Genomic DNA, 576,716 nt, shown 5'->3' with positions numbered 1-576,716 from the left:
GACAGGGAAATCTCAGTGCTTTTGAGTGTATGCAGTATGATTTGTGTCTGGTGCTTCAGTATCTTAGGGTTTTCAGTCGACAACGAAAGTTGATGGTATGCTGCTGTTTCAGAATTCACAGTCCAACAAATAAAGAAATCTTGCTCCACTCCTATAATATAAAACCACTGAAGTTTTCACCCTATAATTCTGTCTTTTCATAAAATATCTCACTGTTTTGTTCCATTTATCATCTCATTGCTTCTCAGGATATCCTAGAGCTTATGCATTTATATTGTTACTTCAAAGGCATTTTAAATACCTCTCAAACCATTAGTTGTAGTTATCTGAGCCTCTCAGAATAGTTTCAGGCCCAGAAACTTTCCTAAATCCTTCATCTCAAAGAATAGGAATGCCACTTCAGTGGAGGGAAAGTGAAGTTTCTAGGTGGTGCCAGTGGGAAATTATGATTGAAGTGCATCCTAATCCACTATTTCCCAATGGAAATATCACTCACCTGCGTTGTTCTGGCTATTCAGTCTCTCTTTATCACTTGTAAACCAAACAGTGCTTCATACAGGTGGCAAGTCAACACCAAATGGTGTGCTGGAATTTAAGAATTAGATCCAGAGCTTTATATTTCATCTGTAAAACCTGTGGCTATGCTGAAGGTTAGTTTCTTACATGACATGGGTTGTAGAGGAATTTGCATCACCTATTAACACAAAAACATAATCTCAGCCTTGTTCTGGTGTACATCAAACGTATCACCACCTTCTAAAAAATCCAGTAATCTGGGACCAAATGGAACGGGGTACATCTGATGAAAACTACTCCTAGAATTTCTTTGGGGATGAATCTGTCATCACTACTCCAGTAAGGTAAGCTTTGAGGATATTTACCATGATAGCTGAATATCCCTTTCCCAAACCTGTTGGCTTTCCCAGAGTTATGCTTCATGTTTGTGATCATTTTCCCCTGTAGATGTCAGGCTGGGTGTGCACAGGCTGCCCTGAGGTCTCTGTGGCAGTTGAACTGCACTCCTGTAGTAGGTGGCATCCCATGTTTGAAGTTGCCAGAGGACAGCTGGCTTGTTTAGATTTTTTCAGGGAAGGGTTTTTAAAGCAGCCTCTGGCTGCCTGGGCTTGACAGATTTTCAGGGTCACAGCTAATATTGGGCACAGACTTTGCTTTCCTAATTTCTTTTTATAGCTAGTACCTCTGTAACCTACAATGAGTGATTGCCTCCTCTGACATTTGGTATATTTGAATGAAATACTCTTTTACCATATTTTTATATTTGCATATCTGCAATTGCATGGCATACATTCAAATGCAAGGGACATTAAATGAGTAGATGTCAAGATTCATAACAAACTGTTAGTCCGTCATAATACTTTTATCTGAGAAATTAATTGGTAAAGAGACAAATACTATTTTTACACTCTCTTCAAAAAAAAAAAAAAAAGAGATCCAGTGTAACTGAATGAATTTTGTACAACACATAGGCAGGTTGGAAAGCACAAAATATTTACTTTCAATTGGACCCTGCTATTATAGTATTGGGCAAAATGGAGGAATGTGCAAATGAAATTATCTGACTCCATCATATCTTGTTTATAATAGGCAAAGTTATTGCCTGACAGATTTCTGCTGACTGAAATGCCAAAGCTGTCATGGTATTTCCAAGGAAATAATTATGTAAAGATTAAAAGACCCATAAGGAAAAAATACAAGGGGAAAAGCAGTAAAAGATGAAAGGAGAAAAAGCAGAAGGAAATGGAGGAGAGAAATGAAGAGGAGAAAGGAAATGTCTATGGAATTACACCTTGGGCATAACTTCACGCCAAAAGGCTCTGCAGGGATGTCACAGCCCCAGCATGATGGAGAAGGAGCTGCTGCTGCTCTCTGGGGCAGTGTGGGGTGTCACTGAGCCCCAGCCCTGCGCAGTGAGAAGAAAGAAAAGTTGCTCCTCCTGCTGAGCAAAGGCTGTCACTGGACTCTGTCTTCAACCCTCCTTGGCATAAATGGTTAAAATGTAGCCTTGTGAGTTAAGAACTGTTCAAGAAATAGGAGATTGGAAGTTCAATAACAAATTCTCTCTGCATGTTGATTGCCATGTGATGTTTCATCTTGCTCAGCAACATGACATTTGACCTAAGCAGAAAGCACCACTACCTTCAGTTTCTTGTAGTGATAACTTGTCTATGAAATTTCCATTTAAAAGAATAATCTATCTTGTTTTAATTTATATTGCAGAATGCTGCTATATAAATTAGCAATAACAATACAATATAATTATCAGCAAATGCAGACGAATCCCTCTTTAAATCAGTCCACATTTAACTGCAGCAAAAAGTAAGATGGTGAAAGTTTATGTCAAGGTACATTTGCAGAAGGGATCTGCAATTTCTGATAATCAGTACCAATTTAAGTGGGTTTTAATGGACCTTAAACAGATATTCTTGGAAATCCAAGCCACAGGTCCTCCCCTGAAGCAGATGATCATATGAAAGAGCAAATAAGTGTCAGCCACAGGAGTCCAGCCTCTCCCTCAAGGTATTTTAATCCTGGCTGACGGTTCTGATCTGGTCCAGGAAAACAACTTGAAAAAGAGAGTCCCTAACTGCTAGAAACACCACCTTATACATCTTCTTATCATTTCCCTATATGGTCCTGCACAGAAAGATGACAAAATATAACCTTTCTTTCTGGTAGCCTTAGAAAAGTTTGAGCGGACATCTGCTGCTGTAAGAGCTGTTATTATTATATTGGCAAGAAGAGAGCAGAACTGCTTAAGAGCAGCTTTATTCATTCTAGCTATGATCAATAAATAATATCTCCTTGTTTCTGGTAATAGCATTGCTTTTCAAGGAGCATTACCATGTAGTTTCTTCTGCTATTTTTCTTCCAAAGCCGGTGATCAGAAAACAAAATAACTTAATAAATGTTCCTTAATCTTTTTCCTCTTGAGTGTTTCTGATTTTTGGCAAATGCAGATGGCGATCAATGCATCCTGAATCAGGGTCTTTCAGTGATCAGAACCCATCACAGAAAAACAACACAGCCCTTTTCTTAGAAGAAAAATATCACCTACAGCGTCAGTGAGGCATATCAATGTTTATCAAAAACAAAGAACTGAATTCAAGTGCCCCAAATCAGAGGAAAATTTGAAGACTTCTGTTATAAGTCTTGGTACGCAATCAATTTTTGATGCAAAAATGAACCATTTTAGACAGAGTGCTGTTACACCTGCATCTGATGAGAATTCACACACATCAACATAACCATTAAGGCAGCGTCTTTGTTTTCCCGTGTTGCTCACAACATTATACTTCATTGACAATCATTCTTATCTGTCCTTTTGGTATACAGTGGGAGACAGAGCAGTGAAAATATACATCCACAGGGAAATGAAAGAAAATATAATTTCTCTAAAGATTTCTCAGCAAGTCCAAATCCCATTTATCTTACTGGGGTTGCTGCAGATGGGGTATGTGATCTGCAAATCTCTCAAGCAGGAGCCTATTTGTTTCTCTATCTGACTATTTTACCTGCAATTGCATTTCTAAACTTGGCTGTACCTTGTAAATGGGGTCTATTACTCAACTGAGGTGCTCAGCTGACTTGAGATGTATTTTTCCTGGAACTTCGGTGCACTTTTATTGCCTGCTTTGCACTGCTGTTCTGAGTCTTGCCTGTAGTGCCATCGTATACAGCCCTTCCTCAGTTGGAGCTGAACGTGAGATGCTCCACTGCATCTGAGAGCAAATATGGCCTGCGAGACTTCACACAGTTTTCAGTTTCTCTAAATTACCATGTGATTTGATTTGGTAAACTCACTGCAAATGTGAGATTGGCTTTAGGGCTCAGCTGGGAGTTCTTTGCCTGCTGTGTTTTCTGCTTAGCTGTGATCTGACAGCAAATGCAGTGCTAGTGGTCTTTAAGGACTTATACACTAATATTTTAAAATGTTACGAGCCACAGAGATTATCTGGTTCTTGAAAGAGGGCAGAAGACCTTCAGAAGCCCCACTGTGAACTTTTGCCTTTCATCCCTCTCTGCATGTGGGCAGCGGTGAGGTGCGGAGCTCTGTATTCACCCGTACTCCTGGTGACAAAGGGGAATTACCAGGAGGTGACCTGGTTCTCCACAACAAACTGTGACATTTCAGCATTTCTAGGTACTGATACTGATTAAAGGCAACACCAGTGTACCCTATAAAAAGTCTGAGGAGGGTGGGTTTGTCCACCTTCCAGGAATAGCTCTCCAGGCATGGGGACAGAAGAAAGTCAAGTTGATGTTACTGAACAAGATAGATCTCCACAGAGATGCTCCCAGGGGAGGTGGCAGATCCTGGCATGACCCTGGACGATAACTCCTGTGTGAAGACTGGAACAGATGCCCCCAGAGGAGGTGCTTATCCATGTGTGTCCATGGGACAGCTGGCTCGCAGGGTCCGGGGCTTGACATAGATCATAGGTTGGGAGCTGGTGACATTTTGCAGCAGGCGAGTTGAATCTGTTTCTTAAAGACATTTTGAAACTCACCTTGGGATGAAATAAGAGTTGATGTTTATGAATGATTGAAAAGGTTGCCAGACCCTTTGTAATACAAAAATTGCTCTTTACTTCTTAAAGAAATTGCTGGTGCCCTCACCTGCTGTGGGCATGCAGAGTGGAGCATACAGAGATGCAGGTGGGCTGCAACGCCCAATAAGTAATCCTTTGGGCCATTTATTTATTCTAAGGACACTAACATAATTTTGCTTCAGTTCGTGACACTCACATAATGCTTCTCTAAACTTTAATGCAAGTATGTGAATGAATGACCCAATGGCTCTTTGAAGACTGGGAGGAACCAAGATGGGAGGGTAAGGGCTTAAGACTGGGAGCTCACATGGGAGGGATGTGTTTCCACCACATACCAGCGTCTGCAGATGTTGCTAGACTTTCTGGCAGCAGGTTCACTTGCTCTGTTTTCTTCCCACCTAGGTGTGCCACTTCACTACAGAAAGTATCGCATTCCCACAGTTGTTATGCTGGCATCTGCTGCTTCATCTGTTATCCCTGGATGGTGGGAAACATTTTTCTTGTCTTTCACCATGGCCTCCTGATGGTCAGAGCTTTTCATCTGATATTAGCAAAAGGATTTTATTGACAGTTTTACCATCACCCAATTTTTATTTAGTGTTCCCATGAATCCCGGCTTGTCAGATGAAGATGCTTCACTAATACTGGGAAATTTTCATTTGAGAAAGCACAACTAATCCTTAAACAGACAAATATAAATGAGAGGAAAGGAGCCCAGAGCTATACCTGCGTTACACACCCCTGCTCCCTCTTCACAGTGAGGTAAAAGCAGTGGCCACCATGCCCTGCCAGTGGCACTGTTATTCTTTTTGCACAGCCAGATGGCAACAAAAATATTTGTATTTCTCCCTGTGAAACAAGTGCAGGATGAAACGTTCATCATGATGTTCAACTGATGTGATGATAAGCTAGATTAGTGTCAAGATCAAGAGTTGAGCAAGCCTTAACTGTGCAAGCTCTACTAGCATTAGTGCAGCCAAGAGATATTTCCATCAAAATACCTGGCAATGCACCTCAACCCTAAGGTACACAACACTGCAAAAACCTTCTCTTCTGCAGGGAAAGCTGAGAGCTAAAATAACCTGGTACTTCACTGGAAAGATTCTTCTGCTTTGGTGTTACTAAAACTGGTAAGTTGGTTGTACATTTTCTGGCAGACCATTAGTCACTGTTGGGAAATTCCTGTTCAAAGAAATTGAAACACTCTATAGGAAGCTATCTCTATTAGCAGAAAAGGAGGGAAAGTAATGAGCCGAAGATTTTTGTTAGGGTCCCACTGCTCAAAAAAACCTCAGTCTCAGTTGAATGTTTTTCAGGACACTTGATTTTTTTTTCTTTTATATGTCGGAATTACCTACCATATCAAAACTCTCAATTTTGATCCCCTAAATGAATCATAATTGGGTGTTTTGTAGAAAAGCAATTGTGATTCAGCTGAATGTGGGTTTTCTACTCTCTTCATGTTTGCGTTCAAAAAGAGAAAGGTCAGCCCTAACATTTTTCAGGTTTCACTGAAATAAAATCTTTATTTTTAAGAATGCTTATTCTGACATCCTCCCAGGCAGCTTTTCCTGCATTTGCTTTATCCCGCATGAGGATGTGAACTGGGAGGTTACAACCCTTTGAACTACCAGTGCTATGTGCAGGTGTGGGGAGGATGAGGAGCAGGGAGCCCAAGGAGCAAGGCAATGTATGGAACAGCTGCTGCAGCTGCAGGGACCACTTCACAGAATCACAGAATGGTTGGGATTGGAAGGGACCTCTGGAGATCATCTAGTCCAACCCACCTGCTAAAGCAGGTACACCTAGAGTAGATTGCACAGGATCTTGAATGTCTCCAGAGAAGGAGACTCCACAACCTCTCTGGGCAGCCTGTTCCAGTGCTCTGGCACCCTCAAAGTAAAGAAGTTTCCCCTCATATTCAGATGGAACCTCCTGTGCTTCAGTCTGTGCCCATTGTCCCTATCCTATCATTCGGCACCATTGAAATCAGTCTGGTCCCATCATCTTGACATCCACCCTTGAGATATTTATAAAGAGATCCCCTCTCAGCCTTCTCTTCTCCAGGCTGAACACATTAATCTCTCTCAATCTCTCTTAATAAAAAAGGTGCTCTGGGCCCCTAATCATCTTCATAGCCCTCTGCTGGACTTCCTCCAGTAATTCCTTGTCCTTCTTAAACTGGGGAGCCCAGAACTGGATGCAGTACTCCAGGTGTGGCCTCACCAGGGCAAAGTAGAGGGGAAAGGATAACCTCCCTCGACCTGCTTGTCATACTCTTCCTAATGCACCCCAGGATACCATCGGCCTTCTTGACCACACAAACGCATTGTTAACTCATGGTCAACCTGTTGTCAACCAGAAGTCCCAAGTCCTTCTCTGCAGTGCTGCTTTCCAGCAGGTCCACCCCTAACCCGCACTGTTGCCTGAGGTTATTTCTTTCCAAGTGCAGGACACAACACTTGCCTTTGTTGAACTTCATTAGTTTCTTCTCTGCCCAGTCCTCCAGTGTTGTACAAATGGATTGAAAAAGATCTGGAACAGTATATTCTGCATGGGGATGAAATCTATACTGCGCTAAACCACCTGGTGAACCACAAGAAGAAACTCTTCCTCATTCCTGTCCAGGTCTAGCTGGATGGCAACACAACCTTCTGGTGTGTCAGCCCTTCCTCCCAGTTTGGTATCATCAACAAACTTGCTGAGGGTGCACTCAGTCTCTTCATCCAGGTCATCGATGTACAGGTTGAACAAGACTGGACTTAATACTTATGCCTGGGGAGCCCCACTAACTACTGGCCTCCAATCAGACTTTGCACCATTGATCACAACACTCTGAGCTCCGCCATCCAGCTCTGCCATCTGCCAGGAGGCAGCATCTGCATCAACTCGGAGATCTCTTCGAGGCTGGGATCATAGATCTAAGCCTGAAAAAAGACCTTAGTAATAACTGGAACCAAGCCTTATTTACATAGTAGCCTACTACATGTTGTTTAATTTGGCATCTGACGTTTTCATATGCCTCATAGAAGCTACAACCAAATGAAAAGAATGTTTGCGCTTTGTGTTGCCTGGCTGGACATGAATGATGAAATTCCTCAATCAGGTATGGCATTACAGGAGAGATTTTCTGTTGCCTTAATGAGCAAATCATATTTTTTCTTCCCAGTCATTTGCATTATTACATAATTAGAGGATCAACACTCTCTGTAACACATGGCCAGCATTGCACCATTAGCTGGAAGAATAGCCATGTTCTCGTTGTCCATTTTAATTTGGGAAGCAGACAAATTACATTTTTATGAACTAAAATTATATGCAGATAGTAATAATCACCTCCACACACAAAGAAGATACACAGAAGCCAGCAAACCTCTCGTGGATGCGCATATTTCAGAGCAGCTTTTATTCCTAAAGACTTGTCCAGACTGGCCATTCATGTTAACAATAGTCAGTATTTATGTCTTTTCTGCAGAAGATTTTTGGTAGTACAGGCTGCCTTATAGAGACTCGTGTGCATCCAGAAGAGATTTGGTACATGCACTGGGGAGAGTGCAAAGCAGGTCTGGTTCCCTGTGGACATCCTTGATGAGGCCATCTCAATTCAGGGAAGCAGGGAAGATACTCCGCCCCGATGTACACAAACTATGAAGCATCACTCGCCCTTTGGGGCATTTGAGTCTGACTTGAATAGCATTTAAATAAAGATATCACCTTGATGCCATCAAATCCAGAGGATCTGCAGCAGAAAATCCTCCCCAGGTCTTCTCTGACTGACAAAACAGCATCTTCTGAGAAGAACATGGACTCATGGTTTTAGACTTTTCCATTAGCCTGCTCAATGTTAATGTTCCCTTTGTTGGACTAGTAAGCCCCTGTGAATCAGTCTACGGTATCTTTAGGAGATGACCAGGACCATTCAATGCAGGTATCACTAAAGGTACTCCAGGCTCAGCTTCCAGTGGGTCTGGTCTCCACTGAATTATGGTCAATCAAGACCAGCCAAATCCACTGATGGGTAATAGTGCCACGGCCTAGGAAAACAGGAGGAAGTTATGTCAGAAAAGGCTCCTCTTAGTATTTTCATGGGTGTGGGGAAAAAAAAAAAACACAAAACCAAAAGCATTCTCCTTCTTTTTTAGAAAGAATGAGCTATATACATAACTGAGAAGAGAGGTAATTTTGCAGCAGATTCTCCCATTGAATGGACAGATGGTCCTTCTATTGCAGTAATAACTTTAATAGGACAAGCGTACACAGATTCTGCTCATTCCCTATGTAATTTCTGAGATCACTGTGAGTTGGTGTTAAAGGTTATAGCGAGTGGATAACAGGTAGCCTTTCAGACATTACAATAAATTGCCAAGGAGCCTGCAAATTTTTCTTGGCAGAGCAGTCTCATTAGAGGATTCAGCAACAGAAAACATCAGGGAATGACAGGCTTTATTTTTCAAGGAAAGTGAATGGCAGGCTATATTTTTTCAAGGTGAGTATTTATACTTTTTATAGTAGCTAATAATAGAATCAATCATAGAATAGTTCAGGTTGGAAAAGACCTTTGAGTTCATCAAGTCCAACTGTTAACTTAACACTGCCAAGTCCACCACTAAACCATGTCCCTAAGCACCACATCTGCATGTCTTTTAAACACCTCCAGGGATGGTGGCTCAACTACTTCCCTGGGCAGCCTGTTCCAATGCCCGACAATCCTTTCAGTGAAAAAATTTTTCCTAATATCCAATCTAAACCTCGCCTGGTGCAACTTGAGACCACTTCCTCTTGTCCTGTCACTTGTTACTTGGGAGGAGAGACCAACACCCTCCATGCTACAACCTCCTTTCAGGTAGTTGTAGACAGTGATAAGGTCTCCCCTCAGCCTCCTTTTCTCCAGGCTAAACAGCCCCAGTTCCCTCAGCTGCTCCTTGTCAGACTTGTACTTCAGGCCCCTCACCAGCTTTGTTGCCCTTCTCTGAACTCCCTCCAGCACCTCAATGTCTTTCTTGTAGTGAGGGGCCCAAAACTGAACACAAGATTCAAGATGGGGCCTCACCAGTGCCAAATACAGGGGAATGATCACTCCTCTAGTCCTGCTGGCCACACTATTCCTGATACAAGCCAGGATGCCTTTGGCCTTTTTTGGGTACTTGGGCACACTGCTGGGTCATGTTCTGCTGGCTGTCAATCAACACCCCCGGATCCCTCTCTGCCAGGCAGCTTTCCAGCCACACTTCCCTGAGCCTGTAGCGCTGCCTGGGGTTGTTGTGACCCAAGCGCAGGACCTGGCACTTGACCTTGCTGAACCTCATATAACTGGCCTCAGCCCAACAATCCAACCAGTGCAGATTCCTCTGTATGACCATCCTACTCTCCAGTAGATCAACACTCCCACCCAACTTGGTGTCATCCGCAAACTCATTGAAGGTACACTCAATCCTTTTGTCTGTATAACTGATAAAGATATTAAACAGAAATGGCCCCAATACTGACCCCTGGGGAACACCACTTGTGATAAATGGATTTAACTCCATTGACCACAACTCTTTGGGTCTGGCCATCCAGACAGTTTTTAACCCAGTGAAGAGTGCCTCTGTCCAGGCTGTGAGTAGCCATGAACCAGCCGTCAGGTCCATTTCATTTTTCAGGCAGGAAAGCAGGAAGCAGAATATCTTACTAGGACAAGCAGCATTTGCTTAGAATGGGATCTCATAGACCCAGTTTTTGCAGATAAGCTTTTAATTGTCTCCACACTCTTACTGGACGTGTGAAAACCCCTTTAGCCTATCACACAGCTGACCAAAATCTAGCAAAACCAAATGAAATTTTCCCCTTGCTTTCAGTGAGCTTTGGATCAGGTTTTATGAGTCACTGGTCATTCATAAAAATGACCTGTTTCCAAAAAGAATGCCGATGAGGTGGATGGTTGCATGCTATTTTGAAGGGCTCCATTTCTCCTAAATACTGCTGTAACTGCTTTAAACTGTATCGTATGTCACTTTTTCACTCATGGTTACCAGAAGGAAGGTCCAGTCTGAAGAGGGACATGTACTGGAGCTATGTACACAGGGCCGGGGACATGGACACATTCTTTACGAAACCTGAGCTAAGAAAACCATCCTATCCTGTGTCCCTAATACCAAGTCAGGATGAAAATACCACCTATTGAATCTGTTCCCCTCACACACAGTGTTCCAAAAATCTTTTTGATTATATTCAGGCTTAAAGTGATAGTACATCATGTGCGATGGGAAGTAGGACTTTGTCTCTAGCATCAACAATCAAAATGTCAGTCTCTGCCTAGCATCACAGACTGTTGTTTTACTCCTTGCCACCGCCTGTACTGGACTGTTCCCCACCTGGCATTTTGTCATTGTATTGTTTGATCTCATATGTTGAGAACTAGAACATGGACAACTCTTAGCAAAATGTACCTGTTTTCAAAGACAACAAACTTTTAGAGCATCTCTATTTGTATGAACTTCTTGACCTATTTAAATTTCATTCAGATAAAATATTACAGGCTGTGCAATACGATTAGTAATCTCTATGCACAGATGAATGGTATTTTTGATGTGTTTTTTGGCTACCAGAAGGACAATGAGCAAGAACAGATTGTGAGTACTTATTGTCCTTCCAGTCAAAAAAGAAAAAAAAAAAGAAAAAAAATTCAATGGAACATCCTTGGAAGGAAACACTGCAGGCAGATCAACAGCTTCCTAAAACCCAAAGGCAGCCCAAGGATTCACTGCCTGGTCTGAATACTGTACATTTCATCCTAGATCCCTCCCATGCCACAAACAATGGTAAATTAACAGCTGAGTATTAAAAGTATGTCAGTTTTCAGTTAAGTATGGATTACCTGCTGCTCTCTGATCGTGGTTCCTGAACTGAGGGACACCTCATGGTAGGGGTTACAGACTGGCCTAGCGCGGAGGCGAGCACAGGTAGGACTGCTGTGGTGGCACTGGGTGATGTCTCATCCTTAAAAGTTTAGGTGGGAGAGACTCTCAGTGTAGGACCCCTCACACCGCTGTCATGGAGGTGACAGTTCCTTTGTTGCTCTCATTTCCCCCCAGTTCCTGTAAAGGCAGTACAATAATCCCTGGCGTTTTTTACCCACTTTTCCGGGTATGTTTCTGGACACTTACCAAGTTATTATTTCTTTTCCAGGACTTGATACTTAATGTCTTTCTATATTTACTACTGAAAACTCACCTCAGGCCCTGGGGAAGTCGTGAAGCAAATCCTCCTGAAAGTAATTTCTGATCATGTGAAGGGCAAGAAAAGTGATGGGGCAAATTACGCCTGATCAGCCTGACTCATTTGTATGACGACATGACCATCTTGGTGGAGAAGGGGAAGCTGTTTACCTTGACTTTAGTACCTATCCACCACAATACCCATGCAGTCAAACTGGTAAGGTAAGAACTAGATCAGTGGACAGTTGAGTGGAAAATTGCCAGACATGAAGGCTCCATGGAAGGCTCAGTGGTACAAAGTCCAGCTAACAACAACCCTCAGGGACCATCACTGGGGACAACACTCTCCAGCGTCTTTACTAGTTTTGTCAATGAAGGGACAGAGTATACTCTCAGCAATTTCATAGACTATGTCAAACTGAATGAAGTGGTCAGTTAGCTGGTCGGCAGGCTGCTGTGCAGGGTGACCTGGACAGGCTGGAGTAATGGTGCAGACGGGAATCCCATGATGTCCATCACTGGGAAATGAGAAGTCCTGCACCTGGGGAGGAACAACCCCATATGCCAGTGCGGGCTGGGGAGCAGCTTGACAGAAATGGACCTGGTGGGACATATGCCAGCAGTGTGCCCTTGTGATAAGACAGACAACTGTGTATGGAGCTGTATAAACAAGTGTTGCCATCAGGCCAAGAGGAGTGTGTCTTCCTCTCTGCTCAGTACTGAGGAGGAACATCCAGAGCCCTGAGATTCAGTTTCAGGCTTCCCAGTACAGGAAAGACATGGACATGCCATGGTTAGCCCAGCAAAGGGCCATCAGATGAGATGGTATGGAGAAGATGATGCCAAACTCTTCTTAGTAGTGCAGTGGACAGATCTACAACAAGGTGCAGTGGGCAGGATTACAGCAAGATACAGTGGACATGAGCTGGAACTGGAGAAATTATTGTCAGATATAGGGAAAAGAATTTTCATTGTGAGAATGGTCAAAGAGGGGGGCAGACTGTCGTAGTCCAGAGAGGCTGTTGAATCTCCATCCTTGGAGATTTTGGAGCTCTGCTGAGCAGCCTGCACTCACTGGCCCAGCTTTAAGCAGGGGTTGTGGCAGGGGGCCTCTGGAGGCCTCTTCCAGTCCATGGGAGTCTGAGATTCTGCAATAATGAACTGCTGAATAAATCTTGTTCAACACTGCTGCAAGTTTCCTTATCTTCACATCTTGAAAAGCCTTGGCAGTGGAAGAGGCCAAGGCAGCTGTCATCAGGAGAAGGAACAGCTCCTTCCAAGGGCCAGGCCTGCCAAATGACACTGGCACAAACTTCTGACAGTAGCTGGGGAAAAACAGGGGAGTTAGTAGACCAGAAAAATCACAAACAAGTGTTCAGGCTCAGAATCATTGTAATGTAAAAAGATACAAACCTGCAAACCTTTTCCAAGAAGTCTTCTGGTTTTTATTTGTTTTGTTTTGTTTTGTTTATTTGTTTGTTTGTTTGTTTTTTCTAGGTAACTTCTAAGATTCGGCTGGATCCACCTTTTGCATTGCATCTTCATATGCTGCCATATGGCAGCAAGTAGACCATCACTGCTCTGTATTCCTATGCCATTTACAGGAGCTGAACTGTGGGCAAAGTAATCTGCAGGTGCAGAAGCATTTCTGCTTGTACGTGCAGCTCTGCTATAACACAGATGCTTTAAAATCTCCTGCTTGGCTAAAGATATTTCTATTTTCACAACTAAAAGGAAACACTTTACTATCATATCTTTTACTGACTTTTCCCAGGGCATGGCTGAAAGATATGATTGACTTATCCTTGGGTAAGTCCTGATACTGACCTTGCATCCTTGCTTCCTTCCCTCTGTCTGCCCTGTGCTGCTCTGAGTCAACATCATAGTGATAAGATAAAAATCACCTGAGCAGCAACAACCTTAAAAAGGAAAAGTATTTAAAATAGACCTTTCTGAACAGGGTTTAGAAAGTGCTGGTTGGACATGAGGCACACTGGGCTGAATTGGAGATGAAAAGATGAAATCAACCCAAGGAAGGGAAGGTGCTATGCCTCAATAAAATTGCCTTACTTTGTTTTTCACAAAAGACATCAGCAGTGACTGTAAAAGCATCTCAGGAGTGAGAGGGAGCTTTGCAAAAGGACATGCGGGAGGCAGGAACTGAAATCTTATATATACATAGAAAACTGGGGTGAGACATCAGGTCATTTCTATCTCAGTGCCCTGGAAGGGGCATTTCGATTTTTCAGCTCTAGTTATGTAGCATGTTTTTGTGTGACATGTCTTCTTCCTTCTGCCACACTTATTAAAAGCATTTAAGCACATGCTAAACTCCAAGTGTGTGAATAATGCTGTGTTCATTTAGCAAAGGCCATTTCTTTAAGACTCCTATTAATTCTAAGGACACTTATTCCCTACTGTGGGAAGTGCCATGGCAAGCAATATTACAACACAGTGGACAGAACTCTCTGGCACCGAGCATAGGAGATGGAAAGCCTCTGTCAAATTACATTAATTATCCAAGCCTGCAGTATTCAGTCTCAGTCTTGCCTTCATGTCATTGCCATATAGCTTATAGGTAGGTACCCATACACAAAAGATGTGACAATAAATGTCATTACAGGAAACCTTGTGCAAAATTCTTTCATATAATTGGAAACATGAAAGGAAAATGATGGGAGCATCAGTTCAGCCAGAAAGATGTTTGGCACAGAAATGTGCTCGAAAGATTTGTCTTGATCGTGGGCTTGAAAAGAAAAAGCTGTCAGGCTCCTGAAATGCCTGGTACTTCTCTCCATTCAAAATAAACTGCTGACTCTAATGAATGCCCTTTCAGGGATGGTCTATTTTAAGACAATGGAGCTACGCCAGAAGAAGCAATCACAAAAATGACAGAGTGCAATAAAGCAAGGCAAGCCAGGATGGAGTTTTGATCTTCTGCAAAGAGATTTCTTTCATGCTCATGCTTTAGCAATGGACTTTATGTGAAGCCTTGTGAACTCTGGAAATGGAGAAGAAAGAGCCAGCAGCCAGAGGCATCATGAGAGACGAGTGCCTTGCAACATGGTCCAGAGCAGATTTAGCTTTCCTGCACAGCAATGTGTGTTTGGTTTGAATGTTTACTATTGAGTATCTGCTTAAGTGCTTACTGAACTGGATTGTTAAATGTAGAGCAAAATGCTATCTCTGGGGAGCCCATGGTGAAATCCTGTTTACCAGTGAACCATCTCTGACTCACTGGAAGATCCTGCAAATCATTGTAAGATTTTCCCAGTCTAAGTCCTAAGTGCCTGTGTGGCTTGTTTGGAGCACAAAGGAGCCCTGAAATTCCTTCTTTTAGTGCATTTCTAGTGGAGGTGCGTTCTTCCACACCCTCACTGGGTATTTCTGGGTTGTTTAGTAAACATTTGCCAGTTTTGCCTGGTTTTCCTCAGCCGTTTTTCATTGCTTGGAGTATGTCTCACACTTCAGTACAACTGCTTTCTGTCGTTGTAGTATTCATTAGGATTTATTTTTGTTCTTGTGTGCACTGACACAGCTATTGATGAAATGGAGTAAGTAATGTATAAGCCTAAACAATAATAAATGTGATCACTCACTCTCAACATATGTAGCAATGTAACTAGAACAGCAATATTTCTTTGTGCATAGGATTTACTTTTTCAAAGAGAATTTGACCAAGATAAGAAGACAAATGATAGTTAAACCTACTCAACATCATAAGAATGGGTAGACAGACTCTGCTCCGGCAGGGGGATTGGACTAGATGGTCTTTCGAGGTCCCTTCCAATCCCTAACATTCTGTGATTCTGTGAGTAGCTATAGGTCCTGCTTTGCTGTCTTTTTTATGGCTGCTTCCCAAACTGTATCTTCTTTCTGCAACACTGGGGCTCCAGGAGCAAAGCACAGGTCAGCTTCTTTCCAAAATACGTGAAAGAGTGAGGACCACAGATTCTCCAGCACTCATAGTGATATATCATGCATAATAAATACAAATATATAGTAAGATTTGGACTTTGAGAAAAGGCGCTGCCTTTTCAGTGGTCCCATAACCATTAATGGTCCTCAGAGTTATTTCAATCAGTCAAGCACCATCAGCTCCTAAGAGCCATGATTACAAGTGGGCTCATCCCATCTTCGCAGGGTCCTTCCTCCTGTTGAACACTCACCCTACACAATTACAGAAAGCTGCTAGAAACTAGGCCCTGGGGCTGAAGTTAAGGTATGATGCCTATGTGTTTTAGGGAAATAATAAATCTGTACTATAAATACTATATTGTGTATTTATAGTACAGTATTTGTAGTATACGTAAAGTTACATGGTACAGTATATATTTGTTCTGTTTAAGCAAACAATAGCTGCAATTATATCCTGCTTCAGTAAGCAGAAAATAAACATAGGAAGGATTTGCATGAAAAGGAGAACTGCAGACAATACCTAAAATCTCCCCTCTCCCTTTCAAGAAAGTTATAAGGTGAAAAAGCAACACATTTCAAAGGAGGGAGTAAGAACATGGAAATTTTCCCTTGATTTCTAAATAGACAAATGTGCTTTAAACAACGTGTATTTTCTTTGATTCCTGCACCATTTTGTTTAAGGTCTTAAGCTTTGCCTGGTATTTTTTGACACACTAGTGTAAAACCTGACACTTCCTCTCTAAAAGACTTGGAGAAAACTAGGGTTTCAGCTTTAAAAATGCTGTCAGGTGAACATCAGTGTGCAGTGTGTAGGATTTGTGAATAAATTGGCAAGCTGCTGCTTGGTCTGAGTGGAGCCATGGCAGTCCCCCTCTGCTGAGGACCTTGGACCCTTGAGGTTTATGGGGTGGTGCCTTCTGGCAATCATGCCCATGGCCTCAGCTGATTGCTCTGCTGCCTTGATTGCCTAATCTTCTATTCTGGACATTTTGCCTGCTGGTATACTCCCTAGTTTTCTTACTATTTTCCTAATCTTGAAGCTGTCCTTTCACCTTGATTATCCTGCCTAAGCAGCATTCTTGCTCCTTTGATCTTGCCTTTGTAAGAACATTGTTTTCGAGAGGTGCACGTAGCTGCTGTACCTGGATGGTAGATGGATCCCGCCTGAGGCTGTTGCCCTATGTACCAGCTGCCCCTGACCGGTCAGAAACACATAAAGCCACAGACAGCCAAAGCAACGGGACACTCTGCCCCAAACACGGGTCATTTGGAAAGCCAAAGGAGGGTGCATGGATCTGTTTCAGGACTAGATGTGGCAGCAGCATGAAGGGGGAAACACAATCCCTGTCTTGCACCGAGAACACTGGATTGCCCTTGGAAGGGTCAGTGCTACCTTCGCCTTCTCCTCCCCACCTCCAATAACCCACCCACTGTAATCCAGTAGCTCTCTTGGTACATCTAATAAAAAAGCAGGTAATCAGAGCTGTCAGGTGTGCAGGGATATGGGGCCTCTGTGTCTATTCTTCATAATTAGACAGCACTGTAGCAAATAAATATCTCCTCAGGTCCTCCTCCCAAGCAAGACACCCCAAAAGTCCAAAATGCAGACTGACTTGGAGCATCATCTGGTTATGACAGATGATTACAAGAGTGACATCTTTCTTTATCTCATATGTACACACAGATCTGTTTTTATCTTATATATTTATGCTGTTTTTCTCTGCTTAGTCTGGCTTTACAGACCCTTTAAAATAACATTTTACTTGAAGAAACCTATGAAGAAAGCCTGTGTGACAAGTTTAATAATATTCCTCAGAAGGCTTCAATGCAGCATGATATTTTCCATCACACAATAGACTTAGGCAACAGCTGTGTTCCATTTACATACGGAGCCTGAATTTAGTAGTGATCTTTATGTGGGGAAAACTTTTTTTGGCTACTGGTTTTCACAGATGAATGAAAGCTGCTCCTGGTCTCTTTCATGAGCTCATTCTTGGTCTGATACCCTGACTTCATCTTCTAGACTACAGTCAGATTCAAGTAGTGGAGAGTCATGTTTTAATACTGTGGTAGCTGAATCCACGGATAACTCTCTTGTCTTTCATGGGACTTGAGACAGCATGGGGTGCTTCACAAAAGCTTCCTGGGTATCCACAGGAGAGTCTCTGCAGTCCCTTATGACTAACATCTCTCTCAGTGTGCGCTTCATCCTAAAGCTGATGGAGAGAACAATACTGCCCATGTACCACTGTCCTGGAGTGGACAAGTAACGACTCATCACCCTTCAGCAAGGAGGTGGCAGGAATGTTACAACATACACAGAGCAAATGAACAATTTTTGTCATTCCTAACACAAACCTGCAAAAAGCTGCAGGAGAAGTGGACCCTAAATAAAATTAACAACTTTTCTCACACGACCATGAGGAAAGTCAAGATTATACTGAAGAAAAGCAAAATCATTGGCCACTGCAGAGATGAAGGGCTGGTTTACACTCTCTCTCACACTTACATGGCCTCAGCAACAGCACTGGAGCTTCAAGAGCGGTGTTTGGCCACTCTGGTGGTTTATTAGTTGTAGACATAATTAGACATAATTCTTTGACAGTTTATCAAGAGAATAATGATATGAAAGGCAGGAACAATAGTCAGAGTATATTTTAAAGGAAAATTATGCGTTACTGGCTTCTGTAACAACAGGTTAGTGGAAAAATTACTTCTGTCTATGGAGACTTTGCATTTACCAGATGTTCTATATTTGAAACTCTTGCAATTAGCTTTCAAAGAGGTAAATTAGACACGATAAGTTTCAGAGTTAATCATTACTATTACATATTTGAAACACCACCTGGTATTTGCAGCATAATTAATGATATTATGACTCTTGCACAGCAACGCCTATCATTTGAATTGGTTATGAAAGATAATCTTATCTACCCCCGCAAAACAAATGCTTTCGTTCTGCTTTTCATCATCCATTCATAAACTCTCTGTATTTTATAATATCTTTGCAGTTAATGGGGAGAAACTGGCATGCATAGGGGTGATTTATTACTGTACTAGGTATATTGACCTGGGACAAGCCAACCTGTTTCTCACAGACAACCAGGTTTTCAGGAGCAGAGCATTTAGCCTTCTCACTGTCCACTGAGGTGTAAAGTTCGGTGAAGAAAGAGTGACTGTATTTCCTCTGCAGTGACCTCCACTGAGTGATCGCTCTGACCTCTTTATTTCTCCTTTCAGATCTGTATGGTTGAGAAGGCTTATTCCTTATTTTTTGTAAATTACTGATGTGATTCTCTGCTCTTAAAATTGGGCTCTCAACACAAGCAAAGTGAAATACCGTCAAGCCCATCACCACTTGCAGCAGTGATGCCATTTGTTTGTGAAGGGTTTGAAGAGCACCTTGGTTGCATGTTTAGCTGGCAGCCACTCTTGTGACACTGGGGGGTATCCTAGGGTGCTGGAGGCAACTTACATCATCCCCCTCTCTATAACTTATGGATCCAAAGGGACACCTTAAGTCTTAATGACTATTAACTTCTTCACACCCTCTCCAGCTTCTCATCTCTTGCATAGATCCACATACCAGCCTTTATTTCCAGACCCACAAGTTGCCTGAGGATCCAGTTATGAAAGTTCTGTCCACCTTTACTTAAATGCTGTAAGGAAGAGGTGAAGATGTCAATTAGAGCACAAAATTTCCCTAAAGTCTTACCTGGCTGCCCCAAAGAGCAAAGAGGCAAAAGCAACTCAGTTTCAGATGTGTTTCTCTAAATTATGTCTGCCAGGATAAGGATAGTTCAAGCCAAGCTGCTAGAAAAGGAGCTTACTGCACTATCCTAAATGGGAATCAATTTTCATCAATAAAAGAGTAAACCAAATGGGGTGCAGATGAAGGAATTTAATTCTGTGACTATGCCCTCATCAAACTTCTTCCAGTGAATGGATAACATCTCACATACTATGTCTACAGTTGAGGCTGCCTTTCTTATTTCTCAGCATAATCTGTGTTTTTCTTGTTCTCACGCTTGTTTCCAGGCTGGCATCACGTTGATGTTTCCATGGGATGCAGCACTCCCTTCTTCCTTTCCTCTTCTTTATTTTTTATACTTTATTTTGACCACTTGCCTCTTATATTTTCAGTTTCCAGCTTACAAGTTGGAACAACTACTCTCACTCTTACACATATTTTCTCCTCACAAACTGTTTAAATCAGGAATAAACCCATGGGATTCCTTGGTGTTTCTGCTGCAGAAGTCTGTTATAGCTGGGAAAAAGGCAAATGCTTTTAATTAGTCTTGAATGTTACTTGATAAATATATACATATAAGAAAATAGTTTCTATCCTAGCAGGCAATATATTCTTCTGGTTTTGTTCTAGTCTTTCACCTTAGATTTGTAAATTGAGTACAACATACACAAAAATCTATCTAGACTGCAAGAGGTGCTGGAAAAGGAGGGAAAAGTTATGACAAAAAATCATTTTTACAGACAGCCTGTCATGGATCTGCATTTCATGCCTCTCCCATGGGCAGTTTAAAAAGCCGCAGAAAAACTGTAGTATGGAGGTGCTGCTCTGCAGTGAAAACTTTACTGCCCTTTGTTTAGAGGAATTAAAGGCAGATATTTGAACTGATACTTCTCTGATCTGCAGAGACCAACATATCACTTAACTCCTCCTGCACTTATGCCTCCATGTACCCTCACATCCAGCTTTGCCCTGGCTGCAGGGACCATGCCCCTGGCAGAGGGGCTGGTGCAGGCAACCAGGTGAAGGCAGGAGGAAGAGGAGGCATTAAGGATACACAGTAAAGCAGGTAGGAGTGTGTTGGCAGCAAGGCAAAAGTAGAGGGAGACAGTGAAACAAAACATGGGAATGGGATGGGGAGGTCTGGTGGAGCTCTTTCATCCTTGGCTTGCCAAGTGCTTCAAGCTTAAGTGTTAGCTGTCATAAAATGCAACACAGAGCTAAGCCTCTTGGTTTGCTCTTATAGGCTATTGGTGAAAGAGCAAAACAGCCATTTTAATATGGATCTGATGCACATGCTCCAGCAGTGACAAATTGGATCTATGGCTTCACGAGCTGCAATGTGAAACATAGAGGATGTCAGTCTGGAGCCCTGGGGGCACAGTCTTATAGCCACATTGAGAAGGAGCTTTTGTGCTCAACCCTCCATGGTGCTATTGCCCTGCTGCACAATTATGACCACCATCTGCTTGCCCCACCTGGGCCTCCCATGTCGGTGGCAGCCCAAACACTCAGTGCCTCACGGCCCACACCTCCCGGAGGAGAATACTGATGATGCTTCACAGGGAAGGGGAAGAAACAGGCAAGTTAAGGCCAAGGGCAGCTTTTGCAAAGACAGGGTGTCACACAGCCCCCTTCCCCCACCATGTCCAGACTCCCTGGGACATTTGCAAAACATCTGCATGTCCCTGGTTGGGGTCCCAAGGAGCACAGGGGCATGGGGACAGGTGGCTGCCAGGGGCCCCTTGGGTGCTGCAGTAGCCTGTGCCCCTCCTAAGTGAGCAATCAGCATCCTCTGGCAGTGCTGCTGGAACAGGCAGGCACAGCTCTGAAAGGCTGACCTTGTAGAGCTCTGGAGATTTAGAGGTTGTAGCATGGAGGGTGTTGGTCCTTTCTTCCAGGTAACAAGTGACAGGACAAGAGGAAATGGCCTCAAGTTGCACCAAGGAGGGTTTAGTCTGGATATTAGGAAAATTTTTTTCACGAAAAGGCTTGTTAGGCATTGGAACAGGCTGCCCAAGGAAGTGGTTGAGTCACCTTCCCTGGAGGTGTTTAAAAGACATATATATGAGGTTCTCAGGGACATGGTTTACTGCCAGAGTCAGGTTAATGGTTGGACTCTATGATCTTGAGGGTCTCTTCCAACCAAAATAATTCTATGATTCTATGAAAAAGATGCTTCCAGAACTGCTGTGGGTTGAATTATGTGGAAAAAAGAAATTTTATTGAAGTGTCATAAGGATGGATTTGACAAGTGCTGCATGAAACTGCATTTGTGCAGCTTGTCCAAATAGCCTGTCACTCTTCACAAGTGCAAGAGCAGCTGGGGTGAGAAAGTGGCGGTGAAGTGCAATATTTCACTCCAGCACCGCATCAGGCTGAGCTCCCATGCACAGACATGGGGCTGCTTAGTGCTGTGATTAGATAAAAGCTGCTCCAAAGGTGCTGGGGAGGTGAGGAGCTACCAGGGAGCTGTTCACTCTTCACCAGCTCTCGCTGATGTGCCTGAGTAACGACCGTTCTTTGCTCTCTCCCTCGCTGAGCCCTGCTTTGCTCCCACAACCTTTTCCTCTCCACCAAATACACCCTTTGCCTTTAGCTGTAGCCAGAAGAGACCTCAGCCCAATATCTAAGTGGCAAATTCTCTTTTGCACAGTTTGTGCTGGTGACGGAGATATTTTACTGGTAGAGTTTATAGTGGTGAGAGGAGCAACATAAGCTCTCCTGGCAAACTGCTGTAAAGAAAATTGCTGTGTGTCTCCAAGGCCATCTCCTGGCACAGCTCTGTCAGCTGAACATGCATTTTTTTAAGTCCACAAGCTGACATAATTATGCACACAATCCTCCTTAAATGTGAAGGCAGCATATATTCGAGGTGTCCCTGTGCCACCCTGCTCCGCCAGTGTCTGTCACAAACTCTTACCTGTTACTCATTTAGCAAAAAGAGTTGGAAAAGCTCAAGGAAATAACTCTGCAAATGAAGCCTAAGCAGGTGCAGATAGAGAGCTGGGATCACAAGAAAGAAGTTATTCTGTGGCTGCTAAACCATACGGATCAGAGGAGACAGAAATGCAACCACAGCAGTGAGGGGAACAACGCAAAAGGTGTCTGGGGATGTGTGCTTGTTTAAGATTAGCCTGTGGATTATGGGAATTTGCATCTAAAATCAGCAAGGATTGACTGGCTCACTGCAGAGCAAAGATCCGACAAGTGTAGCCAAGTCAGGATTTTAAAATAGGGCATAACTTGGTTTGCAGATTTGCTAAGTCTTATATCCTATCAGAGCAAGTTTTAACTCTCCGTAGTCATACTGCAAATTCAAAGAACACCCTGTTTTTATCTACGCCAAAAGCTTTGATGATATAAATTACTTTCACAAGTCTGATAGTTGTCCTGCACACAAAAGGACATTTGGACATTTGTTCCACCTTCCAGACACTGGCACCTAAATATGACACCTAAATCTCTGATCCTCTTGTATCCTTACAATTTTATCTATTCTGGATTTCACTTTCACAACAGTGCAAAACAGTGAGTTCCACAATTCAGTTAAAAATTGCGTGAAAAAGCACTTCCACTTGTTTGCTTAAAACCTACTGCCCAATAACTTTATTAGATGACCGCAGTCCTTGTGTTGTGAGAAAAAGATATTTTTTTTCCCTATTCATTCTCACTGGAGCAGCAGTTCTTGTGTATGCTTCTAACAGAGTCCCATGCCTTATCTTTCTTCAGGTGCTGAAGAATCTTAAGTAACATTTTTCTACTCTCAAAAGAAGCTGTTCCAGATCTGTTATCTACAAAGTTTTTGAATTTACTTTGTTTTTAAAATGGGATGACCACCACTGCAAACAGTATTGAAGAGGTATTTGTATGCTTTTCTATGGTGGTATAATGAAGTTTCCCATTTTACTCTCTCTTCCTAAGATGTAGAAAAGGGTTTGTGTGCTGAAACACTCTTCTACTCTTTCTAGTTACACTACCTAGACTAATAAAAGGTATAAAATCCAAATATATAAATGTTTTGTACTCTACTGCAGCAGTCATGCTATGGACCACATACCTAACATTCTACTTGCTTTTCTGAGTGCCTCTAAGCACTAAGTGATATTTTCAGGCAACTAGTCACATTGACATCGAGAGCTCTTCCCTGGCTCATAAGGGATAAATCAGAGGCTGTGGATGGGTATGCATGGACAAGATCATTTTCTCCTTGTGCTTCACTATGCTTTTATTTGCACTCAATTTCACCTGCAAGCTTATTGCTCACTTATTTAGTGTTCTGGTGGCAAGTTTTGCAGTCAGCTTTAGATTTGACTATCCTGATTTATTCTGTATTATCTTGAGGCTATGTATCACATATTGCTACTTACCACTTTTCCATCAGTACACTGAAGCAAGTGTGTCATACTCATACAAAACAGCCTAGGTATGTATATATAGGAAGCCTTGAACTCTCCCAGTACAGAACCACATGCACCCTGCCAGTAACCTGATCTTTAATGCCTAATCTTTGTCTTCTTGTTATTAATCATGCATTAGCCTGGGAAAGAACTTCCCTTCTACTCATGGCACCCAATTTGTTTAAGAGCTATTGGTGGGAAATTTTGTGCTAAATATCAACTGGATCACCTTTTCACAATGTGCTTGACTCCTGTAAAAGTGCTCTAATAACAGCTCAGGAGACCAGTGTTGAACTGGACATGTATGAGAGGCACCAGAAGGGTACACGGTCAACGTGACAACTAGCAAAACTGAGGAATGATGGTTGATAAAATAGCAAAAATACTAGAATTCTTCTAAGCAGAGAAGACCATTGAAATAATGCAAGAATATGTTAAATAGATTGTATTAGAAAAAACACTGACATTGCCATCTTCAGATTGTGCAAATCCTATAATTTGTGAAGAGAAGAATAGAGAATAAATGAAAAGGATTAGCAAGAAAATAGAGTCCCAAACAACAAGAAAGCTAAGATGGTTGAAGGATGCATAAATATTTGGAGACTTATATCTGAGGGTGAAGTTCTGATGTTCTCATGAGGAGTCAAGCAAAGTAATTTCCACTCACTGTGCATTCTGGCTGGACAACTCAGATAACTTGAATGTGGGACTGACATGAGCTGATGAGCTGCAAACCCCGTGGCTATGTAAGGGCATATTCCTGCATGGATACCCACAAATAATTCAGGCTTTCCAGCACATGTGGAGCTGTCTGCAGATGAAAATTGTGTGTACATGTACCCAAAAGTGCTGCCAGTACTTCCACGTTTGAAATCCTCTATAATCTCCTCCTATGAAACAGAAGGATTGAATGGAAGCAGCTGCCTTTCATAGCCAGAGAAGCAGTTACCTGCTTCATACCAGAGCCAAGAAATGAGACAGATTTATGCAGCTGCCACCACATCAGTGCCTTATATATTGCTGGTTGCAAGGCATTTACACAGTGGGCAATGGCAGGTTGGTTAAAATGATGGGAAGCCTCACCACGGTTAGACTCATGACAAGTAGTAAAATTTCAGACTGCGGAGGACAGTTATTGATTTTTAGATAGGCTTTGAGACATTAAATGAGTTCAATGGCTGTTCTACCATTTGGTAAGCCGTAACACATTACTGGATGCACTGGAAGCAACGTTTCAAGACTCTAATAATAGGCTGCATATACCACTCCTTCTGCTTCCCCAGGAGTGCCGAGAACATTCAGTACATATTAAGGAAGGCATTAAAAATAAGTTGAGGCTATGTTTTCTATGATTTCCCTTTTGAAAAATAGCAGAAGAACCATTCATAGCTGTTCTTCTAGTGAGGAGTTAGACAACAGCAGAAAATGAGGAGGAGAGATACCCCTTGCTCAGTCACACGGCTTATTACTGCTTATTTGTGTGACTGGCCACAAAACCCCCTCCTCAGTCTGCTCCTTTCTCAGCAGCTGTGCTTGCCTAGAAATGGCAAGCCCTTGAGGCCAAGACTTGGGAAAGAGAAACAGGAGGAGTCCTGTGTTCCAGACAAAAGATGAAAAGGACAATTATTGGGTGATGTTTCCACAAGTTGCAAGAAATTAAGTCCCAAAGACTTTCTTCTGGTTTGTGCTACAGAGGATCTAAACTCTACACCTGCACCCGCCAGCCCAGAGATATTGGTCACCACAGTGAACTATTATGATTAGCATGCGTCAAAATGTCTCCAGGGGCATTTGCCCCCAGAAAGCTTCCAGGGAACTCACCTGAAATTTTCCCTGTAAAGTCTGACTCATGAAAACACATAGCGAATCTCGTTTACATCTGCATGTCATCTAAAGCTTTGTGGCCTTTGTTTGCCTTGTGTGTTCCCACACCCAGTGTGGTGCCACACAGAAAAGACTGGAGGACACACATAAGGCTTCCCACAAAGGATTTAATGAAGATGAAAAGGTCAGGTCTTTCATGAATTTGTACTTTCAAGTCCTGGAAAAAGTATTTGCATTTTACAGCAACAACATACAATCTGTGTTTCAGTGGATTTATATTTGTTGGGGCGAGTGCTATTATTTTTGCTCTGCAAATATTTTGTTGTCATGCAAAGACTCCTGTTAAGGTTGAGTTCTTCATTGGGCCTGAGGCTGGATGAGAGCTGAACAGAGAAACTTTGATTTCATGAAGGCTGCTTGCTCCATGGCCTCTACGGAGCATTTTGGATTTCAAGTGCTGCAACCATTTCTCATCAAAGTGCTCGTTCTTGGGCTATTGATGGAGCTGGCCTGGCTATATCATATACCACTGGGGACCAGGTGAAGCAACGGTTGAAAACAAAGGGAGTGGAGATTTTAACATGGAAACAGTTACTGATTCCTTCCCGCTTTGTGGGGCCTTTTTTGAATAAAAAATGAACTTCCCACATGGCAAGGGCCTGCCAACCCTTTTAGCATGCACAGCAAGTTTGTAGGAACACATAGCTTGTATGCACAAAATCCTGTATTCCACAAACATTGAGGTAGTTCTACAGGCTCATGCCTGTAAGTACTTCTTCAGATATAAAGCCACCAATCCATTTTAAAGTGTGCCACTGGGCATAAGAGAAATGAAGTTCACAAAACAGGTGAAGGACCTAAAACATAAATTACCAAGAGTTGTATTTAGTTTGAGGGGAACCTGAGTGTGCAATTTCCTAATTGGGATTTTTTTTTTTTTTCGTATTTAAGGACAGGATAAAATGAAGTTGATGAAAAGCCCCAGGTTCCTTACCAAATGTCTTTGCCTACACGCTCACAACTCCCACACCCCTTTCCCAGCAGCTCCTAGGTTCACCCAGCCTCTCATGATTAGGGCATTTTCTTGGTAGATAAAAATGGGCGTTTGAACCATCTCTGTCTAAATCTAATCTCACTTCCCAGATAAGGGTGCCAGGATGTTACAGTTATCCTTCCTTAATCACCTTTCACAACAAGACTGAGCAGCCTTACATTTCCCTGAGCCACAGAGCCAAAGAACAAAACAGAGAGATTTGTACCTCCCCTGGGAACCAGACAATGAAATTTAAGCCCATGCCTCTGAATTTCTTCATCAGGCCTAGATATTAGCAGCGAATGTTTTTTATTTTATTTTACAAGGAAAATGCTTTCAAGTTTCTGCTTTCACAGCTTTTTAAAATTAACTCAATAACTAAACTGAAAGAGACAGAAATACTAAATGTCCTGCATTTAGTAAAACTGACAGTTTTAAGTAAATCAGCAACATTACCCTGCAGAACCTCTTTCTCCTTTATTCTATGTAAAATTCTGAGCAACATAAGATTCCCCTGATATTTTGAGGTCTTCTGGCATTTGCAAAGGATTTTCAGGCAAGCTGCTAAACAACTTTTTCCTTTGCAATGGGTACTAAAAAAATCTTTCTCTCTATTTGTGTATCAGAGGTAGATGAAAATGAAAACTTCTTAATCCAAAATTACAAGGAGGCTGGCAGTATGGATTGAAACCCCAATGCTGACATAGCAGTGTGGCATTTGGGACATTAAAACATCTCTCCAAAGCCAGTGAATTTTGAGAGTATAGAGGAAAGTGATTACTAAAATTGGAATAAAACTTTCCATCCCTTCCTGACATGTGCTTACTATACTGTATATAATAACTATACTGGTTCTCTCTTAGCAGTTACTAGTAATTATCATAGGTAAAAGATCAATGTATGATTGAGGAAAATATACTTACTTCCTATTTTGGCATTTCTTGCTGTGTCAAAATTCACTTGATGTCTGAGTGATGACTCCCTTAAGGGCTGCTGCTGCTTATCTTGCATAACCCATCTATGTGTCCTTCATGGAGACATTTGCAAAGTATATCCATAAAAGAAAACGTTATTTATGTTATGGAAGCTTTCGAGATTGCAGGAAAACACGATCTATGCCACAAATTACATCGGTGTTTTCTAAATTAGTTGGGCCTGTGGACCGCTGCCAGACCATAATGTCTCTCCCAGGTGACAACACACAGTCCTCATTGTACCACGTAATTGAAAACGCTGATGTGGTTTCCAGCTCCCTCGGTGGGCTACTTGCTGCACCGTGGAGGGTCACTGTTGAAAACCACCACAGGAACGTGTCCAGGTGGGTTTTGAATGTCTCCAGAGTAGGAGACTCCACAACCTCCCTGGGCAGCAGAGGGTTATTAGGGGCAGTCAGCATGGCTTTACCAAGGGTAAGTCATGCTTGACCAACCTCATAGCCTTTTATGAGAATGTAACAAGGTGAATGGATGATGACAGAGCAGTGGATGTGGTCTACCTTGACTTCAGTAAAGCCTTTGACACAGTCTCCCACAGCATCCTCACAGCTAAGTTGAGGAGGTGTGGTCTAGACAATAGAGGAGTGATGTGGGTTGCAAACTGGCTTAAGGAGAGAAGGCAGAGAGTGGTAGTCAATGGTGCGGAGTCTAGTTGGAGGCCATTATCTAGTGGAGTGCCTCAGGGGTCAGTACTAGGGCCAATATTATTCAATATATTTATTAACAATTTGGACGAGGGAATTGAGTGTACTATCAGCGAGTTTGCTGATGACACTAAGCTGGGAGGAGTGGCTGACACGCCAGAAGGCTGTGCTGCCATCCAGCGGGACCTGGACAGGCTGGAGAGTTGGGCGGGGGATAACCTGATGGAATTTAACAAGGGAAAGTGTAGAGTCCTGCATCTGGGCAGGAACAACCCCAGGTTCCAGTATAGGTTGGGAAATTACATATTAGAGGGCAGTGTAGGGGAAAGGGACCTGGGGGTCCTGGTGAACAGCAGGATGACCATGAGCCAGCACTGTGCCCTTGTGGCCAGGAAGGCCAATGGCATCCTCAGGTGTATTACAAGGCGGGTGGTCAGTAGATCGAGAGAGGTCCTCCTTCCCCTCTATTCCACCCTGGTGAGACCCCATCTGGAATATTGTGTCCGGTTCTGGGCCCCTCAGTTCAAGAAGGACAGGGAACTGCTGGAGAGGGTCCAGCGTAGGGCAACAAAGATGATTAAGGGAGTGGAGCACCTCCCTTATGAAGAAAGGCTGAGGGAGCTGGGTCTCTTTAGTTTGGAGGAGACTGAGGGGTGATTTTATTAATGTTCCTGTGCGACCTCACCTAGGCGTTCCTGCTCTGGTAGGAGGATTGGACTAGATGATCATTTGAGGTCCCTTCCAATCCCAAACATACTGTGATACTGTGACTGCCACGCCAATGTTGCCAGCCTCAAGGGGAGCACGGGGAATTGGGATGGGGGTGCATCAAGCACATGGGCTGAGAGTACCACCGTGCAAACTCCAGGCAAGCTTGGGCTCCCTGTGATATCTGGGTATTTGTTGTCTGCACATGATTCCCATCACTGCTGCATTCAGGGGATTTGCTGCAGCAGTGTTGTGTGAATGTTAATTAAACTGATACCAGCTTTTTTAGGTGTCTAGCTGATAAGGTGGGTTGGAGGTACTCTGAATTTAGACTCATTGGGAGCTGTTTGAGAAGACAAACACGAATGGTGCTGCACTGATGAATCTTGTGGCAGCACTTGCACTCTCAAGATGGTGTTGGTCCATGGTGAAAAGGCTGAATAAACAATGTGGGACAGCCCTGCTAATGGCAGCAGTATTGTTATATGTCAATAGTATCGACCGGTCAAGACTTGAGCAGGTAATGCTCCTGTCACCTGCGTGTGGACTGTGTTCAGAAAAAGGAGATGCTGAAGACGGTGCTGCTCTAACTGGGTAGAAAATATAAAGGTAGAAACATCATCCTGAACAAACAAACAAACAAACCGTACATAAATTGAAACCATCAACTTTTGACTGAGATTGACTTTTTGACTGTGTTTTTGACTGAGACTGCCTGATTTTGACTCTTTTTCCTGGACACCTGTGTCTTTATTTTAAAATATGACCTGGAGGTTTTTTGTATCTTGTTTTTTTTTTCGGAACAGGTCTCTGATGTTGTACCCCCACCTTTGTGCTTGCATTCGTTTTGTGGAACACCTGAGGCTGGGTGCCTTGGGTGGCTTCTGCAAATTGAATTTACTGAATGTGCCTCACAGGGTATACTGGTGGGGGCACCCAGTGTGTTCACGCTACTCAGAGAGGCTGTCTGAAGAGAGGGATGTGGAAATACAAGTGGATGAAACAAAGAAAGAGAAGCAGGAAGACTGAAGAACACAGAAGTTGTGATAGGATCTTCAATTTGCAGGAGGCTTGTGCTTACTCCTTTGTATGTTTTATTGGAAAGCTGACTTGCTTGGAGTTCCCAGAGAGAGTCAGCAGGTGAGGCTGATATACATGGCTGTTCTACCCTTCCTAAATATGGTATTTTGCCCTCAGTGATCTGATGTTTCTGTAGGATTTGGGTATCCAGTCCCTTTTACTCCATTTTAGTGTCCCTTTCTCTTCATTCTCAGAAGTATATTTTTTACCTATGGACTTGTACCAGTACTTCTTTAAGACAATATCAAACCACTGACCTTTTATGTTACGTACACTTCCCTTCAGTTCAAAATTGACCTACTGCTTGCATGGGGAAGGTTATTTTTTTAATCTAATCTGATCTATAGCACCATGCTAATCTGTTACAGAGTTCTTAATACATTTTCACATTTGAGAATTTCTACTAAAGTCTGTAATTATTACAGCTCTAATCATTCTGTCATTTAAACAATTTAATTTCTATTTTGGCATAATTGTCTACTTGATTGTAAAATACTTTCTTTATGACAGTGTTTTCCTTGATAGAGTCCTTTGCCCCTCTACCAAGAAAAACATGTTTTTCCCTTCCTCATTACTTCAATTACATCAGATAACAATTGCTCACTGAAAGATATAAATGTCAATCAATATTGTTCTCTAGAAAACCATTTGTCCCTTTTCCATCCACAAGCAAAAGTTAGTTTGCTTGAAGGGATTTGAATTTTATATCAATGAAAAGCCTCAGTGCCAAATCATTCAGATGTGCAGGACTTGCTAACTCATTCTCTCTGGAGGATTGAACCGCTGCCGGATCACGATATGGGGACATCTGTGTAGGTCATAACATGGTGACATCCATGCAGATCATGACATGGGGACATCCGTGCAGATGATGAAATAAGGACATATGTGCCGTCAAGTCTGTTTACAGCACCTGAGGATCTGAACCGCACTCAAGCACATCAATAGTGATGGGTCAAAAGAGGACTGGGGTTTTGTGAACTGTATATTTACCAGATGGACAGCCACTTAGCTCCTCAGGCAATTATTCTTCTGTTTGTTTTTAAACAGCCTGTGGGAAATACTAAATGTTTGAAGTGTAGGACAAAGGGTTGGTAAACAGTCTATGTGGCTGACAGTTTTGCCTGCACAGGACCTGCAGTGTTTCTCACTCTCCTGTTTTTCATTGGAAAGAATTGAATCCTGACCCACCGGTTCTAGGATATTTCCCTGAACTCTGAGAGGAAGGAAAGGACAGCGAGCACGTTTTCAGAGCGAGCAGACAGGATTCATTGCATTATCTCATCATAAAGTGAACGCTAAACTGACCATAGAAATTGCACCCTGAAATTGCCTGTTTCTTTTCAGTGATTACAAAAGGCAGCGTACAGCTACTAGCACTATCTCAGACCTCTTCACTGTAGACATCCCGTGCTAAATGGTGAGAATCCCCCCTTTCTGTGGACACATTGTCCTGTGATGGGCATCCAAATGAGGATTGTCTCTATGCTTTTTCCCTTCTCCCACAGATCCCAGTATCTTCAGGTCACCTGGACCGGATTGTGATGTAGCACTGTTTTGTTTTGTAATGCTGGCTGACATGTACATTATGCATGGGAGCAGTAACACACAACGCATGATTTAAAAGCGATAATTGCTCATTTGTATATTCTAGGGAATCACCCTGTTATTTAATACACTCTGAAGCTTCCAAGCAAAATCTATTTTTTCTCTCAGCTGGAAAAACAGATTTGACTGATAAATGTATAATTGCTGTAGCATGCCAAAAGATGTGTTAGTTGACAGGAATATTGTGATAATAGAGGCAGGAATTCAACACCGTATCTTAAATATAGGGCACAAATTCCCATCTAATCTGAAGGCCAGATATAAAAAGGGTAATATTTGAAATAGCACATATTTTTACTTGTACAAAGTTGAATCCTATTTGCATTCCTTGTAACACTAAAAGTGTTAAAAGCAATGTTACCACCCACCTGAGTAAAATAAGCTAGGATCTAAGGCATCTGCTGACCTCTGAGAAATTTTGCTTGTGATGAGATTTCAGTCTTTTAAGTGGAAGTGCTGGTCATTTCTGACAGCAGCAGAACTGCTGGAGACCACTATCTGAGACATGTTGTAGCCTTTGATAGAACCTGTCCCTGTACGAGTGGAACCAAGGACAGACTGCTAGCAATATGATTTGTGTCATACTGGCTATGGGATGTGTCACCTGTGATAACCAGCTGGGCCAGTGAGGTGCATGTGGACATTTGACCTCCTGTGAGATGACAGAGCTATCCTTTAGCCCAACCACAACACAAAGCAAACTCTTGCAGACACTTAGGAGAAAAATAAATAAAGCTTGTGAGTACATATGAGCATACCCGAATTGGTTTTATTCATTTGAAACTGAATGCAGCATTACTTGCACAAGCCTGATGTGCTTAAAATGGGCCAAAGTTACAAAAGCTCCTGCTTTTATCGTAATTTTGGTTGGAAAAGACCCTCAATATCATAGAGTCCAATCATTAACCTAAAACTGGCACTAAACCATGTCCCTAAGAACCTCATCTATACATCTTTTCCACTCTCTTCAGTGGAGTGAGGAACTGGTTTCCTCAAGCAGCATTATCCCACCTCAGGCTGCTCCTCTCCATCCCTTTGAGCTGCCCCAAGTGCCTGGGCAGTGGTCCCAGGGAAGCAGTCCCCAGGAGGAGAAGCAGACATGAGAGAAGGATGCTTTCCTCCTCATCAGGCAAGAAAGGAAGAGGCCAACAGGGCAGTGGACACTATGATGAGAACAGTAACTGAACCCAAACTGAAAAAGGGCATTGGTTCTTTGGACTGAAAAAAAAAAATCACAGAACAAAGCCTGTTCAATACAAAAAGTATTTGGGTTATGCTGTTGTTGCCTACAATGTGGCAGAAAATTGCCTAAATGGAGCAAGTGACCCTGCAGTCTGCTGATAAATTATAATCCTCTGATGTCTGGCCTGGGAAATAAACTGATTTCCATTCTTGTAGGAGGTGGATAACAAAAATATATCCATCAACAGCCACAGAGGAAGCTATATCTCAGCGTGTTGCCTGAATTACCATCTGAGCAGAACAGCAAGGGTAGGACTGCTTGGTGCAGCAGGGACAGCTCCACCTGTGGGTGTAACCCTGCGACCATGAGGTGTTGGTGTCTTCCTGGTTTCATTCACTAAACAGCAGATCTAAGATGCCCTGGCAGGTCTGTGTGGGAATGGTTTCTGAACCTCAGTTGTGGGGGATTAAGAGTCTGTGAGAACTGCCTGTGGTTGCAAATAGGGGGCTGCAATAAAGCTGTTTGCCTCCCATCGGGGAAAAGTTGTGCCACAGGACTCTTCCATGAGGGAGCTGTAACCAAGTCCTGGAGAATGATGAGGAACTGGGGACTCCCTCTCTGCGGACAGAGGTTTCCAGATACCTGCAGCACACTCATCTGTGGCAAAAACAGGGAGGGATTTGGAAAGGGAGATGTTTGTTAGAATCTAGCACAACATCCTGGAGATTATCAGGTCCTTCTTTTATGGTTTATTGGTGGGGCATGAAGTACATTGCAGGTGTGCAGGGAATGCTTTTAGTGCTGCTGCTGCAAATCTCAAACCCCCAGTGAAAGAAAGACCTGGGCTGTGTGTAGCTAAACCCAGTAAGGAGTGCTTGCAAGTGCTGCTAGAAATACTAATATATCATGAACATCACTGTACTGGATTTTTGTTGACTGCCATATATCTAGTGTGGCTGAAATTTTCTGTGCATTTTCTCAGAAATATGTTTTCTCTCCCACAGCAGCTAGTGAGGCATTCATGAGAGGGTCTACCTGGAGGTCACAGACGGTGATTTGGGATTCTGCATTCACCTCCTAACTCAGCCCCTGGCTCTCCTTTGAGGTCTTGTCTAGCTCAGGCAATCTAAGCCTTGCTGTAAAATTCTCCAACCCTTTTCTAAAGTCATGCTTATTTATACAGCAAGTTTTTGTATCAGGCCAGGCAGCTCACTGGAGGAAAAGGAAGAGAGAGGAAGAGAGGGAGAGGAGGGCAGGGAGCCCGCTGATGTAGCACCGTCCAATGCAACACTTCTGTGCAACTCAGAGGAGAGAGATTAGGCAGATGCACCATGCCTGTCTTCACTGTGCCACATCTGCTCAGGGCAGGGACTTCCTCCTCTGAAATCCTCGTGGAGTGCTCGGCTTTCAGCCAAGATTTGGTACATGGAAGGTGTGCGGGCAGTCCCTGAGGGGCAGAGCTGCAAAGCTGTGTTTGCTCAGAGGATGCAGCTTGTGCCCGAGCTCCTGGGTAGATGTGGCACACCAAAGAGGCTCTGATCTCAGGTCTCAGTTTATACAGGCAGTTGTAGTCTCGTCTGATTTCAGGAAAACTTGCAGTATCTTTGAAATTAAAACCATTTTGTTACATCTCCCTAAAATGGATCAGTGGCCTCCAGGGTACTGAGGACAGGACAGACTTTGTTTGTTTGTTATGTTTTTGTTTTGCTGTTTCTTCTGATGTTTAAAAGATGCTTTCAATCTTTGACCCCAATTCTGATTCCAACTGCAGCACTGGACAGTGAAATACTTCCACTGGGTTTATTGGAGGGAGTCTAGATTTTCATGCCAGTAACCAAAATCATGAGCTGTCCTTTCTATTTATTGGTAACTATAGTCTCTATTTTACTGTGGCCTTAAAATGAAACAAACATTTTAAGATGCTTTGAATTATTCCTTTACTGGAGCTAGAATATATTTATGGCTTGATTTTTGCTGCTTTCATCCCGCAGACAGGAGCAGAGGGAGCTATCTCACTCAGTTATCAGGAAGTCTTTTACATTAGATACCACCTTTGGGGTCAAGAGGACACCCATGGGCATTTGCAATACAGCCAACAGCAATGTGACTTTCATGATAATGCAATTACATTTCTGTTTGGGAATGAAAATAGCAAACTCCTGTTTGCTGGGATCAAACATCAGATCTCAAGGGGTATATTTTGCAGATACCAGGCTTGGCGGTAGTTACTTAAAAATAAATGAATTCTATAGACATCAAGACTTCTTTAAAAAAAATAAAATGTATCCTTGGCAAGGTGGTTTTGAGTTAATACCATCACATTTTGGTTTAATATTCCAGGTAATATTTTTACTAGAGAAACAAAACAACTCGGTAATGAGAGCATTACAGATTCTTTGGCAATGTAAGCTGTTTAAGTCTCTGAGAGCATTATCATCACATTAAGTTTTGCCATGAAACTTTCATGAAAATAAACAATTTGAAGACTGTTTTAGCTAAATGCCTTAAAAAAAACCTCTCAATGATTTAAAAATAGACTTTGTACTAAAGGAAAATGAAAGGTGAATTTTTCATCTATATTTACCAACCCATATTAAAATATTAATATAGACTACTTAAAATATTTCTAACTTTTAATAATTGCTCAATATATATGAAAACACACTGAAATTTTTGTAATTTTGAAAGCTGAAGCATTAAAAATTACTGATGGGTTTTGAATGCTTTCTTCCCTATATTCAAGGCCTCTCATGTATTCAAACACAACAGATCAAAACATGCTGTCTCTGAACTGAAAGGATGACAATCACTAGATTCATCAAAGAGAAACTCTGAAACTTTTCAGACAAAATAAACCATTACATTAATTCACAGTGAGCAACTTTTTCCTACATAAACCACACACTGCTTCAATAATTCTGGCCCTTGTGCTATGGTCCTTTGATGAGGTACAGGAATAGGAGTTATGTCTGTGTTAGGTGACAGACCTGTACCTCATCTGAGAAATCAGGATAACTTCTTGTTTACAGTGCTTGAAAGATAATATTTACGTCCTCTGTTTCTCTGCTTCTCAGGCCCTCCTTGAAACAATACATCTTTAAAAGCACTGACGGAATAGAAAAAAGACACCATCTTATATCCAGTTCAATCCATGTGCAAGACTACTGGGTGTCACACCAGGCGGGGGCTTGGATGGACTGATGTGATGTTGCAGCGAGCTCATTTTCAACCAGGAGCATGGATGTAGTCTGCTCCTGACAATGCTCCTCAAAATCTCCAGCGGCTGTTCCACCACCTGCCTGCCTACCAGACCTCAGAAGTGGATGGCCATGTGGTTACTAACAAGTGTGTGATATTCACAGAACCATGAATGCCTAGTTATTAACACTTCATTACTGAGAGACCTTCAGGGACTGTGCCTACATTAGCAAACAGTTCTACACGGCATGAATGAGTCAGGAGGATGAACCAGCTGGAGGTGAGCCCTCACATCTACACTGCCAGTGGTTCTCAGTTTTCCCTTTGGACCAGATTTAGTCCAATCCCTTGGAGGAAAAATCGCCCCTTGCGCATGGCCTGAAGCTGTACATGGTCCTGGTTGCTGCTTTGAGCCCTTGTGTCCCCCCATGGGTGGCAGTGGCGCTGGTAATCCCCTGAACAGAATTTCCAGGCTAGTGCCTCTGAAAGAAATCTGCTGTGATTGCACCAAAATTGCACCAATGTGCATATAAAAAGAACTACAACTGCAAGCAAAGTCCTCCATGCAACCTCAGGTACAGTCGACCTTGAGAACACTTATGATGTCATCTAGAAAATATTTATTGCTATAATCTTAAGGTGTCCTAACTAGCTGGAGAACAAAATTGCTTACTGGAGGCCTATTTTATCTTTCTGTATATCCTCCTAGTAGCAAACAGGTGTATTTTTAGTATCTGTTTGACCTTTTATAACTAGTGACGTAAAGGCTACGCATGGCATATATATAGATGTCAAACTATGTAAAAGCAAAAATCACTTGTGTTTGGCCTTCACAAGGTTTTTAGACTAAGTTGAAAAACATCAGCTAGAGATATCACTAGGAAAAATAGACATTTTTTTTTAATATCAGAGATATGGACCGCATATTTTGCAGTGCTTTAACTCAGGGTATTGGCTAATAAAAACAACGACTTGTACGGGTTTCATTGTCTCCTTAATGAATAAGTAACTCAGATTGTTTATTTAGAAAAAAAAAGTAAGTTCCTTTCCTCTGCTATTGGCACAAATTCTGACTCAGCAATATAAACGAGATCGAATGCAGCTATTTCAATTGATTTAACTCAATCTAGCCTAATTTTCTTGGGTATTTCTTAGATGAGATGAAGCATTTCTGTGAGGTATATATTGGGCTGATGTGAAACAAACAGGCATTAGTGAAGTTTACCAGTCACTCTGTCACAGTTAAGCTGGTATTTTTTTTTTTTTCAGTGCAGCTCAGGGTGTAAAGTTACTGAAAAGGAGAAGTTATTATTGAGAAAATAATAAAAAAAAAGCATAAAGACTGACCCTTAATGTTGATGCTTGTTTCTAACAAGTTGAACAAGCAACCTAAACCCATGGCAGGTGAAGGGTTTATATGTTCTTGTAAGACTATATAAATATTTATAAACCTAGATTTATTCAACTCATTCAGTAATATTTTATGTGCAGTCAAGTGGCGTTCAGTCAAATCCAACATGTTGTTGATTAATATGTTTTGAATCATCTGCTGGAAAATTGGTTGCAAGTGTATTTCTGAGGTTTACTGTCAAAACACTGATCCTACCTTCTAGTTTATACATGTTTCAAGAAATAATAATGCTACTAATACTTATGCTTTTTAAATGCAGACACAGTATTGGAAAGGTAAACAGGATGGCACAATAAAGAATTATGAACACTATGAAATAGTTTGTATAAAAAGCTAACAATAGATAGTCTACATCTGCCAAAATCACCTTAAAAGTAACGGATCAAATACTTCTAGATATTTAGGACTGTTTCCCTGTTATCCATTTACATGAATTGTTGAAGAATTTAAATTTCAGCTTCCTTTTGACTTGCAGAGCTTGAAGTCTGTGAGGTTCAATAACCAGTGAGGGACCTCCTGATGCATCCTTCAGAGAGGCTGTGAAGTATGCATCTTTGGAGATGTTCAAAACCTGACATGATCCTGGACAACCTGTGGTAGTTGACTCTGCTTGAACAGGGGGATTGGAATACACAATCTGCACAGGCCCCTTCCAAACTATTTTTTTTTCCCTTTCAGTTTTCTGATTCTGTTTGTTATCAGTTCTTGCCCATATGTTCAAAGATTGAAGCTGATGATCTCTGACCCATAGCCAGAATAGTAATTAATTTCCTTTACAGAAACCCATATGAAAAAATCCACCACTTTAATCAGTACACCTTTTTTGTTTTCTCGCTTCTGATGCTGGAAATCAGCAGCTCTAAGTGAGGGGATGTTTTTCAAAATAGATCTCATTTGGGATATTTCCTTCAGGCAAAGAGTCATTTCAGAAGTAGCCATAGTTCTGCTGAAGGTCAGTATTCTTGTGCTGATATCTGGTAAGAGCAGATGTGGAGAGAGTGGTAGAAAATGCAAGTAAAAGTGAAAACTAGAGAAATACTGTTTGGAGGAGTTGAGATTTTTGTTTTGATTTTTGTTTTCATGCTGGTTTGTACTGAAACTTCAAATTTCAGGTCAATCATAATTTTTCATTTCAGTTTTGTTCTTTTAGTTGTAACATTCTACATAGCATGTGCTTAACCAGACTCTTAAAAAAATAAAAAAGAAATCAAAGAGGAGGAAAGGATAACTCAAAATCCTGCAAATATTGGAATGCGCTATTTCAATATTCTTGAATATTTTCCTTTTTTTCTCCCTTCAAATCACAATTTTAATGAAATTGTCATGTCTTTATGAAGCATTTTCAAGTCAGCTAGATTTGTGTTTTGCAACAAATCTGTCTTCTGATTGTATCTAAGATGAAGTGTGGATGGGAGACTTGGACTTCAGGATTAGTTTGGCTGTGATTTCACTGTATGACTCAATTCATTGCTTCACCTCTGATGTCTTCTTCCTTATTCATAAAATATGAATAAGAGCAACTGCCTCTCTGAAGGCAGCTCTTGAGCCCTGTGACAGAAACCACCACATGTAAGAGGAGGGTAGTATTCTTCCACCATCACAGTCAACCTTTGATTATATCAGAAATTCTTTGAAAGCAAATACTTTTCTAAGAGAACTCCACCTTCAAGAGCTGATAGCTATCAGCCAGTGTTTTTAAAAGGAGATATCTGAAGTTACATAGTTAAATTGATTTTATTTTCAATGTGTGCATATAGACTACTTGCAGAAGAGGTTTTACCATGAACGTCAGTGAGAGCAGCTGAATATGAAAATATTTATATAGGCTATCTAAACAGTCATTCATTTAAAAATGAACAAACGAACAGTTATAATTAGTTAATATGTAAGTGAGCATTACGTCCAATGTTTTCAAGCTAAGCTATGTCATAGTGTTCCTGGCACTTGAAATTAACGTAGCCTTGAATGAGAGCATTCACACACACTTTTACAATGTACTTATGTGCAAGAAAGCTGAGTGAAAAAGGATGCAGGTCCTCCATTTACATCACTAGGATTGGACTGCTTTGCCCAGGTTTTTGCATCTTTGATATCTTATAAATTCCTACATGAAGTGAGCTATAACCAGATAAATGGAAGCAGTTCATTACAGTAACACTTATAAACAGCCTAGTAGTTAAATTATGTCAACATTTCATAGCACAGGCTCTTTTTTTTAATCTTGTAATTTAATCAAGAAAAACAGCTTTGAACAAAGCTTAATAAAAACATTGTGTATATTTTTGTCTCTATAGTTGAAGACTAATTTGTCTCTTCATAAATCACACAGGCTAAAGGAGCAAACCACTGACTGATATAAAATACAGTTGCACATATAAAAGACTTCAGATTTTAAAAAGAAAGACTGCAGGTAATCGAGTCCAGTGTTAAGAAGAAAGTCTCGCTGATGTGGGGTCCCATTATGGTATGATTTGAAAAAACTGAAACGTTTAACTGGGACTTGAAAGAAGGTAACTTGGCTCAATGGCTGCAAGCACCAAGACTAAATAACTACATTCTCCCCAACATTGTCTGGTTTTCTTTCATTTTTATCCTTTTCCCCTTCAATTTCAGTCCCAGCTGTCTCTGTTTTATACATCCATGTTATCTCTGCATCTCCTCATCTCATCAGTAGACCACCACCAGGTTTTGGTGATTTCACCACTTAGAATAGCAGTTTCCTGGTGATTTAAGTGTAGAAGAGTAGCACTATATCTCTCATCTATAAATTTTACCATTCTACAGGGAAGAAGACCTGCATGTCTCATTCTGCCCTGTGTTACAAGGATGAAGACCATGAAAAGTTTATGCTGGTGTAAAACAAGGCGGAGTGCTGAGCCTAAATGAGCCTGTGTTGCTGGGGACTACAGTTGCATAGTTCTTGGGAAAAGGATTGCTCATTGGAAACAAACAAACAAACAAACACAAAAACAAAAATCCAACCAAACAACAACAACAACAAAAACCCACAAACCAACCAAACCACAAACAAAAACCAAAACCGAACAACCCTTGTTTATTTGTACTAACAATAACAAGACAATTGTTCATTCTCTTTCCTGATGACAAGTACACCAGCATAAGGGGAGGCCTACTGGGTCATTTTGCCCAGTACCATGTCTCCAGCAGCAGACAACAGTGAATCCTTGGGGAAAGACACCAGAACAAGGTGGAGGTACTGGTAATTCCCACCAGGAATTTCTTTGGGCAATGTGAATTCTAGGGACCTCGTGAGCTAATAGAGTATAGATGATGTGAAATAATATTTCAAGAGGTTGTTGGTTTTTTTTTTATGAACTCATTTATACCTTTCACTTTTTCAGTTACGACAGTGTGTGAACAAGTACTCCTTCTGAGATCAATTCAGTGGATGTGCCGGTGTTCCTTTATGAGGAAAAACAGTAAATAAATAATTCTTTTCCATTTTATCCATGCTATTATTGAATTGTCTGAATATTGGATTGCCAGCCAGCCTAAGGTTGGGAAACTTTTGGGCTGAGTTGAGTCACTTTGGCCGTAAGAATGAGAAAATGACAAAACTGGGGGGAAAAAAGCCCTGGGGAATTGTACTTGTCTGTTTTATCTCCCATGACCTCTCTCTTGAAACAGAGTTCTCCTCTACCAAGCATGACTGCCATGACCCAACTAGAGAGCAGAAACAAGACTATACAATTTCAACAGCCTTTACTCTCACTGATAATGAATTCTAAAAAGTCAAAGGAAAATTGAAGTGATCAATCATTGATAGAACTTTGTTTCTGTAAGATATTTGAATAATTGGAAACTGTGGTCTAGTAAATTTAAAAAAAAAAAAAAATCCAAAAGAAATTTTCATTTCCTATCTCAGCCACTCCTTTTACACAAGAAAGCTTGAAATTTTAAAATGTTATTTTAATTCTGAATGCTTGACATTTTCAAGCGGAGTTTCTGGACAATATTTTATGATATTTTCATTTCAGATTTTCAAAATGTAACTGACAGTTTTACAAGTTTCTCCTACTTTAATGTTATTCTTTGTCACATAGTGATAATATTGTCGTATTGGTGAAGCAGAATATAACATACTACTTGAAAAACACTACAGTTTGTATTTACAACAAGTATTAAGAGCAAGTATTGCACAGGATTGATTAAAACATTTTATCCCCTTTTCCTAACAGTATTATACTGAAAAAAATCCTACAGTTGTTACTTTAATAAAGTGTGCAAGTTAATGAATGTTTTTTAATTAGAATATTAAAGAGTCATTGGCTTTGGTAGAGTAATAGGTCTTGCTTTTCTCAAACAATTATTTTTATCTTTTGATATGTCCTCCCTTCATTTCTTTTTTCTGCTACTTTAAAGTTACAGATGTACAACATGGTTTGTTTCTTTGCATCAGGAGTAATTTCTGCCTTCTCTGCTAATTTGCCAATTTCTTTAAAAACCATCTGGAGACAACTTTCTTTGTGCTAATTTTATTATTATTTAGTATTACTCTGGCTTTCAGCAGCCTTAATTAGAACTGCAAATTTGTCTTGCAGGCAGCCTCAAATGTAGAACTTCAATACTCAAAACATGGTTGTTCTCAGGATTTCTTGAGTTTACTTTAGCTTATATATTTACAGTAAAGTCCAAATAGTTCACGTCAGCTGCCCTGCAATTCTATAAATGTAAAAGTGAGATTGTTTCACTGTGAACTAATGGAAAAATTGTTGCTGACATTATATTGAGTGTAAAGAATGTGCAAAATGTTCAAACCCATGTGAAGAGTTATTTATACTTTCCTTTGCCATGGCTACTGATGGCAGAACTGGGTAGCATTTGATTTTAATGATACATGAAATCACTGTCCCTCTCCAGTCAAGCACATCTTCTAAGGGTAATTGTCAGCAATGACAGCACAGCTGGACCTCTGCACAGCTTGAGTCCCATGCTGGCTCTTCTCACTGGTCACAACTGAAGATACACACTGTAGGGTCCACCTCACCTAGAAGTGAGATATCTAGTCCAGTCTAGTACCTAGAATTCTACTATAGTCAAAGGTGAGAGAGAGATATTTCTGGCTGCAAGAATCTTTCCATTTGTTTCAGACACCAGTTTCCAAAGGGGATGATGTCCAGGTGGAAACGGACTGGTGCAAACAACATACCTAACATTTAGAGGCAGAATCACAGAATCACAGAATTGGCTAGGTTGGAAAAGACCTCAGAGATCATCAAGTCCAACCCTTGGTCCAACTTCAGCCCATTTACTAGATCATGGCACTAAGAGCCATGTCCAATCTCAGTTTAAAAACCTCCAGGGACGGTGAGTCCACCACCTCCCTAGGCAGGCCATTCCAATGCCTGATCACTCTTTCCGTAAAGAACTTCTTCCTAATATCCAGCCTAAACTTCCCCTGGCAGAGTTTAAGCCCATGTCCCCTTGTCCTATTGCTAACTGCCTGGGAGAAGAGACCAGTTCCCACCTGACTATAACTTCCCTTCAGGTAGTTATAGAGAGCCATGAGGTCACCTCTAAGCCTCCTCCTCTCCAGGCTGAACAACCCCAGCTCCCTCAGCCTCTCACCATAGGTCATGTGCTCAAGTCCCTTCACCAGTCTTGTTGCTCTTCTCTGGACCCGCTCCAGCACCTCAATATCCCTCCTGAACTGAGGGGCCCAGAACTGAACACAATACTCCAGGTGTGGCCTCACCAATGCAGAGTACAGGGGAAGGATCACTTCCCTTGTCCTGCTGACCACACTATTTTTGATACAGGCCAGGATACCATTGGCCTTCTTGGCCACCTGGGCACACTGTTGGCTCATGTTGAGCTTGCTGTCAATCAGTACCCCCAGGTCCCTTTCTGTCTGGCTGCTCTCCAGCCACTCTGTGCCCAGCCTGTAGCGCTGAAGGGGGTTGTTGTGGCCAAAGTGCAGGACCCGGCACTTGGCCTTGTTGAACTTCATCCCATTGAAATCAGCCCATTTTTCCAGTCTATCCAGATCTCTTTGCAGAGCCCTCCTGCCTTCCAGCAGGTCAACACTGCCCCCCAACTTGGTGTCATCAGCAAATTTGCTGATGGTGGTCTCAATCCCCTCATCTAAATCATCAATAAAGATGTTAAACAGGACTGGACCCAACACTGACCCCTGGGGGACACCACTAGTGACTGGCCGCCAGCTAGATGCAGCCCCATTTACCAGCACTCTCTGGGCCCGGCCCTCCAGCCAGTTCTTAACCCAGCAGAGAGTGCACTTGTCCAAGCCATGGGCTATCAGCTTTTGAAGGAGTATATTATGGGAGACAGTGTCAAAGGCTTTGCTGAAGTCTAGATAGATCACATCTACAGCTTTCCCCTCATCCACTAGGTGGGTCACCTGATCATAAAAGGAAATCAGGTTGGTCAGACAGGACCTGCCCCTCCTAAACCCATGCTGGCTGGGTCTGATCCCTGGTCCATCCTGGAGGTGCTGTGTGATTGCATTCAGGATGATCTGCTCCATCACCCTGCCAGGCACCGAGGTCAGGCTGACAGGCCTGTAGTTGCCAGGGTCAGCTTTGCAGCCCTTTTTGTGGATTGGGGTAACATTTGCCAGTTTCCAATCATTTGGGACCTCCCCAGTGAGCCAAGACTGTTGGAAGATGATGGAGAGCGGCTTGGCGAGCTCTTCTGCTAGCTCCCTCATCACCCTAGGATGGATCCCGTCTGGTCCCATAGACTTATGAGGATCCAGATGGCTCAGTAAGCCACCAACTATTTCCTCTTGGAATACAAGGGGACTATTTGGCTTCCTATTCCTGTCAACCATCTCCAGAGGCCAGTTATCCTGAGGGCCATCTGTTTGACTGGTAAATATTGAGGCAAAGTAGGTATTAAGTACCTCAGCTTTCTCCTCATCTTTGTTAACTATATTTCCCTCAAAGTCCAGTAGAGAATGGAGGTTTTCCTTGCCCCTCCTTTTGTTATTAACATATTTAAAGAAGGACTTTTTATTATCCCTAACAGAATTGGCCAAATTAACTTCAAACTGCACTTTTGTTTCCCTGATTTTTTTCCTGCACGATCTAGCTATTTTCCTAAATTCTTCATAGGTAGCCAGCCCTTTTTTCCACAGTCTGTAAACTCTCTTTTTATTTCTGATTTCCTTCAAAATCTCCCTGTTTAGCCAAGCCGGTTGTCTTCCCTGTCGGCTAGCCTTTCGGCGCACTGGTATAGCCTGATCCTGTGCCCTCAAAACCTCCCGCTTGAAGTATGTCCAGTTAGAAGACACAATTCTGACCTGGTATTTAATAACCTACTACAGACTGCACTGACATCATGTCCAAGTATGCATACAGAGCAATATGTAGGCTAGAGTCTGTGGTACTACCTCTGGCCCTTCATTGCCAGAAAGAGTCAGAACAGGGACTTTGATTAAATACAAACTACTTGTTTCAAACATATATGGAAGATGCTTCCTTCTGAGATTTAAGGTATAGTACTCCAGATACAGAGAAACATGAATGAACCTACTCTATATGTTCTGAGAAATGCTGTTAGGATATAAAATGTACCATAACCTAAGGAAAAGATGAAAGAAACACATTTCAACTCGACGTTATTACCTAACAAGGTCACAAAAGGAAAAAAGAAACCTGATTTGTAGGGTCTGGATTCATGTCACCTGTCTTTGGGGGTTGAATGTAGTTCAAGGTGCAAACACTGAATTTCAGCCTTTGCATGTAGGTATCCAGAGGCTTGCTGGCAGTTAAGCTCATGCTGCAGTCAGCAGCTCATCTGGGATCTCTTAAATGCGTGGAATTGAAAGACTGTCACATATACCTGCTAAAAATAAACATTTATAGACAAAGTGTTTGGAGCCTGTAACATTTTTTCTCTGTTTATATCACTATATCACTATGGTCAGTATTTCTTTTCAATGTATTTGCAGTTAAAGAGGGCAGTCTGGCCATCATCTGATGTTATGTGGCAGAGAAAATTATATAAAGAGCTCGGTATCTTAGACTTTAAACATCTTGGTGGTAGGTCCCTAGGTGATCTCTGATTCTACGATACTACAATAGGGAGATCATAAAGTGTGAAACGAGGAGAAGTCAGCAGAAAAAAAGGAAACCATTTTCTGAATCAGTCTATTTTAACTGCGCTAATTCAGTGCCTGTGATCTCTCTTTTCTTGTGACAATAAAGACATAAAAAGGTATCTGTAATGCATTAAATTTTGTTGCTAGTTACGGAAAAGAAAGAATCCTTCCTGGGAGATGGGTGCTTTTATTAGCAAAGACATTAAGCAGTTCCTTAGCATAATGCCCTATGCTACAGTATTTGCAAGATAAAATTTCATGTTTACCTTTTTACTGTTATAACCCAACCATGACTGTTGTCATGCAAGTAGGTTTAATAAAAACTAGCAATAACTTTTGTTACCTGAGGCCTGAAATGACAGTCTGTGAAGAGATACCTTTATTTGTTTTCCATGAGTTGTAACATCTATGTGGGGTTTAAACTGTTGTTTTGTTTTCCAGTCAAAAAAAGCTTCCAGAAAGTATTATTTTGTTAACATAGGTTGTAAGATTAAAGAAAAGGACATTCTGCCTTACAATTTGCCTGTATCAGGAAAAATAAAAAAGTTGTTTGCATTAGGAGCGACAGCAGATGAGATTCATTTAATCATGAGATAAATGTTTTGAACTAAATACAACTTCAAGACATTTGGTCTCAGAGGGAGTGAAACACAGAAAGCCTCAGGGAATAAATGTAACTAAACCAGTTATTTTTTTATCAAGAGATCATATTCTCTTCTTTTATTGGATGTCATACCACATCTTTTGCTTAAAGGCTCCATTTGTTTCACCTTAAGGTCAGGTTTGAAATGTCGAAATTCCCATGTTCTCTTGCAGCTTACAGCAGCAGTACAAGCAGCAGCAATACACACAGCTTCGGACACAGCCCTGGTAGATGCCCAATGTGAAAACTCACTGCCATCTTCTAGATGATGGTACCAGCATGATACACTGACATCCCAGTCTTTAAAAGGGTATGTAGCATCCAGCCCCTCCCATGAACAACAGGGAGCGCGATTTTGAACAACCTTATCTAGCTCCATGTCCCCTGCTGTATGCTCACCTGTCTCAACACTGCTGAGATCGGCAGACTGGCTGGAGTTTCTTATGGACCGGTATTTCCATAACTCCTTCTCTGAACCTTTGTATGGGACTGTAAGAGTGGAAGGTGACATTTGGGATATAAGACCCTTCACCATATGATGTAAAATGCACTGCAAGAGAGCTGTAAGTCAAAACAAATGTCATGGCTTGCAATTCCTTCATCAGGTTCTGGAACACTGAAGCAAATACTCCAATACACAGAAGTGTTGTTTGTTTTTTTTTTTCATAAAGATAGTTTTCAAACTATCATTCAAAGCTTTACCTTCTCTGTCTATGGCTACTTGGTCATGCTCCTCATTCACCCCTCACAAGTTTTAACCGAGATGTCCTTCAGGCTACAAATAGTTCTTTGGTTTTTTGACTGAGAAAAAACAATCCCAAACTTCAAAGACTTTGATTCAGCAAATTATTGAAGCATAACAGCATACTTGGACCTTCATACTGTGCCTGGTAAAAACAACAACAAACCTCGTATTGGAGCAAAATCAGGACATGAGCCTGGTTACTCAGAGGGGAAAAAGAAGCTGAAACACAATTATGCAAAGTGGTGTAATCTAAGGGTCATATTCACAAACATTTCTCCTTTTATGTTCTGCCTGAAGTACAAGCACCTGCTCCCACTGACCAAATAACTCATCTTCTGTTAGGGGAAAAGAATTTGCAATTTAAAAATAAATCTTTCAAATGAATAAATAAATACATATTCATAAAATAGCATCAAATCTCTGTCTTCAAAAGGTAAGTACAGACAGAGCTAAAACTGCTTGTGAAGGATAACAAGGAGACCTGACTTCAATTAGGATGAAGCAGAACAGACATCGAAGTAAAGCAGATATGAGTCGGACAGTGTTGCATGACACAACGTACCCACCACTCCAGGCATGCAAGCTGGCAGACTTCCCCACCTGGCACCAAATTAAATGCAGGAGGTGGTGATGGCAGGTCTGCTGTCCCATGCAGAAGATATGCAGATGACTTTCTTTTTCCTGCGTTTAGTCTAGAAAGTACTCCTTTATTCCCAAAAATAGCTCTGCTTATGGAATTAATCCAAGCATAAAACGCAGGCAGGTAGTACTGCTGCTGGACGCTGTGAGACCGCCTGTCCCTGTGCTGGATATCAGCATGTCAGGGAATATAAAGCCTTATCTCAGGTGGCCTGTACCTTCATGGAGTAAATGGCATCCCTCCCTGCTCTTACCATGCCGAAAGCCAGGGGAAAGGTGCTATAACTGCAGATTGCGTTGATGCGGGGTTTATTAATTTTGATACAAAGACTGAATAAAATCAGAGCTGATAAAAATCTCTGTGGTCTCCTACTAGATGACTCACACGGTTAGACAGGCAACCGCTTGTCACTACAAAAATGTCAGCATGGGGACCACCAGCTAATATTAGACGCAATCTAATCTGTTTCTCCCCCAAATAGCTGGAGTTCAGTTTTGTAGTATGTAGGTATAGTGACACTTACCACCCTTTTTCGCAAATTTTCTTGACCCAGCCTCCGCGCCAGGTCTGCACAGACAGAGACATACAGTGCACTTACAAAACAGAACATGATCTCTTAATATCTTGACTGATTTGATGAAAACCCTAATGTTGCTGCCAGTACTTTAAAAATCTGTTGTTTTTCTTTGTGCAAAATGGAAAAAAAGCCCAGAGAAAATAGTACAATTACTATGAAAATCTTTCCTGACTTCTTGGACTATTTAAATGGTAAATAACAGAATTATTGCAGTTGGGTCTTATAATGAAAATCAGTTTTAGTTAGTCTCACATAGCCTTCTGATTGTTGTTTTTCAATCTAATGTAATTTGGATAATTCCGTTTCAGATTAATCTTAAATTTCATTGTAAATAGACAAGGTCCAAAGTCTCCTGATATTGCTACTGCTAAAAGCAGTAATTTTGAAAAGTGTTTTATTTACAGAAATTATTACCTTGTGGTCTTTTTTCAAACGTATTTATTTTCCTTTTTTTTTCCTTGGCAAAATTTTAAATGAAACATTTAATGAAATTCTAGTGTCAACCTGCATTTCCCAGAGAAGAGCTCTTTTAGTAAACAAAAGATTAAAAAAAAAAAAAGCTTGCAAAAAGCTACACAGCATTATAAATTTTAAGAAAATCTTGGGAAATGTAAAATAAATGTTTCATTTTGAAATCCACCAAAATGGAAGCATTCAGAGCATTTCATGAAATATTTTAGTTTTCAGTAAATATTTTGTTCTTTGGTTAAGTTGAGAAGTATTTAACAGAAATCTTTATATAAGTCAATTATTTGTTCTTGAAAAATTAACAGGAAATTCCTTTATAAAGGAAAATATCTCTTCTCTGATTTCTCTGATGTGCTGCCCAAGCCAACAAAGACCTATTCTCTTTCAGCTACTGCCCAAAGATTTAAATCCAAGAACACAAAACTTTTGAGACCTCTCAAAAGGCAGTGAATTTAAATCCACTTAGTAAAAAGGTTTTAAATTGCCTTCTCTCCATTAGGCTCTTGTCTCCAGCTACTGAAAGGGAATAGGAGATCCCTCTTTACACAGGGCAGATAGAGATGAGAGAACATAATTCAGATGCCGACAGTCCAGTAATGGGCTCATCTGGAGGAAAACAGGACTTTTCTTCACACCTCCTTCTTCTTCTCCTGTCAGAGGGCTTAGTGGTGACCTGTCATAAGGAGCCATCATTTCCTATTGTTTTGGGGCCCATGAAGGAGAGAGATCTACACTTCCTTAATTAAATTAACCATATAACATTGCTTTTCTGTTGACCAAAGATCACTTTGCCTGCGCAAAAAGCCTAAGTTATTAACCGTGTGAGAAGTGTGGGCTGAAGCATGTGTTTTTTCCTCCTACAGTAGTTAAAGGAAGTAGTTCTCCAATATGGTAGAGTGCTAAATACATTGGATTGGTGCAGATTTTTATTTTTTTCCAAAAGAATTGTGAATGATTTTGCTTTAAGGTCAGACAAAACAAGCATACCAAAAAAGCTTCAAATCCATCCTATCTTCATTGATAGTGTGGTATAAACAGCTATTTTTGATGCCAGGGATTCAGCTTCTAGTTTTAATGTGTGTGTTTTTATCCCAAGCCCAAGGATAGTTTCATCAAGTAAAACAGAGCTACTTCTGTAGAAAGTTGAACAGGTATCTGAATTACAGAAGAACTGCAACAAAGTTCAGTTTCTACTATTTTTTGGGTTATGCTGTGATTTTTCTATTAATCTTCATTACTGATTAACATAACGGAATAATTGCCCTCCAGACAGTTGTTAAACTGGTGTTTCACTAACTTCATGCTACACAACCTATGTCTGTGTGCTTGCATAACCATATGTGACACGCTGGGATTAAAAAAAGACAGGATGAGGGTTCAGTACCTTCTTTGTTTGATTTAAACTTACTTTTTAGAGTTTTAAATCAAAGGTATCTTAAAATTTGACAAAAGGATCTCAAAGGATGCAAGCCTGAGCAGCAAGACTAGGACCAGCCCTAGTGGCTTATACAGGTGAGAAGGAGACAAATTACAGTTAATTATTATTTATTGAAACTCACTCGTCCTTGAGTGGTAGAATGAGAAGAAGTGACTGAAACTTGAGATGAAAGGACCCAGTATGTTGGTGTAGGTGATATGTAGGGCTGTATAAAGTGATTGCCAGAGCAGTACACATAGGGTGGAGGTTTTGCTGTGCAAAACACTGCAGCAACAGCTGAAGGGACTGCAGGGAAATAAGTAGACCTGGCTGAACAGACTTTTGGAGCTCATCCTGTAGCACCCAAACCTGCCCTAAGGGAACCTCAGGGTGAGATTTTGCCACTGCCATAGAAGAGTGGAGATGCAATGCAAGCACTGTAGGACTGTCTTCGTGAACCCGTTCATGAAGGGTGGGCAGAGGAGCCTAGGACACAAATCTATAAGCACCTTGTGTGGGACTTCAGTTCTGAGAGGCCCAGAGGAAATGCATTCGGCTGCTTGCTAATCCTCTGTTCCCTATCACGGTACTTAGAAACAAGAGTGAAGCAAAACAGCCTCCACCACTCTTTCTCTAGCTGATCTCCGTGTGGATGCCCAGCCTCACTGTGCCATCCATGGATTCAGATCCATATGACTTGTTCTGCAGAGTAAGTTCCCACAGATTTTGGCCCCGTGTCTCTGAACAAGTAGTTCAGCTGACAGCAGATTCTTTTACCTCTGGCAATTTTCCAGCCTCCACATTCTGGAGCACAGCTTTAAGGAAGAGACTGAATTGAACAAACAGTCTGTTCTTCCCATGTGTTCCTTGAAAGACATGAGTTTCTAATCTTACAAATTTGGGCTGGTCTTGTCCTGTCAGTCCGATCAGCTCTAGAGTACTAGAGCTCTTCTGGGACCACCCTGGGGTGGGGGAGATGTACAAATATCTAGCAACAGATGAGCATCTGGGCTTGTGAGGTACCTCTGCAGATGCTTCAGCAAAATCACGAGAGTTACATCTTGTGTTTTCAATGAAAGAAATGACCCAACCTTATATGTATATTGCATATACCAAGTAAGGACACATTTGTCTAACTATAGCACTCAATGAGAGCTGCTGACAAAGCTATGTGCTCCTAAAATTGTAGTTTTTGCCTTGCTGTTCACATCAATGAAGATAACTTCTGCTGAGAGGGCAGGCTGCTGGTCTGGGACAGGTGACTGGACACATTTTGTGTGTGTCAGTTCATCCCTTGCACCTCCATTCTGTCTGCAATCACAGACACTTTGCTGATCAGTGGGTACATGTGATGTGTTCATATGCAACCAATAAGTTGTAAGGAAAAGCCACAAATTGTCTCATTAAAAGACATTTCAAAGCCTGATTTTGAATCCAAACAAGACTGAGATTTTATAACTTTTTGAGGCAATGGTTCAGTTTCTGTCATTGCCCTGCTGAAGTACTAGACGTGTATTTATGGTAGTTACGAAAAAAGAAATCAGGGCAGGCTGCACCAAAACATTTTAGAAGCTGTTAATAAGATTTTATGTTCTTATTCTGAAGGGCATTTTCTGCTGTTCTCAGCACAATATTGTGACTGTCCTTCATGAGATGGGAAAAATGATGTGTTCTTATTTCATCCTAAATAACATTGCACCCGGCGTGAGAACAAATCCCAGGGAGGACAAGGCGATTTGCAGTTTCTGTACGTGCAAGGAAACTCTAATGTTAGACCTACAAAAGGACCCAAATGCCATCTAGTTTCAAAATGTCACCTGGCTTCAAAATAGCAGCAGCCGACCCTTTCACAGCACCCTGGAGCAGAGAGATGAGCTGACCCTGGGCTTGCTGAGCAATGGTTTTAACCCCTGTGAGGTGCATGAGGCAGAGAAGAGGTCTGCTACCCCAGCCATGGCTTAAAAGAAAATGTCAGCTATCGTCTTTGAGAAAGGCACCCCATCTCAAGGACTTTGTCCCAGGCTAAAGCAGGACAGCGGTCACATCTGTTCTCCAGTGCTTCCTGGATGCAACACTCACTGGAGTAGTCCATTTTGAAATGAAAAAAAAAAAAATTTTCTGTTTAGGGAGTACGGAGAGCAAAAATTTTATGTATGCTTTTCCTTCTAATACACACAAGAGTAGGTATTTTGTCCCTGGGGGAATTCCTGTATTGGTGCATTTACTTCAATCACCCACTACAACTGAAGTACTACTGGCTGACATATTTCAGGAGGGACATTTACCTGAAATATGTTTTACAGAGCCATGGTAAAACCATTTGATTTTGGACTTTTTGATTAGGACACATTGCCATGCTGAAGTGTCTGATACTGAAGTGGCTGGAAACAGTGCTTCAGATCATCCTTCAAGAGATGGTGTTTCCTTGTCGAGGGGGATATATCCCCAGGTACAGGAATGGGTCCGTCTCCAGAGTGCTGTAGCTCTGGAGGTGCGATAACCCCTTTGTAGCTCCAATGAATGTCTCCTAGGAGGTACCACGCTGCTCCATCAGGGAATGGCTATATCTGTCATGGGACTTAGGGCTCTTAAGAAGCGAAGCTCTGAAAGTTCAGCTGCCATAAGGCAGTACACCACAAAAGAGAAATGCATTATATAGCATTACATGACTTAAAATAAAATGTTTCAGGTCAATCAGACAGTGTGATTCAGCTTGAAGTGATTGCAAATACACTATTTTCCTTTGGAAAGAAAAGAAGAATTTGAATAAAAAAATTTCTTGAACAGCCCGTTTTTTGTATTCTCTCTACTTTCCATATGCGTGTGTGTGTCTGCATGTCCGTGTCTATGTAACGAACATTGCAGCATGAATATAGCTTGGGCACATCATGGATTTCTCTTCTTAATGCAGGGAACCCTGCTAGTTCCTGAGCTTTGGCCATCTGCTCGAGCCTAAGGGGCAGCAATATTAAATTAACTATAGTCTGATGTTTCTTTGTTAACTGACATGTGCACAAACAAGTTGCCCATGCACACGTGCGCATTAGGAAATTGAAGTGTAAAGTAAATAAGATTATCATTGTGTGTTTCTTCTCAAAAACATATTGCAAGTCATTATCTCTTCCTCTAATGACTGAAATTCTGTGTGCAAAACCAAGTAATTTCATTTACATATCTCGAATGCATGCCATTTTGTCGTTGTTGCACAGCCTGTACCTAATGCCTTGTGAATTAAATCATTTCATCATAAGAGTCGGCGCAGCTGTGGGCAGAAAACTCTTCTTGCCACATTGCGTGAGAGAACAGACACACCAGAAAGTGTTGCTCCTCCTGGCGCTCCGGGGCACTCCTGGTGAATTTGAATTTGCCACTGTGCAGCTCTCCATCTCCTCCAAATGAAAATCCCACTCCAGGTTGGGCTCACTTATTGATCTCATCTTATTCCCACTCAAACCAATGGAGTTTTTCTGGTTTTGGTGGTGAGAACAAGATTAGGTCCACAATAATTGGATGAATTTCAACTGCTTGGCTAGAAATCATCAAGATGTTCAGAAGTCCCATCCCTCTGTCCACTGACAATTGGTGTAAGGCTGCTGGGCTGGTAGCTACCTCAACCCCCTCCCTATATTCAGGTAGATAAAATAAGTTGAATGAAGTAAATAAACTGGAGCCTCAGGGACAGACATTCTGCAGTTGATGAGGGCATGGCTGGGAAGGAGGATCCCGGTCTGACAAGTTAATTCATTTAAATACCAGTATCCACACAATGTCCAGGTATGTACTGGGAGAGCAACTAGGCACTTCTCACAGTTTTGCTATTCAGTGAGTTGATCGTAAAGAGTTTATTCTTTTTCTACACATAATGATGCTGGGAAATGAAGTTTTAAGTATTGGGATCAAAAAGTATTCAGTAAGCACATACTACACTTTATTCTGTCATAAACTCCAGCAGTAAAGAAAGAGAAATACCTAGTTTCTTCACCCAGCTCACACATACCTCCTCATGATCAGGAAAGGTTGTGTTGTCAAATGTCCTTATCCTTAGATATTGCAATGGTGGAAGTTGAGCACTTCAGAAACAAATTTTTCAGTTTCGGCTGACTGTGCCCAAGGAATCCCTCACTGGAGGGTTTTTCTATGGTTGCCTCTTTCTGCATAGAGGATAAAAGAATTTGTCTCTCTCTGTTGCAAGTTGCAATTCCTTCACTATGAACTGATAAATGGTCTCAGATTTTATTATGTTTTCTTCTTCTTTTGTTCCTATCATCAATGCCACCTGTGATTTCTCTGCTCTTTGTAGAACCTTATTTCCTCCAGATTTAATTCCAACTGAGGAAAGTATATACTTATCTTTCCATCAACTGAGCCCATTAATCTCTCTTGGAACAGCAGTTCTTGCTGAAACCTGATTTGGTTTGAGAGGCTTGCCAGAATTTGGTGCTAGCACTCTCCCTCTTGTTGTCAGAGGGAGCTGCAGGTGCTCAGGAGGTGATTCAGGATCAGTGCAGACTGCTTGTCATATATGCTAGTATGCAGGGAAAGGATTTTGCTTTGATAAAGGTCCAGGGGCCATTATGAGGGTAAGGATGCAGAGCAGGTACAGGAGCAGGGCTGTCTGCAGACCAGGAGATGTAGGAGCCAGCAGCACCCATGTCAGCCTCGAGCCCCTGAGCAGTCAAATACTCTTGTTTGATTATCTATCCCATGTCTTTCGGGGCACGGCATGTAGCAGAGTGCAAGACACCCCTCATTTCTAGGGAAAGGTAAGTTAATGGGATAGCTTGATTGTCAGCACTTCATTAGTGCTCCCACCACTGCCTCTCTGCTCCCACCAGAGAGGTATCAGTGATCACGCAGTAGGAGAAGGCAGCATTATGGGTGGCAGTGAGTAGCTGAAGTGCACATTGATTTTAAGACTCTTTTTCAGAGGAAGGTATATCCAATCCTGTCAGAATCCAGACAGGTACCTGTCATCTGTGGACCATGCAGGTTCAGAAAACTCATGTTCTTGGAACAAACAAAAACACATCAGAGTTTTTCAACTTTGATACTGGAGTAAAATTATATTTTTCCATTATAAAAGTTCTTTGTTATTCAAATGAACAAAAGAAAGGGAAAATCTAGTCATACAAAGCCTGAGCAATTAATATTGTTCCTATTTCCTTTCCCTACTCTTCGAGGTGATGCTTAATACACAAGTTCTCAGTGTTCCTCTGGACTGGAAAAATTAGAACTTTGATACAGTAGGTGTGAAAAAATAATAAAAAATAATAGTAAAGAAAGATAAGAGTAGATGTTCTGTGTAATGGATGTTGTGGTGAGTGACTGACAGCTCTCTTCAGGTAATGTGATCACCACCTGTGCAAGCAGGCCTTCCAAAATTGTGAGAATCTCAGGTTTTCAACAGCACACTCAGACGTGGGATTTCCTTCACTAATGATGACAACAGGGCTGCCTCTGCTCAATGTTATAAGGAATCAAATTCAGCTGAGGTGCCTTAGCATTATTTGATATGCTTTTTGATATACTTGCAATCATTTCTTAGCAGTTCCTCACAGTGTGAGCAGGATTAGCTTCTGTGAGCCTGCTCAGTAACATCAAACACTGTTTCTTGGGGGGCAGGACATGCAAGTGACTGATGATTTTACTATTCATTGTCTGTAAAATATTAATTATTATTAGATTTGTGGCTTCCATGTCATTTGGACTGACGTGTGTATTGAATTGAAATTTTAATTTCCTGTACTTACTGTGTAAGTAAGTCCAGACACTCTGCTTTACATCTTTAAATACACAAAAGAAGTATAAAGAAAATGCCATATTCATCTCTCTGTTCTTATATTCACAACTATTTCCTCGAGGTTTTTACTCTTAGCTAAATGTTCCCTCTTCCCTTCAGGTACAAAATATTGTGCTTCCTGGATACACATGGTGAATAATATGTGCTTGCTTGGAATGAGATTTAGGCCCTCCACACCAGAAGTGGATTACTCCAAAAGCAGAAAAAACTTCCAGCAGATGTTGTATTTGTTTTGAGCAGAGCGAAAAGAAACACAGCCAGATTTTATACGGATTACTTAAACTAAGAAGTGAAAACATGTTTTCAAATCGGGCCAGGAAAGGATATTGTTGGTCACAAGAGCAGGCATAGAATCATGGAATAGTTTGGATTGGAAGGGACCTTCAGAGGTCATCTAGTCCAACCCCCCTGCAATAAGCAGGGACATCTTCAACTAGATGAAGTTGCTCAGAGCCCCGTCCAGCCTGGCTCTGAATGTTCCCAGGGATGGGGCATCTACCACCTCTCTGGGCAACCTGGGCCAGTGTCTCACCACCCTCATCCTGAAGCATTTGTGGTTTGTATCATGCAAGGCAAAGCGGGCGCTCAGCACAGGGTTTGATGAGCGTTGTAGAGCCACACTTTTGCTCTAGTGACATAAGACTGCCTTTGCCTAAACCGTGCTGAGAGTAGCTCTTAACTGCAGAAACTCTGACAGCTCTCTGCACTGTACAAGAGATTAATTCAAAGCCAAGTGCAAAACAAAAACATCTGCTTATTCATCAGCCTAGTCTTACAGAAATGATCCTAATGTGTACCTCAGGGAGAGAACAGCCTCATTATGGAATCAAGCTGGAGAACTTCCCATAACCAGAAAGCCTTGATTCTCCCAGAGCTTTTAGTTGTACCATTTCTTCTCCTACTGGGTTCATTAAACACTAAGGAAAAAAAAATCAAGAAACTAATAAAGAGGAGTCTTTCTTATAGGTGGCCATCTGGTTCAGGTGGATAATTGCCTTCCGACATCTGTTCAGTGACACGCACTATATGGCAGTATTTAAATTGGTGATCTCAAGCCATTTTTTAATGGACACAAATATCTGAAGTTGCAACAACGTTCTGGGGGTCTGTAGGGTTTCCTCTGGGAAGGACTCAGTGCATTTGAATTCTGATGCTGCTAAATGATAACCAACAAAGCCAATCTGCTTACTGGCAGCTTGTTGAGAGATGTGCTTTCTCCACCTGTAATGTGGAAAGTGCACAGTGAAGATGTTAAAAGGAAAGATTTCTACATTAATATCTCAATCCTATTTTCTGTAGTGTTGCTAGTGCCCATCCAAGAGTCAAAAGGCTTTCATTTCTTTTCCAAAAGAGGACAGCGAAAATGTGTGCAAAAGCATGTTAGAATGTTTTTCCAACCTAACACAATCAAACGCACATCAGTTGCAAAACTGCGACAGTGACCCCCATATGGTCTCCTGTTAGCTCATCAGCCCCTGTCACTGTCAGGTGTTTACTCCATTTGAAAAGGCTCTATCTCTGTCAGGAGTTTTATGATTAAATGCTCTCCACTGAAAGTGACAGGTTATTGAGAGTGAAAGTGCGAACAGGAGAGGGTCTTTCTTTGATAAATACAGCCAATTTAGAACATTTCAGAAGAGAAATTTAGACATGTATTGCTTTAATAGCTTCTAATCTTTTTTCTAGTCCAAATCAGCTTTCAAGATGCAGGTAGTCCATACTAAAAAGAGGCAAAGATGATCAAAGGTAGAGATGGAAACCTAAACTCTTTGAATGAACTGATCTGAAACTGATTTAGATAACCCTTTCAACCCATATTACAGCAGTGCTATAAGACAGCTACTGAAACACCTGCTAAGCAAATCTGCAATGAGTTTCTGAAGTCGTATGGCCTCTGCTTTGGTGTTGTTCCCTGGGAAGATTTCCCATAAATCCTCTGCAGGGATACGCTCGGTGACGACTGCAGCCTTCCCCTTTGGCCACCCATGTCAGCACATCTGTGACCAGTTTCCCCTGGAGAGCACAGAAAATGTTTCCACCTCCTTCTTAGGTGTTTGCCCAAAACTTACTGCAGTGTGATGAAGTATATGGACTGCAGTGTATGGAGCTCTGATCCAAAAGACAGCATTTTCACAGCCTGTCTGATCACATTCTAAACCAGTAGCAGGGATGAAAATATAAGAAACTTGGCTGCCTATTGGGGCAGGTAAGAGAATCATAGAATCATTTTGGTTCAAAGAGACCCCCAAGATCATCAAGTCCAACCATTAACCTAACACTGCCACTAAACACGTTCCTAAGAACCTCATCCACGTGTTTCTTAAACACCTCTAGGGATGATGACTCCACCACTTCCCTGGGCAGCCTGTTCCAATGCCTGACAACCCTTTCTGTGAATAAATTTTTCCTACTATCCAATCTGAACCTTCCCTGGTGCAACTTGAAACCATTTCCTCTCATCCTATTGCTTGCTACTTGGGAGTAGCTGTTTTCCCAACAGAACAAAATCTATTATGCTAAGTCAGTGTAACTCTACTTTGTTTATAGTGGCAGCTCATTTTTCAGAGCTGTAAAGTATTGCATTTTAAGGACAGTAATCATACTATCATAATGTAGTTTCTGTTGACATTCTGCCCAAGGTCCATTTAAGTTTAGTGCATGACTTTGTGATCTAGCAACATAATAATCCAGAAGTTAGTGCAAATTACTTCTCTGAAAGCAGAAAATGACATTAACACAATATGCAGGTGTCTCAATTATACCCCAGCATATGTGCTTTATCTTTTATTGCAGAGGTTTTGTAATTTGGTTATCCTCATAAATCTATTCATAACAGAATCTACAGTTAATTATTCGCCAAGGTAACTTGGGTCCATTTTTACCATGTTATGGCAAGCATCTATTGTCTTTTCAAATCAAGCCCACAGATTTAACTTAACAAATCAGGTGGTATGCAATTAAACAAAATGTATACTTATGTAAATGAATTTTGTGTTATATGCAGTAAACCTACAATTTTTTCTTTTTCATAAATCCCAGGACTTTTTCTACTGACTTACATATTGTAGATTGAGAAGGTGTAAGTCATTTTCAAATGGTTAAACAGAAACACATATATTTTCATCACAGTAATAACCTCCTGTCTGAATCTGGTTACACAAACCATTTGCTGAATGTTAGATGATGCTTTTCTATCTCACTTTATTTGGAGGCAACTGTTCCAGCTGGACTGGCTGTCTTATACAGAAGATGATGACGTTGTTAACAGGATACAGGTTCTTCCAACCATCTGTCTCTAAAGGCAAGATGCTGGACTATCTTCAGCATCTTCCTATTGGCTGGGTTTTTCGAAGGCAATGAAGAGGATAAAATTTCTGTTCATGTTTCTTCAGATCTGGTGACCAAACGCACTTAGGCTTCTCTGGTAATTCTAACTTTCTTGCAGTGAAGTCTAATTAATGGCCTAACTGTTCTCAGTCTATGAAGCTTAGTCTGTGTTATATTTCCACAGAGACATGCAAAGGATATTGAAATAAAAAGCTGTGGTAGCCAATGGTGTTCTTCTGTTACTCATGTAGCAATTGTACCTCTGAACTCAGACCACTAGAACCTGGAGTCCTGCTCTCCACCTCCAACGCACGTGCAGCTGTGCTCGCCTGGGATCCTGGCACCTACCTGACAACAACCTCAGAACATTGGCTCTCACCGTTTCAAAAACTACGTGTCAGAAACCAAAATACTATGAGATGACCTAAAAATAGAGTTTAAAATGGTGGATGACATTGGGCAGCACTCTTCTACTCTCTTCTATTTTGGATATGTTTTACAATTTGGAAAGTAAATGTGAGTTGCTTGCAAGAAATTACAGCCCCAGCTTTTGTGAAGCAGCTTTGACTCCTGACATTTGTTGCTCTCTTCACACTCCTGTTCCAATGGAGACCTCATGTCACCAGTTGCCAACATCCCTGCAGATGTCCTCCACTCCCTTTGCATGCTGGCAGTGAATTCCCAGTTCTGCATGTGACTGCTGGAGCAGGGGCTCTCCTGCCAGCCTCAGAAGGGCATTGCATTGGGCTGCAAACACTTTCACCATTTGTTGCACTGGAGGCTGCAGCCATGCCAGTGCCACCAAGGGGGCATTGCAAGTGACTGCAGTAAATGTCCTGAGCTTGATACTATTTCTCCTGAGAAAATGCCTGGCAACACCTTGCCAGAATCAATATGAGCTAGTTGTGATCTCCTGAAATGTTTGTTTCTTCAGGATAACGAATTTCATATCCATAAAACACACAGAGCAACCCTAACAATTATTTAACCTTAGCATAACCAAACAAAACTATTCTGGTTTCTTTCAAAGTGAAAATTTACTATGGCCGTACGAAGAGGAGCAAGTTCCCAATTTCTTTCAGCCTATTTCCCAACCACTTCAAAATTACCCATATGCAGGTGGAGGGGGCTGCAAACAGGCAGTCTTATTTCATTGCTCGTGGAGGAGGCTTCCTCCATCAGACTGTCATGCTGGGGAGGATCAGGAGAGCCTTGGCAAAAAGGGAAACCTGGGAAATGGGGGATTATTCAAATCCCAAATAACATAATAATGAGTCCTGAAGGAACATACTATTTGCCAGTTTCTTTTGGAAAAAGATAACACACCAACTGGGATTTTTATTAGCATATTTGATACATTGGGTCCTTCACTGGAAATAGAGTGGTGGATGCAATTACCATGTTCTTGGCTGTTATGTGGTTCTTTCTCTTTATAGTTATCTCCAAGAACATCGGAATTAGGAATGAGAAATCATTAAAATGCAAAGCTCCAAAAGCTGTATGCAGCTCCAACTCCCCCCACACACTCCAACTGAAGTAAGAAACAGTTCAAGGGGACAGCTGACACTCAGTCTCTGATACGACATGTGGTATAAATGTTATGTTGCTAATGGATTGATACAGACTTACCAAGAACCTATATTCTTTGTTCTCAAGGAAGCGCTTTATTGTGAAAGAGACAATAAATAAAACAAAATATAGGTGTAGCAACCTAAATGATAGGTCTGTAAAACACAGCTGTGTAGGCAGAAGTACTGGGAGGGGAGATGTGGCAGGAGGGAGTGAGAAGCACTGGGATGGAAAGAGATGACTGGAGTTGGGATGGGGATCAGATGAGAGCTCAGCAGGGGAGTGGCTTTGAAAAGAAAGAGAGGGTAGCAATGGGGACACACTGAGGCTGACAAGAAGGGAGCTGCCAGACCAGCAGTTTGGTTTAGGTGACATGGGACATGATGCTGCAAGGTGGGTGACAATGGGAAGCTGGCAAGGAGATGGGTAGAGGCATGCAGGAAGGGCTGAGCAAAGGCAAGAGTCTTTCCTTGGGCTGATGTCAACCTGGAACCTTCTCCCTAGGATGCTGGTTATTTGAGTTACTGTCAGCCTTCTGGCAGAATTAGACATATGCCCTTTTCCTTCCTTTATATGCTTTTTCTTTTAGTAGCTTTTAGTTTAACTCTGGATAGGATAACAAACAGAAAGGCTTGTTACAGCTATAAACACCAGTGCAGACACCTGACTTCTGGCCCCAGAGAATATTTCATTCTTGGAAATGAAATATCATTATGTTTTTATATGAAATAATATCAAAAGTGATAGTATGGTCAAAGTAGGAAAAAAATGAACAGAGAAAGCACCATGAACAAGAACATGAAGGCATCTAGAAGACCCCAGAGATGCAGCAAGACACTCAGAAGGTTCGGGGGGAAATGTGTTCTCTCCCTGAAGGCAAATGAGGATGCAGAGGCAGATGAGGGTGCAGGGATGGACATGAACAAAAAGAAAGCTGTATTTCTTTATACTTCAGGATCTGATTTGTTCAACAGCCTACACCTAATCGGAGAAAAACATACTAGTTTTCAGAATTTGCTGTAGACATTTGGAAAATATCATGCTCCTAGAAGGACGAAGTTTCATGCTGTTAGGATAAACTTGAATGACATTCTTTGGAATGTAATCAACTTTCTAAATAAATGTGTTTCCCAACAAAGGTTGTTTTACAGGAAGTGGGTATTTAAAGATCCTAGTGGCTAAAAAATATTAGACTTCAGTTTACATGCTCCTAAAACTTTAAGAATACTCTGAGTAGCCTGGGGAGGAGAGAGGGAACACCAAAGGCTTGTGGTCCTTGCAACGCTGCAGAACTGTTTTCCATTGCATTTTCAGCAATTCTGGTATCAATTCCTACAGCTGGAGGATATGTGAGATATCTGAGAGCTGGAAGCAGTGCATAACAGCAGCTCAGTCATAACCATCACAAAGGCTTAGCAGAAACCATTGTGTTTCATTAAAAGCTGAAAGTAAAAGAAGATAGTATGACAGAAGAAATGAATGATATAATGATAAAATGTACTTACCTGTAGAAGCAGTTAATAAATTTTATTATTATTATTAGCAGTAATTTCAATAAATCCATGAGCTATTTTCATTCTAAACAAAAGAAGGCTTGATTGTTTTTCAAAGGTATTGAAGTTGCAAGTGTTAGCACAATTTCTATCTGTGTGTTTACAAGTTTTTAACAAAAGTAAAATCCACTGGTCTTGAAAGGAAGATGCTCCAATCAGACCATACAGACACTCTTTAATCCTGTGAAATCAGTTGAAATAATGAACAAAGTGATCTTAAAAATAAATCAATTTGTGTCATTATCCTATCTATTACATTCTCATCTGAAAGGGAAAAATAAACATGAAGTACTTTAAAACTACATCAATTTAGTATAATGTGGAAGCGAGGAATGAGATTTTGGAGCAGTTTATTAATTAAAACTGTTTTGAGGCAGAGATAGATCAGTCTATACATTATATTAAACAACTTATTTCCATTGGACTATCCCAGAGTGCTCCTTCCAGTCCTGAATAATGTTTTCCTTGTATTCACATTTGAAAGGGATATAAAAACAAAAAGTCCAAACAACAACAACAACAACAACAAAACACCAAAAAAAAAGCCAAACATCAATTGCAACATTTATGTTTAACACTATATCTAACCTCTGAGACTATGCATGTCCAGTACCAAAATTAAAAAAGACAGAACTAGGTTGACAGGCACCTTCTGTCAGAAATAGGTCCAGTGTTTGCCCCAGTCAGTCTTATTAGAATCACAGATGGATTTGGGTTGAAAGGAACCTTCAAAGATCATCTAGTTCAGCTTCCCATGCCATGGACAGGGACATCTTCCACTAGATCAGGTTGCTGAAAACCCTGTCCAACCTGACCTTCAACACTTCCAAGTGTTGAACACTCATTGAACATTTCCTTGTTCGATGAACACAATGTGGCTATGAGATATGGCGAATAAAAGCAACCCCAACGCGTCACGAAGAGACACAGGGCTCTGCCCCATCAGGGCAGCTCATAGCTGCTGTACTGAGAGGAGGGCACCGTGTGAGAAAGAGAGAGACTTTTCTGCTGCCAGGTGCTCCATCCTGGCAAGTGTGCCACCAAACCACAGACACCAGCTGAAAGGCACTGGGACACCTCCAACCCACCAAGCATTGGCTGCCGTTTGGACAGAGGATGGTAAAACAGCAGGCTGGTCTCAAACGCACCCGAGCTGACCATGGCCTTGGGGAGCAGGGCTGAAGGAATGGGACAAGGATCGTGATTGTTTTCATCGGTTCTTATGACAGAGGCCCCCAAGAAAGTTCCTTTCACTGACAGCATCATCCAGAGGTACCTGGCAACCAGGGCAGGATGTCTACAGCCTTGTTGACTGTCTCTAGGTGAAGATAAATGGAGAAGGTGGGAAGAATGTTATTGTAGGTATCTAGCAGAAAAAGCAGTTCTCATATGAATACTTAGCCAAAAATGACCACATGGCAGAGTCTGCTGCTAGCAGAAGATCTCAGTTGTTTGGTTGGTTCAGTTTAGTTTTGAGCAGGAGGAATTGAGGATAGAAGAAAATTTTTGAGAGGCAATGATAATGTCCAGGAAAGTGATTTCACAGTACAAAATTAGTTAGTCTAAAGAATTGGCTTAGAAAAAGCAGCAGAATAAGTTATGGACTCAAAAAAAAGCAAACTGAGAAACTAGGAAATTGGTGGGAAGAACTTCTAAACAAAGCCAACAGCTTTAAATGCAAAGAAGTGCTGAAGACTGACAGCTATTAAGAGATTCTGTAAAAACCAAAGTGGCAGGCTGTACCATAGCAAAGGAAAACATGGGAGAATTACATACAGACCAATACAGTTGTCTCAGGAGTTCTTTAAGGACTTGAAAATCAAATAGATATTAAAAAAAAAAAAAAAAAGAAAAGGAGAAGAAGAAAGCAAATTAATTTATGAAAAGACACAGAATTTTTACATGCTTTCTTGGTCTCAGCTCTTTGAAAAAGAGTTAACTGCAACCATTGAATTACTGACTTTCATCTAAGAAGGCAATATAGGAACAGGAGAGAAGAGGGAGAACTAGTTTTGACAAAAGATGTATTCAAGCTGTCTGATGAAGAGGAGTGCAAGAGGCAAAACAACAGGTTTACCTTTAAAAAGCAGAAAAAAGATGAACCCAGGAAATGACATACCCATCAGCTCAACTTCGATCGACTGAAAAAAACGAATCTGTAGGATAATAAGGAATAAAAACAACCAGCACAGACTTGTAAATAATACATCCCATCACCAGGCTACTTCTTTTCTTTGGCAGGGTAGCCAGCCGTGTGGCTGAAGAGGGTTGGTATGATTCATTACTATTTTAGTGAGGCTCTTGGTGCTATTTCATTTGAAGTTCTTATAACTGTAGTAGACAAATATCCTGCAGATGCAATCACTAAAAGTGGGTGCATCACTGACTAATGAAACCCTCTTCACAATGGTTAATCAAGGATCCACTGTCACTCTTCAAGGGTATTGAAGTGTGGTCATACGGGGGTCAGTCATTAGCAGCTTCAAGATTTTGCTTAATAGCTGAAATGATGGAACAGAGCGCATGATCATCAGATTTGAGAATGACACCAACCTGAGGAAAGAGAAACTGCAAGGAAAGACAAGAATGTAAATTGGTTTTCAGTGAGATGAAATTCAATAAAGTCAAGTACAAAGTGCTAAATTTAGACAGAAGACTTTCACGTATAATGGGACATATCTGGCTGAGCGTCTGTCCTCCAGGATTGAACCATACATAGCTATAGAATGAAACGATGGAAAAAAATGGAAATTTTATTCAGGAATACATTAACAAAAACTATTAGTCAGACTGAATTCTACTTATAGCTGTACAAGTCTGAAGTGGAGGTCACTGTCTTCTTAGAATGGTTCATAATACATGACTTCTGAAGGGTGTTATCTAGCAGAATGATAGGGAAATGAGAAAGAGTCCAGAAGAGATCTCCAAGAATGTGAAGCAGTCTACAGAGGCAATGTGTGCAGGAAAGAGGAAGGATATGAGATCATTTTGTCTAGAAGATGGAAATCTGAGCAGAGAGATGGATGAGAAAACCGTACACAATGATGTTATAATCTCCTGGAAGGGGAAAGGTATGCTCAGGTGTTGTCCTTCACAACATGGAAGAAATCTGTTTACTGTTCAGAAAGAAGATTTAGGATGGATGTTAGAAAAAAAATGACTAGCAGAATGATGAGGGATTTGGCACAAGCTAACTAAAGAAGTTACAGAAAGTCCTGCTCTATAGGTTTTAAGAACGTGTTAGCTAAAATATGTGCCTGGCGTTGGCAAAGGTAAAGTCAATCCTGCTTCAAAGCAGACTCTGGTTGACCTAGGAGTCTTCTGGTGACTAACTTTTCTACAACATCCCTCCTTTTCTGTGGGTTTTGACAGACCCTCTCTCCACCCAGGCTATCTGCAATGTCTCACTATCCCTACTGTCTTCTCCAGGCTTCCCAGTTTCACATTCTTCAGGAAAGTAAGAAAGAAATTGGTGCCTGTTGACAAACAAAGCTATGGGAGGAGGTGCATGCTGGTATCCCAAGTCTTGGACATCTTCAGATGTGTGCAATTATCCCTCCACACCACAGACCTGCAAAGGGTACAGGATTGTCCCATGTAACAGCTGAATTGATGCAAATACATGAATATTTATGCAAATTCAATATCTCCGCTCATCTTTGTTTCTTCAAGGAGGTACATTAATGACACAGGTGGCAAGAGGGACTATGAATGACAGGTGTCGATGGGGAGAGGGCCTGCCTGCCTTTGCCATTCGCCAGTCCTGAGAGCTACACAAACACAGAGCCTCCTGCACCTGCAGGCAGGATGCTCTCTAGCAGAGGAAAAAGCACTTGAATTATAAACAGCAGAGAAACCTGAAACTTGTGTGTCAGGGCTGAGATTATGATCTCAGTACAAAAGTTTCAAATACCAGGTAATTTGAAGTTATGTTTTCTGCAGTCAGTGTTTTTCTTTTTTGAATGATTTAAATAACTGCAAAATGGTACATACTTGAATACTACAAGGACTGGCTGACAACACAGTTTAATGTGTTGATTAATATAATTTCCCTATTTCCTTCCGCTATTCATCTCACTGTAACAAAATGTGAAGGGAAGACAACCAATAGGTATTTTTTTACAATTAGCCCACTACAGTAGTATCTCAGATCTTCACACTGGAATAGCTGTGTATGTGCACATTCATTCATGCAGGAAAATATTTATCTTGTGTTTAAAAAACAAATGGTTCTAAGAAAGTCAGCAGCAAAATGCTTTAATGCAGTGATGAGGTTGTGCTGTGATAGTGTATGTCCTTCTACAGTGTTCTTTTAAGAACAACTCAAACATTTGACATCTGAGGTATAGAAACACAGCATTAGAGGACATATTGCTATAACCCTAACTCTCCTCAGCCAGTATACTGTTCCGGTATACCCATAGAATACATATTTGTACTTTCCATGGCACAAGGTTGCACAGGATCTACCTCTGTTTGCCTTATGTTCAACCATTTAGCCCTTCAAAAAGTCTGTGCTAAATCACATGAGCCCTTGACCCCATCAATCTTGTATGTAACACACCATCAGTACATGCACAGAATGCTTTCAAATCATTCTCACTGGTTACAGCTGGCCTTAATGGAATAGGAAGGAAGCAGAGTAAAGGCATTGTGGCTGTGCATTACAGTGCTATATTTCTTAATTTTCCAATATTTTGAGTGTTGCTGAGCTCAGTGTTCTGGAAGGACAAGACTTATCACTGGGTACTGACTAACTCAGAAAGAATCTACAAAAAAAATATAATTGCCTCTGAAATGATGAAAATTAAGTAGCATAGGCCTGAAATTAATGTTCACAGAACCTGCGTACTCTATGATGCACTGCAGCATTTCAGTGCTACGGCTAAGCAGGCATGCTTTATTTCTCGGTGGTATGAGAGGCTGGACTCAAATCGGCTTCATACTATTGCTACTACCTGCAGACAGATATGTTGATGTCATCTCAAACAAAGAGTCAGAATTTAACACACTCAGAACACATATTATAAGACCACCTCCTTATAACAGTACAGCAATGATTCTCTTCAGGTGTATTTCATGTCTGAATTTGCGATTAGAAAGGACTTGTAAATTGAAGGCCTTGTAATGAAGGCATTCTAAGACTCCCCCTTCATGATATGTGCCAGAACCTGTGCCTGGCTGGGACCTCTTGTGTCCCACTGCAAAAGTGTGTCTTGATGTCAGTATGGAACCAAAAGATGCTTGGAAGCTCACATGGGAAGCAAATCTCAGAGAATCCCTGTGAATTTCTGCTGTTTGATGAAGAAAAATAATGTCATACTTCACTGGAGTTCAGAGGAAGGTTAGCCAAGCAACTGATGGCACCCATGAAATCTGGGACTCAAATCCTATGCTTTGGCAGAAGTCATAAGAAACACAGGTATTTTCTTAAAAGAAATACAAGTCCTGAATGTGCTGAAGTCTCTTTCTCTGAACTTCTGCTTCTGGAACGCTCATTGTACATGGACACTTGTGCTGTCAAATTTAACTTGCTGAAACATTTGTAGAGCTAGTTTTAAGCTCAGGCGCATAAACTATCCTGCCAGAAGTGATGTATTTAATGTGAGATGGAATAGTATTCAACAGCAGAAGGGCTGAATTCCCCAAATCCTCAGCCAAGACTCCTGTAGAATGGCAATGAGATAAGACAAGTGCACCTTCTGCAAGGAGGCTGTCTGCAAACATAATTGCATTGTGTTGTTGTCTGCAGCTCTGACAGAAATTGGAGCTGAATATCCCTAGATTTCCCAAGTGGATTTTGTATAATGTAGGACAATGCTCATCACAGTGAACAGACAACTGGTCTTTTTTGAAAGCAGATGTTAAGAGCTCTCAGAGGGTTCCAGCAAGGGTGAAACAAGCAGCTTTAGCCATAAGAAGTGCACATGCAAACACGGATGTGACCCCATTCACTTCCACTACTATAAATGGAACTTTATTTCCCTTGAAACAATATCTAGAAGGAAGCATGCAATTTTATATATAATCACAAAGGAAAAAAGTTTAATCAGTGTAGAAAACAACAAAGATCTCAAAGCTTTCCTTGAGAGACAGGCTGCTCAAAACCTTCCTTCTAAAACTTCCGAATTTAGGCTTTACCCAGTCTAGCAGAAGGAAACTGCAAAAAAATGTATCTTGCAACTTAAAAGCTGGGGAGGCTGTTCATATTTCGAGCAGTGGATGCCTGCAGCACATGAACAAAACAAAAAATAAATAAATAAGTGAACAAATAAACAAAGCCTAGAAGAGAAATAATGTATTCTTAGCTCAGCAAGAACAAAATGACAGCACATTGTCGGAACCTGTTCATAACACTCTATATTTTTGAACTTTTGTATCCGAGTCTGGAGTCCTCAGTACAGGAAAGACATAGAGGCCACAAAAATGATCAGAGGGATGGAACACCTCTCCTATGAGGACAAGCTGAGAGAGCTGGGGTTGTTCAGCCTCAAGAAGTGCGAGGGCAAAAACTCAAGGACTCCACACAATTCAATATGAATTCAAGCGAAGCCATTTATTACAGAAACAAGCCTCCTTATATATGCAGTTATTTCCTGATCACGCCTCCACGCTCCAAACACGCATTAGCTGATTGGATATTGTCCATGTTCATGGGCTGTCCACATGCCTGAGTCTCACTGCTAATAGGTCCGTTGATTTACACCACGTTGGGGCCTTGTTATTTTGGAGTTGCTTCTCTCCCACGGCAGGTCCTGTTCCCAGCCTTGAAATTCCGGTCTGGTTCAGTAACAAATCTCCATCTAAGAGTAACCCCTCCACAACTCAGCCTCAAGAAAATCCCTCAAATCTCCCACAGAGAAGGCTTCAGGAAGACCTTGTTTTGATACATAAAGGGGGCTTATAAGAAAGATGGAAACAGAGCCTGTTGTAATAGGAGCAGGGTAATGGTTTTAAAATAAAAGAGGGTAGATTTTGACCAAATATAAGGAAGAATTTTTTTTTTATTATGAGTGTGCTGAAACATTGGAACAAGTTGCCCAGAGAGGTGATAGATGCCCCATCCCTTGAGACATTCAAGGCCAGGCTGGACAGGGCTCTGAGCAACCTGATCTAGTTGAAGATGTCCCTGCTCATTGCAGGGGGTTGGACTCGCTGACCTTCGAAGATCCCTTCCAACCCAAACTATTCTACGATTCTATTATTCAATGGTCTCTGGAAAAATACTCTGGGAATGCCCACCTAACCAAACCTGTCTGCTTTGCTCCATGTATGAAATATTTCCACACAAGTATTATAGACTAGATAGCCTTCAATTTATCCTTTTTAGACTTACACTAAAAGATGGACACCAGATGCTTTTTGGTTTTTCTCTGATTTGATCTTCTTCATTTTGTAGATCACTGCTACACCTCGTATTGTAATTTCTTCATTGCTCTTCTGACCTTCCTGCTGATGTTTCCTGAAAATCCCTGGGTTCTGTCTTTCATGACTTCTGCATCACAAATCAAACTTTTTTGACCCCCGTCTAACACAGACTTCTCTCTAGCTACCAGCTATGAACAGCAACTGGTACAGAACTAACCTGTCACATTTTGATATAAAGCCTTCAAATCAAGTATCCTTACACTGATTTCAGATTTCTTTGGAAGCTCTGATTTCATCTGACTCCAATGCAAACTGTGTTTCTCTCATCCTATTCTTTTTGTTCCTTCCAAACAAAAATCAGCCAGTCTTCTGTCCAGCTTGGATGTTACCAACGAAGTTGCAAAGTGCACATGAGTGTCAGCCCACCCCTGATCAGCTGGAAACTGCAGTTATCAGAGAAGCCTAATTTGTCACTGGTAACTTTGAGTTCAGAGAAGATCATGTTCATATGGTCAGAGGGAAAGAAACATAATCACTGATGAGAACTCTGAGCCTGCTAGGAAAGGACAGTCCCTTCAGGCATTAAAAATCCAAGTAATTTCTTTGGAGGATGTGTAGATTTAGATTTTTATCCAGGTTTGGTCACATTTTGAGCTGATTTCCTCAGGGAAACCAAAGCCTTAGAATCTATCCTTGAGACTTTTCAAGAAGTCAAATCCAGAATTTCCGTGAAAAGATTGCCTGCACTTTTCTTAATGTTCAGCAAAAGAATGTATTTTTTCTCATCCTTAATTTTTGACTTGGCTGAACATCCTTTGCTGACATTTCCATATATAAAATACTTCAATATTCCTAGCAATAATCAAATGCCTCAAATTTTGTGAGGAAGATAAGAGGAAGATTTTCCCAGCCTTCTGAGGAGAGAACAAATAATTTGAGAGGAACTTTATCCCTGAATGATGAACCATTTTCAGCTTCATGACTACATGCGTGGGGAGCAACTTCCCAACCAGAGCCACCTTCAGGGTTGTTTGGCTGGTGCTCACCCCTTATGGTAGAGCATTCCACATGCTGAAGAGTGAGCTTGAAGCTGGCTTTTTAGCACTGATACACCACAACGTGGGAAGTTTCCAGGAGTAACGTGCCATTTGCTGGGATACAAGTGTACCACATATTACAGAATATTGTTTTCCCCATTTTACTTGTCTTACTCTTCCACTTGGTGTTTTTAAAAGTATTTAACTGAGTGCATTTTTTACAGTACAAAAATATTACTGATAGATCAACTGCTTGCATAATAATACCAATAATAATAGTAGCATTTGTGTAGAAATCAGCATGTTCTCATGGCTTTGAACACATTGAACAGTTGGTTGCCTTACCTGCTGCTGGCCAGCTGCATGGCATCTTGAAAGGAGGAGAAAGCACATGGTTTCCTTGCTGAGATCCCTTGCTGGCCCCATTGTGCCCGGTACTGAACATGATGTGGGTAACAGATAGTCCCTTGAGAGCAAACGGGCTCCAGAGAGATCATTAAGCACTGAGAGATGGGGATTTTGATTACAGCCACACGAGAAGTTCCAAATGAGAAATGCCACCTGTTGACATAGAGGTGGAACTCATGATACCCAACCATGCTATTGGAAAGTGAGGTGTTTAGACAAAGTTAACTGCTTTGACTCCTCTGTAGTCAATAGAGAGAAAGAAAGCTCCAGAAGGGGTTTTGTTTTATTCTCAGGCAGATGGGTAGGAAAAGTGGGATGACTCATCTTCTGGGTTTGCCTCTGTCTTTATTCAGTATGGAGGGAGCCTAGTGATGACTTCATGCAAGCTGTCCAACCTTGTGAATTGCATGAGATGAGTCACACTCAAAGTGCCTGTGGTAAACCAGATCATTACTGGAGGAGCTGTGACCCTACAGCAATTGTGCTCAGAGGGTTTTGTAGCACAGCACTGGGATTTCACCAGCAGCATCTGAAGGTAGAAGGTCCTACCTCTCCCTGTGTTCTTCATCCCTGGCTGGGGTTCAAGCCAGAGGAGCTGTTGGTGCTGGGTTCCTTCAAAAAATCATCTCCCAAACCATGTGTTTAAGTTAGTCAAGAGAAATTACTAGACAGTCTGTAGCTCATTTAACCTTAAGACTCTGTTCTCTTAATGTTTGCCTTTTAAGGATAGCTCGTTAGTGGCTATTCAGCATGAAAGACGAGGTCAAGAAACAGGAAAAGAAATACATCAAACACACAGATACACAGAGATTAAAAAGCTGATTGGTGGGCCATTTAAAGAACCACTCAAGTTCAGCCTTGAAGATGTAAAGCTTCAGATGCAACTTTATAAAAGTAAGAAGAAGAAAAACAAGATTACCATGACAAAGAGCAATCTTATTATGAGTTGAGGGGGACTGTGTGGCTGTTTTAAAGTTATTACACAGGATTTAGTGGAAGAATCAAAGGGAGGCATCAAGGTAGATAGGGAAAAAAAAAAGTGAGAGTGAAAAAGGGTTAAAAGGATAACCAGTGGATAAGCCATATGTAACCGAGCACTGGTCAGTATGCTCATCTGGCCAGGCCCTGTGCCTGAGAGCCACAGTCTGTCCCACATCCTTATGAAGTTCTGTCCCTAGCTATCTGCTGTGTGAGTGTCCCCTCTCTTCTCTGTGTGCAATCAGCCAGCAAGCTTCAAGCCAGACTACCCGATGAGCAGGACAAGAGGTTTATGGATGGATATTGGAGGGAGCACAGGCCTGTGGTCAAGACTTTGGAGAGGTCAGAGGCCTGGGGTTGCAAGATTTGTGCTTCTTTGAATGGTTCAACTTTGATTACCGTCCCCAGTCTTTTCCCTGGACAAGACAGCCAGCAGCGCTAGAACAGCATGTCACTTTTTAACCAACTAAGAATTATTCCGTTTCTCTCTATTGCCGCTGTGAGCTTGCCCATTCTCTATATTCCCAGTGCTCCCAGTTTTAAGGACCAACAGTAATCAATCTGTGGCTGTCATGAGGACACCACCGTTTTGGATGATGGGATTAGATTTCAGCCTCCTTCTGACCTAGACATACATCTGCTTCCATCTGATCCTCTCCCTCCATTAATATTTCTATAAAAGTAGTGCACTGACATCACACTGGGAGAGTTTCACCCATTTTTTAAGGAATGTGTTAGACACAGGCTCCCCTGAAAACTGAGATGTCTCAGAAAAGGACTGGAAAGAATGGCTCCTGCTGCATACCAGGTTTAAATCACAGGCAAAAAGATTAATTGGTCCAGATGAGTCCTCTCTCATGTGGTTCACCCGTGGTGGATTTGTAAGCAGTAACAACTGTTTGCATGAAAGACTCCAAGGTGTGAAATTCAGGTTTTTAATTTTAATTTTAAAAGTTAGGTAACACTTTTACACAAAGGGAGATTATTTTTTATTAATCAGAGCTTCAGATAAGCTGTTTTGATTTTCTCCGTAGTCAGCAGGACTCTGCTCAATTAGTACTACAGGCAACCAAATCTATGGCAATAATAAAACACCAGAAGAGATTACTATTATTTTTTGAATTATGCAAGGAACAAATAGCTACTGCTTAATTTTCCATTTGGTTCCACAAGAGTTACCACAGACCTTAAAAGCTCATGACTTCTTGGGGTTTACTGTGTTTTTCCTCTCAGTATGTTTCTCCTATTTACCAGTCTGATTCTGGACTATGGTTAATATTATTGATCTTATCTTCAAATGGGTTCTGTAATGCCATAGCAGAGGTGCTTTCAAACTTGCATCTTCTCAGAAAAGGGATTTTTTTTGTCTGTAAAAGCAATTTTTTTTTTTTTCTCTGACTACAAGCTAGAGGGTGACTACCCTGGAGCTGTTTTCAAAACATTGTTTCCCAGGTGAGTTCTCAAGCTTCGATCTGTTTAGGAACCTCTGTATTATAAAGGATTTTTTTCCACAAAAATTTCAGATCCAATGCCTTGTTCCCCTTCATATATTTTATCATTATCCAACATGTTTATTTTCTGGTTTCAATAGCATCTTGAAGAAAGAGGTATTAGGGATAAAAATATCTAAGCAAGGAACATAGAGTACACTACTTTCTCTTGTAATGTATTTTGTGTAAATAATAGTTCTTGACTTGATAGTCTCATTGTGATACTAAGCAACTGAATTAAAAAAAAATAAAAACATCACGAAAAACACTGAAATGTCTTTTTAAATAATACTGTGTAAACTCCAGGAGCTTTCATTTGAAAAGGGACAAAGGGAGAACACTAAAACATATCTCCCAAAGAACAGAGCTGCAACTACAGCTATTAACTTTTTTTTTTTTTTCCGCTTGTCAATAATTTTCATGTTATCGGTATCTTTCATTACTAGATTGAGCAAGGAAATCAGTTATACTCCTCTAATGTCTCTAGTAGGTTTGTTTTAAGAGATTTATTGGATTGCGATCTATAAGAAATATTTTAATTGGAACTACTCAGTAGAACCATAGAATAGTTCAGGTTGGAAGGGCCACTGGAGATCACTTACTCCAACTCCCTGCTCAAAGTAGAGCTCACTTCAAAGTTACATCAGGCAGTTCAGCCCCTTGTCTGCCTGAGTTCTATGTTTCCACGGATGGAGATCCCACAGCCCCTCGGCAAACCAGACCTGTGCTTCACTGCCCTCACAGGGGACATATTTTTCTTACATCTGGTTGTAATTTCCCTTGCTACAACCTGAGACCATCACCTCTTGCCTCTCTGCTCTGCATCCTGGGAAAATCCTGGCTCTGCTTTCTTTTAAACCTCAGTGTTGGTAGTTGATGACAACAGTCAGAGATCCCCTAAGCCTTCTCTTTTCAAGGCTAAACACACTCAGCTCCCTCTGCTGATGAACTTTTTCGGTCTCTGTACCTCCCGGGGGTGGTGCAAGAGCTTAGAGGTACAAAAGAAAAACACTTCTGCTGTAGTAGTGCTGTTTAACTTACAATCCTAAATGTAACGGTTTTCTCCCTTAGGTAGATAGCTTGCTAATGATTTGCAAATAATTTCAGAAAATACAACACCAGATCCCACACTGGTTTGAGAAATAAAAAGTTACTATCATAAACAAAACAGTGCTATCTCTCTCCATATGAATTACCCTTTTCATTCCTATTTTCCATTTTTTATTTTAGAATTTATGTAAATCATACCCAGGAGAATGGATGTAATTTCTGTAATGCCCCACTGTCTGTAGTTTGAGGAATTCTCCCTTTCCACTTGAGGAAGGACACCCAGTTCCCAGCACAGCTCTTTGCAAATGTACCTCTCCTGTAATACATTTTGCAACTAATGAAGAAAAATGTCTCATCTACTTGCCATCATACAAAGACATTAGCACCCATACAAAACCAAGAATAGGCAGGGAACAATTAAAAAGCTTTATCCCCAAATAAAAAACTCCTGCTTCAGAACTGTCATTTAATTTTGAATAGTGACTGTGTGGAGATGAGCTAGACCATGTTTGTGGATAGCAGTAATATCTTTTATTAGATCATCTAGTACATTTGCAACCTGCAATATTGTTTTTAAAACTGGATCATGGAGGTTGGTATCTCACACAAACTGGCACATAGTGTCCAGCACGACTGTCACTTTAAACAAGACAAATTGCTCTGCATTCAAATGAAATCCTACAATTTTCCTAAACTCACCGTATCATATAGCAAGACAAAATGGCTTACTGAATTGTTTAGGTTGGGAGGGACCTCTGGATACCATGTAGTCCAACAGCACTGCTAAAACATGGTCATCTAGAGCAGGTTGCCCGGGATTGTGTCCAGTCAGGATCTGAGTATCTTGAGAATGGAGACTCCACAACCGCAATGGGCAATCTGTGCCAGTGTTTGTCCACTCTCACCATAACAATCTTTTTTCTTATGCGAAGATGAAATTTCATGGGTTTTGATTTATGCCTACTGCCTCCTGTCCTATCACTGAGTACCACCAAGAAAAGACTTGTTCGCTCTTCATTCCTTCTCTTCTCCAGGCTGAACAGTTCCAGCTCTTTGATCATGAAAGATCCTCCAGTCTCTTCATCACTTTTTCGACTTTTCACTGGGCTCACTCTTGTGTGTCCCTGTTTCCCATGTGCTGGACAGCCCTGACCTGGACCCAGCACTTCAGATATGTCTCACCAGTGCTCCCCTTCTTGCAGCCCAAGATGCTGTTTACCAGCTTTGCCATGAGGGTGTATTGCTGGCTCACGGTCAATTTGGTGCCCACCAGGATCCCCAGGTCCATTCCTGTAGAGCTGGTTTCCAGTCAGACCGCCCTCAGCCTGTATTTGTTCAGGAGATTGTTCTCCACCTGGTGCAGGACATTGTATTTCCCTTTGTTGATCTTCATGAGGTCCTTGTCAACTCATTTCTGCAACGTGATGAGGGCTCTCTGGTTGGCAGCAAAACCCGCTGGTGTACCAGCCACTCCTCCCAGGTTTTTTTCTTTCTCTGCTCTTCCTGTATGACACCCGGGGCTCTTTACAAGCTCCCATTCCTGACTCATTTCAAACTTTTACAATAAACCAGAAATTTAACTGTTCAGACTATTATCCAAAAGGCTACATTTTGCCCAGATGTTTTTAACCAGGCTGTGCTCCATCTGCCCTTGGCACCCCAGATGCTGCGCTTCTGTTTCACTGAGCTTTTAACCCTACACCTCCCAGGATATTTCTTTGGGGATTACATTTCTGATTGTAGTCAGACCCACCGGAGAGAGGTTCTTCTCCCTAATTAATGAACCAGAAGAAAGCTAACAAACGCTGCCAAATGAAGTTATTCAATGCTTTAAAGCAGTACTGCGAATTTTTGCTCTCTGAAGTACCCATAGCTACTAATTTTCAGTTCTAACTAATAAAGCAAACTTGGATCTCATCAGGAACAGAATAAGGTCACAGTGCTCATACTGGGCTTTTAAACAGTTTCAGCCAAGTTTTCTTTCCCCTGTGTGTTTTTCTGAATATCAACTTACCTTCTCTTTCTGACTTTGTTAAATCTAGAGAAAAGAGTATGCCAAGGTGCAAATACTTAACAAAATTAATAGCTACAAAGTGGCAGTATTTAATGCTTAGTTTATAAATCAGTCCAGAAACTTATTTCTGCAAAATAAATTTTTCTTCATTAATTGAGCTAGTGACATTGGGGAACCACTCATACTGTTTACTTAGTTGGTCTAATTAGTTCTTTGAAAGTATTTAACTCTCCCTACTGACTAGATGGGAAACTTAGGCTGTTAACACTTGGTAATTTGAATCACATATTTAATCAGATACAAAGTAGCTTTGAGTGAGGAAGAGAACACGTCGTGTATTCAGATCTCCTGACTGTAACCGAGAGACCCACGACATTCTGGCATCAGTCATGTTATTTTAGAGGTACAGAGAAAAAGTAACTGCACCAAAAATGTTAGTTACACAAAAAAACACTGGAACTCTGTCACAGTTTAACCCTGTAGACAACTAAAGACCACACACAACTGTTCGCTCGTTCCCCACCACCAGTGGGATGGTAGAGACAACTGGAAAAAAAGGTAAACCTCATGAGTTAAGATAAAGACAGTGTAACAGAACATAAAGGGAAGCAGTAGTAATAATAATAATAACAACAAGAACAGTGATAATAATAATAAAAGAATATGTAAAATGAGAGATTCACAATGCAATTTCTCACCACCAGGTGATCAGCGCTCAGCTCATCCCCAAGCAACGGTTCCCCCGGCCATCTTCCCCCAAAATATACACTGAGAATGATGTCATATGGTATGGAATATCCCTTTGGCCAGTTTGGATCAGCTGTCCTGGCTGTGCCCCCTCCCAGCTTCTTGTGCACCTGGCACAGCGTGACAAACTGAAAAGTCATTGACTACTTAGCAACAACTAAAACATCAGTGTATTATCAGCATTATTCTCATTGTAAATCCAAAACACAGCTCTATGCCAGCTACTAGAAAGAAAATTAACTCTATCCCAATGAAAACTAGGACAAACTCTAAGTGTCTGCCTAAGCACTGAGTTTTACATGATACCTGAATAATGTACCATCTGTGGAAGCAGAGTTTTTTGTTCCAGTAATTAGATGGTTATGAATCTGTAAAAGAAGTTCCAGTTATTACCAGTTTACTGTCTCTATCCTGGTGCCCATGCATTCCTGAGATGAATGAATGATAATGCAGTTCTGTTCTGAGGAGGAAACAAGAAAAAATATATGAAGACAGTAATTTTTTATGAAACAAAGAACAGAATCATTATGTTTGGAAATATAAAATTCAACTTCAGTTATCAGATATTGCTTCCAAAACAACCAGAGACAGGTTATTTCCTAAATAAATAGGATACCAAAGCTGTAATTGCGATCAGTGAATCTTACAATTCTGCACCACATCTTTTGATACTCCCAGTTCTTCTAAATTTTTTAGCAGCTGGACTTCCTTGTCTATGTGCAAGCTAATCACAGTATAAAGTACTAGTATATACATTAAATGGTAGCTCACTGGCAAATATAGTTCTATTGTCAGGATATGTTCTTCTTGATGAAGGAAAAAGTTTTAGCTCTTCAGATATAAGTTTACCTTACTGCTGGTATTTCAAGAAAATCTCAGCTAAGGGTGTTCTTTTATCTACATTTCCAGTCCTGTTTGCCAGGTAACAACATCCCTGTTATTGTTTGATGTCAGATTAAGTTCCAAATTGCTCTTCATAGTAAATCACATTTTTTAACCTCTATGAAGTGCCTTCACTCCCTTCCCCTGGGTTATGGCACAGGTATGGAGCTCATCCACATTTTGGACAGAAGATGGAGGGATGAAACTATAAAAAACAGGTTGCCAATTTTTCTCCAATTTCCCATTAAAAGCAGACCCACTCTTTAACACCTTCTACTGGAATTATTTTCTGTCAGTTGAATCTCCAGGGAGACCTAGTTTCTTTCTTTTTAGAGAATAGTAACAAATAATCTTGAGAATATTGCTTCAGTCAGCTTTTATATTTACTAAACTTATTTCACAACAAGATACTAAATGATTTGGCCTTTTGTGTGCTGTCAAATAGGGCTTCATTCCTGAAGTTTACCAAAAATGAGGAGGAGTGAAAGTTCTGCAAGAACATTTACCTGAATTTATGTACACAGCAATTATGTGGGAATTGTGAAGTTAAGTCTGACTCCTTAGAGAGGAGGCCAAAAATGGTATTAAAATGAAAACAACAAGCTAATGAATCTGTGTGGGCTCTTCATTGGCAGTTATATGCTGTCTGGCAAGAATCAGAGAGAGAAAAATAACACCTTGCACCACAGTCATGTTTTCTATCTCAACACCTAGAGAAAGTTTTACAAAATTTAAGTAGAAGAAACACTCAAAATCCCTGTCTTTGGGTAACCCAAGATCATACAATTTTCCCTTTTCAGAGGCACTATTTTGTCTGTGTTGGTAGTACCGACATCACATCAGGTCACAGGGCTCCTCTGTCTGCAAGAGGTCATGAAGAAATGTCTGTAGCATGGAGCTTACTGCAGGAACCATCATCCTTTCCACCAGAGCCAGGAGAGATGCTTGGACACCCTCGGCCTTGGGTCTGCCACTCCCCACTGTTGTACTGCTGCTAAGAAGGAGATAGTAAATCTATTGCAGGATGTGCATGGCCATTGACAGGTAAACCAAGGGCAAATGTAAACCAACGTGACATCCACCAGCTTCTGACAGGTGGGCAAAGGGTGGTCGTTCCGGTAGCTCTGGAGCCATAGAGGCTGTCAGAGCTGCCACCCTGTTGGGAACAGATATTCTCATCTAGATTGATTTGTTTTCTGCAAGCAAGGAAAAAAACTTGCTTGATTTCTTCACTGGGTATTTGGAACAGACTCTCCCTTTCTTTTGCTTGGGTCAGCTCTTGGAACATTTTCCTCATTGGTGCCTGCTGTTTCCAGCTGCTTCATGTGGCGAAAATGCATGATGTGGTCCCTTGAGAAACCAGCTGGAAGACTATCTGCTAGAGAGGACTGTAAGTGAGATATTAAGGAAAGTACACACGGCAGTTCCCAGCAGAGGAAAGACATATCCAGAATAACAGTGCCTCAGAGACAGGAATTATATAGGGAGCAAGGAAATACTGTATCTGGGGAAGGAAATGTTTACAATTTTAAATTATTAATAAGGATGCCAATTTGCTGCCTCATAACTGATAAACTCCTTCAAAGCCAGCTTCTCTCTAATGTATTCTCCACAGTAGGTAATGAAGTCAGGTTCGTCCCACTGCAGTTGAAGTACTAGAAGGTTTCTGGGGGTGCCTTTAATAACTCGTCTTTTTCTCCAAGAAAGGCATGAGACCTGGTGTCCAGAACCTGCCACTTGGCTGCTATTTACCTCACAGGTGTCACTCCTGAAAGCACATCAAGTTTTCCCCTTCATGAGGTCTCTGCCAGCATCCAGAGCCAGGAGCCCTTGATGGCAGGGGACAAGATGAGGTGTGGGTGTGTGCTCAACAGCTGCTGCAGGTCCCTGAACACAGCAAAGGTGGCTTTTGGTCACCTGAGGGACCCTCAAGGATCCTCGGTTTTATGAACCCTGAAGAAAGTCAGAGGACGAGGAGCTCTCAGCACCCATGCTCCTCAGGGACGATGCGAAGCATTGAGGATCCCCAGAGAAGACCTATCTGAACCCGGATTCTGCAAGTCCCTGTCCCAGCCCTCTCCAGCCTCTTCTCCTGGAAGACAGATAGCAAAAACTGCAAGGAGGTGCAACTGTATGTGCTGCCTGTGCCCTGGAAGGTGTGAGGCTACAGTAGCCCCTTGTCTGTTTATAACTGTGCAGAGCAGCTGGCAGGATCTGTCCCAACAAGCTGAAATCCTGAAGTCCTTCCACAATCAAGTGGGATCTCAGACATTATTTCACTTTCTGTATGACATAAACATGGGTGTTCTCTGCTAGATTCATTTTACCATCTGAAGATAGGTTGACAAACAGATAAATAGATACATGTAGATCCCAGTTTACATTTATGTGATGTGTAAGGAATATTAAATAGCTATTACTTATGATAAACTACAGGTCTTCTTTCCTGATTTAAGAGCACCCAGTTTATGTTTCTATCTGCATATGAAATTGCAAGACATTCATTAACTAATCTGTAATCTAACTTCTTCTGGAATATCCTATACATTTTTTTCCAAACATTTGTTAATGCATTCGTTTTAACAGAAACAGAAGAAGAAAAGAGGTATCATCATTGTACCTTAACAGAAGACAAATTTTACCCCAAACAATTGAATTTATCAGCTTACAGAAAAAAAAAATGTTTTTCTGAAAAATAGAGTTCCACTTAGATGCTTGATCTGAATTCAAGTATATTTCAATAAGCATAAGGAAGTTAATAGCACAGGTGAAAAACACCATTGTCTATTCCCAAAATGTTCTAAATAAATACAGTTCATCATTTTTTGCAATTGAATTAATGACTTGCAATAAAAAGACTGATGAATTCATATGACATCTTGGAGAATAGAACAGAATAATAAGATGCTTGGGCCTGACCTTTCATACATAATCTGGCAGCTGCCTGTAACATTTTACGATGTGGTATATTCCATGTGGTTCTTAACACACTTAATACAAATTTGTGAGAAGATAATTCAAGCAGAAATTTGATTCATGTATTTGCAAACGGGGGGACGATAGCTTCAGGTTGCCCTCCTGCTTGTTCATTCCAAAAGGGCAAACCAGAGAAGGAGCAAGGATCAAGCGCTCACTTGCTGGGTGGCAGCTTTAGCAGGGTAAGAAGCATAACACAAGGAGACCCAGTAGCTATGCCACTAAGGAAAACCCAGTACTAAGAGCTGAGTGAACTGGAGATACCTTAGACCTGCTTTGGGTGGGGAACATAGGTGTTCAGAGCTCCTGCTGTTTGGTTTTCTTCCCTCTTGCACCTGTTCTTTCTGGTGCTCAGATGAAACAATACTATTCCCCTATGTGCTTGTACTAATCACACTGGGCAACAACCAGCTGAAGGAGAAAAATAAAATCCAGGCGCTATTTTTAGGTTCTTTCCCAGTGGAACAGGACATAAATCCTGAAATTTAATGACAAATTTTAGTTTCTTAAAGATAGACTTTTTCCAGAACTCTGTTGCAACAGGAAACACTAAAAAAAATCAAACCAACCAACCAACCAAAAAACACAAAACAAACAGAAAACAAACAGAAAACAAACAAACAAATCCAAGCCAAACTAACCAAACAAACCAACCCCTGAAAAAACACAAAACCAAACCAAACCAAAACCAAAACACAAAACCACCCACCCCAAACCTACAAGAGGTTCAACAGTATGCAAGACATGGATGACATTTGCTAAAGTACCATGGGAGCCAGCCTCAATTGCAATAAGCAAGATTGGGACAAATTATGACAACACATTCTCCAGCCCTTTTTTATCTTGCAGCCTTGCTGGAGGTTATGTTCTCCTGGGAATGGCCAGTTCAGTTCATGGCATGATGATGCAGGAACTCCTTCTCTGAAGTCAAAAGTTTTGTTTACTGTTTGCTGCATTGTGACTTTTTCAGATGAATCTTTTAATCTAGTGCACAAAGATGTTTAAGACTGAGTAGTTATTTCTGTGTCCTTGGCTGAGCAGCAAAACACATCTCCTGCCGCTGTGCAGCGTGGGCTCTGCAGACTCACTGAGGGTCCCTGCCGCAGGAGGAGGTGCGCTTCGCTAGCTCTGGCTGTTGACATTACACAGCATTTTGCCTGGAGGTTTAAGAAAATGTGTTGCATAAACTTTTTATGAATCCCATTCTTTATATCTGGGGCTTTCTGCATGTTGATAATGATCTCTGTTTATTGCCAGGTGCGGTCAGGGAAACACATCAGGATCTGAAGTTGTAAGCCTTTAAAGGAAATATGGATCTGAATATAAACTCCGTGCCTTGTTTTTCTACAAATAAAATAAAGGTTTTCTTAGTGAGCGTGTTCTAGGCAGTTAGGGAATGTGTATTTTTCCTCCCTGTTGTGTAAATAAAGTGAGAAATATAACTGGTAGCTGAAATGTCAACAAAAAGTACTTACGGATGTATTTGTTGCTGAAAGATATTCTTTAGATGACTCTGAGGAATGTACTTTGATTACCCTGAATTTCCTCCTCATCCATCCTCCCTCCTCTTCTTGCACATCCCCATCCTGCAAGAACCCCCTGGCTCCAAGATTTAGCCCTTTCAATTGCATCTCCACCAGTCACATATCAAGTAGCTGAAGAACACCAAAACTGCAAACCCCAGTGAGATGAAATAACAGAGGTTTATTTCAGTCTAAAATAGTAATCTAAGCCAGATAAGAGGAACTGTCACCTGGACATTTCTCGTTTGCTATATGGCAACAATGGTGTTTAGAGCACGTGCCTGCTGGTGGCTGGGGAGGTTAGGAAAGGTGCTGGCCACTGTGCTGAGATCACCCGCCTCCTGACGTCTGTCTGTTCCTGCCTCCCCTCCAGACCTCTGTATCTAGTTGCTCACTGATATCTCATCTGTTCCTTGGAGTGGGATGTAACTGCTTTTTTTCCAAAATTCTACAGGACACAAGGGGATATGTGCCCTGGCTGGGAGTCCCTGGTGCTGCCGCAACACCAGTAACGTGGGCTGAGCCTCCTTGCTCCCATGCAGATGACCGAGGACCTCTGAAGAGCAGTGTCATTAGCTGGAGGGTTATCAAGATCTTCACCAATATGGAGGGTAGGATGTATTCTGCATTTAGATACTGAATTGTGAAAACATTAACTGAGCAGAAGCTAGATACCAAAGATCTTCTAGCAACAGGACACTGTGCCGATTTGGGAGGCAGAAGCACTTACCAGCTTTGTCAATGAATTTGTTAGGCTTCTTGACATCTTACTAATAATAATAAGTGAAAGAAACAGATTCTGAATCTCTCTGACCTTCAAAGTTGCACTGACCATTAAAATCTGTAAATCCGAAAATAGAAATGTAGGCTCGCCAACATAGGTCATGTGCTCATCACTTTAAAAGAATTAGTGAATGATTCATTAGCCTTTTATTTCAGATATTTGTAGATCTTCAATGAAAGCAAATAGATACATCATATAATAGAGCTGCCTGTAACAACATTAGTCTTTCATTAATTTGATTTTTTTCTTCGTGGATATTATATTTTTACAACACATTACAGGGTATCATGAGTAATTAGTCTTCTCTTTAGCTCTTCTAGGCTTTCAGGTGCAATTCTGTGCTAAGGATTCAAAAAATAATTATAAAATGAAAACAAACATTTGAAACTTTTATCCAAACCCAAATGACTAGAGAAGAAGTTTTTCCCCTTTAGAGCTGTGCTGATGCAAATAGTGAGGGCTGCAGACAGGTATGTGCTGTAACCCCATTCCAGGTACCCAAACTCAGTATCTGGGGCTTCAACTCGACAAAACTACCATGGAGTTGCCCCAGCTGCTCCAGCAGTTCTGCTCTAGCCCTTATCAGGGCTTTCTTATAGGAAAGCCCCTTGACTATACTATGTGTAAGAAATTTCCATCTGCCTCAGTTTAAGTATGGACCCACAAAGAAGTTGTGTATCAGAATGATTCTCCTTATAGTTATACTGATTTTAGGAGAACCAGGATACAGAAGATAAACTATGACAATTTTATGCTGCTAAGACTGAGGAAAGATATAAATGTTGTAATAGTTGCAAACTGATTGTGATTTTATTTTGTCTATGTTTGAAGTTGGAATTTATTTTGTAGAATGTTACACACATTTAAAGTTGTCATGAGTGTGAATAATAAGTAACATGCAGATAATTTTGGTACGACCAATAGATATATTTTTTCCCAAAGGAAGATATTGCAATCCATTAGTAAAATTGAAGGGAGTTTTACTTGTTTGTTCATGATCTGTTCACAAAAAAGGTATATACATTAATTTTGTCAACCAGATAGTAACCACTTGCCTATCTACCTGTTTCATACCTTTGACTTGTATTCTATGGGAACAAATATGGCAAGAACATTACACTCTCATTCATATTTTCATCAGTAGATGAATTCAATGTCCTTTAGTAATTAACTTTTTAATGTCATTGTTTCTATAAACCATTCTAATGTGTTACTGTTTAAAAAGATAAGAAACATGACAATAAAAAACCATAGTTGATAAAAAATGCAATTATCACCATATTCAGTCTTCATACAGCCATGGTATTAAGTGGTTCTATTTTATCTCTAAAATAGAATGGGAAATATTCATCTGGAGACTAGGACACCTGAATTTAAGTGTCTGCCAGCATTCAAGGTGTGTACACAACCGTAATATTTGATGAAAATGTAATCAATAAAATAGATGGGGCCTGGGAACATTCACCCTAAAGCATATACCTCAATGAGGAGATCTGAAGCTGAATGGAACTTAAGGAAGATCTCAATAACAGATTTTATAACAACCAGCTTATGTCCCAAACCTGTTCATTTGAAGAAATACCACCTAACAACAGATCATTGCCAGTCTTATGGTTAGAAAAGTAGGTGAGTATCCTCACAGCCGGATAACAGCGAGTAACAGAGGCCTCTGTCTTTAACATAACTATTGAAAATGTGTGTGTAAGCAAAGTTTTCTTTTACTTCTGTGCAGTTGCCTTTACAGTATGAGGTTTGCACTTGAATTATGTAAGCTGTATAAGGACTGACTAAAGTCACTTGGTTTGTTCAGCCTGGAGAAGAAGGGACTAAGGGGGGACTTCATCATGGCTACAACTTCCTCACAAGGGGAGGAGGAGGGGCAGGCACCGAGCTCTTTAGCGACCAATAACAGAACCTGAGGGAATGTCAGGAAGATGTGCCGGGGGAGGTTTAGGTTGGACTTTAGGAAAAGGTTCTTCACCCAGAGGGTGGTGGAGCACTGGAACAGGCTCCCCAGGGAGGGGTCACAGGCCCAAGCCTGACAGTGTTCAAGAAGAGACTGAACTTCGACTCGATGATCCTTGTGGGTCCCTTCCAACTCAGGACATTCTTTGATCCTATGATACTATGAATATTTATATGAAATTGCCACGACCAGCCCTTTATGGAGTGTAAAGTCAGAGAGACTTGCAAATGACAAAGCATTGCATGCCATTGAGTCACATGAGCCTTTAGTCCAGGCTGCTGATCTATATTAACTGTGTTGAGCACTTCAGTTCACAGTATCACAGTATCACAGTATGTTTGGGATTGGAAGGGACCTCGAAAGATCATCTAGTCCAATCCCCCTGATGGAGCAGGAACGCCTAGGTGAGGTCGCACAGGAATGTGTCCAGGTGGACTTTGAATGTCTCCAGGGAAGGAGACTCCACAACCTTCCTGGGCAGCCTGTTCCAGTGCTCTGTCACCCTCACTGAGAAGTTTTTTTTCAAATTTAAGTGGAACCTCTTGTGTTCCAGCTTGATCCCATTACTCCTTGTCCTATCATTGTTTGCCACTGAGAAGAGCCTGGCTCCATCCTCATGGCACTCACCCTTTATATATTTATAAACATTAATAAGGTCACCCCTCAGTCCCCTTTTCTCCAAACTAAAGAGCCCCAGCTCCCTCAGCCTTTCTTCATAGGGGAGGTGCTCCACTCCCTTAATCATCTTTGTTGCCCTACGCTGGACCCTCTCCAGCAGTTCCCTGTCCTTCTTGAACTGAGGGGCCCAGAACTGGACACAATATTCCAGATGGGGTCTCACCAGGGCGGAGCAGAGGGGAAGGAGAACCTCTCTCGATCTACTAACCACCCCCCTTGTAATACACCCGAGGATGCCATTGGCCTTCCTGGCCACAAGGGCACAGTGCTGGCTCATGGTCATCCTGCTGTCCACCAGGACCCCTAGATCCCTTTCCCCTACACTGCCCTCTAATATGTAATTTCCCAATTTATACTGGAACCTGGGGTTGTTCCTGCCCAGATGCAGGACTCTACACTTTCCCTTGTTAAATTTCATCAGGTTATTCCCCGCCCAACTCTCCAGCCTGTCCAGATCCCGCTGGATGGCAGGACAGCCTTCTGGCGTGTCTTCTGAAGTTGGCCAGGACATAATTCTACTGACTTGCAGGAGCCAGTTAGGATTGGTAATCCTGAGGCTCACTGAGGAAGAGGCATCCTCCATCTGTCAGCATCTGGGGTAGCTCCTGGGTAACTTATGAGAAAGTGAAGAAGACAGCAGTGGGTGAAATAACCCATGTCCCAAGAAAAAAAAAAAAAAAAAAGTGGTGTTAATAGTGAGATAGTTTGTAAGTTGAAATTGAAATTGCAGCTGTAATGATGATACCCAAACCAAATTTTTGGACTTTGCTAAAGAAGCATTTGATCAAAACTCTGATATTTCAAAGGATGGCAAGGCCCTCAGCAATACTGCAAATTCCCAAAGAAAGTGTTTCAGTGCAATATTTAGAACAACAAAAACAGCAATGACAAAATTGAAAATAAACAAAAAATGTTGGTTACATGAACTGGCTTTAACTTTTTTTTTTTTTAAACATGGAATGTTTATCAGGGCACTTCTGTATTTAAATTGAAATTGAGCCCACTTCACCCACTGCATCCTTAAAGGGAGTGGTTCTCCTGGGGCATGATCAGAAGTGTTTTTAAGCTACTGCGTATAACAGGTGGTCTTATTTGTCAAATAGGCCCAGTTCAGGTTTCCTAAGGAATGTGATGCACCATCTTGAAAAGATGTTTCTCCAGTCAGTGTTTTGTACCTGGGAGTTCATGTCAGTGGCCAGGCACTGATGGGATCACCGGCCCCCTGAAAAAAACACCTTTTTGAGAGGAGAGTGTTGGTGAGCACGTTGGCTTGATCTCTACTGGAGAGAGGCAACATGGGAAGTTGGAGCTGGGTGGCCAGGCAACCTAAGCCAGAAGAGGAGGCTGCCCAGATGCTGGGACAATTTTCCCACTGCTGATGAGGGAGGAACACCATCTGTTTCACCGACTGCTTCAAACAGTAAAAATCCCTTATGGGAGTGTGTAATAATCTCTCTCTTGGATCTTATTTGCTATTAGCCACACCCCTCCTCCTCCAGATGGATCTTCCTATGGAGCTATCCTTGAAGTCTTCAAGACTTAGCTTTCCCAGCAATATGTGCTGGGAGACTGTATATTTATTATATGGAGGATTCATTTATGTTTATTTTAATGTTGCACACACCCAAGAATGTGATGCAGAACAGACATACCAGTCATCACGTTGCCAACAATTCTGCCTTTCCTTTATTAGGCATGAACAGATTTTTGAGTTCAGCAAGGCTGCTACGAGTAGCATGCTGTGCTTCAATGAAGTTGTAACATTTCTGTAAAAACCTTCTCTTCTGCTTTTTAGTTTTGTTTAGTTCAGTAAAGAATAATAAGATAGAAATCAACATGCACCATCTACTCTGTTTTCCCAAAAGTAAGACCTACCCTGAAAATAAGCCCTAGCATGATTTTCCAGGATTTTTAAGGATACTCCAAAAATAAGCCCTAGTTACAGTTTATTTAAAAGTCAATTTATATCATGTCCAAGTAGCTATACATGTAAAAAAGTAATAAGGTTTGGAGCAAAAAATTAATATAAGACCCTGTCTTATTTTGGGGGAAACAGGGTGTGTATATCAAATTTGAAATCTCTAAGTGTGCTCTTTTCCCTTTCCATGATTGTCTTGAGCCTCTGTAGCCTCTTCCTCATGCAAGTGTAGAAAAGGAAGCCCCAAAGTCCATCTGACATAAAGGACAAAGAATGCTTTTGCTCTCCATTGGAGCAAAAGTTTCTGAAGAAGCAGAAAGAGAGCTGTTATTAGGACAGTTTGAGGAAAAACCTTCCAAGAAGTTCATTTAGGTTTTTGAATTGAGGTTTTATCCAAGTATTTATCTAACGGAACTGTACATCTTCATGTTCATCTGTTACTTCCACTGCTATGTAATCTCTCTGCTCATTGTTAGCTCTGGTGCCTCTTCCTCTCTACTTGTCCATTCCAGTCTGTTTTCTCTCTGCTCATTTCTCTTCATTTCTGCTTTGCTTTCTTCCCAAACTGAAGACAAAGAAACTGAAGCAAGTCTATGACACAAGCAAAAGCAGCATGAGATGAAAATTCACTTTTGAAATAGAGATATTGGAAGCTGATGGGTCAGATAAGCAGGAATGTATATTAAACGACCATGACTTCCTAAAGGCTGTTCTGACTACTCACAGATTTTGCCACTGGAAAATAATTCCTTGGAGCCTAGGTATTCAACCCATCTGCCTCTCTCTTCTTATCTCTAACAATGTTTTATTTGTCATGGGGGATTCTGTGGAGTTAATCTTTATAGAGTTAGAAGCAAATGATTCAAGAAGAGGTATTCAATTTAAGACATGATATGAAGCTGGCTTAGTGGCACTGTATTCTTCTTCCTATATTGCTTCCACAGAATTCGATTATATTAATCGACCTAAGTGGAAAAGGTGGTCCCTTCACATTGTATCTTTGGCTTAACATGGCCAAATATCACAGTCCATTTGAAACTCTCAAATTTACAGGACAATGTACTTCAGAAATTAAGCTTTATTTTATGAGTTCATTAGGAAAAAAGCAAACACATCAAACAATGGCCTAACATGTAAATTCACTAATTCATTACTTAATTCATAAGGTTTCTAACTCTAGTTCGTAACTTGTAATTTGTAATGCCTGTTCCTGTGAGCAAAATCGTCACCTAGCCAATGGTGAAGATGCTCATTCTTCTTTCATCACGGTGAGGGCATCCCCTGTATCATACTGGGAAGCATGAAAGTCTCAGCAGTATGGCTGCTGTTGGATCTGCTTCAGAAGCTTTTTGGTTAAGCTGACATATTCATCTCTTCCACTTTGGACATCTGGTCTATGCCATTTCCATAAGTTGGTGAATTCCAAAGAAACTGACAGGCAATTAATATGCAAGGGTGATGACTGCAGGAGACAGCAAGCTGCAGGTGATAATGGCTGCATAATGGCTTTTATCTCTTCCTGTCCATCATGTCTCACATGTTGCTCTTGCTTTGACACAATAGCAATGCTACCAGCACACATTATGAGCTGTGTGTTAGCCAAACCCAGAGCTGGAGCTGAGTGAACCGTCACACCAAGTTATTTCTGATGCAGAGCCAGTACCTCCATGGTGAAAGACAGAAGCACGGTGGGATGTGAATAGAATAGAATAGAATAGAATAGAATAGAATAGAATAGAATAGAATAGAATAGAATAGAATAGAATAGAATAGAATAGAAATAACAGATTTTCAGCTGAAAGAGACTTACAATAATCACCTAGGCCAACTGCATGTTCACTTCAAGGCTGACCAAAAGTAGAAGCATGATGTTAAGGGCGTTGTCCAAATGCCTCTTGAACACAGATAGGCATGGGGCATTTGCCAGTTCTCTAGGAAGCCTGTTCCAGTGTTTGACCACACTCTCAGTAAAGAAATGCTTCCTCATGTCCAGCCTAAACCTCCCCTGTTGCAGCTTTGAACTGTTTGCATGTCTCATCCCTGGATCCCAGGGAGAAGAGCCCAGCACCTCCCTCTCCACGTTGCCTCCTCAGGAAGCTGTAGAGAGCAACAGGATCACCCCTCAGCCTCCTTTTCTCCAAACTAGACAAGCCCAAAGTCCTCAGCCACTCCTCAGACATTCCTTCTGGTCCTTTCATCAGCTTGGTTGGCCTCCTCTGGACTCATTCAAGCACATTCGCATCCTTCTTAAATTGTGGGGCCCAGAACTGCACACATTTTGCTCAGCAGAAGAAAAATGACATGTATTCACTACTTGCCTAAGCACTTTCTCTGCATGAAGAGTGGCAGACCTTGCTTATCTTTCTTATTACTACTTTTTTACTTTTCACCACTATTTCATTGAGTCAGTTACAACAGGAAAAGCTGTTCTGCTATTCTCACTCAAAGGCAATATTCTTCTATGCTTAAAAGATTTCAGAGTGTGATTTTCCCTTACCTGCCAAAGCAAAGTGACTTCAGCTAGCGCTGTGGCAGATGCTCTGTTTCACAGAGCTCTTGGGTTTTCCACAAGAGAAAGCATCTTGTGCGGTACTGTTACGCTGATGCATCATTTCGTACAATTGACTTTTATGTCCTCATGAAATGTTTATGTTTTATCTATTTATTCAACCAACTCCATTAGCTGTCTCCTACTATGGTAGCAAGGCCCTGTCACAAATTTTCTGCAGCCTAAACATATGAACCAAGTGCTTGAAAGTAAAGTTCTGTGTGTGGTACTGGAGCATCAAACCGTTCAGCCTCCCCAAAAGAGGGTACAGCAATTCAGGTGCTCCTTAAGGACTCTTCTCAAGCCCTCACACACTCAGAGCCAAGAGTAGCTGGACAGTCCCCAAACCACACACTGCAGCTGGGGAAGATATGCTCTGAAGTGCCTTGGTGCCCATGTTCCCATCTTTGGCTACCACATCCCAAATACCTACAACAACCTTGAGCTCATCTGTCCCAAATCCTCGCTGGCTTTGGACTGTCCTCACCTTTTTTCCATCCTCCTATCTCACTTCTCACTGATCTATTCTGAAGGAGTTTGTGGTTCAAGACGGACTTTGATCTCCTCTACCAGGCTGCAGTTGGGAAGGTTTGGTGGGAGGTGCACATCATTGCCATCGTATTTTTTTAGTAACACTTATCACATACTATCCTTCCACTGCAGCATTCAAAAAGCTGTGCCCTGCAGCCTGCACTGTTCTGGTGAGGCCATCTGCAAGATGGAGAACACCTTAGCTTGAACAAAAAAAAGCACAGCCCAGCTCTGTGTCTCCGCACAGCCACGGGGCTCTCCATTGCTCTCTTGGTCTCTGTACACCTCTGGATGGGGCAGGGTGGCCATGCCCTGCAGGCAGGGAAGCTTTGTTCAGAATCTTTTTGAAAGTTCATGCCATATAAATAAGTGCTAATATGTAAAACAACACCCATTCACAGTTGCTGTGTTTCTATTTTTATATTTATACCTGGGGGAAGCAGCAGTAATACCCAAACATGAAGACTGACCCTGAGAGATTTTCTCTCCTACAGTTCTGCTTCAGGTGATCCAAATAGCTTGGAGTTGGATTCAAACTATCAATTCCTCTCCGCTGCGTGGTAAGAATTCACTTTAACTCAGCTTCATATGGTGTAGAAACACCATATTTATTGAAATCTATTAAATTCTGGGGGTTATCTTTTTAGAAAAAACAAATTCTGAACTTCTAAAAGAAACATGAGAATCAGATATAAAGTTATATGTATAAGGAAAATGAGAAACTGTTTTGTTGATGTCTCCCATTTCTACATTTCAGTATTTGTTCTGATGGATTTCAAGCATAAAGAAGCCTTAGTTTCCATACCATGCATTGTAACACATAAGATTCAGGCTTCAGCTGAGTTAATTAAACAAATCATGATTTTAGAAGATTTAGGGCTTCTTTCAGTTTTCAGCAGGGAAGCTCTGACAATTATGACAGGCTGATGTTGTGGCATAAAAAGTACACTAGCAACACAAACTGCCTAAGGTTATGTGAGAAACACATTATTCCTGGAAGGAGTTACCACATGCAGCCTTGTGGCTGCCATGCACTGTTCCAAAGCTGATTTACAAATCTGGGAGAAAACATCAGAGTCAAGATACTACCACCTTCACTTTAAATAGCTCCCTACAGATCAAATCCAGTATCAGAAGATCATGTGTTTCCATGGGCTACAATAAAAAAATCTTAAAATATACTTCACCTGTGTGCAAAATAACCCCAGCTACTTCTAAAGTAGACAGGGGAGACAACCCTAAAAAGGGACAAGATGACCCTAGCAACAATACTCTTGCCAACACATGGCATGACTGAGAAGTCACCACAACTCATTCATCCACAACAATAACAAGACCTACGTGAGGTCTTGCAGAACAGTTGTTACACTGAAACAGTTGAAATAATTTTCCCCTATCTTTGGTGAATTTGTCTCCAAATATGATGCATTTGCCATACCTTGGGCACACCTCTAGGAATCAAACTGACCCTACTATTTGCTCACCTCTTCACGAGCAATGTGGAGAATGTTAAATGGATTTGGTCCCACCTTTGCTACGCAGATGGTTTGAAAACATGAACTTCTGCAAAAATAAGTTTGCAGAGCACATACTGAACTGCTGTTTGCTACAAGTGCAAGCAGGATTTGGAAAGACAAATCGATTCTGATCTGGCAGTTTGCAATATGTGAGCAAGGTTTTGTTCCTCATTCAAGGTTGCATTGCATTGGAGCACCACAAAAGTGCAATCAACCATGAGTACACCTTAATCTGAAGGTTTGGAAGACAGGAGAGAATCTATGTGGCTTCACCCTTCTGAAGAGGTGAAAGTGACAGCTCCACAGTTTATACTGAGTTCACAAGCAGAAAAAAATTAAGGTTTCACCCTCTATTTTATATTATCACCTTCTTTACTCCTTTTCCAGACAGCTTTCCTAGTTTATAGTACAAGCATATCAAATGGAAAATCTGACATTTCTGTCACTTATGAACTGAACAATTTGCAGCATATTCACTTTCAAGTAACAAAATCAGAATGAAATACATTCATATCTCACATCAAAAAGATAAGTAAAACATAGAAATCTTGCTTTTGTCTGTCATTTTAAATACAAAAAAAAAAAAGCTGATCTCTACATTTTTTTTTATGGGACTAGGATGCTTAGACATAACTTGAAGAAGATTAGTCCAAAACCTAAACTTTTATTAGATATCAATATCAATATTGTTTTGAAGCTTAGTGAGAGTGGCGGTACAAATATCTCTCATGATTTCTCTGAGGGCAAGAGCTGCCCGCTAGGAGAGTGAGAGGTTGGGCTGCAAATTGCTTGAAAGTCCTCAGTGCTCAGGTGTCACCCACAGTTTGATAACATATTGGTTCTGCTCTTCTTACTATTTGATTTCCAATTATTATAAAGCCTCTTTTTTGCTCAACAGATAGAGGAAGGTTTTTCTCACACTGTGTAAATGAGCCTTGACAGATAGATTGTCAGTCCTGGTTTGTAATTCATATTCACTTAAGGTATAAAACTAACTCATATTTGAAAGCAGTTTTGATCTCTTCATAAACTTTGTATCTTCCAGTTTGCCTTTTTTCCTTTTCCTAATTCTAAAAATAAAAAACCCTGAAAAGAAAAAATATCTTCGGATGTATGATGGTAAAAGAAAGCTTTACATTGTGTGTAGTTCTTTTTTATTTTTCCTTTTCTGCGACTTGTTAACTGAACATTTCAGCCAAAAGACATGTTTCTCCTTCATTCTGTTCTTCATTCTGCTTCATGACTAACAAGAACTGTCAGCATTAATTCAAAAATTGGAGGGGAGTGGGAATGTTTCCTTCATGAGGAATTCACAGATTTGGGGAAAGTTATTCTGAACAATGAAATATAGAAAGATGTTCTACGTGTCTTATGACATAAAATTACCATAATAATTCTCAAAACATGGAAAAAATTCAATTGTTGTTTCAATTCTACAACTTTTCAACTAAGTAAAGTAATTTTGAAATGAAACTCAAAATGTGCAGATAAGGCAAAATCAATACACAAGTCATTACCAAAAGCTTTGTCTTCCATGTGTTTTCTAAAAAGTATAATAAAATTAGGTTTCTTTTTTGGAGAACCATTCATTCCAGAAAAAGCTGTTTCCAACTGAAATACAGCTTATGAGAAATTTGCAACTGAATTTACAAATCCTCCCTAATGCCATTCAGAGATAGTGAATGACAAGTGGCATTGGAACAGCCAGATACTAAATGCAAAGGGACATTTACTATTTGGTTATGAGGTAGCGGGAAAAATATGAAGCCTTTAAAAAGGAATATGTTATATATTCCAAACTACTCTGTGAGTGTTCCCATGATACTCAAGTCCATTTCACTTAAAATACTATACATCATAGTGTGGGATGGCCCATGAGTGTGCCAGGTTCTGCTGCCCTTCCCTGTTGGGGTGTCTCCCAGCCCAGTAGATAAAGCTTCACCAAGGTGCTGGTTAGTGATGGTCAGCCTTCCTCTGGCTCCTCTGAGGTGTGTCCCTGTCCTACAACAGGAGCTGGGACTAGAGACCTGCTTTGGCAATCGTCTGCTGGGTCATGCAGTTCCAGCAGCAGCAAGATGGATTTGTACAACTCGCAGCTTTATGCAGGTTCCTGAGGCACCACATCAGTGAGGACAAACAGCAGGGTCAGGGGCCATGGGTCTAATTGTGCTTCCATGAAGTCCATTTGACCCAGAACTCAGTGACATGGTGACAGGGGCAGCACTGAGCTATTCTGGGACCCTTCCCTTGCAGTTCAGCTGCACTTCTCTGCCCTGCTTTTCCCCTCAGAGGCTTGAGGACACTTATTCTCACATTATAAACTATTTTCCCCAGGCAGTATCCTGACTACTGCTAATGATGCTGAGAAGCTTTTCATATCTTCTGAAGCAAAAATCACCAAAGGCTGGGCACCTCCTTGGTGGAGAGAGAACTTTTCTTTCCTGACATCTGGAGCCCATCAAACACTTCAAGGTTGTGAGGTTGCTCTTTGTGGGGTTGGAAACCCAATGCACAGCAACACACCACAGCTGGAGAGACAGAGCAAGAAAAACTCTCCTCTCTTCACCTCTTCGTTCTGTGACTTTGGAGAGCTGTCCTGATATAATGCTGGATGGCAACTAAGCACCACACAGCTGCTCGTTCAGCCCACTCCAGTGTGACGATGGAGAGAATCAGAAGAGAAACGCAAGAAAACTCATGGGTTGAGATAAAGGGAGTTTAATAGGCAAAACAAAAGCCACGCACTCAAGCAAAGTAAAACAAGGAATTCATTCACTGCTTACCATTGCCAGGCATGTGTTCAGCTGTCTTCAGGACAGCAGGGCTCTGTCATATGTAACAATTACTTTGGAAGACAAAGACCATCAGTTCAAAAGTCACCCTTTTCCTTCCCCAAAATGTACACTAAACATGATGTCATGTGTTATGGAATATCCCTTTGGCCAATTTGTGTCAGGTGTCCTGGCTCTGCCTCCTCTCAGCTTCTTGTGCACCTGACACAGCCTGAGGACCTGAAAAGACTACTCCTTAACAACAACTAAAACATCAGTGTATTGTCAACATTATTCTCATTTTAAATCCAAAACACAACACTGCCCAGAGAGGTGGCAGATGCCCCATCCCTGGAGACATTCAAGGCCAGGCTGGACAGGGCTCTGAGCAACCTGATCTAGTTGAAGATGTCCCTGCTCATTGCAAGGGAATTGGACTAGATGAGCTTTGAAGGTCCCTTCCAACTCAAACTGTTCTATGACGATGGAAAAAGTTGTCAGGCATTGCAAGAGACTGCTCAGGGAAGTGATGGAGTCACCATACCTGGATGCAGTTCTTAGGGACATGGTTTAATGACAGTGTCTGGTTAACAGCTGGACTTGGTGATCTTGTGTGGCGGTAGCAAATTCGACGAATCCAGACGCCGGCATAAGCTCTTTGATCGAACGGGCGGGCCGGGCGAGAGTAAGGAGTCTAATTCAATGTGAATTTACCATCCGTACTCTTTAATGAACTCTTAAACAACACTGAATATCAATGTCCCCGAGACCACGTTTTTCCAAGCCTTATATACTCTATACCAAAAGGCCATGCGGCAAGCGCAGGCTACAATTGGTTACACTCACAGTCACTCATGCCCCCCCACTATGGTGATTGGCTGCAGGGCACTGTTCACAGACTGTTCATGCGCAGCGGCAACGCCCCTCCTGCAGCCTGGGTCGAGGGCAGAGCAGCTTCTGTTTACTTTCCTTTTGTCTCTGGTGTCTCAGGGAAATCCTTCCGTGTAGCACAGCCGCATCAAGCCCTGGCTTGTTCACAGCACACAGCCAGTAACTCTCCACAATTCCTCCTTTTTTTTTTTCTTTTTGGACAAGCCAGGATTGATTAGCTGTGTGTTCTAATCCTTCTTTGATATGTGATAAAAAACAACTTATACATAACATATAAATAACAATAACAATCAACATAAACAGTGCACTTTGCAATAAACCTGAGGTATTCCATTGCCGTTTAAATATCGCAATGGATTGATTAAACAAATTCCAAGAACTTTGGTTTAAAGATACTCAACTTATAACAAACGATGTGCTGGGTGTTGATAAACTTACTCAAGAGGTAGTGGTGTTTAAAGATCTACTTATATAACTATAGTACGCATACATGTCACAGCTAAATCAATGCAAAGGTTACACCTCACTCTGTGACCTCCGAAGGTTCTGCTGCAGGGAGTTGACTTGGTTGAGTTTGGTTCAACTCCGGCTTTACTGCTCGGCTTGGAACCCACAATGGACCTTGATCTGTGGAGAGACACATATACCCTCTACCATTAAAAATAACAGGTACTGGTCCCTTCCACAATCCAGTGGTGGGATCACGATATCTCACCATGAATTCCGGTAAAGTGTTTTTCCTTCCTAGTCTGATCTGATAATGATGAATGATCACAGGAGGCTCCTCATGATCTCCAGTTAGACATAAATAATTCAAGGTAAACAACACCTTTGCTAAACGCTGTTGACAATCTAACTCTTCCTGCTTCTGTTTGCTCAAATACCCTTTAATCATTTGATGTGCTCTCTCGATGATTCCTTGGCCTGTTGGGGAATGAGGTATACCTGTAACGTGTTTCACTCCCCATTTCATTAGAAAAGTTCTAACTTTCTGGCTAACATAGGCAGGGCCATTGTCTGTCTTAATCTTTTCTGGGACACCCATTACAGCAAAAGAAGCTGTAAGATGTTTACATACATGTAGTGCTTTTTCCCCTGGTAAAGCAGTAGCCCATATCATTTTTGAAAAAGTATCAATTGTGACATGCACATATTTAAGTCTTCCGAATTCTGGCACATGTGTCACATCCATTTGCCATACTTCTAAGGCTTTTAAACCTCGAGGATTGACACCGATTCCTATACCTAACATCTGGCTTCCACACTGAGGACATGCCTGTACAATACTTCTTGCTTCATTTAAAGTTAAATCGAATTGTCTTTGGAGACCTCTGGCATTTTGATGAAAGCTCTCATGACTTTGTCTTGCTAGTTGGAATTTATCTGTTGGAGGCATGTGCTGTACTGAACTTACTAAACTATCTGCAATTTGATTTCCTTCACCTAGACCAAGATTCCATTGATGACTGCGGATGTGAATCACACAACAGGGTTCTTTTCTTTGATTTAAAATAGCTCTCAATTGTACAAACAATTTTCCTAATCGAGGATTATTCGATTGTCTTAACAGGGCATTTTCCATTCTGGGTATTACACCTGCTACATACAAAGAATCTGTGACAACATTTAAAGCAGATTTCAGCCAATTATTTAAGGCCCATATTACTGCCGTGAGCTCTAAAGTCTGCAATGAATCCTCTTTTGAACCTTCAATTAAATGCTGTTTCCATTGACTATTCTCTTGCCAGACACATGCTGCCTGGTGTCTTCGTTTTCCTGCATCTGTATATACTGTAAGGCCTTCAACAGGTTTTGCTTTTACTTTGCTTCTCTCTAACCACTGATTTGTTCTAAGGAATTGCCATAGTTTACCTTTTGGTTGTCGTGAATGTACCTTGCCTATAAATCCTAATAATGCATTCTGTATAGGCATCGAATGTCTCAGCCACCATTCTAAATCGGCTCCATTTATCGGAATACTGATGTCATCTGGTTCCTGACCGCTAATTTCTAATATTCGAGATCTTCCTTTTTGAATCAATTCTCCAATTGCTTCTGGTCTCGTTTGAATACTGAATTTTGGTTGGACACTGAGAAAAATCCACTCTAATAATCGCAAATCATTTTCTGTTTTCAATCTGACAGTGGCACAAAAGGAAGAATCTGTAGCAACATCTATGGGGAATTCCCCGTTTTTGTTTTGCCACTGGCAGATGATTGCACACGGATGTTCTAGATTGCTAATAAGGAGGGAAATTGGTCGATCAGAAAGTCTTCGGCTAGACCAATTTGTCTGTACTTTTTGTGTAATATCAGAAAGACATTTGAGATGCACGGACTCTAAGCTTATTTTCTTAGCTGGATCACCTCCTTTTAGAAGTGAAGTAAGCGGTGCTATATCATTGTTAGTAATGCCTACGCAATTTCTAATCCATTGTATGTCCCCTAACAATTTTTGGACATCATTTAATGTTTGTAAATCAGTATGTAATTCAATTTTTTGTGGACGAATCTGTGCATCACAAATGGACCAACCAAGGTATTTCCAAGGTGCAGACTTTTGAACTTTCTCTGGAGCTATAACCAACCCCTTTTCTTTGAGTTTGATCGTAATTTGGACTATGGAACTTTCTGTGAACTCAGCTTGTTGACAGAACAGAATATCATCCATATAATGATAAATAATTGTTTGTTTCCATGATGCACGAATAGGTTGAAGTGCCCATGCAACATACATTTGGCACAGTGTAGGAGAATTTTTCATACCTTGCGGTAGCACTACCCACTCATACCTTTTAGCTGGTTCCGCTTTGTTTACTGAAGGCAGTGTAAATGCAAAACGCTGTGTATCTTGCTCATGTAAAGGAATGGTAAAGAAACAATCCTTTAAATCTATAATTAGAATATGCCAATTTTCTGGTAACATTACAGGTGATGGTAATCCAGGTTGTAAAGCACCCATGGCTTGCATTTGATCATTTACCTTTCGCAAGTCATGTAATAATCGCCACTTTCCACTCTTTTTTGGTATTACAAAAATTGGGGTATTCCATGGACTAGTAGAAGGCTTGATATGGCCTGCAACTAATTGCTCTTCTACTAATTCACGTGCCTTTTGCAGTCGCTCTTCTGTTAATGGCCACTGGTCAACCCAAACTGGGCTATCTGTTAACCAGGTCAATGGAGGGTTGGGCAACTGCTTTCCAGTGACCACTAAGGAAAAGGTGAAGTAGTTAACACGGCACCAAGTTGCCCCAAGACGTCACGGCCAATAAGCGCCTCAAGGCTGCTTGGCAATTCCATTACATACACCCTAAGGGTAATACATTGACCTTCAGGGAAACTAATGGAAATGGGATCAACACTTATATTTGGAGTAGTTTGACCCCCTACTCCAGCAACAGTGGAAGAGATTGATTTTTGAAGTTTCCAATTTCGTGGCCATTTGAATTGACTAATGATGGAGACATCAGCTCCAGTATCAAGCATTGCATTTACCTCTACAACAACAGTAGAATCAGACTGAAATAGTTGCACACGTAACATGGGACGCTGAGTCATTGATGAGGTGAAGCAAACTGCAGGACCTGTCGATCCAAATCCTTTATCACGCCTTTCTGTTGAGGATGCTGGAGGAACTCCTGGAAGCATTGGTAGGCAGTTTTCCAGTGCTACTACCTGAGCTATTCTACTCCCAGAAGGAATAAAAATTGGCGGATGCAGAGTGTAGGCCAGGATTTGAACAGTTCCTGTGAAATCTGCATCAATTATACCTGGTATTACTATAAGACCTTTGATACTAGCAGAAGAACGGCCAATCAATAGGCCTCCAATGAGACTATCTTGTCGAAATAAAGGTCCTTTAGCATTAGTTGGTATTCTATGAATTGCAGTATTGGTCAATGTTATATCTACTGCTGTCTCCACATCAACTCCGAGGCTTCCTGCGGTGCTTGGCTTGTTGAGGTGAAAGAAGCCTGGTTCACAGTTGGTCGCTGATTGGGATACAGGTTCGGAGATGTTCTTTGTGTCTGGTAGCTGCTGAACGTATACCATAGCTTGTGGTTGTTTGTTTTGCTTGTTGCAAAATTTTCCAATCGTGTGGTTCCCATACCGCTGTCTGAGTGTTCATATTTTGAATTACCGGTAGGGCTAATTTTGCTGGAGACCAATCACCTTCTAGAATGGCATCTTTGATGACCCCTGACCATCTGCTACGTCGGGGCTGCGGCTGGTCAGTAGAGTCTATAGGCACCTTTGATTGCATTGTTTGTGAAGGGCAAGCTGGTTTTTGAAACTCAATTTGTTCCTTATTTTTCTCTACATTTGACACTCTTAAGTTAAGTTGTTCAAGCTTGTTGGTAATGACTTGCAGTAACTGCTCTACTGCTTGGGGTGAGCCCAATGATGTAGGAGGAGGCTCACAAAAAACTTCCGCGGGTGCTTGCGGAGGCAAAGTTTGAGGCGGCCCCGGCCCCGGCGGCTGTGCCGCGGCCGGGCCGGGCCGGACCCCCACGTTTTTCTCGGAGGGAGGTGGGGCGTCCGGCTCGGGGCAGGGCAGAGGCGGAGCGGTAGGAGGAGGGCGGCACTCAGGGCCTCCCACATCCGGACAGTCGACTAGTTGCACTTCCGCCTTCTTGGCACATTGCCCCAGAGACTCGGAGGGGGAAACTTCCGGTTCTTTGTTTACGAGCCGCGCAGTTTCTAATCCGCGTTGCAGATCGGATTGTGAAAGTATTGGCTGAGCCGGGACCCCGCGACCACCCCGAACGGCAGGCAGACCCCACAGAGTAGCCCACAGGCCCCTCTTTTCTTTTGGACGACAAGTTTTATCAGTCCAGGTTTGTTCTGGGACAAGCGCCTCCGCGGCTCTTAGGGCGGCACGTTGTTCCGATTTCATAACTTCTAATGATTCTAATACGGTTTTCCACAATTCTCTCACAGCTTTAATTTCTTTCTCTTCTTCCCCTCTGATAGTTTTGTCCCACATAGTGTCCCCCACTGATCTCCATTCCGTTGGGGAAAACAAAAGTGGAACTTCTCCAAAGTGTCCCCACTTCTGAGCTAAAAAAATCAATGTGATTAGCTTTTCCTGTGACGATTCAATACCTCTCTTAGAGAGAATAGTCGTCAGCAGTGCCGCGGCTGTTTCAATATCCATTATCTTATCAGCGCGGTCTTAACGTAGGATGCGAGTGGCCAGCTCGACTGGTGCCCGTCTTTTGATACCGGACTAAGCACACTATCCCACACCCCGGCTTGGCTCCGTTTTTATGAACGCTGCTTACCGCAGTAATTTCGATCCGGAGCGTTATGCTTTGCTAACGAACCATCCTCTGCTACCAAATGTGGCGGTAGCAAATTCGACGAATCCAGACGCCGGCATAAGCTCTTTGATCGAACGGGCGGGCCGGGCGAGAGTAAGGAGTCTAATTCAATGTGAATTTACCATCCGTACTCTTTAATGAACTCTTAAACAACACTGAATATCAATGTCCCCGAGACCACGTTTTTCCAAGCCTTATATACTCTATACCAAAAGGCCATGCGGCAAGCGCAGGCTACAATTGGTTACACTCACAGTCACTCATGCCCCCCCACTATGGTGATTGGCTGCAGGGCACTGTTCACAGACTGTTCATGCGCAGCGGCAACGCCCCTCCTGCAGCCTGGGTCGAGGGCAGAGCGGCTTCTGTTTACTTTCCTTTTGTCTCTGGTGTCTCAGGGAAATCCTTCCGTGTAGCACAGCCGCATCAAGCCCTGGCTTGTTCACAGCACACAGCCAGTAACTCTCCACAATCTTGAAGGTCTTTTCCAACCGAAACAATTCTGTGGTGCTCTGATTTTGTACTAGGAAGAAAATGAACTCTGTTCCAGCCAAAACCAGGACAACAGTATACCCCTGTTAATTTTCAGTAGTTACCAGGCATAGAATTATTATCTAAATGCAGCACATGTAGTGTGTGGTTTACAGACCTGGAAATAATAGACCTTGCACCAAAATGACACAACGCAATGAGACACGCAGTCAGAAAACTCTCTTTTTGCACATTGAGCATGCCAGATAAAGTCATGTACTCTTTTAACAGCATCTTCCTAAGATCATAAAAAGTAAAAAAGATTAGGTAATGCAAGTGACATTAAAACCAATGATGATCACCAGTTATGACTTAGTTCCCCAGGGGATCCCAGGGCAGGTTCTGTAGCACTGAAAAAAACAGGGAAACATCCTCACTGTTAGCAGCAGCAGCCCCAGTATTAAATTACAACTTTAATTGAGCCTGTGTCCTACACAGCAGCCTTGCGAGGGTGTCACAAGTAGTTACAGTCCGAGCTGTTCGTACATAACCCTTCTGGAAAAAGAGAGTTGCTAATTGCTCTGTGTACACTGTCAGAGGGTGCTTGCAGAAAATTTACAGTAATTTACCAAATGGACTGTGGGATCCTTTTACCTCAACTATATTAAGCAGAGGTCAAGCTGAAGTAGAAGTAGAGTGTATGGTTTATAATCAATACAGAGAGGGATTTTTCTGGTTTGATTGAAAAAAAAAATGAGAAAGGTTTCTCAGTAGGGACTGCTAATGAACTCTAGAGCCTTTAACCTTCATCTCTCAAACAGACAGGAAGACAGCTTGCCACCCCTCCCACATATGCCTATGCACATATGCAATGGCACATAGGATGCTTTAGGACCAAGACCGTGAGGAGAAACTTTCGGTAGTTATTTGTTGCTGAGTTCCCAGGAGATTGTTGGCATGTCTGCAGGGAGTACAGGCAAATATGCAAAGGAGAAACTGTGGGCTGGAACATAAAGGTCTCTAACTGCCTGCCAGTCAAAAAAAGGCAGTCAGCAAACTTTCCTGAAGGTGAAACTTTCATAAATTTGTTATAATACATGGAGAAAAATATATTACCCTGACTTTGGAACAAAGTCCAGGTTGGGAATACTGTCCTTAGGAAGAGGAGAATGCTCTTCAAAAGTAGAAGCACATGAATTGCGTGTGTGTGTGTGTTGTGTTTGGTTGGTTTCTTGTTTCAGAGGAATTATCCTGTTAGTGCTAGAGGTCAATGGAGTTAGGGTAGACTTGACATAAGGACGTACCTCTCTTTCTCTCCCTATCTTCACACTGGTAGCACCTGCAAATCTGCTGCACATTCTCTCATCCATATCACACTTGGATCCCTCCTTGAAATAAGTGCAAGGTAAAAAATTCTGGCAAAGTGTGAGATATGAGACTAATAAGGAAAGGCAAATATTAGAATTTAAATGCAGAGTAGTATTACAATTTAGACATTATTACTTATGTGTTATAAGAATCCATATAGCAGAGATAAAAGTTTATGAAACAGAGATAAATATTGTACAGAAAAGGTAAAAATAATGAAGACTTCTTTCCACTCAGAGATATCTTCAAGAGTTGAAGAAGTAGAAATTTAGGAGGAGGAGTCAAAGCGAGGGAAGAGAAACAAAGACGAGCTCCTTGGGAGACACTCTAACAGGAGAAAATTGGAATAGGAGGACTTGTCTAACCACTAAGGAAAAGGATTTGGAAAGATGTAGCAGATGAACAAAAAGCCTGAAGATTTCTGAGATGTTCCAAGAGGATATTCTGATTTATGTGTACTTTGAGAACTAACGAGTTGGGGAGAATCGGGGCCAAAGTAGAGAATACCATTCACCTAGAATTAACGGCACTTTCAGCACTGTGAGAGACTAGAGAAAATGTGAATTCTAAAGACTTTGAGACATTTATATGCTATTGCATGCCTTTGCTTTCATTCTGCAATTCCACAGAACTGAGAGAAGATATGCTGGCACAAAATTTCTATAATGAGGTGATAAATTGGGCTGTTAATTTGAAGAGGAGAAGGACTGTAAAGAAGTGACAGGCTTGATTTGTAGCCACTGGTTTATAGCCGCAGGAAAATGCCAATGGATATTAAATGACTAATTATCATATCTAGATCTAAATTAGTGCCTTAGACTTTTGCATAGATTTCCTTTAAAAAGAGAGTGATTAGCTTAGTCAAAATATCTTGAAATGACAGCTTTGCTTCAAAGCATGACCTAAAAATAATAACTTGGTCAACTAAAATTCCAACTGCTTTATCAAGTCATTAGTAAAACTTGCTCGTAGACAACAATTTCCATCATTTAAATCAGCCCTTTAGAGCCATACCTTTATTTGTTCTGCACGTAGTGGATCTTAAGAAGCTTGCAAAAATGTGGGTGCACAGAAGAAAGATACGCAGACAGTACTTAGCTAGAACTGTCAAAGGAGTTTTACATGGCGTTGGGCTGTATTACTTTTTCATGAATATGTGGTGTTCCTCAGCTACCATGCAGCAAGAGCCCCACAATTCTGCTTCTCTTCTTCGTATGTCTCATACCATGGACATTTTTATATTATTTTTTTAAGGCAGGGTATTTTCGAAAGCCCAAAGCATCCTCTCCTGCTTGTCTTGAACACCTTGGGAGCAGAATAGTCTCTGATGATTAAATCCTCCCCAAACAGAGAGGGAGACATTTTGTCACTCACCTCCCAGTGCTGGCCACTGTTAATCTGTATGTATATGTCTTTTCCAGAGACATAATGTATTCTGCAGGCTGGTTTCAACATAAATCTAGTTTAATCCTGATGAATGGAATTGAAGTACAGTTTCACAGAAGCCATTACACAGGGTATATTCTTTATGAAACTCTTCTGGCACCTCATGAGTTTTGAACAAGCCCAAAGAATGACAATATTCTCTTACTTGCACTTCAAGAGTATGTTTTCCCCTGTTTACTAAAGCTGACATATGAAGACAATAAAAAACAGACAGTATAAGAAAACAGCCTGAGAGATCTGTTTTCCTCTCCCATAGCAAGTGTTGAGGTACTCAGTTTTGTTACTGAACTAAACTGAGGATCAACATCTCTGTGAAATAATTTAATAAAAGCAAACGTAAATGAAATTATTGTGAAATACAGAAGGATTAGTGGAGCTGTGCATATATTGCTCCTCACAGGGGGATATCAAAGCTTTGCAATAAATACCAGTTACCCTTCCCTTATTCCTGTATGCCAGTCAAACATCAAAAGACAGGATTCTGCTGTTTCAGGAGCCTTCAGAGTGTTATTCAGGCAGATGTCTGGCAAACCCCCCAAATGGTGCTCAGTCAACTTTAACAAGAGCACTCTACATTTGCTTGCTAACAGTCAGAGTACTTGGACATTTGATACACTCCAACAGTTCAGTAGAAGTAGTCTAGAACATCACAAAGGATATTTGAACTGGTGTGGATGCATATTTCAAAGAGGTGATTAGGCCACAAGTCTACAACATGCCTCACTTGCATGGACTCAGGTGTTGAGAAACACAAGGCTCCAGCATACCACGGACTCATCGGCATTCCAACAGACACATATGACACCCAGTCCTCCAGCCGAGCTTGTACGTAGCACTGCCAGTGTTGCCTGGACTCTTCTCAAGGTGGGAACACTGGAGATCTCAGCATTCCACCCTGCAAGCTCCCAGCAGTGGTTAGTATTAAGGTTAGTGATAGATTGCTTGCTTCTTTTCCTGCCAAAGTAAACAAAGCTGAAGAGATCAGGCTGTTGAACACATCCACAAACCTCTACATCTCCTCTCTGAATGCATCCAGGATCTTCTAGATGTGTAGCTGCCTTCTGCATGTGTGGAAAAACACAGAGCACACCTAAAAGCCATAACTCCTTCACACCACTTGTCTTTCTTTTGGAGAAGCAGAAGGTAAACAAAATAAATATCACAAAATACATATTACCTGTGGATAGTACACACATATACTGTTATAAAAAATGTATGTACACTGCAGAGGATGCCAAGCAACAATATCAGAGGTTCAACCTCACCTGATGCTGGTAGAGGCATCATATCTCAAATATAAGCAAAACTGTGTTTTCTAATTCAGGAAAATGACCACAGCCTGACTGAATACAAGGGCATGTGTTCTTGGAGCTTTTTTTTGGAACAGTTGTTCAAAAGGAATACTAATTTGCCTATACACAGTACTTAGCATTTCTATGTAGGGCTACCCTTAGGTACACAACTACAACAGCAAGGAAGGGCAACAAAGAGAGTTGACCAATTTTCACACATTCTTCTGCTAGCTAAGTATCTGTCTGCCTTCTATTGCCAAACTGTTATCACACTAATTACAGGGCCAGATCTTCCCAGCCACATCTCCTGAGAAATCCCTGGGTGATCTCACCAGAAGTAAATACTCAGCTTCAAAGTTCATCAACTCACATCTTCCTAAAATCACATTTTTAGAAAAAGTGATTAAGTGATGTTCACAAATAAGAGCCAAACGCCTGACACTGTTAACACAGATTCTGCAATCAGCTTCTTAATTTGTGGGAAGAGAGCCAAGAGAACCATCTTTTCTTTTAACAGCTTTTAAGATTTAGATGCTTCAGACCAAAACAATCCAGTAATGGTAAAGGCAGTTTCCTCCAGAGCTGAATTTGGCCAGTTAAATCTTTTGAAATACATTTTTGTTATGTAAATGCTTTTTTTTTTTTTTCCATTTTTCTTGGAACAGGCAGAGCTTCAGCACGAACAATAGACACTTTTGTTATAGGAAGCACATACCATGCAGTGCGGAGAATTATAGGGCGGTATATCAACTATTTTGTATCAAAGTAGCTTTTAAATTTATTTCTTTGTTTCCATTTACATCTCAGTTTTAATGCCTATGGATGCTAAAAAGTCTCCACATTAAGCACTGTCATTTACAGTGACAAATTTGTATTTCAGACTTTTCTCCACTTAAAAAAAAGCAAGCCAACTCAACACTGACATCTTTGTCCAATGGAGGAAAATGGCACAATGTTCTGTGGTCCTCTTGAGAAATTCAGGGATTCGCTCCTTGTTCACTTGCCAGCACAGACTTTTTCTCTCTAGACAGACATGTAGCAGGTATCACTCATAGCATCATGTTTTCTGCCTGAGGCTACTTCTGCCACAGCTCTGTGATATTGTTCACCTTCCTTTGGGGCACAAAAAAATCTCAGTACTGTCATGAATGCTACTCTCCTGTCAGAATCCCATAGCATTGGCTTGTGTTTTCTATGCAGAAGTCTCCCACTGAAGGTAGTTTATTATTTCAGCCTACAAAAGTAAAGGAACATAGGTAAATCTACCTACCATTTAGCTTTTAGTGGTTTGGGCTATAAAAAATCTCCTTTGGGGAATGTTTCTCTCCTTGGAAGAGGAATAGGGCAAATGAAATTTATCTGAAGTGTTATTAAATATATACAACCATTCTTGACATAATTTCAATCAAACAATGGAATTAATGCACCCTAATGTAGCTTCCAAAAATTATGTATTTCAGTCAAAACTAGTGAACTATTCATGCATAATGGACAGAAAATGACAACCCTATGGGAGATTTATTTAATCCTAAAACCAGGTCCAGGACAGCTCAGTTGCATCACCTTACCATAGACCACTTCTCCCCATTGTCTATAAAATTAACCTAATGTGACGGGCTCCAATTTAGATTCTAACATTAAGTCACATGAGCCCCACTCTCAGGATCTGTGTGATGAGGAAATCCTGATCCATGAAATAACAGGAACAGTGTGGTAGAAGTACTCATCATTTGTGTTTTTCTACCCACATCTTACCTCAGGGTCAAGTCCTATTTGTTCAAAATATAGAGGAAGACATGGTCCATCCATATTTTCTACTTTAAAGTCAAATGCAGGCAACTGGATTTATGTTTTGATGCTTTGGGAAAAAACAAAAATAAAAATAAAAACAAAACATAAACAATCAAACAAACAACAACAACAAAACACACAAAACCCAAAACAAAACCAAACAAAAAACCAAACAAACAAACAAACAAAACCAAAAACAACCAAGCAAAAAAAAAGCAGTTATAAAATTTCTGACATTACCTGCTAGACTCTATGGCAGAACACAAGACTATTTCAGGCAACAAAAATGCTCAGGTTTATCTTGGAGTCCTTTCTAGTCCCCTGGTCAGCCACACACCTTTTCTTAAATTTGCCTGTGTAGGTGAGACCAGCACTGACCTCTCCTCTTTCCCCTTCCACACACGTGTCCCTTCACACACCTCAGCTCACTGACCTGGCACTTTCTATATATGGTCCAGACAGGAACGTTACGCAGACCTTCACCATAAAATGAGCGGCAGAAGCCCCCAAGACATCTGCCTGTATGAGTCCAAACGATGTGCTTAAACTTAAAAGAAGAAAACACTTTACTGGTGAGAGTATCTTAAAGACAAATGATGCTCTGGGCACAGCAAACTATTTCACCTTCATTTCATTTTTGTTGGAGAGTCCGCAGAGGTGGAAAGAGATTATGTAAAAGAGTCTATTTTAAACTTCGGTCCACAAGCACAACACTGCATAAAATTTGCATCAGTTCAGGTTAGAGAGTGACCTGTAGGGTTAGGATTTATTTGCATTCACTGACTCCTTTCTGAAAATACTTATGTTCAAGAAGTTATGTGGCAAGAAAAACAAATCACATTGACCTATTCTGGCAAGAAAAAAGTAATGAGACTATATTTGTGTTAATAGGTGTGTTTGATTTTGTTTCTCTTGAGGGATCAGACTAGGAAAGAAAGAGAACGACACTTTATTTTGTCTCACTGTACAAAAACTTGTACAGACTTTAATAAGTAAATCAGGCTTTGATTTATTTTATTTTTCTGCTCTCAAATTAAATCCAAGCATAAGGAACAAACAAATGTACAGTATATGTCTTGTGATTGATTTTGAAATAATTTTGCAGTTCTTAAAAATTTCCATGAAGTTCTCCTGAACAGGCAGACAAGATGACTCTCAGAGCACCTTTGAAGAATCCTGTGTTGTCATTTTACTTTACACTGAATTTACGCAGAAGCCAATATGCTTATGAAGATAGGAAATAGTTTTATAACAAATTATTCTCATCAAAACATCTGTACAGGTGACTAAATTAATCAGTTGTGAAATTTCACTGAATGCACAGAATTTTGATGACATGACTGAATTTGGCACAGTATTCTGTTTTTTTTTTTTCAAGAATAGTAGTACAGCTGTGGAGCTTATAATTTAAAAACAGAAGATATTGGTAGAGTTGTGAATGCCCAGGCAGTTTTGGAAAACTAGACCTGGAAATGACTCAGAGGATGAAGCTGGTCCAACTCTTGTAAATGTTGACATCTGACCTCCTTCCCTGAAACTCCCTGTACAGATGGCAGAGGGAATAGACTCTTCTAGAGTAGGATTCACCTTATCATAAAACAAGTAGTTGGAACAGGTCAGGTGAGTTGTATCCTGAACACACCAATTCATCTCAAGAGACTATGGGGGAGCCTTTGATATCCAGCTCTCAGTAAGTTGTTTTTGCCTTTTAGACTCTCTAAGTTGGGTGAGGCCAGAAGGAACTGTTGGAGCTTCCATTCCTGAAAATCTCACATCTTAATATTTCATAGACTCATAGAATCATTTTGGTTGGAAGAGACCCTGAAGATCATTGAGTCCAACCACTAACCTAATTCTGGCACTCAACAATGTCACTATGAACCTTATCTCTGCATCTTTTAAACACCTCCAGGGATGGTGATACAACCACTTCCCTGGGCAGTCTGTTGCAATGCCTGGCAACACTTTTCATGAAATATTTTTCCTAATATCCAATCTGAACCTCCCCTGGTACACCTTGAGGCCATTTTCTCTGATCACATCTCTTGCTACTTGGGGGAAAAGACCAACACCCTCCATGCTACAACCTCCTTTCAGGTAGTTGTAGAGAGATGTTTCATCAGGTTTCCTCTATATTGTGCCTGCTTAAAGCACGTCTGATGAGAGGCACTGAAGATTTGAAGATCTCAGTGGATGGATTTTTTTGTAATGGCTAATCCTTCTCCTAAGGGTCAGACTTTTAACATACCTGATCAGCTGAGATTTGGTGGACAATATAACCAGAGTATAAGTAATTTAACAGCATGTGCAGATAGTTGCTATGTACAAAGAAAAAAAATCTGTGTTTTAAATGCCATCCAATATAAAAAGCAAACCATCCTGAGGAACACCTAATGTTTCTGTTAACTTTTCTGAGAACATACACACACAAGTATCTATAAAACATAAGACCACCTTACTGCACCAGACAAAAGGTCTAACTAGCCAGAGATCTGGCCTCTCACTGTGGCCACGGTGGATGCCTATGGAAATGAATAAGACCAGGACAAATGCATATGACATTTCCCCCACATACTCTACCTGCCTCCTACTCCTTAAGGTTCAATGACTTCATGAGCTAGCCTTTTTTCCTGCAAAATTTCCAATCTCAGTGGGCCTGATGATATTTTTTCCCTGAGCTCTCTTAATCTCCAGAACTTTCAATATCTATAATATCTTGTGCTGAGGTGCTCTGGAGTCAGCCTACATGCTAATCAAAAGTTAATTGCAATGGAATAACCTTGGAATCGTGCTCGCTTTTTACACTTCAGTGTAATTTGTGGCTCCCACCACAGAAGTTGTACTGACATCCGTATCATCAAGATGGACAGAATCACTATTCATGTGCAACCTGTTCTGGTTCTGTTGCCAGCAGCTAAAATCTTGCTTTATTTCTGTTTAAACTCCAGGGAACATAGCTTTGTAATTTCTGTTTTCCGGGTGCTAAAATCTCCTCTGTCAGTCACTTGAATTTGGTCACACCATGACAGAGACTTTGGCTTTGGTATGTTGCCAAAGGTAGCCACAAAATCCATCCTGCAAACCTAGTGAAGACTACAGACTCAACAAGATTTGGTGACACCATCAAGGGGTTGACTCTGAGATCCTAATATGCTCTTCCTGGAGAAACTACCTCATGCTGGGACTTTGCATCAATGTGCTTCCCATTGCCTTTGCAGCAGGAGAAATTACAGGCTCAAGAATTTCTTTCACTCTTTTGACACTGCCCAAGGAATCCTTTATTGAAGCCTTCACAGACCTGGGTGAATATTATAAAGAATTTTTCCATGGCTGCTTATTTGATTTCCCCTGCTTCACTGTTGTTCCCATCCCTTTCTGCAAGTAGGCTAATGTATTTGATGCCTTCTGGCAGAATGCTCAGCACAGTTGGGAATTCTGGCTGAACAGGAGCAGAAAGCAAATTCTGAATTCCTAATTACTTTCATCATAAGAAAGGGGACTCCTGGAGCTTTTCATAAATAGCTCTGGTCTATGTGACCCAGTGAATGTCATTAAATCACAGAGCCTAGCACCTCAGCCCTGACGAGCTAAGAACCTAATCCAAGATAAGACTTGACAAGTCGCTGCAGCAAACCACGTGGGAGGAAGAATGCCAAGACTGTCTGTGATAAATGTCGTATAGTTTCAGAAAAAGTTTGTAAAGCCACAAACTATTTTAAATTTTGCTTGCTTGCTTTCAGATGTAAATAAATGCAAGCATGTTCCCCTGGCTATGAGCAACTGGTAGTTTTCTTCAGTAACCCAGTCAACATGGATCACAAAGACAATCAAGAAGAAACACAGGGGGTGACTTCAGAGATTAACATGGGAACAGACTTTCATTTAGAGAAAGCAGAAACAGAAGTGAAGAGATTGCTACTTTGCTGGCAGGAAAAAATCAACGAATAAGTGATTTGACAGAAGTAGCATAAAAAGGCAGCAAAACAAACAAAATAATTAAGAATCAGGAACTTCTCCATACTTTTCTTCATTAGGGTGGGTTTTTCATTTTTCATCACACTGAAGCTATGTTTTACGCCCCCCATCATTTGCTATTGATGATGTTGCAGAGGTTGCTATGAGGAGTTGTCAGCTCCCCCCCAGCTTGGTACCAGTCACAGCCTCAGAGGCTGCAGAGACTCAGCACATGCATCATTGTGGATACTCCCAGTGCCTGAGCCAAACAGCGATTCACCAAATAACAGATCAGTCTGACAAAAGGGGCTGGACAAAAGTTCAATCCTATACAGAATGATGGCACTTGAACCCCACCACATCGAGGATTACTGCATGTCCCCTTAGTGCAAACAGACCTAGAAATGGCATCTCCTGTGACATGCTCCTACCTGGGATGCTACTCTCAGGAATTGCTCAGCACAAATCTAGATCTCTAGCCATGACAAGGCTATATGGTTTATCTAGTCCATGGGGTTTTCATTTTGGATCTACACACCGGAAAAAAAACCCAGCAAGCTCAAGTAGGTATGGCTGTAGCAGACCTCACAGATGGCTGCATTTTCTGTATGGTTGTTGCACAGCTGACACAACAGGGTCTTGATTTTGGCTGGGGCCTCTGAACATCACTGTAAAAGAGAAAAACAGTCAAGTGATAATATTATAAAGCTGTAAGTTCTAGCAGAGAGGTACTGAAGCTTCTGTGTTTGTTTGTGGTTAGTAAATACGGAAGACTGTCCCTGCTCTGCGTAAGACATGGTTGCAATGGAAATTAGTCCTTGTGCCAGGTGAGGGTAGGCTTCAGTTCAGAGAAGATGTTGGGAAGGGTCCTGGAAGTTAGCTGGAGACAGAGCTCATCATTAGCTATTTATGCATTCTTCCGCCAGGTAAGATATTGCCTTTGTATTAATATTTATGAAGAGTCTAGTCTACTCAGAGGTATCTGATAGGTGAAACATGCCAAATGAATAACAGGTTACATCAAATTTACAAGTGAAGCCTCACTTTTTTTTGAAGGAAGAGTGGATTAGACAACAACTGAACAGGAGACCGACATTGCGATGACAGAGCAGAACTCAGGAAAGTCAACTCATCTGAAAAACTGAGAGATGTGAGAGACCTGGTGACACCAAAACGTGAGAGACCTAGTGAAGCTGCCATAAGGAAAGTTCTGTTGTGTGAAGGGCACTCTGCTGACCGTCAGTCACTTTTCCACAAGTGTGTCTGCATGTGCTAGTTTAGTAGATCCCATGTTATAAAGCAGTCACTACCACTGTCAGGGTTTAGCAGCTTTCACTGTGTCACCTTTCAGAGTGGTGGGGAGGTTGGAAACATGACAAACAGTTGAAAAAACAAACAAACATATTTTCTTACTAAATTCATTATTTATATTTTTCTCTCTCCCTTCCTAAAAATTTCCAGTAGAAAGTTAAGTTATGACTAACACTTGTGGGATTTTTCTTTTTCAAATAAATCCTTTCTTTGGGTACATCATTAAAGGATATGTTACTGTCAGGTCTGGTGAAACTGTAATTACAGTGAGTGCAATAAATAAAAGCATAATGGCTCCACTGCATAAATAATGGCTCATTATCTGAGTTTTATTGGTGTTTAGTTTGTTGAGCCAATAACTCCTCCTGCATGCCCAAAGAAATTGCTCTGATCTGAGCAGTTTCTGCTAGGTTAAATGAAAGAAACAAAGGAAGAGTTTTTGTAGGGGAGAGGACATTTGGTCAGGCTTTTAGCACCCTTGCATGGGTTTGTACCACTGCTTCCCAGCTGAAACGATGTGGTAGCATCCCACCTTGCCATCGTGCTTACCATGGGTGGTACCAGCACAGCAATCTACTGTCTTGAGAGAGTGTACCCAGTGTGGGTAAACCCCCAAAAATCCCTTCTGGGGTCAGCCTTTGGGCCTGGTCACACTGTTTTATGCCACGAGTATCAGTGGGAGAGTAGCTCCAGCTCGAGCCTTGATGTTCTGCCACCACTATCCCTCCAGACCTTGCTCTCCCAGCCTCTCTGGGACCCCTTTCATGTTGCCATTTACTGAGTGTTTCCCTTCTGTCCTCTTGAATGCTTGTTTCTGTTTCAGTACCCTTGAGTGAGATTATTCAGACATTAATGGTGGTTTGAAACCTGCCAGCCTCCTTAGGGTACCTCATTTCCACCTGCCTGCTGAAGGCAGAGTTTTAGCTTCTGTCTGTGCACCATTGTACATGTTGACATGCACCAAACCAATAAGTAGCAGTAAAACCAACAGCAAAGCCAACAAGCTGCATGGCAAAGCGTGAGGGTGAGGTTTTCTCATGCCTCCTATTCACTTGCCCTGCTCTCCAGACCAGGTATGATTTGGCCTTGTAAGGCAGGCAGGAACAGTGTTCCAAATTTTGGTCCCCATATCATGGCACCAGACTCCAAAAGGGCTGGAGGTCACTCTGTCTTTTGTCACTTGAATAATAACAAGAAATGAACTAGAAACCCCCAGCTCATTGGAAAGTTTCAGCATTCGAGCAAGGAAGAATCGTGAAATGTCGATCCTCAATCAGAGATGCACTTGGATGATCAGAACTGGTAGTCATACAGGCTGCTTATTATTCTTCCCCACTGCAAATACACCCACAGAAAGCCATGGGGCTTCTCGCAACAACAGGGGGACAAAACTGGGTTACAGATGATTGATCATTACTCATTCAAGTGTCTGCCTAAGAGGGACATGCTGTTCAGCTCATCACAGATGCAAGGCACTGAGCAGTAACAGACACATCTTCAGACTAGACATATAATCAAATTACCATGACGTAACGAGTTGTCACATGTCACCTGAGCCCCGGTAACAGCCCATGTCTGCACTCCTACTCCATGGCAAATGGAGCATTTCGCATTTGCCATGAGCCAGAAGCGCCCATGGACCTTTTCCCTGGCTCAGCCAAGCTCAGTGACTTGGCAACTGCGATGCCTCCCCCGAGGCAGAGGCACCCACTGCCAGAAGGAGGTTCTAGCCTCACAGCCAAGTGCATTGCAGCTCCCGCAGATCAGATGCTGGCAACCCCAATGCCAGAATCTCCTTTGGAAGTTGACATTTTCCTAGACATGGTGTCTCTGCTTCAACCAACACACTCTTCTCTCTCATTGACCTTGGATGATCTGGATCTCCCTCAGGGTTCCCTGAATCCAACTATCAGCAAAATGGCCCAGATGCACCCAGAAAATCTGTGAATAATATGAAATTTTCTACCACTATTATGACCTTCTGATATTCTCTTCAGGTAATCGGTTTAAATTATGTTCAACAACATTATCAAAATAGCATTTAGCACAGAACTCTACTCAAAATGCTAGGCTTTCTCTTGCATATTGATAGCCTTGGATCTAGTATTTCTAAGCCAAACCTGAGCCAAACAGTACCTACCTTGGGGTAGATTTCCTGCTCCAGGGAGTGTCACATAAAGTTCTTCATTGGACTGCACGCACCATACTACTTGACTCAAGTGACTGCATTGGTATTACAAGAGCTGAATTTTCAGCACAGATGTGCTCATCACTCCTTCCTGGGGCAGTAACCCCATCTCCAGCCATCCTGGAGTCCTACCAAATATCTATTTCTAAAGCCTGGGACGTTGGTTCAATTCAGCATACCTGGCAAACATTCCTGTCCTGTGCCTGGCTGTTAGCACTATGGATGTCACTCACATAACTGGCTCCCTGACCCTCCTTCTGGGTCCTACTTGCTGGGTTTCATCTTGGAGAAGCCTCATAGGAATCATCACACTTCAGCACGCTCCCTTTTTCCTCCTATAATATCCAGTTTCTTTTATTTTCATTCTCTCTGTCTAATTGTAGATTCACTTTCTGAAGCTAACTTTAGCTCAGTGGTACTTGCTTTCCCTCATGATTGATGTTTTCCACTGAGGAGGTGCCAGTTCTATCTTGGTGCAAAACAATTGAGTATAATACATGGCATTTATTTGCTCTCCAAGTGGTTAGATTTGCCCTAATCACTTAAATCCCCTCTATATGACAGAATCACAGAATCACAGAATCACAGAATTGGCTAGGTTGGAAAAGACCTCAGAGATCATCAAGTCCAACCCTTGGTCCAACTTCAGCCCATTTACTAGATCATGGCACTAAGAGCCATGTCCAATCTCAGTTTAAAAACCTCCAGGGACGGTGAGTCCACCACCTCCCTAGGCAGGCCATTCCAATGCCTGATCACTCTTTCCGTAAAGAACTTCTTCCTAATATCCAGCCTAAACTTCCCCTGGCAGAGTTTAAGCCCATGTCCCCTTGTCCTATTGCTAACTGCCTGGGAGAAGAGACCAGTTCCCACCTGACTATAACTTCCCTTCAGGTAGTTATAGAGAGCAATGAGGTCACCTCTAAGCCTCCTCTTCTCCAGGCTGAACAACCCCAGCTCCCTCAGCCTCTCACCATAGGTCATGTGCTCAAGTCCCTTCACCAGTCTTGTTGCTCTTCTCTGGACCCGCTCCAGCACCTCAATATCTTTCCTGAACTGAGGGGCCCAGAACTGAACACAATACTCCAGGTGTGGCCTCACCAATGCAGAGTACAGGGGAAGGATCACTTCCCTTGTCCTGCTGACCACACTATTTTTGATACAGGCCAGGATACCATTGGCCTTCTTGGCCACCTGGGCACACTGTTGGCTCATGTTGAGCTTGCTGTCAATCAGTACCCCCAGGTCCCTTTCTGTCTGGCTGCTCTCCAGCCACTCTGTGCCCAGCCTGTAGCGCTGAAGGGGGTTGTTGTGGCCAAAGTGCAGGACCCGGCACTTGGCCTTGTTGAACTTCATCCCATTGGAATCAGCCCATTTTTCCAGTCTATCCAGATCTCTTTGCAGAGCCCTCCTGCCTTCCAGCAGGTCAACACTGCCCCCCAACTTGGTGTCATCAGCAAATTTGCTGATGGTGGTCTCAATCCCCTCATCTAAATCATCAATAAAGATGTTAAACAGGACTGGACCCAACACTGACCCCTGGGGGACACCACTAGTGACTGGCCGCCAGCTAGATGCAGCCCCATTTACCAGCACTCTCTGGGCCCGGCCCTCCAGCCAGTTCTTAACCCAGCAGAGAGTGCACTTGTCCAAGCCATGGGCTATCAGCTTTTGAAGGAGTATATTATGGGAGACAGTGTCAAAGGCTTTGCTGAAGTCTAGATAGATCACATCTACAGCTTTCCCCTCATCCACTAGGTGGGTCACCTGATCATAAAAGGAAATCAGGTTGGTCAGACAGGACCTGCCCCTCCTAAACCCATGCTGGCTGGGTCTGATCCCTGGTCCATCCTGGAGGTGCTGTGTGATTGCATTCAGGATGATCTGCTCCATCACCCTGCCAGGCACCGAGGTCAGGCTGACAGGCCTGTAGTTGCCAGGGTCAGCTTTGCAGCCCTTTTTGTGGATTGGGGTAACATTTGCTAGTTTCCAATCATTTGGGACCTCCCCAGTGAGCCAAGACTGTTGGAAGATGATGGAGAGCGGCTTGGCGAGCTCTTCTGCTAGCTCCCTCATCACCCTAGGATGGATCCCGTCTGGTCCCATAGACTTATGAGGATCCAGATGGCTCAGTATTTATTTGGGGCTTTAATGCAGAATTTCTGAAATTCTTTCTTGAACTCTCTGTACTTCTTCTCATGGATGCTTCCATATTTACAGGGTCCCTCCATAAACAATCACCATCATCAATGTTTTATAAGGGAGCTGAAACATGAAATTTCCCCAGACCTTTCTGTTACTCTCAATATTTAGTCTAGATGGCATTTTTTTCATTGGAGTCTGTAAATTATGGTGCAGAGAAAACTTTATCCCTGTCTTTCCATTATGGTCCACCTCAGAGCTAGAAAACCCCTTTTTAACAATCTGGGCTGTGCCTGGCAAGTCATGAGCACACTGCAAATAATACAGGAACAAATAATAAACATTACCCTACAATAATTTCTGTACTCTTGGGAGCAAATTCAGTCTGGTGCAATTGCTGTGTTTCACTGGGATTTTCACTATCATTCATCTACAGTGGTTTTTTTTCAAAAGGAACTGAAGGTCTTGCCTTTAATATACATATCCAATGTATGTTTTTTCTAGACGGTGGCTTGAGTGCAGATTTCTGAAGCTCTTTTATAATGGAAATACATGTAAGGAAAGAATGGAACTCCTGTTATCATTAAAGATTTAAAAAATCAGTGCTTATTTAACTGCCATTATATAGTTCCATTATCATTTTTTGAATAGCACATTACCAGTAATTGGTTTAAACTTTATAGCCATATCTATATCACATCCATTATCTAAGCAGTTTCAAAGAATGCTGACAGTGTGCAAAGACAAACAGAGCTAATTGAACCTGTACAGTCTCATGAACCACGTTTTCAAGAATTAACCTAGTGGAAACCCTGTTTGACTTTGTTAATTAATCTTCAATTGAACCACCTTTTTGGTACCTAGATGTCCCAGTACAGCCATACAAGAAGTGCACTTTATGGCAGTTTGCATGGCTGAGACTTGCTCAAAACTGAATAAAAAAATGAACAAGGCCTCAGGCATTCTATATAATGAGTTAATATTTCTTACCATACAATGATTTACTGGCTGATTACAATCCTTCTCAAACATATTTAAGTTCAGATTGCTGTCTTGTTGAGGGAAATGTCGGGGGGGTACTGAGATAAGCTCAGGGCCTGGCAATCAACCGTAAAATCCAATGCAGGTTGGCAGTGACCAAGAAAGACAAACAAATAATTAGTCCTGTTTTGAGGAACAAGCATCAGATGATATCTAGATTCCCTCATGAAGATGTCATTATACGAAAATACTAGTCATGGCTGTCATCTCTGGAGCTTTCTTGGTGCAACAGACCCAGCAACCATGAGCTTTCTTCTCAGGATGTAACTTTAATTGCAGTAGATTTGAAATCAATTTTATAAAATGAGTTTTTAAAACTTTGTGAGGAATTGTTTTCCTTTTTTTAACTGAGGATCCTTCAGATGACCCCACTTCTTGACTAATAGAACAGACACAGGTCCCTGGAGCTGGAGTTTCTGCTCTGCAGCACCAGAACTTCAACACTCTCCATGGGCACAGCAATATCATCATACGGCAGAGGCCAAGAGCTTCTTCTGTGGATGCCATGCTTTATTCTGACTCACTAAAAAGTCACTATTAGCACCGTCACCACTGCAAAGTAGCTGAATCAGATGTGCAGTAGCTTCTTCCAACACAGCTCTTGCAGTCTGAAATCACACTTATTTCAACTGTTATCTTTACTGTGCTTAATGCACCCAAGGATAGCCAACAAAGAGTGACTGATTTTGTCATTCAAAGAGTCATGTTGCCTCTACAGGCAAAGGAGAATTGAAATCACCAGCTTAGTTAAAGGCAGCTAGTTCTGGTAACACTAAAAGCAGGTTAGAGGAACCCACACCTATGGTGACTTGCTTTTTCTTGATAATATTACTAAGTATTAATATTAGAAAAGACAAACACACAAAAAGGAAAATTTTACCCATGACAACAATGTAGCAGCTGAAAAAGAAGAAACAAGATCTACACTCCATCACTACTCTCCTCTGCTTTTTCCACACAATATCACCAGCCTCCCTCATCATCACTTCAGCCTTGCTGCAGGATTGTTTGTTACACCAGGAAGGCGACAGCAGAGAGGTGAAGGAGAGAAAGATAAAAGACTGCTGGAAAGTGGGGCTGTCCTGGTCACTGGATGCCTGTCCACTGTCTCATTATGGGGATGTGTTCAGTGATATAGCAAGGAGAAACTACTCAGATTCAACAACAATGAGAAAACCAAACCCAGTTCTTCCTGGATACTTCCAGGATAAACTGGCACTTCATAGTGCCATTTGTAGAAAGGCAGCTCCAGGTTCTAAAAATTATGCTGTATTAAATAATCCCAGAGTAATTTATAAAAGGGGAGAGATTAAAAGAACATTAATAATGGCTCTTCTCCTGCTGAAGTCCCCAGAAAGTTACCCTGAGTTACAACTCATTACTCTAGAGCACTCTCACTATTATAAGTTTCTGTCTGAAATATGTATTGGCGTTATTTTTAACTATAATGATATGTAAAACTAGATATTTTTAGTATAAAAACTCTGCACTACTTATTAGTAAAGCTTTACTCATATCAGAGCTTTTTTTCCTTACTCACTTCTCCTTGTTTCTAAGAAAATACGAACCTTCCTTGAGAATATGGTTTAATTCAGGGCATTTGTTCCTCTGACTGATGAGGTCGATTGAGCTTTTTACAGGTGAGGGCTGCCCACCTGAAATTAGCTACTTGTGAAACTCCATGTTAGAGATACTCCTCACCACAGGTAAACTTTCCAGAGGCAAGCGTCTCAGCAGACCCCAGCACCAGGATGGTTTCATCAGAAGGGCCAGCAAGCCAGCAGCCACGACCTCTTCTTACCCCAACGGCAGCTGGAGGAGCACTAATTATGTTTCATTACATTGTTTGACCTGATGTTTCCTCTCCTTATGTTCTTTGCTTCAAAGAGTAGTTTTTAAAGATTAAGGAGTGGGAGGTGACAGAGGAAAAAGTAAAAGATAAAAACCACACTGGATTTTTTCATGAAACCTTTTACACAGCAGTGTCAGTCTCCAGTTCAGGCTGCCCATCACAACAGTATTAAAAGAACCGATCCAGTGCACACTGAGCAAAGGTAAAACTGATGTCTTAAAAACAGTATACATTTCTACTGCCTTGAAGAAAACCTTACTCAAATTCAGAGGTTTAGTAATGCTTTGCACGTAATCAGAGCTGTCTAATCTTGTCAAACATGTGCCCTCTGGCAAACAGGCATTTCCAAAAAGTGCATCTGACAGTCAGCTGCATTTTAGAAACTAGTAGCAGAAACACCCAGTAAGAGTTGCACCAGGAGCTTCCTTCCAGCAACAGCAACATTTAAGCAGTTTTTGCTCCTCAGGCAATTTTAGCTTCCAAGCATAGGATGTTTTGGTTGGGTTTTTTTCCTGTTCTATTATGAATAGTAATCATTTGTACCCCTGTAGTTTTGTGAAGCCCCAACCATGTTCATGTCCCACTGTGCAACGTCTTCTAAAACCCCAGGATAAAAGAGCATGGAGGCTGCTCTGAATGCCATGAACTTCTTTTCCTAGTGGGGATCAGCACTACAGCTTCACAGTCATGTCTCATGAAATGAATCTGGCCTTTGTACCACTGGTAGGCTTGGGCTCAGTGGTGTTTCTTCCATGTGCACGTGTGATGTGTCCTAGAGATGTGTTGAACGGTGATTTTTCCTTTGGAGACTGTCCTACACACCCTCCTGCCAATGCAACAAGGGGAACTGAGGTAATGGCAACTGTACCAAAATGTACAGAGGAAGGACCCATCTCTCCTGTCTCTGCTGGAAGCAGAGGGCTGTGTTCTTATTATTCTTAAGGACAGCCAAAACTTCCTCACCAGCTGTAACGTCTTTTAACCGCTAGCCCATGTGAGTAGAGCAAGGTGTTTAAAGGCAGGTGGGTAGGCATGTATGTAGGTAACACTGTGCCTTTGTGTTGTAGGTGGTTGAAAATTGCCCAGCTAAACAGTTTCAAAGGGAGCTATTATGAAAACTGCGTGCCTGTGAAAATTGCCTCAAGATGCCTATATACACCTTTAGACATCTATATCCCTTAATCAGTTTGCATCCATCCCTGTGAGGGACACCAATTGAGGACATTTCCAGACACATGTGATCCAGAGATACCCTGGCCAGTATAGCCCAAGTAGGATGCTGGCAGGAGAAAGAATGTGTTTGGAATATGGCCCATTCCACTCCCTCATGTCTTGTGTCTTTCAGTGGTTTGTTTTTTTTTTTTTTCTTCCATGAATAACCAATGTGAAATTACTTTTCCTATGAGGTATTTTCTTCATAGTTTCCAAAAATTATCTCACCTTAAGTGAGCTGCAATTCCTGTCACAAGGATCTTCCATTTACCCTCCAGGAAGTACCCTGTGATGAGTATTGGAAAGCTCTACAGCAAAAATGAGAGCAACCTAAACCTTGTCAGATGGATGCATCCTACACAGCTGGAAGTATTAGGGCCATATCACACCTGGAAGCATTATATACTTTTTGCTAGTCCCCATGTCCCTGCTAGTCCCTGCAGCTGCTGGAGTACGCCATGGAGATTCAGAGAAAAGCAAACAGTGAGCCATCTGAAGTTCAGTTCAGATATTGTCCAGCTTTTTTTGCTTATGGGCCTCCCAATGGCAGTGGAGGGGTTTATTGATCCAGTTCTATGGGATCAGTCACCTCCTAGAAGGAAAAAGCTCTACAGGTCAGCAGCCACCAGTACTTTCCAACGTGATAGCTTTTTTAAAGTCTGTAACTTCCCCCCTATTGAAATAAGATTTGGATAACAAAGCTTACAGAAAACAGTGTGCAAGTGGCCAGGGTGGGGGAGGCGGGGAGGAAGTTATTCCAAAACTTACCTTTTATTCTTCCATTTGAATGTTTTTATGGCATTTTCCCACATTCCAGGTGAGGCACCATGGATATAAGTGCTTCTCTCTGCCACAGTGATTTGTAGATTAAGTCTAGAGAGTCTCCAAAACCCCAGTTCACTCAAACTTCCCTAAGGTCGGAGGCAGCTACTGAAGGAGGATGCTTCCCTGCACTTAACAGCAACAGCCCTAGTCTACGAGATGGTTTTTGCACCTCCAATGGCTTCACCCTTTCCTAGAGGCTCCTAAGCAGTGCTCTTGGTCCCTGAACGATACTGAGCTGGGTGCTTCAGTCCATTTGTCTTTCCAGACTCCACTAGAGGGGCAAAGCTGTTGGGAATGAGGAATGGTATCCCACTGAGAGCTGCAGAGATGTGCCTCCTTCTTCTTACTGCCGAGTCTGCTGGGTTGAATGGACCAGAGTTATGAACTCAGCCTTCTCTTGCAAGTCTCAATCAAGCATTAAGCTGCAGGTCATTCTGTGACCACCATGATGCTGATGTCCTGCACCTTTCCTCACTTGTTTCCTCCACTTCTGTGTGCAAGCCAGCTAAAATCTTTCTCTGGGTTGCAACATACAATGAAGGAAAAACAAGATTTGAAGAGACACATTACTGAAAGCTTTAGGAAGAACACCAGCTTCAAAACCCCTTTAGAGGCAGGAAGCTGTCATTTCTGTTCATCAATTTCTCTCTTGTCACAGGAAGCTGTCCAACTACAAGTACATTCAAACGCTGTTCCTCTCTATTGCAGGCTTAAATGCAAAGCACAACACTCAGACTCTTAAGATTTTGAATCTAAAAATCATCAAATATTTGAAAATGAAGAATAAGTACTTCCATCTGTGAAGGAAGATCTGTCCCAAGTGTTTAAATGAAATGTTTAATAAACATTTAAATGAAAATGTTACTTATCCATGTTTAAAAAAAGAGAAAAAAAAAAAAAGGCAAAAAAGCTGAGTCCTTTCCAGCATGAAAAAACATCATACTTCTGTGATAATACAATACCTAAATATTCAGTTTTCCTTGTATAACCAAAGAAGAACCCATTGAACTATATCATTCTGTACTGGATGGGTGTTGCTAAGAGAAGTCAGTCCGATCTTTGAAAACAGCTGTTTTCCAGAGGTCTGAGACTATATATTAATCTTATGCATCAGCAAAGATGATTTGTTACATTTTCTGACCTTGTATTTCAAATAACCTCAAGATACATCAGTTTGCATGTTGAAGCAAAAATATCTTCATCTAATCTATGGGAAGGGACTTCTGCCAGGGAGTTTGCATTCCACCTGCTGCTTTCCAGTCCAGAGTTGTACGTTTGCCTGTAAACCACAGCTGTGGTACGGACGATCTGGAGCAAGTGACATGGCTGTGGTTAGAGTTGCCTCAATGGGAGGGTAGACAGGATGGTGCTAGCTTTGGAACCACAACATGGCAAGCCGTCAGACACCCAGCCCTACTGCTCTGCTTGGAACTGCACCAAACAGGTACATGGAGGTGGGTTCTGTCCACACTGTCACAGCAGTGGGTTGCAGAAGGTCACCTAGATCATTACTCCTTGGCATACAGCGCAGGAGTGGCCACCTAATGCATGCCCAAAATGCATTAAAGCCCGTTGAAAATACCTATGCCAATACCAGGACAGGACAGAATGCTCACGCAGCTCAATCACTTCATTGTGGGTTCCTGTAGTATGACATGGGCCATCATGTCAAACAGAGATCTGGACAGGTTTGTCCATGCCCATTCAGCACCCAGGCTGGCAACAGAGCCATTTAGAAGGATGAGAGATGGTGAGTGGTAGGATGGGCTGAGGTGACTTTGGGCATTTAATTGTTCTGAATGTCCTCTACTGAAATGTCCCTAGGACAAAGCAGGATGGGTGTTCCTCTTCCTGGCCAGCAGCAGGGCCCAGGACTCCTTGCCTTCTCCCCCGTGGCATCTCTTGTCACTGACATGGTTATGCAACCTCACTTCTGACCTCCTCCTGCATCCTCCTGGCCTGCCTTCCCCATTCCAGTGCCACCACCATCCTTGGCCCCCTGTGTTCAGCTGCTGGCACAAGGGTTTGCAGGTCCAGGGCAGTAGTTGTCCTCGCAGATCCCATCACTCTCCTGAAGCTGCCAAGAAACTGTTAATTGCTAACGGACAGGCAGCAGGACCGCTGGGAACAGAGTCATTGTTAAACTAGCACTTGGTGGCTCACAGCCTCAGAAGGAAAATCTGAGTGTTGCAGTCACTACACTCCATAGTCAGGGTTCTCTGTCACTGTTGCTCCCCTTTTTCCCTCCCAGTTTTCACTGTTTGCTTTGCCACCTGCTTGTCTTGCCCTGGCCGTCCTGCAGACAGGGACCACCTTGTGTCTGGAGGAGGTTCGGCTCAGCATGCACCCTCTCCACCACAGCCCCTTGCCCTTGTGAGGTGAGAGGTAAATAACACCCATCATAACTGTCATTTTGGAACAACGTGAAAAAAATGTCTGCACTGGATGCCTGCAGCTTATAATTTCTTTAGCAAAGCCAAAAACATGGGACAGATAAAGAGATTTGCACTTAGGAAAATTTGGTGCTGCTTTCCTTTAGATCAGCTTTGTGATTTTGTAGCCTTCTGTAAAAGAGACACAGGGGAAAGGACAAAGCTGGGCAGGGTGGGACGGATTGTCACTCCGGTTCCTTTCCTTCCCATGCCTCATAAAATACAATAATGATACAGTAAAGTACAGAGCACTTCTGAAGTTGTAGCCTCACTAGGAGATGTCATAGCTGTGATAGCCTAACGAGCCTGAAACGACTGAAGAGTATCAACAGATAAAATCTACTGTGAGAAGATTTCTAATCCTCAGCACAGCAGGGAAACACTTTCTGAAATCCCAGCACATTCATCAGTGACAGCTCAGGTTGTAAATTAATCCAGTATGAAGGTATATTCAGTAATCTAATAAAACACATTTTCATTTTTATGAAATTGAATATTGAAGAAATAAAAACAATTCTAAACAAAATTTGAATGTGGAGTGTGTGGAGTGTTGTGAAGTGAAATACACTTTATACACTTGAATTTTTGAAGGGTTTTGTTTTGTTTTTTAGAATTTTTCTACATAACATGGAATGTTAGGAGTAATTAAGTTCTCAGAAGTACATCAAACAGCTTCCTCTGCTTTCAAAGACACACGGTGAAGATTTATATGTTAAAACAAACTCTGTCGAATCAATTAAATTACCTCCTACAACTTCACAAGAGTACTTGTGAATAAGGGTGAAAGAAGAGATGCCACAACTCAATTTTATTAAAGTTTCTTGGTGTAATTTCAATGACTACTTCATAAACAAGCTAAGGAAAAAATGGTGAAGACTGTTAAAGGGTGGATGCAAAACCAGGTGAATGCCTTGGTCTCCAGAAAGCCTGCTATTCAAAATTTTCAGTCTAAGTGAAGGGGTGGGAAATTACTGTCCTGGGTCCAGCACCTATTCTTGTTTCTAGTAGGCACCAGGATGACAGAATGCACAAATGTGAATCTAAAGGGCACAGTGCAGTGCATGTTGGGAAGCAACTGATGTTGCTGGTTCTGCTGCAGAAAAGATGAGCTGGTGGGAGGTGGACAGGGTGCAAGAGATTGACAGTCACATCACAAGCCTGATGTGGCTTGTTGTTATAAAAAAGAAGACTACGACACTGAACACACGTGGAGCTCAGCACTTGAGGTAGTCCTTCTGCTCTGCTTGGCATTGGGAAGGCCCCATCTGAAGTACCAGACCTCATTTGGGGATCCATGCTTCAGGAGAGGTATAGGCCACTTGGAGAAAGCCCAGAAGATACTGGTGGGCATGGTAGGAGGTCTAGAAGCCATCCCTATAAACATTTAGAACTAAGAAATCAAGGAAGAGGGGAAATACGACACAAAATACAGTTCAAATTCCAAAGACACCCCCAAGAAGGGGCTAGACAAGCTTCTCCAAGGACTGGCATGGGTGCAGTTGTACCAGAATGGAGGCAAGAGAAAGCACCAAGAGGCCCTAAAAGTCCCCTGCAATCTTTTCCTTCTAAGGAAGAAAAAAAGCAGAGCAAAACAAAGGACACAACATCTGTTAGTCCACAAATCTGTTGATCAAAATGCCAGACCGAACCCTGGCCAGATTCCTCCTGTGAGAAGGCTGTCCCTGAAGTGTGGGACAAGGATGTGAACCAACAGCACTTTTCAAAGACCAAAGATGAACTGTAGCTGTTTATACCATTCACAGCCTCAGTGCAAAAAAGTCTGTGTCATCTGGCTGGTATCTGATACAAAGGATTTGCCACTTGATTTTATTAAGTCTGAGATCATGATACAGAGGTACTAAGAAATTACTAAAAACTTATTACTGATGTGTCTGCGTAAGCATGCAGAAAAAAATCAAACTTTTCTTGAGTTTGAGAAGTGGCTCTTTTCAAGCATCACAAGTACACAGAGCTTTCCTTCATTCTACTCCTTTACTTTCAAAGCCACTCCTAACAAAAAAGCTAGTCTCCTTGACAACAAAATGAAGCCTTTTACACAGAAGGATCGTGCTATATGGCTCATCACAGCTTCCAAGACATTATCACTGGACAAAGGCTACTCACTCAAAACAGGCAAACTTCATATTGCACTGTTCACGGCAACAATTTCCTTCACAGTCTTTCATGGTTCAGCAATATGGACTAGGAACCAAAGGAAAGAGGTGAATTTCAGGGCAGTGAGTTAAATCTATTTTTTTCAGGATCATATAAAACCTGGTGATGCATTGATGCTTTTTTTTTTTTTTTACTCTTGAGATCCTTACCTGTTCCTTGTTATCTTTCTAACTAGGAGTGACAAGTCGTATAAGAACATTAGAAAAGTTTATTCATATTCATCTCATACTAGCAATCATTTGTGAGACAGAGCATCTTAAGACATTGGGTAGATGGCTCTTGGCTTTTTTGGGGCAGTTAATTCTTTTCCTTGCTTTTTAGTCTGGTGTAAAGAACAACCAGTGGAAGTAGGATAAATTAATTAACACTTTTCTCATTTTTTAATGAAAAAAGTCCTGTAAAGAAATACTGTCATTTATGAGTCTAATCACATTATTCAAGTGACAGAGTACTTAGAATCAGAAAACTATCTACGTATTCAACTATTTCCATGTTTATCAGCTTTCTCTATAATGTCATTTTATCAGTGTAAAACAGAAGAGAACAAAAAATATCTCATACATTGCTGGGTTTGCTTGGAGAAGAAATAAGCTTTACGAACCATAAATAATTAGAGCCTGTTTTTAATAGCATGCTAAATCCACTTCAGTTATCAGAATTTGTGCTTAATTCTGAAAACCATGTTTGTCCCAGGGGTCAAGAAGTTTCAAAGACAGAGTCCTGAACAGCTGTGATCAGGCTGGCACAAGCATGTAGAGCATTCAGCTTCCGTCTCTGAAGAAGAGGCACATTTTTGGAAGTATGAAGAAGTATTGTTCCCATTTTCTCAACCTTGTGTTGCTGCTAAAGGACTTAGGTCTTTCTTCTGTCGTCTCTGGTCACTCAGAGAATAAAAGGACATGCAGAACAGAAAATCTGTTATTAAAACAAGTGTGTCATACATCCCATCCTTGTTATATCAACTCAATCAGGTTCTAAAAAATTGCATGCTAGCTAAAGCCAGGATCAGCACAACAGTTTTTCTTCAGTTACTGCTTTTGTGACCTGGATATTGTTCCTAAAACAGAAATCATGTCAACGAAATAGCAGAATTAGCCAATGAAATAATTAAATGTACCGGGAAATACATGTAAATAAAGATACAAATGTGTGCAGGAAACAGCATGCTTAAGAAATGAATAACTGAAGATTGCTCAAGGTAATATCTTCTCTGCCTGTTGATTGTTTTCTTCTCCCAGGCCAAGAAGATGATGAACAAAAAGAGGATAAGAAACACTTTACAAGGTTTTGCTTCAAGAGCGGTCACCTTCCATGTGAGCAGTGAAGAATTCAAACCCTGACCCTCAGTTTCTGTTCTGGTGAGCCTGAGACATGCTATCCTGTTAACAGCAAGTAGTGAAATCCAGCAAAAGTAACAATTATGCTTTACCTAATCTCAGGACAATCTTACAGTCAAGACTAGAAAGAACAATCTCCTGATAACGTGAAGTCCCTCCCAGGTTTCCATGATCAGCACAGAGCAAGTGATAGGATGAAAGGAAATGGCCTCAAGTTGCACCAAGGGAGGTTTAGGTTGGATATTAGGAAAAACTTATTCACAGAAAGGGTTCTCAGGCATTGGAACAGGCTGCCCAGGGAAGTGGTTGAGTCACCATCCCTGGAGATATTTAAAAGATACGCAGATGAGGTTCTTAAGGAATTAGTTTAGTGACAGTGTCAGGTTAACGGTTGAACTCAATGACCTTCAGGATCTCTTGCAAGTAAAATTATTCTATGATTCTGTGAAGCAGCACAAGGTAGCCAAATAACCAGGGTATGTCCAAGAAGCTATGTTAAACACTGATAGGCAAACCATTTATCTGCCTTTAGTGTGGTCATGGCAGCTCACTGCCTTCTCCTCATCCAAAGGTGCTGTTTGCTCAGCCCCTTTCCTCTGCGGAGGTGTGGGCATGCATGCAGGTGTTTTACAACTAGTAAAGCACACTTTGAGTGAAGTAGTACTGGCAATGGTATTATACTTGAAAATGCTAACAATGGTGGCTGGAAGCTCATTTGCCTCACATAACTGTGAAGGTGCATTTAAGTGCCGTTCAGAGGCAGCAGGATAAAAGCTCATAATCTGAACTAGGGGGAGAAATAGCATGATGCAGGAGAGATGATGAAAGACTCTGATATATGCAGATGAAAACCCAGAGAGGTGAAGTACATCCAAAACACACAGTCTTGCCCTGCCCCTCCTCTCAACTCTGGAAAAAGGTTTGGATGTTCATTTCATCTGAAAAGCAAAGCTATAGTAAGGAGCACCAGAGCATTTCCGTCCTCACTGCATCCCACTGTTTCTGCTGTCACATTTATTCCTCTATCCTTGCCCTAAAACTGATACTGCATTGAATTCAGTGCAGCAATCACAGCTGCTACCTTACACTGAAAGCTCCATTCATCATCAAAAGTCAAAAGAAGTTTCAGAGACAAGCGTTTCTTTGCAGTGGCAATCAGTTCTACTCTGCTTTGGAGAGACCCCACCTGGAGTACTGCATCCGGCTCTGGAGTCCTCAGCACAGGAAAGACATGGACCTGTTGGAGAGGGGCCAGAGGAGGCCACCAAGATGACCAGAGGGATGGAACACCTCTTCCATGAGGACAGGCTGAGAGAGTTGGGGTTGTTCAGTCTGGAGGAGAAAAGGTTTCAGGGAGACCTTGTTGCGGCCTTTCAGTACTTAAAAGGGGCCTATAAGAAAGATGGAGACAGACATCTCAGAAGGGCCTGTTATGGTAGGACAAGGGGTAATGGTTTTGAACTAAATGAGGGGAGATTCAGGGTAGACATGAGGAAGAAATATTTTACAATGAGAGTGGTAAAACACTGGCATAGGTTGCCCAGAGAGGTGGCAGATAACCCATTCCTGAAGACATTCAGGGCCAGGTTGGACAGGGCTCTGAGCAACCTGATCTAGTTGAAGATGTCCCTGCTCATTGCAGGGAGTTGGACTAGATGGCCGTTGAAGGTCTGTTTCCATGCTTTTTGATTAAAGTTCCTGTTAACAAGAATGCAGAAACATTGCTGTAATTTTCTAAACACTGTTCCGTTGCTAAAGGAGTTGGGCCTTTCTTCCACCATCTCTACTCACTCACTTCCTAGAGGAAAGAGGGTAAAAATTCCATGTATATCCTATGGGATGGGGGACCTCTGGATGGGTCAGCAGAAGCAGTTTCCAGATACTGTAGCCCACGAACAGTTGCCAAACCAGACAGTTTCCCGAAGAGCCCTCTGCACTCACACCATCTAATCTGTAAGAGAAAAATACAGAGTGAGAATAGTCCTGAGGATTATAACCTGTCCTCACTGACACACCATGAACCAGAGCTTGGAAACCATCATCTGAAGTATATAACAAAAAAGCCTGAAGGGCTGGTCACCCCATGTCTAAGCACAGCTTCTCGACTTATTTGGTCGGAGTTCTTCAGCAAACAAGCCTTTTATTTTTCATTTATCAGGACTTAAGCAGACTTACACAGGGGATGTCAGGCATACAGGCCAGAGTGATATGTCTAATGGCTAGCTGAGGAGGTAGGAGGTGGAAGATGGTGGGACCGCTGGGTGCATCAGGACATGGACACATAGAGAATTAACAGCTGTCAGGAAGATCAGAAATGGTTCACCAACTCCTGTTGGGAGAGGATAGAGGACAGATGGATGCCTCTCTGTGTTTTGCATCTGCATATCCTGGAGACCTTCTTCCTTTCCACCACAACATTGTGTTTCTCCCAGTGGTGTGAAGTATGTGTTTCTACTCAATATTATTATTTTCTGACACCTTTCTCATCTACCATTTTCTCTGTCCCACACAGCCTTTCCTTTGTTTCAGCATTTCTTCTCATTTTCTTCCCCAGCTTTGTTCCCTGTCTGTTCCTGCATTAATTTATCCTGTTGGCTGGACATCATGTAAAATATTGTGGGAACAGGATGTTCCTTTGATACATAATTAAGGATAGAGTGTGAACATCTGATCTGGCATTTTCACTGCGGGGGGGGGGGGGGGGGGGCGGGGGGAAGCTTTTCCATTGTGTGTCTGCTTTAGATGAAAATTGCACCAGACAGAAGCCAGGTGGTGCAGTGACCCCAAATCTCCCCCAAAACCTTTATTCTTCGGGTTAGGATTAGATGCCTTCTTAAAGTCAGCTTCACACACTAGTATTTTCACAGTTCCCTCAAAATTAAGACATGCAAATAAGAGGAACGAATGAGGACATCAGTCTCCTTTAGCAAGGAGTCTTTCAGTAAAAACGACAGACAGTGGTGGGTCCACTACAGAGACACGGCTTCTTGTGGGGTTTCAGCTCTTTCTCCAACCAAACCCAGAGGCTCCAGGCATACCTACAGTGTGGAGAGGGGATTGTATACTTGCACAGAAATCGTCTTATGAGCATGACTTTGAGAAAGGTGTATGGACAATGGTGACCAGCCAGCTGAACATGAGCTCTTTGGATCTACAAATGGAGGAGAAGGATTAAAAATTGGACCAGATATACAGTGAAGCATTATCAGTTTGGAAAATGTCCAGTCACTCTGGGACTCCTCAGGTTATTGAACGTTGGTTAAGCTCTAAATTCATCACAAGTTTATCTTATCTACCCAGGGAAAGAACACTCAAAATAAACAGCTATTTTCAGCCTAAATACAGTCAGATAGAAAATAAAGATGCACAAGTTTACTGCAAAGAGGAGCTAAGCACTGTAACATGTTGCTAGCGATGATGGTAGCTGCTCCAGTACTAGAATTTTTAAAGAAGAAATTAAGTACCTTTCTCAGTGCTGCTGAATACTTCAAATAATGATTTGTCTGTGATTGTCCTCCAGCCTGTGCTGAGCAGCACGACAGGTGAGACAATCACAGTGATCCTTTTAGGCCCTGTACCCTAACACATGCACTTAATAAAAGTGTACTATAAGGCTGCTTGGAATTGGGTCGTGTATGATGGCTGTGTCCTTACAGTGTGCACAAGATGTGTGTACTTTTCAGTGAGTGAGATCTGAATCAGAAACAATCTGCCTCAAATTTCATAGGGCTGAGGAAAAATATGGGAAAAGGCAGGAGGCACGAGGGCCATGGATCAAAACAGGCTGCTCTGCTGCTTCCTCTAGTGGAGGAACAAGGGCTGCTCCGAGCAAGACACTCAGCACCAGAACTGGCCCAGCATCTCCAGTCCTTGCAGACTGAAGCCACACCGCAGGTCATCATCACCTGTTTGCACAAACATCGTGTGAGTGACTTGCTTAGCTGAATTAATACCAAAAAGCAATCAGAAAAGGCTGAGAGGGAAACTAGGCTTTATTCTTTATCAGAACATTCACACCCTTCTGTCTTTCCCCTGACTTGTTAAATATTTCATATGCTATATCATAGACAGAGATATTAGGAACCAGAGGTGCTAACATCTGTCTTTATAGTAAATGTACTGATCACAAAGGACACAAGCTCTTGGAGGTTCACCCATTCTGAAAATGTCAGAGTGGGTTAATTTTATGCTGCATAATGTATTTGACCTACCCCTTTCTCTCAGATGTATTTGAAATTATGCAGTTGATCCCAAGTAAATCTTGCAATGAGCACTAAATACCCAATGTTATTGATTTATGTTTTTATTGCTGTATATATGATTATAACTGTAGAACACTGTTCAATAGGTCAAGCACTCTCTTTGCTTAATTAATATTTGCCACAGCCAGTAACCTGAAGGCATCTTGATGGGAAAAAAAAGAAAGAAAAAAAAAAAAGCCATATGCAGTCTGTAAGCTTTGTGGATCTATAAGAAGGTATTTACAATTCCTTTACATCCTGCATTGACCTTCCTTCATATCTTGAGACGCATACAGTGAGTGCTATACCTTGTGTCAGTTGTAGAAATGCAGGGAATTTACATGTTACTAAAAATTCTCTACTTTGGTGTCATCTGCTGGGTGCTTAGTCATAAATACATGCACACCACACGGTGTCATCCTCTCAGCACAACCCTTCATCCTTCACCTTCAGGTAACTGCATTTTACTTGCCCATGACACCAGTTGGTCATGTCATGTCTAGTCATGTACACACTTCCAAAACGACAGTGTCAGGCTTTAATTTCAAGGACAAAGGGCCAAGAGATTTTGTCCTATAGCTAAATACATACCTGAGCCCCCTTTAACTTAGTTTTCACAAATGTTGTGGCTTCGACCCAGCAGATGACTGACAACAGAGATGTGCTTCACTGTCAGGAGGACACAGCACTATCAGCAGTGCCCTGTTCCCAAAGCTCAGCATCTGCACCAGGTTTCAGTAGGTGTCTACGTCTGTAACAGGTTCAGCGAGTCACCTAGTGCACTGTGACATGTCTCAACAAAACAGCTATACCTGGCCGTTTGGGTAGGTCTGAGGGAGTGGATTATGCGCAGACAGCTATTTTGGTGCACTGGAGGATTTATTAACATCCTGCTGTGATCCAGCCCTACCAGTCAGGCTGCTCCTGGGCTGATAAAGTTGCTCCATGCCCAGGCAGATGTCTGCCCAGGCAGGTCTCCTCCTCCAGGAGAGTCTCAAAGACAATTTTTAGATTTTTTGTTCTTCAAGGCTGTGGTGTTTTGGCATATGTTCAATTTTTCCATCAGTGGAAGCTGTAATAGCATCTTCATTACGCTGTGAAGTAGAACATAACTTGCCTGCTTCCTTTATTTAATTTCATGGACAAATTCATCATGTTTTCTCTCTCTCAAGCACTATTCGTGGGAAACTTTAACTTTTCATCCACCAAATTTCCAGTCAAATCCTACTGCTTTCATTTCTCATTTATTCTTGCTTAGTTGTCCCTTGAATGAACTCTTTGCAGTTGGCCCTTTGGGAAATATCTGTTTTCTCCCTCTCTTCCAGGAAGGGGACAGGAACTGAATAGCATGGGAGGAAGGAGAAAGGCCGAGATGTTCCTTTTTGCAGGTAGGGAGGTGACTGAGACATTATGAGATTTGTCTGTTGATTTACAATCCTCCTTGGACAGACATTTCTTGCAAATCCATAAATCTTCACCAGCTGATGTCTCTTCCTGCACTCTGCTAGGGTTGTTTCTAACAGATAACATTGCATCTTCATGAAAAAAATATATTGGTGACTTTAACTATAGGCATCTGACTGTGGATGGCAAATCCTGTTTCAGTTTCTGCAATTCTCTCTAACCCGGCTGCTGTGCCTGTTCCCTCTGCCTGCTGCAGCCTGTCCACATTGCCGCAGCTAGAGATGTATTTCTCTCCCTCCTCCTGTCTCCCATGGCTTGATGCATTTTTTGGTGCATCAATACCAATTTCATATCCCACTGCCCCTCCTTCCCCTGTTCTATCATGTCCTGTCTCCACCCAGGTCTCTAAGTGCTTTGTTTTTCCCTTACCCCCTCTATTGCACGCCTAAAATGCCTGATCCTCCAAATTTTCCTCTCTTCTGAGCTGTGAATATTTTTTTTTCTCACTTGTCCCTGTGGCATTTCTCCTCTCATGTAGGACCATCTCGCTTGCCCTTATTCAGTTCCATTCAATGATCATAGTTGTGAACCTCACACTGGTCCTTTGCCTCTTCAGTCATTCTGCATCTTCTCACCCTACTCAGGTGGCATCTCTGCATTTTGAATGCATGGCCCTCAGCAGCTTGATTTCCAGTAGTCCCTAGTCTTTATTCAGTCAACACTCTTCTATAAATGCTTAGTGCCATCTCTGAACAGGTGTCTCTATATCAACTTCATTCTGAAAAATTTCTTAAGGGTAATTCCTTTAAGCAAATATTTGAAGTTTTGTGTTGTATCATGTCTGCTCCTGGACCATTGCTCAGACAATTTGCCTTCAGTGAGGTTGATAGACTTCAGGAGATCTCATTTCTCAGCAGCTCATCGAGCTTTCTTTCCCCTTCATATTTCTACTGAATTGATATTGTTGATTGTGCTAACCCAAAAAGGATGTTAATAAAAACTCATAAGATAATTTTTCTACAAGATCCTTCTTGCTGTAAGAGTAGTTTGCTGTAACTCCAGCATCCCTCTCTGATCTGCTGCAAAATACAAGCATTACAAAGGTCATCCAATCAATACAAATAATTGTTTTTAACTTCATATCAAGCACTTTCTTCTGCAGTTCTTGTTCTTCTTTGTTCCTGTGAATGACCGTGAGCCTTTGTCTACTGCTAACTGCAATGGGCATGTTATGAAAATACATCAGCATGTCCCTAATAAGGCTGGAAGCAGGAGGTGGTATTTATCCCTGTACTTTCTAACAAACCCAGAACTCGAGCTACAAAAGCAACATAATGTCAGGGAAAACAAAAAAAAAAAGAATAGCTCTCCTAGCTGCATTGCTGGTTACAACTTTTTAGCAAAAGGTGCAGCTGTAAACAGCCAGATAGAGGTTTTTGAAAAAATGACTAAAATAAACTTTCTGAAAGTCAAATTTCAAACTCTACAAAATATCACTATTTCTTTTAAGATTTTGCAGTCTTTATGACTTGCCAAAATGTGTTTACTTTTAGAAAGAAAAATTATACTAGTACCATGGCTAAAATAAAGTTGTTTATTACATTGTTTAACAGAACAGACAATAAGTTACAGAAAAAAACACATCAGACTCAGGAAAACATTCCAAGCACAGTATGTTCCCTATGGCAGCAAAGTGTATAAATGTCAGCAGAGCCTGACTAAAACGGGTAGCTTCATTTTTAGTTTACTAAACGCAGGGATAGAGCAAGTGGAAAATTATAATTCTTGGGAAATATATTATATTATTAGAAAAAAATAAAAAACAACTCTATTACTTGAAGTGCTTCAGACTGCCACGTTGTTTTACTCTGGTTCTCTGTTGTCTTGAGTGTTATGAGAAAGGGGCTCATTGCAGTGAGGTTGGATTCCTGTGCAAGCACCACTTGTGGAGAAAAAGATACAGATCAGGCAAAACTCTCAAGTCAGACCATGAAGAACATGAGTGGCTGGTCCATGGAGCTCATTAGCCTGCCTGAGTGCTGTCAAGAATAGAGGCAAACAGAGCAGGGGAGGGATACGGTGAAACCCGAGCCCAACACTGCAACACGGCAATTTTCTGATGTTGTAGTTTTGTGTTGGTACATGGAATAAATTGAAATTATGTGTGTAAAGAATGAAAATAATTTTAATGAGAATGGTCCAAATGAATCTAGAGGCATAATTAAACTCATATACAATGTCAAAAACAAGTCATTAATGCTGTTCTGCACTAGTTAGTGACTCCTTTCCTATTGAAATCTATTCAGTCTCTCTCTGTGCTTTACCTCATAGAATCATAGAATCATTTTGATTCAAAAAGACCTTTATCATCATCAAGTTCAACCATTAACCTAACACTGCCATCTACACATTTAAATCATGTCCCTAAGCACCATATCTATGTGTCTTTTAAACACCTCCAGGGATGGTGACTCAACCACTTCCCTGGGCAGTCTGTTGCAATGCCTGACAACCCTTTCCATGAAAAAATTTTTCCTAATATCCAATCTAAACCTTCCCTGGTGCAACTTGAGGACATTTCCTCTTGTTCTATCACTTGTTACTTGGGAGAAGAGACCAACACCCTCCATGCTACAACCTCCTTTCAGGTAGTTGTAGACAGTTATAAGGTCTCCTCTCAGCTTCCTTTTCTCCAGCCTACCCAGCCACAGTTCCCTCAGCCGCTCCTCATCAGACTTGTGCTCCAGACCCTTCACCAGCTTCATTGCTCTTCTCTGAACTCTCTCCAGCACCTCAATATCTTTCTTGTAGTGAAGGGCCCAAAAATGAACACAGGATTTGAGGTGCAGCCTCACCAGCACCAAGTACAGTGGAACAATCACTTCCCAAGTCCTGCTGGTCACACTATTTCTGATATGAGCCAGGACGTTTTTTGGCCACCTGAGCACGCTGCTGGCTCATATTCAGCTGGTTATTGATAACACCCCGAGGCCCTTTTCTGCCAGCCAGCTTTCCAACCATTCATCCTCAATATAGAATAATGGTGGAGCTGTTATTCTAGTAATGCCCTGTGGCCACCTTAAGTGATCAGGGTCGTGGTCTTTGCACAAACACTATCAGAAGATAATACTTTCCACCTACCAATCTACACAACAGTTCTTTCACTGAAACAATAGACCATATAGCAGGAGATAAAGCAAGTACCAGAATAAGTTGTGAAGGAAACAATCCAATTTTCTGGGCTGTGATATGCTGGGAGGCCTTCTTCAATAGCAAGAATGACAGAGCATCCTTCCTTGAGTCGCCATCAAGATTTTTCAACACAGGCAGACAAAATCGTTGTTCAGAACAACCACCTGCTGGCCACAGGGGAGGCCAAACCTTGGCCACTTTGTATTAAGCCTTTGAAAGTCTGATCCCACTTTTCTTGAATCAACTTTATTTTACCCTGAAGGCACTGCAGCTCCTGACAGACTGGAGCACCACCTGCAAAATGTTGCCAGTACCCTTGGTCAGAGATCCAGTCAGATTTAAGGGGATGATCACTAGAAGTGGAGTTTCAGGAGGCCAAATGTCTCATTGGAGCAGGACATTCAGGAGTGATCTCCATGAGCTGGGCTGCCCTGCACTGTGGTGCTGCTCAGCCACCCAGCACCATGCAGGGTGGTCTCCACAGAGGTGATGGCAGGTGCCACCACAGCTGTTTGCAGCACTGGGATGATGGAGGATTGCAATGCCTGTGAGCCTGTGGAAATCAGACACGCCTTTTATCAAAACAATGCAGACAACACAGCTGCACTGAAGACTCTTGGTCATTAACCTCTAGTTACTGACATTATCACATACTGACATTATATGCTTGCGCAGAAGTGTATGCCACCTTCTGTAGTCCACTGTTAAAAACTTAAGGGTTTATTTATTGATGAATTTAAAATGCTTTAATCCTTCACCCCCTTTATAAAAGAGGCTGGACAAAGAGACTGGTTTTCTCTTGGAGCACTGGGAAACAGGAAACACTGCCTGTTGCGTGTCCTAGATGGCAAGTGATGTTCTACCATCACTTCCATGCTTCCTATCAGTGTTAGCAGTGGAGGAAGGATGTCACTTGCTGGCATGGGAATTCTACAAAAAATCACCAGAATATTAAACACAGTACAAGGAAGAGTTATGAAGACTGCCACCTTTTACTATTCTAGGGGGTTTATCAAGAAATATCGCAGAAACCACTGAGTAAAGATGGGAATTGTATCCCATAGCAAACCCATGGAACGTCCATACCTTCCCTTCACTGAGATGAGAGGGAACCAGGGTGGTTAGCACAAACCCAGCAGTGGCAGCAGGCAGGGAAGTGGTGAAAAAGTCTTGGCCCCAGGTTTGCTGTAGTTCTCTCATTTGATTTCCCTCCTCCACCATTTCCCTTCATCTGGCACCCTACTTGCTCTTCAGTTAGATACGGAATGGCTTGTTATTTCCAGGCTATAACGACAAAAAAATGTACTCCACTTAATCACACTTCTAAAAGCACCTCGTTGCTTTGCTGAACTGCATACGCTGAGGATGTCTGGCTGTTGTCGCTAATCCCCTGCACAGCACAAACAGCTCTGGCCAGCTGGTCGGTGCTCATAACTACCTAACATTTATTCCGTCTAATTCCCGAAGTGAAAGCAACTTCGCAGTTAGTGCAGGTCTCTACTAGTTCATTTATAGCAGAATAGCTCATCTAAGTGCTAATAGAAGAAATCTTTGATTACCAGTGTATTCATGGAAATTTAAACTCCAATAGAGGTAATTAATTCCTTGTTCACTACAGACAAAATGAAACAGTACTAGAGATTGGAAATGCATGGAAGAATATTTTCATTAAAAACTGAATATATCCATTTACCAATTTTAATTAGAGTGGCATCATTTGCATTGCTATAGTTAAAGGCCTATTGGTATTTCTGGTATAAATAGGCTGCCCTTTATCGTAACTTCTCAGTATGCGTTTGCACTGAGATAGAACATGACAGAATGTATTAGCTTGTTTTTAAAATATTTTTTAAAATATTAATTTAAAAAATTTTCAATATAAGTACAAACTTGAACCCAGCTCTGGAAGGAATTAAATGTCCTTACTGTAGAGTTGTGTTGTATTAGAAAATCCTTTTAGCATTAACCAAATGAGTTTCCTGCCCTGAAAAACATTTTCTGAATTTTCAGGTTTTTTTCCTACTTTCTACATTAGGACAAGGTCAAGACCCTGCCAAAGTTATCAAGAACAACAAATACCAGCAGAAAAATAAGCTTTGCCTTAAACTAGCTTGGGAATGCCAGCATTACACACCCATCTTTTGACAAATTCAGGAAAATCTTACCTCCAGTCTTCTGCACTCTGACTGCGTGGGTCACTAAGATATTGGGGGCTCATTTTTCACAGCTTCTAGCACTGGTGTGTCCCTCCATTACCCTTGATGTCTTCCCTAGCAATCCTCACAGGGTCTCACCTCTAGCTTTGTGCAGAAATTTTGCCTGTGAACTTAGAAATTTTCCCAGTCCATCGGCATTTGCCACCAGCTGTAGTGCCAGCTCCTTTCTGCTTCATCACACTCCTCTGCCCACCCTTGCAGGTGGTTATGTCTGCTTTTGGGGGAAATACCTCTCTCCAAGTGACCTTCAAAGGGATAAAAACAATTCCTTCCCATCCCACCAGACTTGTGCCTCATCTTTTTTACTTGAGGGGTGAGCATGTTAAGAGGAAATATGCACGCTTTGCTTATAACTGTGATTGTGAAATGATCAACAATACCTTTGTAGCATCACATTAAGGCAAAGGCAAGAGAGAAGTGTGCTCAAATATGAATGAATAAATAAATAAATAGCTAGGTAGACAGGTAAATAAATATTCTATGCACACATTCCAAGAATCTTTTTTTTTCCTTCTGGCTGTTGTGTAGGTATCTGTAAAATACTAATTGTTACAGCTTTTAAACCAAACTCTCCTCTAGACACCTGACTATGAATGCTACTAAGGTTGTTTATAACTCTATTTGTCTGAATGTGTACATCAGTTAATAGAAAGAGATTCACGTCATGAACTGTGCTGTGTGAAAGAGTTGGTTGTGGGTGATTTTTGGAGGTCAATTAGAAAAAGGAAATTCATCAGCGGATATAAAGAGCAGATTCCAATTTTGCTCACTCTGAACTCACACAGATATTCACTAAATATGTGCCAAAGACCCTTATGTAGCCTGTCAGCATGGAAAAACAGTCCAGATGTGTTTCTCCATGGGAAGTGCAAGGATTCCCTCAAGCGAGGACACCCCATGCCCACCACCTGCGGCTGCTCCTCTTCCTCAGCAGGCAACCACTTTCTGTTGTTCTGCCAAACACCTCCCCACACAACACGCCTGCCCTTCTCTGAGAGACTCTGGTTGCTATCTGCCCCTTTGCCTTCCCAGTTCTGAACCTCATCCTCAGGCGGGCATGGTGCTGAAAGGGGAAACCCCCACCCACCTCAACATGCAGATAAGAGGGTCCAAGCTCACCAGGCTCAGGTGCTGCTCATGATTTGTGGTTCCCTTCCCTTCTGCCTCCTGTGGACTGACTCAGGGACCAAGGTCCTCCCAAAATAGCATCTTAACCCACTGCTCATCAGTCCTCAAGAAATGTTGTACCTGTTGTTCACGAGGCAATTACAGCCAGGCAAGAAACGCCTCTCTTTGTTGAAAAGATCCCTCCTATGTTGCCATGGATATGATGAGCTGTTTCTAAACTCCTTTTTTCCCTTCACAATATACAATCTCTACTATGACTTTTACATTTTCTTCTATATTAAATATAATTTCTAAATAAATTACTTTCTGCTTGTCTCTTGTGACCACCAAACTGCCCTGCAATACAGTCACTCCTCACTCATCTTCTGCCCGTTTTTCCAGCCAAATCAGCACTGAAAAGGCAATGAGAAGGAAAAGCTGATTTGGCTGAGTGAGTTATTTACTCGTTTCTTGTTTCTTTGAGGGACGTTTTATGCCACAACAACAGAGCTGAAATGGATGTGGTGAAAATAATTAATTTTTAACCATGTTCCCACATACAAGCTCAAGAGATCCAGAACTTGGTCGGTGCTAGAGAAAACTATCCACGTTAACTCTGCAACTTATTTATTCATCAGCTGTGCTTGTTTACATAATGTATAAAAGCAAAAAATTTTGGGAATAATAAAAAAAATTCAGGTAAGAAAAAGAAGCCTGAACTGCAAGTATCTAGTAAGAAGTCATTGTGTGGGGGTTATTCCTACTTTTTTGCTAGTTGTGATGGTTATGTACCCACAGAACTCCTTCAAAGACCTCTCCTTGGCCTAAAAATGCCATCCTAAAAACACCCTTCTCTCTCTGCTATTTGTTCTTGAGTGTGTCTCTGACAACACCTCCTTTTGGGGCACGCAAAATGAAACATCTTTGGGTGGATCCAAAGGACAAGCGCACCTGCATGAGTGTCAGAGTCGCCCAAGACAACAGTGAAGTCACTCACTTCTTCCTCTGTTCTGCAACAGTGCTCCCTGAAATGTTCTGCTTTGCTCTCACCCAAGGACTTACTCCATTTTACACTCTGTCTTTAAGATGCACTACAGCCACAGCGTCAAACACCTTTGTCCATGATGAAAGAACCAATCTGTTCATTGTTTTTGTAGAAAGGAGGGTTAAGCCAGACTCCCTAGGCTATTGCTACCTGATGGAACAGGGAGAGAAGGTAAGCATGTTTTTGCAATAGCTCTGTCAGCAACAGAGAAGATGAAGAGAGGTATATCTTATTTTGGAACTAATTTGTGCTTTTGTAGCCTGTCCACTGCTGTCTGTTCCCCCTGGAGTTTTGATACCATGAGGCAGCACCCCAGCGAGGCAGCCTTGTTGCTCTCCATGCAGTAGGTGGCCTCCAGAGGACATCTTTGGGGAATGGGACCACTGGGCTGGTGGAGGTCATTCAGCTCCACACCAACATCCAGGAGATGGTAAGTCCAGTCTGAGCTGTCTGTATCTTCAGGGGACTTGAACCTCAAAGTTGGTTTTAATGGGAAATATACCCAGTGTGTGTCTGAAACCTCATCTGGGACTGTCCTCCTGAGCAAAGCTGTGTCGACACAGCGTGGATGCAGGCACTGCATGGACAGGGGAGGAAGCAAGTAAGTGATGGTGTGTACCTCTAGTTCTGGCAGGCAGCCGGTCCCATCAGAAAGAGCCACCTCCAGTGCTTTTACACTTCCCACTTAAGTATTGTCAAATCAAAATACACAAATAATACTGCAAAGAGAACGACTGAGCCTGCTTAGTTCCTGGTTAACAAATCACCCCCAAAATAGCAGGTGATTTAAGAGATAAGTACTGTGATTTTGGTTTAGATATCATGCAAAGCTAAGATAACTGTAAGTGGCATTTCTATAATGAAAATCTGAACAACGTGCAGAGAACAGGGTTTTTTTAGTTAAAAATGCAGCTATAACTTAAAAGGAAGTAGCTGGTTACTGTGTTTTGTGCAGTGCTATTTGCAGGATCATTAAATCTCCGCCGAAACCTTGCTATTGGAAACTGGATTTAGCCAGAGCCCATTACTAGCCCAGACGGCTGTACAAAATTGCCTGCTTTATTTGTACAATGATGCCTAAAATGTTTTGACTTGGGTGCCTCAAATCAAGCATCTCTCTATTTACATTCCTAAATTAGAGTACATTTGTTATTCATGGCTTGCTTACCTGCAATAGATAGATTGGGTTGTTCATACGACCCATCCCACCCCATCTCAGGGGAATTTAGTATAATTACATAGCCCTCATTTCCTAGCAGCACACTGAACTTTCTATAATGTAACCCGTTCCAGAGATTTTGGCACTTCTACTCAGCTATCTCAGTCAGCACCTAAATATGTGAAAAGCAGTAGCATGAGGTGGGTTTAAAAAAATCTTTTATACATTTATCTAAATTTAATCAGTTGCTCTTCATGTTTTCTATAAAAATTCAATATTGGAATCACTTTGTGGGGTTAGCAGAGGGCCAAGTTATGAGTTTGTTGAGGATTTGCCTCACTCTGCATGTAAAGAGGAGAGTAAAGGAAAATGTAAAGTACTGGAAGTACTTAAAACATATTTCAGAGATGAAGGGAGTTGATTTCTTTTCCTAATTTTTTCCATGTTACAGTTAGTCATCACTTTGCACTTGGTCTGCTTAGGTCCTTTTGTAGGTAAAGACATTTTCGTCGTGGAAGTTTTGAGATATGATTACATGCTTTTCTAAAGATGGGACTTACTCTATCTCCTCTGGTTTCTGGGGCTCCCTGCTCTCCTGCAGGTCCCCAAGAGCTCAGCTGAGCTATGGTGGTGGTCACCAGGACACCTTTCCTCCATGCCAGCTCCCACATTACACACAGCTAAACAACGCACACTGCTGGGGGGGAACACACCTTGGGAGCCTTGGAGGACTGAGCAAGGGAAGCTTTGCAGCAACGGGTGCCCCTACAGTGATGTTTCTGGGATCTGCAAGTTCCCTTCTTTCTCCCAGGCTGGAATAAAATGCTTCCCAAGGCTTCATATTACCTCCCTGACCCATGATGTCTTGCAGTGGGAAACGCATATGATGGTCATAGAGTCATTGCAACTTGCTATTGCTAAGAGTTTTGTGGTTCTGCCCCCAGACGCTTCTCTCCCTCTCTGGGTCATATTTCTGCAAGTCCTGTTTTCCAGGACTGCAGAGGACTTCCATCTCCTCCCAGATGGACAATTCTGCCTGAATTACTTCCCCCCCATCAGTACCAATTTTGCAACATCCATACCCAAATCTGGCATTTCTGAGACAGTTAATGTAGGCAAGCTTAGTTTTACATGCAGTTACTAATGCAGTGACCGAGGTGCTGCAGGTCTTGTAAAGCTGTGCTCCCAAAAAATCCCCAGCACTCCTCTCCACTTATCTGTGAATTTTGGCCATTTCTCCCCTAACTCCATCTCAACCACTTAAAAAACCCAGCTGTCCCTTGCCGCACCGTCTGTGACTGTTGTCAGCTGCCTGCACTGGTATCTGTCCCGTCTGGTGACTTCCCATGTCATGCCCAGCAGTGCCCACTGTGCTGTTCACATATCTTCTGGCCAGGACAGAGCCGGGTTTCATTGTCTCCCCTCAACCCCAGGAGAGCAGAAGGGTGGTTCTGCCCCAGAGGAGGAACCAGCCTTCCTGCTGGGGCAGGGCAGTGAAGCTTAGAGGGGGAAGGAGAAAAGAGGTCACATTTTCCAGAAAAACACAGTTGCTCCAAAAAAATGAGTGACACCTGCCCTTCACTTTCCAAAGCTGTCAACAGCTGTGTGCACATCAGGAGCAATGCTGGGCTGTGACACAAAACCACACACTCAGGGCAGTCATTTTTCTTCTTGATCAAGAAGGTGATACTGTTAATGAGCTATTGAGTGTCCCATATAGGTGCTGGTAGGACAGGAAGTTTATTCTCCCTTCTTTGCAGCTGCATACCACTGAAACAAAAAGTGTGAGTCTATAAATATTGTATAATTGAATCTTCCTCTGTGCGCTGTATCCTGCCAGTGGCACTGTCTTTTCTCTCAGCCACATATCTTTCAGCACTTGCTGCCATGATTCCACATTAATACCTCCGCCTGCTGCTGGAATGTGCACTCACATCAGCAGCTCCTTCCAGCAGTAGCACTATTAAAAATAATGAAATGTCAGGTTGTGCGACTGTACATCTTGATCCATTATGGAAATGTGCTGCAGGAGTCAGTCCTCCATTCAGCCTTTGGAGGGATAAGATTCAGATAAAGACATTTATGATCTTAAATAGCACCTTGGTCCCTATCCATCGCTCACCTTTGTCCGAGCAGTGCTTTTCCCAAAGGATGTACGGGGCAATATTTAAGTGGAAGAGGCATCAAACAAATCTTGTTTTTCTGACAGTTCTTCTGTAAGAAGACAGAACCTCTGTTATTTTTATCCACCAGAAGTGTGTGAATTAAAATGAAGTGAAAGGACCTTGGAAGCTCTAAAAGGAGCAGACTGGCACAGGATTTCAGGAAACTGGGATAAACAGATCTAATATTGTAGAAAATGAAAAAGTAGCAGATGCTGTACAGTAAGTTTCAAATACTGTTAACTACACTGTCAGAGAGACCCATAATGTTCTGTCATTACTGATTTCTACTGGGGATAGAGGGAGGTGTTGGGGGGCAACAAGTAAACGGTGCAAAAGATGCAAGAAACATAGAGAGCTGAGTGGAAGATACTGGTAACTGGAATTGCTCATGCAACAAATGTTCTTGAATTCCCTCAAAACAGCTTAGCCTGATTGCACAGATAAATTTATTTCCATCTATATCATTCCTCTCACTGGGAATTCTCCACCTGCTTCCTCTAAGTAATCACAGGCCAAATGAGATGAGCCTAAAGGAATACAGACTAGACAAAGAAAACATTGCTTGGTAGTGATGGGTTGTGCAATATCTCTAGAATTACATGCAGAAATGTCCTGCCCACCTCATTTGATTTGAGCCTGTGCTGGTGTTACGAAGGAAAGAAACCTGCTTCTTCCTCTGATTCCAAAGCGCCTCTTGTGACAATGGCACATTGTATCACTCATCTGCTTATTGTATGGAATACTCTCAGGTGCGCACACACACACACACACAAGTGGATAATATGACCTAGTAATGGCGTATAAAAGCACTTGGCATATAAATGGAATATACAGTGGCACATAAAGTTGTTCCTGAGCATTCTGTGATTCCAGAGGGAACCCTCTTCAGATGCTTCTGTAGTTCTAGGACATGGTCCCCTGCCCACGGGGGGTAGACCCATTACCCATTTGCTCTTCCTGTGTGTGTACAAGAAAAGCGCCAGAGTAAGAATTGTCCTGCATATAGTCTCCCTGTTTTCCCAAGCCACAGCTGTAAATAAAACAGAGTGATCAAGTGAGGGCCATGAGAAGGAAGCAAAGCTGTCAAGTCGTCAGTGATTTGACTGAGCAACCACCCTCAGTAGCTGGGATGCACCTGGTAGCCCATGCAGATAATTGGGCAGCCATCAGCAACAAATACTGTGCAAAGCAAATGTGCCATGTACGCTTGAGAAACACATGACCCATAAAAAGCACCATTCCTAACAGCAGTGTACCTAACTGGGCTCTGTCATGTCAGAAAGTTTACAAAGAGAGAGTGTCAACTCAGCTGGATGGAGCAGTGCCATCAAGAGCAACCGCAGACTCAAAGTACATAATTGGCTTCTTCCTTATCCAGTGGTGGTGAGATTATTTATCTGACTGGCCATCACTGTAAGCATGTGAAGTATTTAATTGCTTAATTGTTAGCAGCCGTTTTCCTAAAACACATTCTCAAAACCACTGCATACCTCCTTGGCCCATAAATTTTTCTGTCTTGTTAGATCCTAATGCATCTTTGACTGTTGGTGATAAAAACCTGTCATTTAGTCAACCTCTTACTGTGCATTGGCACCTTTACTGTGTTCTGGATAATGTTAAACATTACTCAAGCGTTTGTCAGAGAAAGGATAGGAATAGAACAGAAGGTGCCTGAGTGGAGATGCTCTCTGCACCACTTGCTCCAAGGGTATGATCCACCACCCATTAGACTGGGCAAGTTTTCTTATCAGTTTCATCAGGCTTTGGGTGTAACTAAAAATCACGTTACAAAAGTGTCTGAAAAGACTTAAAATTAATCCAGTAGAGGTAATTATATTGAGTGTCAGACTGCAACAAAATTCTAGCTGAGTGTCATCTTCATTTCGTCTTTTAAGCCCATACTGAGATACATCCCTATTAAGGTATCATGTTATTCCCACCTCTGTCACCCGGTTCAACATCACCACTTAACCATTTGACATTGGCAATGGCAGTGTTTTCAAACAACATCCCAAATCAGTGACCCATCCCCATTGCAGTCAGCCTAAGAACCTGCAATATCCCCAGCTAACAGCTGAAGTTACAGTGGCAATACCAGAGCACGCTGTGTCGTAAAATTTACAGTCATCACAGGCACATCCCCTGCAGGTGGGATAGATATCATTAAAGAACTGCTGTGGGGTGTAGCCAAAATGAGTCAAAGTTTAGGGCAGTTCTTTGGAAAAAAAAAAAAAAAAGTTACAGAATGTCTTTATTCTGGAGGATTTTATGAACTATAGCTATTATCTACAAATAACTTCAGGCATGCATTGCCTTGGGTGCTCTGTGTGAAACCGATTTTGTTTTTCACAACTTCAATTACGTTTTTTCTTTTCTGTGTAAGTTCTGTGTGTTCACATTTTGTATCATAACAGAACACAATTATTTGCTTGATGTCTCCACAAATGTTTTTTATTAAGATAAGAAGATACAGACTTTGGAGGTTTCAAGCCACTGTTTTGGCTATTCCTTATCTAGTAAGATGAAAGTCATTTAGAAGCATTTCTTTGTGATTTGTCAGAATAGCACTAAATTACAGGGGAAAAAAAAAAAGGCAGAAAAATTATCCACTGTACAATATGGACTAAATTGCATACTTCAGCACACTCCTGTTTTAGCAGAGAAATTCTGAGTGTGCTTAGAATTACTGACTGCTCTATTAGATTCTCCTCGTACATACAAAGCCATGGGATAAATTTGGTATGAAATTTGAACAAATTGTTAATAAACCTAGAGTTTAAATATTGACTGTTTTCAGTTTAAGAGGAATAAATATTCCAGCAACAGATAATCATCCTAAGGTACAGAGTTCGTAAGAGACATCCTGTTCAATTCACTTTATTGCCACAAAAAAAAGTCGGCTATGTTTCAGGTTGCATTTTCATTCATTGGTTATTTGTAGCAAAATTTAAAAATATAATGTTATGCTACTATAATTAAAGCAATTCAAGAATTAATTTTGGGTGTCATCTAAATAAGAAGTATACAGTCCTCTGTCTAGAATACTCTATGTTGTGTGTTTGCTCACATTTTAGTCAACACTAGGGGCTTTTATCAAGTCCAGAAAAGGGTCCTCAAAAATTGCTGCAGCAACAATCAGTATGCCCTTGAAAATCCAAACTACAAGTGCATTTTTGTGGAGTTTTTAAGCCCCTTAAATGTATTTACACACTTTTTTACATCTTTTTTTCCAAATGCATATGCCAGGAAAACATGTATAATGGTTCATCAACTTCCATCTCTTCTAGAAAGCTCTCTGCACCCCCAGTGGATGGCCATATCAAAGGAGCCTGCACTGTCCAGTGCACGAATGGTCAGCATGAATGAAGCACAAGCCCATATGCACACTTTATCACCGTCCTGGGTCTAGCATACCCCAAACTTCATTTCCTAGAGGTTTACTGAGCATTGCAGATCTGCTCAACCCCATAGTTCTGCTGTATCTTGAGCCCAAATTTAACTTATTTGTGAACACAGCTTCTGCAGTCAACATGCAGCATCTTCACACAGCAACTTTGGGTGGACTGAGCCCACTGCCCCATGAAAGGACAACAGGGATCTTCAGGTACCGGACAGTGTCTGGCAAGGAGACACTGCAGCACCGTTGTCCCAGTGAAACTGGGGTGAGATGTGATGTGAGAGACACCTTGCAGAAACCACATCTCAGTAGGTGCAATTCAGGGGAGTTTAAACTCATATGCTGTAGAGCACAATACAACCAGGTTGGTTGTGATCAAACGAAAAAACTGTGCCTTACTGGAGCATTGATAGGGATATATCATATTAAGACATTTCTAGAGCACCAGCCAAAGCAGATCCCATACAAATGGTGAGCAGTAAATGAACTGCCTGCTCAAGAATGAGCTGCCGAGGTTGGGGGCATGCTACAAGATAAACTAGCCTGCAAAATAACTGAGAGAACGACGGAATAAGGCTGACATTTGCTGAGCATTTACCAGTGCCACTGATAGAGATGGAAAGAGAATACCCACAGTATAGTAAAAGCATACACTAACACATAATTATTTTCACCACTGTACAAATAAACAAAACACAAACGGGCTTTGCCCCAGCATAGCAGATCCAGAAGGCGCTGTGCCCATACCCTGCCACATGCATTATCACTTTGCCAGTTAGATGTGAGTTGTTACGGCTGTGCCCTCTGGGCGCTGCTCCTGGCCAGACCTTTGCTGCTGAGCTGACACCACAGTTGCTTTGGTTAAAGCAAGACAGTGCTGACAGCACTGGGCAGCACATCTCAGCTCCAAGGCATCCCAGGCTGCAGCACTGACACGTGGACAAGCAAGGACCACAGAACAACAGCAAACTAATGACCAATTGCTGAGGAATACAATCCTGCCAAGATTTGAATTTCAGCAGCTTTTATTAGGACAGCATTTTTTTAGAAGGGTAGCTCTGCTTTTCCCTGCAGAAGTAGCATCTGTTTATACTTCAGGGCCCTAGAACTACTTATGACCAGGGACCACCCATGGAAAACATAAGCCTGAGAGTACTTCTGAGAAGTTCAAACATAAAAATACACAGTATTTACACTGATATTTTTGATGTCATCTGTCAGCTCCTAACTGCAGAGGTTAATGCAAATAAAATGAGGATGCTGTTTTGTTGATTTGCTTATGAGTAGCAATTGCAGAACAGCAGATTCCTGGGCACTGACCGCACAATGGATCACTTTTTCATAGAAGGCGAAAAAGGATTATCTCCTTAGGAATGTAACGGGGTGGCATCCAGAGATCAGGAAAAAGGCAGCTTTGAGAGAAGGACTGTAGTGAGTCTGGTGAGTGGCTTGTACAGCATCTCATCATAGCCAGCATAAGGTGCTTCAGAGAGAGCTGCAAGAGTCCTTAAAATGAGTTTTGAATCACTCTGCTGCTGAAAGAGAACCTGTTTGAGTGCAGGCAAGAGTGGATCTGGAGTCCACTGTTTTTGAGCACACAGCCATGGTATAAAGATGGGTAGGTGGGTGGGACCAACCTGTAGCAAAAAGGCACCTCTGGAACCTATTTGGACAACATTTTTTTTCCCCCTTCCTAGATTAGGATCATCCTGCTGCACTGGGATTAGCCTGTCTGATCAGCATTGCTTTTATTTGCCAGAAAACTGCAAAGCACCTTGGATTTGCCCCTAGCTAGGATTTTACAGGATATGTCAAAAGGTCTCAAGAGGTTCTCCATCTCTACTAGGTCATGACTACCAGAATTACTCAAAAGAACTGAGATCCATTTCACCTCACTGTACGTATCTAAACGTTAACCATCTCCATCTAAACAATTCACCCTGGGCTCCTTTTAGACTCAGTGGGGAGAAATGGACACCTGCAAAAGGCAACTCATTTCATTTTCACATAGATGCCTAAGATGAATGAGATGAGTTGCCTTCAGGAGGTGTCTATTTCCCTCCATTTACTGCATAGAGAGCCTTAGGTGACAAGCTTGCACTCAGATGATTAACTTACAATGTCAAAAGCTAAAGGCAGATGAATCCCACATGCAATGCATTAACATTTGAGCAGCCAGCCCTGCAGACAGAAAGGAGGGGGCTAGAGAACACACTTCTGACAGTCACTCTGGCAGCTTCTCCTAGCTCTGCAGAGACTTACCTGGCGACATATCCAATGACTTCCTAGGAAAGAAAGAGTAAAATGAATGCAAAGAAAGACGGAAGATGAGAAACGCAATACATTAAAGAAAGGGAAGAAAACAAGTGTGCAGATAACAGCCAGCCTACAATTCCCTGATGGATTTTTCCCGCCCAAAGCAGCATGGCTTACTATGATCATTGACATCTGAATGATCCAGAACCAAAGCAAGGGAGATTGTAATAAGCCCACAACAAGACGGCATCACACGGCCTTTCCTCTTGCATCTGAAGTTCTGCTGTGACAGAAGTCTGACTGAGCAAATGCATGCACACATGCCTGAATGCATATGAAATCTTCCCGTGCAAAAGGCAAATTCTTTTTCATGGTGAGACATATGTAACTATCTGAAAGGGAACAACTGAACATGTTCTCCACCACCACCTACAAACGTGCCCAGGACAAGACAGAGAATGTCTGAGGAGCATTGCTGGGATACTCTAAAGGATGGCCCACTTATGGTGACACCTCCCTGCCATGCAAGCTCCCATCATCATTTTGTGGGAATGAAGAGTCCTTTTATCACCATTCAATGATGGGTATATCTTAAAATCTTAACCCAACTCTCTTGAGCACCAGCCTGGTGCCATAATTACTGACTAATCCTGCCTCTGTAGCCTGTCACAAGAACAGTTTTTGGCAGTCATTCCAGTTCCTTTCACAGTCACATGCAATTAATTTTATTATTAAAAAATCTAAAGAATAATGGGATTTAATTGACTTAATGTGAAGCTTTCTGGGCTGTCACTCCACCCAGCTTCTGATCAACTTGTACTCACTCAGCTGTGAGTGACTGATGTTTATGCCTTTCATTAAGAGCCCATTGTCTCAGTTTAAATCCTTCCTTCCATGCTTAATATTTGCATAATGTTGCTTTTATCTTTGAAATCTGTATTTTCATTGTCAGATACCCTGGATGGAGGGCTATCCATGTGAATGTGGTTGCTGCAGCCACCTCCTGCTCCTGGAAGACTGTTTTAACTGTAGCTGCAGTATGTTAGGGGAGGATGGGTGAGACACAGAGTCACTGCCTGGGACACACACCAGAATGGAGTTAGACAGCAAGTTGTTTTATTCAGTCATGCACATGTCTAAATAAATACTATATCTTACAGTTTTTATTTGTCCGACCATCATGATGATGGCCCCACTGATGATTATGCCCCTCTTACGCCTGACACCGTATGAACACATAGCAGCCTTCCCAACTCTTCTAATTCCCAAACAATAGTAGGAGATGGCAGAAACTCTACAGAGAGTTCAAGATAGAAATTCTCTTCAGTACTGTTGACCATAAAAATGCTTAAGAATCTCATTCCTTTCTTGTTCAAAATTTGAGGAAGGTATTAACACATGATTCAGGAGACCTGGAGATTTTTGCTCTTCTTGGTCTGTGCTGTCTCCCACTCTGATTTTTACCATGGAGCCCTCCAGCAGTCTTTGACACATTTCACTGGAAAGCAGCAGGACAGATTATCTCTTTCTTTTCTCTGTTCCTTTAGCAATGCAGGAGAGACAGGAACCGAGACTTAGGGGATTTTAAAACTAGCAACACGCCACATTAAAACAAAAGTTTCTAAAGCTGTGAAAAATAGTATGATTTCTGATTACAGACAACTTCATTAGACAAGGCACAAGTTCTTTTACTTCCACTCATCACTTCTTGCTTTTCTTGTATCTCATGCATCCATCCTTCTTTAGAAAAGCAGAAAGCTTTTAAGACTCTTCTGTGGCATTTTTATCCAAATTGTTTGATATGTGGGGAAGCTTCCATCCTATCAGTTTTGGCAGAGAATATAGCATCAAAGCTGTGTTTAACAAAGTAGGCATTGATGGTAGAAACTATGTCATTGTCAGAGTGAAAAGGTATTTCATTTTGAGTCATCAATAGCACCTAAGCTCTCTGTGTGATACTTCTATATAGTATATACCACTCTTACAGGATATACAATGCAGAAAGGAGTGACTTTGGTTCCTGTGTCTGCAGCCAGCATGGATGCAACGTTACCATCACAAAACAAGCTCGCACACCCACACGGCCCTCACTACAGCCCCGCCTGGTCCAGGAGCTCATCTCCAGCGTCGCTCAGCAAGGGGTGTTCAGGGACGGGCTCCGAGGAGAGGGCGAGCCCCGAGAGGGCGAGCCCCTAGCAGGCTCGCCCGGTTTCCAGAGAGTCCCTGAAGCCGAGGCCAGTGGGTATCAGCCCTCGAAAGAGCTATGCCCGCGGACACACCTTTCCATCCGACTGCCCGCGTCGGGGCAGCCTGAGCTCCGCCCGGCAGCGGGGTGACCCAGCACCTCAAGCGGGCGGGCGGCACGCAGGGCTGCAGGGTCCCGCCGCCTCCCGCCCCCGCAGGGGAAGGGCAGCCCCTCCAGCACGGCTCCAGCCTCCGCGCATCTGTGGGGCGGGAAGAGATAAGGGTCGTGCCCGAGCACCAGCGGCAGCAGCCGCGCCGCGGCGGCGGGCCAGGGGCTGGGCTCGGGCTCCGGCTCCGGCTCCCCACGCCGGTACTCGGGGCCCGCGGTGCCCGGCGGCGGGCGGCGGTGCCCCCTGGCGGGCGCGGCGGGGCGGGGCGGGGGCGGCGTCGTTTCCCCGCCGGAGCGGAGCCGCCGCAACCTCCCCTCGGCCCGGCCCCGCCGGCTCCCCCCGCCCAGGGGGGCGGGAAAGGCAGCGGGCGCTGCCCGCAGCCGCGGCGCTCCCCGAAGTGGCTGTGCATGGCGTGTCCCCACCCGCTCCGCTGCCACCGATAAATCCCAGTGCCGGGGGGCAGCGCGACACTTGGCGGCTGCCGCGCTGTGGGGAGGCGCCGGGGCCCTGCCTGGCTCCCCCTCCCGGGGGCAGCGACCCCCGTCCAGGGGGCAACAGGAGCCGTAGGCACTGGAGCCCAGGTGAGTCTCTGGGGCTGGTGGCCGGAGGGAGGAGACCGTGCGGAGGTCCCCGGGAGCCACGGGAGGGAGCGAGGTGCCTCTGCTGTCACCGCCCGCTGCTGCCCCGAGGGGACGGGCGGCAGGGGGAAGCCCGCTCCCGGAGCGGCAGGAGGGCAGCAGGCTGCCGCCGTTAGAGTTACCGCTTAGTTTTCCTCCGCGAGCTCAAGACGGTTCCCGTCGGCGTCCCGGCGGTGTCCCTGCGGGGCTCCTGCCGGGGTGACGGGGATAGTGGTGCCGGTGGGAAGCCCGGAGCGAGGGTGGGCAGCGGGCATCCCTGCCCTGCGCGGCTTCCCCGCGGCAACCAGCGCTCCTGTGGTGCCGGGCAGCAACGGGGCTCTCCCGGGCTCTCGGGGCATCCCCGCGCATTGTTCGAGATGCTGTGAGATCGTCTCGGAAGTACCTCGCCCTTTCTTGCAGTGGGTAGAAAGGGCAGATCTCTGCACTCTGCTTTCCCACGCCCGGATGGGATCTGAGTGGCTGCATGATGCACAGGGCGTGAAAATAGTTCTCAGGACCGTACGAGGTAGATTATGCTTCTCACTTCAGGGCTGGACCTCTGGGGGAATTAAACATAGCTGTTGGAGTATCCACCTACCTGTTAGTCCCTGTGACCCAAAATGTGCATCAGGCAGGATAAAAATCTTTCCTTGGTCATAGATGGGGGGTGGTCCTTGAATGTATGTAGAAAAAGATGGTGGGGCAGATAATGAGGCTAGTTCATTTTATTGTTTATCACCAATCTTATACTCAAAGTCCATGATTTGGATCCACACTTCCTCTAAATAATGAGCTATTAAAAGCATGTGGCATTTCATCTGTGTTTAGATATTTCCTGGTGGCTGGGAATTTTACCAAAACACTCCTGAAATTTTCAGTTTTAGAAGAACAAAGCTGGAATTGGCATGTGATCATGCATTCAAAAAAACCCTGGAGCTCTAAGTTAAAAAAAAAAAATCTGCAACTCTGATGATACAGAACTGCACTACTTTCCCATAGAGAAACATGTTAAGTACGGCTTCCACCCAAAAAAGTGCTTGTTTAATTCAAGTGGAGGCTTAGGTGCCATGAGCTTCAGTGGAATTATTCAGCAGCTGAAGGCAAGGCTGAAGGCAAACATGTGCTTCTGTACTTTCCCAAGCCAGGGTTTAAGTGCCACTCTGAGAAGCATTCGGTTGTGTGAACCATGCTCATCCAAAAGTTCAAGGCAGGCTGAATCAGGAAAATCATGGCTGAACAGCATCACCAGCCTCCCTGCACAAGAACTAGGAAATCAGCAGTGCTATGGATTTTTTCTATCATCTTTAGGAGATCTGTAAGTAGGGAGCGAGCTGTTCCTGGCTTCGTCTTGAAATACAGATCACAGCTTCATAAGAGCCAGCAACCTTCCATGATCGTAGGCTGGTTTCAGCCTATGCCTACATTTGCATCTCAGTCATCTCTCAATCTTTTGAGGCCCAGGAGGGCACCTTTTACATGATCTACCTAATTAAAAGAAAACAAACAAACACACACAGAAATTCAAACAAACAAACAAACAAACAAAAACCCAAACAAACAAACCAAACAAACACAAAACACCACCACAGAATCTCTTATTTGCTAAAATTATGATCCGCAATTAATTTACAAGCACCAGAAACACAGATGAATGTCAGGCACCAGATACACAGATAATTGTCAGGAAACAGAGCACTTTCCATCATAAAATTGAGAATGTTATGTAATTAAGATGTCCAAAGAAATAGCATTTATTTCTAAATAGCTTGGTTCTTCTGCAAGGTACTCTTTGAAAATTAGAGAAAATTATGCTTAGCAGTTCCCTGGTTTTCCTCTGCTGACAAAGTCCTGTGCATGCTGAAATCATCTGTTTCCTCAGGTATCTTCCCTGCCTTTCAGGATGCAGATAAGCATTTGTACCTAAGAGCTCCAAAAAAAGTTAAGACACACTTTTGCTTATAATGTTATTTAGCAACTTCAGGAGCATTTAGGCAGAGGCACTGTTGGTTTAGCAGCTCTAAACTTTAGCCTGTTGCTGTTGATTATGTGACTTAAAGCTTTCTTGGGTCTCTTTTCTCCTGTAAAAACCACCAGCTTCACCAAGTGGTCACCTAAAGACACTGATTGTCAGCTTTAAACCTGATGTTCCACTGATCCAGGTATTTCTGCCGAAATCTAGGTGCCCCTTGCTGGCAATTGCGTGAGTATGTAAAAGAAGAACCTGACAGTAGCACCTCTTCTGACTGAGGGGTTTGGATTTATCAGAACCTCCCTAAGAGGGTAATATGTTTAAAGCATAAGGATGTCTTCCAGAACACAAAGGGAGCAGTCTTGTATATTAAAAAGTGAGAAAAATATCTCAAAGTAAACGGTGAGAAAAGCCATAAATCATCTCGAAGCTATTTGAAGAGTCATTGGTCAAACATAGGAAAGACACCATGATAGAGAAAAAGGTCACCAGGCCAAACTCATCTCCATTTAATTACATTAAGTCTGTCAAACTAATTCCTGGCATAACTTGACTGAAAACATCATTCTGGTTCTCCTTAATAAAGTGACTGGTATATTAAAATGTCTGGCACCTATTCTCCACACACTCAAGAATATAAATATGGCTGATTATGAGCACCCCTCATAAAATCAACAACTTTGACCTTTGTAAAGTTAACCACCCACCCAAGGTTTTACTTCTGCAAACAGCTGGTGGATTGGCCCTTCTGAACCTTTTTACATAGCTAATTTGGTGTTCTTGACAGACCTGGCAGTACCAGAAATGCCATCTGTGAAGGACGTTGTGGTGGGAAATTAAGCAAATGCAGATGGGGTCAGAATTTGAATGTAGCCAATGTGGAGATGTGATCTGCAGAATCAGGTTCAGGAGGGACAGGTATGAAGCATCATGCTGAGCTGGGAATAATCGACTGCACAAATATAGGGCAGGAAGCAGCTTGCCTGGTAGCACTTCTGCAGGAGAAAAAAAAGTGGTGCTGAAAGGCAGGCATCTCACAGGGCTGCACAAGGAGGATTGCACCCTACAAAACACTTGGAGGGATTCGGTCCTGCAGCTTAGCATCAGCGAGGACTCAGCTGGAGCGCTCTGCCACTTGGGACACAGCTGCTCAGCATGTCAACTATCAGGTGAGGGCACAGGGAAAGACTTAAAAACGTAGTCCAAGGGAGATTAATCAGGTTCTTTAACTTGAAGAGTGCACTGAAGCAGGACATGCTAATAGCCTTCAGATCTATAAAAGTCTGCTCCAAGAGAAGGGAGTTATCTGGTCCCCGTGCAGCCAGAACAGTCTCGAGCTCTGGTGCAACCACAGCACTGGACTGCTGAGAAACTTCTCACAAGGAAAGTTTCTAAAGGCTCAGTCACATTCAAAGTAGTAGTTGTGCTCCCACCTTGGCAAGGAGATAACCCTGAAAGAGTCACAGAGTGTTGTAAAACATCCTGGGTTTGGCTAGGACTTGGCATGGGAGTTTTTGTAGCAAGATGCTCCTACTACAAGGGGATAATTTTCCTTAGTCCTACAGGCAGCAAAGTCAGGTTGGGCAGAACTGTCTGGGGCTGTAAATTATGTAGGAACCCAAGAAGCACATTGATCAGCCGCAACATCTAACTCCTCAGTTCACAGGGAACTACCCTTTTTGTTACTGCTCCCTCCCATCCAGAATGGGAACAGGGAACAAAAACACCAAAATTAAGCCCACCATCTTCAAGACGAGGCTTAGTCTTACACATGGAGGTCACGAAGGCTGTGGCTGCTGCCAGGACTTTCTGAAATGTAGGTTCCACCTCTGTTGCCTTTGCTGGACAGATGCCTTTGACCAGCTGGCAGCTTCTTGGGCTGCACAGCATCTGCCTGCTCCCCTTGGGCCCCAGGGAAAGCTCCTCCTCAGCCCACCATTGGGCCCAGGGCACATGTCCACACCCATCTCTGCTTTGGACACTGCTGGATGCTGCTGGGGTTTCCTTGTCCATCACCTATAAGTGCGCATTGCCAGGCACTTCCCTCACCAAAGGGCCTGTGGGACTCGGGGCACAGCCTTTCCCTGCTCAGCCTCCCTCTTGTGGAAGACATGAAGGGACATGTCTGCCGGAAGCAGACAAATCATTTATGTTTGTCACAGAAGTTCATAGCAAAATCCCCTCTGAGGGTCACCCATGTCCTCTCGGGGGTCTGTCTGGGGTCTTAAATGAAGGGGTTTTTTTTTTGTAAAACCTAAACTATCGTTCAGTCTCTGCAGTACTCCCACAGACACAGTGGTACAGTATCAGTGCGTCACCAAATATGATTGAAAAGCTAGGAAATGGAAGCATGTCACTAGTCCACAGCATTGCCACTTAGTTGCAAGCACTGGAAACTCTACTCCTTCACACTTCTGGCCAAACACCAGAGCTTCCCGCTGCACGGAGACCTCCAGCGTCACCCTTGCCTGCAAGACTTCCCAGGTTTGGATGTCCTGGAGGGATAGCGTGCCTCTAATTACACTGCTAGCTGATTTGCTAATTTAGGTTCATTTAAGATCCAGAAGTCACATAAGGCCAGGAAAGGTTCCCCCTTCCAAACCCACATCTCAAACAAGATGGCACCTCTTGGGTGGAGCCTTTCAGAGGAGGAGAGCGACCTGTGACCAGTTCCGCAGGTTGGAAAGTCCCAGCCCCAGCGTGGCCCACCTGAGCCCTTGGCTCGCTCTTGTTCCTCCAGGCACCTTCTTTGTGCTTCTGGGTGTTTTTGCAGTTACCTGTGCTCTGACATCATCCCACTATTTTCCACTTTAAGTCCAGGGCCTGAATATACTGACCAGTTCCAGATCCACCCTTTTTAATCTGTTTGGAGAGGAGATTTTGTTTTCTATTTCTAGCGCAAGCAGCAAAAGAAAAAAAGATATTTGTAAAGCAAATAACCGATACATTTATTTACTGTCAGATTAACTTATTCCTCCCCACAAGCTAAATTAGATAGGTTTTAATATTAAAGTATTATTGGTTCTGATTTACTTTTATAAATATAGATATAGATATATATCAGCAAGCCAGTCTGTTCCTCAGAGAACAAGCGCTACCTGCCCTACTGTTTCTCTTCTCTCTTTTTTTAAATTTTGAAATACCCATTTTAAATACCCATTTGAATACCAATTTTAAACTAGCATAGGGGCATGCAAATAAGGGGCTACGTAGCAAAATACCCGAACTGTACTCCCTGGGTTGGTTCCTGTGTTTCTTCTGTCTCGAAGCATCTTTCCTGTAGGACAGGAATTTGAAGCCAAGCTCATAAACTGAAAAATTCCATTCAGAAAGAGATTTATGATCCTGTTTCATCAGAGATGCTTATGTGGAATTATTGCCTGCCTAAAAGCACTGACTCAGAGCTCACATGTAAATTGCCAGGATAATTCCACTATTCTGTGTTTCACAGAATTGAACATTTTGCGCCTTGCTTCAAGTGTTTTGTTGATGAAAATCTTTCCGTTTCCTCCTAGAGAGAGTTTTGTAGACAGCTGAGCTGTAACTATGTCTTCCTGACTTGCAAATATGCAATGACTGCCAGTCAAATAGGTAATATTTTATTTTTTAAATGGACAGCTTCCCATCAACACGTTTGTGTTCTTGCAGTACTGCTTTCAAGTAATAACATTTCTCACGTGTTAAGTTTTGCCTGAGGGGAAATACTTGGACTTTACCAAAATTGTATCTCTGCTGTATCTTAATTTCACATTCCAAAAAATCCAAAGTTGAAAAACCAAAGGTGGCTGCCCAGTGAGACCTGGTCACAGGAGTGGGTGATGGTAATACACAGGCATGATTCACACGTTCACACAGTCAATAACTTAGTTTTGATCCATTTACCATGACATTTTTTATAGCACTAGAATAATAAAACAAAGAGCTTCTCAAGCTGCTGAAATACTTGAGGTTCAGCAGTTAGCAACGAATTTGGAAATTAAAAGTGAGGTCTGAAATGGGTCACTCGAACCTCTTCTTTACTAGATGTTTTCCAGCTGATTCCTCCAAACTTCTGAGGGCCAGAGCAGCATGTTTCTGCTCTGCCCAGAGGGAAGCAGTCCAGCTGGGTATGTCCGTGCCCCCAACTCTGTCTGATGCATCCCACTGGGACAGCTGTGCTGTACAGCTGCTCAGATGGTTTTCCATGCAATTGCTTTTTCCCTGAGTTGTGAAAGTCAAGTATTCACCTTTCTTGTTTTGCCAAGACTAATGACTTTGTAGCTGTTATATTTCATAGGCTAGCACAGACTAGCCAAGCGGTCTCACAGAGCTGTAAATATTTGATAAATCTGCTTTGCACAGTGTGAGTGTGAATTCCACACTGTAACAGACGGCCAAAAAATCAAATTATGCTGGACATTATCTTCCTCAATTAAAAGCCCAGATCACCACCCTTTTTGTTCCCTGGACCAAAACAAAGATCTGAAGATCCTCAATAGTTTGACGAATTATGCATTAGGGGCTGGTATGAATAGAGCACTCACCTGTGTTACAATGGCCCTTGCCTGCTGTATGTGTATGAGCCTTTCTCTGGGCTGCATTTCACACAGCGTCTGCTTGCTGAGTCTTAGGAGGGCTTTCAGGGAAAACAGCGATCATCTTGTCCACATTCAAATTCCTACCACGGGTCCTCAAAAAAGGAGATGCCTTTTGCTGTTAGGAATCCTGTGGTCTCCTTCAGTGGATGTTGTCCCATTGTGTCAGGTAATGCAAGGACACAAAAGAAAAAGCCCCCTCTTACAAAAGAGAACAAACCAACCAACCAACCAAGCAAACAAACAAACAAAAAATAGGAAGAAATAGTAAGAATTCTTATTCTAGTACAAGAAATAGTAGTTATCCACAATTGTTACAATTTGTGCTTGGAGCCTCCTGTCAGAAGATCTCTTGTGGTTGGACTGTGCTGCCTGGCTGAGCCTTGGTGGGGTCTTGGGGGGTCCAAAAGGCTCCATCTTCAGTTTGGGGGCAGGAACTGTAGTCCTAATTGCTTCTACTCGTGGAGAAGTTTGGAACCAGAAATTAGGGAAATCCCTACATGACATTTTTCTTGTCATTATTATAGAAGTGAAACAAGTCCTACATTTAATGTGTTGGTTGTGACGGTCTCTGTTCTGGAGAGTTTGAAGCAAACACAGACTTTTTCTTTCTCTCTTTTTCCCTTTCTCTCTTTCTCTTCTCACAGAAGTGTCTGCAAAGCAGGGAGAAACCTTCCCTTAGGAGCAACAGCGCCAAATTGGCTCTGAAACCTTCTCATATTAGATGGCAATTGACACTTTTTAATGACTTAGTGTAGTCCAATTGTGTCTTTGAAGAGGATACAGTATTTAGTGTCAAAATATCAGTTTTCTGTAATTGTTGTTTATAGGCTCTGGCTTATGATTTAACACATACTAAGCTGCTAAAAGGAAATGCATGCTCAAAAAAGTAAAGCTTGCTTGATTTTCCAGGTATTTGATAACAGAAGGACTATTTACAAAAACTTCGCTAAAAAAAAAAATTAAAAAAAATTAAAAGAGGAAAATACTTTTAGTATCTCATACAAGAGGAAAAAACATATCATAGATAAAACCAGATCAGCCATATGCAAGGTGTTTATTCATCGCTTGCTTTCAGGCAAGATGGGTATGTGGGTGGGCAATAGATAGGTATACTGGGATTTACTAGTGGAGGTATTTGCAACCTTTTTAGCTAGCTGTCAAAAAGCACCTCATGGGTGTTTGGATACTTATACCATTTCTGTTAACTGTTCCTGTTCATAAGTACTAGCAAAGAATCCTGCCCAAAGCTGCTGAAGAGCAATCAAAAGAACAAGTGCAGAAATGAGGTGAGAAAGTCCTGGTCAAGCCCAAGGGACAGCCAAGCTCAGGGAGGGAGCTGAGCTGGGGTTCATGTTAAGGTTCTGCTTTGCATTACCATCAAAGATAAATCCTAGAGTACAGGCAACTCCAGATACCAGGTCCCGGAGAGAAGTAAGGACTTGGCCCAATCACAGCAGTATATTGGAAGAAAAAGTTCATGCCAATTTTCCTGAGTCCCTGCTATCTATATAAATTCACTGCGTGTACTTTTGGGTTTTGTCCATATCCCTTACATATTGTGGATGGCCACTGGAGACAACAGATATCTGGGAACTGCTGAGAACACAAATTAATTATTAATACATAACCATATAGGGAAGAAAATATTACTTAAATGTCTCTTCCACATCTTAGTTAAACTTTTCTTAAGCTAAATTTCTTTATTTTCTGGTTGCTGAGAGAAGTTTCTAAAGGGCTCATTATTAATGCTGTTATCCCGGTTCTCTTATAGTTTGGGGAATTCAGCAAGTGTAAATAGAGATAATTGCAGGCTCTTCCGCAGCCTATTCAGATGTGAAGGAGTTTTAGTGTAACCTGTATGTGAGAGCCAGGCTGTGTCTCACTGAAAATGATTCTATATCTTTTCCTCATGGACAGGGTGCTCTGGCCTTCATCACCATCTTCTGCCCACGCTCAAAACCACCCTGTGAGACTTGTGACTAGGAGGCAAGTGTCTCATTACTCCCCACAGTCGTATCCACCCTGGCTGTCCCTTGCCAGTGCTTCTGCCGGGGCACCAGAGGAGGGTTAGGAAAGCCCAGGGATTGCAAGTGTTCTTCCTGAGCAGCCAGAGCCAGATGACAATGAGAAAACTGAGAGCTTCCAGCCTTGACTAAAGCAGCTTCCCAAAAGTGAAGAACCTGGAGTTGCATCCTCCTCCCGTGTTTTATGAGCACCCCAGGCTCTGACCAACTCCTGTGCCACCAAGCAGCCCGGTATGGGTACAGGGAGCTCATCACTCTCCCTGCCGTGCAGATGTGCCCTGGGACCTCCAGCTGCAAGGGAGCACAATAGCAAGGAGCAAGCAGACCTTATAGTCTTCAGAGTTTGAACTTCAAATATAAAATGTAAAAGTAGGCTAAAAATGCAGAGGTTAGCATTTATCTCTTTTCTTGGTTTAATTTTTACAGTGCAGCCTGATTTGATCTTTTTTATTTGACAGTGTATAGCACATTCTAATCAAACATTTAATAAGACGTTCCCATAAGGTTAAGAGCCACAGTAAAATAGTCCTTATTTACTGACAGATTTATACCTGAGAAGTTTGCAGGCATCGCACTGTGAGCTGTGTGATGATTTTAATGTGAGGGTGGCATTTTCATGGATAAAATTTCCATTATTTCATAACCACGCTATTGTTTTCTAACCAGGCACACAATGGGCATTATTCAAGAGTGAGGAAAAAAGATATTACAGTTATTTCAAATATCATACTTTAGGTGCATGTAATATCTCTCTTCTCTGTGTATTTAATTCATTATGCTGTTGATACCATAGTAGATTTTCAGGAAAATATTTTTTTTCTCTGGAACTGGCTTATAAAATTATGTTTTTCAAGTGTTATGTTCAGCAGGCAAAGCATGGAAGTAATTCTATTTTGACTGTTTTAAGCGGAATGCTTTTACATTGTTGATTCAACAACAAATATCTTAATGGACCTTTTAATGTAACAACCTTCAAATAATTTCAGTATCTAGTACAGCAGTACCAACGCTGATCTAATTCTGGACCATATTAGATAGAATGGTTTAATCTGTTCCATGAGGCAAGAAAACCTGCGTATGTGGTTCAAGCTGTGTACAGTATATGGCTGAGCAATACTGCGTGATCTTGAAAATAGTTCTGAAAATCAATCAGTCTGAATTTTCACTTGTGCTAGGATGTTTTTTGGCAGATAGAAGGAAATAAAAACAGGGTCAAAAAGAGCTTGAAAAGTACAATGCGTGTAATAGTAGACCTTGGACAGTGAAGCCAGATGATAAGAAAGTCCTCAACAAGCAATGCCTGCTGATAAATGCTACATCCCAGCCATCTACCCGTGCCCAGCATGATGAAGTTAAATTACCAAAAACTCCTTGATGGTTCCTTGCATTGCTGCACTGAAGCATCAACACACAGAGATCTAGATAGTAATTGCAGAGATCCAGATAGTAATTGTTTCTTGTGGAACAAATATTGTCTCAGAAATGTCCCTGGACAACTAACTATTAGTAGATTTCAGAAATGGTATCTCCTTACCTGAGTCTTTCAATCCCCCAAAATTTGTGTTCAGTTTCTACTACACGCCTGTCAGGTGTGCTACAAATTGGCATTTCAAATTGCTGATTTTAACAGCTCATTTAGACATATATTTCCCTAAAAGCCATATCCACAGCACTTTTGATCCTTCCTGATCAATTTAGGCAGATATATTGGTGCAGTTGCCTATTTCAAGTCACCCTTAAGTGTTAACCTTCTTGTGCCAAAGTTTGTCCCCAGGTGCATTATCTTTTGCACTGAGTTCACAAGTCGGTGTAGATGTAGCCAGCACCTTTGGAAAAAACTGGATATCCTCTGATCATGCGGACACCTCTACACCTTCACCTATAGATTCTTTCCCCAAATCAGTGTCATCCAGGCAAAGATAAATGCTTCCCATGATCTCCCAAAATCTTGCATATTCCTGACATTTCATGTGCCAAACATAACCTAACAGAGGAGAAAGTATTGTCTTCTGGTACTGATGTGGATCAAATGTGAGCTCTGTTCTCCTGTCAACAAATGCCAGAACTCTGTTAATGTCCTCATAAGGAGGAAATATTCAGCATCAGCTGTTTTTTTTAAAAAGTGGCCCCTTCTCCAGTTACTAGAAATCAATGCTCTTGTATATATTACTTCTGGGACTACACTAAGGAAAGGGTCTAGATTTGGTTGGGAGAGAAGTCCTGCTTGTGACCTTTAGTTGGACCAGTCCGATGGCTCTTCTGCTCCCAAGATTTCTTAGAACAATGAGTCTTTCCAGATGCCCAGATAGAGGGCAGAGATCTCAATCAGTTCTTGTTTTCTTCCCTCTTTCCAGAATTCAAACTTCGGTGGGATTTTCAACCACAAGAGTAATCCTTGAGAGGGATTTTTCTCATTTTCCCCCTGTCCTGTAGTACCTGGTCACTGTTTGCAGCAGGGCCACTCTCATCCCTGTGAGGAACAGTCCTGAAAGCCCAGCCTTAGGTAAGAGGAGACACAGGCTGCGCTTCTGGACTAGTGGTGCTCTGGCTAACCCAGCTTTATGGAGGGGTCATGGCACACCATCACCTGAGGTCCCTTCCAGTGTGATATTTCCAATGTGATTCGGCTTCTGGATTTTTACAGTATCATGTAAGTGGCATTTTCCTGCTCTTCAAAGAGGCTGCCAAAACTCCCACTTCATCACGGAGAATAAAAAAAAAGTTGTTTAATATCCCTCCTTATGGCTCTCAGCAGTTAAACTTATTTACTCTTTGCTGATGTTAAATAGTCTGACGAAGTTCTTGCACAGTAGCGTGTTGTCTGAAAACTGTTCATCCAGCTTCTCTCTTGTTCTTTGCAACATAGTCAAGGAAGATGCACACCACTGTAAAGAAGCACTCAAGAGCAGACTAAACATTGAGCCAGGGAAGACTGCTGTGAAGCTGCTGTAGTTGTGTAGATGTGCTGATCCCCTTCATTTCCAGCTGATGCTTTCTCTTGATGATCTCTCTCAAAGACAAGGTGATGCTGTCTCTTGATGCTCTCTCTCAAACAACCTGAGCACATGCTTTTCTTGTAGCTTCAGAGCTAATGGGCTAAGACACTAAAGGCAGGTAGGTAACTGCTTAGTCTAGGAGCCAGGACCAAATAGAAACCTCTAGAGAAGCAGAATGAGAGCTGGAGGGAGGGCACATTCACCCTGTCATGAGCATGAAAGGAGAGGAGAGAAATTTCCAACTAGCAAGCACAGCCAACCTCCCTCCAAGCTCCCATTTTTAGCCCTATGCATGTCCCCACCACCTCATGCAGGACCATGAGGGCAGGATCCCTTGCTCCCTGTCCCAGCAGTGCATGGCCAAACCAGCACTCAGCATGAGACACCCTGCCCTCCGGATGCTTACTTTCTTCCAGCTGCATGCTCCCTACAAATTAGTTATAAAAGGCTGGCTGGAATGTTTTGACAAGTTCTTCTGATTTAAGGACACCGAATTCAGTTACAATAAGTTCTGGCATGGCTGTTTTTGCTATTTTCCTCAATTCCCAACAGAAATTAAGCAGAGGAGCGGGGATTCAGACGTTTGAGATTAATGGCATTGCTCAGGCATTGAAGCAGTGACAAAATGGAAAGTTCTTCTTAGCAGAAAAAAAAAGTAATTAGTTCCTTTCATATCTTCAGTTTGACACTAGCGTTAGCATCAATTATTCTCTGTTGGGAATATTACCTCTTAACAAGGTTCACTGTAATATCATCCTTTCTCAGTAGTAATCGGAAGAGAGAAGGCCTCTTCAAATCATTGTCTTGCTACCTTGAGATTTTTAACATTTAAGCCTCCCACTTATCAGCTAATACTTTGCATTGACTTCAGCACCTGAGCAATTCCTGTAGTCTCAAGTGTCTGAAATCAACTCTTTTTTTTCTTTTTCCTCTTTTTTTCCCTCCCCCTTTTTTAGCAACAGAGTGCAGAGAAAATCAACAACATTTCCAAGCCAAAAGGTATTGTTACAAGTGAAGTTAAAATCCTCAGGGTGCAGAAAACATGTCAAAATAATTTGGCAAAACTATGAGCCTGGGTCTCGGGGAGAGAGGGTAGCTCCACTGTGTTGGTTTCAGCTTAATCAGGAAACTGTGCCAGCCCCGGGTCTCAGCTCCTGCTCTGCAGGTCACAACCATCCACTGCTGTTTCCAAAGGTGTAAAGCTGTCAAACTCCAAAATGCTCAGGTGCTAAATACCCACCATTTTTAAGAGAGGTGCTGCTGTCCTAGTGCATGCTTCTTTGGGAGTTTAAAAGAGCCTGGTGCAGTTTACACCATTTGGTTTTCTCAGGCCAAGGAGATCCTTCCTCCATGCCACCACCACTCGTGGCATGAGCTCACAGCCAGTTACCCTATGCACAAATTACACCTTTGCTTAGTTTCTAAGCCTGGTGCCCCCTCTTCCGTGATCCCACCTATAATCCAAAAATCCTGTCTCCAATTTAACATAATGTGTTTGAGACTGTTGAAACATGTTCAAGGAGATTTAGATGCACAGCTGTGTGTCCAAATCCCCTAGATAAGTTAGATAATCAGCCTTTATGCACAGCTCCAAGTTATTTGGAATAGAGAACTGCTGAAAATAACCAGAAAAAAAAAAAAAAAAGTGACCTCCTTTCCTGTGCCTCCAGATTGGGACACTCTGTGGGTAAACATCTCTGAATAAAGCTGTTCTGAATTAAATAAACCACTGGCTTTGGTGGGTATAATATAAGGCTGGTAATAGAAGCTGTTTAAAATCCCATCAAGATGTTGAAGTCCTAATCCAGAACACACGGAGACTGTTGTGCATTGCTGCCGGCACACCTGGCCATGATGTCTCATGGACCACCATACCCTGATGTGGCCCATTTCTGCCCACCTAGACTTGATGTTCAGATGTCCAGGGCAGATCACCAGCTCCTTGCTCAAGTGACACCTTGGGAGCTGGTGGGATAAAATGAAATCACTTGGGACACCGAGATGAAGTATAGTGAGGGCATGACTGCCACAGCTGGACAACATCCAGCTTCAGCCTGTGAGGCCTCCAGAAGGGTTATGAAGTTGGGCATTTTTGAAGGACTCGCCAAAACTGTTAGGTTCAGCAGGGAAACTGTGCTGCCCCTGCAAAAGCAAAGGGCTCCTGTGGAGACGTTTGCGACTGGCTGCTATACTATACAGCCAGCCCAGTTGTCATAGGGACTTAGCTGAAAATGAAAAGGCATATTTGAAGCTAGTTGTGCTGAATATTTTAACTTGATTATTTGAAGCATTTGTAAGAATTGTATTGTAACCCTCACTTTCATTGGTGTGGTTGTGTTTTGCAAATTGTTAAAAATTACAGGTCACCTTTGAGATGGAAGCATTTTACCATTTGTTGTAAAAGCTTTTAAAGAGTAATTCATGTCTTATTTACTCTGCCACCAGATCATTTCATATGCTAATGCACTGAGAATGTCAAACTGTGTTGATAATAGCAGAGTTTCCCTTCTACTTGTTTTTATTTCCATGCAAATATAATTAAGGTAAGAAGTGTCTTAGGAGTGTCTGATCACATGCATTAAATTATCTCCCTTTTTGCCTCCTAAGGCAAACACACCCCGAGCTGCAAGGTCTCTGGGAAAGAGCCATGGCTTGTATCTGTTAGGGCAGCAAGTCGTACACTTGGCTCACTGCTCAGCCTCCGAGCCCATACCTGTGCTGGCCTTATGCAGGCAGTTGTTGAAGGTGATTCACTTGGAACTAAACACGTGTCTAATTTTCAGCAAGGAAACAGCCCCAGCAACTACTTCAGGAAGCGTTGTATTTCACATTAGGCTTGTTCTTAATACTCTCTAAATTTAGGCTTATATTGCAGCAAGACTCCAACAAACAAGGATTCCTGGGGAATTGGGGTTAGATGACTTGAGACTTCGGGAGTGATTCCTGCAAAATCTGGGGAAAAGTGGAAACTTTTGCACTAGTTGTCAAGAGCCTGTGAAAGAAGGTTATGAAGTGATATCAAGAGGACATGTGTCTGTGAACTGGAGCCAGCGTGACAACAAACCTTCCATGTTGCACTGGGGAGAGTACACAAAGGCACGTTGAAGACATCCAGGATACAGGGGAGGACAACCTTTGGACAGAACTGTGTCTCAAGAGTAAATTTTGCAATGTGCTAATCTTTCTCTAAAGCACCATAAGGAACTAGCAGTTCTCACTAGGGTTCTGACTGGGCCTGAGGTACCCAAGGGATAACATCATCTGCTGAAAGCTCCTGTGTGTCAGAAACCAGGCACTCTGATAAAGGGTGACTTGATCCCAGGCTACTTAACAAGCAATCGTTTGAGTTACTCTCACCATACAGATGGAGTACTTTAGGCAGTGACCCATGTGTGCTGACGATCCCTGCAAAACAGACTGATTTTGATTAAGTACCCAACAGTGGTTTTGGATGCCTGATATAAGGTCTTTTCAGAGAAGAAGCCTACACTGGCTTGGCCAAATCACTCCATCACTACATCATATAATATGATATACTTAATTTGAGTCGTATAATTTGACCCTGTGTAATCCATCAGAGTTCATCTATCTCAACTAAAAATGACTTCGTACGTGAATACATGAAACTCTAATGCTGTCCCATTTTCAAGTTCCATGGTTCCCATAAATTAAATGTGTTTAGTAGAAGACTGGGAATATATAAATGGAAGTAATCAGCTCTTTGCCCTTTTAGACTGACAAAAAGATTATAGCAGACTACAACTAAAAAGTAGTCATAACTTGTGAGTCATAAAAGACCCTAGAGTGAACACAATTAGAAAAAGAGAATTAATGGTATATTGTCTATGTATTTTGGAACTGCAGCCAGACACTGAAGTGTCAATAACTTGCAGCAAGAGAGGCTGCTGTTGTTGCTCAATTTTTTTCAGACTACTCCAACATCCTGTGCAAAATAATTTCAACAGCTTCCCTCTCTGAGGAAATAAGCAGATGAAATTTACTGTTATAAACATATATTCAAGAGAAGGGTGGAGTAATGCTCTGTGCTACTCACTGTCAGCCTATTGTTGAATTGTCAGTGTCTGAAAAAAACATTATTTTCCTGTTGTTATTGTTTATATGGCTTTTTACACTAGTTTCACCATCTTAGCAGAACATCAGATACAGTTGTCTTACATGGGTTTCAGTGGAGATATGAACTGGAATAACCAGTCGATATAATAAAGCTGCACGGAGGTGCAGGGATGAAGACATGACAAACCATAGTAAGATCAGTAGTACAGCAGCGTCATTAACCTCTTTTCTTTTTTTCTGCACTAAACTTTCCACAGACAAGAGCATTAGTAATTTTAACTCTGATTGAGAACCTCTATTATCCACTCACAGCATGTGGGAGCAAACAGGCACTTGGATAAATCACAAAAAGAAAACCACTTAGCATGCTGCTTTCCTCAACAACACCTTTTTCTGAAGGTACAAGGCTGAGTGCTGTAGGGAGAGTGTGTGTGAAGAGAAAAGCAAGGCTACAGCAGCCCCCTGAAGCATGCTGAAGGTCAGCCCCTCTCACAGAAGAACAAGAGGTCACGTTTGACTTAGAAGGTATTCTGATATGCTTAAAAAATTAAAGTAATTAAATAATTCAGTGAATGAAAGCCATCAGTATTCTAATGCAGTGTTAATGGGGTCTTTCAGGAATGTGGAAGATTAGCTTCATGAGTGACATAACTGGAGCCATTAGCAAGCTCATCCAAGAGTAATCATCCATCAAAGGTGAGTGCCTGCACATCATTCCTGCAGAGGGGCATGAGGAGCAGCACAAATATTCCTGCTTGCAACTGCTGCAGTGGGGCACATAGGAATAACCTCTGAATTGCCTAATTTTTCTCCTGCAGGTGCTCAGCCCAGGGATGTGTTTGCCACTGTTCAGCAACGGATGAAGTGGGCAGTTACTCCACCAGTGTGACTACGTGGGAAGTCATGTTCTACACAGACAGCGCTGCTCCAGCAGATCGCTGGCAAATCAGGCTGATCTGAACCACGGAGTACCTCTCACATGGCCAGAGGAAGAGTTGCTGAACAGTCTCCATGAAACCTCAGCACTGTTTTAGATTGGTATTTGCTACCGAGTGCTCTGGCAGTGCCAACATAACAAAAGACAACTAGGAGTAAAGGTTCCAGATGCTCCTCTAACATTGCTGGGACAGCCTCCAGAATAAATTTCCAGCTCCTACCAGCTCCTACTGGATGTATCTTCTATGCCAAGGCCTCTGGAAACGATCTGAACTGGAGGAGCTTTGTCACTTCATCCGTACTGTGTAGAATCCAGGAGTAAATTATTCTGATATGAAGTTCTAATACAGTTAATAGAGCATATAAAATTGTCTACTGTGTTTCATCATACTTTATTTGCTGCAGCAACCTGCAGCCATCCAAGCTGTTTCAGCCTCCCTTTTACAACCCTCTGGTGCCTTGAGTTGTTCCAGTGTCACCAGTACTTCTGCATTGGCAGAATGGTGCAATGCCTCCTGAGCGTTCAGCTGCTTCTCACCACATTCCAGCATGGTCCGAAGTGGAGAGAGCCATGAGGAACCCCATGTCTGGCCAGCCACACAAGAATGGGCAGGCAAGAGGGCAATGCCAGTCTCCAGCTGCCTGTAGCTGGAACCTCTTTTGGTGTGCAAGCCTTGACAGTGCTTGGGCTGCTCAGCATGTTGGTGCACCTCTCCAGGGATTTCTCCTCCTGTCAGCTTTTGTGGTTTGCGAGGGATATGATTCACTACCCCATCAGCTTACTGTGCTACCTGTGCCCTGTGATGGTGCTCAGTGGGAGAGTAGTGACTCCTTGGTCCCCTCTGTCTCACGGGTTGGGGGAACTTTATTTCTCGTGGGGACTGGGGCATCACAGGGTCCAGTCCATGCCTCCCAGCCTTTCTTTGGTCAGATGGGCTCACATGCTGCAGCCTGTGACACGTGGCTGTGGCAAAACAGGGGTGCCGGGATGAATAGAACAGACCTACCTTAAGCTTATTGAATGAAAGCCTCCGTTATGTTAGCTGCCTGCCCAAACAAGGTGTGGTACTGATGCTGCTGTCATCAATTTAAAGTTGTTCATTTTTTTCTAAAATTCTTTCCTAAGTAGACAAGGATTTCCTTTTTGTATTAGGTAGAGATGGCCGGTTCACGCACGTATTTTCTTGTCATATATGCAACAGTTGCTGTAATCATTGAGTCATGCATCATGTAGGTTGGGCCTCCAGAGGTCATCTAGTCCAGCCTCATTCACCAAGTGTAAAATTCAGGTGAGTCACCTGCAAGCTTGTCGTGCCATTTGAGGGATCACATGAAATGATTTTTCAGAAAATGCAATGTGTGTTAGGAAAGAGAGCAGCTGAGACATTATCCAATGCCACTAAGGATCCTGCATCTGGAAACAAGGGAGAAGGGGGGACAGCCACTACATAGCAAATCAGCATCTGTCTCCAAACCTCCCATCTCCTTCTTCATTGTGTTTGGGTGCTCCAGGCAGAAGGTGGCTGTGTCTTGGACCCACTGGAGGATTCCTCAGCATGACAGGGCAGACTAAATGCCCTGAGCTCTGGGACAGATATGCTGATGTGGTGGTCCACTTGAGCAAGGCCATTGAAAAATGTGTTGGTTTCTCCCATTTTTACCCAGGTTGTTTACACAATCTCTTTCTTCTGATAAGATCGTGATTCCACCACAGGCCCCCTGAGCCCCATCATGAGTAGAGCACTCCTACGAAGGCCAGCTGGGATTCCCATGGGTCTGGAGCATGAGCAGGGAGAAAGGGGGTTACCAGCAGAAATGTCTGAGCACAGCTGCCCCAAATACTATCTCAGCTTCCCCTGTCTCTCCCACCCTGCACACAGGCTGTGTGCTCTCAGTCCAGCACAGCATGACACCAATCCACCACCATGTCTGATGTCCCACGTTGGCACCACGATAAGAAGATGATAGGATGCAATAATGCTAGACACGGGCACATTTTTGTCTAAGGGTACAGATGAGGGAAATAGGACTACATATAGCTAGGGATGTTATAACTAATGTATTGCAAGTTTAGCACTATTGATGCCCATCAAGGTGACGAAAATTCTCCTATAAAGTATTTCCAAAGAACTTTTATGGTGCCCCAGCCCAGTGGTCACTATAGTGGTATGGAAAACATACTGCTGCATGCATTTATTTGCATTGTGGTTCCTCTCACTTGGGCCATGTTAAAAGGATTGTATCCCAACAGTAGGCAAATGAGAGCTCTGCTCACTGAGACATGTCCCATAGCTACTCAGCTGGAAAGTAGGGATCCTACTCTCGCCTTTCAGTCAATACAAAGCGTGCTGCTGGACTTCTGGTAGCTGTCTTTTTACTTAAGTTATTTGGTGACCATAACTAACATATGAAATACCCTAAAACATTTCTTTTGCATAAGCTATTACTTAAGATCATTGTCATAAGAGCATATCCCGTAGCTAACCTTAGACGACAGGCATAATTCAAAACTATTTGTTGTCCACTCTGCAACCTAACCATGAAAGGGGATAGAGTGAATACAGAAGTGTGGAAAGAAAGGATGGCAACAGTAAATGTAGAGCAATTAGTGGAATGACCACAAACTGAGTGTAGGTGCATCATCTTTGCATTTTGCAGCCGTTGCAAGGGCGTTGCCTTTGGTTTTGGACAAAGGATTCAGCCCCCCGCTGCAGTGTGCAGTTGGCACTACAGCTTTCCTTGCACACATTGCATTTGCAGGCTGTGATTTTGGTCATACCGCAGCAGTGTAAAATGCAGCAATGAGCATTGCAGCATGGACACAGTGATGGGCTGACAAGACTATGGAGGCAGCAGCTAGAAAACTCTACAGTGTCTCACATTCTGGAACAAGAAGAGCATTTTTTGTTTCAGTAAGATTCAATATTAGCTGTTACAAGTGTATTTGCTCACTTCCAGGTTTGGTTATTGGTTACCAGTAAAGAAGTTGGTAGGTTCTTGATTCCTGCTGGTACTGGTAGGGGTGGCATGTAAAGTGTAAACTGAGAATGAGGTATTAGAGACCTTAAGCTGGGAAAGCGATGAAGACTTCATCTGCTTTCTGGAGTCTGAACTTGAGTCAAAATCAGATTGTCAATGACTAGTTTACCAGTTTGGAGGGTGCTAAATATTGGTAGTGAGTTTATGGAGCCAGTACACCCTGAAAACTAGACAGTTTTGCAAATTAGTTTTTCACATTTGTAGTAGGGGTCAGAATAATGCACTCCCATGGGACATCATGTAAGAAACTGAGTACACTCTGGCAGTTAATGGGTGTGAATATGTGAAACCAACACATCTGAGGATCTCTGGAAGTTCAATTAATCTCTACTGAGAACTGACGGAGGAAAGATATTTTGTGTTCCAAAACTGTGTGCATGTTTCCTTGTGTGCCACTGGTGTTCGGTAACAAAGTTAGCAAAAGTGATAGCACTAGAATGAAACAAAAAAGTTTTCTTTTGCAAATCAAAGTTTCACAGAGTTCTCGCTTGTAATGTCACAGCACAGCAGTACCCACAAGCAGCATTTTAAAGTTGTATTTCATAAACACAGTCCACTTCTACACAGAGCAGTGAAACGGATATATGATGGGGGAAAGGGAAAGGGAGAAGGAAAAAAAAAGAAGGCAATGCTAAAATGATCCTGAAAAGTGGCCCCTCTTGGATGCTGCCATTACAATTCTTCTACTGTGTACTTCAGTACTGGGATTTGGTGGTGGAAGTGGTGGTTCTGACATATTGACACAAAGCAGGTGCACAGGCTGAAAAAAAATAGTTTCATTTTTCCACTTCCTGGGTGATTGCCCAGTATTTCTGTGCTGCGTTGTCCAACGTGGTGGTGCTGTTACAGTGCTAAGGTCAACACCTAATTAAGAAGATTATTGCTACAGATAAGTCCGATTTCCCATCTCTCCATTCCCACTCTCTGCAGTTACTCATATTTTCCCTCCAGGCTGAAAATTCTGATGTTTCAGCCTCCATGTGACTTTTTGCAAGTCTGAGCAAGAATGTCGCTCTTTCAGTTTTACCAGCAGGGAAAAAGTTTTATTTCTCCTGCAGGTTGCAAGTACTTGCCCAGCTCAGAAGTGACTGAAGGCAGCACCTTCAAACTGCTGGGCTCTATTCTTTCTAGAGCAGCAGAGGAAGAAAGAAGTCAAGCTGAAATAAGAGATCATTCAGCTCAAAGTGCTTTGTAGTTATGAGCAATATGTATTATCATATATGATCTCGTTAGAACTGTCATCAAAGAGGGTTTCTGCTTATTTCTGCTTATTCCCTAAGGCATTGCTCTCAATCTATTGATTTCTGAATTGTAAATTCCTCATCATGAGTAGTACCATGTCATCACCAAAATAAACTTGTGTAGTAGTGACACATAATCACAGCAGCTCCTTTTCTTTCCCCAGGTTCTGCTCTGTTACACTGGTATAGAGTCGCAGAGACTCCACTATGTGAACAAGGAATCTTAACCTTACACAAGCTTTGACAGAGAAAAATTTGCTCAGTCTGGTAGGTTTTCAGGACCATCCCATTCAGAAACTAACTTTCTGTCCAGTTAATATCACTCAGGTCAATATGTGCTTACTTTGGAGATAAAGAAGAAGTGTTGTCTAGTGAGCAATGTCCACATTTAACAAAGCAGGAGGGGTGTCATACCTGGCAGCCTGTCTGAAAATGATTAGTGCTGTTCTGGGAGGATGTTGCCCATCATCTCTCACTGCAAGCTATGCTGGGCTGGGTATCAGCTGCAAAGCTGATGAGATCTGGAAAGGGAAATAGCAAGTTTTCCCACATGAGATGAAGAAGCCTCAAAAGATGCATAAGCTTTGTTCAGTCCTTGCTGGGGTGAACAAGGGTCACACAATGTCAGCTCCTTTCCTTTTGTCATCTCAGTGGCAGGTGGGTCAGCACAGTTGCGGCGTTCATGATTAGAGATCAAAAATCCTGAGACTTTCAATAAATATTTAAGGAATGGCATACTGGTTATACAATGTCCCGGTAATTGTGTATGCACACACATGTACATAAACACATGCACATTTTTAGTCCCTGTATAAATTAGAGACTGTGTGCTGTTTGTATTTTATAGGACTGATGTTTTTTAATTTCACAGTAAGTTCTACCCAAGTCTGTATTTATCCAAGCTTCCTGAAGTAGATGTCTGGTAAAGCAAAAGAAACAGACACTCCACATCTTCTACCCCCTCATTTTCTCCTTCATTTTATGAGCCAGAATAAATCAAGGCTTTGCTTGTGCTGATGATTAAAGTACTCTCATTTATTCCAGAAATTAATATTGTTCTTAATGAGAAAAATGTATTTGAAATACACATAGTAGTTGTGAAATGTATGATACCTTTAAAATTGGTCTTCTACCACTGAGACAAGCACCTAGGTAGAGCAGTGGGGGAGATTCTGGTTGATTTGGTTTCGTGGTTTTGGTTTGGTTGGTTGGTTGGTTGGTTGGTTGTTTCCCTTGCAAGCATAATATTAATATGTCTTATTTGTTATGAGTATTAGCGGTTACAGCAAAACCCAACCAAGCACAGGACAAATGTTCACATAATCATTTTTCTGGTTAATAAAAGGATATGGTGTGCTAGTCATCATAGAATGTTATTAGTGTGAACCACAGTCCTCTGTATTTGGTATAACCAATTTACTAAAAAGGAAAATACAAATATGGTGTATATATGTAGTATACAGCTGAAAAACAGATGACTTCTAGTGGCATTTTTCTGAGAAGTAGAGCCAAATACTGTCCTTTCTCTTTCTTCAACATAATCCTGCTACTTTAATATACATTACTTCCAGCAAAGTTTGATTCATCATATTTTATTACACTTGTTAAAAAGACAACTCAATCTTTCTAGTGAATCGACTTTTGTAATTACTCTATATTTATGTTGCATTTGTGGGTTAATTATATTGTGCTTATGGATTTTGACAGCTAATTACCACTAATTCACATAATGACATGTCTGAAATGCTTGATATTCAATTGTTTTTATAATGATATATTTTGCTTATCTTGTATTTACATGGTAATTGCTCCAGACATGTAGTTACTGTGCCAGTTATGTGAACTTAAGCACAACTAAAAGTCTCCAAAAGCAATGTTTAGTTATCCCAGGCAACGGATGAAAATCAGCATTTTAGCTTGGTTGTAGGTATAGTAAGGGTCTCAGAGAAAAAGTATACCTTCATATGAAAGTTACAGCTAGAACTAGTTATCATTAAGGCCCTGATGAATGTAACTGCAATATCACAACAGTGGCTGCTTTGTATGGGCAACCAAAAAAATTGTCCATATGTGCTGTCAGCTCAGCGTCTGGCATTGATCTATCGGTTCCCATGGCTTCCACTAGCAACAGCAAAATTCCATAAATAAAAGCAGCAATTCTCTTTTTCATGTGACTTTTTTCCAGTTGAAGCACAGGACCCACGCCCCACGAGCATTTGCCTTAGGATTGCAATGGTATCATGAGTCCAGTTCAACTACAAACTCATGCCACCTCAAATGTACTGCAGCATCCTTTGACCCTCTTCCCACTCGGCAAACTGCAGGTGCACCAGGCCACTGTGGGGATCAGAGCTCAGCCAGTCTAATAGCTCAATGTCTCCTCATCAATGGGATTTGCACCCAGTCCTTACGCAAGAAGTGTTTTCCTACACTAAACAGGAGCCTGTCCTTGATCTTTAGGGTGTTGGACACCATGTGGGCTGTCAGTAATTCATTTCTCCTGTGCTTGTAGCGAGCACACTGGCCAGATGGAAATCCCACGCTCGCAGTCCCCAGCAGCAGTCTCATGCCACCAGCCCAGTGCATTTCACCAACACAAGACATTTTTCAACATGAGTAAGGACCCACAGCACCTTCTGCTACAATAAAACTATTCCTTCGGTCATACAAAATTTTCCTTTCAAAGCAAGTCTAGAGCCATCGTATGAGTCATCCGCTTTATTTTATCAGCAAGAAATTGGGCACATATTCACCAAGACTTAATCTGAAATATTTTGCTCACAGTGGAAGGAAGCATTTCCATTGATTTCAAAGGGTCTCAGATCAAGCTTCAAGGTCCTTAATATACTATTAAGTTTTAGTCTGTCAAATTTGTTCATTTGGGGCCTTTATGAATTGCAGAGCGGTTGTGTACAGAAGCAAGTCATGTGGAGATTAAATAAACCCCATTGACATCAGTCTCCTGACACAGAATAGCAGCAAGAAACAAATATTGACTTGAAAAACAATGCATGTACAGTGACATTTAGCTTGCATAAAGTGATAGTCTCCATATAAATACAAATAGCATCATTTCCCCAGAGCTGAAAAAATGATATTCATCAGTAAATATTTGTGTGTCTTTGACATGTCTCTAAGCAGCAAAATGAGAAATTGAGATGGAAAATGCATTCGCAGGTGAGAATTCAGTGCAGATTTTTCTTACAGCTTTTACTGATGCATTTAGGAGACCTTGAAAAACAGATGCTTCATTTTCTAGTTAGTGGTTTAAATGTAAAGTAACAAAACCATATCAGACCATGGTGTAATAGGTTCCTGCCAGTATTTTCCTGACCCTACCACTCATGCTGTGGTATTCTGCAGCACTTCAAGCCTTAAAACACTCCCTAGAAAGAAAACCTGAACTAGCTAATAAATTTAAGAGCCTCACACCCATATTCAGAAAGGATTTATGCACTCAGGAGCTAATGTTTAACTGTCCCTATATGAGAGCTAGGGATTTTATGGACCAGGGTTTCTTTACAGTGGGAGTTAAGTGACCTAAGCATCTTTAATAATGTAGCACCTATATAATGGGCTTTTTCCTCTGCATGAGGAATAACAGCACAGTTCATCAATATGAGGAATGAGCACACAGGCTTAGACTCTTTGGCTAGAAAAGAGAAGATTGAGGGTCTGACTGATGACAACAGAGGTCTCTAAAACACAGGTGACACAGGAAAGGTGGCTGGGCAACAACTTTCACCATAACGAATGAGTCTTCTCTACGAGGTGCAGTCTTAGAAACACATTTAGGTTCCTTTTAGGCCATAAAACAATGAAGATAAAGTAGGATTCCAGGTGTGTGCCTATGGATAAGCCCAGTTCATTGGCAGGTTACAACTCTGCTGAATTTCTAGTGCTGGCACAGCATTTGGGCATTGGGGCTGCAGGATAAGTCAATCCTGTTGTCTTTACACAGTTGCCCACTTGCAAACTGCATTTCCCACCCCCTGAGATGTTAATAAGTGAGGAACTGGACCGTATCTCCTGCAGGGCCTGTGTGCAGTGTGTGGAGTGTTAGGCTTGCAAACTGCACCAGGATCTTCAACTCAAAGAGAGTAAAAATAAAGATTGCCAGCTAGGGAGAAAACCCAGTTGTTCCTTCAGCAGCTTGTTCTTTGAAGGAATTCTTAAGCTGTTCCAGTGAGGTGCTTTAGTAGTTGGCAAACTAAACAGGTTCTCATCTAGGCTCCCTTTCCCATGAACAGTTGGACCAGATTACCTTTCCAGGTCCCTGTCAACCCGGCCTGTGCTATGATTCTTTCTAATGAAGGACTCTCATAAAAATGCTTTTCTGACATAGGAATTTTCTCCAGCAAAATTGTTTTGATTTACCACAATTCTGCAAGTTTTGCATGGCTCCCATTCCAAAAGGACCACGGGAGGAGAGTCGCAAGGAGGCAGTTTTGTTTCTAGTTACAAAACAAACACAACATTATATTCATTCAAAGGATAGTAAGCTTCCAAATAGTTCACATTATTTTAAAAGTTACCATTCCTGAAGCTCTATGGATAGTTCTTTCATTTTCCACACAACTGCAACCTCTACAGAAGTTATTAATTTAAAAAAAAAAAAAAAGTAAACAAATCAAAATGGGTTTTGAACAATGGCTTTTCTTTTCATAAGCACATTGGGAAACAAAGATTTCTTAGAGAGATTAAACTGTTAGTGACCAAGGGGACACTGATACCTTTTGCCCTAGCTCTATTTTTTAAAGCAAGAGAATTTTTTTCAGAAAATAAAGAAGTACACTCCTCTCCACTCAAGTCTTCCAGCACCTTGTTGTGTCATTTTCTATTTCCTTCAAACACCATGATGCTGTTTATGCTATTCCCATCAAAGAAATATGGATCTCTGTGGCATCGGTCTTTCAGTGTCATGACAGCATGGCCTCTACAGTTAGAATTACCAGCTTTTCTTTCTTTGGTTTGGTTTTGTTTGTTGGTTTGGTTTTGGGTGTTTTGGTTTGGTTTCTGAAGGCAAATGTGACTGTAGTTTATTTTGCTTTGGAAAAAAGTTGCTGGGACTTGTAATGGGTGGATCTGCATCTGAGCTGCTGCCTGCCTGACCGAGCTATGTGGTTGCAGGCAGTTGCCTGCTCAGGACCATTCACATGCCATCAGGAGAGCAAATGTTGCAGGGCTTCACTTTACAGTTAAACCTTACTAACCAGCTTCACAAATACCTGTCCCTGGACCAACCATCTGTCAAACATCATCCCAAGCGTTATTCTTCTAAGGAGGGCTGTACGTGCTGGAAATGAGTTGCTCCTCTGCCTTCTCCTGTTACATGAAGTGGTTGCAGAGCTTAGCTGCCAGTGTCTGATATGGTACCTCATTATCCAAGCTGTCCTCCCACCTGTATTTTATCTGATTGCAGGTCTTAGTCACACAGTCACTGAGTAAATAGTCTGAATGGAAGTTTGAGCAGTAGGAGGAAGGACTATGGAGACCCCCACGGATCCACCAATACTCGACATCTGTGCTGGTTTGTTTTCTGCCTGTGCGTGCGCCTTGCTGAACTGTTTAGCAAAACAAAGGAGAAGCACAGAGCAAAACAGCCAGGCCAAAAACAGCAGTGGGTACTGCAGCACCTCAAAACCTGGGGCAAATATCTTCCCTTGGGACAGCCGCCCATTCCACAACCAGAGATTTGGGTCCATCACCAGGTCTTTAAAGTTTATGCATTTTCCTGAAGAAGGTTTTGTGTTTGTCATCTTAAAAAAATGGATAGCAGGGATCAGTGCCATGATCAGCCTTATGAAACAATATAGATTAAAAAAAATAAAAGCTTTAAAAATTTAGTAAAAAACACAGGAGAGGGAACACTGACAGCATGGCATCTTGTAAAGGTGCATGCACAAAGGTAAAACAGAAAATGCAGAGAAAAGATCTTCTTTAGTGGTGAAAAACATTTAGAATTACGAAGTTCAGGTAAGACGGTCTTAACCATAAATTTTCTAAAAAAAACTAATCAGAGAACGTCTGTGTGAGAGTAACTGCTAAGCATGAAGGCTGCAAGTGTCAGCAACCCATGCAGACCATATTTTTCTCTCCAGATGAGAGGTTAAGTGCGTAGGTTACGTGTCTCCTGAGTCTGGCTAATTACTAAATTAGGAAACCAGGCATCAGGAGCCCCTTCTTTGCACTGAGATGAGATCTGCTGATAAGCACAGCTCTGGAGCAGTCAAATGCTGCTGTGGGTCAATCAAACAAGCTCCTGTGCCTCTGTTTATGTAGATGTCCCATGTACCAGGGAAGAGCCATGTCAGCTAGCTTTAATCAGGTTAACTCATGTAACAAGGTTGTTCAGCTGCAGGGATTGGGAACTCCACAGATGAGAATTTACCCTGTTTCTTGGCTAGGTGAATTAACCCATTCAGCACTCCTTGCTAATGTAGCATGAAGTTTCTGGTACTAAAGTTAAGTCATTTCCACACTTAAACAAAAACAGTCTGCAAAACAAATGGACATCTTTCTTTTCTCTGCACTGCCAGGCACAGATTTACAGTTTCTACCTCCATAACTCATTTCTGGAGAAAGAGGAGGCAACAACTTGGTGGAAATGCAGCACTTACGTTTTGACATTGTAGGGCGGTACAACTGATTACTATAAATTCCACCCCAGAAAAGGTTGCAAAATTCAGCTATCCATGTCTCGTGGCTCCATGGCATGTGAAAATATAACCTCCCATGTTCATAGATTAAGCATCTCAGGATTTAAGGTACGGCATGAAAAGGGGAAAGTGAAGTGAACTACAAGGAACGAGCTGAACGTTAAATGAGTATTTTGTGCAGTATAAAACAAAATGGACTTTTAAAGAGTATAGTGCTAGGAGTCTGAAGTGTTATGAGAAGTAATGATGACTTTTAAAGGTTTTCTTTAAATCCAATAGTCTATTTAAAGCAAATTATTATAAATTTAGACTATTATTTATTACAAATTATTACAACTACAGTAGGAATCTAAGCTAGTTGTTTACAAGAAATGTGGGTATTTTACCATCACAGAGAATTTTATTTATGTATGTCTGGCTAAAGACAGGATGAAAGCTGTTTATATTAGATTGCAGCTCAGCAGCATCTTATGAGCTTTCACTGCCTAAGATTTACTATTTTTTTATTGAAAGTAGATAAAAATGAGTAATCATCTGTAAATGATAATTATACCACTGCTTGTGGGAGGAAGCATGGTTTGAAGATCATCACTAATTATTGTTTCACATTTGCATGTGCCAAGATCTACACCACAAAAGCTTACCTCTGAAGTGTGATCCTGGAAGGATTTCTGTAAAAATAGCTTTGCAAAACTGCCAGCTTGCCATCTTTCACTGATTCCAGGTCAGACTGATTCAAGCCAAGGTTTGCAGTGTTTAGGCAAAAGGGTGCATTTTCAAGTGAGCTCGTTGCACCACAGGAAAACTCATCCTGGAGATTCTTAAATGAGTTTAAAATGGTTTCACATCAATTTAGCTCAAGAAGGTGAAAATATGCTGAAAATATATCAATAAGCCCAGCTCAAAGTATTCAACTAACAGTATGCAGTTTCTTGTAACTGGAATTTCAGGTTAGAGTATAATTGTTTTCAAATATAACGATCCTGAGCATTGCCAACATGACAGGAGCATTCATGAAGTGGATGGGAAGAGTCTGTAGGAAGCTGCATTCCTGTAGCAAACTGCATCGCTGTATAATTTTTGTTAGAGAAGAGTGCAGCCAGGAATTTCAGCAATGAAAAAAATATATATCTCATTTTGAGGGCGTAAAGGCTGGGAGCTGGGATGTACTGAGGGAGACAAGTCCTAGTCTTGGCCTCACCCTGAGCCACAGCCTCTCTTGCCCTTCCAGGGAGAAGATATTAAAGGGCTGCTGACCGCACCATGGCTTTTTGGAAGGCAGCATCTCCTGCCTTTCAGTTTTCTCCTGAACTCCTAAATGGGAAGAAAATCTTCCAGGCTGGCAGTGTTCACTGGGAAGGGACATTAAGCTGCCCTGACTAGTGTGGGGAGATCCACCTTCTGATGCTGAGAGAGCTAAAACATTATGGTCACATTGGTGGTGGTCCTAAGTTCTTCAGCAAAAGAGCTGGAAAGCAACAAAACAGCAGATCCAGAGACAGAAAGAACAGTGGCGAGGAATGCTCTGCAGCTTGCCATTTCAGAAACCCCATAGACAGTATTGAGGTTTCAATGGATGTTATTCAGAGCCACTAGAGTAAGCACACATGCACAAAACTGGCCTGCACGAGCACTTGTTCTCTCTCTTGCGCAGGCAAGAGAACGTGGTCACAACTCATCGCTCCGAGAAGGTGGTGGGGGCTACCAATGCCATCGGGTCTGGTGTAGGCACTGACAGGGTAACACTGGCATGCTGCATCCGTCCATCTCCTGGGTTCCCATGTCAGCCAGCATGGCGAAAAGCACCTGTCCCCCTGGGCCTCCTGACCCTGGTGGCAGGTTTGACTCGTGCTCTGGTCTGAAAAACAGGTTCAGTTATTGTCCTGATTTCAGCTGTGGGAGAGCAATGTGTACCTCCTTTTATTCTTGTTATCCCTTCTTCCACTTCTCGGCCCTCCATCTCAATCACCTGCAAAACCCAGCTGTCCCTTGTGGCACCATCTGTGACTTTTGTCAGATGTCTGCACTGGTATCTGTCATGCCCAGCAGCATCCCCCGTGCTGTTCACTCAGCCCATCTTCTAGCCAGGACAGAGCCGGGGGCTCCCTGCAGCCCTGATAATCTTCATTACACAAACACACTGGAGAACTGGCTGCAGGCCATTATATTCTTGATTACAATGTACTGTGCTCTGGTTATTTATGTCAGGGTGAGTACATGTACGAGTGTTAGTCGGATCCCCACAGATACAAATACACGATCAGCTGTGCTTCCACACACCTGGCTTAGTGCTGAGTTCCCTAAATCTGCAGCCCCATAATGCTGCTAGGAATTTCTCAAACACATGTTCTTACAGAATTTCAGATCTCACACAAAAAGAGCAATTTCATTTATTGTCCTACCCCAGTTTACGCTGATGTAAGGCAACTTCAACCCACCTTCTGATAGTTTGCCTTCATTTTGCCTACAATAGAACTGGCATCAAAACCTCATGCTGTAAGTGTGAATATGAGCTACCTGGTGACAATAAGATTTTATTTTGCTGACAGTTGTGCTACAGATTGGTGTGATTATGACCATCTCCACTTTCTCAGCTTCTGGGTACCACTTTTCTCAATATGACATGTTACAAACAGCATTGGTGCCTATATAAATTGCAGTCAATTAAGATTGCTGCCAGAACACGACCTCTGCAGCTCTGAGATCCTCAGAAGCCCAAAGCAACACCAGCGTGCTAGAATATAATACTGAGAATATTAATATATATAATATAATATATAAATATTATATATATTATATTTATATATTATATATATTTTTATATATACTATATATAGTACTCAAAATATTAAAGTCAGCTCTCTCAGTGGCTACCAAGAAGCCATGAAGTTCAAGAAGATCAGCTGACTTAACAAGAGCAGGATGATCTGGGAAGTTACAAGAACTTGCAAAATAATTTTGAAGTGGAAGGATTGAATTGTAGTGCTTTGTATACAAACTTGAAATAGAAAACTTCTTTGAGATTACAAGGAAGAGTACTGGAAGTTTAGCATCTTTCCATAGGTTGAAATATTAACATTATTATAAATGTGCTATGTCAAATTTTCCATAAGCTAACCACCAGTCTCACCAAGCACGCCACAGATCTTGCCTTTCCCAGCTACAGTCACGGAAATATTGAAAGTGAAAAGCACTCAGACCAATTTAGGGTTTAACAAAGTAAAATTGATTTATTGCTGTCAAGAGCACAAAGATGTTAGCATTTGCACAGTGCCGTAATTGCTTAGAGGAAATGTAAAACCGTGGCTATAAAGGAACTAACCTGCCCTGCACACACACATGTGCAATGCCAGTTCCCCTTGTTCTCTCCAAGTGATATTATTCCATTTCTTATGAAAAGGTGAAAAGTTCAGTGGCCAAGGAGGAGTCAGTGTGTCCACCAGAAATTCAGAGTATTCTGCTACACAGTGGTCCTCTGCTAAGAAAGTGGGAATGTTTTTGGCAGGAGCAGACATGGACATTGCCATCTCACAGCTTAAAGCTGTCCACTTGCTTTTATGGAACAATTAATTATCTTCTTCCCTCTTTCTTCCTTCCAGACAGCACTCAATGCCATTACCGATAATCAGCAAATATGAAATGTGATTGATTCCCATTTTGAGGAACTCAGATGAGTTGCTCCCACCAAATCACTAAAATTAGTCTGTATAGAATTCACTCTCTATGAAATGACTGACAGCCTAAAAGGATACAGCTGCAAAACATCAACATGGCAGTGCTTTTAGTGAGAGTACTTCAAATAAGATAACTATGATATTAATGTCCCTTCCAAGAAGTCACTTATAAAACCACAATCAATCACTACAGTGATAGTAATACTGCATATAGTAATAGTAGGCAAGTTATAGAGATGCTGGATACCAGCTATTATTGACTAGAGATAGTAAAATTCTCCTTGTTAACATACATGGCTTTTACACTGATCCTTTGTAGCACTTTATATGTGCTTGTCATAAATGATCTAATATTCAGAATATAAATTTTCCAGTACTGTGTTTTCATAAGCCTAGATCTCAGAGTCCCTGTGCCCCTTCCCCAATGCCCCAGCACTGGTACCTGTCCCGGTCACACCAGCCCTGCCTTTCATACAGCCTCAGCTGAAAAGCAAACCACGGAGGTGCCCTGGTCAGGCCAGAAAATGAGTGTGAAGAATATGAAGCCACATCAGTTCCCCAAGATAATCCTAAACTAAGCAATGTGAACCCCTTACACTGGGGCTACCCCAGGAGGCTTTGCCTTTCTGAGTCACAGCCTGGGTTCTTTTTTTCCTATTTTGGACCAGATGGTCCCCGACTCTGCTCAGGGGCTGCCAGGTACCACCAAAGACAGGCAGTAAACAAAGAATTAAAATATGAGAACTACAAAATACATTATCACAACCACACCTGCATTTTTAGAAATTAATGATAAATAGCATTTAAGTCCTGCTCTGTATTAATAAGCAAAGTCAATCACTGACATCTTCTATTTAAAAACCCCATTTCTTAAAAACTGACATCTTCCATTTAAAAAACCCATTAGAGACTTTCCGTTTTAAAACCCCATCTATTTTCTGGGGCAAAACTTGTATCTTTAGACTTTTCAGCATGTAACTACACTCTCTTAATAGTGTTGGTTTAATATGGTTCTTGTGTGTGGTGTTTATACTGTCTGAATTGCTAAGGGCTCATTTCCTATAAGCACAGGAATTAAAACTGAATAATGCCCCGGTGATGGGTTTTGACATGAAGCGGTGGACCTGCTTGATCTGAGGTAGCTGCAGGCTCGTGTTCTGCAGGAAAGATGCTTTGTTCATATTTTTCCCTATCTTCAATTATTGCAATGATTTTCCAAATAAAAAAAAAAAAAATATTGGCCCTGCTGAGCAGTGAGCAGACTTAAACAGCCAAACTCCCCTGTGTGATCAGCAGTACCCTTTGTCCTAGTGGAAACCTGGTGCTTGGGTCCAATAAAGTGTGTCAGAGTTTATTATAAGAGAAGTTCATCAAAGAAAGGATGAATTTATTTTTCAGAGTATCTTTGTGGTCAGAGTGAGTAGAGGTCTGAAAGGATTTCCCTGGGGCTATGCCAGTGTGCATTTGGGCAGAGAACCACAGCAGTTCAGTTCCTACTGGATTAAAGATGCATATAGGCATTGCTCAGCAGAGAGTAAGGTGAGGACCATGCAGGATGAGGAGAATGCTGAGGCCATGAAACTCCAGGGCTCCCAGAGAAATGAAGGACAAGCAGAAAAAAATGCTGCTTACATCAAGAAGCAGCAAGAGCTCTCCTATGCATGGACCAGATCAATGGGGAGTTGTGGAGAATGTGTGAATCCTACAGTGTCTGCCAGTGCCTTTGAGTGTGCTTGTGGACCAGGGGGCACTTGGCAAGTGATGGTGCTGATGAAAGCACATGGATTGGAATTGCTTATGGTCCATGCTCCAGGAGCGTGGAGAGGTGAAGCAAGCCTCTTTGCTTTATCCTCTCATCAAAGTATCAGACATAATCAGGGTGCAAACTGATGAAATCAAGATGTAGCTTGACAGAGAAGACACCTATCAACAATTTGTGAAGAAAGTTTGAGCTGAAGTTTTGCCTTTAATCCCAAACGACCAAATTGGCATTTCCATTGCAGTAACAACCTGAAGACTGATGGATTAATTTCTACCTGGCTTGTCCAGTCTATTCTTAATAAGCAGTCCTGACATTTTCTCCAAGGCTATTCATACTTTAAAGCAGTTTCTGAAGAGCAGAGTGCAGTTCAGGGCGGGGCTTCTGCTGTCCCTTGGGTAGAATTTAAAACTCACATTTTGCTAACCCAGAGCCTACAATGATACAGATCTGCTTTCCTAGGGCAGATTGGGAAAGAACAGGTTTTTTTCTGAAGTTTCTATTTTTGATTGTTCCTCACTCAGCTCATTCAGAAGACAGCACTCCAATTTCTGAATAAGAGCATATGTACACAGAGCTAAGCAGCTGACTAGTTTTAAATTCATAATTCCTCATTCAAATTCTTAATTTCCTCATTAGCTTGCATGTGAAAACTCTCTCTCAGAGTCTAATCCAAGTCCCACTGGTGTCAGTGAGAATGAGTTTTAACTCTCAGATTTAGCCATCTCAAAATCAGGCATGTATTCTAAATGCAGTTGTGGAGAAGCCACTTGTAGTCAAAGGAGAGAAAGATCAGCATTTCCAGAATGTGATTCACACCATCTGCCTCAAAGGCTTGTCTTGAGAGGGGACAAGTGTGTTCTGGCAGCCGCTGTCTCATTCTCCTGCCCATCGAGGGAGCCTGTACAACTAGCCTAGACAACTTTTTCCTCTCCCATAAGTGAAGCCAGGGGAAGGAACCTTCCTGTTCATTTTAATGGAAAAGGATTCACGCTTTCCATTTTCTACATACTTCATGCCAAAATAAATTACAAGCGAGAAAGCAAAGCCCCAGAGAGCATCCCAAGTTGCATCCCACAGATTGCTAACTCTCGCTTCAGTCAGCATTTGGGATGTATGGAAAAGACACATGAACTCCTGAAACAAAATTAAACCTTTTTTTTAAACTGTTGTTTGCACCTTGCATCATACTGGACTGCCTGACAGGGAGCACAATTTGACAGAAATCTCAGAGCAGAGGCAAAAGCTTTTTGTGTGTCTCCTCTAAGGACGCACACAGTGGGATATGTGAAATGTCAGGAATAATTAGACAAAACTATATAAGCTCCTAGCAACACTAATGTGCTGTGTAAAACCAAGCATTTGCTATAACGCTATAAGCATTGTTTGAAAGCTGCATGTTAAAGGTAACCTGAACAATTTTTAAATAGCGTTTCCAGGATACTAATACAGACATGGATATGAAAAAGCAGGATACAAAACTGTGAAATGCTGGCATGCCTTTGCTGAGGTAGCCTGGTCTGTTTCTTTTTTCCAAAGGGGATATATAGAAGTAATTGGTCCCTCTCATATAGCAATTAAAATCAAAAGGCAGATTTCTTCAGCTCTTCATCTGCTGCAGCCTATTTAACAAACAGGAAAAGGACGAGTTCCCACTATCAATAATTCACAGAGATCACAGAAGTGTTTGTTGGAAGGGACCTCTGGAAGTCCCTTAGTCCAACCTCCCACTTTAAACGAAATCTTCAAAACTAAAGGAGAAACAACCAGCTCACATCAGCAGAAAATGTGGCCCAAAGTGCCCTTTAGACAATAAAAAGAAATGAACTATGAATGCAGAGAAAAAGAGGAAGAAAAGGAAGGAGAAGAGAAGGAAACACAGACTAGAATTTTTATATGAGGTGTTAATTTTAGAAGCATAGGACTTCATGCCAAAAGATGGTATTTTTCTAGGTTCACTAACAGATGTGTTTTTATCTTCTAGGAAAACAATGAACAGGAGGAATCCTGGAAACTTTCTGCTGCTCTGTTGAATATGGGATTATAAAAAAAAACAAAACAAAACAAAAACCTGCGCCTCTCTATCCCTCTCTCAAATGGATGAATTCTGAAGCTGGACCTCTTTGCTACCTGAAGCAGCAACTTCTTTCACTGTGCATCCTGGAAGGAAAAATGAATTTCACAAATTGCACCACTGAAGCCAATGTGGCTGCGAAGCCAAAAACAGTAACTGAAAAGATGCTCATTACCCTGACCTTGGCCACAATCACTACCTTGACTATGCTGCTAAATTCTGCTGTAATTGCAGCAATCTCCACAACCAAGAAGCTCCATCAGCCAGCAAATTATTTAATATGTTCACTAGCTGTGACAGATCTCCTTGTTGCTGTTCTTGTCATGCCCTTGAGCATCACTTACATAATGATAGATAAATGGACTTTGGGATACTTCATCTGTGAGATCTGGCTTAGCGTTGACATGACCTGTTGCACATGTTCAATCCTTCATCTGTGTGTCATTGCTCTGGACAGGTACTGGGCAATCACAGACGCTATTGAATATGCCAGGAAAAGAACAGCAAAAAGGGCTGGGCTGATGATAGTCACTGTGTGGACTATCTCCATTTTCATATCCATGCCCCCTTTGTTTTGGAGAAACCACCACAGCATCAATATTCCCAGTGAGTGTCGCATTCAGCACGATCATGTCATCTACACTATTTATTCCACATTCGGGGCATTTTACATCCCCTTGACTTTGATCCTCATCCTCTACTACAGAATTTACCACGCTGCAAAGAGCCTTTACCAAAAGCGGGGTTCAAGCCGCCACCTCAGCAACAGGAGCACCGACAGCCAAAACTCTTTTGCCAGCTGCAAGCTCACACAGACATTCTGTGTCTCAGACTTCTCCACCTCTGACCCAACCACAGAGCTTGACAAAATCAACGCATCCATGAGGATCCCTCCTTTTGAGAATGACCTGGACCTGGCTGGTGACCGGCAGCAGATCTCCACAACACGGGAACGAAAGGCTGCTCGCATTCTGGGCCTGATTTTAGGTGCTTTCATTTTGTCCTGGTTACCCTTTTTCATCAAGGAGCTGCTTGTGGGCCTCCATGTTTGCACTGTCTCTACAGAAGTAGCAGACTTCTTCACCTGGCTGGGATATGTCAACTCCCTTATCAACCCTTTGCTGTACACCAGCTTTAATGAAGACTTCAAGCTGGCCTTCAGGAAGCTCATCAGGTGTCGAGAACATACTTAAAAGTGCTGGGAAATGATGATGATGACTTGACCCCTGGCCTTAAGAATGAGTAAAATAATTTGACTCTGTCTCCATTTCCCTTGATAAAGGGAATTTTTGTGTTTGGCTATTTGCTTGACTTATCTTTATCCTCTAATTCATTCTGTTTTTTACCTCTAGTGTTATTCATGGTAAAGAGTTTGAAATAAATTTATTCTACAAAGGAACGGATTTTTTAGCAATGAAACAACAACGAAAAAGAAACTGTTAGATACTCATGTTTAAGACATTTTGTGTAATCAATGATTCAAGAAGCAAACAACAATATCCGCTTTTATACTTTTTTTCATCTAAGAATCAAATGTCTAAATTACCATGCAGTGTAGTAACATAAAGTCTTATAAACTGAACCCCATAAATATGTATTCAAAAATTAATAAACACTTCATGGTCATGACAGCTAAACAGCAAAACTTTACTGTGACATCCTGAGAAAACTCTAAGAGTCATTTGGAAGGAAAATAACCACTGTTTCCAGCTTGGGCTAAGGCAGAATAAACCATTCCTTTCTTCAGGAATAAATTCGCAAAACAGAAAGCGAAGTTCTGTTCATTCCATCTAAAAATGGATCTCATTATGTACACCAGAGTAATTAAGTGGGTCTTTTGTGTAAGATTCCTGATTTATGTTCAAAGAATTGGACAGACACCTGTGCGGTTTGTTTGGCAATTGAGAGGACACAGGGAGCAAGTGCCACACTTGGGAGACCCGCTACACATCTGACTGGTCACATTTTTACTACCACTAGCCATATTTCTTCCAGGCTAAGGCCTTGTGCCTTGGTCAATTCTGGGATGGTATTATTCACTTTTGCCCCACTTCACCTGGACCTTGCAGTGCACAACCCCCTGGATTGATTTATCTTACCCCACGAACTTAAACAACTGGATATCTTCTCAGCAGGCCAGCAACATACAGAATTTCAGAAACATCATCTAAAACCAAATTATTTTCTGTTTGAACAGCAGCAAAAACTATTAGGGAAAATATTTTTTTTTCAAATAGCCGTCTGCATGTCTGCCTTACCTTCATCTTACAATTCTCAAAGGCATTCTTGTCATCTTAACCTATGATCAGGTTCTGTAGCAAGATTTCTTGTTCTGGGAGTCCTTCACGGAGTTAATTCCCTAGGCTTGAGAGACAGATAGAGAGTCCTTCATATCTTGTCTTCTGTGCTTATGAAAGTTAAAATGTTCTGGCTCAGATGTTGTGGAAATCAGGCAGAGAAGGCGCAAAATCAAAGCTGAGAATCTGATATTGTCCGTTAGCAACTCCTAAGCACTGTTTAAATATTGATAACTTACCTTGCACCATAATTTTACTCCCTGCCCATCTTCTCGACAAGTTCTTTTTGAATTACATCAATATACCATATAGAAAATATCACATACATCAACCTGACATGCAATAACAGTGAACTATAGCATGGCAGTTCAAAATCCATCAAAACAAAAATCAGAGGCAGCAAAAATGCTGTAACAGCACTGGAAGCCACCTCTGAAAAATGTTTTGAAAACTTATCAGATGGCAATCATTTGCCTTATCAAGAGTCAAGGAACTGTAAGTAACATGTGAGTAATAAACTCCAGATGGACCTGAGAAACGACGTCCTTATTTCTGAGAGAAAGCATTTGGTTGGAAAGATGCAGTGCCACAAGCTGAGTGTAAATCAAGTCTGAAGGTGACAAAAGCATAACCTACCACTTACCCATATGCAGCAGAATTCTGCTTTAAGGACTTCAAATTTTCCATGCCCCAGCTTAGGAGGTTTGTCTCCAGCTGCGCTTCTGAAGCTGTTGTCATAGCTGCCTCCTCCAGCTGCCTTTGGGTTCCCTACTAGCTCACATTAATATCTAAAAAGAGGGAAAAAATAATCTCAGCCACTGAAAATGTCTTCTAGTGAGGGGGCACAGAGATCCATTATGGTTTTTTTTTATTATTTTTGCAGCTTGTTGGAGGTGGAAACTGTTGATCGAAGCTGGGGAAGCATGGCCTGACCCTGCCTACCTATAAAACTTCCAAAGCAGCTCCCCAGAGTACATACGCTATTAGGAAAAAAATAGCTAGGAATTAAAAGGAGTTTTGTAAGAACTGCTGCAGAATAATTTTATTTTTTCATTCAGCAAGCTCAATAGAAATTATTAACAAAAAATAACGGTTGTGCATAATTCCCCCAAACAAGGTGACTACTGCGGGGAAGACAGGAGAGGCAGGCAATTGTTGCAAGAGCAGGTTTTGGTGTCCCTTGGGCAGTTTACTGCTCTGCTACAAGGGTACCCATCTACAGTAATGATCAGAAAGGGAAAATTAAACATGCAAGCCTGCCCCAACAGACAGTTTGAGTCACCGTGAGGCACTCAGCTAAGATGAGGCAGAAGCTGTGCCCCAGACAGCTTCTTTGGGGCTGTCTCTTGGGCCAGGTTCAGCCATGGGGTGGGCTGCTGGTGAAGAGCATTTCAGGGAGGAAACTCAACAAAATGAGATAGGCTGCCAGCCCTCACTGCTGCTCCTAAGGGCACATGAGCACACAAAATAATTAAGGTTGGAAGGGATCTCTGGAGGCCAACTAGTCCAGCCCCCGCCAGCAACAACCCTCAAAGAGGAGCCAGGCCCACAGCTGGATGCTGTTGCTGGCATGCCGTGTGCAGTCATCTTCTTCATGTAAAAGTAACAGCTCAGTTAACTCTGTCACCTAAACTGATGCTTGTTTAAAGCCAGAAGTATGGCTGAAGGATCAGAAATGGTAAACATGACCTCCACAGCAGCTGTTGTAGGTAGGAAGAAATGTTTCGGAGGCAGATCCGAGCGCTGTACAATACAGGAGCTGTATCATCTTCATTTCTGCTGATGTCTTTTAATATCCAGTCTCCACTATTACCATTCAAACTACCAATCAGGTTGAAGACTGTATTCAATTTTAATATTTTGAATTAATTAACAGGAAAAAACCAGATGGATAGCTAATTTTTGTGCTTCCCTGTTAAATAAAGACTCACCATACCCTGCCAGCTGACTACTGCTTTTCTAATTAAGTCATTAGCTAAACACAGAGCTATGTTTTTCAACAAATCGCACTAGACTGATGAAGATGTCCTGTATGTTTTCCTCATGCTCCGACTCAAAGTCAGGAACAATTTAAAGGATTGTTTACTTGAAACAGTTTTAACTTGATCAGAAATTACCTGTCGTCTCATGGAAATAAAAACTTTTGCTAGTCTGGCACCATTGTTTGGCAACCTCATTTTTTTTTTCCTGTGTTAAGTATTGGCTGATTTTACAAAGGGTTTGGAGACATCTCCTAAACTTTGACTTCTCATCCATGACAACTCCACATTCATACCTATTCTGGATCAGGCCCAACCACATCCTGCTCTGCAATACAAGCTCTTCATGATGCATCCAAGACCTTCAGCCTAAATCCATCTTCCTTAGCCTCTCTAAAACGTCTTTCCTCATCAGGGTCCTATTTTCCCTAACATTTCCCTTGCATAGTGGTCTTCCTACCCTTCTTCCCATATTTCTCAAAAGGCTTTTCCTTCTCCCTCTCCCCCTCTACAGCAGGGTTCATACAGACCTGCGTATTCAGGCCCCCTCATTACTTCTATGCATTTTCACCGAGTGCTGTTTCCTCCCACCTTTACACCGCCAAATCACCATCCTGCCTTTGGGTTTCTGACTCTCTCTGTCATCCCTAGATTTATCATGGTCCTACTGGTGCAAGCCCCTGCTCTATTCCTCATCTCAGCACTGTTATCAGGATTCCCTTGACTATGGGTGTTCAAGTCTGTCAGGTTTTACAGTGCCTTACATGGATCCAGCCCATATCCAGAAGTTTTTCACTCTGTATAAGCAGCTTTGGAGAGAGGTTATATAACCCCAGCCCTGAAGACTTCACCCATCAACCAGTTGGCCTCCCCAAAGGACATACTCTTCAAACACTATTTTACCTGCTATTTTTATCTTGTCTTTTATCTTATCGTAGAACCATAGAATCATTTTGGTTGGAAGAGACCCTCAAGATCATCGAGTCCAACCATAACCTAACTCTGGCACTAAACCATGTCCCTAAGAACCTCATCTACGCATCTTTTAAACACCTCCTCTCTTTTCAGGCCCGGTTATCAAAAAGTAAACAGTACTGCAGTGCTGAGAGGAAATACAGGCTTCCAGGACAAGTGCTGAGATTGCCCTTGTGCTGCATATTGTAAATTGCAAATACCAGTAACAGACAGAGTGGTTTACATTCATCTTTTGTACATCCAAATGATATGTATAAAGAATTGGCTTTAATTGCTTTGTTGGATAAATGGACACCATAAATATTGTGCTTTATTTTATTGATGTAGCCAATATTTTACAAGTTGTATTTTGTAAAAGTCCCATACAACATATATTCTCTTGGTAATTTCTATTTGGTTTTCTCTTAAGGCCAAACAGAATAAAATTTTTAAAAATTATCTGATTTTGGATAAATGTCAGGTCCATCAGCTGAAAAATGATTCTTTAACATTCTCTATTTTATGCTATGTATGTAATATTGCCAATATTGCTCCCTCCCCCTACAAGACCTCTCCCTGGGGATTTTTCCTTTTTCATGAATCCCATGCAGGTGATCACATACATGTATGTGATTATATGATGAAATTATTCCTTCCCATTCCGTCTAAACTAACCACTTGCTACCCTCAAACTACTCTAAACTGGAAGTGATATCCTGCCATGTCTATCCGTGCTGGAGAAAAATTTATAAAATTTCTCATGGTTTAATGTGTCCCCATTCAAGTACACAATAACTCCACTGCAGATCACTGCTCCATACGGGATAAGTTCTGGTAATTTCTATAAGCACTGAATCAGCCCTTAAAGGTAAACTTTTAGTGTTGCTACTCTAATTAGACAATGCAACCATGAGCAAGCCGTGGGGGGGAAAAAAAAATATATATATATATATACTAGTAAATTATATGAACCTCTGCTCAAAGACCTACATAGGAATTATTTGTTTCAACTTTTTTTGCTTCTTAATCGCTTTCCTTTCATCCTCACCTCCCCATTTCCTGGTCTGTGGCTCATGTTCATTAATTTCTCCCTCCTTTTCTTATCTCTCCTTCCTTGCCTTTGCAGCCTTCCTCTGCACTAGGGTATCTAGTAACATCTGCAACACGTATAATTGTAAGAAGAAAGGCTACCTTGTGCTACATTGATACACACCACTTAAGCACCACTCTCTTGGTTTTGGGAAATCAGGTTGCAGGTGCTGTTCCATGACACCGCTCTGCACAGCCTCTGTGACTGTTTTATTACAGTTTTACTACAAATCAGATTTCTACCATGCATCAAGATTCTTCCAAATGAAAGATGTCTTCCCATGTGTCACAATTTTTTAAGATCTCTTTTAATAATTACCCCTCTTCTTCTTTCCTATGGGGCTTCTAGCAGTAGAAATGAAAACCACGGGTCGTATGGTCCCCAGATGCAATAAACAGTGCTGGAAATGCACCCCCCACACCACCCCACTCCCCCACCCCTCTTATTTCACCCTCTTCCAATTGCTTGTACTGCAATCTTAAAATACATTAGCATATAGATCAGCTCTCTGAAGTTTTTGTGGATTAATTCCCTGCATGACGAATTTTCACCCTCATTTCAATCTGGAGCAAGATCCCATGTCATTGGGGTACTCAAATCTTCTACAGCACTATGTCTCCAATACCAATTTCATACACCACATGACTGCAAATGGACATATTCCTATAAGGTGAGGCATAAAGCAGTGTCTCCTTGCAACTATGCTTTATAAAATACGTATGTTTTGTCAATTAAGAAACAAAACAATTTCTGGGAAGAGGGAGGACAGAATTCCTATTCCTTTGTAAACTGTTGTTTCACAAGTAATTTGAAATGACTCAGCTTCTGGCTATTAATTTTAAAGGAGTGCTAACAGACAAAACATGAAGTCATACATGCATGCCTGAATCACCTGCAATGAGCAGGGTGACATTCCAGTGGGTTTTACAATTAAAAAATGTTGTCTCCAAAGCTTTCTACAGCAGTCTTTTCAGGGGAATAGAAAGTTCTGCATGAACAACTTCCACTTCTGTGATACCACTAGAAATAATATCTTAGTCTTTTATAGGAGGAACAGCCTGACAAACTGTTAGAGTGCTGGGATAAGCCTCAACAAGATTATTTCTCCAATAAGTTAAATATCAGGCTAACATCTCCAGCTTGAGAGTTTTTAAATTGGAGAATTTGACTACTAAAATCAAGACTATCAACTAAAGTTTTATTTTTGTTCATACATGTTTATGTGCAGTTCCTCATTCATCTATTGTTAAATCTAAATATGAGAAATTAAAGAATCACTTTTTAGATTTAGAGTAACAAGAAAACACTCTACCTCTTATTTTTGCAATTTTCTATTTTGACTGGACAGTCACTCTGAAGCAGGCTGAAAGAAAACAATTCAATTAGAATCAAGGATTGTAAAATTAAGCATGGTTGTCTTTGTCCGATGCTTGTGTATGCACACAAGTCACAGATCCTTTTATTTTTCACTACAGCACTTTTGCTCCTTGCTACAGAGCAGGTTATCTGTGGTTTAAATTTAGATTGGTAGGAGGCTGTATCCCTTCCCACCATGCATGCAGGGCCCATGGGTGGCAATGGGCTGAGACGTGGGGCTGGCAGAGGCTGTGCCTTGTCTGACCCTGCACACTGAGGACACGGTGTCACCGTCACCATCTGCTTTCCTCAGGGTCCAATCTGGCCCCAGTCAAACTGCTGCTTCCACCTTTGCCCAGGGAACTCAGGACACCACTGATGAAAATAGAAGTGAGGGGTATGAAGGACAGGACCACTGCTCCCCTGGGCTGTACACCAAGCAAGTGGCTGGAGCTGTGTCCCCCAACCCCATTGCACCAGCATGCAGTGACAGCATGACCAGCCTCCAGACAGGTGACAGATGGTGAACAAGCCACCTCCATCAGCATCACACCCCAGGCAGCTCTCAGCAAGGCACAGCCTCAGGCAGTCACCGCCCCTCTCTCTGCAGCATGGCCCAGCACACCAAACCTGCTCCACATCAGTGGCTCCACTCAGACCTGCAGCAGCAGAAATCCCTGTGAGGCCAGATCTACCTGGACTCAGCACATGCTACCATATCCCTGCTACTTTAATCCAGTCTGTGTGGCAAGTTACAGCAAGGGCTGACTATGGCTCCTCACAGGGTTGTACACATGTGTCAGCCCATGAAAAAGCTCAGGCCACAGCATCTTGACCAGCAGCACCCCAGTTAACCTAGAAAGGACACATTAGCTCATGTTACAGGGATGCTTTTGCTTTGCTCATTTGACCTGTTTTTTTGCCACCAAGCTCTTCTTTGTACTGCAGGGAGGCATGTATTCTGTGGGAAGTAACAGGCCAACTCAGGTGGTAAAACAGCCACACTGGGGACAGCTTCTAAACCTCCACATTCCCTAAAGCAGTCTAACAAGTCCTGATTTTCCACAGAGCAAAACAGGAGCAGGAGATTCAAACCCACAGTAAAGGAGAGCATTGCCCGTCTTCACATCCACGGGTCCTGGTAGGAAACAAGCCATTTCTCTGGTACAGACACCGCACCCACCGTTCAGGCTAACGGAGGTACCAACCGTGCAGACATGTAACTGAAACCAAACCCTCCCCACACACAGAAAACCAAGGCATGCCAGCCAGTACTCATCATCAGAACATTTAAAAGGTTGTCTTGACAAAACCAAAGAAAGGGCTGGTAACACCAACCACACAGTGACACCATTAACCTCTGAGCACTGCAGCTAGGCTTCCCAACACCCTGCACCAGTGGCCACCAATGTTCACAACAGCAACCATTGCCAAGACCTGACCAGTCTTTAAAGGGGCCGGTGTGGTGACAACAACTTCTCAGCTCAGTGTCCAGCTTGAACAGCTGAAAAAATGCAATAGAAGAGACCAAACATCCTTTCCGCCCCTGGAAGACCAAGCTGGTGCCACTGCATCATCAAAGCAGCCAGAGACTGGTGGCCTTGCTGCTCTGCACCCTCCAGGTGGACAAAAGTATGGAATAAAGGAGTTTCAGTCACAGCTGATAGCTTAGCTCACCCTTAAATGTGACATGTGGCAACCATCGCAAGCAGCTGTGGCACTCAGCAGCAGTCAGGCATGTGTAAAGGTGCATGAAACAGCTCACGGGCACACAGAATGCTGAGCAGCTCCTGCTGTCTTCCTGGACAATTTACATTCTCTCTTCCCATATGCCTGTTTACTCCTTTTCCTTGCCCTCTTTAGAAAATCAATCATTACTAATTTTCACAGCACAGACACCCCAAGTTGATGGTGATGACTAACAGCACACAAAGGCTGGAGGTTCTCTTGGTCAATTGCGCTCCCTTTGGAGATTACAGTTATCTCTATATTGAAGAAAGATTCTCAGGTATCTTCTAAAGGAGAATTGTTTCAAGAGGACAAAGTTTTGAGAAGTTCTGGAGCATGGTGACCTACTCATCCTGTTATTTTTTTGTATATTGCACCCACATAAAATTTTGGGAACTGGACCCAAATTCACGCAAGTCAGTGGTAGACCTTCAGCTGCTTTTGAATCAGTCTCTTGATGCATAAAATTTGGAGTTACTTCAGTAGGTTGCTTGAAAACTTGACTTTTAGTGTTAAAACAACCAATAATGTCTGAATGCTGATTATTTAAATGAGAGGTTCTGCCTCAAATCCATCTATTTCCTCCTTCTTCCATACTTTCTGCTCTTATCCTGTTTGACTAGTATTTTACTGTGAATTATTACCTTAGATCCAGTGGGTCAGTTTGACTTCTGCAGCAACATACATGCATGTGCATTCCCCAACCAGTTAACCAAAAGCCACAGCAAACATGAGCAGCAGGATGTAGAATATCAGCAGAGATAGAATGTTCCCAACATGAGGGTTGCTTTGCCCTCCTGATTTGCTCCATAAATGTCCTCCTTGTATTTCTCAGCAATTCTGTAACTCTGCAAGAGCACTCTGCACTTTGTAGAACTCTGAGATCAATACTTCTGTCATGGGAGTGATGGGGAAAAAGCTAAGTAAGCTGAGGAAGTGACAGGTGAAATATATTATGCTTTTACATACATATGTGCACCATTAGGCATAGAACTGCCATCACCAGCATGAAAACCACAGGCTGCTGTCATCTGAGTTAAGAGGTATGCTTTTCTAATAAGTAGTCTTGCCTCCTTGGCATGCCAGCAGCTGAAGGCAGATGTAATTTCACACCCCCAGACAGACCCCAAGTGCAGGAGGCAGGGGAGGGCTCCCTCACCCCAGCCCCGACATTTGGCTGCCACAGAGCAGACACATGCTGCACTGCCACCCCTATGGCACTTGTCAGGGATGGTCTGCTCACCTCAAACACTGACACAGCTGAAGTCTAGGTTTAATTCACAGTTGTCAAGTATTGTCTTCCTCGACAGAGGCATGTGATTGCAGAGCGGAGATGATACATCATGGGGAAAACAGAGGTTTGGAAGTGAACCTCCTGCCAAAGCTTGCTCCTCATTCATCCAGCTTCAATGGATTTCACCAAGGAGCTGGGAACCCCAAGGAAGCTGGATGCAGGGCTAAGCATGTTGCTCTCTCACGTGCTATAAGCTTCAGCACTTTGACCTATACTGAGTTTGACGTGCAACTGACATTGCATGTTTTTTATAACATTGCTGAAGAGTTTGATTCAAAGAGGCAACCAGCAACCAACCCCACCAGGAACACTCCACTGGGTTCAAAAGCGTAGCCACTGGCCACCAGTTATTAAATTAACTATTAAGTTCTGGTTTTTAGGAGGGTTTGTTTCGCAGATCGGCTTCAAACATCAATTGTTAGAGATACAATTTGCCAAAACATTATCAAAAATGAACATGCAGATGCCTAAAAATGAAGCAAAGTGTTAATTGAAAGCAGCAGAAAACCAATATTTTTTAAAGGCATTTTGAACTAAGCAGAAGGCAACAGCCAGGAGTGCTCTGGAGATGAATCTGTTCCTATAGGCCTTCACTTATGCTGATGAACTGCCTTCATGCTGTAACCTTCCCAGTTACTTTACACTGAATACTTTCCAATGGTAGTTTTTTGGCTTTTAACCAATTTATTGCACATATTGTTTTCACTGCTCATCAGGTGTGTTAGGCACGCAGTTTTTCACATCAGTCTTTTCATTTTTCCTGGTAACCCACAATTTCATGATCTTTTTAACCTATCTACAATTTTGTGCAAGGTGATTGACAAGTGAGCATTGTGAGAAGCCACGTTAATTAAAGAGCAAAAATCAAAAGCTTCCATAGCTATAAGACCTCTCATTGGTACTAAAGCAGCTTTGTCATTTTTTTTCCCAATTCCTGACAACATAATTGCTACATTAGGCCTCACATGAAGCTCTTTTTCTTGCTAGAACAGGAAATGTAGTACTTGGCTTTCCAGGGTATAGAAATTTCAGTGATCCAAAGCTTTTTGGTCCCCAATTCATGAATAGTTTGTTTTCTAAAGACAAATATGAAAGTTCTGATTATTTCACATAACCCTCTGCTTAAAAAGGAGAAAGCAACTCAGTTGCCTTTTGCCAGTAGATGCAAAATGAATTGAAATCCCAGATGCTCAAGGCTGTGTCACATCCCCAGCCTAATGAGGCTGAGATTGGGAGCACAAGAGGGATATCAGGGAGTCTCTGGAATGGATACAAACAGCATGGGACCTTGCTGCATAGATGTGTACTGAGAAGTTCCAACATGTAGCGCTGGGTTTGTCTGCTCCCATTGCAGCCAAGAGAGATCTGTCCCACACAACCTTTGGAGTGAGGGGTTGTGATTGATTTCATCTGGGAAGAGGCATCTCCACCCGGGCATGACACAGGCCTCACAGATCTGTTGCAAAGCAACAGGAGGATGCTGTAGGCCACCCCACATAATGCTACCTGCGGGCAACCAAATTAAGCCCTAGATTCTCACTGGGCCAAATGGGAGCTTGGACTCCTGCCTCATCTGTAGGCAGCTACACATACACTTGAACGCTGAAACACTGTTATCCAATAATTAGTTTTCTAGTTTGACCTTTTAAAAATAAAGTCTTTAAAAAACACACTCTGTGTGAACAGCCCATCTTCTAGGGAGATATAGTTTTCTTTTCCCACTAAACACTTGCTTTGGTCTTTCTTTGAAACACATAGAAGTATTTTCTATTTCACTTCTTCAAGATAGTCATGTGTAGATCAACAGGGTGCTGGAAACAGCAAGGCTACCCGAGGACATAAAGGTGAGAATATATGCTTAGATGAAGGAAATAGCCACGCTTTTGCAGTGAATACATGAACACACTTGGGAAAAGAGAAGCAAAGAAAGCCAGTCTTAGGGGTCACCTAATTCCAAACAAAAGACTTGAAAACCTGGAGATAAGAATAAGTTCCTGTACCAAAAAAAGGTTTAAAAATAGTTGTTGCAGCCAAGGCAGTACAGTTTCTCTGCTCACAAGCTCATGAGCTACATGTGGCTGCATCGAAACAATTTTCCTTGAGAGCGTTTATTTTAACTGATAGTATATCTGTGTTGTTGAAATATTTGCTATTTAACTGTATAATAACATCCTTTGGTCTTCAGACAGAGAAAGGAAATGCAAACATGGTGGAAACTCCTTGCCTTAGCAATAGCCATGAATCCATGTGTGAGCTGCAGCCTCGTGCAGCTGCTCTCCGGGACAGCCTGGTTTGCACAGCTGCACAAAAGAGAAGCACCAGCACTTTGAGGAGCAGCATGATCAGAGGATCAGTCTCCAGGATCATGGCTTTACTGCTCTGTCACTTTGTCATGACCACATCAACACTGCTAGACAGACAGAGTAATATCAATAAAAGCAGTTACCCCACCAATGCTTTTAACACACCAGCTATGTTCTGATCCTTGTCACCTGTCAGAGGCTACTGCTCACACACAGGCTCCTGGTCTTGTTGTGTTGGCCTCCCCCAGATGCTCAAGAGCAGAGAGAAAAGCAGCAGGACATCCTTGAACACTCCAGGCACATGAAGTCATGGCACAAATTTCTCTGTCGTAGGTACTGTAGGTATCCCAGGGGTATCTTAGGAGCTGGAGGCCCAGCACTGACACCAGCAAGAGCCAGTCTTCCACACACTAAAATCATGTCCAATTGCCAGGGGTTGTTTCCATGAGTTTTAGAACTACTACGTCTTGACTGTTATAAACACATCACAAGCACCCTGTTGGGACTATCCTATACTTCTGTTTTGGTAAAGTGCTAGGTTGCTAATTTGAGGATGTGCATCTTTACAGTCCTGGGCCCAGAGCAGCCACCAGCTTTGTAGTGGCAGCTCACCAATGTCCAGCCCCAATCCCCATACATATACAGGTAATTGCTCTCTTCTGAAAGCTGGTCACAGCAGTTTCCAATCCCCCCTGTCCCATACTAGGAGCAAGTTCATGGTTTCCACCCTTATCACAGAAGTCTACAAGTCATACTGTCATCTGCTGCCTCCCTGACTTGTTCTCCCCGTCCCAGCCTCACCACCCCCTCCCATGTGAGCAGCATGCCCAACTACTTTGGGGCCATTGACTGTCCGCCTCAGTATCCTTCAAAGCAAAGTAGTAGTTATTGCAGTCATGGGAGGAGCATTTTCTTCACACACAGAGTCCCCACCAGTCAGTGCCAGAATTCACACACATCAATATCATTTGCAGATAGGATGCTGCCATACTCTGGAGCCCTGTTTTTTGTCTAAGACATGTACCTATACTGACACCTAGGGTGTAATGATAATGACACTTGCTGATTTCACCACCATTCTGCTGTCCCAGCAAGAATAGTGGCCACTGGGAGACACACTGTGTTCTCATTTCCCACCTGATTCTGTCAAGCACAAATTTTGGAGACCAAAGCCAGCTGGTACTAGCTACAAAACCAGCCAAAGCCTAGGAGGCTGCCTAGATCATCATCACCAAACTGTGCATTTCACACACTGTGGGGAAATGGTGGAAAGCAGATGTGGAATGCATGGAAGCCAACTGGACACTGTGAAGGGCCCTTGCCCAGCCAGCTGACCACCCAGGACACAGCTTTGGTCCACATGGCTCCTGTAAGTCACATAAATCACATCACCTGAGGCTCTGTTCAAAGGCCCAGTAAGACAGGGAGAACAAGGAAGCAAAGTACAGGGAGCACGTAGGGAAGGGGCACTGTGCACAGAGCAGTGTCAGGAAGATGCTGTAAATCACACAGGTCTGCCTTACACCACCCAGATCCTACCTGAATCAAGAGTAACTCACACTTAAAAAATAACAAACAACCTCCACCAGTTCTTTACAAAGTGTAGTGCTGTATGGCCCAGTCTGCAATATGAGAAACAGCATTACACTCAGATCTTTTAAAATAGGCTTATTAAACAGATCCCCCAAACTCTCACTTCATTTTAGGAAATTAACCCCAATTAAACATAAAGCATTAAACTCGTGGCTGTTAGGCTTAGTGTTTGTACTCACGGTGGTCTAACAGTCTGACAACCACGTTGCTGTGGCATTGATCCCAACAGACTTGTCTGTAGTAGATAATCCATCTCAGCCAGCCAGCAGAGCATAGGGCTGGAAGGGCATCATCCATTCCCTAGCCTCAAGGCAGGGTCATCTACAGCCATGTCACTTCTGACAAATGTTTGTTCAACGTGTTCTTAAAGTCCTCCAGTGATGGAGATGCCTCATCCTCCTCAGACAGCCTATTTCCCTGCTTCATTTCCTTCAGCAACAGAAAGCTTTATTCACTATCTAACCTGAACCTCCCCTGCTGCAACGGAAGCATGTTGCTTTTCATCCTGCCTATCACAGACAAATTTAAAAAAATGCACTATTCTTTGCAGCAGCCTCTGAATATTTATCATTTGACAAATTTTCCTTCCTATTCCGCTTATGTCTTGCCCATAAACAGATTGCAGCTGTTCAGACACTATGGTTAGAAAAGTTTCCCTCAAAATGTGTGTTTTTAAGGCTTCCAGTCTGAAGACTGCTGCTTTGCTGAAATTGCTTCACAAACCCCAAGACCTCTTCTGCTCAGTTCAGCCATGGAAGAAGACACTAATACTTACACTCCAGCTTCTGCTGACAGTGTTTGCTGAGAGCAAATTTCAAATTCGAGTAATATTAACATTTGCTAAGTAAACCTTGGCTAAACGAAAATATACAGGAAATGAGTCAAAAAGTTTGGCTGTAGACAGGCATTTGGTGTTCAGTGCAGGAAACCATGCACTGCAAAAGAAGGTATTTAACTCTAGTTGTCACCATCACCTCCTACCCACACCCTCGCTGAGTTCCTGCCTCCTGGGCTCCCCAGTGCTCTGTGTCTTCTCACACATCAGCCTCCTCCTTGAGGCACCACCAACCACCTCTTCTTCTTTAGGGTCCTCCTCTTTGCCTCAGGTCCCAGCAGTGCCACTGCAGAGCCCAAACTAGCAACCTAAACACCACTCAACAGGGTGGCTCATTGTCCTGTGGGGTTGTTTAGGTTCAGATGCCTTTGGTCCTTGAGGTATCTGATGCTGACTGTCTGTAGTCTACCAACATTTAAAGCTCCTCTTTCCCAAGAGCATTCCCAAACCACCAGGGTAGAGCCTCAGCTCTGCGCTAACTAGAGTCAGACTTCTCTTTCCTGATGGATTTGGATTACTTTGCAGGCCTAGTTTTTCATCTGCTATCCATCCACCCCAGTGACATACTCAGATAATTCACCACAACAGGTCTTCAGGAGAACAGCTGAGTTGCATTGCCATAATGATGGAAAAGGTCAGTCCACAGAAGAGCAGCAAAATCTCTTCAGCTGACTTCAGCTTGGGTTCACGTGAATGACACATAGATATAACTCAAGTGTAACTGAAGGAAATGCAATGACTTCAGTAATTGCTTCTGTGAACAGAGGTGAGATGGGGCTGTGCAGCTCGTGGGTGAGAGAGGATGTCCTCTACTCCATACAGGTGCTGCCCCAAGCACCCCTTGGCTGCTGGCAGGGTGTGCTTGGTCTCTTCCCCTCAGTGACAACCAAAGCAGCCTGCTCTGGCTGCCTCTGTACCCACAAAGTTCCCTCCTTGATCTTTTTACCTAAATCTTCCCAGTTGTACATCAAGCAGATTTTTCTTTCCCTTGTCCCATCCCACCACCCTTTCTACTGATGTCTATACAAGAATTTTCTGTTTGATGGGAGTCTATTTTCCCTCCAGTTCTCTTTCCTGGGCTAAATAAGCTCATATCCTCCACTTTGCTTTGCAGCTTATGTGTCCTGTACTTCTAATGAAGGACTGTCTGCCCACAAACACCTTCTCTCACAGAGCTGAACAGAGCCAAGTAAATAGCTTTCTCTCCTACAAACTCCTCTCCAGCTAACTCAGTACAAAGTCTCATTTGCCCTCTTGTTGTTTTTTTTTAAGTTACCAATGTCAGTTTTACCCTGTGCAACTTGTGACAAGTGGCTTGTATTCTGTTGCTGCAATGTTTTTATCCAGATATTATTTTTAAATATCTGGTTTTCATTAGACTTCCTAAGTGTAGTGCTTTTGCTTGCCTTTGTTTTTGTTTCATTTCCTCAATTTTTGTAACATTTGTGCAATTTATCAAACTCAGTGTCAATTCTTCCCCACCAAGGTACCTAAACCACCAACCACTTAATGTAATCCACAAACTTTGCAAATACCCCATCTAGCTTACCATCCAAGTCATCAATAAAAATAATGACTAGAGTTGCCCTCGGGTCTTGTCCCACAGGACTATATTTGCAAAGTCCCCTTTCTTTGACAGTGAATCCCTGAAAATTATTTATAGGCACAGCTTTTCAGTCAGTTGTACACTCATCTAGGAATGAAAATTTTCTCTAGACTCAAACATGATTTGAAAATAATGTATCCAACAGATGTACCAGAAGTTTGACTTAAATGCAAGGTAAATTACATGTCTCCCTTCTTCTCACAGAGTAGGCCATTATCCTGTCAAAGAATGAAACTAGTTTTCTTTGACACAATTTATTTTCAACAAATCTATGCTGACTATTTTTACTTGAGAAGGTATATACAGACTGATTGCTTAAAAGTGTATCCTACGTCTTCTCAGGTGTCAGAGTTAGTCTGTCTGGGTCTGCAGAGGTTTTTCTTTTTTTAGGAATGATATTATTCAAGCCCTATTTGCACTTTTCTAAATGCAGGTGTATTAAGCCTCCCCACAATCATTTCTCATAGTTGTTAATTATACAGAGGTGGCTTTGACTAATTCATTCCATACTTGTTTAATCAAATGTGGCCAGCCTGGAAACATCGAACTCACATGTTCTTAAACCTGTCCTTTGAATTATTTTTAATCTGCTCTTTAAACCCTCCTTCCCCTTTCTGGTCTTGTTGTGCAGAAGAGAGGAGGAAGTGGAAAAGCAGCACAGCTGTCCTCCCCTCATCAACCTGTAGATTCTTCCATTTGATTAGTTTTGATGGCATCTGCTGGCAGACATGGGATATGCCACTGCAAAATAGAGAGGAGTCAGCAGACAGACATCGACTGTCAAAAGTAATATTTGCACCTCTGTGACAGAAAACAAAGTGAGACAGAACTGTAAGGATAGGTCCTGGTGAAAATTGGAGTGTTTTGTGAGGAAATTATCTCTGCCCAGCATCCAAGCTTGTTCCTGTGCTGCTGGAAACAAGACTTTAACTACGCTACATGCACATAGGGAGGAACACATCAAACAGTGCAACACTGTCCAGACCCAGAAATACTAGAAGATCCAGGCAGAAGCCCTTTCACAAAGCAAAGAACATGCCTGTGCAGCACTAGGATAGCACAGGTCCAACGTGGCTGCACAATGTACCCGTCAGCTTCTTCACATGAGAGCCACAGCCTCTGAATGTGCAGGATTGACAGAAAAGCAGGTGTAGGGCACAAACTGGGGCTGGCTTTGTCGGCTTTGCTGGGACTGGAGATCTTCACTGCAGGCTGGTATCGCTGCCATCCAGAGCACGTGTGGGAGACGTGGCAATGACCACAGGGTATGGCGCAGGCAGGCACAAACACCAATGCACACCATACCTGTGCCTCTCTACTACCAGGATTAACTCAGTATAGAAGTCACATTCCCTCTCTGCTTCTTGAATGAGCTCCTTCTATCCTTCTACCAAGAATTAGTGGCTAGCCCCAAAAAAGTAGGGACATGCTGAGCGCCCTGGGCAGCCGAAAGAGGACAGTCAGAAGTGTGGAGCAGAAGCAGATGCTGGAAGGACCAGGCACCCTGGACCACAGGCAGCCCTACCTGCCTCTGCCTGTCTCACTCGATTGCCTTCCTCCAAGATAGGGGGGTATGAGGAAGGCACGGAAGCTTGAAAATACTGTAATGCTAAAGGCTGTGAAACTAGCAGGCAAATAAACTCACAATCTGCTAATAATTTCATTACTTTTACGCGAGGCTCTTAATTTTTGAGGCTTGATCTGTGCTTATTTTTCAGCACATGGAGAACTGCTATGAATCCTGATTTCTAAGAGCACTTTGTTCCTTGAGAGATGCAGCAGATAAAAGAGAGATGTGATTTGCTTCATCAAGAGAAGTGTATGCAGGATCTTCATGAAACAGGCACTGGGAATATACCTGTCAAAGCAAAGGGTAAAGAAGAGTAACAGCAACGCAACTGAGTGATACCTCTTTCCTGGGATTAGTGTTCAGAGACAGGCAGACTTGGAGTGTTAATCCCAAAATGTATGCCAGTGTTGTTGCAATAGTTTCCCTGAGAATTACACCTGGGGAAGTCAGTGGCATTACTGCTCCCACAGTCCCCATCCCATCACAGTCCTCCTGAACACATAAATTGTTTAAACATTCAGGACGAGATGAAAACAGGAGTAGGTACCATTTTGTGCCTCGCCACAACAGCTGAGGACTGAATAGCCATTAATGCCAATGCCAAACATAACTATAAACAGTGTCTGGGATCCAGGAGATATTTGAGAACTACATTCCAGAAGCCCAGGTCTTGTACACAAAAGGTACAGACACTCAGCCAACTAACAGTGCAAACCCTTGCTCCCTGTTCCTAAGGCCAGCTCAGGAGCTCTCTGTCCTTCTCCAAACTTGTCCTCCAAAATGGGAGCCATACCAGAACAGTCCCCAGTGCTCTCTCTTAAACCACGTCTGGGATTTGTGCTAGATGGCATAAACCAACACAGTGTCATGGCCTGTGCTGAGAGGTCACCAGTATGAATGACCAAGTAGCTGGGGATGTCCCCTGGCACTGTCTGATAGTGACCAGGGAGAGAGGAACTATTAGGTGAAAACAGCATGAACATCCATCCATCTCTGTACGCTGAATCCTTGCAAGGCAATAGGTGAAGATGGGTCCACAAAGGAGCTGGAGGCTTCAGGACAAGGGCTGACCCTCATTGTGAAACTGGTGGGCTAGCACTGGGGAAGCATAAGTGGTCCCAACTCAGAGTGCAAGTGGGGAATCTTGCTGGACAGTAAAAAATCATAGTTTCACATGAATCTCACTGAAAAGCAGAGGTGACTGGGCAGAAACGTTTTTAAATAGGAAAATTTGCCCCAAATGGCATGAGTTTTTAAAGAGTGAGGGTCTTCTTTGTAAGAAGAAAAAAGAAAATAAGGAATTGTTCTTTTCTGTTGTCATTTTAGGGTGGTTTTCTAATTGTTTCTTTCTATTTTCTGGTCGTTTACCTCTTTGCTCATTCTATATTGCCATCACTAAGTGGCAGGTATGGGGAAATGCAGAAACTGGGTGAGGAGAGAAAACAGTGAAAACCTGACTTTTTAAATTGTGGTTTAAGAACTGAGCAATGAAAAATATTTGGAGAACTGTGCTTATTCTGTGTGATTGATGTTTGATTTTTTTAATCAAAGCCAAACTTTTCAAAAAACAGTACGTATTTTTAACTTCCAAACAATCCTGCTGTCTACCAGCCAGGCTGAACTGACAGAATTTGTTGTTACCTGCAGTCTGTGTTTATATAAATGCATAGAATCAAATCCCTACTGAATCCACACCATAGGAAAGTCAGAAAGTACTTTTACTAACATAATAATGTACTCTTAACAAGGCATGTTTCACAGTGTCTCCATGTCAATTTTTTGATAAACACAGTTTTTCCAAAGTCCTGCACGGAAATGGTTAATGAAACAGTCTCCCTCCACGTGAGCTCACATTTTAGGTCTCCTGATTTAGCAAAGTCCAAGAGAATATTCTGCCTAAAAAAACGTGATGAAGATGAAAAAGTCAGTCCTTGCAGTTCTTTAAAGCTTAAAATTGTTTAAAGCTTGAGCTTTAAGGCGAGACAAAATCAAATTATAGAGAGGGTATATTCCTGTCTCACATTTTAAAGAACCGTGAAACACCAGATGGCTTTTTCTGTTGCTGTGACCTGCCACATAAAATGCATTTTTATGGTTTCCGATTTCACTACCAATAGGGCACAGAAATGATATGCTGTCAATGTAAAAATATTTTTACATGCAACCTTGCTGTGGCTGGAGGCAGTTTTTCAGCAGGCTGGGAGATGCCCTGCCTTTCCACCACTGGATGGCATTCAAGGGCCATAAATACACCAGGAACTGCAGCAAAAAGAAAAACGCCTCTTAGAAAATTAAAACACAAAGAGTCTGAAGCCTTTGGATTCTTCATGTTGCTTCTGTAATATATTCACGATTTTGAAGTTCCAAGGAAATAAATCCAGAAAAATGAAAAACAGTTTCTGAGGAAAAATGAGCTTTCCTCCGAGACACAACTGAATATGCATGTAGGATGCTGGAGAGATCTGAAAGCAGTATTTCAATTAGGAGAATGCAACAGTCATATCTGGGCTTCTCAGTCTACATCAACATTAATACAGGTGTCAGGAGACAAGGGGATGGGACTTTGGTTTTTCCTTCCAAATATGGACCCAACAGGGAGAGAAAAAGTGACATGTGTTAACTTGACCTTGGGTCTACACAGAGATGATGCCCTGGTTGTGCAGCACTTGCACACACAAAAAGCTCTTTAAAGCATTTCTGCCTTTGTCTTCCTCCGTTAAAGCTCAGACTCATCATTAAAAGTCACCCAATCTCACAGCTGAGCCAGCTGTGAGCAGGAAGCTGGGCTGGAGATCCCCTGGGGTCCCTTCCTACCTGAACTGCCCTGTGCTTCCATGGCCTCATTAAGAATAAAGACAGATTGCCTTTTTTTTGTAGATTAGAAGAGCACCCCGCAGCAGTAACAGTATTTGTGGGGGTGTAGTTGGAAGGGTCTAGGAGTGCAAGTAGGTTCAGGTTTGCAGAGAGATAATTGCTTTTACATGCCAGCTGATTTACCTGGGAAAGAGGGGTGAGCTCTGGAACAGATGAGCCTCTCTTGACGTCTGAAACAGCACAGCAGGCTTCAGGCTAGCTGCAGGCAAGCAATATTTGCTGAGTTTCACCAATTAAAGGACTTTAAAGAAAGGGACGGTGTGCTCTTCTGTGGTACAAAGAAAGATTTGGAAGAGGAGAGGTGGCAGAGCCACAGCCTTCGTGGTATAAAGACGGAGTAGAACCAGAGAAAGACACACCAGGAGAAGTCGTGGTATTCTAGGGAAGCAATGTTCCTGCCAAGTTTGTAATTTTTGCTTCAAAGCCTAGCTATGAATTTTAGTTCCCTCCTTAATTTTTGTAAGTCTGCCTTGGGAACCAACTGGTCCCGCCACTTGCTGAGAGTGTGACCAGTGGTGGCGGCCTGGTCTCACTTGCACAAAGGCATTGGTGAGCTGCGTCTCTCAGGCTGTACTGCCCGGTGAACTGGTCACAGCGTTTCAAGCAATGTGCTCAGGACTCTTTGCTCTAATGCAGTTTAGTTCCATTTGGGGAATGAGGGCTTCAGGATATGTTTGCTTCTGAAGAGGATTTTGCCATGGCTTGTGGGGTAGATGCCTGAGAGCAAAAGGAGGAGATCTGAGAATACGTAAGTTAAAAGGTGATCTTCTTCAGTTATTGTATAAGGCACTTTGCAATAAAGAGAAGTGTACGGTAGATGTGGTTTCTTCATCTTCCTATTGTGTATGTGGTGTTCAGGTAGTTAATTTTATATGTGTGTGTATATATATATATATTTTGTGGGTTTTTTTAATGTGCCTGTAGATATGTCCTTTGTTCAGGGAAGATCCCCAACAGTGCACAGGGTGCTTTCCTAACAAAAGGCTGGTGGTATCTTAAAACTCGGCTACAAACAGCTTCCAGGTGTGTTTCCTGATAGTTTTCTGGAGATGACCATGTTGGTCTCTGGGTCTTTGACATATGATAATTTGTAATTGCCTCTCTGATATAGATTATGATGCCTAGAAAGACAATAGAGTTAAGACAGTCCTGCACGTACACCTTATTCTCCCAGCCTCTGCACTATTTACATCAGGGCTTCAGGGCAGGGAGAGGCTCTCAGGGAGCAAACTTCTGGTCTTCTATTACGCCATCTGCTCAGATGACTCCTTATCAGATACATACCTTATCCAAACCCTCTCCCCTGTGAGGCACATCTTATGTTACCTGAAGAGGTGGACATCAGTGCTGTGGTTTTCAGTCATAAACAACTGTCTATCACCTACCATGCATAAGATTTTCTGCCCAGCCCATTGAAAATGAGGTTTAAAAATAACAAAAGCAGAAACACTTTTTTTCCTGGAAGAAAACAGAAACAATTTCACTCGACACTTTATAGTACAGGGTAATATAAAACCAAAGATACAGGACACATCAAGGGCAGAATTTTAACTATATGTATCAAAACAGTGACTGCAAACTGGGGTTTAGAAACTACAAAGCACAATTCAAATATATGACCATTTCTCAACGGAGATTACATATACAACAAAGGCATTGTGTTTAAACATCCTCCTCATTTAAGATTCCCAGCATTATGTTTGCACCTTAGCCATTCTCTAGTCAAACACTCCAAAGGAAAAAAGCCTGCACTACATCTGTGGCTACATGGACATCCAGAATCCCATCAGCTAATAAAAATGTTGTTCCACTGTCATCACCTTCCGCCTGTAGAGCCCTAACATCCAGTTCAACAGCCAGGAACTACAACTCCTTCCTGAGCTGACCCACAACGCAATCACCGGACAGAACCACAGCATACCCACCAGTCTGATCCCCTAACACCACCACCCTTTCTCTTCCCAAGCAATACACAGAAATCTACTGCATCCGTGGCACCAACAAAAAGCCAAGGGGCTGGTGCTGTCCAAGGATGGGGAAAACGCAGAGTACAGAAAGGCTAGCTGTAAATAGCCTTACACTGTCTCCATGTTATTTGTTATTGCAAGCACTCTGCTGGTTTTCAGTCTCACCACTACCTGTCAACACATCCAGAGTAAGATCAGGTTTTCTATTCTGCTTAGAACAAAAAATATTCAGTAATACTAATAAACTAGAAAGGATTATTTTTGGGAACTAGGAACCCCTGTATCTTTGTCCCCAGCAATGGTTAATGCCTTATGCCTAAGAAGAGGTAAAAAAAAAAAAAAAAAAATAAAGAAAACCTATCACAAACAAGTATTTGATCTGACTAAAACACAATGAAGAAAAACATTGTTCCTGATGCCTACAGTGCCAGCTTAATTCTTGAAGTGCTGAATTTGTTTCTGCTTGCCATTATCTTTGCATTCATAACTGCAAAGTTACTAATGGCCATACAATGACCCTTCTCTTTTAAATGTTAAATTAGAGTAATTTCAGACTCTTATCTCCAGCCCTGTGCTTGGATGTCCTGTCAGCTGGAGCTCCTTCCCCTGAGCTCCCAGGCAACTGTGTTTCCTTAAGTTTTTTCAAGAATATATGGCTGAATGTTTTGCACTTTATTTGGTGACTTTTCAGAATTGCTTTGCTGTTGTATCCTCCCCTGGGAGTATATTTGCATGAAAGGAACACTATGAATCGCTTAGTATAAAGACATAAAACAAGTGAAATGACAAACACATGTAAAAACATAGCTATTCCAAATCAAGCTAACTCAAAAACTTGCAGGGGAAAAAAGAATTCTCCCTTTATGCCCTCATCTGGCCTTATCATACTTGGCAAATTAATGGGTGTACACTCATGTAAAGGAGTGAGAAGAAGGAAGAACATCCTCTAGCACTGTCTGCTGAGGATGAAAGCTGATGCGCCTCTGCACTCACTGGAGTATCACTATGGAGAACGTGGGCAGAGAATCACGAGTGAGCTTAGCTGTGACCATGTGGTGGAAGTTAATATGTTGATATAGGCTAGCAGTGACTTACTAGAATCATTTCTGAAAGGAGGAGAAACAGGGACAGGAGCTGTGGTTGAAGTAGTGGTTTTATTTCTGGACCGATGCTTCTCCGGGCTCTCTCCATGCAGAGGTGTAGGAAGTGGCGGTGCAGCCAGAAAGCTCAAACCTTGCTTTTCTGTGCTTGGCCCAAAAGAAAATATCCTTATGAAATTTTCAAGAAAGGCAAACTGGCTCAGCTGACTCCAAACCTGAGTCCAAACTCAGAGGCACAGTAAAGGCAGCCTCAGCAGCCACTGGGTGGTTGTTCAGTCTCTATCGGTGTGAGACAGCTTGAGCTGGATACCAGCATTTGGAGTGTTCTACAATTTTAACACCACAGAAAATGGAGACATGCCAAAATAATGCTGAAAGAGTGTTTTTAAAGAAACTTGAGCGGCCACAGGATTGGAGGAAAGGTTTCTCTTACAAAGTAAAAGCTGGCTAAAGGATAGGAAACAAAGAGTAAGGCTTAATCAGGCTTTTTACTTTCAAGGAAAAATGCTGGAACAAGTTTTATTCAACATATTCATCAGTGAAGGAAATTCAAAGTGAAATTTCCACATTCACAGATTGTACTAAACTCTTTCAAACAGCCAAATCCTATGCTGGCAGTGAAGGGCCCCAGAAAGACTACACAAAATGAAATGGGCAAACAGGTGTCAGATAAGCTTCAGAGAAGATAAATGTAACATAACATAACCAGGAAAAAATAAGTCAAACTACACCTATGTGCTGCTGAATAGAGAACTGGCAGCGAGCATGTCAGAAAAAAGAGATCTTAGCAATCATCATTGACAGTTCTCTGGTCATCAATAGAAGCCAAAACAGCATCACGAAAAAGGGTACTGAGAACAAGACAGAGGACATAATTTTGCTGCTACATGTAACTTTGGTGTAACCAGACTTGAGTACAGTTTATGGGCTGTTCTCTGCATCTCAGGAAGGGTACAGTAAAGTAGGTATGGAGAAAACCAACCAAAATGATCAAGCAGCTGCCTGACAAAGGAAAAACCTAAAGATGCTGGGGTCTTTGTGATGGAGAAGGGAACACTAAGAAGAAGAACAGCTGAGTATTACAAAATAATGAAGGCAATACCTGGGAAATTAGTTTAAAACAGATGAAGTATTTTTCATACTTCACTAACTTTTGTGACAGGAGGTTACCGAGGTAGATAATACCAGTAGGTTCAAACCAGACTACATAAATTCATAGAAAATAAGTGCATTGGTAGATACAAAGAGAAAAAGGTCAAGAAGTACCCTCTAATACCCCCCAGTAAACAAATATGGATACTGGGGCTGACACAAGGAGAACTGACTGCAAGAAGTGGCCAAACTCATGTGCTGTCCTAAACAGCATCTAATATTGCCAGAGTCAGAAACAGAGCCCTTGGGCTAGAAGAATGCTTGCTTTGACCAGAAAGGCATTTATTATGATTTTAGACCATCCAAAGCATGCAGAGAGACACATGTTTTTAAAGATAAATTATCAAATAAATGAAAAACTCATTCTCAATAAAGTACACTGAGATTAAATTCTCTCCCAAAGCAAATTTGCCATCTTTTTTGTTTTCCTCAACCAAAACAATACTGGTTTCTCTCATACCTCAACACCCCGAATGTTTTGGCAGGACAGTAACTGTTAGATTTACTGCTTACTCATGTGCATATAATGAGATGGCATCCTATTCCAAACTGACTGCGGGCCAAGTACTGGGTTAACATATGCCAGAGACATGGGAAACAGTGGAGCAAAAGGGTAACCCCTTAAATGGGGATTTCCTCCAGACATGAACGAAGTGATTAATTGTTAGTTTTATTCCATCACCGAATGTGTTTAAATGGTTCCTGATGTCATCTTCAGATCTCTCTTTTTTCACAGCAATCCTCTTTGACACAGCCAAACAGCCTTCCCTCCACTGCAAGAGGCTCCTCTTATATATGAATGTATTTAGATGACTTCTGTGTTAGTAAGGGGCTTTCACCCTGCTGTAAAAGGGAGACATATAGCCTGCACTTAGCCAACAAAAGTCCTTGGATAACCTCCTCTTTCCCCCTCACCACTATTTAAAATAATGGTTTAGGCAGGGTGACAGGGAGAGAAAAGGAAGGCTACTGCTCACTTGCAGCTTCTCAGGCTTGCTAAGAGTAAAAACCCTCAACATCACTGAGTCCAACCATAACCTAACTCTGGCACTAAACCAGGTCCCTAAGAACCTCACCTATACATCTTTTAAACACATCCAGGGATGGTGACTCAAACGCTTCCCTGAGCAGCCTGTTCCAGTGCTTCACAACACTTTCCATGAAGAAATTTTTCCTAATATTCAATCTACACCTCCCCTGGTGCAACTTGAGGCCATTTCCTCTCATCCTACCACTTGTTACTTGGGAGAAGAGACCAACACCCCCCATGCTACAGCCTCCTCTAAGTTCATTAAAATCCCTACAGCTTGAGAGCTTTATCTTTCTGCCAAGAAGACACCCTTTCTGGACTCACCAGCTGTGGACTAGAAATCACAATACCTCTGAATCATCAGAAGGACTTTTAGCCTGGCATCTTGCAGCAGCTGACTGACAGCTACTCCTCAGCAACTGTTTAACTCTTTGGTTGGTTTTGAGCATTTTCAGGTCACGGGTAATGATCTCAACCCTTGGAAGGTCCTACCAGTTTTGTGAAAATCAACACCTGCTAATGGCAAAATATAAAAAGCGGGGTCTGGCTGAAAAGAAATCAGCAGCAGTCCTAAGCAAATGTGCCAGATGGACAAACAGTGGTACGGCCCTGGCTCACAGCTCTGCAGCAGCTCAGGAAGGCACCTGGTGGGGCTGCCCAGGGAGGAGGGAGAGGGGTTTGCTGAGGACACAGCAAAATGGGGCTTCGGTGAGGCAGGGCACAGATCATCAGGAAATTATTAGTCCCTCTGCTCACAGAATTAATTTGTTATTAGGACTGTGGTGATGTACGTTTATATAGGTCACTGTGACAGTAAAAACGTATCACTTTTATTTTCCTCTTGCTTGATGTTCAGCATTTTTAATCTGCAGTATCAGTCTGACTGATTTATTACTACTTATAAAACACACTGACAAGGGCTTCATTTTAACTCTGTGCACAAATACACTTCCTAAAATACAGAAGATGCACATTGGCTATCTCTATGAACAGCAGATTAGACTCTCTTCTGATTTCGTGACATTGTCTCTCCATGCCCTCTCAAATATATAACTGATCTAGCCTCTATCTCAGCCATTTTCTAATGTAATAAAACTATATGGCACTTTTGGGTTTTTTTTTTTTTTTTGCCATTTTCCATTCCTACTGGAAATCTGGTACTTAATCCTACAGATATAAATCTATATTGTCTTCTAGCTGATATATGCCCATTCATAGCCTATTTTTTCTATATTATGGCCACTTATATTAGCTTCCTAAGGATATGTAGCATTGTTTTTCCTGGTCCTGGCTGTTTTGTCTCACTGACCTACAACCACCATTCTTCTGACCATGGCCTGGGTTTTTAAACTCACTTTAAAACACAAACAATTAAATTCTGACCTTATTCTAACAGCTACAGTGTAAAAAAAAAAAAAAAAAAAGAAAAAGAAAGAAAAGAAAAAAAAAAGTATTATTTGTATAATATATGTTAAGGATGTAAAGGCTGGCTGCTGAACCCCATGAACTCCAGGACGCAGGGATCCCTCCTTGGTGACCACTGCAGCCAAATGGACATGGCTCTTGTCACTGTGTGCAGGTTTGGGCAGCAGTGAAGCTGAGCATCTGTCCCAGACAGGCACACACATACACACACAAACACAGAGGGCACCAAGGCAGCCAAGCACACAGACTGCCTGACAGATCACTGCCTTTAGCTGCATTCGCATGAAAACCAACAACCCTCAACTTAATGTAAGTAATCCCAGGCCTGTTCCTCCTCTCTGGCTGACCAGGGTTGAAGTCCTCTATGAAAACACATGTACCTTCATTTTCTAGTTCCACAAACACAGTCATATTCACAGAACCTCAAATATCAGCCCAGCCTGTAAACCCCTCCCCACGCCTGGGCTCCCTTACCCAATAAGCAGGTCTCCTCCTACTTGCCAGCCAGTCCAGTTTGAAGTTTGCTAGTAAGCAGAGCTGTACACCACACATTCATCTCACAAACACCCCCACAATCACAGATCACTTGAATATTAATCCAGCTTCTCAGTCCACCCATGCCCGGATCCTGTGTCCCCTCACCCATCAAAGGCTCTGACCTGGAGTCCTTCCAGATGCCGGCTTCCTCCTGCTCTCCAGCCAGTCCAGCTTGAAGGTTGTTAGCAAATGACACATACACAAGTACAGGGGATTAAATTAACTGGGGGGAAAATAAACACACTTAGATATTTACAGGTGTTGCTATTTAGACTACTTCCATCTAAACATACATCCTGGTCCCTCCAGTTGCTGACACCTAGACCTACAAGCTCTATGGCCCACAGTCCATCCAGCTGGAACCAGCCACACCAGTCTGGCACATTGATCTCTCCAGTTGCTGGAATCAAGACCCAGGGGCCCCTTCTCCAGTTGTTAGCGCTTAGGCCTTGCAGATCTTACACATAGGGTAGAAAGTGAGATTACACAGCTGAAAGGAAAAAGAGGAAAAAAAAAAAAAAAGAAAGAAAGAAAAAAGAAGAAAAAGATTTAATAAGAAGATAGGACAGACTGCAGTGATCAGGCAGAGGGCTCAGTCAGACAAGCACATTGACTGGCGGCTTGCACAAACGATCGGCCCCTTTAATACCCCCCTCCTCTGTTTTCCCATGTTCACTCCTCCCCAGTCCACCCTGATTCCCCCCGACCACCTTTCTCCACCTTTGGCCCTTCTTCTAAACATCCCACAATAAATTCTGCACGGTCCCACAAGCCCTTTCCGAGATCCCATCAGGAGTTTTGGCCAGGCCCCCCGGGTCCCCCTAGGCCAGCCCAGGGCACCGAGGGCAGCGGGGATGCCCCTGCCCAGCGCCGGGAGATCCCGGGCTGCTCCTCCACCGCCCCAGGGCCACCGCTAATGGCCCATCAGTCGGTGCCTGAAGAGGTCTGGTCTTTGTTATTGTCTCTCTTATCTCCTGCTGTTAGGTTTGTGTATCTGCCTGTTTTGTTTATTTTACCACTTTCCTTGCTATGTGGCATGTCTCCTAAACCGAAGAGTTTGAGCCAGATGCCTTAATGAGGCGGATGCTCCTGCATTCCACATACTCTCAGAAGATACCTTCTGCGAGCTCTTGGTGCCTGAAGTCGCCTTAGGCGGGAGAGGGATCCATGAGTTGAGAAGTTCATGATTAAATGGTTTTGTACAAGCAAGAGGAAACCGCAGCTGAAAAATAGACCAAGCATGCTTGAATGACACATGGCTACAGGATCCCAAATCTTCTTTAAAGCATGGGTTTCGCTCTCATTGGTTATTGGTTTTCAATAGTTTTATGGTTTTGCTATGCAAAATAAGGAAGTTGATTCAGAAGATGCAAACATGTCACCAACCTGCTATTGTGGACAGCACAGACAGAGACAGACAAGCAAGTATTCGCTGCTGCCAAAGGAGCTCACTTGAGTAAGAGGTCAACCAAGAAGTCTGGTGAGATCAAAAGGCAAATCTCCCCTGCAAGTGAACTTCGGAGAATGTCTTTCCATGCCCTCTCTTCTTTCAGTCCTGTCAAAGTTATGGGACAGTGCAATACCATTCTCAAAGGTAACCAGCTTTTAGTTTCAGATCTTTCCTTTCTCCTTGCCGTGAAACCCCAGGCAGAATCTGTCTCCCCTGCAAAAGTACATGCATTAATCACTGTGGAGGGGTTTCGTTAGATGGAGATATGTTGTTGAATTAGTCAGGCCCAAAGGAATCTCAAGGCCACTTCGAGAAGCTGAGAACAGAATCTGCTGTGAGAAAGAGGGGCGTTTCTTCATTAACAGGGCCTCAGCATGACATGAGTCATCCGACCTATCATTGGTGGGGCTCCAGTGTGTGGACTGCCCGTGATACTCATTTAGCGAATCCATGCCTGAAGCGTGGACGCGTGATTAGAGAATAGTTGCGTATATAAGGAGGCTTGTTTCTGTAATAAATGGCTTTGTGTGATTCACATAGAATCGGAATGCTGAGTCCTTTATCGCTCCAACAAATCACATTTAATAAAATTGTACAACAACTTGGAATTGTGAGTCAGCTTCCATGGCTGCTCGGTGTGTATTGCCATAATGTCTGCAGTGATGAAATTAGACTTACTGTGAAAACCTGTGCTGCTGATGTTATTTAACTTATTCTAAAGATCACCCCACTGGACTCCCTCCCATTTGCCAAAAGTAAGGACAAAGCAAATGAGATAGAGAGAAAACATTATGGAAAAGCTTTCCAGAAGACTGCAATATTCCAGCATGCTAATAGTGAAGTGACAGTGAAGTGATAGTGAAGATCAGTCTCCTTGGAAGATTCTGGAATAACCACTGGAGTGTTTTTTCAAGAGCAAATCAGGCAAAACATCTCCCAAGAATGGCATGGTGCAGCTGGTTCTGCACTAGGACATGGGACTGGACCAGACCAGTGGTTCCCAAGGGGGAGAGACTGAATCAGGGGGTTAATGTATAGAGGTCAGGTTAGTAAGATTTACTGGACATATGTTGAATAATGTCTCTCTAAGAACCTCATCTCCCCTATCCACAAGAAGTCTTTTCATCTCCACAAAGCCTCATGATTTGATGTCTTAAAAGATAGCACTGGATTTGCACTCCAAGAGACAGAAGGGTGGATGAATGGTGGATTTAAACCATCATTGGATCCTGGTCTTGGGCTGCTCAAGGGCCCCATCAAAGCTTAGCTCTGGAGGCCTGTCTAAACTACTTCAGTCATTTGGCACTGCAGCAGACATCAGCCATGGCCATGCCTGGGGACAGACATTGAAATCCCTGCAGACAGCGACTATACCAAGGATTATGTTCTCACCCCAGATATTAGAGCCAAGACCAGGGGAATTTATTCACTTCAGTTTCCACGAGTGGGCTCCAGTTCCACCAAGGAACCCGATCCACCCCACTACAGCTGAACAAGTGCTATCTCTAAAATCTCACTTTTTGATATCAAGGCCATGTATTCTGAATACATACTCTGTGGTCCACTTCTCATCCAACATATTCCCTACCTTTCCCATTTGTATATCTGGGTCCAGCATATTGCATTTGGGAATTACTAAAGCTCTGCACCATGCTGCTCAGGCACACCTTAAATAGCTAATACTGTTGTAACACTCCTCTATTCCACAACTGTTAACACTAAATTGTACTATTCTTTATAATGTCTGATTCTACATCCATTTATCTATCTATATGGGAAGATATTAAGTTTGAAATAAAATAAAAGATGGCACAGAAGGACAGAGCACGGTGCATAGATGATACACTTGAACTTTCTGCCACAAGGTAAAGAAAAAAATAGAAGAAAAACAGGAGAAACAAAATGTTGAGTCTTCAAAACCATCTAATCACTAAATTAATAAGGGGAAATTATTGCTTCTTTTTCTGTCCACTTTCCCATCTCTTCCTTCCTCCTTCCCTCCCTCTCCCACTGAAAAAAAAAAAAAATTAGAAATTAACTGCAGCAGAATCTTTTGTTTGTTTGTTTGTTTTAAGCTATTAAATCATAATTTTTCCTCAAGAAACACTAATGATTTAACTGACAGTTTATTTTAAAAATAGATCAAGCTTTCAGTTGTCAAGCAAGTACTGTATTTTGTCCCTAATGGAAATAACTAAGCTTACTTAAATGCATGAAGAAGCAAAGAGGAAATAAAACAGCCATCCATCTTATTCAAAGGTCTACCCAGTGTCTTGACCAGAAAACATAAAATTTTACACAATGGTGCTATAAAAGCTGAAAAACAAATATTCCATTCACCGTTGTCCTTGATCATTGACAATGGTACAGGCTTTAGGATTTATGATAGTAGCAGGTACTGCAGTGACAATCTGTATGGTTCTCTATCTTCACATTGTCCTTAAGGGTAATCTTAAAAAAAGAAAACACAGACATAAATAATTAGGATTACCTAGACAGTAAAAATAGCATTCTCAAGTAAAAGACATCTGAAGCATTTTCTCAACCACAAGGTACACAGGCTCTTTGGAATACATGTACTACAATTATCTCTGAAAGCCATCCTGTGAAGCTGCATCATCAGTGGCTTTCAGAGCCATGAAGAGAAGGTTTTCAATAGTGACATAGTTTGGTGTCCTTGATTTGGCACACCTTAAAGTGTCTGATTTGCAAAAAGTGTCAAGTAACCAATCTATGAAAAATCAGGAAGTGCCCTTAGAAATTTTCATGTGGGGATTATAAAAACAGAGACCACAAAACATGATGAGTCATTTTTATCTTTAATCTCAACCAAATTCTAGTCACTGCCTCAGGGCAAGTATAATGTCACTGAGCTGGAAAAAGATCTCTGCTCTACTTGGATGAAGAACTAGGATCTAGCAAGGTTCAGCTGTAGGTGTCTATAGGTAAGCCAGGTATCTGGGCTTTCATCACATACAGTGGAGACTCAGTGCTCTGTTCAGCTGCACACACAGAGCTGTCAACTGCCATTTGAGATGTCAAAGGGAATTTGAGATGTCAAATGGAAACCCACTAAGCCTCCAGCTGCCATTCTAGAAGGTCTTTTATGGGTCCTGTGTCTGCCAGCCATACACAGATGTCTTGAGTACTCCAGGGTGCTCATTTCAGCTGGCACAAATCTGTGAGCAGCTTCACTGAACTGAGCCTCAAGTCAACACACTCAATGGTTCAGATCACTACAGGATAGACACCTTAGCCTGTTTCAATTAGCTCACCATTTCTTACATCAAATTTAAGGTTTCTTCACCTGGAGCTGAATCACTATCAAAGTAATTAGCTTTAGCGGACTCTGTCTTTAAAAGTACCTTCCAGATGAGAGTGTTAAATGCTCAAAGCAGTTGTACACATCTACAGTTCTCTCTTGGTTATACTGTTAAAAGTAGACATATCCTCAATCTAATGGGTAGAGACCAATTTGGTCCTTTGTTCTTACATACATAATTGACAGAATTGACCAGATATTTTCACAGAGAACTCCTGTCTATGCAGGAAAGATGCAAGAAAAATTACTAATTAAAATAAAATACATGTTGCATAATATTTAAGGGGATGGTGCACATCAAAAAGAGTTAAAAACAAGGGCACAAGTCCATTATCAGAACTTTGGGTGTCATAAGTCAAAGTTGTTCCACTAAAGTCAGTGACATTGCATGAATTTCTACATCCCAACTGAATATCGGACTCAGTAATGGCTGACATTTGAATTTCCTCTTTGGAAAAAAAGAAATAACGCAGTAGCGAAGGATATAATTGCCAAGGATGCTTCTCTCAAATAGCTCTTCAATGTCCTCCAGCAAAAACCATATTTTTTTCTATTCACCGGTTCAACTACACATTGCATCCTAAAACAAGTTTAAATGTGTCTCATTCACAGCCTCACCTTGGTAAAAGCCTTTGCTACGCAGCACGTTGCTTCTGATGTAATGTTCTTTGGGACAAGCATGGTCTTCTTGGACCTCATCGGAGTGGGATAGGCCCGGGAGAAACAGCACCCAGTGCACTGGTAAATGGGCGCTCCTGGCTTGGAAAAGAATCTGTTCTCCCCTAGCTTGCACTCAGGACAACCTGCCATAAAAATATAAGAGACTTTTACTTGGTCTCCAGCTGTATTTTCATTTTCAAAAAGAAAGGGAAAGTGTGGGTGCTAAGAGGAAGCACCAGCCACATTCTGCTGCTCATCACCTGATGAACAGAGAAGCTGAGGCACCAAAGCCTTTAGGCACCAAATCTCTTTAGGATCTTTCAACTCTGCAACAAGAACTGGCTGTAAAACTAGAATGTGGCTTTCTGGGTAAGGCACAAGTATTATTGCATCATTTCTGGTTCTCTAACATAATTTTGTTGACAGTTGTGGAGGTTATTTTGGATGTCTAATATAGTAGCTGTCCCTAGAAAACTCCCTACTAGTTACAGTTGGTTGAATAGCACCAGTAGGATTTGTAGTGCTTCTTAGACACTGCCTGTTTTCAGGCAAGACTCTGTTATCAAGAGTTTTAAAAATGCCCAGTGATCCTGAGATTTTTGTAGCTCACATTTTTCTATATACAGTTTGAGGCTGAATAATAAAAAACCCACAACCTTCAAAACACATCTAAAATCTTCCCAATATGCCATATTCTGTGATCTACAGAGGAAAAATATTCTGCATATTCTGAGAAGAAGCAATGGTTCTGTTTCTCCTGATGTCACATTGTCATTTAGTTCTCAGAAGTACAAGAAACCAAAATGCTTCTATATGATAATGTTTCAAGGATTAAGATCACACATGTCAACATGACAACACAGTCATCTGGGAGACACCTGACCTGCAGAAATCAAGTTTAGAGAAGAAACAGGCAGTATACTCATAGCAAAGTTATCTTGATTTATTACAGTTTCATATCTCAGTGTCAATAAATGCAACCGAACTATAAGATTTATGACCACATTTATAAAACTTGTGAAAGTTTAATTAATACCCTTTACTGACAATTGACATATTCCTGAACACTAAAAGCAGCTTACCCTGCATGAGAAACTCGCCGTCTGGGAAAGCATGAAGGAGATGCAGAAATACAGATAAAATGGTCAAAGTGACAGCTGCGTACTTCCCGTAGTAATCCATGATCTGTCTGAAAATAAAAACACACACATTTTTAAAGGACTGCTTTGCATTGGGTACAGTACCAGTATCTAGGCTACACACTGATACAGCATTCAGTGCAAGCAACAGAGACAATTTAGTACTGGAATGGGAAACTGAAATCGCAGTGTATTGATGTGCATTTTATAGGCTCAGAAAATTGACTTCATCACAATTACAAAAATATGCCTTTCATTTTGGCCCTAACAAGTTTTTTTCTGAATATTAACATAAGCTACACCACATAAACTTCAAATGTTCTAACTGTCTAATATTTGTGGTAGACTGGATAAAGCCAGTGAATGCTTATGGAGAAGATGAAAGAATCTGCAGAATCTGGGACATGGAAAGACTAATTTCAGGGAAAATAGTTTCACATCAGGACATAATTTCCTGAACCAAGAGTCAGATTTTTTTGTCCACACACTGAAATAGCCTCAAGTTGTGCCAGGGGAGGTTTACTTTGGATATTAGGAAAAAATTATTCATTGAAAGGGCTGTCAGGCATTGGAACAGGCTGCCTGGGGAAGTGGTGGAGTCACCATCCCTGGAGGTGTTTAAAAGACATGCAAATGTGGTGCTTAGGGATGTGGTTTAGTGGTGGACTTGGCAGTGTTAAGTTTATGGTTGAACTTGATGGTCTTTTCCAATCTAAATGATTCTATGATTCTTTGACTTCTATAGTGCCGATGTCCCCGTAAACAGATTTTCACGGTCCTCTCCCTCAGTGGGAGAAATCTCCTCCAACCTATGTAATTAGAGGCACCACACACTGTGCTCCAGAGCGCTGGGAGAGACGCAGTGCTGAGAGCGATCAGGAGGGCTTGAAAAAGCCCCAGGGTCACCTCCATCACATCGGGTCAAGGGAGTCCCTGGGAGTTCAGCATCACTGCGAGCTTCAGGACCAAAATTTCTTCTACGCTTTGTTTAACAGATGCAGTAACTTGGCTTTTGGGTTCTGAGTAAGAGAAGGTTGGTTTTGTAAAAACAAACCCTGGTCAGCTTGAACTTTTAAAAATCTTTTCCATAGACTAATTTTGTGCAAGAAGGCTATATGTGGCACTGCACATCTGTCCTTCTACAGCTAGCGCATGAGACAAAGTGGCTGTAAACAGCGTATCACATGTTCTCTGGGTAATTCAACAGAAATGCAGTTTGTGGTTATATTTGATCCAGATCAAGTCTATACCACAGGATAACGCATATCTCTGATATGAATAACTGGGGGAATCATAACATTAAATATGCACAATGTATGTCACGACTGTATCAACATCATCCCAAATTCTCTGCTTTATTTTTTTTAAATTAATTTACTTTACTTCATGATTATTCACAATAAGCTTTTGGTGTGGCAACACACAGAATCTATCTCAGTTCTCTTCGCATCCAAACAGCAGAAATAAGGGCTACATCCAGATCGCCAGAATGCTTTTTGGTAATTACCACAGACCTTTAAAACTATTCTGAAACATTTTGTACCAGCCTGGTCAGAGACAAAACACTGGTCATAAAGGTGGGCATTTCTTTTGAGCCATAAAACTCCTGTGTGCCTGTGGCATGGCCTGGGAGGACTTCCTTGACTGGAAAGTCAGGCAGGATCTGAGTTAGGCTAAAGATGTCAAACGGTTTTTCATATCTTCCTGTTATAAATGTCTGGTCAACTAATGCTGCTTTTTAAAGTCTTGGATTCATCTGAGCTATGAGCACAAGAAACAAAATACCGAACCTCACTTCTGTTCTTGTCAGTATTAAAATGTGGTATTTTAGGCATGAAGTTTGTAACCTTCCTTCTTAAGCACTAAGTCTCTGTATCAAACTGAAAATTTCATCGTACTCAATCAAAGACCATCACTCACTCAGAAAACAGAATTTTTCCCTTAAAAATTATTTTATTCCAAAGCACAGATCTGAGCCCTTCCTTTAGAAATGAACAGGAATTACTTATATCCCAGGCTGAAGTAACTGGGTGCATGTAGAAAAGTGACATATAAAAGATGCTGAAGTATTAAAGTCCCAAACTGGGGCAGCCTGTGCAGATGACTGAGACAGCAGCACTCTCTTGCCCAACCTGGCTGTCCAGGGACTGCCTTGCCTTGAAGAACTGAGTTTCAGGGTCTTTTTATTGCTGAGAGACAGAGCACATTTCAACAAGGGGACCTTCCCTGCCTTTGCAGATAATCCCATGAGGTATTGCAGGCTGAGCGCTGCTCACCTTCACCCAGCAGAGAGAGGGTTTGGCTGTGGCTGCGCAGCAGCACCTGGCTCACTGGTCCCAGTTGTTCCCAACTGGCTTCAGCCAAGCACCCCAGGCAGCATCCCCCCAGGCAGCATCCCGAGCCCACAGCAGCTTCTGATCACCAAAATACTGAACCTCACTTCTGCTCTTGTCAGTATTAAAATAAGAAGCCTTATCTCACTGTGCAGATCTCTCCCTCTCTGCAGTCATCCCCCAGGCCGTACTCGGAGCTTACCCACAACTTGTTTGGGCTCTGCATGAAATGCAGCACTGACAGCATCTCCAGACACTTGCAGATGGATCTTTTGAACAGTTTCTTCTGTGCCTGCATAGACCACCTGAACCCTTGACTTTGAAAGACTGAAACTGTCACACAAGAGCATGATGTCCTAATGACTGATGTGGAGGATAAGGCCCCAGCCTGACAACACTTACATATACAATTTAGATACTGAAAGCTACTGTGCTTAGCAAGGAAAAAAAAAAAAAAAAAAGGTATTAAATCCTTAACTACTTTAGAGCTTCTCTTCTTCCAAATACACCGTTCAGTGCTGCTGCTCCATAATAAATACTCTCCAGGGACAGATCAAATTGTTGTGGCCCCAAATATTTCTAAAAATGAGTGGGCAATGAGAAGGACAATAATGCCAGCAACGTAGAAATTGATCTTGAGATTGGGTGTAGAGGTTATTTAAGCATGCTATACTGATCAGAGAAGGCACTGCCAACCCTAACCTGGAAAGATGATAGAAAATCAAGTACAATTAAATGAAGATAGCTTTCACATAATGGAAATGTATTTCTTTGCAGATCTTGCACCTACCCAGCAGAATCCCTGCAAGGACTATCACAATGATGCAAATCTTCAAACAATGATGATTCACATCTGCAAGAAGAGGCAAACCTGAGGTGGTCCAAGGAGTGAAGCCACTTATCTGGCATCATTATCTGAGAGTGAACCTGGGGCACTGGGATGTGTGCAAAGAGAGTATTGATTAGCAGAGAGAAGATCCATCACTGCACAAATTCTCAGAGAGATATGGGGACATGAGGTTGTTACACACAGGTCAGTAGGCCTTTTGTTCATTGATTACACAGATGTACAACACAGTCATCAAAGGTAGCTGTTCAGACAGCAGTGAAACACAGGTCCTACAAGGTAGCTTTGGAACCAGGAAACAAAATCAAAGAGAGCTCCATCCTTGGAGCAGTCAGAAAAAGGTCATGTCCAGGCAGATGAGGCTGAGCCCAAAGGCAGGATGACAAGAACATGGTCCTTGCCTGACTAGGGTTAGCAAAGTGGAAAGAAACAAAGTTTATGAATAATACAGAAAAGCAATGCTCTCTGATGCAACAAATCATAGAATAACAGAATCACAGAATGGTTGGGGTTGGAAGGGACCTCTGGAGATGATCTAGTTCAACTCACCTGCTAAAGCAGGTTCACCCAGAGCAGATCAGACAGGAACGTGTCCGGGTAAGTTTTGAATGTCCCCAGAGAAGGAGACTCCACAGCCTCTCCGGGCAGCCTGTTCAGTGCTCTGTCACTCTCTAAGTAAAGAAGTTTCTCCTCATGTTTAGATGGAACCTCCAATGTTTCAAGTCTATGCCCATTGCCCCTCATCCCGAAGGCACAAAAGTGGAAACAAGCCTCTTCATAATTAAGACAGCAGAAACTAGGGATGAGAGACTGATCTGAAGCCCAGCTAAACTAAATGACTAAGAGGCCAATGAGGTTGCAGTTAATGGGTGACAAAGGTTAAATGGTGCTTGGTATAAGGAACTTTGGCTTCTCCCTTCCATCTGCCCAGCGAGTCAGCCCATGCTGGCAGAAAACCGAGGATAAAGGAGTTAAAAGCAGCCGATAATGTCAAAGCACCAGAAAGAAGCATTTGGAAGAGGTATCAAAAAGCCAGTTCAGTGATGTATGTATGTATCCATGCAGACTGAATGCAACCTGTGGTTACTCATCTCTGCTTGAGCTTTTACCAAAAACCCATCCACATACAAGAAATAGTCGTCTGATGTTAGTCAACATGTGGCACAGGAAACAGAGGATGTCATTAACATGGTAGACCCACAGGAGCATTGAACATGGCTCTCAGATTTCTGAGCTGCCAGATCTCTGTGCCCTGTTTCCTCAACAAGAGTAACCTGTGTCCACAGGAAAAAGGTGGTCTTTGACACTGTTTAGATCCACAGCCTCCTACAGTCCTGCCAAACATTTTGGAACTGAACTAAGCTCAGCTACATCTATGGAGTCATGCTGAATAAACTGGTTGGATCCCTCCCTCCAGCAAATAAGGAGTTTTTTTAAGGTTATTTACTATATATGCCTTTTTTAGCCCCATAGAGGGGTTGTGACTGCTGGCAGACTTGCCTGCACTGGGACACAACCCCACAGTTTGTCAACCCCTGCTCCATCCCAGGGGACATTCCCCAGAGTGCGAGGAGCTGGTGGGAGGGCCTCACGCACCAGCAGGAGAAGACAGACAGCCTTTCCCAAATGACTTGTTTCCACATCATCCTGAGCCTTTCAATAGCCTGGATGCTCCAACAGCTACAGTTAGATGCCAGCCACAGGAATAATGCCACAACCCTTGATTGATTGCTCCCTCATTTCATGCTCTTTGATGAAGGTACAGTGGCAGTCCCTATTCTAATTTTTTAAGGACATACAGTACTATGATTTGGTACATTATAAGGGTTGAGGCAATCCCAGAGGGAAGTTGTTTAAATTACATTAACCAAAAGAGGAATTGAAATTGCAGTTTTGCACTTCCTCTATTGAGTTGGACTGCGAGGCTTATGCCAAAACCACCAAAGATACTTGTCAATAAGCCCCAGATGTGATCTTCTCTAATCTTCCAAAGCAACAGCCATTTTGCCTGATGGTTTTACTTGGTTTTTTGACTGTGCCCATGCTGCTAACCCAATTAGTGTCTACACTACTCCTTTCATTTCACCACCACCACAAAGGAAGATTTTACTTTGCTCTATTATCTGTCTTAAGCTATTGGAACATTATATAACACATGAATTTCAGCAGCTCTTTAGAAAGATGGTAATTTTAAGTCCTCCCCAGCAGTTAAAAGTTACACCTCACTATTTACAATATCTTGTCTTTTTCCGTAAATCAGTTAACATAGTATCAGTTACCATCATAAAGACAGGCAACCATCTGTACCCTTCATACTGATTGCATGACATAACCTAATGTTTTCAGCATAAACTTGGGACATCCCTCTATACTCTTCCATAGGATGACAGTGATGTTGTCCTACCCAACAGCAGTTAAACATTTTGAACACTATGCTCATTTTTTTCTGGGATGCTTGGCCATCAGGTATGACTCTGTCATAGTAACAACGAACCCCAAGTGCCAGCTCTTTACTCACAGCCCGGTGCCATGCACTCAGCAACCTGTTAGCAAACAGCTGAAGACAGAGAAATCTTGACTCACACTTTTTAAAATTTTCCTTAACGTATTTAATTTTAACTGGCAATTGAAAGACTCTAAAAACATGTGTTGGTATGACAGATTGTGTAACATTTGACAGTTGGCAGCAATACCATTGATCAGGAGAAAAACACAAGGTTATTGATGAAGCATTAATAGACTTAATCAGAAATCACAAAATATCACCATTTAACTGCATTGCAATTCTAGAATCTTGTTTTCTCCTACAAATCTAGTTTAACCCCAGGCACTGATGTTTTAGTCCCAATGCAATCTTTTAAGTTAATTTTCAAAGTAAAAACTTAAACACAAAGGAAGAAGAAGAAAACTTTTGGAAAGAAGAGGAAGAGAATGTCAAAAAATATGTAATTGTTCCCTTTTAACAGTGACAAAAATTAAAAATTTATTACCTCCCTCGTTCAACAAGAATAAATCAGACAGCTGAGAAACTGCAGGATGGCGTTGAAAGGTGAGCTGTCCTTGACGCTTGGATGTACGTTCCTGAAACTGATGTATGAAAAAGTTGCATCTTTCTTTTATACCAGTGAAGCTAGATCATATTCCTCGCCCACATCTAAGCTGTAGGATCAACTGTACATTTTATCTAATGACTGAACATTACATAATTACCAGCCCACCATGCTGATCTTATCTTTGACTTGACATTCATAAAGATTAGGGTTTTTTTTTCCTTTATAATGAATGAAAGGTCAGCTTGCGAGCACAAACTCAGTGCCGTACAAGTTTCCTGGGGAACTCAAATACCATGCATCTATTTATTTGCTGCAGTTTCACTGAACAAAATCTCATTTTAAAAAAGGAAGAGTTAATAAGATTTCCTAATGCTTCTTATTAAACTGGAGAATAATTAAAAAACAAACAAACAAAAAACCCAAACAAACAAAAACAAAACAAAAAACCAACCAAACAACAACAAAAAAACCACATGAGACACTTCTACAGCAATGGCATTGTTTTAGCAAAGAATAACAAAATAAAGAGCAGCAGAGATCTATGCAAACAGTTAAAAGAATAACCTCAATTTGAATTTAATGCCCAGAGAATGAATGCATGGATAAATATAGAAGGATTACCCTTTTAAAGATATGATTTCTGGCAAGATCTCATCTTGTTTTCAGAGTAAATCTAATGCAATGGAGGCACTTCTGAAAACTGTACCAGGGTGCACATTTTTAAGACTTAGGTACTTGCAAATCCTCACTTCCAAGTGACAGAGGCTGTGTCAACACTGGCTAAATAAGACAGATCCTGCTCTGCCTTCTGGAACGGAGGCCAAGTGGCACAGGAGGACTTGCACCCGCTCAGCTCTTCACTTCCCCTTCCCAAAGGGGAGGGTGACATCCAAACGCCTCCTGGGAACAGCCCCTGGCAACGCAGACAGTGCTGGGTTCGTGCTCAAGGCCATTCCTGCAGCCTTGTTGTGTCTTCCGGTCCTGGAGGCTTGAGAGAAATTCACTTCAGATGTCAGAAGCTCACTTTGGAAGTTAACTGCCCAAACCCGAGTTACTCTATTTCGATACAAGATTAAGTCACTTTTACAGTCTGCCTATTTTTCACTATTGAGAGCTCAGGGTATCTTGCTTGGGCTGCTCACCATCCTACCCTTAGAGATTTACAAATATTTTATAGCTTTAAGAAACTACTAAACATCCAAAGGCTTAAAACTACTTTTTATCAGTCTTTTTGTCAGTCACTGTTGGAGATGCGATATTGAAAGAGACTCCTATGGCTTCTTGTGTTCCTATGAAAATGAGGCTTTGATTTGCAATTCAGTCAATCCCTTTCAAATATTTTAGTGTACACTTGGGATTGGGTGAATCACACCTGTCCAGATTTCTGCCATTTAGTTTCCTTGTCCCTTGCCTCAAATCTCTTTTTAGTATCCGCAACATCCCTGGATTCTGTTAGCTACTTCAGACACATTTATCACAACCTTATCACTTCTACCTTCACAAATATCCTCATTTGCTTGAAGCTGTCAGACACCTTTTTCTCTTCTATTTGTGCAGCTGGTCACTGTAACAAAGTTAAACCAACTGTCCACAGCCTACACTTGGCTTGAAATTGGCTTCTGCAGCTGGAAGCTTGTCTAGTTTTTATCCAACAATATGAGCTAGTCTAATAAAAGATAAATTAAAAAAAAGTCTGTCTCCCTGCAACCTTACTTCATGTAATAATAAATTTGAAAGCTACTGGTAAACCGTTTACTGAGAAATATTCCCCTGGAAGACAGAAGCTTAATATTTCTCGTAATTCAAAGCAAAACCGATGAAAATTGTTGAAGTTTATAGAGTGCCTCTGACTTGGCTTTGTCCTGGCTATTTCATACTCACCCCAGCTTGCAGTCCTAGGGGAAAACCAGGATGACTTGTGATACTTCACAGAAACCAGAAAACTATCTTCATCAACGGGAAAAAGAGTAATTATTGCATTGTATATTCATATTTGGCACTTATTTACCTGTGTATGGTAGCATGTCATCAACTAGTAAAAAGGAAATGCTATATAAACTTGTTCTTCCATTAGAAGGACTCAAGCACAGTGACAATGTTGCCCCCACAGCATAAAAGAAAAATAAAAATACCCATAGCCTGGTACTCTTTTTTATCAGAATGTATTACGAATAAATCTTGTGAAGTCAATGGAATTAGACTGGTATAAAAGTCAGGTTTTTTTAAAAGCTCCTATTTTTATTAAGAGGATTTCTTACTTTAGCCGCTCCAAATCTCCAACTAAAAATACTTGGTCAAATCTGTCTTAATGTGTGACTGAATGAGAAATGAGAGAATGTGGCTCACTGTTTTAGAAGAGAGGAAAACCCCCTCTAGTTTATTAAACAGAGTATTCTTAAATCATTTAGCAATACTCTCACAGTTTCCTCCTACACTGTGATATTATTATCCATATAGGTATATGGATGAAAAGATAGGTAAACATATACACCAAACTGGACCATCAAATATGCTTTGCCAAGATCAGTATTTTGTTTCCTATTTGTAGGAGCAGAAAAAGCCGTTCTGGGTGGAAAAAGGCAAAAAACTGCTAAAATGTTCAAGTTTCTTTGAGGTCACGGTGTTCCTAAATTGGACTGGGACTCTATTAAGGTGCATAAGTGAATCTAAATATAGAACTTGTTAAGAATGAAATCAGCATGAGCTCAGCACCTAAATATTATGGAATTTCAGAATTTTGGGCTCTTTTCTAGGAGTAGAGTCCCCACAGCTCCTTCTCTGTCTCTCTCTGGAAAGGAGAGTTCATGTCTCTTCCCTTGCTCTGCCAAATGCTGTCTCAGGGTATCTGTCCTACTTCCCCACTTAGCGGTATCTGCTTATCTACAGGCTGCCTCCTGATGCTGCCTCTTCCTTGCTAGAGAAAATCTTCTCTGCTTTGCCACTCAGCACTGACAGTGTGGGGCATTCCCTTAGCACTGTCAGTAAAAGAATAGGAAAGGGCTCTCTTGCTTCAGAAAATAAACTCTTCTATTCAAATATAACTCTACTCAATCAATAAACACACATGCACTCCTCAAGTGGGGTCATAGATCAGCAGTATTAAACAGAATCTACCTACTTCTAATAGGGGCAACATAAGATTTGCTGTATCTTATTCCAGCAGAAAAGACAGTACAGAGCACACCTATTTATTTTTTGTTTTAATCACTGCTGCATTCATCAGAACCATTCCTGCCTTCTTTCTTGGTTTTCCTGTTCCTTGTAGTAAAGCAAATGAGAAAAAATCCTACCTTTACAATGAAGTTCTGACAACATTTTTGGCTTGGATGGACAAGCAGGTTGAGTTCTGAAGGATTTTTATTTTTTTTTTAAATAATATTTAAATCACATTTCAGAACTTCCCCCAAATGCAACCAAAATCCAGCCTTCATCATTTTTACAAACTCAGAAAACAGCAGCCCCCCATTTGAGAATGGAATGGCTCACCAAATGCCAGAAACTTCCTTTTCCTTCTCCCTTGCAATCTTGGAACACTTCCTTGGCTTCTTTGTCCAGCCCTGCCCTATGAGCCGGCACAGCACCCACAAGTCCAAGCCTGCCCCAGACCCTGCACCAGAAGGCATCCTGAAGCACTGGTAGAATCATAGAATAATTTCAGCTGGAAGAGACCCTCAGAATCATCAAGTCCAACCATAACCTAATCTAACTCTAGCACTAAACCACATCCCTATGACCTCATCTAAACACCTTTTAAACACTCCTTCAGGGATCGTGACTCCACCGCTTCCCTGGGCAGCCTGTTCCAATGCCTGACAACCCTTTCCATGAAGAAATTTTCTCCAATATCCTATCTAAACCTCCCCTGGCACAACTTGAGGCCATCTCCTCTTGTCCTATCACTTGTTACTTGGGAGAACAGACCAACACCCTCCATGCTACAACCTCCTTTCAGGTAGTTGTAGACAGCAATAAGGTCTCCCCTCAGCCTCCTTTTCTCCAGGCTAAACAGCCCCAGTTCCCTCAGCTGCTCCTCATCAGACTTGTGCTCCAGGTACTATTATATAATCTCTTGCATTTTGGGTGTCACTTCCTTCATTTCTCGTGTCATCTTCCAAACACCCCAAGTGGAAAGAGGGTCCCACATAACACAAGCTGCTCTGCACTGATGCAGGCAAATTATCAGAGTTGCTAAAGAGAGATAACAATTAGAAGCTCCACCACAATGAGTGAGAACATATTCTGGTGAGAAAAAAATGCTGGAGATTCAAGGAAAAAGAAGTAACTTGAGTGTTAAACAAAATGTTAGGCAGGTATTTCCGTATGTCACTGAGGCTCCCCACTCTTTCCCAGTTTGCTTGTAATTTTTCCAGTTGCCATCCATCTATTCCCAGAGACAGTAACACCAGCTCAGTAGATATACACTTAAATAAGGCTCCCCAAGGCAACAGAAAATGCAGATATACACCATTTTGAAATCAAGAGCTCCTGTCTCCCAAAATACTTCATACTGTATTACGCAGAGAGTGACACTCAAGTTTTCTTTTGTGGATGTTTTCAACTGATTATCATCTAAAATTATTTCTCAAAGCAACACTTTTTGGCCTCATCCTCCTCTGCCTAAAATCAATGGGAATTCTGATATTATTTCAAATGACACTGGATCAGGATTTTTAAGATTAGCTATTAGTGTTCTCAAGCTTCAGCCAAACATTGATTATTCTGAGATAATAGGGCTTTCAGTACTTATTGCACATAAATAATTGACTGCAAAGCCTCTCATATTCTAAAACCATAGTGTAAAGAGGATTCACTAATACATGTCCACTTTTTTTCTTTTTAAATGAATTAATATTACAGATGATGGCACTTCAGAAAGATGTGCAATAATCATTATTTCACCAAAGCTAAGTGAAAATTGTGCCTCTGAAGAAAAATAGTAAGATTATAAGGAATACATACACCTTTTTCCCCTTTTTTACTGTAACTTGTCACAGTCAAAATGTTTAACCATGACATTTGGCAACTTGTGGTACTAATAGGATGATGGCTTCTGTTTAGTTCTGTTTTCATGCTTCTTTTTGGAATAGGTTTATTTGAAATACAATTCATTTGAGTAAAATCAGAATAGACAATAATACAACTGCCACAGCTGTGTGGAACAGCAAGCAAAATGTCATTATTGTGTATGTTTGAACTCAAGAGCTTTAGAGATAGCACTTCAATATTCTTTCTATCTGCTTTTAATTAATAAAAGTAACTACACCTCATGTAATGACTAAACCAGCCCACAAGGTCAGGAAGGACTATTCCTGTTAAGTATAATGTTACTCAGTTAAGTAACCAGGTTTGTTAGACTCCTGAAACATTAAGCACTTATTATCAGTCAGAGGTAAAATATTAGACTAGATTGACCACTGATCTAACTGATTATGTCAGTGAATACGTTCCTGCACCATAAGGGGAAACTATGAGAGACAGATAATGCAGCCTTACTTTAAACATATTTCAGTATTTACCTCTTTTTCATGGAAAAAAAAACCAAACAAAAAGCCAACATATGAATGGATCGTTGTATGTTAGGTTTAGATCTAATAAATACCCATGTAAAAGCGAAATGTATACTTCTAGTGCAGCTAAAACAAAGAAACTTGATCAATAATGCAGGATGTCTCATTTATGCAACTAGCTATTTCAGCGATTCTCATTAGCTAATAAAGAAATAATTGTTCAGACAATTAGCTGTTGTCTTTCTCTAGCTCCAAATGTGAACACTTTCATATGCTCAGTGTATCACCTCTTCTATTAGTAGAGACTTCTATTACTAATTGCTTTCACATTTCATGGAGTTGTAGTTCTTGCTTTTTACAAACAAAAGCTGAAAAAAAAGCTTAAGTTCATCAGATTCCAATCAAATCGCAGTAAGAAGTATTCTACAGTGCTGATAATAAAAAAAATGCACCAACATAGAAATGTGGCAGGAAAATGGAATCTGAAGAAAAGAGCTTATTTCTATCACATTACCAAGAGCCTTGTTACGAGGTTGATGTTGCCCTCTCTGCTCTCACTGCGCAGAGAAACACAGCTGCTAGGTCATTCAACTCAATAACTCGTTCCCTATCCTTATGATCTGTATTGCAGCAGCATCTAAGAAACCCACACCCAGACCAAGCAGCCATGGACCTGCACAGCATGGCTTGTGATAGCAGCAGACAGATCTCAGTGATCCAGAGCATCCCATTATGCTCCTGTGCACGAGAGCCATGAAGAGATGGTTCCCTGCCCCGGAGAACTCAATACCTCGTACCAGGCTTGGAGGAGTAAAGTCATTCCCCCAAACTCTTCCTGTTCCACCCAATGGGCATTTTTCTGGAGATGGATCTCAAACTGATGTTCCGGGCTTCAACAAAATTTCCAGACAAGGTTCTAGGTCTACGTCGTGCAGTAGGTCAGGTCCCACACTCACAGCGGTCTCTTTGGATCAACACATCTAAGCGATCCCTTCACACTGTCCCTCTGGAAGAACTGTGCAGACCATACGTTTCATATTTGCCAGAGACTTTCAGAGCAACAAATTAAGAGAGTTACACATGGTATTTGGTTATCAGTGTGACTCAGTGCATATAAGATGGGTTACTGCATTGTAATTAATGCCATATTGGAAAGGAAAGCAGGCCAATATTGCCCACCTCCATGCAGTTACCTTTCAGAAAGAAAAAGGGCTTCCATTTACATAATAACACTTCAACATAGAAAGCTGGATATTGAGAGTTGATTTCCCACATTGTTGAAATTTCACTACCTTCAAGAGGCAGAACAGTAGTCATTTGCTGCCAGCAACATTACACAGTTGTCCTCAGAGCACCAGCAACGAATCATAGTAATGTCTCAAATCTAAGCTAAATGTCGGTCTCAGTAGACTGTAAAGGTCTGAGCTGTAAATCTTGGGGGAGGGAGAGGGTAAGGAAGGAGGTCCAAAAACCAGTAAAAATTTAAAAGATACTATTATATATTTTTTTGTGGTCCAAGCTATTTCTTAAGCTAAGCTTAGATTATAAAATGAAAGAGCTGAGAAATTACTAAATAAAATCCCTTAGTTCTAATGGTCTAAATGGTGCATGTGTCCTCTTTGCACGTACAAGAAACACAGTGGGAAATGCTTCAGAGGACTGCTGTCTGCTTCAACACTCAGGAATTATACTGTTCATGCAAACTTCTGTTTGCGCTTCAATAGCAAGCTGTCAAGAAGTACAGGTTGTTGATATTTTACCCTTACACAAGTGCACAGAAGGGGAAAAGATACCACAGTGGGATTAAATTCCCTCAGCCTTAGACATCTGTGGTACAGATGGCGAATGTCCAAGCTGGTTGCTCTGGCTGCCTCAATAGTCAATGGGAAGAAACAGGCATTTTCAGAGTGCAGTTCACCTAATCCATATTGCCACCCTCCTTAGAATGAAATGAGTGATGCTCTACAATTGCTTGTTTCTCTCCACTGGCCACAGAGTCAAGAAAACTGGTTAAGATAGTCATATCCATATTTTACATATTTGCACTTGACCAGATGAATCCAGCCCAAAGCATCTTTCATTTTACGGCTAAAACGGAAGGAACAGGTACCATCATGCTTTTTTTACACTTGGACAATCTGAAGTTCATGCTGTTTCCCAAGTTCTCTGTGATTTCCTGCAGCCCATCCAGAAGGCTAAGAAAGAGAGGAAGGTGAGAATTGATCTTATCTATTAATTGCCTCCTCTATTCTTTCACTCTTTGCTCATCTGTCACCTCTTTATTTGGTATTTAGCTTGAACATGCTCTGAAGCAAAGGCTATCCTTTTATTCAAATTATTTTTATCCATGACTAGGGCTCCTAGACAGTATAACTATTACAAACCAACTCTCAGCTTGCTTGATACTAAGAAGGAGATGCACCACATCATTTTAAAGGACTGTGGTGCAAGTGTAGCTACTGTGGTGATAGTAAGCAGACTTTCAGAAACATTATCTTCCCAGAGCCATTCCCAGGGGGGTATGAGTACACAGAGACCTAGAGCCTGATAGAGAAGCCCACAGACTAACACAAAACACATTTAACTGTACTCGTTTTGACTTCACAGAAATACGCATTGAGGCCCTTCAGCTTTTAGAGTCTTTGATATAGGCAGATACTCAGAGACTGGTGAAAAACTACGCTGGTAAGTGCTGCACAAAATCCTCCAAGCAAACCCTCAGTTCCAACTTCAGGATATTGATCTCTTTTTGAGGAGTGCACTGCACACTACTCCAAGAAGGCAGCCTGAGCCTTTGGCTAGCAAGCTTATAAAACCATCTCAGTGCCATCATATGTTAATTGACTGTAATTTTTCCTGGGTAAACCCGTTAGAGATTTTTGGTAATTTTTAAATATTTAAAATGCCATATCTAAACGTTAGGTGGAAAATGCAGAGATAGACCAACTTTACTACTTCTATTGGGAAGTACCAAATCCTAACAAGCAAAGTATCATTAGGTAAATGTCAATATTTTATATGCCTTATCAAGCTTAAACATTTTTTTATTTTAAACAGAGCTTCACTGCAGCACTGAAGGAGGCAGAGCACACTGGCCAGTGAAACGAGATTTGATGCTATTTGATATGCTGCAGAACATGGCAATGCAACTGATTCATTACAGCAAATAAGATCACGAGTTTGCCATTGATTTCTTGGTTTAAAGGGTTGTGTATGTGAAACCAGCTCACTGTGACAGGGAAAAGTAAAGCTTAGTGTCAATGTCTTTGTGTTTTAACAGTTTCCTGGCTGTCTGCTTCAGTTCTTCCATCAATGTTGCTTTAATGTGCAGTGAAACAGAGGAAGCAATGTCCTTGGGAACTTTTCAAGCCCTGATGCCCATAGTTAGTGTGCTTTAAAACGCTGTATTAAGTAAATCACGAATTAGAACTCACAGACGTGATCGGTAGTCCTCAGAGCACAACTTAACAGAATTGCTCTGTGGGAACAAGAGGGGCAGGGAACATCATGAGTGACGGGTTCAGTTTGCTGGGGTGCACAAGAGGATTCCCTATGCCTGCCTTCAATTTATGTTAGAGTTACTCACGCTGCTGTCTGCGAACCACTGCTGGGTCACAAGATATCTGGGTGGTGCTCTAGAAAATGTTTTCAAGAAGAAGTTTAGTTTAAATCCTATGCCTAGGCTTCCTCTCCCACTCAACCAAATCCTACATACAAAGTTGCAATCAGTACCATCTACAAACCAGGAATGAGCAAGCACTAACCATGGAGAAAGTGATTCATCAGTCTAGCAAGTTAAAGTCTAACAAAATAAAATTGAATGCAGATGAAATTGTGGGGAAGAGAAATGGGGAAGAAAAGCAGGCATGGAAATGAATTGATGCTTTCATTATTTACCATATGTGGTATATATCTTTGAGTGTACGGCTACACATCTTCTGCAAAATTTACTTGAATAAGCCTGAGATTTGTCTGATAAAGGCAGGCAACTGCAATGTCATACAGACACCTGAGCTGACTATCTAGATTGCCTAAGAAACAAAAGAGAAAAAAATGGCATTTTTAGATCTATTTTTTACAACTATGTCAGGACAAGATAAACTGACAACTCTCCTTGTTTATAAGTGGAACCTAGACAACTACCTCGGATGTAGCCATCTACAGCTGCACTGCAGATTCTTACATTTGACAAAAAAAAAGCTCACAGCAAGCCCAAAAAGACCAAAAACTCACTTTTTAGCAGCCTGCCAAATTTCTCTCTCTATTCCCTATTTCAACCACTATACCTTTTCTCAGAGCAGCAGCACAGATACTAAGGTTCTGAAAGCAGGTTTAAAAAGGCCAAGGAGGGTGTCAACACAGGATCTAGAGGGATTCTGCAGGCACTGAATGGCACCAGGACATCCACCAGCACAGTATGGCCTGATAGGAACACACCAGCTCAGTCCCAAAGCAGTACAGATATGGCAGCCTGCTGCCACATCTGAGCTTACTAAGCTCAGCTGAGAAGCAAGGCTTGTCACCAAAGCCACAAAGATATCCCAGAGTGACTGTATTGCTCCTGTACCCATGATCAGCACAGCTTAGGTGCCCCTGGACATAGAATCATAGAATGTCCTGAGTTGGAAGGGACCTACAAGGATCATCAAGTCCAACTCCTGTCCCTGCATAGGACAACCCAAAAATTCACACCATGTGTCTGAGGGCATTGTCCAGTCTCTTCTTGAACGCTGTCAGGCTTGGGGCTGTGACACCTCCCTGGGGAGCCTGTTCCAGTGCTCCACCACAATCTGGGTGAAGAACCTTTTCCTAATGTCCAACCTGAACCTCCCCTGGCACACCTTCCTGCCATTCCCTTGGGTTCTGCCATTGGTTGCTAAAGAGAAGAGATCGGCACCTGCCCCTCCTCCCCTTGTGAGGAAGCTGTAGACCACAATGAGGTCTCCCCTTATCTCCCCCCTCTTCTACAGGCTGAACAAACCAAGTGACTTTAGCCATTCCTCATACAGCTTCCCCTCCAAACATTTCACCAACTTGGTGGCCCTCCTCTGGATGCTCTCCAGTAGTTTTATACCCTTTTTATACCGTGGCGCCCACAACTGCACACAGTGCTCAATGTTTCCCTGCTCAGTGTGGAGCTCACTGATCAATTTTGGAACTCAATCCCATCAACCTGCTCAAGGCCAAAGACAAGACCTGGTGCTGGAGGGCAGGCTGGCACACTCCCTGGTTTGGCACATTGGGACACAACCCACTCACACCCAGCGAAGACTATGCTCACCTCTGCTCTGCTTCCCCACCCACCAACACGCTCTCTCCCTCTATCCTGGTACACAGAGAGAGAGGTAGTTTCCAATGAGAAGATATTTGAACATAATTTAGGGCAGAGGATCACAGCAGGTCCCCCACTGAGCAGTCTGCGGTTGTTTGCAGAGCAGCCACTGGTGTGAAGTCTCATTAACTTTGGTAATGTAGCAAGTCCCAGTGATTTCAGAAGCATTTAATCATGTACTCACACATTGGCAGAGCAGGGGTGTACATAAGCACACATGCTTTGCTGATTACAACAATTTTTTTGACGCTAAGTACACACACTGCAGAATGGTATCAGGATTGTCAAGTAGTAGCCTTGAAAGCCCAGCCTGTGATCCCACGATACTTACTAAAAAAAAAAAGTTAGAGGTGTTTAAGTTAGTGAGCTGTGACAAAATTCACCATGAATGTTCAGAGAACTAGCTGAAGTAACGTTTGGATCATTGACTATAATGTTCGAGAAATAACAGCAAGCAAGGAAGGTTCAAACCCTAGAAAAGTATAAACGTAACACTTATTTTTAAAAGAGAGGCTAGAGGACTTAAAGCATTTATACCTGTCAATTTGTATCCCTTGAAATGGAACTAATTATTAAATAAAGAATTTGTAAATACCTGGAAGATGATGATAATTAATAAAAAAATAGTCAAAATGAGTTTGTCATGAAAAGAATTGTAGCAATTGATGCTAATCTCCTTCTCTGACAGGATAATTGTTCTCGCAAATTAGTGCAAATAGCAGATACAATGCATCTTGACAATGATGGGCTTTTGACACTGTCCCACACTGCTTTTTCCTAAGTAAGCCATGACAGTGCATTCCAGAGGTTATTAGCAAGCTGGTAGGAGTACAACATTTGGAAAATTGTTCTCAAAGTCCAGTAATCAATGGTTTGCTGTCATATGGGAAGCTTTCTCTTGAGAAGAGCCACTGGACTTTGTCCTGGCACCAGTCTTATTCCCCACATCCACGAACAGCCTGGGTGATGGCACATGGGTGCACTGACACAGTTTAGTGGTGACACCAAGTTGGGGAAAATGGCAAAGTACTTTGAAGGATGGAAATAGCTCTAAAAGGGGGCCTCAAATTCAAAGAAGCAGTCTAAAATAAAAACCAGATAACACTTCAAAAGATTAATCTAATGAGGGAAGAAAGCTAAATACAGAATAGGAGATGCCTGTGTAGGCAGAAAACAATGTGGGAGATCACAAACTAAAGAGTCAACAATGTAATAGATGACACAAAGAGTAATTATTCCACTTAGCTCTGGCGAAGTCCCAGCAAGCGTAGTACTAGGTTTGGCATTGGTCACTGTGCTCCAAGAAAGATAATGCCAGCCTACCAAGGAGGACATGTGACAGCAAGGAGAGCTTAAGAAACATCAGCTGTGAGGAAAGCTGAAGGAACAGGGTTCACGTGGCTTAGGAACAGAGCAGTAAATTAAGAAATGAAGAGATCAAGGCAGAGCATTATAGCAGCACTCCAAAATGTAGAAAGCCACCATAGAAGACTTGGTGGCCATTGTTCCACTATGACAACTACAAGAACGACAAAGATCAGATGAATTCACAGCAGAGATTTAAGCTGGGTATTATGAATCCATTCAAATGTTACGATTATGATGTAATGAAACAGGCTATTACAGAGGCTGTGAAATCTTTCCTCCAGAAGTCCTGATCCCACTCTTTTGAAACAGCTCATAGCAACTTCATTTGTATGATTAATAAAAACACCAAAGGTGTACGTGGTCATCAGTGAGTTTGAAAGGTCTGTTTGGTCTCTGTAAGCCCCAAGTTACTCAACTCCTAAAAACTTGACATCATTGCAACTCCACATCGCAATGATTCAATGTTTCTGTAAGCGCGGGTTTGAATGACAACAGGATCAGACCTACATTTTTCCTTACACAATGGTGCCAAAGTAATGGAATGCGCATCTCAATCTTTTAATGTAACATAATTTAATGCAGTTTTTGTATTTGAATAGTATGCATAAATCACTGCAAAAAGAACTGCTATCTCCCTGTAAGAAGAGAGCTACTAAACTGTGTGTCCTAGACAAAGGAAATATTTTTCAAGTGGTTTGCCTCAGGGGGGATTTAACAGAGGAAGTTAATGCATTCCAGCAAGAATCTCCATCATTATAATGCCAGTGGATTAATTGTAAGTAAGGCTAAAGCTGTGAGTGAGGAAAATTTGCAGCATAAGGAAGGTTGATGAAAAGTGTGGGATGGCTGTTGAAGATAAATACAGAATTTGAAATGAATTTTATTTTTTAAATGGTTAGATTTTTTTCAGCATGTTGTTATTCCCATTACTAACTCTCAGCTTTAAGAATGAGTTTTTCATTTTATCCCAAGAAATCATTTTTGAATCAAGAATTCATTACATTTCCATCATTTAGTTTCACTGCAGTGGTTTCTTTCTCTGTGCAATGATTTTATCATCTGATTGCAATCAATATTGCTGTAACAGGCAGTACATGTAGTTCATCATCAGTCAGAGAATGGTAAGGGATTACAGAGCATTTATACGTCTCATGCTTAAAACCCATCACTCTACCTCCTCCTCCTGCCCTTTGCAGGCTGTACCTTTTTTTCCTTTTATTGACACTGGGATCTGTATTACACCAAAGGTTTTCAGATTAATTTGCTGAAAAATTCAATGAAATATTCTTTCTAAAATTAAATATGCTGCTGTAAAACAAACTCTTGAGAATAATTTTTATGCTTTATCATAGCAAAGAGCTGTGTGCCACTATTAAGTAATAAACTGATTACAGAACAGCTAAATCACAAAGAGTCAGGAATGCAGATCAACATGAAAACCAAAATCTTCTTTTAATTGATCTCAAACCTACCAGCACATTTTTTCTTTACCACTTAGCAGGATATTCACAGTTATTATTTAAAAAAACCTCCCTCTCCAATTCTTGTACTGTTCGCAAGAACTGCCCTAATCCTGATGCCCAATCCCTTTTTTCTGTGCTCATGAAAAAATATCCAGTTCTTAGATACAAAATCAAAAACAAAACAACAAAAAAAAAGTGTTTCTGTGGAATCTTTCTAATTTAAATGCCCATCTTGTCAAATGGGGAAGGGAATGAAGAAAAGACTGTAACAATGGGAAAACACATCCATCTCCAGGACATCATTTCTTTCTTTTAATAATTTTTTAAAGTACAGCTAGAACTCTGTTAGACTCAATGAGAAAAAAAAAACTATTTAGGATTCGGGCAGTGTGCACTGGGAAGTGAACAAAGGAAAACGATAAACAGAAAAGACAACTGGAAAGGTAGAAAGGCACCATTAATTACAGGTAATGGTATTGTGGTTTATATTAAATTATGTAAAATGAGAACATAACCACTTCCTTGCTTTTAAGACAGCTCTGAAACCATTTTGTAAGATTCTCTTTTGAGAAAACAGCTCAAGCTATGGCCCCGGCTGTATTTTCAAATGCAATGTCCTCCCTCATCATTAATTTCCTCCCTCTGAAATAGAAAGATTCTCCATTCAGTCTGAAAATGGATATTACAAATGCTTTCTCCTCTCCTCCTCCCAGCTCACACAGAAGACAACCTACAGACCACATTCTGCACAGGTTTTTGTTGGTTTTTTTTTGTTTTTTCTTGCTGACAGACATTTAGACCACTTTGACATCAGTGATTTTGAATATGGGTGGAAATGGTCCCAGCCTTGACAGAAGCCAGCAGTATCATTGAGAAAGTCGTGACTACATGAAATTCATTTTCTTCCCCATTTTAGAGTTCATGTTTCATTTGCAACCAGTTTTCATGATCAGATCCCCTTGCACAAATCTACCATTTTACTGTTTTCATGAAGTTTCTTTTGTAATGTTGTGGAGGAATACGTAAGTGCCTTAGAAATAGTACTATTCATTGTCTAACATGACAGCTGTGTCTGTTTCACCATATTTAGCAATTAGTTAACTTCGTTTTTTCTTCATATAGCATCATCCTTTAGCTTGAAAAGCTTTTGTCTTCACTGATGCTTACTTTTAGTGTTTCTAGACTGAAATTACACTTCTTTTCACCTTTCATTTCACTAAGCTAAATGAACCATTTTTATTCTCTTCTCATAAAACAACTTCTCCATTTTACTGATCGTTTGAGTCCTTCTCGGTACCTGCTGCAGTGCAATCTCATCTTTTCTGAATAATAGTGACCAGAAACACACAAATTGTTTCAGATGAGATGAGATCAATGGAAACAGTTGACCTGGCATGTTGTGTAATTTTAGTAACTTTTTTTTGCAGCTGGATCATATCTTTGACTTGATCATCGTCAACTAATGCAACAAGCACTTTCTACCCACTATCACTTCCAAATAATAAGGTTTGGTTCCTGGCAGAAAGTACCGCTATCAGTCTCTTTCCATGTTGTGTTATTAAAATTAATCCATTCTATTATATATTTAGGTTCTCAAGGTCATTCATGTCTTGATCCCTCTCATATTGAAAGTGTCTCGCTATTTTGTGTCATCAGCACATTTCATTGTTACAGCTCATATTTTTGTACCTACATCATTAATGGAAATTTCTGGCTCAATAAAGATCTTCTGATGTTTCAGATGGGTATGTGATAGCTTTTTGCTTTCATCTTAAATGTGGAAACATGCATTTTTATATCTTCTTTCTCATTAGCCCCTGCTTTAATTTCCTTTGTAAGGAAACTCAGCTGAGCTTCTGACAATTCTCACTTTATTCTTATCCTTCTTAACATTTTCCAAGCAATCTTTTTTTTTTTTTTTTTCCCATTCCTTTCAAGCTTTTGATTGCTCCCAATAACCCTTTTGAAGTGGTTATTTATCCAGCTGGGACTGACTGCACCTCTTGTTTGAGATACAAATTCCAGATACTTTTTTGCAGGAGACTTGGCAGATGCCAAGCCTTCTCCACATGCAAGTCATCGAAACCACCCAGGCACAGTTGTCATATCTAACTCATTTCCTTAATTTCTCAAAATTTGACTTTCAAAATTAAAAACCTTAGTTATCAACCTACTTTAGCTCTGACTAGTATTTTTCCTAATGATCTTACAAAAACTACTTCTCTCCAGACTTGAACCCAAACATCTCTAGCTTGTCTTTGTGCTCTCTAACAGAAGCTCTTTGCTCCAGTTCCCCAACACTGACTCAAACAAGTTCTATTTTATCTTTCCTATCTCTGTTTCTTTAATATCTATCACATCACAAATTCTAATCCTCCATCAATCCCCTTTGCCTCCCAAACACCATAAGTGTTTTAATATTTGTCTGTTCCTGTCCTAATTTCTATTGTTGCATCTTCTGTTATCCCTAAAAGATCTAGTTTTGTTGCCAGTTCTCCAATGACACACAAACATCACAGCTGTTTTTTGCTAACACAACATTCTACCAGGAAGGGTTAACAGTCCTCCTTGCAACTATCAGCTACACAGTCTAAGCAACGCTGTCATCACTGTTCCAGCCCTTTCTCCTTGCTGTCTGTTCTCCTAACCTCCAGTACTCCTCTCTTGCTATTCATTTGATTTTTCTCTTCCAGCATCTTAAAACCAATAGTGGGACATAACATAACTTGATTCTTTTCTTAAAAACTTGTTTCAAAAAACTGACAGGTAAATATCCACATGCAGGGGACCTTAGATAGTGAAGACTCCCTTTTATTTATTTCTCGCCAGGCCCAGCATGCCAATACATAAAACCTGCATATCTGAAGAGCCATAGGATATGCCTTCTCTTAATGACAGGTCTATTTGAGATACAAGAATCAAAGTATAGAGCAAGGAAAATGTACCCCACTCTGGAAACAGTGAGCCACTCACGTTCTTTTACTGTCAGATAGTCTGCCCCACAAGTCCATGTTAAAAACTGTATCTGAAAAGCCTGCATTCTCTCTGCAATCTCTTTCTCTCCTGTTATTGTTGGGCAACATTTTTTCACTTCCATGAGCACTATCTACTACAGTATAATTTCTGTCAGGATCCAAAGATAGAATGAGTATCACAGTTTTGCATCTGGTCATGCCCAGCATTGTTTTCCTTGTCCTCAGACCACCATCATGTTTGTCGCAGTAGCTGTCATCATATTCTCATGGTTGTCAAACAAGAAAAAAATACCTCCTCCCTTATTCACTGCTGTTTGTGGTTGTTCCTTCTACTGGCTAATGTTTTCCTTGGTCTCTTAGGTGCAAGCCTGGCAATTAGCTGCCTGTGAACTATGATTAAAGACAGGAATCCTCCTTTGCACAAGGCCCCTGGAGGCCTAAGTGCAAGTCCTCTTCAGGGCAGGACAGCTGAAGGACAGGCTCCTTTCCACTTCATCCTGATTAGAACAAAACAAACAGCTCTTACTCTGCCATCCTCAAGTTCTAACTTTTTGCATGAGCAAGAAACTTGCGCTCCATGCTTCTACTTCCTTCCTGGCCTGCGTTCAATTCAGAAAACCCTTTGGGCAAGGAGGGAACAAGAAAACAAGCTACAACAAGGACAGACTATGAATACGAATTTGGCTATTGTGGTTTACCCTTAAGTGAAAATAATTACAAATAGTGCAATGTAGGACTGAAAGAGTTACCCAGAGGAGAAGCTATTTTACCTCTTGCAGATAAATTAAGTGATTGAGAAATAATAAATAGGTCTCTGTGCAATTGTTTCTAGTATTTGCATCACTCATTAGTACTGCTCTGGGCAGTTTGGTGGTGAGGAATACATGCAAACTAGTTAGATTTCTCTGGTAATACGTTAAGCCTTAAATGGGAAAGCTGAAAGATTGCTCATCTTCTGCTTGGAACAGAATGGGTTTAATGTACAGCAAATACCGGAAACTTACAATGTTTCAGGCTTACAATGGCAAACAATATATTTACTTGGTTACTTATATGGGAAACTAGACACATACTACTTTGGGTTTACTGCTATGACCCAAAATGGGGTCATTTTTGGACTAGATCCCCAGGTCTGTCTCCAAAATGTGGCATATGCAATATTGTCACTGTGAAAGTCTACACTTGCAGACTAGTGTTTCTGCAATCTCTGAAGAACCTCTTCTCTTTCCAGCTCCGATTTAGCATTCATTCCATCACATGCATCAGCTTTTGACAGTATACAAGAAACAGGTAGCACCCATTTTCCTTTGTGACAAAAAAAGGAGAATATAATCATAAAATCGGTCCAATGGTCATACAAGGTAAGCTTGCATGTGCAGGATGTCATGTTAAACCTGTGTCCGAGCAAGACTAAATGACATACTGAGGACCCCGCAGCTACAGTCTCTCCAGCCAAAAAAAATGTTACGCCTGACTACAGTTAGTGCCAAATACCAGAGGGTTCATTGTTTTCCAGATGTTGTGAAATGCCCGGCTTAACACAATGCACCTTCTCTCACTGCTGGCTAAGAGAAATCATCCACTCCCAGCAGACAGTGCTCTCACTACAGTAACGCACTTCCTCAATGAACGCTGGCAATGGAGAGCAAAGCCGGCAGCCTGTCAACCTATACAGCCTAAAAAACTGTGCAAACCACGTATCCATGCCAATTCAGTGCCCATCAAGCCCATATTTTTCTCCTCGTTATACTCAGTGCCTTGGGCCATTCTCCAGGATTTCCAATATTTGTGACAGGTGAAAGAGTCTCCACAGCTTCTCAGGCAGAGGCAGGAGATGTCAACACCCAACACTGGAGCTTTACACTGTGCTGAAGACACCACCAGTGTGTGAGAGGGAATCAGGCCCAGCACCAGTAATGTGTGGGGAGCAAAGCCTCCCAGAACCTCCAGATCACAATTGCTTCACTTGAAGAAGAGCAAAGCCATATTTCTCACTTTGAGTGATAATAAAGATTACATTATATAGATATGAAGAAGACAATAGTGATATCCTTGAGCTAACACACCCTGTTGCTTCCCACAGAGCGAAAAAGAACAGAGAACAACAACCAACAAAACCCCAGCAGCGTTGACCACGGCTGATGCAGCAGCAGCAGGTGCCACGCAGCACTCTTGGGTGAGAGCAGGGAAGACGTGGCCTGTTGAGGTCCCTGGGGAGAGCCACAGCCTCTCTCCATGAGGCGAGGGCTGATAGGAAGCTGCAGCTCTGGTACAATTGGGCCACGCAAACGCTGTCAGTGCCTTCAGAACTCGAGAAACAGCGGCAAGGGCCGCCCCAGCGAGACCTTTCCGCAGCAGGCCCGTCGAGCAGAAGCTGCCGCCATTTACCGCCGTTTGCCGCCAAAACCCGTCGGCTGGAGGGCGGGGAGCGCCGTCACGTGGCCGTGCGGCCGCCAGGCGCGTGGCGTCGCCGTCACGTGACGCGGGGCGGCGCGCCCCCTTCTCGCGCTCGCCCCTCCCCGGCCCAGTGCTGCGCCGCGGGGGACGGAGAACGCGCGCGCGCGCGCGCGCGCCCCCCCCCCGCCCGCCCGCCTCTACTCCGGCACGTGACCCCTCCCCGGAACGTGGCATTGTGTAATCACGTGACCTGGCAACGGAACGCGCGGGGGGGGGGGGCCGAGAGGCCGAGGCAGCGAAGGGGGGGGCTGCGTACGCGACGGAGCGGGGTGCGAAGATGGCGGACGAGGAGGCCGAGCAGGAGAGCGGTAGCCTAGGTGGCGACCTCCTGGAGCTGCGGCGCCTGCGGGAGCGGCTAGTGGAGCTAGAGACGGGGCTGCGGGAGAGCCCCGAGCCGACGGTGCAAGCGGCTACCGAGTACTGCAAGCAGCTCTGCCAGGTCAGGCCGCCTCTTCCCTTCCTTCCCTGCCCCCGCCCGCGCTCTCCCCTCCCCCGCGGGGTGTGTGTGCGCGTCTGCCCGGCTGAGAGGGAGCTGGGGGCCGGGCGGGAGCAGCGCCGCCCCCGCCGGGGCGCCGGGGAGGGAGCCGCAGCCAACGGCCCGGTGCGGCGGTTGGCCCGGCGGGGGCAGGACGCGCGGGCAGTTAGCGCTTCGGGCCGGACCGGGCGCCGCGGGGTGATTGACGCCGCCGCTCTTTGTGGGCTGGGATGAGGCCGCCCGTGCCCCCTGCGCCGGGAGCCGCTCCGGCCGGGCCTGTAATCCCCCCGTTTCTTCTTCCCCCCCTCCCCGGCGGCCGCCCCGGTTCTCGCGGTCTCTAGGCCCCTTTGTTGTGCTCTGCGGCTTGGCTTATCGAAGGGCCCTTTGTTCCCGGCAGTGGCGGACTGAGGGCCCCCCTGCTCCCGTCCCCTTCCCTCCGGCACCCCCCTCCTCTGGAGGCGAAGGGAGGCAGGCGGCAGGTCGGGAGATGGGGCAGCGCTTCTCCGCCGAGGGGCCGGGAAGGAGCTGGAAGTCGGTCTCAGATCTCCTCTGTTCTGGGCTCCTGCTCTATGCCCCAGCAACCCCCCTCCTCCCCCACTTCCCTCTCTCTTCCCTGTCTCGTACCCTGCAGGGATAGCGGAGGTTTTGCCCTCCCGGGAAAGAGAAGGCGGTGAAGTGGTGATGGACTAAACTAAGTCGCCGGTGATGCTGGCAGATCCCTAGGGCTGCGATGCCGCATTCTTGTTTTCTCGCCCTGTCAAGGGAGCGCAATCCCAGCTCAGGAGAGGGCTCCCGAGCCGGCGCTGCTTGAAGCATCATTGTGTGTGGTTGTTGTGGCTGTGAGTGTTGTCCCTGCTTCCCGAGGGCTTGGGCTGGTCCTGAAGCAGGGCTCTTTGCAGGTGTTTCTTCTGAACGGGAGACCCTGCAGAGTATCCCTTTCTAAACAAACTTTGTGGTGCTAGCTCTACAGCTAAAACAAACCGCTTCATTTTATTCACGTATGTATCTATACGTTGCCCTGACTCTTTTAGTTGTCCTTGCTTAGTTAGCATTAGGTATGACGCGATGTATAAAACAAGTTCATAAATATTTTAGGCCACAGAAATTCACAGAAACCACTGCTTCTGTAGCCTTGCTATCAGTTTAATAGCCTATTTGATAAAAGTGATCATGTTTGTTTACACATCACTGTCACCCGTTCACAGAATGTAGGCAAATTTTTAAAAGGTGGAAGGGACATGAGTGAATTCACGTCATCGGTTTGAATTGTGTTTTATTTGTGATTTTGTATCTGTTTTCTTAAAGACTTGATTCTTGGTGGTAGCCATTGTAGCACTGCTAATTTACATGTCTGTCACCTCTAGATTAAACTGGGCTCTATTTTGCTACCAGGGGGGATTCACTACTAAATATTTTAAATGTATGCATTTCTTGTATTTTACTTCATATGTACAGGAATTGTATTTCAGGTTCTTTTTCTTCAGTCAAAATTTATCGTATTGTATTTGGGTAGAATATCCATATAGATGCACAGATACAAGATTGGTTTGTGTTGGTTCAGATTGCTGTGTTCTCAGTCTGTTTAATCTTTGTGCTAGCTTTCTTAAATTCATACTCTGGGAGGTGGAAATCTGGCTTTCCTGGCTCCGGCTCGACTTCCAGCTTGTGAATGAGCTGTTCATTGAACTGAAGTAGTTGGGTAGGTGTGACTGAAGACACCATGCTTGACATATACAGAGTAGATACTGGTGTCTGAAGGAGATTTATCACTGAAATTGTGGTTGTGTGTGCTTAGTGAGTCGCTTCAGTAGTTGATTGATTTAAAGTTTAAAAATAAATTAATGTTATTCTTATTTTAAGGGCTGTTGCAGAGGTTCATTGTAAGACCTAAGTTTACTGATTTTCTTAAACATACACTTTTTAAAAACAAGTCTCACTGGACCAAACAGTTGTGTAGAAGCTGACTTAGATAAAAATCGATGCTGTTTTGAAATAAGTCGCTGTCCCTTCTATACTAAGACTTAAAGGAAAGCTGTTTTTGCAGGATGAAGACTGATGTGTAACACTGAGAGCTGAGATATGCCATTCAATATTGAAAGATATTTCTTTTCAAATTTTACCCCGGGGTCTAAACAGATGCTTAATGTATTAAATAGTGTTGTTGTTGGCCAGATATATTTATATTAGTTCAACAGACATTTTTTCAATCCGTTCACCTGTGCTGGTGGTGCCAAAATACTTATTCAGCCTCTTCTACAGTTTTAATCCTTCATTTGGTCTAACACAAAATAGTATCCATGATTCAAATAGTAGGCTTAGCTTGCACTGCATGACAGAGGTTATAGAAGATTCGTGTAATAGTAAAAGCCATTTCAGAAGCCTCCTTTAAGTAACAGTTTAAAGGCATCTGCTGTGATTTCTAGATTAAAGTCCTTGAATATATATGTATGAAAGAATAATTTGTCTGGTCATATATGCAAAACTTAGGATCTTATTTATATCTTAAGTCTGAAAGTGCAGTACTGAAAAAATGTTTTAGTGGTTATCTCAGTATGATTTCACCCACTTTTTTCATGCTTAGTTTCTAAGCATGAAATAACTATCCAGAACTTGGAAAGTCCTGTGTCCTTATTTTATTTTGCCAGATAGTGACTCTAGAGCCCAGCAACCACATAGATTGTTGCCATAAGAAAACTTTTTTCTTTTTTTTTTTTAATGAAATGGGTAGTGTATTTTCGTACTGAAGGAAGCTAATGAATGTGCAATAGACACTGAAAGATCCATAGGTTCAAAGGCAAATAAGGTATTTAAGTATTCTGCTTTCATTAAATGAAGTGGGAGTTGTATGGCCAAATCCCTTATCTAGTTTTGAAAAGTCTCTATTTGAACTATTTAATTGTTTATAACCCAACAGTGTATTACAGCTGTTACAAACACAGAAAAACAAGACCCTTTGTACCTTGACAGAAGATAGTGTTATAGAACTGGGTTTTTTTCAGTTGTAAGAATAAAGTTTATTTTTATGTATTTTATATGCATTGTTTCATTAGCTATACATATTTTTGAGTTTGACTGCTGATTGCAATGTGAAATAATGCAATTATTCTTAAAATTTAAGGGGCTTATAGACTGAACCTTAATCCTGTACCTTATATATATATGAATGTAGTTGTGTTCACTATTGCCAACATGGAACAGAGAGCATTATTTTTATTTGTTATCAAGTGAAGTTCACATACATATGTATTTAAAATGACTTTTTAATTGTGATTCATGCTCTTCTGTTGCAATCTGGTAATTAGAGAATCAGTGACAAACAGTTACATTGTCACAAACAATATGTGTACAGACTGGGGCAGACAAAACAAGTATCTTCAGCTGTAGTGACTAAAAATTGAAAGTGTGAGTTTTGCAAGAATTCAGAATGGTCCAAAGAAAGATTGCTGTTCTTGTTACCAGGTGGTGGCTCATCAGATTATTTTCAAATTTAACTCTTAAAGGCAATCTGTTGATTGTGTTCAGTTAGAGAAGACCAAAATGTTTAGGTTTTGTTTTGTTTTTTTTTTCCCTGAGCACTAGGTGCACGTGAGGCTGGTGTGTATATTGGAGCTCTTCACTATGGGCTGTGTTCCCTTCCACTTGATCATTACCCAGTGTAACCTTTATTTTCTTAAATACCAAATTGCAGACTAGTAACAAATTTTGTTTTGTAGCTAGTTAGTTGCGAATTCTTTGTGATACATTTACCTACCCTGCCTGTTTTTGTGTCATTGACATATTTTGTCTTTGAGCTTATTAGTCTTCCCTCCATTGTTGTTTGACTTTTTACCTCTTTTTTGAATCTGAGCATGTGGGTACTGAACCTGCCTTAATACCTTACGGTCCTACCCTTTTTTTTTTTATTTCTCTCTCCGTGCTGGTGTGCTAAGAATAGATTTTGGTAATGTTCGGGAATATATACTGTACTAATCCAGATATAAGATGTCCCTCCTAAAAGCAAACAAACGTAGCTCTACCTAAAAAGCTTTTTTAAAGTTAAATACCCATAATCAATATACAATAAAGTTACAAAGCTTTCACTAATGATTTGTTTCTGTTGGAGGTTAGTCTTTCTTTCTTCTTTTATACCTCACTACAGTTGGCTTTCAGTTTTTACATCTCACAAACTTCACAACTTTCTCATGCTGTCACCCTCTTCACTGTTGCCATCTTCCTCCAGTTGTCTCTGTATTCTCAGCTTCCTCTTCAGACTTCAATTCTGTCCATAGAATTTGAAATAAAGCCTCCCTTAAACCTTTTAGCTACAACTCTGGGGTTTATCCAAACTTGGTACATGTTAATTCAGTACAAAGAAGTGTTTCAGTAGACTGCTTCATTTTTTCGCATAGGAGTTAGAGTATGATCCCTTGCCAAGAGCCTTCCTATATATGAAGACCTCCACTATTTCATCAAGCACATGCAGTTGTGATAACCATCCTCCTGATGTGACCATAAGATGGGTATTCACTGACAGTGAAAAATACCATCAGCAAAACATCAGTTGCCCTTTTAATATAAGAAGAAGACATTTTCTCTTTTTCTTAATATCATACCTGGTCTCTTAGTCCAATCAGTGTTCATCAGACTCTTCTCTGAGTGCATAGGTAGACATCCACCCTTGATTCTGTTTGGATTAACAGCTAACAGTGATCTTTATGCAATGCAGTCACAAACTGCTGGAATGTGAAAGTTGGTAAGGTTGCTGATTTTTGAGCTTTCAGTTTAATGATTTCCTGTGTAAACCAGGTCTCTCTCTTCTTTTAAGTATGCAAAAATTCTATGACTTCTACTTCTTTAAATTTAGAATGTTTTCTTTTGAGACCAGTGAGTGATTTCGACACTGAACTAACCCTTAAAAGCTTCTGTTTTGATGTTTCTGTCTTTGCACATTTGCCTCTCCCACACCGTGTTTCTTCTGGTCTCATAGTTACTATTTTTTCTATATATGTGTAAGATTTTCATCGTATCTTCTAATAATGTTCCATTTCGCCTTTGTGCCTGTGATCTCTAGATGATATCCTGTTCAGGGAGAGGTGTACAGCTGCCAGAAGTCACAAGAAATCTGCTGAGCTATAGTACACCACATAGATTCCGAAGTTCATGAAGAAAAACTACTGTAATCACTGGGTCATCTCATGCAAACTTTGAGATGCTTGGGGCATTTTTGTGCTCCTGCATCACTGTAAGACCTACCACGCCAAACATTATCTTAGTGACCTTGGAGAATGGGAGTGGAATGACACCCCCTGATTTTTTCAGTTAAACTATGGAGAGTCAGAGAAATCGTCTTGATTTCAAATAATATGGTATGTGTGCATATCTGGATATAATGTGTGTATGTTTAGAAAAAAGCACCCTCGCTGTTTAGGGCAAGTCTAACCAATAAGCATAATTACTGTAATCCTTGTCCTCAGTAATGGCATCAAGCATCAGCATCATGCCACATTAGAGATGGTCTTCATTAGAACTTATGAGCTCTGTACGGTAAGTTTTTATTAATAAGAATTTTCCTGTATCAAAGTAAGTGGATGTGACTGAAATAGTTAATTTACCTGCATATCTCTCTGAAAATCAGAGCCTCATTGATTTGCTTTTCTAATCGTACTAATGTTGAAGCTTTCTGCCATACTGTCTTCTTTGTGTGTGTGTGTGTGTGATCGTGATAATTTTAGTCAAGTATGTTTGAGCATAAAAAGTGCCAAAAAGTGGTACATGTGGATTGGACCGGGGGGGAGGGGAAAATAGCTAATATGTTCAGGCAGCAAGTTTAGTTCAGCGCGTGTTTAGCTCATGCCTTATAAAATGTAGCTTTCTGTAGTTCATTTTAATTGTTTCCCGGTTACTAGGAGAACCAGAACTGGTACAGTTAGTTTTAGATGTGTGTTTTCTTTATAATCTGCATATTTAAAAAGCCGAATCTTTAATAACAGTCTTTTAATATTATTGTTGGGCAGATGAGTGGAACCCTAAACTCATTTTGGTGACAGTTTTGAGTTAAAGATCTGTTGTAATATAAATTGAGTCTTTTCATTTTTGTAAAATGCCATCAGTGTATAATAAAAAAGGAATAATTTGTGGTTTTTTCTGTATTTTTCTGTATTAAAAACTCTATGGGTAGACAGTTAGGAAAGAACAGTCAAAAGAACTTTTAGTTTTGAATACTTCCCTTTTGAACGAGCTGGGTTTGGCAGTATTTTCCCTGTATGGAACATGTATCTGGAAGAGATCTCAGTTAGCTAGACCGTGTTTCCAAAGCAGGATTAATTGTGGGCAAGCCATAGCTACAAATGCTTGTTTAACCTGTTCACAAAAATTTTCAATGAGAAAGATGCCAGGAGAACTCCCTGGAATAATAGATTTTAGTTCAGTTGTCTTTGCCTATGCATTTTTCCCCCTTACAATCTAATTTGATTTCTAATGTCTTGTTGCAATTTAAGACTACTGTGGTTTATCCTATCCCATGTAGACATGGCAAGTAGCATACTCCTTTCCTGTTCAACGCACCTCTTAGATTTTTCAAGGCTATTTTCAGTCTTTCTCCAGTTTCCACTTTTGCGAACAGTTTTTGCAGTCTTTGATTTCTTCTTTATTTTTTTTTCGTCCCCCCCTGCCCTGTTTCCTTTTTGCTTTGTTACTATGTCCTGGGAATCCATGTGATTTTGAAGTACTTGCCTGCAGGGAAGGTAACAATCTAGTGAGAATTCGTTAAGAAGGTGACAACCCATGTAAGATTTAGGATTTAAGTGTTTTTTCTTGCAGAGCATATTATTTATCCTTCCAAGTATGAATAGTCCAGTGAAGAGTGATAGTTCCTGGGAGCATAATAAATTAAGGTAGTTAAGAAGATGACAGCATGTAGATGAAGGGACCAACATTTATAAAACTTCAGAATCTTTACAAAAGCTCACTTTTCTATGTGAGGTACTGCATATGATACTAAAATCAAGCATTCCACTTAATTTCTGTGATAAAGAGCTTTCTGTTTGATAAATAGATACTTAATTTTGACAAACGGATACTTAGTTTCATAGTTACCCTGGCGCGAAATTTTTGCTGAGTTAAAGTTACTTAGTGCTTTTACTGATGTTATTCAGAAAACCCCTCCTATCAGCAAACTACCATTTTTTTAAGAAATACTTTTAACCAAAAGTTAATACTAACGGGGTATGAAGTGTGGTTACAATTATTTTTCCTCCATGATACTGTTGATTCTTATTGCCCATTCAAAAACTTTGAGGCATACTGCTTTACCCTGTCCTTCAGCCATTTAAAGAACAATCTGAAGACCTTACTTTAGACATCAATTTACCCATAATAATTGGCTTTAAGCAGTAGCTGCACATCTATGCTGGCATAACTAAACAGATTAGGTACTTTCTCTACTGGCACATATATTCCTGCCTCTGCCTTTTCCCCTAAATCTAAAATTTTTCCCCATTTTTGAATAATGTATATCAATAATATCTAGGTTGCTTTCTAAAACTATGATTATTGAAGACTCACTGTTTAAAAAACATAAAGTATTGACTGTATCCATATTGTGCAGGACTGTACAAAGAATATATATTTTTGTTAATATTAATGTTCAGTAAGGCATCTCGTTAAAACATACACATTGTCTTTCAGTTTATTGATAAGGAAGTTCTATGTCTATTTGAAAGATCTGTCTTTTTCCTATGTCTCTTATTATCTTGTTAGAGAATACCTCATAAACCACAGATCTTCAGGGAAGGCGGAAAAAAAAAGGACTCTTCTGGAGAATCTTTGCTTGCATTCTGACTAAGAATCAGTGAATTTTACCTGGCCTTTTCTATTATTCCACTCTTTGAATGTCATAGTATTTTTTTACTTTAGGTTTTATACAGACATACTATATGTTGAAGGTGATAAGACCTCTCTAAATTAGGAGTCAAACAGAAACGGTTAGAAGACATCAACATATTCTTTCTTCATTGTGTTGCATTACCTGAACTAATACACAAGCCAGATAAACTATTTCAAATTCTTGTATGGAGCACATCTTCAAGAAATGGTGCTCCAGGCATTGATTTATATATATCAAAAGGTTTTGGTTAGTGTTGTTTTTAAAGGCCTCCATACAAATCCTTGAGCATTTACAGTGCAGTGAGGGAAACTAGCGTAACATTCTTATGTCATCAGCTTCTCTAAAATGATGTACAACTACTTGCAAACAAGTTTAAATTACAGGTAAACAATATGACTCGAAAGTATCTCTTGAAATAGTATTCCCCATTTTATTAGGTCTGCGCTTTTGCATATGATGGGACCTTAATGTCTCAGTGTTTTAAGAAAGAGTTTTTTGAGGTGTGGAGTAATTTTTTCTGTTTGTCTTTCCAAATATGCATTAAAGACAATTCCATGGTGTTATTTCTGGGATCATTCATCTCTAAGGATGAACTGCACTGTTTCATTTGGGAGGAGTTAATCTAATAACACTTGGTATTTGGCAGAACAAAGACATTCAGAAAGAAAGCATATGTAACATCAAAAAGTCAATGGAGCTTTATAAAATCATTCTCAGAAAACGGTTCTGTTCTAGTAGGAAATTGGACTAAACTTGCCTGTAGTTTTTGTTAAGAATAGTTTGATGAAATTTCTTCTCTATCTTCTCTTTTGTGACTGTTGTACAGTTTTTTGGTATGTAATATTTCTGGCTTCATTATTCCATATATGAAGCTAAAGGAAATTAATATTTTGTCAGAGAATTGGGAAAATCCTATGCTAACTAGTGTGGTTCTCACCTCATTTTTATTTTTTTGTTTTAAATTATTCTGAGCTAGTGACACAATTCTTTGTCCTTATGGGACCTCATGTAATATGGACAACTTCTGCCAAAGCTCTGTGTGGCTTCAGATACTGACTCCTGGTGTTCATTCTCTCCAAGCTGCTGGACAGATGTAATTATTGCTTTGAGAAACTGAACTCCATGGAGTAAAATTCTTTGATTTCTTTAAGAAAATAAATTCTTTTAGGTCTTTTGAGTTGAATATAGTAGCTATGTTAAGAGTTTTCATTTCAGCTGATAGTGAATATAATGTTGCGTGTATATCATAAAGAACAGAATTTGGTAGGACTCCTTTTGTCTTTTGTTATTCAAAATGATGGAGGGAATTGATTCTGGTGAATAGATAAATCCTGTTTGATATTTATATATCTAATACACTGAATACTGTTTTGATGAATCAATAATGTACATTTAGTGATCAAGCATTAAATCAAATGACGTGTAAGGAGTTCTGCGATCTTGTGATTCCTGCTCATCTCAGGAGCTTGTGATAATGTAGTGTTTTATAACAAAATGAACACAAGGATGAGGACAGGGAGAGATTAGATGTTCAGAATCACAAGACAGTCTGAACATTTATCATTGGAGGGTCGCTCTTATGAAGAGAATAGCCTGGATAAAAGTAACTTTTGATGACAAATCCATAATAGTGAAGATGGTAAAACTTAAATATCCCAGTTCTACAGACCTGGAACTTGCATAGTGTTCTAGGTAAAACTGGCATGGCAATTGAACACTGCTTTTGGTTACCCAGCCAGACTTCAAGAACCACGTCAGTGTGATGGCAGGAGCTCCGAGTTCTGCTCAGGGTTGGTAACCGATTCAGGAGAACATAGAGTCTTGGCTCCCCTCCTTCTTCACGCATGGGCATGGCAGCAGTACATTGGCACTAGTATAAGGACACAGTTGGTTATTGTACTCTGAATCAGGTAGACGTTGCCTTGTTCTTTCACAGGAAACGTAGATCAGATGGAAACATCCTTTGGGATGTCAGTTTAACTCTGCTGAATAGACGAGCTTGAAATGGCAAGTAACATTTTATTGAGGAAGAAGATTATCAATTAAGTTCTCATCATAATTAAAAAGGTTTGAAGTAGCCGTGGGAGAAGTTGCTTTCAGCTGATAAGAACAACTAATACAAAAATGTGATGCAGATGAACTACAGAAATTTTTGTAATGTCTTATGTCACTTGACTGAGAGAGCAGCTTCAAGTCACCTATATTGCAGGAAATGCACAGGTTTTCAGGTTAGACACAGTTATTTATGGCTATCTTCCTATTTTTATTCTCCCCATATGCCAGTCTGATAATTAAAAGAATAGGTAAATTAGATTTCCTGGCAGTGGATGAAAGTTTACTGTAATGAACATCCCACCACATTGCTGAAATGCCTGTTTAATAGCCAACTGCTGAATATTGTTTTTAACTAAACAGACTAAAATAGGGAGGTTGGGATGACAACATTCAATTGAGACCTGCATGAAAACCCAAAGAGACAGAAACGTAGCCTAGAACTATGACAGGTTTACTTATATATAAGGGTGCAAGAGATAAATCAGATACTACTGAAAAGATCAGAAAGAACATATTGAATGCAAAATGTTGAAAGATTAAGTTGAGCCTAAAGAAGGATAATTTCTGCTACTATATATGATAAAGCATGAGGCTTAATGAAGTTATTTCCTGGTAAATAGTTTGCTTATTTAAAGTAGTCTATGGATGTAAGCAGAGACTTCATTTTCTAGGTTTTTCAAGTTTTTCTAAAGCTAACTGGGTTTTGAATTTTAAACAAAAGAGTAAAGAATAATGAGAGGAATAGCACCAAGGTAATTTCTCTTTTGTTTTGCCTCTTTCAATTTTATAATTAGCAATCCGATCTCATGCAGTATGTTCAGCATACCAATGTGAAAAACATACAGATTGCTTGCTCCTTCTGACTTATATTTGAGAAGCATCTATCAGTTAACAGAAGGTTCTGTGTTTAGTAATTAACTTTCCAGAGTCAGTTGTTTCTCTCCCTTGCTGTGTTGTTTGTGATATTTTCTTGGTGACAATAGATGACATAATTACTACTCTGAGAGTTGTAGTAGAGCCCCACAAGCTTTTCTTCTATTTCTGCTTCTGTATCTGCTGAGGTGCTTTTTTTCAAACCTTTCTCCAACATAGACTCTGCCTTAGAAATGTAAATGTATTTTTCACAGTATACCTATGTCTATCTTGGTTGTGTATCTGTAAATTGGGGGCAGTGGTACTTCCCTGCTATTCAAAGTTACATGCATTAGAACACAAAGCTGGATTTTTTTTGTTGTTGTTACTTTGTCTGCCTAGTGATGTAGAAATAATTGGATAAAAGACAGTTAACTTTTTATACTTGTGTGCTGAAGACTCAGGGCCCTAGTGTCCTTACAAATTTAATTGTAACAATAGTTAAAAAATCTTCAGAAGTTAATCTTAAGGCATTAATGATGGTTCTTCATATCCTTAGGTGGCATACATGATTGCACACCTCCCCCAGGTAGATGTGGATCTTGAGTCAAAAAGTAGCTAATGATAATTAGCTTTGTATCTTCAACTGTTATGGTTTGCAGTTTTTGTGGAATGATATTCAAGCAACTTACTTTGCATAATAAATTTCTGTATATAATACATATGTATATATATAAACTGCTATATAGATATATGAATGTGTAGGGATTAAACAAACTGAGAAAATCATTCTTTGCTGACTAGTTGATCATCTCCACTGGATTGCAGATGTATTTGATTTAATAATCAAAATTAGAAGTTGCTGTCAGTTCTTTAACAATTACCTTTTCTGTGTATGTGTATTTCTCTGAACTTACTTACTGTTGACTCTGATGATCTCCAGGAGGACAGCTTTTCTTTAGTATGAATATACACAAGTTACTGCTGTTTCTGTGCATCTCACTTTTCCCTTTTTGGTGAGGCTTGAGCATAAAACTTAGATCTGTATCTTTATGGTTTTGCAGTTCTGCTACAAGAAAATTGTGCAGTTACAGTTCAGTTTATTCTTTGTGTTCTGGTTTGATAGACAACATTTCAGATTCAAATGGTTGTTCTGAAAACTCAGACTGAATAAAAAAATGAAGAGGATTGTGAGAGAAGAATGTTTGTTAAAAATGAGGCTTGTAGATGGATAGAATTTTGCAATGCTGTTTTGCAGATTACCTTTAAAAGTGTTCAGGAAACTAGTCCTTGAAAGTGTTTGAGGTAGTGTTTTTTTGATTAGATCAGAGCTGATAAGTTTAGGTGTTAATAAGCAGTGGTTATCTATACCTATGTGCATACCTATGTGTCTAGGTACTGAAGATACCAATTACAAAATCAACACCAGCATGTGGGTGGTACTTCACTCTGAGTACAAAACAGAGCGTGGGTTGTGGTTTTTGTTGTTGTTTTTCCTGTGGAAGGATAAACACTGTAACAGAGTATATAAACATACCTGCTCATACACTATAATACAACTACTTATTTTTCTGAATATCTCTCTTCAGTAGATGAACAAGGAAATGAATAGGTGAAAGAAGAGTTTTCAGATAATGTAGCATATCCATAGAAGATACATTTGAACCAAAATAGTGGGTGCCTGTACATTAGCTCTCTGGGTCAGATAAGTTCACTTTCAAAGTGATCTGATCATACCTGCTTACCGCACTTTGTTTTACATTGTGGAGTGCCTTTTCAGTGTGGATATTGAATGTATTTTTGGATGAAACTAAGCCATAGTCTGTGCTTCAGAAGCAATTGCAGGCAGTCTGCTTCAGCCACTAATAGGTATGCAGTTAATGGAACCAGCTGAAAGCTAGTCACAAATAAGACCTGTGGGGAATACACTGGGGACTTGGGTTCTCAGCACCAGCTTTTCTACACTGTGGATCCACTCCATATGCAGTGCATTACTCTGAAGTGCTATAGTTGTTGTGAGATTTTTGTGAACCAGCACTTAATTGCAAACTCAAATTTTGGTTTTGAACTTTGTCTCTGAGTCTTTCTTGAGTTTGTGAGTATTTCTTGGACTCACTAATTCAGTACTCCCTAATCTTGACTTTGCTTTCAGCTACAGGATAGAGAAGCCGATGGCGTTAGGATGGGGGTGTAAAGTGTAAAAGCAGCTGGAGTTTTCTGTTTGAAGGGAAAGGAAAAAACAGTGAAGAAAATTAGAACTGTAATCTATCAGTACAGAAGAGGAGTAGTAATGGGGGAAAAAAATAGATAGCTCTGCATCATGGTGCCTGTAGTGGACAGGTTTGAAATATCCATGTTTTTCTATGTCGGTTTTGTTCTAGTGTAAAAATCAGTTTGCATGTAGGGCATCCCAACTAAAAAAAATGAAATGGAAACAGGTCATTTATGTCTGAGGTTCTTTTTTGGAGGCAAAGCTGAAAGGGAAATAAAGATGAATTATTATTATGGTGATAGGGAGAAATGCTTTGATCAGAGGATTGTCATACCACAGGAAAAAAGCAATAGATACTATTCTTTTTTTCTCCTATGCTTTTTAAAATGAGCATGAGATATGATGGGGTTCATGCTGTGTGTAAACATTTAGCTGCTCTCTTAAATGCTTTAAAAATAATCTGTCGTAGTATTTGTTTCTAATGCCTTAAATAGTGGAGTCTCGGCAATCCGAGGTAGACTTGGTTTAAATTAGACATTATATTAGTAAGGTTTTCTAACATGCAGAACTAGTTCAAGAACTGTTCAAGTTTTAACTTGAATATTCTATTTGGTGACGTCTTAGTTGGGTAGTCTGTCCTACAAAGTGGACATAAATACTGGTTCCATCCTAGCTATTCCGTAGCTACCTTTAGCATCTTCTAAGTACCTTTCATGGCAACCCTAATGTAACAAAAAAAAAAAGTTACAGCACTTATCAAAAGACTCCTGTTTTTTGTGTGATGAAAGGCTTGTTCTCCATCTTCTGGTAAAATGCTGAACAACAAGGAGAAAAGAAAGCAGGTCACAAAAAATACCCAAGGTGTTCTTCAGCTCTAGGAGCTTAGATCATTGAGGCTGAGAATAATGTTATTTCAACACCTGTAAAGATGGTTCTGGTGTCTCTTTAGGATGTGACTTTGCTGTGGGTCTTCACAAAGAGATCATCTGGTACTGATGCATTAGTACCAAAGCAGCTTGACTCCAGAGATGTCTGAACTGGGATATCTGATATATTTTAGTACCGAACTACATTAAAAAGAAAACATGTTATAAGGCTATTGTCACCCAGTGAGTCCATTTTCCTCATGGTACAGAAGAGAGGCATCACAGACAGCATTGCTGCATTCAGTTAATCAAGTTCTGGTGGTCTGGAAGTGCTTCTTGAACCAACAGTTCCTAGATGCTGTGGAGCCTTGAGGGTGTGACTGCCCAGTCTTTTTGCTCATTGGTCATCCTAGTAATCTTCCAATTCACAGCAGCTTCTTAGAACAGGGGTGATTTCAGCATTGTAAACCAGATCTAATACTTCACTTAGAGAGATCTGATTACTTAGCAGGTTTGTTCTGCAAATTCAGTTCTGTGGCTGACTTTTCATTTGATTCTGTAATGATCCTGGCACAGGGCTGTAATTGCACAAAAGAGTTGAGACCGAAAGTCCAGCTTAGTTTGTAAAGTATCATAAATTGCACTTTAAAAATGGGCTGTTATCAGCTTTCCAGGAATTTGAACAATACTGTTTTCATCACATGCTCAGTTCTTTAATGGTTGCGACAGCCAGTGAGATTATGCTTCAGGCTCACAGAGTTTGACTCCAAAAAACACAGCTCTCAGAAATGAACTGTATTTGAATGAGATGGATGTCTAGCTCCAGCCCAAGAATCAGCATATTAACTGTGGTTTTTCCCCAAAAAAAACCTTTTTTCTTCCCCTATCATTAAGTCAGAAGACATCATCAACATCATCACTGTGTACCTTGCTACTTGGTAAAGAGTACAAATCAAGTCGTCATATTCCTCGTGTTTCATCTCTCAGGATTCTGGGGCTTTGTCATGAACTAAGCTGTCTTGCGATTTGTAGTACTTAATTACTGTCCAGTACCCACTCTCTGTTGCTGTTTAGGGGCTTGGCACCTCTGCATGGAAGTTCAGGAATTCCTTCTTGCCTGTCCTAAAAAGAGTAGTGTTTCATCCTGTCATCTTTATTCCTGGAAAGCAGCATCTTACACAGTGGGCATTGAACAGTTTTTGACTCCTTCTTTGATAAAGGTGTTTTATTTCTCACCATATTGTTCTGTCCCTGATCTGAGGAATTGGTTTATGTGTAATAGCTTTATTTTCGTATCACAATTTGAAATAGTTTAACCCACTGATCTGTGGAATACTTTTTGGTTTGTATGTGTCTCCTGTAGATAATTCAGTAGTGAATCTACCATGATTAAAAAGCACCAGTGTATTCATTTTTTAAAGAAATGTGTTCATCTCAGATATCTCAAAGCAACCATATAAACCTGTATATTCATGAAATGTTTTTTGAAGCTTCTATATCTGATGGTCTAGCTGCCAAAATTATACCTAGATCTCAAAATATTTTAGTGCCCCTATTAGCAGGATGTGTGCACGCCCTTAGTGTGAATGCATCTAGAAGAACCGTGCTTGTGCACAGTTGCCTTGTGTGCTTCTGTCTTGAGGGCTGCACATCTAAAATGTCTCAGTATTTCTGTTTTAAGATACTGGTCTCAAATGCAAGAGCTTTCAATGAGCATATTTACTGTGTAGATATAATGGGTGGAGATTTTTCAAGTTTGAGCATAAACTTATGTTTGTGTGTTTGTTCAAGTACTGATGAACAATACCTCTTGCAGAACCACGGATACTGCAAGAACTTTACAGGTTTAACAAATATTTCCTGGTGCTCTTAACTCCCTTGAGAAAGGAAAGTTAACAATTTCAAATGTTGTTCTATTTTGAGTAATTGATAAACATGAGCAATTAGTTGCGACTCGTGACTGCTTTACCTAAAAGGTCAACAATGAGAAGCAAATGCATGGAAAATACTGTTTCAGGAAGAAGCAGATAGGTTTTAGTTTTGGAAGTGAAAGCTGATTTAAGATTACAGACCTGTGCAGTTAGGATTGAGAGGGTCTTTAATCTTACTAGTTGGTCGGTTTTTGTAGCTGAATAGCAGATAGTCTTGTTGGAAAAGAAATAGAGCAGAGAGAAATGACCTAGGCCTACTACTCAGACTTTTAAGTACTTCGGTTAGTGATTATCTGCAAGGTAGGGAGATAAATGAAAAAGGGAACAAAATGAAATACAGATTCATGAAGGGGAACTTTTTTTTTTGAGAGACAGCACATCTCATTTGTCTGAGCTTCACTAAAATTACTTTTGAAGTGTCAAAAGCAGAAAGATGGCAGGTTGAGAATGAGTAAATATGTAGAGTACTGGATACTGAGATACAGTGGATGACATCTCTGTTTTAATTTCAGTTGAAGTTTTGTTAAGAGTCTTGTAGCTTACTTTCAGGACTGCATTTCTATTTTGTAATATAAAACAGAGGATTGTGCTGACAATACAAAGTGGGGAGACATCATCTTTTCTGTTTTCTTCACACATCAGTATGCCTGCATTGTTGGTGTTCTTCACATTCAGCAGCAATCAGCATAGGAAGACTCAATAGGCATGAGAAGCATTTTCATATCCTTACAGCTGCCATGTCTGGATTTGCCAGGTTCACATGGCTCATCATTGCATGCTTTAGTAACTTGGACATGGACAAGCAGGAGGTGTTTTAGCTTATTATTGTGCAATGCATTCTTAAAATACAGTTGTGTATATTTGAAAGGTAGTTCTTGCTCATCTGGTGTAGTACCCAAGAAATTTGAGAAGCAGAGAGTTGAAAATTTTACAAGCAGATAGTAACATGGAGCTTTAAATGTCTGAACATTAAAGTTACCATTCTCTTTTTGTGCCATTCATTAGCTGACCACAGGCAATATATTTCATGACCTGAAGGAAATAAATTATGTTAATATATGGCCTTCTCTTTCCTTAGTTTGCATGGAAGAAGAAAACCACACAGACGATGAGTAGCACTTCATCGGTACTTACGTGGAGCGAGCAGTTCATGGTGCTACTAACTATACTCCATTTCACTTTTGTTGCGTGTTTTTAAAAAGCAGTGTCTGGCAGTGGATCTGAGTTTGTAACAAGATAATAATGGAAGACAGCTGTTTGCAAATAACATCTATTTAAATCATATCAATTTGCGTATCTGACTCTCCTTGTCTTATTGTCAGATAATAGTATCACCGCAGTAAGGTGATTTATTCCTTTAAATTAAAAAATCCCTGTCTGTCAGGATACTGACTGACGTTTTACTTATTTCTGTGAGATGTGTGTAGCTCTGGCATCCAAAGCTAGATGTAGATATGGACTGTACATGTGAAATTCTAGTCAGTAGTAAATAACGCCTTCTTTTAGTGTGAAACATATTTTAATAGAGCTTTGGTATTGTAGGGCTAGTTTTAGCAAAGAAGGTTGCTCAGTATAACTTTTGAAAGTAGAAAAGCATCCTCTGTGGGTACATTGCTACAGCAACATTCATGTAATAAAGACTGAAAAGGATAAAATGTATTGCCTGAATATTACTCATGGCCATATATATTCCACATTTTACATCACAGATGTAATACTTATTGGTTTTTATTGTACAAATTGAGATGTTTCCATTTTTTAAGCGTTCTTGATTGTGTAAGCTACTGCTAAAATAAAATGCCTGTTTCAGTCTCACAGAGGAACAAAACTTAGCTGTTGTGCTCTGAGTGCAGTACTTGGCTTGATTAACATGTATGTCCTGACTAGGGAAATAAATAACTTAATGAGGCCCAGGGCTGGGGGTAAAATTCTTTTTATGGTTGTAAGCGGAACACAGCAATGATTCATTAAGCAAAGCAGAATGAATTTTATTTTCTTTGTACAGTGGCAGTGCTGTATATTCTAGGGACATGCAGACAACGAAATCTGTCATACTGGTGAATACTTTTGGAAGGCATGGTGGGCACGAGTGCTTAATATAGTTCATGTAACGGCTTGAGAGTGGCTGATCTATATATACAAGATAAAAATAGCTCTATTTAATGCTGAAATTAGTGCCACTATGTTATAGTGCAAACTTCTCTGCTTGCATTAAGCAGTGTATTCACATCTGTATACACCACTTTTAAAGGACAGTATTGGTAGTGACAGTTCACCAGCGTAGCAAAATGGTTTTTGTTAGGTGGTAGATTTTGAGAATTTGCCAATCTGTGGATTATATCTACTTGTATTTTGGTTTTGGTTAGCTATTACTAAACCTCGTAGTTTCAAAATTTTACTTACTTCAACTTATCCTCATTAATCTGGACGTGGATTGACGCAGTGTTGGATGAGATTTTATAGGTTCTGCAAGTGCTTTTGTAGTTCTCCCCCAGTCCAGTTTTCTGGTATTTGCATGTTAAAATCAGTTGAGAACTACTTTCTTCTGATTTTTTTTGTTCGGATATGTGGGAGATTCTATAGCAGAAGAACTTTATTGTCCAGAGGGCTCTTGTTTTCCTTACTGGAAAAAAAACCTTGTCAGAATTGAACTGATATTGTCAAAATTGTTTTATTTACAGCTGACTTTAATAAAAAGGGGAGCCATGACTTTTGCTAAATGGCCTTGATAGTATGAGCTATGTAAAATGCTTCCACTGACAAACCCAGTGTTCTTTTGTGATGAAATAGTGGGTTCTGCAGATGAGGGACATTGCTCTAAACAACTTATTCTGATGGCCCTGCGTTGAGCAGGGTGTTGGACAACCTAAATTGCTTTCTGTTACTCTGACCATTCTACCTGTTATGGCCCCAAGAAGCAATCAGCAAAACTGATAATATGACAGTCTGCAGCCAACTGTAGTGTAGGAATTAGTTTGCAGTCAGTTGAGCTGCCTCGGGCTTGACAACAGATATCCAAAGGGAACACAGAACCATAGAATTGTTTTGGTTGGAAAAGACCTTTAAGATTATTGAGTCCAACTGTTAACCTAGCACTACTTGCGATGCTGACGAGAGAACCTTATTTCCTACTCCTCCTTAACGTGTGTTTGAGTTCCCTGTCCCCGACTGAAGTGAACAGAAGCGTTTTGTACTTTGAGTGGTAGTAGTTATTCCATCGCTTTATTGAGTTTTATTTCTAAACTGTCGTTTGTTGGTATTCATGTGGCAAAGCAGGAAGACAGCTTTTTCACTAATGAATTTTGGATATATATATCTATATTGTCTTAAAAAGTGTAGTTCATATTCCTTTCAGAACCATGTAAAAAGCGATAATCTAAAGACACCTGTATTGGCAGGGTGGCAAGAGAGAGGAAATGTGAAATTGTTCTTGAAAGTAGATAAGTTAAAATAAAGGCTAATGTTTTGTAATTACTTACTTCAGAACCTGAACAGTAGAGATGGATGTCTAAAACCCAAGTTTTCAGTCCCTTAAGTATGTATGTTCCCAGATATACTCTTCAGGCTTTCGTATTTGGAAAATATGAATGCAAACTGAATATTACGGGGATACAATAGAGGGAAGTGTCAATCATAACGTTTTTATATAAGAGAATGATTTTTGTGTAGAGTTTTAAGTGGCAGTTGTTAATGAAACAATAATTTTTAAGGAAAAACTGGGTGTTTTGAGAACATGTACTTCATTTTAGGGAAAACAGAGTCAGTCATTGAGAAGGATAGTCTACTAGTGAGAAGTATAAAACAAAAACCTTGCAAATGTTCATGAATTTTGGAATTGTGTGTTCCTCTTCCTAAACAGACGTTGCTGGAATATGCAGAAAAGTGGAAAACATCAGAAGACCCTCTGCCCCTATTAGAGGTGTATACAGTTGCTATCCGAAGTTATGTTAAAGCACGACCTTATCTTACCTCTGAGTGTGAAAATGTAGCCTTCGTGCTTGAACGTTTGGCACTGTGAGTATGTTTTTCAGTTGCTAAAACCAACCTGTATGGTATGAACTTTGCACTGCCTAAATGTTGTCCCAGTCCAGTTCACAATCGGAGGAAATTCTAAATAGGTTGGGAAGCGCCTGCCTTCCTCATAGTGAATGCTGTATGTGAGAGAATATCTTCAGCTGTTGGAGCAGTCTTGAGAAGAACTGTTCTGATACAGGTCAAGCCAACATCCCTGGCATCGAACAGTTTGCTGCTATTGATCTGCATGCAATCTGAAAGTGCATCAATTTACATACAGTGTTACAGGGTTGAACTTCACTGACAATTTTTTAAATTTTTTTTAATTAGTAGTAGGTTTTAGAGAATTTGCTTTTACAGCTGCTACAGGAGTGTCCATGACCACCATTTCTCTATATGTTCAAACAAAACAGACTTTTATGGCTTTGGCTTTTCAAACAAATACCTGTTGGGATACTAGAATTGGGATTTGTTGATCATACCTTTTAAAAGCCAGAAATTGAATCTAATAATATTCCTGTTTGCCTTCCAGAAGCTGTATTGAACTTCTGCTGTGTCTGCCTCTTGATTTACCTGAAAATAAATGGAAAGAATTTCAGGCTTTTGTACAAGTGAGTTTGATTCATGAAATTAAGAATTAATAGCTTTCCAGAATGGTTTGGAAATTTAGGGATATTAAGTATGTATCATGTATGTAGACTTGTTCTCTGGTGGCTGAACCCTCCAGCCCTTCAGCTGGAGATTCTATGTATTCCGCAGTAATTTCTGTCAGCCGTATCACTTTTGTGTCATAGTTCATGTAGAAACTTTGGAGAAAAAACATGTTTAGATACTTGAAATAAAGCTAATGTTTTAAAAGCTAATAACACTGTTAGAAATGAAATGTCATTCTTTACTAGTCATGATTGTACATTTGAGATTTATTATGAGTGGAAGATCTATTGATACTAGAGAATTTGTAGATCTCCCGCAGGGCACTAGCAGGTTAAAGATTAGAGCTGTGCTTTAAAGGAGGGTGTTGAAACAAGTTCTGCTTCTTGGTATTTATCAGAAGTCTGTAGTGGGAGGTCCTTCCTACAGGTCCTTGGGGATGAATATTTAGATTGTTTTGTTATACATTTAACTCTTTAACTGATAAGGGTTTGTGGGTTTTTTCACATAAGGTATAAAGGAATATAAAAGACACATATTCTTAATTTTTTTCTTAACAGTACTTTGTTTTATAACATGTATTCTTCAGGTGGCTCACAAAAACTTGATGGAAAATGGCAGCCGGGAACTGCATATTTTAACTACACTTACACAAGAGAAGGGAGTGTGGAAGAACCCAGTGCTGTGTGGTATTCTGTCCCAGGAACAGTTGGATCCAGACAAAGGTAAAATTTAAAATGATGATTGGGATAAAATATGCCTCATTTTTATAATATATTGAAATAGTGTTAGAAGATATAGAATTATTTTTTAAATATAGTTTGTGATAATTTATAAGCTTTATAGACAAATATATGTGTATAATTGTCTGAATTATTAAGACACTATGTTCCTAGGAATATACAAATAATTTAATACTGATATTTTGCATAAAATGTAATAATAATTGAAGGTCTTGTGTTGTTTCATTATAAGCCATGTGAAGGGAGATTACATACAGACTATTCTATGATGGCGTAAGTTCAGTACTAGTAGACAAAAAATATTTTACATAAAACAAAAACTAAAAAAATACTCTTTTTTTTAATTTTGTTTTGTGAATATGGCATTTACTCCATTATTAAATGCAAAGAGGGCCGTTACTGAGTATTCATTTAGACCGGAGCTCTGAGAATGGCTAACAGCAGTTGCATAGTGAAGAGTGTATGATCAAGCAAAGGCATACAACGACAGTTTCCTGATGTATCGTTTGAATTGTTAATGCTTTGCAATTCAGAAGTGGTATCCTTGTGTTAATAAGTTTTAGCTGATTTTTTAAAATTCTTCGCCTAATTGGTTTTAGAATCTGTATGAACTGTCACAACTAAGTGTCTGTGATGGTTACACAGTTCTCACGTCAAGTAAAGTAGTGCCCCTTGCTGTCTGCCTCCTTTTAGCCTGATGCCTGCTTACTTTGTGTGATATTGTCTATTTATTAAAAAGTAAACTATTCTTGCATCTTTTAAGGAATGCATGTTTTCAAGAAGACATGATCTGTTAGACTAATAGGCTGCTGTCAAATCCCATCTTCTCTCTTTTGTAGTACGTTTATTCCATACCATCCTCTAGTTTTACTGTCCCATTCCTCAGATGGGGGACCAGAGATCTGTTCTTCTGTCAACATGCAGATGCACTGATTTTTCCACTTCATTCTGCATTCCTTTTGTAATATTTCCTAACAGTAGACTTGCATCTTGACTGAGCATTGAACTGATGTTTTCTTAAAACTGTCTAGTTTAGTCCCGGTTTCTTTCTTGAGGAGTAGTACCTACTTCAATGTTAGGGTTTTTCCCCAACACGCAGCCTGTTGGTCTATATGTACAATTAGGATTGCAGTTTTGCCCCATGGAAATCACTTTGGGTTTTTATCAACATTTTAATTTTGTCTGTTACGCTACATTGTGGAGTGCAGTCCTCTCCAGTGTTTTAGAGTTGGCATGTTTTTATTACCCTGCTTTTATCAGCATGTTTTGTCACCTTGATCTCTTTCTCCCTTTTCCAAATATTTATAAAAATGCTGGACAGCAGAAGTCCTGGTACAGTTCCTCAGTGAATCCACTGAGAGTTTGTTTTCTTTTTTCTTTTAACTGAAAATTTATCCATATGAGGATCTTCTTTTTACGATCAACATAGGTTGATATCTCTAGGGGTTCTGAGGGACTTATTTTAACACCTTTAGAAAATTGATTTTTATCTCCCTTATTCATGTTATTGTAACTCCCTCAGATAAGTCCAGTAAACGTCTAACATTTTTGTTTTGTTTTTTACATAAGTTGTGCTTACTCTTCCACAAGATTTGTATTTTACTGCTGCTTTTAATAATTTAGTGGGCTTCTAATACAGATTGGTATGCAGTTCCTGGAGTCCTCTTTTGCTAGCTTCATATCAACCACCTTCTAGTCCTCTTAACAGTAAGGTATTTCTAAGAGAGAGGTTTGGTTGATATTTTACTTGCCTTTTGTTTGAGACTTTTTAAGAACTCGCTCATTAGTCTAGTTTTGATGATTACTCATTTTATCAATGTTTTGCTGCAAAGTTTTTTTACAGACATTTCAGGATTCCTTTTAGTCCTGAATGTTGTTTACTCAAGGATGCTTCTGCCCTGGGCTAGCTAACTTATTCGTGTTAGTTATTACTTGTCTTAATGGCAGAAAATGCTACTAAACTAAGTAGCACAAAACTACATGTCATCGTAAAATGTCAGTCAGAATCAAAAGTAAGAGCTACCCCTTTTGCAAAGCAGGGAAGGCAAACAACAGCGTGGGTGATGTTCAGGAGGGGAAGAATTCTCAAGCCACCCATCAGCTTCTTGACTGAGTTCGATTCGCTGGGAAGTGGGTAGCAAAGCCATTAATATCAGGGTGTTTGGTGCTTAGGAATTTGTCTGACTTTTTTGTATTTGTAAGCTTAATTTTCCTCCCCATCCAGGCAAAAATGGCAATGTGCAATCCATTTTTGACATCTGTATCAATAATTTTTGTGGTTTTGAGACTTAGTGATCTTGGATATACATTTAAGTCACTTTCAAGGAATTGGCTTCTTTGTTAATGTCACTGGGACCGGTGCTGACTCCAAGCTGCACTTACCAAGGGCATTTGTGTAGAAGACCAGAAGACAGTGGGACACAGAAAAATTTGCTTTTTCTCAAAAATAATTAAATCTTGCTGGTTTACTTTGCTAAGAGAAGGCCACATGAAGGAACCCTCATCTTTTCAAGTGAAGATGAGCAACCTTTTGAACCAAAGAAGAGTTGTCAGTGGTTTGAAAGTGTTTCCTTCTAACCTCATTCTGTTCAGCTTTGAGGTCTGGGTTGGTCTGTGGGTGTTGTTTCCAGCCTGGAGATTGTCAGTCAGCCTTTCATCATTTTCAGTTTTATACCATGTTCTCTTCTATTCAGCCAGCTTGAACCATTTGGTTGGGGGGAGCAGTGCCATCCTGTGGATATGTTTGGAGTTTTTCCTTCCCCCTTGTATCAGTGGCAGAGTTGTCATGCTACATACTCATATTTTTCTGACTCAGTTGACAAACTACGTTCTAGTTACTGTCATCCTCTGTACATTGTTTTTTGTCATCTGGCTAATTTGAAGGATATTTTAGTAATACCAAAACTCAGTTGCCCAGAGAGCTGGCTTTCTTGTCTGTAATCCAGCACTCCCACTGCTACCACTTACCCTCTTTCAGCAGACAGCTGTCTCTCAGCAGTCTTCAAACATAACTCCAGTATGACTGTCTTTTGGCATATTTGTAAGCTTTGGTTACAGGATTCTGGTTTTGTTCTTAATGTTGCATTTACCATTTGCTGTTTCAGAAGTTTCCAAGTATTTAAGTAATCAGCTTGTTACACTGGGATGGTGGTGTTTGGCAGATTTAATCAACTGGGTCTTTGAGTAAACATTTATCTGTTGGAGATGAAATAACTAGTTGAGACTGGAGGTGTTTTTTCATAATATCATCCCCTTAAACTTTTGTTTCCTGTATTTTTTTCAGTTCTTTGTTTGTTTTATTTCAGTCTTGGTAGTCTGAATTATGACCTATTCAGAATAATTATATTCTAATCTGAATCTATGACATAACCAGATATCTGCTGAATTTTTAGTCAATGATTATCTCTTCTGGAAGGCCTTTGTTGTTGATTCCTGCAAGTCAGTGTGCTTACTTTTCCTGTCGGAAGCAATATTAGGTGTCTGTTCTATCTCAGAGACAGATCCTTTCCAGTTCCTCTGGTTTAAATTGTAGAAACTCAGGACATAGTGTAAGAGACAAGTTTGTTTTCTCTGACCATGCCCCACAGCTGGTTTATTCTGATTACAGTCATGCAAATGCAGGCTTGTCAGAATTGGACTATTCTCTTGCTCCTGTAGTGTTGGGAATGGATTGTTGTATGGGTTCCACCTAAATGTGATCAGGAAGTACCCACTTCCTAAGATGTTAGGGAGTCTTTTCTCTGAAAACCATGTCTTTAAGTAATTGCATAACTCCTGACTGCCTTGGGCACAGCTCCATTTTGTGATGAATGCATGCCTGTAAGAATTAATGCACTAAGGAGTTCAAAGTAAGTGGAGGATGGATACCTAGTTGTTTGAAGCACTGACGAGGACGGCATGCCTGTCACTGATTTCTTTGATACTGATGAATATTACTGCATTACTACAAGACACGTTCGTGTAGTAGTGTGATATAAAATAGTAAAATCTGTCTTGAACTGTACTGTGGGAACTACATACATACACTTACGTACAGATTTGTGTGTGTGTGTGTGCACATACAAAATTCTTCCGCACTGGAAGTATTTTGTGTCCACATGATTTGTTACCTGCTTGGGTGACAAACATTGGCATTGCCCTGGGTTTTTAGCCCACCTCTGACCACAAATTTTGGGAAACCCGGCTTGAGTTACCAGATTTTGTGCAACAGATGTCACCAAATAAAAAAGAATCTCCTCTTGGGACCTGCTATAATGCTGATACCCCACTTAAGTTGTTTCTAGAGATTATTTCTCTCTCTCCCCCTGCAATTAGAACATCAGCATTGTCATTAGGGGCTGTGCTTTTTCACACAATGTTAGTCTGTTTTGTATGGGGGACTAGCCTCGAAATGGGCATTTTGATTCCTGATGAGCTGAAGAATATTTTTTTCTTATCCTTGACTGGTGACTCCAAAGAGAATTTATTTGCAGAAACTGAATTGTCAGCAGGGTCTGTGGGTGTCATTTGTGGGCCCCCTAAGTGGACATCTAGAGTTGATAGCACTACTCACAGCTGCCATCTCAGAGATTTCCTGAAACTCCTTTTGAGTTTCCTGAGTCTGTGTCATGAATCAATCTGCATTCATTTGAAGAATGCTCAGGCCATCTTCCACTTTGCCATGGAGCACCGTTCAGCTGCTTTCCATCAACCTCAAACTGTGGGAACAATGAGTCTCTGTACCAAGGCAGAAAGAAATTTGGAAAGATATCGTAGGCATGAAAAGAAAATATTTTATCCACATCATTAAATTCAAGGTGGCACTATTAGCTGTGGTCACAGACTAGCCTGAAAGTAATTGGTTCACCTGCTTTAGCACTTGACAACTGTTTTCATATTTCTATCAGATGTCGCATTGCATTTGCATGTTGACTGGACCTGCTCCTACTTCAGGTTTCATTTTCATGGCTACTTTTTTTCTTGAGATTGCATATGATGAACAAGAAGTGTTTGTATTTGGAGAGAGGAATTTTGCATGTTTCTCTGCTTCATTGGTTGGTTAGAGAAGGAAACCTGAGTAAGACAGTCTTAATTCTTCACATGATAGTGGATCTTCTGTCCTATTGGCCTCCTCCTGAACTACCAGATAGCTTAATATGAGATCAGGACCGATTCTAATCTTGAATTGAAACTGATATGAATTCATGAAAACCAGAATTTGTTTGTTAAATAGTGTGGCTAATCTGGTTGACTTATTGCTTAGTGTACCAAAGACTGAAAGTTTAAGTATGCCTAAGTGGTTTGAGTTGTGATAGCCTATGCAATAGTAAAATACTCTGCTACTGCACTTCCACCTTCATTTGGGTAGTGTGGCTTGTGCCCTTCAGCTTGTACCTGTTTTTCCATCCTCAGGGTTGCCATTTTCTTGTAGTGATGATGAAATCCTTCAAAGCTGTCATTGGTATCTCCTCAGCTGGCACTGAGCATGAGTGGAGGAACTGTCTGGAGGAAAGGGATCTAAGATAATCCTACAAGAAGCCAGCCTGCTGCTGCTTTTTTTACCTGATTCTGATTATCCTTAGAGATTTAAACCTGGATGTCAAGAATTAAGTTCTTCAAGTATGTCCCACTGAAAAGAGGTTCGAGGATCCAACCACCATCACTGTTCAGAGATTATCAAGGTAGATAACAGGCAGGTTAGAATTTAAACAGCCAGCATGGGACTGGTTTTCAGTAATGAGGGCATCTGCCACAAGAAGCCCTGGCTGCATCACTGTAAAAAAAAAAAAAAAAAACAACCACAAAAAAACAACAAAACAAAACCCGTGTTTGCATCCTGAGTGAATTCAAAGCAACCACCTGGAACTTCTTTTACCCTTTCACCAGACAATATGCCATTGTAGAAGCATCCAGGATTGGTGCTGCATTCAGCAGAATTGTGCTGAGATGATGTTTGCATGAAGGATTCTGAGACCCAGCTCCAGGTAGATATGAAAGTTCAGAGTCACCCACAGTGTGAACGCACATGTGGACTAACACTTGAAGATGACTAAAGAGGTTACTGACAAGTAACTGAAGTTCTTTGAGATGCATAGTCCACATGTACATTCACCTCCTGCTTTCATCCTCCTTGGCCAGAGCAAAGTTGAGAAGAAATAAAAGTCTGTGGTAGATAAATCGATACCTACCCGAGAACTGGCAAAGAGTGGAGTTAGTAGGATTGTGAGTGCTTCCAGTAAGGTGAAATTTCTGTGCTTTGTGCTCTTCAAGTCTTCCAGTCAGCCAAAACGTGACATACATGTGGACTGTCCACCATAGAGAACTCATTACTACAGAACTGTGCTCGCAGCTTATTCATGCTCTTGTGTGCTACTTATCTGCAGATTATCTTCTCTCTTTTTAATTCATGTATAGTATAAGCAGTACCTGTGATAAAAGTTCATAGCAGTTCTTACGGACTTGACATGGAATCATTCGGTGGTATGACCTGAGACTCCAACTATGAGATTCAAGGGAATAATAGGGAAACTGTGACTGAAAGGTTGGATTCCAGTATCTCCAAGTGTATTTGCTAGGGTTAGTAGATCATAATACCATCTGTCAGATGTCATCTGCTCATCTTTTCTTCTCTTATGTCAGTTCTGTAATCTTAAATGAACTCTACACATGCCTTGCACAAACATAAGTTTGTGGATTTTAAGGAATGGTGGAGTGCTGTGTAAAACCAACATTTAAGAATTTTTCCAAGAATCATGCTGTTGATAAACTGTATTATTCTCATTAAATAATTCAGGTTTTGTGCTCCTAGAGATAAACTAACTTGTGCTGAAAAAGCACTTGTGCCTTTAAGCATTTTTATGGAGTTATTTGTTACAGTAAACAGTTTTCCTACAATAACTTGAAATAGACATCACACTATAAAATATATTTTAAAAATTTAAACCAAACAAAAATCTTATCCTTAAGACTCTTCCCTACCATAGATTTGCTCCTGCGAGCTTGGCACTGTTTTTTGTCTTAAAATGTCTTACGTGGTTCAGTTACGCAACAAATATAATTAAAACTCATGTTTTGAATGAGCTTTTGAATGTTAGCTGTAATTATTATAATAACTTAGATTAGAATAAAAGCCAAAGAGCTAATATGTAGCTTTAACCCCAAGGTCTTCCTATACCTTGTTGAGAAGATAACAGAAAATGTTCTGATGCTTATGTAAGGTTGGCTGGCTGAAGCAGTAAACTCTAAAGGAAGGGGATTACTGAGGACTAGCAGATAGAACACAGTCTCTAAAATATTAAATGCATTAATTATAATAATAAATCAGAGTGAAATGTCTTGGGTTACCAATATAACTTAAAGTCTAAGGTCTTCCAGTGTCTTGTTACAGAAAATAAGGTAAAATGTTCCAATGTTATTCCAGGCAGACTAGCTGGGGCTAAGCACTGTGGGTGAAAGGATTACTGGTACCTGGTAAGAGGAAGAGCAAGGCTAAAACTATTGAGTGTAATTAATCACTGGGTCATTTGTGGGTTGACAAGAGTATGAACATTTTTTATAAGGTATTGGTAATGACATTAAAAGAACATATATTCACTGCTTAAAAGGCAGATGTCCTCTAATAAATACAGAAATGGTTGCCATCTGCTAATTATCTGTTAGTGCACTCTAGTATTCCTTTGTTCCTACATGAATAAAAATCTGGTCATATCTTCATCGACAGGGAAAGAGGAAAAGAAAATTTGTATTTGACTGAATATTCTTACACAGTGAGCCATGGCTGATCATTTGTAACAGTGCACAAGGATTCTGAACAAATAACTAACAAGTTGGTTGAAATGATACTTCAACCATAAATCTGAAAATGCATGAAAGATAATGATGGGGTCTAACAGGCCTGATTTCCACAGAAGGCAGTATTTTCTGCCCTAAAATTCTGTGCACTAACATGATAAAACAGAAAACGGTTGACCTAATTTCAGTTGCAAAAATGGGCTTTTAGTAATATTCTGTATAAGTAGCTATAAGAAGGAGAAATCATGAGATAAACTGAAAGACAGTCATGAATCAAAAATGAAGTAGGATGGGAGGAAGCAAAGAATAAAATGAGGTGAACTTTTTTCTTTCAGTGAACCTTGTGTTCGGTATAATAGTACTTCAAATACTAGAAGTAATCAGTTTTGGAGATGCTGGAATTACTTAATTAGCTAATCAAACCCAAACAGGACTTTGAAAGTCAAGAAAATATAAATTAGGTGAATGGGCAACATGCCTCAAATGAAATTCAAGGCGAGTAAATTAAGAGCAATATTGTGAATATTTCTAACAAGATGCATCATAAAGTGAGTGCTGCAAATGCCTAGAAGGTTTCAGGAAGGGGTGATGAAAATACTTGGGGACTAGAAAAAATCTTATTTAGAAAAGATCATGATTTTACCCTAACACTGAAAAAAATTAATTAATCTGCTGTTTTTCACAAAAGAATGGGAACAAAAAACAGTAGAAAATTCTGCTGTTTTTAAAATATGAGAGAATGTGTCATGAAATTAAAATGTGGTAATTGAACGGCAAAATATTTTTCTTGCAGTGTGTATCTGGCTTGTGGAAAGAGTTGTCACAGAGAGAGCTTGATGTCAAAAGGATTAAACAAAATCAATTGTCTCTGTGTCTATTTAGTTTTAATAACCAACTTTAAATATTTTGGAGGCAATACTGAAGCTCATGCTTCAAACTTGGAACAATTTGGATCTTGAAGACCTGGATAAGGCCTCAGATGTATATGCAAGAGTAGGAACATTAACCTGTGCTCCTCTTTTTGTAGGATTCTTATGCTTTCCACTGAAGCACCTAGAGTTGGGTTGTTGGCATAGAAAGTAGTATTTTAACTCTGGTAGTGGCGTATCTACAAAATATATTTGAATCAAATTCCTGTGTCTTTGAGTTTTAAGCTATACGCAGTCAAATGTATACAAGCCTTGCCTTGTCTTATAGGAAACTTATTTGGCTGAAAAACTTTTAAAGGGATTTGACTGCATTGTATGGATGTATAATATGAAATATTTAGCACCAATACAAAGGACTTCAGATACTTCTACACTTGTCACATTTATCCTTCCATAGCAAGGTCTTTAAAAGGCAACTATGACCAAAGGTGTAGCACAAAAGCATAAAGAGGGATGTGAGTGTAATGACTTTGTGTTATTTGTTTTTCTGTAGAACTGTCGTCAAATGGTATTTAAAAATCTTAATATTTATAAGCTTCCTAAATCTGTTTTGTGTGCAACTATTTTGCCAAGAAATTAGAATGAGTTGAAACCTGCAAGTTAGATAAAAGGACTCCTGTAGCAGGGAATCCTTATAATAAACAAGTACAGTTCTCAAAGGCTCTTTTTCTCATCTATGCTTCATACCTTTTGTACCTTTTTTGATTTGTATAAATTTTTGGGGTTGACCATGAAAGAGTAAATGCCATCTATTAACTCTGTAACCTGTTGTGAAACATGTATGTAATATTTGGCTTGTTTTTCTTTGAAGTGAATGAATTCTTAGTGTTTGAAGGCCCTGTCCTGCTGGATATGCGTATTAAGCACCTAATGAAAACAAAGCAATTAACGCAAGCTACTGCCCTGGCAAAACTGTGCTCTGACCATCCAGAAATCAGTGCAAAAGGCAATTTCAAGCAAACCTACCTGGTCTGTCTTTGTTCAGGATCACCAAATGAGAAACTAATGGAAGAAGTAAGTAAAAAATGAAGAACTTCTTTTAGATTTATTTCTTTAATAGTAATAAAATCACTAATAATAGGCAGACTTTTGGAAGTGTAATATTAGGTCAGTAGTAATAATTTTCTGGCTCTGCCACAATTTTGTGTTTGATTTTGCTTGAAGTATTTTAAAACTCTTCCTCAGATCCTGTTAGTAAGGTGAAGATAATGGTTTTCCCACTTTTAATATTTTAACTGTAGTTTTTTATTTAGTACCTAGGACACAGAGTGAAGCCCTTTAGATGCTACTTTCAGTTCAGAGAATAAATGTAAATTTTCTTGACCCAAATGCACAGGTGAAATTGAAGATGGAATCAGATATTTGATCTGGTTTAAAATATAAAATCCTTCTTATTTAAATGCAAAAGTCAAAGAAGATATTACAGTTTTGCTTGTCTGCATTCTTTCAGGTGTCATCTTCATTTCTCACCCCACCCCACAGTAATATCTGGGTTTTTTTCCTTCTTGAAGGAAAACTAACTGCAATTGTCAGTTTTCTTGACTGTTTGCATCTCTCTGCTGTCTGTCTCTGTGATCTTTTTGTGTTAATAATAATTATCAAGCATGTTGAATTTGATCTTGAAGGGATGAAAATGATGCAGTGATTACAGTTGAAGATGTTTCCTACTCCAGATATAGACTAAATTCTAAGATTACAGCGTCTCACTGATCATTCTTCCAATGATCAGTAGGGTCGGACCGGTCTTAGCCTCCCAGCTCTGGCTGCTGTAAGCCCTGCTTACAGGCTCGAAAGGAGCTGTGACAGGACCGTGCAATTTCATGGTTGTTTGTTGAAGACTGTTGATGGAATTTGGAATTTGCAGCCATGCAAACATGCTTCTTTTGTTAGTCAGCCCCACCATGCTCCCAAAACAGAAGGGGCTCAGACAGTGAATGAATTCTGAATCCTGTGGACAAAAGCAATAACGTAGCCTTGTTTCTTAGGATGTCGTAACATACAGATAAGTTCAAACTGGGTTATTACAGAGAACCGAATTCAGATATTTCTAAACCTTGGATTGCTTGGGTTGCTTAGCTTTGCAGCTTCAGCTGCAGTGCTGTTTGCAGTATTACTAACCATCCCAGAAAGTTCATGTATTACCAAGAGAAGGCAGATACGCTATTAACATGTTAGGATGGACTTCTGAACTGAGAAGGATAGCCATTTCATAGTGTGAGAACAGTAAGAAAATGGAAAAAAAAAGTAAACTGTAAAGAAGTATAACTCGCTCTTTAGTGTTATGTAAATTTTTTATCCATTCAGAATAGGCAGAAGAGTAGCATTTGAGATAATTTTCAGCTTGGATTGGTCTAATGGTTTGCTTCAGTAATGTGAAGAATTCAGATCTGCAGTACATGAAATGCTAGACTGACGGACTTGATGGCTGGACTGTACAGGCCTTTGCTGGAAGTTGGGTCCCATAGGAAGAGACGGGAAAAACATATCAGAAAAAAAATACTTTTAAGTTCAGTTTCCCATATTCTTCCCTAAGCTTTTAACTACTAGTTCCTGTTTGAGATGAGGTGCTGAGCAAAGCAGATCTTCGATCTAAGTTGGTATTACAGTTACCTTAATCCATCCTCTCTAAGGTCTTGAGAAAGGCAGTTTTCTTCAGAAGCTGACTTTGAGGTTATTAAACCTCAAATGATGTTCAGTGAAGGGTTATTAGTATATTTACAAAATGTCAATTTAGAAGAAAAAATGGGTTGCTGTATTCTTCAAAATTGTGGTTTGATTGTTGGAGCAATAACTGGACACCACAGAGCCCAGCCAAGCTGTGCTGCCACCTTATCCAAAGTACCGAAGTAGCTGGTTGTTTGGGTGGGTACTTCTGTTTCTTGCTTTGGGTGGTCTTGTGATTTCTCAAGAGAGACTTCCAACAGTGCTATTGCAATGGTCAAGTTATTCTTCAACTGCCAGTCTCACAGAATAAGTACCAGCATGTCCTGCCAGATGCACTAATTGATATATTCAAACCACTCTGCTGAGAATCAAACCAGACAGGAGTTGTTGCAGCAAGTGTGCTGATTCAGTACTGATACAACCATCTAGTACTACGGCGTGACTATAGTTTTTTTTTTTGTTTAACTTACAAAACTAAGTGCTTCCATAATTGCTTGAACAAACAACTTATATTGCAGACACTGTAATGTTGTTCTAGGAGACCATTCAGCTGACCTGCTTCTTACTGTACAGTGTCCCTTTTTATTTTTGATTTTTAAAAATACTGGATGTTAAACTTTGGATTAATTAATCACCCAGCTGTTGTATTAAAGTGGTAGTAACATCAGTGACTAGTAAACTGGGTTAGAATTTCAGGTAATAATATTTTTTTGTGTTAGGCTTCAATTTAAAGTTATAAATCTGGTTATTACAATGATCGTATGTATGTAATCTATATGCATAATTAATGTTGTACTTTAAAATTTTTAGGTGCCTGAAACAATAGATACAAATAAGTCTTATGCCTGAGAAACAAATTTATATTCACTCTAATAAAACAGTTTTTCAGGTGGCATCACCTCTTTTGACACTGTCTAGAAATGCACTGATTTGCTGTCAAGCTTATCTCTATCTGATAGAGTTAAATATTCACTGAGTTCTAATTAGCTGTCGCCCTGCAAAGGATTAAATGACTATATGTCTGAAAATGAAACCACTTTTTTAGTCTTGGTGTTGTTTCCTTTCCTCCTTCTAGATTGCCGAAGTAGATTGCAAAGATGCTCTAGAAATGATCTGTAACCTAGAATCTGATGGAGATGAAAAAAGTGCTCTGATTTTATGTGCAGCATTTTTATCTCGCCAGCTCCAGCAAGGAGAGATGTACTGTGCCTGGTAAGTTTGAATATTTCTTTCTGTCTAGTGGAACAAAAATTATTTTGGGGAAGACAGAGCTGATACATAAGGCATAAGTTAGCTTTCTTTAGCTGATAAAATCGATGAGTTAAACAGAAAGGAGGTAAGGCTCTTGGAAAACTAAAAAAGAAAAGGAAAGAGGGGAAAAAAGTATTTTACAATATTAGCTTCCATTATGGGAATTTGAAGGCTGCATGTATGATGAGGCGTTTACTAATACCAGTAGCTGGTTAATAATTTTTCCTGACAATAATCTTATGCTGTAGAAATAAGGAATTTAATATCTGCAGGCAGCTAGTCAGCATTATGTCACTGTTTAATGCATAAGTGCTGTTCCCATCTGTCCTTATTTCATAACACAGTATTTCTTTAACAAACTTCTAGAAAAGGAGGAGCTCTTTACTACTATAACCAAAATAAGAAGCTAGATGAAGATACTTATTGTTTAGGACTTGCTTTCATTAATGTGGCAACAAATAACTGGTCTTTGTTGGCAAATATTTGAGCTGTTAGGGTCTGAATTTCCAACTGCTAGCAGTTTGGCTGTACTTCCAAACCTGTATGATTCCTGAAGGATTTGCTTTGTTTGTGTGCCTCCTTTGTATGTGCAACAGCAGGAGAATACCTGCTAATGCAGGATTTTGCTTAAACAGATTCTGCTAAAGTTGTTGGGGTTACACCCATTCCACCAGATACTAAACACTCCTTGCTATCTGCACCTAAGAAGTGAACTAGGTAGTTAATAGAGATACAGTAATACTGCTTTGCTTTGGGGGCTAATTTCTTGCTAAATCGCAATTAGATTCAGTTCTTAAAGCAGAGCAGCTCAAAAAGAATATATCTACCACAGAGAAAAGCCCTCCTTGTATAGCTGTTAGTAATTGCTAAGAATTCAGGAGAGTAAAATTCCAATCAGTGGAGTGAAGAGTAAACTACTTTGCAAGACATTTTTCAGGGCCACATAACGAGTCTGTAAATGATGTGAATTGTGGTAATACTCATTTTATTCTGAGCTGTCTTTCTAGAATTGAGTCATTGTAATAATTTTGAAAACTAGATACTAATAATGTAAGTATCTTAATAAAAGCTTTTCTCTGTAAGATAAGGTGTGAATAAATTCTGACTTTTTTTTTTTTTTTTCATTTCCCAGAGACTAAATAGAAACTGTTCTCAACCTTACATTTCTTGTGATCAGATTAGTGGTTGCATTGCTGGCCCTGAAATACTGTTCTCTTGTTCTAGGGAACTGACTCTTTTCTGGAGTAAACTGCAGCAGAGGGTAGAGCCGTCTATTCAAGTGTATCTAGAGAGATGTCGTCAACTTTCTGTGTTAACTAAGACTGTTTACCACATTTTCTTCCTGATTAAAGTAATTAATTCAGAGGTAAGGATACTCTTAAAAGAATATTTCTGGAACTTTTAATGGAACTGTAATCAGGAAAATTTATGAAATCTGCTTAGACACCCTGTCTCTTGTGGAACATCAGCTTTGGGGCAATCCTAATTGGTTTTAGGAAAAAGGGCTGTAGCAACTTCCTTCTGCACATAAACTATAAGTTGATTCAATTCGAATCATTAAAACTTCTTTAGTCGTTTGGAAGAAAAATTGGAGGATAAACAGAAGAGCTGGATACCACAACTGAAATGAAGGAAAAACTAAAGGTGAAGTTATAGCTTCTGCTGTTGTCTGTGCCCTCCTAAGTAAGATATTTTCTGTCAGCAGGTCCTATTCCTCTTCATTATTGTCTGTATTTCAAATATTACAGAAAATGGAGAGGAAAAGCTTATGAGGAAGGGAAATGGAGACTGTATATTAATACATATGAAAATTACAGAAAGTTTAAAAAAACCCTGTTGAATTGCCACTAAGAATGCCGTTTGTTTCAATAAATTAAATACATGCTTTTTGTGGACTTAGATCCAATGTTGTATTAAAAACTCCGATCATCTGTCTCAGCTAACCTTGCCATCTAATTTTCCTAATTTCCTCTCATTAGTAGTTGCAGTACTTAATGTTAATAGCTAAATTGAGCTGTTCCGAAGGCTTTTAGTTAGGGGCTTTCTGTAAATCGATATAATAATTGTAAGAATAAATTCCTTTTCTCATTTGGCAGTATTCTAGTATGGCTAATCATGGACTTCTAATCTTAAAGATTATGTTTTCCAAAGGTCTCAAGTAAATTGGAGTTAGAGAGGGGGAGGAAAATAACTTTCACAGAGACTAGTGATATTAAGAACTCTGTCTGCACTAACCCATACTGATTTTTCTGTACTGAGCTGTGGATCATTTCATAGATGTCAGAAATTGGACACCATGTGGATAGTAGACTTGTGCATTCGTAAGTTTGCTGGACTTTATCCTCATGTGTACCACAGCCTCTGTGTATTCTTGGCAGCATAAAGGGGCTGTAAAGTGGACATAAATGTAATTTATGTTGCCTAAGGGTATAAATGAGAATAGACCACATGACCTTTGGAACACTTCAGTGATGGAACATTTAACTATGCTCGCTGCTTTCAGTTGAGGTCAGTTGACTTTGAAGTGGCATAATCTTTAAAAATAAAAACAGATCTTTATACATTTAGTGATTTCCCAATTATAGATTTTTTTTTTTGAAGATCACATGCATCTCTTACTGTGGCACTTCATACCATTTGAATTCTACCCAGTGCTAACTTAATGCTCCATAGAAGCTCACCTCAAATAACTGACACAACTGGCAGGCTTTATTAAATGGAAAATGCGCAGTACTGCTCTAATATAAGCATAACATCTCTAACATAAAATTCCTGAAGTCCTCAAACTAGGCAGAGCATACAATTAGTGTTTTAGTTTTATGTACACTTTCATGTTTTTTGAGTAGCATGAAGACAAATTATGAAACTTAAGGAGTGGCATCTAAAGACTGTGTTTCTTAAAGTAGAAAGTATTATTATAAACTCCAGGTGCATTTTTTCTGACACTTAGAGTTGGATAGTGATATCTTTTATTTACAAATATAGAAAAAAGTTATGATAAGCTGACTTACTAAAATCAGTCTTGCTTTACAGATTGATGGTGCTGGGCTTGCAACCTGCATTGAACTGTGTGTGAAAGCATTGCGCTTGGAAGCCAGTGAAAATGCAGATGTCAAGATATCTATTTGCAAGACCATCTCCTGCTTGCTTCCAGATGATTTGGAGGTTAAACGTGCTTGTCAGCTGAGTGAATTTCTTCTTGAACCCACTGTGGATGCATATTATGCTGTTGAAATCCTTTATAATCAGCCTGACCAGAAGTATGATGAAGAGAATCTTCCCATACCAAATTCTTTGCGCTGTGAGCTCTTACTTGTACTGAAAACTCAGTGGCCTTTTGATCCAGAATTCTGGGACTGGAAAACTCTCAAGCGTCAGTGTCTGGCGTTGATGGGAGAGGAGGCATCCATCGTGTCATCAATAGATGAACTAAACGATAGTGAAGTTTATGAAAAGGTTGAGGATTGCCAAGAAGAGACTAAAGAAACTTCTGTGAATGGGCTTGCTGGCACTTTTGATGAAGCTACAAGCCTTCTTAAGGGTATCGGAGATGAAAAGCAGAAGAAAAGAGAAATTAAAAAACTCAGAGAGAGGGGGTTCATATCGGCTAGATTTAGGAACTGGCAAGCTTATATGCAATATTGTGTGTTATGTGACAAAGAATTCCTTGGTCATAGAATAGTTAGGCATGCACAAAAACATTATAAGGATGGAATTTACAGTTGCCCTATTTGTGCACAAAATTTTAATTCTAAAGAAAACTTTGTTCCCCATGTAACTTTGCATGTTAAAAAATCAAGCAAAGAGAGATTGGCTGCTATGAAACCACTGAGAAGACTGGGAAGACCTCCTAAAATAGCAACTACCAATGAGAATCAAAAAACTAATTCTGTAGCCAAACAGGAGCAGCGACCCATTAAGAAGAACAGTCTCTATTCAACAGACTTCATTGTGTTTAATGATAACGATGGTTCTGATGATGAAAATGATGACAAAGATAAACCTTATATACCAGAAATAGTGCCAGTTCAAAAGCCACTACCTGTTAATGAATTCACCTGCCCTGTAACATTTTGTAAAAAAGGCTTTAAATATTTTAAAAACCTAATAGCACATGTAAAGGGGCATAAAGATAATGAAGAAGCTAAACGTTTTCTTGAAATGCAAAGCAAAAAAGTGATTTGCCAGTACTGTAGACGACATTTCGTAAGTGTTACTCACCTGAATGATCATTTACAAATGCACTGTGGCAGCAAGCCTTATATCTGCATACAGATGAAATGCAAGGCTGGTTTTAACAGTTACGCTGAGCTGCTGACACACAGGAAAGAGCATCAAGTCTTCAGAGCAAAGTGCATGTTTCCTAAATGTGGCAGAGTGTTTTCTGAAGCGTATTTACTCTATGATCACGAAGCACAACACTATAATACCTATACCTGCAAATTCACAGGCTGCGGAAAGGTATACCGTTCTCAGAACGAACTGGAAAAGCATATTGAGGATCACAGCAAGCAACCCGAAAATGTGCAACAGCCTGAAAACCAGCCTGATCAGCCTGATCTCAGTCAGCCTTCTAAAGCTAATGAAAATACCAATGGAGTTGCTGTTAAAGAGGAATTGACACCTCCACCGGCTGATAACGAAAGTAGTTTTACTGAAGGAGAAAATGTCGTTTGGAGTCAAATCAAAGCAGAACCAGTAGGGAATGAAAGTGTAAGTGTACTGCAGCAAAGCGATTCCTTGCCTAATGCTGGTTCAGAGCAGTGTCCTATGGGTTCAGTGAAGACAGAAGTGGCAATTCCAGCAAGCAACATTAAGATGTCTGCTGTTAACCAGAAGATCCGAGAGAACTTTGTAAAAAGAGGTAAATTGGCTGCTACTCTCAGTAAAGTAGATACCACTAATCTTGGAGCCCAGCAGTTGTGCTCATCAGTTGTCTCCTGTCTTCCAGTTTTTGAAGAGAGAAAGGAAGAAGACTGTCTCAGTCCAACTCAGAATATTCAAAATATTTCTGTGACCTCAGACACACTAAAACCGGAAGCCCTTGAATCAAAAAGCTTAGAAAGACAAGTTACCATTGTAAGTCCATTCAGTATGCAGAACCAGGCAGGGTATCGAAACAGTGTACCCATTTCCAAACTTGAAATTGAAGACAGTATTAAGGCTGCAGCTAATCTCTATAACCTGCCTTTAAAAACTTTAGAAAGTATTACATTTATTCCATCACAGCCTAACATAAATAGCTCTTTAGTTCCAGCTGTGTCACCAGCAGCTCCAATTCAGAAATTCAGTTGCCAGGTTGAGGGCTGTACTCGAACGTACAACTCATCCCAGAGCATTGGCAAACACATGAAGGCAGCACACCCTGACCAATACGCTGCTTTTAAAATGCAACGTAAAAATAAGAAACCACGAAAATCCAGCAATCTGCAGAATGTGCCGACCGATGGGAAAATTGTGTATCTTTTGCCATCGCAAGTGGGCAGTCCCAGTGGTGCTGCTTTTACTGCACAGAACAAACCTAATTTGAATCCCACCTGTTCCAGTCAAGTGCAACGTGTCTCAAGTACACTTTTCCCAACTCATCTAGAAAATTTGGGCAATCCTATGTTGCCTGTAGTGGAAAGTGTCATAAATCCAAGTTTGTCTACTCGTATTAAAAGTGAGCCTGAGAGTGTTTTATGTTCACAAATGGAAAATCTATCTGGTGCAACCTTACCTTCCCAGTTGGATGATCTGGCAAAAACAGTTATGCCTCTGAATGTTGATGGTGGTTCGGATCCTTTTCTTCCTTTGCCTGCAGAAAATGGTCCAATGTCTCTCTTTCCTTCGTCAGCAGAGAATCCTCCAAATTCAGTCTTCTCACAAGTGGAAAATAATACAAATAACTTTTCGTCACAACTAGAAGGAAACACTAGTTCTACCTTCCCGAAGGAGGAAACTGTTGATCAAATATTTCCCTCACAATTGAGTAATGATAATAACTTCAATGGAACTAGTTCTCAACATCTAGCTTCAGAAAAGGTGAAAAAGGATGGTGGCCAGGGCCTAAATGGGAAAGAAAGAAAGCCAAAACATAACAAGCGAGCAAAGTGGCCAGCAATAATTAGGGATGGCAAATTCATCTGTAGTAGGTGTTTCAGGGTTTTCACTAATCCTAGATCACTTGGTGGTCACTTATCTAAGAGGTCTTACTGCAAACCTCTTGAAGGATCAGAAATTTCTCCAGAAGTTCTGCAGGCTAATGGACAGTCTTTGCTTGCCAGCATGATTCTTTCCTCAAATTCACTAAACTTGCAGCAACACCAGGAGTCTACCTTCAATCCAGAGACGTGTTTTAAAGATCCATCGTTCCTCCAGTTACTTGCAACTGAAAATCGTTCCACAGCCTTACTGCAGACTATGTTTCCACGGGCCAACGTGACTAACTTTAATACCAGTGGGAATGAGGAAGGAAATCAAATTATAAAACAAGCCTTGGAAACTGCAGGCATCCCGAGTACCTTTGATAACACAGAAGTACTTCCACATGTAGTTACAACAAGTTGTGTCGCTGGTACGACTCAGATAAATGCAGCTGTTCTCTCCAACTCCACTGTGCCCCCTCTGCTGCAGGCGGTCTGTAACCCCAGTACCTTGCTAACAGACCAAAACAGGACCCTCAATGCCAAAATTCCTCCGATAAACGAATGCAAGAGTTTGCCTGGTTTTGCAACAGAGAACTTAATGCTAAAGACTATTGAAAATGGCTTATGTTCTAGCTCATTTTCTAATACCATTGCAGCAGCACAAAACTTTGCAGGCAACAGTTCACGCATTTCAGTTATAAGTAGTCCCAAGAATTCAGGATCAAGCAACTTGAATAAGAAGGGAACCAGTGCTTCAAAGAGGAAGCGAAAAGCAACTACACCCTTGCCTGCACCCAGTGCATCACAGAAAGTAGTAGTAAGTAATGCAACAACAATGGGACTTCTAACCAAAAGCACTGATGGAAATGTGCAAATACAGGGAGAAGGTTTTCAATCCAACTTGCTGGCAAATTGTGGCTCTCAAGTGGTGGTGGAAAATCTCACGCAGAAACTCAGTAATGTTGACAATCAGTTATTCGTGGCCAGTGTCAAACAGAACTTCAAAACTAATCTTGAGGCTCATACAACGTTACCCCCTTTAACAGTAAAAACTGAGAATGGGGATTCCCAAATGATGGCTGTAAATTCTTGTATACAAGCAAATTCGGAGGAACATATTTCAGAAGACAATGTTATACAGAATTTTGAAAAAACTCTGGAAATAATTAAAACTGCCATGAATACTCAGATACTTGAGGTGAAAACTGAAGTTCAGGATACCATTGCTGCTTCTGGGCAGGACTCGCAAGTAAATAATGCACAGGCTTCTTCAGGAAATTCTGCACATTGTGTAAAACTACCCACTCCTACACAATTTGCTGTGCACACAGGGAGTGTCACTGCAGCAAAGAATAGCTCTGCTCAGTCTGAGACATCTCAAAAGGATGATACTCAAATGCTGGAAATCTTGGAACGCTTGAAAAATCTGAAACTAGAAAATGATTCCCCCATTCCGATCTCCGAGACTGTTTCCCAGTGTCCTCCAGCAGATCCGCTAGCACCAGCAGTTCCTGTTGTATCAACTGAGAACAAACCCCTCATCCAGTTATCTTCAGAGGCAAGTAACATTCAGTTCAGTGATAAAGTTAATAAGCCTTTTGTATGTCAGGATCCAGGCTGCAATTATAGTGCTATGACAAAAGATGCATTATTTAAACACTATGGCAAGGTTCATCAGTACACGGCAGAAATGATACTAGAAATCAAGAAGCATCAACTGAAGTACGCCCCGTTCAAATGTGTTGTAGCTACCTGTCCAAAAACATTCACTAGAAACTCTAATCTCCGAGCACACTGTCAGCTTGTACATCATTTTACAACAGAGGAGATGGTGAAATTAAAAATTAAAAGGCCTTATGGCAGAAGATCTCAAAATGAAACTGTGAACACAGCTCCACGACCTGTTGAAATAAAAACTTTGCAGACACTAATAATTGAAAACAAAACTGCAGCTCCATTGATCAAAGAAGCTCCGATAAAAGAAGTTGTGGAGCCTGTAAAAGTCTTGGAAAACCTTCTACCAGAAAATAATATTTCTGAAAGACTGGAAAAACCACCTCAAGTGGTTTGTGTTCCACTGGAGCACCATAGCACGGCCTCTTTTGGTACTACGCAGGCACAACCCAAAGTACGCAAGGTTAGGAGGTACAAGAAGGAAAAAGACGAGAGAAAACGTAAGAAGCCTGTCACAAAATCTCTAGAGCAGTTCCCCACGAGTTACAGCCCTTATAGACCGTACCGGTGCGTCCATCAGGGCTGCTTCGCAGCTTTTACGATACAACAAAACCTAATCCTTCATTACCAAGCTGTGCACAAATCAGACCTCCCTGCCTTCTCTGCTGAAGTGGAGGAGGAGAATGAGCCAGGCAAAGAGGAGCGCGATGAGGTGGAAACCAAACCCGCTGCCAGAGAGTTCAGGTGTGAGGTGAGCGACTGCTCTCGCATCTTCCAGGAAGTTACCAGCTTGATACAACATTATATGAAGCTTCATGACATGACTCCAGAGCAAATTGGAAACATGAAACCGGCTCCAGAGGCAGGAAGGTTTTCTTGTGATCAGTCTCAATGCAAGTCTTCATTTACAGCATATCTTAACTACATTGTACATCTTGAGGCAGATCACGGTATTAAGATAAGGCCAAACAAAGTAGAAGATGATGGTTTATTCAAGTGTGACTGTGAAGGCTGTGACCGTATTTATGCTACGAGGTCAAACCTCTTGAGGCATATTTTTAACAAACATAATGACAAGCATAAAGATCATCTAATAAGACCCAGGAGACTGACACCAGGTCAGGAAAACATGTCAAGCAAAGCAAATCAGGAGAAACCGCTGAAGTCCAAACAGAAAGGACTAAAAAGCAGGTCAGGAAAAGAAGGTAACAGACTATCAGTGAAAACAAAACAAAAGAAAAATGTGAACTTGGAAAACAAAAATTCAAAAGCAATTCAAGTTCAAGAAAATAAGGATTATTCACTGAAACGTGGCAAGCACGTCTATTCAATAAAGGCCAGAAATGATGCTTTATCGGAATGTACAAGCAGGTTTATAACTCAGTATCCATGTATGATAAAGGGATGTTCGTCCGTAGTTACAAGTGAAAGTAACATAATAAGACATTATAAATGTCACAAGTTGTCCAAAGCATTTACTTCCCAACACAGAAATCTTCTTATTGTATCTAAAAAGCACTCTGGCCCACAAGTAAATGAAACCTCTTGTGAGCAAGAGGAGACTGATAAAAAAAGTGATGTGAAAGAGCCTGAACCGAGCTTGATAGTGAGCAATAATGATTCAAGCACATCTACGTTACCACAAAAGGAAACTGAAAGAGGTGAGAAGGATGAAGTGGATGAACTGACAGAACTATTCATTACCAAACTGATTAACGAGGATTGTTCAAGTGCTGAAAATCAAGCAAAAATCCCTTCCACTGTAAATACTGACTTGCAGGAGACTAGCTCCTGCCTCTCGGAAAAGCAAAAATCAAACAACTTAAAAAAAGCAAACAAAGAAAAAAATGTATCTCAGAATAAGAGGAGGAGAACTGAAAAACCTGAGGAAGTGCTGCCTGTTGACATGAGTAGTGTGCACAGGGAGGAAGAGACTGCTGTCGCCATTCAGACAGCTGAAGAGCAACCTGCAGCTTTCGACTGGAGCTCATTTAAGCCGATGGGTTTTGAAGTGTCGTTCCTCAAGTTCCTTGAAGAGTCTGCTGTAAAGCAGAAGAAAAACACTGAACGAGACTACCATAGCAGTGGAACCAAAAGAGGATCCCATTCGAACTCCCGAAAATCCAATGAGAAGACCTCCATAGCAAGTAATAATGTCACTTGGTCGTGTTCCGAAACTGAAACCCTTGTGCCGTTTGCCAACCCATCACAGCTTCCGTGTGGTGATAACATAAAGATAGTTTTAGACAAGACTTTTAAAGACTGTGCTGAGCGTGTGTTGAAGCAGCTTCAGGAAATGAAACCTGTTGTCAGTTTGACAAAGTTCGAAGGACGCTGGGAGGATAATCCAGAGGTTACAGCTGCAAAAGTAATTGTTATTGGTACTGAGCAAGGAGAGTCAAAATACTGAAAACCTGATGTGTTTAACCATGACCCGGAATAAAATTTATTTTGACTAGGAAGCCATCAAGCATGCTAGTAACTGTGGAACTCTCTTATTTTGAAGTGATTTAATCTAGCAGAAGACATGACATGAGTCATGGGAATTTGTTATTTGTTTTTATCCCTATGGGACTTGAAGAACAGAATACTTGCTTCAGTTGTAAATACTTGATCAAAACCTCAACTTTCTATCAGATTGTCCTTTCCATGAACTAAATCTTTGTGAGTTGTCTGTGATTGGTATCTTTCACCAGGTCACTGCTCATGTATAACAGTACTCTTTTATTTGTAGATACATTTTTTTGTATATATTTATTATTGTAAATCATTTGCTGCCACCAGCAGTCTGTAAGTCTAAACTATTAAATGACACATTTATATTTGGAATTTTAATTTGTAACTAAGTAAGCAAGTTTTTAAAGCTGTCCTTTAATCATTTTAACTTATGGACTTTTGAACTAAAACTAGCTAAGTCTGCCATATCCAGTTTATTTTGCATAAAGCATTTATTTACAGGAGAGGAGCTGGATAAGATCACATTTCATAAGTTAAGCATACTGACACACTCTCATTTTTGTAAATTTTGACATCCAGTATCTATGGACGATATTCATATGTAGTTAACTCATAAATATAATAGTTTTCTTATAGCTACATTTTTCATTACTTTTAATTGGATACAAAACATTTATGATTCCGTAATGAAAATGGAAATGTGAATAAAAATAATTTGCTACATTGGAGATTTAAAACAATATTTGGTATTAAAGAATCCGTTGTGAATGTGATAGAAAATTAGTAGTGTGGAGCAGTGTATATATTTGAGGTGGTGATTTGTGAAGTAGCCCAGTATTGCCTTAAATAAAATCACATTTCATTTCTTGTTTTATACATGTGATCTTATAAAGGTTATTTTTGTTTCTGTAACTTAGATTGGTGTATAGTTTAATTTTTGTTAAAAAAAAAATACCAAACCAAAACAAAAAATCTTCAGAAACCGTTTTTGTAAATAGTGGGTTTATAAAACAGATGGTTTATTTTGATAATACCAGTTTGGTATCTATCTATAAAATACGTGAGTCCTCATGCCATACCGTTAAAAACTGAATAAACAAGGCACTTTCTGAAAGGGAAGTGAGATTGTGATCTTAGAGCCAAACTCGGTGGTTGTGCTCTGCTGAGGGCACAGGCTCCATCCGCGCTGCTCTGCCTCTCGCTGACTCCACCTGCCAGATCTCGCCACCTCTCTCATTCCCACCCTTGAACAAGCCTCGGAAGCCGTGCCGCTCGTCGCACCCAGGACTGGAGCCGTTTTTCTGTATGCTGCTAACTGAAACAACAGGTATCCTGCTTGCTGAGTAACTGAGAGCGTGAATGCACTGCTGGGAGCTGTCAGTACCCAGGAATCTTCAGTGTTGGTTTTCACGTGTGATTACACTTAAGTTGGATGGGACAAGTCAGCTGGATTGTGTGGTACCAAAAATTTGTTCTTGGATTATTCTCACTACTGGATGTGACCTACCTTCATTAATATAAAATAGTCTTTATCTTGGGAGAGATTGGCTTGATTTTTTTTTCCTCCTATGAACTTGTCTTGCCATGTAAAGCTTTGCATTAAATGCTACACTTGATTGCTCTTAAGCTATTCACCTGGAATCTGTGACAGTTTACTTGAATAACAATGCACAGGACACATTTCTACAATCAAATGAAATTACTTGTTGTGAGAGTGAGGATTATGTATGGAAAAGTGGAAAGGCAACAGCATTTCACCTTGGGCGTAGCCCTCAGTTTGCTCACTGGTGCTAAATTGTGTACCTTCTCAAAAAGCCAGTGCTTCCATTTGAATGGAGCCCAATTGCTCTTCTTGCTTTCCATCCCTCCCGAGTGACTAAACTGATAATTCTGCCAACTTAGTAAATCAAAGTTGTATCCTGAGAATGTTAAAACCAAACCAAATCCTTGCGTATTAACTCTAGGAGAGGCCATTATCATGGTTAGAAGCATGTGATGCCACATTCTACCTACCAGTGGCTACATGGTCTCTTTGGATGGAGTTACTGTTGAATGCCAGCTGTGGTGACTGTAGAGGGATCTGCTGCAGGGGAAAAGAGGGCAGAGAACCTCCTCTGGAGAGGATCCACAAAGCTCACCCAAAATCTCTTGTTTTCAGATGTACCTAACTGTTGACAGACCTCACAACTGTTAATTTGTAGAATAATTTCGTGTTGTGTAAGTTGAATATTTTCATCATTGACATTCCTAATGATAGATACTGTGTCATTTGCAGTTTTTAGACTGAGAGTGGTATACAACTATTTAGCTACACAATACTATACTAGAATGTAGAATGCCATTAAAAAAACAACAAAAAAACAAAAATATCAATGTCATAAATACCCTGGAAATAATTTCTGGTTTGGATCTGAATGTAGGGTCTGAATTTCTGAGAATTAATTTTTTTAAATTGTCAAATTCTTATCCAAATGAATTCAATTAAAATGGGTACTGTACCAATACAGTCAGTGCCTTCCATGGCACACTCCCTTTTAGGTGGGTACTGACAGATAAGCTGGTATAGTATTTGTTTTCCTTTTTTAAAAAAAAAAAAAAAAATTTTAAAGCAAAGGCCCAAAGGTAGGGTCTGATTTAAGATGTCATGGACTGCAGAGGGCACTGTGGTGTGGTAAAGCCACTGACAAGAGTTCCTGAGGAAATAAATTGGGTATTTGCATTTAGATACTTTGAGTGATGTACCCGCAAGTGCTACCGGCTCCTGCCCAGCCATGCGATCCCTGTCTTGTCCCTTCTCCTTCCTTCTGTGTGTCTTCCAGACATGTCACCCATTAACTGTGGTGCACTTGAGCAAAGACACATTCTTTTAAGCCACTTGTCACCATCAGGAATGTGCTGACTAAAACAGCAATTGCTGCTCATGGGGAAACAACTAAATCAAGGAGTCCAGATGCAGAGTACAGACTGCTTTGTGATTGAGAGGTATCTTTAAACCAGCTGTCAGTCTTCTATGGTTAACTGTGTTTATAAAGAACACTTATATTGTCTGGGCTCTAATTCAATGTAAATAAGAGTAGTGGGTTTATCCTCATGTGTTTTGAGGTGCTTGCTCTCAGCAGGATGGGGGGACTTGTTGGTCCTAGAGCATTCTGCTGGGATGTCCTGTCTACAGCCCTTGAATAGCGAGGGAGCCATGCTTGTCAGATTAACACCGAAAACAGGTGGTTCAGGTGAAGTAAAGTAGATAGTTGTATTCTTGCAAGTAGTTTCTGTGCCAAAGAACTGGTTGGTTGGGGCTCCCACCTGCGCAGACAGGTTCGCGCTGCCCGCAGGGCTAGCGGAGCTGCTGCCCTGCCCTGCTTGCCCCTGGCTGGAGCCCTGGTGTGGAGAAGGGCTGGGAAACAAGGCCAGAGGTACCTCAGATGGCAGTAGAGGGAAGAAACTATCAGCAAATAGGGAATTTTTTTTCTGTGACTTTTTCAGATCTCAAGATGTCACAAGGCAGGGAGATTACTTGAGTCTTAAATAACAGGATGATCTATGTAAGATGCCGATCTTTTAATGTTTGCAGAGATGTTTGGAAATATGAGGCAAATATTTTTCTATGAATGTGAACAGAGTGGTCATGTTTGTCCTTTACGGTACGGGCTCATATCAGCTTCCTACCAATTGCTATGTGCTTGAGGAGACTGTACTTTTTCACTTTAAAAAGAAAAAAAACCCACCAACATAGCACTTGAATTATTTTTGTAATTTTGTCTGTTCAACTTAAAAGTTGAATACACAAAAAAGCCCTCAAACCTTTAGTTAAGGCACTGAGCCTACAAACTCATCTGAACAAAAAGCATAAGGGCAAATATTGTAGATGAGTGAAACTTAAACTGGACACAAAGCAGCATAAAGGCAGGGCAAAGGCTGTGGAAGGGAAGAAGCCAGGAAAAGACCAAATGCTGGCCAAGAGCAATGGTTCAGAAAGTAGATGAGTTTGTTTATTTTCTCTCGGGTTAAGTAGAATCAGACAGAGCTGCCCTGTGTGATGCTGGTTTCCATTGGCTCTGTCACAGCAATTTTGCAGGACATGATGTAAAAGCCTCTTGGTGGTTTGCTATGAGTGAGTCAGGGCTTACATAGGGTGGGTCCATAATAATTTTTCATACTGTTTCTCATACAAGGTACTGGCTTTGTCAAAACTGAAGACATGAAACCTGTTCCTTTTGGAATTTCTTTGTCATTTCATGGCTGTTAAAGATAGAATTAGAAATAAAGCCTTGAATATACATTCCAAAGAATTGAAGTTGGTTCACAGGGAAGTTTTTGGTCTAAGCAGGAAGCTCTGACCAGTCGCAGAGCTGTAGGGGACGTTCTAACACCCTTCAAGCCCTGACTTAACACACTTTTTTATTAGAGAGCAGCTAGTGCACAAATTTAATCAGAAACCTGTGTTGGCCAAACTGTGTTTGCTTCTCTGTTCTCTCTCAAATAAACCTTGCTTTTAAAAAAAAAAAAAAAAAGAAATACTTTTTTGTTGGTGTGCTGTCTTAAAATCCATCCTCAATAATTAAAAACCAGTTATTTTGGAAGCAGTTTCTTTATTTTGATAGTGTTGTCCTTGTTGTAAAAAATGATGCATTAATATACAAGATAATTTTGAGTTTTGTTCTCAGTTACTCAGACTGTGGCAGTCACAGTTGCACAGGGCCGATGGGCAATAGTTTTGCTTCGTGCACTCCTGGCTGGGTTTTGTCCCGTAGCTGCAAAAGAGTTTCTAACTACGTTTCTGTTGCGAGCCACATTCTGTGTACATAGAGATATAACAGAAAATATTCTGAACTGTGTGAAGCACATTGGCTTCATAGACACACTGATTCTGCGTAACTCGTCATGTAAAACTTTACTTGGCTGTGACCTGGCAAGCAAATATCTGAGGGACTGCTATTGCTGTTAAGTTCAACAGCAAATGTATTTTCTCCTTTTATAGAAGCAGGTATATTTTAGAAAAACAAACAAGAAAAAAAAAAAAAAACTGGAAAACCACAACCAAAAGCACATAGTTTATTCTGTACCTGCTACCCCAGTACTTACAAAAGCAATACTTTGTAACCAAAGCTAGGGGTTTTGGGGGTGAAAAAATAGTTAATGTGCCTTTGCTACCATTTCCTTATCCTGGCACAAGCAATAAAATAGGTTCAACATTCAAGGAGCAATAATAGTTAACATGCTTTTGCTACTGTTCCTTCCTCTTCATCCTGATATGAACAATAAAATCCTTTCAACATTCAGGCAGCTCCACTTATTGCAGGTGGTGTGTTTCTCTGAAGGGTGTGTTTTGATCAGGCTCAGTGTTGATGTATGTCTGAAGGTCTTCCATCCCAGCAATGTAAAGAGAACACTACCCTGAAATAAGTCTTTTTAGACACTTAATTCCCATCATCTCAGAGAAGTCTAGATTCAAAAGAAAATACATTTTAGCTAATTTCTGTCCCTTTCTTGCTAGCCCACGCCCCACATATAACAAAGAGCAGAGATGCAGCGTGGCTAAGAGATACCCTGAAATCTGAGGGATGGGAATGGGTGATTCTTTTTTACTTTGTTTCTCCTGGAGGCTTTTTGTATTTTTATGTTTCGTGTGGTCTTCCATGGCAGGGAAATCTGCTGAAGGAGTCGCAGTATTTTCAGACTTAATAAAGGGACCAGATTCTGGGCTACTGAATACTAGCACTACTGGCTAATGTTTTGCCCTATTGTGCAGTCTGCGTTACTGGGATCCGAGGGAATTGGGAATGCTCTTTCCCCTTAAATACCACAACCATGGAACAGGAGAAAATTCTAACGACTCAGGCGCTGCTCAGTGCAGGTGACCAGGAGTTAACTCTGCTATACAAGTTTGAGCAAGCACCTTCTCTTACAGGCTGTGTTCTCTCAAATACCTCCAGAAGAGATGCTCTGCAAATAGATAAATAACTAGGTCTGTCTTTATCACCCTGGGCTTAACTAGATGTGTCTATCTCTTATTTTTTCTTTTTTTTGAGATGTTTTACGATAAACTGTTGGAATGCGCCGGTGACCATCAAGCTCTTTTCAGTACACCAGCAGCCAGTCTGCCAGCACTTGCCAATCGCTATTTCAACAGCTATCACATTCACCCGCCAGGCAGAATCTGTACGGCCCTTTCCTGTTCAGCATCTCAATCAGTCCCAGGTTCTTCCAACTCTGCATATAAAAAAGCACTTTTTGATTGTACCAAATAAAATCTGTGTAATATTCAAAATACAACTACTTGAGCAATTGTTTCAGCATGATTTATCAAAAGCATCTGTGTTTATATGAAACTCTCATGGAATTTTCAGGCTTCTACACCTTGTTTCACTGTGAAAAGATCTAGATTATTTTATGTATGACATACATAATGGGACTGAATTTATCTGCTCAGGTAAGGAGGAACTAATAGAGAAAAAGTATTTCCAACAAAATTGTCCTTTCGGTTCTGTAAAGCACTGATTGGAAGAGCAATTCATCAAATACAGCTTGTGTAATGGTCTGTAGCCTTCTTTCAAGTCAATGGGGAACCTTTTTTCACATTCAGTTCGTATACTCAGAGGCACAGGTGAGAAGCTGTTGTGGAACCGTCCTGCAGCTGCTCGTCTGTTGTGACCGATGATTTCTTATTTGTGGCAATCACTTTCTGAGCCTTGACATCTCTTGATATACCTCTTCAGATAACGTTTTATGGAGTATTTAAAAATGAGATAACTCAATTCACTTAGATTTAGTACAATGCACAGGCACGAGGTTGCCACCAGGAAATAGAGGAAAATCATCTTCTCTGTGGGTTTGGAAATATAGCAGTCTACGGTGTTGGGACATGGTCTTATGTCACATTTCACAAGACGTGGTACTTTGAATCCATTGTTCAATTTATAAAACAGGACAAGAAAAACTATTTCAAATCCTGTTTTTAAAACAAGGCTGATAAGGTACGTGCACAGCAATCCACCGTCTATCTCTCCTGGACTTTTGTAAAGTCTCCGGTTGTGATGTTTCTCTCTGTTCTCTTGGTAAGCAACATGAAAAACCACCAAGAGTGAAGGTGTGGAGACCATGATTAATTGCAAAGCCCAAAGTCTGATGTGGGAGACAGGGAAAAAATGGTCAAAGCAGACATTTTCACAACCAGGTTGCTTGATATTGCATTCAAATTCATCGTGTTCATATTTCCAGATGTTTTCTGCTGCCACAACATAAACCAGTAAGCGGAATATAAACACAACTGCTACCCAAATTCTTCCAATCCCTGTTGAATATTTATTGACTCCACTCAGCAGATCACACAGGAATCCCCAGCTCATTTTTCTTCTCAAGGAAAGAAGGAAATGCTGTATCAAAGAAAGAGAAGATCAGAGAGATGCTTCCTCTTGGGTGAAGAAAAATGAGACGCTCATTCAAGGTGAAATATAACCAGTAGCTGAAGCAATTTAAAATGATTAAGCACATTAAGCTTATTAAAATTATAAAGCATTTAAAAAACAATAACAAACTGCTCTTTGTTCTGATAATTTGCACATTCTGAGGCTATTACGCAAAATTTATTTGCTGTTAAAATAGACTTTGTCAATTAGGCTGAAGGCTAATAGTTCTGTTAAACTGTACTTTGCAAGTAGATGCGCCTGTTCTTCCCAAGGGTCTCCTGAGCACCAGGCAGAGCTGGCAAGTTCAGGCTACCGCTCTGCCTCTGAGGTACACTCCGCTTGGCCCTGGCAGTTATGCAAACACATAGGACACTCAAATTAGATTTCACTTCCAAATTTATGTATAGCAGCTATGAGTCCCATAATAAGTTGAATACCAAAATGCAAATTGTTTTCTTCTTTTTTTTTCCTGTGGTCAAACTTCTCAGTAAACTAGTGCAATATTTTAAATCCTGTCCTGCTTCATTGGGTTTTTTTGGTTGCATTTCTTATCATTTAGGAAATGCAATAAGCTTTACTCCAAAACTTTATACTTTTCCATACAAGTCTTCCCCTGTCCTAACCGTGGAACGCTTTTGGAAAAGCTGCCTAAGGAGCCTTTGGCAGGCAGGCTCAAAGTCAAAAGCAGACCTGAGGTAACCACCAAGAGCACACAGTCACCCTCTAATAATAACTAATATGTTGCCGATTTATACTGGGAAGGAAGTTGAAAAAAAAATATTTGCTCTCAAAGAATGGTTACCAAGCTACTCCTTTATTCTGCAGGTAAAAAAGAATAATGGGGATATCAGTTGGCCTATATCCTACTAGATTAATATGCTTTTAAATATGTTTGGCAGGGTGGTGACTTTGTAATTAAAGAGTTCTGTTCTCCATGTCTACAATTAGAGCCAAGCAGAAGTTTAAATCAAGCTTTTTAAGATGTCAGCACTAGGGCTTTAATGTTTTTTAGTTAAGTAATACACACTATATCAGTCTCAAAAAAGCTGAATAGCGAAGCATGAAGATACTGCTATGTAATAAAGCACAGGCAAGGAAACAAAACCTTCACATGAGCAAGCATTTTAATAGCATGTATGAACACATCTCGTGGATGAGCTGTCCTCTGGGGGAGATTTGAAGGAAAGCCTCAAAAGGCCTTTTCTAGGATTTTAAGATGTGAACAGGCACTCTAGAAGGGAAGACTGAATTTTGTTATTCCATGTAAAATGAGTACAGTTATGGTGGGCTTTTGCCATAAGAACTGCACCATCCCTTTCTAATGTAAAAAAAGCCTTATGTCACCTATCAGTTCACAACTGGAGTTAAACCAGTCACCAGTTCTGAGCCTTCAGCTGAACAAGTCAGGACAGAAATGGAAGATATTCTGGCTCACCAGCAAGGCACAAAAATCAGTAGGAACCAACACTGGTAGAAATCAGGCCATGGAGATACCTAAATACAGATGGGGAAATTTACCTTGAGGTCTCTTTTCCCAAAGCTGAGCCTCTACATCCTTACTTTAGCAGCAAGAGGGATTAGAAAAGAGCAACTTTATACCTCCATTTGCCAATTCCACATTGAGAAGTATGTGAAGGGAAAAAGAAAGTCCCGCCCAAAGAAAATAGGGATCAAGCATTTGACTAGAATCTTCATCAGAGCCCAAGCAATGGGCAAATTCTAGCCAGCCAGCAGGTTGGATAGATGAAATTCCTGCAGAATTCATTCCACAGAATGAAAGATGGTTTCTGGTCTAAGTGCTCTGGTGATGAGAAACTGAAATTCGTCACAGGACTGCGGGGCAGATCTTGTGGCCAGAGGTTCTTCTGCAGCCAGAAGTCTGCAGAGCTTTGGTTTTATTTTCCCACTTGCAGCCTTCACTTGATGTTGAGAAATGGTTGTACAAGACAACCTTCAGTCGCAAGGCCAGAGGGCCGCAGAGCCTGTTTTGTGGTATTGTTTGGGTTGTACCCAGCACAGCTCCTCTGTTCAAAGGAGCTGCAAATGTGCCTTTAAAGGGTTATGTTTGCTTTAGGCACCACTGTTGCTATAGAAGATTGTGGATGTTAACTGATGCTTTTGTATGCTTTGAAAATACAATTAATTCACTGAAGCATTGCAAAGAACATATGGAATGGAAAAAATACATGGACTTCAAAGATAAGGAGTTACTCAACAGCTGAACAACAGAAAATTGACTTCATGGGATAGCACAGGCACAGACTGATGAGAGCATAAGTTAGCCGAGGCTACATAAGACAAAAACGTTATATGTGCCATATGAAATTCAGAGCAAGGTGAGGATTCAGACCACACCAAAAAAAAAAGATAAATTTTCAAGAGCAGTAGAAAAAGATGAGAGTGGTATGAGGTTTTGTAACTCTTCTAGAAGTGGCAATACTTGTGGAAGCAGATGCCAAGAGCAGTGTCAGGGCATGATGCTTTAGCAAAATTATATTCTGACTGACAAAAGGACAAGAGAGGAAAAAATGTGATGCAAATCCCTATAGCCAAAGAAGGAATCCAATCTTAGCATTTGGATGAGGTTCATTCTGTGCAGAACGATGAATCAAAGGGAGTCAGAAAGGGAAGCTGGCTAAAGAAATTGAGTAGCTTGTGGAAAATGCAGATGACATCAATTTGCATCAAGGTACCATCCAGCATAGAGGCTGACAATGAAATGACTCAAAGGTTTAAAAAAGCAACAAAAGGGTCAAAGGGGGATCTATTTGGCACCATGGACATAAAGACAACAAAAAGACTTAGCGTCTCTTGGAAATTACAAAGGAGGCATTAGAGAGTCTTAAACAGTAAAAGAAAGATTATTTGCTCCAAATGCTCAAGAAAAAGTTGAATGGAGCAAGAAGTGAAAAGCAGGGATTTGAGGTTAAATTTACTTCACGCCCCTGCTCAACACACATAAACACACACACACCTCAACTTGGACAAAAGCTGATTATTAGAGAAACATTGATTTGTTGTACTCATTTCTAGCTGAAGTAGTAGGGATGAGCATCAAAATAAGTGTCTGGGCTTCTTCTACTACCAGCCGGGAAAGAAAGCAGGTCATCTCTCTTCCTCATTGCATACGTTGTTTATTCCCTAAATGTGACTTAAACATCCCGCCCCACCAACACACACACACACTTTGTCCTGCTCACTAGAGACACAAGTGACCAGAAGAGCCTCCACCCCCACATTTCCCTCAGGTGGAACAGTGACTTGGTTCCTCCGCTTCAGGCTGCACACGTGCTCTGCTGAACAAACAGCAACCTGAACGCACCATTAGCTTCTGAGTGTACTGAATGTCATTTATTGAGTAAAGTGTTTGAATAGCACTATTGTTGTTGAGTATATTCATCAAATAATCATTTCTGTCGTTCAGTGAGGTCTACAGAAGGCTGGTTAATGTGCATTGCGTAATGCGTCCGTTGAAAAGCATAGTGCTCAGAGAATTTCACCTAGATCTCAATCAGCTCTACTAATTTAGTGACTTCAAAAGCAGAAAAGGTATCTTTGTGCAGAGGAAAATGGGGGGAGCGAGGGGAAGGTAAGAAAATGCAAGAACAAACTGACTAAGCAGAGAGGAATTGGGGAAAGCATCCAAAATGTTAGGGGCACAAAGAGGGGAGGCAGCTTGAAGAGCAGCAAATTACAGGAAGAAGATGCAGTATTATGGGAGAGAGAGAATGGCGAGAAATAACAGAAAGAACATGAGCCTGGGAACAGTGGATCTATGAATTCTGTAGAAGCAAGCTGAATTATCTTCACAGGCTGAGAGATGGAAAACCACTTTAGTTTTCTGGTATAAACATTGCTAATGGGAGTATTTTGCGGCACCTACAACTTAGCCTTTTTTTTTTTTTTAATAGGAAGAAAGAGAACCATAAATAGCAGCAAAAATGATAAAGCAGAGAGCAGAAGTAGAAAATCACAGAGGAGAATATAGGATCATAAAAAAGCAGAGCTGGTAACAATCTTGATAGTTCATCCCCTCCATTTTTTTTTACAATTTAATCAAAACATCATCACAGCACTTTAAAAAAAAAAAAAAAAAAACCACAAAGGATCATTTCAGTGTTATGATGAAAAGAAAAAAAAAAGCATTGGCACAATGGTTTCCATAAATAACTGTACAAATAGTGAGTCTTAACTTCAGATGTTCATTTAGTAACTGTGCTTTCCACTTATTTTCTTTGTTTGCTGATAGAAGAAAGTGCACATCCATTTGATGGTGGCTGAGTCTTTGTTCTTGTTTCATGGACTACCCACTGCTCCTTTACTGACTACCAGAGGTGTAAGGTCCACAGGCTGAGAAACACTGATTTGCTTTGTTCTCTGACCCTAAGAAGGCTTCGTTGTGCCTATACTGTACCTGAAAGTTCAGTGAGCTCTTAAATTGATTGGAAGATCCACTAGCCACCTCCACCTCACTCCATTGGGGTGCATCTGTTCCAGTGCTCCACCACAGAAGAAAAGGAAACAGGAAACCTCCTGGGAACACCAAGGTAGAGTAAAATGCCATTGAAAGCCACCCTACCAAGCTGCACATGCACTAGACGTTCAAACTGTCGCACATCTGTGGTAGGAGCTGAAAAGCTATTGTGACGAGTCACTAACCTTTCAAGGCCTTTGTTTCTTGTTCAACAGCAAGAGTGCCAAGACAGGGTGTTTTCCAGGTCCTTATGGAAGAGTCAACATGAGAAAACAGGTCATAAAAATTAAATTTGCCCTGTTCAGACAACCTAACTCTTATCAGAAAATAAGTAAAGCTGTAACGTTAACATAGCATTGATACTCACTGCTGTTTAAGGCTCTTCAGAAAGAAGACAGGTACATCTTGATGGCCCATGAGCAAACACAGCCCTCCAAAGGTTTCCTGCCTATTTTATCCTTCAGACACTTCCAGTGGAAGAGGAGGACTCTGAATGGCAGATGTTAATGTACTGGCAGCAGCTTGTCCTTCTCTCGCACGTCAACAAAAAGTAATTTACAGACATTCTAGACTGAACTTCATTGGAGTAAGTCCTTCATTAAGGCGTAATAAGAAATAGAGGTCTTTCCTCAAAATATCAACAGTCTGGACAGAGAAAACATGCTGTGGAGGAGGAGATGTCCACCAGAGAGGTGATGTGGTTTATCCAGCATCACTCAGCACATCAGAGGCAGAGCGAAGAAAAGAGCCATGGTCTCTTGTAGCCCCATCCCTTGCTTTCATCTTCCTTAGCTTACTGATTCTAATCTCTCACTGTCTCATGCCTATTATTAACATCTATTAATAATTTCTCAGAGCAAAAAATGAGCCCTTTAACACACTGGGAGACAAACCTCTGAGTACAGTGATGCTGTAAGTAGAATTCCACAAACAACTAAATAGTGCTTAAAATAGACATGTGGTATGTAAAAACACCAGCCTAGGTATGTATTTGGCAATCAGCTATAGGAAGGAAAAGATTAGATGGAAGAGCACTCAGCTGGTCATTTAGCACTAGACTGGAGCTGGCTGGTTTGGCTTTTACACCTGACTTGTGCATAGGCTTCTGAAGTGGCTTGGGACAAATCTTCCTTTCTGGGCTTCAGGACCTTCGCTGCCACACATTCACTTCTCTGCAAATAGAACTTCTGAACTACATCTTCAGTAGGCTTCATAAGCTTAAGCAAGCTTGGCATTCTTTTTTTTATAGCCAGTGGTGGCAAAATTCCATCTTGTTTCATATTTAGGGAAACCGCAAACACCACTTAATAACGCAGCAGCTGCCAAGTGTGATGATTTGCCAGCTGCTAATTGCTGTGGTCTCTCCTCCACAGCAATAAATGGGTTTTGAGAGTTCACTGTTTTCTTTGTTAGTTTGGTAAACTGCGTAATTACACAAAATTAAACTCAGAAGTAGCCAAAATGACTTTATTTTTTTCTGAAGTTGTGATGTCTATATTTTGCCTACACAACTACTACTGCATTTCTCAGCACCTTTGTACCAACCAGATAACCCACCTCTCCCACACTCTCCCAATGTAAAGAACAACTCCTCCTGCAGCAAACGATCTTCAACATTAGTATTACTGCTCCGTTCAGGCTACTGTTGTATCACTTTAGTCAACTCGTAAAAAAAATGAATTTACAAAATCAAAAGATTTTCTCTTGAACAAATAATCATCAATGGCCACATTACAGTTTGTCACTCCTTAGTAGTTACAAAGTACTGCAATAGTCTAATGTAAAGAGGGTTATGTCTGTGGTTTATGCTGGCTGATGGGATACTTTCACAAGCCTGTTTGACATTAGAAAAACAACTCATTCAGTAAAATTGTGTTTTATAACAAGAAACTCTAGCTTACCTGGGTCTCAGTGAATGACTACAGCTGGACCACGGTGTTCTAGTGGCATTAACAATCCACGATTCATTTCCGAGAAAGGGAGTTACTGCTTTAAGCCTTGAAAATGGAAACTGCTCGTCTCCTAGGTAATATAAACGGAACGAGTGAAACCTGATCATCTCTCCTAGCATGTTGTTCAAATCAGAGCCATAATGTGTCTTGTGTCATCAGAAAGCTACCAGGAAACTACAGCATGTGTTTAAAGTCGCAGGCTTTATCTGCATCTTTTGAGTGCTCATCGGCATCAGCTCTGCACCCTTTGTGCTTCCCCATCAGTGACGGCACAACCTGAAGACACTCATGCTGGGACACCCGAAGCAGTGGGCCACCATCAGTGACACTCTATGAGACACGTGTGGTCTGTGTGCTCGCAAGCCAAGAAGTCACTTGGCCACATCAATCTTGCCCAGAAGACTCCCTACACAGAGGCTGCCTTTCCTATGGCATCCCGACGGGAATGATCTGGGGGATCCAGACAGCTCCCCATTTCAGATGCTGCTTCAGTACTGGCTTTTGTCTCATACAACTTGTGCTCTCTCTTCAATATCAACTTTACGGCAATATCAAAATAGCAAGAAAGGCCTTCATGAAATTGTTCTTCACTCTTAGCACCACTTCATAGTATGGTTTCTACATTTTTTTCATAAGAACTTTGTCCATGTGAAAAACTTGAAACCACTGTATGAAATTATGGTAACCTTCTGAAATCATATAACTGACCTAAGAGCCTTAACTCCCACTCTGATTGCTTTTTGATATTTTACACCAGAATTGTATTTCGGATTCTCTTGGGCAAGTAAATTGTTAAAGACAAATATTTCTTTAGGGACACGTTGCTTCTAACAATACATTACACCAATGTTCAGATGTTTTTCTATTAAAATTTTAAATTACTGTGTTTTTCCCAAGTAACTGAAGCCTATTTTTTGTTATTAAAATGTATTTTTGTTATTGTACATGCTCATCAATTCCTACATTGGACTAGGCAGCTGAGCCACTCTCCATAACTTTATTTTAAATAACCAAGCAATGGAATAAGTATTTATGTCCTGACTTATGTGTCTTTGGCAGTCATTTTTACCTGGGATGTGGTCAAACTACTGAGTAACATTACAAAAACCCCAGAAAGACTGAACTCCTTGCCTCTTAAATGAATTCTTCATGGCATAATTTATTCATGAAAATTACTGTGGTTTTTGTCTGGGAATTATATGTGAATGTTCAGTAGTTTAATGGAGAGGGGAGTATCATGTAGCCTAACACATGTGCCTGAATCAGGACCTTGGTACTTCTGCTGAACATCTGGCAAAGCCACAGCCAGATGGCCAAGGTTCAGTTTGCACCAGTCATTCAAAGGCCAAAATCACCATAGGAATATTGTGATTGCCTGTAGTACTGAGAAAGCTAGAATTTAACTCTAAATCTAAACTTGATTATGGCATTAAAGGCATCCAAGCAATTGTAACTGTCCTATAGAGATGGAAAATAAAAACCCCCAACAGCCCATTTTTTATTATTATTAATTGGAACTGCATGGTTACAATCCCATCATTTCAATGTCAAAACCATTTAAGCATCTTTATGACACCCACAGTTCCATCCCCATCATATCTAGTATACAAACATTAGACACTGGCACTCTAGTGCATTTCATTTCATGGTCATATTTTTAAATTAAGATAACTGTAAGGTGCAGAAAATCTGAAGAGCTCCAGATTACAGAGCATCCAAGTCCCTTACTACAGAGTTCACTCTGTCACACCTGTGAAACTTCTACCCTCCGGCATCTCCCTGGGAGGTACGAGAACTGAAGGGTGCTGGGAGAGAGGGCACCGGCTGAAGGACTTTAACTTAACACAGCTTAAACTGATTGGGAACCTCACTGTTGCAGGCAGAGGTTAGTCCTGGTCTGTGCCTCCACTTCCAACCTGCATCGCCCTGCTCACATCAGACTGCCTGACCCATCCAATTTAAAAATAAACCTTGTTCTTTTTTCTTTCCTGGCAATGCTAGTTTTCAGCTGGAGCAGGGAGCATAACTGGCGTACTCCAAGGCTGAGCAATCTGAGTCCTGGTGCAAGGAAGGCCACAGCAGCAACCACAAGTGAAAACAGGTCTCCCCTTGACCCCTCCCTCTTGGAGGTGCAGTCTTAGATTAGCTCAAGTTTGTCTCTAAGGTATCTGGCTGTGTATTGTGAGCAAATTCAGTGCCGGACATGTTTCTCTGCTCTTCATTTTTAGTATGAGTTAGCTTTTTCTTTCCAGAGGGGATGCTTTGGGTTTTGAAATTATTCTGTTCCCAGTAGGAAATGATTTGCCCGCTCCTTAATAGAAGTAGAATCAAAGTGCCTTTTCCCTTCCACATTGAATTCAATTAAAAAGATTTATAAGGTTGATCAGTATTGGAAGAATAACAATTGCTTTAATCTCTGCTGGAAAGCACGGCTGGGTGATTTGTCTCTGTCTCTCAGAGACACAGCTGGCTAACAAGTGTTACAGAAGACATACACATAATGTTATAAAATACAGACAAATCACTCTAACATGTTTTTGTTTTTAAAACATTTATCGCCTTCAAACCGTTTTGGAGTGTCAGTGGTAGGGTCTCAACCACTGCACACTGCTGTCTGAAACCTCTGCTTTCTTTCAACGGGAACAATACAAATGAGCAATAGCAGCTGAAAAGCGACATAAGGGCCCTTGAGACTGACAGAAGCTGAGCAACAGCCACACAGAAAACTCTCAATGCCACCTCTGTCCATCTGGAGATCTATTTGTTTCTTCTTCTGCATTCGGGTCCTTAGAATGACAATATTGTTTCACATGCCTCGGTCCAATCATGGTTCCCCTCACCATCAGCTATGAGTAAGGTGGAGGAGGTACTTGTAATCCTAAATTTTTGCTTCTTCTTCTCCCTCAGACTTGTTCAGGACAAAAAAGGCCCAATTGTCAACTCTAATTAAATATCATGAAAATCACAGTGTGTAAAACATTGCAAAAACCAGGCAAAACAGGAATGCAAATACACCGGACCCATTCGCATACGAAAACCCTAACAAACACATGATGGAAGTTACCCCTCTCACTACGAGTTGTATCAGTGCTTAAGTCCCAGTGTTGATGCAAAAAGAATTTTTTCTGTCCACAACAGCTCTGTAACTGTGTCCCTAAGTAGGGATAAGCTTATCAGCGGCTTGAGACACCCTATCTTTATTTTGAAGACAATGTGAAGCTCTGTTCTTGTGCGGTACTTGAAATAAGCGGAAGCTGCGAGGTGAATCGGCAAAGATGCGGAGGCAGCTGCTGCTGCCTGGACCACATCAGGCTGCCTGTCACAGCGTCTGCGGGACACGGCACCAGATTTGCTCTGCTCCCCACAGAGGCTCTTCTCCAGCTCAAGCGATAAGGGGATGCAAGTCTCAAGAAAAGCAGAAGCTGCTATTAAGTTCTGAATGGCCACGGCACACAGCACAAAGCCGAATGCGGAATCCCAAAGGAATTTACTTGAAAGGAAAATAAATCTCAGTAACAGCCTCAGGTTTGGAAAAGGCTGGGTTTTTTCTTTTGCATGGTTATTTTTCAGGAGAGATACTCAGACATTAAGAGGATGGGTGGCTCAGAAATACCGCAGATGTTTACAATTCTACCCTTTATAGAGTCTCTTCTATAAAAAAGATGCCAGACAATTTTATAAGTTTTGATGGATTGAGCATTTCAACATCCTGTTGGGTCAGATGATAGCAACATAATAGTCACATTAAAGATAACATAAGACACTTTCCCACAGTCATAAAGCAAAACCAGGAACAGTAAGCAGTCCAAGCTTTCCTTCACCGCAGAGTTAATCTGGTTAGTCAGCGTCTGCTCAACATACACTGAGTACCAGCATTCACGTCAAAACCCAGCCCTGTTTCTACATACCTCTCTGCTTCTCTTTGTACACATAAAGCATTAACCCACAACTCTTCATACGGAGAATATTTTCTCTCCAGCTGATGGTGTTCTTTGTACTGTGTCAGATTTCTTCTCCCATCAATGTCTGGGACTTACCCATCCTTTATAAGAAAGTTAGGAAATGCTAGAGAACTAGCAGCAGTCCAACAATCCTTACCACCATCATCAGGCAAATGTGTTCTGGCATAAACCCATCTTACCTCAACCTGGAAAATGCTGTCATGACCCTGGCTGAATTCAGGTCAGAAGTTTTATCTGCATGGGAGGGGTCGCTTGATGACAGTAACTGCTGGGAAGAGCTGCACATGCCGAAAAGTGATTGCACTTCTCAGTGTGGCGGTATAGATGTTTTGCATTCCCATGTACAATGTGTCTATTACTTGGGAGCTATATGCAGAACACCTCCTACAGTACTGTTGAAACTCCCCCTTCCCTCAAGAAAACGAAGCTGCCTTCCCAAAAAAACAAGGCTCATGCAAAAACCTTGTATTGGATTCTTTCAATTACACAAACATGAAAACAAACGGGAGCAGCGACCTTCACTCAGATGTGCTTTTCTACTCAATGGTTTAAAAAGAAAAATCAGCTGCATTGCATATGCTGCCAAAACAATAGCTACCAGATTAGCAGATGGTATGTTGTGAATTAAATGTTGACACAAAACCCAGACATACCACTCAATCCTCTCATGACATCAAAACTTATTTCCCTGCTATTTTTCTCACCTCATGATATTTACACGTAGCAAAAAAAAATTCTTTAGACACTCCATCTGGATTCAGAAGGGAAAAGTTAACCTGCAATATCCGATTACTCTGCCATCTTAAAAAAAAAAAAAAAAAAAAAAAAAAAAAAATGCAATTCGATTACTCCAGAAGAAAACGGCAAACAAATGTTTCTGAGAGTGTGGATACCTCTGTATTTATGTTTGTTCCCCTCTGCCTCCATGGCTGCAATAATGAGACGCCCCGGTCACCAAAGTCCTCTCGCACACCCTCCAGATGCAGAAAAGCGTGAGGTGAGGTTGGCAAATCCAGCACTACATCTGTACTAATCCTTCCGCTGACTGCAGCTAAATCTCTATAGTATTATCATCCATTGCTTCTCAGTTCTATCTGCCTCTTACCCAGGGGAGCACTAATTTGGGTCTCTCCCTACCGCACCAGGTACTGTTTTTTCCAGAGTTTGAAGTTTCTACCCTTCTTTTAATGCAGCTGAAACTGCCCAATGGCACTGGAGTCAGTAGAGACAGAAAGGGAGGCACAAGCAGGCAGATGTGATCCTATGGCCTGTGTTTCCTCTGGACTCCAGGTGCTTTTATTCATTTTACTGGTTACGAAAAATGGAAAACAAAACACCACCGCAAAGTAGCATTTACATAACCGGGAGTTTCCAGATGCCTGAGTTCAGATCTAAATACCAGAGACTGGATGCTTAAATCGCAGCATATTTTTCTGCTCAAACTGCCCTTACAGAGATGCATCTCCACACAGAACACCCTTTCTCAATCTCAGCACTTGGGATCACCAGATGGGGGAATCTTACCACTTCTCTTTTTCCATTTCCCACATTTAAAACCTAATCACTGCTGGCCTGAGCATCAAGGTTTGCTCCAACTGGACAAATCTTGTACAGCTCTTGGGGAGTTTGCAAGGGGATTACTGAGGACTGGCCATCACAGAATGGTTTGGGTTGGAAGGGACCTTCAAAGCTCATCTACTCCAAACCCCCTGCAGTGAGCAGGGACACCTGCAACTACATCAGGTTGCTCAGAGCCCTGTCCAGCCTGGCCTTGAATGTCTCCAGGGATGGGGCATCTACCACCTCTCTGGGCAACCCGGGCCAGTGTTTTACCACCCTCACAGAATCACAGAATGTTAGGGATTTGAAGGGACCTCAAAAGATCTTCTAGTCAAATCCCCCCGGCGGAGCAGGAACACCCAGATGAGGTTACACAGGAAGGTGTCCAGGCGGGTTTTGAATGTCTCCAGAGAAGGAGACTCCACAACCCCCCTGGGCAGCCTGTTCCAGTGCTCTGGCACCCTCACTGAGAAAAAGTTTCTTTTCATATTAAGTGGAATGTCCTGTGTCCCAGTTTGTACCCATTGCCCCTTGTCCTATCGTTGGTTGTCACCGAGAAGAGCCTGGCTCCATCCTTATGATGCTTACCCTTTAAATATTTATAAACATTAATAAGGCTACCCCTCAGTCTCCTCCAAGCTAAAGAGCCCCAGCTCCCTCAGCCTTTCTTCATAAGGGAGATGCTCCACTCCCTTAATCATCTTCGTTGCCCTGCACTGGACTCTCTCCAGCAGTTCCTTGTCTTTCTTGAACTGAGAGGTCCAGAACTGGACACAATAGTCCAGATGCGACCCTCCTTGTAAAACATTTCTTCCTCACGTCTCGCACCGCCAGATGCCAACAGCCAGCCCCCGCCAGCCCCGTCTGCTCCCGGGCCGGCGGAGGAGGGGAATCGCGCCCGCCCCGGCGCTGAGGAGCGGCTGGGCACTGAAGTGCTCCTCTTCCCACCGAGCCGGCTTCTTCCTCCACCTCCCGCTTATTATTTGGAGCTGTGTTTGCGGAGGAGCACCGACACCACCGGCCGACGGGGACACGTTCCCCTCCACCCCCGCTCCGCTCCTCCCGCCTGCGCCGGCGGCCTCCACCCGGCAGGGGGCGCAAGCGCGCAGCCCCGCTCTGCGTGGCGTCCCTCCCTCCCCCCCCCGCCTCGGGGAGACCCCGTTGGCGGCGCGGGGTGAGTAGCGGCGCGCGAGGAAGGTGGGGGGGCGCGCGGGGAGGCGAACGCTGCCCGCGAGGCGTTAACCGTCACTGCCCGCTTCATGAGGCGCCGTTGGAGTACAGCGGCGGCCTGGCCTTGCTCCTTATGGCCGGGGAAACTGCCCCTCTGCCCACGGCCTAAAGCCGGTAGCGGACAGCGTGAGCCCCCGCACCGCCCGAAGCGGGGGGCGGCGGTTTCTGCCCTTTCCCTCAGCACCCTCACGGTTTGTGGTGCTCCGGGGCACGTACGGAGGAGTCAGGCCGGGCTCCTGGGCGGTTGTGCCTCACGTATGGACTGGCGGTGTGCCACTCTGCCTGGCAGCGACTTGTGCCCGTGTGGTCGCCCTTAGCCGACCTCTGCGCAGCCCTGATCTCCTTGCTGTGCTTAGGGCGGGAGAAGGCCCGGGGTTAGTGCATCCTGCTGGGTTGCGTTTGTGCATCCCGCCCCTGTGCCTCCGGCTGTGCTCCCCTCGTGTAAACCTCAATCACCGTGTCTTCCCTGCCCCTCAGTAAACCCGTTTAACCAAGGGTATGTTTTGTCTGCCTTTGCTCAGGTGGCATCTTGAAGGTGACCTGTCCCTTGTGTGTAAAAGTGAGACCTGAGGCCTAGGGCTGCTGGGGTGGGTGGACAGAGTGACTGCACTACAGTGGGGTGTGGGCTCTCCTGTCTCATGTAAGCTTTAAAAAAAAAGTGCTCTGGCATTGTGCATTTAGCCACTGGTCTGAAGACTGCTGCTTGTTCTGCAGGTAGCTAAAGCATTAGCCAAAGGCAAGTAGAAAACCCCAAGCCCATTATCATGAGGCTTACCTTTGTGATATAAAGATGTGCATCTCCAGAAGTTAATTGTAGGATGCACAAAATTGACAAGATTGAAAATCAGTGTGCCTAAACTGGGAATGTTAGGTAACATGAAAGGCAATCATTAATATGTTCACAAACTAAAATTGATGATGCAAGAAGATAAGTTGATTGTGAACTCCTATTCCCTGAATGTTATTGTTCCAGTTCTTTATAAAAGTGACATTTATTTTTCATTCTATTTTTAGGAAATATTCAACATTGATTAAAATGTCTTCCACCAAACCTCCAAATGAAAATGAAACACCCAAAGAGAGAAAACCAGGACTGAGGAATGTTCAAACAACTATGCTCTTCCGAGCTGTGAATCCAGAGCTTTTCATTAAACCTGTAAGAAGCTCATTCTGAGATAAACTAAATATGCTTGGAGAGGCAGTTGCTTTAAAATAATCACCGCAATTCTCTGTATGTTATATAACCATCTCTTGTTATGCAAACTGCCCAGTAATGAAACTAAAAATATTTTTACTTTTTTTCCGCTCTGATTGTTAAGAGCCCAGCTTTTATTTCACAGTTATATTGTCTGCTCCTTTTTGTACCTACTCAAGTTGCTTTCAAAAAGACAATTTACACACATATAACCCATGTAATTTGACAGATTAAGTAATAAGAGTTGTCTTTCAAATTTAAAAGGGAACAAATCATATAGTGCAAGGTATTTTGCATGAAAGGAGGGGATATTTTGATAGCTTTTCAATATTTTTTATTTTTCTCTTTTTCTTACTTTTATAATTAAGTTGATGATACTCAGGTTTTATTTACACTAGCAGAAGCCAGAAAGACTGGGTGGAATTTTGTGCATATAATAAAAGTAGATGTGGTACTAATACTTGATCTGATTTAGAGGTGTATAATCAAAGTGGCTTGGCAGGAGCAGAGTACATCATCCCAGCAGTGTATCCAGATGAATTCTGTTAAAAGTTTGTAATAGTTACCTTTACCAATTGGTCTTGGCCTGTTCATTCATGCTCAAACAGCATTTGTGACCAGCAAAAGCCAGAGCACTGGGCAACATGACAAGAGTTGTCTTTTTCATAGAGAATTCCTTTTGCTATCAGAAAATCAGGTCTCCCTTCTTGCTGCTTATTAAAGTTATTTTGATCAGTCTACAAGAAGGCAGTGATGATTTTTGCACGTCACAATAGTTCACTGTTTACTTTCTAAGCTAAGGTTGAAGAATATGTTTTTGATGAATACAAAGTGGTTTAACTAAAAATGTGTACTTTTTTTTTTTTTTTTTTTGTCAGAACAAACCTGTGATGGCATTTGGACTTGTAGCAATTACCCTCTGTGTCGCCTACCTTGGTTATTTGCATGCAACAGTAGAGAATAAAAATGACCTTTATGAAGCAGTCGACAGTGAAGGGTCCAGGTATATGAGAAGGAAAACTTCCAAGTGGGACTGAGAATGTCAAGAAGCAAATCACAGAACTTTTCAAGGCAACTACTATTTTTTCTCTGTCCATTGAAATAACGGATGTCTCTTTTGCTATTTAATCCAAATTAAGTTCATTTATAAAATGACATGCCTGTACAAATAAATTGCAGTTAAGATACATGCAAACATAAAAGTGATTTTAAGAATTGTTGTCTGCAATCTCCACAGTATGTCAGAAGACACACAATTAACTCAGACATGCAGTCCAGACTGGTAAATGCCTTAGAAATTTAGATTATGGTTCAGCTCACTTCTCTCTTTGCTTAGATTAGGGGAAAATGGGATTTTCTGTTATTTTTTTAAACAAAAGACATCAGGCATTGTGTGTGAGAAGAAAAAACTGACCTCTTGATCTGTTGAAAGTCGATAATTAACAGTGGTGTAAGTAAAATAATTTTAAGGCAAGAACTGATAAAGCAGTCACTGAAGGGTTTTATTTAATAAAGGAATTTACAGAATACTGGCCAAAATAATCCTTGGTTGCTAATACACTCTTCTGACAATGAAAAAAAAATCAATAACTAGATAGAAGAGGAAAAGTTAAGCAAGTGCTTCTGCCAAGAGGAAAGCAGGAAGAACTCAACCATGACCATTCCTGCGAAGCATCATACAAGCCGATCAGTGAACACACGAGTATTGGCTTGCCAGTCACTGTGCATAACTCCAGGTTAGCCAGAGCTTGTAGGGTTTTCTTGACTAGTCAGCAGGACTAGTTTAAGCTGCATTCATAAACTAGATTTTTCTGTATTGCATAAAGTACATTATATAACATTAATTTATTACAGGTTACAGAGCTCAAAATAAGGAATGGACAATCTAAAATCAACAGGTTCTTACAGACAGAGAAAAGAACATGCCAACCTGAACAAGCCCTGTTTTGCTGAGCAGCCCTGCATGTGGGTTGGAAGTGGGCCCTCAGCAGTTTGCTGGTTGGTGCCGCTGTGAGTGTGCCTGGAGGATGGGTAGGCGTTGTGGGGTTTCCTTAGCATGTAAGGTGATCCCCTGTGAGCCTTCCCCTTGAACAAAATGTATGGGTTGGTGCTGTCCTGTTCCAGCACTGAGGCCTTCTCCTGTGAGCTTTTCCAGCTACTTCTGTGTGCCTGACATTTCCTAGAAGGTGTCCCATTAACCAAACTCCAGAGCACATGGTGGGACAGGGCACATATCAGGCCATGCCCTTTTTCCACCACGGGCTCTTATTAATGTTCTGGTTGCATTTTTCCATTCAGCTCCTCATGTTCACAGCCCCATCAAGGGCTCCTAAGAAGCTGAGAGACCTATTTGTTAACCCCTTTTTGGCCAAGGTGGCTTCTGTCAGGCCAAAGAAGAAAGAACGTGCAGGGATATCTGCTTTGCCACTCCAGGAGTTGCTTTGGGTTTTGTTACTGAAAGATCTTGTTATTGAAGACAAAAAAGGCAACTGACTGCCTTGAGGGACAGCACTTGCTCTGTGGATTTTCTCTGTATCTCCCTCCAAATACTTCACTTTGAACCTCTGTTTTCCTGATTGTGTGTTATAGTTACCTGTATCCTAAATTCAGCTGGGCCTTGGTTTAGCTGCCCCCCTCCTCAGTAGAGAAGTGAGCTCTAGCTTTGATAAAGCTATAAAGAAATAGCATTTTTACAGCCTTTAAAAGCATATTCCCCTCTGTGAACCTAGCTGTCTCACAACAACAGAGTCTCGGGCAAATCTGAATGCTTGCAGGTGAGGAAACAACTTGCCTTTTGATGAAGGAATTTCGAAGTGAACTGATCAAATATTCAGAACTGTCACATGCTGTGCATATCCTGTAGAATATGTTTTGTTTGATAGGATGTCGTGGATCTTTAGAATTAATCCGTTCTTTTAAAAAAGGGTCACAGGATTTTAGCTCTCTTCTACTTCATTAAAATGCCTGAGTCTTGTATGTTTGCATGGATTTACCTGAAGTATTCAAAAAACAGTACTACAGTGAGTATTTTAACCTGTTTTTCTGCAGGCTTTTAAAATAAACACTTTGATCCTCATACCTGCAGATGATTTGAAGTGAGAAAGCCCAGTCTCTCTCATTTTCACATATTTAAGAATAATGCGGGATTGGGGTTCTCAAAATTCTGAATTATATTTTGTGAAGTGAATATGGATCTGGAAGTTACTGAGGTGGAGCTTCTTATCTGCTGAATGGAGTAAAGTCCTGCTAACCAGGTTAATTCATAATTGCCCAGATTGATAGAAGAGTATTTAGACTTGTCCTTATTATTAAGGAGCTTCTCCGTATTTATTTGTGGTAGCTGCTGTACAGGTAACTCTCTTCACGCCTCAAAAATTATATATAAAAAGGAGATAAAGCAGTGAAAATATAAAGAAGAACGTAGTACATTAATGGGTGTCATCATGTCACTACTGGCATTTGCTGTTTTAAGTACCTGGTTTATAACATAAAAAAATATGGGTATATAGGGATTAAAGGGAGAAAAAAAATCCAAACACAACTATATTGGTAACAAAATTTGTTCACTTGACTCTGAAAGCACAACTCCCCTTATGCATGTGGAGGATAAGCAAACAGCACTAATCCAATTTCTTTTGTTCCACTTTCCTCAATTTCATCTTCAATATAGTAATAATTACATGCAATGGATGATAGCTGGCTTGACAGAACCTGACAGTCAAAATGATTTCCTGGGCAGAGTCTCTTTCAGATTTTTGCCAATTCCTTATTGTCTGTGCTGGTTTTCACATCTTTACCAAGAAGAGCAAGAAAATACTATGATTCAGATACCTGAAACAGTAGCTGTTGTGCTGCTCCTAAAACCTCCTTAGACTATGTGTTTTGAATAGGAATTGTTGACATTCAAAACAAAAAAAAAACATGCATTAAAAAGCCAAAGCTTGCTGTGACACTGCTGAACTATTACCAGGGAAAGTTAGTTCTTTGTGAGCAAAGACAGTCCTGCCTGGTAACAGTTGCTATGTAGGGAGCTGTATTAAGGCGGGAAGGGATCACTTCATAAAACCCTCCCTCTTCACCTGCCTACAGCATGTTACGATCTTGTCAGCGTGTGTGAATCCTCATCTGAAGGCAAATGTTTCAGCTAACTTGGTCTGAAGGCAAATGTTTCTGCTAACTTGGCAAAAAGTAATGGTCAGTGATTTTTCTCTCTTCATTGACTTACAAGTGTTCTGCAGCAACAGTAAGTGCTTATCCCTGCAGGCAAGAGAACTATCAGGAATAGTGTTCTGACATTTTAGTAACTGTACTACAAAATAAGACTAGAGTACCCCAATGATTACAAGTCCCGATCTGGACTCCTTTGTTTGTTGTGCTTTATGTTCACAAATAATACCACCACTACCTTCCAACACTACTTTTCGTCGGATTCGGGAGTATAGACCTTTCAGAACACGATATTACACTCATCGTGATATAATAGGTAAGTTTGTTTCTGAAATCCTTTCCCTGCAGTCTGAGATTTAGGAAAACTCCAAGAGCTGTTGTATCCAACTGTTATTGACAGTCATGAAGTCATGCACATCTTGGTAAGAAAACCTTCTGAACATTAATACATCCAGCACATTGAGAGGGGGGACAGGGTCAGCCGAACTGTGGTGCATTAAGGCATTCAGATTTGGGGATAAGGAAGTGCAAAAGAGAATAGCTGTAACACCGTTAACAAATGTTTTCTAAGGCTCAAGGAGTTTGGGAAGAACTATGCTTGATGTAAAGTTTGCCAAGATCATCCTGTCATCCTTCAACAGGACACAGCTGGGTTGTTTTATCCTGAATCCTACCTTCTTATAACTGGTTCTGGCTGCTGACCTTAGACTGGGGCTCTGCAGAGCCTCTGGAGGTTTGATTTTTTTGTGGCACACCACAATCATAACATTAACAATGAAGGAAGACATACAGTACCATTCATATGGTTGAGGATTTAGCAAGAATCTGAAGTATCTATATGCTACGCGTAATTGTCATAGAGGTTTCTGGTAAGCAAAGTTTTGTAGAAATCATGTTGTGCATTTTAATTAATGTGCACTGTGAAGAGAAGTGTGTTTGTTTCTATTTTAAACAATACCAAGAGATTATCAGTTTACTGAGATCCCTGGCAGCAGGGTGAGTGCTGTGTGTCTCTCAGAACACAAGGCTTCAACACTGTGTCAATAAACAGAGTGTGAAACATGACCAGAAGGCCAGACACAGTCTATTTTCAATTATTTTATTTTTACTGCTTAATATTAATGGACTGGGGAAAAGCTGTGCAGCCAGAGCACAACATGCTTGTTGCTAATATTTATGCACTGTTGGACTTCTATTTTGCTGATTTAAATCAGCTGACCCCTTTGTCCCATCCTGCTGCTGTTTTCCATGTACTTTGTGTTAGCTCCTTGAGAGGCCTCTGCCCACCCATGTGGAGTGGCAAAGAGGACTGGAGTGAAAGAGGGAGACTTAATCCTCCAGTGGCTGTGTGAAAGCCAGATCTCTGGTGGCTCTATTCCTTTTTCATTTTCCTTTATATAAACCTGGGAAAATGTGACTCTTTGGCCCTGTCAGGCATGTAGAATGGGATCCAAAGCAATGCCCAGGCCTGGCACTGAGTAGGAAAGGCGAAGGGGGAGGATCTGAAATCCTGCTGTTGGAGGAGAGTTTTGGGTTGCGGAAAGGCGTCTATCCACCTCCCCCTGCAGTTGCTTCTCTTCTAGGCAAACATTGGTGCTGAAGAGTCATGCCATACCACCCTGAGAAAATCCATTGTGTGCCCCAAGAGCAGCATGAAGGAATCTGAGGGTGTCTTGGCGCAAGAAAGCCTTGGAGGACCCTGAGGGCACAGGGAGGCAAAGAGGGCACTGTCTCACCTATAGCATCTAAAGGGAGCAAAGCCAGCCCCTGAGGTGCCGCAAGGTGAAAACAGAAACAGGTGAATCATTCACAGGAAAGCTGAGGACTGACCTCTTGCTTGTACCATGTGGATGACTGTCAGGACAAGGAGTCAGGAGGGACACCCGTGATGCTCTCTTGTTGTGCAGCCTTGCCTAGAAGGTGAGAGTTGGGTTCTGCACCTTCCTACTACGTTTATGGAACTGCACAAGCAATAATAAATGTATTTTCCTATGTGTGAAATGAGGGTACGTGATTTTTAGCCTTTTGATTTTTAAATCAGAAGCAGAGTCGAGCAAAAGGGTTGGGAGAGAGGCACAGGTTTCTGCATTCTGCTTGTTTGCTATGCGTGATCTGCTTATATTGATTGTGCAGAGATTGGAGCAGACATTCAACAACAACAACATGAAAAGAAGGAGGCAGAGATACAAGAGCGCATTGAAAAAATGAAAACTGAGCTTTGGTCTCAGGTAAATTAAATTAGACTCCTGTCATTTAAATGATGATAATTCTTTGGAATAATTGCTATAGCGTAAAGACAGTTAATGAACTTTGAGGCCACTGCTATAGAGCTGTCATTAATTTAATCTCCTCCTTTGCTCACAGATTTCTGTCTGTGCATATTTCTGATCACAACAATGCATACTTTGCATTAATAACAGATTTTACATCTGGTCTGAAAGTGGCCTCTAAAGCACACAGAAGTTTTTGATTCCCCATAGTGCTATGGAAGATTCTAAAACTGCCATTTGTGTTATATGTACGTCTAGAGGTTACAGCTGTGGTGGCTTAGTGCTATTGTGTGGCCACATTTTAACAGGAATCACTGCAGTAAGATTGACAAATGGGAGAAAATGGATTTTGCCATTTGGTTTTAAATGTAACTTGCTCTGATTTCTTAAATAGAAAATACAGAACTATTGATTATGTAACCTCTGCTTCATCTTAATAGGATGTTAATAGAATCTGAGCAGCTACACTTAACTTCTTTTAAAGGCTGAAGTGTACAAGGAAGATGCAGTGGATAAAGCTCTCAAAGAGGCAGCTGCTAACCACAGTGCACTTGTACGAGACCTTAAACAAAAACTTGGAGAGGAATTAAGGGTATGAACAGGTTTGCTTTCATTACTGTGGAAATAGCCAGCATGACAGAACCATGTCTTTGATAACCAAGAATATCTTTTTTTTTTTAATTTTTGTTCTTTTTTTTTTTTTTTTAAATACTTGCCCAAACCAGGACCTTAATTCATCTGAGATTTTAACTCTGATGACAGGTGAAGTACTTGGCCTGAAGGGTGACTGGCTTTGTCTTTGTGGTAGATGAGATGTGAGCTTGAGTTGGTTGGATTTTTAATTCACTTCAGCACATTTAACATTTTTTTTCCTTTTTTTTTTATTATTTTTTCAGTTGAAGTTTGTAGACTTCATTGTCAGGCCTTGATTCAGCCAGTCACTGAACCCGATCAGGTGCATTTCTTAAGGGCAGTAAAATACGGACTTAACTTTAAATCTGTCCTGAAGTTTTCTGTCCATTGAAGCTAGAAAGGTGGTTAATTGTTTGCTGAACCTGGACCCTAAGTGCAGTAGAAGAGAAGGAAGACTGCCAGCATATGTATATTTCTAAATGAAGTACAGCAACTGTAGCTTTATATTTCTATAGATGCTTAGCACATGCTTTATATGTCTGATGTATTTCTAAGAAAAGACTGAAACATATACAAAGAGAAAGAAAGGCAGCTGCCTTCTGGATCTGAACCTTCCTGCTTTCTGCAACGCTTCACAGGGTTTTTTACCGCTAGAGCATCCACGCACTCCTTAGTCAGGCACTACGCAGTCTGTCTAACACCTCTCATCCTTAGCCTTGCAGACTCCCACCGACAGATGAAGGGCACACAGAGAATTGGTGGAGTGTTTTGCTTTGGAACTTGATTTTGTACAAGCTTCTGAATAGCTATCTGTTTATACTGCAGGCAGTCAAAGCAATATGCTTGGCATTTCAAGAGGAAAAACAGGGAGGTTTACAGTGGTCTTAAGTTTTCAGCAGAGTTAATTCCATTTTATGGAGCTGTTTTCCAAGGGAGCTCTGTCTTTTGCTGTTATAGCATCTGCTGACACTAGTTGGCAGAAGCTCAGTTCCTCATGTTTAATCATTCAATTACTTGCCATAAGCCTATTATATATCTTCATAGACCTGAGTGCTCAGGATTTTAACATGTACCATTTATCCTGATAACACTGGCTCCAGTCACTAGGGACTAGGGAGCAGATACAGAATCCTACAGCTGACACAAAAGAAGAGGCAGATATAACTAAAGTGATTGCAAGTTGTTTTAGATTTGGTGGTTTGTCCTTCTTGTAGTTCATTTTAAGAGGTGTCCCAACAGTGAGCTAACTGCTCACTAGCAGCTGGCTTGGAGAGGTGGTAGCTGAAAATTTACTCACCATCTGTCTAAGCAAACAGATAGTAGCAGCCATTAAGACATCCGTGTGAATGAGTGCTTGAAGTGTTTTTACATATAGGATAGGCCAAAGAGAACTGCTTTCAGCTGATAGCTTCAGGAATGTCTTTTTGCAGCAATGTTGATGTGGCAGTTCCACAACCACGAATAGTCAAATGGCTTTAGTTAGGCTTCTTGTACGTAGGTCCTATTATTTGTCACTCTGCTTATCAGCAGTAGACAAATGACCAGTATCCACCAAAATACACAGAATACAGAGCTTATAGTTGGGTGTGCAAAAGATCTCTAGCAACCCTCATGTAACTCTGGTCATCCTTTATTAGAAAACCCACAAAGATCTAAGCAGCCACAGCTTTCCCAATAATGTCCTACCATTTCCGCAGAGGATACGCTTGTTAGGGCTTTTGGAAATAAATGTGAATGGTGGCAAAGCAGTGCAGATCACTGGACAGAAAGTGGTTTGGATTGCTTTCCTGGATGATCAGGCTTGGCCTATAATGGCAACAGAAGTATATTGGTATATACTGAACTGTCTGAGGTTCCAGATCTATGTCCATCCAGACCACCTAAGATTAGTATTCTCATACCTTTATTTATCAGCCCAAGCAATAGCTTGCTGACCAAGTATTCCAAGGACCAAGCTTCTTCTCTGTCTCACTCTAAAACCATGCCACTGGCCATGTGAACTTGTGAAGAAAATATATCAGGGAACTTTTTGTGCCTTGTGTAGAAAACATGGATGATGTGGAATGATGCTACAGTAAATCACCGTAATTGCCCTGCAATATTTTCCTGAAGTCTGTTCTGCAGGACTTTGCTGGGGATTGATTAAACACAACTGAACAATAAGTTGTTGTCACTACTTACATCTCTTTTTAACTTTGCTTAAGGAAGAGGTGAGGAAGGCAAAGGCTGAGATGAAGAAGTACATGGAGGATGAGCAGAAGAGAGAGGTTGAAGCTGCAGAGCAGCGCATGGCTCATAGGCTTCAGTGTGCCCTCATGGAGTGTGCCCAGGAGAAGATGCAAGCGGTGGCCGAAGCCAGGAAACAAGAGAGGGAGGCAGCCCTGAAGGAAGCAGCCAGGCAGCACAGGTACTCTTAGTGTTTCCTTTGACTTGGCTGACAAAAATGCTCTGCTAAAGAAAATGATCGGAATTGCACCAGCATTGATTAAATGTGGGTCTTCTAGGAAAAGATTGGTAAACCCTTTAGGAAAAAAAAAGGTATTTGGAAATGTGACTGGCAAGAGCTGCATGCTCACTCTGTCTTGCTCACACCCCATGTAGAAATACAACGTATCTTGTTGCTAAAAGGAAGGATCATGAAGCCAACCAAGGATCCAAAAATTTTACTTTTTATGGCTGATTTAGAGTCATCAGAAATAAAGATCTCAGGGGCCTATTTGCCATTTATGACCTCTATGCAAAACTGAAAAAGTCGTGTTCATATTGTGACTTGAAGAGCTGTAATGTAAAAATAATAACACACCTCTCTCCCTTAAGAGTGGGATACATTTCAATTTTTGAAGGCACAAACAACAAAATAACACTATACTCTTACAATGAAAAAATCAGTTCAGGTGTGTTCCTTTGTAAGATGCTTTTTTTTTTTTTCTGAATAGTCACATGTAAGTTTTGATCCATTGTTTAATACCTTCATTTTCACTATAAAACATGGCCTTTCTAACAAAGATAAATCACATCCCACATAAACTTAGCTGGTCTCTAACTTTTCATGTTAGCAGAGTTCTGAAAAAATATCTCCAGCAAAGTGGGAGGGAGCAGTAACAGAGGGCAGAAATTGTTTTCTCTACATTGAAGTATTTGGCTCAGTAACCTTAATGGATGCCTGGTGCACCATTCTTTACGTGTCCCTGAGCCAGCTCTAGTGAATAGCATCCATAATGTTTTGACTACGTAATATAAACTGTATGTTTTATTACTGACGTGCTAGCACAAAGATGTTCTCAGTACCACTTAAACAAAATTTCAGATGAAGCTGTAGGCTAGAAATCAGTTCTTCGATTCCACTTCAAGACAGCATTTTTGCTTGGGGACAGAGTTGTTCAAACTCTATTTGAAAATCAGTGTGTACTTAACTGCTAGCTCAAACAGAGACCTGAATGAACGATGAAATAGTAATCCTTTCTATTTTTCATTTGGAAGCAAGCATCATTAAATTGTCACTGGATGCGACATGCAGAAATGGAATCTTCTGCAGCTGCCTTTCTCTGCGTCATCACTGGCCTTGTTTTACCCTATTTTGTTTCAGAGGTCCTACATCAAGTTCTGATTTCATGTACATTCATGGTTGAATGACAGAGTTTTTACAACCACCTGAATAGACTCAAATTGTTTTATTAAATGAGTTGTAATAACAGGCGTTCCCTACAAATCTTTCCTTTTCTTTTTTTAAATAGCAAGCATTTAGAGCAACTCAAAGAAGAAAGTATGTTAGCTGAGGAACTACATCGTAAGAGTATAGAGAAATTAAACAAGGAAAAATGTCATGAGATTAATATTGCCCTGAGTATTGCACAAAAAGAGAAACAGATTGAGATTGAAAAACAGCTCAAAGAAGCAGAGGCCTTACATCTTGATGAGCTGGAAAAAGTGGTGCTTAAGCTGAAAGCAGCAGAAGAACAGATAAAGACTCTCACGCAAGAACTGGAAAAGATGACAGATTGGAAGGACAGTCTGGAAACTGAAATACAAGCAACAAGACAAGCTTTTCAAAAGTATATTGATGCCACTTTTCCTAACCTGTCCCCTGGACAAGCAGATTTTATTCTGCCATTAAGAAAAGCATTTCAGCAGGACACCCCAGAAGAAGCAGAGGCTAGTCACAAGGAATATAAGAGAACTAGTATTGGAAGTGTGAGATCCACAGACATGGATAAACAGAATGACAAAAAAGTGATGCTGAAAAATAAATTCATCTCTGTTCACTGAATTACATGAGTGTGGTTAGAATGATACAGAGGAAAATAACCACTTTTATGTTAAATAATGAAGTGATGAGCCACACTTAGAAATTATGCATTAATTTTGGTTTCCAAATACTAGGGCAGAGGTTGGAATGTGTAGTACTTGAGGATGGTTCCACTGAGTCCTTATTGAGAAGGAAAATATCTGATTGGAAAATCTGTCACTTAGTTAAGCATCAGCACCTGGACTGTGAGGACAGTTGGCTCTGCCTTTGAATACTTGGGTGTGGAGTAAGACACAAGCTTTGAACACCTGCAGCTTGGATTCTGAGACGTACAGGGTGGTTATTCTGTGTGACAGTGTGTAATTCTATGTAGAGTACCTGCAAGTGAGTGGTTACATGATCTGAAACCTCACCTGGTTTAAGAGACAGCTTTTGGGCAAAAAGTGTGTACCAGCAGGTACACAAAATCATTTTCCTGTGAGAGGACTGAAGTTTATCTATTCACATGTGCTTGAAGCCTGCATGACATTAGGCCAGCCTCAATACATTGATTGAGTCTGAGATTCAGCCTGCCTAAATGCCTGATTTATCTTCAATGTGTCGTAAGACATCACAGCATTCACTTAATATTCACTAAAGCTTTGTGTCTATCTCATTTGTTACCTGTTAATCTAAAACCACTGTATAGCATCTAGAGTGTGAGCTGAGGAATGTAAAGGAGCTGGCCTTTACTGTAGCCGGTAGAAAATGTAATATGCTGAAAGAAACTCTCTGTTGGCATCTTCTTTAAGGGAATTTTTAAGAGAGCAGTTGCACAGCATTCTTTTCCTCACGCTCAAAAACAACCCCAGAAACCAAAAAAGCAGAATAGTGTCACAGATATCCATCACTCTACCAAACTAAGAAGTGAAGACAAATGAAGTCACTGGTTTCTCATGGAACAGTTTAATGCATATAAAATACTTGAGCAGATATTTGGAACACTTTGGCACTACTTCTGACCTAAATGACTGTAAAACCTTACCTCACTAAACTGTAGAAGCTCTTTCTGTGGAGAGCTAGCGCTCCCTGTTCATTTCCTCTCCAAACTTCATGTTCACAGTTGCACAATCAAATGCATAAACTGCACAGAGCCCAAGATAAAACTTGTGTTTACATCTTAAACATTCTTCAGCAGTCTGAAATAGTCCATAAGCTGTATAAACAATTTTTTAAAGAAGACATTTACATGTGCATTAAGTATAAAAGTCTTTTGAAACTACAGCACTAAAATACTGGAACTAAAGTACTAACAGCTACATCATGAAATATCTAAAGCTGTTGTGGCTGCTCAAAGGCTTACTCCCCGCACATCATGGAGCCCAGAGGCACAGCGGCAGCTAGGGGAACCCCAACAACCCAGTCAGAGGAATGAGGCTCCAATCCAGCCCCTCCTGGGGCATCCCAGGGGGGCGTCAGCGCCATGGAGTGGGAGTGAGACCCATTGCTGTGAGTCAATCAGAGAGATTTTCTGGGGCACCTTGCAAACTGAGAGTGGGTACAGGCTGGAGGTAGGGGACTGGAGGTATGGGATGTGGGGTAGCGCATCTTGGGATTGTACGGGGATTGTACAAAAACTTATTATGGGATGTGTAGGGAAAGAACCAAAGGTGGAGAAAGGGGGGTCAACGTGGTTTAAGGAAGAAAGAGAGTGGGAAAAGAGAGGGATAAGGGGATAAAAGAGGTTGGTTACATGTAAACAGAGGCAGGTCATAGCTGACCATGCCCTTGCCGGATCAGTGCAGTCTGTCCTGTCCTCTCTTTGAACTCCATTTCTAACTTGGATGCAGGGCTTTCTCTGTGTGAATGCATATGCATGGGAGGTCTGCCTGCTGGCAGCTGATGACAGGAGCTCAGAGTGACACAGGGCTCAGAGTGACAGCAACTGGAGAGACTGGAGTGATTATTTTGTGGGTACATATGTCAGTGTGTAATCACTAGCAAATACCAAGACAGGCTTGCTGACAAATAGGGAAAGAGGAGTGGAAGCCAAGTGATGGAGTGTCTGTAAATCTAAGATACTGGAGAAATCAGGGTGTCTGAGATTTGGCTACTTGAGGGACCAGGTGGTCAAAGCCAGTGACTGGCGATGCTGTGAGGTCTGAGGGTTGGCTACTGTTAAGGTCTTCAGCCTGCACCAGCTAACAGATGTACTGTCTGCATGTGTCTGTGCATGAGGTAATATGAGGGGCAATTCTGCACTTTGCATGTCAGTAAACCAAGATGATGATGAAGTGCTTCAACTCCCCTTGAACAAACAGTTTAAGTTCTCTTACAGTGACAGATAAGTAGACTTTTCTGTTCTTCTCTGCTGGGAAGGATATAATCATCATATACTTCTGCAATGTTAGCATTCTTACTATTAGCATTTGTTTCTGAGAAAAAATAACTCACTGTGTCTCACAGGGTTAGCCCACATTTTATCTGGCATACAGTGGCAGTGACTGATCCAGACTGTGCCTCTCTACAGGGTAAGTGTTCCCTGCGGTAGACCTTAGTCCTGGGTACCTCAGTCATCCAGTTGAGACCAAGGGCTCCTGTGAGTACACAGCCCAGGCCCCTCCTGAACCAGAGCTTTGTGGGCATGTTTGAAGACAGGTGGCAGGGGCTCAAGATCTGCAGGCATGCTCTGGTGTGGCCTTACCAGTGTGTGCACAGCATGTAACAGTCTGGCAGACACTGCTTCTCATGGCCTTTTAGGAATGGAAAAAACATTTAATTTGCCTGCTTTCAAATGTCAAGGTGAAGTTGTGTTGGCTCAGCTTAGAAACATCATGTCCTTTTAAGTGTGTGCGATTGGTTGTGTAGAGATAAAAGAAGCCACAGCTTGGCCTAAGTAAATAGCTCTGCAGTATAAATGGATAGACAAGGCAGCGAGCAGTAGAATCGCTATGGACCTGGACAGCCATTTGCTGTGGACACTGTTTGGTATTTCAAGGAATTATTTTAGAAATTAAAATATCTAACTAAACCAAATTTAAGGGATTTTTTCTCTTCTAGTTGTAGTCACTGCACAGTATTGTGGTTGACTGGCAAGCTGAAAAAGAAAAGGCTGTTTTTAATATTCTGTAAGTTTCTGCATGTCAGGTACTTAACTAATGGAATCTGTGAGTACATGAGCTATTGGTAGCTAACGAAAATTACACATTCAGACATACAAGCAAGCCTTTCGTTGCATGAAGCAGAGACAGCGTATGTTTGTTGGCTTGATTTTGTTCCTGTTTGAGAAGGATTGCAGCATGAAAAGTAACACTACCCACTTTACTAGCACTCTGAATCAGAGAGAGCGTGAATACTTCTTTTTGACTGTTTGTCTGAATGATGCAAATAAAGAAGCTTTCAGATAACATCTGGATGCTAGGGTGCCAGTGATGGTACATATTGACAGTGGAGTGCACAAGACAAAACCTAGCATGGGGAGCTGTAATACTGCAATGAATAATACAGAAAGCAGGATTTCTCTATTAGTCATTCGGGAGATGTCTAAAATTGCCAGAAAGTACCATAGTCTCAGAGACAGTGAAACTTTCTGTCTAAGGCAATGCTATAAAAGACTGAAAAGTGGGTTGTCTAATTACTGTAACTGAGCAGCTGAACTAGTAGGGAGCTGTGGAGTATGGCTGATAAGCAGCTAATTAATAAACTAGAGACATCTTGCTTGTTAGTCCCTCAAAAGTCTGCAGAAGGGATCTGTGATGTCTTAAATGAGGAGATGCAGATTGTGAAATCTCTGAATGCTTGGCGTGGAGAAATGAAGTATGAAAGGAACTAATGATGCTGGCAGCTTTTGGAATGTAAGCACACGCTGTCTGTGTGTGTGAAGCAATTAAGGAGCTGCAGCACCTCACGGGCAATGGATCGCAGAAGGAATACATTCTGTCAGTGCATGGATGTAGTGTACCCACACAGATATAAACTGAGTAATTGTGATTCCAGTTGCTGATGTGATTTCCTTTGCTGGGCTTAATTAACAACAGTTCAGCATTACATTAGCTGCTAGTTAAAATACAAATTGAGTAAAGGAATATGAGTGACTAATCACAAAATGCATCAAGTGACTGGTGGAAGATGCAGATGCTGGAATAACTGGCATTAATATTGGCTAGTAGGTACAGTACATAGGTGTTCTGGGGATATCTAGGCATGGTTCTGCCTGGGGAGGAAAGACAAATCCTAGAAGAAAGACAGCCTCCTCCATTGCAGTCTATTGAAACTAGCAGTTTACACATCACCATAGCTTTCTTTGAGACAGTGAGCAAACCAGAAGTTAGGTAAAAGCTTGGCTAACAACAGCTAGTAAACTAACTCCATGTAGAAGGACAAATAAGAGTGCTATACTGCAACTGTGACATGGCCTGCCCAAATATTGGCCTTTCTTCTAGCTGATCATGAAAAGTTTGTCTTGTTCCTATTAAAATGGTCTCCAGCACTTTGTTTTGGCTTCTTCTATGAGTACGGCTGTCTCATCCTTATTACTGGTTCTTGCTTTTCTTTTGTGTATTTGAACTTTTTCCAGTATGCAGCTGCAGTCCTCTGTTATGCTTGTCCTAAAACTTGAGTGAATAGAGAAAAATCCTACCCATCGAGGTGTTTGAGCACCATATTTTTCCATTTTTTTCTCACAAGATTACATTCTTCCTTCATCTAATAAACTTTTAAAAAGGCACAGACACTTTCAGTTTGTTTATCTGAAAACATAAGCCACACTATAAATGGAATATTGCTGGCCAAAGTTGAGCTCCACTTCATTCTGTCTTCCCTCGCAGTTTCTCAAGAACTTACGCTGCTGGTGCCCAATTAGTTGCAGGGCTCCAGGTACTAGCCACAAAGTGCTAGCCACAAAGACTAGAGTCACTTCCCTGTGCTGCCTGTGGCATTCCACAATGATTCCTGACCGTTGTGTGTTGGGGTTTAGTTTGTTGGTTTGTTTGTTTGTTTTGGTTTTGTTTTTGTTTTTTCCTTACCTGCCAAGTACTGCAATATGAGGTTTTAGAAAAAAGTCTCTATACTTCAGGTGTTAACCATCTTTGATAAGTTTCTGATAGTCTCTCTTTAGTATGAGGTTTATAATCCTGATTTATATCCAGTTCTGATTTTCAGTGTAGATTTAGAAGTCAGTGACCTGGACTTTCAACCTTAAACTTCACCTTTAAGAATCTTATAATTTCATTATAGTGGTATGAATTTGATGCTGAGACACTTGGCTATTCCAGTGAGCACCGGAACCTCTTCCCTTTAAAATACTAAACCTGTATGTCTGCAAGAAATGCTTATTTCTGAGTCAGCTGACTAGATGGTTCCATATAATCCATAAAACCTGTTTTCTGCTCTCCTGCTTCTATCTGAGCAATCTCACTATTCACATTTGGTGACTTTTCAGATGTTGCATCTCATTTCTCAGTTACAAAGGACATTTCTAATAGCAATAATATTCTCTACTTAAATGTATAGTTTTCTTTATTTTGAGGAAACTGATTTTCTGTATATTGTAGTAATATAAACACCTTTGTATATGGGAATGAAATTTGGAGACTTTTGAAATAAAGGTCACTGTAATAAGAGGAGATGAATTCTTAGAAAGGTTACCTGGAATAGAAAATTTAATTGCATTAAATCTTTAGAGCTGACTGTCATGAGAAAAAGACTGAGGAGTCAACACTCAAAATACTGTTCAGTGGGTACACATTCTCTTACATTCCCAGCCTGACTTCATATATGATCTATGTAAGTCATTGTTTAAAGACACAGTTTTAAATAGCCTTGGGAAGTGTCTCTTGATGATTCCAAACCTCTTCCTCTAAGGTCTAGTATCTTACTTCTGACCACCAAGTACTTGCAAACATGGAGGAATCAAGATACCAACACTTGTTAACTGAAATAAACTAGCTAGAAGATCTCCATAACCATATTTTCTAGGTTCAGAGCTTAATTCGCGGGTGTTCAACAGGTTTTCATAAAACATGAATTCAAACAGAAGTATTCTTAGATGATACAAGTAATGGGTGTGCAAGTAAATGCACTACTGCTCTGCTCATGCCCCATTCTCTTTAACCTGACTTCTAAACCAAGAGATATGGTGACAACATGATAAGTATGTTCTTTTGTCCTCTGTGTCAGCACAGTGAATCCTGGTCAGACCACCCGGATATAAGCATATTCTTGCTTATGAGGGCATGGTTATGAGAATGTGAGTGAAATAAAATTTGTCTTATATCAAATTTTCCCATAATATATAACATAAGTAAAGAGCCCTTCTTGTTTGAGGAAGAGGAGAGTATAACACTGAAAAGCTACTGCAAAGGGAAATCATAATGCTGCTTCAAGTCTTTTCATTAGTTTGTTGTTAAGTAGAACCAACACAAGTTTTGTGTAATTCCACTCTCAAAGCCAATGCTCTCTCAATTCTTATTTAGCTAGATGAAAAAATGAGCATTTTTTCTTTTGGGTACCAGCTCACAGTGGCTAAGGCTGCTTTACAGTCTTTATAGTAACACACAGGGGTACAAGACAATGAGTTAGAAATTAATCAATTATACAACTCACCTGGTACTTTAGCAGAAAAAGTATGGAAAATCCATAGCAGAAATTTGTGGAGGGTCTTGCCAAGTTATAGTCGGAGCAGCCGTGGTTGAACATGCATGCAAGTCATCTGAAGATGGGCAGTCCTATAAAAAGGGAAGTGCAGCTTATGACACTTACGAAGGGGACCTTTACGAAGAATTACTGGCAAACACTACAGGAAATTGTCAGAAAATATCTACTCCTACTTTTATACAGTCCTAAAATCACATTCGGCCCTTTGAAGGCAACCATGAGGCTGATGTGGCCCCTGGTGAAAATGAGTTTGACACCCCTGCTTTGGGAGTAACTCTTAGTACAAGCTCTTCCCATTTATACAAAAGGAGGGTTTCCTCATTAAAACTTGGAGCTACTTGTTGAAAACAGGTTGTGCCCCTCACTTTCTGAATCATGTAATGAAAGTACCATCACCTTTCTAAACAAACATTAGCATTACCTTCAAGTAAGGCCACCTTTTCACAGGATGAAGTGTCCCATAGTAAAACCGGATTAAAGTATTGCCTTCCCCCACCTCTTCTTTTATTCTGGCCCAACTGTTGTGATGCTGAGAAGTGGATCAAGGACTTGATTCCTCTGTAAAGGGTAGAGTTGAGAGTCTAAGCAACACAGATATATGTAGATATTTTGTTACAAAACAGGACCTTTGCTTTTGATTCAATAGAGAACAAGGTAAATACGTGCTGGTATGTTTAATGCATTATCATCAGTCATGTGGGGAAGGCAGAGGAGGAGCTGGCTGCTGCTGTGGTGTTTGTGTTAAGCTTTTCCTAAACTCTTTCACCTCTGAGACTGACTCTGTTTTGGTTTGTGCTGTTTGTTTTATTTTTCTTTTACAAAGCTTGTTTCTCCACTAGGAACTATAAGTCACATTAGAGATCACCTGTGAGTAATAACTTGGAGGAGTCTAGGTTTGGAATTAAGTGGCTGAGTTGTGTTTCTTCACAGGGCAACTCTTGAATTTCATAACAGAAAATAAACCAAACTGGTAATGTGTTTCACTGCTGACTTTCATCTGTAAATATATTTAACCCAAACATTGCATCCTTGTGCTAATGAAGAAGAACCAGAAAGCAAAGACAACAGATGCCATTGCAGTGATGAGGAAGAGGAGGCAGTTCAAGAAAGAAAAAATAACTGCATCTCTCATTTCTTAATGTGTTTAATCAATGGCAGAAAATAGCTGGTAAACCATTACTCTTGTAACCATCTTATATTAGTTACCCATTCTATTTAGGAACTGATTAAATATAAATAGTACTTTGCCTATGGAGAACTGAGAACGGAAACTGTGTAATGTTCAAGAATATATATACATTCAATAATATCCTTCTCTTGGTTATTAAACAGCACTCTATACAAGACTTGCTGACCTCTCCTGGATAAGGACTCCTAGATGGTTTGGAATACTCTGTTTGTTAATGAGAACAAGTTGGTTTTCATCACAAATTGGACTGATCCTTTATTCTGTTACAAACCACATTAAATGAAACTGGTTGCTGTAGTCAAGAGCAGAAACTTCCCATGCCATCTCACAAACCATGTGAGAGAAACTGTGATAAGTTTGGATAAGGCTGTAATAATCCAGTTCAGTTCAGTTCAGTTCAATTGAATAAGCTGAGTTTTGTAAGTGAAAGCTTGGAATTACTAACTTTGCTGTGAAGGAAAAGTTCTTATCCTTTTAAACTCTACTACAAAAGAGAGCTGTTGGCAAGGTAGTAGAGAGTTCCTGGCTGGCTTTGCTGGAAACCTTGCAGTGTTACAGAAACCCCCAGCCACCCAGTCTGCTGCATGTGGGACGTGAACTGTAATTCACTGACATCATTACTGGTCAATTAGGGATGCACCTGCGTGACTGAGACCTTGATCTGTGTCTATGCCGTGCAAGCTGACACACGCTCTTGCAGGCTTGCCAGTTCTGAACTGAGCTCCGTAGAGACCATCCTCTGCAGGGCTTTCACCAAGGACAATGAGGAGTTGGATTCCTTTCAGAGTACGATGCAGAACCACTGTGATCTCACCAGAGGATTCCTGGAAAGCTGCCAAAAAGACAGCAAAACTTTCTTTTATTCCTTTCAGAAGGAAAATAACCTGGGATTCTCTACACACACCACACCAGCAGAGCTCTTTCAGTACATGCCCCCAATTTTTTTAGCTTTCAATCCAAGGTTAAGATGTTGGAATGTACATTGTTCAAAGATCCTCCTGAACAAAAAGCTTCTACTACTGTAAAAGCCTGAAAGCCTTAGTTTCATCTGTTCCTGTGCTTGGTTGTATCTAAGCAGCAACATGTCGAGTGACTTGGAGTGGGTCTTCAAAGTCTGGCAGTGAAAGAGGACATTCATGGTGTTGAAAGACTTATTGGAAGAACTGAGCTCATTTGGAAGTGAATAATATGGGTTCAACTATAAGTTTTCAAAGTCCCTGCTGCTTGCTTATTTTTTATTTTAATAATGAAAATTATTTTTCCTTTGAGAATACTAAAATCTTTCTTTTCCTCTAGTAAAAAAAGAGAAGGCTTAAAGATACTGTAATCCTGAACTTAGTGTCTGTATACATCTTATTTTAATTGCCTTGCAGTGTTACTTAGGACAAAAGATCTGTACTTCAGCAATCTACTGATCTGTTCTCACCCAAACGCTGGCACAGTAAGCAGACTGCAACACCTGAGAGGTACGTTACTGTTTAAAGCCCAGGGGAACAGCAAGAAGCATTACAACTCCACAGGGAGAATGGCAGCTGGTGTTAGGTGATGGCTTTTTCTTGGTTCTCAGTACTTTCTTGTTAGGCCTCTTTCCCCTTGGACACCAAATGTTTTGGTAAATCCAATGTATGGCACTAAGGAGTGTCTGAATTCAAACATGCTGTGTGGATTTGTCACAGTGAACAAGGCTTCCAGCATTACTGCACATCTCCTTCTGAAACTCCTGGCACTCGTGCACTTACAGCACCTTCTAGTGAACTATCCTTTTGAAAGTTGGGATCATCCTTTCAGTAAAAACTCTTGCAGGAATGATGCTAACCATAATGTGCTGGAAAAGCTGGATGTTAGCTGGTATGAGCATGACATTTTACTGAGGCTGGCTGAATTCTTCACCTTTCCCCTTTCCTTGCAAGCTATATTAATGAATCTGATGTGTGTGGACCAGAGAAGTAGTGAGTCTGCTGAGACTGTCAAAATACTTGGCGGCAGTTTCTTTCTCCCTCCCCTTGGAAGTGACCGTCGTGTGGTGTCTCTATGTGCACACACAGCATGTATGCGGACGGGAGATACCACGTGTTTTTTTAAAAGTATTTCAATGGTTTTGACTAATATACTGGAATCAGAGTCAAGAAAATCAGAACCAGCACAGAAATGTGTGAAGGCTGGCAAATTAGCATCTTTGAGGATTTACAATATGCATATACAGACATCTCTTAGTTTTATTTCACCCTCACACACACATATACGTAGCCTATTTTTCTTACCTGTTGTATTTTCTTCTTCTTTTCTTGGCTCCAAAGGGTGTAAATATTCACTCTGCTACTATCAGTACAGATAAGAGGGAAACATCTTTCCTCCAGCTGCAGGCTTCTAGCTTGCCACAAATCTTCACAGGACACAGGAAAAGGTTTTTCCTTCACCTACTGGTTAGAAGCCCCTTCTGCACTTCATTGCAAAGCTACTCTGAGTAACAAGGGCAGGGAATTTTTTACAGGTAAAGTAGTCTGATGGCTACTCCACCCTCCATATAACCACAGATGTGGGTGCTAGGGATCTCTGTGTTCACTAGACACAGGGGATGCAATGCAGGAACAAAGAGGCTATTTTAAACTTGCCCTGAGTACAATAACATTCCACTCTGGTATCGTGTAAATGTTTGATCTGCTGCTCATATGTTAAGGTGTGGCTTAGGTAGGTTCTACTTGATTGTGTCATAAACAGGTTTACTGCCAGATATGTCCGCTGATATGTTGTTATTAACTCCAGCTTTTGGACAAGTCTTATATTGTGGGTGTTTTTCAGGCACTTTTAGAATAAATTTGATATAGACAGGATACAGTTCTTAGCAGGCTGTAAACATATGTGCTTTCTTTTGATATTCTATATTTATTCACCCCTTTAGATATTCATTATCTAGAGTGCTGGGAAGGCTTCAGCGTAAACAAGAGGTTAAAGAAATGACCAGTGGTCTTTCAGCAAAACGTCTTTCCAGAGTTTCACAGGTACTTTTGAGAGCAGTTTGTGCATTCAGTGTCATCCACAAAGCTTAGAAATAAGCTTTAATGCCAGTGTGAGCTTCCTTCAAAAACTCTTACTCCAGGAGGAAGAGGATATTCTTCAATGTGAAATAAAAGACGATGTCCTTTTGCAAAGCCACAGAGTTTGCTGAAGGGGTTGAAGGTCTTCTGAAGTAAAGAATTGCATCAATTGCAACCACCAGGCTTGGAACTGGCATAAAAATCCTGGCTTTGCTCAAAGTGTCCATTTTTACAAATCTGAGTTACTGCTTTGATAGTGCAGGTCAAAGCTCAGTTTTTCATTCTTTGTGAAATACACTTGTGTAAATACTTAATGTGTGTTGCCTTTAAACCTCAACGTAGGGACCACTTACATTTTAGATTCTCTAATTGAACTTTGAAAAGAGGTTGTGAAACCTAAAATTTCACAGTTATGTTTAAGTCCTAAATTATCTTCAGGTTGTTTCAGCATGATGGACCTAATGACCATCTCCGAGTCCTTTTCAGTCACCTTTTATGATTAAATGGTTACTTCTACGGCACATGTTTTCTGGACTTTTAATTCCATAAATTGGTTTTCTCCTCAGGATATTTTCTATCTAAATATTGTTTTCATTTCTATTATCAAGATTAGCTGATATACCAGATTGAAAAAACAGTCACAGCTGGCCGGTGCTGCTCATCTGTAGAAAAGTCCATTTCTAAACTAAAAGGTGAGAAGAAGTGCTAACTTAGCAATCCTTCTGCTTTTCTAAGAGTTATTAGGCATCCCATGATATTAGAATACCACTTCTTTCCAGTCCATAATGCTGCTTTTGAAGATCAGAGCTCTCTAAAGAGTTATTCTGCCGAGTATTCAGCACAATTTGACAGATCTTACGCCTTAATAGCTGCTCTAGGGGAAAGAAGCTGCACAGTGAATAGAAATGCTTTTGGGCAACAAAATTCAGAATTTTTGAGAAGGATTTGCAAATTTGTACATAACTGCAAGGGCATCCATTTGGTTCCCAGCTCATTTATTGGCATGGGGAAAAGACTGCAGGGAGAGCTCTGTTGCTGGAGTACTGTGGATAATAATCCTCTTGCCCTCCCTGTCTGATTCAGTGATCATTCCTTTCATTTCTGACAGATGAATGAAAAGCGTCTTTGTACAGCAGTGAGAAGTCTGTAGCTGGATAAAAGTGAGCTGAGTGAGAAGTTAATTTGCAGACTGTGGAATAATCACATTCCCATTATTAGTGCATTTTTTCTTCTTCACTAATGGAGTCAGAGCCACAGCAGCATATTTCCTATGAGATTCTTTCCTTCATCTGTTTACTGGATGGTTTTCATGGATCCCATTAGTGTGAGATTGTGCCCAGCAGTTGTTTCTTACACTTGTTCTACTCGTGGGAAAATTACTGCATCACTTTGTTTTTGTTTTGTTTGTTTGTTTGGTTGGTTGGTTTGTTGCTTTGCACACTGGTGGGATTTGGGGCTGTGGCAATGACTTAGTATTGCACAAGCAGGTGGTCTCCTGCAAAAAGGATATTAATGTTTGTGTTATTATCATCTGTACAGACACAAGGGCTAGTTAATATCTTGCTAACCCATGAAATAGCAGTGTGTACTTCTGACCAAACTGCAGCTCTTTTGAAACATATGGGAACTGCTTGATCTATATCAAGTAGTATATGATAAGTCCTGGGTCTAATTTTCAGCAGATTGTTTTAGAGGGATGGTTAATTGAAAAAGCTCTTGATCTGTGTTATTTTTATTAATGCCTTTTACTGAAATGTTAATGTAATGTTATTATTGTTTAGGAACCTTGGGTGGTGATTCATCTGAATACAGCTGAATAATGAAGCTTTTGCAGGAGTTTACAGTTGAGGCACTCGATGATGGCATGTCTGGAATCCCTCCACTCCCTCTGCCCAGTGAATACCAGAGCTCTCAAGGTTTGAAGGACAAATAATTTAGCTTCACTCCCTTTTCTGTAACCTGGCAAATACAGTCCGTCCATTGTGCTTGCTAAGAGATTCAGGCTAACAATAGTGCATTTGTTAATTAGATTTTTAAGCTTGCTCAAATGAAGGGTAACCTTTTTATGCCGTGTTATCTGTGACTTTTTTTTTTATTATTTCTAAGTTAAAAGCCAAATTGGACCTCTTTGTCCAGCAAAATCTTGGTGCCCTGGTAACACTTTCATCCTGGAGACAACTGTCAGCTTCCCTGATCTGAGTTCTATGTACAATGAGTAAGTTCTAAGCTCCCTGCTAGGTACCCTCATATTGTAGTGAAATTTGAATATAGTGGGAATTAGGGGGAGACACAGCACTAACATGCCCAGACATCCCTTCTTTACTGCAGCAAAGTGATGGAGCTGGGAGAAGAAAATGGAAGAGCAGTCTAACTTTACCATATTCTACAAGGGAAGCTCAAACCCTTAAAGATATTTCAAATCATGGAATCATAGAATATCTCAAGTTGGAAGGGATCCATAAGGATCATCGAGTCCAACTCCCAAATAATTGCTATAGATGTCATCTGGGATTCCCTTACATGTGACCCATTAGTCTGCACTCTGCCTCAATGAGCCTGAAATGGATATATATCCACCACCTATACAGCTTTCCAGGAGAGTCCTGGAAACTTAAAATAGTGTTGCGCACTCTAGTGCGAATGTGTCCTTAAAGCTAAGCTGTTTCTTGCTGTCAGCTGGCATGGTGTGGTGACACACAAGGACAGAGGCCTCTGATTGCTGATATGCACATTTAGGGAGGAAGAGGAAATAAAAATCTTGCACAGGAGGACACCGAAACATTCTCAGCTCTGGAAATCAGTTTTATTGTGAACTAACAGACAAACTGTAGAAGGTGGCATGACATGTTTGCCCTCACAATGTAGATTTCTGATGGTGAGACTTCTGTGTGATTATTTGAAAATAATAAAAGCCAGATAGTCAAAGTGTATTTCCCTCTTGAAAGAGACAGGGTTTTCATTCCTGTATGAATACAGGCTTTCCTTGTACTGTTCTTTGGGAAGAATCAAGGTTAATCAACGAACATTAGGTTCTGCATCAAGGTACAAGGTAGCTTCAGGACCCTGAAACATAGCAAACAAAAATCTGCATTGCATGGCTTATGTTTAAACTTCAGAGGTGATGAAAGGGACAGTAACTCAACTTCTTCTTGGATCCTGCATTGTCAGCTGTAAATGCCTGCATGTAGCTGTATCTTCTTCAAAGAGCTTTCCCTGGTGCCTTGCATTGTTTCTGACAGTAGGAGACCTCCAGGCCAGAGGTCTGGTGCTCTCTCACTAGCAGGCCATTGTCGAGGGTTAAGATTGCGGGGTGACAATCAAACCCTGGCAGATGTATTGTTAACCTCCTCTCCCCCCAACTTCCCCCTTTTGCCCCTCCCTCTCCCCCCTTCCCACTCAGGACAGGCGATCGGGAGGGAAAGAAGAACAGAGAGAAGAGAGTTGGAAAAATTAAAGATGTTTTACTAATGCTACTAATAAGAATAGAGAAAATAATACAAAATATACAAAACAAATCTTGTAAGTCTCAGCAACTGCAGAGCCAGCACCCAAAGTCCTGGATTAGACTCTGTAGCCAACCAGAGCTGGATTCAGTCTCTCACTAGGCCTCAGTTCGCAGGGACGACCAGCAAGGTCCTCTCCTAATGTCAGCCATGAGGAAAAAAAGGGAAAAAGGGAAAAAGGGCCGAGATCCTCGTGATCTCCCACTTTTATATGAAGTATTCACGTGAATGGGATGTTATACACCATTGGTCAGTCTCTCGGTCATCAGTTTCTCGTTGCCCCTCTCGCGAGATGTCCATCTGTGCTTATCAATAAGTTTGCATTCCATTGGTAGGTTTAACCAAAACATGTGTTGGGTTCTCCAGGAAAATGCAGCTAACATGAAGGCTTTAGCTGACAGGCAAATTCACTAAAAGAGAAACTTGTTTTTAACAAAACCAGGACAGCCATCCAGTCAGAAGATGCCTGGTAACTGAACTGCAAGGTCAACTTGATTAGTGTCTTCTTCAGATGAGCAATGAGTGAGAATGACTGGAGGATTAGTCATTGCAGAATCCCTTGGCGATTGTGACTGTGTAAGCAGAGCTCAGATCAAGTCTCCCTCAGCCAAGCCTCTTCACTGGGCACAAGGCAATGTATTGATGCAGCGGGTCAGGCTTCATAAGGCAATGCTCCTTGCCCTCCTGGCAGTCATGTCTTCTGGGGTACAAGCTCTCTGTTCACCTCATGTGACTGCCAAGAGCTCAGGCCAAGCCCTAGGTTTTCCCAGAGTCACGTTGCTGATTCTGGGTTGTTTCCCCTTCATCTCCACAGTGTAAGAGCACCCAGCTGCAACTTTGTCCCCACACTGGCAAAATAAGGGGATTTGCTTGGGCTCAAACAGCCTGTTGACTAAATCCTGTCTTCTGGATGTAGCTGGAGAAAGAGGTGACTCTCTAAATGTGATAGTCAATCTGATGTGATAGCAGGCTCATCAAATAGGCGACATGCTTTCCCTTGAAGAAAGCGCTTGGGGGTCAATCTTCATAGTAATTTAAAAGCGACCATGTCATTTTCAATGGCTTTTCAAACATTTAAAACCCTTACATCACAAACCCAAGAATCTTTTCACTGTGTCCCTGTCAGTGTCAATCAGTGCCTCAGAGAAGCCGCTAGGGGGCAGCCTTTACCCGTCCTTCGGGTGCCGGTGACGCATCGTCAGACTATTTGGGGGGGGGAGATGAGAGGGGTCTTTCGTCCTAGTTACAAGAACGCTGGATAAACCAGGACTCCGCTCCCAGGAATTATGCTTAAAACTTAAAGTTAATACTAATTCTAGGGGAGAAATCCAACTGCTTTCATCATGAAACAGTAGCTCACCAACAAATTAAATTTTTTTGTGGTCTAGTAGAGACTGCAAATCTCTCCTGAAACCACGTTTTTCTTTGGAGAACATACAAATTGCTGTCCTTTTCTTTCCTCCTTTCTGTAGTAGGAATGCTGCTGGCAGTTTGTAACTTTTCAGTTCTAGTACTATCTGAAATACAAGTTAATACTACTAAAATGCTTAAAACAATAAAAGAATTTAAATTCTCAATAAGCTTGATGATCTGAAAGGTCTTTTCCAGCCTAAATGATTCTATGATTCTAAGCTGCAGATAAATTGTTCCTAAGCTTCCTGCCGCAGCCTAAAAATGTGTAAGGCAGGTGGATGTATCCTACTAGAGTTTATGGATGTGATCTGGTGCTGGCTTTTCAGAAGTTCCATATAACGTTAGCTTCTGTGACACGAATGCAGTGACATTGTGATATAGTCACTCATAATATTTATTCCCAATGTTTTGTCTCCTGAATTAAGTGCTCTTTGGCTTGCAGGTGTCCTACTGACAACAGAAAAATTTGGTTTATCAAAGAGTGTCAGTTATTTCAATTGAAGATGTTCTTATAGCTTCTTATTCCTTCAGAAAGTAGCCAAACTAATATGACTGTGAATACTGGTCACTCAGATGAGGGGTGTCAGAGTGTGTGTCAGGGTGTAGGGCTTTTTTGTTAGGATCAAGAGCGTATTTTTGGAGAGAATTGTTTGATAACCCTCACTTGCTGTGCTCTGGTTTGCACAGTAGAGCATGTGAACCTTTTAGGTAAAATCGAACTGGAAGGCATGATCTGCTACAGCATAATGTGCTACAGCCACAAACATACCATATGTCACTGGGAACAGACTAAAGATAGTCTGAAGTAACAATTGCTGAAGCACGTATGATGTGCCTCTCTGGTTCTGAGCAACAACTGCTTTGCTCTGCAGAGGTTGTGCTACTTGCAGATGAAGACACAGGTACCAGAAGAAAAGTGAGTATATTGAAATGGTCTTTAAATTGTCTCTTAAAAAGCCTTCAAAATGTCAAGCCAAAACTGCACAATTAAGCAGGCTCTGCATACATACTGAAAACCTGGAAAAATCCTACCTATGGCTCCCTACTCTGAAAGTATTTGTGTAAGCCCATGAATGTGTTAGTCATAGCCTCTGACTGTTATAGGATGGGAGCTGGCTTTTTGTGGCTGCAAAATTGCAAATTCCACCACTATCTCTACTGCAGATAGTGCTTGGTTAAAATCTGTAAAACCATTCGCTTTTAGCTGATAATCTTCTCAGAAGAAAGCATTACTGTCACTGCTTTGAGCATCAGGTTTTATCACTGACTTTTGAAATTTGCTCCTGTAGAGAGAAACCTGGTAGTGGCACCTTCTATTTTTCCTTTTAATCCCCAGAACTATATTCTTCTTTTCCCCTTGCTCCTCCCCACCTGCAACTGCAGAAGAGCTGGTTCTTGTGTGATTTATTGGGAAGTGCTGAGGGGAATCTCTGTGACCCTAAGCTCACTAACAGCAACACGCTTCTGCTCCGGGAAGGGCTGTGAATGCTTCTCCTCATTGTGGAAAAAGTGGTCCTGTAGATTTTTGTTCTCTTGATAAATGTCTTGCAGTAATTACTGAGCGTACAGATATTGATTTTTTTAAATGAGAATGCAGAAGACATATTAAGAAGCCCTATTAACTGTGCTACTAGAGTGAAGCCTAAGACTTCACAATGTCCTTTGCAGTCTTGTTTTGATACCTACTGCACAGACCTTCCCAAAGCATTTCCCAGATGTGATGCTGGGACTCATTGCACTGTACCTTTCTATGCACACCAAGCAAATGGATGTTATCCTACAGCTACTTGCCAGGTAGCATCTTAATTTTACTGGTAAGAACGACTTGTCTGAGGTCACAGAGGAAAAACATCATCTTTTCCTCCCATCAGGATTCTCACCAGAGTCCTCTGTATCTGACATCTTGAACCAAAGGGAAAAAAATACATCAGCTGAAAACTGGTACAGCTTGTCAGCTGTTATCCCTGCATTCGCTGCACCTTTTGAGCTTACTTGATTGCCTTTTAGGGACATGGCTTGTAAATTTAATTAATGTACTCTTATTCTTTCCTCTATCTGACATGGAAAAGCTTGAATTAATTGAGTATTGACTAACTGAACTAGTTACAGCAAGGCATTGCTTTCATCCAACAGCATGCTCAGTGGTGTGTGCAAGAGCTGAAGATGAACTTGGGGCTCACTGGGCTGCTGCTTGCAGGTTGTAACCCCACTGCACCCGGGGGGAACCACCGCCTCCAGCAGCAAGGATGAGCCCTGAAAGCAAGACTGGCTCTCTTATGTCGCAGAAGGAAGTTGCCTCGCCTGTGCCACCTGTGCTGGGCCCTGGCCTATGCCTACTGGGCCTCCCTCCAGAAGCTTCACTGGGACAAGCCAGCCTCGGTGTCCAAGTACATGCAACTGGACATGGCTGCTGGAGCAGAGACCTTGCTGTCAGCTGCCACTGAGCCACGGCTGTCGGCTGCCTCCAAAGAGAAGCAGCAGAAGGAGAGCTCCACCCTGTTGGTGAGGGAAGAGGAGGAGGGAGCAAGGCAGCTCCCGGAGGGCAACAGGAGGCAGGGGAGGGGCAGAAATCTGTCGCCTCTTCCCCAGAGGGGTGTGAGAGGCGCAGAAAGACTCCACTAACCAACCAGGCAAGCGGCTTGCGGCTTGGCTGCTCTGGTGCTGGGATATGGGGGCCAGCGGTCTGGCTCTGGAGGAGCAGCAGCTGGAGTCTCTCAGGAACAACCATCACATTGACAGGGAGATCAGGAGGGGGGCTGCCCGTAGCCTTTGGATGTGGCTCCTCTGGGGTGTGAAGAAGTATCCCTTCAAGGAGGATCTACCAGGGGAAAGGGGACCATGGTAGAGGAATGTTGTCTGCAGCAACCTGGACAATGACTGGGTCTCCAAAGACCCAGATGATGTCTGGTGCTCTCAGGCTGTGTGGCAGCAGCTGGTCCGGGATGTGATGCTGGGTGATGCCTGCGCCCTGGCGCTGGTGGACTGGCTGCCTTTGGTTTGTATATACGCGTACATGTTCATGTTTATAAATACTTACATATCGCGGTATGTATGTTCTACATATTCACATACATGCTTTGCCTAGTCATAAGCATATATATTGTATATATTTAGGTACATGTACCCTATGCATGTTTATATGTACACAGGTATGTTTATGTGTATCTATATATAGCCATAGGCATCCACATACATGGTTTGTATACACATACAGATGTTTATGTACACCTATACACATAGTCCTATGCCTCTGCATACCTATGTTTTGCATATACACAGGCATATATGTATATGTGTATATATACTGTATAAACACATATTTCTTTACGTGCATACCCACGTTGTATGTAAGCTCGTGTTTTGCATACACAGCTGTGTACCCATACACACACATCCATACATGCACCCACACCGCCCGCCGCTGGGCCCGCCAGCGGCCCAGGCCGGGCCGCGTCCCCATGGCAACGCCCGGCGCGCCTGCGGGCCGCGCTCCCCGTTTGCCGTCGGCCGGGCCGGGCCGGGCCGGAGGGGCAGGTGGGAGCGGGACGTTCCGGGGGGCCCGGGGCGGCGGGAACGCTGCGGGGTCGGGAGGGGGGTGCCCCGGGAAGCGGCAGGGCTGAGGGGCTGCGGGAGCCGGCCGGCGGTACAGGGGCGAGAGGGACCTTCAGGTCCTCGTGGAAAAACCTTGAAAGACGCACCCAAAATCTGAAATAAATGTGATTCCCATTAAGGTGTGTGTTTGTCCAGCATGGCTTGCAACCAGACTGAAAACGTCATCAAGAAAATTGTTCGTGAAATTGGACAAGAATGTGCCGCCCGGGGACAATCTGTTTCTGAAACCTTGGTGGCATTCATGGTAAGAGCAAATTAAACGTTTAGAGGTGGGGGTTTTTTTATTATTTCATCTGGGTGTTTTTCTAATCATGTTCAAATTCTGTTATGGACTGTAAAATATTAAGATAAATATGTATTGCTAGCATACAGATCAGAGGTTTCAAACCTGTGTGCCTGTAGCTTGGCAGTTCAAACCGTATTTTAAGGTTTCCATGAGGTGGGGGCTCAACTTTACATGAGATGAACAGTTCCCCCAAAGCTGCCGGCTGACACTCCTCGGACTGAGTGAGATGTGGAGCGAGGACAGAACTCACTCCTTGGGTCTTAAAAGTCCACAAACTTCAATGGCAGCTCCAGGGCAGCCTGGCCCAGGCTTTCCGGGATGTTTTGAACTTCTGAATATCTCGGTTTCCAATTGACCACATTGAGAAGTTGTAAAGGTGTATTCAGTGATATTCAGTACAGGGTTCTAAAAACCTGAAAAAGTATTTCATTCCTCTGAAATGCTACCTATCCAAATACAAGGCCCTGAAAAGGCTGCGGGTTCTGAGTGCTGGGAAGTCTTTGAACTCAGAGTTCTCCCTCAGTTTTCTCCTACAACCAGATAAACCATTTATTTATTTTTAAAGTGAAAAAGAGAAGTGTTCCCAAGTTTTAAAAACATTTCTTTCCACTCTCATAATGATCAAAAAGGGATGACACATCGATGAATGTTTATTGCAGCAGCTATGTTTATTCTTCAGCATTTACATCTTCCCTCTCTTGTGATGGATTCTTTTGTTTGTTTCTCAGTTTAGGCAGGGCCAGGTAGAATAAATGGGCTGAATATTTGAAAGAGTGGGCTTGGATCCCACTTAAACTAAAAATGAAATTAAATCAATCTCAGTGTTGCCCTTCGTAGACAACTATAAATATCCTAATAAACGTTATACATTCTGGCATTATACTCTTAGGAGACACAGCACTGCTGCAGAATATACTGTGAATGTACCTGCAAAGCTGTGTCTGGAGAAAGATGGAGCTAATTTATTTCTTTATTTATGGTATAAGAACAGAATCTGCTCTTGATGAACGTGTACATGAATGCAAATTGTTCACAGCAGTACTGTTAGTATGCCATATTTTTCCTAATGGTGACACCATGGCTTTAAAAAATACATTGGTCTCAAAAGCAGTATTAATCAATTAAGCATGGAAATTTTAATGAGTAAAAAACTTGTAAAAGTGCCTGGCAAGACACCCAGCATGCACACCAGTCACAAACATGGACATACTTCCCTGTATGCAGAACACTATGGATCTTTTTTAATCCAAATGGTAAGCATTAATATTCATGCACGTAACACCAACTGAGAAGTTTATAAACAGCTATGATGGATTTTTATAAAATTTTACTTAGAAAAATATTTTTCCAGGAGATGTTTACAGGAGATATATTTAAATATTTCTCCGCAAATTTTGTATCACAAATAGATTTTTTTTTTCACTTATGTCCGTGAACTGACATTGAAACTATCAACACGTGAAATGATGTAACTCTGTTTCATTATCAAAGATGGAAATGGAAAAAAAGAAGAGTAAAGAAATATTGTCTGCATCTGAGATTTATCAGAAAATAGAAGGTTAGTTGCGAAGAGTATATGTTGAGATGTAAATTAATAGCTTTCTTTTGGCAATCTTTAGGTGAAAGCTGTTGTTTTAGATCCAAGAAATGACTTTAATGTGGATCAAATCCTTATGGAAAAAGATGTGCAAAATCTTATCCAGGTAATTTTGACATGATGTTGAGAGCCAATACTTAGTTAAGACTACAGCAGTATTTGCTACCTGTTCCTGTTACTAAAATGCCATTTTATTTTTATATGAACACTTTCAAAATGTTAATGCCAGTTTATTCTCATGGCTCTGTAGCTAAAGACTGGACTTCATGTTTTCTCATGTAAATAAATGCCTTATAAATGCCTTATATAGAGAGAATAGTAGTGAGGGGGCTCTACTGATGTTATGAAATGTATAGCATAGTCACTGTTGGTTCAGACGTTTCCCCAGCAATAAGAACTTGCTCCTCTGTCTCTCTTCTTAGCTCTGTGTTACCAGATTGCTTGATACAACAAACCCATCTCTGAGCACAATTAAGATGCAAGTTTACTTTGATATGAACTATGCAAACCGAGGTAATTTCAAATATGTTTTCATAGAAGTTGATGCTGAGTTTAGGATTTAATATCTCTCTCTGTAGAGCTAATAGTGATTCCTGTTAAATGACTACTGGCAGTGAAGCAAAATAAATCTCCCTGGATAGATATACTACATAGGAGCATGGTGTTTCCATATGGATATAGCAGGGAAAAAATATACATTAGAGAGTAAACTCATTTCATCCAGTCTGAGAGATTTACTGAATGTAGTGTATTAGATCATTTGAGAACAGTTATGCTTTCAGTTTTGCAATGGCTAGCTGCCTTCAGCACAAAAAACTTGCACTGCACCTGTGTATCTGAAAAAGAACCAGTACCCAGAACTGCACTCATGTATCTGAAAGAGAACTTAATGTTTTATCAGTCTTTCTAATTGAGTTTTAACCTATTATATTTTATTGTTAGCATTGTTACCAACATTAGGAAGCTGCTCCAAAGTCTTCTGGACTCAGTAAGTTCAGTAAGTCCAGTAAGATTCTGAGATCCTGGGTAGTGTTCAGATTTGGGTGTGTAACTTCAGGTGTGTATAAAATATGTGTGTGTGTTATGTCCTACTGCAGCCAGAAGAGTCCAGAGAACCAGACACCTGCTGCTCAGTTTGGCCTGAAGAGTTCTCTGGACTCAACTGACTCATGTTAATCATGCTAATTATGTTAAAGTTTAGCTCCACTGTTGTTAGTTATAAGGATATGGTATCTTGAACCTCTCTGCCACTTACCTGTGCTTCAGAAACCTTAAGTTGAATTACACCCTCTGTACAACCCAAATTCCAAAGAATTTAGATAGCACTTTCTAAGCGTCCTTTTTTCCTAGCTGAATTCCTCCGTGAGCAGCACCATGTTCTGGAGGGAAGGCTGGCCCGTGTGCTCAGAGAAATCACAGATAGTCATCCTCGCGTGCAAGAAGAAACGGAGAATGTGTATCGAAAGACTGTTAGCTATGTGCTGCTGAGCTCTGGCCTGGGACCCCCAACAGATATTCAGGTTGTCAGGGAGGTAACAGGTCAGTAAACTCTCAGCTGTGAAACTGGGCTTTTCTTATTGAAGAATAAAAATTCTCCTTCTCTTCGCTGATCTTTAAATACAGATGTGGTAAACTCTGATGAAAGCTCACTAACCAAACTGTCACTGCTCAGCCTTGAAGTCTAAATTTGCCATGGGTTTCCCATCTTTTGCAGTTGTTCAGGAGAGGGTATTTTTTCTTGTTTAATTATTTTATTTTCTGTTCTCTCATATTGAGCATTTTCTCACCCTTTGTAATGCTTATAGCTGCTCTGCAGAGTGTATTCCCCCAGACAGAGATGAATACTTTCATCTCACTCAGCAAGAAGAACAAAGAGCAACAGCTGAAAAATCTTGCCATGCTAGTCACAGGGATTCGGTTGTACAACAAGGAATGTGGGAAGGGAGGAAGCAGCATTGATGACTGTAAGTAGACAAATGTATTTGGACTGTGTATTCCAAATAAATTCTTCCTGACTTTCTTCACTGGAGCACCTCCAATAATAGCCCATCTCTCTAGATAAATGGCTTCAACCCTGGTTCTGTAGATCTGAAGGAAAAGTACATATTTGTTATTTTTTAGCTAAGAGTTGATGTGGAGTATTTTTTAGCTATTGTGTATTTTTTAGAGTTGTGTATTTTTTAGCTATTGGTTGATGTGGAAGGATTATATGTATTAACTTGATGCACTCATTTACCTCATGGTAATTTGTTCCCTGATCCCTTGCCATTACGTGAATTAAATATGTAGCATTTGCCTTTAAAAGCAGTTAATTAAAATATTGAAAGTACACTGTCAATTCAGTTACAATTTTCTGTTGATTATGTGTGATGAGAAGTGTTAAAAGTTGCTGGGGCATTATCTGTATCCTTTTAATTCAGAGTAACCCCTTCAGATTCTTAACATGTTCTCAAAAATCTTTCGTATTTTGAATCTTTCTGCTTCTTTAATAAGCAAAAAAAGTCAAGACCAAAGTTTCAGGAACAAAGGCTATAGCACATACCTCTCTTGATAAGGAAATGGTGCTTTACTGGAAAGCAAAGCACTTGCTTAGCTAGACAGTATTTTAAATAAAGCATTACAAGTAGGGAAAAAAACCCCATACCTACCACATCAGAGAAAGAAGTAAGCAACTTTCTAGATTTTGGTGATATTTTTTCTTCTCACATGCCAAGCAAAGCATTGTTGGTTTTCTGTTTTTATAATACACACTTTCCCACGAATGGCACCTTTCTGTGTTGCAGCTGGCTCTCTTCAAGGTTCGCTGGGCCTGGGTTACAGCATAAGGGAACATTCAGCTACTGTGGTTATACAAAAGGCATGATTTACAACACGTGGTCTTTGTCACTGTAATATCTGCAGATTTTGTAACTGCTTAAAATAGATAATACAACTTCTTTGCACTGACCTGTTCATGTATCACTTTTAAACAGATGGAAAAAACACAGCATGAATACTCTTAGAATGCCTTAATGCTTAAGGCCAGTAGTTAGACTGCTAAAGCTTTAATTTACACGTTAGCAGCAGACTTGCTGAAGCAGGGCTCTGCCTTGGCTTTTTACCCTGTTTCCAAAAAAGTAAATCAGCCAAGTGCTGAGCTTTCTCCACCTGTGGCTAGACCTGTGCAAATTTACTTCCCATTCCAGCTTTGTTAAATCTGGCTTTTCTATGCTCACAGGGTTTTGACTGGACATAACACAAGCCTTATTACTGTACTGCTGCTTGCCGATGCTGCAAGCATTAGAAATTCAACACACACAACACAGGGCTGTATTGCGCAGTTAAAGAAAGTGGCTAGACCTTATCCTATTCCTTGCATAGATGTCTGCTTAATTAACAAAACCTATCACAATATTCAGTGTGTGGTTGTCTGCTATCCATGATGAAATTTTAAAGAAAAAATATAATTTATAGTATATTCTGCATCAGCAAAAAATAGTTTTTATTGACCTGTGCCATTTGGAGGGAATTTGTGGGGTTTTTAAGTACTCATGCTGAATTTTAATAACTGCATAGGCATGTTTTTTCATGTAGTATCCATCTTCTCTTTTTAGTAGCAATCTTTGACTCAGAGCACTGTTAGACCTCAAAGTACCCAGAGAATCGGAAGCCTGCTGTTATTATTAGTATTTTACAAATGAGGGAACTGAGAACTGAAAATAGTGCAAATTGCCTAAAGTCCCTCAGGAAACCCATGTCAGCAGTAGCAACTGAAGTGCATATACTGTAAAGCAAGTTTTCTCACAGTCCTTGACTTGACTGTGATATTTCCACACATGCGATTCTGACTGTTTGAAACTACTCGACTAGTCAGATACGGTGGTCAAATCTAGTATGCAAGCATTTGGAAATGCATGAATATAAGGACAAAATTTAGAAATCAAAATTTTATTGGAAGACTGCATTGCTCAAATACTGCACTTTAACCATTTGCCAATGATTTTGATAATTCTTTTTGTATGTATCTCATATTTATTCTATATAAACAGTGCCAGCCGTTCTGAATGAAGCCATTCCATCAGCTACACAGACTCTCGATGAAGGTCTTAATACTTGCCAAGCACGAGCCCACCAGTACACAGCTCTGTTGGAATCCATGCAAGAAGACCAAGATAGATGTACACAGCTTAGCTCTTTTAAACTGAAAGAAGCTCTGTTCAATGTGAGACAATATGAGGCCTTCCTTTGCATCCTTCTGGTGAGACACCATCATGTTATATCCTGTAGGTTTTTATTACAGATGGAATGTATTCAAGTTACGTACTTGTACACGATAGAAATATAAGAAAAATTAATTCAGAAATATCTGAAATCATATTTATCTCAATATATGAGAACCTACATCATCTGTCATGATGAACTTTGTACCTAACTTGCAGACTTTTGTTAAGACAAAATGGATTAATTGTTTGCTGCAGTGTGACTGCGCTTCCATTTGATTTCTGGAGGTTTCCTTGTTTGTTTAATTTCATTAACAGAGGGCTAAAAGAGCAGGACTTTTTTCTTGTTTGCATACTGATCCTCTGCCCCAAAAGGCATGAGAGAAAAAAATATCTCTGTTCAGTCCATAAGTCACCTTGATTTTAGTCTGCAGACATCCTCAACACATATGGAGTCATCAGAAGTTTTTGAAGAATAGAATTTAAATTACTGAAATTTGTTTTGTTTATCAAGGTCTTTAAATTTGCCTTTTGACAAAGAGCAGGGTTTTATAAGATTTTCTTGTATAAAATAAAGCTTAGAAAAATATTTCTCTCTTCAATTCTTTTCAGTTCTCTTCACTATAAAGGTGTAGAGATTTTCTATTAAAAAATTACTAGCGTATGTTTGAGAGAAGCACCTGGTTTTATGCCTGAACACTTAAGGAAAAATTGATTTTGTGGAAAGTTAGAGTGCATTTCATTCCTTAGAACATTGTCTGAAAATAGTTGAATGAAGAGACTAAGTAAATACTTATTATTAAATACTTGGTTATTTGACTGTCACACTTCTTACCTGAAGTAAGTTCTCTTTTCAGTCTGATGTAATTACAAGTGCTCAAGAAGTTGAAAAGATGAATGTGCAGTTCACAGCAACAATGGAGCAGTTGAAAAACACAGTGCAGAATAAGGTTTCTGTAAATACCGATGAAGTTTTTGTAAGTATTTTGAATGGAAAACCCGTTTCTTCTTAATTATAAAAAAATACTGAAGTACTTTTCTGGTGTATTTTTGCATAGCTTGTGTTCAGAAAAGCACTGCATTATTTTCTCTATTGTAACAGCATGAGTGATTTTTGAAGGGGCAAAAAAACTAAAGGACTTGATCTCAAGATAAAAGAAAAGCAAGGTGCGAAAAGGGAGAGATGGAAATAAATGGCATTTTGCTGTGTCTTGAGTAATTTGTCAGTATTTGTAGATTTACAGTGATATTTTCCTGTTTTGTGCAAAAGTTCTCTTCTGTTTCCTGCAGACATGGTAGGTACATAATGGTGACAGATAACAGCACATCAGAGTGTGATTCTGTAAAAGTACCTTCAGATAGCAATTCCTGTAATTACAGTATGACTCCTTGATGTAATTTTTCTAAAGAAATCAGATTTCTGTGAGGGGACTCTCAGCCCCTGCCTCTTCCAATAGCTTCTGAACCTGTTGGCCAGTCTCAGATGAATTTATCAGTCTGGAGATCTCAAAACATGTTATTTTCTGCATGATTTGTGAAAAACAAGCACCTAGAGAGGCACAATTGGAGCCTTCCTAAGATCAAATCTGCAATGTGAATGTTAGTTGCTGGTATTGTGAAGGAGAGTGCTTGATGACCCTGTGAAACTCTGGGATTATTATGACGGCATGGTGAAAGGGAAATGGGAGAGAAATATGTAAAAAACCAGCTTCATTTAATTTGCTTTTCATGGAAGAGCTCATTATTTTGTGTAATATGTTTGTCATTTTCATTTCTTATAGTTAGCTGCTGAACTAGCATGCAGTTCACACATAGGTTATATTTCAGACTTCCAAACAAAAGAAAGCAAAATAAAGTCTAATGTGAAAGAGGGAGGAAGATCATGCCCACCTCTCACCTACTCAGGAGTATCTTTTACACTTCCTGTAAAGGCATTGTAGTTGCAACTCATGGGACAGGCACTTTGACAGAGGTATAGCTCAGGTGGGATCTGACACTTCAGTTTGTGTGTGCCTGGGGGCTGTGGTACCAGGTCGCTCCAGAACAGGTCAGACAAAATAACAACACTTGATAGTTTACACATATAGGTGGGGTTTTACTTCATTTGGCATTTAAACAGGTGCGTTCCTTCTGGTCTTTCTTGTTCCTGTCCACCTTATTTTCAGTTATAAAACCGTGTTGTCAGTGAAGCGCTCAATACCAAGCATGGCCTCAGAGTGACGTATTTGGGAAAGGCTTTGGAGTAAAATGTAGAAAAGTACCATTCTGTCCTATAGGTATACATTCTGGACATACATGATGGGAGCTCCTCTGATGTGCAGATGAGTCTTGTGCTGAACAAGGAATAGGATGTGTATTTTATATAAATGCCAAGAATCTCAATGTTGAAAGAAGAACTGAAGTTGCTGCTGTTACGCATTTTACTTGTTTCTTGTTTGCACTTTTGAGGTTTTGAGCTGCTTGGGTGTCTGCAAACTTGTGAGCAAATCTGGAGGAGTCTAGTTTTTGATTATTTTTAAAACTTTGGTTTAATGTTTGATTTTTTTAATAGAAATTTCTTTATATTGGTAACATTTAGCTGTATACCCTTTTCCAACCAAAGTCTTCACTAAGTTAACATTTTTTCTACGTAAGGATTTACTGTTAAACAAGTCACTCTTTGATGACAATCATTGAAGGAAGTCAGTTACTTTCTATGGAAGTTGTGAAATAAAGTCCTGAATTTGAGCCAGTCCAGTGGCACAACCTAACAATTGCTCAGGGATACGAGAAACTTAGGTTGGGTAGAATCTTGCACTAAAGGCAAAGATGACATGACATCCCCTGGAATTCCTGTGTGCTGAAGGCCTTGGAGAACAGCCTCACTCTGTTCATAGCAGGGATTGTTCTGCACAGCACTTGGATTACACTGCAGACATAAAGAAAAGTTGGATTTCAGATAATTTTCTTTTTTATCTAGCCTCTCTTTATTGCACTTTCCAACCTCTGGACCGGCTTTCAGGATGAGATGCTACTGCTACACTTCCTCACAAATATGATGAACAATCTCCAACAGTTCTCAGAAATCCAATCACAGCTTTTTCCTGAGGACATGCTATCATCTCTTCTGGAAGGAATGACTGTGAAAAGTGATGAGGAAAGGATAAGAGAAACCAAGGGTATGAAAAGTTATTACTTTTAAAAATTTCCTTCATTTTCCAAGATTTTGTGGTTTTGATTTTATTTACAGAAGGTGCTATACATTGATTTCTTTAATTCTCAGAATTTACACAGTAAATGAAAATTAGTCTTGCAGTGTGATGATTTATTTTTCATGTAGTGTACTTTGGGCTTTCATTTTTATACATAAAATTAAAACATATGTAATAGACACAAACATACTTTACAAAAATGGCAGAATATTTCTACTTTTTTTGGACATATCTTAAGTTTCTTTATCTTTTTATACCTTTCAGAACTTCTGAAATGGAGGGAGAGAATAAAAGGCTAATTTAACAGGGCTTTGATTACCAGAAGTGTTAGTTTGTAAGATGGTACCCCTAGTAATCAAGTTGTACTCTGGGGCATTTTTAATACGTGAGTGGATGAAAACAAAATAGAAGACCAAGATATTGCCTTCCTGTTGTCATGCCCTGTTTGCAAAGCAAACTAATGCTACTAAAGGCTCCTGCAGGACTGATTTTTCAGTAGGATCTCTCCTAAGGCAGGACTAAAGTTTGGCTTTGGGGATCTTGGCTCTGCAGGTCATCCTGTAAAGACCACAGTAATCCAGTCATCCTGTAACATTATTGTATTTTAAACATCTGATGTTTTGTTACTGAAATCCTTCGTTTGTTAAACGTTTTCTTAGGAATCAGAGTGAATGTTTTGGATTTCAAGAACCAAGAATGGCTTTTTCCAGAGACTATTGATAATTTTGACCAGCTGCCAATCCAGTACCACAGCTTCTGTGCACACGCAATTGGTGTGAAAGGCCTCACTCTCCCAGGTAAGCTTTTATTCCGTACTGTATATGCACATGAGTACTAGTGAAAATGCAGAGACATATTCTGAATGCATCCTCTTATGTCAGAGCTGGAGTTCTGTATTTTCATGTTGGTAATTTTCATCTCAGACAACTTATTTCCCCTGTTGAAGTATTTTCTTTTAAAAATACACAAATAAACTGCCCTAAATAGAAGGCAGGAGGGCTTAAAGAGAAAACAGGCCTGAGCAAGCAGAGGCAGAAACAAGATGGGATGGATAAATGTTTCCCCCTGCTATATATGCATCTGTGTAACTTACACTGCAGCTGAATGCAGCTCTGTTTATTGGTTTTCATGTGTTTCAATACAGATGCAGGAAAATGGTCATTGCTTCTGCTTTGTGTATCTGTCTGTTGCAAACAGACCCATTCATGCCTACGTTGTATGTATTTTCAAATAGTGGATATAAAGTACAAAAATCTTCTCTGAAAAGAATGCAAAAGTCCACCTGATTAAGTCAACTAATCAGGAATTTTTTTGTATATTCTAGGGTCGTTTGTCTTGAAAGTAAGCCTTATTTCAGTCACCCCATCAGTTCATGTTTTCTGTCTCCTTGTCCTTTATAGAACTTTTACATACAGAACTTTTTTAAACCTAAAAAGATTGGGAGGAAAATACTGTGATTTCTTGGCAGTATTAAAAAATAGATGTTTTTATGGCAATGTAAATTATTTACACTTATGTAGTATTGCATATGAGAACAGCTGTCCCAGGTTGGACTGAAGGTCTCCTTAGCCCTGTGTCAAATTTCTGGATGTGGTCAGTCCTGAATACTTGAAGATTATGAGAAATCAAGTAGGGATGATCTTTCCTTAAATATATCCTTCCCTGTTCTAGCAGCCAGTGGTTACGGAATTTCCTCAGATAAATGCTGTGCCCGTCCCTTTCTGTTGAATAACCCTTGATAGAGCTTTTTCATTTATCTAATTGCTTTTTGAATCCATTTAGAGTTTGCCATGGGATATTCTTATTGTGAAAGAGTCGCACAGTTATAATTATATACACTATGAAAAGGTACCTCTTTCTGAGATGGTTTTAAGCTCTGGCTTGATAATTTCATCAAAGACCTGATAGTCTTTCTATTAGGAAAATTAGCAAACAGTAATTTTATATTGCATGCAACTCATGGTTTTATAATCCCATATCGTATTATTTCTCTTCAGTTCCTTCTTTTTAATGCTGAAGAGGCCTCTTTTCTTTAACTCATCCTTCTGTGAAAGGCATTCCAAGCCCCTGATCACTGCCAGATCCCTTCATTTTACTTTTTCTTACTCTGTTGTGTTGGAACAAAATGTTGTCTTACAATGTAGCATATAGGTTGTTACAATGTTGGTTTTTTTCTCCCCCTCTGTTTGCATCCTAATAATTTCTGACAATTCTTTTTGCTTTTTTGATTGCCACTGAGTAGTGTCATTTAGTATTTTCAAGCCACTATCTATGGTGATTGTAGGTCTTTCTTGGGCAATGACAGCTAAAGCAGAGCCTGCCACTGTCCTTGAGCTCTGTTTGTGTTTTCCTGTATAAGTTGTTTGGCCTTCATTGACATTTTCTCTGTTAATTTGTTGTCAAGCTTGTCAGCTGCTTCCTCTGCTTCTTCAGTTAATTTCAATGTTATGCCCTTTGGTATAAATAGACCACTCATCTGCAATCAAATATTTGTTGGAGATTATAGAGGAAACATTTCTGGGCTATGAGCAATGTTTTCTTATGCCTTTGCTATAGGTGTTTTACCTGTTGTTTTTCCAACAGATGTGCACTAAGACATGCTGAATGTGAACTGATCAAAAGCAGTTGTACTGGCTCAATGAAACAGACATTTCTATATTTAAATACTTACTTTCAGGGATTTATTCTGATTTCACAAAAAAAAAAAAGGAAGGGAAACTTACTTGAAGGGAATGCAGAATCTAGATTACAGATGCCTGTTGTATTGGATATCATGCTCTTCACTATTTTATTTTGTGGGGTTTGGTTTGGTCTTGTTTTGGTTGGTTTTTTTTTTTTTTTTTAGGAAATCCTGCAATTGGAATTTTGAAGCACAGGGAGAGATGTTATGTTTTCAGTTCCAAAGAAGCTGCATACCTCTTTGCTCAAGATCCAGATAAGTTCATTCAACTGAATGTAGAAAAAGTAAAAGAATATGCAGAGCTAATTCAACTGCTTGAGCTTCGCCATCAGTTTGAAGACCTTGTTTCCTATGCCCAGGTACACACCGCCCATGCCTCTTGCTGAACAGCAGTTGTGTCACTGCTTGGCTGTCCTTTCTATAACATAAAGAGAACAGATGATACCCATCCTTAGGAAAGAAGTATAATTGTCTGCCTGCCAAACAGTGTGTCTGAACGTCCATCTTTTCTAGGCCTTCAGGGTGTTGATAAGAAACATTTTGCTTTAATGTTGTTTTCACCTTATCTCTTCATAGGAGAATATGTAGAGCCAAAGGATCATGGCAGCAATAAAAGCTGTTAGTCCTTAGCCTAGGAAGATCCTGTGTCTGATCTTTCTTTTCCTCATTTTTGCAAAAGTAGTTTAAAGCGACAGTAAATAAATGCAACAGAAGATAAGCCAGATACCATATTAACTGGAGCTTTAGCTCAGCAGTTCATCAGTGTGTGCTGGATGAGGGTGTGGTGGTATCTGGGGATAGGAATTACGGAATATATTACAAAATGAAAGGGAACTTAGTAATCGTGAATGCGACAGTGCTACCATGTGAAATCCAAAGACTTGATTTGGATTCATAGATATTCTGTGTGCTACACTGTGAACTCTAGGTCCCTAGCAAAGCAAAGTATGTGGTCTTGAACTGCCCGTGGCGAGCCAAGATATGGTTTATATCCCAGCTCTGGCAGGGATGTAAGAACTTCTCCTAATTATGATTTTTAATCCATTCATAAATATACACTGAGGTCCTGGCATCATAAAATACTGGTGTGGTGGTGGTGGGATCCCCTTTTATCAAAATCCAATGGCTAAAGCTCACACCCGGGATATGTGAGTCTGAAATTCAGCTGTGGCCTCTGCCTGAAGGGCTTTCTGTCAGAAATGAAATCCATTGAATACTTAATAGTTTCTTCTCTTTAAGCAGGGGGAACAAAATTATTTTTAATGTAAAAATCATTATGCACTTGTGGTTTGCAGGCTATTTACTTTTAAAAAATAGCAAATCTATGTGCTGTTTTTCTTAGATGTCCGTATTCTTACCATTAAAGCCTTGCTTGGTTTTTTTGGTTTTTGGTTTTGTTCCTTTTTGTTTGTTGGTTTGATTTGGTGGGGTTTTTTGTTTGTTTGTCATTTGTTTTTTTGTTGTTGTTGATGATGTTTTAGTGTGTGGTTTTGTTTGTTTTTTCCATCCAGGCTGGAAATGCAGTCAGATTTTTGATTAAAACAACCATAAAATGTGACAGTAGTACTCAAACTGATACTCATATTTTGCCTCCAACTATTGTGACGTCCTATGAATGGAATGAATGGGAACTGAGAAGAAAAGCTATAAAATTGGTTTGTATTGTTATTACCAGATTTTCATTGTTGGATAACAAAGTACAGAATAAATTATTGTTAACTTTCATTTCTTGCAATATAAATATAATCTTATTTAAATATACACACTTCCTTTACAACTGGCTCAATATTTTTTTTTCATTTATTTTCTCTCCATATATCTAGACTTTCTCATTCTCCCACTTTTTCCATATTTTTCCCAATTTTTTGAGCAGTGCTTCCACTGCCATGTCCATTCCAGATTTTTCATTTGCCACCTTTAAGTAATAAGAGTTTGTTGATTAGTGTTGAATTTTTAAGTTGTTCCGCTACACTCAAATAAGTTTAACAGTTTGAAGATATTGCTGTATACTTTCTTTGTAAAAAAAAGTTGCAGAAAGGTTTGGTTCAGGCAAAACTTTATTGCAAGTTAATATTCATCACCATCAAGTAAGAAGAGGAAAAATGGAGTAAGTGACAGACAGAATGGTTAGGAATGCCTTCGGATGTGTTTGACCCTGCAGCAGCATTCTTTGAGCTAACTTACCCATCCTTGAACGGTATCAAAGCATGAGGCCTTTTTTTTAATATAATGAAAGATTTTTCATTTTATCCTGATTCTTCATGTTTGCTAAACCCAATTCTGCTTTAAAAAAAAAAAATCCCTCTTTCATTTAGGGGTGATATCTGGAGTGATAAGAAACAAAGCAAGTAGGTTTTGTGTTATATATATAAACCAGATGAAATGTTTGTTATACTATCATGATGATTTTCTGTTGGATTGGAAATCACAGTCTGTCCACAGCAGGTTAGCCACACACATAAAAGCTTTCAAAGTAGCAATATATATTTAAAAAGCTTCTTTCTGTGGTTTGCCAGCACATGCAGTTGTTGAGATATAGCACCTGATCTCCACAACTGAGTCAAAGTGAACTTGTGAGTACAGGTAATATTGCAGTTACCAGTATCAACTGGACACAGAATACTGCAGGGTTGATTATTTTTTTTTTTCTGTGAACACATGCACTATGGAGGCCTATGGTTTCCTTTCTGATGTTCTTTTTGCCATGAAATCTCCAAGGAAAAAGGAAACCAAAATTTTGGACTGAGAAGTCTTGCCAGTGTTAACTGGCTTCTAAAGGATTCTAAGTAATAGTTCTTACTGAGGAATATAAAGAAACCAGTTAGGTTTACAAGAGGCCTAGCGAAAAGCCTCCTTTGCTTCTGTAATTAACAAATGCACATAAATAAATGTAAGATGTGGTCAGTGGTTTATCTTTAGCATAAACAAAAATGGGTGTTTCCCAATAGCTGAGCCTGAAGACCATTCACAAACAAATTTGTAGCTCATTAGTTTTAAATATTTAAAGAAAGTACTTTAAAGTACTCAACTGTCCATATGGGAGGCTGGTGATGCTGCATTGAAACAAAAAATCCCAGATGCATGCAGAAGTGTTTAGTCTCCTGTGACTATGCTGAATTTGTAATATGGTGGTGATACAACATTTGCAATCAAAGTGCTAAAATGGCAGAAAAAGCTTACCAGTGCATCTGTGAATTTTATACGTTTAGGGGAACATCAGACATATTTGAAGGTTTTGTTAGAAGATGAGAGCAGATGCCTGGAGTTTTTTTTTTTCCTGTTGTTCATACTTGGCTAGAAAACTTGTAGTAATGTGAAGTGTTAAAATATGACTTCATTAGAACACCTATTTGATGTCAGAAGTGAAATTTTTATCTCACATTTGTTTCTCTGTGCAAGCATAGCTCCTTACGACAGGTACATTCAGTTTTTAAGAGGGATAAACTTAACAGAGAAACAGTATCTCATGCCTGCTCTTGTTTTAATTGTCATTAAAACCCTTAGATTAAAACGAAACAAAACCAAAAAAATCCCACACAAAACCCGCAACACCTAAGATACTGTCTTTATTTCTATGCTGTCTCTTCTGTAAATTCCTTATTGTTCTTTTCTGTATTTTCCTTGATGACACTGTGCATAAGACTCAGTTGTAGATTAAGATATCAAGGTGTGTCTCCATATAGATGCTTCAATGTCCATTCCAGTTGATGGAGACCCAACTAGTGGCATCTGGGGAATGTTTTGATTCACACTGCTGCAAACACCGAATTTGGCCAACTTAACCATCCTCCAGCTCCCATTGACTCCAGTCTCCGCTGACTGGACTGGACTCCAGGGACTTTCTCACTTACATGTGGGGAGTGGATCCCACCACATGAGGCTGGATGTTATATATTTCAATGACCACAACATGTCATATGGTTTACAGTGGTTTACATTGTTGCTGACATAGAAGGCTCACTGGTATAAGGAACATTTTGTTGTTTCAAGTGTTCTGACTTTGTAATATTACCACTCCAGGAGGAGTGGCTTTGTTGTTGTATCTACAGCAGTTTCTGTGATTGAAGAGAGCTTTAATCATAGATTACCTTTTGCCCCTTGCCAGGGGGTTAGCAAGCAATGTCCTGAAAAGAGGCATTTTTTCCCTTTTATCTGGTACTTCGTGACACCAGCACCTAAACCTCATCACATTTGGTTTGAAACCAGACAAAGGCTTAATCCTGTAGTTTGATTATCCACAATATGTGGGATCCTCAAGCTTGTTTTATGTTTCAGATGCCCAAAGAGGTTTAGCTGCCCGCCATTCCACTCAGTGTGCTTTCAGACCGACTGAAATTAATTTGAAGGGTCGGAAGAGCTTAACATGAAAACACCATTTTATTCTGATGAAAAAAAAAGCTCCAGCATTTAACAAAATTTGAAGTAGAATGACCAAAGCAAAACATAAAAGCAGATAAAAAGCTGATTTCAAGTTGTGTTGGCTACGTACGAGGCTGTTAGTTCAGGAGTTATCACACCACAATTGCAACAGTGACGTGGGCAGTAGGGTGATGTGGGCCACATTCCAGGTCTGTGAAGCACATCGGTCTAAAATAATTTCGCTTAAATCTGATTCTTTTTTGTGTCTTTAGGCCAACTTGCGCCGCAAATTAACTCATGCCATGCAGACTGAACTCAGCCATATGAGAAGAGAGAATTCCACCCAAGTGTACTTGCCAAAAGACGTTGGCACCCAGACTAAGCGTGACAGTTCTAGCAACGTACCCAGACCACAGATCTTCTTGGAAGGTCTCCGAGGAGGATCATCTCCTACTACTCATATGGTCAAAGTAGACTTAACAAGAGCAGCAGATGAAACCTAAGTGAAAATGAGAAACCTAAAGATATATATTGGATGTATGTATAAAATCCCTGAATATATCTGGATTAAGATACAAAAGATTTTACTGTGTCTGTTGACTCTAGGAACAGTTGATTTATTTTATTTATCTTATATGTTGGGGCTGCTGACTGGCATTAAATGATAGAAATGATAAGCCTGAAGCACATAGATTTTAAACAGCAATTTAGATTCAAGATGTTCCCAAAGACTTTGATTTAAACTAACATTTAAATGTGTAGTGTGCATCCTGGGATTTTCTTGACGTTTTAATACAATGATTGCTTGTTGAAACACCATCCTTAAGAGTCATATCTTAAGAGAAATAGCTTTTATGAGATATAGGCCAATGCTGCAGCTCCGGCAGAGGCATAATTTCCATTGGTGTGAAATAAAACTGATCCCAACAGAGTCACCTGAATCTCACAGCTCGACCCTTAAAACAGAATCATCAAGAAGGTAAAGCCAGCAAAATTACATCAGTTGGGGTCCTTGGGCCTGTCCATTAGTGCTGTCATTGTACTTTAAGATGAAACATCTTCTCAAATGGGAATAGGGAGTGCTTTAGAACAGAGAGACTTTTCACAACAACAAGAAGCTCCACCAGTTATTATCTGCAAAATGTCCAGGTGTGAAACTGTGATTGCACAGGACGTACTAAGGTTTCTAAGTCTCTTTTTTGGTCAGGTGCAGAGTGGTGCATCATGGTTTCCTGGGTCATCGTTATACAAACTTGTGATGATAAAGCTTGAAGATTCAAGCTGCTGGGTGATTTTTTCTGTGGGATTGTACAGAGTTGCATTCACTTTTTGTCCAGCTGTCTCCAAGGCTTCACTTTTTAAAGTTCTACAACTGGGACAAAACCACTCAATAAAAGGACCAGGACAGGAGAGCAAAAAAAAGTTAGATAGTTTCCACTAAATGATATCCTCTTCTGTAAAAACTGATCAGTAACAGCTGGGTGTGCTGCTCTTCCATGTTTTTTCAATGATGAGCTGGCACCAGTTTTTAGATTTATTAAAAAAAAACAAACATGAATGCTATTACCAGGTGCAGTTTGTTTTCTTTTCTCCCGAGAAAACACCCTGTTGCTGCTTCAACGTGTTGTTGCTGTCATCTCCAGGTATTTTTATCATCATTTCCTTTGAACCTTTTATATTAAAGTTCTTACTTTGACCTACAAAGTGGTATTTTAAGAATACAGAAATACATCTATTTAAAAGAAAACTGGTAAGTGAAAATCCCTTTTGTCGCACTTACCCTTTTCCATTTGGAGAATGTACTGCAGTATTGTAAAACACTGGGGGATGCAAGTGTAATCATCTCGGTTTTGGCACGGCAGAAACACGGGGGTATGTAAGAGCTTACTACTGCAACGAGAAATATGTGTGTGAGCGCCCTGGGCGTTTACTACCAATAAAATATTTCAGAAAAAAAAAAAAAAAAAGGCTGATTTTCAAAATGGTTTTAGACATTCAAGATCTGCCTGGACACATCCCTGTATGATGTGCTCTGGGTGAACCTGCTTTAGCAGGTGCATTGGACTAGACATCTCCAGAGGTCCCTTCCAACCCCAGCCATTCTGTGATTCTGTGAAAGGGGAAACAACGTTCAGCTGATGCCCATTTGAACCTGAGTTTTTAAGTGGGTGACCCCTTTTTTCTCAACGCCAGGGCTTGGTGACAAAACACAATGCTGGCAGTTACCAGGCTTCAGGGTTATTTAGAGGGCAGCTCATCACAGCGCACTGGCATCCTTCGCATTTTTAGCGGGTTTGGGGTATTTTTCCTTTATTTTGTTGTTCAGGGAGCACAAGACGGGTACATAGCCATCAGGAGGTGCGCAGATTGCAGCATGTTTGACTTGAATTCCTTGAACTTCACTCAATAATTTACATGCATCGATACACTAACGAGAGTCACTCGGTGGTTTTCAGTCTGGTTAAACCACCGCTCCCTTCCCAGACCCCGAGCACCCCGTCTCCAAGCGCTCCTCACAGGTGGGCCCGAGGTGGGCGTCACGGATCCCTCGGGGCCGCTCTGAGGAACGAAGTAGCCGGACGGAGCTTATGAGGAGAAGTAAATACCCAGGTACAAGCATGTCCAGTAAGGATGCGCCTCCCGGGAGGGGGCGAGAGAGACTGTCTAGGCGAGACGGACCTCTGACTCTATGGTGAAATGAAGGGAGGCGGGGCGCTCTAGGCGGCCGCGCCGCTCTCTATGGTGTGATGGGCGGAGCGGCGGGGCACGGCGGGCGGCTCCGGCCCGGCGGTCCTGGCGCCTTCAGCCGGCACGATGTCGCCTTCGAAAGGTGAGGGCGGCGGCGCGGGTCGGTGAGAGGCATCGCGGCTCCCGGAGGGAGCAACGGCCAGGCAAGGGGGCCGGTTCCGCCCCCCACAAAGACGAAGCTCGACCGGTGGCTCCCCCGTGTTTCCCGCGCCCCGGAGGAAATGGAACTGTCTTCCCCGCCGGGGGCTGCGGTGCTGAGTGCTACCACCGCGGGCGCGGGGGGAAGGAGCTGTGAGGGGGCGCGGGGCCGGTCCGGGGAGGGGCTCTCCGCCCCGCCTTCCCGCCCCCCCCCGCTGCGCTCCCTCTCCGTGTGCCCGGCCTGGCCGGGGCTGTGATGCCGGGCGGCAGCACCGGAGCTTCTCTGGCGTGTGGTGGTCGCCGGGTGCTCCCGGGCCGGGGCTCGCTGGGCACCGGTGGCTCGCCGGCCTTTAGGGCCAGCCGCAGCCGCCTGAGGAGTGGCGGCGCCGGTTCGTGCTCTGGGGGCGTTTGAACGTGGCACAACGTTCTGGGGGCTCTGCCCGAGGCCGTGAGGCCCAGCTGGTCAGCACACACGGACACCCACCCTGCGGGTGTCCCTAAAATCGCCGCCGGCCCCTGGGATTCAGCTGGAGGGCGAGCAGAGGTGCTAGAGCCACGGCCGTGCCGGAGCCGGACACTCGGGCGAGCCGGGCGGGTTTAAAGCCTTCGGAAAGGCGACGCCTTGCACAGGGCTGCTCGACTCTCGGCAGCCAGGCTGTGGGGGACGAGGCCCCCAGAGGAGAAGGGCCCGGAGCCGGGGCTGCACCAGCGGGCGAGGCTGTGCTGAGGTGCCCGCTGGGCTGGGCAGGTGCTGGGCTTGGCCTTGGGCCGCCGTAGAGAAGAGTCCTGGCGGAGTGGTCAGATGGGCGGTGGAGATGCGTGGGAGGCTCTGCGTTTATATCCCGAGGCTTTGGGCCTGTCTGGTCCTTTTTGCTAGAAATCGGTTCATTTGAGAGGATATGCTGAAGCCAGTGAGAGAAACAAAAAGCTGATTTCAGCTCAGATCTTTTTTTTTTTTAAGCTGGTATAAGTTCAGGCTTAGCAGCAGAAGCTATGGGTGCTTGAGCTACGCTAGCCTTCTGCCCTCAGTGCTGCACTGGTGCTGGGGCAGACATGGGAGCTAGACTGGAGAAGTATTCTGGCTGAAAACTTAACTACAGATTGGTTTTAACATAACACTAGGGCAATCTAGTACAGTTACTACATTCATTATCATGTTCTGCTGCATTTGATTTACTCAAGTTTGCAAACTGTTGCCAAATTGAGTTTTGTTTGTTTTTTTTTAAGACTAGTTAACATAAGCAAGTGTTAAATGTAGTTTTAGCTCATAGAATCATAGAATGTCCTGAGTTGGAAGGGACCCACAAGGATCATCGAGGCCAACTCCTGTCCCTGCATATGACAACCCCACAGTTCACACCATGTGTCTGAGGGCGTTGTTCAGTCTCTTCTTGAACACTGTCAGGCTTGGGGCCGTGACACCTCCCTGGGGAGTCTATTCCAGTGCTCCACCACCCTCTGGGTGAAGAACCTTTTCCTAATGTCCAACCTAAACCTCCCCTGGCACCTCTTCCTGACATTCTCTTGGGTTTTGTCATTGGTCACTAAAGAGAAGAGCTCTGTGCCTGCCCCTCCTCCTCCGCTTGTGAGGAAGCTGTAGACCACAATGAGGTCTCCCCTCAGTCTCATCTTCAGTAGCACATAGGCTTAAAATCTTATGTGTAAAATATGTTGTTAATGATATGTTACTGCTGACAGAAAACATACTAGAAAACACATTTTTTGTCGAACTGGACTGGGTTAATTTTATTTTCTGGCAGTTATGCCCTTGGATTCCCACTGCCTCCCTCTCCCCAGCCCTGCCCTCAGTCCAAACTTAATTAAAAAATGGATTAAGCTTGTAAGTCTCTTTTAAGCATTGTTAGTCAAAAAAATAATTGGCTCTACCTTTTCAAAGTGGTTACTGACGTGGGTAAGATTTTTATCTGTAAGGAAGTAGCTAATTTAAGTGATTGCAGCAGCAGGAGGTATTAACCGTACCTTGCAGAAATGTTATGCAATAGAAGACATCACTGTCTTGAAAGAAAAATGAACCAAAACATTGATTGCACTGGATTCAGCAATTCATTCCCGTATTGAATGAACAAAGTTATTACAAATCTCCCTGGAGCTTATCTGTTAGCTCATAACCTAATCAGCAGAGCAACATAAACTTCTACCAATTAAACTACATTTATTTAGGATATTCAGAACACGACAGATAATGTCCCAGAAGGTGCTGCTGAATGACCAACATCCACCCGGCAGGTGCCATACGTAACAAAGAAAAATTTACCAGTTTGAGACGTGGTTTTGTGGACACCACACGTTTGCTAATGTCACATGTTGTAGGTCAGGCCTTTGTATAGAGAAGCCCCGCTTGGAGCCCCATGCTGTTCTCTTCACCGGTACGGATGCAGTCTTGTTCATTCTCTGAGGTGGGGATGAACTGGCCTGGCTTGGCCATGTCCACCTGATGGAACTCTTGAGACCTTTGTCCGCCTGATGGAACTCTGGGGCCTTAGAGGAAGGTGGCTGTATGAAAAACTGCCTTTCGCCGGAGGATCTGCAACAGGCTGACTCCCAAATCGGACAGGATCGGGCTTGGTCCAGGGCAAAACTGTTACAAGAATTGCTGTTGTTGTAGAAGGACAGGAGCATGGAAGTTAAAGGCAGTAACACAGATGATACATGATCCTTGTGTGGTTTAATTTACGTGAATAACTGCAATCTTAGTGTTTTCTAAAATAAATAATTTTTCAAGAAAGCCCTTTGTGTGAGGCCCCATCGCTGTTCTGAGCAAAATTCTCTTCTCTTACTAACTTAGGTGGAACATAATGCTGAAGGAAATATTGTCTTATTTGTTAAGATTTGCTAGATTGATTCCCTTCTTTGCTGATAGAGAACTTTTCCTCTCTGCTTTTACTAGTGTGCCAGCACTCTCTGTGTCGGACCTCAGTATACTACGTGGAGGGGATAGGCTTCTGTTTCAGAGCAAGCACTTATTGTCAGCTGAAGAGCAGGAAAGCACAGAAAGACTTTTGGATTCCTGTTAGTAAATATTAGTCTATGATTATATTTTCTAGAATGAAGGATGATTATGAGGGAAAGAGGACATCTTATTTGCAAACACTTGGATTTCCTATACAAGCTTATTTGAGAAGTGACTTGAAAATTTAACTTACATGTTTTATAGGAGGTGTTTCACAACACTGTAATTATTGTATCCTGCCACGGTAGTATTTGATACAGTCCTCCAGCTGGAGAGCATGCTGTTTCGGTTATTAAATTAAAATGAAGGGCATGCTGAGTCGTCATTGTTTTCTTTCAGAAAATGTCAGCTTACTCTTCAAGTTATACTGCCTGACAGTGATGACCCTGGTTGCTGCCACGTACACAGTTGCGTTGCGGTACACAAGGACGGTGGAGACAGAACTGTACTTCTCAACGACGGCTGTGTGCATCACTGAAGTTATCAAGCTGTTCTTGAGTGTGGGCATCTTGGCTAAGTAAGTATGGGAATGCTAATGAGTATTTTGAAAACAAATCCCGACTTCTAACCTCAGATTCTCAGATACTGAAGTACAGATACAGGTGAGAACGTGGCTGGAGAGTCATGCTGTGGAAGAGTCATTTTAGAGCTGGTTAGAACTTGTGAGTCCTCCTCAACTGAAACTGCTTTGTGAACACCACAAAGTTCAGGTGTGTCCTTTCTGCATATTTTCTGGTTTTGTGTGCTTTGGCATAGGTTCAAAATGTCAACATGGATTATCTGTGATGTTTTGGGTCTTTAAAATGTTGGGGTAGATGAAAGCTGGACTGCAAGCTGTTGTCTACTGAGTTATATAAAATTGTAATGTTCCTACTCATGAATTTTCCCAAACAATGTTACAGACATTTTGGTGCCTCTGTTAACTTGGAGAATCAAAGCCGAAAGGCTGTCTGGTCAGAAAATATTAAGAATTTCTGTAATCCCAAACTGTTGCTAAGAACTAGAACTTTAGTCCACACGTGAGCATCTGAAGTAGGAAGGCCATCAGTCTGCTTTCTTTCCTCTTGGCTTCCCTGTCCTGCATCCTTTCTTGGAAGAATCTTTATACTCCAGACTTTTCCAAAGCCCAGTTCTTGCTGTTCTGGTAGAATTTGTTCTTTCAGGGTCTCTGCTTATCTCTTTGTGGCTTTTGGTACATCAGAAGGCTGGCTGTTTTGTGCTAGAGCATCATGAAGTCACATGGTGTCCTTCAGATTTTGATCAGATCTTTTCTACTTAACATCAAAACAATATTTTATTTGCTTTAGAAATGAGACAATATTCGAATTTGGTAAGGCAACTGTGACAAACGGCCTTTCATTTAACCTTTCATTAAAATGTAATGTGTTAGAAAAGGCAAGTGTGACCGGCAGCAAATTTATGTTTTTCTTTTTATGCACCTGGGCCTTCTCGCTCTGCCAGCACAAAAAGTTGGCAGAGGCATCTGTGCTGGCGAATGGCTGTGCTGTGGTCGTGACCACGCTGTGGCCAGCGGGGATCCTGACCCACGTGCTCTCTGGAGGCTGCAACAGCCCATGGCTCTCTGTAGTGAGGGACCTGTGGGTGGCCTCACCTGGGTGTGGAACTTCTCAAATCTGTTCCTGTGCACTTGGGACCCGAGCTATTTATAGCATACCAGAGAGGCCTGGTTCAGCAGGGCAAGCAATCCGTGTTTCATTAAGGTTCAGAAATATTGTGTTCATCAAATGTACAAATGGTCTTTTTTGCTTGAAATAATTAAAAAGACAATTACTTTTAACTGAGATGTCTGTTATGCTTTGAGAGCAGCCCTGCACAGCCAAGAACCCATGTGGCCCATTGTCCTCCCTTTTACAGGAGTCAGCAGGGGATGCCTGGAGCAATAGGGTGGGCACTACCAGAAGTGTGTGTATTTTCCAGCCTGGAGACTGGTGCTCACTGTGGCTGTAGCCCCTGACAATCCTGTCCTCGCCGGGATTATCCAGTTTCTTTTTGAACTGTTAATCCCTGCTGTACCTGTGAAATTACTTCTGCAGTATACTTACATGGTATATGAAAAAGTACTTTTTAATAAATACTTCATCTAGCAGTTTCACTGGATTCTGTCTCCTTGTGTTGGCAGACATCATGAACAATCTTTTCCCCTTCACTTTTATTTTCATATCTCTACAGATTTGTATTGTGTTTTCATCACTCATGTATTTTCTAAGCTGGGAGTCCTTGACTCATTTTTCTGTGATCGTCCTCGTACCCATCTCCACAGCATTACCAGGATTGTTACATCCCTTTTGAAACAGGATCCACTGCCGCATGCAGCGTTCAGGGTATGACCATGCCGTGGCATTAGGCAGAGGGGTGAAGGTGCTTTCTGTCTTGGTCTCGGTTCCTTTCCTAAGGATTCCTAATGTTCTGCTCATTTCTCTGAACACAACTGAGCCTTGAGCTAGGTCTTTCAGCTGCTTGCATCTTTTCCAAAATACCCATAACTCGTTTAGAGATGGTTGTGGTGTTTTGTTGTTGTAATTTCCTGTGATTCTACCTCATTTATTGACAGCTGAGTTTTATTTCCCAATTAAAATGGGATGTATCTGACTTGATGAGCTTTTTGACGGTTACAATATCTATTCTGATCTGGTCAGCTAGTGGGTTTTTTTCCTCCCTAGTTGAGAGGTGAGGACCAACAGACACTATTCGTCAGGCTGTGCTCACCTCCTCTTGGTAGGGTGTCTTGCTTGTGGATCTGGACGCCTTCTTTTGTTGTCCAGATAACTGAGCTATTTCTCAGGTGGCAAAAGATCCAGTGAATTCTACTCAGTGTAGTGAGAGACTCTTCAACTATTGAAAGTTTTCAATATCGCATATAATTGAGTATAATCAGCAGAATTTGCCAGTTTTCTAGTGATCTTCCATTTTAGATAGCTTAAAAATATGCCAAACAACATAAATTCCAGCATAGTTTCTGGCAGAATCTCCTTGACAGCTTCCTCTGGTTTTAAAGTCCTATTTGTCTCATCCAAGGCAAGATGACTTGGTAGTTTAATAACCAGTTAAAAGATAGAATACAGTCTGTTGTTTTTTCTGTACAGCGAGATGTTTTTGGGTGCCTTTTTGAAACAGCCAGCGTTGATTACTACAATGTACAGGATACTGGAGTATGACTCGTGTTGTTCCGGCTGCAGAATTTGTTTTCTTACACATCTACTCTGTGCCTTTGCTGCGTTTACTTTTAAGTTGTCTCCCGGAAGGCACATTGAATGGATGAATGCCAAAAGATTGTCTTTCAAGAGGGAAGTTTATGATAGTTTAAGCTGTGTTAATTATATACTCAACAGAACTCTCAACTTCTTATATTTATTTAAAGTCTATTTGACCATCTGGTAAGTACGTTGTCTACATTTTTAGGTGGTACATAATTTCCTAGCAATGGATGAAGAAAAGTAAAGCTGATTTGCAAACTCTGGTTTTAACTTCAGCTTTTCTAACAAATGCAATGTTTCTGTTGCAGAACTGGTTGTCGTTAGCATCTGTCACCTATTCAGACCTATGAAGAAAACAGATTATGTTTTTAAAGTCAAATCTAGATCAACATCAAGAATGCTGAATTCAGGCTAGATCAGTTTTTATTTTCTTATTTGATTATGCGGTGTACATCTTTGGGCACCTTATTTTGCATTGTCAGCTTTACACAGAGGCTTGTTTTAAATTATTTTTTGTGTAGATTTAAATCTGTCTCCACATGATCTTTGTACTGTATCCAACTTAGAGATTCTTGATAAGTGCATGCTTCAGAAAGCACACCCGCTGCATAGATGAACTGTTAGATATTTCATCTTCTTGTTCTCAAAAACTAAAGTGGAGATGGTGCTTACTGGACATCTGTCATTCTTTGTTGCTGAAATTTCACGCTAGAAGTCAAAGTAGACAGAAACTACTATTACTGCTGTGATATGACTTTAAATGTGTGATCAGCAATTAATAATTCAATGAGCATGGTCTGGAACAGAAGCAGGTATAGCTTAAATACTATTTTCTTGTTTGACAGCCCACCTTAGTATTGATAAATAGAAGCAGCCATTACTGTGTGGTGTATTTTTACTTATTCTCATAGAGTAGAACTGTATTACATTTTATTTGCAGACGTTAAATAGTCTTTAGTCCAGCCTTAGTCCAGCTTTACTTGGGTATTACCAGGAGCTCTAGGATTTCTTGTACATCTTATCTCCCAATGCTCGGCAATATAATAAATACATTGTAGAATAAGTAAACGAACAGTTTTCCCTGTAATGTCAATGACTCATAACATTTTACGCAGTTTCTGTGTCTCGTGTCATTAACCACGGTGAGCTGTAGCATGAAATCTTCCCCTTCATTGTATTGCAAACTTCACTTTAAGTGCTACATGTCTACAGATTTTCATGTCAATGGTTGTTCCTTGTGGCTAGATGGGTCTTGCAAAAGACACCTGTGTGACGTGCTCGGTGTCACCGAGTCTGTCCCAAGCAAAGAATCCCCTGAAGTTAGGAAAGAACTTCACATGTGACCTCACTTGTACAGCAGGAGTGTGGGAAACCAGGCTCACCTCTGTTTGGTAACTGTACTGCTCCAATACTGGTTTTTCATGTTTGCTCTTTGTGTTATGGGAAAATTACAGAAAGAATCCCTTGCAGCTGCCTGTGTAAAGACAGCTCTCACCACAAAAGAGGGAGAAAAGGAGTCAAGCAAGGAGGAAGGCAAGGGAGGAGAGAAACTTGGATAGAAGGATCATGAGATGGTAGAGTCCATACTTTTCAGAGAGGAAGAGTCTAAGAACCTGGAGCGTGGAGTCGGGGGTTGATCTGGAATATGCAGGAACAAGGTGTTTAATGAAGGAGCCTGGGGCATAGAGAAATTGCTCATTTTGCATAATAAGAGTTTGGGGCAGGTAGATTTCCTATTAATAAGTATTGACATATTTGTAAAAAAGAAGTTGGGACCTGAGTGAAATATGGGGAATTGGGCTTCTGGGGCACTGAGGAGAATGTGAGCCATTCTTTCCTATGTGTGTGTGAGGGAAGCAAAAGGAGTGTTCAACTCAAGAGCAATACAGGATGCAAGTAGAGAGGCCTGTGGGAGCAGGCAGGAGTGATTTTTGGATGTTGGTATTTGTCAGTGGCCAAGAAAGAGAAGAATGGAAAAGAGCGAACATGGGACTGGAGGAGCGCTGGGAAGGGAACTGGAGGACTTGAGCAGCAGCGACAAGTAAGCGAGAAATGTCAGGTTGATGTACGAATGATAAGGGAGAGCTAGCAATGCAGAGGTCAGCTGTGATAAGCTGAGGAGCAAACCGCAAATGGGGACGGCAACAAGAAGCAGCATGTTCTTCGCCGTTGCCTGCTCTTACACACACTGTAATTATGTGAAGGAGATATGTGAAGGTGCGAGGCAACAGGGAGCCACCACACGTCCTGTCAGACTTCTTCACATGTCTGCTGGTGCTGGCCCAGCATCTCCTGCAGCACAGGAGAGAAGAGGAACCCAGGGGTGGCTGAGGAATAAGAAGTGTTTACAGCTCAGTAGTTCACAAGGATATAATTTTTTTTTAATGTACTGTGAGTCCCAGTTTAAAGGGGATCTGGAAAATCACAGTATTTGACATCACACACAAATATTAATAGCAAAAAAAAAAAAAAAGGCAGGCGAACATGAGAACAGCCTTCTGTTCCATTGCCTATATACTTAGCAACTTATTCCACTGGTTACAGTGTTCATGGTTCTTGTTTAATTTATTGCACATTAATGCATCTAACCTGATTTCAAAATGTCTTCTTCACCTTCAGGGACTGAACTTGTTGATAAACCTCACTGTTTTTCTGAGTGAATTTTTCTGTAATGAGCAGAATGTACAACTGATTGTTGAGAACAAATTTTCAGCCTTCCCAAAGGATTCATTGATTTGATTTCTGTTTTCAAATATCAGTTTAAGAGAGCGCTCAGTTATATTAATATTTTATTTTGCAGAGAAACTGGAAGTCTGGCAAGGCTAATAATGTCTTTAAAAGAAAATGTATTTGGAAGTCCTACAGAATTGCTAAAATTAAGTGTTCCATCCTTGGTGTATGCTCTCCAAAACAATATGGCATTTGTGGCTCTTAGCAACTTGGATGCAGCGGTTTACCAGGTAATAGTGTTTTTGTCAGTAACTCATCTGTGGATATATTTCTCTGTACTGTTCCATGTGGCATGTGTACCAGGGTGTCTGTCTGCCTAGCACAGGGTACTCTCTTCAGCTTTAGTGTTGTAACAAAGCATTGCTTGGCTTCTATTGAGAGCGTGTGCTCTGTTGGAGAGCTCTGGTTTTCTGAGCTAACCCACTCACTGCTGGCGTCACTTCAAATTCACATTGTTGCAGTTGGCAATGGTACGAAACCCCAAGGATCTGTAGGAAATCAATGAATATAGAAGTTAATTTGTCACTCTGTAGTTGAGTTTTCTATTTTATTTTCTTGGGTTTGGAGGAGTTTATAAAACCACATCCCTTGTGGTGTTCCCGTCTTCTTTAGGTGACATACCAGCTGAAGATCCCTTGTACAGCTTTATGTACAGTCCTAATGCTAAACCGTACCCTCAGTAAGCTGCAGTGGTTCTCTGTCTTCATGCTGTGTGGTGGCGTTACCCTTGTTCAGTGGAAGCCTGCTCAGGCTACAAAAGTACAGGTGAGAGTTTACATTTTGTCACTTCACCATGAAGAATAAACTTAATTGCCTTATATTTTGTATTTCACTTCACAGCAGCTGGGGCTAAGGCAAGGTCTCTCACATTCCACACAGCAGTACCTGTTTCCTATTTCCAGTTGCTCCATGTACAGCATAAATGCTTGTTGGATCGTTCACTTTCACATTTCTTGTGTACCAGTTCAGGCAGGCTTGCGGAATTGCTCCAGTCTCACTTGTTGGAAAGGCACCTGATTGCTGCAATTAGTATAAATTACCACAGTCATCATAATCGGTGTAATGCACCATCATAGGAGTATCTGAGTAATAATGTTTCCAGCAGTTGGCCCTGGTATCATTGTAATCATTGGAGCAGAGAACTTGGAATTGAAGCACTTGGCGGAATTAGGAGTGAAACTCTAATGCTTTGTGGGTATGACATTTAAACACACCCTGCAGAGACACTGACCTAATCCCACTCCAGGAAGCAACAACTGTCTTCTGTTGCTTAGGTCTTAGTTGCTGATCGGGGGCTTTAGTGGGAAAGGCAGGTCACACAGCTGGGACAACTGGCCACAGCTGAGCAGAGGGTGTCTCTGAGCACTGCAGGGGTTGGTAAGAGCGCACACCGACAGTGAAACCCCACGCAGCTACACCGAGCTAATCCGAAGGGCAGCTCTAGCTAAGCAAGTACATCTTACACTGTAATCAAATGCTAGTAATTTTGCTGTACTTAATGAAGTAGCTGTGGAATTGATTACTGTAAATTACTGAAGTGTTGCGTCCTTTTTAAAATGCCGGTTGATGTTGCAGGTGGAGCAGAATCCATGGCTAGGGTTTGGAGCGATTGCTGTTGCTGTATTATGTTCAGGATTTGCAGGTATAGTATTATTTCTGTACGCAGGTTGCATGAAAAGAATTGGAGAACTCATGATGTTTAAAACAGAACTCTCTATGTTACTTGTCTTCCTTGGTTAGAAGATAAAGTGCTTTAGCCCCTCTGCCCATAATTACCTTCTACTTGCAGTAATTATGACAGATTCATGACACAATTACTCCAGATGTCAAGCACAATACTGTTGGTTTTATATGATGCAGCTTAGAAGGCTGGTTTGCAAGTGGAAGTGTCTCTTTCAGATACGTGGAACAATACTGTGGGGAACATCCATAATTACTCACTGAGTACAATTAGTTAATGTACCTCACTTTTATGAAGTTGGCTTTACAGTAAATAGCTCCCTTATGGTGGTCATATGTAGTACTTGCATTTTTTTATCAGGGGAACTGAGCTCCTTGCTCAATACTTGTGCTAGCTAAGCCCCAAAATACACATTGATGTAGTCCTGTAGGTGGGAAAGCTGAGATGCAGAGGGAGCATAAGCAAGGCAGAGAGGAACATGAGTAGTAGGAGGCCTAGACAAACTCCAGGAAGGAATTTTTTTTAGGTGGTGTTCATTTGATGTTTCATTATTGGGGTTTGGTTTTGTGGTTTGTTGTGGTTTTTGTGTCTTTTTGGGGGGTTGGTTGGTTGGTTTGTTTTTCAAGCAGCATTTTCCCTCAGAGTAGTTTTTCCCTGGCTTCTGCAGAAAGAGACTAGAACTGGAGGACAGTGAGCCGGTTCTAAGAAATAAGGAAGTACAAATTCCTATATAATTTGAAATTTGGCTTGTGAGGGGGGCATGTTCCCCTGGCTGTAAACTGGATTCTTCCCCCTCCCTCTGTAAGGAGACATGGTACTATACTATCACACACCTGTAGAATCATACAATCCTGCAAGAACAATCTTGTGCTGTGCATACATGCTTGTTACTCTTGGAAAACATTCTGGCTGGCAGGGGGGAGAAGGAGGAGGATGTCCTTTTTGTTCGGTGTCTTTTCAGTGAAGTGGGTGCTTTGAAGCAGAAGTACTATTACAAATAAGACTGTAGAGCTCAGTCAGCTTTTTCTGGAAGGTTATAAATTTACTTATTTCAGCAGATGCTCCCAAGCCATGACACCAAATAGAGCATTCACAGTAGAAGCCTTCAGAGTCTCCTAAAGCTCTCTGGCTTTCTCCGATAACGTGGGGAGACAGCTGTGCTTCTAAAGGTCTGCAGATTCAGACCACTGAACAGGCTGATGCGGGCAGCTCTGGAGGATTTAAACACATAGGACTGCAAAAGGATTGCAGCTTGGGTGTTTCCTCACTGACAGCTGTAGCTTTGGAGCAGCTGGGAGGACACAGTATTTAATCTGTGGAGCTCCTTGTGCCCTTGGCGCTTTACACGTTGAAAATATAAATCCCATTCAAACTCCTTTCCTCTTCTTCCTTTCCCCACCCACATCAAGGATTTATTTTGGCATCAAACCTTCAGTTTCTGCACTTACTGTTAAATGTTTTCTTTTATTCCAACAAAATAAAAAAATTATGTGGTTTTGTCCCTTGGACTTAGAAAAAAAGTTTTTTGCTTCAAACTGCTGATCATGTGATAATTTCCAAGTATCAAGGGGCTCAACAATGCTTATAAAAGCATTGGACAAATATACAATGGCACATTTTTTGTGACTTGAAACAATACTGAAGAGTAATTTCTCCTAAGTAGCACCCTTTCTTCCTTTCATCCTGCCTAGTGGAGTGATTTTTATGCATTTCAGGAATCTGAAAGCGTAATGTCATTGCCTTACTTGTTTTATAACAAGTTATAAAGTTTACAAGTATGCTTCATGCTCAGGGCAGATTTCTAGTACATTAATTACATGTGGTTGTGCTGTGTGGGTCTTCTCAGCAGGCAGAAAACTTGAAGTTGATTACTGTGGGTTCTTTTAAGCACTGCAGTCATCAACAAGAGTAGTTCTTTGTTGTTGCTGTTTAGACTTTATCTCATATGAATATACATGTTTAAAAACAAACAAGGAAACATGGCATTATTATTTGAGCTCCTGAAAAATAAGTATGCTCTCTAATTTATTCACCACAAATACGCCATATACTGAATGAAATTATAAATCGCGTTTTTCATTAATAAAAAAAGTAGCAAGACTTTCCCCGGAGGTAACTCTGTGATTTCAGGAGGTGGAGTAGGAGGTGGAGTATGTGCCTGGGGCTTCTAAGCCACAGGTTTTTGTGCTGTCTTTGTCAGTTCCCTTTACTTTTCTTGTATTGTATGGAATATCATGGATTACATTAATCAACAATAAGCATTTAGTCAGTAGGACTCACACCAGAAAGTCATAGAAGCGGCTGAGAAGGTCTGAGTCCTGCAAACTGGTTTGTATTTTGGAACTCAGGGGAAATTCCAGAGATTAGCAGAGTCCTGGTATGGGAGCAATGGTTACAAAGGCAGCTCGTGATGCTTTTGTCAAATGTCAGCCTTTTAGTCTGACATACACCTCCCAAGTAGAATAATTAAATTTGGAGAATTTCAGTAATGCAGAGCATAAAAATAATGCTCATCAGCATGGTGCTGTGAACAGGAGCTTTAGATTAACGTGAATTCCATTGCCTCAAAACCAATCTGTAGTTTCAGTCAGCAGAAGGCATTGGTTTTGATTTGCTCTGGCAGTCCCTTGAAGCTGTGGTTTCAGAATGTCACCACCCTGCCAAGTACTCTGCAAGCATGAGGCTTCCGAGGAATTTTCAGTCTCAGTACTGAAAGTCCCACCCCTGTTTTTAATTTTTTAATGCTAAGTATCCCAATGGAGGAAAAAACAAAAAAAACCCCTTCGACGTCATACTCAAATACATAAATACTGTCCTGGGGATAAAATAGCAGGTGCCAATGTGAAATGGTGTTTTTCTGGTGTAGAATTGTAAAGAAACTCTGCTGGAGAGAAGCCTGGCAAATCAAACAGAAATTAGTAGTTTCATTTGTCAATGAGGTTAATTGTTAAAATAACTGTAAAGAGAAATAGAATAATTTTTGATGTTATATAGCCAATAAAGTGATCATGTACTGGAAGATGCAGATTAGCAGGATGTATTTTTAAGCCCTTCTGCATTGGGAGCTTCTGTGAAACTTAAGTCTGTAGGACAAGATGATTTCAGTAGTCTTGTCTGGCTTTAAAACACGATAAACCACAAATCATTAAGGATGACACTTCATCTCACTGAAAACCTTTTTTTTTTCTTTTTTTTTTTTTTTTAGGTGTTTATTTTGAGAAGGTCTTAAAGAGTTCAGATACTTCCTTGTGGGTGAGGAATATTCAGATGTACTTATCTGGGATTGTGGTGACTTTATTTGGTGTGTACATGTCAGACGGAGCCCAAGTTCTTGAGAAAGGGTTTTTCTATGGCTATACATACTACGTCTGGTTTGTCATCTGTAAGTATCTTGTGGTTTAAGGGTCTTATTACCTCGTTTTGCCTTTGTAACTATGATATAACTGGTTGCATGAAGCTACAAATTCAGTCTGACCCACTGTTACTTACTGTGTTTTGAGGTTTGGGTTTTTTTTAAGTATCATTATCTTGGAAATTACTGACTTGTTCAATTTAAAATTGTGCTGAAATAGCAGTCTAAATGACTGAGAAGTGAGTAGATCACCTTTAAATGAGTCGTATCTGATGATTAGATGCCATGTAGCCATCCCGTTTTGCTGAATGTTACATTAAATCACCAATTAGGATTAACACAGCCCAAACAAGGAACACCAGTGGAGTAAAATGCATCATTTCAGGAGTAACCTGCTGTGCCTTCACTAACAGAAGCATGTTACCTGCTTTCCAGTTCTTGCCAGCGTAGGTGGCCTCTACACTTCGGTTGTCGTGAAGTACACAGATAACATTATGAAAGGCTTTTCTGCAGCAGCAGCCATTGTTCTCTCTACTGTGGCATCAGTCATCCTCTTTGGCCTCCAGATCAGTAAGTGCCTTTTTGCCCTTTGATTTGACTGTACCCGGATGTTTCCATCCTGGCCAGCAGGCTGTATGCAGTTCCTATGTGTGCATCATCTTTGCATTTTTCTGGTTTTAACTGCGGGCCTCCTGTGCGCTCATGTGTAATTTGTGTTACCTAAGGTGCCTGATGATCGTGTGCTTTCAGAGGTGTTCGTGGGTTGCTCTTTCAGAGTCATCCTACAACCTCAAATGGAAAAGTTCTTCCTCATTTAAACAGCTTCGGAGTTTATATGGCTTTATTCCTGAATCACCTTCTGATGCAGTTAGGTGTTTACCTGAGACGTTGATGAGTTATCATTCCTTGTTGGTTTTAGTACAGCCAGTGCCAAATGAATTCCTCAGCTCTTCCTGCAAGGGCTTTGCCACGTCCCCACAAAGTTACACCCACTACTGCATTAACTTTTACCTTCCCTATTTGCTGTTGGCAACACCACTGAAGAGTGAGTCAAACAGCAGCTGGGGTCATGACTGATGTGGGGAATATTTTTGAGGGGAAACAACAGATTTCTTTGGGCTGTTCTGCAGCTGCAAAGGATTTTCTCCCTGGTCAGTTCTGTGTCTAGTACTGTACCCAGTAGTTCCTGCTCAGTCCTTTACTGGTTAGTTTGGGGTATTTTTTACTCTCCCACTGTAATCCAGAGATGGTATGGTGTGATGGGGGAAAAGCTAGCTGTCTGATGTGGCATAATAGGACAAGGGGACATGGGCTTAAACTCTGCCAGGGGAAGTTTAGGCTGGATATTAGGACGAAGTTCTTTACGGAGAGAGTGATCAGGCATTGGAATGGCCTGCCCAGGGAGGTGGTGGACTCACCGTCCCTGGAGGTTTTTAAACTGAGATTGGACATGGCTCTTAGTGCCATGACCTAGTAAATGGGCTGAAGTTGGACCAAGGGTTGGACTTGATGATCTCTGAGGTCTTTTCCAACCTAGCCAATTCTGTGATTCTGTGTGATAAGTGAGATGAAACATAAAGTTTGCTTAAGGGGAAAGTAATCAGTGTCTGGCTGAAAAAGAACACCTGAAGTGATGAAAAGCACTAGTTTAAAAACTCACTTGGGCGGAACGTTTTCTTGATACTTAAATCGAATCTGCACTGGTGATCTTTCTGTGAAAGCCTCATTAACAGTGTTTCTTAACCCAGTCTAGGGGAGGAAAGGCAAACAAAGTGTCTTGCCACAGGCTACTTCATCCTGTCCACTGTGTCTTTAGCATTGTTTATTGTAAAGTCAGCCTGTCAGATGGCATCTGGAGCAACAGGAGATGTCTCACGCTTGCTTTTCTGATCATCACCACGTTCTTGCTCATCTGAGACCAACTGAAATGGTGTGGGGAGTGTAAACACTCAAGAGTTCTCAGTGTCAGAGGATAATTCTACATTCTGTGAATTATTAGCAGCTTGTTGTCCTGTTTAGTTTTGAGTAACTTTAATACTGCCATTCAGATATCATAATTACTTACACAGCTTAGTCTTCTGAAGGTTTCTTCTTACATGGAGGTGTTTAAATAAGCTATTTTTGTCTACTTTCAGCTGTTACCTTCTCCCTGGGTGCTCTCCTGGTGTGTGTTTCTATTTACCTTTATGGATTACCTCGACAAGACACCACAAAACTCCAGCCGTCAGAGACTAAGAGCTCAAAAGAGAGACTTGCTACTGTGTGACATTGCCCATAAAAATGGACAGATAAGAGAAAAAATGGACTTCAAAAGAACCTGCATTTTTTAAAAATTAGCCTTAAGCTAGTCATGAAACTGTTTAAGTGGGATAGACTAAAAGCAGAAGTTAGTTCTGTTTTACATGTGAAGTTTCCAGTGGCTGAGGCTGCGTTACGTCCGAAGAGCTGGATGGGTATTTTACTGAAGGTGTTCTTCATTCACGTTGGACAATGAAGAGTCTCATTTAGAAGGAAAGCAGAATGAAGGAACTGAACATTTAATTGTATATAATGTATATAATGGAGGGAAATTGGTTCTTTGTGTATTTGATAAACTGTCTCTTGCCCTTTGAGGACAGAAATGTTTAAAAGCTTCATAAAAATACATTAAAAAGAGCAATTACTGCCAACATTTTCTCTTAAACTAGTTGGCAATTGCAGATCGATTAATGACAGGAAAAGTTTCTCTTCTAGGTGATGCATATGAGACGAACAGAGTACTTCTCCCATGTTTTTATGTTGAATGAATAGTATTTTTTTTCCCTCCATGCAGTCACTGTGTCCTGACACAACTCCACTAGGAGTAACCATGCTTCAGGCATCACTTACCTAAAAGTCATTAGAAGCAACACTTGCTCTTTTGGTTACAAAGTCGGAATGAAAGACGGGTGTTTCTCTTAAGTTGCAGACTTTCTTTCACTTTTCAAGTGTTTTATACCTGCTGTAGCTGGTAGACTGATCCTCTAGTCTATGTTGTCAAACCCCAGTTGTATGGATGAAGGTTCATATGTTTTCTTGTGTCTCTGGCTTAGGTACAAATGAGTCCACTCAAAGCGTCAGACTAGAAGATATTTATCTGTACACTTTATCTCTAAAACTTTTAATGCGTATTAGGCTTTCCTTTAATTTATAAGTGCTGACTGTATGATTTCCACCTCCCTCATTTTCTGAGGCCTCACTCACTTCAGTCCTTCAGAAACTGCAGCTCTGCGTTGAGGGAAAACTGACTTGGGTGCTTTGGGCAGGCTGTTTACATTCAAAGTGGAGTCAAATATGTGACCAAGTTTATATTCTGGTTAGATTCTTTCAACATGAGTTAACGAGCTGGGTTTTACATTCAAGTGGGGTGTGTTCAGCACTGCAGTGACAAACACGGTTGAATTCTATTCCAGTGGGAGTGGATGTTCTGCTCTGCCTGTTGGCAGCTGTTCTGTGCGTGCAAACAGCGTGTCACCACAGTGCTGCCCTGGTGAGTCCAGGCCTTGGTGGTGGGGGTGGTGTTGTGCATTTCCAAGGCTGGGGCAGCCTCCTGCCCTCTCTTACATGTGATGCTCCATCTCTCTTCAGCGTTGTGAAGGCTCAGGGGTGCCAAGCAGCACCTGCCATGTCTAACCATGTGTACCGTGCTGAGGGAGCACTGTGGTTCCTGTTCCACCAGCTGGGCAGAAAACCCTCTTGTCCTGGTCATCATGGTGGTGTGACAGAGGAATGGGTGAGGAACAGGATGTGACAGCTGGTCTTGGCTGATGTTACTGAAGGGGGAGTGCAGTACAACAAACAAGAAAAAATCTCTGGCAAGGTCTGACTCAAGTTCGTTACAATCCACAGAGCACCTGTAGCTGTTGTACCATTAGGCTTAAGTAAACAATGGCAACTGCAGAAGAGGAGAACTCTGACCACTGAGGGCATCACACTTATTGCCACTTCCTCTGCCAAAAGGATAATATATTTACAAAGGTAAATACAGAGCAGTTCTCTTTTATGGGAAACACCAGCTAGACTAGTGTCTTAAGTACACCACTCCTACCAAGGGCCTGGAAGAAAGTGACTGTGGCAACCCTGGCCTCCCCCCAACTCGCTGTGCTGTGCAAGCTCTTCTGCAGTCAGTATGATGGTGCAGACAGCAGGTTTCTTGACTGTGCTACCAATAACACACAGGAGAGTATGTTCTCTTGAAAAAAACCTCCTTTTACTAGGAGATGTGACTTTACGCTGCATGCAGCCTCATTACATTTGAGTGACGGGCGTAATGCCAAGAAGTTTCATTCCATTGGCCAGAACCAAGCGTGCAGCTTGAAAGAGACGGAGCCGTGCCTGGAAAACAAGAATAGCCATCAGTGTCCGGTACTGCTGCAGAGCAAGGTGAAGTTCTCAGGAGCAGCCTGTCAGCTGTGCACATCCCCTGCCCCCATGCAGGGCACTGGGATTTGGACACACAGAATCCGAGTACTGACACACCAATGCTAGCAGCATTCACACCAGCTGTTGATTGATAGCCTACTGCAGTGCCCACAGAGGACACTTCTGTCAAACAAGGGATGCTGGAAGGAGGTGTCCAGCCCATTCTGGTACCCTCAGGGCAGAGTGACCAGAGGAGATGCCTGCAAAAGGAACTAGCAGTGACTAGAAAGTGAAAATCTTCCATGCACCACAGGCTGTTACAACCTGAGGATACTGCTGGAATCCCTCCTCTTGCTGTGCCTGAGTTAGAGGCTGTCAAGCCAACTATGGGCTGCTTTGAAAATGTCACTCTTCCTTGTCAATGTCTTGGCTGTTACAAAGCTGGCTGTGTGGGAAGGGCTCTATCAACCTTACTCAAAAAAAAACAAAAAAAAAAGGTTATTGAGAGCACAGCTCCACACTTAAGTGTGATTTTCTACCAAAAACAGATGGGTAACTGCTTTTGAAATAGATAAAAGAGGAAATTAAAAAGGCACTATAATTAGTATATCATTAACTGAGCAGTTAAGGAGTCAATACTGCCTGGGAGATCAGTAGGAAATAACTTGCTTTTGCTTAGAACTCCACATGAAGAGTTGTTAGCCTCAGTGCTTTAGCTAGAGAGGCAGTATAGACAACTTGTGCTATGTAGGTGGCAGGAGGAAGGAGAGCGACTCAGTCATCTCCTAAATCTCCATCTTCCCACATAACCACTAAAGGAAACCATCAGAAACTAACCAGCAGGTTAAATGCTCAAGAAGGAAAGGGGTTTGATTTGGTTTGGAGCAGTCATCCTTATGGAGCATTCTGTTTTGGAAAGGCACAGCCACGCAGAGCAACTCTTGCCATCCCAAATGGCTCCTTAGCCTGCAGGTGCATGTTCACCCAAGTGGTTACACCACTGGGTTGGCAAAGCCCTAACAGATTGTTCCTCTAGGATGCCCCGTGCAGCCTCCAGTCCCGTAACAACACCGTGCTGTACCTGGGCTAGTTCAGGGGCGCTGCCTTTCACAGGAAGAGTTTTATGTGCCATGGCTGCAAGGTGGCTGAAATGGAAAACACAATGAGAATGGTGAGAACAAACAAGTCTCTTGACAAGAGCAGCACTGTGGGGTACAGAAAGCAGCAGAACTGGAAGAGCCACAACTGCAGCATGCCAGAGCTTATTTCCAACAACCCCTCTCACCTGGCTGTGGGAGGGCATGGTTTTCTTCAGCCTGCATGTTGTCAGGGCACACCATCAACAACTTAATGCTCATTAAAAAAAAAAAAAAAATCCCCAAAACAATCTCTCCACTCTCCCAAAACTGGTCTGGAAAGATCTTTGAGAGCCTGCCTTGTCATTCCCAGGGTACATGATTCCTTAGACCATTTTCCTTGTTAAAGCCTTCCCCACACAGGCTCTACAGCATCCTCCTGCAAGTCTAATCCAGTGTTTCACTCTCCAGTTAATTGAACAGGTCCCTAAGGGGAACCTCCCTATGGAGGTCACATATGCAGTATGACTTAAAGTAATAATATGCTTTGTCCATCTCAACACCTAGTCTGAGATCAGTCGTTAAAAGGGGTTTGGACAGAATTTCCTAGCTGAAATTTTGTGATTTGAGAGGGTATTATCAGCTCAAATCTGCTCTCTGAGATATGATTAGTCCTGCATGATTTTGGGTTCTGACATGGTGTTACAGCCAGCTGACTTTTTTTTTTTTTGAAAGCAGTCATTTTCTGGGGAATTTCCTGGCTCCTTTGATCCTGGTACCAACCTTGATCTCTACTATTTACTATATTATTTGCTATCCTACTTTATACCTTTCCTGCTCCAGAGAAACTGTCCCACAAATTTACATCTTCCTGCTGTTTGTACTCTCTAAAGCAGTGCAGATGTGAGGGCTGCAGAGCCAGCTCAGGAAGAGCTGTCCTTACCAGAGATGGATGCCAGTATCAGCAATCACCTTACCTAAGTGTGAGAAGGTAGCTGACAATGTGCTTGGGTTGCAGATCCTGAGAAGATCTATATAGGACCTCATCATACCTGTGAAGACAGAAAAGGATTGTTTGGTGTTAAAGTGGTAGGAAGGTGTACTTTGATCTAAGGCTCATCAGACTTGCTTAAGTCAGAACAAACACACAACCCCAACTGCAGAATTAACAAAAACAATCTTCTGAACAAGACCTAAGCCATGTAATTAGCACACAATTGATTTTTTCTTCGTCGTTCACTTATTATAGAAGGAGATTGCTTCTGCTCCTCATCATGGAAACATCGTAGATGGCAGAGCTCAGAGAGACAGGCAATAGCAAAGAAAACAAGAACTATATTTGCTCCTGGAACATTATACCTGGTTTTACATTTCAACACTAACTATATGTTCCTAGGAGCAAAACCCATGTATTAAATAACCAAGACAGTCAAAATAGTCCCTTAGAGGATGGTGCCTTTAGTATTAGAAATGCAGCTTAGAATGTTAAGTAGCTAAAGGGAATCTTGTAACATTAGAAAAGACAAAGTGCATTTCCATAATCCTGGAATAAAATCAACTTGTGTAACACAGTATCAAACTGGATAATATAGGCAGAATCAAGGAGATCCACGTCTGTTCTCCATGTGTTCTGCTGTCCACTTGTGCACATCATCCTTTTCACAGCCTACGAGAAGTTACCAACACCTCTGGGGCTGAATAGATTTCAAATTCCAAGCGGACTACACACTACTTTCAATCTATTGTTCATTAGTCTGCAAAGTTAGTGGTATTCAGAACTGGTTAGCTAATTTTAGGGGCAAATGTTTGGTAGGTTTTCAACAGCAGAAGAAGAGCTGTGGGAAGTTGGCTTTTGACAGCTCAGGAGTGTTTATCATGAGAACTTTTCAGGAAGAATCTACTCATAGCCACTCACCAGGAGGAATGAACAGTAATTGTTACACCTGAAATCATGGGATATTTAAACATGAGTTTGTTAGCCACTGAGTGCCTTGACTAATAGATAACCTAAATATTGCTGTTTGCTGGAGGTAAAGGCCCCAGCAGATGTTTCATACATATGGTGCTGGGTCAGAGTCAAAGGTCTTTGCAATAAGCAGACCCGAAGCTCCATAAAAATAAGAGCCCTGCAGTGGAGCAACAACAACAACTTCTGGAAACAGACATATGTCTGGGATGCAGTGATCCCTGCAATCAACCTGAAACACATTAACCCTGTCAGTTTTTACACATGAGACTGGCAGCTATACACTAATCTGATAAAACTGAAGAAATAACCGACAAGTTGGTTTGGTTTTCTTTTTTTTTTCTTTTGTGAAATACAGTTGTACTGCATAAATAAGATACTACTGGTCTTATTTAGAGTGCTGGCTGGTCTTGCTGTTCCTCAAGAGAGCATGCAGCATACGATAATCTGCAGGCAGACCTCTTGTGGCAATTTAGTTAGCAATTATAGTTTTAACTGTGCAACCTACAGTTGCAGGCTGGAAGGAGCCACCTGGGACTCTGACATGACTTTTGGAAGGCCAGATTTTAAGCAGATGCCCTCAAGAAGGCCTTAGTGTGGCCAAAGGAGTTAACTCCCTGGTGCTGTGCGGTGCGCAATGCAGTATATAGGACCTCTCACTAGGAATTCTGAAAGATTCAATTACTTCCAACTCCATCACAGACACTCCATCACGGACAACTCCCCTGTCTCTGTATTTTAATTACATACCTATGAAATAATGAAAACAGAAACTGTTGAATTTAAGACTGAATTAATGAAGAATATTATTGCTATTAACAGGTAGTAGATGTGCATGTTCAGTAGCTCTGAAGGATGCTGAGCTACTCAATGTGCACCTACACACTCCATTTCACCTCAGCCAGCAGCACTTCCTTTCGCCTTTTTCACATGATAAAAACAGAACAAGAGGGACCAAGCAAATCCGCAGCCAATACTTATATAGAGCTTAGCGTATTTTTGTGAGGATGAGAAATAATTACAAGGCTCATGCACACAGATTATGCCTATGTTCCAACTATTGCTTTTTCCCCTCATACGGCTCCTGAAGTCCACAAAGATTTCAAGTGAAGGCTGCTGCTGCAATCAGTATGACCCAACGGACAAGCTGTTGCCTGAAACAGCCATTTTTCTTTTATAATCATGCAGCCTGTGTCTGTTCAACAGGCTGGCAGCAAATCCATAAGTTTATTTTAAGAGAACTGGTATTTGGAAAGAAAACTAGACAAACCTGAGAAGATGCTGAAGAACAGAGATGGCATCTGGCTCTTGCAAGCACGCCACATTAACGTCAGTTAGCTGCTCATTCCCATGCATCTGTTCTAAACTAAAATGTAAGAACAAAAAGCAAATATTGGATGAAAAACTCTTGTTAGCAAAGCTGAAGAAGAAAAACATTAATTTGTGTTTTTAAGAAAAAAGGGTAGGCATCTACAGCTTAAGCTGAGACAGACGACCTGACTTCAACCCAAGATAAAAACAATTTAAATTTGTGCCAGCCACTCAGTATTAACAGGATTAGAGAGATGCATGAACAACAGGTCCAGAATCTGATGCTAAAAGGATTGGGGAGGTAGCCAATACCCCAGTAATGGTACGTTAGAACGTCTCCTGCTCTGGAGACATTCAAAACCCGCCTGGACACATTCCTGTATAACCTCATCTGGGTATTCCTGCTCCGGCAGGGGGATTGGACTAGATGGTCTTTTGAGGTCCCTTCCAATCCCTGACACTCTGTGATTCTGTGATCAATACCAAGATGATAAGGGGGTACAAGAAGAACAGAGTACAGAGAGGGATCAGGCTGGCACGCTCCCCCCAAACACCATCTGCCAGTGCCATTGCCTGAGACAGAACACCAGGTTAGTACAGACCTTTGGCCTCATCCAGGAATGCATCTTACATGCTTTTATGAAAACACACATCCGCGTCTGCATTAAAAATGCTCTTACAGATCACTATAATTGATACAACTGTTCAAACTGGACTATTCTGAAATGCTTTTAAATAAAATAATTAAATATGTCCGGTGTTTGACCGGAGTCGACAGGAAGGGGTGTGCTTTTAACCTTAGTTACCAACAGTAGGAAATAACAGAATGTTAAAAAGATACCAGCTACAGCAGTAGCCAAAAACATTAAAGTTCTGTGATTTGGTACAGCTTAAATGTACAGGCATTTTGTTTTTTACATGAGTTTCCTTAATCCTAGGGCCACCATTCTTCATCACTGACACCAACTACACAGGGAGGCTGTTGTAGAACAGAGAAAGCACATGGGCAGCCGGTTCAGCCCTGTGGAAATGAGGTGGAAATTTAATTTTAATTGGCTTGCTCTTCTGTGAAGTCTCAGTGATTCCTATCAAACTCATACCTCTGCTGAAAAAGTGAACATGTGTCATGTTCAGGGAAAGAGTTAACACTACTACTTAACAAAGCAGTAAGTTAATGAGTTAAAAATACATGTCAAACTGTACTTTTGCATTACAAATGCTCCTCTTACCTATGGAGTCTGGCATGGGTGTACTGCAAGAACACGCCTGTATCTCCACGACTTTGAAGAGCTCTGTCCCAGCTAAACTGATAATCAGATGACAAAAGGCCCCGGAAATCCTGGAACAATAAATTAATGTCCCTTAGATATGGCTCTCCATCCCAATTTTTAACTTTTCACAGAAGATGCAAATACCTTGGGAGGCAGCTCAGACTCACCTGAATAATTAGTGCCGCAAGACCAACTTTCTCTGCTGTCTCCATAGGGTTTTCTATCTCTTTGGTAGCTGAAAAGAAACAGATAAAAAGAAATCCTAAGTCTGTAGTAGCATCACAACTCCCTTGTTCAGACTTAGGGATGCCAATAAAACAGCTTCTTGAAAAAGTGTGAGCTAGCAATATGGAAATCGTCAGGATGCTTACAGCAAGAATCCCAGGATGTAAAACTTTCATAAAAGCTGAGATACAGCTATTTCAGATGGGCTTTTCCCCACTTCCCCTCGTACTTGCAATGCAGATTTTAAAGTCAGAAGGGTTCATTTCAAAAGCCTAGATAGACTACAATGAGTTTCTCTTCACAATTCAGACAGCCAGTCTCAGGAGGAGAATGACAGAGCAATTCAGATTTTGTTTAAAAACTCCAAAGGAGGCATAAATAGTCAAAGAAAAATTGTTCCAATGGCTAATGGAGCAGTCGAATGTACATTTAGGGAGTATTCAGACCATCCACTGTAGCTGTCTAAACTGACTATACTGAGACAAGGTGAACTCAGAGAATCATAGAATAGTTTGGGTTGGAAGGGACCTTCAGAGGTCATCTAGTCCAAGCCCCTGCCATGGGCAGGGACATCTTCAACTGGATTAGGTTACTCAAAGCCTCGTCCATTCTGACCTTGAACACTTCCAGGGATGGGGCATCTACAACTTTTCTGGGTAACCCAAGTGTCGCACCACCCTCATCATAAAAAAAAAAAAAAATATTTCAGTCTAAACCTACTCTTTTTGAGTTTAAAACCATTGTACCTTGTACTGTCACTACAGGCCCTGGTAAAAAAAAAGTATTTCTCCATCTTTCATATAAGCTCCCTTTATATAATGAAAGGCTGCAGTAACAAGGTCTCCCCAGAGCTTTCTCTTCTCCAGGCTGAACAACCCCAACTCTCTCAGCCTGTTTTCATAGAGGAGGGGCTCCAGCCCTCTGACCATCTTGGTGGCCTCCTCTGGACTTGGTCCAACAGGTCCATGTCCTTCCTATGATGAGGGCTTCAGAGCTGGATGCAGTACTCTCGATGGGGCCTCACCAGAGCAGAGGGCAGACTCACCCTCCTTGACCTGCTGGCCACACTTCTTTTGATGCAGTCCAGGATACGGTTGGCTTTCTGAGCTGCACATACGTTATTACCAGCTTATGTCCAATTTTTCACCCAGCAGTACCCCTAAGTCCCTCTCGGGAGGGCTGCTCTCTATCCCTTCATCCCCCAGGCTGTACTGATACCAGGGATTGCTATGACCTTGGCCTTCTTGAACTTCATGAGGTTTGCACAGGCCCACTCCTCAAGCCCGTCCAGGTCCCTCTGGATGGCATCCCATCCCTCAGGCACGTCAGCTGCACCACTCAGCTTGGTGTCATCTGCAAACTTGCTGAGAGTGCACTCAATCCCACTGTCTATGTCACTGATGAAGATATTAGATAGTACTGGTCCCAGTACAGACCCTTGAGGGACACCGCTTCTTACTGGTCTCCACCTTGGACACTGAGCAATAGCCATGGCCATCCAGCCAGTTCCTCATCCCATCCACCTAACAGTCCATGCATTAAATGAGTATCTCTCCAATTTAGAAGTAGGAATGTTGTGGGAGACCATATCAAAGGCCTTACAGAAGTCCAGGCAGATGACATCTATAGCTCTTCCCTTGTCCATTGGTACAGTCACTCCATCATAGAAGGCCACCAGATCAGTCAGGCACAATTTGCTCTCCTCCCTGGGTACAAGAACCTCTCCAAACAGACTGAACTTAAGTCTATCATTACAAAATCTAATTAATCTGGAAGAGCCTAAGAAATAATATACTTAAAGCAGCTGCAGAGACATGTCTGCAAAGCTATTTCCAGCTTTTTCACAACTCAAGTGATATTCTTCAGCAGACAACAGCATGCTCTTTGTGTACAGAAATTCATCAAAGGGTTTGTTTCATTCCCTGTCTCCCAGGGAAGTTCACAGGGCCAAGCTGGTGCTCCAGTTCATGAGAAGTACAGTAAACTTGCCTATATAAGAGCACTTCAGTTGCTACATCTTCTGGGAAATCGATTACTTGTGTTTGGACCCATAATCTTGCCTAGTGAAAAGGTGATGCTTTTGACATACGTAATGCTGTTATTAAACTCAGGTCACACTGTGCTCTACCAGGATCTCCTCTTCCTGTTTGTCTCTACTGGAGAGAAAGGAGGATTCTTATCAGCCTTTTACACAGCAAATCTGTTCCACTTTAGCAAGGGCTAAGTCCATTTTTTTTTATTGTGGTATATATAATCTATTAAATTTGCAGAGTTCAGCTTATGATTTCCTGTCCCAGGTGATTTCCTACTAACAACAGAATATGGAGAATTCAGCTGGTCCCTTAAGGCACCACTTAAGCTAAACCAGGTCTGCAGTACAGTTTTAGTCCTTAGATTTCTGTCTTTTGCTTTGCTATTTCTTTGTGCCAGGTCAGCAAAACCAATTGAGACAACTTTGAGTAGTTCACACTACTCATAGCTTTCCTATTTACAAAATTTAGAAAGGACTAAACTTGGAAAATGTGGGGACAGTTCATGGCCCCGAGAAATCCAAGACTGGCCTTTCATTCTCAAAGACATATGTTTAGATCATGTTATTACATTTCATAACTGAAATTTGTTTCAAAACAGGACTGTCTCAGAATTCAGACTTTTGTTTAGATGCTTCAAGAGACACAGACAAAGCTGTCTAAGAGAAAGTGAAGCAGTAAAGGAAATAATAGGCATTCTAGAGAGTAACTACTGCAGAATTCATTGAGATGAGTAGAAAAAAACAGGTTGCCAATAATGGAAATTTAAATAAGAGACGAACTGTGTACAGCAAATAAAGTGTTTATATTAAGGTACTTAAGTAAGCAGCTTCGGCTCCACCTGCCTTTTAAAGCTAGCATTGGCTGTTAGATGCCCCACTCCCAAAATTTTTCCAATGACAGTGAGGTATTTTGATGCCACGCACAAGTTTGTAATATCTTCCACTGTGCATCCGAACACTTTTCAAACATTGAAGACATTGCTATGAGTCAGGGATTTATGATTTCTAATTTAAGAAAGGGGAAGTAAGGCAGGAATTCAAACATAAGGGTTGACATTTCTACAAGCACAGGTAGGATTTAGGATCTAGTGGATAAGCTCTGGGGAATGCTGCAGTGCCATCTGAACACATTACTTCTGCCAGCTGTACTTCTGCCTACTGCTTGTGCAATGGAACATGGGTCTGTACCTCTGCCATGTCAGTTCAGTCCAGCACAAAAATAAGTTTGCTTTGCAATCACCTATGATACTAACCTCTAAACTGAAGCTCTAAGCTCCAGTCCTCTCTGCAGTAAAACTGGTTTGAATCAAGGTCCACCCTTCTATCATTCTGCATGCCCCCCCTTCTCCTTGTTCATTCTACAAGCAAAATTGTCTGGATTTAAAAGGCTGAGGAGGCAGAACAAGGAAGAAGCACATCACTTAAGCTGAACAGTTCATTGATTGAATTCAGCACCCAACTCCCGAAAGCACAAGAGGGGGCAGCATTTCCCCGGGAACTGCTTGAATCTTTATTGTGTCAAGAGAAAACGGCTCTAGGGCAGCAGCCCGAGGCCCAGGCAAACAATCCCTTCTGCAGGTTCTGCCGCTGAGCAGCGATCTCCTGCGGACTCCAGAAACAGTCATGAAGCTGGGGGGTGACATGGCAGCAGTTGCAGACAAGCTACACTCAATCTTGCCAGAGAAAACTGTCAGAGCTACAGATCCTTTGGATGAAACCTGCCTGTTCCCTCAACACCAGCCCCAACCCCACTATTGATTAGTTTGTCCCTCCAGAAAAAAGCAACTGCTGTCCCCTCAAAGGCAGGTACTTCCTTCCCTGTGCAAAAGCACAATGAAATAATTTCACTGAATGTTAAAATTTGCAAATCTGTAATTTAGGGACGTTCAGAGAGTTGCAAAGGATTATGTTAACATTGTTTATATCATGGGAGATAGGAAAAATGCACAAATCAAGGCATATCACTGTGATTAGTCTGATGCAGGGAAAAGTGCGGGGTAGAAAAGAATGACACATTTTTGATCAACACAGAACATCAAAACAAATTAATAAGACCTGAAATAGCTAACTTTTTGCAGAGGCCATGTTTTGTAACATCCGTGAGCGAACTTCATTCAAAACATCTTCCAGGAAAATTACTTCACCTCTCCGAGTCTTCATCCCTTGAACTAGACCAAAAGACACATGCTGGCACCTGTGTTGAAAAGCAGCAGGACCTAAAATTAAATTTTAATAAAGAGAAATGTTTGCAGTGTTTATTCAGTGCTGGATTCTTACCAGGAACCAGAAATAGCAGCTGAATAAATAGTGCTCCAACATGGGAATCTTGGTGATATAATCAGTAACTCTCAGTTCAGCAACCAAAGCTCCATACTTACTATATAATGGGAAAATTATGATCAGGATTATGATAACCTGGTCATTTGCATGCACTTGGGAACCTCTCTTGCTACTAGCTTTAGTACAGAGGACTCAACACAATAAATTGCAATAAATTGAGGAGAGGAAGGATGTAGACAGATCAAATTACTGTGGCAGCACAGAACTGTTAATAACATTACAAAGGGAGTCATAATAATTCAGTTGTGGCCACATTAAACTAAAAGTGTAATTAATCATTGCTAATAACAAAACATTCATTACGTCTGCTTAAAATAATCCCAACCATTATTCTGGATCCATAATCTAAAATAATTTCAGTGCAACTTTAGGCACTACAAAAGGAGGCAGATTATTATTCCTGAAGGCTAAAATTCTGTATTTAACCACAAAAGACATGCATTCTGTCAGAGAGGAATATGATTTAGCCTGCAGATCCATTATTGACCTTTGCTCAGATTGATAACAAGATTGGTAATTACAATGAATAACAGCGGGGATACATTTCCCTGCAATAGGTACTTCAAGCCTGAAGCACGATTCAAACTCAGATTCAGATCTCTGCTAAAATATTGTACTTCAAGAAGTAATTGTTTAATATGGGATCACACAATACCCCAGAAGCTATGCCATGAAGCGTCTGAAAGATTGTTTCCTTTTTTCCCATTTTTACATCAAGCAGTTATGAAAGACCCGTTCAATGAGAGGCAGGGCTGGTTTTCACATCCTGAACACATAAAATAGAGCAGCCCAGCAGGAGCGGACATACAGAATGAAAAGGTTGATGCCAAGGACCCGAAGTCCACAAGGTACACGGCTCTGAAGGTTTTGTTTTCTTATGTTTTCCTCCTCACTGGACTAGCATTAGTTGGGTCCTACAGACCAAATGTCTGCTTGCACTCTGGCGCTCGGTGGTTGCACACCAGCAGCACATCTTGTAGCCTAGTTTCATCCAAAATGCTTACATGATGTGCTACAGTGTGGTGTTGGATAGATACAATCAGGAGATTCTCTCCAAAAGAACACTCCACTGAAATTCCGATGTACATATTACATATTCTTAAAAAAAAAGAAAAAAAAGTATGTAATAAAGATTCATAAATACATACCTTTCTGCCCAGTCATAACCCATGAGCTTCAGTATTTGAAACAAATGTTGGAAGTGATTACTTTGACTTTTATCTGTCTAAGGAATAGAATTGGTGCATATTAGAAAACACTCCAAATTTGATAAGGATTAGCTTTTAACACACAAAAACACAATACCACAGATACTGTGCCAGTAAGCCACCGCAAGCAGAATTAAGACCTATGAGGACAGGTAAGACTTGAAAATGCAACAGCTGGAATCTATGGCAATAGGATTTTGCATCTTGTCAGAAAAAGTAACCTACCTTTGAAAAAATCATTGTTACTAGGTCACGAAGCCAAAGCCATGAACAGAAACGAAACCTTGCTGTTTAGTGTCACATAAACTGCGAGCTGCCCATCAAACAAAATGTCTCCGTTTTCACTTCAGAACCTTGCTGCTCTTGTTATATTCCCATATTCTACATCATCAAACTTTAAGGTTCCTTTGGCTTAGGAACAGAACACTTCTTTAAGCCCTCTCTCTCCAGAACCCACTAGTTTCTTTTGTCTCCAGCATGATTTGAGGAGGTTTACATCATAAGTCTGGTGCATAATTAAAAAAAAAAAGTATAAATTACCACATTTTCATATTAATGATGCATATTGTGCTCTCTTCCACTTCCAGTTACTCTCTCCTATGACTCAAGGCAGTTTCTGGTGGAAGTTTCTTTACGTCTAACAATGATCTTTGTTTTTCTAGATACAGCTCTTGCTATGTGAAGTTCACTTTCTTACCTAGTTGCTTTGACTTCATCACTTAAAGACTCCTTTGTCCCTCCTTAAAAAACACTGCAGTGATAAACAAATAATCACTATTTCTTTATTAGTTTGGTGTTGCAAGACAGAGTCAGCAGCGAGTGAAGTGCTTAGCTGCATTTTTTCTCAACTCTATCGTTGTATCAAACCTCAAGCACCTGCCTCCTCTTTCATGGTCCCTCATAACCTGCTCTGCTCCTGTCCATCACCTCTCTCTGTGCGGATTCACAAGCAAGGCTGATAAATGGATGGCGGTGCTCAGCATGTCAAACAATGCCTTACAAACTCTTTTCCATACACTTTACATATGAGAGAAGCTCTCTGTACCTGTAACAAAGCCAGATGTCTCTCACTGAAAGATCTCACAATGAACTTTATCAAGCTTAGATTGAGGCCAGCTCACTGGCCAATGCTGCCTCGTGGTTTCCTCTACTTCTGTCTAGGTCTGAATCCACCTCTATTCTCCTGTTTTACATGAGATTATATATTCTGTGACAGAAAATGGCTTTGTTTTGTTTACACAACAGCATGTCCCTCACCACCTGGACCACAATTATAGCATTTAAAAGCCTTTTTGGAGGACTGCAGTCTTTTGTGAGTAGTTATTGTGATAAAACATCATACTCACTGACAAAAGACTCCAGTCCTTCTGAACAGAATTTTTTCTTTGTGACTGTTCACAGAGCGGAGTTTTCAGCTAAAACAAAACTAAAAGCCAACTTACGTTTGCAATTACTTGTCTCAACCAATGTACATAGAAATAGCATACAGAAGAATGTTCAAAATCATCAACAGAAATAATCTAATAATAATTTAATACCTTTTTAAAATGATCCTTTAAACTCCCATTGAAATAAGAACGTGAAAAGAGAAGCCAAGGTAAGAACACCTAACAGGCAGTACAAGCTGAATTCCAGGTTTCAGCTGGCAACCTGAAAATTAAGTATCAACCCGTGTGTTTTGGGGATGCTGTGCGATACAGCAAGAAGCATAACAGTGAGTGTTTATTATGCTTGAACAATCCACATAATTAAAATTGCATGAAAAGCAAATTTGTTAAGAAGGATGGAAATAAATACTAGGAGTACCACACAACTTTATCTCTGCCTAAAATTGATACTCAAAACATGGATGTGTAAGTAGGTTAAAAAAGAAGAACCCACAGACCCTAAAACCAGATTTTTTTCATAGTTTCATAGCATGGCAAAAATAACACAAATGCTCAAAAAGAAGATTCATATTATGAAGAATGGCATTTTTTTTCTTTACAGGCCCCAAAATCAGATATCTCTGTCCAAATGCGGCCTAAGCGGTTAGCTTTATGGGAAAGATTTGCAGTCTGACAAGGTGGATTATATTAATATTTAATTCTTCATATACAGAAGTGTTTTCATCTCCTGCTTTGCATACAACACTCAACAGAATGTTAGCACCTCTGTAATAATACATGTCCCATATTTTTAAATGTTTTTAATGTTTTGCTCATATCACTGCATTTTTAAAAATTAAGTAGGATTTTTAAAAAATATAAATTGATGAATGCACTGATTTGTAGTCTTACAACTAATAAACCAATTTAATGTTCTTTTAAACAAGTTGATCTGACAAGAATAAGATGATCTTATGCAATAAGACTCCAAATAATTTTCTTGTAATAAGATTGGGATTCTGAAATACATTTGTATTTAATAATGAAAGACTAAAAATATCAGTGTTCTTGCCTAAACCCACGAAGTCCTCCCACCTCTGTTAACACTGAGTAAATCCTAACCCACTACAAAGCATTGGCACAAAACAGCAGCAAAACTTAGCAAGGCTGGCAGCTCCCTCATCAGGCTATCTGTCCCGCAAACTCTCTTAACAGTTTACGTTACCACCCTCTTGTTTTATGACCCACTTTCTAAGCCACCAGAAAGTCAGAAATGATAGAAATACTAACCATGTAATCCAAAAACTACGCAGCCTTAGCAAGGTTGAGAGAACAGGACTAGACAGGCTGATCTGTCATTTCCAACTTGAATGAGATACAGATTCTGACAGTCACATCGATCACACCACAGTCTGGCTGTGCTGTGTATCTGGACCAGGAGTCATTCAAAGATGCCCAGGCAAGGAAGTGAATGATTACCAGAGTTCAGCTATGAGCAGCGAGTCAACTCAAGACTGTTGCTTTTGTACCTCCTCACTCTATTAGTTTAACATTCAGCCCCCATCCTAATTCGTGGAAAATACTCACCCAACTATTTTCTTTTTTTCTAATGACTCCTTCTGCCTTGGTCCCTGCTTCTTCGTGGTATAAAAAATACAAATAATTCTGTACTCACATGAACTAAGCAGGGAGCTTCCTTAACTCCTAAAGCATTGCACTTTCCCAGCGACACTGCCCTTCGATGCCAGTGAATCTACTACCTTCCAGTCAGTAGAGGTAACCTCCTCCCAAAAAACACAACAAAAAAACCCCTGTTCTGTGACCACCTGTGGGAATGACAAGTTGGTAGAATCTTCCTGAAGACTGAAAATAAAAGGACGAATGTGACTTAACTAAAACTCACACTTTAAACTATCTGGGTATTTAACTTCATGCTTACTGATCTCTTCCCTCTCCCCTGATTCATGGTATTTCTAATATTATATTGGGTTTTGAAAGGCTTGCACCAGAGAATATTTATGGGCTTTACCAAACACATCATAAAGAACATGCCAGAAACCTGCAGATTTTTTCCTCAGATCATTAACTGACTTCACATAATAGAATACAGTTTTCATTTTTTTTGTTCTAAATCTGGGGAAAAGAAAAACGTAAGGGCATTGTGTGATACATCCTTGGTAATATTAAAGCAAAGAAGTTTCACACAAGTTTGGGGATAATCCTGCTATTGATTACAGATACTGCTGAAATTGTTAAAAAGCAAATTAATCAAACCAAGAAACATAAAAAGATTTTCTGTCTACAACTGCTCCACATTGATTAAGCAGTACCTTATGTGCAACATCCACATAATGAAACCGAGGCACTGTTCAAAGCCATAAAAATTTACATTTCAGATGAGACACCAGGACTTCAGAGTAGACCTAGATTCATTTCAGAGCATTAATTTCTACATTTCTAAATTAACATTTTACAACCCCTTATAACACTAACAGCTTTTTCTGACTTTTTAAAATATTAATTACAACATTTATATGGAAAATATATCAATTGAGTAATAGTCCATTTAAAATGAATTGCAATTAATTTTTAAAACAGAGAATAACTCCAGAGCTGATTTTTCAACTGTTCAGTGGGTTGTGAATCAAAACAAAACCAAGAAGCACTGCCATGCTGAGGGACAGTTGCTGCCCCCAAAAACATATGCCAGAATCATATTGGGAGTAAAAGGCTCCCTGGATTATTGGTGACAGTCAGGCTCTGAAGTGTTTGGTGAATCTAGAATTACTTACCACATAAATCATAGTATCCCAGCTATGCTTATTCATTCGGTCTATAGCAGCAGCAAGATCTCTGTAAAAGATAATGAGAAACTGTTTGGAGTGTCACTCAAACATACCTCTTAATTTGCCCCTTGGGAAAATAATCTACTCTTATGGAGGCAAGAGGGCTGCCTGATTAGAGGGATCCATGTATGCCTGACATAAAAAAGAGGACACGTATATTTCTGTTCACTATGTGTTTGAATTTTCTTTTTTTTTACCATCAGCTGTGGAAATTACTGAGGAAACAGTTCTGGTCTGTCTCCCTGCTGGGACAATGAATCAACTGGGAGACTTGAGAGAAACGACCCTCTCCTGGAAAACTAACCCAGTGTTCATTGTTATGTTACATGATAAAAAACCTCATCTCCACACACACAAAGTAGACAGAGAAGCAACTCACTCGCGTCCCTCCCAGGGCTGTCACAGCAAAGCCATTAGCCTCATGTCCCAGTCTGAAACCCACCTCAGGGGTCACAAGAAGCAGCTCTGTGGACCACCTTCTGACTGAGGGAGGTTACTGCCTAAGGGACACGGAACACACGGGATGCAAGGGAAAAGCACTTTGCAATTGCACAAGGCTTATTATGGGATGTTTAGGGCAACAACAAAAGATATGAGAAGGCAGATAACATGATAAAAGGAGCAGGTGGCTTGTAAACTGATTGCTGGTTAGTATGTTTGTCCAGTTGTGCCCTGCACCTCATCAGCACAGCCTGTCCTGTCATCTTCTCATTAAACTCCACCTTAAACTTTTCCTGGGTGAGGTTGTCCCTCTTCTGTGTGCATGTATGTTTGGAGGTCTAAGTATCAGCAACTGGAGCTGTGGACCACTGGTTATACAGGGTATGACTCTCTGGTGCCAGCAACTGAAGGGACTGGAGGTAAGTGAAATTAAGTAATAGCAACCAGAGTCTGACCATGTGTTACAGAGGTCAAGATGTCTCTGCTGCCAACAAGCGAAGTGAGAACACACATGTCCACATGATTGACAGCAAACATCAAGCTGAATTAGCCAGTAAGCAGGTGAAGTGCCCTGGAAGCCAGGCACATGTGTGTCTTCAAAGATGAAGCACCCAGAGGAATCTGTACTGTGGGCATCAGGGGGTCCAGGCCAACTGCTGAGAGACCGTGGGGCCTGGGGTTAATGGAGAAAGACCTGCCTGTGTACATTTGTGTCTCTGTGGAGGAGGCAACAGGGGAGATCCAGGGCCAGCTGCTGGATGGACCACACATCTAAGCCTCATTACTGGAGGGAGCTGCTGTGTCTGTACCAGTAGCTGGAGTGGGGCAATGGATCATGGGGGCTCGCACGGCCGTGTGCCAGCCAGTGGGGAGACCTGGGGATCCGGGGGCAACTAAGGGGCACAAAATGTTGAAGCTCAGCTACTTGAGAGATCCACACTATGTATACATACTCTATACACATAATCCGTATCTACATTACTTACGTATAAAATATTTATCACATATATACATGTGTGTGTATATATAAATACACACACGTATATTGCTTCACACTATTAGACCTTCACGCTAATAAGCCAGAGGGGAACAAAATTATGCCATTCATGCTGAGTGGTTTTGTCTGTGTTGCCCTGTTTGGTTGGCTCTGTGTATGTATGCATGTGGGTATGTTTGTGCCTACTGGGAACAGCTGCTCAGCCTTTACTGCTGGTTGGACCTGTGGGCACAGAGCTGTGGCAGGCTTGCTTCTGTTCCGCTGCAGACTTCAGCCCCTGCCTGTACAGCATTGACTGCAGCATCTCTCTAATACCCTTGTCCTGAAAAGCTGTACACAGTTTACCCTGAGGGCTAGACATCTGAATTATTTACATTACCAGCACAAAGAAACTGTTAAGGCTTCCATATACAAATACCCAAGAGGAATTTTAAGCTACTGATGAGAAGGCAGGAAAACAATGATAAAATTGATTGTACGCTGCTGGTGGCCCACTGAGTCAATGAAGACATGGCTGAACAAGCCATTTATTTTTTTTTTTTTGCTTCACACTGTCAGTAAACATATTAAGCAAAGGAATTTCTAAAACCTTCATTATTTGGCAAGTGTTTATTAGATGAAGAGATCTCAGCTTTGTGTTCAAAGTCAGCAACTGGAGAAATGATTTATGGGAAAAGACTGGTTAAGGGGAGAAAAAGTATTTAAAAGCAGTTTTTCCTGACCCATTTTCATCCCACCATAGTTACATTGCTAGCTTCAGTTACAATTACTCATTAACAAAGGTGCTCCAGCCCAGAAATAAAAAAGCTTCAAAATCTGCACTATCAGTTATAAATGTAATCGTGCACAAAAGTTTACTGGCAAAATAGGAGGCAAGTGTCCTGCTTTTGGCTAAGATACAGTTAATTTTGTTCCTAGTAGCTGGTATAGTGCTATGTTTGGGATTCCGAATGAGAATAACTGATGTTTTAGTTATGACTAAGTAGTGAAAGACTTTTCAGCTTCTCATATGGTACCAGGTGCACAGGAAGCCGGGAGGGGACACAGCCAGGACAGCTGACCCACACTGGCCACAGGGATATTTCATACCATGTGACATCATGCTCAGTATATATTTTGGGGAAGAAGAAGGAAAGGGAGGACGTTTGGAGTGATGGTGTTTGTCTTCCCAACTAACCATTATGTGTGACGGTGCCCTGCTGTCCTGGAGATGGCTGAACACCTGCTTGCCCATGGGAAGTGGTGAATTAATTCCTTGTTTTGCTTTGCTTGTGTATGCAGCTTTTGCTTTACCTATAAAAGTCTTTAACTCAACCCACAAATTCTCTCACTTCTATGCTTCTGAGTCTCTCCTCAATCCCATCAGGGGGGAGCAAGTGAGCAGCTGTGTGGGGATTAGTTGCTGGCCGGGGTTAAACCACAACAGCAAGAAACACAGATGGGCTTACTTGCCTTGTTATATAAAGCGATGTCCCATCACTACGCATGACGGTGGAAAACGATGAGAGGTCTTTCTTTTCTGAAAGATCCACAATTCCTGTCCCTTTTCTGTAAGTTGAGAGAAAATACTGAAGTAACTGCAAGCCAGATCCAAAATACAGGTCAAGTTCAGGTAAGATAAAGGTCAGAAACAAAATTAAGGCCTCTTGCCACAGAACCTCCTCACTCTAGACAATCTCATTCTTTTCTCTGAATGACTGTATCCTTTAAGTCTTTTAGAAGACTGTTTCATCTACATTTATTGTCACCATTGCTGATGCCAGAGAGCCGCCTGCCCACATTCTGGTGCATTTCATGACTACAGCTTCTGTCTCAGTTCAGCCAGGCAGCACATCAAGGCAAAGATCTCATCTAAATCTGGTAATTAAATGGCACATGCAGCTACTAAAGTAATTAACAGCCTAAAGGGCCATCAGGAGTTGAACACTGTCATTGCACCTAATTTGTCACAGCCAGGCTTCTGTGCTAGCCACAAGGAAAAGTAAACTCAATTTTGAGCTGTGAGTGCACAGCTCCTGTTGGCCTTCTACTAGAACAGCTACCAAAACCATCTAAAGAAAACTCTTCCCTATAGATGACATACACACCTCAGTCATATTTAATTTGAAATGCAACTGAGTTGTTAAGTAATCTACACCAGCAGATTGAATAATGAGGTCATACGTTGTTTTCTGAAGGAGTCCTTTATTCTCCAACATCTTTAGAACTTCCTGGGACTTCTCTTGGTAAAGTGATTCTCCAGAATATTCATCAAAGTGCACTCCCAAACGCTGAAAAGTTCCAAGAACATCAAAGGGAAACACTGTTAGACTGAGGGTAATCATTTCTTCAAACTAAGTTAGATTATAGGTTTGTGTCACAGGTCAGATAGAGTGCAAAGACTAATTTTATTCCAGGAAATGTCACTCCATTGTTAAAAGGAAAGGATGTCTGGATTTTGATTTAATTGATTTCTGCATTAGAATTAGTCTCCCTGAGTTTAATACAGTGTTGGATATAATATTCATGAGAAATTAGGAGTAAACTGGAGAGAGCTATTAGTACAAAAATTCTAAGGTAGATCTCTTAACTTGTTGTGCTAGAGGTGAAACCACTGGACTGCAGAGAAGTTACTTGGACTTGAAATCAATCCTATTTTGAAAGGATGCTCACAAACACTGCTAAGCACACACAGATCACCATTACTAGGAAGGCAGAGGGTATACCTATGAGAGATGGAATGACCTTAACTGTCAAAACTGGGTAAAATGTAATAGTATAAAAATACCAGGTTTTTAACTGAGTGCAACAAAGTGGTAAGTCCATCAGCTTGATACTTATTAGTTTGAAAAATAATTCAGAGAGAAAGATCTAGCAGCACCAGTCCTCATGTGATCAATGATGAGTGACCATCATGATGCAGCTGCATACACAACGCAATAACAACTTACCTGAACAGGTCAGCTTCCCAGCAGGATTATCAAGGCTGTGTCTCACTTAGGAGATCTTAACAGAGTACTTGGCATGAACCCAGTGATATGTTTTAGGGAAGAAATTAAAGCACAGCTAGGTTATCTGGATTACTGAAGAAGGGGCAGGCCACTTCTCTTTTAACTTTGCAATCAAGGATAAAAGAAGACATGACCAATTTCTACAAATACATCAAGAGAAAGGAGATAGAAAAGTGCAATTTTAAGTAAGGAAAAATGCTAGGAGAAGGAAGTGGTATAAAACAAGTCACAAATTCTTTGGAGCTATGAGTTAGAAAAAAATGTCTAAGCCCATTAAAACTGGGCACCCATGAAAGAATTTCATTGAAAGAACACGGGAAAGAAGAACACTAGCTGGTTTTCAGATAGACTCTTCAGTAAGATTACATAGTATTCATACAAAAAGACTGGATTCAGTGACAGAAGTTGCATCTCATTCCTGTTTTCCAAACTCCTAAGATTCATTTTGTGGTCAGTGGCACAAACATCTCCCACGAAACAGTGGACACTGGCTCCATTCTTGAGATTACAGTATGCAACAGACGGCTGTATATTTAACTCAACTCAACCCAACCTGCAGGTAATTTATGCACTGATTACTATTGTAAACTCCTGCTGCTATAATTACTTACACTCAATTTAATGTGCAACATACATTAGATCACAAGTGTGAAAACAGGCTTATCTCCTAATAAAATTTATGACATGGAAACTTAAATTTAGTGGGTTGCTGCTGACTTCAAAGATAAAGGAAAACTGAACGGTATTTATCTACCACTGATTTGCTTTGCTGCCTAGCACCATAATCCGAGCTTTAGAGTTTCTGAGAAGGGAGAATAACTCAGAGGGTCAATTACATGGAATCCATTAAACAAAATGTATCTAGGCTGTTAGCAACTAAAGTGACTGCCTACATCAACTACCGTGCTTTTCCCAGACACAAAGGGGCATAACCTGGCATATTTAGAAACATCTTCCCCCATCACTGTAAAGTTTGCTGAAAAGGCAAATAATTGACAACATTACAGCAAACTCTGTTCCTAAATCAGTTCACTGCTTGGCAGTCTCTTGGATGAAAACGTGCTCTGCACTGTCAATTAGATTGATGGAGCAACAGATAAAAAGAGACCATTGTACCAACAATAAAGAAAAAGCAGTGGATCATTTGTACCTTATAAATTCGGATGTATTCCTCAATACTGAAGTCTCTAAATTGTTTCCAAAGTGACAATGTCTGCTCATCATGTTCCTCCAGTTTTCTAAAGAAATCCTTAGCCAGCTTCTTTGTATTTTCATCTTCTGCTGCTTTGTTAATCTGCACATAGACCTAAAATACAATGACACTGAAAATGTTGAAGAAGTATAATCCTCCCCTCCAATAAAAATAAGCGAAGTTCTACAAGAACAATACAAATACATTTAAAGATTACATTTGTAATATAAAAATTTTAAAGCCGTGTTAAAAGAACACATTTCCCATTTAAAGAGGAAAATGTGCAGCTTATCTTGATACAAGACTAAGATCATAATTCCTTCCTGCTGTCACTATCATCGTCTTCATAACCTTGGAACAATAGCAGCAGCAGAATACGGAAGAACTAATTAATGCATGAACAGGAAACCATCCCAGACTTTTAAATCAGAGACTTTTCTTCAGAAGACCACAAAGTTGATGAGACTCAATGTTTTACAAGGTCAAAAAAAAACCCTCAACCAGTTCTGATCCAAAAGTCACCTACCTATAGCACCATGCACCCATACTAATACATGATGTCTCTCTGTGGCTGAAGTCAAGTGTATGAATGTCGATATCTGCCTGGACGCACACATAGGCCCTGTGTGTTTGCTAAAAGCATCACAAACTCTTGTATCAGCCAACTGTATCTAGGTACAACAAATATGGCCCTCCAGTCTGGAGAAGAGAAGGCTGAGGGGTGTTCTCATTGTAGTCTACAACTTCCTCAAGGGGGATGCTGATCTCCTCTCTCTGGTGACCAGCAACAAGTCATGAGGAAACAGGATGAAGATGCATCAGGGGACGTTCAGACTGAACATTAGGAAAACATTCTTCACTGAGGGTGGTCAGTCACTGGAACAGGCTCCCCAGGGAAGAGGTCATGGCACCAAGCCTGTCAGAGTTCAAGGAGCATCTGGATGACACTCTGAGTCATATGGTTTAGTTTTAGGTGGTCTTGTGAGGAGCAGGAAGCTGGACACAATGATCCTTATGAGCCCCTTCCAACTTGAGATATTCTATGATTCTATTCTATAACAGTCTTTTATATCTAAAGGTCAAATATTTGCCTAGATAATGATTCGTTGCCTTCCAAATCTAGCATTTTGAAAGCCCATGGAAAAGTTTTCAAAAAGTATTACATAAAAACAATTAAATTAACTAGTGGTTACACTTTGTATTTAGACCCAAGTAGTTCACTGCTGTTTATGCCTTTGTAAGCAGTTTTGATCCCCAAATCAATGCAATCTTGATTTAAAAAAAAATACAAAAACTTAATTCCTACAATGTTTAGACAATGAGTGTGCCAACAATACCTTGCTCGAATGAATTTCGCCTATTAAAAAAAACCTTCCAAGGCAAAACTCTTGAACTTTTCCCCTTCCTTTTATGTCCCAAGATTTTTAGAGATTTTAACAGACAGTACTGTTGATAAGCCTCAAAGATTAATGTTTGCTTAGTTCTGCCACAAAAAAGAAATTTAAAGTTGAGGGAAAATTCAACCCTTTCCAAGAACGATGTTCCCCTTCCTCCATCAGTAGCTTCACATATTCTAACACGCCCCCACCCCCTCGATCTTTGATGTTATAATGCAAAAATAATGCAAAAGGCACATTTGCATCTGATTCTTGATTAAATGGAAGGTGCAAAGAGGTTTGGAAAGGTACATTTGTCTATACATTTATTTATATAGAAATTGTGCTGTGGAAATTTTCTTTTTAAACTAACTACAGGAGAGAGTTTCACACAACAGCAGAGAAAGTACCATTTTGTAACGCATCTCAGTTTTTGATATAAACCAATAATACAGCTGAGAAAATTAAAAATTGGCAATATTTGAGAAACTAATTTGGTCTCAAACATCTACTATTTTAGAATCTTTTGCAGCTTGACGGAATACTGTTCTCTACCGTTGAAGGTAATTTTTATAAAGTCATAAAGCCTACATGCTACTGCAATAGATGATATTTTAAAGCTTTAGTGCAAAATTCAAGTACTCGAAATTTAAATCCTAAGAAGGGACTGAAGCTATAAATAAAAAATAAATAATATGCAGTAATGCACAACCACAAGAATATGACTACTTCTTGTCATCTCTTTAAATCAGCTCTACAGCTCTAATATACCTGTGTTGAGACTACATCAATTTTATTGAGCAGGCCTCAGGGATGAGGGAACAAGCAAACAAAATTTATATCAAAGAAGCTGGCAAACTCAGAAGGAACTACTCTGCCACATAAACGATCTGCCTAATACGTATTCAGTTGCAGAGTCTCCAAGTATTCAAACACAATTTGTTCCTTTGCCAGTAAATAGATTTATGCAGAACAGTTATCCTGTGACATACTGCCCGAGCAATGGCATCAGCAACAGCTCCCATACTGAAGGGGAAGCAGAGCTCAGCTCTGCAGTCAGAGAACACTGGACAGTGCCACACAAGAACCCTGACAAAACCCCATTAACATGTGAGATCTTCATTTTAAAGGATGAGGGCTTGAACATTAGCCAGTCATAAAACGTTGTCCACCTACCCTTGTGGTTGCTGGATTTGTGCAGGTAAGTACATAAAGTCACATTCTCTCACGTGTCATGTATGTGTTACACCCAGCACAGTTGTCAACTAAAGATCACTTACAAGTATCAAAAGATTGACAAAAACCTTTTTTGCACATTGCACTGTATAAAACAAGAAATGACATAGGAAATGGTAAAGAGAAAGAAATAAATATTAACTCAGATTATATTAGGCATGTTTGAATGGAGCAAACCAGCAACCAAAACCATATTAGTCCTGGAGAAAAATGAGATTCATTAAACTACCTCAGTCTTTATTGCTAACCTGGACAGTCCACTGACTCAGTTTTGTCCCTGACACACAGAAATGCAATCTGTAGCACTTGCACCAGGCTGGGCAGCACCATGGGCAACCAAGAGGGCAACTTCCTGCAATAAAGCTACTGCTGAAAGGAATTTCCTAAAAGTCTGTCAGCAGAAACTGTATCTTCTAATGTTTCTGGCTCTTTCACACTCACTGAAGACACAAGACCCAGAACAGGATTCTGGAAAGTGATAGTTGCTCCTTCTTATCTATATATGCTAAGGCTCCACATTAGATACAAAACACTTTAAAGATCACTTTCCCCAACCACAGTGAATTGTGCATTGAACAATGGAAATATTACTTCCTCTAAAAAATACTAGCCATGAGAGGATTTTTACAGCATACATGCCACTTTTTTTCACAACTTTGGTAACCAACATACTATGGCATCAGATGTGAGACTTCACTCCAGTTAACACAGTGACATCAGTGGTCAACTATACCCAGTTAAGACAGTTGATATCAGTCAAGCTGGTGTGGTGGTAGCAGCAGTCAATGCAGCCTAAGTATCTCTAGGATTACCTTCCTTTTGGGGGGCATTTTTCAGCCTAATGAAACCTGTCTCTGCTGCCACAGCCTAGCGAAAAGTGTTTCCGCTGCCATGGCCCAGGCTAGCATTGTTCCTTCAAGCAAGGTTGTCCAAATCCAACACGAGTCTCATCATGACCCTGCAGACATACCATTCTGTACAAAACTGACAAACAAGTCAAATGGACTGCCCTCTGAAGTCCCTAGTTGGTCTTCTCTGAACTTACCTCAAAAAGGTGTTGTAAAGGACTGGATTTTAGCTTTTCTGTGTCGCCGAACTGTTGGAAACCAACACCCAATAAGCCTTGAATAACAATTAAATACAAAGTTAGAAGATAGCCCAGAGTATATTGCTCTGTTGTTTTCATAATCAGTTCTAATCTTAATACTGTATGTAATAAAACAAATGCCTTACATTTTTAAACAACATAATGGCGTATGCTACAAAAACAAATAACCTATTATTCTACTGTATGAAAACAAACTGTAACTAGATCATCTTTAAGGTCCCTTCCAACCCAAACCATTCTATGATTCTGTGATCCCCAGCCATTGTTATACTCACTAGTTACTGGCAAGATGCAGCACATGTCGGGACTGATTCCCACTCAGATGTGCTGAATGGTAAACCAGCAGGCTAAACACAGAAGTTAACTTTCCCTCCCAGAGGGCATTACATTGTATTTCTACTCCTACTCGGTTGCCAACTGTCCAAATATCAAAAAAAAATTTGTTCTCTTGGAGACATTTTTCTTTGCCAGAACTGGCTGGTTGGCCAATGGGTTCAAAATTTATTAGGAGCAGAGTGACAGAAAGACAGATGGACAGACAGCGTGACTGCATAAGCTTTGTTACCTTAAGAAACCTGTCCCCAAACTGCCTAAAGGTTGAGAACTTCTCTGCCATGTTTCAGCAAAGTACGTTCTCAATTACTACTTTTTAAAGCCTCTGACAATAGCGGTTGTAATAGAAATGCTGACAGATCATTTATTACAGCATTGTTTCTGGGAAAGGACCATTACAGTAATATTCCTATGCTATAATTTTATGAAGCATAACTAGCTTATTTGTTATAAAACCTGTCATATATTTGAGCTGAGCCAGCCCAAATACAAAGGGGAGCACCCATTTTGAGAGACACAGTTGGAACTACTAGGTCAAAAACATGATTCTAACAGTTGTGTGTTGGACAACAAATACACATGCAAATATTATAACCGGCATTGTGATCTTTGTATCTTCAGAAAATTTTGTATTAAAATACATAAAATTCCTGATATTTAGACTTTGGAGTACAATTTAGTATCTTCGAAGGGTGAAGGAGGTCAGTTGAGAAGCCCTTTAACCACATTGCATTTGGTTGCTTAATCATCATTGCCACATTCATTATACAATAACATAGTGATAAAATTATGTCTAAGGGGCAAAAATGAACGAAATACAATGATGAAACTTACTGAATTTTAGGTGACCTCATTCTTTATTCAATTCCTATGAAATAAATCCTAAGTGAAGCAAAGCTCTGCTATAAACCACTGATTGATCAGAAACAGAAGTAGAAAAGATGAGTTGTGGAGGAAATAACTTAACAAAGGAAAAAAATATGCTGTTACTGCTCTCACAGTCACAAGGATGTTCTGCTCAACTGTCTCAAACCCAATAATTTATTCTAGAAGGAGAATGGGCAGAACTGAATACATTTTAGTTATGTTGCCTACACTGTTGAATCTGGATACATAAATGGAGTAGAAGTAGGGTATCTATGCTAAGTCTTTAACACAGCTCTGTTCATGAAGTTGATTCATTAATGTCCTCATAACAGTGATACCAGTGAAGCTGGAGGGGGTAGCATAAGGGCTGGAATGAGCAAAAGTGACTGCTTAGTTGACATTGTGCTTTGTGTTTGCCATTTAAAAATAAATATATGGACATTGTTTTCAAAAGCCACTGCAAAAGATGTGGGGGAGTTTTACAGTTTTCACAGGTGTACCAGCTTTCAAGGACAAAGAAGTGGGCATAACTGTATTTTTCAAAATGCCTAGAGTATGTCAAAGTCAGCTTTTAGAAGGAAATGAGAAAACAAGAGGATGGATCAATTTAAAATGCAAGATTAATAACAGAAAGTTGTGAATCCTGTGGATGGGTCAACTGCCATATAAGAAGGATGGTTATAGATCCAGCAATTGGACATAAATGATCTCTGGTCTGGGAATAAATACCAACCCATGGTGGGCTGCACAGGAGAAGATTCTTCAGTCCTCACTTATCTGATGGACACTTCAGAAGAGGTAGAAGCATGTATCTGTGTGCATGCAAACACGCATGCGTTCAAGATCGATAGTCTTCTAGGCCTATTCACTTGCACATTCTCCACCTACACACCTCTCTTTTTCTACTTTTTAATGAGATACTGAACAGTTTGGGGGAAGTGTTAGGATATCTTTAAAAGATACAAGCTCTCTGGGCCTCAACCTGCCAATATGCAGTTGCTACAGGAGCTAATTATGCTCTGTGAATAATGAACTAGTTTCCAGAGGGAATTAAAAAAAGACTTACAAAGAAAATCCCATAACACACACACAAAGACAACCAAATACAAAATATACATTTTGTTATAATTATTGTATTGTTATGTACAGGTGTGGCACAGTTAAATTAGCAAGCTTATCCTTCCACAACCGTTACACATGCAAAATCTGAATAAGGAAGACAGTATCATAGTAGACATGCAACACCTATGGAAATACATATGTATTTTGTCTGGAGGCAGCAACAGAAGTTTGTTCTGCTATGAGAGCTTCACAGGTATAGCCAGCACACTCAGAAAGCATTTTACTGCCCTTTAAAAGTAAATCCCAAATTACACATATGTTATCTGAGAGAGGAGCTACTGAGGGACAAAGGCATTGCTGGGTAAATTTCCTCCTGTTATTTCTTGTACAGTACTATAGGTCATATTGCTGATGAATAAGTCTGGATTGTTTTGTTCATATTTTAAGGATATTAATTACACATTCCATGCATGGAAACACAATATTACTCTTTATGAGTCCAGAGTGAATCCACTGGGCCTGCAAAAACTGAAGCTGGAAACCTAGGGAACAGGAAAAATAAGTATCATAAACATACCAAACTGCATGCCCCAGTCACCAAGGTAATTTATTCTTGTTACTTCATGTCCCAGTGCAACTTTGAGATTTGCTATAAAATTCCCTGGTAAGGAAACAAAATATGTATTATTATTTCCCAACAGAAAAGCTTCCAGCTATGATCTGTATTCAAAATGAAGAGGAAAAGCAATCAGATGAACTACTCTACAGAATTTGCTAAAATACTTCAGAATTAAAAGCATTAGTATTCTGAGCAGGAAAAGACTGGGCATTTGAAAGGTGCCATAAAGTGTCCCATACAACAATGATAAAAACATACACGTGTGTGTGCATGTACATACTGCAAAGCATATGAATATGAAAAACATTCTTTAAAGTCTTCTTGTATTCTCACAAATACACGGCAGTATCCATAATTTCCATTACAGGCAGGCAACCTCATACCAGAAGGTTAAGCAAGTACTCAAATTCACAAACTGCTGTTAACTGTGACGGTAAATAGAGAACATCAAGCCCTGAATGTCTATATACTGCTAGAGCAGTACTGAGCTCTGCACTTAACACACTATATGACTGATATGCTCCAAACTTATCGGATCACTCATGTGCATCTTGGTTCTAATTGTTATTACAACAAAACCCCTTCATCGTTCTCCTGAGCTTAGCTACAACCATAGAATTAAGATGAAATACCCACATCCCTTCCTCTATTTTCCTGTCTTCAAGGGCACCTTTTAATTACAATACTGATGGAAAAGGATGCAGAAAGCTTTCCCTTCTTGCATTATTATAACACCGTATCATAGCTTGAAGTTACTTTCAATTCCATTCTCTATAGTCAATTCATTCTCTTACTGTTCGACAAGCATTGATCTACAGAACTATTTTTGAAAGTGTTTTTTTTTCTATAGCCAAGAGTCCAGAAATGGAACATACAGAGCCAAAATATGTAATTTCACTCAACTATCAATCCATTATTAACTTGAATTATTAACTTGATGTAATTGACAATTATACATGATACATAATATAAAAAGTAAAAACTAATACATTATTAGCTACACAGATGTCATAGGACCTTCTTCTAATAACCTACTAGTTTTTATCATGAGAAAAGGAAAGGAAGGAGAAATAATGTTTCCAATATGCCATTAGAGTACTGCACAATAAACTTATTATTTATTCTATCACAAAGGACAGCAACTGTGTTAGTAATAAAGTAATAAAGGCATAAAGTAATTAACATATAAAAGCCAGCTTTTTGCAAGAGAGCCACCAAGACAGAACTATCTGACTGCTCCGCAGTCCAGTGCAAATCAGAAATTTAAAATTCAAAGGACTCTCATAACACCTCCATGAAAACTGCCTGGGTGTCTTTGTTGAACAATTTAAAACTACTTCATTTAATGTTCACAGTCATAAAACTATATTATGTGTGACTTAATAAATCTGCCAGCAACACACCATGCTGTTTTTCTTCACTGCATAATAAGCAAAAGGTTTTTAATTAGCAAGTTGAGCCTGATACAGCCACTCCACTAGAAGAGTGAAAGGTTAGCAGTGTTCTCCAGTCAAGTGAAACAGGAAGACAAGCCCATTTAGGAGGCGGTTAAATCCATACTTACCTACTATCGTGGAACGCAAATGTCCTATGTGAAACTTTTTGGCAATATTAGGGGAGCTGTAACAAATTTTCACAAATAATGTTTGTTCAATGTACAAGACTGCCAGATCATCAACTCAAAAGAATTCAACTCATGCATATAGCAGAAGAACTGAAATAAAACCACAATTTTCCATTTTTCCCTTAAAATTCCCTCATTAGCTTCTGTTCTAGACAGCAAGTTTTCCTATCCCGTCAGCTTTTCCTCCAACATCAGTTAACAGCCAGTGTTACAGGGAAAAAGCAAACAAACAAAAAAAACCAAACAAAACCACAACCAGCCAACAAACTCACAAACACCACGCACCAAAGAACCTCCCAAAACCCAACTATACCAGTGACAAAGGACTTATACCACCTTCTCACTTTTTACATGTTTTGGACATATGGATCATTCTACTCATTCCTTTATTAGAGATAAATCTCATACGAGAACAGAGTACTTTCTGTACAAGAATCAGTAACTAAAAAATCACATCTTCTACCAACACTGGCCCCCCAGAAAGGCCCTGTACCTACAACTGTTTACACCAATAATAAAAGGGAAGTTCAGCTATGAAAATTCACCCTCCAAATCAAAGCCAAGTTCTTACAAGTTCTTATTTACTGTGACTGCAGAAGCCTACAGAGGGAGTGTAAGTGAAGAAAAAATATTTATACATAAAGAGATCTGAATCAGCCACTTTCCATTTTATGAGCAGGTGACTGTAAACAAATTTACACTGGACAGAAATTTTGGGGCCAGCAACTGTGGAGATTTAGTGAGACAAATGCCCAAATGCTTTAGCAAGTTAGGAAGGAAAGTATTAATGTGAAAAAAATGAAAATTCATATTATGTTTCTTGATAACAAAATAAAATAAGCCGATTTAAAAACTGAATGCTATTATGCACTAAATGAGAATATTCTTATTGGAGGACAGTGTGAGGTGTCAACTCTTTTAAATACCAAAAATATATTCCAGGAAAAGGCCTCAATTCCCTACACGTAACTTATATTCTACTTGGTAAAGTTTTCAGAGTATCTAACACTGCTGGATATAATACTGTAAATATTGTTTAACTTTGCAGGTATCCTACATTACAGCAATGAATATCAATCAGCCAAGTATCAACCAGTAGACAAAGACATTTTCTCAAAGGACTCATCGCACTCACTTACCTGAACTCAATCACTGCCTTTTGTCTAGGAACTGTAGAGAATAGTTCACTTTTTACTCCATACTCTGAGCCATCTTTCAACACCTGCTGCAACACAGTCTAAACCAGAAGGAATACAAAAGGAAGAGAGAGAGAGAGAGAGAGAGAGAAAGAGAGCGAGAAAGAGAAAGAGAGAGAGAAGGAGAGAGAGAGAGAGAGAGAAGGAGAGAAAGAGAGAAGGAGAGAGAGAGAGAAGGAGAGAGAGAGAGAAGGAGAGAAAAAGGAAAGAAGGAAGGAAAAAATGAAAACTGTTTGCCAGTCACATAAGAGTCTGATCCCACAGCCTTTATTCACATTAGCAACTAGATGGCTGGTCTGCCAAGCAAACGATCTCATATGCAGATAAAAATGCCATTAATTTTTGAAAGCTGCATCTGATCAACTAAAAAGACAAATTATAGGCAGAGATTTTGGTGAAAATCAAGGCTGGTTTTGGCAGAAATTTAAAAGGAAGTGCAAAACCTAGTTTTTTCACTTTTAGTTGCATAATATGAAAGGGCAAGAGAGTAACCTGGGGGCAATTGGTGGGCAGGAATAGAAATGAAGTCCAAGAATGGGGGCAGAACAGTGACCTCACGTAAAAGGAGAGAGTTCTCAGGTAAACAGGGTTCTAGCCAGGACCCTCACCTCTCCTAATTCAGGTAACATATCTTAAAATAAAAAAAAGTACCTTGTAGAGCTAGATCATAGAATTGGATTAAAAAGTAGCAGAGCTTACGAGCAGTAAACTTGACTAGAGAATTTACTTCTTTGTGCAGCCAAACATTCTCAACAGGCTTTAATTAAAAAAGCGCTACATACTATACCTCTGGCCTTCCTCAAAAGTGTGCTTTTCCCATTAATATATCTTATCTATGCACACTTTGAGGTGTTTGGCCATTTCTCTGAAATTCCTACGAGTCCTGTCCTATATCCAAGGTTTTTAGTCAAGGTGTGAACAAAGGGGACACCTGCTGTGCACAGCACAGCCAGATCGTGCAGGTCCAAATTTTTGGTACACATCTGACATCCCACACACTCCTTGTGACTGAGGACCTATAGGAAATCCCATTAGCTCTGACTGCATGAGCAGTACCATGCATGTGCAAGTCACCTGAATAGCACATGAACAAATTTCTTTCATTTCAGGAAATCTCACACACAAGTATGGGAGTTCTAGTCTTCGTGATTACCACTAAAGCAAATTTAAGAGTCAAAACAACTACTATAGAATCCTCTCCATCAGTTCACATCAGATAGCCTGCAACAACAGCTCATTAAATGTTTTGTCATTCATAATTCTAACAGCATATTTAAACATCAATGAGTGGTTTAAGTGACACAGGCAAAAGAGGCTTAGCTATTTTTCATTTTGGTAGCAGAAATTTAAACTGCTTTCATTGTTCATCCAAGAATATGAGGCAAATTAATATTTCTACCTTTTTCCAGTTACTTTATGTCAGTGTCCACTGTATTGCTTCGTTAATCCTTTTTTGGAATAATATCTGCCCAATATTCTTTTCCTTTGGAAAACAGAACGTATATATAATGGGGAAACAGAAAAATAAGAGTCTTTTGCAAGAGTTGAAGACTCCTCAGAACTACCAAGTCATTTAAGTCAATAACAAGAAGAGGAAAAAATACATCCATATTCTACTAAAACTGCTGTTTTTTTCTAGACACCAAAAGCCAGCCTGCTTTCTGCTCTTTTAGTGCCAAAGAAATCCAACTATTCAATCCTCACGTGTCCAAACACTACTTCTTCCCTTCCCCCACCTGTGAGTCTGTAAGGACGTGGCAAATGGTCCCCACAAAAGTGTGTCTACTTCAAAACTATGAAGACTGTGTAAAACGCCTGAAAATACTTCCTCAACAGCTTGAACACTGTTTGTGGGAAGAGGAATCCTATGCTGACTATATTATCAGTAATGCATTCATACAGCGAGGTAAGTCCCTGGACAAACCCTACATACTTCAGTTTGTCACGCAGATGCCAACACACTACAAAATCAAGTACGTGAAGCTGTGTGTATTGGACAAACTTCCTGATGAGAGGCCTTGAACAAGGTGAACTGCAATGGAAATTTCACTCCATTCAGTAGCAGGTTTTCCCCGCCCCCCTCCAACAATCACCTTAAAATTCTTCTGTGACAGATACTGAATAAATAAAACAAACAAACAAAACCAAAAAATGGTGCCTGTTAATGTTAATTCTCTTCGTATTATGGCACCTAAGAAGGTAAGCTATACACACACAAAAATTGACAAATTTACCCACAAACCTATTCTCCTTATCAGTCAAAGTCACTGCTAGGTTTTATCTCCTCAGTGACATAATACAAAATTACATGTCCTAATTACACATTTTTTTCTGGCAAAACTCTACTAGGCCAGACACATAGTTTTGCTTGAATCATTAAACCAACTAGAATCCCTACAAGTAAAGCACTTTGAAATCCCATCCATGAATAAAATTTACCACTGACACTACTCTTTCAGTGAATAGTCCATTGCTATGTTCTTATCAAGATGGATTATAAACAGTTAATGAAAAATTAAAGGGATTTTTTTAGGCAATAAATAAAGCAAGTGATTGATAGGCATGCCTAAATATTTACAATTTGCAAGAAGAAAGACCTTACCATTCAGGAAAAGAAGATTACAAGCCTAAGTGACTCAGCAGACGTCCTGACAGGAAAAGGGCTTCACCAGTATTAGGTAAGACCTGATTTCTTGCCCCTCATACATGTGTGGTTAATTTTCTAAGACCACAATATCATTTCTACATGAATTGCTAACCCTATAGATTAAGGCCATGAACAACAGCACAATGTAGTTTGCTCCACAAGTTAGTTGAACTGGCCTAGCAAAGCTTTCATTCAGTCCCCAGCCTAACAGTACCAGCCATCCACTTATCTTTATGAAGCTCTTGCAAATAATCCAGAGAGAGTAAAACTGAGACACAACTCCTGTAGACTGAGCGGGTATCTTCCTTTCATTAAGTTACCAGTTTAACAAATGAAGCTTTCAATTTCAGTCAGGCATAGAAAATTGAGGAATACATCTTCCCAGCCCCCTTTTATTTTGGCAAAGTATGTAGTGAAACACTTTTATTTCAGGCATCTTTTTATAATCCTTCTCTATTTTAAACAAGAATCTTTACATCCAAGATCAAGACTTTGGAGCTGTATACTGCAGAAACTCAAAGCAAATGCCATGCCTGCCTTTTAAAGCAGAGAGAGGGGAAAAAAGAGGAGTTATGATTATCAGTGCATGGCTGACACATTGCTTCATCATAAGTTCTTGTGAGCCTCACTCCAAATTCTAGGTCTACACAACAAATCAGCATCAGGGATCCTCAAGAACTTACAAAAGACAGTTTTACACAGCAAATAACTTTCTAAGACAACAGTAAGTATTCTATGGTTTTATATATTGAGGAATTTATTTTTACCTTAATGCACCTGAAATAGAGTACTCACCTTTGCTAATAATTCCCTGTTTATTGTAAAGTTCACTGTTCCTTGACCAGCACTGATTTCACTCACTACAGCATCACATCTTAGCTGAAATAACATAACAGAAAATCTATATGAAAACAGCTGAATAGGAAAATTGTAATTCAAACCATTGTAAATATTAATTTAATCCACCGTAAACATTAAATGCTATCTATCAGTTTGAAGGAATCACAAATGGATCATTGAATCAATCCTGCTGGAAAAATGAAGATTTTATTATTTCCAATCCATGCTTAATAGTTCCGAATGTAATTCAGCCTGAAATGTACCACATATGTTTTACTTCAGTCCCTGCATGTGTACAATCTGTGCTTTATTTTGACTGGGAGCAGGAGTTGATCTCTTTGTACAGACAAAAGCTGAGACACATTTGACAACTTACACAGTACCTGTCAGCACTTAAAAAAAAATCAAGATCTTAAATAAAACTTGAGACAGAAGTTTTGGACTGCTGTTTCTTGAAGTTTCTGACTTTAATGACAATGTTCTGCAATATGTGGTGATACAAAATAAAGATGTTAAAGGCAAATTTATTAAAAATTTCATTTACAATTTCCATAAGGCCACCAAAAATAAACAAGAGAGACAATTTCTAGCTTTCTAACCACTGGGAGCAGCATCTGTTTTTAAAGTGACAGACTAGACACAAGAGAGAAGAAAAAAAAAAAAAATCGCTACTGTGATGTTACAATCCTTGGACCAGACTACCCAGGGAGGCTGTCAAATCCTTGGAGGCTTTCAAAACCTGGTAAGATTTCCAAAGTCCTGAGCAACCTCATCCAAAAACCCCCAACAACCTGCACTGAGGAAGACTGGGACAGATAACTTCCTGAGATCCTTTCCAGCCTGAAGTATTTTATCGTTCTAGATCACATATAAACTGAGACACCTGATTTCGTTATTGGTGCCCCTGCTTACTGCATGAGGGTTGGATTAGGTGACCTTTGAAGATCACTTACAATCCAAACCATTCTACACTTCTATCATCTCTAAATAACTTCAGAAGTTTTGGTTGTCTATCTGTGCACCATCAGTTCTTTTTTCACCTGAATCAGAATATCCATTTCTTACAAGAATGTGTCCAAGATATGGATCTCTTCAACATCTCAGCAGTGAAGAATGAAATGGAGAAATCCTTTAGCTTCTCAGTAGTATTACAACTGTTTTTATTTGTCCTTTTTAATTCCTGATCATACAACAACCCAACAGCCTTCTTGAGCTTTCACTTTCTGATGCAGATGAACAACCTTGCTTGCACTTTCATTATGCGACAACATCTTAGTTTATACTCCTTTTCATTGGCATCGGCAACATATTTTTAGATTGTAAAAGAGCTTCTTTTCAGCTCAAACGATTCCTCGAACCTTAGCATCACCTTTCTGGTTCTACTTCTATTCAACTACATGCATGCCAACTTCTCCAAATTTTTATTTCCTTCCCTTCCTTCAAGGTTTGAGTCACTTCTGTAGACCTTGTTTTGAATGTTGCTTTTTTTTTTATGCTGTAGTTAGTCTTAACACCTCACCTACTGCCATTTCACCTGAAAAATATGCTGTTCTAAGAAACCTGAATTTCAAGCAGTTAAGGATAATAAAATCTGGCCTGTCTGACCCACAAGCTAAATTTCTCCATTGCCATCCTGGTGCTGGATTTTGCTGTCTTTGATTTTTCAAGCCACTGCATAGTCAATTTTTTGCTCAAGTTTTGGTCAACAGTGCAGACCATGGCATACCATTTAGACAGCCTCCTAACTTCACAAATATTATTTACTCTCAAACTGTTTGAAAACAATAATTTCACAAGAACCTTAACTAAAGCTGCTTCTCCAATTCCCTGTGAAGACCCTGTGTACAATTACACTAGGTGCAGTTGTTAGACTACTCTCAATCAAACAGATGCATGGAGAAAGAATACAATTTCCTGTTGTACCTCTAATCTGTAAGCTCATTATTTCATCAAATATATGATTAATGCATTAGCATACCCTTTCAGCTATCTTCTGAGCTTGAAGCTGAAGATCTTGTGCTAAGCAATTACTAGAACCATCTTCTGTTACAGAAGCAATGGAAAGCTGGAAATCAGCAACATGCCTAAAAAAAAAAATAATAGAAAATATGAAAATTGGAAAAAAAACCCTGTTGAAACAATGGGGAAATCTGTCAGATCTGAACTGACTCTGCATATGACAAGTCTAATTGGCAAACATAAACCTGTCACAGATACCTGAAAATTCACTATGTTAAAAAAGCTGCAATAGGAGGCCAAATACTGCCTTTGCTCTAACTAATACAAACAGAAAATATATATGGTGAGAACACTATTTCAGAATGAACAAGATTTATGCTCATGAATAAATGCAATTTAATTGATAACATCCATGTTATCAATATACCTTTGGATCAGGACACCACCAAAAAATCGGCAATAACTTCATATTTGTTCTAAACAGTTTCACATTCAGATAATTCATGCTGAAATATTTGCCATTCAACCACTGCCTATAATTTGTACAAATATTTAAGCAATTACATTTGTTTTGAGCTTGGTTGAAAAAAATACAGCAATTTAATTAGATGTAGGTCTCTTATAATTGGTGTATTAGCTTAGGTTTCTTTTTTTCTATATTTCTTTTTCCCTAAAGTCCTGTTAAGCTCTTGCAATAATAAGCACAACAGAAGATAATAAAAGATGACATAACATTGTAAGATAAAATGGAAACGCTACCGTTTCTTGGAGACAGGCACCGCAGATATAGACTTTATTAAATTTTCTGGTGGCAGATCCAAAACCTTTGAAAGCTAAAGACGAAATAAAGAACAAAGTGGCATAAGCAAAGGAGATACAGGAAAATTACTGCTCCCTGATTAAACTCTTATGGGGGATGCATCATTTATATCTGAAAGCAACTTTCAACCCAGGTAAAAAAGCAAATACTTATTAACTATCATAAGCAATAATAATAAAAAAGGCAATATAAACCAAATAAATGTTAAAGGTGCCTTAGAAAAAACAAGATAAGCCACAATGTATTGCGGCAATGAGAGATGATGCACACCTAGACACTGACAAAGATGCACACACAGACAGAAACCGTGTTCAGGAAGGAGTGCAGAGCCAGGCAGAGCAGAGAGCTGAGCCAGCCTGAGACCCTCTTTATTAGCCACTGACAATTTATAGGACTTACAGATATGGACCTGGACTAAGAGGTTAAACAAGATGTTTTATCAATAATTGTTATTAAAAACACATCACATGCATGTTACGTCTGTTTCAGTTACATTCCCACTCATTAACAGATCGGGCCCAAAAACATTCACACATCACATGTACTTGGGGGCGGTCATCTGATGCGAGACACCATTCTCACGAGTTTGGGCTATCACTCTTTAAAATTATGAGAAACATACTTCAGCACAACCTGTCCAAGACCTTTTATATTTTTACTAGTTGCTGTGATCTAATTACATTAGTACTATTTCTTCTTTGACTGTCCAGATGGTCATGTTAGTATTGACCTGCCTTTGTCATCCAGGTGGCTGGAACCAAACATCTTGCTTTCCCACAATGTATAGCTGGTTTTTTGTTTCCTATGAAGGGTCTCATCAAACCCTCGGATACCTTCATGGACTTACGTAGTCGCTACACCTCGCACCTACCAAGCAGGGGGCCAGGAGGCCCATATGACGCCAGGGCCGCACCACTAAGCTACCACTGGCTGGATCCTGGCCAAGATGAAGTGTCTCCTAATTAATTGCTCACGGGCTTAAGCCCATGGGGAGTGGAAATCGAGTCAAGCCTCTGGGCACAGCTGCACTGCCCGCGGCGGGGCGGGCGCTGTGAGGGGCTGTAAGGGGACCCAGGTCCTGTCAGAGCTTCCGCCAGTGGCCGGGCGGAGCTGACCCGCACGTGCTGCCCGCGGCCTAGAAAGGGGCGGGGCAGAGAAGCCCGCGCCGAGCCTCTCGGCAACAGGTCGGACCCACTGCGAGACGCTCGGAGAAGGGGGGAATCGGGGTGACGACGCAAATTGGAGGTCTCGGTTATGGCGCACCCCTCCTCTGGGCAAGCCGCGGCAGGGAGCGGAGTACCTGGTAAGCGATGCTCCTCCGAAAGGAACAGGCTGCCATGGCTGCGCCGCCAGGCGGAAGGTCGCAGCCGCCCCTTCCCCCCCACCTCTCCTTTTCGCCCGCCCAGGGGCGGGCTGAGTCGTACCATGTTCACGAACAGGGTGGGAGGGGGAGTAAGAGCTCATTGGTCTCCCTTCAGCCGGAGGAGGTGCGCGGAGGCAGAGGGCTGTCCCACTGCGCAGGAGAGCGGGGGGAGCGGCGGAAGAGGCGCGTCAGGCGGGAACAGTTTACGGGCGCGGCGGGAGCCGGGAGGTGTTCCCGGGAGTGCGCGTGCGCCGCCGCTCGGCGCAGGGTCCTCCCCTTGCGGCTCCGTTGTCAGCGGGTTGACCGTTACCGCTCGGGCCTGGGCCGCCAAAGGGGCGACATGAGCATGTGCTCCGTCTCCAAGGTGAGGGGGGGCGGGGGCTGTTCTCCAACCTCCGCTCCGGTGGCCACGGCCGCCGGCTTTGGCTCCCGCCCTGCTGAAACGGCTCGGGGCCTCGTCCCGCGGCGGATGCCGGGCGTGCGGGGCCGGCGTGCCTAAAGCGCTGGCTGCTCCCCGGCCTCAGCAGAATGGGGCCTTCGTGCGACCTCAGCGGTCCCTGCTGGGCCGCCTGGGGAGAACCGCGCGGTTGTGCGGTGCTGAGGGAGCTGTTGCGGAACCGCCCAGTCTCCCTGTCGCGCCCTGCGTCTGCTCCCCCTCCTGTTTCATCCGCTGCCGTTTCACTCACCCCTGTGCCCGGGCTGTCTGTACCCTTCCCTTGCTCTGTCAAGTCTCTTCAGCCGTGGCCTGACAACAGCCAGCCGTCCTGCCTTTCTCCTCTGGCCTGTTGGGTCAAGAGAGGTTCTCCTGCCCCTCTACTCCACCCTGGTGAGACCACATCTGGAATATTGTGCGCAGTTCTGGGCCCCTCAGTTCAAGAAGGACAGGGAACTGCTGGAGAGAGTCCAGCGCAGGGCAACAAAGATGATTAAGGGAGTGGAGCATCTCCTGTATGAGGAAAGGCTGCAGGAGCTGGGTCTCTTTAGCTTGGAGGAGACTGAGGAGTGACCTCATTGATGTTTATAAATATGTAAAGGGTAAGAAGAGCCAGGCTCTTCTCAGTGACAACCAATGATAAGACAAGGGGCAGTGGGTACAAACTGGAACACAGGAGGCTCCACTTAAATTTGAGAAGAAGCTTCTTCTCAGTGAGGGTGCCAGAGCACTGGAACAGGCTGCCCAGGGGTGTTGTGGAGTCTCCTTCTGTGGAGACATTCAAAACGTGCCTGGACGTCTTCCTGTGTAACCTCATCTGGGTGTTCCTGCCCCAGCGGGGCCATTGGACTGGATGATCTTTTGAGGTCACTTCCAGTCCCTGACATTCTGTGATTCTGTGACATGAAAAGCGCTCGTACTTGAAGTAAACCTCACCTGGAACTGAGCGGTGGTTTTGTGGCTGCAGGTTTTGTCACTCCCAGCTAAAGGCTGTTGGCATCGCTTGCTGCCACTTTGAAATGTTCATTCTGTCTTCCCCCAAAACTAATTCAATGGAGAAATAAAAGTGCTGTCACTGATACATAACGTTAAATATCTATTATCACCTTGGTATTTCTGAGCTGAAAGCTTTTACCTGGCCTGTAGTCAGGACTGACAGTAGGATCAGGGTGTTCATCAGTATTAATATGTAGCAGACTTAAAATTTTGTATTGGAACATTTAACATCTTTCTTGTTTTCCTTGATCATATAGTGAACAATAGCAGTGGTTCACAGCAGGAAGGGATGCGTTTTATCGTCATAAGACTGCTGTCCCTTATATTGTTTTTCACTGAATTGCGAAGTGCAGCTGGATCCTTTGCTGTGGAAGTTCCTGTGCAGGTTATTACTTTCAGCAGTAAATGGAATTACTTCCAAACAAAGTTAAAACTTAATCCAAAACAAGTAGATGTCCCTTTCAAAATGGCAGTTGTCATTAAGTAGTTAGGTAGTGAAATGTCATCCCCCCTCTGGACTCCTGTCTCTTATGTGTAATACTTTTTGTCATTTTATATTCTGGTCCCTAATACATTCAGTGGGGCAGAGAAATCCAATATTTATGAAGTATTAAATAATATTTGTGTTTTTTTCTTAGATTAAGCGTGTGTTGTTTCTTCTTTTATATATATATATATATATATATATGATTGATAGTTATTTTGACTGATTCCAGTTGCGGTCTCGTGCGTTATTTTTCTGACACATGTGTACTGCAGCATAAATAAGGCCGTAGTGTAACTTTGTCTAGTGGAATTGTTCCAGAGTGTTTAGGATCTGTACAATAACTACAATATTTGTCCAGCCAGTTTTAAATGGTTGTTAATACACATGTAAAATGGGAAATATCTGAAGGCATCTCCAGTTCATAAGGCTGTTTTTCAGAGGAGGCTAATATTGTTATTTGTGTTTTACTGCAATTTCTTATTTGTATAAGAAAGGAAATAACATGTCCGAAGTCGCCCAACAAACAGACTAGTGCCTGTGATCAAAATTGAACATACCTCTGGAGTTTCATTTTCACTAGATCGTTTTTATGCTAGCGGCTGAACTATCCTAGGTTGAGTTCAGTAATCTTTGCCTGTGTAAGCATCTCTGTTGAGAAACACAGGATTGAATCACTCTGTTTATCTATTTGAACACTTGTGCGTTTCCTTCTCCTTTGCTGTAGCACAAGAACCTCACAGTGAAAGTTGGGGAATACATATGATCTCTGATATATAGGAAATTATTATAACTCTTCAAAAGAGATGAGTTTTTGTTTGAGAGGATGGGGGAAGAAATGTCAGATTTTCTAGAGTAAAATGAAAAAGTCTTCCAGAACTTAAGGCCTAATACATGTGTTTTATTTCCTTTTCCTTTGTGATGAAGCTGATTTAACTGGGACATCACTTGTATCTGGAGGACTTTCTTGGAGCCATGGTTCTTATTTATCTGAGCCTTTTCCAAACCGTTCGTCATTCTGCTTCTAACAATCTTTGCTTTTTCACGTTGGGGTGCGTTTGTCCTCTGTAGCTAGGGCATGCGTTGCCTTTTGTAAGTGACTTAATAATACTCCTTGCATTAGTTTGGATCACCTTTTCTATGCATTGAAGCCTCTTGCTTTTTGTTTTGTTTTTAACTGAAACTGTACTAAGAAAACTATTGATCTGTCCCCAGGGAATCACTTCCTATTAATTCTAAACTCCTTATGTTTAAAGAATCTGCTGCTGTTCTAGTTGGCGGTTGAAGTAAAGAACGTAATGGAAAGATGAAGATGTTGCTCCTAAATATGCTGGGATACTGCTTCCACTAGTTTTCCAGCTTGAAACAGGAATATGAAGGGACAACATGCAAATTGATATCCTCAAGGTGTTGGCAATTAAGTTCAAATTATTTAATGGAGCACTGAAATTAAAAGATAATAAAGTGGCCTCAGGAGCTAGTCAGATTGATGCTCATGTTTAAGTTTCTATTTTTTGTTTTTCTCTAGGGCTGCTTTGTTTTTAAGCCAAGTCCCAAGAAGAGAAAGTTGTCTCAGAAAACAGGTTAGTGCATTTTGATACATTTCTGTGCTTGAGAAGGGTTAATCCTGGAAGATTCACCACATCTGACTGAGTTCTGTTATAGCTGCATGAGGATTTCTGTTGCTCATTGGTATTGCTGAAAACTAATTTCTTTGGAGGAACCCCAGCAAATTGTTGGGTAGTGTAAATGGTTTGTTTTTTTTTTTTTTCCCATCTCCAGCAATCGAGACTGTGTATGATCTTTGTCTTTGCAATTTTTTTTTTTTTTTCACAAAATAACTCTTTTTCCATGCTACTGGCTGACAGACTATTTATCTAAAGAGTCTAAATGAGCCACTTTTAGCTATGGGAGTCAGAAATGATATCCCATTCATAAATCTAATCATATTCTGGGTAGCTTACCTAACTTTCTTGAGGAAAAGAAGAAATAAAAACTATTTGCGAAGATGCCATGGCGTTTGTGTACTAGTATTTGTTATATGTATTTTCTCTACCCTGTAAGCTGTGTATACAGGTCCCTTGTCGTTTGAGGAAGACTGAACAGAACTGACTCTTATTCGAGCCACAAATAATGCTGTTTAAATAGTTGCTGTTTGAGACTTGGTTAGGAAGCTTACTATTGTTCTGCCTAGGTTAAACTTTTCTGGCATCACCAGAGCTGTCAAAAGGTATGACAATTTGTATTTAAAAAAAAACAAAAGTGGGGGGGGGAAGTAATAAGACCACATTTTTGTGGAAATCACCACAGTCTCATGCATTACCAGAGAGCCTCACTGCTTTAAAATTAATCCCAAATTATTGTTTTCTGTGAGCCTGCCACATCTGTAACTCTGGGAATGAGAGTCAGGGAAATAGAATCCAGTCCTTCACTCCAAGTCACTGCAAGGTAAATGAACCAACAACCAAGACCTATGCACTTAAAGCACACTTTAATCTACCCCTTACTGGATATTTTGTGTTCGTTTCTGCAGGATTAGTAGTGTTTGGATAAGTACTACTAAACATGTTGTTCTAATTAGCAAATGCTTTGAGACAGAAAAATAAATGCGACTGAACTACCCCTAAAAGGGAGGCAGAGATGAGCTGGTTTGGCTGCTAACAGCTGTTGTTAGAATGGTGTTCTCAATAGACAGTACTTTGTGCATCTGTCCAGTTCAGAAGCCCAAGCCTGCCAAGTGTGAAGTTTCAGTTGTGAAACTTCACAGCATCAGTAGCTGATAATACTGTGGCCTTTTGTGCACATTTGCACCCTCTAGTTTGAGTTTTGGTAGTATAAAAAGAGTATTATGCCTTGGTATATGACCAGTAATGTAGTGGCTGGCTTTTCTTTAACTAAAAGCCTAAAACCTGTGTAATCAGAGTGGGTTATAGATTTTAAGTGATTTTTTTCATAGGGATACAAATGAGCTTAGGGGAGACAATGAAAATGCAGGATGAGGGATGCCTTTTGTTCATCATTTACAGAAGTGTTTTGGGTGTTTTTAATGCTTTGGGATATTAAATGTGCTCATCAAGTGGATCAGACCACAGCTGATGCTACATTCAATGGCTACCAAATGGATATTAATGGATAGCAAATTAATTTTTCTATATGCATACTTTTAGAAAAAATCAGTTGTTATGTTTAATGTTACTTTGTAGCAACAGTTAACAGGCTGTTTACTTAACCTTCAGTCTTTGTGTTCTTCAGGTGATGTCAGTGAAGCCTTAAAGCTATACCAGGCTTGCTAAATGTATGCTGGGAGCAGGATGGTTCCAAGCCTGTGCCTTTTTTTTTTTTTTTTTTCTTTTTTCTTAGGGAAATGTTGACTGTGTGAATGTGGGAGGAAAAAGAAAAAAATGTCACTCTGTTATACTACTTTCTATTCAATCTCCTGTTTTACTCCTAGCCCTGTCTTTCCTTCTTAGTTGGAAGCTCGTGGGGAGTTTCTGTGTTCACATGTGTGAGGCAGAGCAGCACCTGGGAAACCAGATGTGTTCAGAAAATGTGCCAAGATATTTTTTTACCGAAAGGACTCTTTATTCTCTTTTTTCATAGAGAGCATGTACAGAAGTAGAGGCAATTGAGAGGTGAGCCAGAAGTGTCGGCCTGATTTGCACTTAGAAGTTTTGCTGGCATAGTTGTGTCGCGTAAATGTATTTTAAAGGAATAAATGGGTGTTTCATGTAACCTGGCAGTCCTTTCCCAGTATGCCTTATTTTCAGGAAATTGATGTTAGCTGCATCTTCCCTAGGGAACAGAAAGGATTTTCATGTATCTATTCTTGTAAGCCTTTATGGTTTGTATCTGACTGTAATAGCAAAAGATGATTGAATATTTATTAGGTAAAAGAGACTCATTAAACTTTCTGAAGCAAGGGAAAGTTTTTTTTCCTTCTTAATTTTAATAATAAAGACTGTTTGCTCTTATTTAGCCTTTAGCTTATCTGGGATTTGAGGTGGAAGCCAGTTCTTTACCTTTTGCCTGCATACTTGGGAAATAGATTCTGCTTGTTTCCTCATTTATTCTGCCAGATATCAGTAGTTAATTAATTGGTTAAGATAAAAGTCATCTCCCTCAGATATATACATATATTAAGATGTTCTTGTTTCAGTTGGGTGCTTCCTTTTCTTGTGAAAAAAAATGTTTTGATATTCTTATTTGTGCTTGCCTTTGCTTTCTGTCTTTCTAGTTAATTATTTCAGAGAAAGAAACAATGCTTCAGAGGATACTGATGTGCGGTTTGTTACTTGTCAGTCTTTATGGAATCAGATCAAATTGGAAACAGAGGTGAGTATTGCACCTAATACTAAAGCAGTGTTTTATATTTATAACAACACTGCTTACTTCTTTGTTTCTGGAGGTATTTTTTACAGGCTTAAAGGGACAATTAATTAAAACAGTAAAAGGGCCAGAAATATTAACTGGGACTGGAATCCTTGTCCAGAATATAAAATAGTAATAATAAATCTGTCAGTTGCACATTACTTCTAATCACAGAACTACATGCTTTTGATTCTTCAAGGTGCTGCTTCTAGGCTTCTCTTCTTACTAATTTTCCTTTTTATTAATTGCTGGCAAACTGCTGATTTCTACCTTCAGTTCAGTTCTGTGCTTACCAGTCCTCTGAGGATTTTAGGCTGCTCCTGACCTCAGCGTTACAGAGTTCATAGCAGCCCAGGATTCACAGCAGATTTATGTGAATACAACTGTATGGATGTCAAATGCTGAATGACACAGCTGCAAGTGTAGTCTATTGAATTAGTACAACCAGTGTCAATGGGGTTGTCTGGTAAGGATCAGAGTTAATTTTGTATGAACTATGGCCGCCTAATTGTTGTGTGTTAGATGGCCTGCTCTTGTGGTGTCCCTATAGCCAGCTGGCTTGCTTCTGTACAGCAGGGATTTCCTCCTCTGTTCCGTGTCAAGGATTCTGGGCAAGTATTCCATATTCCTCTGCCTGTTGTTTTGCTCTAGACATTATGAGAATTTTTTTCCAAAGTTTGTTTTGGGATGTACAGTAGAAGCCAGCTGGATGTAGCTTACAATCTGGACCCCTGGGCTAAACTCATACATTCCTCCAATTCTTTTCCTACCATTCCATGATACGGCTCACTTTGCCTAGTCAGCACCCTTTTCAAACCATAACTAGCCAGGCTGTGCAAAGCAGTGCACTACCTCACGGCACTGATTATGGAGAACGCACAGAAGTCCGTGGAGATACATTTGGTATCTTCCTGACAACTGCTTCAGTTTGACGGGTTGGCTACCAGCACTGCCAGTAATGTCAGCTGCACCAGAAGCTGCTGTGTCAGCTGCACAGTGGACTATAGGGAAGGTGACATTCTGTAGCTACTTCTGGAAAACCTTTTCTTGGATCTTCGTTCTTTGGCACAGTGTTGTCAAGGCTGTTGAGATAATGCTTCTACGTCACCAACAGTGGCTGTAGGATTTTCAGGTTGAAGAAGTACTTTGTTTTGGTTTGTTTTTTTGTTTTGTTTCCTAGTGCTCTGCAAGGATTTATCCCAGAGCAGCAGGCACAACCCGTCATGGCAAAAGCTTTCCATAGCCACTCGGAAACAGAGTGATTGCCATCTGGAAAATCATAATTCAGTCCTGTTTTCCTGCCCTTGTTTTCTTTGAGGCTGCTAGGAGTTTGCCCAATACTTTCTTCTGTTCTTCTTCCTCCTGATGGAAGACAGTTCATGCTACACTGACAAGCTGATATGGGCCTTGCCTTAGAGTTTGATTTGTCCAAGGGCAGACTACCTACAGTTACTTTTGCTGCTATACATTTTCCTTTATCCAGCTTCTGGGATGTCTCTTTTTTTTTTTTTCTGCTGAGATCTGAATTACTATCCTTTTATCCCACTGTTGGCAACCTTGAAGCTGATAATTGTGTGTATGTATGAAATTGTGTAATAATTCAGGTTGGAAGGGACTTCAGAAAGTCTCTAGTCAGAACTCCTGCTCAAAGCAGCATTGTCTGTGAGGTCAGATCAGGCAGGTGAGGGCTTTATCCAGTCAGGATTTTATTTCTTACATACTTTCAAACCCTGGTGTAGTAAACCTGATCCATGGGAGAATACCTGGAAAGTACATGGCTTGCTAGTTTGGACTTATATTCTAGTAGTTCTGGTGGTGTGCCAAGGGAGCGTAGCAGGATGTTCTCCAAAGCTTTTGCCAGGATAGGGCTACCTGAGAATTTCTTGGCAGGCCATGTGCTTGTGCTGATGATTTCCCAGTTCTCTGATATCTACTCGAGGTGTTGAAGAGTGAAGAGGATTTGACCTCCAAGTACTTTGTTGCAGAGCACTCTTGGCCTTTCTGTGTTTATCATAAACAGTGCTGCAATTGTGGCAGCACCTTCTGTCATCTGGTGATGATCTTTGGAGGTCCCTTCCAATCCCTAACAGTCGGTGATTCTGTGGCATCCTTACAGGCTTCTCACAACATAAAAGCTGGCAAAAGTACTGCAGCAACTGTCTTTCATTTTTGGAAAGTGAATTTTGGACCATTTTTGTTTTGGTATTACAAGATATCCCAGATTTGACTGCTGCTGTTAGCAGTGGCCTTGCACATGTTCTTATTATGATGCATCTTATCATGGACTTTCAGAAACATTCCCTTCCTGTAAGGTAAGGAATTCCGGTTGCACTACCAGGAGCCAGGTTAGAAACAAAAAGCCTAAGTGCAGGGCTGTAATGTGGTAATTTTACATCTAATGTGCAGATAATGGTTTTCAGACCATGCAACCGATACTCATGACCAAAGCTAGTGTTGTAGCAGGGACTGGACTTCCAGCGCGTATGACTTTTCCAGAGTAAGCAGTGTCATGCAAGTAAATGAGTTGGCCACTTGAGATGCAGAGCAGCCTAGTGTACTTCTTGGAATGCTACAAAAATAATGCCAGTAACAACATTGTTTTTTACAAGAAAAGATTAATGGAATTTAAGGAAACCTAAGTAAATGTGTAGTGCTGTGGCAGACTGAGTTCCATCTTCACAAGTGTACGCTGGAATAAATAATATATGCTATAACCATGCAAAGTAAGGATTCAGTTTGTTTTTAGGGCAGCTTAGTGAAAAGTGTTACAGTAATGAGCAGAAGAAGCTCTAAGTCTGATGGATTGTAAAGCAGAAGCTCAGAGGGTTGTTATGGGACATGTAATAATACAGGAACTGTTACCGTGCTGTTATAAAGCTGATGGTGTAAATTCTGATTTTTAAAATACCGTGTTAGAGTTTCTTTTGAGTTGCCATAGAATTTATCAGCTGGGAGCTCAGAGGTACACAACATCAAGAAGGCCAAAGAATATTTTTTAATAAATAGAGGGTGAAAAGAGTAAGATGATTTTGTGTACAGTTTTATCAATTGTTCAGGAGAGCAACAGGAGCTTTTCTGTATAACGGAAATGGAGCTCAGGTGTTTGAGCAGAAATCGCGTGCAATCTCCAGATGTGACCTTAACTCCTTTGACAGCTGCCTCATCAGTGCTGCTAGAGACAGCCTTGGCCACTTTGTTTAAAATCAAGTTCACTGCTCTGTGTGTGTCACTTCTTGTTGCTAATAAATCTTGATGATTATTTTATTTGGGGTAGGGGGTTAACCTTATTTCTAACAGTTATATTCTAGAGTATATATGTTGATATCCTGAACTTCAGAGTGTGGGGTTTTTTTGTCAGTTCTAGCAGAAGGCATATTTTGGATTAGAGACCAATTTTTCGAAGGCACGTACATAATAAAAGAAATACAAAATGCTGCCACTATATAACTGCCTTTAAAAGTTTTCTCTCTCTCTGCTCTCTCTCCCCTTTCCATATATTCCTACCTGTACATATTCTTGTATGAAAATCATCCTGAAGGGCAAAAGGCAGTTTAGCAAAAGTGTCAGTCATGTGATGTAGTATTTTTTCCTATTAAAAATACTTAATGCTTTCCTTTTTTTTTTTTTTTTCCCTTTTATCCTGAATTAGATTTGGAGGAGCTGAATGTTTGCTCTCATTTAGATCCATCAGAAAAATGTTTTTATAGGTGTTTTGTAAATCGAGAGGAAGTGATAGCTTCTGGAAGAACGTTCATGAAAATTTCTAATTATATTCTTTTATTCCTCCTGTAGCACTTAAACTTTGTCAGTATGTTGTGGGGTTTTTTTTCTTCCTTCTTTAAAGCCTGTGGTATGACAACAGAGTTAAACTCATTTGCTTTCCAAATCATAATTGAGGCATTTGACCAGAAGTTCCAAGGTGGGAAATGTCTGTGTTTGCCACACGGTGAATAGACTAGCATGTTTATAGTTCACAGCAAAACTCAGTGTTACTTAAAATACCCTGGGGTTTTAAGCATTTAAAATTGTTCAGGAAGGGGGTGGGAAAAGGAAGATATTATCATGTGTCCACAGTTTTATAAATAAAATCTCTCCGTGTTTGTTTACAGCAAATACAAGAAGATTTGAATAAGCAGTTATTTGATAACTTAGTGAGTTTTTTGAGGCGGTCTCATTCTGAGTTCCAAGAGAAGACAACAGAATGGACTTGTCGGATGAAGTCCAGAGAAATCCCTACAGCAGCTCTTGTCTTGGGTAATTTTTTCACTATATATTTTATGTACATCTGCTTAAAACTGACACAGAGATCAAAGATAAACATGTTGTTGACTTCCAGCAACTACTGTGAGTAATGTCAGTTTCAGAAATGTTAACGGAAGAAATTGGTCTGGAAGAAGGAAGCAGGATAAGACCTCTTTCCATTTTGTGCATAGTAGTGCAGTAAGGTAACACCCTCCCTCAAGGTCAGTCATAGGCAACTGGTAGGGATTTGGGGTTGTTTTTCCTGATGCATTGGAGATGCTTTGATTCTGAATTGTTTCTGCCACCAATGTGCTTGGTGGTTTCTATGGCTAACTATGGAATTACAAGGCTTCTGGATTTCTGATACGTGTTCTTGCAGTGCATCTTTACATATAGGAAAGCAGTGTCATTATCTTGGAAAAAGCAGAGGGTGAAGAAAATAGCTGAAGATCTTATTACTGAAGTTGGTGATGTTCTGAAGTCTGTCTTTTTTTCAAAGAGTTGTAACTGTAATCCTAAACCTGGTTCGAGGCAACCTGATTGCATTTTCAGAAGATCATTTTAGAGAACCTGAAATCAGGCCTGTGCTTCAAATTTGCTGTGTGAACACTAGCAGAACCTGGAAGGTAGTCTACTTTTGGAGCTATAAGAAACAAGATGCCTCTGCTTTGAATATTTCAGTGGAAGAAGATGTGAATTGCCTTCTGGAGGGGCGTGCTTTTTTTTTTTTATATTGACTAAAAATGTTAACAAAGGCAGTAAATATTGAGTAGTTTATAGTAAATTCAGACAGTATTTCATACTAACTTGTAGTAATTTTCGATCCTTACATAAGCCATGTGAGGATCCAGATCTCAGGTATATGTACTGCTCTTCTAGAGAAGGTGAATTTCATCTTCTTGTCTGCTGGCCTTAGGTGACTGTGGATGGCTTCTGAGCATATGAGCAGCAAGGGAAGTTGGAAAACCAGTCCTAGTTCCTAGTCCTTGCAGGTTTGCACCCTTGAGAAATCTTTCCTTAAAAACAGAAACCAAACTATACAAGGGGTCTTCGCAGTGGTTCCCTTTTCCGTTTCATCAGCTAGCATTTACATGTACGTCTAATCTTGTGTTACTCTTTCATCTGATGCGATACTTTTCGTTCCTCCTTTGAGTATTTGAGGTTATCTTCTGGGTTTTGGCTGCTGTTTGGTAGTATATTATTCAGTCATTGTGGGCACAAATTACAGCAAAAATACCCTTAAAATATGTCTTTTTTTCTAGGTGTAAATGTTACAGATCATGACTTGACTTTTAGAAGTCTCTCAGAAGTCCTTCAGAATAACATTACACCTTATATAGCCTTGCTGGAAGCCAAAGATTGCCCAGGTAAATACTGCAATAGCTTTGCTGCTGCTTCTGAATAAGTTATCCATCAACTAGGAATTCTAGCTTTTGCCCCCAAATGTAAGAATAATGGGACGGAAGGATCTTGAAGACTTTCTAAAGATCTGCTCAATCCTATGTTAACATAGCAGTAATGCCTGCAGTATTTTAAGAGGTATCCAGTTCTGTTTAAAACAATGAAGATTGAAATACTACTTAGTTGTAGCATAAATGTCAAGAACATGCTGCTTAGTGTATTGCTTGTTGGTATTGTAGGTTGGCTTTCCTCTCACTTAATTGGACAGTGTATGGATGCATTCCACTATTTAAATGCTTACAGTAACATTATTACAGTGAAGGAGTGGGTAGAATAAAATTTTGTCCCGCTCTCCTTGCTCCTTTTAAATTTAAGTAAAAAGATGAAAATCACTTATGGCAGCATCCCCAAATCTATGGATTGGCTACCTTGTTTATTTTTAGGTCACTCTAATAGCTTGTGGCTGGAGTTCAGGGAAGTTGCAGGGCCAACCTCTTAACCTGAATTGTTGCTATCTAGGCAAATTAATAGGATAATCTTTATTGCATTAACAACATGCATATCATGAATACTTTCAAGCTTTCTGGAGCATGAAGTATGCATTCTGGAGAGAAAAGGAGAATAATTAGAAAAGTGAAAAATAAGCAATAACTTGGGGTAATTTTTTAGAGTATGAGTTGAAGGCCTGTTACCGAATAACCAAATTTCTCTACTGTGTGTCTAAAAATGTTACGTCAAGGCATAAAAAATCTGATGCAGAAGCTGATGGGGCAGCTGATGAACTGCTATATAGATGTGGACTCTTTAGAAGATGAGGACCACATGCAGGTTTCCCAGAATAAAATACGTTGTTCAATGACTTCTATTATCAGCTGGTATCAAAACGTAACAAAGGTATGATTTTATTTTTATCACCAGTTTATAAAAATGTCTGACATGTAGATGCTTTTAAAAAAGAGATTTAATAACTCATGTTCCTGTGCTGTAGTGAAAAAATGCCAAAGGTTAGCTTTTCGTTTAGTACCTACTAAATAACTGAGATTAAGGCTATTTGAATATAAATCTGTAACATAGATAACAAATGTGGAATTAGTTTTTGATGACATATAAATGCCAGAGTTCTGATAACCAAGCAAAAAGTACAAATTTATGCTGTGTTTAACTGGGAACTAGGAGGTTAAAGTGCAGTATCAACTTTATGTCAGATACTGTTCTCCCACGAGTGCTGAGATGTTTTGTTTATTAAAGTAAAACTTTACGAAAGAACAGCCATCCAGGGGAAAGGCACACTATTAGTGCTAATGTGTCATTGGCAGTCCGTGCTGCATTGACAAGCAGTAGGAAAATAACTTTAAAAATGGGTTTGTATCTTTGTATTTAATAATGCTAATGAAATTTTAAGGGTTTTTTGGTCATGAATTAAAGTTAGAACTGATTTTGTGATGACTTCATCAGAGCATTATGTTAAACAAAAGTTTAATGAGCACGTGCTCTTTGTATTACTGGATAAAGATATAGGAAATGGGCAACATCTGTGTACACAGCTCAAATCTTCTCCTTCAGTCACAATAGAATTTTAAAAGTTTTGTCCCACAGAGCTGTTCTTGTCTTTGTTGGAATGTGGGGTTTTAAAATTTGCTTATTCTTTGTACTTCATGCTGTGCCAGGTAGAGAAGAGATAATAATATACGATTATAATAATATAATTGTATATAAATGTAACTGTAGCAAAAAGTTAGTCATGTCACTTTTGAGCATTATAATATCATAGGTGTGATTCAATCTTTTTATTTTACTGTCTTCTGTTCGTTAATGCATAACAAACGACTTTAAAGAAAACAGATTCTGAAACTCCGAGCAAAAAAAGAACTTCCTCTTCTAGACACTGGCAATCTCCTCCAGTTGTAGTTATATTCAAAGACATGGAAAGTTTCACCACAAAGGTACTTCAAGACTTCATAGTTATCAGCAGGTAATGTGACCTGAAGTTTACTTATTCTTCTCTTTTACCCATTTTCTATTTGAAGCTGTATCGAAGTGTAACAATGAGGCCGGTAGAGAGTTGGAATCAAATATTGATGCTGCTGCTTTGCAGCATTGTGCTAAAGCTATCTTGGGTCTCTGAACCAGAGTGCCTAAGAGATGGGTTGAAATATTAGGTGGCTGATTTAATTCTTAACATAAGAGGATTTATTTGTACTAGTTGTTACAGAGTTTGTGATTGTGAAACCCATTTTTAAGATGCCTAGATCTTTCTTCTGTAGACTTACAAAATTGTTTTCAGAGTCTATTTTTTCTATTACTGCTGACATAATTCTGCTTAAAGGTCACTAGCTTCCTAATAGGAGTATATAAGACTTACCCGAAGAATTTCTCAGTATTGGCCAGGATCTGTAATGAGTAGCTGACTACTTCAGGTGCTCCTGTGCTTCTGTCTTTCCTTAACCTGTCTTCCTTAATATCTTCTCATGCATTCCAATGAAAAACTCCTGCTAAGGAGCATCTTACGCTTAGTCCTCAGGTTGAAGCTACAGTTGCAGCAGAACTGGGGCTGCAGTTGTACAATTAATTCAGCTGCAGCGTGCACACCTCACATTACCTCTAAACTAGGCAATTTCACTTGCTGAGAGACCCACAATAAAAATACTTTTCTACTTCAGATCTGGTGGATGGGTTCTCTAGGGAACATTTCAAGAAGTGAAATCAGAAATGCATAATTATCTGGAAATAATTAGGGTGTAAGGCAGGGGCAAATGAGGTTTTAATTGTTTATTAAGTGTTGTGGTTTATTTTGCTTTTCATGGCAAGGGTAAACACCTAATTATGAGCATATGGAACGTAGATGAAATGCAGTTTGAGTCTGTCAGTCTGCTATTTGCAAATGCACCTTTTTTAATAGAGTATGTGTCTCTTCAGGAAAAAGGTTTAGGGAATCAAATGATCTTATAACTAAAGATTGTCTTGATTGAAGTAAGGTAGAAGATGGGTAAAACAGAAACTTGGTGGAGTTGCATAATATGTTGAAAAAATCTTTGGGATATTGTAGAGGTTGGGTTTATTCTCTACATTTCAGTTTTAAACATATTTAGGAATAAAAGTGATGTAGGTAAATGCAAGAGATTCTTCTGATTTGTTAATCACAAGATTCAGTTTCTTTCTGATGTTCTTTTTATTATCAACAGTGGACAGTAATATATGGCATTCATTATTTTTATGTTTAAGTCTCTGACTCTTGAGGAGTTAGAGACATGAAATAATTGTGGGATAACAATTAAAACACCAAGGTCAAAAAGTTGCTGTGATGAAAACAGAGAAAAGGAATAAATTGTTTGTCTTAACCTAGAAAATATTTAAGCTAGCAGAAATTGTGTCTCCTGGAAACAAATAAAAAAATGGAAAATAATGATGACATAATACAGAAAACTGTGTATTTAGTATAATTTGTATGCTGTTCACAAGGAATACAGCACTCAGTCCTGGTTATCAGTTCTCAAAGTATATACTAAAAAATTATCGGAGGCGGAAGGCTGAACATGAAGTAGTTGAAATTCTTTGTTTTTAAGTGTAATGGGAGTATAGAACATTAGAGGGGTGTCATATTTATTTTAAATTTATTCAATTGTATATTTTTTTAAGCTTTCTTGAGGTTGTTAGCTGTTTAATGTTTGTTCTTTTTTTCCTCTATTTCTTTGGAAAAAAAAATCTTAAGATTCAGCTCTTTGAATATAACTTTTGGGGAAGACAGGACCAATACAATACTCCAACTGAAAAAAAAAAGCTTTTTATGCCACTTCCTGAAATTTGAATCTTAAAATGTAATTTAATTTGCTTTTCTACTCTAGGCCTTTAAATAGCTTCCTTTCATTTTACTCCACATTAAAACTTTTGGTTTACTGGCAGCAAATCTTTTAATTTACCCCTTTCTTCATCTGAGCTCAGTGCTGTAGTAGGAACATAATGCATTTGTTTCATGATTTTCTGTAATGTAATTACTGTCTGGTTTTTTCCCTCCCTTCCTGCATGATGTAGTCAGCATATCCATGAATTACCACTAGTACTGGTTTTTGGAATCGCTACATCTCCAATGATTATCCACAGTTTACTTCCTCACTCTGTTTCCTCTCTGCTGTGCATAGAGCTTTTCCAGTCCCTTTCCTGTAAGGAGCACCTGTCTACTATAATTGACAAGGTAATTCCCTTTCTAAATAGGAGTGTGTGTGTATTCAAGCGCAGTGTATGTATGTGGCCTTTAAAAGCAGGTTTGTCTGAAGCTTTTGAAATGGAATCTGCTACTGAGAGTTGTGGATTTTTGATCCTTCTACACATCGCTGCAGCGTAGCTTCACGCTGAGAGCTTCATTCTCCCACTAAGGCACACTGACATGCCTGCTTTCATCTTTCATTTGCATTGACATCTGTGCATACGTACTGGGGCAATTACACTTTGACATTCCCACCCCTTCATTAAAGTGGAGCTTCGAGTTTTACTTTGTTCCAGTAAAAAGATAGCTTTAAACATAGAAAAATACAGCTCAACCTGAATTTTGCCTCCTATAAAAAATGAGCAGAGTTATCCAGACAATCAAGCCATACAGACACTGTGCCTTTGTAATTCTTGGTATGTCGCTTTGTGCAGGATTTCCAAAATCAGCAGTTACACGTGCTGAAAGTAGTGGTATCCCTGGTTGTTACAGCAATCTCTGTTCTGTTTGTAATTTTAAGATTAAAAACCAATGTTAAGCAAAACTAACTTCAAACATTGCATACTAGTAAAAGGTCCTTATGAAAATGTGGTGAAACAAACTGAAAATCTTTTCTTGGATATTTTAGTAGAAATATTTGGTTTAGAAGTTGTTAGTGTATTTAGTATCTCATTTGAATGCTAACACATTCTGAGAGTTATATAAAATTGCATATATGAATTTTGCTGAGTTGAATTCAGGAAAGAATTTCTGCTATCATTACTTTTCCTTTTTGTCTCCCTTAGCTGCTTCTGACAGCCCAATTTCCCTTTAAACTGGGTGAGAAAGTTCTACAGGTTCTCATCAACATATTCTTGTACCATGATTTTTCTGTCCAGAATTTTATCAAAGGATTTCAGGTACGCAATGGTAACACAAACTCAAATTATGGTTGTGAAAACAAAGGATAATTGCAAAGCAATGAAAGATTTCTTAGGTCCTAATCTTTCAATCGCTGAATTGGATGAAAAAATGTTATTTGGAAACAGTTTGAATCTGTGAACAGATGGATGTTTCAAAGTTAAAACCTTAACTGTTAAGGTTTTAAGGGAAAACTTGTAGGACAGGTATGAAGAGGCATGTAAAAACTTACTCTGCCACAAAAAATGTATTTAAAGGTTACATTTTACAGGGTAACCTGTTTCAGTGGGTATAAAGACCTGTTTTACTGTTGATTTAGTTGTAGATTCTAACACTGCTGTCAAAACTCTCCAGCTCTGACTTCTGTACCAGGTCCTTGTCCTCTGGTTTGTCATGGTGTGAATAGGCTACAGCAGTGGCTCTTTCCACTTGAAGTCTTCTGACAGAGTTCCTGAATGCACATGACTTATCTCTTCAGGGAAATGGGAGCTCTAGGGTCACTTACTTGCCTCAGAATCAGCGGCGCTTGTGCTCCTAGCAGCTGTGCAACAATGCAGGAACGTTTACCCTTTCAGGAGATGAAGTGGAAGACTTCAAGGTTTCCAAAAGTAGTCCATACAGAGCATGATAATTATATTTTTGTTGGCTTAAATAGATCTTCGTATCTAGATGTATTCTGGGTCTAAGTCTCCTTGTATATTCTGTTCTCTGAAGAATTTATAGTCCCTGTAATTTGTTTTCATGCAGATTTGTGAATTTTTTTCTTGCCTGGTTCCATGCGTGAACCCATTAGTAAAACATGCCCTTTTAGCATTTTATACCTTTAGTGTGTCCGATATTCTTCGATATCTAAGATTCAATGATTACACATGGCCAGGAGAAATACTCTGCCTGTAGTACCTCTTCCTACAGACAGATCTGCATGGGCTTTCGTAGGTTTCAAATCCTCTTGCTTGAAAGAGTCACCAGGATTTAATGATTCCCCATTAGCCTGATATGAAAATACAAGTCCTGTCCCTGACAGCGTATGGCTGTGTCGCTGTGTGTTAAAAGTATTCAAGGATGAAACAATTTCAGATCACATTTCATGAGTGATAGATAGAAGGGATCACCATCATCTCGTTATGTCCAATCATGTTAACTTTTCTGGCGGGAAGTGTATTTAACAGTTTTTATATTTTAAAAGTTTTTAGTGAGATAGTCTGTTGGATTGGATGAATATGTGCTACTATTCTACAAGGCTCTGTTGCTACAAACATTTAGCGCAGCTAAATGTGCAGCTAATGATAAAGTGTGTTTGCACGTATGCATAGTAAGAGCCTAGCAGTGTATATTTGTGTACGTGAAACAGAAATTGAAATTAGGACACGATAGGTTTGCTTGTGTACAGCAGTTGCTTTTTATATATTTAAAGATATTCTTTGTTATTTGTGAGCATTGGAGCTGAATATGTAACCTAAAGAATGCAGTAATTCACATAAGTGAATAGAAAATATTTGACAAGCTGTAGTTATCTTACGTAAGAGGGGAAAGATGAGGTACTGAGAATGAATAGCGCATACGGCAGAAAAGGTAATTATGTGACTGTATTTAACCCTGAATTATCAGTGTCTTGTAGTGACTTATGGAATATTTATGAACTGTAATGTTGTGTTTTGTTTTGGTTTTTTAAAGGAATACCATTACTACCATTGTTGTAATGGCCTGTAGTAATAAAAAAAGCATTAAGAGGCAGATATAGCAGGGTGGATTAATTTTATTAACATCACTGGTTCTTGCTTTGTTTTTCAGCTCTGTATTGTGGAGCACTTCTATTCCCAGCCTCTTAGTGTTCTGTGTTGCCCACTGGTAGATGCTAAGAAGAGAGTGAATTCTTTATCACATGATCAGTGTGAAAACATTCGAAGGCTGCCCTCTTTTAGAAGGTAAAGGGGGAAATAAATTTTTGGACAATCTTGTATTTAGTCAGCTTCAAAGATGCAGGGAATCTGTATGTGTAACTATGAAAACTGTGGATCACTTGTGCATATGTTTCTATAGCAAAGGTAAATGAATAAAAAGGAAGGAAGCTCTAAATAATTTCAGGAAGTCTTAATCTTCTGGTGATGTGTAAGCACTTGAACTTTATATTTTCCTCTTGTTCTTAATAGAAAAACAAGCTATTATGACAACCATGAATCACTTCTGAACTTTTTAAGCTGACTTGGAGCATAATCTCTAGGGTTTTGGAGTGGCCTTTCAATTTGCTGGATTTGACTGTCCCTTTCTGAGTCTTTCCAAATAAATCCTTATAGCAGCATAAACTTTAATCATACTTTCCATTATAATTTTTAGATTTTTGTTTTTTTCTTGCCATCAGGTATGTGGAAAATCAAGCATCAGAGAAGCAGATTTTACTGCTGACAGCAGACAACTTCTTAAAGGTAAATTTTTAAGAATTTCTGTGAAGAGCAAAAATAACTTTCCCATTATATTAGTTCGTGGAGTGTAATGACATGCAAGACTAAGATTTATAGTTCTGTATAACATCTTTGATGTAGTACATACTGTGCTTCATGTCCAGTAATGGAGAACTGGGATTGGCAGGTCAAAAGTCTAGATCTCTAGGGCTGCCAGGTGCACCTTTACACAAAGCTGCACAACTTTTCTTACATCAATTTTTAGCTATGTCTTGAAATACAACTGCTTAAAAAGAAGGTTACAAGGCTTATTTATGGCCTAGTCTTTTAATGCTTACTCAGACTCACTTCCTTGGAAAGTCAGTGAAGTGTTTCAAAAATGAGTAAGTAATCTTGGAGGTTATTTCATAAACTCTTAATCCTCCATACCCTCTGTGTAGTTTCTGATTGAACTCAGTAGGGCAGTCTGGATCCCAAGGCACACATTCACACTAGATGTCGTACAGGATTAAAACTTTAATTTATGTTTCATGTTTATCTGAAGGTTTGTCAAGTGATTAAAGTCAGGCTACTACTATTGTGAGCCCTTTAGGAATTCACCAACAAAGAGCTGTTGATTATTTTCACCAGCTGAACCACTCCCAGTAAAAGCATCGCTCAGGGTGAAGGCTTTCTCCTAACTCTTCATTTCAAGTATAACTAACCTGTCAGGCAAATGGTACTACTAGAGATAAGGCAATTAATTTATCCTGGCAGAGCTTCCTGGTCTGTAAAGACTTTTCAAGCGTGAAGAACAAAGATAATGGGTAGAAGAGAGTTTTGTAGCGGGCAAGTTTGCAAGTGCAGTGCAATTATAGTAGTTAAGGTGAAACATGCTTTATACATGATTTTATGATCTCTAGTTTTCAGTCTTCCCTTGCTTTATTCCCAGCACAACTGTTTGTGTGGCTGTGCAATGAATGTAATCAGAGAAACAGTCCAATTAAAGTAACCTGACCAAAAGAAAGACAAGACATGGGAATTCTCTTGCTGAGTTGTTTCTGCAGAATGATTTCCCTGATGCAGTTCATTCCGCAGGTGCATAAATGCTTCTGTTGAAAAAAACAGGAGGAGAGAGAGAGCAGCTGAGACTCTATTTCTTTGTTTAAATTTTAAAGACCATGTAATAGGCTGCTACTTAGAAAGCTGAATAATCATCAGCCTAAACTTTATATGTTTTAAACTTTATATGTTTAATAATATACACCTTATTTCACAAGTCTCACCCTGTAAGTTTGGGAAAGAAGATGGAATTCTTGTGCTTATATGCAAATGACACTTCTGACAAGTTTTAATTGAAGACGCTTGTTTTAATCTCTACAATAGGGGTAGGACTACTGTTGCATTGCTGAGCTGGCAGTGTAGTCTGCTTGGGGAGAAAAGGCCCTCCTGCTGCATTAATGATATGCTCTTTATTCTGTATGTCATACTAATCTACAATATCATTCTGAACTTTGGACAAAGTCACTGTGGTACTACTTCATATAAATTTAATGTTCATGTTCAGCACCAGGTAGACTTGCTGTTCAAGCTTAGCACCTAAACCTGCAGTCCCCTTTGTCAGCTGCAATTTATATTCCATGTTGCTACCACTTTTAATAATAGCGGGAAGAGTTCCACCTGTTTTGAATAAAAAGTTTTAAAAGCACTTTTACATCCTAATAACTTACAACTCTGTCTGAAAGTTTTCATGGCAAATTTCATTTGAAATGATCTACTTTGGTGATACATATTTATAGAAATAAGATTGCATAGTCTTCTAAAAATGTTCTCAAACTCTTCTAAAACAGAATATGCCTTTTCTCTCTGTTATTTGGCAAAATATATAATACCTAACTAATACAAATAATTGTTTGAGTAGTAATAGCTATATAATTTCTCATTGCCTGTTAAAGGTGCAGTGAATAGTCTTGTTTTTGTGAGATGACGTACCCAATCTAAAGGCTAAATATAGTTGAAAATAGTAAAATAATAATGCTAATCAGTAACAATTCTCCAGTGAGATGGAGGAAGAAAGTAAAGTTAACAGTATGTAATGTGATTGCAGTGAACTGTTGAAATGCAGCTTTTTTGCACAGTGGTCTTAATTTAACCCTGGTGATTTAAATTATAGCACACCATAATGTCAAAACTTCAGAGTAATTTTAAATACTTTATGAGAATTTTAAATAAATGGATGTCAGAATGACTTGTAAAACAATTATTCTGTCACTGTAGGAAATAACACAGAAGTTGCTGGAGGACTTGTATGTTTACCATGAAAATTATGTTTCAGTTCTGAGATGTCTTCATGTTTTCACATCTTCTCTTCCCAAGTATCCTTTGGGCAAGCAGGTGATGTACCGTTATTCCATTTGAGCGAAAGAGAAGGTTTTTTTGTTTCAAAGTATGGCACCTGAAGAAGTATTTATTCTTTCCTTTTTTTTACTATTCTGCTGCTTTGCCTCCTATTTCTTAAAATGGAGACAGATGCTTTCTTGCTATGGGCAGAGGGCAATGGTTGATTTCTTTAGAGGCATGGATGATGCCTTGTCAATCAACAGGAAGGAGTTTCCAGGAGGAGGCAGATGCAAAGATCAGCAAAAGAATCCACACATTGACTTTCCTGCATCAGCGATTATCTGTATGCATTGCAGACAATGTGTACTCTTTTTACCACCTATTAGCTTGCTAGTCAAATTCAGATGAAGAGACTGAGTTTAAGCAATCTTATATACAGAATAAAATGATAGTAAGGGAGCAGTGATAATGGCTCTTAATAGCTTATTGCTCTAATGTCATCAAATCCACCTTCTCACGCTAGACAATTTCTTCTTCCACTAGGAGAGCAATATATTCTGTGCATTTGCACTTGTCTGTCAGTTATCAATATAGTCCACAGTTAGGATCTGTCCCTAACTACAAAATCAACATGAACTCTCCCAGTATTGGAGAATAAAACAATGTTTTAGCTGGGGCATTTGATTGGAGTTCCTCTCTGTTCTCTGCAGTTATCATCATCTAGGTATTAGTTGTTTGAAACCTGGTGCAGAGTTAACACAGATTCCAGCGACACTAGGAGCTTAGTTCTGTGAGATACTAAATGCTCTCATTCCTTTTGCAGTCATTCTGCATCTCTGCAAAACAAGCTCCAAAGCAATTACATATTATTTTGAAAAGCTTGTTGTAAGAGTTCCATGTTACTTTGTAAAACACTTCATTGTTTCTTTACCTTCTGCATAACAGATCAGGGAGCTGCACTGTGCATGTTTAGAAAACCGAGTGTGGGAGACAGAGGAGTATGAGTCATCTCTTCAACTAGCAAGGTGATTTTTTTTTTTTTTTAATTTTCCATTTTGTTTTAATACCACTGTACAAACGGAGAATATCAGTCATTGGTTATTCTAGAACTTAAAGCAGAGTCCATTACCTGTTTGCAGCTAGTTGTAGGGTTGTTTGCAAGTATAATTGACTGCTGTTTTCATTTTGTCTTTCTACCGTTTTCCACAAAACTGAACCAGGTTCTGATGTCTGTCATGTCCTGAGTAATTATGCTGAAACCACTGAGATTACTGTGTGCGAATGAGGATATCAGTTGGGTTTTGTCTTTTAAAGTATGATTGTGTTAGATATTATCAACCAAATTATTAGTTTTAGTTGGCCTACATTTTAATCTGTTGTGAAAATCAGAATCTGCTCCAAATGAGCAGCTGAGGCCTTTCATATTTTATTTTACTGCTTTTCCCTCTGCCTCCTTTGTCTAACAGTTTGTACATAGACTGAGCTATTTTTTTATGTTATTGTGAGCTCAGGACTTACACTTGTGTTGCCAGTCAATGTTAAAAATGGAAAAGTCATCTAAGCCGATTTTCTTCATAGAAAACCCTGCAATTGCAGTGTTGCAGCTAAAGACTTTTAAACATGTTTTATCATGGCAAGTGACTGTTTCCTGATAGCTCTGTTTATTCAAATAATACCTTGGTCCCGTTGCACAAGGAGCTGATGCAACACCGTTACCATAACTGCCTGTTCAAGAGCTGCTGGGCTTGTGAGGTTTGATGTCTCTGACAGTAAAATTGCATAGATAAAACCATGTCAGTGGTGGGTGGAGGATAACTTTCTGGGCTCATATATACAAGGAAACCTACTCTTCAAACTGTGCCTTTGCCACACTGAGTGGTTCTCACACATTGCCACTGTGCTGCGTTCTTTACCCTTATCCGTTTGAAAGGATTACATGCTTGATTTGTAGTTTCTACAGCCTTTCCTTCTTAATCCTTCTCTGACTCTCCTCAATCTTGTCAGCATTCAATCACCTATTAGCCCTTGCCCACGAAAGTGTCGTTTTGCTTTCCTGGACTGTCTGTTCTGTAATCTCTAACTCTTGACCATTTTCCTTCTCGTTTTTCTTCTCCTATGTTTAATTTGCTTTCTTCCACTCTGAATTCATCTGCCTCTTCTCCTATCTCAAAGTTGATGCTGCCATCAGATTCTGTTTTGCTCCCCCTTTACTCTTATCTGTTGATCTCCCTCCTGCTTTTCCTCTGGTCCTGGGTCCCACTGTGAGAGCTTCTGGTAGAAATACAGTGATCACAGTAATTCCTTTAATAGATAATTATTCTTTCTTTTATTTTTTTTTTTTTTTTAATCCAGGAATTCTGACAGTTTTCTAACAAAACTCCTTCAGCACAGTTCCTTCAAATACTTGGGATCCTGTCTGTCTTTATTATTTTTTTGGCTTTTAACTTTCAAACTCTTTTCCATTTTACACATGCTTCCTCTTGTCTCTGCTGCTTCTGCATAGGATCTTGCTGCCATCTTTTAGAAGAAAATGATAAAATGTGATCTTTTCCCTTCTACTCACAATCTTCTTCTTTTCCACTTTGCTTGGATATGGAAGTTATTCACTGTTTCTTAATATTTCTGCCTTCCCAGGGGCCACATCACCTGTTGATATCCTTGTGTTCACCCTTTCCCATCCTTTATTATTCTTCTCAGTGTTTCTCTGGAGTCCATCTTCTTTTCCTTGTATTTACGAAGGAAAAATAGAGAAGCTTTTGATCATCTTATTTCTCATTTTGTAACAGTCTCTCTTTTGCCCTTTGTGAATTACCTTTGAATGTGGGGATTCTAGTTGTTGCATTGAGCTCCTTTTGCAGTTGGTTGGTTGCTTCTCTACTTCAACCCTTCCTTGGACTGACTTTTATCCTTTCAGCTAAAAATGTTCTCCCCAAAGATGGTGTTTCAGGTGATCTAACTTCAGCAATCTAGACAGTAGTTATTATACTTTAGTCTAGTTGTCTAGAGTCTAAAAAAGTACCATGGAGAGACAGAGTGTGTGAGCTTTAGTTCCCATTGGATAATGCAATCAGAAGACAGATGCAGAGATGTTGGAGAGTGTCTCACTGGATTGGTTATGGGGAGCTAATGAGCTGGGACATCTGGTCAGGCTTTTAGGTGACAAAACTTTGAGAACTGTCTGACCTGTTATGTTCTGTCTTGATACTGTACTCTGGTTTCATCTACTAATCATTGCTGCCATTCATCACAGACCGCTTATCACAGTCCTGCTGTTCTGTGACTGTTGTTGTTTTGTTGTTGACCAATCTCTGTTATCACTTCTTTAGATGATTCCCCGCTTCAGCATTCAGGAGGAGTTTGTGTGGATTTCATCTTAGCTTCTTCTCTTTCATACTTTGTCTTTGAATAACCAGAGACAAGGTTATTTACTCTCTTCGGATGATCTGACATCTTCCTTTCTGCTTTAAGCTTGTCTCCTACCCAAACTAAAATCTTAACCCCATTCTCTGATGCCTGACATACTTTGCAGTAATCTCAAGCCCAAAAGGTTGAAAAGGATTCTTTACTATTTCCTCATAGGTGATAACCATCCTCTTGCCTGTTCTTTGGACCCCATAATTCCATTGTTGTAAATAAGCTTGGATTTTTTTAGAACTTGCAGCTTCTTTTTGAATAATATTACTGAAGTGAATTTGTTCTTTCCCACTCACAGATCTCTAGATCTGGTTATCCTCTCTCCATCTTAAACGTTTAATTATTGCAGTGTTTTGTCTGGCTTGGAAGAAGGCCATGTTGTTTACCCATTATATCCCACAAGACAGTTTGAAAATGTTTTGTAGCCTTTTGTGTGTCAAGGTTACATTTTATATTAACTCCTGATGGTTTTCTGTACAAAACAAGTGTATCTGAAGGCAAGACCATTTCACCATTTGTGAAAATCCATAACCCTGAGTCAGATAAACTGAAGTTTCAAATTCTGTCTTTTACAAGCATCAACTGACAGTTAGAAGCTAGAGCTCAAATTTCAGTTGCCCCTCTGGACATCCATAAAGCTTCACCAGCCTCTTCTAAATTCTTCCTTAAATCTCTCATAGTCAGTGTTGAGGCAGCTGATATGAAGACACACCACCTGACACACTGATCACCATCATTTAGTTCTTTTGTCATGCTCCCTTTTTTGTGTAGCTGTGGTTTTTTGTGTCTCCTAAAATCCTTAAATTATTAGCACCTTTGTTTTGTATTTTTGTATTGGCACCTTTGTGTTTTGTATAAGGCAAAGCAAAATCACAAGTATAGGCCGGGAAGGCCTCCTGATAACAGCAGCAATTACAAATGTTGTTTCTTTTAGGATGTTGAATAAGTCTGATTTGGTAACCATGCTTCAACAATGTGTGGAAATTTTTGTGTCATCTTCTGGCAAGGAGTTTGATAAGACAATAGAGAAGTTGAAGGAGTTCTTGACCCAGTTTCAGGAACTAGAAGGTGAGTGTGTACCATTATATCTTCCATTGCAGATTAAATTAAAGCTGGTTTATAATCTGACTAATGAGTATCGTTTTCCCTGGTGATATCCTGTCATTGTGTCAAACCATCAGATTTTTCAGGGTTTTTTTTAATACGTGCACAAAATTAGGAAATGTTTATATTCTATATTGGCATGTGGTTCATGCTTTTTGTAATAATGAACTGTGATGCAAGATTCGAAACTGAACAGATCAGCAAACATTAGTCACTAAATCTGTCATATGTATATTTTGAGCATTTTACCAGATGTTGCAATCATTAAAACCATTTAACGAATGAAAACAGATATTGAAAGATAAGTAGGAGCAGATTTCCTAACGACGTGATATTCGGTCCAAATGTATACAAAGTTTGTTCACCTGCACCTTCAGTTAAATTCACGTAAGAGCCAGGACACCAAGCACCAGCTGTCAGGGCTTTGCTGATGTGCTGTAACTTGTCAGGCCCCTGTGTTTGATTGTTTGTGGTAGAGGACATCTCTGAAAGTTTAGTAAGGCAAAAGAGTAGCAGACTTCAGCCTTTCAGAGGCAGGGTAACAGAAACTGCCATATTCCTTCTGAAATAATATGCCTTATTCCAGCATTCTTCTGGAATAGGAACTTCGTTGCTTCCCCTGAACCACAGAGAAGTGCTCCCCTGTGATTCCCTTTTGAAGATGAAGAGGTTTTCATCTGGTCTGTTCTGTGCATATTAAGCTCATTCTCAGTGTGATTGCTACCCAGCATTTGGACAAGTCGGCAATAAGCCACCAAATGCAATGTAATTTTAATTAAAGTAGTCGTGTGACGCTCTAGGGTTAACTGAGGCTTGTTTAGAAGAATTGGCTCTTGGCTGTACCTTGTATTTTTGAACAGATGCAGTAATAGCAGGGCTGTGGTACAGGAAACGGGTGATTACTTTTAAAAGGCTGCATATGTCACTGAAGATACCAGCACTGAAGAATCTGAACTACGAAGGAAAACCTAAAGGTTCATCTAGTTCGGAAAAAAGGGAATTGAAGCAAAAGGCCTTTAAGTAGTTTGATTTTACCTTGGGAGAATAAATAAAAACAAACAACTCTGGGAATTCAGGGACATGCAGAATTATAAAACAAAAAAGGCAATATTTATTTTCACTTAGGATTTGAAGATGTTTTGAAATGGGAGAAGGTCTAATGAGTCTATGAATGATCTTAGTTTGTTTTCAAAGCAGATTTAAGCTATAATGAAGAAGTGAAGAGAGGAAGTTAAGATAAACTTTATATTAATAGGTTCCTGAGTTAGGTAACCTCTTCCTGTATCTTTCTGTGATTGTGTTGATCTTCAGCAGGAGTTTTCAGAAGTCTGCCAAAAATGTTATGTACTTGGTTCTCCCACAGAGCCCTTAGAATAGTCCAATTTTTTTTCTTTCTTTGACAACAACAAAGCCCTTCTTCCTGGCTGCCTAATGAGCTAGAAAAAATTAAAACATGAAGCTTGACTAAACAACATATCCTCTTGTTCAGTCTATTTTGAGCTGAAGGATTTGATTTAAAAACAATCTCAAAATATATCAGTAGTGGGGAGAGGAAGTTCCATGTTTTGAAGTCTTCAACCCAAATACAAATGTCCACAGGGCACAAGAAAATACCATACCAAAAAACTCATTCTGTCTAGGTCACCAAAAAGCTGTTATATGTTATGATTGTCACTGCTGATTGGAGCTTCACCTGTGACCTGTAGGTGGAATCTGCATCTTACTACCATCTTCATCAGTAAAGCAAGAAATCTGGTTACCTTTTGTTTTGATTTTGATTATCACGCATCCTGGCATTGATTGGTCTTTGGGAGTTTTTGCTTCTTTGTTTTTACTTTAAAATTAGCAGTTATTGGTGCAATTGATCAACAAACTACATGGCTATTAAAACAAAATTTTGTTACGAATTAAGATGAGAATAAAACTGGACAACAAAATACCTTAGCATGCTTTCAGTTTGCTGCTCTAGTTGCAGTTTCTGGGTTACGTGGGGAGAGCTTATTTCCTACTTAGTGGTTTTTTGCACCCAAGAAGGAAAAAATATGCAGCGTGTGGCTTTTGAACACTCTTGAAGCATCAGTAGTATCTAGTACTCATCTGTCCAACTTAAAAATGTTGAGAGAACGACCTAGGGTGGCATAAGTGCTGGATCCTTGCTCAGGGCTGAGTTGCCTCGGTTACTTAATTACTGTTGGTTAAGCTGCACTGCAGCCTCCTTTTTTAACAATCTTTCACAAGGTGCAAGACTGAAAAGTTGCCAGTGTTTGGGTCTGTGTGGACAAGTAACTGAACGCTTCCTGGATTGCTTGGGTTAGGGGGTTTCTATAGGTAGTCAGGAAAAGTTTACCCCACATATCAAACGTTAGTTTTGTTCTAGTAGCAGAAGCTTTCCAAGAACAAGATGGGTCCGTATCGGCACAAAAGGAGCTCCAGAAGAAGACAGACCTTTATCATCTTCAGAAGGTTAGGCCTGCCTAGGCTTTACTGACTAGTTCCTTAACTGAATCTTTTAAGATGTAATTGGCCATGGTTAGTTCTTCCCAGCTTGCTGGAGCTCTAGTAAAGGTTGTGTATAAGTAACTTCTTAAAAATGAAGAAGTCCCAGCTATGCATGTCAGGACCACCTGACACATAGAAAATTATAGAAAATATCCATCATAAACTAGGATTTTAAAATGAAAATTAGGGGTTTTCTTCTTATTCAACTCTTAAATTACATGTTCTGCCTAACATGTTTCCTTGAATTTTCCAAACTCGTACCAGTTTGAGAACTGAATACACTGAGCTAAATAAAAATAACTGCACAGTCACACTTTTGAACATGATCAGTGAAGACATGCCAGCAAAAATTAATTATACATGTTAAACATATACATTGTGTTCTCCAGAAAATAACTACCTTCCATGTAGCTTTATGCATCCACTTTTTTTTTAAAGACTTTGTTGGAGTTGAAGGAATCAAGGCGCTCTAAGAAACTGACAAAGTTTGAAATGCTTCGTTTTGAAGTTGTTGACTATGTAGACAGTCTTGTAAGGTGAGCTTTCCCATTTTACATTTCTGCATTAGTTTGCATCATAAGTTGTAACAGAAAGTTTGCTAACATGTTAATCTTGTTGAAATTGTGTCTTGATCCCTGCGGTATGAAGCACACTTTTTTTTCCTTCCTATTCTTTCTTTGATGAGGGCTCTAAAAATAATAATGTTTAAAAATTCTCTTTTCCAAAGATGAGTAGAAGTAATTGGCACATTAATTTACCAACTTATTTTGGCTTCAGAAAAAAGTTGAGGGAGGGCTGGGTGTATGTGGCAAAATAATATCAAGAGTTTTTACCTTGATCTTTGCTGATCTTTTCTACTTATGAAACTGTAGAGATGTGAAGTGTGATACCGTGTCCATGTAGGGAACTGTCTTGATGAGCGATGCGTAACAGATAGGGTTTTGGAGGCAGTTCTGTAGCAGAAAATGTGAAAGGCTTGGGGTGGGGGAAGAGATGAAGGCACTTGTTAATTATAGAGCTTTGGTGGGGAGGGCAGAGAAGCTAACAGAAATATGACTCTGCCAAGAAAAACGCTTCAGATATGAAGACAAAGATGAGCAGAGACTCAGCAGGAGGCCTCGGGATGTGTAAGCAAGATCTGTGGAATAGAGTGCAAGACTGGTGTTAGCGGTTCAGCCACTGCCCGCCCTTTTGAATTTGTCAGTGGCCCAGCTAGAGTTCTATGCTAAATCCATTAGAGTTGATAACAACTGACTTCCCTGCTTAAAAGTTGATTTCAGCGCTGTTCTTGTTTTTTCAAAGGTTTATCAATAGCAATACAGGTTGGGAAATATATGTTCTTGTAGACTCTGTGTTGGTTGTTTCCCTTAAGGTAAAGCTTGTTTTTCCCCTCCTTTCCCCACACTTGATGTTGTTGTTTCAGAACTTACCTTGTTCCTGCAGACCACAAGACTCTGCATGAGATAATGTATTTCAACACAGCCAGTGTTCTCCGTGGGCACTTGAATGCTGCCCCAAGGGTTGCACTTCATACAGCTTTAAATAACCCATACTGCTACCTGAAGGTAAGAAACCAGTGAGTTGTTTGTGGTGCTGGAGTAGTTTCTGAAGGCTGCACATGAGAATGATGTGAAAGGCTTAGTTTTGTTGTTTCATGAAGCTTGGCACACGTTCAGCTGTTTTGCAGAGAACCAGCAAGTTAGTGTTGATAAGCAACTGGGGACTTTGCAAAGAGCTAGGGAATCTGACTGCCTGAAATAAAGCAGCCAATTGTGGAAAGAGTTTTAGATGGGGAATCCATTTTCCAGAGCATGTTCTTGTTATGAGCTTTTTCTTTCACCTGTAGATGTAGCAGAAAACGCAATTTGTTCTCCATTACAACTGGCATCACTGTCCATGGGGGAAAATACAGTGTCTGCGGCTCTTCCCAGAGACTTTGTTTATAGGGCTGGTGTTTATTCCTCACTGTGCAGGCTTGCTGTAAGGTAAAGTTTCCATTCAGGCAGAGTAATGACATTAACAATAGCTTAAATACGGTATATTTAAAGGAGTCCTTTGTTTTTCTTTTTAAATTTATTTTAATATCAGCTCTGCATTGATATCCTATCTTTTCCGAGTCCAAGAAAAGGATTTTCATAGATTTTGCTAATTAACTCTGCCCTTTTCTAGGGAAGAAAAGCAGCCCCTTTTTTACTTCTTTCATATATCAAATTCACAGGATGATTAAAAGAAAGAAATAGAGCAGGGTTTTGGCAGACATTGGAACAGGCTGTTCAGGGAAGTGATTGAATCACCATCTCTGGAGGTGTTTAAAAGACACGTAGATGAGGTTCTTAGGGACATGGTTTAGTGCCAGAGTTAGGTTATGATTGGACTCAATGATCCTGAGGTTGTCTTCCGACCTAAATGATTTGGAAAAAGAGTGAATATACAATAATTTTGTCCTTGACTACTGATGATACTTGGAGTTGTCCTTGTGCCCTAACATTTCCCTTAAAAATGTGATTAAAGGTGTGAAGAAAACAGTATTTGCAGCTGTATCTGAGTGATCATACATTACTTGAGTCAAAGCCAACACTTATCAGGAACAATACTTGATAAAGATAGATCTTTGAAATCTACAACCCAATTTGTACTGGGTTTGTTGGCACTGTGCCTCTATTTGAATGAGGGCTGTCAGTTTAGCTGTGTGCAGGAGTTATTTCTAAAACCACTTAAAGAGCTTATTTTCAAAAACAGTAGCTAGTATGCCCTAATAGAGACCTAATATGAACCTCAGTAGTTGAATTTTTTTTTTAATCTGCAAAAATATAGATTAGTAGAGCTAGAAAAACCTAGCTGCTGATGCGTTTAGTACATACTGTCTTTGAGCTGACAGGATTTGAAGCCCTCTGTCATCCTGCACTTTGTTCTTTGACATACTTCAACGTATTACGGATGTTTTCTGAGTAGATGGTGATGGTTTGGCTGAGTACCTTGCTTAGTATTTTAATCTTTGTGACTCAAAGCAATACTTTTTTCTTAATTGTATCCATGACTTCTGCATGGCTTGTACTTTTCTGGTCCATGACCAGAGCAAAGTTCTCTAGAGCTATTCCTTCCAGAAGGCTAGGACAGAAAAGGATCTGCTTCAGTGGAGTACCAGCATGTGATTAATATGTGATGCATTTCTTACAAGAATCTAGTCCAGTTATTTATTTAGCAAAATGTGAACCAAGGATGATACCTGTTTTCACTGATCACTTGAATATTCAACAAGCTGTAACTTGGAATACCAGCAAGGCACTGCTTAGTATTGTGTCAGCAGAAGGAAATCTGATCTTGAGTCTTCCTGGAGTTTAGATGTCATCCAAGTACTCTTCTTGACCTTGGGTAAGAAAGGCAATTTTTCTGAATGATCTCAAGGAATGAGCCGTGTTACCCATGAAGATACTTTGACTTCTGTGAAACAAAAATCCTTGGGTTGCAGTTAAGCTCCCTTATCGGGTAAAGGGGACACTAGCATTTTGTCCTTGAGAAAGATTCTGTCAAGTCACTGCAGGCAGTGTCAAGCAAGACATCTGCATTATCATCAGCAGTGTTCTGGGTTCTTCCCGCTCCCATCCTCTTCTTTCTGAAGCAGCATCTCTGTGCTGCACAGGTGGTTTCACAACTGGCTGCTCGTTCTGGGGCAGTTTCCTGCTTGTCAGTGGGTTGTTTCCTCTCGGGGCCAGCGCAAGTGCCGCTGCTGCAGGAAGCTGAGGTTTCCCACACGCACGCAGCGGCAGCTCCCTCCCTGGAATGGCCTGGTTATTAATATCACAAGTCAGGCTGAACCCTTTCAGGTGCTGGCAGAGACCCTGTGGTGCCTGTCAATGAATCTTTCCTGGATCATTCTCAGCACTTGTGTGTGGTCCAGCTGGGTACTAATTTCTACAGATGAACCTGTTTCAGGAGAGCGTGGTTGCTCTGGGAGTTGCATCCTCTTTTGGTTGTGAGAACTGTTCTGGCCTTAAGATTAGAAAATCTGTGCAAAGTCTCCAGCAATGCCAGTGTTGACACATGGGTGCGTGGTAGGAGGCTGCAGAGTTAGGAGAAGTAGCAGAGGGAAAGGTTTAGGGTTATATGCCTCTGGGCAGTGGTGAGCCACTAGATCAGCCAGGTGTAACTTCACCTCTGCTGGTTAGTAACACAGTAGTATTTAAAACTACTATGGTACGCTTCCGAATTATAGTCTGATAAATTCAGGTCTGGATTGTAACATTTTGAGGGTTTAGCCACATAAGTCTGAATTTATCCAGAGAGCACCCGAAGTGACAGAACTTAACCTAATGTCTGCAGCTTTTGTGTTCCTTGTACAGAATAAACAAAGTTGAAAATTGTTAGGCTTGTGAAATGTCTCCTAAGTGCTAGAGTCCAAACTGAATCTGAGTCTCACAAATGGCTGGGATTGAGAGCTGTGAAAGGTAAGCTAGGGATTCTTGAGCAAAGCTATATTCATTGCCCAGTCGTCTTTCCTATCTTGAAAAGCATTTATTTATGAAGGTATCCTTGCTAGGGCTTTATAGACTTCTTAAAAATAACTGGCATATTTTACTAGCATTTTAGGAAAAAAAAATGAACTGAAAGGAATGATCAGTGGTTGTTCTCCTGTTAAGAGAGCTGGTTTCTTAGAGTGCATGAAACTGAAAAAAAATTATGAACTGATATGAAATGTTGTAAATCCCTGCTGCTCTAAAGACCTTTGCTTCTGGCTCGAGTAGCTTATTTACTTCTCAGGTGAATGGTTCAGTACTGACAGCCTGAATTTCCTGACATATAGAATAATTCATGAGGAACCAGACTGTTGCCTTTATAGGTGCCAAGATTCAAGCCAGAGAGAAATGGTTGTTACATTTCAGAGATAAAACCCTGAGATGAGGGAAGCAATTTTGCTTTTTAGTACATCTGATAGATCTATACTAAGACTTCCTCTTTCCTTCTGGGGGGATCAGGGAGAAGGGACACTTTTCTGCTTTCTACATAGTAGAGTCTCAGACAAATCATGAGTAGTTTCTTTTCCTGAATCCCCAGAACAGAATATTTCTCTGATATTTAAAATAGAACTAGTAAAAGAATTGGGGAAAAACCTTAATCACATAATCACTCATTAGAGACTGCTTAAGCATACAGAACTGTAGAAGGAACACCAGGAGTGAAGCACTGAGGTGTTTTTTGTGTTAGTTTTTGTTTGGTTTTTGTTTTGTTTTGTTTGGTGTTTTGTGGGGTTATGGGTTGGTGTGTTTTTGGTGGTGGTTTTGTTTGTTTTTTAATAGTATGTTTTCTTATTTTCCTGGGTGGTGGGGTTTTTTGTGGATATCTTTTCCTTCATGTCATCAACTTGCCATTAAACACACAACCAGTAAACGTTTGGTTAAAATACTTACCATGTGAATTTCCTGAAATAATGTTCTATCAAGCCCCAGAGATTGTTCACGATTAAAAACTGATCAGAGTTCCCGTATTCTTTTTTTTTTTTTTTTATCAGAATCAAGCTTTAAAAAGTGATGGAGGAAACATTTCTAATAAAGCCCCTGACATATGCATAGTGTATAAGCTTCATTTGGAGTGTGGCAGATTAATCAATCTTGTTGATTGGTTAGAGGTATGTGACAATGCGAACTGTGCTTTTACCTGCTTTTACTATTTTGATTTATCTTCATGCTGTATGTTTGCTTTTCTTTAGTGCCCCTTTTGACAGCTTAAATCATTGCTCACCTCAGTCACTCCTGTGCAGGAACACACGGGAATGCCAATCACCAGCCCACAGAGTCTTCTTCTGACTATTGTGCATCATTTATTTTCAGCGTAATTATGCTGTGATGAAAATCTTTTGCTTCCGCTTCTATTTTATGCTCATCACACATCAGATTTCATGTGTCACAGAGCTACCTTTTTTCCCCCTTTAAGTATTCTGTGATGCTTTAATGGAAGAAGGCAAGTGCTGCTGCCTGGCAAGTGAGGGGCTTTCGGAGAGAATGCTTGTGCTAGGGAAGAGCAGAGCTCCTTGTAGCCTGATATCGTGTCTCATATGTTAATATGATACATTCTCCAATTACTCCCTAGCTAATAATCATGGTTTAGCTCTGAAGATTCCTAAACTGGAATCGTTTCTCAGTATTTCATAAGCCTACTTGGATAACGTTACCAATGTAACTTTTTAGGAACAACATCCTCTGGTAAGAAATTCTGCAGCTTAACTACATGCAGTGCAGAGGATGCTCCTTTCACTTGTTTTGAGTATGTTTTGTTTGCTGCTGCTTTGTGTATTGGATATAAAAGTGGAACTGAAGATTCCTAGTCAGCCTCTTGCTGTCCCTCAATTTTATAGATTTCTTTGCAGCCAGGTTTGCTCCTTCATTTTTCCAGAAATGGGTTGAGGACGAGAACTCTATTGGGATGTAAAACACAGACACGAGTTCATAGTGATGTCTCTCATTCTGTATTCCTGCTGTGGTAATATATGTAACCTTGCTTGCTCTTTTGATTGTTCCTGAACTGACATTCTCATGGAGTTACCTCTCATCTCATTTCTCCTGACAGTCATCAGCTCAGAGCTCATTATTTTATATGCAGCTCTGTCTACCTATGAAGTGTGTTAAATCTGTGCTGCTTTTCCCTTTCTAGGCTTTCTCAACTGTGGTGACAGCAGTTGAGGGACCAAATACAGATGCAGCTTCCTCAGACCAGGTGGATGACATTATCCAGTATCCTTTCTCTCAAGTTTGCTGTACAAATGCTTACAGAATTAGTGAACTAGGATTTTTAAAATGCAGCTTCGTGTGCATTGATAACTAATTCCAGAGAAACAAGATGTCTAGTTTAAACAGCTTCAGTGTGCTGAAAATGTCACAGAAATAGATCAGCTGAAATAGTTGGGCTAGGGATGGTGAGGTAAGAGAGCAGCTTCTGTCCATAGCACCTGTTTGGGTCTGAAATAGAACCAACAGTCCTTAAAACAAGTTGAAGCCATTCTACTCGGTTAAATCATCTAAGAGTTGGTACAGCTGCTGTAGAGGGGGAGCATTACTGGGGAACAGATGACAGGATAGCTGTGACCTAGAGAGCAAATGGAGAAATAGAGACAGTAGTTTATTATGAGGAAGATGGTAGCACTAGCAGAGGAAATGCTGACAGTAGTGTCTCTGTAGAAGCCATGAGTTCTAGTACCTTAGAGCTGAGAATTGTAGTTCTCACAAAACATCCATTCTGCTTCTCACTTTAGTAGACCTCAGTTAAGAATCAGGACAGATCTTTCAAGGATGAGCATTGGAACCAGAACTCATGGCTACAACAGTAGTGCTGCTACAGAGATGAAGAATATTTATGTGCTCTAACACTGTACCTAGCTTTCCTTGAGTATAAGGCCTTTCCCTTTTTACAAGCTCCACTAGTAATTAACACAAAACTAAATGATCTGTTGAACTCAAGGTAGAAAGCTGTGTGTCAGGAATGCAGCAAGAAAAGTATAGTGGCTAGTGAGTGAAGAAAAGGTGGTGCTGTTTTATGAAACTTCAGAACAATCTGTGTCTACCTTCCCATTTTATTGTCAAAGGACATAAAAGTATAAATTCTTTTCCTGAGAGACTACACAGTCAGTACCTTTGTAGGCTTTAAGTGTCTCTTAGCAGTGGGGAAAGGAAAAGAAATAGCATAGCAAAAGAAATAATGATTAGATTGCTCTTATTTTCAGTGATTTTTAGTGTTTTGTGTAATCATTGCCACAACTTAAAAATCTTTCTGTCCAGTGTCACCATGAGTGTGTCATAAAAGCTCACTCAGTTTCCTTTACTGACATGTCCAGTGCTCGTTTTATTCGAGCTGTTTCTGAACTGGAGCTCTTGGGTTTCATAAAGCCCAGCAAGCAGAAAACTGACCATGTGGCAAGGTTGACGTGGGGAGGCTGTTAGTGTGCCACTGAGATCTCAATAAACCTGTTCTTTATAACATTGTGCAATGGCTGCGTTCCCACTAAATGAGTCCTCACTAACTTTGCATACTGAGTCAAAGTCAATGCTGACTGAATGCTGCAAGATAAATTCTGAGTGCCTGGCCAGACATGAATAGCAATGTTGGTTTTTAGTGCTCAGCCTCCCTGTGTAATGTACTGCTCTGTTAATGCTCATGTTCCAAATACTGTATTGTTGGGCCAGTTTTAATCTTTGATGTGTGATACTTAACACTATACTGATATAATTCAGTCTAGCAAGCCAAAAGGAAAACACTGGCTATGTAAGCTACAGAAGTGATGAAGCAGTACTCTTAGCTTGCTTCTAAGCTGGTAGTATTTGAGTTATCAATCAATCACTATGAAGTGCCTTCCAGTTCCTTGAACTACAGATTTAAAAATAAATAAAACCAGTATGCTAAAAAAGACAGTAAGCTTCCATGTTCAGCCTCTGCTGCATATTCTTCAAACCAAAACCGGTCACAAGTCCCAAAAAACTCCTTTATGAGGAGGAGAAAGAGACAGAATAATTTTGAAGATAAACATTTTTGCTTTTTGGGAAAAGCAAATTTTTTATCATTCCCTTTTTCCAGTGAGGTTGACTAGTACTAGCTGACTTTTGCTGTCAGGTGACCTTGTGTCAGCATAGACTGAGAACGTGGCACTCATACACACTGGAGGAAGAGCGTAAAATCCACACCTAAAGTACACACTGTAACTTTATGTTGATTATTTGTACTGTGCACAATCAAAGGAAACAGCTGTGTGAAAACAACAACTAGTGGCTGAGAGTGTTAAAGCACTACTTATCTCGCATATCTTCAGTCAAAGAACCTCCTCAGCTGCTTGGCCCCGCACAGCAAGCAAGCCCAGCATCCATGCTCTGAGCTTCTGCCAGCACAGAGCAAGGCCTACACCTCCGTGCAGGTTACCAGTTCTGTATTGTCGGTAGGAACTGGACTGGCTCACAGCTGCTGACCCTTGGGTCAGGACAGACCAAAGACCTGCTACTCTCGTCTAGTGCCTGATACAGTAACAAAAGCCACAAAGTGCTGTGCCAAAGCACTGGAAAACTGTGGTCATTGCTAGAGTTCTGGTCCCCAAGGAAGCTGAGGTTAAGGAAAACCTACCCCTGATCCCAGGTCTCAGAGTAACACAGATATGTCCTAGCCACCCCCATTTTTTTCTTTGGCACTCAGAAGCTACACTGCAGGTATTCCCTCAGTTTGACATGCAAATGCGTTTATGCCAATATCTGTGTGCCATGTTTTCCAACCATGGAAAAAGCCTTAGAAACCAAAGAGGAAAAGCTGTCTTTCCCTCCAGAACAGCATGCATGTCTGCCATACATTGATAAACTGTCCCACACGCTGCAAGGCTGTATTTCAACAGTATGGGCAGGGACTTCAAGTCAGTCTTATCGCCTAGGAAAGGGCTGCAGTTACAGGAAAGTTTAGACTTTGTCCCTCACAGCCAGCTTAGAAGTTGAATGGTGATTACTTGATTGTGAAAGACTTTATTTACTTTCAAAAAACTCCCAGACTTCCTCAGGTGACTGGGAGAGCACTTCACTTTCCTTCTATTTGAGGCATTTAAGTGCTGCTCTTGCTGTGTGTGTTTGGCTGTCACTAGAATCCAGATGCTCCCACTTGGTTGCACTGGGACTTCAGCCTGCTCAGAACAACTGAAAATGATAGCCTGGAGCTCTGCTGATTGAATCACTTGCATAATCCAGATCTGTACTAGGCCGGGGTGGGGGGGGTGGGGTGGTATTTCTGTTATGAGAAGCTATAACATACCAAGCTTTTTACCAGGAATGTATATAATATAGGTCAGACTTGTTTTAAATACCCTCAGAGAGGGTAGGAGTCATGTATTTTCCAATTGCTCTAATTGCAGCTACACAGGAACACCTCCTGCTGTACTTAAGGGATGGCCCAGTTTTAAATGTTGCCAGGACAATAAAGAGACTGAGGAGGACAAGTAGGTTATTGGCCTTTATACAGCCTAAGCATACAACTTGGGAAATGTAATGATGAAAACTCAAGAATATTTAGGATCTCAGTGGAGCAGTTGCAAAAGTTCCTGTCTTTCAAGACATGGGGGTAAACAAACCCAACTGTTCTTCCCTCCAGAGACCAAGCTAGGGGACCTGTCACGTAGTAGGTCTATCTAAGGATTTTAAGCAGCAGAGAGGAAAGTGAGAAATTTCATCAGGAGGGGAACACTGAATGGCGCTCCCTTCCTGAACCTCACCTATTTATCTTGCAAACATGCTTGACAAATGAAAGGGAGCAGCAAGAGCCAAATCTCTGGCTGATCAAGAAGACTTGGAGCCAAGTGCTCAGCACAGCTGTCGTCTGCCACCTGCCTGCCACTTGCCCTCCCCCAATGCAAGAAAAGCCCACACCATCCAACCTCCTCACCTTTGGAGGGTAAAATACCTGGCAATAAAGAGAAGCAAGCCTCAATGGTGTGTGGCTTTGAACCCCTAAATGTGCAGGCAACATGACGTTAAAACAAAAATTATTAATTAATGGCTGTTACTTCCCTTTAACTATTAGCACAAATTTTAAAGCTTCAAGTCACATTTGCTATGTTAAATAAGGTTTCTCAGGATCAAATCTTTAATTCAGTACATGAATTGCAAGATGTATAAAGGGAAAATACTTGAATAAAATTATGTAGTAAGTACTATGTAATTTCATTTTCTTCAGCAAGTAGGGTAGCAAGGTTGGACAGTTAAACCACAAACTAAACAAAACTGGTCATTTCAGTTTGCCTTTCTTCAGAGGCTGGACTTCGTAGTCCTAGATGCCTGCAATGAGCTTAACCAGCAAATTCTGAACCAACATCAGCAACAGCAGAGACACTACAGGTATGAAAAAGCACCTTGTGCTTTTCCTCCTTTAATGAAATTCTGGTGCTTGGGGTCTAATAACACCAGGCTTTCTGTTTGCAGATAAGCTGGCTATACAGTATGAGTTTTACATTTGGCTCCTCTCATGTAATGTATTTTACTACTTCTTGTTGTGAATATTCCAAACTCACCCTTACATACCTTAGGTGAAATACAGACACAAAATATTTCAACTGCAAATATATATGTAATTTAAAATGTTTCTACAACTGTCTGCATAGTAACAACATGTTCAGCAGAAACTCTAGGAAACCACCTCCATCTGTGATGTTCATTGAAAACAAACAGGACAAAAAAATAGCCAGTGTTTGTACTGTGGTACTAGCTCTGAAACTATGACAAGGCAAAGCTTCATCTCTGAACTGGTAACTGTATTGTATTCTTCAGCAGCCACATCTTTCAACAGAACTACTGCCAAAAATCAGACCTAAAAGTAAGTTAAATCTTGTTTGAATATTTCACCATTTTTCTTTACTGTTACAGATGTTGTTCTTTGACACTGGTTTACGCTACTGCACTACTGGCTTCAGACACAAACTTGCTCATTTTTCTTTTATCTTGGGACCTACAACAGCAGTAAAAAAAAGAAAGGATAAGCCAGGTGCCTGTAAAAGCCAAACATTCATCCTCACATTTTACATCTCAGAGGCTGGCTTCCAATGCAAAGGTCTTGAGCACTGGGTCACAAAAGCATAACTCTTAATACTTTACCAGCCTCATTTTTTTCCTTCCCACTGTGGAGTCACAGAGCACTAAATCCTTCCCAGTTCCCAGCTCAGTAATGTACAGTGGAGAGAGCTTTCACAAAACAGTTTCTAACCAGAATCTGGTCTTGCTGTTCAAGAGTATATAGGCAGATCTCAATCAGTACACAAGATTGTGTGAATCTCCCTCCTTACTTTTCAACCTTGAAAAGTGCTGAATAATCTTATGGTTATATGTTTTCATATTTAGATACAAAAAACAGAGTCAGAATGCACATCATGCTTTTTTAAGTATACCAGTAACTGGAATCTGCCTGAAAATAATTTACACATCACTACCATAAAAACAGGTTAACCAAGATCTTTTGGTTTCATTTTAAGTTGCAATTAACTGTCTGCAGCTTGCTTTGCTTTTGGATAGACTGCAGTTATATACAAACTGCAGAAATATTCCAAATGTGGCAACCACAAAATGTAGTGCCAAGAATTCAGTAATTACTGAATCTTACCTATTCCTACTTGGCTGGAAAGCATCTGAAAAGGCTCTCCAAAGCAGGTTCGTTTTTAAGCACCAGCCTGCTCCTCACAGCACCCAGTTTTCCTTTTTCAATAGTCATCAAGCAGCTAAACATTCTCCTGCTAAAGAATAAGTCACCTGTCAGAACAAGCCTTTCATGTGAAATTCATCACATCAGATATTGGCACCAAGATGAGGAAAAGGAAGCAGCAGGTCAAAAAAATTAAAGATTTCAAAGAATGCAACCTTGTTTTCAAAACAGTCACAAACCAGGCATACCACAGCTGTAACGCATAAGCCACCCATGGTGGCATCACATTTAATGTGCCAGAAGCCTGCTTATTATGCATTAATTTGGAGCAGCACAGGAGTGGCTGGGTACTAACATGACATCACTTCTTATTTATAACAACTCTTAATATCCCAAAGGAAAAGATAAGCTGAGACACAGAGATGATCACAGTGGCTGGTATCTTAATTATATTCTTATCTCAAATGATCACTTAGGCAGGCACACACTTCTATCAAGTCAGAACAAGGTTTTTCTAAAACACAGGACATACAGGAAAGGCATCAAGATGCTGGAATTTAGGTGCTGGTCCACCTAGAAGCAGTGTCTTTCCTACTCTGGGCAAGTTAACAACAAAAGGAGGTGAAAAATGAGCAAGAAGAAGGGCTAGGAACCCTGAGGCAGACAACAGAAATCACAGCCTTTGATAGCTTTGTCTTTATATCCAGTTACAGAAAATCTGAAAGGGGAATCTAGCAGAGATTTCCCAATTCTGAGACTCTTCAAAAATAGTAAAAAGAATCCAAATATTTAAGATAGGTTTGGGGAAAGTGAGCAGAAAATATGCTGATATGGTGCCTAATACTGAACCTGTAATCTCACTGAATAACACTAAGAACTAGAGTTCATCACATGGCTTCTCTGGATTCATAACCATCAGCATGAGCAAAGTCATGTATCCACCAGCTGAAGTTTCAATTACATTTCAACTGAAACTCTTCCATTAATTTGAAATGCTACAAAGATCTATTACAGAACAGACTTTCACTTAACCAGAAGCTAAGTTAGACAAGACAACAGTTTATAGTCAAAGGATTACACTTCGAAACTGCTTTCAAGTCCTCAAAGCAGATAACCCAAGTCACTTGGTACACAACACTCCTACCCCACCACAGCACACAGATCTGGACTTGCCAGGTAGTGACTTTTCATTAATTCATGCAGACTCAGAATTGCACAGACAGAAGCAGCCAGCACTGATACAACAGTCTGGGAACAGCTGAATATATCCAGCAACAAACTGTTCAGCCCTTAACACAAAGATAACACAACTTCAGTTTTTCCAATACCCACAGAGTTGCAGCTTGTGGTGCAAGAGCCTGCTCTATCTTATGAACAGAATTCCTTTGATGTGTCACTTAAATCTGCAGGAAAATGAGCACAGCTGCATGAGTCAGCTGTGGCAAGTTAAATCAACAGTTTCTTGTCAGTTCTGGAACAAACATGCTCCCACAACAGGAAACAATACAGCCAATCTAAGGAGGATTTCTTCACCTCTGGAGAATTACTTACATTTTCATCCACCTCCCTTCTCCTGATCTAAAATTCTGATCCACTCACTAGTGCTAGTAAATAAAGTTTTCATTTAAACACTCAGATTTAAGTTTATTCAAACACAGCAAAAGTTCCACCTGCATATTAAAAACAAACAGATTAGAAGTAAATGTTTTATTCTTCCAACTAAATTCCAGTACTACAAGGGCAGTAAAACAATGATACACTGAAAAATTGCAGCAATAAACATTTGTTAAAGACTGATAGAATAAATAAAAACTACAAAAATGAGAAATCATATAAACCCATTCTTAACCCCCCAAAAAAGTCATGGAATACAGAAATGCCCTCCTTCACTATTTCACAGGCAGTACTGTGGGCTATTTGCTTAAAATTGTCCTGGGATTACATTCTAATTTAGCTCTGATTATAGCTTTGTTGTAGTGCACAGTTATGAAAACCACACTAACTTCAGTCAGAAGTGTCATTCTACGTTTTTATTTACACAACCAGTGAAGGGCAACTTCTAGAACACCAGCTTTAATCCTTTACTTTTTCCAACTTATTAACATAAGAAGCCAAATTGTAATGATACAGCAAATGAGGCCACTGGTATTATTACAGGTAGCAAAGGTCCACATCCAGGTGGTATTGACATCAGGGAGCACTCCAAAACCAGTTGCTGCATAAGAGTGGTTGCCACTGACAAAAGCTTGAAATAACCTGTGTTCACAGGGGGAAAAAATATGGCATTGCTGCAAGTCTTTACTGGGACAGCTTGCAACAATAAAACAGGGTGTATAGGGCAGCCCACATATGCAGAAGTGTGATTCATGAAACGTCTGGAAAGAGAAAAAAAAAAAGTTAATGATGGAGTTAACAAATGCCAGCTCTATCACAAACCTGCTCTGGCAATATCAAAACCTGCTTCAAAATTAAAAACAACAGTATGTTATGGGAGACAGGTCTAGATGTTTTAAACAAAAGCTGCATTTTATCTCGCATCTTCCTTCCAGCCTCAGTCTTCTGTATTACCAATTTTAAGTATTTTAACTTGGGGCCTCGCAGAAGCTTAACAGCAAACAATGGCCGTTTAAATTACTGAATGTTCAGTAACTGAATGCTGCTACAGGAACCAGAAGAAAGAGATACTCACAACTGGCGGGCTGTTCTCCATATCGTCGCATGATTTGATCATGCGTGAACTTCACAAATGCGTCATATTGTTCTGCAAGCATGAAGCATTAGAAGTGTGAGTATATTAATTTTGACTCAAGCTGAAAAATATTCAAGGCTACTTTTTTACACATACAGATCATATAAAATAAACACATCCACTAACAGTAGTTTCAAGTGACTTTACAGTTCATAGCTGCCATTTCCTTTTCATCCCCAAGAACAACAATGCAGCACGTCCCCTTAATTCTTTCCCTTACAAACTTTTGTAATGAGAAAGTCAGTAATATGTTCAAAGAGAATTATGCTGCACATAAACAGAGACTTCAATATACCTGACACCTGGCTGAGAATTGGACTCTGTATACTGAAGTAACCAAGCGTGCCCATTTCACAGATCCATAATGGAGGCAAAGCAGTTAAGCAGACATGGCATTAAGGTCAGTGCTAGGGTTGGAAACACAACCTCTCTCTCCTCTCCTATCACTACCAGATGTAAGAAAATTAATGTAATGAAATGGAAACACAATTACAGGAAAGCGATTTGCTATGGAGTTAGAAAATCTTTTTGGTGACCACCAGAAAGTCAAAAGCAAATAACAAACTAAAAAGATGGAATGCTAAGTGACTAACACCTGACTAATTCCAAGCACAAAAGTAGTCACAACAGGAGACACCTAGTTGACCGTGGACTTCATGAAACAGCTACTGTGTAATCTGAAATGAAGTTTAGATATCAAATGCATTAATTTGGCTTTAAACTAAGCATTGATATTTTCCAGAAAGATTATTATTTCCATACACGCATACATACAAATACATTCGCAATATTTTATTCAGTTTTAATATTGCACTCATCAGCAGGATATCACCTTTCAGAATTAGGAAATTGAACAAGGAGAGTAATATCTACCAGATGCCGCTCCTCTCCATTCCCCTTCCTCCCTTGTGGAAAAATACATGTGCAGCAATGTGGGGTGTTCTGACAAAAGGGCAAGGTCAAAGAAGGCAATCTTCAACCAAAAATGCAGTTAGATTTGTAGTGGTTCCTAGTCCCACAGGTTTGCCCCATTAAAGTCCCCATCCTCTTGCAGGGAGGAGCTTCACCTTCGAAGTAAACAGGGTATCAGTAATCAGCAAGTAGTGCAGCAGCAGCCCCAAGCACGGACCTGACCCAACGCTCTAAGGACCTTTCATCCCTGACTGAAGGGGCCCAGGGTGACGACTGCCAGCTCCCCTCTGCCCGCGAGCAGAACCTCTGCCTCCCTGCAGTTCTGACTGACAGCTTTTCAGCAGCCAGGCAAGGATCTTAGCCAAACAACAAAATAACACAAAGAGTAGGCTGTAGGATCTGTTGCCCAGAAACCATTTCCAAAAGTAACAGCAAGCAACTAGAACTTTTCCTAAAAGTTTCTAGAAGGCCAGAAACTAACTTGAAAGTTTCTTCTTTAAAGGTTTAAGTCAACATACACAGTTGTTTTGTTGCATCATCTATGTTAAAGTTATGGCTTTGGAAATTTAAATAATCCACGGTTACTAGAAATCCCCTTTCTTGTAGCATTCAGATTAGGAAAGTTAAGCAATTCAAAGGTAAGAACAACCTACAGGGACCCATTTGAAAATTCAAATCAACACCTGTAAAGATAGTTATACCACTAGCATCCTGTACCATGTATGTTCCAACTATCTATTTTAAGTCAAAAGGTGGCTAAATGCCATGAATACAAATATGATTACTATACCCTATGGACTTGACTTTTACTATAAAAAGCTGTTTTTTACAAACAGAGTCTAGAAAACCTTTAAAGCTACGGTTTCCCTCCTTCACTGGTTTTAAAATCTGCAAAGGATCTTGCAAACCGAAGTTTATGCTAACACAGCGGTTTCAGGTAACAGAGGCAGGAAGAGAAATCAGGACATTACAGTGATCTGAGTTTTCCACTTATCAAACACTCACTCTGCACGAAAGGCAAATCTGCTCATGAAGAACACAGGAGAGGAAAAAAAGGGCTGTATTTGGCTAACTACCTACAATAAAATTATGATCCAGAAACAAATGAGGAAAGTATCTGAGATTCAAGCATTCAGTTAGGTGACTTGAAAGAAGCTATTCAACTGATATTTACTCCAGAATTTCCAGTTACAAACTAGTGAAGTCAATGGAAATGTAAGAATGAGGATCACCTTACTGTACAAAGTTTAGAAAAAGATAATTCTGTCAGCAGAAAGAGAACTGGCTGCCTACATAAGGAATTTCTAAATTCGTCAGTCTCTCTTCCTAAACTCTCATATAATGCTGAAAATGTATTATTTGCTTGATATATGGGAGTCAGTAACATGATCATTCTAATAACTCTTTTGGTCAACAGCATCCTAAGAACAAGTAAACCTAACTCATCTCACTGTAAATCACAACCCTCCAAACAGAAAATATCCCCCTCACTTCCCAAAACCAAAAATTATCCTTTTGAGCCTGACAGAGCACATGTAAGGAACCTGCCAGAGGGGTTCATGCTGTAAAGAACTACAAGTTTGTACTGAGAAAGTGTCTGGAACAAATGTAAATATACCTGGTCTTCAAATGGTTATTATGATCAGTAAGTGAAATGCATTTAAAAGAATGCAAGAAAACGACCTGATTCCTAACATACATAGATATATATTAGAAGAAAAAAAGCTCTATAGAGTCCTAATTTATCAGTCTGAAGCAGGTTAAAAAGAAAAATGCAGAAATGGAACATCAGGCCCAAATCAATAGAAGTATTTAGGACTCTAGTTATAGTTGTAAATAGTTATAGATTTAAGAGAAACTTCCAAGTATAGTAATTTCTTAAACAGCAATGGCAAATCAGGAAGAGAGGCTCAGGTCCAGAGGCAATACTGTCAACAAGCCTGACAGCTGTGACTTTCGGCATGGACACGCCTGTAGAAGGGTTTATTCTCACACCCGAAGAGCTTTGCAAGTTTTAATTCTGGTGTGCTTCCAGGTGGGAAGCAGAACGGTTGTAGGTATTCAACAGCAGGTTTGCTGCCAAAGAGCGCACTCAGATGTTATCATCACACTAAATATTGAATTAGACACCAAATCATACTGTGAAGGCACCTACCTCTGGAGGCAGCAGAATTTAGGTGCTCAAATGCTAGCAAGATTCTTAGAAGTAAAGTAAGGTCATGTTTACAATGCTGACATTAACATGATCCTTATGAAAAGGTAAGTTGGCATCAAGCACCAAAAAGATCAGCCGAATTACATGAAATACAATTCAACACAGAGCATCAGAAATGCAGCTAAACTACTGACACTCAGGCAGATACCAAATACCGCTGGCAGCAGTATAATGCTAAGTACTGGGAAGAGAAAGGGAAATCTCAAGATACTGTCCTCTTGCCAAATTCCAGAAAAAGGAAGTCAGTTCCCAAGCAGGAAGAAAAAAAAATCCTTCACAAAGAGCTGTTAAGCCAGTAAAACAGACAGTCTTTCTGGCAAAAAAATGAGGAGGAAACTATCAACTCAAACATGACAGCAAGAGAAAGTTCTACCTCAAATAAAACCACTGTTTCCTTTGATTAGTAATACCCAGGAGTCATCGTTTCTACTCAAGGCAGCGCAAAAGAAAAAAACTATTAGAGAGACATCATTTTTTCTGTCCTGTATGTATGCAATCTCATTTCTTAACCAGATTAGGTCAGAAAAAGTAGCACAACACAAAAATGAGAAAAAGTTTTAGGCTTTCAAATTCATCTTAACACAGTATTTTGAACTGTAATATACCTGCAAGTTTTGTGGTCAAAATTTCTTCATACTCTTCACGGATTTTCTCTTCACGTTCTTTCAGCAAACGTTCACAGATCATTCCAACTTGTCTGAGAGTAAACAGGGGCTGTTCTTTTTTCAATGGTGATGATGCTGCAGATGAAGTACCTAAGATTAAATATTTGGGCACACCAATTTACATTTACAAGTAGTTCAGAACCATTTTTATAATCAGTTTTCTTCACATCTTTTATATTAAAGGAACTTTACAAGACATTTGGAGAAGTCTTGCTCTGCTGTCTGAACACTCTTAAGTTATCATTAAGGTGAAACTGGACACACAAAAGGAAAAACATCTGCAATGGACAATAAGCACGGGTATCAAAACACCAGGAGTTTTACACAAGCACTGTGAACACCATTTACATGGCAGTTGCCATGTACAAATTTATAAGCTTCTGTTTTATGTAAAAAGTACAGTACCGTTTTGCAAAGACAGGTGCTTTGCAGAAGCCTATTACAGTGTCAGTGGCAGGGTATGCTGACTGGTATCTTGAAAACAAAGCAAGCTTTGTTGTCCTACTGATTCTTAAAATGAAAAGCTACAATCTTGCATCTCAATTCTAGTATTGCCAAAAAATGCAACAGTAATTGGCGAGAACATGCCATAAACCACCAGATAACTAGGGAAAATTATTTATGCAAACAGCCTAAGAACACACAGCAGAATCACAGAATTTTCTGGGTACCTGGCAAAGCTGGTCCAGTAAGGAGAAATGCATGTGGCTGTGCATCAGTAGAACAACAAGGATCTGTCTGCTGGAAGCTATTTTCTAAGTGTCTCCTCTTCTGCATGCGTTTGTACTCCTGTTTTATGTTGTACAGAATTTGTTCTAAAAGAAAAACAGTAAGAAAATTAAGCCTAAAATAATTACATTTCAGTATTTCACTTAATGTCATTTCTACTCAAACATCAAACACTGTAGATAATTAACAGAGGATAAAAGCTAGACTCTTAAAAAATGGCAAAATCACCATGTTTTACCTAAGATGCCTACAATGTAGCTAACTAAAAGAAATGTAACTCCAGGCTGTTTTTGCCAGGAGAACACTAGCAAAAATGCAGTTAGTTAAGGTCAGGTATTGGTGCCAGAGTACAGCTAACAAAAATAAACAGCGTAAGGTTAAAATTTAGGAACTATCAACTATACGATATATTTGTATAAAAATTAGGCTACAGAATTTCTACTGGTATTCATCGTCTTCCCTCCATACATTTTATTTGCAATCATTTTCTCCCCAAGACAGTGTTTATAATTCATACAGTTAAGGGTAACAAAAGACTCCAGAATAAAAGATGCATATGAAATACCATTCCTCTCTGTATAGTTACTGGCATTTAGGCAGCAAAGAGGAAGGGAAAACACAATTTAGACAGAATATGCATAAAGCAACTACTGCTTCAATCTCAAGTAATTCAAAACCGACAGACAAAATACGAAAGCTTTCCATTTTTGACAGCCTCAGATCTAGCCAAATAAACACAATGGACAGGTCAATGGTCTCTTTTAAAGGAGTATGGGAATATGTAGATCAGAATTTGATTGCACTGAATAAAATACAGTAAGTGCTTTTAATAATCTCATCTCCATTGTATAATCACAAGGAAAAAAGCAATGCTTGCAACAAAACTATCAATCCTGTATGCCTTCTCTCCAAAATGCCAATGTATTATAAAATACTGAAGAAAAAAAAAAAAAAGCTGTTTATATATATTTTTTTTACAGAGGATTTTCAGAGACTTCCAAAGGCTCCCTCTGTATGAAAATTCTTACTTTCAAAAGTATTTTTAAAAATGTCCCTACAGTATCGGCTTCCACTAGGACTTGTAGGCTTTTGACAGCTTGCCAAAACTCAGATACATACAAATCAATGTGATCATGTCAGAGTTGCAAAGGATTCCACTCACTCAGTACTTTCCTACTCCTGTTCAGCATTTTATAAATACAATACCATGACAACTCCTCAACTAATTTTCAGGTTTGTAAAGAGTACCGTTGAGGTTCCTTATTTGAACGTCTCCTAATAAGCCACCATGTGAAGCAAGTTAACTTCAGCTTATTCAGTCAGTGGCTGAAGCCAATGCCAGACCAAGCAGCAGCAAACATTTGCAAATTCCTAGATCAGCGGTTAAACTATTGCAGTGGTTCTTCAGTACCATAAGTCAATCTGGAGGCTTCCAACTCATAAGAAGAGAGGAAACTGTTTCCAGTCAACAGGAATACCAGCATTTTCAGCAAAGAAGCTGCTTGCTTTGGAGTCTGTCCATTGATGAAGGGCTTGCAGTTTATACTTTTTCAGTCCCATGCCTGCAGTGCTTGTACAATTCTCAGCTCCCTGAAGAGCGATCAATACTTTGATTCAAAGAAGCAACAAATGCCAAAGATATAATAAAGCAGCACAGCAGGGCAATTAAGAGAAAGCAACTAGGGGAAAAAGTGGAGGAAAAAGTACTCAAGGTTGCTGGAGGATTCATGCTTTTTGTAGGACAAGATACATACACTCTAGCATGGTACAGAAATATATAAATTGTGTTAAACCAAGATGCAGTCAAACTTCCAAAATTAAATAGAATTCCATGTAGAATTTGTCACGTGCATACATACTGCATCAGTCAGAGAATGGTCCCACAACATTTTTACTCAACAGCATTATGGTGGGAAAACAATACCTTTCCAAAGAATCAAGTGTTGTTCTAGCTAAAGCAACCTTGCGTAATTTTGAGCGGGAACCAAATTAGCTCATAACATAACATCTGTTCTAAGGCATGTCTACACTATGAGAAACGTGACTGCAAATATTCACACTGTATTTACATTAACTGAAGAACGTAACAGATCACATGCATCCTTCACTACAACTACTTTGTCTTGCACATATTTTCCAAATTCCGCATGAGCTGCAAAAACATCAGCCAAATTTCAAATGTAACAGCTTTGATAAAAATCTTCTCTACAGCTCTCCTTTGTATCCTCTTTTTGCAGAAACATTCTCAAATCCCAGTAACCACCAAACTCTGGTCAATGGATAGAACTCCAAGAGGTAAAACAAAAAATCATCAGCCAGGTTTCCTCCAGCCCTAACAACCCCTTCAAATTAAATAGGTAATAATTCAGAAGAAATGTTCAAACGTCAGCCAGAAGACAAGGAGCAAAAGCAACAGGGGGGCAGTGGAACATGACAGGGAGGGAAAGTGGAGAAATCAAGAACTGAACTTTGATTTTGAGAAAACAGTAATGACTGGGATACAAATTAAGATCTGTACACAAAGGATACACGATTCTATTCCAAATTATGTTGACTAGTAGACACAGAAATCTCAGTGATATCACAGCAACTTAATTTGCTTCTGATTTGTCCACATTTTTTAACTTGCCATCTTCAAATCTTGCTCTGAAAATAAAACTCAAGAAATGCCACTGACAGATACAATGGGAGATCCCCACCCTGACAAAACCACTTTGACATTTTGCACTACTGTAACTTCAGGTAAAGGTATAAAATCAAGCAAAGTGAGGTGGAGGAGGGGACTATTTAAACGTGACAATAGGGTGTCTACATTGCGAACAAGCCACCAGGAGAAAAGAAGTCTGAAATCTGCCATCCTGACTGAACACATGTTGAGCACGCACATAACCTGGTTTGGTAAGCAGTATTCGTCTATCTAGTCTAAAGAAGTTTAAGGCACTACTGCGCAGCACAGGGAACTGGACTATTAGCTCTACTCAGTACCATGCTGGTAGTAGGCAGGATGAATGTGAGAATGACTCACCTCATACTTCCAGATCTCCATCACTTGTAAAATGGAGATTAATAGTCAAGAAACACAAGTTTAACATAGCATCAACATAGGAGTAATGCTTCAAATTAAGCAGGCACATTTTTGCGTTAGCAAAGACTACGCAGACATTTTTATTAGCATGCAGTGGCATAAAATCCATGCCTTTAAACAAAACTACTTCACTGTGAAATGAAATGTAAGCTTGCAAATATTTATGACTGATTTAAAATGAAAATCTGGATGCTAAATTGAATAATTTTGTCTTTTAAAAAACAAAACCCACAAAGCAACAACACACACACACAAACAAAAAACCAACAACCGAACCACAAAAAAAAAAAAAAAATACACAAAACCCCACCACTTCTGGCATTTACAGTTTTGCCTAATAAATCCATAAAAATGTCTGATGGACAAACATATTCTGTTCAAAACAGTTTTTAAAGCATCTCAGCACTTGACAGCAGCCATGAAATATGAAGGCAGTGCAAACCAGACATCTTTTCAACACCACCTATACTGTAGACATCTAACTGTAAAGCTCTTTAAAACTCTGTCCCAGTTACACAAGGCTTGGAGTTAGTAGATCTTGTTCTCCAACCTAATTTTGATCCCAGAAAACCTTCCTGTCTTTTCAAGTTCGGTTTCTTAACCTCCTTTACTTCCAATTAGCTCTGACTATTCTCTCTGCAGTTGACACCTGAATTAAAATACACGTTTAACTGGTGTCAAACACAGGACAGGGTTTTTTTATGTGTTCCTCAATGTGGAGGCCCAAATTGCCTTTTTCAACAATGACGTGCATTTTAATTAAAAATTATTTTATACATAGAAATTTACAATCTGAAAGTCCACTCATTAAAGAAAACCTAACCTAAGTGAACTTCTCAGAGACTATAAAACTGAAGAACTTGAATCATATATATATTAGGACTCACTAGATATTTTAAATAAAGACTTGCATCCACCTTATAGGTAATGAAGTTCGAATCAGACATTGTACATCAGGCAATAACATTTTTAAGATGACAAACAGTATCTTTAATATGTCAATAATTAAACATACATCACTGTGACCTATCCTCAGTTTATTTTTAATTTCACTTTATCCCCTGTGTTCAGTGTTTCCTACTGGTTAGAGGTACCTCTGAAGGCAAAGGGCTCACTAACGGGAAACAGCAGACAGACATGCTGAAAGTGAAAATCAGGCCAGATGAATCTGGGGTACTACCAAGAAAAAGCCATGCAGTAACACACTGAAAGGAATTAGTACTTCATAAATGACATTTCAAATTCAAGATGACTATGAATCCTGGTCAGGTATGCGAGACTGTATTATATGCCCCTTCACCTCCTTCAGGTTCAAGGCTAAAACAAAGAATGACAGATTAAGATGGCTACTATCTTCAACATGACCACTGAAGGCATATGAGACTCAGTTAAATACATCTGAATATAATGAAATGCATCAATACTTTTTTATTTTAATCTACAGCTCTGTGTACTAAGAGCATAAAGTTGAGTACATATGTTAATGAAACACTGCATTAAGATGAAGGACAGCATTAACATCAGTCTTTCAGAATTTCAGATATGGCGAAACCAAACTGTCGCATTTCAGCTGCTTTCACACCCAGTGAAGAACAGACGAAACATGAAGGGGGCAATTCAGAATTCAAGTTTGATATCTGAAATATGATCTGTCACACTAATGGATTACAAAGCCAAATATTCATTTCCAAAGAGTGACATCGTCTTCTTACTTCCTTTAATTCATGATAAAAAGACAAGCTATTCTTTTTCAAAGTTCTGTCATCTAATTACTTCATCCTGACCTGTAATTACCTAGAAATTATGTAGAAGGGAAACAGCAGTTCAACTTGAAAAGGTAACAAGGCAAACAATTATTTTCTCCATTTTAATAACTGCTTATCAACTATGAGGGTGCTGATTGTTTCCCCTGAAGGATTTTTTTTTTTTTTTAATTTTGTCTTTATTTTTAAAGCTACCTATCTCTCAGTTCCTGGTTTCTCTCATTTAGCTGAAGGAAACTGGCAAAACACGAAGGAAGGTGACTCAACAGACTGAAATCAGAGTAGCAGTTTTCTTGGCCTGAAATGGAACCTAAAGTTCAGGTTTCAGTTTGCAATGTCACCATTCAACATATGCATTCAAACCTGAACCATGCCCAAGATTTCTTCTAAGTGAATCAATCAAACACTATCCTGATGTCAACAGCATACATCTTCAGGGATTTTCAGCTCCTGTTAAAGCAAAACTGCTTCACTGTCCTAGTTCAGATTTATAACATTTCCATTAGGCCATCACCCTTATTCAACATTTAGTTGATGCTACCACATTCCTAGTTTTGGGTCTCCCTAGCAGACTACACAACATTAAGAAGCTAACTTCCCCAAAAGGCACCATTCTAGCAGAGCAACAGGCAACAGCGTTATTCACTTTTTATATTTACTTAACCATGGAATCCACAGGCACAGACAGAAATTAAAATAGTCCAGATATTGCTCTTACTGTCTTGCTTTGGTCATAAATATCAATCACTCCAGTTGTGTTTCTTAATTAGGCATGGCCTGTGAGACTTCAGTAATATAACAGAATGTATACTTCTGGAACTCACGCTCACCTCAGAGGAACACGTTCTAAACACCTGAGAGAACACTGATAACAGGAACACAATGACGCTTGACTGCCAGCATATACAGCTACAGAATGGACAGAAGCAGCTTACAATAGTCTCTGTGGCACACAGCTGGCCACCTCGAGATCCAATTACTCAAGGTCTCAGGCTGATGAAGGTTCTGGTTCTCCCACAAGAAGTCAGTTATTCACATATGCATTAGCTAATTCAGCAAATGTGATCTCAGGAAATCCCAGTTCTCCTGATCAAGAGGTTGAGGAATGAAAAATAAATCAAGGAATGCAAAATGTATTAGACACAGCAATTTTATCTTTCTCTTCACATAAAAAATGTCACATTGCATATATCAGTCTTGCCACTGAAACAAAAAACTGCTTCAACATTTTATGACATTTATGACCAAGGGTATTTAACATTCATAGTCACCACAGACATCCATGTAGAAATCTCTCATATAAATTAAATTATCAAATCCAGATGCAGCCACGACACACTTTTTCTTCTGCCCTTTTTTTTTTTCCCTTCCAGGGTGGGAATGTTTTGTTTTTTAAAAATCCTAATGATTTCTGCAATACTGGAGTACAATGAGAAACTTCGCATCTTGCCAAGTTAATTTAGCAATAAACACACATGAAGATAAATGTTAACAAAACGGAAATTAAGCAGAAAGAGATGCAGCACCACTAATATGTCATATTCCAAAGCCATTAGCTCTGTTCAAGTCAAACCTGGACATGGCCACTGTCAGACCAATTTTCAGACACTTTCAGACAAGTAGTTCAGTTTCTTCAAGAGAGCAACTGAAAGGTCATAAGAGGACAGCCTACAGGGAAGACTTAACAGCTCTTCAAAAAGGTCAAAGTAATTTTCTTGCATTAACTTCTAAAATTTGTGTTAATTAGATCCATTTTTTCCAGATTATTCTGGAAAAGAAAAAGGTATAAAGACAAATTTATCTACCTTCTGTTCGTACACAGTCCTTCATGAGAGAGGGACTTCTACAACCAACTCAATTTGCTGTCTTTAACTAGAGGTGTTTACCACACAACTGCCATTAGAGCTGCAAATACCAATTATGCATACTTATGACTAAACACTGCATTGATTCAATACTTTCTATATTCTGTCAAATCTGTGACATTACCTCTGCTTGGGTTTCAACCAGCGACCCATGCTGCAGGCCTGTTCTCAATAACCCCACCCACTACAATTCTTGGTTTGCAACATCAGTTCGTTGCTGGGGAAGTGTTGAAGCAGATGAGTGTTTCAGATGGAAGACAAACTGCATGTGCAGATGCAAAAGTTTGTGGATTTTTAGCCATTTCACAAAGTGTTTTTAAATACATTATTTAGGATTCTACTAATTTCTAGATGCAAGTTAACCTCTGATTTTGGATGAGGAGTACAGAAGAAAGCTGCCGATCTCAGTTTGTCTTCTCAGTCACTACTGATCAAGAACTAGGAGATAAAATAAAATACCTAAGGTCAACACGATCTCTACTGCCTTCACTGCCTTGAACTGTATTTCCCACTGCAGCTTCAGTCTCATAAATACCAAGATATGCAAGCTTTATAACACTGACCTGCCTTTGAATTTAAAAAACAACCTAAGGTTGTTTTTTCTTTCCTCCCCCAGCCAAACATAATCTTTCATCAGGGTAAAACTGCCAAATAATGGTTCTAAAACATCCAGCAGAGAACAGGAAAAAAATACTGCCACCGCTTCCTCCTTTCACCCTCTTGTATTCATTTAACAGCTTTGAAACAGGACAGCACCCTTCAGACTTCAGAGGAAACCAAACACGTACAATGCACAGGCATCCAGACCTGAGTCTAGTTACTCTGATCATACAGAACAGTCTCATTTGTAGCTAGAGCTTATATGAAAGTAAAACTCATCTCTAGTATTCAAGCAGTAGAAAACCTCTTAGAGGAGACACTCTTTCAAAACAGAACTTGTCTTATGCCAGGCAGATATGTTTGGCACCACTTATAGTGAACATAGTTTTAAAAACATAATTCTAGATGCAAACAATGGCATCCAAAAATTAGCAAACATACTCAGAGTATGCTCAAGCCAGTAAACACAATCCCACAGAAAGTATAGATGGTAAAGCCACAATTACAGTTTGGCTGCCAAATGCATTGAGAAACTGGAAGTGACCTAACAGCTGTTCAAATAACCACAAAATATTAAAACACTCTTGTGAGAGATAAATTTCATTTTGAATAAGCTTACCCTCTCTCAAGCAGACATATCGTTTATTTGTCTATGACCACTCTATAAAGACAGCTGCTTTCTCATCTGACTACCACACTGTATTCTTAGCTCTCAGCACCCCCCTCAATCAATCTGTATTCTGCTTCCAGATAATTCACTTCTGAAATTATTAACCATTGGATAAAGGTTCTGGTACTGGTATCCATTTGGTGAAGTTAAACACTACCAGGACAGAGAATCAGATAGAAGAAAAATGCTTAAGAGAGAACTTAAAGTATCAGCATCAGGTTTTATATCCAGAATTGTGATTTCATATGACCATTTATTTTCATTAAACAAAATTCAGGCAGACACTTTTTAAGTGCCGGAAACCTAAGCATTACATTAACAGTCAACTGAATTCTGGCTGTTGTTACTATATTTCTCAATACAAAAACTGAACAAAATGGTGACTCAGTTGGGAACACTTTTAAAATCAGATTGGAATTCCTTTCACACAGAGACCAAGATTTAACTGACCCAAATGTAGACATCCACATCACTAATGATCATGTAAATCCATTTTACAGTCGATGGAAAGCGATACATATTTCTACAGCATACTTTTCCTCACCCTAAGTCAGAGCTCTAGAATAAATAATCTGTTCCTTCCAACTATCAAGAAAACCACAAATTATTAGGTCAGATGCACATTTACAAAAATCAGATCAGATGAATCCCACACAATCTTTCAAGTGGCACCTTTAAAATGAAAAGCTCTATTTTGTTCACTAATGGTCAAAATGAAACATATACAATGTAATAATACCCCTCAATTCAACTGAAAGTAAAAACTAGGCAATCTGCTTAACACATTTGTACTAGCACTGTATAAAATCTTTATTTATTTCTTGTAACAGAAACCATAGAGCTTTTAAGCAAAACCCATGTAAATGTGCACAATTTATAAATGTTTCGAGTTATGCTGAAAAGCATTCCAGTGCTGTAAGGGACATTTTGATTCACTATCCTTCACTTTTCATATTATACAAAAGACTTACATAAAACACACCCTTGTCAGCGCAGAATCACCTTTTCACATGAATTGCCTCCTGCACCTCTGATTTTCTCAAGAGATAAGGCCTGTTTTTGCTTACCTTCAGTAACATTTTAGCTTTTAGGAGCTTCAGGATCCTCAAAGTAGGAGTTTAGGTATTACTTCAAATACTGCTGTAGGTTATCTCTGCTGAAAATGTTACTGATTTGTATCCTTTCAGCAATACATATTTACTGGCCAGATAATATTTGTATTAAACATTCGTAACCTAAGATCTCCAAATCCCAAAGAAACAAGTCCAAATAATACCTTGCAATGAAGCTATGCCTATATTCTAAAAAGAATCAAATGATTTCTGATTTTAAACATCTCGAAGTATATGTAATGCCTCGCTGTACCAGGGAGTGCCATCCATCACAATCCTCATCCCAGACCGCTGACTCATTCAAGATCTTTTCCTAGAGGTGCAAAAAACCATCAAGGCACTGATGCCAAGTGTTAAGTACTTTGTACGCCCTCTATATATTTCCTCCTTAGCGTTTTTTATTTTATTAAAACCTGTGAAACACTATATGCTGCTATACAGTTTTCAGGACTAAGACTATTGAAACAAGGCCCTGTCCTACGTGGAGATGGCAATTTGAAAATACATTAAAACTTACTGCTCGGTCACACTAGCAGTAATCCATGGCCAACTTTTGTATAAAAGGGAGTACCAAACACAACAGCAGGAGGAATTCAGCTGCAACAACTGCAGAGGGCTTTTTTTCCTGCACACAAAGGACACGGATCCATACCTTCAGCACCACAGCCACTCATGGCTGTGGGCTTAGCCATTCTGAAGTGCATTACTGGAAGCTGCCCACCAGACTAACCAAAGCCGGGGCCAATCAATCCTACGCGCTCGGCCAAGAATCATTCCTTTCTTCTCTCCCTACTCGCTGGTGAAACGAACTCGGTTGATTTTTAATTGACAACAATTACACAAGCAGAACTGGAGCTCTCAGGGCCACTGGTTGACTCATCTCTCACACGTTAAGAATGTAAAAGGGTTTCGTTCTCGCCAAACATCTCCGAGACGAGGAGACTGCCCGATTCCATTTTATCTGCCCCAAAGGCAACTCTCACCCTTGCACACAATCGCTTTCATCGCTCGGTTTTCCTGCGAAACTTTTAAGGATGCCACAGAATGGGTCATCCGGGACGGCGGTACGCTTTAAGGGACTGGGAGCGGAATTACCCCTTTGTTTTATCTGCTTTTGCCTTTTCCCACTGGCGTTTTGCGGGTGATTGATGACAGGCCGCGTTCCCCGCCCTCCCTCTCTCCCACCCCCCTCACCCCCCCTACCCACCCCCCCGACGTCTGAGCAACGGGAGGAGCTGCGGCCGCCTCGGCTCGGGCAGCGCTCGACCCACCGATAATGGCTGCAAGGGATCGAAGGGGGCCCCACCGAGAGGGGCTCGGGGCTCAAGCTAGGAGCGAGCCCCAGCGCCCCCCCCGCAGACTCCGCGGTCACCGCCCACAGCGTTTCCGCAGCTCGACTCGCCCCTGCGGCTCTCCTTGCCACATCCAGGCACCCGTGGGAGAGGGGAAAAAAAAATCGCCCATACCCGTCCCCGATGCGAGGAATGCCGGCTTCCCCTTTCCTCGGCACCCGATCAAGCCTCCCCCACTCCCCACCTCCCTTTCTCCTGTCTCCCCCTCCCGACCCCTCTCCTGTGGCCACCCGCCCGCATCGGCTCAACCCACCCCCCCCTTCCTCCCCGTCCCTCCTCCCCCTCTCTTGCTGCAAACGGCCATTTCTATTGTGTCTCCGCCGCGGCGGTGCCAAGCTGAGCAGGGATCGCCCCGGCCCCCGCCACTGCCAGCCACACAGTCCAACAGAAAATGGCTGGAGAGGGACGCGAGACGCACCCAGCCCTGCTCTCTTCTTCCTTCTCGCTCCCTCCCCGGCCGCCTTGGCGACCCCCTGCCCTGCGCACCCGCCGCCCCCCTCCCTGCCGAGGTCCCCTCGCCGCCGCCCCACACCCGCTACCCCCAGCTCTCCGGCCGCCGCCGACACGGGGGGGCTACCGGGCACGGCGGGGCCGCGTCCCTCACCTGTGGTGAGCCGGGACGACACCTCTCCGAAGGGCGAGGGCTCCATGCGCAGGTATTTCTGCGGGGAGGCGGCGGCGAAGGAGGAGGAGGCGGCAGCCGAGGCCGGGGCTGACAATGGCGCACATCGCCTCCGCTTCGGAGACGCCGGGCTCAGCAGCGGGTCGAAATCCAGAGTCCTTTTCAAAGTGGCGCCGCAAGCCATGGCGCGGGGCGGCGGCGGGGCGGAGGAAGGGTGCTCGGAGCGAAGGCCAGGGGAGACGGCAGCGGCGGCGGTGGTAGCAGCAGCCTGCCCTGCCCAGAAGCGCCTTCCCCGCTGTCTGGGGCGGGCTGGGGGGGAGGGAAGGGAGGGCGGCGGGGAAAGGAGGGGGGCAGCTGCGTCAGGGCCTCCGCCGCCTCCCTGTCGGCCTCTCTCTGGGGAGCGGCCCCGGATCCCACAGCGGCTCCGGCTCGGCCGGCTAAATCCCCGCTCTCACCACTCGCCCTACCCTGGCTGGGCCAATTCCGCCCGCGGCCGGTGGCGGGGCAGGAGCTGAGCCGAGGGGCGCGGGGCCGGGCCCGGCTACCCGATCTGGGGCGGCCGATGACGAGCGATGGCGGCGGGGCCCGGGCGGCGGTGGCAGCGGCGCTTCCCTCTGTGACTCCCACACCAGCAATATGGCGTCAATAACAACGCCGCGGATTCAAAAACCAACCCCCCGCACTGCGCCTGCGTTCCAAGGGCGGTGGCGGCCGCAGAGGCTCATGGGACTCGTGGTTTCCCCGCCCCGGCCCCGCGGCTGGGCGGCGGGAGGCCGCAGGGGCAGCAGGACTACAAATCCCGGCGTACCCCGCGCCGGCAGCACCGGTTTCCGGGTTCTGATTTAAATCCCTCCTCAGAGGCTGCGGTTGTGAGGGATGGCGTGGTGGTGTTTGTGGGGGGTGGTGCTCAGCTTCGGCGGCGGCTGCCGGATGCCTTCAGTGCCCTGACCCTGTCCTGGGCAGAGGGTTGGGGGGCTCCCATCAGGTCCAAGGGATATAAAGGGATCGGGAGCCCCGCGGCCTGGCTGGCTGCGGCCGACGGCCTCCTGTTACCTCAGGCGCCGAGCGGGTTCACCAGCGGCTGTGTGTCCGCAGGGCGCTTGTCTTGTGTGTGAAATAAGTGCGTTTAGCGGCGTCCGCGATGAGGGGAGAGCAGGGAGCCTGCAGGAATCTGGCGTGCGAAGCGGGTGGAGATGACAACTGAGGACATGCCAAAAAAGGCCCTGCGATGCTAGGAGCTGTATCTCGGTGTAACCAACTGATTTCCGTTAAGTTGTGTAAAAGGCTTCTCTTGCTTAAGGAGTGTGGTGAGGGAAGAGGTTCAAAGAGCTGCAGCTGCTTGTGGGAAGACCAGTGGGCTTCTTCCCGTTCAGCTTCCTAGTGGAAATAAACTGTGTCACAGTTCGTCCTCGTGGAAAAGCCAAAAGGAGTCAACAGGCCCTGAAATACATGCAGCCTCCAGCTTTTCTAGATCTAATCCTGTTAATTTAACTGTGAATGTGAAGATAGGTTGTCTTTAGAAGGCAAAATGAAGAATATGCCCTCATAAAATTGTAATGCTTTGGTGGTTTTTAATTGTCTGGTGAAATGTAAGCTAGCCTTTCTCTAACTAACCAAACAAGAAAAACACACACAAAACCAAACCCCTTACTCTCATTTAGAAGCAAGTTTTTGCTTCAAATGTACTGTGTGCGGCATGTATCGTTGATTAAACCATCACAGCACCCAGTCTGTCTAAACACAGACCTGATGTCTGTGCTGGTTATGTGGTTGTGTAGTTAGTGCAACTGAGGTTTCAGGTGGTGAGGTGACCTAGCAAAGCCTTTCTGCCCAACAAAAATAGAAATAGTAATTAATAATTTGCTTTCTGTGACAGATTGCTCATGACAATGTTGGAACAATTAGGTGAAATTCTCCTTAGGTTTGCCTGACTCGCCTTGGCCTAAAACGAATTACAGAAAATAGAGAAATTATTCCTCTGCAGTTACCTTTTCATCTGTAGAGGAAGTACTTGGAGGATTTCCTTGTTAAGAAGGATGCTGACAAGCCTTTTAAAGGCTGAGACAAAATTCTGGTTCTCCATAACAAGGTTCAGGAAATTACTGATGCTATTACACTGTGATAATTGTCCTATATTACTATACCGGTACAACTCCTTCTGTGGATACTCTTCTTTGGAATAATGATGGCTGTTTTTCCATTCATTTAATTCTTCATTTCCATTACATTTCCCTAAGCAGATAAGTTTCCCTGTGTTAGTGCAACAGTCTTAAGTATTCTTACCAAGCACTTCACCCAGGAAGACTGAGGCAATGTTGTTCTTGCAGGCTTTGAATTAAGGAAACCTTGTGTGTTTTGCAGCATATGTGATGTGCACTTGTTTAGTTTGCAATGTCCTTTGTCCACACAGGACTGAGACAGCGACTTCTGCCTTCATCTCTATGCTGAGAAGTGCCTGTGTTTGGGTGCAATATTGAAAAACTGAACTTAATACTTGTCCCACTGATCTTAGTATTTTATATAGATATACACTGTTCATTCAACGGCAGAAAACATTCAGTTACATTAACTCAATGTGAAACCAAATTCTAAGGACTATTCAGGCACTATTTAAGTCAATTAAAATAGTCCGAAGAATCAGACAAAACTTCATCAAGATAAGCGATTAGAAAGCAAGCTTTTCCCAACCCGGGCGGCATTGTAATTGCAAGCAATTGATTAGAGCTTTGATTGTCCTCATCAACAGACTTATTCAGGCTTTATCTGACCTTTAATTGGTTGAGCTAAACTGAAATAAGTCTGATTTAAGTCAAAATGAGAATTCACACGGCCCTTTGCAGCAAATTAAACCCAGCTAAACCAATGTAGCTTTGCATGTAGACAAGTCCTAAGGCAGCAAAGTGTCCAACAGCAGTGACAAAATGCTTGATGGTTGTCAGGGAACATGTGTTTTTACTTTCGTTGTGGCAGGAAACACCATAGGGTCAAGGCTGCAAACCGCTGTTTATATTGTTCTTTTTCTACTTACTTATTACATAACCAATTTGCAGTGTCCCATTATGTGCTACATGGGGTGCCTTTAAAATTATATATTATAAGCAATTTTTCAAAATAAGTAGTACTCACAAATTTTATTAATACTGGGAATGGGAGAGCCGATTTGTAAAATGGTGATGTGCTAAATTTTATTGGATCTGCACTTCAAGCATGACACCTGTTAAAAAGACAAGTCCGGATAGGGGACAATGTTTTGACCTTTGTACAGCTCTGAATGGGTTGGGAAAGTAACACTTTCAGTGTATTGCTTTGGGACTGCAATGGAAGTGTTGTAGTTGACCAAATGTTAGTCTTTATGCATTCTCTTTTCTTCCGCTTCCATTGCTCTGCTCCCGCATTGTTTTTCTTTTTTTTTTTTCTGTCTTCCTCTCATTCTCTTTATATACCATCTTGACTCTGCTTCCTCTTCCTTTTCCTTAAGACATCCTATTCATTTGATGCAAAATCCACATCACAGCCCTTATCTTTTATGCTGTCTAGCCATATTCCTTCCACTTTGCACAGTGGCTCATTTCTCATTAACTGATCGTGCTCACCAACACAGGACTACCAGTCAGCTGAACTGTTCTCTAGGGCTTCTTCCATCTCACTCTGAGTGAGCAAAAGTCACTTTATGCACTAGCATTTGGCCATGCATACTGAAGGTTTCTTACCAATGTATCAGGCACACATTTTGGTTGCAGATTTTGTAGACAAAAATGCAGTGGAGGTTATCTGTCAGGACTCCAGTGAAGTGTTTGTGTGGTGCTGAGTGAAGATGGATTGGTTAGGTTGAAAAAATAGGGATTAGCACAGGAATTGTAAGGTGGGAAAACCAACTAAAATTAAAATGGAATAGATTTCTTAGTCTGCTTTGCTCTACAGCCACACAGTGCTGGCAAAAGGGAAGGGGTACACAGGAACAGGAGTGGAAGCCAGAGATCAGCGAAGGTCAGCTCTGCTTCTTTAGGTGCTGACTTATGCTTGTAAACTGTAACAAAAATTATTATCTGAACCTGCAACATACAGTGACCTTGAATAGGACAAACATGTTTCTTAGACCTAAGGTATTGCCAGCAGAAGTACAGAAGTATATTTGCCAATATAAGAGACATTCAAAACACCTATTTCCTCTAAAATGCTGTATATACTTCCACTCGTCCATATTCAGGAAAGATTAATTAAAACCAGAACTTGTCCAGAAAAAGGTGACTGAGCTGATTAGGGAAACAGAAATGGAAAATTTACATATTGCAAAGAAGTCAAAGGTTTTTGTTAAAGGTTTTTGTCCCAACCAAGTAACTGTTGAAGTCTATGATTTTTATCTAAAAGTGCAAGAAGAAGATAAGTTCAGGAGATATTTAAGATCTCTTTTAGTGATGCAGACTGTGTGGATACAGAAATTGGCAGTTACCTCACCCAAACTGGAAATAAGAGGCAGTTTTATAAGTGCCAGTGAGTAGAATGAGTTTCCAGAGCACTCCTCCAGTAGCAGTAATATGGGTGAAAATAGAATCAACCCCAAATATTTAGAGGAGGCTCAGGTGTTTTTTAGAGAAGGCTTAATATTTTAGGAAAAGGCGCTGTATGGTGTGGTTGCTTTCAGTGGCACAAGGCTATTGTGAGTGGCCCAGGAAGTCTCTGCAGTTGTTCTGTAACATAAGGTGGCAACAATGAAGTCACAGTGGAATTAAACTTTTTATTTGCGAAGAGGTGAAGCAGTTATAACTCATTTGAGTCAGTTCACCTATATTCAGGAGAATTCATCAAGGCTATAAAAGGAAAATTACTGAAATCACTGGTGTATATGCATGAATTGTGCTAACAGACCTGGATATAGAATAATTAGGAACAGTCAGTAAAATTTTGTAGCTCTGACTACTGCAATTACCTTGACAATTACAGGTAAGCATCAACACTAGCGAAGTGTGGGTTAGTGCACTTTTCCATCCGTGATCAATCACAACCTTGAGTAGGTTCACCAAAGTAGTGGGGTTTAGGGAGGGCAGTGTCATGAAGTACTGGAAAGGTTACTGAAACCTAAACCTAGAGGAGGAATGCCTTACTGCCCATGTGCTGCACACCCTTATGCTCCACTGTCCAATGTTTTAATACACCAACATTTACATAATGTCTATCTGTTATCTTCCTTCATTTTTCTCTAGTAAAGAATTCACATTTTAAAACAATATATAATATCCCCTGCCTGAATTCTTGGAGAAACAGTGCACCAAACTAAACTCTGCTTTGCTCTTGATCTTAAAAAACTACCACAGTTCTTAGCAGAAAGGAAAACTACATTTCCTATACAAAGATTTTTTTTCCAAAAAGTTCTATTACATCTCTGTAAGGCATTTTTTAGTGAGTGATTATAAGGGTAAAAGAGCAGTATGGTATTACATATTAACTGGAGAGTAGAATCAAGTCAACCAAAAATTCACTGAACTGGAATGGTGAACAAAATTACAGGGCAAATATTAATCAGGTGAGTAATACTGAACATGTGAATGAAGAGCCATTGAAGTCAAACACAGAGTCGCGAATGTCTCAGCTGCTGGGGTGGACCAGTGCCCAGATCCTACATGAGCTTACACAACTGAGTCGGGCTGAGATGTGCTGAAAGTCGGGCTTTTCTTCCATGCCAGTGTGTTAGTTAACAAACCAGTGTAGGACATAGTGACAGCTGAGACATATCAACTATTTCCTACTGATTTCCTTAAGCTGAGGAGGAGGTTTGAGACACCGTCCATTCTGTTCACTTACAGCCCTGTAGTTTGGTGTGCACGTTGAAGGAATGGGCACACGTACTTTTCATTGTAGACCTGTTGCTTCTTTGGAAATTTTGCTTGGAAACTCAGTGGAAGCCAGCTTAAAATTTTCCTTTTATTAAATTCAGTTTTCTACAAAGAACAACGAAGAACTGAGGACTTGAATGAAGACTCTTATTTTCCCAGATCATTTACTAAGGGTTCAACTTCTCTGTCACATCTTAACTGTCTTTTCCGTCCTTTTTTTTTTTTTTTCACATAGCATCTGGCTACATTTTGTTTTCAGAACCCTCCTCTCTCCCTCTGCATCTGACCTCCAGGATGCTCCCTGGTTGCACAGGTGGTATGTATGTTCACTGTACCATCTATACACACCTACTGCTTAATCTACTTCTCCACCTCTGATCAATCCATCCCTCCACTTCCCCATCTCTGCCACCCTCTGCCAATCCCATGCAGGACCTCTCACTTAGCACACCTTTTCTGTTCAGAAAACAGAAGATGACCATCTTCTGCTGGCAAATACCTTCTTCATCCTTTCTTCACCACCGTGGGTCATTCTGTCATCCTCCAAGCTCATTTGCTTCCTTTTCTCCCTCATATGGATGCTGGTTTTAGGTCGTTGTTCTTCTGTGAAGTACGACTTGTTTCCCCACCTCAGACCTTGTTCCCAAAATTCTTTTCCAGACTTAGGTCACCTCTAGCCTAAAGATGATCATAAATTACCAGCTTTCTAGAAGTTTCTCCCAGGGAATCTTTAACTGCTCCTTTCCACTCAGTTCAGGGTCTCTCTGTTCCCCATTCCAGCAGATAAAGTTTTCATTCCCCTCTTCCTCCTTTTTCTTCACCACCATTGTGCCCTTCTTGGGTTGTCCATCTCTTCAGTTTCAGGCCTCACTTTTGGGGCCTGGGATAGTTCTACTGATACCTTAATTTGGGATTAGTGTCTTTGCTCCCCACATTCTGATCCAGCCCAGCTTTCCTCTAATGGCTTCCTTCCTTTCCTCCTCCCACTTTCCTCCCAGGGCTTTCATTCCTGCTGCCCTTTTTGTTTAAGACTGGAACAACTGTGTCCATCTTGTGAACCAAACACACTCAGTCTTCATTCAAATCTCCCCATAAAACCTGCTTCTGCCATAAAGCCTATCCAGCTTGGATTCCTCTGCTGAAATGTATCTCATTCCTCTATAACAAAAACAAATCCTGTTTCATAACAAAAAGAACTGAGCAAGAGAATGACTATGCAATTAATTTTTGCCAGTTGCTTTCTGCCAAGAGCAACATGCTTGTTCTTATCCCGCTCCTTGGGATTGTCCTCCCCATGTGCCTCCTGTTTGTCCTTTTGTTTTGTTATCGGCTTTCGAGTCTCTCCTGAGGGCTCCTGGCCTGATCCTTTCCTCAAATTGGTGTGAACTGAGGAGTAACTCCACTGCAGCCAACAGAGCTTTGCCAAGGTGAAATTTCTGTGGAAGGCAAATCACAGAGTCACAGAATCAGCCCTTTGTTTTAATATTTGCTAATAAAGCCCATGCACAGCTCCAGCACAGCACTCTGGTTTTAATTAATAAGAATTAGCATATACATCTATATACACTCTTTTTTCTTTTCCCCCTTTGTGGGTTCAGCTGCTTTGAAGAAAACCTCTTTATATGTCTTCCTGCTTATTCTCTATCTTAATGTGTAAAAACCCCAAACGAATGAAAACCAAAAACCCAAGTCGAATCAAACTCCCTGGCAAACAAAAGGCTCAGCTGGTGGTGGGGAGCATGGGGAGCAGCCCTTCCCACCCGCCCAGAGGAGCCGGCTTCCAGCCCGCGCTCCCTGCTCGCCGCTGGGGAGCCATCCAATTCCCAGCCCGCCGTCCTGTCCTCCGCCTTTGCGCAACCCCTCTGCAGTGACTTCCCAGTCCTAATTGGAGCCTCTAGGGCATTATTGTATTATTATTATTTAATAAACAACCACATAAAACACTGTTTGACATTTAAATAAGAGTAAAGAAAGGAAAGCTCTGACTCCTAGATCGTTTTGTTTTCCTGTCGACGCTGGTGGAAGCAGGAGCAGGTTTTCTACGTGATACCCATGCTTGTTCAACACTTGCTTACCTTTAATGTTTTAGGTAAAGCACTGTTAATGTGGGCCCAGTGTGGGTGAGAGGACCAGACCTACTGCAGCTGTCAATCACTGTTGCAACACAAATTATAAGTCATAGAATCATCATAGAGCATATAGAGACATAACCTGTATGTTCCCAAATAAAATGCACTAATGACACTTCTTGCTTGAGCTACTACAAGCAAGGATTCAGCATCATTTTCTGCATTGTTGCCCCCAGCATGTCCTTTCGAGTGGTTATCGGAAACATGCAGCCATCAGGATGCTGTTAAAAAGCATAAATGGAAGAGAGATTATCTTTCATTTGATTTTAAGTTTGAGAAATTTCAGAGTGAGAGTTATCATGACAAAAGAAAACGTGGTGTCCTTGGAGTGAATGATGCAGAGGAGCAGAACTTGTTCAGTAAGGTTTTGAAAGAAAATAAAGAGCTGAAGGCCAGAACTGACTCCTTTAGAAACAAGTAGGAAACGAGACATGATTCAAAATGCTTAAAATACTTTGGTGACAAGCAACAAAGAAGCGTCTGTTACTAGAATGGATTCAATTAAGGAAAGGGAGAGAAAATCTTGGGAGCTTTTTAAAAAGTAGAGATTTGATGTGTGGGGAGCGTAAGAACAAAATTCTCCTGGGCCATGACCAGAGCCCTGAATCAGCATAACTCTTTTCCTTGAAGAACGTGAAAACTAGACAAGGGTGAGTACGTACACCCTTATTATCCTTTTTCATTGTGGATCAAAGAGGCAGAATTCTTGGGGCTGCCAGCTCTTCACTTTCCCGCAGTGAGTCGGGAGTGCAGGCTGGGTTTATTTCTCTCGGTTAGGCAATGCCTCTCTAATACTCTAAAGGATCAGGTACTATAATGGAATTCTTGTGAGATCTGAATCTTATTTGCTGGTTTGTGTGTGGTATAAGTGTTTTCAAAGTATTCAGCAGGAGTGAAACATTCTTGCCATTTATAAAAATTACATACATATACGCTTTAATTCTAGGGAGTTCACTCCTCATTCTTCCCACCATTTCATTACATTTGGTCTCCTGTATTATATATTAAAAGCTTCATGCAGTGGCTCACTTGCATTTACATATATGGATTGCAATAATTCTGTGATGTTGCTTGGAACTTCTGTATGAACATGTTATATAGAGTCAATGTGGGCATGACGAATGTATTGCAGATTTTTTGTAGATAAACACAGTGAATGCAAATATGAGTGAATTTGTGTGCAAGTTTTAATATCTAAGCAGAGCTTATAAGTGCATAACACCTGTAACCACAACTGTCAGTGCAAACAGGGAAACTAGTTTTAAGGCATTTGTGCTAATTTAAAATGCTGGACTTTTAAATACTTCAGCTGTAATGGTGGAGATGTGTTCATCCTCCGGCAGGTATTTAAGTACATAAACTCTGTTATTAAAGAATACAAACTTTATTAGCAGCTGATTTGCCAAAATCCTTGTGAAAACAAGTACCAGAATGGTGAGGACTGCCTTACAAAGCAACTTGTGGAAATCTTTATGTGAAATGGATTGAAATGCTTGAAAAGTGCTGGTTGGTGGTCTCAGAGAGACAGATGCTAAGCATGGAGAATTTTTTTGGAAAGCAAAATGAGGAGTTACTGGAAGAGTGCTGGATTTGCGTGAGTGGCCATGTAGCTCGTGGAAAGTTTGGTCTAACAACAGGGAGCTTGCTTAGGAAAGACACTGCAGGGGCATGTAACACAAGAAGAAAACATAATCTGAATGTGAAGCATAGTAATCTTCCCCTGAAGGGAGACTGAGTGACTGCTTTCTGTGAGAGTACTGAGACAAGAATATATCAAATTGTTACTGAAGATGCAGAGAAGTATGTTCTGTAAAGTTTTCTGGTGCATTTTATCAGAATTGTTCATGCTACAAAAAGAAAGAGCTACATGAAAGTTCAAGACTTCAGTCTACCAAAAGGCAAAATGAACCTCTTTCAGCCTTTTCTTTATTCATCAGTACAAATCTTTGCTTATTTCTGTATAGGGTGGAGGTACAGTTGGCCTGAATCGACCTGCAGAATATTTCCTAGATACAGAATTCAGGTTCAACACGTGAAAGAAATTTGTTCTGAATCACTGAAGGTCCACCTACTTATTCTAAATAACACCATATTAAATAGCTGTTGAACTGCCATAAGAAAAGTTTTGCAGAGAGAGGAAATGAAGTTGTCTGAGTTTCTTTAGAGCTCATTCTGAGAGGTTTTTCATGGAAAATCAGGAGACAGTTTTCAAAATGGCCAGAAAACTGAAGAAGCTGGGCTGGGAGCATCTGTATCTTCCCGTTTTAAAACCTTGCCTGTTGCTTGCTCCTACAGAGCACCTGGAAACACTGCTAAAAAACAAATGACATTAGTCCCATTGTATTTTAGAAGTTCTTTCGTCTGTGTAACATTAAGATGATGTCAGAGGTTGATTATATGTTAGGTTGTTCCAATAAGAACAATTAATTTGGGGGCAAAAGCCAGTGGGGACCCTGTCAGACAATGAACAATGTTTTTGGTTTTCATGCACTGAATCATCAGTGTTTATAGGCCTCCAAAATGTATATCACCCTGAGGTAATCTGGAAGGGAAGGATATGAATAAGCCAATTAAATTGGCAAAGAGCCTAAGGAACACCCTGTTTAGGGATAAAATCACATGCCTGTCCTAGTGCCAGTAGTTCTGGAGAAGGAAATAGAGTTAAAATCTCTGTAGTTCATTTATTTGCAGAGGGAGATGATTTAGAAGACTTTGGTCCTCTCCTTTTGTATGTATGTGCTCAGGTGATTGAGATAAGGTAGTAGGTGGTGTGTTTTCTGCAAGTAACTTTTGTTTTGATGACACAGAAGGATGTCATCCAGGTTGCAGAGGGTGTAGGAACTTGTTGCCTCATTTATGGTAATTATTTCTTATTCAGTTCTATGATATAAGCATTCAAAGGACTGAATTGCCCTTTATCTTTCCAAGTACCTCCTTTTTTTTTTTTTTCCGAAAGGGAGGCACTTTTTTCCATCAGGAAGCCTTCTCCACTCGACTCAGCAGTTACCGCCATACTTTAAGGTGCTCTATATCTAGATAATAACAAAAATAACTGCTTTCTTTTTACCATCTGCCAAGCCTGTGCCTTCAAAAGTGTGATGTAATGGGGAAACAAGGCAGAGGTGAAGAAAACCTTTTACTGAAAGTTGTGCAGAGGAAAAAGTATTTCCATTCTTAGTTTACTTCTTTACAGCATAAATGGATTATTTTTGTGTTTTTAAGAGGCTTGCTGTATTTGCTGGAAGTCTAACTCTTTATTTCTGACATCCCAGCCAGATTTTTGAACTATTAGGCCAATTCCAATCAGTAAGATAGCTAACTCTCTAGAAGAGACATGCCCTGCATATGTCTTCACTGGAGGAAATGCCCAGGCAGAACTTGCAGCTGATACCAGACGCTTTACGTGGGAGTGGATCATTAGGACCTCCCGACATGCAAGAAAAGCTGTAATTGGCATATGTACATTATTAAGCATCAGATAATTCAAACATAAACAGAAATCCATCATAGGAAATCAGGAGTCTCCAGTTACACTGCTCACAGAACTATTCTTTTAAGGGCAGCTTTTGGGCATTTTTCAGACACCATTAAGAACTGGGGAGATGTATCCTCCACGTTTTTTTTTTTTTCCTCCATGTAGCCTGTCATCTTTGGACTTCTAGAATTGTGTTCCTGGTTGAAGGGAAGTAACTGTCTGAGAACAAAAAGCAGCCAGAAAGCAAGAGAGACATGGGGTCACTGGAGGTCCCGCCTAACAGCCCTCTGGATGCCTTGAAGTAACAGCGCTAGGAGAACCTAGATACAAATGCACAGACTGGCAAAAGACCCAAACAAACATAGTTGTTCATGATGGTTCTGATGCCTCTCGCCTAACCCCAGCAATCTGATAGCTCAGCATCCAGCCCACACCAGTCTTCACTACCTATGGAGACAAAGGGACACCCTCCGGGACCAGTTTGTTCCAGCCCAAAATAGGTAAGAAATGGGTGTGCTGAACCTTTTTTTTTGTCTGTCTGCATTGTGTGCTGAGGAAGCCTAGATGACCATTTCAGTTTTTTAGACAGCTAACGTTCAGTAAGATGAATCCCAACATTAGTGTTCAGCTCCCGCGCAGCCTGACCATGCGTTGCTGGCAGCAAACTCCCATTACTAGACAAGGGCTAGAAATTTTGCATCAAAAGGTTAGTTCAAGAATCCCTTTCGTTTTGAGCTGGAATTTGAGGTTCACTCAGCCTCTTGGACATGTTTCTGGCCCTTATTCACTTTCAGGCATTCAGGCACTGTTCAGAACAGTGGAAAGAAACAGAATTAGCTGCTTTCACTTCTGTTGGTGTATGGGCCCTGCAAAGAAACAGGAACCAAAGTAAGGTTAAGCAGAGTTTAAAGGAACAATATAATGTTTGGTAGAGGAAGGGAAAAACATGTAAGCTGGTCAGGTCCAGAGCTGTGTACATAAACAATTGCCACGTCCCCAGGAAAACAAGGGCTTTGGGAAACAGGCTAAGGCTAAGCTGCATGAAATACAGAGCACATGTGGAGTGCGAGTGCCTTTGTCTCGATAGACAGTGCTCTGGAATCAGTATGACCTTACTACTGCCCTTGTTAGTCTGAAATATGTAGCACAGCTGTAGTACATAGTTCATCATTTATCAAGAGTAAATAGAGTTCTGCATGGGAACATGGAGGTGAAAAGTGTTCTGCACACAGTGTTCGCTTGCGCGTTGTAACATGCTGCTCGGAAAAAACAGAACGTTTTGTCTTCTTATAACGCTGGTGAGAGACTCCTTATCATAACCTTGTGAGAGGTTTCAAGTGTGTTCATGAATAGGAAGATGATTAAGATGACACATCAAGGTTTTATGAATAGTCATTCCTATTCAGCTGCCTCCTCATGTTTTTCTCAGTTTTCATTCCAAAACAAGGTGTTTCTAATCTCCGGTGTGATTGGGAGACCACATCCTTTCCCTCTTGGTGGCCCAGCTTGCTGCGAAACTCAAGCAGAGCAGGAAGAAAGTGAGTTTAAATGAGGGGCTGTCAGAGCCAAAGCAGCTAATTTAGCTGAAAGGCCCTGCAGTGACCTCTGCAAAGGAGGCCTCTACTGCTCTGAGCACTTATTGTGACAAAACCCTAGGCTAAAAATGAAGCGACCTGACTAAAATGTTTAGTGGGAAAGAAGCTAAATGGGGGATTTAGAGGATCTAGCTTGTAAGGGAGAAAGAGGAAGATGGCTGTGGAGCTGGGGAACGGTTGAAAGTCTTGCTCTGAACATATCCATAAATCATCATGCCAGGTAGGGTATTTTCTCTTCCCCCAAGTATTTCTCAGGCTGGGAGTCTGCTTTGGCCACAGCTGCTTCTCTTCAACAGTCCATTAGAGCCCCAAGACTGGGTTTTGAGCAGGCTGTGTGGGAAGATGTAATACTTCTCTCTGTTATGCAGCTGAAGAGTTACGTCTGTAGCCTAATGTTCCTTTTTTTGAGGACTCATATTAATTACCCTACATCTAAGGAAATCTAATTTCAGAGCACAGGGGAACAGAGAGAAAAAGAAAGCCTGATTTTTCCAGTGTTCAAATGATTGTATGAGTGCAGAGATTTGTGTCATGGGGAGCACCTCTGGGCCTTCTTGACATGGGTGTTGTTCACAGAGGGCAGGAAAACGACTGAGGCCAATGGCTTCAGTGACAGACACCAGGGGAGTACAGATGGTATCTTTGGCACTAGGCTGAGGGAGCTGCAAGAAATGGTGCAAGGGCTGAAAGGCTTACCTGACATCTCATTGCTTTTAGAGCTGTAACTGACCATGCAGACCAACAGCACAAGTTTCACCACACTTGCAAAGTGAAGTAGCCCTGGTTGTTGGAACGATAAAGGACTCAGCACTCTGATTCAATGTGAATCACGCAAAAGCCATTTATTACAGAAGCATATCTCCTTATATACGCAACTATTCTCTAATCACAAATCCACGCTCCAGGCGTGGATTCACTAAATGAACATCATGGGCAGTCCACACACTGGAGCCCCACCGATGATAGGTCCGACGACTCACGCCATGCTGAGGCCCTGTTAATGAAGAAACGCCCCTCTTTCTCTCAGCAGATTCTGTTCTCAGCTTCTCGAAGTGGCCTTGAGATTCCTTCGGGCCTGGCTAATTCAACAACATATCTCCTTCTAACGAAACCCCGCCACACCTAGTGGTTCCCTTTTCTTCAAAGCCACATTTGGGGTATCCATGGTATGGGCATGCCCAATTCAAAGGACGTAGAGGTAGTAGAGGAGGTAGGTTAAATTTACATTATAGCTTCATTTCCTTGATTGGACAGGGCAGAGAGAGAAATCCCAGAAGCTGTCTATCTTGAAATTTACTCAAAATCAGTTACAAAGAGCAAATGGAGAACTTCTTGACATTGCCACCTTGACCCTCATGACATATATAGCCCTTCCTGTCTGCTTTTCCAGCTCAGCCCCCTGTTCCTACCCCCTCAGCTCTGTAGCCCCAGTGACCCAGTTTACACGTGCTCCTTGCTGTCTGGTGCTGCAAATACCTGTCCAGGTTACATCCCATCACACCCTTATGCAATTGTGGGAACCAGCCTGTACCCCAATGGGAGACTCATAAACTGGTATCTGCTTTTTCCCCACTGGAGCCTGGCTGTGGCAAGGGCCCTCCAATATGCCATGGCACAGATGAGACTGGCCTGGGAGGCAGGAAGAGCTAGTCCTAGCTTCTCTAGTCCTGTTTCGGTTCTTAAATGGGGAGAATGGGAAGTGGACAGGCTGTCACTGGTCCTCCCTCCACTTAACATTGAAGTCTCACCTCCAAGTAACTCTCCCTTGCTTTACTCCCTCCCATTCTCCAGCTTTACCCCTCCAAGTTCTTTCACCACTTCTATCATCCATCCTCTTTTATTACTGTTATCTGCACATAGTTTCCTGGTCTCACTGCAGAAAGTCCTTCCCCTTCCTTCAGGATACAGCTTCTCTTCCTCTATGATGCTGTTCCCACCATACAGTCTCTGATCCCCCTCCGGACACCTCATATTGCAGGGCCCATGGCTCATGAACACTTGGAGCTTACACATCCTCAGATCTGTTGTTCAAAAAACAAGATTACATTATCTTTGCTGTCCTTCATCTCCCCTCTAATTAATCAGTGCTAATTGACTGATTGATGGTGGCTCTCTGGTGTAACAATCTCCCAGGTCCGAGAAGTAGCCACATGCCCATCATCCTCATGTATCTGCATGGAGCATATGGGACGTATTAACCTCCAGAAATTAGTTAAAACCTCTTCTAAATTGTTTGTAACAATTGGCAGGGTTCATTTCTCTGGATTAAAAGAAAACTGATAACAGAAACAGATAGCAACAACAGGCTCAAGGGTCATTCTCTTGGTTTTGGTGCAAGTAGATTTCACCCTTACAGGGAATAAGTGGATCATTCAGTGATCACAAACTGCACACTTATGGTAGGTTCCTGCCTGCAAGCCTGTTCCCCATGCCTGATGCCTGTGCCCTGTTCAGTTTGGCCCTCCCTTCCTGAAATGGTCAAACACTGTTCATGATGGTGGTGTTGTAGTGCTGCAGAAAGAACCGGTAGGTGCCTTGTGGTAACAGGGATCCGTTTAGAGGGGCTGAGACCAGTCCCTGTTGGTCCCCAGCCTACTCTGTCTATGTGTGAAACCTCGAGTGACCGAGCCCTTCTCTTCTGCTCCAGAACTTGGCTCAGATTCCTCAGCCTTCTCTCATTAGGCTCTTTTTGGCCAGCCTAGTTGCTGGGCTTTCTGATTTGTAGGCAGATGACAGGGTTTCCATGCTGTTGGTGCAGCTGGGAGTAACTGCTGTGAGGAAGGACCAGCTTCGCCTATCGTGCGGGCTGAAACACAACAAGTTGCTTGTTTGCAGTGTGATTACTACCAGGAGTCCATTTGGCATAGACATTCATGGCAGATTCATGACCTGAGGACCATCAGCCTGACAAATTTCAGTTCTCTGTCACAGGGTGCAATTTTAGGAAGAAAGCTACAACCTTCTTTTTTTAACAAATCTCTCTTGGAAACAGCTGAACTGGTTAAACAGAAAGTAAGATATCTGCCCTAAGTTCAACCAAACCAACTCTCCAACCCAACAAACAGGCAATGAGCCGTAGGCAGGCACTAAGTTTGAAACATATGGGCTGGAACTGATGAAAGGTTGGCAGAGCTGTAAGCAAACTGAAAATGGGACCTTATAAAGAGGAGTTGGGCAATCTTCAAAAAAGTGGTGCTACCAGTCCTGTCAATGAATAGTTAGATATGACCCTTGCAGATTGCAGGTCCCTTTATGCAATGCTCACTGGTGAGTCACTTGGAAGATTACTAATTGAAGGATAGAAAATGGCCTGCTGTGGCCTGCAGCCATTATGAGCTGCTAATTTTTTTTAAGGGCTGTTTGTTGCAATCCCCTCTGTTTTCTGCAGATGGGGTGGATCTCTCCCATTCCTGGCAAAGTGGCTTGTACAGCCTTTGGTTGGGAAAATATGGGTGCTGTTGCATGACAAGCTAGGTTTCCCCTGGCGGGGAAGTCACCTTCCTCCTCTCCAGCAACAGCATCAGGGGTGTGACAATTCCCTAAAGCACAACGGAACTGCACAGAAATCTGGCAGCTTTATCCAGTTGGTGTTTAAATGGGCCTGGCTCATAAAAACATCTGAATCAGATTTCACACTACCTATCTAGCTACGTAAACACAACCTGATCCTCTTCTTAGGATCTGAACCTTATATTTTCAGACTATTGCTTCCTTTTCCTTTTTTTTTCATCAGAGGTTTTGTGACCCACACGTTTAAATGCAAGCACCCAAAGTTTCTTTGGTTGTGATACATTAGGCAACTCATTTGTCATGCGGGATGGGAGGGACACCGCACCCAGCCCCACAGATGACAGAGAATGGATAGGCAGCCATCCTGTAGCTGTGCCTGTGGTAGGTGAGACAACCCCGACACCTCTTTGTCTCCTTTCTGGCTTTCCACCACTCTGCCTTCCCAGATCTGCTGGCTTTGCCAGCTGAAGGCTGTCTGGTCGGGTCTGCGGGATGCCTGGGGTCACGGAGCAGGAGGCAAATTGTGGCATCATGCTGCAAGTGTGGGGAAAGTGGAATTATTTTTGTGGAGGCTGCAAGGAGGGAGCAGTCTGCTGAGTATTTGCAGAAACACTGCATCCAGGCTGGCAGGCAGAAGAAGAAATGCACCCTCCTTATTTATAGGAAGCTGGAGGTTGCTGTGCGAGGCCAAACTGAATAAGTTTGGTATCCTGCTTCAGAAAATGATGAACACTGGCTGTTAGAGGAGACACAAAAGATGCTGTAGTAAAGCAAAGATAAAATCACTCAATGTAGACATTTCTCACTGTCCTACTGATGTCTAGGTTACTAGTTAACTACGTCAATGACTAGTGACCATCATGAGATGGGAAGGATAAAGGCTTTATGCTGAACTATCCCAGCTGATGTCCTACATGATTCCTCTCACTCAGTTGAAATAAAAATGAAGATGGAATGATAACCCCCATCCTGTTTCTTCTAAAATATATGACAAACCCTGTAATGTTCTCAAAGGTGCAGGATCAAACCTGTCATTATCTCATACAGAGAGCAATAAATATTGTGACTAAGAGTGCATAAAAAACTATAATCTCTAAGACTTTTTGGCAGGCTTTACATGAGCCAAAGCAGGTTGTCAGCTGCCTTTTTCAATGACACCACAACAGCTACTCTGTATAATAACTTTCTGTACACTACAGGTGGAAAACATAGGTGAGCAATATTTTACAGGCACAGGTATGTAGCTGATTATATTAAAAATAATTGCAATAATAAGATGTTTATTTTTCATTTTTAGGAATTTGAATGAAGAGATCTCATTACCTGGAATCAGGATGCATCTTGCTTGGTGAATACAATAACAATCGGGTTCTTCACGTCATAGGATCCCAGAATCATAGAGTGGTTTGGATTGGAAGGGACCTTTAAGATCATCTAGTTATAACCGTCTTCCAGGGGCAGGGACACCTGCCACTAGACACACCCTAATTCACAAACATTTCACATAAAGACAGCTCAGCAGCACAAGAAAGATGTACTGTTCCTAGAAATCTGACTCAACTCCTGTCCTGTATCTGTCAGTGATTCAATAGCATGGCAGTTATAACTGAGCACAAACATACCTGTGTGAACAAACGGGAAGAAGCTGGGCAGAAGCACCAAGATGGAAATGGACTGTGTGGGTGCCAAGGTGGATGGTCACACCTGGTCGGGGCTGTGGGATCAGTGATATGGGTAAGGTGGTCAGGCTCACAGAGGGAAAATCTGAGTTGCCTATCACTGTGTGTTGATAAGAGGAGGATGCACAAGGAGGATGATAAGCTTGATGGGCACTTGACAAGGCAAATATGAGAGAGATGATGGTTCTTCATTTCTGTTTCTTTAACTAGTAATTCACTTACCTTTTCCTTTTAGATTGAATACTTCGTATTAGAAAGTACTGGCTGCAGCACTTCAACATTGTATGTAAGCTTCTGTAGACTTACAGACATTGTATGACACAGCTGGAGAGAGGACTGATTGCCAGCAGGTAGCCAGCAGCCTGGGGACAGATTATTGAGATTTGTGTGTTTCCAGATGCGTCTCCTCAACTCCACCTGCTCTGCTGGAGATTTGGAAAAAAATAAGACTGTGCTCTATTTATGAAAGCAATAGTGACATCAGGACAAAAACACATGATCCGTGTAGTTCCTGAAGCTAGGGATTACTCACAGCATATTGCAAGGACATCAAATAAGATTTTTAACAAAATGGGTGTAAAAATTTTTGTCACAGGTCTGTCTTTAGGAATGAAAGGAACTGCTCCTATTTTCAAAAGTGTGGAATCTCTGACAACTTCAGCTGCTCACTTCTTCCTGCTCCTGTTTCGTGAATGGAGGAGGGCTCAGTCGCTTCAGGCTTTGTGAGTGTCGTTCTCCTTGCCTGAGTTGAAGTATGCGTAACAAACTAGTAGGATGGGTCAGGTACTTTTCCTGTCTTTTCTTTAAAGTTTTTTAAAATGACCCAATCTCTGCAGATGCATAACCCATCAAAATATAAATAAATGGAAATTAAAATTTCCTGTTAAGTGCCTTCTTCCTCCCCACTCCAGCCTCCTGGTTGGAGGTTCCTTCCTGTCAGTCAGCTCCGTGCACCAGCCGGTGTGTGGACACATCCCTCCTGCCTCGTAATGGCTCCCTGGGCAGAGAAGGATCTGCCCAGATTATCCTAAAGAGAGATTATGGCTTCACTGGTTAAACTCATTGGGATAGCTCTGTGTCCAATAAAACTGATGACTGCAAGTGATGCTTCATTTCAAGCATAATTCCAAGGGCAAAAAAGGCTCCTCCTGCTTAGTTTTCCTAGTTGAAATGTTTGGTGGTGACTTGCTTGTATAAAATAGGTCTTGTCAGTAAGTTGCCTTCCTCAAAATATCTCAGTTACGTTGGTCTTATTGCCTACTTCTGTTAACAGCCTTTTGCAGGGAGGAAAGGATGCCATGAATGCAGAAGTGCATCTTCATGAGTTACTTCTTTTGTCTTTTTCCCAGCATATGAATCTAAAACAGCCTTGCTGCCTTCTGTAGCTTAATTGCATGGATCAGAATTTCATTCACATTCATTTTCTGTCCCTAAATGTTTGAAGCACAGAGCTAATCCAGAGAATAATTTTATTTCCTCACTGCCTCATTTTCCCCATTGGTTCTTTCTCTCTGTGCCATGAACGCTCATCTCTATTTTAGCCATGTAGAGGCACATACCTGAGCTATTGTTTGGGTAATAAAATTTTTTCTGGCAGTCAGTGCTTGAAGACTTGCAATAAGAAGTCAAAGTAACTGATTTCCTAGTGTGGTCAGGGTGATCAGTGCCCTGGATTAGTCAGCCCTGGACGTGGCTTTTCTCCATGTCTGTGCTTTGTGAGGGTGTGGGCTTCAGGGAGCAACTAATCTCCCACTGGAAGTATTGGCTGGATGTTCAATAAGTTCAAAAGGGGACATTAGCTTTCAGCTAGATGTGCTGATCTGTGGGGCACGTCTGGGCTTATGTTGCATGACCACTGAGCAGAGGTTGTCATCTACGGGCTTGTATTTGGAGGACAGTAATAACAGAGCCACCAACAAGCAGTGGCTGGGGACAGCCCTGTCCGTGCCATGTTCTTAGGCATCTGCTCTCTCTTAAGCAACTGAGTGAGCACTCAGAAAGACAGATGCTATGTGCATCACTTCTTAAACATTACCCTGTCTCTAATCCACAGCTGCTGTGGGCTTTCCTTTCAGCACAAGGTCCCTTTGTCTGAATAAGCAACAACAGCATCTAAAGGAGCAATAGATTTTGAAATGGAGACAACTGGAGCAATCACACTTTGATCTCTGGGAAAGCCCAGAGGCTTGATTATTATCCAGTGGAAGGAGCTGAGTTTTCAGAGGTAGGGAACTCAAAGATTTCAGGCTGGAGGTGGATGAGAGTGAGGGGCGAGGGGGTGCGCCTCCCTCCCAGAATAATGAGGTCAGTCATCAGTGAGCCACTGGGTCGTCTTAGAGCCTGGCACTTCACAGGGTTCACACACATTTTCTAGGACCAGGCAGGAATGTTTCTTTCCATAGACCTCTGCCACCTCTTTGGAAGCTGATCAAACCTGTTCTATTAAAAACCACCTTTTGACTTCTACTGTTTTTATACTGATTAAGAACATTGACTTGGCTAGCTGAACAAGGAAACTGATTGTAGCTCAGCTGCTTCATGGTGGAAGAGCTTTGATCAAGCTGAGTGGGAGTTTATGTTTAAGGTACTCTAAAAAATTAATTTTGGTGATAAGCTTATAAACTGAATTTGAACCTTGCACAGGCTCCAGAGAGAAGGAATAAACAGCTCAATTTATATTTTCTACGGATACACACCAAGACGTCCCTCTAACCTTCAGAAATTTTACCTAGAGGGTCAAATTGTTTCTTAAACTGTTTGAAATTATTTGTCCAGATTAGCTGTCCATGCTGAAGATGGAGAGCTTTCAGGGTGGCTCCCAAGAGCGCTGAAGCCAACTATAATGAATGAGTTTGGTGTTTTACTTGGAGGGAAAAAAGCTGAATGAGTTACTGACCTGCCAAATAGCCCCAGTTCATTCACACAGACTTGAGGATAATGTGCGTCTCCTGATCCCAACACGTTATAGTTAGAGTAGCTTATTTCAAGGGCATTAGTGTCTGACATCTTCCCTCCCTCATTACTTATTAGTCTCTATAGTTATACACAGCAGTGAACTGCAGTTAGAAGACACCAGTATCTGACAGGAAACCCTGGGGACCATGTAGGGTTCACCTTCCCTTTCCACTATCGCCGGTGACCGAACTTTCAGGGTATCAAGTGGAAGCAAGGTCAGGTGGTCATCCTGTGAAATCCTCCTCTCCAATACATCTTGGAATGTATACACAGAAGAGTCAGTCTGAAGAGTTCGGTAACTGGTTGAGTAATTATTCACCACCAGTGGCACTTGCAGTGCAGATCCCAACACAGCCATCCCGGAGAGTCTGGGGCTGCCTCAGGCCCCGGGCATCAAGGCATTGCTCAGCAAGGCAGCAATGGGGTCTTTGCCTGGGAGAGGTTTTCTTTAGACGGTGAGGTTGTGATCTGTCTGAACAGATGTCTAAATATTTTATCAGAGAAGTCATCCAGCTGATGTGTAAGTCTCACAGCCATAGGGAAAGAGAGACTTTTGTTTGTGTTTTCTCAAGGCTAAGGGCTGAAAGTGAGAAACTCGAGGTCTGGCTCTGTGGTGGCCCTTCGTGTACCCGCAGGCAAGTCACTCCTGTCATTGTGCTGCTCCTGCAGTCTCCCCATGTCTGCTCCAAAAGGCAATTGCTGAGACCTGACAGCACCCTGAGCTTCTGCCACTGTTCTCCCTTCATTGCTTCAAAACAAATGCACTTCATTTATCATAATAAAGGGAACATTTTTTTAAACCTGGCTTACAGTTCATACCCTGTGTATGTGTGTCTGCCTCTTCGTCCTTCCCAGTGACTTCTGACTCTGATGCCCAACTCCAGCTAAGTACAGCAGAAATGTAGAGGTTTCAGTGATATCAATGTTACATTAAATTTCCAGGAAACTGGGAGAGCAAATAATTCAAATATCACCTCTGCTGAGAGAGGAGTCTTACCAGATATCAGAGGTTCTCAGTGGGGAAGGGTAAAAAGGGGCAGAGAGAAAGACATAAGAAACCAGGTTTCATTTTCTCATTCTGTTGCACACACTCATGTTATTTTGCATTTTCTTGTAATTTTCTCATAACTCTTAGCTATCTAAGCCTTACTCAGGATTTGAAGTGCAAGTTTGTGTAACCAAAAATTCCTCCCATTAGCCCTCAGCTGCTCTCAGCAGGGTATCCAGAGAGGACTAAGGGTCACTCAGTATTTACTCTCCACCCCTGACAGGGGTAATAAAATGTAAGCAGCAAGGACACTGACCATGCTGAGGGAACAGGTCGACTAGGAGCTGGAATGGGCCCATTCATCAACCAGCTTTGCCAGATGCTAAGGGAATGCAATAATGTATGTCTAAATCGGAGACAAATTGCAAAGACTAATTTGTAAACTGGGGCACCATTCCTTGGAGTAAAGGTCTTTTGCTTTGAAACTATCCCCACTGGCTTTGCCTGTATAGAAATAATGATGGGAAAAGACATCACAAACCATCAGGTTCTGCAAGCCTTCTGAGGGCATTATTGACTTCTTCATATGCTCCTATTCAGGAATCATAGACTCTCTGAACACTCAGTCTCCATCTGAATAGCTTTACTCTCAGCCTACTCTCTTCATCACATCATTACATTATTTTAATTCATCTGCCCTGAAATAACAAGGTTTAATTTGCAATCTGGCTCTGATTTACTAATATCTCCTTATGCATGGAAGGAGACCTCCAGTTCTATGCACTCATTCTCAATCAATGTCAGCTTGGTATTAACTCAGTGTTATTACATTATTGATTTTATTCATCCCAGGAGCTACATCAATTTATCATGGAATTTACACTTCTTTAACAACCAACACAAATCAAGAACATTTGTTAGGCTTGCAATGTAGACTAGAAGGATTTTGGAATCTGATCCTCATTTTCTCTTACATTTGTTTAGATTTCCAGTTAATCTGAATTCCTATCTTGCCCCTTTGAGCTTTCAACCAATTGTAAATACTTTTGATAAATTTCCATGCTAAAAACTGTATTGCAACACAGTTCTGAAAAAAACAAATGATAACCAACTATAAAATACCCAGTGCCTTCTGATGTACTGATGTAACTGGTTTGAGGAAATAAAAGGTTGTGTGCTTTAGCTTACACAGTGATCACATATAAACAATTGAATCTATTTGTAACCTCCGTCATGCATTTGGTTCTACTGTACAGTATAACCATTTGTAGTTTTAACTTGGGTTGAAGATGTGTAGCAAATTTAAAACATAGCGAACAGTTTGTCCTTTTCTATTGCATTTTACTGGCTGGCTTATTTGCAACAGATTAAGAAATTCTGGGAAAGTTCATTGTCTGCTTCTGCATTTCTTCAGTCTTCCTGTCTGGCTGGACCCTGTGATGGCTGGAGAGTTACTGAAAGGGTGATGTCAGCAGAGCGGGAAGTGAAAGTTGAAGGGAATTTTAGTCAGATACTTTGAACTGTTGATTTTTTAAAAAAAATTGATTAATATCTACATAGCTGAAATACTGATTTGGCATTTGGAAGGAAGGATGTGGGACACCAGAGCAGCCACAACACTGACTGGTGTTAACAGAGATACTTTTTAGGAGGGTAAAGCACCTTTACTCAGAGAAACCCACCACTGGCTGGAGCGCAACGTGCAATTGTAAATCTGCTATTCTTTATAGTAATTTTATGGCTGCTGCTGTATGTTGTTTGTGTATGTTCCCTGCATACAGTAAAAATAATACTTCAAGGACATGCTGTTGTTTAGTAGTAAGAGGATAGAGACCAGTCAGAAACACAAAGATGGATTTAACTGAAAAGGACCAGTTTAGCTGCATTTAACTGAAAGTGCATGAGTAAGCTAGAAAAAGGAGGATTGCAGAATCTGTGTGTCCATGGCAATGCCACTCTTCAGCGTTACCTAACACGGTTGTGGTTACATCACCAGAACAAACTTTCATCAGTTCATTGCAGTTTTCTTATGTGACGCTATTTTGAGTTCAACGTGGAAGTGATGCTTTTATGCAAGTTTTTCCCCTCCAGATCATTGCAAATAGTATTGGAAGCTACATCCAGCCAGAACTTGCCACAAAGTGTCTTGGGAGAGAAGGCCACACCACCCAAAAATATCAAAGGAAAAATTCAGGAGCTAGAGAGGATTTCTGTGGACTTGCTCTTTGAAGTCACCAAAGCAGCACTTTCTTGGCCACATTGCTCAGGAGAGTTTCAGGAACATATAGTACCAGTAGTTCCCACATCAACATCCTTGTGATTTGGGTCTTCTTGTTTCACGTGGTTGTGAAAGATGGATACCTGGGTACCTGAGTGCTTGTGAGGTTTCAAATAGAGGCATGCAGGAGACAGGGAACACCAAGAATTTCCTTGGGATTGACCTGGGTAGACAAATGTTTCTGTTATGTTTTTACTACACTAATAGCACAGCCAGCTTTTGTTTGTGCCAGAAGCCTTACGTGTGGGCTGTTTGCCTAGTGGTAGCTGTCATGGTCAAAGGGCTGTAGTGAGATGCAATGTCTCATCTCAGGCTGAGCAACACAGCAGGAACCCTCCTCCAGGTCAAGACCTGGAAAGGCCAGAGAAGCCATGAAACAGAGCAGCACTGGGGTGCTGGGGGCAGCAGGAGGGCATGGAGTGACTACAAGGAGAGTGATACGCTCCTGTTGTTTCCCCCCCTCTCCCAGCCAGGGTCAGGGGCTGAGTGAGAAGCTGCCGCGGAGCTGCAGCAAGAGACTTGGCACTCGTGCATAGAGACTGGCCAACACATGGGGTTTGACAAGAGTTGAGACAGTACCCCAGCTGCAGCTTCAAGGGGCATGGAATCATTTTGGTTTCCAGAGACCCTCAAGATCACTGGATCCAACCATTAACTTAACAATGGCAGTAAAACATGTCCCTTAGATCCTCATCTAGGTGTCTTCTAAATACCTCCAGGGATGTTGACTCAACCACTTCCCTGGGCAGCCTGTTTCAATGCCTGACAACCCTTTCTGTGAAGAAATTTTTCCTGATAACCAACCTAAACCTCCCCTGGTGCAACTTGAGGCCATTTCCTCTTGTCCTACTGCTTCTTACTTGGGAAAAGAGACCAGCACCCTCCATGCTACAACCTTCTCTCAGATAGTTGTAGGAAGTGATAAGGTCTCCCCTCAGCCTCCTTTTTTTCCAGGCTAAACAGCCCCAGCTCCCTCAGCTGCTCCTCATCAGACTTACTCTGAGTGTCATGTGCACTGGTAAGCAAGCTCTGGCCTTTGCCAGCTTCTCACACCAAGCCACAGGAAGCCCGTAGTACTTTTATAAACCCACACTGCATTTCTGTAGGTGTTGGACAGGAGCAAACCACACCACTACCAGATTAGCTGCAGACTTTGAGCTGCCTTTACACTGCTCGTGGCAGGACAGGATGCAGAAGAGGGGCAGAGCGGCACGAGCGAGTGGTGTCTCACCCAGCATCCTCATACAAGGTTAACCCACCAGTGATTTTAAACAAGCCTGAGTAGCCAGAGCTAATTTATCAAAGCTTTGCACCATGTGGTGTTTGGCTTGGCACTAGGCACCCTAACGCTGGCTTCAGAGTGTTGCTGGGTTGTGGCCCTGAGCTGTGGCTTGGCCAGAATGTTTGGGTGGATTGGTAGAGGTGCTTGGCTGTGCAATGGAGGTGTTGGCGTGTTCACCTTTGCTGCCAGTGCTGCAGCAGCATGTGGGCTGCAGCTGATGTTTCTACAAGTCACTGAGCCTCCTGGGCCAAGCCCTTGGCCTCTGCAGGGGTGACTGACTTGCAGCAGCAGCACCGTGCAACCTTGAACATTAAAATATCTTTGCTCATTGCTGGTATTCCCCCGTTTTCATTTTGCTGGCTCTGTGCAGCTTAGTGCCATCTACAGGAGTACATCTCAGCAAAGGTCACCCAAGTCAGGTTTCCACCCACAGGGAACACTTTTCTCACCCTGCAGTGTAACCATGGTGATTTGTTTTCTTTTAAATTCCTTTCCCTTAGGTTCAATGCTATCTTTAGATGCCATCCTGTTTTGACAAATGTCCCTGTAAGTTCCTGATACTATCAGGGAACTGTGGCATGACAAGGACTGGCTTAAGTAATAGCTGCATAACTCTGTTAGGAATGAATAATGCAGCTGATGCCCTTTATGGAAATGCTCCCATTTTTGGTGACTCTTGCTCCAATGCAGTGTCTGGCCGCCAGTCATGGCCTGGCTTGCCCAGGTTTTCATCTTTCTTGTTCCTTCAACCTTGTGCAAACATGTCATTGCTGCAGTTTTGGGCTTCACAGTTCGAGGGACTGGAGCATTGGGATGTACAAGGCTGGTGCGGAAGATAAATGGGAATGGTAGGTGGGAAATGAAGCCTGAAATGGTTAAACCTGCTGGGAGCTGAGCTCCCGACCTTGCAAGGTCTCAAGGCCTGTGTTTCCCTGAGGATGATGGGGCTGGAGAATGGGCCTAGAAATGCTCTTCCTGACTCACAGCACAAACCAATTGTGTTGTGGACACTGATAAAATGGGCCTCCACAGGGAGGCTGTGGAGGCTGAGACCAGGTGACACACCATCCCTTGAGACTTTGTGGCTGGTGCATGATTTATGTATCTTTATTCTTTAAAAAAATTATTACTCTCTCTGCTTTGTGCTAATATTACACACAACCTGGGAGATGTGAAATCTAAAGGGTTTTGTTGTCTTTTTTTTATTCCAAGAGAACTTTAAATTTGCAGTGCTAACCCAATTCAAACATTTATTGGTTTTTAAAACATTTTATATAAAACCTGTGATGCTCTGGCTATAGTCACCTGTCTCTATGTAGGTGTATGTTTACCAGAGGTAACTCTGCCCTACCACCTTTGCTCATTTCAAAGCCACAGTTTGCAGCAGACACACCTGTTCTTAGGTTTCCTGTCATCTGGTGCTCAGTTCTTGCCCAGGTGAGGCTGTCATGTGCGGCCACGTGGATACAGCAAATGGCAACCCAGAGAGCTGTTCTGACAGCCAGAGGAGGTGTATGGGGCAGCAGAGGGGCAGTGAGGATGTGAGCTTCTCCCTGGCATCTCTGGCTACTTAAGCACTCTATGCCTAAGGGTACTCATAAGTCCGACAATTCGAGTTCATACTTAAGAGCCATCAAGTCAAAATATTATTGGAAATCTGGCCTAAATTATAGACCATACAGTCTGACATCACCTTTAGCTAAATCATAAGATGACACTTCCTTCCTATAATGGACTGTATAAGCCTCAGCTTGAAATTGTGAATAAAATTATCCCATCATTACCCAGCTAATTTAATGCCAGTGTGCATTTGGAGGCGCAGAGGTGATCTTTAGCATCACACATGAACTTTATGTTTCTTTAATTAACTACATCATACAGCATGTTGGCAAGAAGCCATAATGATACTACATCCTTCCATGGACCAAACAGCAGAAAGTTGCAGAGATAATACTGTCAAGAGACAGGCTAGGTCTTGATTTAATAACTACTCTAAATAACACAAGGCAAAAGCCTTTTTAATAGTTCAATATTATATACTCAAAATACTTAAGCTGTGTGCATCAGAGTTCCTAAATATAAACAGTTGGGACCAAAATCAGTGACATAGCTGGGTCAAATTTAACCTTCCAAACAATTTTTTTTTTTAATCTGAATATCTACGAGCCTTGAGCATTGTGCAGGTTGTTGCAGGTAAGAGGTACAAAGTATGATAAAGTTAGGTCAATTATGCTTACTTACAGGAACATACTTGGCTTTTCCTAAGACACAGTGAGGGTTTAAGATGGGTCAGACTTCCTCTCCAGGGGTTGCCCATGTGACGATTCTCAGCCTTTTTTCTGTCTGGCAATGCTCCATATGGGTCTGGGTCCAGCTCCTTGCCCCATCGCCCACCCTCATCCTGCCTCCTTTTTGCTGCCCTTCACTCAACCCCAGGAGACCTGCCACTCTCTCCCTGTGTATCTCCTGATCCTGGCTTGATGCTGGGCCAGGCTTAGGAGCCCAGCCTGTCCTTAAGCCCAGGGGCATCTGTGCAGGTGCTCCCCTGGGCTCCAGCAAGGTGGTGCTGAGGCAGCTCCTTGAAAATAAGCTGATAAAAGGTCCCTGCTTATAGACTTGCCGTGTGCACACCCCAGTTTGCCGGGAATGGCTCTGTGGGCTGGGAAGCAGGATGTTTTTCTCACCCTGAGCCAGCACAGCTATACAGCTGTTACATTTTCTGATCTGAATCCAACAGGTCTGCTTCCATTTGTTGCCTCCCTGCTCCTTCCCCTTATGCACACCCCATGCTCAAGGCGATGCGTAGGGTGCAGTGCCCTGCGTGTTCTTTTTCGTAGGAAGCCAGGACCAGAAATTCCCCACCACCCCCGCCCCTGGCTACTCATTCCCTACACTGAACCCCCCGGGCTGATGCCTCAGGAGCAACCATCATCAGCTAAGGGCATGGGAAGGGAATCTCACCCTCCCAGAAAATTCGTAGGCAATTCCACCCTCAGCCTATCTTCTCTGCCCAGGATTTAGAGCCGTTTAGTGTGTTTGCTTTTGTTTTGGGTTTAAATATGTGTTTAGCTATCTCTCAGAGCTATCTCAAATGCAGGGGTGTGGTGAGGCTGCCTAATTTAACCCAGCCTGTGACATCTGTAGACGGATGACCTGTCTCCATAAAGCCGTTTTATCTTTTTCATTTAGGCTGGTATACAAGCTGATAATTTAAATCCTTTACTGCCACTCTTCTTTTGGCTTGATGAGACATAGTCTAAGTTTGCTGGCAATTGAGACAAAGTAAACCCTCTCAGAAACAGAAAAGGCCCCGACAGAAGTTTGCACTATTTTGACATGCTGTCTTTCAAAACACCACTTCAGTTGTCTTTCCAGGAGGGATCTGATTGCACACTGGGTCATGCTTTTAGGAAAGGAGAAGAAATGGCAGGAAGTTCTGAGTGCTTGTGTGAGCACCAAGTTCCTCCCCAAAATTTCATCATTCCCCTCATCATTTCCCGTCCTGGGGTCCTGCAGAGCCCAATGCCAGGCAGAGTGCCTGCCAGGCCAGCCACCTCCTTCAGACATCAGCGGAGACACTCAGGCACTGAACATGAGGAGCTGCATCCTCAACCCACTGGAGTCACTGGAAGAATGCCCTTGGCTTTCACAAGGTTAGGGTTTCATCCTAACCAGTGCTCTCGAGTTGAAAAGCTACAGGACAAACACACCCACGGGATCCACAACATACATCTCTAGAAATATGCTCCGATTTAAATGTATTTGCATATAATCTTCTCAATGAGGGTTTTCCCAGTGAACTCTTGTTCTGACATGACAAGGAATGTTCAAGACAGCAAAATGGAAAACACGGCAGGGAGATATGAACACCTGAACAGAAATGAGGGCAAGCATGGTTACCTTTTTCTTCACCCTGCTTTCCCTCCTGCTCTCCTCATCACCATGGGTTTTGGCTTCCAGAGTTCTTCTGTGGTGGCCCCAAAGGGAATACCTGTGGTGAGTGTGTGGCAGCATCCTGGTCCTCACGCTTGTGCTTTTTCATTGTACATTGTGATATGCCGCGTGTTGAACACCAGCCCTTTGAGTCTGAACAGAGCTTGTGTGCAAATTGCTGGCTGAGAGCTCCAGGATTATTTTTTTCTCCTGGGTAGGGGGTATCTCCAGAAAGGGGGATCCCATTCGAGAGAGCTACTTGCTGCCAGGGACTTAAAAAGTGCAAAGGGAGTGATATATTGTCTGTTGGGGACAGAGGGCAGAAGGATAATTACAGTGTTGTCATTTTTGATAGCATGTGGCAATTTGTCACTGAAAATATGTTTTTAGTCCTCAAGAAGATGGTATTTCCATGTCTCAGGCTTTTATGTATTTACCCCACAGTGAAACAGAGAAGTGCTATTACCCACTTCCCGTGGGGTGAGGTTGTATAGCACATGAAAAGTGAGAAACTGAGCTCTAGGTTAATGGCATAAACATGAGTCTAACCATGCCCTTTCAGCATTGGACTCCTTCTTGGAAAGAGAGAAGGCGATGAGCACCCTTTCTCAAGTGTAGTCAATCCCACCAAGCCAATGGCAGCTGCACGTTTCTTTCCATCTTTGTCATTTTTCTAAGGATACATTCAGTTCACTCCTGAGGAACGAGGATCCTGGCCACATTGTCAGTTTGTGGCAGGCAGTTGTGTTGTGGGTCCTGTATGGGATTCAGATCCTCTGCAAGGTGCTCTGTGAACACCACAAGTGTGGTGGGGCCCACCACAAGTGCCTCTCCTTAGTCACAGAAGTGCCAAGTCCCTGCAGTGCTTTCCAGATATGTGTCAAGTCTGGTCTGGAAGAACTAGGTCTAAGTGGGAATACACTACCAGGGCCAGCTGCACACGACAGTACTGACTAATTCTTGTTTTTTCCTCCAGATACAACCCCATCCAAGATGGATTAGACACAGACCACCAGCCATACAGACCATCTATTCGTTATTTTTATTTTCCAGCAGCTATTAATTTGGGATGTATTTCAACTAGTGACCTTGACTGGAAAAGTACCAGATCCCATGCTATGTACCTGGGGGGTATTCCATCTCATTAATAAGTACCTTCATTTCGGTGTATTCTGTTTATTTTGGAAGGTTTACCTCCACTCCCCAACAAAAAACAGAGATGAATTGGGATAAATACAGGCAGGAAATGGTTTCCCTGGCAACACTAAGAATACATAAGAACAACCTCATCATTCACTTTTATTCCTTAGATACACTTTTAAAAGAAGTTTGAGCTATGTTAAAAGACATCTTCTGTTCACAGCACAGCACCCAAGTCAACAGAATTAATCAGCCCTGATTTCACTTTCAGTGAGATGGGAACTAAGTCTCTTTAAAAAACAGGGATGTAAGGTCTTAGATTCCAGGGAATGAAAGCTGAGTCAAAAGAGGAGTTCATTCAGATTCAGCGCTGGTCAAGAAACAGCCGCTTTACGCAACGTTCAGCTTTGCTGAAGTGTAGCTTACACTAACAAACTTCCAGCATGTCCTGTTCAGGGAGCCTTAGGTTTTGGTGAAGCCTGGATTGGATTGTCCATAAGCAAAATCTAATCTAGTTGTGTGACAGTGCCGGAAAGGAAATCAGAAAAACTGTTTCTAAGGGGTTATTAGGGGAGATATAAAAGCTTGGTGTGATGTAATTTCTACTCCTGTCACCTTGCACTAACACATCCCTCACCCCCTCCTGATCTGCTTGCCATTCCTGCCAGCCTCCTCACACGCTTTAAGACATGCGAGAGACATTTCAGCAACTTGGATGACTTCACCTTCCATCTGGAACAATGTGTCCAGCCTCAGAAGCCAGGGAAAACCTCACTGGGCATGTCATCCTCACCCAGGTGCATCTGTAGGCGGGAGGGGTTGTTCCTGAGGGGACACCTTTTTGGAAGCAGGGTTTCAGCTTAGCCCTGCCAGATTTCTAACTCCAGGGCAGGCAAGATCTGTCCTTTCTCCTCATTAAAGAGGGATCAGGTTGTCTAGCAAAGGCCATGGCATCCCATAGACCTGGTATTCAGCTTGCTTCCTGATCTCGTGTTCTTTCTGGGAACGTTGCTTCCCAGACAAGATCCTCCATTGTGTATGTAAGACCCACTTTCTTGGTTCTGATCTGCCTGAACAGCATTAGATTTGTCTTCAATGGCTGCTGGGGATCAATCCACACACACAGATACAAGTCATTACCCGAAAGTTGCGTTTCTATTGAACATGCTAGTGATACTGCAGAAGGAGGACCCATTGCTGATGACATCTGCAGATGATAAGAGAGAATGTTTAGGGCCAGGTCATAGGAAGGTTGGTTGTTCAGCTGGGTGCAATCAAGCAGCATGTGCTTCAGCACGTGTCGGATGTGAAGTCACAGATCTGGTAACAGAAGGGGCAGCACATTAGAAAGTCTCCAGGGTCTCCCTCTGTCTGGCTAATTGGAAAGAAGGCTGAGAAGGGAGCTGGTCACTTCTTAGCATTGCCTGGATGAAGATAGATATTTGGTGGCAGAATGCTCTTCGTTCTAGCATATGAACAGAAAAAACAGTGGGCGGAAACTGAATGTAAGCAAACTCAGACAAAAATAAGATGCATTTTCTTATTGTGAGTGTAATAGTCATTGGACTTCAATGACTTCAGCCAAGGTTGAAGTGGTTTCTCCCTCACAGGAAACTTAACATTCATGATGTTTTTCTGAAACATGGACCTGTGATCACTTCCAGACAGTCCACTGAGCCAGGTTATGCAGAAAATCAGAAAAGAGAGCCACAGTTGTACCTTTCTGGTACTAGATTCTGTCACATGAGGAGCAGAGCAGCTGGAGAAGGTAGTCCAATACCATGGCCAAGCTAGTAGGTTTAGCCACTTGGAAGAATTGATTGGAAGAAGGGGCTTGGATATTTGCAGGAGAGTGCTGATACACATTTTCTTTTCCCTCGGGCCTGTTTGAAGTGAAGACGCTCCAAAAAGAGAATGTCTTGTTTTACCAGTCCCACTGGCATAACTCTGGTTTATTTGGTCTTGACATCAACCTAACTGCATGCTCTGTAATATTGTTGCTGCCCTGTATCAGAGGAACGGGTTTGTGGTCCCTTCTGGGGCGGATTAATAGTATCTTTCTCTGAAGAAGTTCTGTGTGGTCCAGCTGATGGTGTGCAGAGAGCACACCGTGACAGCTGGTGCTGGAGGAAGCTGGAAGAGGATGGTGGTTACTGGGTAGGTTAGGGATTTGCAAAGAGCCCCAGAACCTGGGTCTGGTTCTCACTGACGTTGTGTCACTCTGGACTAGCTCATAATAGGAAATGGTGCTGTAGACAAAGACAGCCCTAGAAACTAACGTAATCACTTCCTCATCTCCAGGGGTCAGATTAAGCTCAGAAATTGTTTCTAAAGCTGGTTCTGCATTTGCCATCCATTACTAACCTCAAATTAAAAAAAAAAAAAAAAAAAATCCAAAATACTGTAATGCTGTAATGGTGAAATATGGCTGTTGATGGTTTTGTTCTGTAAATAACTATGTACTATTTGTTTCAAGATCAAAATTCAACAATCATATCCAATAACCGAATTTCTGCTCTGTGGGCTAGAGATGCTCCCATGCACAGTACTTGGTCTCAGGGACAGGCTTTCCTTATGTCGAGGGTTAAGATTGCGGGGTGACAATCAAACCCTGGCAGATGTATTGTTAACCTCCTCTCCCCCCCACTTCCCCCTTTTGCCCCTCCCTCTCCCCCCTTCCCACTCAGGACAGGCGATCGGGAGGAAAGAAGGACAGAGAGAAGAGAGTTGGAGAAATTAAAGATGTTTTACTAATGCTACTAATAAGAATAGAGAAAATAATACAAAATATACAAAACCAATCTTGTAAGTCTCAGCAACTGCAGAGCCAGCACCCAAAGTCCTGGATTAGGCTCTGTAGCCAACCAGAGATGGATTCAGTCTCTCACTAGGCCTCAGTTCGCAGGGACGACCAGCAAGGTCCTCTCCTAATGTCAGCCATGAGGAAAAAAAAAAAAAAAGGGCAAAAAGGGACGAGATCCTCGTGATCTCCTACTTTTATATGAAGTATTCACGTGAATGGAATGTTATACACCGTTGGTCAGTCTCTCGGACATCAGTTTCTCGTTGCCCCTCTCACGAGATGTCCATCCGTGCTTATCAATAAGTTTGCATTCCATTGCTAGGTTTAACCAAAACATGTGTTGGGTTCTCCAGGAAAATGCAGCTAACATGAAGGCTTTAGCTGACAGGCAAATTCACTAAAAGAGAAACTTGTTTTTAACAAAACCAGGACACCTTATCAACCCATTCTCCTTCTCACACAAAAAACATTTCTTAAAGATACACCTTTGTTCAAGAAGGACTTGGTCCTGGGAGGCCAAATGAACCAGGTTATAGAAACCAGATCGGATAACCACAGCACTCTCTGGTTTTAAGCTGCAAAAGAGTGTTTCCTGAGCATGAGGAGCAGGGCAGCTAAGAGAGGTAGTCCAGCATCATGGCTAAACTCCTAGACCCATCTTCTGGGAAGGAATGATGGGAATAAAAGAGAAGGATGCCCCAATGGAGGGCTTTGCAGGGTCTGTGCTCCTCAAAGGGCTCCTCAGTGCAGCATGCGATCCAGGCAGTGGGCCAGGAGCAAGAGCAGAAGTGATGGGGCATGGCCCCAGCTTGCATGATCCTCGGTGACAAAACATGTGGGGCTCCTCTTTTGGGAATGAGATCCCTAAGGGCCTGGCTGTGCCCTTGCCTGCCCCGGGTGTGTGAAAGGAGGTGGTGATGCAGATGCTCTCCTGAGCTAAGACAGAGCAGGGTTTGGCTGGAGGACTGCTAATGCCTCTGTGCCAGCCCTAACTCTGCTCGTGCCCTGGATTATTTCTGGCAAAACCCTTCCTCATTTCAGCAAGTGTTGCCTGAGCCCCTCTCGCTGTGCTTCTATGCTTCCCTGCCACATCTAGCAATTAAGCAAAAGCCCCAGACATCCCCTTGCTCATACAATGCTTTAATTATAAAGTAGTTTGCTTCTGATTGGCAATTACTCTGCCTGAAAATGGGCCTCGCAAGCGGGTGGGCCTTTGAGACCTGGCTGTCGCTTTCATCAGCCTCGTCCCCTTCTCCATCTGGTTGCTGACGAATAAGGTCTCACAGGCTTTTCTGTGAGATAATAGCACTAAAAAATTAAGAAGTAGATGGAGTTGGCCTTCACTGAGGCTGTAGCTTCAGTTTGTTTCTTTGTTTTTTCCTTTCCATCTTAGTTCTTAATAGGAAATGTCTAATTCATTTCTGTTGCCTGGCTAATCCCATCACACTGCAGCAGAAAAATTAGATAGTGGTGGCACACAGACAACCTGCTGCTGACCTTCTTCTCCTAAAGGCACTGAGACTTCCCTGGGAAAAGCACTTTTCAGAAACACAGTATCGAACCCAGACACTGGGGTCTACAAATGGTCTGAGGGGTTGTGATGGGGGTCTCTGCAATGGGAAACAGGGGAGCAAGGGACTGGGTGCAAGGAGCAGACTGGATCTTCTTGCTCCAAAATCGAAATCGTAAAGCTAATGACCAGGGACAGAGATGCAAATGTGCACAAATGTGGAAGTCTCTTCTGTGTCCTGACATGGACTATGCAGCTTTGCAAAGCAAACTGGGGTCAGGGATGGGTGCAGGAGCCTGGGCAGCATCTGTGGTCCTGCTTCTGGCCTGGGGAAAGCAGCTGCCCTCTCCTGACCTTGGCTACCCCCAGTCCTGTGCTCTCCCATCCCATGACATCCTGATTGGTAACAAAAGTCAGCCCCAGCTCAAAAATACCATGGTAGATGGAAGTGCTGTAGTGCAGTGTTGGTTTTTGATGTGGGCAAAGAGTACATGCCACTAGCAGGAGCCACAGTGGTTTCCCTAAAAGCTTTCTATGGCCAGTGACAACTGGGTTGTGCAGCATGCTCTCCCATACCAGTTCACCCTTCAGACCCCATCCTAGCCTCTTCCCATATCAGGAAGCATGTAGAGACAAGTAATTTCCTTTTCTAACTAGAAGCACCACAGGATTAGATCTTAACACTGTGCACTTTGGTTTTCCTTAGTACAGTCACACCAGTCAAAAGTAGTTATTCAATAGCAAATATTGGCAAAGAGCAAATATTTAGTGGCACAAAGATTAGGAACTGAACACATTTTGGATGAAACTCTCCCTGTCTTCAGCAGCCTGTGTTTTTTGAGCTATTTAAATTCAGCCACTAGAGAGCAAACTTCTTCTTTTTATCAAGTGGCAGTTTATATATTTCTTTAAAAAAAGATTTGTACAGTTCTTCAGGCTAAAAACCATAAAAATTGAAAACAGCTTTTAGTTTACAGAAGGGAAAAGAAGCTTTCTTCCTTGCTTGCTTTCTCACTCTCTTGCTTTCTCACTTTTCTTATTCTCTCTTTTATTTCTCTCTCTTTCTTTCTTTGTCTCTTTGTCTCTCTCTTTCTCTCTTCACAAGCTGTGTTTTAGGAAGAGAGAAGAATAGATGAGTGTGTTTTGTTGTACTGAAGGCCTCTGGTAATGACTGCTGAAGCTCTCTTCCTTCATGTCAATCACCAGAGGTAATTGTCCATGCCGACATTTGGCAGACTGTGTGAGGAGCATCTCAAAAGGAGACCTTGAGACAGCAATAGGCACTACAGTGCTGTGCATGCAATTGTGCAAGAGTTAGAGAGGAGGAAATCTGAAAACGGGGAGGATTATACCCATTAATATTGACTACTGCTTCTTTCTGGAGTAGTGCTGTGGCAGCTGGGCTCCTTAGACTATGTGGTTTAAATGACCCTGAGATTTTGACACAAACAGGTTGGAGAAATCAAATCTTTTCTGAGAGGAACCTCCAGTTGTGGACTTTTCTTTGCCTTTTAGTCTTTCACAGATTGAAAGTATGCTGCTGTGATGTCCACATGCAACTGTGCTGGAGCAGCAGTGTCACGGGTGGGAGGAGGAATCCCTTTCAATGCGGTGAGTTGGGAAGAAGAGCTCATCTCACCTCTTCTTTTGGTTAGCAAAGGTTACATGTGCGGATAGGAATAATATTGAAGAATCTAAAAGCAATAATAAAAGGGCAATGGTATTTTACTAACTTATGTCATTGCCTCAGAAAAAAAAACCACACAATATGCTTCTGGGATACAAGGACTGTGGCTTAGATTCTGCAGAGCCCTGTAACTGCTGCGCTACAGCTATATGTCCTTGGCAAAGTGATGGCTCATGTCAGGGCTGCCTGCAAACTCCCTTTAAGCCAATTCTAATCACAATAAACCCTGCAGAAGTGCTGAGGTGCACAAAGAGGCTTCCTAACATGAGAGTGGTGGCAGAGACACCTCAGAGCTGGTGGAGACAGCCTAAGAGATATGAGGTTTAACAGTAGACAAGTCCCAGGTATGGGCTCGCACTGTAGCAACAGGGAACTGACAGCCTCCAAATGGCCCAGAGCACAAGTAAAGCAAATGCTGGTTCAGTCAAAATCTGGAAACCTCCATTAGCACCTAATCAAAAGCAGCTCTTCCCAGGAAAATGAAAGGGGATTTTGTGAAATATTTAGTGTTGACAGTGCTGTGTACACAGTGGGTTATCTCCCTGCCTTTCTTTGTGAACTGGCCAAGGGATCAGCTGTAGATACACACATGTTGCCTAATGTTCAATGAAGTGGGCTTTTGTGGTGACTCGTAGGCGTGGTATTAGGACCCATGGCCTGACACGGACCTTTACCAAAGGGCACTCCAATGGGCAGATGGATGGTATGTGATTTGACTGCTAAGAGAAGTCCTGCTGTTTAATGTCCCGTTGACATTATGAATTGCCCCATGGGGTGATGTGGCCCAGATTCAATCAGTTTAATCCATTGTACCAACATGGGAGCTAGTGTTTTATAGTGAAACTGCTTTATTATCTTTATGCTGCATTAGGCACAATGTAGTGGCTATGCAATGAATTAGTTGTACCCGTACAGCATGCTGTGACAGACTCTGCAAGCCAGATGTTTTGCCAGCAAAGAGGGACCTTAGGATTTTGGACTCAGAGCAGCTATGAAAGTCACAGTTGACAAATCTCACCAGGTCAATCTGTTGCAATGTAAGATTTTATGTTTTACTGTGAGGCCACTGATCTTGAGGCCAAATATAGCTTGGGCAAGACCTGTACAAATGCGGGCAGCAAGTAATAAAATCCTTTCTCTGCTATCTTGGGAACATCAAGGTGCTGGGGAGTTTATGAGTCAGTTTAGAAAATGGGGTTCCCCCTTTTTGATGCAACTTAGCTACAGATGAGATGTCAAAGAGCCATGCCTTTAGGGCCTTGGAAATGAATGACTTCACTGTAAGTTCACAGAGATTGTGGAGATAAAACCCTGAGAAGTGAGTACATAAACTGAACTGGAGCGTCCAATGCCAATAGGCATCCAGAGTACCACAAAGAGTTACATATTGACCTGGCTGAGCAGTGGTCAGAGGGGGTGTGATATCTCCTCTGACCCTCTAGTAGAGCTTGCTTTGGTCTCTTCTGAAAATAATTGATAACCCTTTGTGAAGTGTGGTTTTGGGCAAGCTCGCTTCACCAGAGAAGCTCCTAGCTCCTAGAACCTTTCTAAAAAAACAGCCACTGGACAAAATAAAGAGCTCCCAGGGCTTGTTGGCAGCAGCTGCATAGCTCATGTCTTTTCTCTGTGCATGACAGCACAGTCTAGTGTCAGCATAAATTCGGCCTTGAGCACGTTTGAACCTCTCACGCACTCTTACCTGGCCGTCTAGCTTTTAAAATTGTGTCAGAAGCAAAAGCTGGTAATCAGCTTACGTAGCACTGTCTCTTCTCTTTGGCTGTAAACACTGGCTGCAAGCAGGAGCAAAACCAGATCCTCAAACATTCTGTAGAAGAGGCTTCTGGATAGGGACTGTTCAGGCAATCATCATCTGCTTCATTAGGGTACATTTAAATGTGCTTTGTGCAGCTTCCAGATAAGGACCACTTTCCCCATACAACCTTTCTAAAGCCCCTCGTAAGCATTTGTTTCCAGAAATTCTCTCTGTTTTTGAGTACCTGCTGGTATTTTCTGTATCCCCTTTGGGACAGAGTCCATTGCTATTATCATGACGCAGTCCACACCTGCAGTGCGTATTGGTGTTGAAACACCCTGACCCCGCATTTTGTGCCTCCCACCTGTGAGAACCTGCGTGCAGGGACAGGAAGGAGATGCTTGGCTGGCACCGTGGGGGAAGGGCCATACTGCTAAAACTGTGGTCGGGGAGTGCATCTTCCTGTGGACTCTCTGGGTAACTTTAAACTGTGGCTTCCATACTCAAGGCCCAGAGCTAAAGCACTTCTATGTATTTCTCATCTTTTCAGGTTTGGAAATACTTCCTATGGAAAATTTCCCATGGAAAATTTAGGGAAATACCTTCCTAAATCCTATGGAAAATATTCTGCCAAGCTCTGGGTTGTGCTGAGGGACCAGGATTTTACTCTCGGCTTCTGTTCACTCCAAAGAACTCTTTTCACCTTCCATCTTTTCACTCAAGAAATGTATTGATTTTCTTAGTTTTTCTCTTTGTCACACTGCCTAAAATTAGGTCTTTCCTTATCTCTAACCAGATCTGTGCTGCTATACGTTTCAATTTCTTACCTTTTTTTTTTTTCTTCTCTGTGATTTCTTTCTGGAAAATGTGGCTTGCAGTGAATCTTTACTAATGCTGGAAAGGAAGACAGAGACAAATAAAAACTGGACTCAGTCTTGCTTTCTTTACTCTGTATGTTATGGGAGTGCTCAGTTCTTTGTGTTTCTGCCAAACGTGTGAATCTCTTCCAAGGCCTTACCTTTGTTTCTTACCCCTGAATAAAAATTAGGATCTCTGGTTTGAGGAGGTGAAAACCAACATGACACTGCCTTTTGACGTGCTCAGGTCAGTCTGAGGTCTGCAGCAGTGTGCTCTGCGTATGGGTAGTCTGGTGACATTTGATGTCATTCCCAGCTTCAGAAGGGTAAGGCTGGTTGTACCTGACCCCGAGCCTTGCTTAGCAATTCCCTTGTGTGGTTTTAGGCTTAAGCTGGCAATTAATGCTGTTCTCCTTTCAATGTGTCAGCACGCTTGTCACGCAGAGAACATCGCTGGCTTGGAGTGGTCCCAGACCTACCCTAGAGGGAGTAGAGGGGGGGAAGGAAATGGACCCTGAGGGTCGGGGAGAGAGGCCAATCACCTCCAACATTTATGAAACTTATGCCCTATAAAATACAGCAATTACATTGTTTTCTAAATCCAGCGGGAACCGTTGTGTTTCAAGCAATAAATATCCTCCTGCAGTGCTGGCAGCCGCAATATGGCAGCTCTGACAACCTGAAAGTGAAACTCATTCCAGTAATGTGAAACTGATGCTTGTGACTTTCCATTAGCCAAGCTGAGAGAAACAATCAAAAAAAGTAAATAAATTGCATGTTTAAATTTCTTTCCCTTTTTCGTTTTAATAACCCCTTTCTGAGGGATAAAGTCCAAGACCTTCACTAGCAATATGTTTTTGATAACATTTTGAGAACAGAACCTTGAAAGATGCAGAAGGAATCACTAATGACTGATAGAACCAATACTATATTTTTTCTTAAGATTGATGCTTAGATTTTGTATAGTTCCAACACTTCAAGGCAAGATGATGTAGACAATCATTCATTCTTTGAGCACCGACAATATTTCCTTTTCTCGTCTTTTGGCTGTTTTGGTGTGAGGTATACAGGATATTCTATTGATATTTCTGTAGCAGAAATTCAAATGAATAATGAATACATAATAATGAAAAACAACATACCTAGAATGACGAGATTAAACTGAGGTCCTAATGCAGCAAAGCCTTACTCAGCTTTCAGCAGAACCGCCCTAGGAGCTGGGTGCTTCTTGGCACAAAAGGGCGTGAATATCCAGAGCGTTTCACTGTGAGCTAGGATACTTAAGCCACATGCACTACTGCATTGTTATAATTAAACCATTTGGTATGGAAACATGTTCATGAATTGATCTGACATTGGTTGAGTGACAAGATCTGCAAGCTAGGTTTTCACATTTATGGAGAAGTATCCTTGTGCAAAATATCCCCAGTTTGGTGCAATCTTGGACCTTCCAGTAAATCAGTAGGGTCTGTGTGTACAAACAAGCCCATTCACTTATGTAAGACCAGATGATGTGCAGAGAGTTATGACGGAGATAACATGCACAGGGCCACCCTCCTCCTCCTCCGTAACTGCTTTTGTCCCTGCTTGTTAAACCCCCTGGTTGATATGTTAAAGGCTTTTAATTCTTCTGGCTTGACACAGGATTGTCACTATGTGCCAGTAAAAGGCAGCACAGTGGAAATAAGCCACCGGTGAAGGGCAGGGCTGTAACTGGTGTGCCCCACTGCCGTGTGTTGCAGGCTCAGGTGGACCTCACAAGCCCTGTTGTTATCGTGGGCTGTGAGATGTACATGCTCACAGCTCTTGGTCATCCCAGCCTGGGCATGGCTACCCCACCAAAGACAAGGGTAGAACCAAAGGAATATAAGCTCGTTTTTTTTAGTTAGAAGGGATATGTTTTGCTCTCCAAACCATTTTTCTCTTGAATACCAACTGAGTGCTATTGTTACCCAGGCATTTGTGAAATATATCCACAGTTCTCAGACTAAATCTTAGTTGACAAGCTGTGTGGTGAAGTAGTTGATCCCAAATGAAACCTTTAGTTTTTGTTCCCTACAATTTAGAAGCCACAACTGACTTCAAGATGTGCTTAAATGAGACTAAAGTTTGCAGCAAAACCTCCCCTATTGCAACAGCCTTGCATGTACATTTGTAATTATTAGCCCATTACTGGAGATGTTAGCATAGACATAATAAAAAGATTTATTTTCCTGCCAGCCCATGTGTATGCCTTAATTGTGTTTTGAAGATACTCTTAGAATACTCTCTTTCATGTAAGTATACTCATTGGCTAGTAAATATTAATGCTGCTCTTTGGCTCCAGCTGTGAGAAAATTTTATTGTTGTATTAGAGGTTTTGATTAGTCTCCAAAAGGTTTTGCAGCATATACTCTATTTATCTGAAACATACAGAACTGCTGCAAGCAAGGGTTGCTACAAAGAAAATCATGCACTTTCATTGTTTTTAATTTAGTCTGTGCAAGTGTAATTATTTCTGCCTATTTAATGCTTCAGAGTCACCCTCTGTGAAATTCCAGAGGCAAGGAAGAAGCTGCCTGGTACCTTTTAGCTCCAGTTTTCAGCAGACGGTGCTGAAGTAAAAGAAACCTATGTCACATCTTCTCATTACTCTCCCTAATTGTCACGGCAATTTACCCACGAGCTGACATGATAGCCATGGAGGGAAATGGAGCAAAACCTTTTGCATAATTCCAGGCTCCAGGAAATCATGGAGGCAGATGGAGGGGGGAGTTTGGTGTCTGCCAGGCTGCACTGCAGAGACTCTCCCCCATGAGATCAGCTGATGAGGTTGGTGGCCTGCCTTGACCTCCATGCAGCTGAAGGAACAAAATCCTCCTCAGCTGTCCCTGCCGTATCCCTTACAGCAGGATACGTTCCTACTGTGGAGTTACCTGAGCTGTTGGTGCTGAGCAGCTCCCTGGCTGCTTGACTGGTGTCTGTGGGACTGGTGTCCACTCTACGCACAGACCCTGGATCTGTTGTGTCCATGCCAATGTGGCTCTGAATGGTGCAAGGCACATCCCCTGGCTCCTAGTTTTTGCAATGAGAAGGTTTTCCTGAATTCCCACATCATGAAGGGTGGGAAAACTTGTGTTGAACCCCTCCTGGCTCTGGGTGGGGTTTTCTGGGTAAATGAACAGCCATGATGTGGTGATCATCTCCATTCCCTTACCCAAGTCACTGCAGCCAAAATACTGTCCTAGCATGAGCTCCAGTCTGTGCTCCTTCACAGACCACCTCAGAGGAAAGGGTTTTTCAAGGTTTGCAGTCTTTAAGCTGGGGCTATGGCTTGCTGAGGCAAATCCAGTTAACCCTGTAGTAATGATATGCCTTTCACCCTGTGATTTGACTTTAAAACCTGTATTAAATATGCCCAGAAGTCATTGACTTCTGAGCTGGGAAGCTGGACCGTCTCCTCTGTTGATGCAACATCTAGGACCATTAGCAGTGTCTGCTCCATGGGGAGCTCAACCCAGGTCAGCTGAGGTGCACGTTTAACGTCCAGCTTCTTCTGAGACTGTGGGTGAGGGCTTGTGGCCATGACCTTTAATCTGTTGGATGCTGACATTTACCCCACAGGCTTTTTTGGGGGGACTTTTCAAAACTTGTTGGTGGATGGGTGGGGCTGAGCTTTGTTAGTAAGTCAGTTCTCACGTGCAGGTCACCAGCATCCCTAACCTCCATGGCTGCTTTACATAAACCTTAAATATAAAACCACAGTAGCTTTGCATGCTAAAGAATAGGTCTTGTTTGTATTATGCCGAAATTACTACATTTTCAGCTGATCTTTCAAGTGGTTCCTAATAAAATTATTAGGCTACTGGAAAATCTTCAATATAATTTTTAAAACAGTCCAGCTTCACAGTAATAAACTCAGCTTTTAACAACCCTCGTTTGTAACAATTCCAACAGCAAGAACTAATTTTCCCCGTGGTAATGAGGCCTATTAGCAGGATCGTTCACACAGAGCTGACCTGGATTCAACAATCATATGATTTTTTTTTGCTATTTTCAAGGCACACTGTGTTTAGCATCTAAACATACAGCTTTCCCTCTTGTCCTTGCCTCTACTTGTCTCTTTAAAAAACTGTTTGAAGGTTGCTAAATAGAGGTCACAGAAGTAAAATACAGTGATATTCTTTGCAAATAGCAGGCTCCTTCGTTATTCTGATGCAGCTAATTGCTGAACCCTGCTACAATGTGTACTTTCACAACTGGAACACTTATCCAGTTCCCACTGGGGTTTGTTATGGTGAGAGTACACCACTTCAGCTTTTAATATGGGCACAGAACACATCATTTTGTTATGTTGACAGCATTTATCATTCTACATACCTGCTGGCTGTAGGTTGCAGAGCTGGAAGGTGTTATCTCTTGAAGGCAGTGGTGAAACTCTGAGCAAGGTGGGTGAGCACTGAGCTTCCTGCACCAGAACTGGTGATGTCCCCTCCTTGCGGGGCCCCATACAGGGCCAGGGGAGAAGACCAGTGTGGGTTCTCTGGCTGTGACCTGCTCATGGCTCCTGAGTGAGGCCAACCTGGCTGGGGGCTGCAGGACCAAATCGATGCTCCTGGTCCAGGGCTGCATCTCCCTGACTCCAGGCAGCTCTGCACATGTGTCCTTTACTGAGCACCCAGCATCTTGCAAGGATGAGCTCTGGGCAGGCCTGCTTTCTGCTGAAAGGGACAGCTCAGCCAGAAGCAGCTAGGTTTGGTCCTATTGCCCTCTTGTGGCTGCCCAAGAGCGGCTACAATGCTCACTGGCTGACGTTTGCAGAAGTGGGACCTGCATGTTCAAGCTGACGTAACTTTCCTATAACATAAACATACAGTTCTGGTCCTCTAGGTGCAGCTGCATAAGGTAAGGTGGAGCACCAGTCAGGAGATGGTGGCATTTCTGAAAGGGACATGGGGGTGCCATTGCTGTGATAGCAGGAGAGCAGGCATAAGGGTGTCTCAGGCCAAGCCTTCCTCCTCTCCTCCTTCCTCACCCTCATGGTTGCCTTGTGCCTATTTTTAAACTGCATGGGAATGGGAAAAATGGTTTGGTAGGACGCTGCTGGGATCTCACATCCAAACGTGACCATTAAAAATGTCCTGACAATCTTAGCAGGGCACACTTTCCTTACTATGTGACCTGGACCCCATGTATTAACAATAAATCACATAGAGGTGGCGCTTCTGTCCCTGTAAGACATGATGTACACAAGATGAGGGGATCATCCTTGAAGGGTTTCACTGAAAAAATTAAACAATCAAAAGAAAGAGAACGAGGAGCAAAAGTAGTGGGGGGTGGGGGGGTGGGGTGGAAAATTGCCTCTGTAACTGTCCCAAAGGCACCTTTCCATGCATGCCTGCAGGTGTCCTGCGTTCAACCGCAGCTGAGCTGCTTTCTCTCTGCTGCTTCTCCTATCAGGCTGTCAGCGTGTGAGGCAGCCTGCACACCTTACTGGTCCTTCTGCGGGTGCTTATGCCTACAAACAGCTTGATAATTCACTCAGAGATTCCTAAAAGGAACAGCAACAGAAATAAAAGCCTTGCATGCACGTTAAATCTTCTTATAAGGAGATGTAATGTTATTTGGTTTTGGCCAAACAGGGCAATAAAACCAAGATGTTTAATGAAACTCTACCTGGCGTGTATTTACCTTGATACAGTATTTTTACTCAATATAGCCTACACTTAATGGAAAGTCTTGGGAAATAGAGCCAGGACTATAATATTTGTAAAATAGCTGTTGCTTTCAGTGTGATTTTCCCTACTGAAAGTCATGCAAGAGTAAAAAAGGAAGATTCAGTAACAGTGTAATTGTGTCATATAAAGGCCACCCCTGGGAAGCCATCTGAAGTTTTAATGTTTTAAAATGAATACTGAAGTCAGTCATCTTTGATAAAACATGTGGTTCCTTTTTCTGCTCCCAGGCGCAGATGTGCATGTGCACCGAGGGGCTGCTGAAGGAGAGCAGAACAAACAACATTTGCAATTCAAGTGCCTTTAGACCCCAGATGAAACTACCTCATAACTGCTTTCCTGCTATTCTGTAGCCTTGATTAAAGATGAAAATTATCCCTCCAGTCTCAATGTTTGCCAGTGACTACCAGAGACCTGACTCTAATCTCTCGCTAATGCAAACGACAACCCTCCTCAAGGCAGCAGAGGCACAGATTGCCATCAAACCAGTGAAATGACACCAAATCAGGCTGGACTGGAAAACAGGCTGCTGGAGTGGGCCGTCACATACTCCTCGTCTCGCTTGTTAAAATAAGGCATTCAAATCTTAGGGTTTTACTTCTAAAATCATCACCACGGGTGGGGGGGGGGCAAGAAAAGCTTTTCCCTCCAGGATCAGCCATGGTTGTGTTTATCTCATGTGGAATATGGGCTACCATCAGGGACAGACACGATGCACTGGAGTTACTAGGCTGAGTTTTGCAAGTAGCATGCTTTCAGGCGGGTTTGCTTCTTTTGCAGAACAGAGCTGGATTTTCAGAACTTCTCAGGCTTGTTCCTGGGGTCCTCTTGTGAGCCCCGCGTGCTGCCAGCAGCACCCCAGAGCCAGCTCGGGCTTTCCAGGCTCTTGATCCTCTTCTTTTCAACTTGGCACTCAATCATAAACAGCAGTGAGTAGCACAGGACATGCCATATGTTTAGTTTCTGGAGAAATGAACTGTTTTTCATCAATAGCCCCACCATCCTCTTGCTGTGTTTCCAGTCACTGCTGTTCCCTTGGATCTTCAGACATTGGTCCAACTTCTAATTGACTCTGGTCTCCAGCTGTGCCTGCAGATCAAAGCATCTCAATTTGTAACTCTTTTGACCCCAACACCCCTTTTCTGAAGCCACAGGACCAGTTAAGCTCTCTGAATCACACCCTACAACATTTATTTCTGTTCATTAGAAGAGACCAGGTTTTGCAGCTACCAGTTATTTTACTGACCATTACTCATGCAGATTGTCCACTGCCGTTGTTGAACATATCTCTAAGAAATGGCAGATCACGACTGGTGTTAATTTACCCTCATGATCCAAAACATGGTCTTGTCCTCTGCTGCTGACCCCCAGCAGCCGCACAGCTGGGGAAGGAGGCAGCATTTTCTGTAGTGTGCTTGCAGGGAAATGTAGCCCCACATCTTCAAGGTTGGTGCTCCAAGAGCCTCATACCAGCTTGTGATGCTCGGCTGTTGGGCACCAGGGACCGCTGCAGGTGAAAAGGGCTGTTATAAAAATGAGTTGCATTGCATTGTCTGTCCCCAGCTGCTTTATTTAACAGCATCTTGGATATTTCTGTACTGTGCATCTCAAACATAAATAGTCTTGTCAAAGAGTTGCTAGGAGCAGCAAAAATACAGATGAGACAAGTTGCCATCTCCTAAAGAGTCCCTTGTCACAGGGCAAGAGTTTTCCTTTTTTTTTTTTTACCTGGAAGCTTCAAATGCAGCAGGAAAAGGTTGAGTTTGTTGCCTTTTTCTCAGGGACAGACATTTTCTCTTTGCCATCCAAAGCAAAAATTGTGGAGGTTTTAACATAACTTTAAGAAAAACACAGAGCTGAATTGCTGAAGTTAAAAATGACCAAAAGTAGCCGGGCATTTGTTTTCAAGGGAAAGTTCTGTAATATTCAACTTACAAAATGAGAGAAGCTGCTGTCTGCCAGGCAGGCCAGGGCTTCCCCAAGCATGCCTGCAACGTCAGATAATGTGAAGGGGGAACAACTGGTGTTTTCTGCAGCAGTGGTTGCTGCCTGTGTGTGATTTAGTAGCATCCTTTTGAATATGAGCTCTGCTTGACACACATAGCATTTAATGAGGATTCATGGGCCACCACGGACCAAAAGATCACTAGCAAGGAATCCAAAGAGAGGCCATTAATGTTTTATAACCCCTGCTTTTCGCATAGTGGCTGTATCTGCTTTGGATTTGTATAGCCCCTAACACAACGGGGACTTGTTCCTCTCTGTCACACTTTTCCTTGTTCCCGACTGGTGCTTTTTCAATACTACCCCTAAATAACACTGTAAAAGGTAAATATCTAAGAAAAAAGTGACATTTCTTGTGGTTTCCATCTGTGCATAGAGACTTTCAGCAGTGCCTGGTGTCCTCCTTGGGTGGAGTTTGCTGGGAGTTTCCGTGATCGCTTCACAAGTGATCATCCAATGGGATGAAGTTCAACAAGGCCACAGGCTGGGTCCTGCACTTTGGCCACAACAACCCCCTGCAGCGCTACAGGCTGGGCACAGAGTGGCTGGAGAGCAGTCAGGCAGAAAGGGACCTGGGGGTACTGATTGACAGCAAGCTCAACATGAGCCAACAGTGTGCCCAGGTGGCCAAGAAGGCCATTGTGTCCTGTCCTGTATCAAAAATAGCATGGTCAGCAGGACAAGGGAAGTGATCCTTCCCCTGTACTCTGCATTGGTGAGGCCACACCTGGAGTATTGTGTTCAGTTCTGGGCCCTTCAGTTCAGGAAAGACATTGAAGTGCTGGAGCGGGTCCAGAGAAGAGCAACAAGACTGGTGAAGGGACTTGAACACAAGACCTATGGGGAGAGGCTGAGGGAGCTGGGATTGTTTAGTCTGGAGAAGAGGAGGCTTAGAGGTGACCTCATCACTCTCTAACTACCTGAAGGGAAGTTATAGCCAGGTGGGGATTGGTCTCTTCTCCCAGGCAGTCAGCAACAGGACAAGGGGGCATGGGCTTAAAATCTGCCAGGGGAAATTTAGGCTGGATATTAGAAAGAAATTCTTTATGGAGAGTGATCAGGCATTAGAATGGCCTGCCTGGTGAGGTGGTGGACTCACCATCCCTGGAGGTTTTTAAACTGAGATTGGACATGGCACTTAGTGCCATGATCTAGTAAATGGACTGGAGTTGGACCAGGGGTTGGACTTGATGATCTCTGAGGTCTTTCCCAACTTAGTCAATTCTGTGATTCTGTGTGATTTTGTGTTCAGTCATCCCCAAAGTCCATCCTTTCCATGTTGGACAGGAACTGAGGGGTCCCCATTTGGTGAATAGGAGGACCTGTTCTCCCTGGCAGACTCCAGCAGGTCCTGGCCCTGCCACTGGCCTCATATGTATACAAGGAGGGGAGATGGTGCTTGGCCACCCCCAACTCTTGTGCCTCCTTCATTCTTCTGAATGTGTTGGAAACAGCAAAGGCATCTCTCTCTCCCTAGTCTCCAGACCTGTTTTTCTGCTTCGTCATCTGAAGAACAGACTTGTGGGTTGTACAGGAGAGTGACCCCAGGCTTGTGCTTGGGTCAGTGTGATGTCAGAGATGAATTTTGCAACCTCAGTGATCCTGGTAGCCCTGCCAACCTCTTGGTATCCCAAACTGGCACTAATCCACACCAAATGCTGTGTGCAAGGCACAGATACATTTTAGGGTGCATTTGGAGCTCTGAGCCAGCAAAGATCTCCATGTTGCATGCACGTTGCATGCTCATGCTTCTATTTTTATATAGTCCTGCTGCAGAGCCAGACTGTGCCCTCGTGGCTCTGTCCCATGGAAGGCCCCTGAAAGGGGCGCAGCCCATCCCAGCGCAGATCCCAGCGTGACTTTCCTTCTTCCACCTGGCTTGATTGTCACTGGGGGATCTCCAGCTTGGTCAGCATTGCCAGTGCTCTGATTTTTTGTTGTAAGAGAGCTGAGAGGGTTTAAAGGGGAGGTTAACCTAAGCTGTAAACTCACTTTGGCTGGGTTGCTTTAGAATGTTAATGTGAGTGTTAAGGTCAGAATATTAATACTGCCAACTATACAAGTATGCTGTTTGTAATTCATGATGAATACACTGAAATGCAGCGCTGTTTCAGTGCCATGGCAGAGACATTTTTCTACTGCAAATATTCCATTTTCTGGCTGCATTACTTCCACATGGAGTGGGCAGCTTTCCTGACTGGGCATGTGTACTGTCCTTACCTGCCATGAAGGGCACATGAGCGCTGAAAAGCCCTGACTTGTTTGCATTTCATAGCCCAAATAAGCTTTCAAATCAAATAACAGCTCCTTTTTTTTTTTTTTTAATTTTAGAAGAAAAATAATGTTTTGGTTAATGTGGGCATGAATAATACCTTTTTCACAGTTGTATTTGCTTCTTCTGTTTAATTTCTCCAAGATGACTAATTGTTTAAGAATTGCATTCCCAGAGCAGAACAAACAAACAAACAACCTCTTTGCATTTGAATCTCTAAAACTTAAACCAGCCCAAATAAAGACAAAATATATTTTACCCTCTCTAACTGTGAGTTTTCTCTTCCATCAGACTTTATGTTTGAAACAGATAAGGTTTTCTTTGCATAAGCAATTACGGAGATATCTCTTTTTGGACAGATCTGAATTAACTGTCATCCTAAGCCAAGATCAGAGACATAGGTAGAAAGGCTGAATGCGAGTTCAGCAAAGGAGAAATTTCATTTCAAGGAGCTGTTTATGAATTCAGACTTTCTTTAGTCAATTAGAAAGAAAATTTCTCTTGGGATCCAGCAGACTTCAGGGAAAATGTGTTCAAGTCATTTTGTCGGTCTACAAGTTTCCTTTTCCTTTGGCATTAAAATAAGGCAAAGCAGGCTAACAAAAAGATTTTGTTTAGTGAGGCTGTATAAATTGTTCCATAGGTGTCTGCTTTGATAGCAGGATGTGTATTCATTATTTGTGATGCAAAGGGCTATGTCCCTGAAAGATTTCTCTCTAGTCTATAAAATCTAGCATTTCCTTCCTCGTGGTGTTGGCCCAGCTTCCTAAATTCATTTTCTGATCTCTGTAATGTTTTCCAGACACTGGAACTCAGAGAGGTGCTATTGCAACATGGTCAATCTGCAGCAGGCAGCAGGATCCCGGGGAATCATAGAATCATAGAACAGTTTGGGTTGGAAGGGACCTTCAAAGCTTATCTAGTCCAACCCGCCTGCCATGAGCAGGGACATCTTCAACTAGATCAGGTTGCTCAGAACCCCATCCAGCCTGGCCTTGAATTGGGATGTGGCATTTGCCAACTCTCTGAGCAACCTGTTCCTGTGTTTCACGACCCCCATTGTAAAATATTTCTTCCTCATGTCTAGCCTGAATCTCCCCTCCTTTAATTTTAACCATTACCCCTTGTCCTGTTGCAACAAGCCCTGCTAAAAGGTCTGTCCTCGTCTTTTTTACAGGCCCCTTTTAATTACTGAAAGCCACAATGAGGTCTCCCTTAAACCTTCTCCTCTCCAGGGTGAACAACCCCAAGTGTCTCAGCCTGTCCTCAGAGGAGAGGTGCTCCATGCCTCTGATGGATGATCCATCTGTTGGGATGGCAGGTGATGGAGCAGGCCATTGTCACAGAGCAGGCAGCGAAGCCACCTGCCTGCTGGCATAACCCTGACACAGCAACAACCCACCAGTGTTGCAGTGGGAATGTTGGTGCACAGACAGGAAGAAGGTTCCACTCAAAGGTTTTTGGCTCTGGCATGTTCCTGCCTGAGAAGTGATGTCAGGGCAATGTGGAAAACCTGTGGTAGTGCATTCAATCTGGGTGGAGTTTACCCCACATAACTCACTTTTGCTGCCTGAATATGAGCTATTGGGTTGACCGTGGAGATAGGCAGAGGAGGATCCAAACCACCAGGCTCAAGCCCCTCACCCCTGTCACAACTGCGCTGAAGTATCTAGCTGTCTGCTGTTTGCAGGGGGGCCAGAGACAGTGAGACACATGAATTTTAGACTGCCACACTTAGGGGAAATGAATTCTGCCATGGTGATACAGCTACTTTCATGTCAACCATGCTGCCATTTTGTAAAAAAACCTTCACATTTCTGGGACTTTTATGCACTAGGAAGCAACAGGATTAAAGAATTTGTGGTCCAGTTAAATAATCTGCATAATTTTCTTTGTTTTATCCCATTTTCCTCTGTTTTTATTTTGCAAGTCAGTGACAGCCATTCTCCAAGTGCTTTCAGTGAGGAAATACACTGATGCTGAACCTCATCAGCTTGCTGCAGGCACATTGGTATTCACTCAGTGACTCAGAGCCACACTCCTGAGGAGGGTGAGACTAAAACAAGCAGATACTTCTCCCAGACTTGTTTCTGCAGCATCCCATCTAGGGACCGGGTTTGGGTTCTGATGTGTGAGACACAATACTGCTGCTTTACTGCCACCTGTGTTGGCAGTGTCCCAGCAGAGCTGGGACTAGCTACAAAAAAATCATGCAGAAATCACCGTTGTGAAAAGCTTTGGTATGAGCAGTTGGGTTGTACCCTCTTACTGGGAGAGACCTGGCTGCCCCTTCTTTGTGCCCCCTGGGAGGTTTTGAACTTTCTCAAATAAAAAAGTCTTTAACAATGATGCTAGAAGGTGATCTGCATGACTGTTGGGGTGAATTAACTGATGTGAACATTACTGAAAAATCACAGGCAGTAGGATATCAGCTGTGACTTCTGTATTCACAGACATCGAGCTGGACTCAATGATCCTTGTGGGTCCCTTCCAACTCAGGACATTCTATGATTCTATGGCTTCAGTGCTTTCCCATCGCTCTGTTCATTTTGAGGAACCTGGTTAATCTTCTAATTAGTTGAAGCATTTTAGTGGCTATTTGGAGAGGAAATAGAGATCTCTTTCACCACACTGAGTATCTGGTAAATGACCAGAAGAAGAAAAGGTGGATGGAGGCTGATGAGAGTTGTCAGCCTCATACAGCAGCTTCCTGCGTGTTTTACAATCTAAAAGCAAGGAGTGAGGGTCCTTTGCCAAAGCACGGAGAAGGCATATGGTGGAAAAAAAATGTCTTTAGGAAACAGTTCCAGGTCTAAAGAGCACTGTGTCCCTGCTCACAAGCCATATGTCAGCTTGGTGCTCGGCTGGTTTTATGTTAGACATGAATCATCATAACTTCCCATAAAGTAGGGTATAACTGCAGTAGCATAAAGCTCACTTCATACTTTGTGGGAGATTGTGGTAGGTTTAATTAATCATCTTTAACTGATGAGCAGAACTACAAAGTCAACACCAGTTATTTTTTGAAATGTAGAACTAAATACACAAAGTTAAAATATGTGAGAAGTAAAAATATTTGACAATCCCCAAACTAGGCAAAGCTAAAAAGCTCTTTAAGGTAGTGTAGGGAAGTTTGTGCTTGCACAGAAATCTGCTGTGACTGTCTTCTTCAAGACCTCTCTCAATGCTGGGGTGGGATTGGCTCTACACTTGCCTGATGTATGCTGTAGCTGAGTTAATGTGATTTCCTCTGTTTTTTGGGGGAGATTTATTCTCCAATGACATGCATCATCTATAAGAAGCCTGGCTTTTGAATTTCTTTACGAAGAATTTGTCCAAAGCTTGAAGCAGTACCAGAGGCAGGCAGGTTTGCTTGTAGGTCATAGGATGGTCGTAAGAAAGCTCCGATTATCTCCTTACAACCCAACCAGAACATCTTACTGCTTCAGTGGGTTGGCCCAACAAGTGTGAACTTTGTCTTTCCTTTTCCAAGACACCCACTTGTAATGTGGTTAAGATTCCAAGGAATCCTGAAAATTTCTACACGTAAAAATCTTTGCTTTCTCCAGAGGGGAAGAGTCTTCTGGTTTTCACCAGGGAAGCAAGCAAGAAGATGAGTTCCTGGGGCTTCTCAGGCAGGAGCCAGGGTGAGGGGATGGCTCTGCTCTAGCCATGGCGGAGGGAGGGTACGGGACAACCAGAAACCCCCCAGAACAACATAGCACACTGAAAATCAGGCTGTGTAATGCCTGTCATTGGCATAGTCCCATGTGAAAGCAGAAGGAGACTGCTGCAGGTACAGCAGCTGTTTCTCAAGGATATTAATCTGTTTCCACTGTCCCTGTATCTCAATAAAGTTGTTTGCAGATTAAAGAACTGTAAAATGGCAGGTGATTTTTGATAAAAAATGATGAACAAATAAGCCTAACATGATAGACCACATATCAACCTGCAAAATATGTGCAGCGTAGGCAAGCCTTGAGTCAAAGATAGTACTTCTGTGAGTAGAGAAGCACTGGAACTAACCAAGCACTAGCAATAACAGAAGCCAAAATTTTCACATATGGAAATCTCCAGAAATATTAAATGGGGACCCTGAAAAAATCCATAGGAAATTCTACAGATTTATGAATATTATTATCCGTGAACTTTAATTACACTGACATTTAAAATGAACAGAAATGGCACTTTAATTGCACTGTAGCCACACTTTTGTTGCATACATTTAAATACATTAGAAAGTAGTTAGAGCTATATTGTACTATCTGGGACCAGTTCAGGCAGTTAGATATTATAAAGGTGGAAATAAAGGAGATTTCAGAGCTGCACCTCATCTAGGGAAAACTAGCTCAGTAGTTCCTTCTCAGTACTGCAGAGCAGCAAAAAGAAGTCTTCTCCCAGCTATTTGAAATTCTCCAAGGTGCTCCAGGGCACTGGATGCTGAAGCTTGCTTGGATGAAATTCCTTGTGGGCTTTAGATATCTGGTCTTCTCTCTGATGCTGTTTTCAAAATAGGTGGTGTTCACAAGCACAGCTTTGCATAACCCTGTATAATTGTGACCATCAGTGTAGGAAGGGTCTCACACCAGCTTCTGAAGTATCTGAGACAGCCACTCTTGGGGCTAAGGGGCCAGATGAGATGGGTGGCACCTCAGATCCAGTGAGGGTCTGACATTGCCTGTCTACTAGGTGACAGTAGAATCCAGACTCCTGCTGTGCTTCCATTTTTGTGGTTGAGAATGCTACCATACGGGGTCTGATATTGCACCTCTTCCCTACAAGCTTCCTTCCTGCTCATGGAAAGCTGTTAGCGAGGAATTAATAAGAGAGTTTTTCTCTTTGGCGAACCCTTAGAAGATATGTTCTGTTGGTGGTTTTTCCTGCTGCTCCAGCAGCCTGTGTTAAAGATTCAGGCCAAATCTTCTGGATTCAGGCACTGAAGAAATTAATTCAGTTCTTCAGTTGTCACCTGTCTCTGGGCAAATGACTCCATCGCAGTGGTCTCTATTCTACTGTGCAATATTAATGATTGCAGAACAGAGCTCCCATCCTCAGCTCTGCAGCTGTAAAGCTGTACTAGTCCTTAATTCATAAGCATTATTTGTGATCAGATATATGGGCAAACCAAACTACATAAGAAGACTTCCTTGTTCAGAACTTTCGGAAATGGAAACCACTGACTTGTGCAGCTTCTGCACTTAAAGGCTTGGACTTTGAAAGTTTGAAATGGATTACTGCACACTCCTCTGGGGACTGCAGCATTTTGTTCCTTGTCCCACACGTCTGTCTGGTGCCTTGAATACACAAATCTAAATTCTGCCCTCAAGTTTGACAAGAGCATGAACATCCCCACTCCTTTCATTGAGTAAGCAATCACATAAACACTGCAGATCATAGGTGCTGATATGCATATGATATCATATGATATTTTGCAGGTGGAAACGTGTCTGAAAGAAGTGCATTGTCAGCCTCTTAAAAAAGTGAATTGTCAATTTAATTTTAACTTGGGAAATATTTATGTAGGAGACATTTTGATTCTTTAAAACATCCTTTCCTTGGTTGTTGTTTTCTGCTTCATGATTTGCTGCTTACTTATAGAAGAGTTGTTTTCATGCCCTGCTGCTGTTTTGCTTCAAGATCCCTTTCCAGTGGATTAGGTCTGAGTGTCACAATTTCCAAAACACACTTCCTCATCCCACAGGTGTGACCCTGCATTCTTCATTTCCAAAGATGCTTGTGATTTGCATTTGGGCATATTAAAATTAATGCTTCTCAGATGAATCCATTTTAAAGAATGATCTAGATCTCTTTGTACAGTTGAATTGTCATTATTTAGTATATAACTTTTTTTTACGACCTGTAAATATTACTGGTCATGGCTTTAGATTTTCTTCTAGATGAAAATACTGACTACTGTTTTATGCTATAAAGAGATGCTATAATGGTGCCATAACTCTGTTCTGTATTCCCACTGATGGCTTGGATGGTGGACTAGAATATGTATGAACCTGTGAGGGGCTGCTAACATGCTGAAAGAAAGGACTGGAAATTCAAACCAGTTTTTCCAAATGAGAGACATGGTCTGAAAATAAAGAAGCTCAGTTTCAAGAAGGAAAAGTGCAAGGTACCACACTTAGGTAGAATTACCCATCTACAGAAATATTTAATGATGAAGACTTGATTTTCAGGAAGTCTGCCAAAAAGTCTAGAGTTTTCAATGGATTGCAGGTTCTACATGAGTCAACTTTGTCTATATGATGAAAAAAAAGAGGAAAATGTTACAGTGGAGAATGTAGGCAGCTGTTTAGCCCGCAACATAATGAATTCCTCCTGCTCTGATCAGCACTGGAAGTGCCTCTGCTGCTGCTCTAAGTTTGGTTTTGGGTGCTGCACTTTAAAGAAAATGTGAGTTTCCAGTTCCTTCTGGTCCTCTTTGGCTACAGCACAACTATTGTTGATCTATTTTGCTGTAATTGCCATAAAACTGAGTTTTGGAATCACAGACAAGCTCTGCTAAATATCTTTAGAAACTGCCATTGGATTCTGGCTCTATATTTATTGATGTTTTTCAAATCTATCAGTACATTTAATGTGTGCTACACTGACTTATGTGTGTATTGAGTCTACGTCAAATGCCATGGTTGGCTGAAAATACAGTAAGTTCCTTTGGTTTTGATACCACAGTCTTGGAGCACTGCAAGCACACTTTAGATTTTTACATTTAATTTTTTCATACTCTAGCATTGATCCTAAGCTTCTGCTGAGCAAAGTGCTAATGTATGCCTGTACCTCTAAACACCTTGAGTAGAGGCAGTACTTCCTGAACTACTTTGGATGAGGTCTTCTAGGTATTTTTTTTTCCTTGATTTATGTGATATTTTCAGGGTAAACTCTCTGATATGTGGATTTCGTGGGACAGAGGTCAAGTTTGCTTCTCTTTGGCATCTGTGATTGTGCTTCTTTCTTGAAATGGCAATCACATCTGACTTGCTCCTGCTACCTTATTCTGGGGCTGATGAAATCCTGAGTACAGATATCCATAACTGGAAGCAACAGGGCACAGAGAGGTGGGGAAAGTGGGATACCCCAGTTCGAAGAACACACACGGAAAGTTTCAGACCTGAGATGGCTTCTTGGGCATTCTGGAGCAGCTGGTTCTCAAGGGACTCGTTTGCTCTACAAATGCCTGGCTCAGGAAGGACCTGTGCACAAGGTGCTGGTGCCCACCAAGCGTGACCTGGAGTCCCACATCATAGTTTGGCCCCACACAAGATGGTGGCCTGGAGTTTGCTCCTATACTGGCCGTGCCTGATCAGCCATTGCTGCTCCTGAGTTGCAATAACACGAAGCATCAGGTGGGATGGGGGTATCTTGGGGGCCCCTGGATCAGTTTCTTACTTATTTGCTCCCCTGCCATGTTTGTCAGCTCCTCAGGAGTGAGTTGTTTCAGGCGTGCCTGTTAAATTGGCAGTGACTGACACTTATTGCTGGCACCCAGGGATTCCCTGTCATTTGAGAACTACTGGGACCTGTCTAAAAATTGTACTTTTCTCATGCACCTTTCCATCCAATCCTTCCTTCAGCTGGTGTTGTCTAATATGATCAAAGCCTTTACCCATCGCCTACTCCCTCTCCACTTTGTCACTGGTGGGGTGTGATGAATTGCCCTCATTATTATTCTGAGCCTGCAGGTCACCTAGACACAACACAGTGCCAGCACAATGGTGACAACTGAATTATAACAACTTCTCAGCTTCCTGTGCAGCACAGATACAATATTTATGGCACTATTAATGCACAGAGCTGTCAGGATTTTTAAAACGAGAGTAACTCACCTGTCCCTGTCACACATGCGTGTCCTCTGTGTTTCAGAAGTGTCAGGAGAATCCTTATCAATTTTTCTCTCTTAATAGTCTCCTGCCATGAAGCCCAAGTCAAAAATGGCAGGCTCCAGGATGGGAAAACCTGATGGATCTTTCTGTGGAGACAGCCACAATAAAACTTTCAGCTGTGGTGCTCAAGCAAGTGACTTAGCCTTCAGGCCATGGGCATGTATAAGCACTTTTTCCCTTTATCTCCTGATTTTAAGTAGAATTTAAGCTCCCAAGTATCTTCGTGGATTTGTGTCATAACCTTACAGGGCATCTGACACTTGACAAAACCAATACATGATACAAAACTCAGTCTGCTGAATCAGAGGGACCAAATGATGTTGAGAGCTTTATGCCACATTGGATGTCAGCTCTCCCCAGGGCCAGCCATGGAGCTGGTATCAACACTGCAATTGTGGGCTCTGGCTACATTAGCGGAGACATGATGAATTGCCCTCGACCATGAGCGATCTGGAGCATATTTGTACTGCCAAGGGATGGGAAAACACACACAGATTTGGCATGAATGAATATAGCACCTCAACCTTAAGCTCCCACCACTTTTTAAATAGGACATAGACCCTGCTAACACATAAAACTCTTTACTGTTATAAACATATGTCTAAGTTTCTCATATGGCCAGTGGAGATAAGCCAGATTTTCTTTTGTTAGCGTTGCTTAAACTGCTTGAGAGAGCATAATAACTTCTAGCAGTGAAAACATCCCATGTGGGACACACTAAGTGCATCAGAATCAGTCTCTTTGGGATCCCTCTGTAGTTAGTTGGGATCTAGTTGGTGTAGCTGATGGAGTCTCCACTGTGACTCATCTCACCCTAAAGTAAAAACTAAAGCAGATTTAGAGTTCAGAAGAGCCTGCTCTCCAGTAACTAGGAAGGAACCAAACTCACATGGTAACAGCTACATTGCTGGTAGCAAAGGCAGGTGAGAGGCATTCTTAGCCCTGAACTCATCTAGCAAATACTGCTGATGACTAAAGAGGTCATTTCTTAAACTTGTTTGCTGCTCTTCTCCTGGCATGATGGTCTCACAGCAGAGCTGGCAGTACTGGCTTACAGACACAAGAGCGCTCCAATGGGACTGTTATTCTAGGTTACCTCTTTCAGTTTGCTTGGCTACCATCACACCTGATTTTAAACAGACACAGCTGATTTTGGCTGGAGTTGATGAGGGACCACGGTCATGAACTTTTCTGCAGCAATACTGCAGGAAAGCACACCACCTTGACTGTGGTGGTAAGGACTTGTACCTACAGCCAAAGGCTCTCACGATAACTATGAGCCAAAAATACACTTGAAAATTTTCTGCCATCTTTGCTTTTCCAGCAGAAGTTTTGGTGACCAGTGACCTGCCTGTGCACTTGTAAGACTTTTAGGTACTTCTGGATTGCTCTTCTTTAGCCTTCTCCTGTGGGTTCATGTAGAACTCTAGGAAAGAGCCAGGAGAAAGCTGGAGAGGAAGGGGAGCCAACATACAACTGGCCTTCCTCATAATTTGTCACAAAAAAACCTGTGTTAGGGCCTTGCTTTTATTTTTCTGCATGAAAAGCTGGTTATTACATTTCTCTCGTGTTTGCACTGAGCTGGACAACAACCAACCTCTATTATAGTCACTGAACAAATCTGGTCTGAGAGAGACCCACGTGCTAGTGGTGATGGACATTTCATGACACAGCCTTTCACTACCCTTCCCAGCTCATCTCTTTTAAAATGACAAATCTGCATTTAGGAAAAGGAAATTTACTGTGGCTTTTCTGTGCAGATGGTGATAAGTGTGAGTTAGCATTTGTAAGCTTATAAGCACATATGGTTTTGTACATATCAATTAAGGCAGTTGGCTAATCACTCTAATATCGTTACTGATTCATCTGTATTCCTTCAAATAGACATTTATGCTCAGCCTGCTGTTTTTTGTACGTATGGACTGGATTGTGCAATTCTCTCTGTCACCATTTGTAGTCAATAACATTTCTTTGGCACCAAAGGGATTAAAAGGGTACATTTCAGAACTGTGTGGGCAAATCGTTTGGCCCATGCCTTATGTATAAGGCATGCACATAAAATATTTGTGCGTGTGTGGTTTCTTTTTAAGGGCTCTGCTAGTCATGCTGTGGGCTGAGTGACAACAGCGCTATGTCTATGCACATGGGACATACATGCAGACTCATATATGCACTCATCTTGCTGTTTGTGAGCCTGCTGTGCATGGCTGAGTGTCTTGGCCCTAACCAGCTTCACCTCACAGCCCTGACTGGGCTCACCACTGTCCATCCACCACAGCAGCCCTGGCAAAGCTAATATTTTCACCTCAACCTCTCTCTCCTCTGTGCAGACCCCCTAACTAGAACCCAAATACCTGCCACCACCTCTCTGGCTCTCTGCGGTTTACCTCCAAGCCCACTGCTTCTGCTTTACTTGGCCATGGTCTCAGCACAACATGCCTCATGTGCCTCTCTGCCTGTGCACAGCTCTGGGCTTGCACCACTCCTCATGCTGTTTCAGTTCCTGCTGCTGTCTGGATCAAACTTCTGCTGTATCCAGACAGCAACCCTGAGACCTGCATTGTCCAGAGATAGCCAGAGAAGTGGCAAGCAAAGCATTGTTTGGTAACTCCATGATAAAAGATTTTAGCTGTACCTTCCCCTGGAGGGCAACTGCTCTTCAACCCCCACCCCATATACTCTTTGAATGTGGGTAGATTTACCAGCACCCCTGGGACAGATGGCCAGTTGGCTCCTTTCACTGCTGGGTAAGCTCAGCTCAGAAGATCAGGGCTAAAGTTTAAATATGTTGGGCAAATCTTTGCAAATGGCAGCTATGTGCTTAAATCCACTTGATTGTCAAAGCAGTTAACAACCATGAGCCTCTGAAAACCACCAGCTCCGTGAGACAGGTATCTTGATACGTTCCAAGGTATCCGAGTCTCTGTTTGGACTTTGGGAGGTGTTCTGGATCAAAAAGCTATGTGTGCTGTAGGGAGGCTTTAGGAACTGGACTGCTTTTTCAGTGCTGTCATGAAATGACCTGGGTCATCCCCTGCACAAGAAAACTGCAGGACCAGGAAGCTGCCTGACCTACAAGGCCATCCATCAACCAGAAAAGGTCCATCCCATCTGTCCTGACCCCACAGAGTTCTTGGGGCTTGTCCCTGTGGCAAAAAAACCCATGCAAATAGGCTGGAAAATGACCACTCTTGTAACAAATCTTAAAATAGAGACATGGGGATTTGTCCGAGTTTTACCTTCAGGCTACAGATTATTTTCACGCTACATAAATATCTGTTCTTTTTTCTTCCTTTCACTTTTAAAAACTTTATGTCCACTTGCATTTAGCTTACAAGTGAATGGTGCCACTCCAGAGCTAGGAACAGATGCATTTTGGAGAACATTAGATATTTTTTTGGTGTATATTAGCTACAATTTTGGCAATACCAGATACGGAGAGTTTCAGTCTTGAATTGGAACATTTTCTTCACAGAGTAATTTGTACAAAGCACTCACAGAAAAACCATTTTCTTGCTTGAAACTGAGTCTCACCCATGCTTTATTTTGAGAAAAATTGGTCTGGGGGAGAAATCCTACAGTCAAGGGGTGGATAACAAGAGGATGTGTGACCTCTAGTGCAGTTTCATTTTTAAAAGTAAGGCCCTGTGCACCTCATACAGTTATAAAAAGCTTACTGGCGTGCTGGGGAGGTCTGGTCAGTCCCCAGGGTGCCCCTTGTTGTGAAGTCCATTGCAGCAATATTTTTCCACTGCCATCTGTCCCATGGCCCTGTGGGACAGGGGCAGATAAGCAGCAGCTGGAGGCTGGAGAACCATTGCCCACCTGCCTGGGGCTCCTCCCCAGTGTCTGCAGTGCCAGTGGGAACCTCTCTCCATCCCCATCCTCCCTGGGGCCAGGCCAGTCTGTGAGGAATCGTGGCACCCAGCACTTTGCCACCAAATTTCCAGCTGGGATTGCTGACATACCGCAGCTCTGCCCTTCTGAAATCCAGGCTTCTGCAAAATGGCCATGAATTTTCATGAAAAGCCTTCAGAGATATGCTGTATAATGACTGAGTTTCATGGCTAATGTATATTTCATGTTAGGGTTGCTACACCTCAAGTTTCCACACAAAACCCCTGAGCTTTGTTCTCATGGTTACCAACGTGTCCACTGAATCCCTCAATAAAATGCATTACAGTGGTACCTACTGGAAATATTATATCTAAAGTTTAGGAAACCAGGCCATTATCATGCCCTGTTTTCACCGACTCCCTCACTGTCCTCACAGGAAAAACAGTTTCTTCTGAGTTGAAAACTGTCTCAGAGGATCTCTCACAGAGACTGAATTTGATAATATTCACTGCAGACATTTTTGACTTAGAAATATAAAATAAAACAGAGCTCGGCAGGTTTTGATTTCTCGGTGATGCTTTTATACACTCACAACTCTTTTGTCTTCGAAAATTATTTCTTTTGAAGAAAGGGATCCTTGATGTGTATCTTCTTTTATTAGGGGAGAACCAAAGACATTAATGAGAATACAAAAATAAATTGATTAGATTTTAACTGCTTTTCTTTTCCTTTAGAAAAAAGAATTGTTCTGGGGAAAAAAAAAAAAGCTGTGCCTGTGTATTTTGCCGAATTTAAGTAGTGGAAAGTACACTTTCTAATGACTCTGGCTGGCCATCATCCATATTGCTCATGTAAATAATTTTATCTAAAAAGCTGATTTTTCTTTCATAAACATAATGCCTTCTGACTGATTAAAAATACATATTTTAAGTCGTTATCAGAAGAAAGGTCAGTCATACGGTGATGTGATTTTGCTTGTAGAGATTCCACTTCGTATAATGTCTAATGAAAGAAATTCAGTTTAACCTTTTGAATGATTTTGGGAGGCTAAAGAAATGTCATGGTGCCTTTAGGTGTTGTTATCTTCAGATTCTTTCATATTCTATCTCAGGTTGCTCTTCTCTCTCTAACAGTTGTTCATAAGAAATATGCCTGCCTTCCTTCATACGCTTGGTTGGCATTTAAAAAAAAGATTGAGCTTTCATAACCTCTTACTTCTGTTTATCTTCATGTTTTGTCCAGCTCTGCTTATAACTCATCCATTTCTCTGTCTCTCCTGTTGAGTGTGATGGCCATGTATTTTTGGTAGATAGAGCATGCATAACTGCGAGGAAAAAAGGGGCAAAAAGAAAAGAAACTGACTTTCAAGAAAGCCTTGCACTTCTTTCAGGTAGTTACATTCCCTTGTTGCTTTGTGTGCTTTGCAGCTTGACATTTTAATAGGTCTCTGTTCACATTTTGTTCACTGTACCAGGTTTACAACAGGTTGTGCCAACAGAGCAAATGTTGCCTGGGATGGAAGAGCACCTCCTCTAGGCTTTGCTAGAAATGGATGTTGTTGCAGCTTGCTCAAACAAGGTTTTCTCCTTTTTCCCATTTACCAAAAGTGTTTTTTCATAGGTGTTGTCCGCACAGGAACTGCACTACTGTCTGCTGAAAGCCTCCAATTATGTGTGAAAAGATTCTGCTTATGGAAAGCACCAGCAGTGCCTTAAATGGCTAAATAAATGCACAGTAAGGTACAAATTCTCTTGTCAATACACACTGATTTGTACTAGCTGAGCATCCAGTTCTCCAGCAGCGTAGCGCAGTGGTACCAGGCAACCTTGCAATGAAAGCCAGATCATTGCTGTGTCACCCCTTCCTGTGCCTCTAAAGCATGAGGGGCTTCAGTGGCTGTGAAAGTGGCCATTCAAGTGAGGTTGTCTCTGTTCTTATAGCTATGGTGCTAGAGCAGTACTTTTTAGCCCATGGTCAGAGATCCCTGGCAGGGCTGTTGGAGTATTTGTAGGGGTATGTTAAAACTAACCAAGGGAACTACCATTAGCAGTTGGCTTACATCTGTCTTATGAGAGAACTGGGTCTGTTCAGTCTGGAGAAGAGAAGGCTGAGAGGGGACCTTATCAATGTTTATAAATATCTCAAGGGTGGGCATCAAGAGGATGAGACCAGGCTCCTTTCAGTGGTGCCCAATGATAGGATGGGGGACAACAGGCACAGACTGAAACATAGGAGATTCCATCTGAATATGAGGAGAAACTTCTTTACTTTGAGGGTGACAGAGCACTGGAACAGGCTGCCCAGAGAGGTTGTGGAGTCTCTTTCTCTGGAGACATTCAAAACGTGCCTGGACACATTCCTGCGCGATCTGCTCTGGGTGAACCTGCTTTAGCAGGTGGGTTGGACTAAATGATCTCCAGAGGTCCCTTCCAACCCCAACCATTCTGTGATTCTGTGATCTTCTGGGCTTTTACACCTTCCTGAAAATGATACAGGGGTCTGCGATGAATAAAACCACAGGTTGAAATCCACTCCCCTGCAGCTAACTTGACAGGCCCTCCTCCTCTCCACTTTATATCTTTTAATGTTTCCAGCTTTCTGCTATATTAGTAACATATTTCATCCTTTGTGCATGGGTGAAAAATGAACCCTGGGAGGAGGGAAAACAAAATCCACCAAGTCATTTTGGACTCTCTCAAGTAGAAACAGAAGAACTAGACAGTTTCCAAGGGTTGGCAGTGCTGCCCAACTCATTCACTTTGCTGGATGGGATGTCACTGAGTGGCTGGTTTTAGGAACCACTTGATCTGTTTTATTCTGAATTTATGAGTCCTGAGGTGCCACTGAGTGACCAGTGATTTAAGTGTGACTACAGAGCTGGGCAGCTCAAACCCTTGAGCACCTGGGGGAGTAAATACGAGTGATTCCTGCCCAGCACCGCCCACTGCAGTTCTCCCTAGGATGGCTTCTACATGCCAGCAGTGGTCACACATTCCCTGGGGTGGACAGGCAGGAGGACCACTGTGTGCAGAGTGGGAAAGCACCTTCACATTTAGGTTGCCCAAGGAAAAAGAGCATCAGCCCTCTGATTCCTGCTCTGGGTGCCTGACTCTTCCTCACCCAAGGAAGCTGTGGCTGTTCAGATTTTGAGAAAGGCTTCCGCCCCAAGACCTCTCCTGGTTCCCCTCCTGGTTTCCTACAGACTTCCCCAAGGCACCCCACTGTCCAAAGAGCAGGGACACTGAGCAAAACTTTATAACCACATTTGTAGCCATTTCCTTCAAATACTCTAAGCACTAAATTGCATATTGCTCCCACAGATGGGGGACAAATGGTACTGCTGAAAGTATCGCTGACGTTGCTGCTGAATTTGGCCCAGAGACTTCCAAGAAAATTCTATCTGCCTACTCCAAGCTACATTTAGCACAAGCCAGTCATTTGTGACTGTAGCTTATAAATACTCTTAACTACTGGCATATACAATGGGAAATATAATACATCTTATCTAAGGGCCAAGTGTTCATTGTTTATTACAGTCATTATTCATCTCCATTGTAGTTACTAATGGGGCTTTAACACTTGCTGGGCCATTAGCCCAGCTAAGGGTCCCAGATTTCCTTGGCGTAGCTATCATCTGTTTTATCTGATACGTGGTTCCTGGCTGGTATGTACACAAAGGGGAACTGGGCATCACAAGAGGAAATTCACTCTTATTATTGTGTCCCACAGTTTATTATAATGTCATAGTTCATTCATTTTTTTCTGTTTTCTTCATTGAGTTCCTTGTAGCCAGATGAGGATCATTAGCTTCTGAAATGAAACGTTTTAATTAAGCTGATCTGTGCTGTGCCTTCTGACTCTTCAGATAGCACTGCCAAATTAGGAAGGCACAATAGCTTCTGTGTTTGTGTTTAATAAATATTTCAGTGCTCCTCAATAAGGCTGACACTACTGCATTAAGGACACTTGGAGCCATGTCCTACTGACTCACGGCTCTTTCTCTTCCCTTCAGAAGGTGGCGTGTGAGACTGAATCACACCACTCAAGCTGTGTACGCATGGGGTTGAGCAGGGAGACTGTCAGCATGACAGGCATGTCCCTTGTTAATTCGACAGAATGAAAAAGTGAGTGATAATTAATCATCTTCATTCACTGCCTCCAAATCCAGCCAATTGTATCTTGTCCATAGAAGGAGAATCACTGTGAGCTGTACCTCATCTTCCCCTGTCTGAAAGTTCGAAAGGTAAAGGAAATGCCTTTTGGCATGAATGTAATGAGAAATGGGACAGCTACGAACTGATGGCCAGTGGCTGGGCTTATGTTAGCAGTTCCCGCCTCCTTCACTCTTAGCCAGGGGTTCGTGGGGGGCTCATTGCCTCCTGAGGTCTGCTGCTTTGCCTGCCTGTGGGACCGTGTGTGGAACAGGCACAGAGATGTATCACAGAATCAGAGAAGAGTTTGGGTTGGAAGAGACCTTAAGTATTGTCTAGTTCCACACCCCCTGCCATGGGCAAGGACACCTTCCACTAGACCACGTTGCTCAAAGCTCCATCCAACCCATTCTGTCAATAGTGATGTTTCCCACATGCTGTTGTTGTGCCCTAAGAGGGACAGACCATGGAGGCAGGTGCCATATCTTCCTTAGAGATTTCACCACCTTATGCCATCATGCCCCCTTGGAAGTCAATGAACCATTCCAACAGACTAGAATGAGGAACATACAATCATAGGACAGAAAGTGACTTCATAAACTATCAAATCCAGTAATTTGCAATCACAAGCAACTACATTCCTTAAGTGATGTCAGACTTCACCCTGAAACCAGACAGGTTTCTTTGCCATCTGTTTCAGAATCCAGAGCCAGTTTAATTAGAAGAGAAAGTCTCTAGCTACTCAGTGATCACTTTTTATGTTTACTTACTCATATTTCTGATCCTCTCCACAGACTTGAAGTTCAGGTATCTTGCTACTGACATTTCTACTCAAAACTTATTTGTGATGCAATAATGCCAGCACAGTTTCTCATCAGCACTTGCAGAAATGGAGACCTGATTAAACTTCACTTAAAAGTCAGGCCCCAAGGTCCCAGTCCACAAGCTGGCTTGTACCAGGGGTGGAAGTTTGTTTACCAGCTCCCCAAAATGCCTCTTCACTTTGACATTCGCTTAGTTCTTTGTCACCTTGGCTCTGATTTTTTTTTTTTTCTCTCTCCAGTGAATCATTTATGCACTTTGCTGCTATCAAACAAGAGTCTTCATTTTCAGCACACTGACAGGAGAAATTCCTTTGAAAAAATCTTACTTAGGCAAGTCTTTCATATGAAAGCAAAAATACCTGGCATCACTCCTGCTTCTCAGGTTTATAAAAAAGATAGGCCTTTTAATGTAATTTTGTCTATCTTTCTGCTGCTACAGGACTATCTATTTATTAGTATTTTCTCCAGGGTCAATTCAATAGTTTTTCATGATGATGTTTCCAACACATATCTCTGGGGGAAAAAAATACTCCATAAGCTGTGGTGGTCCACTCTTTGTCTGCATGAAGTAGTTGACAGTTATGTCTCCTTCCTAGGTAATATCTATTGCATACTTTATTCCTCTTTAGTCTTTGTCATCTAGCAACTGCCTAAATATTATAACTTTACTATCCTTCTCACAGGAGTCAATATGTGCTATACATTGGCTGTCATAACCATACATAAGCTTGGGAAGTAACAAAATTGGCCTGGTTTTGTTGGATTTCTCACTGGTTTCATAGTTCTTCTTTGAACTCCTGATTATTTATCAAAATATTTTATTTTTCTGAAGAGTGTTCGTAGCTAAAGAGTGGTTGCATTAAGAGCATCCCTCTGCCAGCGCAATTGCACATGGTAATTTTCTGTGTGGAGAGGTCGTTATGAGAGTGAGCCCATTATTGTGAAAGAGAGAAAATACCCTGTCTTCCTACATAATGTCCCTGCTGAAGAAGCCCCAAATGGTATTAATCTTTATTTGTCTCTAAACTCCATTGTAGGTTAATATCCCCTGAGCATTGTCACTGCTTGGTCTCTTGGTATTGCTGCCACTTTCACGGACTGCTCCTTCTGGTGAGATGTTTTTATTATGCATAACTGAACCTCCCTGTGTAATTGCATTCTGCCTGTGACTCTGTTCCTCTTTATTAGTGGAGAACATGGACTGGAAAAGACCGTGTGGGTCACTGAGTGCAATCCTTAACAGTTTCAGACAATTGTTCTGTAGACTTAGGGTGCTGAATGGTCCCAGAACAGGAGCTTGTGCCTTTCCATACATGCCTCCCAAGCACCCTTCAGCTCCCTGGAAAAGGAATGTTTAATCCCAGAGATCCACGACTGTTAGTTTGACCAAGGTCTGGCTATAAAAGTGCATTGTTAGGCACTATGGCAAAGGCAGTACTGGACAACTATGCTGCCCTCCAAAACACTAAGCCTAGAAGTTCATGCAAGTTCATGGACTGAATGCTCAAAACAAAGGGCTGCACAGGGTGCTCGTGGCTGAAGCAGGAGAACGGGGATGTTTCCTGGTGATTGCTGGTCATGGAGTCTGTGCTTCCATCCTGATTATGAGGTGCATTTAGAAAAGGAAAAAAAAAAAACAACTTGATTAATCCTTCACAAAATATGCAGCAATGCCAGTGGGTCACAGGAGTTCCTCTGGGATGCAAGAACTCGTGGTATCAGCAAACCGTAGGCTCACCATGGCTTGCAAATGGCTTTTCTGGAACTCATGCTGTGGTCTTGCTGCTGTCTTCAGCACTGGGAAAATAAGTGGTATTGCTATAAAATCACTACTTACAGCCACATTTAAAAAAAGCCCTTGACTAGCTATGGTATAAAAAGTCTGCTTATTACAAAGTACTCATGCATTTCAGACTTGATGAGCCTTCCCTGTACAGATGGATCTAGGATGCAGGAACAAGGTTAATATAGGTACAATTAGACCTCAACTTTGGACTGGGAGCTCCCCGAGTTGATAACTTGGCTGGTGGGAAGGTCAAACACAAAATATTGTTGCTGCTATAGGACCTAGGCTGATTATTTACAAAATCTGCACAAAGCCCTGTTACTCTGAATGCTGCTGGTAGGGGTGAAGGTGGGAACGCTGTCAGCTTCCGGCATTTATCCCCTTCTCATCCCCAAAACTTCTTGGTCATGGTGACTCTGTAAATCCTTCTGTGGTGGGTCCCTGCCTTTCTCTGATTGCTTCAGTGACATTTCCCACCCTTCTCACGTATGTCCCTCCTCTTCTGGTCTGGTGGGACTGGGTTTGCTTGAAGATGATGTGCAGAATGGCCTCTGCCTAGGTAAGGTGCACAGGTACCACGCTGCAAACCATCCTCTGCATCTTCTCAGCTTTGTCTTGCCTTCTCCATCTGCTTTCCCTGCCTTGGTGCAGAAGCAGGCTCTTGGACCTTCCTCCTTTGCTCTAGCAAAGACCCTGGCTGGGTGTTTGCATTTGGCCATATGGAGACCCTTTTGTCTGCAGTGCCAGGTCCTGGCTTTGCTGCGCCGGGTGTTTTGAACAGGACTTCCACAGTTTCAGCTATTTCAGCTCATGGAGGAAAATTTCAGCCTCTGCAAAACACCCAAATGAGGCGTGGCTCTTGCACCCATCAGCTTAACAGGGCTGTACCTAGCTGCTAGCAAAGCAATATCCTTGCTTTGTGTTTCATTTTTACTGCCTTTCTGATGACAAATGTAAACCTTGGTTGTGTGTATTTGATTAAACTTCAAGGGAGGCTATGAGGAGATAGCTCCTCACATGCCAGAGCGCTTGCAGTGGGCAGTTTTTCTTCTGCAGTTTCTTTAGTAAACACCACATAGTGTCTGCCATCAATGTAATGCTTTGTGCTCTAGCATCCTTCCTTTCCAGTGAAAGGAGCGTTTCAGAAAAATCACTTTGTTTGAGTCTTTCTAACTCACTAAGAACACAAAGTGATTTGTGTGACAGCCTTGCCCTGCACACGCCAAACCCGACCTAAACACAGGATCGTGGCATCTGGGAAAATGAAGAAAAAGTGAGTAACACTAAATAATCACTCTATTTTCCATTTCCATCCCTAAGCTAAGTCCTCTGACCCTCAGAGGAGGGTCATCCGGATGCGCTACTTTTCTCATTTTTGGAGTTGCTGTTCCATCTCTTTATAAAGCCAGGCAGCAAGAAAGGGAATAAGATGGGGTTTTTTGACTGAGCATAAGTAATTTAGGAGAAAAGGAAACACAACCTTGGGGAGCAAAGATAACCTATAACGACACAAAACTCTTTCTGAACATCTGGTATCGTCAGGAAAGGCAGACCTTCCAAATTAGGAACCAAATCCTGAGCCATTTGGGGCCAGTTAATGATGCTTTTGTGCTCCCACTCTATGAAGACTAAAATAATTATGGACTGGAAACAGTGCACTTATTCACCACCATTTTTAATGATAATGTTCGTAACCTTGTTTGTTTTAAAATGCTGTTTCATTTGGTTGATTATGTTGTTCTAAGCCCGCAATATCCTAAGGTTTAACAACCACACCATGTCTTCACACTTTTATATCCATAATGAATTTTTGCATGCAAATAAAATACCAGTGCTTCAGCTTCCAGAAACCTCTGAGGCAAACATTTTATTACATCATGAAATTAATTTTTATTGCCCTTCTGTTCTCCGAAGCAGGAACACAAAGCAATATGAAAAAAAAAATCAACTAAAGTGGCCTTTTCAGCAGCTTTGCAGCCAGAATTTCTTTGCGAATCTCCAAGGTGATATGCTCTTCAGATCGATGATCAAAACCAAGGGGGTAACAGCACATTGTACGTACTCAGTCTACTAAAAAACTCTTCATGGTAAGGGAGCATTAACCATTATGGGACCTCATGGACCATCTTGCTGACTTGCTCAGAATCATGATGGAATTTCTGCCTCATAAGCTAGCGGGAGATGTAGATGCTAGCGTCTGCTTTTGTGCATGGTTGAAGTGAGAGCTGATCAGATACTGCATCACTTTTTGGACCAGCAGACTTGGAGTCCTGCTGTAACATCTGCTGCAGTTTCCTGGTCAGACAGCTGCAATGTAAATGCTGAATTATTGTGTTTAAAAAAATGCGTGTGGTTTACCCTCCCCATTTGCAGGAGGGCAGGATGTGTCAGCCAGAGAAATGCATCCACAAACACCAGGGCAGTGCTGGTGTTTCACAGGCAGCGTTCAGGGGATGCTGTAGCTCCTGGGGATGTCCAGGGGCTGCATCCAGGACACAGCATAGACAGATGGCTCAGACAGCCAGCTGGATGCTTCCAGGAGTTGATGTCCTGCAGCTGTGGCAGAGTGGGAGCTGCTGCACTCCCAGATGCGAGCATGTGCTGCCAGGTGAGCTGGCTGTTTATGTAGCTATTTGCCCCTATTTATGGAGCTATTTGCCACACACCATGGCTAGGCAGGTGAAAGGGATGGTGTGTTTGCAGTGTCTGAACAATTAGATGTCACTGAATGCAAATGAGAGCTCTGCACATCCTGCGCTGTAAACATGGCAATTTGTGTGTGCTCACGCATGTCCTGTCAGCGTTTGTTTAATGCTTCAGTTACACTAGCTGTTTCCCTTTTAGTTTGTATTTTAATGCGCAGACACTTGCTGAAGTGTATCCGCTTAGTGAGCATCTAGCCTTGGTGGGATTTTAAACGGAACACACGTTTTAACTATGTCTGATTTCTCAGTCAGCACCAAGAAAATTAATAGACCAAATACCCGTTCCTTCCCTCCTGTGTGGGGCTGGCTGGTCCTTCTTCCCTAGCAGACCCTATTTGGTGTGTCCCACCTGGGGCTGGAGGTTGCAGCAGCCAGTCCCAGCCAGCACCTTGCTCTACAGCACACAGTGCTTCAGGAACCCTGCAGGAGCCCTGGAGCTCACTTGTGGCCTTTGGACATGATGAGCTTCTGAGGTCAATTGATTGAACATGGGAAGCCTGACTCTCCTTCAATAGACTCAGTACCTTTATTTGTTCTGTGCACCTTCAAAGGCTCACCTTAAGTTAAGGATTTACTTAACGATTTGAATTAAGCAAAGACCTAGTTAGCACAATCATGCATTATTAGGCAAGTCACAGGGCTGAGGTAATTTGGTTTGTTGGCTTAGTATTTGGACCAGTTATATGGAGAAAAGTGGCATTAATGAACAAACACATGATCCAGTGAAAGTCCATCAGGGAGCCTTCATTAGACAGTCAAAATCTCTCTCTTTTTGCTCCATGTGACATACCACATACCACAACTTGGCCTTTAGCTCTTTCCTCACAGACCCCTAAAGGATTAAATATAATAATTAAAACTTTTACAGCCTTCTGCTCATCACCATGAGACTATGTGCCAGAGATGACCCCAAAACACTCTTCACACACTGAGTTGGGGTAAGCAATACACGAGCAAACTCCTGCATCCCCAGCCAGTGCTGTCAACAGTAACTCCCAGCTAGCCAAAATGGTTCAGCACGCCCATTTCCAGGTCTGTGGTTGCTTTTGTTTGTTTGTTTGTTTTTTCCCCAAGCTGGTGGCTCTATCTCAAAGAGCCCTGGAGGAGGACTTGCTGCTTCTTACCCTAGAATCACCACCCAGGGTGTGGGGGCCAGACCACAGGCACTTACCCCACATCTAGGCACACACAGACTTTCACAGAATCATAGAATGATAGAATAATAGAATAGATTGGGTTGGAAGGGACCTTCAAAGGTCATCTAGTCCAACCCCCCTGCAATGAGCGGGGACACCTTACACTAGATCAGGTTGCTCAGAACCCCATCCAGCCTGGCCCTGAATGTCTCCAGGGATGGGGCATCTACAACCTCTCTGGGCAACCTGGGCCAGTGTTTCACCACCCTCCTTGTAAAAATTTTCTTTCTCATGTCTAGCCTAAATCTCCCCTCTTTTAGTGTAAAACCGCCACCCCCTGTCCTTTCATAACAGGCCCTGCTAAACAATCTGTCCTTATCTTTCTTATAGGCCCCTTCTAAGTACTGGAAGGCTGTAATAAGGCCTCTCTGAGCTCTACCACATATGCTCTGTGTACTCAAACCACTCTTAAGGTCACTCTCCATCTCACGGTACAGACACGATCAGAGGGACCCAGGGCTTGTTCATGCCTGCCATGAGGGCAAGCTGAGATTTTTTGCAGGCATGCCTCCGCACACACAAATTCCAGCTGTGAATCTTCTGGTATTCTATTTCAGGCTCTTGCCATACATTGGAAAACAACCTGCTAATATGTGGGATGAGTATATGCATTGTCTATCCTAAAACTACTCATTAATTGTTGATCCTCTTTGTGATGCCTTGCAGTATTTTTCTTGTTACAGGGGTCAATGTGATCATTTGCCTGTACAGCCTCTGTTGCTTTGGGCTCATCTTGGCCAGACAACATCTTCTTGTTAAGCATCTATATGCACTCAAGTTCAGTTCTCCACCTTGTGAGATCCAAAAGAAATTTAAAAAAACCTTTTTCATCAAAAATAAAAATACCAAACAGATTATCAGAAAGCTCCAAATCAAATGTAAACCAAACTTGTCTCATATTTCTGCATGAGTCCTTGACTTTGTCAGCTACTGAGCAGAAGAAAGTGTCCAGGTGCATTAAAAAAGAGACACAGTAGTGAGCAGGTCTGTCAGCAAATTAGTAGGGAGAACAAACTAAGGAGAGGTGGCACCCTGATGAGGCTAGGATCTTCGTAGGGGAAGGGGGATGCTGGTGGGCTTCTAAGACTGGTGGATGAGGGCAAAGCTTCTGTAATGTCCGTTACCACTTTGGAAGGAGGCACTCTAGTGCCTCAAGGAAGGACATCTCTGGTGCAAGCTCAGAGGATCAACATCAGGATCATGGTCTGGAGGGGCTCTGGAGCCCCTGTTGCACTGAAGAGCAGGGGCAGAGACCAGCCTGGCAAGGGAACAGCATCCTACAAGCACTAGTGTTATCTCAGCATGACCAACTCCCAAGGTTTAATCAGTGTCAGACAGCAGTCCTCTCATAGTATGAAGGGATTAGTTCAAAAGCCATGAGGTATTTTCCAGGGAGGTTATGACATTTATTATGTGCTATCTCTCTGCCTGGTAGGCTGATCCACAGGTGTTAAAAGAGAGAAGTGAAGCTAAAAATAGTAATTGGTTCACATATTGCACAGAAACACAGCTCTGCCTGCACCTCCTTTGGAGCCAGCAGTTCTCTCCAATGCTCTCTCATGATGCTTGACACCTCCTGGGAAGCAGCAGTGCTGCCCATCTCCCCAGCCTGCTCAATAAAACAAACTGTCCCTCACTGCTATACCTATTATGGAGTAACACCCTCTGAAGTCAGAGCAGCCTCGCAGAGGTTTGCATGTGATTGCAGCCTGTCTCTGATGGCCCTCTCCATGCCTCGCCAGAGACACACCAGTAAACCACAGCCCATCCTCTTTAGCTCTCCTTCCATCATCTCCTTACTACTGGACATTGCCTGAGTATCATAGAATCACAGAATGATAGAATCATAGAGCAGTTTGGGTTGGAAGGGACCTTCAAAGGTCATCTAGTCCAACCACCCTGCCATGAGCAGGGACATCTTCCACTAGATCAGGTTGCTCAGAGCTCTGTCCAGCCTGGCCTTGAATGTCTCCAAGGATGGGGCACCTACCACCTCTCTGGGCAATCTGGGCCAGTGTTTCACCACCCTCCTTGTAAAAATTTTCTTTCTCATGTCTAGCCTAAATCTCCCTTCTATTAGTTTAAAACCATTACTCATTGCCCTACCGCAACAGGCGCTGTTAAAAAGTTTGTATGCATGTATGTGTGCATGCAACTGTTACTGCCTTCATGGGCTATGGCCATGAGCTTTACCACTGTCCCTTTTACTTGACTTGTTCCAAGGAATGAGGCTTTTCCTTCTAATTCTGCTCTACAAGGCAACATGAGGAATGGTGTTGACTGAGAATATCTCTGGATTTTTCATCTTAGTGAGGTACTCAGACCTAGGGGAACATTACCATGAATCTTTCCTTCTCTGGAGTATGCAAACGTGTGAATGTGAAAGTGTACACTTGAGGACACATACAGTCTCCCCCTGCATTCCTTGCATAGGTTTCTAATTGTAGAGCATGCTATGTTTTCTCCAAGAAAAATATTTAGTATTCCAAAATTTTAACTTATTCCTTCTTTTTAAATTGAAAGTGCATTGAATATGCCATGTTGTTTGAAAATGTCTTTAGACCCTTGGGAAGCCCATAGAATCCTTATCTGCATCTCAACACCCCATCTTTATTCTACCCCAACTCACCAAATGGTAGAAAAAGGTGTTGTCTTCTGTGTAAGTGTCCAGTCCCAGACCCTAGGAGTGGAAGAAGCAGAGAGTAAGCTGGTTACTCAGAAGGAGTGGAAGGAGGGCTGCCAGTGCCCATAGTGGTCATAGGCCAAAAGATTCCCTCCCCATTGCAGAAAGCCACCCTGACCTTCCGGGGTCCAGAAGGATTTTTCCTCAGTGTTTCTAGCTCAGTGTCAGGGCTTGTAACCCAACCCCGCAGGTTCCTCAGGCATCACCTCATCATCCCCCTGCTTTCTGACCCGAGGCAGCACACTCATTGCCACAGGAGCTTGCTCAGTGGGCCTGGCAGCCTGCAGCGAGCCGCTGGTGGGGATGAGGATGTACCTCCTACCCAGACAGCTCCACAGTCCAGGGGCCAATGCTGCACAGATGCCTCAGGTACTGGTCCTTCTCTGCTGGACGCTCAGGAACTGCTGCATTTTCCTGTGCCTGCGATCAGGGCTGGCTGGCCAAGCACTGCAGCAACAGCAAAAGAACTGCGGGGCAAGCTCCTGCCCACGTGGCTGCCTGCTTTCAGACCCCTCTGCCACATTCACCCCTGCCACATCCTCTCAAACTGTGAATGGAAATATTTACTCTGCCTATTGGTAGCACTGACCATGAAGACCAGGCCAGCTGCCTGTATTTTTTTGTGCCCCCGAAGAGCTTTTCACAGTTTGAATTGACTTGTAAGATGAGAAGAGATGACATTTGAGTTAGGTGAGAAGAGTGACAGCTGCAAGGAGTCCTGGGGGCTGAGATCCCTGCAGGTGGGCTTGGAAAGAAGGGATGCAGGCAAGCTACAGCATCAGGTGAGCCCAAGGCTCGCAATACATGGCAGGGTGCTGAATGTGAGGGGACAGAGGTGACAGCTACACCTTCCCAAACAACAGCTGCTTCCCAGGAAGTCCTCGCCTGTCTTCTCACAGGCATCCTGCATCCCACAGCGGGAGGTACCCCAGAGGGAAGAGCCATGTGGTGCAGCAGAGACATTACCCAGAACATGAGCTGATATTTCCAGCAGTGCTGCTGTGTTTCCAACAATGCTGCTGTGTCCTCTCGGGATGTGGTGGTCATTGAGCAGGCAGAGGAGATTAATCATGAATAGCAATGCTGTGTGCTCCTGGGGCAATTCTTCTGGGTCATTTGATGCAGATAAACAAAACCTGCAGCAAAGTGAAAGGCAGTCCCATAGTGTGGCCACAGCTCTGAAGGCAGTAGGTTTAGGAGTTGGTTTGCTTCCAGAGCTGCTAAAGGTTTGGAGAAATTAACTCTAGTATGTTGATGTGAAGATTTATGAGAGGAGCAAGGAGATATGAAAATGAAAGAGTCAACAATATTGGAGCATGACATGAGATAGTGAAGTATTTTATTTCCATTGCTTTCAATATTATCTCTTGGTTGGCAGGAAATAATCTGAGCAGTGAGACTGCATAGCAGAGGTACGGAAAATAGATGTGATCATTTTCCACAGACGCAATGAGCACCACTCTAGATATTTTATAACTTGCTAGTGTTTCATGTCATTTCTTCAGACATCTGTGCATTAGAGTGACTGAGAACTGCAAATGATGTATAGTTAAGATATCCCCCTATAATTAAGATGAAATAATGCTGGATTATTCTAGCATAATTATAGGGGTCTATTTTAACTATTAGCTCACTAAAAAGCCACGATGCAAATCTCGTTCTGAAAGAGACGAAAAAATGAGGGTATATGAACTAAATGTCAGTGGTCCTCTGCTGAGACCAGATGGAGAGGTATAACTATACTCAATTGATCAATAAATATATTTAATTATAACATATCCAGGCTTGCATGGATCTTGCAATGGCCTTTTATTATGTTTAATGTTTGCAGATGGGCGTAGTGATTCAGAAACACTTGGGAAGGGAATGTGGTACCTATGCAAAAGAGTGGACTTTGTCTGAAATCAGCCTGGATTTCATGTGAAGTGCTGCCATGTGCTCCCCTCTAGATGGGAGCCATCTTTGCACTTCAGCTGTGGCACAAGGGGTTATAGAAGCTGATGCTGCAAGGCTGAAATCCATTAATCGGTGTTTTAGTCCCATGACCACACCAGTGCCAGAAAGCGTGCAAGCGGTCACAGCCGGCACAAGCCCCAGTGGAGCACAAGGCACTCATCTGTGTCTAATCTGCTTGGGGTCAGTGTTGGTCAAGTGCTATGGAGCAGTGATATTGCCTGGTTTGGGGTAATAAAAAGCAAAATGGTATGCTTAGCTAGTCTGGTCTCTGACAAAGGGCATCCTGGAAGGGACCTGCCTGCACTCACATGCACTCTTTCAGCAGCTGAAAAGTTATTGTCCATCTTGTTATCTCCCCATCTCCCCTGAAGGTCCCCAACGGGGCCAAGGCACCCCAGACAGCTGCAGGGAGGAGGTGCTGCCCGACTCCCCACATCCATTTGAGCACCTGCTCAGCTGTGCTAACCAGCAAAAGTGTGTCCTGGGACAAAACCCTGATTTCGGGCACTTGTAAAGATAAGGATCTCTCTTGCTTGGCCCTGCATATAGGGTAGGACACAGCTGGGACACAGCTTAAGCAGCCGACTCAATTGAAACTCCATGTTTCAATTGAGACCTCCAGGATCCTTCTCTCTGGCAGAAGGGATCTGTGCACGTAAGGATCAGTCCCCGGCCTATCGTTAGGGCGTCACTTTACAAAGGTCAGGTTTTCCCTCCCAATTCAGCCACTGCTGCTGTCTTGCTCAGGGTGATTAAGGAAACAGTTTGCTTTGCAAATATGGTTGGGTGTGCCTGCTCTGCCCAAAGGGGCATCTCATCTCTGGCATCTGACAGCAGGCGGCAGGGCAAAATAATAAAGCAGAGACTAAATAAGAAAAATTACTTCTTGCCCTCGAGCATTATGCCAACAAATGGTGAGGAACATGCCCTCAGGGAATGGCAAAGTGAATGAGATGAATTTGTAATGTCCAATAACTACATGCCGAATCAAAGAGCATACTCTTAAAGCATGAAGTTAGCAGGGGCTGGTGAATGCAAGAAGCAGAGAGTCAGCTGGGAAATTTGTTGTTGCACAGGATGGCATGGTATGTAAATCTTGCTGGAGAGCTCTTTGTGGTTGCTGTTGGCTTTTGAAAGGATAGGTAATGAGTCTAAGACTTTGCTTTATAGGAAAATAATGAAGGAGGAAAATCAACAGAAAGACAGGAATGGCAGCTCAAGCAAAGCTGAAGTCCCACCCAAGTCTCTTTGTGTCTGGGCCTCAGCTCTGGGGGCTGGGGATGAGGAAAGGGGAGGTTTGTCATGGAGAAGGAGAGAGAGGGGGCTGGGAGTGGTGATGAAGCTGGCTGCAGCTGTACGTTGGTATTTCTCTTTTTTCACTCAGCTTTCCCCTCTAGCTGCCTGCTCAGCCCAGGAGCAGTGGTATGGGGCAGCATGGGCAGGGAGACCTGCTAAGGGGCCATGGGCCATTGCACATAGTATTTTTATGCTTGACAAAAGGACTCACGGCTAGATGTGACTGGGAAAGGATGTTTGGCCCAAGGGTTTTTCTTTATTTATTTTGATTTGATTAAAGGCTGGCTGAAAACTAAGAACATGGCCCAGGTGAGCTGGCAGAAAGCATTCACATGTGCATTGAGGACATGAGCGACTGGAAATGGTGTACACGCAGGTCTCTGCCAGCTTGTGCTAACTTGACGGAACAATGCTGCATCCTGAGACTGCAGAACATGGTGAGTGAGCAATGTGGTTACGTGAGCAAGCAAGTGATGTGGTTACGTGTGTCAAGGTATGGAAGGAGCCTCAGAGGTCGTTGCTGCCTACAGCCCCTGGGGAGCAGGGCTCCAGGCTGGCCTGCCCTTGCTGCTGGGGAGATGCTCTAGCAGGGAGGTGGGTTTGGTCACCTGGAGGGGCTGTCACTGATGAGACCAGTACCCAACGCCTCGGGAGCCACTGGGTGGCGTATGAACACTTACATACATAAAAGAACAGGATCCGTGGAAAAAAGACAAGGCAGAAATATATGCAGGTAATTACGTGGCCTCTCTTTGGACCAGCGCAAGAGCAGGTGAAACCAACCCAGCATACATTAGGAAAGTGGTTATATGTCACGCCTCCTTTAACAAATAAAAGTCCAGATGATCAACTATCAAGGAGTAAAGTTCAGGGACTGTAAAAGCAATCAGCTGATGAAAAATCACAACGCAGCCTTGCCTTCCCCATGCAGGGCACGAACATGAGACCACAGGGGTGACGGTGATTGCAAAGCCTCTTGGCAGACAGCTGCCCAAAATCATTCCTGGTGCTTAAATACCGTGCTGGCAACAGTCAGGAGTTTGTCTTCTTTGCACCTGACTCAGCTGGGTTCTGGTCGTGCCGTGGTTGCAGTTATTGCGGTTGTGCTGAGCCCTGGGTGCTGATGTAGCAGGAGGGTTGTGGGTCCCTGGGCACAGCCCCACTCAGCTCTGCTGCTCAGTGTTTTCCTTCCCCATAGGGACAGCCTCTCCCAGGCTGTTGTGTTCGCCCCTGGGGGCTGAGCAAGGACAGCTGGCTTGCCAGCAGTTAACCCCACAAGCCTGCTAAAGCCAGGAGGTGGGTTTCAGCAGGAGTCAGGAGCTAGAAAGACCTTATCTCAGCACCCTCCAGACTCCTAACAATTTCCTCCTCTGGTCTGGTTTGTCCCTGTCTCTTCTGTAGCCCTTGCTGCATTTCATAGACTCCTTTCCCTCTGATTGTTTAATGTGATTAAGAAAATATTTGTAATGTTTCTATCTCAGTTTTGCTCCTTGCTCACAATTCTCCCTGAAGGAAAGCAAGCTCTCACAACCTTGTGCAGCTGGGCCTGTGAATATACTAGATGTTCCTGCTCCAGCAGGGGAATTGGACTAGATGATCTTTAGAGGTCCCTTCCAATCCCTTACATTCTGTGACTGCAAGGGAGAGGCACTCGGAGGAGTTTCTCATTCCCTGGTAGGGTAAGGCCCCAGAGAAACAGAGAATAGGAGAGACTCCTGGCTGTGATGAGCATCTTGAGACACATTTTAATCTCCTCTTACCAACTGTCAATACAAATGAACAAGAAGCTTGCTTTAAGTATGTTTTGTTTATATGATACTGGGTTTGGGAAACAAAATGCGGGGAACAGCACTAAGAAAAATGATGCTGTTTTCAACTGATTCAGATAAGCATTTCTTCTAAGTGCAGCAGCGTCACTATGAACGCTCTTTAGCATCTCTAAGAGCCCCCATATTTGTAATATGGGAGTCACTGACATGCTTTCATGTTGTTCGTGCAACAGCACAAGCAACTCACAAGGGGTAAAAAGCATGGAAATGGAGTTATCAGCCAGGCTGGGGCTGTGTTTGCTTGTGTATTTGCCACACTCAATTGTCCACCTTCCCTCCTTCATGTGAGGTGCAATCATTAGGTATATCTCCTCTCAGCTACCAGTTGTTCATCACTCACCACTGACCATGAAGTCACTGGCAGGCAGTAGCTGTCCCCTGCCTGCAGTGGTTGCAGAGGCTAGAAGTGGACTTGGGTGTGCAAGGGAAAAGTGGGCAAGAAGAGCAGAGCGATGGCAGCCTAAAAGCACACCGGCACTCACCTGCTAGCTAAAGGAATTGTTTTTCATCAAGCTTGGAGAAAGGAGGAAAATGGAGGTGGACAGTCCTCTGCAGCTTTCCATCCCCCAGCAAACCATGGCTAGGGTGTCTTGTCCAGCTGTGGGATGCTCCTTTCCTGCCTCTGCTACTCATTGTCCCTCTGCAAAAGGGAGATCATTCCTCCAAGGAGCTGAAGCCCCCACTGCCTGTGACCGATTTGAGCTTCATGAAGGGGTGGTGCTCTGTAACTTTCAGGAGTCTACATGGAGAAATAGGCTGATGCTGTGGCTGCCTCTCAAAGGGATGCCTGGGAAGGGTGCAGATTCCTGGGAGACGTGCCCTTCCAGCGCAATGGCCTAATATGTGAGCCCTGATAGAAGAACAATGCTCCTGCTGTGAGAGGAATATCTCTCATGCCTGAGAAAAGGGCTCAGAGGGCATCTGCACTGTAAATCCATCAGAGGCACAGAGGTGCTGTCTTCCCTGTCCTGCAGACAGGAAGATGAGGCAAAGATTGATTCTCACCCATTGCTGAGGAAGCCCATGGTGGAACAGGCACTGGAGCCTGTGTCTCAAGTTAATGCCCTCAGCTCTTATGAAGAAAAGTCATTTCAACTGGATCAAGATCAGGAAGCATCAAGACGGATTTCAACTAACAAATGGAAGCAAAATAAGGAAGGAGAAAGTGAAGCCTGGGCTCTGAGCAGACAGACATTTACACATGTCCTTATCTGTAAAAGTTGCCTCAGCATCTAGCATGGATGTAAACTCTCTTCTCTGAACGGCACCCAAAATGCCAGCTGGCTCCAGCAGACTGCAGGAGGCACACGAGTGAAGCCTAATGAAATCCCAGGCACAGCATCCCACAAGTGACAGTCACTCCAGCCTCAAGTAGGATTATGAGCTGTTGACTCCTCCTGGGCTAACAGAGGGCAGCGTGATTTCAGAGGGTTGCTCCAGCGCTGGGATGTCACTGTTCAGCTGAGCATCCCCTTCGATTGACTCCTTCTCCACAGCCTGCCCGTGGCTGCAGGGTTGATCCCGCTGTCTGATCTTGAGTCAGCAGAAGAAAAGATCATTACTTTTTGTTGTCTTTTTTTTTTCTTTATTCCTTCCAGGATAATAGAGTCCTCCCCTTCGCAATTTTGCTATTCACATGAGGTCATGCAGTCCAGGACACTCTGTCCTTAATGACAAAATGAAAAAAATAAGCAGAAATAATAAGTCGGAGAATATTGCAGTTAATGAGCAGGACTGCCTGCTTCACCTCCCTCTGCACTGCCCAAGAAAGTGCCGATAAAACTAGATAGATGTGTGACTTGATGCTGGTGCCTGAATACATTAGTCAATTTTAATCTTTTTATTTTGCAATAATTATGGCATTGACTGTGCCCTTTCTGTCTGAGGGAAAGTTTATAATGCTTGGAAGCACCTGGATAAGAAAAATGGGTTTTATTGATGTCTTTTCAGATTATGCTTTGGCACAGTATTGCTTAGGGCTCACAGAGGATGCATTCCCACCCAGTGCCAGCCCTGGGCTCCCAGCACCTCACAGCTGGGTTTGTGGGAGAAGATGGCTGACCTGGCTGTGGTGCTCAAATGAAATGGGGTCCTCTCTTCACTTGCACCATGACCACAAGGCCTTGCTTTTCCTGCGTGTTTGAATATCTCCCCGCTCCCATTTTTAGGGAGAACACAGGCATGGTGAATGTGACCTCAGGAAAAGGTGCTCTCCAAAGGTCCTGAGGCCCAGGAATGGGCACCATTTTATGCAAACTGGTGGGAAATCTGAGGGACTTTGTGTGCACCCTCAGCAGCTTATCTGAGCTGGGCAGCATCCCCATTTACATAGCACTAGCCCTACACCTTTGAAGACTGAGATCTACAGCTCTAGGACTGCAGAAGGAGGTGACGGTGACACCAGAATTTCTATTTGCGTGTATCACGGAACACACAGCACAGCCTTCTATTTAAATAGCAAATTTTTACCAAAGCATGAATGCCTCCTACGAGGCTCGGGGTGCCCTCAGCTTGCACTGAAGTGACTTGCAGCTGAGGGCACTTGCCACCTCCTGGGAGTTGCTGCGTGGTGGGTAGCATGGCACTGGGACAGCTGGGCTGGTGCAGCAGGGGCAGAGCCGGGCGATGCCGGGGGACACTGTAAGTGCTGGATGATGGAAGTGTGGCATAGCACCTGTGTCACGAGGTCTGGCTGAAATCGATGCTATTAGTCCCCCTGCTCTCATGAATACTAAACGCACCCACAGAATGTACAAGTAGCATCTCGCTGTTCAAAGTCAGCTCCATCTCTTTTGCATCCACTTTACTATTATTCATGCTCCACAGCTGGATCAACATGTGACATACTGCAGTTCTTAGTTTTTCTTGCTTTGGATTACAAGTACTTTTAAGATCTACCTGCTTGGAGAAATAACACATTTTACCTAGTGATATATATACTTCGTATTTATTCACAAAGCCAGCTTAGATTATGAATCCGAAGCTGGTGAATAAATTGACAACTTGATGGATCAAAGTAGAGCAATACACTTTGTGTGTTGGTTACACCAGGGAGGATGCCTAGCAGGTCAGTCCATTGAAGATGTTGTATTTATTTTATTTTAACATTTCTTGATTTCAAAACAATAGAATCCTGCTCATGGGTAAACTTCCTAAACAAAGGAGACTGCCAATGGGCCTGACAACGTTTCCTTGGTAACATTTCTTAGCTTTTACCCCAATGATTGATATCCAAGGATAGCCATTTGCTTTCTGCAGAGAAGCAGGAGAATATGGCTCAATGATTCTCTTCCTTGCTCCTGAAAGCAGCGAGAGGAGAAGCAATCCATTATAACTGATGTAGCTTTACTCATTATTTAAAGGAAAAAAAAAAAAAAAAGAAAAAAAAAAGAAAAAAGACCAACAACAACCAAGGAAAAAAAGGAGACAAGTTGTGCTTGGAACCTGATCCAAAAAACTCACTGTATTCGACAGAAAAACTCTTTGACTTCACAGAGCTTTGGACCAGACTCCTGATGTGTGTTTAAGACTGATCCTAATCTGAACACATTTTGCTGCTGCACTTTTTGCTTTCCTTGATTAAAAACCTTTTGTGCACGCAGTTTTTCTTTTTCTGTTTGTGCTATCCAGTCCCACTGTTCATGGGGAGCCTTTAATACCACCTGCCTCGGGAAATAAGCAGCTGTGGGGAACTAGGTCCTGCTTTGATGTTGCAGTAAGATATCTCCAGATTTAAAACAACCAAAGAAAACTGCATTTGCCAGTCCAGAGCTGGTCAAAAAGTGGTTTTAGGTGTGTGAGGGAGACTGACTGGACAAGCCACACTTCACAGATGAAAACCACTGCATTTCTCTCACCCCCAATTGCCCTCCCATCCCTCTCCAGCAGCTTTGCAAGTGTCCTCACTGTTTATTTGCAGAAATACCCAAACGGTGCCTGCCACTCATGGCAAAGCCCTTTGTAGTCACCCAGATGACAACACTCATGCAGTGATTGCGACCACTAACAAACACACCCTGAGAGGTGATCTGAAGAGGCAGCAGGGAGGGCAGTGGTGCTCAGAGGCAGCAATGTTTTGGCCCCACTTTCTTCTCCTTGGCCATGCCCCCAACACAGTCCCATTTGCAGGGAGCTTGAAGGAAGTTGTCACACTGGCTCCAGGCTGTCTGTCATGTCCTCCCCAGGTTTCTCTTCCTCACTAAGGATTTTTCCCCATCTTTCCCTTTTTCAGGGTTTGAAGTGAAGGTAGTTGCAGTTCTGGTCTTAAAAAGAGGGGCTGCCAGCTTCAGCATGGCAGCAGCAATAACCCTTCCACAGCTTTACTGGTAGAAATGGGGTATGGTTGTCTGAACACCCCAGAAAACATTGCAGCCAAGCAAGAAGAGGCAAATTCATGTAACAATACATCTGTTTTTTTCATGATTGGATACCTGAGATGTTTGTTCTTCCTTTCCTGCAATCATCCCTTGTGCTTCTATACCCCAATTTTAGCCTCCTCCAAGCCTCCCCCAACTAAATGTCCCTTTCTACTCATGTCTCCTAAACCTGTCACAGTACACACAGCCCTTCTACATCTTTTCTTTGCGTCTGCCATAGGACTCATCACTCCTTTGCAGCCCCCTGAATGCCATCAGTGACCCTGAGGCTTTTCATCATCAACAGCAGAGAAGCAGAGGCTGGTATGGCTGGTTGATGGCTCTTCCCCTCAGCCCAAACAACAAACCTCATGGAGGAGGTGGCCCCTGGCAGCTTCTCTGCCTGCTGCAGCCCAAGGTGTGTGAGGGGGGAAGGATTGATGGACAGGCGAAAGACAAGCAGTGGGATCACAGCGTGCCTCATTTCTGCCAAGGAAGGGGCTAAATCGATGAACACACAACAAATCAATGCTGTTAGGCTTGGGGATTTTTTTTGGTAATGTGATCTTTTCCATTAGGATGCTCAGCACTGCTCCATTAATAGTTTGCATTCAACTGCCAGTGCTGGGTGGTACCCAAGGCCTGAGGAAATGCAAAATTAAAAAAATATGGACTGTAATTGATCCAGAAAGTTGTATAAGCATATGATACAAGTGGGAGATTTTATTTTTGTAAGCCAAATACCTTATTTTCTGAAGCCTGAGATAAATTCACACACTACAGAATCATTATATTGCTTATAAAATTATCCAGTCCTTTTTATAATCCAGCATCAGTACAGCCTGTCCCAAATAACTCTTTTTAAGATGCACTCCACAGGCATACTGTGTATATAATTGTTTCTCTTTGTTTTTCTCCACTATTTGTTTCATCTGTGGTCTCCCTCTTTCCAGTGACTGATCATCTGTACCTGCAGATATAAGGAAGTCTGTTAGTCCTTTAAGGACACCCTCTGTGTCCCACCATCAGCCCTCCAGTTGCTGTTTCTCTTTCCTAAATACAAATAGTTTTTGAGCATTTGGGAGATGAAGCTGTGCCCATGAGGAAGGGAGGAGGGATCTGTGGACCCCCTTCCTCCTCTGTTCAGAAGGGGTTGCAGCCTGTCGGGGCAAGGAAGGGCCAGGATGCCTTTGCAAACAGAGATGTGTGCAGGGATTTCTCCTCATAGAGAGGATACTTTTTTCCAGGAGCCAGGGAAAGGGTGGCTCAGTGGGCTGAGCTCTGGGACAAACTGCTGGGCAGCCAGCCTGGTCCTGCCTGCTGACACCCAGCATCCCACCTGGCACCAGGGAGAGCAATCCCACTGGGGTGACAAGCACATGAGCTTTGAGGTTATCTGCTTCCCTTTCCCTGAAGTGAGCACCTAGCACCCCAATAGAGGGAATGGATCTCCAAATAAGAATATGGGAACTCCCAAACCAGGGAGGCTCAGAGCCCTAGAGAGGGCAAAATAAAAAGTGGTGGAAATGAATCACCCACCTTCCTGGTCAACCTGCCTTTCCCTGCAGGCCTGCTATAAGGCTGGCAACTTTCAGGAGCCTCCTGGGCTCACCTGCTGCATCTGTCATCTGCAGGTGAAGGCTTTGTCTACTTATCTCCATCCCCTCTGGAGCCCACTTGTGCTCTCCGCCTTTCTCAGGACTTGGTCCCTGGTATCACTGACAACCTCTGCTGCCAGGTCTCTGCCACATGCCTTACCTCACCTTTCCCTTCAGGCATTTCCCCAGTTGACCTGCTCACAGAAAAGTCCATTTCCCACCTCCTGATCCCAACCACAGCCACCAGAAGAACAAAACAAACAGCTTTCTGCTCTGCCACCCAGCCACCCCTTTCAGCATAGATCACAACACACACAGTCAAGTGCAGATATATGCATTGCAATAGATACATCACCTGCCGCAGCTGGTGTCTCTTCACTTACAGCATCGAAATGAAACTTTGTCCATGTGCCACAGAAGTGGAGGAAGTTGCTGAAAACCTTCAGACTCTGCAGATCCAGGCAAGCACCCTTGTATCACTACATCCGTGCTTCATGGCTTGACTTGATCTCATGTAGATGGGAGGCATCTATGAAAAATTAGCTTCTAGGAGCATGGTAGCATCTTCAGAGATGTTCACATTCACTGGCTGCATCAGAGCTCAACTAGAACTGATGTGGATTTGTCCCATGGGTTTAGAAATTACTAATACCACCAGGTTTGAAGGAAACATGCAGCCACTCTCCAGAGAAGGAAACTAAGTCTTCAGTGACCTAGTCCTAAACATCACAAGGCAGAGAAGTACTTCAAGAAAATGTGATATCCCTGGAAGAAGACTCCTCATTGCATTTGGATTATTGTCCAGGACTTTGCTGATCTGAAAGCAGGAAAGGACTTTCTAGCTTAACCAGAAGGTCAGCCTGACTGTTCAGAGTGAGGAAATCAAAGTTAGGCAGCCCTTATTCAGATCTGAGAAAAGGGATATATGCTCTTCGCCTTGTGCGTACAGCCTGAATTACTGAAGTACATTGTAAATCATCCCCTTCCTTGCAGCACTGTTATTCTTCAAACAATGGGAAGCAGAAACTGGAAACGTGCTGATATGATAAGAGGGGTGGAGGAGAAGCAAGGTCAGAGGTACTCTTGTTGCTGTCTTCCTGGCTGTAGACATACACTCTTCACTTCTCTAAAAGCCAAGGAAGGACTCAGATACCTTACAAAGCTGTATGATCTGTGTCAGACCATTGCCCTTTCTACCTGGATGCATATGGTGTGTAACTAAGGAAACTAAACACGCTGCGGATGCCTTGGTTTGAAATGTCTCTGCTGAGAGCCAGTTGAAACATGGGACTTCTATTCCACAAGAATTCCTGACATTTGCGAAAGTTTGGTTCAGCAGAAAAATGAGTCATATCCCCCCAAAAAAGGAAAATCTTGGGGGTAGGGAGGAAAAGGGAAAAAAGAATTGCTTGGAAAAAATCGAACCGTTCCTATTCTTTATTTTTTTCTCCAGTGGAGAACAGAGGAACAGCTGTCTCTGTCTCCTGAGGATCCCCCCAGCCACGAGCTGAGCAGCCTCAAATCCCAGCAAGCTGCTGCCTGTGCTGGGGCTCCTGTGGCTTTGTGCTTCCCGCAGCAGAGCTGAACCCCAGCTGGGGCTGGGAAGCAGCATCCTCGTGGAGGCATCTCCTCGAGCCGGTGGGGCACCAACCCTGCCACAAACAACCTGCTTCTGCAGCCCAACTTCGGTTTTATCTCCCTCTCACATTTTGGGCAAAAGTTTGTTTTGGAAAATTCCTCACAAGCCTTTCATGATATATTTGCGTGTTACACAAATTTGCTACTTTAAAAAAAAGAGTATGATTTATCTGAAGGGAGGGGAATAAAAACCCCATCAATGCAAACCATCACATGGTTGTATCGAAGCTCTGAGCCTCAATCTTCGTCTGCTGAGACAGGCCATGGTGACAGCACTTGTGTACAGTGAATGGGATTGTACTGAGATGCTGGAAAAAACAACTTAAGATGACTGGCTCACTCCTCTGCCCGAAATGGCAACATTTGAACACACAATACGCTCAAAGATGATTAAGCCAGGGAAATGTAATGATACGTGAAACCAATTTTTATTAATATCAGACTGAAACGCACAGTCTTGTACAAGGGAGAGGAATCTCCATGCTCCCTAGTAATAGAGATCAGAGTCTTAATGATCATTACACCGCTAAAACTGTACACTAATACCACAGGAGGTCAGGCGGGTCAGAGCAAATGCTTCTTTCTTTGTATTACATGCTTTTATGTCTTCATTTACTCCACCAATTCTCTCATTATTTCCTCCTCATCTGCTATTCACAGGCGTAATTTCTTTGGCTGACATTCCCCTCCTCTCTCACTAAGAGACAATCGATATTACATCATCTGCCTCGCTGCAATGCCTCATACGCCACGAGATACGTTGGAGCGGGTTCCTCAGGGACTTGTTTTCCATCCCTGCTCCATCTGAATCGACAAGGAAAGGAGAATGCTGTGCAGAGCCCCTTGGCGCGGCTGGAGCGCAGCCTGGGCAGCGCGGTGGCTGGCGCTTCAGCCTCACTGTCTGGGAGGGGATACCTGCCTGCGAGAAACCCATATGCTGCCATTTGCTCTTGTAGCCTGACTTAATAAGCCATTAATGAGGAAAATAACGTAACAAATTAATTGAGCCCACCCAGGAATTAATAAGGTCGATGGAGTTACGGGGGATTTCCCCCAATATAACAAAGCAGAATCTTTATCTATTTGTCTCTCAGAAAACAAAAAAACCAACCCTGATGATCATGCACTAGTCCTTACAGCCTCAGTATTAGAGCAGCAAAAGCTGCCCATCTCTGCTCGGTAAATACACATCATTGGAACGGCATGACCATTCTCACGGCTCAGTCCTCTTGGCTGTGCCACGGTAAATCGCTGGGTGATTAAAGCCAGCTAATTTCCTACAATGCTGTTTGGTTTTGTGGTGTTGTTTTCCACTCTTTCACACACTGCTGTCTTGTAACAGGGTCGTATGAAACACGGACCTTGAATCATTTTGAAATATATTGTCAGCTGGTTCAGAAGGGAGAACTCTACCATGTTTTTCTTTTCTTCCTTTTTTTTTTTTTTCATTTCATTTTATTTCCTGATTCAATACTGCCTGCCATCCCTTGCTCTTAACTAGCCAGCATTTCCTACTCCTGGGCTGCCTGCGAAGGAAAGCTATCTAACTCTGAAATTTAATAAAAGCCTCTTAAGTGATTTGGGAGTGCGTAGGAGAGAGAGATCTTTAAAAGCAAACATTACTGCTAGGATGTACATGTAGCTTAATAGGATTTTCTTCTTTGTGAATCTGAGCTCTTAATAAGACAATCTGAGATTAAAGAAGAATGGTAAGATTTTATTTATTTAGGTATCCATCTAAACATGTTTTGGCTGTTTTCAGTGAAAAGTGTGTCAAAAGATTCTCCACATCCTAATAACATTAAGTTGGGATTGTAATTTTTTTAGCAATTTATTGCAGAACATCATTTCCCCATCCTCTTTGTTGTTTTCCCTATATTTTTTCTTTTTCATTTACCCGGTCTCTCCTCCAAATTTCTTTCATCCTTTTTTTTTTTTTTTTTTTTCTGAATTCCCTAGGACCAGGCTGCTTCTCGAGGATGACTGAGAGAAGTGTGAAAATGAGTCGCACAAGCCTTACTCACAGTTTCCTCTGTGTTTGCCCTGCATTACTGGGACAGACCAAAGCTGTACAGATGAAAAAATGCCCACAAGCTACTCTGAGTAAGCTGCTGTTTAGGATCCTTTACTACAGCACGTGTTTTTTTCCTAAACCAGGATGTTCTAAACCAGCAGCCCCTGTAAAAGATAAGCAATTTAATTATAGCAACAAGATAAAAGCAGAAATGGCTCTCAGACAAAACCTCGGACGATTAGATCAGAAGTGATGTGAAAGGACACCCACTGGGGAAGAAACTCGGCACTGATAACAAGAGGCATTACCACATGGACCTTGGAATATAATTTTCTAGTTTTTTTCCAAAAATAAAAAGCCTGGGAGCTCCTATCGAAAGGGCTCACAGCTCTGTGTAGTAGGTGTTTCTTCCCCTTTTTAGGTCCTCCCTTGCATCCAGGCCTGATCATGTTCTGATATAGTGTAGATGAAGTGTAAGAGAATAGTGGAAAATGCCATATTTTAAAATACAATTACTGCAGCGTGTCAAAACTAGGGAGAACTGCAAGGAGTATCAGAAGGGTCTTGACACAGCAAGATAACCGGGCAACATTATGGCAAATGAAATGGAGTGTAAAAACTCCAGGAGGCAATGCAGAATGGAAGAAATAATTGACTGTAGTCACTCCGAGGAAAGAATATAACAGTATCATCAATGGAAGAGAAATGGAAGTGGATGGTCGGTGGTAGTCCAAAAAGTAGTTGGAGACATGCTAAACTGTAGAGGGGAAGGATTATTGGGTAATGCTGATACAACGATGTAAATAAGTGGTGCAATCAGCCTTTATGTGCTACATATATAGGTGTTCATCATACTTTGAAAGTGTAGCAGAAAGCAGAAGAGAGCTCAAGAAGGCTGGTGGAAAAGAAGGGGCACGCACAAATTTCCAAAGTGACTGAAAACTTCAAAACCGCCTGACACAGAGTGGACATAACAACAAGAGAAAAGAAAGGAGTGAAGAGACACAGGAGAGCTATCGTTTAGCTGTCCTCAAGCCTAAATACAGGGAGAAGGAGCACTCAAAGAAGGTAAAACCAGGCTGAAAAACACCCCTAACCCATTACGCAGCTCCCCTTGGGAGTTCATTTGCCTTGTGGACATACCAGAGTTTTCTTGCTGGGACCATGTGGTCCCTGTACTAAGCTCAGTAAGGAAGCTGCTTATGCAGGGGTTCTCAGTTATCACCTCACCTGTTCAGTGGTATCCTTCCCAGTCCTACATTGCTGCAGCCCAGGATGCAGTATTTGTCCCTTAATGTTCCAGGGTGTAGTGCTGGACCTCTCCTGGAGGAGCTGCACCCAGGGCAGCCTTTGCCTGCAAGAGCTCAGCCCCACCGCAGGTTCGAGCACACTGTGGCACAAACCCTTTGGATGAGGCACTGCAAAGCTTTTCGAGCCTGAAGGAAAGTCTGGTTATGAATGCTCTGAGTCCTCTTTCGATGGAGGTGTTTTGGGGGACAGTTCCCAGTCTGGACCTTGGCTCTCCTAACGCCTCTGAGGTGGCTCAGGTGTAGGTGACACTGCTGATGTCACATTGCGTGGCAGCCAGAAAGTCTTCTTGCTGAACGAATGCTGCAAGCTGATTACCTCTCCAGCAATTGCCAGTTACTATTACAAGGGGAGTAGTTTTTGTAGCTCATTTTTTGATGAGTTACAGAAACCCAGGGCATGATCTGCGAGCAGTGACAAGCCAGGCTGTGACTTTCTGAGAGCAGACTGGTTACAGGAGTGTGACAAGGTGGAGATACCCAGTTCTCTGGTGTTTGGTGAAGTGCCAGTACTGGGTGTTTCTTCCCAGTGCCCAAATGAGTTTGGTGCCTCATTTTCTCAAGTTGTGCATCCACATTAGCAAAGGGATTTTTACTTCTTAAAAAGAGAAGAAAAATTTTAAAAAAGGTCAGTGTCCTAAACCCTACTGCCTAAAAAAGGAATGGACACAGGGGACACTTCAGCATTAGCATGGGGCTTGGGAGAAGGAGATTGTGTTCCCTCCTCTGCTATAGACTTCCAGTGATCACTAAAACACATGCCAGTTGCTACCAATATTTGCTTGTAGACCAAAAACTGCATTTTAAGATGTGACCCTAAATCTCTTCCAGTGTGCCAATGCTGCCAAGCTGTGTTTTCTATTTTGCACTGGATCCCTGATCTCCCAGTCGCCCACACTGTCAGCTTGTGCAGCAGCTTTGCACTGAAACAGACAAAGTAGTACCCAAGGGGAGGAAAACCCAGGCGAGGAAGACAGGATAATCTGTGTTGGGATCCACTCTCCCTCTGCAAATACAGCAGAGGTGGGAGCCACCTTTGTCCTCCAAGGATGCCCCAGTGGACCTGGAGCACAGTCTGTCCTGTTGAAGTCTGAGAAGTGATGGGACAGATCTTGCAACGTGGAACATGCCTGATGGTGCTCATTGTGGTTGCACTCTGTTTCCTCAAAGCACCTGAGACCCCATCAATGTGATCCAACCAGCCTGCACGGCACCAGCTGGGCAACACAGCAGCCACAGACACCAAGGGCATCATCTCCACCTCTGGGGTCCCACGTGTAACATGGAGATGATGCTGGAGCTGGCAGAGCTCTGTCACTGCACAGTGAGATGTCAGATGCTGAAACACAGCTCCTGTGTGAGGACCAAGGCCAGAGAGAAGTGCCACAGCGATGAACAGTGTGCAGAGGCCAGGTGTCAACCTGGACACGTGTCCCGAAGTATGTACCATACTGACTCAAGGTGATGCTGTGGGAGGAAGGAGGAGGACAAAATCTCTGCCACCTGCTTCTTAGCAGGTCTGCCACCATGTAGTTTTCTAACCACAGTTTTTCTAACTCACCTCCCTGCCTGTCTCCTCTGTCATGGACATTCCATTCCCTGATGCAGTTAATTTGCTGGTGTCCATTTCGCAGGCTTCAGATGAACTTAAGCCTTCGAGCCTTAACTTCAATGAAACCATTTGCAAAAGTAAGAACCAGTCAAGTGAAGAAGAGTTTACTTATAATTTGCTGCAATTGCTCAAATTTCAACTCTGGACTGTGTAGCTTTTCAAGCCAAAAAGATTCAGAGGCTCTATATGCAGGATTGTTGCATTCTCCTGAAGCAATGAATGATTCATTCCAGTCGTGACTGAAAAGCTTAGGGCTTGCCTGCAATTGGAAATTTACCAAAATAGTTATTCTGGAAGAAGTCTTGGGGTAGCGGCTCTTCTTCTGGAATCAAAATGCCAACACAGCATTTGATAGCAATGTCATTATTCTGGAAGAGCTGTTCTGCTACATTTGCAAGTGTTGACTTCCTCATGTCAGAGGCTGCCAAGCAGGTTATCCAAGCTGTGGGATTTAAAACGAGGAGGTAAGAAAGGGTTTGTTTTGGTGTCTGAGCATAACAGCAGATCTGATCTGCAACTGTGTTTTTGAGAGACCCATAAAACTAAATGGGTGGAAACAGCATAGCAGATTATTAGCACCAAGGTCCTCCGCCGAACTGGAGGCGTAACAGCGCAATGGAACTTATTTTATGACCTAATTTCTAGTTTAAGTTTTCCATCAGAGATTGCCTGGGACATAAGGACACATTGCTATATTTTAGTCATATTTTGTCCTGGTTTTATGCTACAGTTGCTAGCAGAGAAAAGGATTGGTTTTGGCCCCTGCTACTTCTCAACACTCTCATTTCACCACATACCCCCCCAAAACTGATGCAGTGCAGGGCCAGGATTCTCTCAGGCCAACATACTGCTTCTCTGGGAACATGAAATCTGGCAAGTCCCTCAGATGCTTTATTTCCCAGTTTTCTCCCATAGTGCTATTTGAGGGACAGAATCCAAACCTACCCAGGTTTAGCTGCAAATGTAAGGGCCCCTTGTGTTGATGTGGGCTGTCGAGAGGGCTGCTTTCCAGTTGTACCCTGTGCTGCGTGGTACTGGTCTTTGTTGGCACCAGGTTTCTCATGCTGGGACTTCCTTCAGGCTGGGTGAGGATCACACACATGAAAAGCTGCTCCAGAAAAAAAATCTGTGCACCATCACCATACCTGAGAGTACTGCCTCTAGCCTCCTGCCTCCCAGCCATGTGGAGGTCTGCAAGGCTCATGGCGTTACACACACCAAAACATGAGGCAATAAATTCAGTGGGAAGTAATTTTGACCAAATTCTTTGGGTTTGAGGCGCAGTTGTTTGCATAGGGGTACTTTGTGGTTTTGTTAATGCCTGATGATGCAGCTACTTGATGGTCTCTGCTGTTTAAAGGGCACTTGTTCCTGGGATGGCTCCTGCCCTGTGGAAGAAAAGCCTTCAGCACAACAAAGAAGGTGAGGCTCAGCATTCCTGATGTTTCCACATAACAAATGAACAGTAATTAATGGGACAAAATAAAGCTTTTAGTTCCTCAGGATATGTAAAAGAAAAAAGTGTCAGAAGGCACAATTCCTGCCTTTCCCAGCCCTTTCCAGTCATCTCTAGAAGCCAGCTGCTGGCAGTGCCATGGCCAGGTCCAGTCTCCAAGTGACCTCCCCTTCCATTTGGTGGACACACCAAAGCAGACACCGACTGCGGAAGGAATGAGAAAGAAATAGACCACTTTACTACCTGTGCAATAGCCTTTATTGTCTGGTTCTTAAAATATCCCTGTGGCCTAATATATGCCATAAAGGCAGTTTAGGCTCTTAATGGATAAACAAACATAAATAGCAATGCACAGGCAGGATTTAAGACTATCCACAAACAGTTCATTATCAGGCATTGTAAACTGGCAGGAACACATTAAAATCTATGCATATTGCTGGAGAAAGTATAACTGGGAAGGGAGCCTAGAACATCTCACATGTTTCTGCCCCAAGACAAATGTATTCTGGGCAAAGATTACCTAAGTAATGACTAAAAATTGCACTAAGGCTTGAGAGTGATGTTTTCCATCCTCCAAGGTGGCAATGGGGACAGGAAATCTCCATGAGCAGAGAAAGAGGTGCAATGAAGGACTCAAACATCTAAATCCCACATTTTCCAAAGCCTTCCAGCAGCATTGCATCCCCAGGTGCTGTGCACGATACGACACTTCACAGTAGCTCAAAGTAGCCCTGATGCTCAACAGCCCTTTCTGCGAAGTGTAGTTACTTTCTGTCTCTTCTGCTCCATGAGGGCTGGCAGCATGGCTTTACTGTTTAAAATGCAGAGTTGTGCCCAGCCTCCAAACAGAGGGCCAAACACAGTCCTGGAGTACTCAGGGACAGCTGTGTTCATTTTAATGAAACACCATGGTTAGATTTAGTCATGGGACTCCTTAACAGCCAAATTGCAGAGAGCACTTTTACTCCTGCTTTGTTATGGGGTCTTAGGAGTCATTATTGCATGTCAGGAGGAGAAATGTGCCTTCCTCAGCAGATGAAGGCTGGGAAGTCTTATTTTCCAGATATATTTCAGCTGATTGGATTTATCTGTAAGCCAGATACGAGCATGATGAGAGAGAATTCAAGAAAGAAAATGAGATGCATTTCACCAGTAGATTGTAAAAATGGAGATCTAACTTTTTATGCATGCGTTCATTCCAGGAGCCTGAATTATCAGAGCTAGTATTTTCCTAATCACCACTATTCTCTGTGTGCTCTCCCTCAAAGTGTTGCATTCCCTGGAAAACCAATGCTGCCTCATGAATAGGCAATTACTTGTTTCCTCCTTCCCACCTGGAGGAAAATGAGGAAGGTGCCCCAAGGATGTCTTTCCACTTCTGGAAAATTATATCTTGCAAATGCAAATGATGCTTTTGTTTGTTTGTTTTTTTATCCTTCAGGAGAATGTAGCCAGAAAAGACTTTAAAAACCAACCTAGTACAGACTTGCCTGCGGAGGTTCGAGAGAGACGTGCGCAGGCTGATGTGAGGGTTCTTACCAGCAGCCAGGGATCCATTTGATCTCAGGAGAAGACAATTTGACCTGAAGGACATTCCTTGCAGTGTGCTGAGAGAGACCGACCCATGGCTTACTAGAAGAGTGGGCTGGAGGATTAACAGGAGCTGAGGATGGTTTGAAGGGCTGGAAGATACAAATCAATTTCTCTCCAGTTAATAACCCGAGTGAAGCACCCGGATCT

General features: G+C 41.6%; 11 protein-coding genes across 28 annotated transcripts; 7 read left to right on the top strand and 4 right to left on the bottom strand.

The window, feature by feature from the left end:
* Nucleotides 1-153,417: 153,417 nt before the first annotated feature.
* On the top strand, nucleotides 153,418-194,383 carry HTR1E (5-hydroxytryptamine receptor 1E). 6 transcript variants are annotated; one of them, XR_010651179.2, is made up of 4 exons: nucleotides 153,419-153,700; nucleotides 169,689-169,901; nucleotides 169,995-170,072; nucleotides 170,195-170,680. XR_010651179.2 is itself a non-coding variant. In XM_065835318.2 (2 exons), the coding sequence occupies exon 2, from the start codon at nucleotides 188,785-188,787 to the stop codon at nucleotides 189,949-189,951; it is 1,167 nt and encodes a 388-aa protein (XP_065691390.1). In that variant the 5' UTR covers nucleotides 153,418-153,700; nucleotides 188,669-188,784; the 3' UTR covers nucleotides 189,952-194,383. The 6 variants fall into 6 exon arrangements, 2 of the variants coding, with proteins under 2 accessions (XP_065691390.1, XP_065691391.1); XR_010651178.2 differs by having other exon boundaries at nucleotides 153,424-153,700; nucleotides 169,776-169,901; XR_010651180.2 differs by lacking the exon at nucleotides 169,689-169,901 and having other exon boundaries at nucleotides 153,418-153,700.
* Nucleotides 194,384-221,028: 26,645 nt separating this feature from the next.
* CGA (glycoprotein hormones, alpha polypeptide) lies at nucleotides 221,029-224,062 on the bottom strand. 2 transcript variants are annotated; one of them, XM_065835615.2, is made up of 4 exons: nucleotides 223,947-224,062; nucleotides 223,363-223,406; nucleotides 222,839-223,023; nucleotides 221,029-221,349 (listed from the first exon to the last, which is right to left on the bottom strand). In XM_065835615.2, exons 1-4 carry the CDS (start codon nucleotides 224,060-224,062, stop codon nucleotides 221,272-221,274), a joined length of 423 nt encoding a protein of 140 aa, XP_065691687.1. In that variant the 3' UTR covers nucleotides 221,029-221,271. The 2 variants fall into 2 exon arrangements, with proteins under 2 accessions (XP_065691687.1, XP_065691688.1); XM_065835616.2 differs by lacking the exon at nucleotides 223,363-223,406 and having other exon boundaries at nucleotides 223,963-224,062.
* Nucleotides 224,063-249,518: 25,456 nt separating this feature from the next.
* ZNF292 (zinc finger protein 292) lies at nucleotides 249,519-298,179 on the top strand. 2 transcript variants are annotated; one of them, XM_065833345.2, is made up of 8 exons: nucleotides 249,519-249,793; nucleotides 269,469-269,623; nucleotides 270,156-270,234; nucleotides 270,864-270,999; nucleotides 280,528-280,730; nucleotides 283,456-283,592; nucleotides 284,856-284,997; nucleotides 286,665-298,179. In XM_065833345.2, exons 1-8 carry the CDS (start codon nucleotides 249,632-249,634, stop codon nucleotides 293,841-293,843), a joined length of 8,193 nt encoding a protein of 2,730 aa, XP_065689417.2. In that variant the 5' UTR covers nucleotides 249,519-249,631; the 3' UTR covers nucleotides 293,844-298,179. The 2 variants fall into 2 exon arrangements, with proteins under 2 accessions (XP_065689417.2, XP_071662887.1); XM_071806786.1 differs by lacking the exon at nucleotides 249,519-249,793 and adding an exon at nucleotides 254,882-255,174.
* Nucleotides 298,180-299,005: 826 nt separating this feature from the next.
* GJB7 (gap junction protein beta 7) lies at nucleotides 299,006-307,786 on the bottom strand. 2 transcript variants are annotated; one of them, XM_071806787.1, is made up of 3 exons: nucleotides 307,672-307,786; nucleotides 305,956-306,017; nucleotides 299,006-301,263 (listed from the first exon to the last, which is right to left on the bottom strand). In XM_071806787.1, exon 3 carries the CDS (start codon nucleotides 301,234-301,236, stop codon nucleotides 300,553-300,555), a length of 684 nt encoding a protein of 227 aa, XP_071662888.1. In that variant the 5' UTR covers nucleotides 301,237-301,263; nucleotides 305,956-306,017; nucleotides 307,672-307,786; the 3' UTR covers nucleotides 299,006-300,552. The 2 variants fall into 2 exon arrangements, with proteins under 2 accessions (XP_071662888.1, XP_071662889.1); XM_071806788.1 differs by lacking the exon at nucleotides 307,672-307,786 and adding an exon at nucleotides 306,138-306,298.
* A 6,533-nt stretch (nucleotides 307,787-314,319) lies between these two features.
* SMIM8 (small integral membrane protein 8) lies at nucleotides 314,320-316,884 on the top strand. Its single transcript, XM_065834876.2, has 3 exons — nucleotides 314,320-314,418; nucleotides 315,489-315,630; nucleotides 316,548-316,884. The coding sequence occupies exons 2-3, from the start codon at nucleotides 315,511-315,513 to the stop codon at nucleotides 316,704-316,706; spliced, it is 279 nt and encodes a 92-aa protein (XP_065690948.1). The 5' UTR covers nucleotides 314,320-314,418; nucleotides 315,489-315,510; the 3' UTR covers nucleotides 316,707-316,884.
* Nucleotides 316,885-318,810: 1,926 nt separating this feature from the next.
* C3H6orf163 (chromosome 3 C6orf163 homolog) lies at nucleotides 318,811-327,005 on the top strand. The gene is made up of 5 exons (XM_065834071.2): nucleotides 318,811-320,152; nucleotides 321,970-322,064; nucleotides 322,591-322,698; nucleotides 324,944-325,146; nucleotides 326,474-327,005. Exons 1-5 carry the CDS (start codon nucleotides 320,005-320,007, stop codon nucleotides 327,003-327,005), a joined length of 1,086 nt encoding a protein of 361 aa, XP_065690143.2. The 5' UTR covers nucleotides 318,811-320,004.
* Nucleotides 327,006-346,222: 19,217 nt separating this feature from the next.
* CFAP206 (cilia and flagella associated protein 206) lies at nucleotides 346,223-364,575 on the top strand. The gene is made up of 13 exons (XM_065834913.2): nucleotides 346,223-346,292; nucleotides 346,490-346,614; nucleotides 348,276-348,359; nucleotides 348,676-348,766; nucleotides 349,604-349,792; nucleotides 350,059-350,217; nucleotides 352,282-352,490; nucleotides 353,310-353,429; nucleotides 355,412-355,610; nucleotides 356,303-356,440; nucleotides 358,489-358,682; nucleotides 359,835-359,978; nucleotides 362,955-364,575. Exons 2-13 carry the CDS (start codon nucleotides 346,507-346,509, stop codon nucleotides 363,183-363,185), a joined length of 1,866 nt encoding a protein of 621 aa, XP_065690985.1. The 5' UTR covers nucleotides 346,223-346,292; nucleotides 346,490-346,506; the 3' UTR covers nucleotides 363,186-364,575.
* An 848-nt stretch (nucleotides 364,576-365,423) lies between these two features.
* Nucleotides 365,424-382,200, top strand: SLC35A1 (solute carrier family 35 member A1). The gene is made up of 8 exons (XM_065833208.2): nucleotides 365,424-365,512; nucleotides 368,879-369,056; nucleotides 374,555-374,714; nucleotides 375,097-375,249; nucleotides 376,060-376,126; nucleotides 379,371-379,547; nucleotides 379,953-380,087; nucleotides 381,653-382,200. Exons 1-8 carry the CDS (start codon nucleotides 365,497-365,499, stop codon nucleotides 381,781-381,783), a joined length of 1,017 nt encoding a protein of 338 aa, XP_065689280.1. The 5' UTR covers nucleotides 365,424-365,496; the 3' UTR covers nucleotides 381,784-382,200.
* A 1,523-nt stretch (nucleotides 382,201-383,723) lies between these two features.
* On the bottom strand, nucleotides 383,724-422,259 carry RARS2 (arginyl-tRNA synthetase 2, mitochondrial). 3 transcript variants are annotated; one of them, XM_065833202.2, is made up of 20 exons: nucleotides 422,147-422,227; nucleotides 420,786-420,859; nucleotides 420,046-420,151; nucleotides 418,023-418,106; nucleotides 414,524-414,621; nucleotides 413,325-413,380; nucleotides 411,719-411,802; nucleotides 408,817-408,893; nucleotides 405,118-405,273; nucleotides 403,141-403,247; nucleotides 402,430-402,525; nucleotides 399,486-399,546; nucleotides 395,267-395,343; nucleotides 393,848-393,972; nucleotides 389,689-389,756; nucleotides 389,480-389,589; nucleotides 388,210-388,305; nucleotides 385,951-386,025; nucleotides 384,979-385,042; nucleotides 383,724-383,870 (listed from the first exon to the last, which is right to left on the bottom strand). In XM_065833202.2, the coding sequence occupies exons 1-20, from the start codon at nucleotides 422,183-422,185 to the stop codon at nucleotides 383,784-383,786; spliced, it is 1,740 nt and encodes a 579-aa protein (XP_065689274.1). In that variant the 5' UTR covers nucleotides 422,186-422,227; the 3' UTR covers nucleotides 383,724-383,783. The 3 variants fall into 3 exon arrangements, with proteins under 3 accessions (XP_065689274.1, XP_065689277.2, XP_065689276.1); XM_065833205.2 differs by lacking the exons at nucleotides 383,724-383,870; nucleotides 422,147-422,227 and adding an exon at nucleotides 421,718-421,953 and having other exon boundaries at nucleotides 383,879-385,042; XM_065833204.2 differs by lacking the exon at nucleotides 383,724-383,870 and having other exon boundaries at nucleotides 383,882-385,042; nucleotides 422,147-422,259.
* ORC3 (origin recognition complex subunit 3) lies at nucleotides 422,006-458,944 on the top strand. 5 transcript variants are annotated; one of them, XM_065833201.2, is made up of 20 exons: nucleotides 422,006-422,149; nucleotides 425,651-425,705; nucleotides 428,357-428,454; nucleotides 432,600-432,744; nucleotides 433,995-434,099; nucleotides 434,873-435,027; nucleotides 435,969-436,105; nucleotides 438,163-438,322; nucleotides 439,120-439,233; nucleotides 441,026-441,159; nucleotides 441,594-441,657; nucleotides 443,890-444,006; nucleotides 444,898-444,977; nucleotides 448,301-448,434; nucleotides 450,848-450,933; nucleotides 451,408-451,505; nucleotides 452,393-452,534; nucleotides 456,476-456,592; nucleotides 457,615-457,694; nucleotides 458,792-458,944. In XM_065833201.2, exons 4-20 carry the CDS (start codon nucleotides 432,705-432,707, stop codon nucleotides 458,895-458,897), a joined length of 1,869 nt encoding a protein of 622 aa, XP_065689273.1. In that variant the 5' UTR covers nucleotides 422,006-422,149; nucleotides 425,651-425,705; nucleotides 428,357-428,454; nucleotides 432,600-432,704; the 3' UTR covers nucleotides 458,898-458,944. The 5 variants fall into 5 exon arrangements, with proteins under 5 accessions (XP_065689273.1, XP_071662883.1, XP_065689270.2 ...); XM_065833198.2 differs by lacking the exon at nucleotides 422,006-422,149 and adding an exon at nucleotides 422,365-422,573; XM_065833199.2 differs by lacking the exon at nucleotides 422,006-422,149 and adding an exon at nucleotides 422,366-422,573 and having other exon boundaries at nucleotides 450,851-450,933.
* A 5,855-nt stretch (nucleotides 458,945-464,799) lies between these two features.
* Nucleotides 464,800-482,108, bottom strand: AKIRIN2 (akirin 2). Of its 4 annotated transcripts, none has more exons than XM_065834678.2 (5): nucleotides 481,429-482,100; nucleotides 470,320-470,463; nucleotides 469,589-469,723; nucleotides 465,797-465,868; nucleotides 464,800-465,482 (listed from the first exon to the last, which is right to left on the bottom strand). In XM_065834678.2, exons 1-5 carry the CDS (start codon nucleotides 481,628-481,630, stop codon nucleotides 465,472-465,474), a joined length of 564 nt encoding a protein of 187 aa, XP_065690750.1. In that variant the 5' UTR covers nucleotides 481,631-482,100; the 3' UTR covers nucleotides 464,800-465,471. The 4 variants fall into 4 exon arrangements, with proteins under 4 accessions (XP_065690750.1, XP_065690749.1, XP_071662885.1 ...); XM_065834677.2 differs by having other exon boundaries at nucleotides 469,589-469,738; nucleotides 481,429-482,097; XM_071806784.1 differs by lacking the exons at nucleotides 464,800-465,482; nucleotides 465,797-465,868 and adding an exon at nucleotides 465,875-466,923 and having other exon boundaries at nucleotides 481,429-482,108.
* Between the last annotated feature and the right edge of the window lie 94,608 nt (nucleotides 482,109-576,716).

Source organism: Patagioenas fasciata, chromosome 3 (assembly GCF_037038585.1).
Source record: "Patagioenas fasciata isolate bPatFas1 chromosome 3, bPatFas1.hap1, whole genome shotgun sequence".
In the NCBI taxonomy this organism is placed as follows: Eukaryota; Metazoa; Chordata; class Aves; order Columbiformes; family Columbidae; genus Patagioenas; species Patagioenas fasciata.
This window is presented reverse-complemented; position numbering and strand designations above follow the sequence as displayed.

Excerpts from the sequence above, each read along its gene's own strand:
- C3H6orf163 (XM_065834071.2), top strand. The coding sequence starts at position 320,005 with ATGATTACAAGTCCCGATCTGGACTCCTTTGTTTGTTGTGCTTTATGT. Across the intron at positions 320,153-321,969 it reads CACTCATCGTGATATAATAG|AGATTGGAGCAGACATTCAA; the intron begins GTAAGTTTGTTT and ends TTGATTGTGCAG. Across the intron at positions 325,147-326,473 it reads GAAGCAGCCAGGCAGCACAG|CAAGCATTTAGAGCAACTCA; the intron begins GTACTCTTAGTG and ends TTTTTTAAATAG.
- HTR1E (XM_065835318.2), top strand. The coding sequence starts at position 188,785 with ATGAATTCTGAAGCTGGACCTCTTTGCTACCTGAAGCAGCAACTTCTT.
- CGA (XM_065835615.2), bottom strand. The coding sequence starts at position 224,062 with ATGGATTACTACGGGAAGTACGCAGCTGTCACTTTGACCATTTTATCT. Across the intron at positions 223,407-223,946 it reads CAGGGTAAGCTGCTTTTAGT|AAGCACTACAAATCCTACTG; the intron begins GTTCAGGAATAT and ends GCAGTGTCTAAG. Across the intron at positions 223,024-223,362 it reads TATTCAACCAACTGTAACTA|GTTGTCCTGAGTGCAAGCTA; the intron begins GTAGGGAGTTTT and ends TTTTTATGGCAG.
- AKIRIN2 (XM_071806783.1), bottom strand. The coding sequence starts at position 481,630 with ATGGCTTGCGGCGCCACTTTGAAAAGGACTCTGGATTTCGACCCGCTG. Across the intron at positions 470,464-481,428 it reads GTCGTCCCGGCTCACCACAG|AACAAATTCTGTACAACATA; the intron begins GTGAGGGACGCG and ends TTTTTCTTTTAG. Across the intron at positions 469,739-470,319 it reads TACTGGACCAGCTTTGCCAG|GTACTTCATCTGCAGCATCA; the intron begins GTACCCAGAAAA and ends ATTTAATCTTAG.
- ORC3 (XM_065833198.2), top strand. The coding sequence starts at position 422,550 with ATGAGCATGTGCTCCGTCTCCAAG. Across the intron at positions 425,706-428,356 it reads AAAGTTGTCTCAGAAAACAG|TTAATTATTTCAGAGAAAGA; the intron begins GTTAGTGCATTT and ends CTGTCTTTCTAG. Across the intron at positions 434,100-434,872 it reads GGAAGCCAAAGATTGCCCAG|GCATAAAAAATCTGATGCAG; the intron begins GTAAATACTGCA and ends TGTTACGTCAAG.
- CFAP206 (XM_065834913.2), top strand. The coding sequence starts at position 346,507 with ATGGCTTGCAACCAGACTGAAAACGTCATCAAGAAAATTGTTCGTGAA. Across the intron at positions 355,611-356,302 it reads AAGGATAAGAGAAACCAAGG|GAATCAGAGTGAATGTTTTG; the intron begins GTATGAAAAGTT and ends ACGTTTTCTTAG. Across the intron at positions 359,979-362,954 it reads GAAGAAAAGCTATAAAATTG|GCCAACTTGCGCCGCAAATT; the intron begins GTTTGTATTGTT and ends TTGTGTCTTTAG.
- ZNF292 (XM_065833345.2), top strand. The coding sequence starts at position 249,632 with ATGGCGGACGAGGAGGCCGAGCAGGAGAGCGGTAGCCTAGGTGGCGAC. Across the intron at positions 280,731-283,455 it reads ATGAGAAACTAATGGAAGAA|ATTGCCGAAGTAGATTGCAA; the intron begins GTAAGTAAAAAA and ends TCCTCCTTCTAG. Across the intron at positions 284,998-286,664 it reads TTAAAGTAATTAATTCAGAG|ATTGATGGTGCTGGGCTTGC; the intron begins GTAAGGATACTC and ends CTTGCTTTACAG.
- GJB7 (XM_071806787.1), bottom strand. The coding sequence starts at position 301,236 with ATGAGCTGGGGATTCCTGTGTGATCTGCTGAGTGGAGTCAATAAATAT.
- SLC35A1 (XM_065833208.2), top strand. Across the intron at positions 369,057-374,554 it reads AGTGTGGGCATCTTGGCTAA|AGAAACTGGAAGTCTGGCAA; the intron begins GTAAGTATGGGA and ends TTTATTTTGCAG. Across the intron at positions 380,088-381,652 it reads CCTCTTTGGCCTCCAGATCA|CTGTTACCTTCTCCCTGGGT; the intron begins GTAAGTGCCTTT and ends GTCTACTTTCAG.
- RARS2 (XM_065833204.2), bottom strand. The coding sequence starts at position 422,185 with ATGGCAGCCTGTTCCTTTCGGAGGAGCATCGCTTACCAG. Across the intron at positions 414,622-418,022 it reads ACAGGGAATTATTAGCAAAG|ACTGTGTTGCAGCAGGTGTT; the intron begins GTGAGTACTCTA and ends CTTCTGGTTTAG. Across the intron at positions 403,248-405,117 it reads AATACATCCGAATTTATAAG|CGTTTGGGAGTGCACTTTGA; the intron begins GTACAAATGATC and ends GGAACTTTTCAG.
- SMIM8 (XM_065834876.2), top strand. The coding sequence starts at position 315,511 with ATGTCTTCCACCAAACCTCCAAATGAAAATGAAACACCCAAAGAGAGA. Across the intron at positions 315,631-316,547 it reads CAGAGCTTTTCATTAAACCT|AACAAACCTGTGATGGCATT; the intron begins GTAAGAAGCTCA and ends TTTTTTTGTCAG.